The sequence below is a fragment of the Myxocyprinus asiaticus genome, chromosome 47, assembly GCF_019703515.2.
Source record: "Myxocyprinus asiaticus isolate MX2 ecotype Aquarium Trade chromosome 47, UBuf_Myxa_2, whole genome shotgun sequence".
In the NCBI taxonomy this organism is placed as follows: Eukaryota; Metazoa; Chordata; class Actinopteri; order Cypriniformes; family Catostomidae; genus Myxocyprinus; species Myxocyprinus asiaticus.
In genome coordinates this window covers 27,186,929-27,763,644 of record NC_059390.1, presented here as the reverse complement: position 1 = coordinate 27,763,644, position 576,716 = coordinate 27,186,929, and the positions used below count along the sequence as shown (strand labels likewise).

Sequence of the window (576,716 nt, the reverse complement as noted above, 5' to 3'; positions counted from 1 at the left end):
GTAGTTCTGATGCTGTTACTTTTACTACGTGGGCCTACCTGACTATGTTATGAGTAAAGAAGAGGATCTCAATTGTATTTGTTTATGGTGATCTCATGAGTATTCATATGTATTCTTGTGTAAAGTGTGGTTCTAGCACACAAACATTTAAATAGAAACTATAACATACAATATTAACATTTTACAGCATCTAAAATGTTTTATGTACGAACAACTTTAGAGATGTGCAAATGTTTTCAAAACCTTACTGAATGCATGAATATTGAATTCATGGAATTAATTGGTTGAATTTATAGAGCTGTTCAGATTGTAGTCTGAATAACCAGAAGACAATTAACACATTCGAGCCATGGATTCCCTCAGGAATTTCCTATGGGTTTTTATTAGCCTGATCTCATTACATTTATGTGAAAATGACAAAATTTTTGCAAATCAAAATTTAAGTGCTATATAACACGTTTCGCTGCAGTTTTCCAGTGATATGTCCTGCTGGGGGCACCAAAAGCGAGTAAAATTTTGTCGAATTCAGACAAGTTTTTTTTTTGGAATGCCCAATTCCCAATGCACTCTAAGTCCTCATGGTGGCGTAGTGACTCACCTCAATCCGGGTGGTGGAGGATGAATCACAGTTGCCTCCGCATCTTATTACATGGCTTGTTGAGTGCATTACCATGGAGACATAGCGCATGTGGAGGCTTCATGCCATCCACCGCTGCATCCACACACAACTCACCACGCACCCCACCTAGAGCGAACCACATTATAGTGACCACGAGGAGGTTACCACATGTGAATCTACCCTCCCTAGCAACCGGGCCAATTTGGTTGCTTAGGAGACCTGACTGCAGTCACTCAGCACACCCTTGGATTCAAACTCGCGAACTCCAGGAGTGGTTGTCAGCGTCTTTACTTGCTGAGCTACCCAGGCCCCCAGATGAGGTTTTAAGGTGAATTGTATATGGATGTTTTTAAAAAAAACATACCTCCCTAGCCCATAACTTTTGCCTGAACCTAACCAATAGTGTTCTAAAATATAAATGAGATTTATATAAATAAAAAGACATCCTTACCAAATCAATGCCTAAACCTAACCATTAGTGTTCTAAAATGCTGAAGCGAAATTAAAAATCAAATTTTCTGAAGCAACCACCTCATGTGGTGCCGCTACTATGATTCTGTCATATCACATTTCAGCTTGAGTTCACGGCTGGACTTGAACAGTCTTCCGACTCAAGTCCAATGTTCTATCTAGTGAGCTACCATGCAAGCCATTCATTTTAGAATAAGTGTATATATATATATAGGTAGGTCTGTAATACAAGCATTAAAATATATTGTTTTTCAAAAGATGCGTTAGAGTAAAAGTGTGTCGATATCATAAAATAGCAGTGTCTGAGTAATAGAGAGAAAACTAAGTATTTATAAAGTCATTATCAGCCATTAAAGTCATGATTTGAGTGAAAGTGAATAAAACACACAGTTGTTGTAGCACCTCTAGTGTTCATTTCACCTGGAAACTGCAGGGAATTGTACCTGGAGACACGTATAACAAGTTTAGCAAAAAGGTATACAGAGTCACGTTTTCACTATGAGACCAGGTTGGTTTTAATGGCAGTTTTAGATACTGTATATGTATGAGTAAAATCAGGCCTGTGGTTAAAACTACTTGAAGAGACTTTCATGTTTTGTTCTAAAACATAAATTACACACAGGCATACCTCTAACATTAATTGTGTAGTCAGTGTGTTTTTCTTAAACATGTTGCTATCACAATGCATATGTGCTTTATGAAATAGATGACCATTGTAGTCCTTATTTGACTGACCTCAGAGTGAAATCGGAAACAGGTTGACTTGATTTTTCTTTAGCTAAAATCGGTGTTTACCGGAATTCAAAACACTGCCCCCAGTGGCCAAAGCGGTAAGAGTTGTTGGGCGTATGGGCTCTTGTGAGCTCCATTCTCAGGGTTTAATGTCCATGGAGGGGTGCCAAAAGCGAGTTGTGAAGTGAGACTCTCCCGTCTACTCTTGATCAAACAAACAGATAGTACCACCCCTAACTCACGCCAATTGCTACATATTACTGTATTGTAATATGTCAAATATCATAAGCAATCCTACTGAATGTTTGCTATATCTACACTTTCCAACACACAAACTCTAACTCTCACTACCCCCCTCATCTCCCTCAACCACGCAGGGCTGAGCATCTGTGCCCTTTCCCACAGTATGTCCGCCTCCGCATGAATAATGGACGAGCTCGCCAATTAAATATTGAAATAAAATCAAAGGAATGAGATGAATTTAAGGGGAGTGAGGGGCATGTCAAACAACTGCACCTCATTTGCCTTTGTGCCAGGAAACCATTTCTCCATGTTTGATATTTTGACTCCAGATAGTTGCATGGGAATAGAAGTTAGTTTTGGCACATACAGTATGAGTCAGTGTTGGCAACTTTCCAGATGTCTTCCAGATTACTTTTTGCTGTGGAAGTTTTGAAGCTGGTCTTTTCCATATGGGACAGGAGGACATTTTCAGTGAATATAGACGTAGATTTCGCTCAGTTCAGCCCCTGGTTTTTAAGCGCTAGTGACAAGGGTCTGAACTGAGCAAAATCTACATCTTTATTCACTGAAAATGTCCACCTCTACAGTAGCTTTCAAATCTACAGAGCCTCTAAGAGGACGCGGAAGGAATTTATTTTCCGAAATAGTTCTGTTTTCATTCACAAAAAGTTTTGCATTCCCTAGCAAGTATTTTGGGTTCCCTTGCAATACCTTTATCCCTCCCTTATGAAAAGTAACCATTATTTTACTACAGTAAACATGTTTTAACCATGATTTTTGTTGTAAAACCATTGTAACACTGGGAAAACAAAACTATGGTAAAAAAATCAGTCTTTATTCCAAAAAATGGTTACTAGTAAAACCATAGTTAATTTGTGGTAGAAGACATTAATTGATCAACTGGAGTCATGTAGATTACTTTTATGCTGCCTAAGTATGCCTTTTGGACCGTCAAACAGCCAGCAGCCTGATTTACTTACATTGTATGGACAAACAGAGCTTCAGCATTTTTCTAAAAATCTTAATTTGTGTTCTGCTGAAGAAAGACAGTCATACACATCTAGGATGGCATCAGGGTAAGTGAATAATGAGAGAATTTTAATTTTTGGGTGAATTATTCCTTTAAAGGCATCTGTACAATTCTCATTCATGCTTGCACATATTTTAACTCACAATATCAAAATGTGTCACACCATATTTGATTTCAGTGCTACCCAACTGTATTTGTTCTTGTATGTGTCGTAACCAATCGTGATGTGCTAAGTTTGACTATGTGATGTGTGAATGAGATTTAATATCTCCGGTAGTCTGTAGATGGTAACACTCATAAAAATGAAGTGTTCTGGCGAACTTATGGTCACAAATAAACTGTTTTTGCAAGGGAGGATTTTCAGTGAATGACAACTTGAACCTACTTCACTGACCTCGAGAACACCTGTTTGTAGATTCATGCCATTGCTGAGAAAGAGAGAGGTTTATATTAACTGAAAATTCTATTTTCATTATGCAATATTGTTTAATTTAGATCACACAGAGCACAGACACATTGTGTGTTCACATCACATCATCAATGAACTTCACCTCTACACTTACATTTCTCAGTGTGTTAGAGCCCTCTATAAACACTCATCGGTACATCTCCCTTTTTAAATAAAAAAAAAAAAATATATATATATATATATATATATATATGCGCTAGTGGCTTCAAAGCATCATTTCAACAAACACAACATTTGAACTTTTTTTTCCCCAGTTCTTCATTGCAACAACATACATAATTTAACAATGTATCACATCACATTTAGTTTTTTTTTTTTCCTTTTGGCAGAATTGTTATCCATATACAGTATGTCCACTCTCCACAGTAATTAACATTCCTCAATAAGTCATTTGGGCTTAACAATTGTTCTCCTAAGCCTAACAGCATTCTCTGGTTTAGGAGATAATGATAGCGTACTATCAGTAACAGTTCTTGCTGTGGTGCTCTGTCTCCCAACATCAAACTATGCTAGCAAACTATGCATTGCTTTTGTATTGCCGTGAAGATTTAGAATGAATTTACTCATGTAATTGACTAACCCTAGCACTCTCTGTAAATCTGTTCTGTCTTTAGGCACTGGCATCTCAACTACTGCTCGTGTTTTTTTCCAGATCCGGCTGTACACCTGCTGCAGACAGCTTGTCTCCAAGGTAAGTGATCTCAGTCACTCCACAAACTCACACTTCTGCCTGTTCAGTTTCAGCCCTGACTACTGTCCTTGTTTTAACACTGCACAAAGAATTTTGTCATGGTCACTTTTGTTTTTTCCCGTACTGCTATATCGTAAAGAAATACTCCTACACCTTCCATACCATCAAACAACTGTTGCACTGTTCTATGAAATACCTCTTGCGCCGAACAAATACCAAAGGGTAAGCGAAGGAAACAGTCCTGACCGAAAGGTGTATTGAAAGTACATAGTTTAGCACTTTCTTCATCCAGGACAATCTGGTAAAAACCTGACGATGCATCAAGTTTAGAGAAGTAACATGAACCTGCCATTGTACTAATTATGTCAGTCTTTGTTGGCAACTTGTAGTGTTCCCTCTTGGTCCACTTATTTAAGTCTCGTGGATCTATGCCAAGTCTGAGATCTCCGTTCTTCTCCGTTCTTCTACAGTTACTAGAGAATTTACCCACTCTGTTGGTTCCTCTATGCCCTTCTCGACCAAGGACTGTAACTCCGATCTCAACCTATCTTTGAGAGCTACTGGTACCTTCCTGGCTGGATGTATGTCTGTTTCAGGATTGTCTTTCAGCTGTATTTTGTGTTTACCTGGTAAGCAACCCACATCTTTGAACACATCTTGGTACTGTTTAACTATATCATTAGTACTAGTTACCATCTCTTTCTGTTTCTCAACTGTGTCACTCGGTGTAACTGCTGTACTGTTGATCCCAAGAACTCTCCGTATAAGCTGCAGATTTTCACAGGCCTTCAGCCCAAATATAGGCTGCCTATTGCCTTCCACCAATACACATATTACATTTACAGAACGTCCATTTTTTGTTATCAGTGTGATCCTACATACCCCATTTGTAGGAACTGGCTCATTATTGTAAGTCCGAATGTTAATCTTTTTGTCATACTTTTGGCTTTTTTTCCAGTCTGTAAAAGTTTTTGTTGGCAGAAGGTTCACCTGTGCACCGGTGTCCAATTTAAAAGGTACGGTCACTCCGTTGACATTTAAATGGGCTATCCACTCGTCCTTGGTGCTCACTTCATCCACAAAGATCTGCTTGTCCTCATCACTGTCGCTGGTGTCCTTGGCTCTGTCAACAACTCGTATTTTTCTTTTAGTTAAGCAGCACTTCGCAAAATGGTTTTTCCCACCACATTTGCGGCAATCCTTTCCATAAGCCAGGCATTTATGTGGTGCATGGTTGGTACCACATCAGTCTTTAATGTCCTTTTGCCTGGGTTTTCCCTTAATGGTTCCATTTGCACGCTCGTGCACAGCATCCATTGCTGCTGCAGGCTCACTTTCTGCATCTAAGGATTTGAGTTGCAAATTCGCACTCTCAGACGCTTGGCAAATGTGAATTGCTTTATCCAAAGTCAAATCAGTCTCCCTGAGTAACTGTCTTCTCACTTTTTTGTCCAAAATGCCAATGACTATTTGATCCCTGATCATAGAAACAGACAAAGTCCCAAAGTTGCACAACTGGCTTTTCAAATGCAAGTCTGTCACATACTGCTCAATAGCCTCTCCCTCTTTTTGCATCTGATTACAAAAAACATACTGTTCGTAAGTTTTATTTTTTCTGGGTGAGCAATATTCCTCAAACTTTGTCATAATGGCATCATAATTATCTTTCTCCTCCTCAGAGAACTCGAACGCGTTGAAGACATCTATCGCGGCTCTGAGGTACAGCTCGAAGCTCTGCTTGGAAGATTTCCAATTGACATGGACATTGCCGCTCAAACTCAGCTCATCTGGCTGCAGGATGCTATTTACACTCATATTGAAAACTGATTACTGATTTACTCCTGGTACCATGTTTCATTTAGCTCACACAGACCACAGACACATTGTGTGTTCACATCATGCCATCAGTTAACTTTATTCTTCTTCACCTCTTCACTAACTCTGTACTCATCGGTACAAATATGAACATGTTTCAATTGATTCACATACTCAAATAACTATGCAGGATTACAGATATGTGTTGGTATGCTCCTATTGGGAAAGACAAAGTGATCTTCTCATTGGTCATAGACACGGTAAGCTTGACTTTCACTGACGTTCCTGATCCTGTTCACAGTCCATGGGAAACATGCATAGGTCAGTTCTGGCAGGAACTTGACATATTGGTAGGCACTTCTCACAGGATCCACGGTATAAATGATATCACAAAAGATTCTTTCAACATTGAACATGCTGTTTTCACACAAATGTGGTCATGTTAAAATGTTAATGTTATGCTCAGTTTCTTCAGCGAAACATTCCACAGTCTATTAAGATTCGCAGTCAGTTTAAATCACATTTTGGCTCTAACCCAAAACCTAGTGAGCTGCCTACCGAGACAGCCAAAAAAGCAGCATAAAAGGATTGTAAAAAGCAGTCCATGAATGCGCTATATTCACATTATGAAGTAATTTCATAGCTTTGTGGGGGTGTGTGTGTGTGGGGGGGGGGGGGGGGGGGCGTTCAGTGTTTATTCACTGATAATCTTCCCCTTTGAAACGTTTTATAAAAATAATTTGGACTACAAAATTGGCGCTTCAACACCAAACAAAATGGCAAACAAAAATTGGTTCTAGCCTTATCGTAAGCCCTTTTGACATTTAATAATGTGCCGGATATAAATTATAAATACATTATCAACTATAAAATATTTCACTAGTAAAAGTGCTTATTACATTTATCAGTCATAAAAACTTCATCATAATATCATCATTACTCAATGTAAATATCCATTCCTGATATAAAATTATAATTCTATAATAATTATAAATCATTTTAACCAGTAAAAAAATTAAGTTTTGATACCTGTAACTGTAATTTCGCAATGATCTGTCATTGACTCCTGTTCAAAACACAAATCTAAATTTATAATTATTTTTTTACTAGTTGGAATTCAAAATATACATATCAGCTTTGTACTTCTTACTAGTAAAAATCATACTTTTTTTTTAAGTGTCAGTAATTGCATTGTTAGTGCAATTATGTATTCCTGATTTCAACAATTGTACTTCTAACTAGTAAAAATGCTAATATGTTGGTTTTCACTAGTGGCAATGATCATTTCATATATATAATTGACTAGTTGAAATTCCATTTTTTAATTTTAATTCCCACAAGTAAAAATGTAATTATTTTACATAATGAATTAACATTTTACTAGTACATGTAATAACTGATATCACAAATTAGTATTTTCACTATTAGTAATTCCATCGCTGATATCAAGAATTAGCATTTTCACTAGTAAAAACTAAATTGCATATAATTAATCCTGCACATTATTAAATAAACAAATGCACCATATTTCTAGTGCATGTATGCACAATTTATATAGCATTGTTTTGAATATTTAATTTGATACTGAATAGTACAGATACAAATTGTTTATTTGAGTTAATAATTGATTATTTTACCCAGTATCTTTTTGTATTATTTTGTGCCATTGTCCACTGGAAAAATGTCACAAGGTTCCATGTTGAAAAAATCTGTGAGCATGAGAAATATACAGTTTTATATATATTAGTATAGTATAGTGCTTTTTGATATCCAGGGTACAAAGGAGCTCAAGCAACAGTGAACATTAAAGCAGGCTTTGTTCTCAGAATTATGCCTCATTTCAGTGTTTTATAAGCCAATATGCAAAGACACAGTTTCTGCCTCCCAAGGCCAAAAAATACTGTATTGTTTAGATTTGTGATATGTTTTTTTGTTTGTTTTGTTTTGTTTGTTTGTTTGTTTGTTTTTTGTGTGTGTGTATGTGTTTTTTTTTTTTTAGAACATAACTCAATAACCAATATATTAACAGTATACTACTAATAACCAATAAATTAAATATTGAAAATGAAATAATTTGTCATGATATACACTGTGGACCAAAAAAAGTATTTGGATGATTAAGCTACTTTACTTAAAAATGTATGACTTAAGAAAGTATCAAAGTAAATGACATTTATTTTCAAGAAAGTTTCCACAAGCACACTTTTTAAGCAAAACACTTTGATATTTTGTATCTTATTCAATGACATTCAAACTTTTTTTAAGTGTGGTATAAGTGTCAAAAATCTATACGTCATAAGTTGGTCTCTCTTGCATATACAAACCATCTTCATAAGTCTTATTGTTATTCAAGGCAGTATAAAGTGCATCAGTAAAGTGAAGAGGTTTTTAGAAAAGCATGTCACATTGCGAGACCCTCAAAATTCGACAGACTAACAAAGCCTGATATCTCAAAATGAGAGCTGAGCTGTTTATGACAAGTTACCGAATGAGCAGCAGCAAACTGATCAATTTTATGACAGCACTAAATCAGGTTGTTACAGAGAAATTTATCGTCCCATTCTTGCGCTGCTCAGAAGCGTTGCTGGGGTTAGACAAAAGCGTGGCGAAATAATAATCTCAATAAGCCACGGAACATGACCTGTAAAATGATTAGGAAGGGAATGACAGAAATATTACAAGAGCCGTGCGGAGCGTCGTGAATTCACAGCTTTATTAGATTGTCTGTCTACCCATCTCAACAGACGCGTTGCGATGATTTGAGGTGAGTGGAGGGTAATGGGAAAACTTCAAATCTATTGGCCATATTTACTGAGGCTTCCAAAAGAGCAGAAAATGGTACAAGTGGTGTGTGTCCTTTAAATGAGTTTGGATTAATTCTCCCATCTTGACATGATCTTAGAAAAGAACAATTTCAGGTAAAGCGCAGAGAGAGAGTATAAAGGTAATGACTGGAGTATAAGAACGATTTGTGGGATCTTTTGGAAGAAAAAAAGTCCATATTTCGAATTCACCAAGCATTTGCGGCACTTTTGCGTGAATTATTTCAGTACAAAAACCTGTGTCTCATTTATTATCTATTCTCAGTCCAGCTCAACCAGGTGCTTAAATGTGCTAAAATCATTGGTATAGAAACTAAGCATAAACCAATCTAGAAATTTCCAAGTTTGCCCCCTCCACTTTTTGGGAAATTATATAATATATCTTATGAGTTTTACCTACCATGCGAAGAAATTGCAGTCGCCAAGCAGTCACTTCAAACTATTTAGCCAGAGAAGGAGCACTAGGATTAAAATGAATGGGAGAAATTGAAACATCCATTATGGCGGATGTAGAAAAGGAAGTCCCGCCTTACAGGTAATAGAGACAGTAACGTATTAGTTACAGACATTACCTGTCAGTCAACTCGAGTGTATGCACATTAGCTGGACCAGCCTGTAAATAGCGCTTTTTAGCATGATCAGTATGATCAGTATAGTTTATCAGTATGGAGGACCAAAGTCGTTGAGTGACGTGCCGATAACCTTTACCCTGAAAATGAAAATGAAAAGACACGAAGCTTGTGCTTCAATGAAAAATCAACCCAAAGATAATGCTACAATAAAAAGGGACACAAACCAGTGCTAAAATGAAATACAAGGGATATGTATTGATTTATTTGGTGATTTAATGATTAATTTAATGATTTTAAATGAGTTTTTAAAATGATTTTATTATGTATTTAATCATTCATTTAAATATTTATTTAATGATTTAATTTTGAGTAATTTGGCCCTCCATACATTTAAATCTCTCTTTTTCCATTATTAAACATACAGTACTATTTCCAAAAGTAATTTTTATTAATGACAGGCTGAATTTCAGAATGACACCTTAAGGATGAATTAAAGCCAGATTTCCCCAAATAATTTTTTTATAATAATAAAAGACTTTTCACTATAGATATTTAAATGTACAGTAGTAGTACATCATTTTTTTTTAAAGTGGATATTATAAAATGTTTTAAACAAGGACAAAAAATGTTTCAAGGAACGAAAACCAAAAACCAAAAACGAACTAAATGTTTAGCAGAACATAATTGAAAACCGGAACAAAGTGATTTTCAACTGTTCTGGAGTGAAAACGTTATTTTTAAAGGCTGGTAACTGGTTATAACCAGTTAATTTCATTCCAATAATTTTTTCATGAAACTAAAGGCCAAGGGGTTTATAACAGTACATTTATGGACCTACACCACTTCATGTTGCCCAAAAAAAAAAAAAAACTTGTGCTTTGATCCTGAAGGAAACTGCTGCATCACACATTTCTTTGCCTGATTACCTGTTGTGGATGTCACATTCTTTGAATGAAAACCTTTTTAACAACTATGTAAAAATACTACATATACATGCACAGCTAATTCAGATACAAGGAAAACATTATTAGAGGTAAAAAGTACATTTCACGGTTGTTTCCAAGTCTTCACTGAATTATTGTTAGATATGATGCATTAATGCAGATCTGATGCTTTTGGGGTTTTGACTGAGAAGCAGATCTGTAAATAAAATTATACTTAACTGTTAATTAACTGTATGCTGGTGAGGCAAGTTATTTATTTTGCACTTGTTTTTCCAGACCATGTTGCTTGTTTCTCTTGTGAGATCTGGCAACACTGCAATTGGTATTTCACTCACCCTTAGCGCAGAGTTCTGTCATTCTAAAAAGAACCATTCTTTTATTTAGTTCTAACCGGTAACCTTTTGGAAAGGAGGCCGCGGAACTTCTGAACCGGAACGAAAAAATAGAGTTTTTGCTCAGAACGAACCGAAATGAAAAACATTGAATTTTTACTCCCTGGTTTTAAACAATAAATACTGTTTTGGGGTACAGTTTAGTTATTGGTTTGTTTAATTAATTTATTATTCAATTATTTTTAAATACATTTGTACATTTACTTATTGGTTTAGTTAATTTTTATGGAGTTAATAATTAAATTTTGAGTACTTTGGTCCTCTATAAATTAGAAGTTGTTCTTAACTGTTCAACATAGTTTTACAGAAAATGAATATATACTTTGTGTATATATATATATATATATATATATATATATATATATATATATATATATATATATATATATATATATATAGTACTGTGCAAAAGTTTTAGGCACTTGTGAAAAAGTTGCATAATCTTCAAGAATAATGAAATAAATAGTTTTCATTTATCACTTAATGTCATACAAAGTCCAGTAAACATAAAAAAGTTAAATCAATATTTGGTGTGACCACCTTTGCCTTCAAAACAGCCCCAATTCTCCTACTTACACCTGGACACAGTTTTTCTTTGTTGTTGGCAGATAAGATGTTTCAAGCTTCTTGGAGAATTCGCCACAGTTCTTCAATCTATTTAGGCTGTCTCAATTGTTTCTGTCTCTTTATGTAATCTCAGACTGACATGATGTTCTGTGGGGGTCTTTGTGAGGGACATGACATCTGTTGCAGGGCTCCCTGTTCTTCTATTCTAATCTGTTCTATTTGCAAAAGTAATGTTTGGGAGTCTAAAATGTATATTTCCTATTGACACACTAAAGCTGAAGATATACACTACTGGTCAAAAGTTTTGAAACACTCATTCTTTATTATAATTATTTATTTTTTTGTTTACATTTTAGAATAATAGTAAAGTCATCAAAACATAAATGGAACTATGGGAATTATGTTGTGACTAAACAAAATCCAAAATAAATCAAAACTGTGTTATATTTTAGCATCTTCAAAGTAGTCACCCTTTGCCCAGAATTTGCAGACATGTACTCTTGACATTTTCTCAACCAACTTCTTGAGGTATCACCTTGGGATGCTTTTTAAACAGTATTGAAGGAGTTCCCATCTATGTTGGGCACTTATTGGCTGCTTTTCTTTATTATTTGGTCCAAATCATCAATTTCAAAAACTTTTTTTTATTTATTTTTATTTTAATTAAATTTTAGTTTTATAATGAAATAAATTTATATGGTGGCACAATTATATTTTTGTCTACAAAACTAATTTCAAACATTTATGCATACGCCTTCAGATCAAAAGATTTTTAAGATAATTTCAGTCAAGTGTTTCAAAATTTTAGACCGGTAGTGTAAATAACCATCTTAAGGCAAATGTTTTTGTGAAGCATTTTATGTGCCTAAGACTTCTGCACTGTACTGTATATATACAATTGCAATCAAAATTATTCAACCCCCCTGACCAGCAATACATTCTGGTGATGTGAATTAAAACACATCAACTAAAACCTCAGTAAACAGTCAGAGTAAGTTTTGAATACACATTTGAGAACAAAGAGTTCAGTTTACCCAAATTTTAAAATAAAAAATAACTAATTCTCTCCACAAATGTCATGTCAGAAATATTCAACCCCCAAAGTCAATCATTTGTGGAGCATCCTTTATCCTTAATAACAGCAAATAAATGTTTCAGGTAAGTGTTCTCAGGCTTTGGAAAGCTCTCTATTAGAATGTTTACACATTTCTCATGAGCAAAAACTTCCAGCTCATTGACATTCTTTGGTTTCTGTGCTGCCACTGCTTCCTTGAAATCCCAACAAAGGTTTGCAATGGGATTTTAATGATGGACTGAAAGGGCCATTTAAGGACATTCCACAACCTATCCCTGAACCAGATTTTGGACAACTTCGATGTATCCTTGGTGTTATTGTCTTGATGGAAAGTCCAGTGATCACCGAGCTTCAATTTACACACTGAAGGCATCACATTTTTCATGCCAAAATGGCCTGATACCTGAAAGAATCCATGGTGTCAGTCACATAGTCAGGATAGCCGTTTCCTGCAGCCACAAAACACCCCCATAACAGGACTGACCCACCTACATGCTTGACTGTGGGGATGGTGTCGTTCTTGTCATCACCTTGTTATCTTACTCCAGACATACTGCTGACCCATGGGTCTAAAACTCATTTTCAGTTTAGTGTCATATGTCTATAAAACCTTCTTCCAGCTCCACAGGTCTTTCCTACTTCTTTCCTATTACTTCTTGAATATTCAAGTCAACATTTCCCTTGGTGAAGTTTTGCTTTCTTCCACACCCCAAAAAGGTTGCTGTTGTACCATATTTAAAAAATGTATGAATGGTGCTGCCAACTTTGTCTATTGGAAATTGAAGTGCCTTGGAAATGTACTTTTAGCCATGACCTTTCTTGTGTAATGAAATAATCTCCTCTATTAGATATCTTTTAATATCTTAAATTTTAAAACTTAAATAAGTGCCATTGCAGATTGATGACTTAATTTTGTTTTAAAACAATTACTTGTGTAGCCTTACATATTTAAGAAACAGCTACATGCAATAGTGGTTGAATAATTATGACATGGTTGTATTTTAAAAAAATCCTGCTATTTACAAATATTAGGTTATATATTCACACTGTGACTTTTGGATGTGTCACTCAACTGATGTAAAGTTTAAAAATTCTGGGTCATCAGAAAAGCTTACCTGTAAATCCTTACTGTCTTGGGGTGGGATTGAATAATTTCGATTGCAACTGTGTGTGTATATATATATATAAACATTGCCATATGGCAATGCTGTACCACAAGAGTAAAATTGGCATAATATGACAACTCTGTACTCCAATGGAATTGCACTATTGCGTTTTGTCATTAGGAATTTTTATAGACAATGCCAACAATTATATTATTGCATTTATTTATTTATTTGGAAGTGTTTTCCATAATATAATTGCATTTATGCATAAATAACACAATTGTGATTTGTGTTTCTTCTCTTCAGTCCAAAACAAACATGGTTATGCTTTATGGAAAGTGCAAAAAGTACACAGTTTAAAGGAATTCCAAGTGTTTAGTTAGGGATGTCAGTAGATAATTTTTTTTTAATTGTGATTAATCTCAGATTTTAAAAGTAGTACAATGTGTCTCTATATATACTTATTTCCTGTAATAATGCATTTATTTGTTCTGTGGAAAGAACAACACAATAGAACAAAACAATACAGTGTGTAACAAAAATGCTTTATTAACATTTTCTAAACTCCACAATATAAAGACAGAAATTCACTAAAATAGCTCCAATTTAAGTAACATTAAACATTTCCCAAAGTCTAACTGGGATGTTGATTGATTAACATTTACTATTATTCATTGCAATGCACATTAAACCCTAATTTAATATTAATCAGTCGGCAGTCTGTCTTTTTACTTTAGATATGAAATGCACATGATTCGTGTCAGGGCATCCAGTGCTGCATTGAACTCCATATGAAAAGCACATCTTGTTCTGCTTCTAGTGATTGCACGACCAATATAAAGATAATTAGTCCGAACTGTCCAGTGATCATTAGCTGACACTTCAAAAGCTTGGCGACAATGGGTACAAAGTTGAAATTATATGAAATTTGAGCGGAGTGTCAACAGGGAGCTAGCTGCACATCGGGCTTGTAAGAATTTACATGCTTATGTGTTAAAATGCTGACTTACGTAAGACACGTGAAGGAATTCGGTGAAGTCCCGCAAAGTCCCTTCAGCATTAGTTTTATAAGAGGTTCTTTCTCCAGCACTTGATCATTGGCACGGACTTGCTGTTGTGTTGTTTTTTTTCAATTATCATTTTTTTATAGACTCAAACATATAAGAAAAAAAACAACATATATACATTGAGACAACATTTAACCCCCACTATTACACCTCCCCAATCACCAGCCCCACCCGACCCCCATCGAACACCCCTGTGGTCACAAAATAGAACACACACACACACAAAAAAGTAACCCCGGTGGTCAAGCCAATTATCGGCAGCATGAGCAGCAAAAGAAGCATCGTGACACATTTTAAGTTAGAATTCTGATGAATGCTGTAGGAGTTAAAGATAAAAAAAACAAACATCTATAGCCATGTTTCTCAAGATACACTACTGTTCTATTTGCGTGTATTAGTTGCACATTAAAATCTCTATCATCGGCAGAACAAAAGTGCTTGCTCTTTTTGCTATTAGTCCATTGATAAAGAGTGTTTACTCAAGGTTGTGCAGAGGGTGTTAAGTGCAACATGCAACAGCCTTAATTCCTCTTTGGTATTTTTTTTATTTTTTATAAATTTGGTACTTTCGAATTTGTTTGTGAAACAATTCTAAACAACAAAAATCTGTTTGCTAATATCTTGGGCATGGTCTGCAAATAATCATCAGATTTCAATTTCATATTGATTGGACAAATGTTATAGGAGTAATAGCAACAACAAACATTTACATAAAATCAAATCATGGCCAACCATGGTATCATTGTTCTCTGCATGACCCACACAATCTAACAAGACCAGTCTCTCAAAAATGCAAACATACAGCCTCAAGTCTATTTTGGTGTGCTCAATGTCAAATTTGTTGATGACTGGCCAATGGCTGCCATGTTTCTCAATATATGCAACTGTACTCATGATCAATGATGGCAACTCCCACAAAGACACTGAATGCAAAGACACTGCATGCAAATTTTGAAATTAATCAGACCAATGTTTCTATATTTAGAGCCACTTCAATATTGTTCCCTGTTATAGCGCCACCAAATGGCCAAACCCCACAACTTTTTCTGTGTGTTCTCAGGTTGAGCCCTTATATAAGTGTGTCAAGTTTGGTGAAAATATCTCATATCACTTGAGAGTTTTATCAATATACGTAAAAGCAGAGACCACTTTTAAAATTCATCGGCCTGTTTTTGGCATTTACGAGCAAAATTTTGCCATGTTGTTTTATCTTACGAAATTTACTAATGACGGTTCTTATTTTGGTGGTTTTTTCCCGATAGGACGAACAGCTTGAAGCATTTCGCTAAAGTAGTTTCAGAACTATTTTTGAAGTGGCAACAGATTTCCAATAGTGGAAATCGGACAAAAATTGTAGGAGGAGTAGCAAAAAACTTGTTTCCTTAAAATTCGAAATGGCGGAAAATCTAGTCAGGCAGAAAAGGTAAGCATTTGACTCGGCTTGGCATGAGCTCTGGAATCAGGGGGAAAATAATTTTGTCTCTAGGACTTACAGTTCAAAAGTTATTAGCATAAACATGAGTGAAAATTTGACCTGTTGGTGGCGCTAGTGGGTTTGAGTTACAGACTCCAAATTTGCTGTGGTATCAGTTCAGACTGTCCTCTAGCTGTGTGCAATTTCATAACTTTCCTGTGAATGGTTCTATGGGCTGCCATAGACTCCCATGGCAGAAAAAAGAACAATAAGAACACTAACGATTACAACAGGGGTCTTCGCCCTTTCAGGGCTTGACCTCTAATTAAAACTAAACCTCTCTCTCCACAGCCCCTCCCTGAAAATGCCCCCCAAAAAATAAATACCTGCCCCACTTCCTAGCAAACAAATCTCGAACCCCAAGCCCTCTGCTCGACATCTCCTCAAAAGCCGCCACCCTCCCCATCTCCGCACACCACTCCAGAAATGAGGGAGCCCCATCTGACTTCCATCCCCTTAAAATAATCTGCCTTCCAATCATAATACTGGTCAGGACCCAATTTTTTTTCATGTGTTTGTCCCCCAAATTTATGACCACCCCATCGCCCAGAATACAGTGTCTGGGGCAAAATGAAATTCGAGAGCCCAAAACATCACATATGACACTCTGAACCTTCAACCAAAACTCTTGGATCTTAACAAACCCCCAAAAAACATGGGTTGTGTCTCCATCTTCTGATTGGCATCACCAGCAGGTGGGTGTGTCTTTAAGACCAAGACTATACAATCTAGAGGGGGTCCAATAGAATCTATGTAAAATCTTGAATTGCATAAGGCAAACCCTTGCAATTCTAGATGCAGACTTGACATTTTTTAGAAACCTATCCCACACTCCCTCCTCCAATACCAAGTTTAAATCTTTCTCCCATAACCCCCTCTCAATCCAGTTTGACCAGCAGAAAGGGGACTTATTAATACATAATTTAGGGTTCAACCATATGCTTGAGGCAACATTTAAATAAATGTCAGAATTAAACACTCGAGATAACTGGGTGTAACTTAACCTCTCCAGTTAGTTTGATAGAAAGGCTTTGCAATGGCGAAATGGGGTAAGAATTTCCTGTTCAATACAAAACCAGGGAGGGGCTATCTCAGGTGGAAGCGACAAATGAGCCAAATGTCTGAGACTAAATGTATGCATTATGATGCATTATAATAAAACAAAATCTTGGGTAGGCCTAGCCCACCTTTGTCAATTGGCCTATGTAATTTATTGAAATCTAATTGTAATCTGGGACGTTTACCATTCCAAATGAAGGACTTCGCTATGCTTGAAATAAGAGAGGGGGACATCTACAGGGGGAGATTGTAGCAGGTAGCTACATTTTGGAATACAATTAATTTTAATAACATAAACCTTCCCAATCATAGATAAAGGTAATGAAGCCCACCTGTCCACATCGCTCAATAACCTTTTTATTAAGGGGTCAAAATTAACTCACTATGATACTAAATGCCCTTTCTGGGCCACTGGAAGGAACCCAGCTGAAAAGCAGTTACTGGGCAGTATGCTGTCAGAGCCAAAGCTTCGTATTTACACCAATTAACTCTGTATCCTGAGAATTTAGAAAAGGAATTAATAATTCTGTGGAGGCAAGGCATAGATCTAGTAGGGTCGGAGACAAATAATAAAATATAATCTGCATAAAGCAAAAGCTTATGCGCCATACCTCCTGCCACCACCCCTGGAAAATCATCCTCCTTTCTTATCGTGGCTGCTAATGGTTCCAGGGCAAGACAGAACAATAATGGGGAAAGAGGGCAACCCTGCTAGGTTCCCCTGTCCAGAGTAAAATATTCTGAAATTAATCCATTTGTTTGTACTGCCGCTACCGGGTGTCTATATAGTAACTTAATCCATCCAATAAAAGTGTTCCCGAACCCGTATATTTCCAAAATCTTAAGATAAGTTAGTGCCCATTCTACCATATCAAATGCCTTTTCGGCGTCAAGTGAGATGGCAGCAACCGGAGTCTGATCATTTGCCACTGACCACATGATACTGATGAAACGCCTAATGTTATCAGAGGAGCTGCGGCCCCAAATAAACCCCACCTGATCTATATGTATAAGAGATGTCATAACTTTACTTAATCGGTTAGCCAGAATTTTTGACAATATTTTTATGTCTAGCTGGATCAGGGAAATCGTACGGTAACTCTTATACTCGCTGGATATTTGTCCTTTTTAAGAATCAGAATGATCCAGGCTTGTGTCATGGTTGGCGGAAGCTTTCCATTCTTTAATGATTCCATATAAATAGCAAAAGTGGAGCCAATTCTGTAGCGTAAGATCTAAAAAATTCAGCGGCAAAGCCATCTTGCCCTGGAGCCTTGCCTTTAGGCAAGGCCTTAATGACCTTGTCAAGCTCCTCCAAGTTTATCTCAGAATCAAGAGAATTTTTTTGCTCAGTCGTCAGTTTAGGGAGTTCTAATGGTTCCACAAAATTTCGAATATCTTCATCAGTAGATGAAGACATGGAACTATAAAGATCAAGATAGAATTCTTTAAAAGCATTATTAAAGGAATAGTTCACCCAAAAATGAAAATGTGCTGATAATTTACTCACCCTCAGGCCATCCAAGAGTTTCTTTCTTCATCAAGACAGAATTTAAGGTTTTTAGGATTTCATTTCAGGCCTCCTCCTTTAAACAATGCAAGTGAATGTACTCCATTTTATTGATGGTCCAAAATGCATATTTAGGGTGCATCAAAATAATCCACACAACTCCAACTGACAAATAAAGTTCTTCCAAACCCAACCGATTGATTATTTTTAGAAACAAAACAATACTTATATACTTTTTGACTACAAATTTTTGCTTCCGTAAGTCTCTGTGACGCACGCTCATGAGAGGGATGACGTAAGCTCGTTGGTAAGGTCACGTGTGGAGGAAGAGGCAGGAAGCGCATCATTTTTTACAAGAGAAACTTGCACAGACCACAGACCAAGTGCCGTTCACAAACCAAAACAGTCCAAAACAATTTCAAACATGATGTTCGAGGATTTTGATTTTAGAAGAGAAGAGGAGATGCAGTTTTTTCACCCAACCCTACCTATTTGAGCCTGAATACACCTCTCATGAGCGCGCATCACAGAGATGTAAGAAAGCGAACATTTGTAGTTAAAAAGTATTTAAGTATTGTTTTGTTTCTAAAAATAATCAATGGTTTGGGTTCAGAAGAACTTTATTGTTTAAAGGAGGAGGGCTGAAATGAAATCCTAAAAATCTTAAATTCTGGTTTTATGAAGAAAGAAACTCAGATACATCTTGGATGGCCTGAGGGTGAGTAAATGATCAGCAGATTTTCATTTTTGGGTGAACTATTCCTTTAATATCAATGGCCGAGGTAAATATTTCCCCACCAGCAGATTTCACTGAGGGAATGGTAGAAAAAGACTCTCTGTCTTATATATCTAGCCAAAAGCTTCCCTTCTTTGTCCCCCGACTCAAAGTATGACTGTCTTGCCCTGAATAGCCAAAACTCCACCTTCCATGACAAAATGGTATTATATCTGTATCTAGGGTTGGGAGGGTTACTTTTTAAATGTATTCCACTACAGATTACAGAATACATGCTGTAAAATGTAATTTGTAACATATTCCGTTAGATTACTCAAGGTCAGTAACGTATTCTAAATACTTTGGATTACTTCTAAAGCACTGGTAGATTTTTTCACTTGTTTTGACTGTAAAAAGTACAGTAAGACAAAATACACACGTTAAAAATACATTCTCTGAAAAACCTAAATATCTAATGCAGTGTTGTCTCTAAAACAAGATAAATCGAATTGATCTTGTTTTAAGGATTTTAAGATATTTTTCAGGAAAACAATACAAACATTATTATCAAGAACACGATTTTTGCCCTAATATCAAAGTCTTACACGAAAAAAAGAATGATCCAACGTGAATTTTCTTGATAAAAAATATGATCGTACTTGGTAACATGTGCATGTAAAATGGCTAGAAATAGCATTTTAACTTAGCATAAAGCTGACAATTTACACAAGGTTTATTTCTATTTCTCCTGCTCCAAACTTACTTCAAACTTACTTTTCTGTCTGCTCATGAATGTAACACATCATAAGAAAGTGTTTCACCGCTGTTCAAATGCACTTTGGATTACATCATTTATATGTATAAATGTTTTCCATCTGAAAGGACTAAATATTCAATTAAACAAATGACAATAAAATGCCAAGTAATCTCTTCAGTAATCCAAATACTTTTTGAATGTAACTTTATTCTAATTACCAGTAATTTCAATTGTAACTGTAGTGAAATACTGTTACTTATATTTTGTATTTTAAATACGTAATCCTGTTACATGTATTCCGTTACTCCCCAACACTGTCTGTATTTTAATCGGGTCAATTCTCTGAGACCATCAGATGACATTTGGCGCTTCAGCTCTGCCTCGGCATCTTTATATTCCCTTCCAACTCCACGAGTTCTCGTGCTTTGGATTTTTTGGTGAATGATGCATACTGTATTATCCGACCCCTAAGAACCGCCTTAAGTGCCTCCCACAGACGATACTGAGGACCAGTTGGTCTCCAAATAAACATTAATTTCGCCCTTTAACATTTGTTGAAATTCAGGATTTTGCAAAAGGGATACATTAAAGCGCCAACTATATGATTTCTTTTTCTCCGTATGTGGCAACATCTCTAAACTCACCAGAGCTTGATCTGAGACTAAGATGTTTCCAACTGAGCAATCAACAACAGATGAAATGAGGGACTGAGATATATATATATATACTCTAGAATAAATCTTATGGACTGATGAAAAAAATGTATAGTCCCTACCAGATGGGTTCAAAAGTCTCCAAATATCTGCAAGACCAAGATTTTTACACAACCTGTGAAGCATCAGTGTTGCTCTAGGGGGCTTACACACTTTTGCTTCGCTATGATCAAGGACTGAGTCCATCAAAAGATTAAAGTCTCCTCCCAATATTATATCATGAGGGGTGCCAGCGGCTTGCAACATTCCTTCAAGATCTATAAAAAAGCCCTGATCATCAGCATTAGGTGCGTAAATATTAGCCAAAATCAACCTTTGCCCCTGAATTTTTTATAAAACAATAATGACTCTCCCTAGTTTATCTTTAATCTGTTTGAGACATTTGAATTGTAGATGTTTACTTATCAATGTAATGACTTCTCTACTCTTACTCGACACCACGGAGACCACACCTCGCCCGGGGGGGGGTGGTATTTAAGTGGAAATACGTCACATGGTCTTGCCGAGCTATGTCGGAAGTATGCCATGTGGAGAAGTCCCATGATAGGTCCTACCCTATGGGGGAGGAGTTACTATAAGCATGGAGACTGGCAAGGATGACGCAGTTTGCCAACAGGGAATCAAATTAGTGGAAGATATACGTCGCATGGGGTTACCTACAGGGAACCGCCACATGCGGAGCACCTACCCTTGCACAGGGTCTGGATCTCAGGACTCGAGTCTGAAGCCAGTGCTGAAGTGGTCTCATATGTATCAACCTGAGCAGAGTGGCCACCGCTGAGGATGCCATATACCCCAGGAGCCTCTGAAAGAGTTTCAGTGGAACCACTGTTTTCTGTTTGAACACCTTCAAACAGGTCAGCACTGACTGTGTGCTCGTTCGTGAGGCGCACCGTCAACGAGACCGATTCCAACTCCAAACCGAGAAAAGAGATGCTCTGAACCAGGAGGAGCTTACTCTTTTCCCAGTTGACCCAAAGCCCTAGTCGGCTGAGGTGCGAGAGCACCAGGTCCCTGTGTGCACAACATATCCCGAGAGTGAGCTAGGATTAGCCAATCGTCAAGACAGTTGAGAATGCGAATGCCCACCTCCCTTAATGGGGAAAGAGGTGCCTCTGCGACCTTCGTGAAGACGCGAGGGGACAAGGACACACCGAAAGGGAGGACCTTGTACTGATACGCCCGACCCTCAAATGCAAACCACAGGAAGGGTCTGTGTCAAGGTAGAATAGAGATGTGGAAGTATGCGTCCTTTAGGTCTACCGCCACAAACCAATCTTGATGCCGGATGCTCGCCAGAATGCGTTTTTGCGTCAGCATCTAGGACAGGAGTCTGTGTAAAGCCCGGTTCAGTACTCGCAGATCCAAGATTGGCCACAACCCACCGCCTTTCTTCGGTACAATGAAGTAGGAGCTGTAAAACCCCTTCTTCATCTCGGCCAGAGGGACAATCTCGTCAGACGTACCGGCGGGTGGGGCCTCGCTGCGGGGCGGAGCCTGAGGTGCCACACAGTGTCGTGGACGTGCTGAGTTCAGGGACATCGAAGTACTTACCTGGCTCCTTGTGACCACCCCCGGAACAGCCTGGGATGGGGCAGGAAGAGGCCTGTCCTCGTGACCCGTGGAGACTGTCACATCGGGGGTGGATTCGTGCCACAGCTGGGCGCTCAGGGGCAGGGAGACCTCCGCTGGAGTGCCAAACCTGCCAAAATGGAGTGGTGGACGGTGGTTGTGATTATGGCCGTGCACACCGGGTATGTGACCCAGGGAACAAGGAAACTGCTCTTGCTGAACTCTTGGGTACTGCAGCCACTTGGGTATGCAGCACAGTTAAATGCAAAGGTAACAAAAGATTCTCCTCCCGGCCCTCAACCGGGGGATGGAGTGGTCTGCTTACCAGCTCCAGATCAGCAGGTTTCGTCGTCCCTGGGTCGCCCATCTTAGGGGCGCTTCGAAGCCTTTCACAGGTTCTTGGCCGTCTGCTGCTTCACCTCTGAGAACTGCTGGGCAAAGTCCTCGGTGTCGCCGGACTGGCCAACTTGGGAAATGGGGGCAGCAAGGAACCACGCCTTGTCAGCCTCTCCCACCAGCCAAAGGTGGTGCTCCTGAACCACCAAGGTGGACATCGCCCACCCAAGAGACCGCGCCGTGACCTTCGTCGACCGGAGAGCAAGGTCGGTCGCCAAGCACAGCTCCTGCATCAATCCCGGGGCGGAACTACCCTCGTGCAGTTCCTTTAGCGCCTTGGCTTGGTGGACTTGCAGAAGAGCCATGGCGTGCAGGGCGGAGGCGGCTTGTCCAGCGGCACCGTAGGCCTTGGCTGTCAGAGACGACGTAAACCTACAGGCCTTGGACAGGAGCTTTGGGCACCCACGCCAGGTGGCGGCGCTCTACGGGCATAGGTGCACCGTGAATGCCTTATCCACTGGGGGGATTGCCGAATAGCCCTTGGCCACCCCACCATCGAGGGTAGTGACGGCAGGGAAGCTGAAAGATCGGGACCGGGCAGTAAAAAGTGCCTCCCATGACCTTGTCAGCTCTTCATGCACTTCCAGGAAGAAAGGAACGAGGGCAGGGCGTGGCTTTGAGTGGCGCCGCGAGCCCAGGAACCAATCATCGAGCCACGAGGGTTCAGAGGAGAGCGGAGGGTTCGACTCTAGCCTGATGCTCGCAGCTGCCTGGGAAAGCATGTCGTCATCTCCACGTCAGCCTGTGACTGGGCAACCACACCCGAAGGGAGGAGCCCAGCTGAGGCTTCCGCATCTGACTGGATGAGCCCACTCTCCAATGCTACGCTTGAGAGCTCATCACCTTCGCGGGCTCCGAATAAGAGGTCAAACTCGCCGTGAGACGAGCTGGCGGACTCATCCAGAAGCCCGATCGGGGTAGTCGAGCGTGCTGGGGAATGGGAGGTCCGTGGGGGGATACCCGGTGGAGGTGGTCCCATTGGGGTCCCCAAATCACCCCCAGTGCTAGCTGCGCTGGCCTCATATCCGTAGATATGGAGGGAGCCTCTGGGGTGGCTTGCTTTCTTACGAAGGTAAGCCTTGACTGCATCGTTGCCATGGACATGTTCTCGCAATGAGTACATGACCCATCCATGAACGCTGTCTCCGCGTGAGCAGTGACCAGACATGAAAGAGTGATCGTGACCGTCAGAAATCGAGAGATAACGAGCGCAACCAGGAATAACACACAAACGGAAAGTCGTCTTTAAAAAGACGTTCCGTGTGTGCCGCTCTTCTAGAGAAATATACTCTTTTAGAGAAATATACTCTTTTATTTCTGCCGAAGCGCCCAGGGGCATTCTCTGCAGTGCACCAGTGCAGAGGGGGGAGAAGCCGCTGAAATGCGCCGTCAGATCCAGCAGAGGTGAATGAACAGTCGTGGGAATTCAGCTCAGTGAGCATGACCGTTCAGCTCCAAAGAGAAAATCTGAATGAGTGGTTGCATACCAGCTCCTTTTATACCCGTATGTCCGGGGGGGGGTGTTATGCAAATACCACTCACCAATTTTCATTGGCCTTTTATCAAAGACCAGAGGTGTCTCGGGCTCCCAAGAGTGACCCCTAATGTCACTACATCGACACAACGTCAAGTGAGTGACAGATAGGGAACTCCAGCCCATAGGCAGAATAAACACAAAGAATGTGTAGATTCATTCAGAAAACTGTCCTGAAGTGTGTTCCTCCACAAAACAAGCTCCAGCTGCTAGCAGAGCCAGCACAAAAAAATAAAATTAATTAAAAAATATAAAATAAAATAAATAAAAAAACATCCAGTTTCCTCGGGCAGTCAAACGAATGTTCAGTGAGCCGGATGTTCATGAGTGCAGCAAATGGCCTAATCCTTCCAATGTCCTGAAAAAATACTCCACAAAATGAACTCCAGCCAATAGGAGGCATAAACACGAGGAACGTGCAGATTCATCCACAACTGTCCCGAAGGAGTGTTATTCCACAAAACAAACTCCAGCTGCTAGGCGGAACCAGCACAAAAAGAAATAAAACAGGTGCCCCATTTCCTCAGACGATCATGTGTATGTTCAGCGAGTCAAGCTCACTTGGGGGAAACGTGAGAAACACACCATGACTTCCTCAGTCCATTGATTTTATGAAAAACGTCACTTGTTGTGGGCATGTAAATATTTTGCGGCCATCCTTAGTATCTATTCTCAATTTGGCCGGGAACAACAGTGCAAAAGTGACCTTCCATTGATGTAAGAGCATTCCGTCGATGCAAAAGTTTCTTGAAGGAGTGTAATTCCACAAAACAAACTCCGGCCGCTAGGCAGAACCAACACAAAAACAAACAAAAAGGCGCCCAGCTTCCTCAGACAGTCAAGTGTATGTTCAACGAGTCAAGTTCACTTGGGAGCAACATGTAAATCACCAAATGGCTTACTCACCCCATTGTAAGAGTTTCTTGCATTCCTTGAATCAATCATGTTTCTTGATCTGGGTCTGTCTCCCTCAGCCGATCTTCAAGCCGGGACCCTGTGACCTCGCTCGATTTACAGCTTATGGCCTGTTATGTCGAGCAGACTCGGGAAGAGTTCGTCTAGGAATTTCACCATATCTCGGCCTTCCTCATGCTCAGGAATTCCAAAAATTCTGACGTTGTTTTGCTGATTACGATTCTCAAGGTTTTCCAACTTTTCCCAGATGCACTGCAAATCTGCCTTGGTCACTAGCGGATTAGCAGCTAATTCCCTCTCCGATGACTCCAGATAATCAATCCGTTTCTCAACGTCCCCGATTCTTGTAAATAACTCCGAGAATTTTGCCTCCATCACCTCCAGTGGTCACAATTCATTTCACATGTGACAGACCCATGAGGCTTAGCTTCCATCTTTTGCATCTATGCATGAGTTTATCTGTGTTTATGATCAAATAGGTCACCAGAGAGAGGTGAATAACTGCAGATTTGCGTGCGAGTGAGACAGAGAGAATGTGCTGGGTCAAGACAGACGGCCTGATGGGACATATAGTTATTTTGGTAACATGAGGGTCCTGCCTAAGGAGGAATGAATCAGATGGTGAATCACAACTCAAGAGTCTGTTCAGGGCAAACTCATGCAATTTTAACCTTTTCCCTTCCCTTCAGCAGACGACCTTCCATGACAGAGCAATTTGCAGCTTATTTCCGAGAGCACACCAGTTCAAATTAGAATCAAATGATATCTCTTAAGTTTTGTTTCTAAGAAATGGTCTATGATCTATTAAATAGAAAAATAACATTGGTTCAATGAGCCCAGCCAGACTGATCTTGTAGTGAAATCGGAAATAGTAGGTTGACTTTTCTTTAGTTAAAATCTTTCTGTTTTTACCGAATTGTAAAACACTGCCCCCAGTGGCTAAAGTGGTAAGAGTTGTTGTGCGTGAAATGTCCACTGAGGAGCGCCAAAGGCGAGTTGAGAAGTGAGTTGTTTGCAGCTGTACAGCTGTAATACAGTGAAGAGGAATGCATATTTTATAAACTGTACCCCCAATCCCCAAACCTAAACCTTGACTAAAAATTTTATGTTAGAGGGAGAAATACAATCTCAGAATCACCTTCGCCACTGATTATGCAATCGTGATTATTTCCTGGTTTCAATGCTTGATCCGAACCAGGGTTGGCCACGCTACTGATGCAACACGCTTCCAGTCGCACCACAGGGGAAGGTAAATATGTTGGAGCCGTGCAAAAATTTCTGATGGGAAATGGCGCTTCTTGGTGAGTCGGCATAATGTGGCCAATCCTAGGTACTCTCAGAAACAATATATTGGCCCAACACAGGATATTTCAAAAATTAATTTGTTGAATTTTTAATTACTCTCCCTCATTTCGTTAAAAAACCTGCATGACTTTCTTCCATGAAACACAAAAGGTGTTTAGCAGAATGTCCAAGCTTTTGTGTCGCATAAAAGAAAAGTGAATGGTGATTCATGGCATTTTGCCATGCTCCAAAAAGGTATGTTTTGTAAATCCTGTTTTCCACAGGACTATGGAGCAGAGGATCTCCTGATTTGTTTAGTCATGAGGATGTTAATGAGGATGTTGCTAAGTCATGTTACGGGGTCAAATCAAATGCTGTTCGACATGTAGTTTGTCTTTGTCTGAGTTCAGGAACAACCATATAAAAGGATGCCATGGGCTCTGGGGTATAAATTTGGCACAAATGCTTTACAGCCCACAGATGAATAATTAAGAGGCAATAAATCAAGACTGGATTGGCATTATGAGTGCACGGCTTTGACGGGGCGTGCCGTCTGACTCTCAACAAGGAAAGAATTCTTACACAGAGGCTCTTAAAATTGAGCTTAGAGCACAAATATTGTCAGAACAAGACAATGGTTGTTTTACCCACTGTTTAGATGAGCCAAATCGTTGATGTTAAAGTCAACATAAACAGCATTTGCAACCCATTTTATATCTGTAATGTGACGTTTCAGAGAGAAAAAGATGTTTAATGGGAACATGATTTTATCCATCGGGAACTGATTGTATCATAAAAAGAGGGTGACTAAAAAGTTTTTTTTTTTTTTGTTTTAGGCATAAACCTCAGTAAATTTGGTTAGATTTATGCTTGATACTGTTTGTATATATATATATATATATATATGAATCATTAAGATGAAGTTATAGCAATATGTATGAGAACTGTCATCCAATGCTTGCCAAATAGTATTTTTAATTTATATTTTATAATTGCTTATTCAATACACTCATTCAATAGACTATTATAGTGAGATTAAAAGGAGGGATTATGACACAGTCTGCAGTGCTTTGTGTTGTCATGTTGATGTCAAACAAATTATTTTTCCTAGTCCTAGTTACCTAAAGTCCTCTGCAGAGATACTCTTCAGGTCTTCATGTTCATTCACAGCATATATCATATAATAAATCCTGATAACCACTAAACCATACTGAACCTTAGAAAAACACATTCTCTGAAAACAGTCTTATCTAACACAATTTAGCTTTTCAAGTAAATTTATCTTGTTTTAAGAATGTTTCAATATTTTTACTGGAAAATAAGACACAAGACCAGGAATGTAAAAGTAATTAGGGTTCATTTTAATTTCATGTTGACTTTAAAATGATTTTTAAGAACTCTGTAAAACCATGAGCTCTGCAGGTTATGCTGCCCAAAAAAAAAAAAAAAAAAATTATTTATATATATATATATACAGAGGTGCAACTGTGGCAGACCGAAAACCAAAATGAAATTTTAAAAGTTGCCGTGAGCAATATGTTTTTTAAATAAAATGAACTGACTTTGTTAATCGCTAACAATTTCTCTTTGCGATTTTTTTTTTTCATATTTTTCATACCTGTTTCTTTTTATATTGTGCAGTACCATTTCATGTCCTCATCATATATGGCTTACTGTACAGTACTGGATAAAATACTACACAAGCAGTTTTTACAGATGATATCATATTAGTTATTTTTCTTTCACCATCAAAATTAAGTGAACACTCCTTTGGTTTGAGCATATATTGTAATTTTTGCCATGTCTTCTTAAGTCAGAAACTGGTGATTTATTAAGAAATATTCCAGGTGTTTCTTTTTCTTTTTTTTTTTCCTTTTTTGTATCCTTTCTCTAATATAATGTTTCCAAACAAATGGTGTTTATCTTAAGGAATTTTGTTTTAATAGGTAATCAAATGTTTTGTTTTTGTTTTGTGTGTTTATGTCCTCAATTACAATTGGCATCCTGTAGTCTGTTGTAATATCCCTTTAACCTACAAAAGTCATTGCTGCATCCAAATATCCATACTTCCCTACTATATAGTACGCAAAAAACAGTATGCCAATGGAGTAGTATATCCGAATCTACAGTATTCATGAAGCAATATGTGAGAAGTAACCGGATGACCACTATTTCCGGTGAGATTCTAAAGTGTGGATTGACTAGACACTTTACGATCCCATAATCCCTCAGGAGCTGTGGCGACATCACGTTCAAAACCCTGGATTTAAAAGAACGGCGGTGAATTGTGAGTTGGACGGCTCTTCTCAACTGTAAGTGTATGCAGGGGCATAGACCCCCTCCCCCTTCATTATTTTATACCAGGATCAATGGAAACATGTAAATGCTTCATGCTACACCCTTGAATATATACCACGATAATTGTTCCCTGTGCTTAAATGGTGCTTTTTTGACAAAACCTGAGCGGATAGTTTTTGCGGTTGTTGTTTTTACGTCATATATTTGGGTCAAGAGACAATGCCCACATACCCGGATGAAGTATGTCCGAAATCTATTCATACTACTTGCATGCATACCTAAAAGCACGTACTGTTTTGCCGGCAGATAAGTGCATACAGTACGCAGGTAGTGACAGTACGCGGTTTCAGACGCAGCACCTGTCCTTAATCATCTTCCAGTAAGTGACATCATTTTTGTGGGGAAACAACAGCAGTATTAGCGTGTATTAAGGATAGATCTGATGAATTATGAGATGCTCTGTGATATTGGTTGGTTTGTCTCACTTTTTATCCTATTAGAAAACATTATATCCTGTTAGACAAAATAATTATAATAATAATAATAATAAATGAAACCTCACAATTTCAGAAGATGATTATAAAATATATCAAATTGATAAAGTTTAAATGTCTAAACTTCACCAGAGCATATTTCTAAAAATCTGCTATACTCTTTTATAGTAACATTAATTACAACACAAGCATATTATTTTTTTTAAAGAGCTCAAAAGGCATTGCATAACACATTTCAATGAGCCATGTGAAATTTGGGTGTTCTACACGTACAAATACCTTCCTCTAATAAAGAAGACCTGAATATTGTGGAAACACCCTCAGATGTGTAAGCAGAACAAACTCCCTATATGAACATGGATGTCCTCCACTCATAGATTTGATTAACCTTTCCACACGTGTCAGAGTAATATGTGCGGCATGGACGACACGTTGGCATTTGTATTGGCCATATAGCGACGCCTCGTCTAAATGCCACAGCTAATGAAGCCTCCAACCGATGGCAGTCGGGTTCACAGATAATAACCTACAAGCCCACTGAGGCTAATACCAGTGTGTGCGTGTGTATGTGTGTATGCGCGTGTGCGTGTGTGTGTGTGTGTGTGTCTGTCGCTTTTGTAGAGGTTACTAGGTTGCACTTCTGTTACAAGATGAATGCTAAGGAGGTAGCCTATTTTTGCATTTCTGCCTAATACTGATGAACTGAAGAACGGGGTCTTGCCGGGGTCTTTCTATGTTCATTGTATGATTCCTAAGACCCTTGCAGTCATTAGGAAAGTGTTGAGGTGAACTTTACCAGTGCAAATCTAGAGCAGTTGTTTTGCTTCAGGACTGAGATTTCACACAGTATATCAAATCACGACAGTACCAAAATTGGTGGGGTCAGTGCTTAAAATATAAAAACATTTGTAATATACATTTAAATTATTGTTACTAAATTTACCAAACTCCATTTCTAAACCTAACCCATTATCAACAATGTTAAACATGAAACCTCTCTTGTTTTATATCTTTGATAATTGGTTAAGTTCAGGAATGGGGTTGGGTTAGGGGATCTTGAATAATCGACATAATCGTGTAATATAACCACACTAATATATTTATAAGTATAATAAAACATATTGCGGTTAAACACATGCAATACTATCGGAATATTGACAGTGACGCCCCCTTTTAGACTGCCCTGCTGTGTGCGTCAGAAACAGATGCCAGAGGGTGCTTTTGGCGTCTGTAGATTGACGCGCCAGGCTCTTGCACAAGCGGCAGTATTTGACGCCTCGGGAGTGAGAACAGGTTGTATATTTGGATTTATACCTATTTATACAGATTTATAACTATGTTTTTCAGATTATAGTTATATTCAGATTTATAACTATATATTCAGAGGTATATTTATATATTCAGGATTTATATATTTATTTTTTGCGTATTTGTGGTTTGAAGTGGTCTTACTTCTTAATTTATTAATGAATCTTTTCTGTGTGAAAACATTCACGCACAGGTTTTACGCACAAATACATGTATACTCACACTTAGATAATAAGACCCATTGTAGTCGGCACAAATCATGTTTATCCTGGTTGCAAGTGAATCCATGTTTAATGTAGCCTGGGTCATACTTTACCTTCCATAGTTTGTTAATGTTTTTCGAATAAGGGCATGTCATGCAACCTATCCACGTTGGCATCTCCCTAATTTGGCTAGCTTCTACCAGTGACAGATGAACTGGCTCTAAAACACTGTAGAGTTTGATTGGATGCACAGCCTTTGATGTCAACAACAAAGGAAATGATCTCCTCCCTTTTAAAAGCTGCTAAGCTGCTATTTTAATTATATGGTAAATTGCATTTTTTTCCCCTGCTGTTTGTGACCCTATCAGAACAGACCTGTGTCCCATTATTGGGTCAAAACCCACCAGCTCTAGAGTAGCTTTTAAAAGTTTTATAAAGTATGTGAATACACATCATGTTCCATTAGGCCATCATTCATTTTAAAATCACAGTTACATTTTGGCATGCCAAGAGTATGCTGCTAGCATTAGCATGGGATTATTATGAATTCAGGTTCTCTTTTAGCAAGAATCGATCAAATTCAGTGGCCCCCCAGTCTTTCAGTCTGCCTATCAGACTGTCATTTCATATCTCTATGACATATTGATTAGAGCCAGAAAGAGTTGAGGTGTAGCATTTGAAGGTGTGATGTGGAGTCAGGTAATGTTTAATAGTTGCAACCATCACGTCTGTGCAAACAACTATGGAGAAATCTGGACCTTGTCATTAAAGCAATAGTTCACCCAAAATTGTCATATTTGGGTAAACCAAGCCTTTACAGGTTCAATCCACCATTGCTGAACATTCGCTAGCATCCTAATAATAGATTAGTGGCTGAGTTTTGACAGAGGATGTCACACATGCAGACTGTTTTGCTGAGACTATGCTCTCTTTAGTCAGAGGTATGACACACCTATTCAAAATGGTGGTCGAATGATAAACATACCAACTCACTGCGACTCTCCCTCTTTATCCCTGTCACGTGGAGCTTGCCGAAATAACAACAGGAGCATAGCGTGAGCATAAACAATTGCAATAAAGTGATTATGGGTGTTTTCAGACCTGTAGCTTGCTTGATTTGTTCTGAAACAGGGGCTAAAACAGTTACGATGTTGTATGTTCTTCATGGTCGCTTTGCTTTCACAAGGTTATATTCTAAAATGCACCAATACTGTAAAATTTTCATTGTGGTTATTTCTATCCATTATTAGCTGCTTTTGCATTATTTCTGCATTTAAAAATACCTGTTCTCACAGTCACAGTGTTCTCTGTTCTGCCGTTATCCAAAAGAGAGAAGCGATCGTGAAGATTGACCCATTTCTAATATAGCTACCAAAAGGCTATATCCGCGTTTTGATGATTAATTACAGTGACAAGCTGACCTACAGATTACCTCTCCAACCAGGTGGTCTCAGACCGATTGTTTTGGTGCAGATCTGAGTGCAATTACTGTGTTCATATATGCCTATGCAAACTGAACCAAGGGAGAAAATGCACCAGGTTCCGAAGCAAATGTTCCAAATGAGCCAGGTGTGAAAACGCCCTTATTAGGAAGTGATTCATGGAGTAACTTTACCTTGTGAAAGTGAGTGATTGTGTATTTATCACTTGAGGCTTTCCATAGAACATTTATGTCCATATGCAGGTTTCAGGGAATAAAGAAATTACATTCAATGAAACGACTGTTGTGAATCTGCTTTCTGATGTCCTTTTAGTGCAGAAAAAAAGATAGGAAAAACGCTTGGCGACAGAATCACTATGGATTACAATCAGCGTTGTTGATGATAACGTTCAGATCAGCTTGACATTTTGTCAGTAAAAGAAGTAGTTCTTTGGTCACTTGACGAGAACTCAAGAGCCCACCCTGACGGCAGAATGATTTTTTCAAGCAAGCCCAATGTGCTTCTCGATGGTCAACTGATTAATAATCTTCCACTTGTAGATGCTAATGCACACTCCATCTCCTTCCACCTGGCCACCGTTTATGTTAATGAAGCTTACACCTGAAAATCACTGGAAAAATCAGCTAGTGTGGCACTGGCTTAACTTCAGATAAAAACTGCCCTAAATCAACACAAAAAAAATGCAGCTAAAACTTAGAGGAATTCTCACACTTAAGCTGCAGTTGCTGTCAATAGTTTCTCGACATTTATTGAAAATTTTGCTACACTCCCTCCCCCAAGTTTTCATTACTGTAATGTGAAAAAAAAAAAATATATATAATCTTGTTCATTTTACTGTAATATAGTAATAAAAACCATCCTGATTGGACACAACAATTTTGTTTATTAAAAGAATATTCGGGGTTAAATATAAGTTGAGCTCAATCAAAAGAATTTGTGACATAAGGTTAATTAAACACACACACAAAAAAAAAAAAAAATCGACCTTTATTAAATATTGTTGGTGGAAAGGAAGTGAATGAGGCCAGTTCATAAACATTAAAACACATATTGTGCCCACCTTATTTTGCAACACGAAAGTAAGCAAGTAACTGTGTTTCCGGCAAGTGTGACAGAGTTCTGCTTTCACTGACCACAATGTAAATAACTAGAAGGATAATAAGACCATAATTTAGTGATATTATAAACTACTACACAACCACAGGATGTACAGCAGAATAATATCCTAATGTCAGATACATTTCTAACATCAGAATTAATAGTAAAAGGGTACCTGTATGTATTCTCTTGTTATTATTGAAGAGACGATAATAAAAGGCAGATGCTATTTGCTCTAAGTGTAAAAAGCAACAAAAAGCATCTTCTTTGCACTAAGTACAAACAGTGTTAGATGTTTTTGGCAGATACTCTTACACCCCTGTTTAAATACTAACATACAGTATAATGGCATCACTGTAGCATTTTTATTTGTGTTTATTTGGAGTTCCACAGACACCCTACCCCAACCCCTACCCCTAACCTTACCTTACAAAAATTAACCATGGTTTTACTACAGTAACCATAGTATCACCATGGTATTTTTCTAGATAGAATCATAGTAACCACAAAATTAAACATGGTTACTATTAACTACTATTAACAACATGTTACTGTAGTAACACCATGGTTAGTACATCAGAACTATTTTTCACCAAAACACATGTTACTACAATATGACTACAGTAAACCGTGGTTCATTTTAACCAGCTCCCCGACCTTTATGTATTACTATAAGTAGTATTATAGGAAATATTAAGAGTAAAGACATGGGTAAAAGTGTGTCAAGAGGTGGGATTCAAACCCAGATCTCCAGCATGACAACACATACACATGCACAAGTTTGTTTCCACCAGACTAGAGAGCAAAAAGTCTGTCCCCTAATGCCCTCCCTTGGCGACGGGCCTGACACTGAATAAGGTGGATAGCCACAAGACCTAAACATTATATGATAAAATCACTTACTAACCTTATCTATTTAAAGTTATATCCAATACCAGGATTGCAGGGTTTAATTTTCATGACAAACTAAGTCACGAATTTGGATGAAACTGGATACAAATGTTCATAAAAGTGGGACGTTTTGGGGTAAGATATCAACTAGACATTTCTTGACAGATTTGGTGAGATTTACACTTTAGCTCTAAAACTTACAGGTTCATTCTGCTGAACCTTTTATTTTATCTTCATAGCTCTACCAGCTTGGTCTCCTCAACAAGGGCTACAGTAAATACTAAAAGAAAAAGCCCCTGGAACACTCTTTGAATTCATATTCCAACTCGGGGAACAGCCATTTCATTCTATAGCAAAAATGTGATGAGGCATTTGTCTGGACGGATTATAAATGATGATGATGTTACCATTGTGGTGTTTAGTGGTATATTAGCAGTGAAATCCTGTGCAGCATGGGGCTGTCTGAATGCTTTATCAAAATGGAGAACAGTTGCTGTGTTTTCATTCACTCCAGAGGGGGGAATGACTGTCTCAAATATTTTTATTTGACACAACATAACATTTTCAGAGACTGAAATTCTGATTGTTTATTGAAAAGTAACCAACAGCAAGGCATCAATGCTTTGAATAAAATGCAACCAGGCAATCTACACCTGTCAGAATCACTTTTTTTTTTTTTTTTTGAGAGAGAGAGAGAGAGAGAGAGAGAGAGAGAGAGAGAGAGAATGCATGCACTGCTGCTTTTAATGTTTAAATTGCTTGGGAAATAGCAATTAGTAGTTTAGACGTGAGGGGTAGCGTGTCAAGTTCACTCTTCACCCAGCTGAGACCTCACAACAGGTCATACTTAACCCTCCTATTCTGAGAAAGAAGGGCCGCTTACTTTGCTGTTTAAGAAACAATGACCTTTCTTCTTCCCTGAAGTAAGAACAAGAAAATTATACACTTTCTTTAGGCTTTTACATTTTTTACATAGAAAATTCTCGATTTCACCTTTCATTTGCATGCGTTATTTCACTACAGTTGAAACATTAAGAAAATATGAGAATGTGCCATGTATTGGGGCACATTGCTGCCATCTGGTGAAAAATAACATGACTTGAATATGTTATGACAATAATAGCCAGTAGATGGCTCTACTGTTCTATGCAACCATGGACTGAGTATTTATTCTAAATTGTATCACAAACGCAGCATTTGGATAGATATTTAGACATTATCAAACTATTATTTGTAGTTTGTTTAGCATTTGTTTTGTTTTTTACTGTTTTGAAGTTTTTGCAATAATGTCACATTATGTAGGTTAATAATGTTAAATATGTGTAATTAAGCATTAAGAACATTTTGGAAAGTAATGCATGAGTCACCCTTATTTATGTTGTTATAACTACATATCAATAATTTATCCTGCATTTGTAAATGACTTATTAGTCATTAATAAACCCCTTTATTAACTCTTAATAGAGGGAACATTAAACCTAAAATATGTAACTTTTTTGGTGTTAAAATATTTTCTCCCATCCCAGATTAATTTGCAGAGACAACTATAGGTAAGCCAATCATAGGTACATTTTCTTAAAAATGAATTGTCTCCTAATTGATTAATTGTCTCTGTGGTGCTATGTGAATTTGTGCGACCTGTCCAGCCCTACACAACAACATTGACTCCAATGTGTCTCTATTTCTTCTAGTGGCAAAGAAATTACACACTTCAGCTTTAATGTAAAGGTTTATGACTCCTTTATGACTATCCAGTACACTGTAAACATTTTTTTTTACAGTTTTTACCAATAAATTGTACATTTTTTCCCCTGTATTTCAAAATGACAGGAAAATTTTATTAAAATTACAAAAATAAACTGTTTATCAAAATGTGTTCGTGATTTAACGAAAAAATTCTGAATAAAAGGAATACATTAAGTATCTGTAACGGTGTTGGCTGCTGACAATGATGGCAATGACGAAGATGACGTGAAGATGAAGAACCCAAGTGCAGTTTATTTACAAAAGTGAATGCCCTAACTATACACGTGAAGTAAACATAAACATAAACATGAACTTGACATAAACATGAACTTGACATAAACCTGACTTGATATAAACTTGGCTTGACATAAACGTGGCCTGACAGAAACATTTACAATCACATTCAATACTTGACCCAGACACAATGGAAAACATGAGGCTTAAATACATGGACATGGGGGAACATAAACCAATGAACAAACAGAACTGATAACAAGATAATTAAACAATAAACCAATGAAAACATGACACATGAACATAGAGGGAAAACAGAAATCACATGACAAGGGAAACAAGAACTAAACATTTGAAAATAAAAGACATGAATCAACAAAATACACATGACATATCCCCCCAACTAAGGGGTGGCTCTCGACACCCCAACACATAAACAAAACACGTAAAACATGACATAAATTCAAAGTTCTGTGGGGGGGGGGTGTCTTGAGGCGTGGGGCATGGCAGAGTCCGTGGAGGGTGGAGCCATGAGAGGCTCGAGGGGCGGAGCCATGGAAGGCGGAGCCGTGAGAGGCTCGAGGGGCGGAGCCATGGAACTTGGTGCCCGGAGAGTAGCCGAAGACTCGAAAGGCCATGGTGGAGCCAATGGCAGGGAGGACCAAGGCGGTGCTAGAGGCTCGGAGGAGCAAAGCGGAGCTGGGGGATTGGAAGACTGAGGTGGAGCCGGTGGGACTGAGGACCAAGGTGGAGCCATAGGGAAGGAGGTCCCTGGTGGAGCTGACAGATCGGAGGGACGAGGCACAGCCAGAGGATCGGAGAGCCAAAGCGGAGACAGGTGACCAACAGACCAAGGAGGAGCCGGAGGGACAAGGGACCCCGGCAAAGCCGACAGGCTGAAGGACCACAGTGGAGCCGAGGGAACGTAGAGCTGAGGCAATGGCGAGGGACTGACAGACCAAGGCGAAGTCCAGGGCTCGGAGGGTCCAGGCAGGGTCGGAGGGCCGAAAGTTCCCCTTGCCTGCTCAGGAGAACGAGGGGTGGGTATAAGGGTGGGAACCATCTCCAGGTCCAACTGCTCAGGTGTGGCTGTGACGTGGCATGGAGCAGGCTGAGGCGTTGCTGTGACGTGGCATGGAGCAGGCTGAGGCGTTGCTGTGATGTGGCATGGAGCAGGCTGAGGCATTGCTGTGGTGTGGCGTGGAGCAGGCTGAGGCGTTGGACCTCTTTCTCGGCGGCGGCCATGACGTGGAACTCTGGCTTGGCGGCCATGACGTGGAACTCTGGCTTGGCGGCCATGGCGTGGAACTCTGGCTTGGCGGCCATGACGTGGAACTCTGGCTTGGTGGCCATGGCGTGGAACTCTGGCTTGGCAGCCATGACGTGGAACTCTGGCTTGGCGGCCATGGCGTGGAACTCTGGCTTGGCGGCCATGACGTGGAACTCTGGCTTGGCGGCCATGACGTGGAACTCTGGCTTGGCGGCCATGACGTGGAACTCTGGCTTGGCGGCCATGACGTGGAACTCTGGCTTGGCGGCCATGGTGTGGAACTCTGGCTTGGCGGCCATGGCGTGGAACTCTGGCTCGGCGGCGGCCATGGTGTGGAACTCTGGCTCGGCATCCGCCTCCCCCACAGTGAACGGGGAACCAATGAACCGTAGGGCGAGGTCGATATATTGAGCCAGGCTGAGGGAACTGCGACCGCCAGGCATCAAAAAAAAAATGGACTCATTCAGTCCAAATCTAAAACAGTCTTTGAGGGCAACCTCATTAAAGTCCACCTGGAAAGCCAGATCGCAAAAGTCCTCCACATAGTCCTCCAGGGGACGATTCCCCTGACGTAGGTGCAGAAGCCGAACTGCTGGGTTCATGGTTGGGTCAAGTATTCTGTAACGATGTTGGCTGCTGACAATGATGGCAATGAAGATGACATGAAGATGAAGAACCCAAGTGCAGTTTATTTGCAAAAGTGAATGCCCTAACTATACACGTGAAGTAAACATAAACATAAACATGAACTTGACATAAACCTGACTTGATATAAACTTGGCTTGACATAAACGTGGCCTGACAGAAACATCTACAATCACATTCAATACTTGACCCAGACACAATGGAAAACATGAGGCTTAAATACATGGACATGGGGGAACATAAACCAGTGAACAAACAGAACTGATAACAAGATAATTAAACAATAAACCAATGAAAACATGACACATGAACATAGAGGGAAAACAGAAATCACATGACAAGGGAAACAGGAACTAAACATTTTAAAATAAAAGACATGAATCAACAAAATACCCATGACAGTATCTGTTTTTTAACAGCTTTTAAATGACAATTTTAACAAAACTAACTGTAAAAATAAAGTATTCTTTATTGAAAAAAGTAGCATAATTGTCTCTAATTTTTCAATTGTTATGGCGATATATCACTGTCAAATACATAAAAATACTGTTAATAATACATTTAAAAATGCATAATAGCAAGAAAATATATGACAACAGAAAGAAATATTTTAGAAAATATAACTTAACCACTACTTTACATACATAAACTGAAAAAACATAGGTATTGACTATCCTATGAGACAGTAAAAAACGTCATGGTTACTTGCGTAAGATGTTGTGTCGATGTAGTGACACTAGGGGTCAGTCTTGGGAGCCCGAGACACCTCTGGTCTTTGATAAAAGGCCAATGAAAATTGGCGAGTGGTATTTGCATGCCACTCCCCCGGACATACGGGTATAAAAGGAGCTGGCGTGCAACCACTCATTCAGGTTTTATGCTGAGGAGCCGAGACAAGGTCCGGCCATTTCAGCGGGTAGTTCAGCGTTGTGGCAGGAGGGACACAATGTCTCGTTCCCTCCATCAGGGAACGGAGGTTATGCAAGTAACCATGACGTTCCCTATCTGTCACTCACTCGACGTTGTGTCGATGAAGTGACACTAGGGGTCCCTATACAAAACGCCGCAACTGGCTGAACTGTGTTACGTGAACTGGCGGTGTGTGATGGTCAGACAACTGTGTGCCTTGTAGCCAGCGCACCAGGCCAACACGTAACCTCCCCTAACATAGTTATGAGTGTCGAACGGCCCTTTGGGGACAAGTCGACTACCCAAAGGATAGAGACAGGCTAGCCCAGAAGTGGCCTCTTTTCCCCTTCTTTTTTTCCACTCCCTAAAAAAAATATCTGACTGGGCCGACCAGGTCTAGTCGGGGGGTGTCCCTCCTAAGGGGAGGACACCGCGGAGACCTCACCTCGCCCAGAGAGGGGGGATATTTAAGTGGAAAATACGTCACATGGTCTTGCCGAACTATCTCGGAAGTATGTCATGTGAAGAAGTCTCATGGTAGGTCCTACCCAATGGGGGAGGAGTTACTACAAACATGGAGACTGTGGCAGAGGGGCCTCTGACCAAGGAAGATGCAGTTTGCCAACAGGGAAACGAATTAGCGGAAGATATACATCGCATGGGGTTACCTACAGGGAACCGCCACATGCGGAGCACCTACCCCAGAACAGGGCTTTTAGTTAGCACGTGCACTGGGCTGGCAGCGAGCCTCTCTGAAAACTCGACTGCCACAGGGCTCGGAGGAAGTCAACCAGGGAACATAGTTTGTGAACACTACTAGGAGTTAATGGCACACGTCTTCAGCTCAGAGGAGGTGAAAGGCGCTATGTGCAAATGATACACCCGGCCGGCTATCCCGGGCTTATCCGCTTGTATTGTGTGCCACTACCCGGGACAAAACCGGTTCCACCCGGAGGTTGTAGAACCTCGCAAAGGTGTTGGGTGTTGCCCAGCCCGCTGCTCTGCAAATGTCTGAAAGTGAGGCACCCCTGGCCAGGGCCCAGGAGGCCGCTACACCCCTGGTAGAATGGGCTCGTAGCCTTACCGGGGGCGGCACGTCCTGGGCGTGATATGCCAATGAGCCAGTGAGCGATCCTCTGCTTGGAGACAGTGCTTCCTTTCCGCTGTGCACCAAAGCAGACAAAGAGCTGCTCAGAGATCCTACAGCTCTGCGTGCGATCCAAATAGATGCGTAAAGTGCACACCGGACACAGCAACAACAGGGCTGGGTCTGCCTCCTCCTGGGGTAGCGCTCGCAGGTTCACCACCTGGTTCCTAAAAGGGGTTGTGGGAACCTTGGGTACATAGCCCGGTCGGGGTCTCAAGATCACGTGAGAGTAGCCCGGACCGAACTCCAGGCACGTTTCGCTGACAGAGAACGCTTGCAGGTCTCCTACCCTCTTGATGGAGGTGAGTGCAGTCAGGAGGGCAGTCTTCAAGGAGAGTGCCTTAAGCTCAGCTGACTGCAAAGGCTCAAAGGGGGCTCTCTGTAGACCCTGAAGAACTACAGAGAGGTCCCATGAGGGGAACGAGGCGCGGTCTGGAGGGGTTCAGCCTCCTGGCGCCTCTCAGGAACCTGATGATCAGGTCGTGCTTCCCTAAGGACTTACCGTCCACTGTGCTGTGGTGTGCTGCTATAGCAGCTACGTACACCTTCAAGGTGGAAGGGGACAGGCGAACTTGCAACCTCTCCTACAGGAAGGAAATCACTGATCCGACTGTGCATCTCTGGGGGTCTTCCCATCAGGAAGAACACCTCTTAGCGAACAGTCGCCACTTAAAGGCATACAGGTGCCTCGTAGAGGGGGTCCTAGCCTGAGTGATCGTGTCTACCACCGCGGGTGGTAGACCGCTTAGGTCTTCCACGTCCCATTCAGGGGCCAGACATGGAGATTCCAGAGGTCTGGTCACAGGTGCTAGATGGTGCCTTGTCCCTGAGAAAGAAGGTCCTTCCTCAGGGGAATTCACCAGGGGGGGCTGTCGCGAGGAGCGTGAGGTCCGAGAACCACGTCTGGGTGGGCCAGTAGGGTTCTACCAGGACGACCTGCTCCTCGTCCTCCCTGACCTTGCACAGAGTCTGTGCAAGTAGGCTCACTGGGGGAAACGCATATTTGTGCAGGCCAGAGGGCCAGCTGTGTGCCAGAGCATCTATACCGAGAGGTGCCTCGGTCAGGGCATACCAGAACAGGCACTGGGAGGATTCTTGGGAGGCGAACAGGTCTACCTGTGTCTGTCCAAATCGACTGCAGAACAGCTGGACCACCTGAGGGTGGAGTCTCCACTCTTCACTGAGGGTAACCTGCTGTGACAGCGCATCCATTGCTGTGTTGAGGTCGCCCAGGATGTGAGTGGCTCGCAGTGACTTGAGGTGCTGCTGTCTCCAGAGGAGGAGACGGCGGGCGAGTTGTGACATACAACGAGAGCGCAGACCGCCTTGGCGGTTGACATATGCTACCATTGCCGTGTTGTCTGTCCGAACTAACACGTGCTTGCCCTGGATCAACGGCCAGAACCTCCGTAGGGCAAGCAGAATTGCCAGCAACTCAAGGCAGTTGATGTGCCTACGCAGCCATGGGCCCGTCCCCAAGGTGGCCCCGTTGCAAACGGTGCCCCAGCCCGTCTTGGAGGCATCTGTCGTGACCACGACGTGCCTGGAGACCTGCTTTAGGGGAATGCCTGCCTGTAGAAATGTGAGGTCGGTCCAAGGGCTGAAGAGGCAGTGACAGACAGGCGTGATGACCACGCAATGTGTCCCATGGTGCCATGGCCATCTCGGGACTCAAATCTGAAGCCAGTGCTGAAGCGGTCTCATATGCATCAATCCGAGCGGGGTGGCCACCAATGAGGGTGCCATATGCCCAAGGAGCCTCTGAAAGAGTTTCAGTGGAACTGCTGTTTTCTGTTTGAACGCCTTCAAACAGGCCAGCACTGACTGTGCGCGCTCGTTCGTGATTCGCGCTGTCAACGAGACTTAGTCCAACTCCAAACCAAGAAAATAAATGTTCCATACAGGGAGGAGCTTGCTCATTTCCCAGTTGACCCGAAGCCCTAATCGGCCCTGTGTGCACACAACATGTCCCGAGAGTGAGCTAGAATTAGCCAATCGTCGAGATAGTTGAGAATGCGAATGCCCACCTCCCTTAACGGGGCAAGAGCTGCCTCTGCAACCTTCGTGAAGATGCGAGGGGACAAGGACAGACCGAAAGGGAGGAACCTGTACTGATATGCCTGACCAGAATGCAAACCGCAGGAGGTGTAAAGCCCGGTTCAGTACATGCAGGTCCAAGATTGGCCGCAGCCCACCGCCTTTTTTTCCGGTACGATGAAGTAGAAACTGTAAAACCCCTTCTTCATCTCGGCCGGAGGGACAGGTTCTATCGCACCCTTCCGTAGGAGGGTGGCGATCTCCGCACTCAAGGTAGCAGCGTTTTCGTCCTTCACCAAGGTGAAGTGGATACCGCTGAACCTGGGCGGATGCCTGGTGAACTGAATCGCGTAGCCGAGTTGGACGGTCCGGATCAACCATCGCAACGGATTGGAAAGCACAAGCCATGCATCCAATCTCCGTGCGAGGGGGACCAAAGGGACAATCATCATACCGGCAGGTGGGGCCTCGCAGCGGGGCAGAGCTCGAGGTGCCACACCATGTCATGGCTGTCCTGAGTCTAGGGACATCGAAGCACTTACCTGGCTCCTTGTGACCACCCCCGGAACAGCCTGGGATGGGGGAGGAAGAGGCCTGTCCTCACAACCCATGGAGACTGTCACATCGGGGGCAGATCTGTGCCACAGCTGGGCACACAGGGGCGGGGAGACCATCACTGGAGCGCCAATCCTGCAAGGATAAAAAGGTGGATGGTGGTCGTGATGACGGCCGTGCACACCAGGTATGTGACCCAGGGAACGTGGAAACCGCTCTTTTGCTGAACTGTTTGGTACCGCAGCCACTAGGGCATGCGGCGAAATCAAATGAAAAGGCTACAAAAGATTCTCCTCCTGGCCCTCCACCAGGGGATGGAGTGGTCTTCTTCTTACCAGCTCCAAGGCAGTGGGTTTCGTCGACCCTGGGTCGCCTGTCTCAGGGGCGCTTTGAAGCCTTTCGTGGGTTCTTGGCAGCCGGCCGTGAGACAGGTGGTGTCTGCTTCCTGTGGTGGGCTCCACGCCGGGGCCGGACCAAAGGGGCGTGCTGCGGAGGAGCCGGTGCAGTCACCGCAGGGGGAGGCCCTTGGCGACGAGCAGGTGGGGTGCAGGATCTTGAGCCGTGCCGGGGCAGGATATGCCGGATAGCCTCCATCTGCTGCTTCACCGTCAAGAACTGCTAGGCAAAGTCACTGAATAGGCCAGCCTGGGAGATAGGGGCAGCAAGTCTTGTCGTCCTCACCCATCTCGACCAGGTTGAGCCAAAGGTGGCGCTTCTGGACCACTAATGTGGACATTGCCCGCCCGAGAGACCGCGCCGTGACCTTCATCGCCCGGAGAGTGAGGTCGGTCGCTGAGCGCAGTTCCTGCATCAGATCTGGGGCAGAACTACCCTCGTGCAGTTCTTTTAGAGCCTTGGCTTGGTGGACCTGCAGGAGAGCCATGGCGTGCAGGGCAGAGGCAGCTTGTCCAGCAGCACTGTAGGCTTTAGCCGTCAGGGATGACGTGATCCTACAGGCCTTGGATGGGAGCTTTGGGCGTCCACGCCAGGTGGCGGCGCTCTGCGGGCATAGGTGCACCACGAGCGCCTTATCCACCGGAGGAATTGCTGTATAGCCCCTGGCCGCCCCGCCATTGAAGATAGTGAGGGTGGGGGAGCTGAGAAATCAGGACCGGGCAGTAAAAGGTGTCTCCCACAATTTTGTCAGCTCCTCGTGCACTTCCGGGAAGAAAGGCACTGGAGCGGGACGTGGCTGCTTTGAGCGGCGCTGCGAGCCCAGGAACCAATCATCAAGACGCGAGGGTTCGGGGGAGAGCGGAGGATTCCACTCTAGCCCGACGCTTGTGGCCGCCTGGGAAAGCATGTCCGTCATTTGCACATCAGCCTGTGACTGGGCAATTGTCCCCGAAGGGGGGAGCCCATCTGAGGCTTCTGCGTCCGACTGGACAAGGCTGCTCTCCGATGCTGCGCTCGAAAGCTCATCAGCTTCACAGGCTCTGAACAAGAGGTCGAACTCGCCATGAGACGAGCCGGCGGACTCATCCGGAAGCCTGATCGGGGCAGACGAGCGTGCTGGGGAATAGGAGGACCGTGGGGGGATACCCGGCAGAGGCGGTCCCATTGGGGTCCCCAAATCGCCCCCAGTGCTAGCCGTGCTGGCCTCATACCCGTAGGTAGAAGGACCGAGGCGGGGAGCCGCTGGAGTGGCTTGCTTTCTTATGAAAGCAAGCCGCGACCGCAACATTGCCATGGTCATGTTCTCGCAGTGAGTACATGAGCCATCCACGAACGCTTTCTCCGTGTGGGTCGCGCCCAGACACGAAAGACAGTGATCTTGACCATCTGAAGTTGAGAGGTAACGACCCCAACCAGGAATAACACATAAACGGAAAGCATCTTTAAAAAGATGCGTCTTTAAAAAGACGTTTCGTGTGTGCTGCTCTTTTAGAGAAATATACTCTTTTAGGAAAATATACTCTCTTTTTTCTGCCGAAGCACCCAGGGGCATTCTCTGCAGTGCACCAGTGCAGAGGAGGGAGAAGCCACTGAAATGCACGGTCAGATCTAGCAGAGGTGAATGAACAGTCAGCTCAGTAAACATTGACCGTTCGGCTCCGAAGAGAAAATCTGAATGAGTGGTTGCACGCCAGCTCCTTTTATACCCGTATGTCCGGGGGAGTGGCATGCAAATACCACTCGCCAATTTTCATTGGCCTTTTGTCAAAGACCAGAGGTGTCTCGGGCTCCCAAGAGTGACCCCTAGTGTCACTACATCGACACAACATCGAGTGAGTGACAGATAGGGAACTACATTTTATCAGATTTTGACTTATTTGTAATAATTTAAAAATGTTATTTATTTATTATGATTTTTCTCCCCTTTTCTCCCCAGTTTGGAATGCCCAATTCCCAATGTGCTCTTAAGTCCTCATGGTGGCTAGTGACTTGCCTCAATCCGGGTGTTGGAGGACGAGTCTCAGTTGCCTCCGCGTCCGAGACCATCAATCCGCGCATCTTATCACGTGGATTGTTGAGTGCGTTACCGCGGAGACCTAGCGCGTGTGGAGGCTTCACGCTATTCTCCACGGCATCCACGCACAACTCACCACGCGCCCCACCAAGAGCAAGAACCACATTATAGTGACTACGAGGTGGTTACCCCATGTGACTCTACCCTCCCTAGCAACCGGGCCAATTGGTTGCTTAGGAAGCCTGACTGGAGTCACTTGGCATGCCCTGGAATTGAACTCACGACTCCAGGTGTGGTAGTCAGCGTCTTTACTTGCTGAGCTACCCAGGCCCCGATTTTATTGTTAAATAAATGCATTTCATGTTATAAAAACCTGTGTAAAACCATAGAGTTCAATTATTAAATTAAAGTTTATAACTGTGTTTTACGCTTCTTTACATTTATATGACTTGTAAATCAAGCATAAATTACCCTTCACTACATTGCCCTATCACTATCATTCCAAAATACAATGTATAATGCCAATTAAAAAGGATTTGGCCTGAATGAACAAAATGAACTTACTGTGTATAGAAAGAATCAATTAACATTTTCATGTGATGTGCAAAGCAAGTAGCCTACATTAAAAACACTAAAATACTGAGCTGAAACAGACACCTTTATTGCTGTGCATATTAATTTGGACATAATATCTACTTATTTATTGAACCATACGTGAAACAACCAGTTAAGTTTTACATGCATGTAGCTTCTAGTTAGAGGAGTTTTATTTTGGAGAAGGAATATACTTCTGTTCAAACACATGCTGTCTCTGAGCGTGCACTTTTCCTCCACCAAGATGTTCGCTGCTGTCCAAGTGGATTCAAAAGTAAGTAATCTCAAGTTCAATCATAACATCTATTATTATTTTTGTAATATGGAAACTACACAAATATTAATTTGAGATGTATTTACATAAATATCCCTAACAGTACTTAATGTTGGAAGGAGACATACAACAAGTTGCTGGTTTAGGCAGGGGCGATACTAGGGTCAGAGGACATTCGGGGATTAGCCCAGACCTCTGTGGATATGGTGCCATCCTTTGATGAAATATCAGAATATAATACACTTTATAATAAAAACCTGAATACATCTATGATGTGTCATTTATATAGTAAACTAAAAAAAGTCTCACTAATATTTGTCTCAGATACGCTCGAAGATCAGAAATTGCATGCTTTTAAAATCTATACTTTAAAACACAATTAAAAAAACACTATTTTGTCCCTTTCTGCTTTCCGTAGTTTCACACATTGTGTACAGCTGTATACAGTTTTCATTGATTCGTTGGGTGCTTAAATTAATTTACAAGAAAGCAGGTTGTAAACAGGCTAAACAGGTACTACAGATGAAAAATAATAGCTAGATCACCTAAAGTTTGCTATGTTTATTGCATCGTGTCTTAAAGAGTTTTGTTAAACACGCTAATGTCCTGGCTCGTGACTATAAAGTTAGCAAATTCCTCGAGTACATCTGTATATTTTACTTCTTGTTTTCAGGGTTATACATCTAAATACTTACTGCATCTGGATGGACCAACTCAACACAGTTTCCAAGATACAGCCGCAATCGCGTGCCGCAAACTCTTTTCTTGCATGTGCACGCAAAGTTTACATGAGAGCTGGAAAGCAGCTGCCGACAAGACAGCTCGTGGGTACTGAATTGAGTCTGTATTTGGTGTTACCAATACCACAGAGAGACAGGAATCATTCATTTATATACAGTATATTAACCTAACTTCAAAATGTAATATGTTTTCATATGAACTTGATACCCAAGCACTGGTAATTATGACGTCACTACAAAAAGATGATCAAAACATTCGTGGCTTAAGCTCCGGTAGCCCAGCCCTAGAGCCGCCCATGGGTTTTAGGTAACTGAAGTAACTTTTTAGTTTAACTTCAGTTTAATGATGATATTTTAGGATATGTAGAATACAAAACGAACAGCAACAGTTATCTAAAGAGTGTTTTGTCTGTCTACAGGATAGTATTTTAAATGATGCAGCGTGTACTTAACTTAAGCAGCTCCTCGGTGTATCAACAGAGGTACAATTTCTACATTTTACAAGCATTTTAACAATGAGGAATTTTTGTTTAGTGGAGTTATCCTGTGATTCTTTAGATTAAATGTTTTTTTGTTTGTTTGTTTGTTTTTAAGGTTACTGTGTAATTTAACTGATAGAATTATATGCTATTTGTTTTTCTCCCCATTCTAAGAATATTGAGAGCTTAAAGCACTTGTCTGAACTAGTTTCCCACCCTAGTTTGAACAAGGAGGATGCATTTTGTTGATCGCATGATATAAATTTCCGAAGTAAGTAACAAGTGTGTGTGTGAGTGTGTTTACTGTAAAATAGCCAAATTTCTTTATTTGATCTAAATGGTTAACATAAACTGTTGTGTACATGCACAAGTTTGATCATATGTAAGGATGTCTTTCAATCCATTGTGAATGTAACTAGTCTTTCTTATCTCTGTGTTTCAGGTGTTTGCTGAGTAGTGCTTTACAAACCAGAATCTATCAAACACACATATGTAGAACTTGATTGGCACAGTCTTCGCTGATGACTTTACATCTCGTCAGAAGGCATTGGATTCGGAAAAGACTTCTGGTGAACTTGCTGATATTCTCTTGATTTGTTACTTAAAGGTTTTATGGTCTTAGTAGTTTAATGTAAGCGCAGCGTAGTTCTAGCAGGAAGAATAGCAGCTGTACATCATCGCACCATTAGCTAGGTAACTCCTAGACAATCACATGTAAGCCATTGCTTTATTTGCTCACAATCTATCACATTGCTGTTTCAGTGTTCTAACACGGCAACCTCCATCACCCCACCGCCACCAGTTGAGTCCCGTCCTGCACGGGGGTAGGCTCCTCACCCCTGCCTCCTATTTCCGGCAGGATATGACGGTTCCGAGTACAACTTCTTCGGACCGCCAGATGGGGCTTATGCCAAAGAGAGACATTACATTTCTGTGTTATATTCATCAGATAAATGTAATCTTAAATTTCACTCAAGTCTGTGAGTCTTCCTGATAGAAATAATGTTCTGTGGTTCAACAGACCTTGATTTTACACAGAATAATTTGAGCCTGTGCTAAACTTAATATTGTTCACTTAAAAATAAAACCTGATCCTCATGTCATCCCAGATGTGTATGACTTTTTTTCTCCTGTACACAAGATTTTTAGAAGAATATTTCAGCTCTGTTGGTCCATAATGCAAGTGAATGGTGACCAACATTTTAAAACTCCAAAAAGCACATAAAGGCATCATAAAAGTAATCCATATGACTCCAGTGGTTAAATCCATGTCTTCAGAAGTGATATGGTAGGTGTGGGTGAGAAACAATATTTAAGTCCTTTTTTAACTATCACTTCAGAAGATATATATTTAACCACTGGAGTCATATAGATTAGTTCACCCAAAAATAAAAATTCTCTCATCATTTACTCACTCTCATGCCATCCCAGATATGTATGACTTTCTTTCTTCTGCAGAACACAAATAAAGATTAAAAAAAAAAATATTTAAGCTCTGTTGGTCCATACAATTCAAGTGAATGATAGTTGATAAAAGTAATAAATTCAACTTGAGTGGTTTAATCAATGTCTTCTGAGGTAATCCAGTTGGTTTTGGGTGAGAACAGACCAAAATAAAACCCCTTTTTCACTGTACATCTTTCCATTGCAATCTCTAAGCACAATCATGATTTCAAGCTCGATTACACTTCCTGGTGCTTAATGCATTTGTACAGTGCTAGATGGCGCTATATGAAGTGTAATCGAGCTTGAAATCATGATCTCCAAGGAGATTTATAATGAAAAATTCATTATATTTTGGTCTATTCTCACCTACAATAAAATCAAATGGATCACTTCAAAAGATAGATTTAACTACTGGAGTCATATGGGTTACCTTTTATGCTGCCTTTATGTGCTTTTTGGAGCTTAGGTTTGGTCACCATTCACTTGCATAACCTACAGAGCTGAGAAATTCTTCTAAAAATCTTCATTTGTGTTCAGCAGAAGAAAGTAAGTCATACACATCTGGGATGGCATGAGGATGAGTAAATCATGAGAGAATTTTCAAAGTTCAACTTTTTCCAGTAAATGGATTAGTTTCATACCGTGTGCTGCCTCTGTAGTCTCGTTTGACAGTCACGGAAGAATGAGAAAATAGAATTGACATTTATAACTGGCATTATACCTTGTTCTAGTAATTTGATCTAATCGACTTCATCTAAAGTGATTTAAACATGTAGGCTAAACAAGACAAGAAGGCTTAAATGTAAGAGAACATAGATTCAAGTTAAATGAAAACCATTAATTCATATTAAACGAACACCATTCATTCAAGTTAAACGAACACCACTCATTCAAGTTAAATGAAACCATTTATTCAAGTTAAATGAACACCATTCATTAAAGTTAAATTAACACCATTCATTCAAGTTAAATGAAACCATTTATTTGTTAAACGAACACCACTCATTCAAGTTAAACTAACAACATTAATTTAAGTTAAACAAACACCATTCAGTCAAGTTGAACGAACACCATTCATTCAAGTTGAACGAACACCATTAATTCAAGTTGAACGAACACCGTTCATTCAAGTTAAACAAACATCATTCATTCAAGTTAAATGAAAACCATGCATTCATATTAAACAAACATCATTCATTCAAGTTGAACAAACATCATTCAAGTTAAACGAACACCATTCATTTTAAGTTGAATGAACACCATTCATTCAAGTTAAACGAACACCATTCATTCAAATTAAACGAACACCATACATTCTAGTTAAACGAACATCATTCAAGTTGAACGAACACCATTCAAGTTAAATGAACACCATTCATTCTAGTTAAACGAACATCATTCATTCAAGTTAAATGAACACCATTCATTCAAGTAAAATGAACACCATTCATTCAAGCTAAACGAACTCCATTCATTCAAGTTAAACGAACACCATTCATTCAAGTTAAATGAACACCATTCATTCAAGTTATATATTTTTATATGAATAATGACACAATGCAATTGTACAGTTAACCTACATTTAGAGAAAGAAAATGCATTTATTTTCACAGTTTATTTATGTATATGAATAATAAAAAAAAAGATTGACAGATTTTATTTTTTTTTTTTTTTGCAACACTTCTGACAGTTAATTTAAACCTGGGCTTTTGCAAAGTAAAATTACATGTTTTTATTATTATTATTATTATTATTATTATTATTATTATTATTATTATTTGTGTGTTTTATATATAAATGGTCTTAGATTTACAGTATTTTTTGTAATAACAATAGTAATTATCTGTACTTAAGCTTTTCTTTATCAGTCTTTTAAAGATAATTATTCTGTGTTTTAGAGGTGTATGACTCTATTTTAACAATTAACATATGTTAAACCAGTAAAAGATTTCATGGAATTATAAGGAGATTTCTTCTTATTACAGTAATAGATGTTATTTATGGTAAAGTAATAAAACTGTTTGTTTTTTTTTTACACTTTATCTATGTTTTTAATCTGACAGTACTTTTCTGTTTTTCAACAGACATTTTCCGGCACCCCTGCTGCCAGAAAAGTAAGATTTTTGTACACTTTTTTTTTTTTTACAGTGCACCCTTAATCATCCTTTTGAGATGGGACCAATTTCCTACATGTAGGTGGATGAAATTCTGTTTATGAATTAACGACATGGGTAGAGTTTACTCCATGTAAACAATGCTTTAGTGATAGTGAAATCACTTCCCTTCTGGATATCTTTGGTTGAATCATGAAAGTTACTGGGTCACACTTGTAGTTAGGTTGTCTTGGTCCAGACCAAAAAAGAAAATGATACATTTAGTCCTGGTTCGCTTAGCGTTTACACTGGCATTTTTAACACCGAACCTAAAGACACAAAACAAAAAGCATAAGGATAAGGTCACAACCTGATTGGACAGCTTTTATGACGTATATTTTGCGACGGAGCTTGCCGAACATCCAAAACAATGCTGGGTGCTGGGCTAAATGTGCTCGTTGGATTTATGTATATATGGTGGTATTTTTACCAGCTGAGAACAAACGAAGAGCTAATATGTGTAAAGGAGTCAAAATAGTGCCAGGAATTCCTCCGTTGCACACACAAACAAAGATATCCTGCAAGGAGATGGTGGTTCCGACGCCTGTACCGAACTGTAATAGGCAACATAGCTCCTATGATGAGAAGAACCAGGTATGCTTGAGCATTCTGTCCTTTGAAATCAAAGAATCATGTAAAGTACAGACATCACATCCTGTTATTTGTCCGTTTAGACGTCTTTGGTCCATGCTCCTTTCATATATCAGTCGAACCACACCAGAGTTCGTTTGGAAGCAGATCAAGAACCACTATTCAGGGGGTCTCGGTCCGTTTGTTTGGTGCGCACCAAGGTTCGGATGGCAGAGTTTACAGTTGTTCAAATGAACCGCACTAACAGAGCAATGGCACCAGAGTTCGTTTTAATTGAACCAAACCTGCCAAGTATGAACACACCCTAAGACCGTTGGTTTCAAGCTGGTTTTTCTTCATAATTTTACCTTGGACATCACATGGCAACCCAACACAGTCCCAAATTTGTTTATCATACAAAAGTGCACTCTTACAAATAAAGGTTCTATAATAGTTGTTTGTCAGGGTGTATGGTTCAATGAAGAACTTTGAACATCTATGGAATCATACCATTCCACAAAAGGTTCCTTTGACTATAAAAGGTTCTTTACACTCAATAATCTCATATAATGTAACTATTTTTCGAACTGGTTAACAAATTTATTTATTTATTTTTTAACCAGCTCTTTGCAGAGAACCAGTTGAATTAGTTTGCCAAATCAGACTGAATCAGTTCAAACTGTTTGTGTTTTTAATTCAAAACAAATCAAGTCAACCAAAGGTTTGCTAACCGATTCGTTCACCCAATCGGTCTCAATTGGTAGCAGCGGTTGTCGAGTTAATGAAATAGGAATCGCCTCTTTTGGATATGCCTAAAATGCGGAGAACTGATAAGTGCTTATGAATGATAATGAGTGTGCTGTGGATTTTACCGAGGGGGCGAAATATACTTTTATTTAATAGTCTAATAGCAGAAATTGTAACAAATAAAACATACTGGAAATATGTATATGAACTGACTGTATGGCAGTTTTATCAACATGCAAACAAGTTGGTTTAATTAATTAACACTTTAAATGCAAAATGAGCAGCCAAGAGAGTAAATTAATATCACTATTGTTTATTCATTTAATTATTAAACTATTAAAGGTTCTTTGAAAAAAACAAAAATGTCATTAAAATTGAATTATTACCATAGGCCCAAAGAATACAAATGACACAGGCTGGATAAGACAAAAATCTTTATATTTAGTGTCTTTAAACAATATAAAAGTGAGAAAGTGAGTAACAAAGACACACACACAATCCCATTTTAAAACAAGTATGTTTGTGCACATGCAGAAACATGCATATATGCCCACAGAGAGTGTAAAGAAACACACAGAGTGATGTCACAGATATGCTGTCACATGTCTCATACAGCGGCTAAAACAATGCAGTGAGAAGGGAACAGCATTCTGCAATTACACGTCTTCTCACAGTATCAGTGGAGACTGAGAGCAAGGCAGAGAGAGAGAAAGAGAGTAACAATGGAGGGATACGAGTGAGTGTTGTGCATATGACATTTGATTGTGTTTGTATGAGAGAGCTGCAGTCAGACCTCGGCGGCCACTCAAAGCAACTGGAGTGGATCTTAAGCTCCCACAGGACCTAATGACCAACATACAGACATCTCTGTGTCCTACCAAAAAAACCTATGCGATTCTTTCTCTTGTTGAAAGAAGAAAACTTTGTCATCATGTTATTTCAGCATGAAAACTTAAAGGGATAGTTCACCAAAAAATGAAAATTCTCTCATCATTTACTCATGCCATCCCAGATATGTATGACTTTCTTTCTTCTGCTGAACACAAATGAAGATTTTTAGAAGAATACCTCAGCTCTTTTGGTCCACACAATGCAAGTCAATGGGTGCTAACATTTTGAAGCTCCAAAAATCACATAAGTCATCATAAAAGTAATCTATATGACTCCAGTGGTTAAATCAATGTTTCCAGAAATGATATGATATGTGTGGGTGAGAAACAGAACAATATTTAAGTCCTTTTTTACAATAAATTCTTCTCCTTGCTCAGTCAGGCTGCATTTTAACTTTCACATTCTTCTTCTAGTGTTTTTGGTGATTCACATTATTCATGCATATTGCTACCTACTGGACAGGGAGAAGAATTTCAAGCAAAAAATAACTTACATATTGATCTGTTTCTCACCTACACCTATCTTACCGCTTCAGAATATATGGATTGAACCACTGGAGTCATATGGATTACTTTTGAACTGCCTTTATGTGCTTTTTGGAGTGTCAAAATTTTGGCACCCATTCACTTGCATTGTATGGATCTACAGAGCTGAAAAATTCTTCAAAAAATCTTAATTTGCATTCTGCAGAAGAAAAAATGTCATACACATCTGGGATGGCATGAGGGTGAATAAATGATGAAAGCATTTTCATTTTTGGGTGAACTATCCCTTTAACATGATCACACGGGAAGTCAACATGTTCCTACCGAATGTTCATGTACCCTGACATCAACACCATTTTGCCACGTTACTGAGAAGCGCCATCTCCCATCAGACATTTTTGAATCAGTTCAAATGTGTTTACCTTTTCCTGTGGTGCGTTGTGCGAGCAGCCTCAGAGACACAGGTACTGGACCAGTAAAAACCAGGAAGTAATCACATTTACACTGTCAATGATGAGCATGATTTGAAGGTCGCATTTTCTCTCTAAGATAAAATGTTTTCTCCACTGATGGTTAGGTAGGGTTGGGGTTAGGGTTAGGAGTTAGAGTTAATAATTATGTATTACATAATTTAAAATAAATAATATATTTATACAATTTATAAATAAAAATACAATTTGCACCATTGTGTGAAACTGGAGCTCACTCGTGCTCATATGTTCAACAGCACTTCCACTAATGGGGCCATAGATACGACTTTCAGGAATCACAGAGCGAGTTTAGCTGAAGAACTTTTGGACTACTGTCAACGAATTCACAGTGAGATCAGTCTGGCAACCTCTACATTTCCAGTGTGTTGCCACTTAACAATGAGGGAAACAACACAGCAAAAAATAAAAAAATAAATAATAATAATAATGTATTTAATTCAAGATATATTCTAATATATAAAAACACTCCCATTATCTCACACAACATTGCTAACTTGACTGATTCTTTAAAGGCACTGGGAAATGTTTGGACATTTATACACAAAATTGATATAAAATAGAAAATAAAAATATCAGAGGTAATAACTGGATGGCACGTACTAAATTAAAATTGCAACATGGGTCATGTGATAACAATTTAACATAATGCTATTTGAAATGTTTATCGTTAGAGGTTTTTGAGGGGGCACCAAGCTCGATTGGATTTGGACAGACAAAGTTTAGACATGTGAATAAAGATTTCTGCCACAGACATTCTTTTTTACGTGCAATGATCATTTAATTTAATTATCGGCAGTACAAATACGTTTTTGGAAGTTCATATAATCCATTCAAAATCCTCTTGGCTTAAAAATCTAAGAGGGTTAGTCTGAATGGGGGTGATGCCTCAGGTTAGAGGTCTGCTAGCTTACCCGACTCGAGCCAGGCGGAACCCAACAAATCATTGAGTTTCGGGCTGGGTTCAGGTCAGTTTTTCAAGTATAACTTTAGTTTTTGGTTTGTAATTAATGAAAAACTACTCATGCGAACAGATGATTTCAGGGCTGTTCACACTAAACATGGTCTTTACTTTTTTTTTTTTTTTTCAGTGTCTCATACAGAACTGCAGCACATTTATTTTAGTTTTTTTTTTTTTTTTTTTAGTTAGTTAGAGTTAAAAGAAGCTTAATTTTTTTTTAAAGCATCTAGAGTGTCTAGATTTGTTTAGCACAAGATTGGACATTCTGCAGAAGCCAAGGCTGCAAAGAGGACTTCATGTGACTGTTACACTGTTACACATGATTCCAGATTGTTCTCCACCCAGAAAAGTTTCAGCACTTGATTAAACGATAAGCCAGTATTTTTCCCCTTTACTCTGGTGTGCTGACAGGCCGCCATGCCCTGATAAAACTGTGTATGTTTACTGTTACTATACTGTTACAAATGTTGCCTACACTTGCTTAAATGTAATACAGCCTAATGCAACAAATGTACTTGTTCAGGTCAGGTCACACGGTTGAGACCTCTATTTCCTATATTCATGGTTACTTCATGCATACTATTTCACATAATACAGTATACTATGCAGTATGCAGTACTCTAGTTCATAGCCCATGTGAGAGGCTCCTACACAGAATGTTTTCCAATGTACTGATCCAATTACATACATAAAAAATATTATTCTGTATTATCATCTAAATATTAATAAACTAACTGATTCTAGTATTTAGACCTCCATTAAGCCATAGGAAAATGTATGGTATGATTTTTATGAGAGTATTTACTGTATATGATTGTTATATGACATTAAACCAATATATAAGACATGACCTAATTTAGACTAATTACATTAGTATATCACCTCATTTTATATAAATTATTCATTGGTGTGGTGATGAGGTGCTTACCTGCATGGTGCCAATTAGAGGTGGTGATTGCAGTTCATGCTCACCTTTCTTCATAATAGTGTTAGGCTATATTGAGATGCTACAGATATGTCAACAAGGTGTCGCAAAGGTCAACGCTCCATGATCTGCTAGAAGCCAATAACAGATGTGTGTGTACAGTAAGTGTACTTCATTAGCAATGGTTTGGGGACAAATTTGTAAAAAAATCGAACAAAAAAAAAAAAAACTCCCTTTGGGACATTTTGGAACATACTCATTTGGGGAAAAAATTATCCATACATAAAATAAATAATGTTATTTAAAAAAAAAAAAAAAACGTACTTTTGGCCATGTAGTCTTATCGCTATCTAGTGGCATTTTCATGTTTATTAAAGAGAGGTTTTAAAGGTTTCGAATTTTAAAATATACTTTGTATCCAGTGGCGTAGCCAGAAACAATACTTTGGGTGTGCCAAGAGAAAACTGGGTGTGCAAAAACTAAAGCACGGTTAAGTAAAATATAATTAAAAGACCACTAACAACCATTGCATCAATTTCTTTTTTAAGCTCTGTGTTGACTTAAAAAAAAAAAAAAAATCAGTGGAGTAAAGAGCCCTATTAATATATCAAAATGTGAGGCTTAATAATTTGTCAAAAAAAAAAAAAAAAAAAAAAACGTTTTGGAATGATTCATCATTATCTTCCAAAATATACTAAAGACACAAATATAAATGGTGGTACAATTTGCACAATACAGAATTTTTTTTATAAAAATACACCAGGTTTTAATTTAATTTAACATTAATTGGTTTAAAAAGTTAATTGTGAATAAGAAATAAATCAGTAATGCATTGTATTGAACAGAAGAATGCACAACTGTAAGAAGATTCAAAACCTTTTTTGAACATTCTTTGTATTTATGGAGTACAGGGGGTTGGGTTCACAATAAAAAAAAGAACAATAATACTGTTGTTACATTTATTATTAAGCCAATATAAAGAAAAGATAATAGCATGTCTGTTATGATGCAAACATACGGTAAGTAGACCGCTGATTATGCGTAATAGATTTGCATATCATCAGGAGGTTGGGATTGGGGTTGGGGTTGTACTTGCTTATTTTTATTATTGGGGGGGGGGGGGGGGGGGTTACCTCATCCCCCCTGGAATCTACGCCCCTGCCCATGGCTACGCCACTGTTTGTATCAAAGACTGAAATAAATTTGAAGTGATTTTATTTGTACATTTTAAATGTATTTTAGTTTAGTGTCAGTTTTTTTTTTTTTTTTTACAGTAACACAGGCCCAGTAAACCTGACGAAGTGGCCTGTTTAAAAGAACTCTTCTAAATTTCACAGCTTCATGCAAGATTGCGTTCAGACCGGATGCTTCTGTCTTTGTTCACAGCCACTGATGCTTTCATTGCTGCTTTCTCTGCCAGTAAAGATACCCTGTAAAGTGTCATGTGTCAAGCTGACAGTTAAACTCGCCATCATAACGACTGAATGCCTGCACAGCACAAACGTCAACTCGATACAGAATATACTTCTGTGTTTTTGTGTAGGATCCATATGGCAGTTTCCCCTCAGGACAGAAAATGTCTATGATGTGTTAAAAAGCTCTTCCATCAGTTTCAGCTTTTTAAAGGATGTAACATGCTTCTGGAGAAATATGGGGTTAAATGTGTGCACGTGCACCCGCATGAACTTCACAATTGCACTTATATGGCAAATTAGTCAATTGTAGGATCAAAATCTCAAGCAATGCTTGCTTACTAAACACAAACACAGGTCTCAACCTTTTGGTGAACCCAAAATCAAAAGTGTTTTTCATTGCAGACACACACACACACACACACACACACACACACAGGAAAGGTTCCCTCACACACCTGTGAAGTAAGCTCCATTAGTTGCGGCGGTAATGAGCTGGATCGGCATCCCGGCCCGTCAGGGTGAGTTTGTGAGCTCTGGCAGTAGTGAGACAGAGAGACCTGTGCTGCTACACAGCTTCAAAGCCCAGGCCTGCAGTCGAGTGATGTCCCCCCGCTGCAAATGCACACCAGGACCACTATTAGCTTTTCAACTCACTGATCCCCCTCAGCAGTAGGTAGTACAGAGCAAATATTGTCAGTCCTTCCTCTCAACTGTCTATCTGTCTCTGTCTCTGTCTCTCGCTTTCTTTCCACCGCCTCTATTGAAAAGCCTTTGTTGAAGCATTCTACAGAAAAGTTACTGAATTTTTATGAGACTCAACTGGCTGTCAAACATATATTGAGCTGCTTATAACACATTCACATAAGTTACACATATGTATTTTCTCAGGCACTTATTGAGTTTAAATAGATGGACAACTTTCAGCAATGCAGTAGTCACCCAAATGGCAATAGCCGTATCATTCTGTTCATGTGTTGTGCTTGCTATAGTTTACTTCCACGTTGTTTAATTCATAAAAAGTCATGTAAAATGTACATCAAGTCAATTGCTGATACAACAGCGCCACCTTGAGTAACAACTAGAATGTTTAATGTGTATGTGCACACGGCTCACGCATATGGGATACTGATAATTCACCATTGATGTGCAGAAAATCGAGATGCCATTTGTATGAATATAAAACTCATTTGTCTTGTAATACATAAAGAAATAGATATCCTTGATAGTTAACATAGATATAAGAATAATAATAAAAAATATGATTAATGTAAGCGCTTATATATAGTATAATGCGACACTATTACAAATCTTTGGTCTATACATGTTTGGTAACCAAGCAATTAGAAAAATATGTATATTTTGTAATGTTTGTATTTTTTTATTGGTATATATTTTAATTGTTATAGTATTCATAAGAGAAAGGTTAAAGGATCCAAAAGACGTGGAGGTATAACTCCAAAATATGGATGTTAAAGGGGGTGGAATGAGGTCCGGGGTTCCTAAAGACCAGAAGTTCGCATTAAAGAGTTAAAAAACTGAAATGAATGGGTCAAGGTTTGTCTAGTTAGCATGGCTAGTTAGTCCCTGCTGTTAGATGTCGTGATGACACTATTCATTTTATTGTGAAGGGCACACTTTGGTTTTTATTTTGTATTATACAGTAACATATTAGCCTAATTGTACAACTCCTTTTCAGTCCTGACCTTATAACTGTGGATTAAGGTGAACTGTTAGTCTACTCCAGAGTTGGTGGCATGCGGAGGGGTAATCACTGGCACGCGGGCAACAGCGAGAGAAGAGTATTTATTTGCACCAGCATGTCAGTCAATCTCTTGGTGTAATTGTTAATCATACAACATCTTTTATATAGTTATAATGGGAAGCTCTCACTTTCTGTGAATCATGCGTTAACATACTGGCAGCAACCGCACCTTCAAAGACAGCATCCTCACCAAATGGAAGAACATTAGTGACTGATTAAGAACACTAAAAAAGGCAGCAACTCCAAGTGCCATGCAAACAGCACTCCGAACTGGAGACTCGACTTGTAATAGACCTTAGTCAGTGTAGACGCCATATTAATATTAAACTGATAAAATCGAGGCTGTATATAACTCACTGAACAGACTGCACTTCCCCCCAGCCTTGTTTTTTTCTCACTCCTGTTTAAAATGTATATGGTTTGATGTTAGCATGTTGCTTAGCCAACAACACGATACTATAATAAGTTCAACAACAACACATAGCACACATGAAAATTGGGTAAAATATTATTTTATTTTTTTATTAAAATGAACTGCATTTACTGGTGACTGTATTAAAAGAAATCTGTAATAATCTTTTTTAATATAATATCATTATATGAAAATTATATATACAAAAAATCTAAACTAGCCACAAACTTGCCGCAAATTTGCAGCTCGTTATTTTCACATGCAAATCAGCTTGTGATTCGCCACTAATGTTTGCCAGAAGTTTGCAGCTATTCACCGTTAGTGATGAACCTTCGGCAAACCTTTGGCAACAATGGACAATTTGTCTCAAGTTTGCCGCAAAGCTCATTTGCATGTGAAAATGATCTGTGGCGAATTGGCGTCAAGTGTGCGGCAAATTTGCAGTGAACTCTCACTGAAATTGAACATTTCTTTGAATTGGGTAAAATTGACTTTTTGTTCATTGAGGTTGCTGAATGTGATACTATGTTCACTACATATTGCATATAAATATGCAGTGAAGATATAAACTCCATTACAGCAGTTGTAAATACAAATATGCATGGTAGCTACGGTCGTGCAAATATTTGTCAGATGTAACACTCAATGCTTGATAAATGAGTGATTTCAGGTGCTGTTTATGATAATTATTCCTCAAGTTCATCCTTCCCTTAAGAAGTTATTAAAGCTTATTGTGATGCTGAAACACAATTTTTTTTTTTTTCATTTACTGTAGGGATGGAAGGAGTGAATATGAATTAATGGATAGATAGATGGATAAATATAGATGATGGATAGATAATAGAGTGGATGGATAGATATATGATGGATAAATGAATAGAGAGAATGGCTGAATGAATGAATGCATGGATCAAAGCTGTAGAAATGCACACACTTACAGTGGTAAATTATTGAACTACTGTAAATGGATGAATTTATGGATGATGGATGGTTGAAAAAATGAATGGATAAAAAATAGAGGATGGATGGATGGATGAATAGAGAGAGTGGATGGATAGATGGATGGATGAATAGAGAGAATGATTGGATGGATGATAGGTGCAAAGTGAATGGATGGATGAATAGAGAATAGAGGGATGGAACTGACCATTCGCTAAACTCCGGCTTAAAAGTGCTTTTGACCAATCCTGTCTTAGCAATGGTTGCCCTGCTGCCATTACTCTGACATGCTTTTGCTATTTTCCAATGACAGCCTATGGAAGTAATGTGTGTTTGAGTAGTTTTAAGTGGGATTTTATCAAAATAATAATAATAATAATAATAATAATAATAATAATAATAATAATGTAAAACATGTTGTTGCCGGGTCATTTGTAATAGTGACATGTAGGGGTGTGCAGTGAAGCCATTATCTGTATTTGTATCTGTATCTATTTATATGACAAAATTATCTGTATCTGTCTGTGTATTCGGATAGAACCAGTTGTGGGTGGGGCTTAAACCGGAAGTGTGTCAAAACTAAATGAAATGCCCATTTTTAAGTGTTACTCTTACATTTATAGTTTCTAAAAACTAAAAATGCTTCAACTTAAATGCCTTGTATATGACTTTTCATAATAATAGCCTAATAATAATAATAATAATAATTATTATTATTATTATTATTATTATTATTAATAAACAGTTTTGTTTGCTATATTAACTGTGGAATATGTTGTTAACTTTGGTTTCTCCTGGTATTTCAGATATTAATATCTGCATGAAACAGATTTTTTGTTTGTCTGTTCATGTATAACAACATTATTCTGAAGGCAGGAGGTGACAAGCTAAATGTGAAAATGTAAAACACACATTTTTGCAGTGAATAATAAATACAAATTAAAACATTAAATTAAATTAAAATTAAATCAATATAGCCTACAAACAGGTGAAAGTTCCGTAAATCTATCAGGAATTTTTACAACAGGACACCATTATGTAGTTAAATAATAATAATAATAATAATAATAATAATAATGTTACATTTATATAGCACCTTACCAGTTCAAGAACACTTAATATTCTCAAATTTTGCACAGTTTAAAGAAGAAGAAGAAGAAAAAAGATTGAGTTTCAGTTCCTTTGTTTTAAATAAGGAGGAATATTCCGAATAGATGAAAACTATATGGTGCATTTGTTTTTTTTGTTTTTTTTTGGAATAAAGTCTTATCCAGTTAATAAGCTTAATCGCTGATGTGAATATAAATGTGGTCAACTTTAAGAGATGGATAGATGAGCTCCGACGTGAAATCATCACTTCAGGTCAGGAATTTAACATTGCGCTCAGGCTATAAATAAATACATGAGAATCAAGTGTGAATTCAAGAAGTGGAAAGTGTACATGATGTCATATCTTAGTAATGTTACACTTGACAAGCTCCAGACATGCACAATTAACAGAGACCACAAACGGAGTCGAGACCGCGGCCATCCGATCTGAAATCACACCGTGCACATTTTCATTCATAACGTTTACTCTTTAAAAATACTGGCTGCACAAATTCATACATTTGGTGTAATTTTTTTATATGTTTATTTAAATGTCGCTTTATCCTTGTGCTTTTTGGACAATCAGGTATACAAATATTTTTTATAGTATTCGGATGAATCCATTATTCATTTTGAAGTGATTATTCGTGCCTTTCCGAATAAGGTAGGCTATTCGGCTTCGGGCACATCACCAGTTTGTGTAACCCAGAAAGGATGCTCGCCGTGTTTTTATTTCTTTCTTTTTTTTAAATACTCTTTAAATAAATCTGTAGAAGAGCATGTTATGGATTAAACTGTCATTCCTCATTCCCAAATGAACATATAACATCTGCAACAACACCTACATTTGCTCCTAGGTAAATTAAAGCTAAAAACTGAACATTAATTCATTTATGTATTGATTCAAGTCATAGTAAAAGTGATAGTAAATAAACAGTTCACAGCATCAAAATGAGTGTTATGAGATGTTACAAACAGTTCTGTTCACTTATGCTAATGTTATTAGATGTGTAATCACTATTAAATGAAGTGACTGTAATAATCGTTTGCCTTGATTCTGATTTACAGTCTCCACAGTTTTTAATCAAATTACTGTGTAATTTAACCATTTCTTTTACAAAAAAGCTTCAGATAAATATGCATTACAATGTCACTCTTCATACTAGCCAACGTAAAAATATTATCCATTCCGTTTATGAGAATCTTTTGCCAAAAACCGCGTCGTTCACGTAGTTCAGTCTTCTATTCATTCCAATGATGAGTTCTGCAGAGCTTGTCAGGGTGAGCAACCATAACTAAGGGGGGCGGAGCTTAGCGAAGGGTCAATTAATGGATGGATGGATGAACAGAGAAAATGAATTAATAAATGAACAGAGAAGATAGATTGATGATGGATGAAGAATTAATGGATGTATGAATAGAGAGAGTGGATGGATGGATGGATGGATGGATGGATGGATGGAAATAATAAATGGATAAATAAATAGAAAATGGATGGATGAATGGATAAATCGATAAAACCATGGATCAAGGCTTCAAACAGGCATACAGTGGTGTTGTGTTGGGTGAGAGCTATATGATTAAAGGATCATCTATAGTAAACCCTCACCCTCACTCTGTCCAGCTGAATTCTGCTCTGGTCTGGTTGGCTCTCAGTGGTTTCCTTGGTGAATGGCTTTGAAGTCGCCAGGCTCTAATTTATTTTGCCCTGAGCTCAGCCAGACAGAGCTTTCTTTAGGTGCCTGCCAGACCTTTCACAGGAAGATGCCAATTCAGCAAACATGCGCTTTACTAAGACAAGGGCAAGTGCACAGACACACTCTCGTCTCACAGACAAGCACACTTGTACATCCGAACATGTTAACACTGTGTCATACAATCAAACATGAACAGACATATAAAAAAGATGTCCATTATGGGGTGTTTTTAACATAGTTATGATGGCAAGTTACATCAAATGTCATTGGTTTTTGCATGTCTGACATGTATTTCCATGAATAACAACTTAAAATTTAGTCTAATCCTCACATAAAGATATTGTATCACTTGAAGAACATTTACAGTAAATAGTCAATACAGAAAAATAGATTGGCTTTTAAGTCTAAACCATCAACCATCAAAGTGATTTAAACATCAAAATCTCATACACAATAAATAAAATGCGTATTAAAAATGTTTTTTTTTTGTTGTTGTTTTTTTTTTGTTTGTTTGTTTTTTTGTGCCAGTTCAACTTGAATGTATTAAATGTGTAAATGGACTCAAAATGGAAAGTCAAATGGAAAGAGTGTAATATATTGGCCTGATGTTTGGTTCTTTAGGTGGCACTCTCTCATTGTAAGTGTAAGCAGATGTTTGGCAGTGTGTTTCGACCACGTTTCTGTGATATAGACGATCCCGCCAACAGGGCCAACTGCTTGCATTTATGGATCAGTCCCAGAGCACCACCAGCCCCGCAGTCTCACGTCCAAATCTGACAAAAGTGGATCTGACCATCTGCTAAATGTGAAGAGACAGTGCCCACTCGAACGGCCACTGTGCCTCATTCCCTGTGTGCTATTTATGGACAGGGAGGGTTACTTTTAAAATATATTCCACTAGATTACAGAATACATGCTGTAAAATGTCATTTGTAACGTATTCCATTAGATTAATCAAGGTCAGTAACGTATTCTAAATACTTTGAATGACTTCTTCTGGTCTGGTTTTGTTAAACAAGCACAATTTAAGCACAAGGAACAATTCTCTTGGTATATGTAGCACTTACAGTTGAGAATAGCTGTCTGACTCGTGGTTCATCGCTGTTCTTTTAAATCCAGCTTTTTGAACGTGACGTCGCAACAGCTCCTGAGCAATTATGGGATCATAAAGTATCCAGTCAGTCCGCACTTCAGAATTTCACCAGAAAAACTAGAAGGACATCCAGGTTTTTCTTGCTTACTGCTTCATGAATACTGTGGATTCAGACATACTACTCCATTGGCATACAGTTTTTGGCATACTATATAGTAGGGAAGTATGGATATTCGGACGCAGCATCTGTCTGCCCTTATTAATATAACACATTAGAAAATGTTCTACTGCTGTTCAAACGCTCCTCAGATCACATCATTTATACACCGATCAGCCACAACATTAAAACCACCTGCCTAATATTGTTTAGCTCCCCCAGAATAACATTCTGAGATTTTATTCTTCTCACCACAATTGTACAGAGCGGTTATCTGAGTTACCGTAGACTTTGTCAGTTCAAACCAGTCTGGCCATTCTCTGTTGACCTCTCTCATCAACAAGATGTTTCCGTCCACAGAACTGCTGCTCACTGGATATTTTTTGTTTTTGGCACCATTCAGAGTAAATTCTAGAGACAGTTGTGTGTGAAAATCCCAGGAGAACAGCAGTTACAGAAATACTCAAAACAGACCGTCTGGCACCAACAATCATGCCACGGTCGAAATCACTGAGATCACATTTTTTTCCCCCAACAATCATGCCATGGTCCAAATCACTGAGATCTGCATGATGTTATGCACTGCACTGCTGCAACACGATTGGCTGATTAGATAGATCACATGGATGATTGTTGTTTTGAGTATTTCTGTAACTGCTGATGTCCTGGGATTTTCACATACAACAGTTTCTAGAATTTACTCAGAATGGTGCCAAAATCATCCAGTGAGGGACAGTTCTGTGGACGGAAACACCCTGTTGATGAGAGAGGTCAACAGAGAATGGCCAGACTGATTCGAACTGACAAAGTCTATGGTAACGCAGATAACCGCTCTGTACAATTATGGTGAGAAGAATATCATCTCATGCTATTCTGAGATGCGGGTTGGTGCTGTTTTGGCGGCACGAGGGGGACCTACACAATATTAGGCAGGTGGGTTTAATGTTGTGGCTGATCGGTGTATGTAAAAATGTTTTCCAACTGACTGTATTAAATATTAAATTAAACAAATGAAAATAAAATGCAAAGTAATCTCTTTAGTCATCAGAATACTTTTTGAATGTAACTATATCCTGAATATCAATGAAATTTAAATTGTAACTGTAGTGGAATACAGGTACTATTATTTTATATTTTAAACACGTAATTTTGTTACATGTATTCCATTACTTCCCAAACCTGCTTAAGGATGATAATAGAGCTGCAATGATTAATCAGTAAAATGAAAACTTGTGAGAGTGACATCATTTTGCAATTGTAAAAAAACCTAAATACACACACACACACACACACACATACACACACGTGAAAAATGACCACAGAGCAAGCTGCAGCTGAAAATGTTCAATGCAAATTTGGTGCTCCTATACAGTTGAGAGTTTTTTTTGCCAGTACCTAACTAATGTTTTATAATATTTTAAATGTGTGTGTATATACAGTACATATACACTATAGTCAAGTAATGTTATTTGTATAGCGCTTTTCACAACATACATAATTTCAAAGCAGCTTTACAGAAAGTGTAGTTTGATTAAATATGATTGTAAATTGTGTATAAGAATTTAATAATTAAATAATTGTATTCTGAACCCCTGTGAGCAAGCTGAAGGCAACTGTGGCATATACAGTATATATATACAGTATATAGTACTGTGCAAAAGTTTTAGGCACTTGTGAAAAACTTTCAAAGTGAGGATTTCTTAAAAAAATAATGCGATAAATACTTTTCATTAATCAAGTAACGTCATATAAAGTCCAGTAAACAGAAAAAGAGCTAAATCAATATTTGGCGTGAACACTTTTGCCTTCAAAACAGCACCAATTCTCCTACTTACACCTGGACACAGTTTTTCTTGGTTGTTGGCAGATAGGATGTTTCAAGCTTCTTGGAGAATTCCCCACAGTTCTATCAATGTATTTAGACTGTCTCAATTGCTTCTGTCTCTTTATGTAATCTCAGACTGATCCAATGTTCAGTGGGGGGCTCTGTGAGGGCCATGTCATCTGTTGCAGGGCTCCCTGTTATTCTATTCTATTCTATTCTATTTGCAAAAGGAATGTTTTGGAGTCTAAAATGTATATTTCCTATTGACACACTAAAGTAGCAGATATAAATAACTAACTTAAGACAAATGTTTTTGGGAAACATCTTATGTGCCTAAGACTTTTGCACAGTACTGTGTATATATATATATATATTACTGTATATATTTGTATAATTGTTGAACACCAATTTTAGGTTTTTAATGAACCAGTAAGTTTTAATTAACCAATATACCAACTAATTGATATTTGTGTGTTTGCATGCACACCAATATGCATGGAAACAAAAAAACAAAAAATACCAAGAAATAATAATAAAAAATCAGAGAAGAGAAGAAAACCGTGTTTACATGAGATTTGCAATCATCTGATTATTCTTTTTTTGGACATCAAAACATAAACAGATGTACGCACAACACTTGCGGATTGGAAAGGTGTTTACTTGCAATGCATGTAAAGGTGTTTAAGTTTGTCGACATGTTTATTCTTAAGTCATTAATGACCTTACATTAATAAAGAAACACATGATAACTCACGTTGTCAGCTTATTAAACATAATCAGTGTAAGATTGTGTATGTAAATGAGCTGATTGTTTGAAGAAGAGAATTGGGCAAGAAGTGTAATATCTGATTAATCGAACATATAATCAACAGATTAATCGGTTATCAAAATAGTTGTTAGTTGCAACCATAGACCTATATTCCTCATCACGTTAAAGTAGGTGGCGAGACATGAACATTTTTTGATTAATTATAGTTAAATAATTTCATCAATTGACATCCCTAAGTGTAGCCTTCATATTGTTAACAACTTATGCACACAATGCATTTAATTGACAATAACAAAAGTAATAATAAGGAGAGCATTGGGGAAGATGCATAGTATCTGATTAAGCAAAAATAATCAGACAGATTAATGGAATATCAAAATACTGTAGTTGTTAGTTGCAGCCCCAGTACTAAAAAAAAAAAAAAAAAAGTAGACAGCTAGACATGGAAATGATTTTGATTTGTTATGAGACGACAGCGTACATCGACCAAAAACATGACCTCCAAAATCACTAAAATGAGTCGATGTTGCTTTTGGGTCACTTGAGCTTAAAATGGAACAGGCGAGTGTTGAGTTGTAGGTTGGGATTTAATACACGACAGAACAAGTGTGGCCCATGACATGTATGGCAGTATCTTTAGAGGCATATCAGCGGCTCAGAGCACCTCTGGGTGACATGCACTAAAGCACGAGCTTGTCCCTCTGCCTGTAAGGTGCTCGGGGCTAAAAACAGTCAGCATTCTAATCCAAGAGGATGTTTTGCTATCTAGAGACTTCCCAGAGATGGCTGACAGGTACTGAGAGAGCTCTGTCATTAGAGATGAGAGACAAATTGTTTGCTTTCTGTTTTCTCATGCCATTACAAGCCCCCATAGCAAACAGTCTCTGCTCCAGATACATAACTAAGCAGTTCTGAATGCACATTCTTCATTTCTACTGTTCGGAAACCCTTTCAACTGGTCGTTGTTCAAAAATCACAATGCTAAAGCGAAGTATCACTATTACTATGGTTCATACTAAGGGATAAAGATTTGAACAAACCACTAAGGATTAAACTTTGGTGTGTATCTCATCACAAATTGTGCTATAGACATCAATGATACCTCACATTATGTAGCTTGTGAAGAACAGGTGTGCTATTACTTTTCTAAGTGATCACATTTAAGGTAAAAAAATAAAAATCCAATACATTTTAGGAGGGACCTAAGACATATTGAGACAAGAATGTCATGGAGATTTGGTTGGTGGGCTCTTTTGACTTGAGCCAGTACACAACCACCCAAAACATCTACCCAACACCTACCAACACCCTAGCAACCACCTATAACTATACAGTGTATCTTAGCAACCTTCCATAACCACCCAGAACACCCTAGCAGCCACCTAGCAACAACCAATAACCACCAAGAACACCCTAGCAACCATCTATTACTACCCAGAAAACCCTAGCAACCACCTACCAACAAAACCACTCAGAACACCCTAGCAGCCATCTATAACCACCTAGAACTCCCTAGTAACCATCCATAACCACCCAGTGCATCATAACAACCATCCATAACCACCCACAACACCCTAGCAACCACCAGGCAACAACACAAAACTACCCAGAACACCTTAGAAACCACATAGAAACAACAAATAACCACAAAGAACGCCCTAACAACCGACCATAACTACCCAGAACACACTGGCAACTACAAATAAACAACCCATAACCACTCAGAACACCCTAGCAACCACCAGGCAACAACACAAAACTACCCAGAACACCTTAGAAACCACATAGAAACAACAAATAACCACAAAGTACGCCCTAACAACTGACCATAACTGCCCAGAACACACAGGCAACTACAAATAAACAACCCATAACCACTCAGAACACCCTAGCAACCATCCATAACCACCCACAACACCCTAGCAACCACCAGGCAACAACACAAAACTACCCAGAACACCTTAGAAACCACATAGAAACAACAAATAACTACAAAGAACGCACTAACAACCGACCATAACTACCCAGAACACACTGGCAACTACAAATATACAACCCATAACCACTCAGAATACCCTACCAACCATCCATAACCACCCAGAACACCCTGGCAATCATCCATTACCACCCAGAACACCCTAGCAATGAGCAATCAACAATCCATAACCACCAAGAACACCCTAGCGACCCCCAGGCAGCAACCCATAACCACCTAGAACGCCCTAGGGACAATCCATAACCACCCAGAACACCCTAGCAACCATCCTTAACCACCCAGAATACTCTAGTAACCACCAGGCAACAAACCAGAACACCCTAGCGGCCATCCATAACCACCCAGAACACCCTAGCAACAATCCATAACCACCCATAACACCCTAGCAACCACAAGGCAACAAACCTAAACACCCTAGAATCCATTTATAACCACCCAGAACACCCTGGCAACCACCAAGCAACAACCCATTACCACCCAGAACACCCTAGCGGCCATCCATAACCACCCAGAACACCCTAGCGGCCATCCATAACCACCCAGAACACCCTAGCGACCATCTATAACCACCCTAGAAACCACCTAGCAACTATCCATAGCACCCAGAACACCCTTGGGACAATCCATAACCACCCAGAACACCCTAACAACCATCTTTAACCACACACAACACCCTAGCAACCACCAGGCAACAAACCAGAACACCCTAGAATCCATTTATAACCACCCAGAACACCCTATCAACCATCCATAACCACCCAGAACACCATAGGGACAATCCATAACACCCTAGCAACCATGCATAACCATCCAGAACACCCTATCAACCATCTATAACACCCTAGAATCCATTTATAACCACCCAGAATACCCTAGCGACCATCCATAACACCCTAGCAACCAGCCATAACCACCCAGAACAGCCTAGGGACAATCCATAACCACACAGAACACCCTAGCAACCATCAATAACCACCCAGAACACCCTAGCAACCACCAGGCAACAAACCAGAACACCCTAGAAATCATTTATAACCACCCAGAACACCCTAGCAACCATCCATAATCATCCAGAACACTTTAGGGACAATCCATAACCATCTAGAACACCCTTGCATCTATCCATAACCACACAGAACCTAGCAACCACTTAGCAACAACCCTTTACCATCCCAAACACCCTAGCAACCACCTAGCAACACCCTACCCACTACCCATAACACCCCAACAATAACGAATAACATTTTGCCCTGTACCTCCCACTAATGGCTCCAGAAGACATGAAATATAACACAACTATATGGACCACATTTATGATAATTTTATGCTGCTTATTTGTCATTTCGAAGCTTGACAGCCTCCGTCCTCAAACACTTCCATTATATGGAAAAGAGTGCCTGGGATGTTCTTCAAAATACCTCCTTTTATGTTCACAGAAGAAAGAAGGTAGTAAATAATGACATAACTGTTTGTTTTGGGGTAAAATATTCCTTGAGGAGGAGATGCTCTGGTGTTAATGTACTTATTGTGTAACACATGCAGAGCCTTACAGTTGTGTGATGTAATCGCCATGGCAACAGATGCTGACTCTCAAAGTAAAATCTAGTGGCCTGCATATGTGCTGACCACAAATTACTGACAAACACACAGAGCGGAATAGATGCAACTGTGATTCAGGCATGACCCCAGAATGCATTAAAATCCAGTGAGATAGAGAGGAAATGAAAAAGAGGGAGCTGTAGAGTTGACTGAGAGAGTCTATTTTAGGAACGAGGTCTGTTTGAATATGCTTTAAAGCCTCATTTCAATTTCTGATGCGAGCCAAACCACAGATGAAGTCAAACTCTGGAACAAAAAAGTGCACATGACTGCAGGCGGTCAAAGGTCATATGCCTGATGAAGCTCTAAGCGTCAGTCAACCTAAAGGAAACACACAGTTCTACAGCATGCTGCCCACTAACAGACTTAATTAACTGGCCTTTCTGAAATCCACTAATTGTTCCCAGAGAACAGTGCCAGCCAGACACAACAAAGCACAGTGCAACTTCTTTAATTAAAGTCTCAGTTGAAGTTTCAGTCAAATGTTTTTTTTTTTTTTTTTTACAAGGTAATTCCCAGCAGTGCTTTGAACACAGATCAATTCCTGAAAGTATGATGTCATTTTGACAGCTTTTTAGGGGCCAAGCACTCAAGGTCCAGAGCCCCTACTGTCTCTTCTTTATTATTATTCTTCCTCTGACGGGGAGTCTATGGCAGCCCATAGATCCGTCTGGTAAAAAGTTGTGAAATTTGGCACACTGTTAAGGGAACGTCTGAACAATCCTCATGGCAAATTTGAAGTGTCTAACTCAAACCCTTTAGCACCATCCACAGTTCAACTTTGCACTTACTGTATGTTCATGCTTATAACTGTTGCTTAACACAGTTATAATTTCCACCATTTTGAATTTTCTGAAAAACCTTCTTTTTCTAACTTCTTTTTCTAATGTCCTATTCTTGTGAAATTTGGAGTGTATCTTCTAGGGACACTGAAGAGGGAAAATCATTAAAAGCTTTTTGATAGACTAAAAAATTAAATGCTTCAATGAAATGGATGGCGAGCATGCCAAAGAGGTTGAGAAGTTAAATCTTGGCAATGCTTTAGCTTATTGAAATGAAAATTGGTATATGCGCCATTCCTGGGATTCTGTAATATTTCAGTTCCCCAGACCTTATGAAGTGGTGGTTCACTGAAATTAAATGTTGGAGGATTTTTACAAGATGTTGATATATCTATTATAATGAATTAAAAGAATTATTTCATTAAAATAATCTTTATCATAAAAGACCAATCAATGTGTCATGTCCCTGAGGCACTTCACTGAATTTGCACCTAGAAAAAAAAAGTGCACACTGTCTATATTTTTTGTCATTAATGTAAAGATGTATTTGTGTTCCTTGATGAGAAAGATATATTACCAAAAAAGTCATGATTTGTTTAATAAAAACCAGGCTATAAAGGTTTGTCCTTCAGTCTGAACTCAACCCTGTCACACCAACCATTTTCAGCCCATAAACATTTTTGTTCCGCTCATATGTGACATGTTTATGTTTGTGATATGTTTATCAGAAACATTTCTCATCATTTATAACTCTGCAATAAATTGAATGGCATATACATTTATATTATTCTATTTGTTTCCCTGTCTCAACCCCGGGATTCATATCCTGAGGTTACCAGAACCGGCCAGATCCAGCTCCGTTCCTGCTTGGTGTCGGACTCCACTGCTATATGTCGCTGAGTGATGAAGACAAACTACAGGCGGTGCTAGCCAGACACTTTGGTCTTTTACGATGGACTTCAAAGGATGAACTGATGCCAACTCCAACTGTAAGACATCGGATACTTCATATGTCACTGCCTGAAACTTGGACTTAGGATGGACCCCACCAAACCTCACCGAAATGACCTACACGGTTGAACTGCAATGCACCTCATTGATCTCTGCCTGCATCACCTTTGTCTATTGATGGACTAAACTCTTGAAATGGAAAAGACTATAATTTAACTGCCAACAAAAGACTTCATCAGCCAGCTAACAAAGGACAATGTATCAATGTGAACTTCTGCAGTTAATCCAGGATGGACTTCAAAGACATTAGACATTAATCTTACAGTTCATACAAAATCTTTGTTTAAACACTGGACTTTAACACTTACTTATTTTACAAATTTTAAACCATGAATTGTACTACACATAATTAATATTGGCATTATATTCATGTTGTTTAGCCAGAGGGGAACTGGCCCCCACAGTGAGTCTGGTTTCTCCCAAGGTTATTTTTCTCCATTAACCAACATCTTATGGAGTTTTGTGTTCCTTGCCACAGTCGCCTTCAGCTTGCTCACAGGGGTTCAAAATACAATTATTATTTAATTATTTATTTTTATACACAATTTACAATCATATTTAACAAAACTACACAATGATGACTCTGTAAAGCTGCTTTGAAATGATGTGTGTTGTGAAAAGCGCTATATAAATAAAAATGACTTGACTTGACTTGAATTTTATTATGATCTGTGTTTTTTGCTGCAAGCTTCACTTTTTCGGATAAACAGTTCGCGACACGGCCCAGTGTGAACACTGAAGAATTTTAAGTCACGTCTGAAATCTCATCTCTTTACACTGTCCTTTGAGTCTGACAAATGAAATGTAGGACACAGTTTTGGAGTGTTTGTATTTTAGATTACTGGTGTTTCAGTATGTGGTCATTTTGAAATGTTATGTTTTAAACTGTATTACTGTGAAGCACTTTGGTCAACTCTGTTGTTTTAAATGCAATATAAATAAAGCTGAGCTGAGATTAAAGTGCAAATGCTATGATTTTAATTATATAAATATATATTTTACATGTGCTCCGTGGTTCACAGTGGATTAGTGCTCTGCTCTGTCATGTCATACAACTTGAATGATTTTCAATGTCTGTTGAGTTTCTAGTGGATAAGCGGTTGGATTTTTTAAAGTACGCAGCTCATCCACAGTAAGACTGCAGCCTTTAGAAGTTTAATAAATCACACTAGGACATGTCATGATTTTAATTTGATTAACTGTCCATTTCATTGTACAAGGAGTAATAGAGCACGCGTTCAAACTGTGCGCTTGTACCGGATTGAGTTGGTGCTCGATACTACCGGTACTGCAGAAACACTGGTATTGTTACATCTTTTTATTTTAGTATTGACTTGGTATCGAAGTTCTGTTACTTTTGACAACACTAGCAGGTAGATGCATATTTTATAACAAGTATTGTGTAGAATCATTTTTAAACCACTTGCATTATGACAGGGTTGAGAAAAAAAGGTGTCCAAATCAAAAAATAAAAAGGAAATAATAAAAGGGATTTGATGCCTGATGTGGGAAAATATGATTTGTTGGTTGAATCGCAGGAATGACCATATGTCACAACCATCATGCCCTGGGGGAACTTAAGCAGTTTCGGCACAGTGCCACCTGCTGGTCAAGAAATATGAAAACTGCCTATTTTTGATTTTAACTTCTGAATAGATTGGCTGGTCTCTTTAGATTCCTTGGGGCATACAGATTAATTTGAATGATTCACAGTTTGCCTAGAGTATGTTAGCCATTTTGGGCATTGACTATTTTCATTTTGTCATAAAATGCTGTATTATACAAACGCATTTGGCATATCATTAAAACTCTAAGGACACATACTGTAAAGGCACCAGAGATGAATGAATAATGACCTTCCATAAATATCACTAAGAGGGTCTTACATTATCTATTAAGTACATTAACTCGAGCTCCATCTATTGCCCCCATTACTGCAGCTGGGCCACACATCCTCATATCATGAAGACACCATATCACGTAAACCGCTGAGCAATGTAAATCTGTAATCTAACTAGCTCTATTAGTATTCAGGGTCTGTAACAATGTCTTAATCTAAAGCTCAGACCTATGGGATCATATTACACTGATAAGATAAAATCATATCATGCAAGCTTATATTCCCTTGATGCTTATAATTGGTGTCACAGAATCATAATGAACATGTTTTTGCATTGAAATGCAAATGTATAACTAGATTTAAACAAAACCGAAGACAATATTGCATTCATTCAGACCTTTGCAATGACAAATGAACATGTTTGAAATGTCTGAGGCAGCTTCACTTCTACAACCAATCATACGCAAATTCAAACTTCATCAAAACATTAACAAAAATACCCGTCAGTGTGTTATAAATATGACTGTTGAAGCACAAAGTAGTTTAAGTACTCTTAAAATGTGAAGACGAGGATCGCACTTGGGTGTGTTTAGAACTTTCTGATGGACAATCAATTTCAGATCACAAATTGCCCACAATCAATTGGTACACTGCATGTCCATTTGGCACAGAACAAACTGAGGGCAAGTGTAACTCTATGGCCTCAACACACTTCCCATTTTAAGTATTTCTCCAAGGGACGTTCATTACCCAAACAATCTGTCCCTGCTGCTTAACTACTGCTGGCTATTTGCACTATAACAATTTTCTGCCGTTTCCCGTAAAGGTCACAAACAACATCTGCCACCGAAAAACAAAGCCAGTCTAGACCAAAATGCCACCGGGACTTGGAGAAGAAATAAATTGCTCTGATTAACTCTGGATGAGTTTAAAAAGAGAGCTTAGTGAATAAAATTCACATACTCTTTAGCTTTGAAGTAAATAACATGTAACAGTATAATGTATTAGCTGCCACAAGCCATCATAAAGGATAGAGATCTCCACCCAACTCAAACTGAAAAAGTTTTAAAAAATCCAGACCACCTGGCCTTCCTGCAACCTTTCATCACAAACAATGCAAAAAGTATTTAATGATAGCACTTATAAACCAAAGCAGGGCCCTCTTTGCCACCTGAGCATCCTGATTTTCCTGGTTGTTGTTACTATGTCATATTTTCGGGTAGACGACAATGCCCACGTTCCTGGTTTGACGTATATCCGGGAATGTATTCATACTACTCACCAGCATACTGTACCTAAATAATGTATGTTATTAACTGATGAGAAGTACTCAATCAGGTGCACTCACTGATTCTTTAAAATATATATATATATATATATAATAATAATATTTGGAATCACATTATATTATTTACATCCCTTCCTCCCAAACATTAGCCCCCATCCCACCCAACACAAACAGATACCCCAGTGGTCAAATTCCAATTGACAAAGACACACAAACAGACAATAAAACAGTAGAAAATATTTAGAAATACACACATACATATATATATATATATATAAGTTGTGCTCAAAAGTTTGCATACCCTGGCAGAAATTGTGAAATTCTGGATTGATTTTGAAAATATGACTGATCATGCAAAATATTTTTATTTTATTTAAGGATAGTGATCATACGAAGCCATTTATCATCACATAGATGTTTGGCTCCTTTTTAAATCATAATGATAACAGAAATCACCCAAATGGCCCTGATCAAAAGTTTACATACCCTTGAATGTTTGGCCTTGTTACAGACACACAAGGTGACACACACAGGTTTAAATGGCAACTAAAGGTTAATTTCCGACACCTGTGGCTTTTTAAATTGCAGTTAGTGTCTGTGTATAAATAGTCAATGTCTTTGTTAGCTCTCACGTGTATGCACTGAGCAGGCTAGATACTGAGCAGAAAAGAACTGTCAAAAGACCTGCGTAACAAGGTAATGGAACTTTATAAAGATGGAAAAGGATATAGAAAGATATCCAAAGTCTTGAAAATGCCAGCCAGTACTGTTCAATCACTTATTAAGAAGTGGAAAATTCGGGGATCTCTTGATACCAAGCCAAGGTTAGGTACACCAAGAAAGATTTCAGTCACAACTGCCAGAAGAATTGTTCGGGATACAAAGAAAAACCCACAGGTAACCTCAGGAGAAATACAGGCTGGTCTGGAAAAAGACGGTGTGGTTGTTTCGACTTTAGATATCTTTTTTATATCCTTTTCCATCTTCATAAAGTTCCATTACCTTGTTACGCTGGTCTTTTGACAGTTCTTTTCTGCTCCCCATGGCTCAGTATCTAGCCTGCTCAGTGCATCCATATGAGAGCTAACAAACTCATTGACTATTTATACACAGACACTAATTGCAATTTAAAAAGCCACAGGTGTGGGAAATTAACCTTTAATTGCCATTTAAACCTGTGTGTGTCACCTTGTGTGTCTGTAACAAGGCCAAACATTCAAGGGTGTGTAAACCCCTTTTTGATCAGGGCCATTTGGGTGATTTCTGTTACCATTGTGATTTAAAAAGGAGTCAAACAACTGTGTAATAGTAAATGGCTTCATATGATCACTCTCCTTAAATAAAAGACCATTTTTTGCATGATCAGTCATATTTTCAAAATCAATGCCAAATTTCCCAATTTCTGCCAGGGTATGCAAACTTTTGAGCATAACTGTATATACAAACATAAAAAAGTATATGTTCAAAAACTAAAAGGCTACAACACACACATTTAAAACAACACATCTCCTTCCACTGCCCCTCCCTGAGAGCCCTCCAAAAAGGCCAAATAGATGATGAAAAAATCCATGTTGCCTAGCCTTCTATATGACAACTCTTCCAATGCTGCTACCCTGCCCATTTCCTCGTACCACTCACGAAGCGAGGGCGCTCCAGCCGACTTCCATCCTCTTAGGCAAACTCAGTTCCTGGAGGGCCACAGTCCAGCAGAGTTTAGCTCCAACCCTAATTAAACACACCTGAAGCAGCTAATCAAGGTCTTCAGGAGTGCTTGAAGATTACAGGGAGGCATTTTGGAACAGGGCTGGAACTAAACTCTGCAGGGATGTGGCCCTCCAGGAACTGAGTTTGACACCCCTGCTCTAAGGATAACACCAGCCAGGATCTAATTTTTAATGTACTTATCCCCTACATCAATGATTGCCCCATCAACTAAAATACAGAGTCTGGGGCAAAATGAGGTTTGAGTACCTAATACGTCACCCATAAAACTCTGGACCCTCAACCAGAATTCTTGTAACTTAACTCACCACCAAAAAACATGAGCTGTGTCCCCATCTTCTGATTGGCAACACCAGCAGGTGGGTGTGTCTTTAAGACCCAGCCTATACAATCTAGAGGGGGTCCAACAGAATCTATGTAAAATCTTAAATTGCATAAGGTACACCTTTGCATCTCTAGATGTAGACTTGATGTTTTTTAGAATCCTAGCCCACACTCCCTCCTCCAATACCAAGTTTAGATCTTTCTCCCATAATTTCTTGAGCAAAGTTGAAGCTCCGTCCCCCAAACTCTGAATTAGCAGGGAGTAATACACTGATGCCTCATGGCCTTTTCCAAATGCAGTTATCACCGCTTCCAGAGTATCTGCTGCTTTAAGGGGGTGTATACTACCCCCAAAAATAGTACAGAGCAGGTGGCGCAGCTGTAAATACCTATAGAACTGAGATCTGGGAATCCTAAAATGTTGAACCATATTTTCAAAAGATCTCAACACTCCACTCTCATATAAGTCACTAAGTGTAGTAACCCCCCTCACAATCCACTCTGACCAGCAGAGAGGGGACTTATTAATACATAATTTTGGATTCTGCCATATGCTCGAGGCAACATTTAAATAAATGTCCAAATTAAACACTCTAGACACTTTTGTCCATACCGAGTGCAAATGCGAGATAACGGGGTGTAACTTAACTTCTCCGATTAGTTAGATATAAAGGCTTTGCAATGGCAAAATAGGGGCAAGATATTCCGGTTCAAAACAAAACCAGGGAGGGGCTCTCTCAAGTGGAAGTGACCAATGAGCCAAATGTCTGAGACCGAATGCAGAATAATAAAACAAAATCTTGCGTAGGCCTTGCCCACATTTATCAATCGGCCTATGTAACTTATTGAAATGTAATCTGGGACGCTTACCATTCCAAATGAAGGACTTCGCTATGCTATCAAATTGCTTGAAATAAGGGAGGGGGACATCTACAGGGAGAGATTGTAGCAGGTAGTTGAATTTTGGAATACAATTAATTTTAATATATTAACTTTCCCAATCATAGATAAATGTAATGAAGCCTACCTGTCCACATCGCTCAAAAACCTTTTTATTAAGGGGTCAAAATTAACTCAATTTTGCTGGGAATAAAATGCCCAAATACTTAATGCCCTGTTTAGGCCACTGGAAGGCACCCGGCTGAAAAGCCATTACTGGGCAGTATGCTGTCAGAGCCAAAGCTTTGGATTTAGACCAACTGACTCTGTACCCTGAGAACTTAGAAAAGGAATTAATAATTCTGTGGAGGCAAGGCATAGATCTAGTGGGGTCGGAGACGAATAATCAAATATAATCTGTGTAAAGCAAAAATCCTTTCTTATCGTGGCTGCTAATGGTTCCAGGGCAAGACAGAACAATAATGGGGGAAAGAGGGCAACCCTGCCGGGTGCCCCTGTCCAGAGTAAAATAATTAGAAATTAATCTATTTGTTTGTACCACCACTACCGGGTGTCTATGAAGGAACTTAATCCATATCAACTACCATATCAAACGCCTTTTCTGCATAAAGTGAGATGGCAGTGACCGGAGTCTGATCATTCGCCACTGACCACATGATATTGATGAAATGCCTAATCTTATCAGAAGAGCTGTGGCCCTGAAAAACCCCCACCTGATCTATATGTATAAGAGATGTCATAACTTTACTTAATCGGTTAGCCAAAATGTTTGACAATATTTTTACTTCTAACTGGATCAGGGAAATTGGACGGTAACTCTTACACTCGCTTGGATCTTTGTCCTTTTTAAGAATCAGACTGATCCAGGCTTGTGTCATGGTTGGCAGAAGCTTTCCATTCTTTAATGATTCTGTATAAACTTCTAACAAAAGTGGAGCCAGTTCTGTAGCATAAAATCTAAAAAACTCAGCGGCAAAGCCATCTGGCCCCGGAGCCTTGCCTGTAGGCAAGGCCTTAATTACCTCGTCAAGCTCCTCCAAGGTTATCTCAGAATCAAGAGAATTTTTTGCTCAGTCGTCAGTTTAGGAAGTTCTAATAGTTCCACAAAATTTATAATATCTTTATCAGTAAACAAACTGTAGAGATCAAGATAGAATTCTTTAAAAGCATAATTAACATCAATGGCAGAGGTAAATATTTCACCACCAGCAGATTTCACTGAGGGAATGGTAGAAAACAACTCTCTCTGCTTTATGTATCTAGCCAAAAGCTTCCCTGCTTTGCCCCTGACTCAAAGTATGACTGTCTTGCCTTGAAAAACCAAAACTCCACCTTCTGTGACGAAATAGTATTAGATCTATATTTCAGTCGGTCCAATTCTCTGAGGCCATCAGACGACATTCGGCGCTTCAGCTCTGCCTCTGCATTTTTAATATTCCCTTCCAACTCCACGAGTTCTCGTGCTTTGGATTTTTTGATGAATGAGGCATACTGTATGATCCGGCCCATAAGAACCACCTTAAGTGCCTCCCAAGCCATGCCCACAGAGGACCAGTTGGGCTCCATATAAACATTGATTTCAGCCTTTAACATTTGTTGGAATTCAGGATTTTGCAACAGGGATACATTAAAGTGCCAACTATGTGATTTCTTTTTCTCCATATGTGGCAACACCTCTAAACTCACCAGTGCGTGATCTGAGACTAAGATGTTTCCAATTGAGCAATCAACGACAGAAGAAATGAGGGACTGAGATTCTAGAATAAATCTTGTGGACTGATGAAAAAAATGTATAGTCCCTACCAGATGGGTTCAAAAGTCTCCAAATATCTGTAAGACCAAGATTTTTACACATCCTGTGAAGCGTCAATGTTGCTTTAGGGGGCTTACACACTTTTGCTTCACATTGATCAAGGACTGAGTCCATCAAACGATTAAAGTCTCCTCCCAATATTATATTATGAGGGGTGCCCGCGGCTTGCAACATCCCTTCAAGATCTATAAAAAAGCCCTGATCAGCAGCATTATGTGCGTAAATATTAGCCAAAATCAAACATTGCCCCTGAATTTCTGCTAAAATAATAATGACTCTTCCTAGTATATCTTTAATCTGTTTGAGACATTTGAATTGTAGATGATTACTTATCAATGTAATGACTCCCCTGCTCTTTACTTGAGCCAGCACTAAAGAAAATATGTCCACCACATATCTTCCCAAATATTTCAGCTTCCTGCGGGGAAAGGTGCGTTTCTTGAAGAAACACTATATCATATTTCTTACGTTTAAGAAAAACAATAACCTTCCGTCTTTTTATGGGGTGCCCCAACCCATTCACATTCCACGTGGAGAGAGACAATCCACTCATATTAACATTTGACATTTTGATATGTTAGAAAAAATAGATTGTGTGTCAAAAATAAAATTATAAAGACCACATTCCCCATTAGTGCAACAATCAAACCCCGAGCTTCCCCCCGAAACAGAAAAAAGAAAAACGTGTGCATTAACCCCACGCACGACAGCACCAACTGGCGTCCATATCTCTAAACTCAGAAAGTCCATGTACACCTACGAGAGTCCCTGCGACAACTTTGCCATAGGATTGCTCAAGTCCGGTGCTTCTATACAATTTTGTGAGACAGAATTACATAATAGAAAATAATCTATAAAACAAAATCCAGCAATAGGCAGAATAAACACAAAGAACGTGTAGATTCATTCACAAAACTGTATCAAAGGTGTGTTCTTCCACAAAACAAACTCCAGCCGCTAGTGGAACCAACACACCCCCCACCCCCCCAAAAAAAGTTCCGTTTTCTCGGACAGTCAAATGAATGTTCGGTGAGCTGGCTGTTCATGAGTGTGGCAGATGACCTAATCCTTCCAATGTCCTGCAAAAAATACTCCACAAAATTAACTCCAGCCAATAGGAGGCATAAGCACAAAGAACGAGCAGATTCATCCACAACTGTCCCGAAGGAGTGTTATTCCACAAAACAAACTCCAGTCGCAAGGCGGATCCAGCACAAAAAGAAACAAGAAAGGTGCCCAGCTTCCTCGGACGATCAAGTGTATGTTCAGCAGGACAAGCTCACTTGGGAGCAACGTGAGAAACACACCATTACTTCCTCAGTCCATTGGTTTTATGAAAGATATAATTTGTTGTGGGCATGTAAATATTTTGCGGCCAACATTAGTATCTATTCTCAATTTGGCTGGAAACATCAGTGCAAAAGTGATCCTCTGTCGATGCAAGAGTTTCTTGAAGAAGTGTTACTACACAAAACAGACTCCAGCTGCTAGGCGGAACCAGTACAAAAAGAAACAAAATGGCACCCAGCTTCCTCAGACAGTCAAGTGTATGTTCAGCGAGTCAAGCTCATTTGGGGGCCACGTGAGAAACATCAAATGGCTTACTCACCCCATTGTCTCTATGAAAAACAATGCTTGCTGTGGGCATGTAAATATTTTGCGGCCATCCTTAGTATCTATTCTCAGTTTGGCCAGAAACATCAGTGCAAAAGCGATCTTCCATTGATGTAAGAGTTTCTTGCATTCCTTGAACCGATCATGTTTCTCTCATCGAATTCGCAAATCTGGGAACAAGAAAATGCTGTGATTTTTCCAAGAAAGCCTTCCTTTACTCCTCGCCTTGCGTCTCGTGTAACACAAGATCTTTATCGGATCTCAGAAATTTGGCCAGAATTGATCGGGGCCTGTCTCCCTCAGCAGGTCTCCAAGCCGGGACTCTGGGAGCTCGCTTGATTTCAAGCTTATGGCCTGTTATGTCAAGCAGACTCGGGAAGAGCTCTTCTAGGAATTTCACCATATCTCGGCCTTCCTCATTCCAACAATTCGGACATTGTTTCACCGATTACGATTCTCAAGGTCTTCCAGCTTTTCCCAAACGCGTTCCAAGTCTGTCTTGGTCACTAGCGGATTAGCAGCTAATTCCCTCTCCAATGGCTCCAGATAATCGATCCGTTTCTCGACATCCCAGATTCTTGTAACCAACTCAGAGAATTTCACCTCCATCGCCGTAATAGATCGACATATTACAGCAAGATCCTCCAGGTCTGCTACGACCCCCGTCAGCATCACCGACATGTTGGACAGTTGCCACATAATCTCTCCCGCCACACCATCCAAACAGAGTCCCTGGTCTGCGACCCCATCTGAGGTATCAGCCTGAGCACATAAGTGTCTTTTAATATTTCCAGAGCCTGAGGATTTTGAATTGTTTGACATGTTGACTTCTTAGAACAGTTATGTAGCAGGGTGTATCGAATCTCACCGGTTTATGATACAAAATTAATAAAAAACTAGCAAAGTGCGCAGAGCTTGCCATTCACACATCGCATGGCGCCACGTGATTCCGCACTCACTGATTCTTGAGATAATGGACAAATTATGTTTGAAATCTTATTTTTTAATACTAATTAATTTGAAATGGATATATTTGTAGACAAAGGTCTCAACTAATGAACCATGTAAGGGAACAGGTTTTTATAAAAGCGCTTTTTTCTGAAAATGTACATTTATTTACTTCATAACTCAACATATCTTAACATATCTTACTGTAATTTGTGTTAACTCCATCAGACACACTAAAAAGCATGCTATTTTAATTTGATTCATCCAACAAGAGTGTAAAGTCTTTAATTATCTAATAATAATGATCAGTAAAGGAGCTAAGTGAAATAAATAAAAAAAATCCATTCTATCTAGATTTTTTTAATTTATTTTTTTCACACAATTTGGAGTTGACAAAATTGAATACATTTTCCTCTTAACCATGTGCTATACACTGTTTTTTTCTCCGGGGTGGAACTTCAAAATAAGAGTCCTTGAAGAAAATGAGGGAGACAGACTGTGATACACAGTTGACATGTGTTAGCGTTGTTAGCCAAGCCATATTAAACAGAGATTTTAAAAAAACGTGCCCTGGGATGACAAACAAAAACCTGCTGACAAAATAACATCTTTACAAGGTATCAAATTAATGTAAAAATCCATAGTGAATGACCCATGATTTCATCAATACTTTCTGACATTTATCATTTTTCAGATGAGAGCGTCCATATTCATCTATATTTATACATCTTATTAAGCTTGTCCTATTGAACCTACCTTCCAATTAGGAAATTTGTGAACTGTTTTTATCAGACTTAAGACAGGATCATCTGAAGCCTGGAAAATTCAAACATTCCACTATTTCTGTTCAGTTATGTGTATTTTATAAGCTTTTCTCATCTTAATGAGTTATTGTTATTCAGAGTCAAAACATGGTGACTTTGAAATAATCTTCCCCTCGGTCGAAGCTGGAAGAATTGTTTGTGTGTGTGTGTGTGTGTGTGTGTGTGGCAACCAAACATACACTGTTTTTGAATTCTGTATGTGAAAGCGGAACACAAGCTTTGGTAGTGAGGGAAGATCATAAGTGAACAACATTTTGGTCTGTTGAACTAAATCTGATATTTTTCTTACACAAAGCCATTGTATGATTTAGCTTTGTCACAGAATAGTCACAGAAAGGGCAATGAGCTTCTGTCATGTAGTTTGTGCTAGGCTTTATGTGTAGACTCACTAAGCATGAACTAAGCTGTACAACTCCATTTGTGAAATCTTCTAAAATATTGTTTGCATGAGTATATTATCTGTGTGTGAATATCATATGAGACACTGTTAGATTTGGTTCATCAAACAAGCAATGTCCAAACCAAACACTTGAGTTATTTCAGATCATAGGTTAATATGGTTGCCACTTTCGAAGTTGCAAAATAAGGTACAATTAAATGGGGGGATCACAACCCTCTAACCACATCCTCCACAGTATTAGCACGTTTTAGCACAATGTGTGGACTTTTCAGATGGTCCCTTACCCACCATAGGCAAATTTTCCAACTTATATCAATGTTAAATTAGCGATCTGGAACGATTTCACCGTGTCACCATCTGACCAGCTTAAATATGGGACAAATCACATCCTGTATTGATTCAATAGGGGAGGCATCATTTTATCTTTAAATATGGGACAATCCCGAATTTTACAAGACAGGTGGAAACCCTACTGGTTAACTAGCTTCTATTTTTAAACTTTTTGCTGGAATAGGTGTTAAACCATGCACTTAAGAGGTATATTAACCTCAGGACATTAACCTTTAAAACTGTTGCCCTTTTACTGGAACAAATGCCAACTTCTGAGGTTCGTTCAGCCCAAATCCCCAGAACCCAGTTAGTAATGCATACTTTGCATTTTATTATCCAACCCATAATCAACACATGATCATCAAGGAACACACAGAGATGAAACACAAGCAGGCGGTGAACCAGATGTACGTCCTGATGTGTTTGCGATTTTTTTATATATAGCACGATTACTTGCATGCTATATCTTTGGGTTGTCCCCTGACAACCGTCCTCTACCCACACGCTCTCCTCTTATAATGCAGCAGAGCTTCTCTCAAAACAGAATTAATATGAATCTTTCCTGCTAACAAGGCAGGGGGAATTATAAAGGCCAAAAGGATTTACCGCAACGTTCCCTGCTAGCTGTACCTAGCTCAGCCTGATAAGGAAGGGAAGCCATGGCTGTGCCATACAGATGTTATTGCAGGAAACACAAGGAAATCTAAAGAAACATGGAGGAAACAGAAAACTGACCTAACCAAATGTTATTTTAGCAGAACCGCAAAAAGCAGATGCATGAAACCTTTGATACCTTTTTCACTGTATGGTTTTCTAGTTACGGAGGTGAGACACTGGAAGTGGCAAAGTATTTTTGAACTCGCAACTTAAATAACAGCAATGAGACTGTATTCAGGTAATTCCTACTATGCAGTGAATTGTACCCATCAAATGTGTCTTTCAAAAATACTTTATTAAACTCACACTATTTAAAGATGAAATCATATTAGTTATTTTTCTTTTATCACAATTAAGTGAACATAGGGGTGAATTATGAATAATAAAACTACTTTGATTAAGCGGATCCATTTTTTCTTTTTTTTCCTTTTTTTTTACCAATTTTTATATGCCTTAACATCTGCAATAAAAAACTAGCAGTTTATTAAGAAACTTTTCAGGTGTGTCAATTTAATTTTGCTACTGGTATGCAAGAATATCTGTGATGTCATTTCCCCTTCAATGTATTCTGATCCATCCGCATGCCGGTGCATATCAGCTCACTTCGAGCACTGGTTCCCTATCTGTCACTCGTTGTGTTGATGTAGTGACACTAGGGGTCACGCATGGGAGCCCGAGACACATCTGGTCTTTGATAAAAGGCAAATGAAAATTGGCGAGTGGTATTTGCATGCCACTCTCCCGGACATACGGGTATAAAAGGAGCTGGTATGCAACCACTCATTCAGATTTTCTCTTTGGAGCCGAACGGTCATGCTCACTTAGCTGAATTCCCACGACTGTTCATTCACCTCTGCTGAATCTGATGGCGCATTTCAGCAGCTTCTCCCTCCTCTGCACTGGTGCACTGCAGAGAATGCCCCTGGGCGCTTCGGCAGAAATAAAAGAGTATATTTCTCTAAAAGAGCGGCACACACGGAACGTCTTTTTAAAGACGCGTCTTTTTAAAGATGCCTTTCCTTTGTGTGTTATTCCTGGTTGCGCTCGTTATCTCTTGCCTTCTGACGGTCACGATCACTGTCTTTCGTGTCTGGGCACTGCTCACACGGAGACAGCGTTCGTGGATGGGTCATGTACTCATTGTGAGAACATGTCCATGGCAACGATGCGGTCGCGGCTTACCTTCGTAAGAAAGCAAGCCACCCCAGAGGCTCCCCGCCTCGGTCCTTCTACCTACGGGTTTGAGGCCAGCGCGGCTAGCACTGGGGGCGATTTGGGGACCCCAGTGTGACCGCCTCCGCCGGGTATCCCCCTGCGGACCTCCCATTCCCTAGCACGCTCGTCTGCCCCGATCGGGCTTCCGGATGAGTCCGCCGGCTCGTCTCACGGCAAGTTCTACCTCTTATTCGGAGCCTGCGAAAGTGATGAGCTCTCGAGCGCAGCATCAGAGAGCGGACTCGTCCAGTCAGACACAGAAGCCTCAGCTGGGCTCCTCCCTTCGGGCGCTGTCGCCCAGTCACAGGCTGACACGGAGATGACGACATGCTTTCCCGGGCAGCCCCGAGCATCGGGCTAGAGTGGAACCCTCCGCTCTCCTCTGAACCCTCGCGGCTAGATGATTGATTCCCGGGCTCGCAGTGCCACTCAAAGCCACGCCCCGCCCCCGTTCCTTTCTTCCCAGAAGTGCATGAAAAGCTGACAAGGTCTGACGGCCAAGGCCTATGGTGCCGCTGGACAAGCCGCCTCCGCCCTGCATGCCATGGCTCTCCTGCAAGTCTGCCAAGATGCTAAAGGTACGGCACGAGGGTAGTTCCATCCCGGGATTGATGCAGGAGCGTCTCCGGGCGACAAAGTTCACGGCGTGGTCTCTCGGGCGGAGAGACATATGCATCAACCCCACTCGGGTTGATGCATATGAGACCGTTTCAGCACTGGCTTCAGACTTGAGTCCCGAGATGGGCATGGCGCCGTGGGACACATCGCGTGGTCATCACGCCGGTCTGTCACCGCCTCTTCAGCCCTTGGACCGACGTCACGTTTCTTTGGGTAGATGTTCCCCTAGAGCAGGTCTCCAGGCATGTCGTGATTACGACAGTCACCCCCAAAATGGGCTGGGGCGCTGTTTGCGATGGGCAAGCAGCCGCCAGCTTATGGATGGGCCCGCGGCTGCGTTGGCACATCAACTGCCTCGAGTTGCTTGCAATTCTGCTCGCCCTGTGGAGGTTCTGGCCGTTGATCCAGGGCAAGTACGTGTTAGTTCGGACAGACAACATGGTAATGGTAGCATATGTCAACTGCCAAGGTGGTCTGCGCTCTCGTTGTATGTCACAACTTGCCCACCGTCTCTTCCTCTGGAGTCAGCAGCACCTCAAGTCGCTGCGAGCCACTCACATCCCGGGCAACCACAACACTGCAGCGGACATACTGTTATGGCAGGTTACCCTCAGGGGAGAGTGGAGACTCCACCCTCAGGTGGTCCAGCTGATCTCGAGTCGATTCAGACAGGCACAGGTAGACCTGTTCACCTCCCAAGAACCCTCCCACTGCCTGCTTTGGTACGCCCTGACCGAGGCACCTCTCGGCATAGTCGTGCTGGCACACAGCTGGCCCCCTGGCCTGTGCAAATATGCGTTTCCCCCAGTGAGCCTACTTGCACAGACTCTGTGCAAGGTCAGGGAAGACGAGGAGCAGGTTGTCCCTACTGGCCCACCCAGACGTGGTTCTCGGACCTCACGCTCCTCGCGACAGCCCTCTGGCGAACTCCCCTGAGGAAGGACCTTCTTTCTCATGGACGGGGCACCATCTGGCACCCGCGACCAGACCTCTGGAATCACCATGTCTGGCTCCTGGATGGGACACGGAAGACCTAAGCGGTCTACCACCCGCGATGGTAGACACGATCACTCAGGCTAGGGCCCCCTCTATGAGGCGCCTGTATGCCTTTAAGTGGCGTCTGTTTGCTAAGTGGTGTTCTTCCTGACGGGAAGACCCCAAGAGATGCGCAGTCAGATCAGTGCTTTCCTTCCTGAAGGTGGGGTTGGAAGGGCGGCTGTCCCCTTCCACCTTGAAGGTGTACATTGCTGCTATAGCAGCACACCACGACACAGTGGACGGTAAGTCCTTAGGGAAGCACGACCTGATCATCAGGTTCCTGAGAGGCGCCAGGAGGCTGAACCCCTCCAGACCATGCCTCGTTCCCTCATGGGACCTCTCTGTAGTTCTTCAGGGTCTACAGAGAGCCCCCTTTGAGCCTTTGCAGTCAGCTGAGCTTAAGGCACTCTCCTTGATGACTGCCCTCCTGACTGCACTCACTTCCATCAAGAGGGTAGGAGACCTGCAAGTGTTCTCTGTCAGCGAAACGTTCTCTGTCAGTCCCAGCCCTGTCGTTGCTGTGTCCGGTGCACACTTTACGCATCTGTTTGGATCGCACGCAGAGCTTTAGGATCTCTGAGCAGCTCTTTGTCTGCTTTGGTGCACAGCGGAAAGGAAGCGCTGTCTCCAAGCAGAGGATCACCCACTGGCTCATTGACGCCATAGCTATGGCATATCACACCCAGGACGTGCCGCCCCAGGTAGGGCTACGAGCCCATTCTACCAGGGTGTAGCGGCCTCCTGGGCCCTGGCCAGGGGTTCCTCTCTAACAAACATTTGCAAAGCAGCAGGCTGGGCAACACCCAACACCTTGCAAGGTTCTACAGCCTCCGGGTGGAACCGGTTTCGTCCCGGGTAGTGGCACGCAATAAAAGCAGATAAGCCCGGGATAGCCGGCCGGGTGTATCGCTTGCACATAGTGCCTTTCACCTCCTCTGAGCTGAAGACGTGCACCATTAACTCCCAGTAGTGTTCACAAACTATGTTCCCTGGTTGACTTCCTCCGAGCCCTGTGGCAGTTGAGTTTTCGGAGAGACTTGCTGCCGGCCCAGTACACACGCTAACTAAGAGCCCTGTTCTGGGGTAGGTGCTCTGCATGTGGCAGTTCCCTTTAAGGTAACACCATGTGATGTATATCTTCTGCTAATTCGTTTCCCTGTTGGCAAACTGCATCTTCCTTGGGCAGAGCCCCCTCTGCCACAGTCTCCATGTTTGTAGTAACTCCTCTCCCATTGGGTAGGATCTACCATGAGACTTCTCCACATGATCGGCAAGACCATGTGACGTATTTTCCACTTAAATATCCCCCCCTCTCTCTGGGCGAGGTGTGGTCTCCACAGTGTCCTCCCCTTGGGAGGGACACCCTCTGACTAGACCTGGTTGGCCCAGTTGGATAATCCCCCTTTTTTTATGGAGTGAAAAAAAAGAAGGGGAAAAGAGGCCACGACTGGGCTAGCCTGTCTCTATCTTTTGGGTAGTCGACTTGTCCTCAAAGGGCCGTTCGACACTCATAACTATGTTGGGGGAGGTTACGTGTCGGCCTGGTGTGCTGGCTATGAGGCACACAGTTGTCTGCCCGTCACACACCGCCAGTTCACGTAACACAGTTCAGCCAGTTGCGGCGTTTTGTATAGGGACCCCTAGTGTCACTATATCGACACAACGTCGAGTGAGTGACAGATAGGGAATGTCATGGTTACTTTCGTAACCTCCGTTCCCTGATGGAGGGAACGAGACGTTGTGTCCCTCCTGCCACAATGCTGAACTACCCTCTGAAATGGCCGGACCTTGTCTCGGCTCCTCAGCATAAAACCGGAATGAGTGGTTGCATACCAGCTCCTTTTATACCCGTATGTCCAGGGGAGTGGCATGCAAATACCACTCGCCAATTTTCATTGGCCTTTTATCAAAGACCAGAGGTGTCTCGGGCTCCCAAGTGTGACCCCTAGTGTCACTACATCGACACAATGTCTCATTCCCTCCATCAGGGAACGGAGGTTACGAAAGTAACCATGACGTTTTATTTCTATATCACTGACCATAAGCCTTTCACTGGCCAGTTGTCCACAGCAATCCATTATGCAATTGAGCTTGTTAGTCTGTACGAGGAAGACTGTTTTCACATGATGAGTTCTTGTGTTCATGGGCCTTTTTTGTTCATGTTTTTTTTGTGTCTAACTCTTTTGGACAATAACACTGTGGTTGCGTTTTACTGCTTTTCAATGTCTCATGTTGAATGTTATGATGCATTTTTAGGACTCTGTGTAAAGTTAAATGCAGTGTGAACTTTTAAAACACTTCTCCAGACTGCTTCATTGTGTTGTGCTCCATCCAGCTGTCGGTTTGTTGCCTGTACAGCTGGATTTGCGCTGACTGCCCCCTGCTTACTGCGACTTGCAAACAATTATGGTGCTACTGGGGGCAAGATTAATTGCATTATATTTTTTTACGTGCAAATTTTTCCATAATTAATCACACTAAATTAACAAGTTAAATCGACAGCTTTAGATTTGAAAAGTTACTTTACTATGTTGCCAACATCTCTCTTGATCTGTCTTTTGTAAAATCCCTTAATTACAAAAGCCAGTTCCTTAATGTTATCATCCTCCTGGAAATTTCTTTAATTTGGAAATTACATCAGTAATAACAGCAATGTATTTTTGTATGTGGTGTTTTGTGGATTAGTTAGTTTGTTTCATTCTAAAACATCCAATCCAGTTTCGTGAAATTCTGGAAATTGGAAAAATATCAACATTATCAATAGAATTTTAATAAAATATAAAATTAACTTCAAGTTAAAATCATGTAAATGCAACCGGTCCTGCTCAACCCGCTCCGAACAGGATTCAAACCGGCGCCAGCCGGCATGGGAGGCGGGCAGTGCTAACGAGGAGGCTAAAGTCTACAGCCTCTAGTGTCAGTCGCTATTGCACATCTTGAGGCCTGGGGAGTGAGGTTTACACATACTGTACGTTCAGAGGAAAAACGGTGAGGCTTGCAAGCTGAAGAACACCATCCTAACTGTGAAGCATTGGGGTGGCAGCATTATGTTGTGGTGGCGCTTTGCTGCAGGAGGGACTGGTGCACTTCACAATATAGATGGCATCATGAGGAAGGAAAATTATGTGGATATATTTAAGCAAAATCTCAAGACATCAGCCAGGAAGTTAAAGCTCGATCGCAAATGGGACTTCCAAATGGACAATGACCCCAAGCATACCGCCAAAGTTGTGGCAAAATGGCTTAAGGACAACAAAGTCAAGGTATTGGAGTGGCCATCACAAAGCCCTGACCTCAATCCGATAGAAAATTTGTGGGCAGAACTGAAAAAGCATGTGCAAGCAAGCAGGTCTACAAACCTGACTCAGTTACAACAGTTCTGTCTGGAGGAATGGGCCAAAATTCCAGCAACTTATTGTGAGAAGCTTGTGGAAGGCTACCCAAAACGTTTGACCCAGGTTAAACAATTTAAAGGCAATGCTACCAAATACTTACAAAGTGTATGTAAACTTCTGACCCACTGAGAATGTGATGAAGAAATAAAAGCTGAAATAATTCTCTCTACTATTAATCTGACATTTCACATTCTTAAAGTAAAGTAGTGATCCTAACTGACCTAAGACAGGGAATGTTTTCTATGACTAATTGTCAGGAATTGTGAAAAACTGAGTTTAAATGTATTTGGCTAAGGTGTATGTAAACTTAATAACTGTATTAAGTTTACATACTTAATTTACTTTGTTGAAGAGTGGTATTCATTGCTAGACTTGTGCTGTTTGTTTACTGTCTTGAACTCGCATCGCTTATATGTAGGTTGGTGTGTGTGTGCTATATTGTTTTGACTTGTCCCAGGTTATTCACTGCTAGATTTAGCGTTGGTTGTCCAGTGTGTGTAAAACTATCATGGTTTTTAGTGTTTATAAACAGTGCTTCAGTTGTTTTAGGGTATTATTTATTGCTAAAGTGCAGCATAATTTATTTGCGGCGCACGGAAGTCGCACTCGCGCGACCCTTAGTTTCTGTTGACCGCATGACTAGCTTTGTTGTGCTAAGTAGCATTAAGGCGTGTCCTGCTTTTTCATTGAACGGCTCATTATCATCGCGTATATATTTGACTTGAATGCTGATGCGGAAGTGGAAGCGGCAGCGGAAGTGGTAGCCCTCGTGTAAAGCCCCCCTCGTGTGAAGACCTACTTGACAAGTCTACCTGTGCGAGTCCACCGAGCAAGGACACCGACAAGGCGCCACTCAACATAGCAATTAAGTATCTTGTTATTGTATCTCTTATTATTTTCGTTCTATATACTAACATGTCTACTTCACGAATAACACATGCCTTCAAGCACATCCCTGTTATCTGTTACAGACCGTTTACACGATATCGATGCAAGACCAAACGCAACCCACACAACCTACGGCCACTTTGCACTTCAGCACCTGCTCCGCTCTCTTTCTCAGTGGGACTCTGGAACTGCCAGTCAGCTGTGAACAAAGCTGACTTCATTCCAGCCTTTGCCACGCAGTCCACCATCAGCATCCTTGCACTGACAGAAACATGGATACATCCAGAGGATACAGCAACACCTGCTGCTCTCTCCAACAACTTCTCCTTCTCTCACACCCCTCGACACACCGGTAGGGGCAGGGGAACAGGTTTGCTCATTCATAACAACTGGACTTTTTCAACACACTCTTCACTATGTAACAATACTAGTTTTAAATTCCATGCTATTACTACAATGCAACCCACAAAAATACATGTTGTTGTCATCTATCGCCCTCCAGGTCAGCTGACAAACTTTCTTGAGGAGTTGGATGTCCTGCTGTCCTCCTTCCCGGAGGATGGTAGGCCACTTGTGGTTCTTGGTGATTTCAAAATACACCAAGACAAGCCCCAGGCCACTGAATTGAATACTCTCCTGGCCTCATTTGACTTGGAACAATTACACACCACAGCAACTCACAGATCGGGCAACCAGCTGGACCTCATCTTTACATGTAACTGTACCAACACAAATATTCTTGTTACTCCTTTACATGTCTCTGATCACTACTTTGTTCAATTCAACATGACCCTCCCATCTACATTCAAACAGACTCCACCATTGGTTTCCTTTCGCCGTAACCTCCGTTCCCTCTCACCCTCTCGCCTTTCCACTGCTGTCTCTACCTCTCTTCCTACACAAAATGTATTTACCACGCTTAATGTAAACACTGCCACAGACACACTAAGCTCTACTTTAACAACCTGTCTAGACAACATCTGTCCTATCTCCTCTAGGCCAGTACGTGCTACACCACCCAGCCCCTGGCTGTCTGACGTCCTTCGTGAACATCGGACTGACCTCAGGGCAGCTGAGAGGAGATGGCAGAAATCTAAAGATCCAGCAGATCTAGGTAAATATCAGTCCCTGCTTGCAACTTTTTCAGATAACGTTAAATCTGCAAAAACCTCCTATTACCAGAACTAGATCAACAGCACCACAGACACTCGCAGCTGGTTTAGAACATTCAACACACTTCTCTGCCCTCCCCCTCCACCACCTGACACATCACTGACAGCACTGACACATCACTGACAGCAGATGTCTTCACCACATTTTTTACTAATAAGGTTACAACCATCAGCAATACATTCTCAGCACCACACCTAGTCAAACACCTGTCTCCTGTATGCAACTCTTCTGTCTCTATGTTCTCTCCTCTGACTGACACTGAGGTCTCTAAACTCCTCCTCTCCAACCACCCCACCACCTGCTCCCTTGACCCCATTCCTTCTCACCTTCTCCGGGCCATTTCTCTGTCCATCCTACCTGCACTCACACACATAATTAACACATCTCTAATTACAGGCACTTTTCCCACTAAATTTAAGCAGGCTCGAGTAACCCCGCTGCTGAAGAAACCCGCACTTAATCCCACACAAATAGAACACTAAAGACCAGTCTCTCTCATCCCATTCATGGCAAAAACACTTGAAAGGGCAGTTTTCAATCAAATCTCTACCTATTTCTCACAGAAAAAGCTGCTGGATGACAATCAGTCAGGCTTTAAAAGTGGACACTCCACCGAGACTGCCCTGCTGTCTTTCACTGAGTCGCTGAGATGGGCGAAAGCTGAATCCAGATCATCAGTCCTGATTCTGCAGCCTTTGACATAGTCAACCATCAGATCTTACTCTCTACCCTCTCCTCGCTGGGCATCACAGGAACTGTGCTTGACTGGTTTAATTCCTATCTCTCAGGTAGGTCCTTCAAGGTCGCCTGGAGAGGTGAGGTATCCAAGCCACATCAATTAATTACTGGGGTACCTCAGGGATCAGTGCTTGGGCCACTTCTCTTCTCTATATACACAACATCACTGGGACCCATCATTCAGGCACATGGTTTCTCTTACCACTGCTATGCTGATGACACGCAACTCTACTTGTCTTTCCAGCCCAACGACACCACAGTGACTGCTCAAATTTCTGCCTGCCTGGCAGACATCTCGGCCTGGATGAAGGAGCACCACCTGCAACTCAACCCAGCCAAGACTGAACTCCTTGTCTTTCCAGCCAACCCTGCTGTTGAACATAACATCACCGTGCAGCTGGGTGCAACTACAGTAACGCCTTCCAAATCGGTCATAAATCTAGGGGTAATCACCGACAACAGACTAAATTTCATAGACCACATCTCAAAGACCGCAAGATCATGTAGATTTACACTCTACAATATCAGGAAGATAAGACCCTTCCTCTCTGAACATGCCACACAACTGCTTGTCCAGTCACTTGTCATAACTAGACTGGACTACTGTAACACTCTCATTGCATGCCTCCCTGCATGTGCAATTAGACCCCTCCAAATGATCCAGAATGCAGCAGCACATCTGGTCTTTAATGAATCAAAGAGAGCACATGTTACACCACTCCTTGTCTCTCTCCACTGGCTACCAGTTGATGCACGTATCAAATTCAAGGCTCTGATGCCGGCATACAGAACAGTCACTGGGTCTGCTCCAGCATACCTAAAATCATTTATGCAGAGCTACGCGCCCACTAGAAGCCTGCGGTCGGCTAAGGAACGTCGCCTTGTTGTACCAACACAAAGAGGCACCAAAACACTTTCCCAGACTTTCAGCTTCATCGTACCACGTTGGTGGAACAACCTTCCCAACTCCATCCGTGAAGCTGACTCACTCTCTGTCTTCAAAAAACAACTAAAAACATATCTTTTCCATGAGCACTTAACCAGTCATTAAAAAAAAATAAAAAATAATTCTGTTGCACTTTATTCTGTTTTGAATACTATTATGATGCTAGTGATACTTTGTAATACAGCACTTTTCGCACCACTGTCTCATAAGATGATTCGCTTATGCTTTCCTCTTTTGTAAGTCGCTTTGGATAAAAGCATCTGCCAAATGAATAAATGTAAATGTAAATGTAAAATGTATATATATATATACAGTTGTGCTCAAAAGTTTGCATACCCTGGCAGAAATTGTGAAATTTTGGCATTGATTTGAAAATATGACTGATCATGCAAAAAACTGTCTTTTATTTAAGGATAGTGATCATATGAAGCCATTTATCATCACATAGTTGTTTGGCTCCTTTTTAAATCATAATGATAACAGAAATCACCCAAATGGCCCTGATCAAAAGTTTACATACTCTTGAATGTTTGGCCTTGTTACAGACACACAAGGCGACACACACAGGTTTAAATTGCAATTAAAGGTTCATTTCCCACACCTGTGGCTTTTTAAATTGCAATTAGTGTCTGTGTATAAATAGTCAATGAGTTTGTTAGCTCTCATGTGGATGCACTGAGCAGGCTAGATACTGAGCAGAAAAGAACTGTCAAAAGACCTGCGTAACAAGGTAATGGAACTTTATAAAGATGGAAAAGGATATAAAAAGATATCCACAGCCTTGAAACTGCCAGTCAGTACTGTTCAATCACTTATTAAGAAGTGGAAAATTCGGGGATCTCTTGATACCAAGCCAAAGTCAGGTAGACCAAGAAAGATTTCAGCCACAACTGCCAGAAGAATTGTTCAGGATACAAAGAAAAACCCACAGGTAACCTCAGGAGAAATACGGTGTGGTTGTTTCAAGGAGCACAATACAATGATACTTGAACAAAAATGAGCTGCATGGTCGAGTTGCCAGAAAGAAGCCTTTACTGCGCCAATGCCACAAAAAAGCCCGGTTACAATATGCCAGATAACACCTTGACATGCCTCACAGCTTCTGGCACACTGTAATTTGGAGTGACGAGACCAAAATAGAGCTGTATGGTCACAACCATAAGCGCTATGCCTATAGTGAAAAGAATACCATCCCCACTGTGAAGCATGGTGGTGGCTTACTGATGTTTTGGGGGGTTGTGAGCTCTAAAGGCACGGGGAATCTTGTGAAAATTGATGGCAAGATGAATGCAGCATGTTATCAGAAAATACTGGCAGACAATTTGCATTCTTCTGCATGAAAGCTGCGCATAGGATGCTCTTGGACTTTCCAGCATGACAATGACCCTAAGCACAAGGCCAAGTTGACCCTCTAGTGGTTACAGCAGAAAAAGGTGAAGGTTCTGGAGTGGCCATCACAGTCTCCTGACCTTAATATCATCGAGCCACTCTGGGGAGATCTCAAACGTGCGGTTCATGCAAGATGACCAAAGACTTTGCATGACCTGGAGGCAGTTTGCCAAGATGAATGGGCAGCTATACCACCTGCAAGAATTTGGGGCCTCATAGACAACTATTACAAAAGACTGCACGCTGTCATTGATGCTAAAGGGGGCAATACACAGTATTAAGAACTAAGGGTATGCAGACTTTTGAACAGGGGTCATTTAATTTTTTTCTTTGTTGCCATGTTTTGTTTTATGATTGTGCTATTCTGTTATAACCTACAGTTTTTCCCAAAAGAAATAAAAGAAATGTGTTTTGCCTGCTCACTCGAGTTTTCTTTAAAAAAGGATACATATATTACCAATTCTCCATATATATATATATATATATATATATATATATATATACTATTTGGAGTCCAAAAGATACTGCATAACAGGAATGACCCATGCGTTATTCATGCCGCTATGGTTCACATTACGCTGTGACGTGAACTGCAATTTTGTCCTGTGTCTCAATCACAGAGCATGTCAGTGCTCAGCGGCCGATCCTGCTGCAGTCTGCTGAGTAACAGATATATGACCAGTGCTGATAGAGGACACGGAGCCCAAGGACAGGAGAGAACGGCCTGTTGAAATTGATTCGGAGCTGGAATGTCAGCATTTGTCTCCGCAAGCTTGTCCTGCTCAATCATTTCTGTGAAAACAATCTTCAGAGGGTATAAATGTTTTTGATGTTGCAGACTCAAAAGCGGTGGCCATTAGAAACCGTAATCTGATGCTCTTTGTCTGGGCATGTCGGAAGGTCAGAATCAAAAGCAAAGCGAGTCCATGCTGCTATAAAAACAAGCACTGGTTTATAACACACCATGCAGTCATTTCCAGTGTTTTTACTGAGATTCAAGCCAAGACCTTATAAACAAAGAATATTATTTCAATGAGAGATTTAACCAAGATTGGTCTACAAGCTAGAAAAGTCAAATTCAATTTTCCATTCATTACAGCGCTTGCAAGACAGTGCTGTTTAAATTTCTCTTTCCTTTTTTTCTACACATTTTTCTGTTGATAATTCAGCCTGTATTGCATACAGAGAGACTCCCTTCAACATTTTCATTGTTAATGGTACCCACTAAATAATTTAAATAAAAAAAATAAAAAAAACAAATGTGGTGATTCATATTCTTTTTTGGCACATTTTGATAACACAGTTCTTCATAAGACATAAAGCTTTGTTTTTGTCTTGACTTTGAACTCTTGTCAATCATCTATAAAGAAAATTTTCAATGACTTCCTCTCTGCAAAGTTTTTTATCTTTTAACAGCATTTACTTACAGACAGAAACTTGGAGGAGAGTTCGAACTTAGTCTATCAGCAGAGGAATAGCATCTCTTTCCCTGAAAAAACGTAGCTGGTTTAATCTTATTTTAGCTGGTATTCTAGTCTGATTAGCTGCCAAGCAGTGTTGGGGAGTAAGAAATACATGTAACGGGATTACGTATTTAAAATATAAAATATAAGTAACTGTATTCCACTACAGTTACAATTTAAATCATTGGTAATTAGAATACAGTTACATTCAAAAAGTATTTTGATTACTGAAGAGATTACTTTGCATTTTATTGTCATTTGTTTCATTTAATATTTAGTCCTTTCAGATGGAAAACATTTATACATATAAATGATGCGATCCAAAGTGCATTTGAACAGCGGTGAAACACTTTCTTATGATGTGTTACATTCATACGAGCACACAGAGAAGTACGTTTGAAGAAAGTTTGGAGCAGAAGAAATAGAAATAAACCTTGTGTAAATTGTCAGATTTATGCTAAGCTAAAATGCTATTTCTAGCCATTTTACATGCACATTACCAGGCACGATCATATTTTTATATCAAGAAAATTCACGTTAGATCAGAATTTCTTTTTTTCTAGTAAAATCTTTGATATTAGAGCAAAAATCATATTCTTGATAATACATTTTTTATTGTTTTCCTGTAAAAATATAAAAAAAATCCTTAAAACAAGATCAATTAGATTGATCTTGTTTTAGAAACAACACTGCATAAGATATTTAGGTTTTTCAGAGAATGTATTTTTAACATGTGTATTTTGTCTTACTGTACTGGCAGAGTTTTTATAGTCAAAACAAGTGAAAAAATCTACCAGTGCTGAAGAAGTAATCCAAAGTATTTAGAATACAGTACTGACCTTGAGTAATCTAACGGAATACATTACAAATTACATTTTACAGCATGTATTCTGTAATCTGTAGTGGAATACATTTAAAAAGTAACCCTCCCAACCCTGCTGCCAAGTGACCAAAACCCCTCTAAAACCAGCCAACTGGCTAGCCTGACCAGGCTGGGAGACCAGCTAAGACCAGTCTTATTTTTCGCTTTTCAGTTAATGAAAGCTGGTAAAGACATCTATGGGTAATTTGTTATAAACCTTTTAATTTTCAAAGTTGTAAAATGGATTGTAGAAGCTGGCTGTCATTGGGTGGTAAGCCACCATTAGTAATCACATTAGCTGGTTTATTTCATGTTTATCTCTGGGCATTTCTATCTAAACAGCTAGAGAAAAATGTTGAGTAGCAAAATGACCTTCAAAGCATAGTTCACAAAAAATGAAAATTCTGTTATCTCACTCTAATGTTTGAAAAATGAATGACTTTTCAGTGGAATACAAAAGGAGAAATTTAGCAGCTTGTCCTGGGTGCGCCTTTTCCCTTGATTATGCAATGGGGCTGTCAAGCTTTCGAAATGACAAAACAGCACCTTAAAATTATCATATAAATCAACATAGTCACACGAAAAGTTCCAGTACTCTGGGATCGGCCACATTATGCTGACTCATGGACAAGCGGCATCTCCTATTAGACAATTTTCCATTGGCTCCAGAGCATTTAACTTCCCTTGTGGTGCAACCAGAAGCGTGTTGCATCAGCAGCTTTGGAGGCCGGGGTTCAAATCCCATGTTGATACCAGGAAGAAAATACGTCCGCATAATCAGTGAAGAGTGTGATTGGGTGGTTGCATTTTATTCATAATTCAACTAGAGAGGTAAAAACAACTTCCCATGTTATCTTGTTGCAATTACTGTTTCACAACATTGTCCTTTGACCTTGAAAACTATTTTTAAAAAAACTCTCTGGGCGCTATCTTAAGAGGGTTGTGTGATCCGTCATATGCACCAAGTCAGTGGGCATGGCCATAAAGTTTGAAAATGTAGGCGCAAGTGGGTTTGCAAAATTGCATGTGCAAAGTGCTAATGGGCTGGGTCAAGTGCAATTTAATTCAGAGTTTTTTTCAGTTATTGCGCCGTCTATGTCCTATTATATATTCCATTCCCTGTCAAGCAGTGTCAGTATAAACGAAAACAGCTTATTTATAAGAATTTGGCAGTGTAATTGTGATGCATTAGAAGAATAAAAATATGGACCATTTCTGTCTTATATTTTTTTGCACAATAATTATATCCTTGCTGTTAACTCTCTCCTGTGATGTGTGCTATTGTTCCTGTGCTATGGTGTTTAGCAGTGAAATACTACAAAAGAAGTTTGTGTTTCCTGCTGCGTCCAGATCTAAATGTATGTTCTCCATCGGCCTGTCTCACCTGCGGTCTTGACGGTGTTTCGAGTTGCTTGGTGCTTTGCTGCTCTCCCATTGTTCATTGTTTTGTAATGTATATTTGTTATTCTGTATGTTTCTCTGTTTAATATTTTACATTTAAATTCTGTACAGCGTCCTTGAGCTTTGGAAAGGCGCTATACAAAATTAACTTTTTATTATCATTATTGATCTACTGACATGGCACATCTAATCATGGCTTTAAAAGTGATTTTTAGCTCTTTAATATCATCTGCTGCAAAATGCAGGAACTGAGTTTAGACTGCGCCGAGATTAAACATGTGTGACAAGGAGGAGTGCGTGGCCTCCGTGCGGCTGCACTGCCGGCGCTGAATCAGCTGATCAGCGGGAGAGCGAGATAAAGGGGAGGTGGAGACACCAGTTCGAGGGAGAGAGATGCACGCGGCCGCACTGCATGTATGTTCGTCTTATGTTTTATGTACTATGTTGTTTTAATTTCATTTATACCATTAAACTTTACATTGACTGTTCAGCTGGTTCCCACCTCCTCCTTGCCCGTCCTTATCTGTTACAACGTGCTTCTCAAAGGTCTTAGCGCAATGACATATTTCTCAGAAAATAGCAAACTGCGCTTTGAGCCACTTCATACAATACACCCATGCACATCAACAGGTTAAAACATCTTGAGAAATCCCTTAGAAAAAACATGTTGTGTATGAATCCCTGAACTAATCACTCAAAGAGAACATGGATCAGATATAGTGTGGTCCTTTAACAGGAAAATACTCTGGCATTTCTTATTGTACTCACAAATGTTTGGTCATTTAATCCTTTATTTTTGTGATGACTTGTGAATTCCTAATTTTAAAGAAATGTTGAAAACTGAACATGGCAGATCTCTAGGGGTTCCACTGACAAATTTTCTAAATTGTAAAATAAAAAAAAATGTGCAGTGACCTTTTAAGCCATTCATAGGTTAAAGGGATAGTTCCCCCAAAAAGAAAAATGCTCTCATGGTTTACTCACCCTCATGCCATCCCAGATGTGCAGAACACAAATTAAAATATTTTGAAGAATATTTTAGCTCTGTTGGTCCATTCAATGCAAGCGAATGGGTGCCAAAATTTTTAAGCTCCAAAATCCACATAAAGGCAGCATAAAAGTAATCCATATGACTCTTGTGGTTAAATCCATGTGTTCAGACACAATATGATGGGTGAGGGTGAGAAACGTAATTTGTCTTAAATTCTCCTCCCTGCCATTAGGAGGCGATATGCAAGAAGGATGTGAATCACCGAAAACAGAAGAAGAAAAATGAGAAAGTGAAAGTAAAGTGGAGATTGAGCAGGGAGGATAATGTATTGTAAAAAATGACTTAAATATTGATCCATTTCTCACCCACACCTATCAAATCATTTCAGAATATATGGATTTAACCACCAGAGTCATCTGGATTACATATATTTTGCCCTTATGATGATTTTGGAGCTTCAACATTTTGGCACCCATTCATTTACATTGTATGGATCTACAGAGCTGAGGAATTCTTCTAAAAATCTTTGATTATGTTCTGCAGAAGAAAGAAGGTCATACACATCTGGGATGGCTTTAGGGTGAGTAAATGATGAGAAAATTTTCATTTTTGGATGAACTATCACTTAAGTCCATCTTGACTATAAATTCTCCTCCCTGCTCAGTCAGGCTGCACTTTAACTTTCACTTCCACATTCTTCTTCTTGTGTTTTTGGTGATTCACATTCTTCATGCATATCGCCCCCTACTGGGCAGGGAGAAGAATTTCAAGCAAAAATTTTAATATTAAATATTTAATATATACTTAAATATTGATCTGTTTCTCACCCACACCTATCATATCACTTCTGAAGATATGGATTTATCAACTGGAGTTTTATGGACCAACAGAGCTGAAATATTCTTCTAAGAATCTTAATTTGTGTTCTGCTGAAGAAAAAAAGTCATACATATCTGGGATGGCAATGATGAGAGCATTTAAATTTTTGGGTGAACTATTCCTTTAACTTCCTAAAAAATATAAACACTGATTTTGTTGGGGGGTGAGGGGGACTATTTTAGAGAGAAAAAAAAAAAAAAACAGTTTGTAAATTACAGTGCTTTTGTGCAATGTTTCTTTCAAGACTAGTTAGTCCACTGGGCGGCCATCTTGGGAACACTCCCGGGAAGCTATTTTCTATGTAAACAAGCTACATAAATGTACAGCTCCTATCTACTTGAATGGAGAAAGACTGAAATCTCCAAAATGATTGATAGAGATTATGATCAAGGAGCACATTTCAAATCAGTAGTAAAATCAGAAAACAATGGAATCATAAATTGTGCTTCTTTAGCTTAGATCAAGCTGAAAGCTCTATTTTGCAGGTTGGTCCAGCTAATGCGCATGCGAGTTCTTGAGTTGACTGACAGGCGATATCTGTATCTAAAAGGTGATTGGCTCTTTTACCTGTAAGGTGGGACTTCCTTTTCTACTTTCTTGCATACTTAATTGTGATTGCTTTGCTACTGCCTTGTAAGCACTGTTATTTCCTACAGTAAATCCATTTCAGTAATTGTTATTTTTGCTGTTCTGTTTGGTGCTGTTAGTGCCGCTGAAATGACACACATCACCTTTAAATAAAACGTCTACACTTTCAAATGTGTTTTTCTACAAAATTTGAACTCTCTCTACATTTTGAAGTTGTCCACATGGGACCCCATGTATCAGTGTGATGGGACACTTGCCATGACCACTGGAGCATTTGCTGTAGCTGACAGACAGCATCGATGATGACACTTAACAGCTGCACTGTTAAAAATAGGAAATTGAATTTATTATTTTGTCTTGTATATCTGTTATGCATCTTCTTTAGGGCAGTAGTAAATAGAAAAACAAAATTCAATTTTTATCATCCCTCATTTTGTAAAACTGCTAAAATTCTTATTGATTCTGGAGATGCTCGGTTACATTCACCCTTGAATGGTAGCATTTCTTAGGTGAAGTATGTGTGGCCGGATGAGAAAAGAACTGCTAATTCCACCGTATAGAGATAAATAGTAAGCAGAAATAGTAAGCAGTATCAACCCAGTCTCATGAGAAGTCATAATAATAGTACAAGATGGCGAAATCGCAAGGGTTAGCTTGTACAAAAATACTTTTACTTCCATAGAGAAAAAATAACAAACCAAATCCTTAGTTAAACCCCTAACCCAAACCTAAACCTATCCCCTTACCCTAAACGTAAACGTGGTTTTAATAGGAAAAAAACGTTTTTGTACCATGGAAGAAAGAACACATCGGGTTACAGGTAGAGGTTGACCGATATCTCGGTTTTGCCGATTAATCAGCACTGATAACAGATTTCTGGAGCTATCAGTTAGCGGCAAAAATCCACACCAATAGTTTTCCTCTGTTGCGTCCAGTGCTGGAGCGGCTGGGAAGGGTCCACTGTCATTATACAGTATGAGAGTGGCACTTCACTGACACCTTGTGGTGTTTGTTTTGACACTTGAGACTACACTCTGCATGGAGCGGAACACTTCAGATGTGGATTTAAAACGTCAACAACGAAAAGGTATTTATATACTACACTACACGTTGTTATATCATTATAAAGTAATTAACTGGTTGACTAGATGCTGCATTAGTAGACAACAGCAGTATGTTTGCCGACAAGGCTGAGAGGACGCTAACATTAAAGATAACCTCAAGCGGTTAGAACAATGTGACAAAAATACACGCAATCCTAACCAAATGTTTAAATGTCACGATTGTTACCATCTATTACCAGCTATTTGCATTAGTTTATATCCAGCTGGTCACATTTATGCATTCGTTAGACATATTTAAAGCTAGTGACATGAGAAAGCAAATTACAATCTTAATGCAGCCGAGAGAAACGTATAAACAAATCAGAAACTAATCTGATTTCAATTCAGTATTTTTATCCTCATTGTAATACGATGACTTCAGATCGATCTGATTCTTGCGCTAATAAAGGCTAGACACAGTGCAACAAATATAGCTGAACAGAAAGCAGGTGTCTCAATATGCTTTTAAAGTTCTTTTTAATTAGACACATCATCTAAAAAACAGTGCTCCTTCACGAGACGCTTAATAAACAAAAACAAAGTGAAACAAAGATGTTCGTCTAGCCCGTGTTTACATAGAAAAACAAATGGATGGTTGCAAAAGCGTTTGGTGTGAACAGCCCCTTACAGTAGGTGGAGGTAGGTCTTTGGCCATTGTGTCTTGCTCTCTTATAAGCGTTTCTCAGATTAAGCAATGAGTTTTTTAAATGCTTTGTCAGGAACGATATTCAACTTGGAAATGTCAGTCTCGAGATCCTTGCGTTCGGTTTCAGTCTGTTGTGTTCCGTCTGTTTGAACAGCCCCTGGCCTGTGCTCATAGTCTGAGCCACTTCACCACCGAGTTCAGCCGAATACCACTGCTATCTGTGAATATTGGGACTCTATATACAATTGTACTGAACAAAAAAACAATGTGGTATTTCGCTGTTATTATGAAGCTTGAGTCTGGAGTAGTAGGAATCAGTGCAAGCCATGTGAACTGTCTATTGAAGCGTTTTCCACCCTCATTTTACTTTTGACTTAACATTTGAGAATATGGACCGACTAAAACGTTTTATTTATTTATTTTATGTGCATTAGTTGAAAATGAAATGCTCTTTTTTAACAGCCAGGATAGGAATGTTCTATGCAATAATATAATTGCAGTTTTAAAATCTATCGGTTGATTAATCGGTTATTGGCAGGTACTGCCCAACTTAGTTATCGGTATTGGTAAAATCCACTATCGGTTGACCTTTAGTTACAGGTTATTTACATACTTCAGTCATTTGTGCTGCATAAACACATTTGGAATGAGTAACCGAATTTGTTGATAGGAGACTAGCTAAAATCTGATGCCTGTATTGTATCGATTTGAAATGGTCTTTTTTGATTAGTTGGTCTCTATGGGAATAAAAGTCATACCTTTCTGTATGAGTCAACTCTATATCTTACGATTTTGCAATCTTGTACGAATTGTTACAAGTTGTCATGAGACCATGTGGGTAGTATGATAATATGCCATTCCAAACTCAAGTCAGTGTGAAACCACCATGTGCTGTGTGCTAGTAACTTGCCATTTGTAATTGATGAGAATTAGCATGCCAAAGTGTATCTAACTTCAACCCCACATGAAATTCATGAGGGGAATTCTTCACCACCGGATGTCCATCAGGCGAAGTTCCTGACTGCGTGGATTTACATTGCGACGGCGGAATTTGCCAAGGTTGAATGTAATCTAGCCTTAAGGGGTATGTAAACTTTTGAGCACAACTGCACATGTCAGTGTTGATAAACTCCATATTCCATCTCTCTCGCAGGTCTCATTTTATGCCATCTTTCACATGCAGGCACCGTGGTGATTTGAATGTGTTTTTAATGCATGTGAACGGCCTGGCAGAGCTGCTGTGAGCCGTTAATTACCTGCCACTGTGAACATCAGTCAGTCTAATGAGAGGAACTCCCGCCCAACATCCAGCGTGCATATTAACACTCTAATCAGCAAACCCGCAGCACACAGCCACCGGCACCTGACTACCTCCTGCCCCACATAAAAACCACAGTATAAATGGTGATTTTGAAAATGTGTTAGAAATGGCGGTAATGAGGGTGAAGTGTAGATCTGAGGGTTTTTAAAGGCTGGCACGAGGTGACATAGGGCTGTTCAGACTATCTGATTGAAGTTCATTTTGTTAAAGGGATAGTTCACCCAAAAATGAAAATACTCTCATGATTTACTTACCCTCATGCCATCCCAGATGTGTATGACTTTCTTTCTTTTGCAGAACACAAATTAAAATATTTCGAAGAATATTTCAGCTCTGTTGGTCCATACAGTGCAAGTGAATGGGTACCAACATTTTTAAACTCCAAATTCCACATAAAGGCAGCATAAAAGTAATCCAAATGACTCCAGTGGTTCAATCCATATCTTCAGAAGTGATATGATAGGTGTGGATGAGAAACAGATCAATATTTAAGTCATTTTTTTGACATGAATTCTCCTCCCTGCCCATTAGTGTGCGATATGCAAGAAGGATGTGAATCACCAAAAACAGAAGAAGAAAAATGAGAAAGTGAAAGTAAACTGGAAATTGACTGGGCATGGAGGGGAGAATTTATAATAAAAAATGACTTAAATATTGATCAGTTTCTCACCCACACCTACAGTATCAAATCACTTCGGAAGATATGAATTTAACCACCAGAGTCATCTGGAGGACTTTTTTTTTTTTTGCCCTTATGATGATTTTGGAGCTTAAAAATTTTAGCACCCATTCATTTGCATTTTATGGACCAAAAGAGCTGAGAAATACTTCTAAAAATCTTCGATTGTGTTCTGCTAAAGAAAGAAAGTCATACACATCTGGGAAGGCATGAGGGTGTGTAAATGATAAGAGAATTTTCAGTTTTGGGTGAATTATACCTGTAAAGCAGATGTGGAATAGCACAAAAGGGTTGTGCTTTAGAATAGAGCAAACACCACACCACTGTGACTTTCCTATTGCAGTCAGAAGTTAATGAATGGTGCCAATTAGTCTACACGCTAACTGCAATACATGGCAAATTAAACTTTGTCGTGTTTTTTAATCTGAGGTATATCCTGTCAGATTTTGTTTAATGTTAACTGAGACATAATTCAGTGCATCTGTTCTAATTGTAGTTGCTTGAAGGAAATAAACCATTTTCTTTTTCTTTCTATATTATTATTTTTTTATTTTTTGTAGCAGATAGTGGACTGACCTGATTTGTTTAAAGGTACTGAATTTCTCTACATTTAAACATATTCTGTTTTTCCCAGTGTCCCTGTTTTATTTTTTCCCCTTGTAATAATTCATGTTATAGTTTTGTATGCATCCATAATTAAAATGGCACAAATTATTAGTCTTCAAAATTAGTCTATTGCTTTTCTCTTGACTTTATTCGCATAATGTGTCCATTAGGAAATCCAAAGTAATAAGAAAGTAATCTAATTACATTACTTTTGTATTGTGGTAATTGGATTTGGTTATTGATAAAAACAATTACGAAGTAATCAGTATTTGTAACAGATTACATTTTTAAAGTTGGTAAAATGCAATCCCTAAGTCCCCTCCCACTCGTGGTGCACGTGTGTGTTTTTGTGCAACTGATTATGTTGTCACTGCATGGGTTACTGTAGGTGTTTTATTTCCTGAACAAGTGCTGACCCTAGTAGAGGTAGTGTTCTCACTCATGCAAACCGTACCACAGATCTATTACAACCAAACTCAGACCTCCTCCAACAGGACAGGTATAGTAGTCTCGGGTTGAGTACCATGGTCCACTCCGCAGTCCGAAGAACAGCTTTGATATTACCACTTTTCTATGTAAACGGTAATCTTCAACCCCACTATCAACATTTTGGGATATTTTCAGCTCAATTTTGCTTAGCGTCCATCGAACGCAGCTCTTTTCTGGCTTCCAAAACAACCCGGAAGTGGCACTGCAGTGCGTTTGTAAACAGTAACTTCATCTATTGGTGCCGCTCTTTCCAGATGAAGTGGTATTATGTGCAACGAATACAACAAGCCTGTCAATGTTCACAACATAATAGTTGTTGTAGCATAGTTATAGCAAAATTAGCCAAAAGATGATAATCATATATATCATATTTATTTACATTTTTTTGTATTTACACATCTTTGAAAACATAATTCTGTACACAGCTATTTAATCAAGAACATTTCAGAACGTTTCACCCACACCTCTTTTAAAATCCATCCAGACATTTCTGTAGGTTGAAGTCAAGAAAACAAGCCATAAAGTTTGGTATTCAAAAAATTCACCAGTACTGCATGGCATGTACTGTAGCGCCCATGTGTATAGGCACTGAGCGTCAGTTAGAGTACAGTTTATACCATCCATCAAACAGCCAATGGTGACCAGAAGAGCTGCAGAATTCACTCCATGTTAAAACATAATGGGAGTGACTGCAAATGCTCCTAAATTATCATCAAAGTAAAATAAATATCTGTGATGTCATTAATCTGTAGAGTTAGGCACAACTTGACAGGCTCATGTAAACAGTAAATAAAAGAGAAAAAAAAAAGTAGGATTAAAAAAAAAACTGATTCATAGAATATATCTTCTACAAAAAGGAGGAAATAGACTCTTATTAAGTGCAGTTTCACTTACATTTAGTTGTAAGAACTGGCACACACATTTAGAAGCTTGATGACATGATTGAAGCAGCGCACAGATCAAATACTGACAAATGTCAAAAATCTGAAGCTGATATCCCCAAACACGCCTATTAATGACAGCATCATACAGTCAGAATGGATTATTACATCAATATCAAAACTGGACATCAAACTGACAGTCCCATGGGCAACTGAGAAAGCAGAAATTTAATCAGCTCTTCAGTTTGCATTCTCCTCACCAAAGTAAGGCTGATACTATTGACTCCCAAAGTATCATGGACATTGTTCTAATACAGAGACAAAATCATCACCTTATGACTCCTGGCAGCTTCCTGAGGTAGACCAAGGTTAAAATAAGTGTTTATAGACGTTGTTTAAGCCGAAAGGTCTTACTGCGAGTGTTTATAAACCATCTTGTCTCAGTAATGTTTGTTTATTGCCTTGAATCAATTGGGCCATCCGGTCGTTGCTGTGGCGACCAATCAGTGTTGATGGGTCAGCTGTCTGTATAAATGAACTTTTCCACGAATTCACTGCGTGAAACTCTTTCTTGAAAACATTTTTAGAAGAGGGCTGTAATGAAATTGAAGAAGAAAACCTCATGGCGTTTGGAGTGTTGCAGAAAAATTCCAGGAACAGTTGCCGACCACTGTACACATTCCTATCCCCTTAAAAAATCTCATGGTATTAGTTTAATATCATCATGCAGCCAGTGGCACCACCATGGCTGGCTGGGGTAGATGCATTTAGTAGTTGTGCAAGGCGGAGCCTCATCTCTTGTAATGGTTGGGTGCATCGGCAAAGGCAAACTTCAGCCTATACGCTTCAGCCAGGAGAACGCTCACTTCCTCATTTCCCCAGTGCATTGTGGGTAGGTTCTGGAGCAAAATCATCAGACCCTGTGAAGAAAAGAGAAGATTTGTTAAAAAGGAATGAATATTCACAATTAGGGATATGTATTCTAAAATCGATTAGTTAGTGGGTTATCTGAATGACAATTCCAGTATTGGGTGTTAAGAAAGCCCAGTATAATTAGTGTGGTCTAGTGCCATGTTCACCAATCAGATGATTTTCTTTGCGATATATGGACACTAAACACCAACATCTTATGCTTGCGGTGTAGACACAAATGTCGAGTATAATCTAGTTTTGCTGTCTTGCGATGTGCCGCTAGCTCCCAATTTTGATTCTGCCTACTCTATTTTTCAATTGTAGGTAGAGGTCTGCTACCTGACCAGAGCCTTACAGGACCCCGGGTTTGGGTCCTATATATTAGAGCTGTCAAAATAAACGTGCTCATTTTTCTTCATCATATTTAACTCATTTACTGATTTGAAATTAGATTCTGACATTTCATTCAGCTCCGTGTGAGTTCTGAACACTGGTTGGAATAGGGCGGAACCTTTGCAATGTATCCAGCCCTCCAGGGTCATTACACTGATGCACACAGCACAAACACACGCAACAGTGATTCCATGTCAATGATCAAGTGAAGGTGAAAGCTTTTAATCATAGTTTTTTGTACAAAAAAAACCCAGATGGGACTTGTGAAAAGCTGCATTCACATGACTTGCTGGTGTGAAGCATCAGCATTTCTCAGGCACTGTGTTTCGTTTTCATCTTACTGGACAATTCGGATGAAGTATCATGAACGTGTGCAGTGCCAGTGCTAAAAGCAAGACGATGTGATGTTCCATCTGCATTAGACACCTGATGAAACCTACTTCAAAAAGTGGTGGGGACAAACTTGAAAAAAGCAAAAAATGGTAGGTACATGAAGACTTGTCATGATATCATAATTTTCACACCGGTGTGGTGTTCATGTTCAAACCGACTAACACCGGTATTACCGTTGGTTGGACGTTAAGTGGTACTATAGGGTAATTTTCGTTAGCCTACAAAATAACGCAAGGCAGCTTGATATCAAACTTCGAACTTTATTTTTAATTTATTTTAACTAAACATTTCAAAAGAAACTGAAAAAATCAAGTGCAATTAAAATTTGCGTTGTTTAACTTTTTGAAAGATGACTTTTCAACAGTTGTGAAGGGCAACATCTCTTTGGCAACGATCCTACTTCATCCGTGCATTCTCTCCATCATGGGCGACCGGTCGGGTATTTCGTTGTTCAAGTAAGTACATCACTTATTGTGGGTCGTTGCGGGTTTAATGTTGGTGTTTTATTACTTTTCATCCCAGGACCCAGTTTAGCTTCTTCACAAGGGTAATGACTTTGAATGTGTGTGAATAAATTCATTTTGTTCCCTCCTAGGGCTGGGCGATATGCAAGAAATTTGTTCACAATATTTTTATTTAAAACAAATATATATCACAATATTCAAATACATCGTCAACCCCCCCACCAAGGGATCGGCCAATATTCTCGCTTTAGTGATTTTGCATTGAAAATTGAATTCATTTATTTAAAAAAAGAAAAACTTAAACCAAAGACATTTCTAAATTCATATTGCACTTCAAACTAAATGAAAAAGCAATTAAAATAACGAAGTGGCCAAAAACATTAATGAAAAAAAAATCATATTTAACAACCTTTCCATTTACCGTCATGCAAGTATCCATCTATGACAACAGGTGGACAATTACTAATAAAAATTAGGATCTAAAAACAATTATAAATGTAAACATAATAATTATACTGATGATAACAATCAATTAAATATAAATTCAGGTTTGAGGTGAACTTGATTTTGTATTATTTTATGATTTAATCACAGATGTATAGGCTGCAGAGTTGCTCTCACAACGAACTGCTCTGTGGAAATAAAGCAAACTGAACTCAGAACACCTTCTGAGCTGAGATGTCTGAGGTCATTTACAGCATTCTCATAGATGATACTGTTCTTGCAAAAAAAATTCAGAAGACTGAAACAAAGAAAGAGTGAGAACCCTTTACATACGTGTGTTCCACGAGACTGCACGCCTCCGAACAAACAGTGTGTCAGACATGCGCATAGACGGCTTTTCTGTCATCTGTTCTTAAAAATATAATAAAGTGTGTTTCTTCAAGCATGTGTCTGTGTGTCTAACAGCATTTATTGTGTCATTCCGAATCAGAGACGTCTTACAGTTACCCACCATGTACATTATATTCGCTACCTGCAATTAAACGTCTTCTGTCAGTGCGTGTACTTTGCTGCCTGTTTGATCTGATACGCTGGTAAAGAACATCTGGCTTTCCATGCGTTATTTAGGTTCATTTATCATGGGTCGCAAACTCTTCATTAGGCAACTATTCTTTATTTAAGGCTATTCTATTCATTAGGCTATTGTATTGATATTGGAAGTTCCATTCATAATGTTTCCCCCTTTTACACAGTCTAATTTCACACCAGTATTGGCTCTTGTACAGAGTAAAACTGGTAACACTGTGCACCGTGGCTATAAATGACACCTTTGCCACTGATGCTCTTGTGTCTGAATAGGTGGAAAATTCCCCAAGCCATGTCTGAACATCTAGTGGAAAATTTTTCCCAGAATAGTGGATATAGGCTATATTTATTAAATATATAATACTATTTTTAAAAAATTATCGGAACTTGTTTCGCACTCTCACTCAGAGATGAATTGGTGGCTGTTCACACCAAATGTGTTTGTGTGCATCTGCACTGTTTTTCAATTGTTTTTCTATGTAAACATCTTGTATGGATGACTTTCACTGTTGTGCCGTGTCTCACCTCACTGTTTTTTGTCTTGTGCAGGACAACTGAACTTTTTAGACAATAAATTAAAAAGAACTTACATTTTTTAAAACGCATCACGATACCTGTTCTGTTTCATTCATTGCACTGCATCAAGCTTTTTTTATCTGCAGGTATTGATTCGATGTTTTAATGAAGTTCACGTTGTAAAGAGGATTCATGTGACTAACACTGTTACACATGATTCCAGATTGTTCTTCATCACGCAAAGTTTCAGCACTTGATAAATGGTAAGCTAATGTTTTTTCCCTTTTGCACTGTTGTACTTTACTGTTTACTGTAATGAATGTTGCCAACATTGCTTAAAAAAAAAATACAGCCTATTCCAGACAAATTTAGAAGAAATATAAAGAGAGTGAGTAATTTTGGGTTCAGGTTCAATCTGAAAATTTCACAGTACCATTCGGGTCGAGTCACACGGTCTTGGATATGGGCCAGGTTTAGGCTTCCACCTGATGCCTGTGCAGACCTCTACTAGTAGGTCTATGTACACATACATCAGAAAGACCTTGGCCATTGCATCGCCTTTCACTGTTTTTTTTCAGTGTTTTGCAACATGTTTGTAGACAACATGTCAGGTTAAATGTAGCACTAGTAGTGGTTACTTTTAAGGGGTCATGCATGAGGAATCCAATTTTTCTTGATCTTTTGACATATAAGAGCTATAAATACATACTGTAAGTTTCAGAACTGAAAACTTCCTCAATAGAAAAATAATTTCTATTTAATTATTTGCATTTATTTAAACCAGGCTGTAGAAACAGGCCATTTGGAATTTGTGGAACTTGTGACATCACAAGGAAACTGGCCCCGCCCACTGGTGTTCACAGTCAGTCAGGTCAGTCAGGTGAAGAGGAGAGAAGGCTGGTCATGGGAGATTCATCTACACCAAAGGGGACTTACACAGGACACCTTCATGTGCCTATCTGGATTTAAATGTTTTTCTACACAAGATGAACGGCTTTGACCGTTACCATGCATCTTGTGCCGCTTTTAATAGACATGATAAAGTTCAAACCTCCATTGTGTTTCATCCAGCTGCGCTGTTTCTTGTTGTTTTGAAGTCGTCCTGGACTGTTTTTGCACCCATCTGTGCTATATTTAATTGCTGGTCTTTTGTAAGCATGCACTATATGGACGTCTTTGATTGTTTTGATATGTTTTCGGTGATGTGCGCCACGTTTAAGAACTGTACAAGCGCAACTTTTAAAAACGCGTCTCATTCAGCTGCAGCCACTGACTGGGAGAAACACATGCAGTTCTGTGTGTAAACAAACACGGAAGATGTGAGATGTCCCCTTCCTATGAAGACCAGCATCTCTGCTTTGGCCTGTTGAAGCACTCAATAACACCATGGACTGTATTACATTTGCATATTCAGAACGTTTCAGCGTGGATTGTATGTTTTTGGCTCATTTCAGAGTGGATTGCTTGTGAACCAGTCACAATATGATTCAAGCTTTGCAAAGGAACTGAAAGATGTGGCAGTTAAACACTACCAGACCCGTGAGTAAACAGTTTCATTCACAAATGTTTCAAATGTCATGACTGTTTGATAGTTGCTGTGCTTGAGGGAACATTTTGATACACTCAGATTAAATACTGTATGTTGGGTGTACGTTATGTGTTAACCCTGAAAAGTAGTTTTAGGAGTGATTGTAAATGAGATGGCTGGTGGAGTTCAGGGCGCCCACTTGTCTGTGTGGGCGCCTCGTGCTGCCACCGGCAAGATGCCGCCCTAAGAGGCTGCCAATGTTGCCCATGCCTAAATCTGCCACTGAAGCTTTTGTTAATATCCATTATGTTACACTCCATCTAGTTGCTTTTGAATACAAGAACGCATCCAGTGCCAATGTCCCCTAACATTTATTGTCAGCAATCTAAAGCACAGCAGGTTAAAACCCTCATTGAGAAGGTGCATCTCTAAATTCATCCCCTTTAAAGACCACTGCTAAAAATATCAAAGCTAAAAAAAAAATCTGTATAAACTCACTAGTCGACCTCACTAATAGCAAGTTGGTTCTTGGACAACTAGTCGATCATCCTGACCCATCCCTAGTACACATACACTCTGTGCAAACGGCCCCTAACAGTTGTTGTCAGCAATCTAAAGTACAGCAGGTTAAAACCCCCTTTGAGAGGGTGCATCTCTAAATTAATCCCCTTTAAAAACCTCTGCTAAATATATTGACGCTAAAAAAAGTATGGTATAAACTCACTAGTTGACTCACTAATCAGTTAGTTGGTTCTTGGACAACTAGTCGACCATCCTGACTCATCCCTAGTACACAAGGAGAAAGTGTTGCCCATGGAAACCACATGCCTTCAACTTGACAAGAAGGAGATTTACTTTTCGTTTAGCAGACAAGGTAAGGCATTGCTGCATGCCACTGTTTATTCCTTTTTTTCCATCACCAGGTTCAAGCTGTGCAAACACAAAGCACCGGCACATTTCTACAAATTATTATAACTTTCAATCACAGTGTCTTTGGTTTCTCAATCTTAAGCGTAGGGTGGAGAGTGCGATCTGCCAGTCAAGCTCAGAGTTTCTTAGTGCGATCAGGACCCCGACAGTGGAAGCCCATTTCTCTTAGGTATAGAAGGCCAAGTCTAATTCACTCAAGGTGGCGTCGGGCGGCTCCAGCAGGCCTCAGAGTCAATGACTGCATTAGGGCGGCTTAGAGTGGATACACAGCCTCAATCTCCCAGCCTAATTCACCTATCCTGCCTGCCCTGATGAAGGAGAATGAGAGAGCTTAATACTCCATCAAAGCGGAGGGACGAATGGGGTGAAAGAGATAGAGAAGGAAAAATACAAGGAGAAAGTGATGTATCTTATAACAAAGAGGATGTCAAAGTTCATCAGATGTATGGCAGTTAATAAATTATAGTTGTATCTGATTATTCATTCAAGAAGTGAATAAATATGAACTCAATTTACAGGAACCAAACAATAATAGCATTGTTTTGTACTTTAAAAGTGCTCATTAGATTTCTGCGAACAGCACATTTCTCTTACCGAACGTGGTGTCATTCCCATGTGATTTAGGTATTGTAGTAATATTTTGATAATACTTCATTTTAGGGGTGCACAATAACACACTAGTTAAGCATGAATATTACAGTAGTGAATAATTAACTGAATGCACAGCAAGGCTATCATAGCCATAATTTACAACTTATTAATCATTTTATTAATGTAATGAATGCTCTATTTCAGTGGTCATTCAAAAATATTTATTAAGTTAATTATGGCTAAATATAGCCTTACTCTACATTCAGTTAATCATTAATTACTGTATTATTCACACTTAACTAGTGCATTATTAACCCCTAAAATTAGCATTAGTCAAGGGAAAGTGCAAAAAAGCATAAAGGGTAAGGTGTTGTTATGCACTCAGCTATATTCATACTATAGCTTCAAGTGCTTTACAGCTTTTATAAAAAAAGCTACTGCATAATAATACTATTAAAACATTTTTAAACATCAAGCAAATTAATTCAATGGCATATTTACTTTACACAAGACGTAGTCCCTGACATGTAAAACTATGGTTAAACATTTGGCATCTATGCATGCTCAAGTCACATACACAGTGTCTAGGTGAACAGGTCTTTCACATCATAGCTGTTACGATCTCATTTTAGCATGGCTGGCATTTGCTATCCAGGATGGGAACAATCCATTTTATAAAATAACAATTTGGGGTGATTCTCACAAAACCTTTCAACAAAATGTCGAGCATAAAGAAAATAAAGCCTACATTTAAAAGCATTAAGATTTTGGGGATTGTAGTGCTATTTTCAGGACACTTAAGCACATTTTACATCCCAATTCCAAATGATCTAAATGAAGTATTTTTGGCGCAATAAATCACTTAATTTTTTTTGTTCCTTTCAGCAGATAGCCTGTTTAAACCGATCTAAAAATCACTTCTCAATTTCATAGCACAGTATTTTATATTAATTTGTTTTGCGTGTAACCGTCTCTCTATTATAACTTCCAAAGAAACCATTAAACATTTACTACTGTTATTGTTATACTGCATATTTCTGCATATTATTTTCATGTTCAATAATATATATTTTATCATTATTAAATCCTTGTTTTTAAATTTATATTAATACATCTTTTATATTATAATCTAACTGTTTGCAGTGAATAGGCCTACTATTGTAGTAATATAGCTTACTTGCATTGTCCACTTAGGCTGTAGATTGTAATATAAAAATTGAACTCATATCAGCCAATTCACAAGTTTCACCTCTTAAATTGATACGTGCAGTACAACACAACCATTAATGTTTATGTAGTGGATAAAATGCTTGAATAATCATATTAAAACATAATTAAGAATGTTGTTTATCATCATCAAAGTAACATCTCAGTTTAAACAAATAAAATATCAACATGAAAATAGCACGTCATGTCTCCTGCTCTGCAGATAAATAGTGAGTGATTAGTAGTCAGCTTTAAATCAGCAGAAATGAAAGGCAGTACCAAAGGAGTACTACAGTGATGTATAAATAATTGACAAATTAAATAATAAATGTTTTTCACAGGTAAAATGTGCAAAACTGAAAATATGAAAACAATGTCACAGTGTAAAAAATCTTAATGACCCTAAACACAGGCTTCATTTTCTGTATGTAGAATATAATTTCTTAGTTATTTCTTTTGGAGTGAAATAGGACCAGGTCATTTTATTGACCGGTTCATGAGAATCGCCCATTAAATACCTCTTCAGTGGCAAGAAAATGAAACTAAACATAGTAGTTCAGTCTACAAAAAGAATAAACAACAAGTTTATAGCCTATCTCAGATGACAGCTTACATTACAGTTCCATTAGACAGGAGTAGACTTATAATTATAATATTATTGCTTGGATCTAAACATTTTAAATATGATTGAATACTTGTGTTATTTGAAGTAAGTCACATATATAATTAAAGACTATTTATGTGTCAGAGCAATAAGACACCAATAAGTCATGTTTTGCACACATATTAAACATCTTACACATACACAACAAGGTGTTGAACCAAGTTCAAAGTCTTTTCACTGACAGGTCTAATTATACTCACACAAACACCTTCATATGTGTGTGTCTGTATGCATGTGTATCGGCACATTAAATTAAAATTAGATTAGAAAATTAAAATTAGACATTCACACTGACACTGGTTTGCAGCAACAAAGTGACCAAAACTAATTCACTTTCAAAGCTTACGATTTGCAACGATAAAGATAATTGATGATGCAACAGTTTTGCTTTATGCCAATGTTCAGCAAAGTTCAGCTTCAAGCCAATGTGCACTGACGCAATGTGACAACTACCAATGGCAGTGGAGCACACGTGATACGGTTGAATACTGCATTCGAGAAGGAATGCCTACTAGAAACCAACAGTACAGCGACTTCGAACATCCATTAAGATGTCATATACACAGACATAATGACTCAAATATATTACTGGAATATATCATCTTTTCCAGTGCCTGAGGTTCTTGTTATCTCAGAATGAGAAGTAGTCAACACAAGGTTCCAAAAAATTTTATTCCAGGAGCATACACCCACACCAGTATGTAGGGTACAACAGGGCTAAAGGCACACCTTAGGGAAATTTTGCTTTTTTTCTGGTCACAAAATGTATCAAGGTCAAAAAAGATTAGTTATTTTTATTGAATATTGATAGAGCAACATAATTTGTCTGAAAAGAAAAAAAATGGAATGTTGTTTCGATTAAAATTCTGATTAAAAAAAAAAAAAAAGGTGGTGAGGGAGCCTTTTACTCCACACTTGGGGTAATAGGCTCCCTCACTTGGGGTAGAAGTCCCCTCTGGGTTTAAAGTGATATCGTGTAGATAGTTATAGTGCACAATTTGTATTATTGCAGATCATTTTGAGACACGAAGATTTGCTTTCTCAAAATAACCACTTCAGAAAAAAGTCAGCCATTTCCTGTTAATTTCAAACACATTTGGCATTTTATTACATCTCAAGTATTCTATAAACAAACTAATCTCTGCTATGATTGGACGAGTCAATGTGAGCCCACTTTGAACATTTTTCATAACAAATGTATTCCCCTTACAAAAAACAATGTGTTTTATAGGGGCCTTTAGACCCTGCAACAGGGAGGGCTTTTTACCCCAAAAACTATTCTTTCACTTATTGGACAGTGTAACAATTAAGGAAAGGAGGAAGCTGGGTCCGGCTTGACAAAACACGTAGACATTTATTGTTGCACTTTTCAGTCGCACACAATGACACACTGCTTCACACTACGTTATGCTTTTCAGCTTCACTACACAAACTCCATTGGCTTTTCAGCTCAACAGTACACACAATCAGCTTTGTGTGTCTCTCTCTCTCTCTCATCTGCCGCTGTCTCCTCTCCTTAAATACTCCCGTGAACCTCATTCACCACTTATCTTCCTGGCCTTGCTCTGCCCAGACGCAGCTCGACCCCACCCTGCTCGCCACAGACAGTTAAACAAAACTGAAAATGATAAATTAGTATTTTGTCCCAAAATAAATGTGCTCAGGGATTTTCATTAGCTACATAAATTTGCAACATTTTGAAAAACATAAAAAATGAGATCAAATTGCCTCAAAATCAACCTTTATACACCACACGCAAAGATATCATGGATCAGGAACGTTTTGCAGTGTATAGTGACAAACAGGTGTTTAGGAAAGTACTATGGTCGTTTTTGTTGCTATTTAGTGTGTTGGAAGAAAATAAAATCAATGGAGCCTTTTACCACATGGAGCCTTTAGCCCCGTTGTACCCTATTCAAAACAGTTGAAGAGTCAGAGATTTTGAGCTGTTGTCACAGTCCGAATATTTCCTTATTCAAGCCTTCTTTTGACCCGTTACATAATGCTCAATTTTGCACTCTGACAGGTAACAACAGTTGAAATCTTTCGATTAATGTTAACTTACACTTTATATGCTAAGATTTGTCTCCAAAGTTGATCAGTCAAAACAACGGTTTTCAAAGGACAAGATTTCCTTTCCTCATATTTTTTATTTTTTATTTTTTTTGTGAAGTACCCCTGTTCTCCTTGAATCCAAGTAGACTGTTTAATGAAGACGAGTGAGGGTATGTAAAACTCTGATGGTGAATAATATCCCCGAAGAACATAAGATGGTGTAGGTCTTAATCTGTCTTTGAAGAGTAATCTACCCTTTCCCTAACCACAAAATAGGTTTTTCTGAACACTCTGAACATTTATTTTTAAGTGGTAGACCTCTCTAAAGATATCACCAGAGGATTGACAATTCAAAAAATGTGCATACCTAACTAAATCAAGGATACGATGGCAAAACAGTCAACAAGTATACCTAAAACGAAGCCATCCATGTAATAAGCAGATCAGATCATCTAATCAACAGTCATCATAGCTTAGTTTTCATCAAATAACTAGATTATGGCACTAATTACTCATAATGAGCCATGCCAATAATTGGAAATAAATAAATAATCTAATGATCTACACAGCCAACCAACATCACTGATCTGAGACTGTTAATTTTCCTTGCACTTAGGGACTTCATCACTGGAATCTAAAGTTTAGAGTATACTTATTTTTATTTATTTATGTAATAAGATAGCAATGTGTGAGGAACAAGGCAAAAAGTACATGTTTCCTAACCAACAACCTGCCATTTTACAAGTCATTGCGTATAATGAGCCACGTGAAAATCATTTTGCAAACATGGCCAAAATACATGTACAATTTTGGCATGAATTCTGAGAATCACTTCACAGTCAAAGGAGGATTTATTTGAAAATAGAGTGACTGTGAGTTAAGCATTTGTTAGTCATGCAGCAGATGCTACCTCATCAAAAGTGACTTTCCATCAGGAACAGTCCCTCTAGAGTTCCCTAAGGTTAAATGCCTCGCTCCAGGGCTCAGCAGAAATGGCAGATCCCAGTAATGCTCCAGGTTCATAAATCGTCCCTTCCGATTACCAGCCCATATATTTAAATGCTAAGCAACCACCAACAGCGTATGACACCATTCCCAAGTTGCTGCAAATGTTGCACCTGCATTACATAGCAGTTTAACAGCGACAAAAAAGGAAAGACTTCAATCAAGTCACCCTATAAAACTGGACATCAATAATAAATATCGTGCTGCTGGGTGTACAGTAATGCAGTTTTAAATGGCTGGCTTAATTACGCACAAAAAGCCTGGTTAACTTCTGCAAGGTAAAACGATGCAGAAAAGGCGCAAGAGCCTTAGATAGATAATTTGGCTTAAGGAGGATTTTCTTCAAAAGCACCATTTATCTTGTCACTCCCCATAGCATTTTGATTGTTCTTTTCTGTTGGGTCTTATCTTAACTGGTGATTGGATTGTGTTTGCAAACTGAAATCAACGAGCTACTACGATTGCTCCCTTCCATAGCAGACCTCAAGCCGAATAGATAATCGCAGGGAAAGCAGCTCAATTATGTGCATTTTGATGCAGCGAGTAGGCAGAAAGACATTTGGACTGATAAACGCCACAGTGATGACAACTCGCTAATGATTACTGCTGGCAAACAAGTTTATGCCACTGCTTACTCCACTGGCACAGCAGAGAGTGAATACTACATTCTCTGCGCCGGTGAAAGAATGTTTGCCACCAAGGATTTAGAGGAACGGAGACTTTTAGCCCCTCATCTTCTTGCCGAGCCCTCCTGAATTTGTAAGAATCGATCAGGGGCTCAAGAACAGCGGCGTAGTCACTCCATCAAATGGCAAAGTCGCAGCTCGGCGGATCCAGAGCGTTTGATCCCTGTTTTAAACACTCGTGAGACTTACTGGTGGAGAGGTGATGATTGATTGCCAGGAACTTTATAAACAGCTTTGTTTATCAAGGCTTCTGCAAGACGGAGATGCGATAGGTCTAGCCGCAGCGTTCGGGTGCACAGGGGAAGGAGCAGAGCTGTAATTACTTCTAGGATATTAAGTCCTCCATGCTTTTCCTTGTCTTTTTTTTTCTTATAAATTGTTCCTGCCTCTCGTTGAGTGCACTTCCTGCGACAACAGTGACACTCTATCATTAAACTGTATTAAAGCACATTTACAGGCAGGAGGGTTGCTCTTCATTTGAGACCCGCACGTATGACGATTAATCATTACGGGCGGTCTCCGCCAGGAGCTCTGGTGTGGACAAAATTACAAGTTCTCTGATGAATGTGTTGGGCTTTCGATTAATCAGGAAGAGTTCATTTCACCTAATCCTTCAATGCAACCGTTCTAATAGAGTCAACACTATAACTTAGTAACAAGATGGCAGGAAAAATACCTGCACTACTATTCATCTCTAGAGTTGCGTTTCATAAAATTGCACGCAAATTCACCCCCACTGACTAACTGTAATCTTACACTCTCCAAAAGACACACACAAACAACCAAACAAATTATGAACTATTGTGGAGGCACCCTGGAGGGATCAAACATTCCATTGTTGATTTCAATTAATAGAAAATCAGACCAGGCCCTAATAAATATAACTTTCGGCTCTCAGATAATTAGATACAGAACCACTGCTGAGAACTGTTTGAAACCCAATATGCATTTAAAATGGAAAGTTAATTGAAACAAAGTGCTTGACATTTGCACTTTTAAGTAGCAACAGACAGACAAACAGATTTACATGTTTTAATGTGTCAAAATAAGAATTTCCCCAAGAAATATGCAAGAATGAACCTGGCATTCACCATGTTTCCTATTCTTTCCTATAACAAAGAACTTGTATATATCATATTCATAATTATGACTTCGGAAGTGGGAAGTATGATTATTCCGATAGCACATCAAGGTAGCATTAAAGTCATATCAGAAAAGTGGATTAAAAATTGGTCTTAAAAAGGATTTTTCTTGCTCCTTTGAAATAAAAGAGTTTGTAATATATTCACATACTGTAACATTCACAAAACTCCCCCCAGTCCAGCATCTCTTGGAAGATATCAGCAAAAACGGGTCATTCAGAAATACTCACGTTATTGACTTGACAACTGTGATTACATTAACATACAACTGCTACATTTACATATCAATGTTTATTCCGTAACTGTACAGCTACATATAAGTAACTTGCCCAGTCATAAAACAAGTAATAATGGGGAAGCTGATTATATCCTATTATATCTCAAATCCAGAAAACTAACAAGTACAATTTCATAAAGTCTGTCAAATCTTGTGCTGTTCCTGGCTCCATTTACTCACCTTCATGAAGTCATTAACTTACCAAGTTTGAGTATGCACATGCACAAATTAAATTTGAGAGGTTAGCCAATAAAAACAGAGGGAATTTACATTCAGAAGTCTTAAATTCTCATTCTGAATACAAAAACCTAGAGATGTAACTGGTACTTGGCTTGAAGTACTAACAAAATGATATGATAGTTTACCAAAACCAGCTTTGCCCATTGGACAAAAACATCAATTGTTCTTTCACTATAGCACTTGATGAAATAAAGGATCTCAGAGACGTACACACTTGAGAACACAAGTTTAAGAGCCGCATTAGCGCAGAGGTTCGAGCAGTAAGCCAATCAGCCACACACCCCTAAGAGCCCGTGCAACAAATTAAGAGTTTGCCTGCTCGCAGTTATTCACGCAGACAGCGAATCTATTTAGTTTCGGCTGTTTGAACCACCTGAGGTGGAACGAGACAAAACATTAGGAGCTGATAGTTGCTGCTTTTTAATTTAGCAGCATAATGAACGTAACAAGCGTGAACCACCCTGTTTCCCCCTGTGTTCTTTGCCATTTCACTTTTTTATTTATTCAGTCATTTTTATGAGAGACAAGAGGGAGGCGAAAATGAAATATTCTTTGCATTTGTTCTGTTCATTCTGCAAGTTTAATATTTCCAGGGCAAATTAAAGTTAAAGGGTTGCATACAGAACAGATTTTATATTTTCTAAAGAAAGTGTGAGTGGTGCTTGACAGTGGAAAAAATAAAATAAAATAAAATTGCCGACACAACATCGGGGGATGTTAGGGAGTTATGAGCGGTCTTTAGCATGTTGCTTTGTGGTTGCTAGAGTGTTCTGGGTGGTTGCTAGGACATTGCTGGGTGTTCTGGTTGGTTGTCAGGGTTGTTCTGTGTCTACGATGTTCTGTGTTTTCTTTTGCATGCTGCTAGGTAGTTTCTAGAGTGTTCTGGTTGGTTATCCAGGGTGTTGCTATGTGGTTGCTAGGTTGTTTTGGGTGGTGTCAGAGCATTGCTGATGTTGCTAAGGTGTTCTGAGTAGTATTTAACATGTTTCCACGTGGTTTGCTAGGGTGATTTGAGTGGTCTTTAGCATGTTGCTATGTGGTTACTAATGTGTTCTGACTGGTATACACTCAGTGACCACTTTATTAGGTACACCAGTACACCTACTAATTCAATTATCTAATCAGCTAATCGTGTGGCAGCAGTGCAATGCATAAAATCATGCAGATACGAGCTTCAGTTAATATTCACATCAACCATCAGAATGGGGAAAAATGTGATCTCAGTGATTTCGACCGTGGCATGATTGTTGGTGCCAAACGGGCTGGTTTGAGTATTTCTGTAACTGCTGATCTCCTGGGATTTTCACGCACAACAGTCTCTAGAGTGTATAGCGAAAAACAAAACACATCTAGTGTGCAGCAGTTCTGCGGACGGAAATGCCTTGTTGATGAGAGAGGTCAATGGAGAATGGTCACACTGGTTCGAGCTGACAGAAAGGCTACGGTAACTCGGATAACCCCTTTGTACAACTGTAGTGAGCAGAATAGAATCCCAGAATGCATAACATGGATGGCGGATGGGCTACAACAGCAAATCATCACACTGGGTTCCACTTCTTTCAGCTAAGAACAGAAAACTGAGGCTGCAGTGGCCACAGGCTGACCAAAACTGGAAAGTTAAAGACTGAAAAAAACATAGCCTAGTCTGATGAATCTCTATTTCTGCTGAGGTTCACAGATGGTAGGCCCACTGCAACCTCAGCTTTCTATTCTTGGCTGACAGAAGTGGGATCCAACGTGGTCTTCTACTGTTGTAGCCCACACGTCTCAAGGTTCGAAGTGTTGTGCAATCTGAGATGATATTCTTCTCACTACAATTGTACAGAGTGGTTATAAGAGTTACTGTAGCCTTTCTGTCAACTCTCTCATCAACAAGGCATTTCCATCCACAGAACTGCCGCTCAGTGGATGTTTTTTGTTTTTGGCAACATTCTGAGTAAACTTTAGAGACTGTTACAGAAATACTCAAACCAGCCCGTCTGGCACCAACAATCATGCCATGGTCCAAATCACTGAGATCACATTTTTCCCCCATTCTGATGGTTAATGTGAACATTAACTGAAGCTCCTGACCTGCATGATTTGAAGCATTACACAGCTGCCAAACAATTGGCTGATTAGATAATCGCATGAATAAGTAGGTGTACCTAATAAAGTGGTCACTGAGTGTATATTACGTTGCTATGTGGTTGCTAGGTAGTTTCTAGAGTGTTCTGGATGTTTGCCCAGGGCATTGCTTTATGGTTACTAGAGAGTTCTGGTGGTTTCTATGTGGTTGGTATGATATATATATATATATTTTTGTACATGTTGGTAGGAGGTTGCACACTTGCCCAAATCAAAATGTAAAAATCAGAAGCCTACTGACAAACTTTATAAATTGAGGTTTTATTCATATCTGTAGCACAACTGTACAGGCATCAAATTTAAATAAGTTTAGAAGTTCAAATCCCTAACCATCCCTGTGAGCAATAGAGCTAGTGATGCTTTCCTTAGCAAACACCACTAACTATTCTCTCAGGAGATACTGTTATGAACAAGGCACTTTCAGTGAAGGAAAAAAAGAATACTACAGGAAGAAAAGTAGAAACTAAACAAAACAAACTGAGCTGGTTGAAATGCTATTTTGAGGAAGCATATAGAACTTGCATTCATGTCCAACTAGCAAGAACTGCAAGCTATTAATGTGCACAACTAATGAAGCCAAAATTAAAGTGTACATCATATAGCGAACACGCTTATTTCATGGACTGTGTAATATATAGTCCTATTTTAATTAAGGCTCATATTTGCATATACCGTACTTAATAATTGCACAAGACTCCACGTTTTCAGCTTCACATGTTGTAGAGATAGCAGTGGTCTGCCCTGGAGTCTTGCGCCAGGGCTTTATAGGTCACTTGTGAAGTCACTGTCATTCAGAAGTTAACCGGTTTGCGCGCACACATTAAAGCACTGCTTTGTGATTCTACTAGCTCCCATTATGCCGTAAACTCCATTTAAATCAAGCCATTAAAACTCCAAAGTGGAAGATTGATTTCTCAGATTCCTACTTTCATGCACGCATAAATGTGTTAACCGAGCTCACACCCGACTGCATCTCTGTGGTTAAGAGTGGCCTCTATGATGTGTCACCACACTGAAGCTCTGAGACTCAACTGGGACGATAAATCTTAATAGTAATAGAATAAGCTCAAGGTGTGTGTGTGAGCAAGTGTGAATGTGTATTGAATGTTAACTGCTATGAAGGTTACGACTGTCCAGGTTGGCCATATATAGTCTCAGTCCCGAATGAATGAGTCTAATGAGTTGTTTCTTTTAAATCAACAGGGTAAACGTACAGGGTGACCAGTGTAGTCCTATTCCCAAATCACAGGAACCATTAAGGATCTGGAATCAAGAGGAAATTGGAATCAGAACCGGAATCGTTAAATTCCTTATGTTTCTTTTTCTAAATCACAATCACTATGTGGTCAACGCCCTTTGCGCTGTAACTCCATAGAATGGTACTTACAAATACAAAAACATAAATTTTTGTATTCTAGGAGGCGTTTGAGACAACAGGGGACAAATACTGAAATTAAATCCCATCGATAAAGAAAGTAAATTGGTAATCACGGGCAAAAGAGGGAAGAAGTTCCCGGTCCGTTAGCTGCACCAAAGGCTTTCTCATTACGTGATAAACAAACCCCTAATGAGAACTCATTTGCTGCATATTGCACTCGCTAAATGCCATCAGGGGTTGACATTTGGCTGTCTGTAACCCGCTGTGGCACTACGCAGGGAGGACGACGGGCAGCTCATAGCCAACGCTCAACGGTACGTGGCCTTGATCTATCTGCTTCGCTCCGACGTAAGCTTCAGAACGAGAAAAAAGCCAAGTCATTAGTATCAGCAGCACAATGCAGTGAATAAGAAGAGCTCAGAAGCACAGAGAGCAGCAACCATTATCTCTCCACGCTCACTTACCCAAGCATTGAGCTGCTCGCCAAAACACACCAGCCTCCAATTTATTTTCTTTCAGCGTTGTTCCTCCCCCCACCTCCACCCCCCCTCCACCCCCTCTGTTTTTGATTCGAAAGGATTGTCTCATTCACTGTAGAGTTTAAAATAGAGCTGCTCATTTAATTATAAAGTGAAGAATTGGTGCAGTGGTCACTGATACCGCAGAGAACACTCTACAATTATATTTATGCATTTGGCAAGTGCTGTTATCGAAGCAATATACAAATCGACAAGTTGCTTCTAAAGTTCATGTATGCCCTTCAGCATTACTGACAAGCACAATCCCCATCACACATTTGTGCATCAATTCAAGCATGAAGATATTTCCCTCTAGTGCTACTGACAGCATGTTGCACAAACAACCTGCTAGTCTCGAGTTCTTGTCCCATAGGAACCAGGAAGTAATCACAGTCAAATGAACAATGATGAGGAAGTTGCATTTTCATTCTAAAATGATCAGTCTTTACTCAATTCAGGGTTAGGTTTAGGGTTGTGGATTGGGTAAGAGCTGTTTTCTCCAAGCGTGGGGCAAGCCCCCTGAGGGGGTTTGGAGCTATTGTAAGGGGGGCGCAGAAGACTGCCAGGTTCTCAAATCTCGATCACTTTCATACACTCTACAAAAATAGTGACAACACACGCAGGAACCAATGTGCACAATTTCCTTTCCTCCTTAAGCCTTGTTTAAACTTTTGCCTGGCACCACAGATAGTTTTGCACACGCGGCTCTTTTGTGGTGTCAGGTGCTCTCACAGCTGCGCATATTAAAACAAAGACGTTCTTGCGTGCGTGCCAGTTTCAAATGGGTGTAGAGGTGAATTAACACTCACATTTTGCTCTGTTCCTTAAACAACACTATCGTATGGCTTCACAAGAATTGCAAACAAGGCACGAATGTTATGGATGACTTTTATGATGCTTTTGAAGTTTGGACAGCCACAATCACGATCCTCTCATTCCTCAATCTTGTGTTTCACGGATGAAAAAAGGCATACTGGTTTTGAACGACAAGGGTGAGTAAATGATGACAGAAATGTTCATTTTTAGGTGAGCTATTATGTGTTAACATTGCTCCTGCACAGGGCTGGATTACTCACATCCAGGGGGGCACAATGTGACGTCATAGGCCCATTTTTATTTAAGTGGATATTAAAGTTTTTCAGTATCACCAATCAAGTGTTAATTATTGTCCAGAGGTCCGAACAACTACCAAGACCGCTACTGTCACATGGCACCTGTTACTTTTCTCAGTGCTAGCCAGTGTGGGCCAAACACAATAATTTACTATTACTGGATGGGGATTAATATATATATATATATATATATATATATATATATATATATATATATATATATATATATATATATATATATTTACATACATACATACACAGTACTGTGCAAAAGTTTTAGGCACTTTCAAAGTGAGGATTTCTTAAAAAAATAATGACATAAATAGTTTTCATTAATCAAGTAACATCATACAAAGTCCAGTAAACAGAAAAAGAGCTAAATCAATATTTGGTGTGAACACTTTTGCCTTCAAAACAGCATCAATTCTCCTACTTACACCTGGACACAGTTTTTCTTGGTTGTTGGCAGATAGGATGTCCCAAGCTTCTTGGAGAATTCGTCACAGTTCTATTATTTATTTAGGCTGTCTCAATTGCTTCTGTCTCTTCGTGTAATCCCAGACTGACCCGATGTTCTGTGGGGGGCTCTGTGAGGGCCATGCCATCTGTTGCAGGGCTCCCTGTTATTCTATTCTATTCTATTTGCAAAAGGAATGTTTGGGGTATAAAATGTATATTTTCTATTGACACACTAAAGCAGCAGATATAAATAACCATCTTAAGACAAATGTTTTTGTGAAACATCTTATGTGTCTAAGACTTTTGCACAGTATTGTATATATATTGCTGAGAAGGATTTCCATTCACAGGTATAAATTAGGGCTGTGAATCGATATTTTCATATTTGATATGCCCTTCAATTTGCTTATCGAGCAAACAGGTCTGTGGATGATGCAGTCAACATGGGACTGCATCATATCCTGCAACATCTGGACAGACCAGGGACATATGCAAGGATCCTTTTTGTGGACTTCAGTTCGGCTTTCAACACCATCATCTCAGCTATTCTCCGGACTAAACTAAACCAGCTCTCTGTTCCCACATCTATCGGTCAGTGGATCACCAGCTTTCTGAAGGACAGGCAGCAGCTAGTTAAACAGGAGAAATTCACTTACAGCACATGTATGATCAGCACTGGTGCCCCCCAGAGATGTGTGCGCTACCCACTACTCTTCTCCCTGTATAACAATGACTGCACCACCAAGGACCCCTCTGTCAAGCTCCTGAAGTTTGCACACGACACTACTGTCATCGGCCTCATCCAAGATGACGATGAGTCTGCATACAGAAGGGAGGTTGAACAGCTAGCTGTCTGGTGCTATCAAAACAACCTGGAGCTGAACACGCTCAAAACGGTGGAGATGATTGCGGACTTTAGGAGGAACACCCCAACATTGACCCCGCTCACCATTCTAAACAGTACTGTGGCAGCAGTGGAGTCATTCAGGTTTCTGGGCTCTACCATCTCACTGGACCTGAAGTGGGAGACCCACATTGACTCAACTGTGAAAAAGGCCCAGCAGAGGTTGTACTTCCTTTGCCAGTTGAGGAAGTTCAACCTGCCACAGGCGCTGCTGATACAGTTCTACTCAGCAGTAATTTAGTCTGTCCTCTGCACTTCAATAATTGTCTGGTTTGGCTCAGCAATGAAATCAGACATCAGAAGACTACAAAGGACAGTTTGGACTGCTGAGAGGATTATTGGTGGCCCCCTGCCCTCCCTTCAAGAACTGTACACTTGGAGAGTCACGTGATGCCATGCAAGGTTTGGACATGTGAATGGCGAGCTCTGCGCACTTTGCTAGCTTTAACACTATTAATTACATAAACCGGTGAGATTCTATACACTCTGTTCCATAACTATTCTAGGAGGACAATCTCAAAGAATTCAAAATCCTCGGGCTCTGGAGACATTAAAAGACACTTACGTGCTCAAACTAACACCCCTGAGCAGGCCCTGAGCCCTGGAGTCGATTTGGTCGAAGAAATGAGGGAAATTCGGTGAGAAATGTTGAACATATCGGCAATGCTGATGAAGACCATTGCTGACTTGGAGGATCTTGCTGTAATACATCGATCGATCACTGCCATGGAGACAAAATTCACCGAGGTGGTTACAAGAGAGGGGGATGTCATGAAATGGATCGATTATCTGGAGTCATCGGAGAGGGAATTATCTGCTAATCCACTAGTGACCAAGGTAGATTTGGAGCATGTCTGGGAGAAGTTGGAGGACATGGAGAACCGTAGCCGGCAGAATAACATCTGAATCGTCGGACTTCCTGAGGCCGAAGAGGGTCAGTTTGACATAACAGGGTCACAGGGTTCCGGCTTTAAGATCCGCTGAAGGAGACAGGCCTCGATCAATTCTGGAAAAATTTCTGAGATCATCCGATAAAGAACTTGTGTTGTGTGAGTCGAGGAGTAAAGGCTTTTTTGGAAGAACCACAATATTTTCTTGTTCCCAGACTTTGCGAATTCGACAAGAGAGAAACATGATGGATTCAAGGAATGCAATAAACTCTTACATCAACAGAAGGTCATTTTTGCACTTATGTTCCTGGCCAAATTGAGAATAGATGCTAAGGATGATCGTAAAACATTCACATGTCCCCAGCAAGCGATGTCCTTCATAAAGTCAGTGGAGTAAGTTATTTTGTGGTACTCACATTGCAGCCGAATGGACCGACTCACTGAACATTCACTTGACTGTTTGAGGAAACTGAGTGCCTTTTTTGTTTCTTTTTGTGCTGGTTCTGCCTAGTGGCTGGAGTTTGTTTTGTGGAGTACCACTCCTTTGGGACAGTTTTGTTGATGAATCTGCACGTTCTTTGTGCTTATGCCTCCTATTGGCTGGAGTTTGTTTTGTGGAATATTTGTTGCAAGACATTGGAGTGATTAGGTCATTTGTTGCACTCATGTAGCAGCTGAATGGGCCGGCTCACTGAACATTCGTTTGACTGTCCGAGGAAACTGAGCGCCTTTTTTTTGTGTTGGTTCCACCTAGTGGCTGGAGTTTGTTTTGTGGAGTAACACACCTTCGGGACAGTTATGTGGTTGAATCTACACGTTCTTTGCGTTTATTCCGCCTATTGGCTGGAGTTTGTTTTATAGATTATCTTTTAATGTGTAATTCTGTCACACACAATTTGTATAGAAACACCGGACTTGAGCAATCCGACGGCAAAGTTGTCGTGGCGGCTCTCGTAGGCATACATGGACTGTTTGAGTTTAGAGGGATGGACGCCATTTGGCGCTGTCGTGCGCGGGGTTAATGCGCACATTTTTCTTTTTCCTGTTTGTTTGGTTCTGGGGGAAGTTCGGGGTTTGACTCTTGCACTAATGTTGGAATGTGGTTTTCATAATTTTTTTTTGACACATCTATTTTTTTCTAATATGTCAAAATGTCAAATGTTAATGAGTGGATTGTCTCTTTCCACGTGGAATGTGAATGGTTTGGGGCACCCCATAAAAAGAAGGAAGGTTATTTCTCTTATTAAGCATATGAAATATGATATAGTGTTTCTTCAAGAAACGCATCTTTCCCCGCAGGAAGCTGAAATATTTGGGAAGATTTGGGGTGGACATGTTTTCTTTAGTGCTGGCTCAAGTGAGTCATTACACTGATAAGTAAGCATCTACAATTCAAATGTCTCAAACAGATTAAAGATAAATTAGGAAGAGTCATTGTTGTTTTAACAGAAATTCAGTGGCAAAGTCTTATTTTGGCTAATATTTACACACCTAACGTTGATGATTAGGGCTTTTTTATAGATCTTGAAGGGATGTTGCAAGCCGATGACACCCCTCATGATATAATATTGGGAGGAGAATTTAATCTTTTGATGGACTCAGTCCTTGATCAAAGTGAAGCAAAAGTGTGTAAGCCCCTTAGAGCAACATTGATGCTTCACAAGATGTGGAAAAATCTTGGTCTTACAGATATTTGGAGACTTTTGAACCCATCTGGTAGGGACTATAATTTTGTTTTTCATTAGTCCATAAGATTTATTCTAGAATAGATACATTTTTTTATATCCAAGTCCCTCATTTCATCTGTTGTTGATTGCTCAATTGGAAACATTTTAGTCTCAGATCATGCCCTGGTGTGTTTAGAGGTGTTGCCACATATGGAGAAAAGGAAATCATATAGTTGGCACTTTAATGTTTCCCTTTTGCAAAATCCTGAATTCTAACAAATGTTAAAGGCTGAAATCAATGTCTATATGGAGACCAACTGGTCCACAGTACCCTCTGTGGGCATTGCTTGGGAGGCACTTAAGGTGGTTCTTAGGGGCCGAATCGTACAGTATGCTTCATTCACCAAAAACTAAAGCACGAGAACTCGTGGAGTTGGAAGGGAAACTTATGGCTAGATATATAAAACAGATAGAGTCTTTTTCTACCTTTCCCTCAGTGAAATCTGCTGGTGGTGAAATATTTACCTCTGACATTAATAATGCTTTTAAAGAATTCTATCTTGATCTCTAAACTTTGTGGAACCATTAGAACTTCCTAAACTGATGGCTAAAATTAAAAGCAAAAAAATTATCTTGATTCTGAGATAACCTTGGAGGAGCTTGGCGAGGTAATTAAGGCCTTGCCTACAGGCAAGGCTCCAGGGCCAGATGGCTTTGCCGTTGAGTTTTTTAGATCTTACGCTACGGAATTGGTTCCACTTTTGCTAGAAGTTTATACGGAATCATTAAAGAATGGAAAGCTTCTGCCAACCATGATGCAAGCACGGATCAGTCTGATTCTTAAAAAGGAAAAAGATCCAAGCGAGTGTAAGTTACTGTCCAATTTTCCTGATCCAGCTAGACATTAAAATATTGTCAAAAAGTTTGGCTAACCGATTAATTAAAGTTATGACATCTCTTATACATACAGATCAGGTGGGGTTTATTCGGGGCCATATCTCTTCTGATAATATTAGGCATTTTATCAATATCATGTGGTCAGTGGCAAATGATTAGACTCCGGTTGCTGCCATCTCACTTGACACCGAAAAGGCATTTGATATGGTAGAATGGGATTTTCTTTTTAAGATTTTGGAAATGTATGGGTTCGAGAATACTTTTATTGGTTGGATTAAGTTACTTTATATATTATACTTTTATATTTCAAATTATTTTACTCTGGATAGGGGCACCCGGCAGGGTTGCCCTTTTTCCCCATTATTGTTCTGTCTTGCCCTGGAACCATCAGCAGCCACGATAAGAAGGATGATTTTCCAGGGGTGGTGGCAGGAGGTGTGGCGCATAAGCTTTTGCTTTATGCAGATGATATTTTATTATTCGTCTCTGACCCTACTAGATCTATGCTTTGCCTCCACAGAATTATTAATTCCTTTTCTAAGTTCTTATTATACAGAGTTAATTGGTCTAAACCCGAAGTTTTGGCTCTGACAGCGCACTGCCCAGTAACGGCTTTTCAGCCGGGCACCTTCCAGTTGCCCAAACAGGGCATTAAGTATTTGGTTATTTTACTCCAAGCAAATTTGTGTGATTTAGTTAGAGTTAATTTTGACCCTATTTCACCATTGCAAAGCCTTTCTATCAAACTAATTGGAGAAGTTAAGTTATCTCACATTTGCACTCGGGAGTGTTTAATTCGGACATTTATTTAAATGTTGCCTCGAGCATATGGCTGAACCCAAAATTATGTATTAATAAGTCCCCTTTCTGCTGGTCAGAGTGGATTGTGAGGGAGGTTAATACACTTGGTGACCTATATGAGAGTGGAGGGTTGAGATCCTTTAAAAATTTGGTTCAACATTTTGGGATTCCCAGATCTCCATTCTTTAGGTATTTACAGCTGTGCCACCTGCTGTATACTATTTTTGGGAGTAGCATACACCCCCCTAAAGCGGCAGATACTCTGGGAGTGGTGATTACTGCTTTTGGAAAAGGTCATGAGGCATCAGTGTATTACTCCCTGCTAATTCAGAGTCTGGGGTACGGAGCTTTAACTTCTATCAAGAGATTATGGGAGAAAGATTTAAATTTGGTATTGGAGGAGGGAATGTGGGCTAGGATTCTAAAAAACGTCAAGTCTGCATCTAGAGATGCAAGGGTGCACCTGGACCCCCTCTAGATTGTATAGGCTTGGTCTTAAAGACACACCCACCTGCTGTTGATGCCAATCATAAGATGGAGACACAACCCATGTTTTTTGGTGGTGTGTTAAGATCCAAGAATTTTGGTTGAAGGTTCAGTTTTATGTGTGACATATTGGGCACTCACATTTCATTTTGCCCCAGACTCTGTATTTTAGGTGATGGGGCGGTCATCAATATAGGGAATAAACACATAAAAAATTAGGTCCTAACCAGTGTTATGATCACCAGAGAAATTGTTTTAAGGGGATGGAAGTTGGCTGGAGCGCTCCCATTTCAGGAGTGGTGCACTGAGATGGGGAGGGTGACGGCTTTCGAGGAAGTGTCATCTAGAAGACTGGTGAACTTGGATTCGTTTGTTGGGAAATGGGGAGGTATAGTTATAAATGTGTATGACTTTATATATACATATATATATATATATATATATATATATATATATATATATATATATATATACACACACACACATATATATATATATATATATATATATATATATATATATATATATATATATGTGAATTTTTGTTTTTTTTGTTTTGGTGTGTGTGTGTGTGTGTATATATACACTCATGTGTGACCACAGGAATGTTTGTTGAGAGTCAGGTTGGGGATTGGGAGGGGTAATAGTGGGTGTTAAACGTTTATTCTGTGTATATATATTTTGCTTTTCTTTGTTTACTGTATGAATCAATTAAAAAAAAAAATGGATCACAAAATAACTGTACAATTACAAAATGAGGAAAAGGGCTGGAAAAATCACTCTGGACCCCACTCACCCAGCCCACTACCTTTTTGAACTGTTGCCTTCTGGTCGACGCTACAGAGCATTGAGCACCAGAACCGTCAGGCACAGGAACAGTTTTTTTCCCTCAGGCTATCCATCTCATGAACAGGTAAAAGTGCCCCATTGAACAATAATTATGTGCAATAAACAGCTTAGTCTATTTATATTTATCCAACATACCCTACCTCTTCTGCCATACATTCCCTTGCATCTGTATATAACAGATTGCATTTGTATTTGTACATACGTGTGTGTATATACACTATATTCCCAAAAGTATTCGCTCACCCATCCAAATAATTGAATTCAGGTGTTCCAATCACTTCCATGGCCACAGGTGTATAAAATGAAGCACCTAGGCATGCAGACTGCTTCTACAAACATTTGTAAAAGAATGGGTCACTCTCAGGAGCTCAGTGAATTCCAGCGTGGTACTGTGATAGGATGCCACCTGTGCAACAAGTCCAGTCGTGAAATTTCCTCGCTACTAAATATTCCACAGTCAACTGTCAGTGGTATTATAACAAAGTGGAAGCGATTGGGAATGACAGCAACTCAGCCACGAAGTGGTAGGCCACGTAAATGACAGAGCGGGGTCAGCGGATGCTGAGGCGCATAGTGCGCAGAGGTCGCCAACTTTCTGTAGAGTCAATCGCTACAGACCTCCAAAGTTCATGTGGCCTTCAGATTAGCTCAAGAACAGTGCGTAGAGAGCATCATGGAATGGGTTTCCATGGCCGAGCAGCTGCATCCAAGCCATACATCACCAAGTGCAATGCAAAGCGTCGGATGCAGTGGTGTAAAGCACGCCGCCACTGGACTCTAGAGCAGTGGAGACGCGTTCTCTGGAGTGACGAATCACGCTTCTCCATCTGGCAATCTGATGGACGAGTCTGGGTTTGGCGGTTGCCAGGAGAACGGTACTTGTCTGACTGCATTGTGCCAACTGTGAAGTTTGGTGGAGGAGGGATTATGGTGTGGGGTTGTTTTTCAGGAGCTGGGCTTGGCCCCTTAGTTCCAGTGAAAGGAACTCTGAATGCTTCAGCATACCAAGAGATTTTGGACAATTCCATGCTCCCAACTTTGTGGGAACAGTTTGGGGATGGCCCCTTCCTGTTCCAACATGACTGCACACCAATGCACAAAGCAAGGTCCATAAAGACATGGATGAGTGAGTTTGGTGTGGAAGAACTTGACTGGCCTGCACAGAGTCCTGACCTCAACCCGATAGAGCACTTTTGGGATGAATTAGAGCGAAGACTGCGAGCCAGGCCTTCTCGTCCAACATCAGTGTCTGACCTCGCAAATGCGCTTCTGGAAGAATGGTCAAAAATTCCCATAAACACACTCCTAAACCTTGTGGAAAGCCTTCCCAGAATAGTTGAAGCTGTTATAGCTGCAAAGGGTGGGCTGATGTCATATTAAACCCTATGGATTAAGAATGGGATGTCACTTAAATTCATACGCGTCTAAAGGCAGGTGAGCGAATACTTTTGGCAATATAGTGTGTATATATATATATATTAGTGTATTTCTACTGTATATATACTTATAGGATCAACTGGGCAGACTCAGTTCAAATCAAGCCTTACTGGCAAGATAAAACTTAAATGTACATTGCCAATGCATTTTAAGACACAATACATAAAGCTATAAAACTTGAATGCTGAAGTTAAATTTGCTGAATTTTAAAATCTAAATATTAATATTTTCTCTGGGGACCGTTCAGTCTCTATCGCGCACACTCTTGGTCTCTCTTGCATGGATTCGTTTTTGAAAGGTTTGACAAAAAAATTTAAAGTGGCATCTGCTAACAAATAATACAAGTCTAAGACCTAACTTGACTTTTTTTCTCATGCAATGGTATTCGCACATTCTTAAGCTTGAGTTATGTGTCCAAACGTGTTCAAATCTTTTTCAGGGCTACTGTATCTATTGTTTTATCATTTTATATCTACAAATCTGTGATTTATAAAAAGAAAAAAAAAGTCAAGTGTTCTTGTGCTATCTTTCAAATAAATGTGATTATCTAATCAGCTAATTGTGGCAGCAGTGCAATGCATAAAATCAAGCAGATACGGGTCAGGAGCATCAGTTAACATTCACATCAACCATCAGAATGGAGAAAAAAAATTGATCTCAGTGATTTTGACCGTGGCATGATTGTTGGTGCCAGATGGGCTGGTTTGAGTATTTCTGTAACTGCTGATCTCCTGGGATTTTCACACACAACAGTCTCTAGAGTTTACTCAGAATGGTGCAAAAAACATAAAAAATATCCAGTTGGGGGCCTGGGTAGCTCAGTGGTAAACACGCTGGCTACCACTCCTGGAGTTCGCTAGTTCGCTAGTTCACTAGTTCGAATCCCAGGGCATGCTGTGTGACTCCAGCCAGGTCTCCTAAGCAACCAAATTGGCCCAGTTGCTAGGGAGGGTAGAGTCACATGGGTTAACTTCCTCGTGATCGCTATAATGTGGTTCGTTCTCAGTGGGGCGCGTGGTGAGTTGAGCGTGGTTGCCGCTGTGGATGGCATGAAGCCTCCACACACGCTATGTCTCCGTGGCAATGCGCTCAACAAGCCACGTGGTAAGATGCGCGGGTTGACGATCTCAGATGCGGAGGCAACTGGGATTCGTCCTCCGCCACCCGGACTGAGGCGAATCACTACGTGACCACGAGGACTTAAAAAAAAAAAAAAAAAAAAAAAAAGCACATTGGGAATTGGGCATTCCAAATTGGGAGAAAAAGGGGAAAAATCCCCCCCACCCAAAACAATAAAAAATTAAAATATTCAGTGAGAGACAGTTCTGCAGAAGGAAATGCATTGTTTTTTGTTTTGTTTTGTTTTCCCCTTTTTTTCCCAGTTTGGAATGCCCAATTCCCACTACTCACCTCAATCCGAATGCACAATACGTTGAACCTTGAGGCGGATTGGCTACAACAGCAGAAGACCACGTCAGGTTCCACTTCTGTCAGCCAAAAACAGAAAGCTGAGGCTGTAGTGGGCACAGGCTCACCAAAACTGGACAGTAAAGACTGGAAAAGCATAGCCTGGTCTGATAAATCTCGATTTCTGCTGAGGTACACAGATGGTAGGGTCAGAATTTGGCACCAACAACATAAATCCATGGACCCAACCTGCTTTGTGTCAATAGTCCAGGCTGGTGGTGGTGGTGTAATGGTGTGGGGAATGTTTTCTTGGCACACATGGACCAGAATCTCAAAGGAATGTTACCAACATCTTGTGGAATCCATGCCACGAAGAAATTAGGCTAATTTGAGAGCAAAGGAAAGCCCTACCCTGTATTAGAATAGTGTTCCTAATAAATTGCTCATTGAGTGTATACTCTAATGCAATGCCATTAAATGTTTTTTAAGTGTGGCTCAAATGTCAAAACACTTCTGGGGACACTCTACATCTTTATTTACATTATACAAGAGGGGTAAAAGCAAGTCAGACCGGTCCATACAGCACATGCACATGAGGGTGTGACAGTTTAGTTCCCATAACCTTCTCTCTACTCAAGCAAAAAACGTCCCCCTGCTCGAATACTCATTAATTGCCCTCCTGCCAAGAATAGAAGCCATTACAGAGCCCAGAAGTACCAGGGGGTCAGACAAAAGTCAGGAGTGAAACACAGGACAATACTATGTCTTTGACACATACATAAACCTGCATGGATGTCTGCATGATTTAGACTATCATGTTATGCTTTAAGGACTACCCAATAATGCAAATTCAGTCATCATTTACTCTCCCTCATGTCCTTCAACTACTGTATGACTTTCTTTCTTCTGTGGAACAAAAAGAGGTGATACTTTGCAGAGTATCTGGACTATTTGGGTTCATCCAATGAAAGTGAACGAGGACTGGGTCTGTCAATCTCCAAAATGTTTAAAAAGTGCCGGAGGACTAAAAAAACGTATCATATATTTAAGTCTTCTGATGCCATTCAATAGATTGCTTTCTGTCGTGGCACTCATGTAAATTGCGGTAACATATATTCAAACCTGGCACTTCAATACGAATAGCACTAGGTCAATGACACCACACAGAATTGGTTCTTGTGTGTCTCAAAAAGCAATCACAACATGAAAAAAAAGATATAATATTTACATTGTAAAGTATTTATCCATCAAAGTAATACTCCATTGGCATTGCCTTTAATTTTTGCTGGGTTTAATATTATATATATATATATTTAATACATTTATATTTATTTATCCTGGGTATTTTCTTAGCAGGTTTCATGACAATCATCTCATTAACTCAGCGGCCAGTGCATTCTTTCTGACATCTCCCTTTGTGTTCCATGGATAAAACATGAAATGGCAGCAAAAATTAATATTTTAACTAATTTACACAATTTCCTGATTTTCAAGAGCCATTAACCGTTTTGTTCATTAAGAAAGCCTTCATTAGAAACCAACAATTATTCAGTCTTCATCACAGTCCACTCCATTCAGTCTCACTGTGTGCAAACAGTACTGGTTTGCTGCTTCACTGTTGTTTGCTCACTGATATTTTTTTAAAATCACCAAAACCTGAGACTCTACCCGCCCACCAATTCATCTCTCTCCAAGTTGTTCTAGTTAGCATTCTCCTCAAGACCTGCAAGTGTACAACAGCTGAGAAATGATGTGGCTTTAAGTATTTAAGCATTTCTTGGAAGCCAGTCCTAATCAGGACAAATAGAGAAATAAAAATGCATTCTTTTTACAAGAAAGAAAGATGAAATGAAGGGCTAACAGAGGGAGAGATGGATAGATCTGAAGCCAGAGGCCATCTTTAAGACGCATACCTCACTCCTGCAATCTACTGCTATAAAAGACCAGCGTCCCTGAAGACAAGACTAATTTTCACAGTTTGATATGCTGGTATAGATCCATAACTCACTCTCCTTCGACTGGAGAATTAATTCATTCTTCATGTCAGGTCTTTCCTTCAATCTCAATCTCTCCAGTTGGATCAAAATTATCCTCATTAGAAGAATCAAATCCACAGGCATTATCACACTTAACCTCCAGTGGAATTCAGATGAAAAAACACTTTAAATTATCCATCACTTGATTCTATGAGACTAGGCTCTTCTTTCAAAAAAAAAAAAAAAAAAAAAACTGATTGATTCTTTTTGGCCGAATCCCAATTTACATACCATTTATAAAAAAAAAAAATTAAAAAAAAAAGTGTGCTGAATTCGGATTAGTGTGTCCAAAATCATAGCACGTTGAACCCAGTATGCCAAAGGTGCCTAGATGCCAAAATATTTTTGGTGGGTTTTCAAAGTGTGCATTTGTGCCTTTTGGGTTATATTGTGTACCACAACTTGCACTACAGATAGACAGCTTTTCGTATCGATCATTTGGAACCAAGAGTTGTATGATGTGATAGCATGCCCTAATACTGCTGGACAATCTTACTACAATATTTTCCGGGTGGGCTACTTTAAAACTGTAGTTCGACAAGCTGCAAGCCACAAATAGTAGTAGTAGGTGCTACACCGCTACCTGTTGCAAAAATGTAAACTATTAAAACTATAAAACTATAAAACAGCTGAAAAACAGATGCTCAGAAACTTATACTTTCCATCTCCAACTGCAATTGGTGGTCTTGAAGGGTCCTTTCCAATGGAGGGCCATGACAGGCAAGTGTTTATCAATGATATTGTGTGTGCTGACAACAAATCAGTGAAGAAAGTAGGGAGGAACAAAAGGATAAGGAGATTGAATGGGAGAAATCATCTCTCTGCTGACATGCATGGCACAGGAGGGTAAAGACGCTGCCTGAGGCTGTTGTCTGAATGCCAAACAGCGGCTGTGTGCTGCAGCGCTGGTGCAGGGGATAATCCTGAATCACTGGGCACTGTAAACACAATAAATCACACTGCCCCACAACACAGCACTGATACACACCACTGACTCCCTGCATATCCAAACACACACACAAACACCGCCTATTCACTCTGCAGAGCTGCATGTTTAAAGGTAAAGAAAAGATTTAAAAAACCAAAACAAAATTGGAACAATGAAGATGTAGGAAAAGATTAAAATAATCACAATATGAAATCAAAATTGACCCTGTTCACTTAATAAATAAATGTTCTGGGTCTTATTGCGCATGAATCATTAGTGTATGTCATGCTAAACCAAAATGTATTTTTCTTTCTATAATATCATACAAAAGTCGCAGTTGGTGCCTGGACAATCGCAGTTCTATTTGGTGTTTTGACATATTTACCACTAAAACAGGAATTAGGGGTGGGACATGTCAAACGGCTCATCCCTTTTATAATAAATAGTCAATAGGCTTTAGTTTACATCACAGCACACAAGCACACACCAACACAAACATACCCTTTTCCTCCGTGCTGCTCATGCCAGAGCCGGTTCCCGGGGAACTGAGAAATGATCTCCATTCTGGCCTGCTTTTCCGCTGACTTAAGAACTGAACTGTGATCTAACTGACAACATTAATACATAACCAGCTCACAAATGCACAAAGCATATCACAGTCTTTGCTTGCCACAAGGATGAAGAAGACTAAGAAACAAGCGAGTAAAAGCTCACAATGTTCTGAAACACAGTACACTAAATATAAAGAATAGAACACTTAGTCACCCTGTAAATCCCAATATACCTCAGAAATGCCTGCATTAAGACATATTAATAAACTCCAGCCACTTTTTCCACATTCCAACTTGCGTTTTATTCAAAAGTAATCACCCCTAGAAATATTCAGCCGTGAAATGCCTCGAACACAACTGCAATTTCCCCGTTATTCGCCCGTTATTCAAACCAGCGGGCCGGAAACCAAGGTAGTTTGGAGTAGGGAACAGGGGTTTGGGAGGAAAACAGCCGGACATATACCTCTTCACCATCTCTGTGTTTGCTGCTTCGACCAACGCAAAGTTTGTGTACATGATATGTACTGGTTCCACTTAATTACACTTACTTATCATCGTCATTGTAAGAATGTAACATTTTTGGAAAAGCAATGGAGCGCAACAGCGCTGGCCCACTTTTTTAGCCATTTTGGTTTCTGAAGTATTTTTACAATAATGTACTTCATAAAAGAGTTCAAAGCCATGAACCAAACCAACCAGTTCTGAGTTGAATCACATCACAAACTTTGATTTGAAGCAAAACAGTATTTGAAAATTGTACAAAAAGACAAATGTGCAAGACTGTGAACTGAAATCCCATTAGGCATATGATGAAATCGACAAAGAAATATATAACTGTAACTACTGATTTAAAGTTGTTGATTATAAGTCTATTCACACTATATACATTTTTAATTTTTTTTTTGCAAAATATTCAAACATATACAAAAGTAGTTTGAGAGTTTGGAGAGACTCAAGTGTTGCATCATTCACCATGTGTCATTGAAATGTCCGGTCGGTGTAAAGTTACTTTGGCGCACTTTGTTCGCTGCAGTTTTGACTGGTGGATTATTTCCCTTCAGGACTCATGGGTAGTGTTCTTTGCCAGCAACTCCACTATTAAACATGTTTTTTTTTCTTCAAAATGAAGTTAAAATATCATGGACTGATGGCTTCAACAGATGCATATGCCATCGATAAACAACCTCGGAGCTCGTGGTAGGTCTGTCTTTAAAGGTTTATAAGTTATTGCCAAAGATCTATTCCCCTATGAGGAAAATAATGGGATTTTTTCCCAGAACCAGACTGTTGCGCTCCATTCTTGCAAAAAAATAAACAAATAAATTAAAAAATAATACAAAATAATAAAATAAATAAAAATAAAAATAAAAACCTTGGCCATCCTTATCTTTGACTGCAAGGCATGTCATGTGCCATGTGTGCAAAAGGAAATCTAAAGCCATCTTTCCACTGTAAACGCTGCACAGATGGTGCATTTATTCTTTCAGTTTTCAATCGTGGAAGCCAACATAGCGAATTATTTTGCACAGCCAATCAATCACAATTGGCAAAGTTTAAGTTGGCTTTGATGTGTATATTGCATATTACTATGGTATGTTTTCAGTATTGGCAGAAGAATGCAGAACCAGTTCTTGATTCCCAAACCAACTCATACAGAAATTAAATCAATTGCAAATACTGTTTCATGTCTTTAAGGTCAGGTTGATATACAGGAAGAGGAAGAGAAAGAGAGAGAGAGAGAGAGAGAGAGAGAGAGAGAGAGAGAGAGAGAAGTCCAGTAACAGCAAAAAAATCTATATTATACTTCTAATGACATAACACTATTGGCCCCCTCCCAGCCCAAACCCTTTATCTCTCAATCGCATGGAAAGACAGTGTGTAAGAGAGGACAGGAAATAGAGGAGCCTCAAAGGGACAGCACAATGTCACCTTACAGCAGCTGCTGTTGTCATCACACTAATGCAGGCGCACTGACCTCTCGACCCCATGAGTTAATGAGGGAGGAGCGGTCTCGCACAAGGACGACACTTGCTGTGGCTTGGGTATCATACAAAACGACACACAAACCATCTTACCTGGAAATCCTTCTCCTCCAATATCTCTTTCTGCCATCGGACCAGGAAGGCGGCACACACATATAGATGGAAATGAGAGAATCCTTCCGGCTCCGCCTGTGAATGCAAATGACAGTACAATTATAGACATGTCACATTAATTTTTCCAATGATTTTAAAGGAATACAAGTTAAGCTCAATCAACAGCATTTGCGGCTTAATGTTCATTACCACAAAAAAAAATTTCGACTCTTTAAAAAAGCAAAAATGAAGGTTACAGTGAGGCACTTACAATGGGAGTGAATGTGGCCAATTTTTGGAGGGTTTCAAGGCAGACATTTTAAGATTATAATTTTATAAAAGCACATCACTTACATTAATTCTTCTGTTACAACTGTATTATTTGAGCTGTAAGTCGTTTAAATTTGTTGACATTGAATCGTCATTGCAACAATGTTGTCAAATTGGCTGTAATTTTACACAGAAAAGGTTAGTAAGCGATTTTATCACACTAAAATCAGAATCAGAATGAGCTTTATTAAAATTATGCTTACACATACAAGGAATTTGTCTTTGTAACAGAAGCGTCCAGTGCACAAACAATACAACAACAAGACAGAGATAATAAAAATACAGAAAAACAAACAAACAAAAAAGCGAATATAAAATATAAGTATATATAGAAATACACAATCAGACAAAAAATAAATAAATACACTGGTGGCCAACAGTTTGGAATGATGTACAGATTTTGATATTACTGAAAGAAATTGGTACTTTTATTCCCAAAGTGGCATTCAACTGATCACAATGTATAGTCAGGACATTGATAATGTGAAAAATTACTATTACAATGTTCAGAACTTCTTAAACTACTTCAAAGAGTTCGCATCAAAAAATCCTCCACGTGTAGCAATGACAGCTTTGCAGATCCTTGGCATTCTAGCTGTCAGTTTGTCCAGATACTCAGGTGACATTTCACCCCACACTTCCTGTAGCACTTGCCATAGATGTGGCTGTCTTGTCGGGCACTTCTCACGCACCTTACAGTCTAGCTGATCCCACAAAAGCTCAATGGGGTTAAGATCCATAACACTCTTTTCCAATTATCTGTTGTCCAATGTCTGTGTTTCTTTGCCCACTCTAACCTTTTCTTTTTGTTTTTCTGTTTCAAAAGTGGCTTTTTCTTTGCAATTCTTCCCATAAGGCCTGCACCCCTGAGTCTTCTCTTTACTGTTGTACATGAAACTGGTGTCGAGCGGGTAGAATTCAATGAAGCTGTCAGCTGAGGACATGTGAAGCATCTATTTCTCAAACTAGAGACTCTGATGTACTTATACTTGTTTAGTTCCTTCCACATTTCTTTCGGTCCTTGTTAGAGCCAGTTGTCTTTGAAGACTGTAGTGTACATCTTTATATGAAATCTTCAGTTTCTTGGCAAATTCAAGCATTGTACAGCCTTCATTCCTCAAAACAATGATTGACTGATACGTTTCTAGAGAAAGCCGTTTCTTTTTTGCCATTTTTGACCTAATATTTACCTTAAGACATGCCAGTCTATTGCATACTGTGGCAACTCAAAAACAAACACAAAGACAATGTTAAGCTTCATTTAACCAACCAAATAGCTTTCAACTGTGTTTGATATAATGGAAAGTGATTTTCGAGTACCAAATCAGCAATTTAGCATGATTATTCAAGGATAAGGTGTTGGAGTGATGGCTGCTGGAAATGGCGCCTGTCTAGATTTGATCAAAAATTAATTTTTTCAAATAGTGACGGTGATTCACTGACAGATAGAGGTGGGAAACCGAGAGCTTTAGTCCAGAGAATATCTGGGATGATGGTGCTGAAAGCCGAACTGAAGTCCACAAAAAGGATCCTTGCATATGTCCCTGGTCTGTCCAGATGTTGCAGGATATGATGCAAACCCATGTTGACTGCATCATCCACAGACCTGTTTGCTCAATAAGCAAATTGAAGGGGATCTAGAATGGGTCCAGTGATGTCCTTCAGGTGGGCCAACACCAGTCTCTCAATTGACTTAATGACCACAGACGTCAGAGCAATGTGTCTGTAGTCATTAAGTCCTGTGATTTTGGGTTTCTTTGGGACAGGGATGATGGTGGAGCGTTTGAAGCAGCAGGAAACTTAATACTGTTCCAGTGATCTGTTGAAGATATGTGTGAAGATGGGGGCCAGCTGGTCAGCACATGATTTTAGACAAGTGGGTGAAACACCGTCTGGGCCCTGTGCTTTCCTTGTCTTTTGCTTCCGGAAGACTCGGCACACAATCTTCTTCACAGATATCAAGTGCAGGTTGAGTAGCAGGAGGGGGGAGGAGGGTGGTTTCAGGAGTTGTTGATGTTTGTGTGAAGTGAAGGTCAGAGCAGGAGTGGGGTGTGAGCCTGGGCTTTTTCAAATCTACAGTAAAACACATTCAGGTCGTCAGCCAGTTGCTGATTCCCTACAGTGTTGGGAGATGGTGTCTTGTAGTTAGTAATGTCTTTCAGGCCTCTACACACTAATGCAGGGTCGTTAGCTGAAAACTTGTTTTTCAGCTTCTCCGAGTAGCTTCTTTTAGCCACTCAAATCTCTTGTGTTTCTGGCCTGATTGCACAAGATTTTATCCCCAATTCTGTAAGCATCCCCTTTGGCCTGACGAAGCTGTCATTGTTGAATGCTAAATAAGTAATAAATCCTAAATACGTAGGAACGCACATATCCTCACAGAATCTGATATATGATGTTACAGTATCTGTGAGCTCATCCAGATTGGTGTCTGCAGCTTCAAAAACACTTTAATCAGTCCAGTCAAAGCAGGCTTGTAGTTCCAGCTCTGCTTCATTGGTCCATCTTTTTACAGTCTTTCCTACAGCTTTAGCTTATTTAAGTTTGTGCCTGTAGGTCAGAAGAAGATGAACCAGGCAGTAATCAGAGAGTCCGAAAGTTGCTCTAGGGACAGAGCGATATGCATCCATTACTGTTGTGTAGCAGTGATCCAGTATATTTCTGTCTCTGGTGGGGCATGTTATGTGCTGTCTGTATTTTGGCAGTTCACGGGTGAGGTTAGCTCTGTTAAAATCGCAGAGAATAATAATAAGTGAGCCCAGGTATTGTTGTTCCGTGTCTGTAATCTGATCAGCCAGCTGTTGCAGCGCTGCGCTCACACGCGCTTGTGCAGGAATATAAACACTCACCAGAATAAACGAGGAAAACTCCTGTGGCGAGTAGAAAGGCTTACAGTTGATAAAGAGCGCTTCCAAATTAGGACAGCACATCTTCTTTAACGTTGTTACATCTGTACACCAACTTTCATCTATGTAAAAGCATGTTCTACCGCCTCTCATTTTCCCCGTTAACTCCGCAATGCGATCCAGATGTAATGCGCTGTCCAGAATGGCTTCACTCAGCCAGGATTTCTGTGAAGCACAAGGCAGCAGAATTTGGAAAGTCCTTGTTTGTATGGGTGAGGAGATGTAGTTCGTCCATTTTGTTAGGAAGAGAGCAGAGATTTGCTAGATTAATACTCGGCAGCGCTGTCGGAGCTCGACCAGCACGCCGGCTCGTTTCCCTCACTTGCATCTCATAGCGCACTTGAACAGCACACAGCTGCGCCTCTGAGTAAAATGTCCAGCAAAACACCTGAATAATCAAAAAACGGGAAAAGATTGTCTGGTATGTGCTGCTGAATGTTCAGCAGTTCGTCCCTGTTAAAACTGGTGGAAAAATAACTAAACACAAGAAAAACAAACAAAACCAACAAAAGAATTGGAGAGCTCCACACCGAGGCTGCCATCCATGGTGCCATCTTGTATCCAAGAGTGTGTTAAAATCATGTTAATACACATATCGTTTATATCTTGTGGCTATACTTTTGAAAAAATGAGTATTTTAACTTTCAAAAATTGGCCCCCATTCACTTTCAAAATAAGTGCTTCACTGTAACCCAGATTTTTGCTGTTTTTAAAGCAGGGGCAAGTCAAAATTATTTTTTTGCGGTAATCAACATTATGCCACAAATGCTGTTGATTGAGCTTAACTTGTATTGAACCTGAAATATTCCTTTAAAATCATTGGAAATATACTGTAAGTACACCAGTGTGTATCTGTAAATTTCTTCATTTTCATCAATCCTGCTGGAAAAAATAAAATAAAATCTCCATTAGTTTGACCTTTTGTATCACTCATTTTTATTTTTTCACCACTTATTTCATCTGTTCATTTAGTTTCTTGACTCATTTTCTGACGGCGCCGATATAAAACAATGAAATTAAAGGGCAGGCTGGAACAAGATGAGCCTTTGTGCGAAGGCCTCACGGGATAATAATAGTAAACCTTTAACAAGGCCTCGTGTCTGCTAAACGAGAAACATGTTGGAGAAGTGCATGTAATTCTCCTTATCATACACCTTTTACTGTTATAAACCCTGAACCAATGCAATCTTCATATGAATATGAACATATCGTCACAGAAAATAGCTGCAGTAAAACCATGTTACGTTAGTCACTCACTCACACTAGGGAGTTTACTGATGACTAGTCTCAGCCACAGACAGCAACATCCATGGACTGTTCATGGATAGCCTGATGCATATTGCACACAACATTGGCAGAAGCTTCCTCAAAAAGACAAGCTCCAATCTGAATTGGACTGGATTGGATTGGAATGAGCTTCCAGCCTCCTTAAGATCTGCCATTACCTTCTCAACATTCAAGAACCAGCTGAAAACACATCTGTTCTGCGAGCACTTAACCAACCCACACTAATTGTACTTACCACTGCACTCAAAATGCACTTAATGTACCAAAAAAACAAAACAAAAAAAAAATCCTTCTTTGTCTCTTTCTTCTGTGCTAGCATCTTTACTACTCCAGCCACTTTGAGAAATTGGCAGTCCTATACTGCAGATGTTGTTAAACTTTGTATGACAAATTGTTTGCTATGTGTCTCATTTGTAAGTCGCTTTGGATAAAAGTGTCTGCTAAATGACTAAAATGTAAATTTGAAATATATTTCTGTTTGAAACAACATTTTGTTAGAGCCATTGTGTTCTGGAGTGTTACACCTGCTATGAACATGTGTAAATAACTAGTCACTAAATTTACCAGTTTGTGGGGCTGGTGGCCAGTCCAGTCTACACCGGACACGAGTGGCACAATGCGTTGTGTCATAAGCAAATCTTTCCCATTTTAATCAATGATGCTGTGACACTGGATGCGACCGTCGCGTCACGGCAACTGTTTCACTCTACAGCTCAGAGCTGATTGCCCATACAAATTTTTTTTTAGAAACACTTGGTTCTACATGTCCAGTGTGAACAGACTCAAGATGTGCACCATCTTTCTAGTCCGGTGTAGACAGGGTGTTAGGCCACATCCTCACTAATTAATGTTCAGTTTCTTAACGTATCAGATACTAAAGAATGTGGTAATGGATGGAGAATTTTCGGTGGAGAAAAACGCTATTTTAGTGTGGATGAGGGGCATACATGTAGCAAAATGTATGAGTTTTCAAACTAAAATGTATTAGTGTGGACGTGGCCTTAAATGTTCAGAGTTCTGTTGAAACAGCAAGTACCAAGTAAAGTATTTTCTGCTTTTGAGTTATGTCTGTGAAATAATCTGTAATTACTAATTTTGAAATTCTGGTCACAAAGCATACAAACACTTCTGCAAAAGTTTGCTGTACCTGTCTGTGAAGAATACAGTGGCATATTTCTTTTTTTTTTTCCACACTAGATTATTACAGTGACATTTAACCGACCCTAAACATCACATAAAAAAGCGAACTGTGGTTGGTTGTTTTACATGTCAACCAGAAGGCCTGTCTAAGTGGGTGGTTCATGGCTATAAAAAAGCTGCAAAGAGGACCAGACTGTGTCATTAGCCAAAAGTCTGGCTAAGCAAGTTGCCACTGAGGAGATGTGGCATAGTTGCTCCAGATGGAGGTGCAATGAGTTCCACATGTGGAGGAGGGGAGATTATCTGCCATGCCAGCCACGGACAGAGGGTCCTAATGAAAATAAATGGACATGTTTCTTCCAGAAATAAACAGGAAGGACAGGTCTCCCCTTCAAGGGTAAATGCGGGCAATGGAAATCTTCCCAACTGTACCGTGTTTGAGCCACACTCAAACAGTGGTACACACACCCAAGGTCTCAGGAAGTAGTTTCAAGACTGCGCATGTTACATCTAGTCCAATTACCCCGCAGTCATTCTCAGTCACCTCCTCATCAAAGTGACCACACAAGCGTGAAATCCACTTAATTAGACGCTCAATAGACAGGGCTGGGCAGCAAGGGCATCTGCATATGTTCAGCGGTGTGGGGATGAACTTCCGTCTCTATAATGCTGAGAGCTGGCTGCCTTCCATCTATTTATAGAAGGAAGCGTGTTGTCAGAATCCCTGTTAATGTCATGCACTGCTAATTTTATTTTGATAATTAAAAGAATTTATCTCTTGAAATAAATATTATTATTAAATAAATAAATAAATAATTAGTCTTTAGATGCCATTTGTGCTTTTTTATTTTTCTTTGGAGCATTTTACAGAAAAAAGTTCACCCCAAAATGGCAAATTTCATATAACTACAAACAAGATAAATTTTGATGTTGGCTTGATGAAGCCTTGTCTGAAAGTTTAAACTATTTTGTTTAGTTTTTTTTTTTCCCTCGGTTGAAGCTACCTCTATAACCTCTATATGCCAAAATTTACCCACAATTTTAACAGAAATTATCACAATGGGATGAAGTTGTCATCAATGGGATGAAGGTGTCACCAACAATCATGCCACGGTCCAAATCACTGAGATCACATTTTTTCTCCATTCTGATAACTGATGTGAACTTTAACTGAAGCTCCTGACCCATATCTGCATGATTTTATGCACTGCAGCCACACGATTGGCTGATTAGATAATCGCATGGATGATTGTTGGTGCCAGATGGGCTGGTTTGAGTATTTCTGTAACTGCTGATCTCCTGGGATTTTCACACATAACAATCTTGTTTATGAGAGAGGTCAACAGAGAATGGCCAGAATGGTTTGAACTGACAAAGTCTACGGTAACTCAGATAACCGCTCTGTACAATTGTGGTGAGATGAATAGGATTCTGAGAAGCGAGTTGGTGCTGTTTTGGTGGCACGAGAGGGGCCTACACAATATTAGGCAAGTGGTTTTAATGTTGTGGCTGATCGGTGTATTATCCTGCTGAAAGAGGCCACTGCCATCAGAGAATACCATTGCCATGAAGGGGTGTACCTGGTCTGCAATGATGTTTAGGTAGGTAGCACATGTCAAATTGTTGTCCACATGAATGGCTGGACCCAGGGTTTCCCAGCAGAAAATTTCTCAGAGCATCACACTCCCTCCACCAGCTTGTCGTCTTCCCACAGTGCATCCTGGCGCCATCACTTCCCCAGGTAAACGGCGCACACATCCATGGTCGTCCACATGATATAAAAGAAAACGGGGCTCATCGGACCTGCCGACCTTCTTCCACTGCTCCAAGGTCCAGTTCTGAAGCTCACGTGCCCATTTCGATGGTGGACAGGGGTCATCATGGGCAGTCTACTGGTCTGCAGCTATGCAGCCCCATACGCAGCAAGGTGTACTGTGTACTGTGAAACATTCCTCTCGTAACAATCATTACAATTTTCTGTAACTTGTGCCACAGTAGACTTTCTGTCAGTTCAGACCAGACGGGATAGCCTTTGTTGCCCTCACGCATTGATGAGCCTTAGGTGCCCAACACCCTGTCGCCGGTTTGTGGTTTGTCCCTCCTCGGACCACTGTCGGTAGGTACTCACCACTGCTGAATGGGAGCACCCTACAAGCCTTGCCGTTTCTGCATCTCTGACCCAGTTGTCTGGCCATAACAATTGGGCCTCAGATCTTGCTCAGGTCTTTACTCCTGCCCATTTCTCCTGCATCCAAAACGCTGACTACAAGAATTGAATGTTCACTTACCATCTAATCTACCCAGACCTTGACATGTGGACTTTTTAGGAGATGATCAAAGTTATTCACTTCACCTGTATAATGTGTGTGTGTGTGTGTGTGTGTGTGTGTATATATATATATATATATATACACACACACACACACACACACACTAACACACACACTAACACACACACTGGCATGAACAAGTATGTGAACCCTTTGAAATTATCTGGTTTTCTGCATTAATTGGTCATAAAATGTGAACTCTTCTTCATCAAAGTCACAAGTATAGACAAACACTACTTAAGCTAACAACACACAATTATAACATTTAATATCTTTATTGAACACATACCATTAAACATTCACAGTGCTGTGGAAAAAGTCAGTGAACCCTTGGATTTAATAACTGGTCAGCCCTTCTTTGGCAGCAATAACCTCAACCAAGTGTCTCCAGTAGCTGCGGATTAGACCTGCACAATGTTCAGAAGGAATTTTGGACCATTCTTCTTTACAGAACTGCTGCAGCTCAGCCATATTCTTAAGATGTCTGGAGTGAATGTCTCTTTTGAGGTCATTCCACAGCATCTCTATTGGGTTATGGTCTGGGCTCTGACTGAGCCACTCCAAAAGATTTTTTCTTTTCTTTTTTGAGGCCATTCTGTGGTGGATTTACATCAAAATTTAGGGTCATTGTCCTCCTGCATCACCCAAATTCATACTTATTTTTTTATTATTAAATCTAAATGACCTTCATATCATTTCTTGTGATACATATATACTAGGTCTAGAATTGAAAAAGAAATATATCAGACATTACAAATAATAAATAGAAATCAAAAGTGGCAATTAATTGTTTTTTTCCCCCACATTTTTATTTCTGGGGTCAATTTCAGTGTCATTTTTGTCACCTTCAATGGCATTTTTACCCAGAGACCTTGTTCATTTCTAACAATGGTTTAGACCAAACGCGTTCCTGTGCTAAAAAAAAAAGAAGCAGTGCAATGAGTCAGGCAGAACGCAGATGTCTTGAGGCACGTTTATAAAAGTTGAAGTTTGTTTACAGTGTCTAAAAACAGCAAAACATGGCAAAAAAACTTTAATCTAGCCCATGTTTTTATGAAAAACAACTGAAATGAGGACAGAGCAAGCTTTATGAGGATCTTAAGTGAGGATGCACAGGTGGATTCCATGTGGAAATCTTTTGTGGCGAAGCACCTGACGCACGCATAAATTCACATCTGACACAATAGTTCTAATTCATGTTTCACCGCTGTTTTCACAAACTGTAATTGTCACATACTTTGATGGTGCATCTTGAATTATTAGGATTTATTAACATATCACTTAATGAAATTTGAAAAACATAACAGCAAGAGCTCAGAGGAAATGCAGCCGCGCAAAGGCGTCGCTCTGAAATGACTTTAATTAGGCTTTAATTAGACAATGGGACATTTCATTTTACAAATACACTTCACTTGGATTCCTCCATCCTCGTTTCCTTTCCTTGCATCTTTTCATCGTATCCTAAGAGGGAGATTTTTTTGATAGAAAAGGGACAGTTTTAGAAATGAGAAGCCATAGATGAGAGAGTCGCTGCACTGTTTCTTTGCCGGTTCTGCGTTATATACAGCATGTGATTGATATAACAATCACATGGATGATCAACAACTGACAGTAAAAAATAGAAGAGATATTCAAATAGACATCATAATGCAAGTTCATGCATTACTAATAGCCAAACACTGTGGCCATTTCACAACATTTTAAAGTCATGTTCAGTATTAAAGAATTATGTGGAGTACATAAAGATAGAATAAAATCAGTTTAGAAATCAGTTTTATGCCATAAACTGCAACAGTAAAGGTATCTTAACCCTGGTCTGGAATGTTCGCCCTTTAGAGAAACGTGCCGCGTCTGTTAAGCACACACACACAAACAAACAAAAAATCTGATTTGCGCAAATCTGCGAATCATGTAAATGACCTATTTTGGATTCAAAACGCCAAATTTTGCCAGAAGGCAACTAGTTTGCAGGTATGTTCAAGGCTCGCCCTAACTGCTTTTGTGTCTCTAACCTCGGACTGATCGAGCGTGCAGATGCGCTGGTGTTAAAAGCCCTTATATGGAGATGGTTTGGGCATGTTTTATGCAAATTACTTCGGACACACGCTGCTTCATTTAGAATAATCCAGATTCATCAACATTAGAATGAGGGTAAGAACAAATTCATGTGTGTGTGGACCTGTTGTAAAGCAGGCGGAAATTTTCGTGAAAGCGATTCCTGTGCGTATAAGAACGGAAAATCCACGCAATTATTAGTGAATGAGGCATGTTAGCTGAAAAACGTTTTGAAAAACTTGGTTCTGCGTATTCCAACTTGGCACATCACGGTTACAAGACACAGAAGAACCAATACCATTTCGTGTCAATAATGTCAAGCCGGGTGCACCACATCTTAACACTCTTTTTGAAACACAAGTTTGAAAATGCACATGTAAAGGACATTTGAGAGCTACAGTGGAGAACATGATTTAGAGAAGGATTTAAATTTTGGTCCGTTGCTTACAGAAAGCTATCGTATGGCTTCAAAAGACTTCGAAAATATGGACTTTTAGAGTCATATGGACTATTTTAATGGTGGTTTTTTTTTTTTATCCTTTTTGAGCCATTGGTCACCATACGCTTTCATTTTATGGAAAAGAGCAACATCAAAAAAATCTGCATTGGTGCTCCACCGAGAAAAGAAAGTCATATGGGTTTAAAAAGACGTAAGGGCTTTTCATTTTTGGGCGAACTATTAATGTAAATGTCATTTTTACTCAAGTAGGAAGAACTATTTGACGTCCAAACTGAAATGTAATCTTAAAAATGGCTCTGGGTTCTTAGAGGGTGTCCGTGTTGTTGGCAGTTTTTCTTTCAAGAGCTGTGGTCTAGTTCTATGTGAAAGTAAAGGCTTGGTTCACCTTTAGATGGGCCATAGTTTCTATTCATTGATCATTTTAATTATTTTGTCTTTGTCTCCCTTAGGGGCAAGGAATGGTTGATGATAGGTCTTAATTAATGGGGAGAGTGGGGGAACAGATATAGTGGTCCTTTCTCGAAAGTTATGATACAAAACCTGGTGACACACTTCAGGTTGGATATGTTAGAAACAAGGACAAACCCAACGCACAAAGTCTACACTGACCCATTCCGAGATTCTGACATTTATTTGTGCCAGATGTCATGCTATTGCAGATAAATTATGATAACACAACCTTCATGCATGTTCAAGAAATGTTTCTATGTCATCATGATGATACAAAATAGATATTTACATTTTTGTTAGGTTGCCATGGTTTGCCAGGGCCATATGGTTGCTAAGGTGTTCTGAGTAATCATTAAGACATTGCTATGCATTTGTTCAGGTGTTTTGGGTGGTTACTTACTAGCCAGAGTAATTTTTTCCACCTGTTTTACAGAGCACAGCAGGCTAATTCTAGAAGTAAATATACCACCATTCATTTCATCCCATAGAAAAGTTATAGCACACCTCTCCTCAAAAAGCCGCATAATTTGCTGCATCATTCATGGTCGAACCACAATAGCTTAGAGATGAGTTATGTGCTAAAGTATAATACTTTGGGTAAGAGGTTTGTTCCAATCCTTAGCAAGTACCACTAATTACATTACGGGAGCAAATTAAATCTAAGCAAACAGCTCTTGACAAGCCAGCTCAGAGGCATACATTCAAAGCAGAGCCTCGTAACGTCTTGAAGGATTTTCTTGTAGATACAAAGTGTTAGCTTGCAGCCATAACAAACTCCGCTGGAGCACAGATCTACAGTACAGCATCATGGTAAACAGGGATGTGGCAGTCAGAACACTTTGGCAGATGTCTGATGATATGCATTGGAGATCATTTGATGGCGAAAAGTCAGCATTCAGTTCATCGTTCCATCAAGAGTCCTGGGAGTGATTTACCAACAAGTCTGAAGAGACGTAGTAGATCTGACATCAAACAGCACACAGCATTCATATCTACCCATCCTTCAGCTTCAAGCAAGACGAGTGAGCACAAAAAAGAGAGGAAGCAGATGAAACGGAGTCAGCCGCTCTGAGTTATGTCCCAGGTGATGATTGCCTATTGGTGTAACCTACCGGCCTTCATCAGAGCAGCAGGGAAGATGACCGTCTGAGGGTATCAAGCTGTGACACGCTCCATGCTACTGTGCTTTATTACTTTATTAAACCTCTCTACCTGGGAGATGTAAGACTCCTGCTATCAGTGGGGGAAAAAAATGTTGCCTACTGTCTGGGTGAATGTGTGCACTCAAACGTCAAAGTGAGAATTCACTCTATACATTTGAAAGAGGTGTATATCTTTCAGTGGATGGTGATAAAACATACATGACAAAAAACATGACAAACATAAGATGACAAGCCATGACCTTGTGTTGAGTTAGAGTTACTGCAGTTTAAATGTAAGGAAAAGTTCACTAACTTTGTGTGATGTTACAGAGAGATTGACCGAACGTTTTCAAACTGTGTATATGTGTGTGAATGTTTGTCTTTACCATGCCAAGTCCAAGCCACCAGTTGTGTCTAGATGGTAAACCTATTTCTGTGAAACTCTTTGTGAGATCCACATTAGCTGCTACCAAGGGTAGGGGTTGCTACGTGAATGAGTCACGTGAGTGTTTATGAATGTCACATATAAATCTCGAAAGAGTTTTCGCATAATGGTTACCAACAAAACATGACACAAATTCTACCCTCTTGGACCCTAAGTTGTAGCTGTTTGTAATGCATTATTAAAGCTTTTTAATAATGAAGAATTCACGTTATCCAATTTCAGCTGATCATAACTACATTCATACTAGTTCAATCCTGATATACAATATTTGATATAGTTTGTCTGTGTATTTTTAGTAGTAATATATTTGTGTTGTGATGCCTAAAATAATATAAAAATGTGTACAGTGCTCTGAAAAAGTATTTTCCCCCATCCTGATTTCTTCTGTTTTTGTGTATATCTCATACTAAATTGTTTAAAAATTCAAACAAAATCTAACATAAAATAAAGGTAGTAAAGAGTAAACACAAAATACATTTTTTAAAGTATAATGTTATTTACTGAAGCAAAAAAGTTATCCAATACCTGTGTGAAAATGTATTCACCCCCTAAGTTACTAAATCCCCAAATCTATGAAACTGCATTCATAATGGGGTTCAGCTGGACTAGACACACCCAGGCCTGATTACTGCCAGCCCTGTTCAATCAAATCTCACCTAGTAGCACACTATGCCAAGATCGAAAGAAATTCCAGAAATGATGAGGAAAAAGGTGATTGAAATACATCAGTCTGGGAAGGGTTACAAAGCTATTTCAGAGGTTCTGGGTCTCCAAAGAACCACAGTGAGAGCTATTATCTCCAAATGAAGAAAACTTGGCACAGTAGTGAACCTTTCCAGAAGTGACCGACCTTCCAAAATTCCTCCAAGAGCACAGCTACGACTGTGTCTCCACTATCAGATAGATTTGGCCAAACCACACCTTGATGATCCTCAAACCTTTTGGGAGAATGTTCTGTGGGCTGATGTGCCGAAAGTGGAACTGTTTGGAAGACAGGGGTCCCGTTACATCTGGCGTAAATCAAACAAAGAATTCCACAAAAAGAACCTATGGTCAAGCACGGTGGTGGTAGTGTGATGGTGTGGGGATGCTTTGCTGCTTCAGGGCTAGGGCAACTTGCAATAATTGAGGGAAACATGAATTCTGCTTTCTACCAGAAAATCCTAAATGAGAACGTCCGGTCCGCAGTCTGTGAGTTGAAGCTCATGCGCAACTGGATTATGCAGCAAGACAATGATCCATAGCATAGGAGTAAATCCACCTCTGAATAGCTCAAAAGAAGCAAAATTAAAGTTTTGGAGTGGCCTAGTCAAAGTTCTGACTTGGACCCGATTGAGATGCTGTGGCAGGACCTTAAACGGGCAGTTCATGCTCGAAAACCCTCCAATGGGGCTGAACTAAAGCAGTTCTGCAAAGAAGAGAGGGCCACTGCGTTGTGAAAGACTGATCTCCAGTTATCGGAAGCGTTTGGTTGCAGTTGTTGCTGCTAAAGGTGGCACAACCAGCTATTAAGTTTAAGAGGGCAGTTAGTTTTTCACATGGGTGATACAGGTGTTCGATAACTTTTTTGCCTCAATAAAAATATATATATTTGGAAACTATATGTTGTGTTTACTCAGGTTGCCTTTGTTTTATGTTATATCTCGTTTGAAGATCTAAAACAATTTAGCATGAAAAAAAATAGAAGAAATCAGGAAGGTGCAAATACTTTTTCACATCACTGTACCTAGGGCAGCACAATTAATAAAAAAGTAAACTATATTACGATTAAGGCTGCCACATTTAACTAATCATAAAAACTAACGATTAGTGAATTCCATTTACTGTAGGTCTACTCCTGTTGCTTAAAAGTTTTCTATTTACGTTTTTTTGGAGTAGTTAAGTATTCTAACCAATCCCAGACATGTCCGTTGAGCAATGAAATGGCAATGGCGAGTCAGATATGCTTAAATTAGTCTATGGTCCTTTTAGTTATGAAAAACCAATTCTATTTATGTGTACAATATATTTAAAAACTAAATGATAGTTTAGTTTTGTCATGCAACTAAGTGGACCAACATGAAGTTGATTTACTGATGTATAAAACAGCAATAACGTAAATCAGCTCGACAGTTCTCAGCTCGTTTTGAATGTGCTGCCAACATAAAGACTATAGAATGAAGTTGAACAAATTAGTATTTAATCTCTATTAATCAACATTAATAATCGTGATTACAATATCAGTGGAAATAATCAGAAATTAAGATTTCTGTCATAATTGTGCAGCCCTTTGTACACCCTTTGACAACTGAACATCATTAGGCTTTACAATGCAGTTTTTATAATTTAAGTAAATGGAGTTTAACAAATTTTAACACTGGGTCCACAAATTTCTACGAAGGTTTGCTATGATTATGAGTAGTATTTTGTATAAGGCTTTCTAGCTTACCAGGCTAATCAGTTAGCTTTCCAACTGTCAGTTTACTGATAACAATGAAAGACAAATGCTCGAGTCTGTAAATCTGTTTGTGAACAGGGTTTAACAAAATTTAATACAGAGTCCAAAAATTCTATGAAGGTTTTCCTATGATTACGATTAGTGTTTGGTGTAAGGTTTGCTAGCTTAGCATGCTAATCAGTTAGCTGGAGAACTGTCAGCTAACCTAAAAAAAGAAAAACAAATGTTTGTGTCTGCAAATCTGTTGTGAATGATTATGTGTAATATTATAAAGGGCAGGGGTTGGCAACCTGTGCATATCTTTTCTGCAGAGTTCTTCCAGAACAGATATATACAGGAAGTGGATACCCTGATATCAACCCCATTCTGACGAGTTAATACACGCGCCATTTCCCATTAGACATTTTACATTTTTCAGATAGATTTACCTTTTCCTTTGGCGCTACTGATTGTGCATTGTGTCAGCAGCCTGGGAAACATGGGTTTGGATGCTGCATGGTAAACAGGAAGTAATCGCTTTGACATAAGCAATTGTGAGCGCGACTCGAAGATTCCATTTTTACCCCACTGACGGTTAGATTTAGGGTTGGGGTCTGGGTGTGGAGTTGGGGGCAGTGGCTCGTGTTTAGGTAAGCACAGACCAGTTTATGAGAAATAACTTTCAACCTACTATCACCGAATTCAAAGTGAGATCAGTATGGATATCATATTGGCCTGCATAAAAATGTGGAATTACATAGTTTTATAGAATTAGAATGTGTTATTTCCAAACAATATTTGTGTGTTCGGCGTATTTTTGTACTGAAATTAAATAAGGAAATCAAACATATTTTTCTTTTCCAACTCTGCCGCTGTTCATGCGTCAGCCTTGGCTGTACCTGTGTAATGTCAATACTTGCACCAAGCTATAGTTCCATCCTTTTTTCTCCTTATCCGTGCTGTATCCTGATCTAAAGCTTCACCGCAAGGCACAGAGGAAAGAAGCTTCCCACTGGGGATTTAGACCTGCGACCTGAATCTCTTTACCCATCAAGTGGGGTTTCCCTAATGATTGGCCTCTGTTTTCTGACACAGAAAAGCCTGTACCCAGAAGGCAAGGTCCAGGTCAGCAGCACAGACCTTGGAACATCAATATTTCATCACTTCTTGCTTGAAATCACCACTTGCCAGGACTGCTCCACCATAGTTCCTCAACACAGCAAAATCACTTATTAAGCAACAGCAAAAGTGTGCCCCTGGACTCAATACTTTACAATAAAAATGGGATTTAGCCAGCATTGCATGTCTGGAGTTCAAGCTGACTTTTATAAATGGCAATTGAAAAATGCACAAAATAATCATATGAGACTAATGTTACATTTAATTCAATGGAATGGAATTTACAGCTTCCTACTTGGAAAACTGCAATAAAATGGTACTTGGAATCTCATGCGGAAATCTACAACTCTTTTGAGAGATGTAAACACATAATGATAAATATAACATTTTATGCTACAGCCCACAAGACATAATAATAAGAGATGGACCAATAATTGGTTTGACCAATATTTTTACAGATATTCACAATTTTCCACTTCAAGTTCTAAAATAACGGGTTTAACCGATAGGGTGCCATTTGGTAGGTCTCTTAAAATAGCACTCAACAACAGCATTACACCACTGTGCATTCAACAGCAAACAAAGGTGTTCACAGGTAAAGAAGCTGAACATTTTAATGGTGTGCTTGCATAAATTATTAATTTTTATTCAATTTATAGTATCTTTAGCACACTATTATATCCACTCTCTTTCTCTTTGGTTACTCAAACAAAACAACAGGGCACCACATGTTTAAGGATTAATTATGTGTTCTGCATATCGGTGATCGGACTTCTTTGTTGACAATCAAAGAACTGGCAAAGCTAATGGTAGCATTGCTATAATGTTACATTATGTATCATCGTCCAAGCATCAACCGAGCTCCATCCTGGACGGGAGTAGGATATATCAAGTAGGAATATCCGACATCTGACTGAGTGGAACACAGCACTAGTGGCTCTTAGACAAAAGACTGCTTTCAGAGAGCTTGCTATGCCTCATTCTATTCTCATGTCTCTGAATGATGTGATACATGTTAAGGCAAGTATAAAACCTTGCAGACAGTGGTCAGATGATGTAGTTCTTTGTCCTCAAGAGGTTTCCTGTCCACTGTCTTTCTCAAACTCTCCTTTACTCTCTGCGATTCAGAGTAAAATCTCTGCTCTTCCTGGCAATGGAAAGTCTTGTTATCCTCGGTTTCTGTGGAAGTTGGTCTGGTAGCAAAGGCCAGACCTCTGTATTAATTAAGTTTGAAGCGCCTTTTTTATTGCCTAGAACTGAGGGCTGCTGGAGCGAAGGGTGGCTCATCATCTTGAAAAGTGATCAGTCTCTCATTCTTATGAGTTATTCTGTTGGTTAGTATTGCTATGGGACTATGTGTCAAACCTTCATTGGACTCCTAAATGACAGTAAAGAATTAAGGGGATATTTGGTGCCTAATTAGAATCAAAAAAGTTTAGAAAACAATTTCGGCTATGTAGGTCAATACAATGCAAGTGTGCTCCAAAAAGCACATAAACCCAGCATAAAAATAATCCATTTGACTCCAGTGGTTAAATCTATATCTTCAGAAGCAATATAATAGGGGCAGGTAAGAAAAAGAACAATACTTAAGTCCTTTTTTCTCTAAATCTCCATTTTAAGTTTCACTTTCAGATGTGAAAGGGAAAAGAAAACAGGCACTACATGTGACTTTTAGATGTAAAAGTGGAAGTTTAAAAGTAAAAGTGGAGATTTAGAGTGGACAAAAAAAAGGACTTTTTCTCACCCACACCTATTATACTGTATCGCTTCTGAAAACACTCATTTAACCACTGGAGTCTTATGGATTACTTCTATGTTTCCTGTGATTTTTGGAGCTACAAATGTCTGATCACCATTCACTTGCATTGTATGGACCTACAGCTGAAATACTCTTATAAAAATCTTCAAGTTCAGCAGAAGACTGCTGATGACTGCTGAATCTGGGATGGCATGAGGGTGAGAAAATGATGAGAGAATTTTCATTCTTGGGTGAACTATCCCTTTAAATAACCATAACCACAAACAGATTTGCAGACATAAAAAATGCCTTTCATTGTTTTCAGTTAGCTGATAGTTAGCTAGTTTACTTTTTAGCCCGCTAAACTAGCAAACCTTACACAAAATATTACTCGTAATACTAGCAAATCTTCATAAAAATTCACAAACATATCAAGGATTGATAGCAGTGTCTTCTTATTTAGATCATGTGTTGTTCCGAAAGCAAAAAGCTACAAATCAAACACAAAAATGTAGGTTGTCATCCGCTTAACCGTGCATGGCTTGCGAATGGCTTGCTAGTCTGTTGACTATACCACAGTCTAGACACACTTTAATAGTGTTTAGCTTCTCATTTAGCTCATAAAAACACACTGCGTGATCACAAGGAAGAATTTACTACAAGAGGTAGATTGGCATGCATGTGCGAGGGACTTCATATAAATAAAATAGTCTACTCCTCTCTTGGTGTTGCTCGCGTGCCAACGATTTACTCCTCTCCATGCCAACGATGACCCCGGTTTATTTTGCCAGTCTTCAGCGCATTTAACTCTCGCAGCTCAAGTGGGGAAATCCCAATTAACTGGATTATTGGAACTGATGAACCCATATCTAATGTCTTCTTCTATAAACAGATGTTTCTCTAGATGTTTCTTCTTCTGATTATATCTTGAACTTTTATTCTTTTTTCTCATGATATTTTCATCAACAGTATGCTTTGATAAAATCATTTAATTATCATCATAATGCGTCTTTTTCAACTTGAATTCGTTATCATGGATAAAAATAAAAAAATAAAAACCTTCGTCAACTAACATTTTCATTAGTGATTTTTTTGACGAGATTAACACAGGAGTCTGGTAGTCTCAAGTCTGTTTAATCCATTTTACAATATTTAAGCCCATTCCCCAGAATTCTGCAGACTTTCCCCCCAAATTAGCACAAAAAAAGTGGACAAAAGTCTGCAGGTTCATGACTAGGTCTGGTTTTAGTTCAGAGCAAAATTACATTTGCATTTAAAACTGACATTTCCTTTGGCTTCGTCAGACAATTAAATGAACTAGCTTCCAATTCAACACATGCTAGCATTGCCTCTTCCATGAAGGTTTCATGCACCTGCCCAGAATTTGGAAGCATGTCTATGACACCCAAAAATGCTGTCTACTGTGTGGGCAGTTGACTAGGTTCTTGTTTCATTGGTATTAAAAGGCCTTAAGAATATGTAGAAGAGTACAACTGTGTTTGTTTCTTTGGGGAGATGGTTTTGCAGATAAGCTTGTCCTAGCAGAAGCAATCTTCTACATCATTACGGAGGCACAAGACTCAAGCCAGGGGAGTTTTGTTAAAGCGTACAGAGCTAACAAGCACCCATGAACAGCAGGAACACATCAACCATTGCGAGTGTTCAGCTGAATCCGCTAATTCACAGCACGGCAACAAACCATTATGAAGTCCCCGTGGCTCATTACCACAGAGAAGTCTGCAACAGCCAGTGCATGACCAGCAGTCTCTCAGCTCAATCACCAACCAGAGGGCCAGGGAGCACCAGACTCCTTAACATTGACGCTAACATGCTTCACACTTAGCCGAACATGATAATTCCATGCGTTCTGCTCTGCAAATGGTTCGAAGAATCCTCAGAGAAAAATGAAGTCAGTTGGGGCGAAAGGAAAGAAATGAGAAAAATCCCAGAGCTCCCCCTAAAGGCAGACAGTTTGTCTGTGACAGTGTTGAGGAGTTTCTAACTGAAAGTAGCTCAGGTGTTTGTTTCCATTAACATGCTACTTGTTCTAACAAGAAGCAGTGTAGTGCAACCAAACGCTCATATGTAGCGTTAGAAAGTCTGATAATTCTAGTTAATCGGTTAATTTGGACAGTTCATGTCAAACACATAAAAAAAAAAACAAAAAAAAAACAATTGACCAATTCAATTCCCCGGTGGCATTTTAAGAAAAAAATATTTGTGCTTTAATAAATTATATTTTTATGATTATTCCATATCTATATACTGTACATTTACTGTCACAGGTTATCTATTGCTTTATTACATAACAAATGAGTGCCATGTTTACACAAATAACAATTATAACCTCGTGCAACGATGAATCATCAGTATCCCAAATTCGTACAGACACACACATATTATACATGCCTTTTGATCCTCAAGGTGGTGCTGTTGTTTCAGTGACTGACTTGGTGTAAATCTGACATTGCTATTTACTAACGTAGTAAACGAACAATTATGAAAGATCAACATGATAGGGCATTATGATATGCTTTGATAAAATAATTTGGGTGTGCAATTGAAACTCTATTTGTAAGCTGTAAGTCTATTCAAACTCAAAGACTAAAAACAGTGTTACAGTGAACAGTATATAATAATAGGTTTATTCCTTGAGCTCATTTTGAAAAAGTTTTATTTGCTGCAATAATGGTGAATTTATAATGGCATATAAAATATCACATTAATAACAATAATTCACTTCTATTTTATTATTACTGTCACTAAAATGGCTTGACCGTAGCTTTGATGTTTTATTTGCTGTAACTATTGGCAGCCATTTATTGATCCATGTTCCATTATACAATTGCTTAATGTACAAATAAATGTGTTTGACAGCCAGTTGTGTCTCAAAAAATAAACGTGGAAGTAATGAATCCCGTTCTATCATTTGTTTCACCGTCTTTTTTAAAAATGAAAATAAAACAAAAATATCTTAAATTCTAAAATTTTCTAATTGTCTTGAAAATGCTTTGAAATGTTACAGTTTTTGGTATTTGTAGATCCATTTGTGACAGATACACATACTGGGTCTTTAAAGATCTGAGGTATGTAATAATGATTGGTGAAAAACCCACCAATAAGGGTTAAATTATATATACACTATATTGCCAAAAGTATTCACTCACCCATCCAAATAATTGAATTCAGGTGTTCCAATCACTTCCATGGCCACAGGTGTATAAAATGAAGCACCTAGGCATGCAGACTGCTTCTACAAACATTTGTGAAAGAATGGGCTGCTCTCAGGAGCTCAGTGAATTCCAGTGTGGTATTGTGATAGGATGCCACCTGTGCAACAAGTCCAGTCGTGAAATTTCCTCACTACTAAATATTCCACAGTCAACTGTCAGTGGTATTATAACAAAGTGGAAGCGATTGGGAATGACAGCAACTCAGCCATGAAGTGGTAGGCCACGTAAAATGACAGAGCGGGGTCAGCGGATAGTGCGCAGAGGTCACCAACTTTCTGCAGAGTCAATCGCTACAAACCTCCAAATTTCATGTGGCCTTCAGATTAGCTCAAGAACAGTGCGTAGAGAGCTTCATGGAATGGGTTTCCATGGCCGAGCAGCTGCATCCAAGCCATACATCACCAAGTGCAATGCAAAGCGTCGGATGCAGTGGTGTAAAGCACGCCGCCACTATACTGTTGAAGTCAGAAGTTTACATACACCTTAGCCAAATACATTAACTCAGTTTTCCACAATTCCTGACATTTAATCGTAGAAAACATTCCCTGTCTTAGGTCAGTTAGGATCACTATTTTAAGAAAGTGAAATGTCAGAATAATAGTAGAGAGAATGATTTATTTCAGCTTTTATTTCTTTCATCACATTCTCAGTGGGTCAGAAGTTTACATACACTTTGTTAGTATTTGGTAGCATTGCCTTTAAATTGTTTAACTTGGGTCAAACGTTTGCTTCTCAAAATAAGTTGCTGGAATTTTGGCCCATTGGTTTGTTGGCCTCCTTGCTCGCACACGCCTTTTCAGTTCTGCCCACAAATTTTCTATCAGACTGATGTCAGGGCTTTGCGATGGCCACTCCAATACCTTGACTTTGCTGTCCTTAAGACATTTTGCCACAACCTTGGAGGTATGCTTGGGGTCATTGTCCATTTGGAAGACCCGTCTGTGACAGAGCTTTAACCTCCTGGCTGATGTCTTGAGATGTTGCTTCAATATATCCACATAATTTGTCTTCCTCATGATGACATCTATATTGTGAAGTGCACCAGTCCCTCCTGCAACAAAGCACCCCCACAACATGATGCTGCCACCCCAATGTTTCATGGTTAGGATGGTGTTCTTTGGCTTGCAAGCCTCAACTTTTTCCTCCAAACATAACTATGGTCATTATGGCCAAACAGTTAAAAAACAAAATTTCATCAGACCAGAGGACATTTCTCCAAAAAGTAAGATCTTTGTCCCCATGTAAACTGTAGTCTGGCATTTTTATGGCAATTTTGGAGCAGTGGCTTCTTCCTAGCTGAGCAGCCTTTCAGGCCATGTCGATATAGGACTCCTTTTATTGTGGATGTAGATACTTGTCTGCCTGTTTCCTCCAGCATCCTCACAAGATCCTTTGCAGTTGTTCTGGGATTGATTTGCACTTTTCGCACCAAATACGTTCATCTCAAGGAGACAGAATGTGTCTCCTTCCTGAGCGGTATGATGGCTGCGTGGTCCCATGGGGTTTATACTTGCATACTATTGTTTGTACAGATGAACGTGGTACATTCATACATTTGGAAATTGCCCCCAAGGATGAATCAAATTTATGAGGTCTTGGCTGATTTCTTTTGATTTTCCCATGATGTCAAGCAAAGAGGCACTGAGTTTGAAGGTAGGCCTTAAAATACATCCACAGGTACACCTCCAATTCAGTACACCTCCTATCAGAAGCTAATTGGCTAATTGTCTAAAGGCTTGACATCATTTTCTGGAATTTTCCAAGCTGCTTAAAGGCACAGTTAACTTGCATGTAAGTTAAGTGTATGTAAACTTCTGACCCACTGGAATTGTGATATAGTCAATTAAAAGTGAAACAATATGTCTGTAAACAACTGCTGGAATAATTACTCATGTCATATGTTGTTTCGGAAGGAAATTGGTACTTTAATTCACCAAAGTGGCATTCAACTGATCACAAAGTACAGTCAAGACATTACTGATGTAAAAAAACAGCACCATCACTATTTGAAAAAAGTCATTTTGATCAAATCTAGACAGGCCCCATTTCCAGCAGCCATCACTCCAACACCTTATCCTTAAATAATCATGCTAAATTGCTAATTTGGTACTAGAAAACCACTTGCCATTATATCAAATACAGTTGAAAGCTATTTGGTTTAGTAAATGAAGCTTAATATTGTGTTTGTTTTTGAGTTGCCACAGTATGCAATAGACTGGCATGTCTTAAGGTCAATATTAGGTCAAAAATGGCAAAAAAGAAACAGCTTTCTCTAGAAACTCGTCAATCATTTTTTTGAAGAAATAAGGCTATACAATGCTTGAAATTGCCAAAAAAAACTGAAGATTTCAAACAAAGGTGTACACTACAGTCTTCAAAGACAAAGGACAACTGGCTCTAACAAGGACAGAAAGAGATGTGGAAGGTCAGATGTACAACTAAACAAGAAGATAAGTACATCAGAGTCTCTAGTTTGAGAAATAGATGCTTCACATGTCCTCAGCTGACAGCTTCATTGAATTTTACCGGCTCAACACCAGTTTCATGTACAACAGTAAAGAGAAGACTCAGGGGTGCAGGCCTTATGGAAAGAATTGCAAAGAAAAAGCCACTTTTGAAACACAAAAACAAAAAGAAAAGGTTAGAGTGGGCAAAGAAACACAGACATTGGACAACAGATAATTGGAAAAGAGTGTTATGGATCTTAACCCCATTGAGCTTTTGTGGGATCAGCTAGACTGTAAGGTGCGTGAAGTGTCCGACAAGACAGTCAGATCTATGGCAAGTGCTACAGGAAGTGTGGGGTGAAATGTCACCAGAGTACCTGGACAAACTGACAGCTAGAATGCCAAGGATCTGCAAAGCTGTCATTGCTGCACGTGGAGGATTTTTTGATAAGAACTCTTTGAAGTAGTTTAATAAGTTCTGAACATTTTTCACATTAATAATGTCCTGACTGTACATTGTGATCAGTTGAATGCCACTTTGGTGAATAAAAGTACCAATTTCTTTCCATAAGAGCAAAATCTGTACATTATTCCAAACTTTTGGCTGCCAGTGTGTGTGTGTGTGTGTGTGTGTGTGTGTGTGTGTGTGTGTGTGTGTATATATATATATATATATATATATATATATATATATATATACATACAGGTGCATCTCAATAAATTAGAATGTCGTGGAAAAGTTCATTTATTTTAGTAATTCAACTCAAATTGTGAAACTCATGTATTAAATAAATTCAATGCACACAGACTGAAGTAGTTTAAGTCTTTGGTTCTTCTAATTGTGATGATTTTGGCTCACATTTAACAAAAACCCACCAATTCACTATCTCAAAAAATTAGAATACATCATAAGACCAATAAAAAAAACATTTTTAGTGAATTGTTGGCCTTCTGGAAAGTATGTTCATTTACTGTATATGTACTCAATACTTGGTAGGGGCTCCTTTTGCTTTAATTACTGCCTCAATTCGGCGTGGCATGGAGGTGATCAGTTTGTGGCACTGCTGAGGTGGTATGGAAGCCCAGGTTTCTTTGACAGTGGCCTTCAGCTCATCTGCATTTTTTGGTCTCTTGTTTCTCATTTTCCTCTTGACAATACCCCATAGATTCTCTATGGGGTTCAGGTCTGGTGAGTTTGCTGGCCAGTCAAGCACACCAACACCATGGTCATTTAACCAACTTTTGGTGCTTTTGGCAGTGTGGGCAGGTGCCAAATCCTGCTGGAAAATGAAATCAGCATCTTTAAAAAGCTGGTCAGCAGAAGGAAGCATGAAGTGCTCCAAAATTTCTTGGTAAACGGGTGCAGTGACTTTGGTTTTCAAAAAACACAATGGACCAACACCAGCAGATGACATTGCACCCCAAATCATCAGAGACTGTGGAAACTTAACACTGGACTTCAAGCTACTTGGGCTATGAGCTTCTCCACCCTTCCTCCAGACTCTAGGACCTTGGTTTCCAAATGAAATACAAAACTTGCTCTCATCTGAAAAGAGGACTTTGGACCACTGGGCAACAGTCCAGTTCTTCTTCTCCTTAGCCCAGGTAAGACGCCTCTGACATTGTCTGTGGTTCAGGAGTGGCTTAACAAGAGGAATACGACAACTGTAGCCAAATTCCTTGACACGTCTCTTGATGACGTGTCAAAGCTCTTGATGCTTTGACCCCAGCCTCAGTCCATTCCTTGTGAAGTTCACCCAAATTCTTGAATCGATTTTGCTTGACAATCCTCATAAGGCTGCGGTTCTCTCGGTTCTTTTTCCTTCCACTCAACTTTCTGTTAACATGCTTGGATACAGCACTCTGTGAACAGCCAGCTTCTTTGGCAATGAATGTTTGTGGCTTACCCTCCTTGTGAAGGGTGTCAATGATTGTCTTCTGGACAACTGTCAGATCAGCAGTCTTCCTCATGATTGTGTAGCCTAGTGAACCAAACTGAGAGACCATTTTGAAGGCTCAGGAAACCTTTGCAGGTGTTTTGAGTTGATTAGCTGATTGGCATGTCACCATATTCTAATTTTTTGAGATAGTGAATTGGTGGGTTTTTGTTAAACGTGAGCTAAAATCATCACAATTAAAAGAACCAAAGACTTAAACTACTTCAGTCTGTGTGCATTGAATTTATTTAATACACGAGTTTCACAATTTGAGTTGAATTACTGAAATAAATGAACTTTTCCATGACATTCTAATTTATTGAGATGCACCTGTATATGTATGTATACAGGGTTGGGAGGTTTACTTTTGAAATGTATTCCAATACAGATTACAGAATACATGTTGTAAAATGTAATTTGTAATGTATTCTGTTAGATTACTTAAGGTCAGTAATATATTCTAAATACTTTGGATTCCTTCTTAAGCACTAGTAAATTTTTTCACTTGTTTTGACTATAAAAACTCTGGCAGTATAGTAAGACAAAATACACGTTATAAATACATTCTCTGAAAAACCTAAATACTGTATCTTATGCAGTGTTTTTTAGCAAAATTCTGGCCTGTTAATAGTTCCTACAATATCAAAACCCACAAAAGGAGGTAGATCCTTTCTTTATTTGGCTCCTAAACTATGGAATAGTCTCCCTAACACTGTTCGAGATGCAGACACACTCAGTTTAAGTCTAGACTAAAGACTCATCTATTTAGCCAGGCATACACCTAATTTATCCTTCAACTCACAATTAGGCTGCTTTAGTTAGGTCTGTCAGAACCAGAAACCAGAAACATTGATCGTGATCTATAACTCTGCAATAAATTGAATGGCATCTATGCTAATATTATTCTATTTGTTTCCTTGTCTCAGCCTCAGGACTCCTATCCTGTGGTCACCTGAACCGGCTGGATCCAGCTCCATTCCTGCTTCGTGTTGAACTCAACTGCTACGTGTCGCTGAGTTATGATGACTAATAGCAGCCGGTGCCACCCAAACATCACTTCAGTCTATTACAATGGACTTCACTGGATGAACTGATGCCAACTCCAACAATAAGACATGGGATACTTCATATGCCATTGCCTGAACCTTGGATTTAGGATAGATATCACTGAAATTACCGGCCAAGTTGAACTACGATGCACCTAACTGATCTCTGCCTGCATCACCTCGGTCTAATGATGGACTACACTCTTGAAATGGAATACATAGACTATCAATTAATTGCCAGCAAAACCCTTCACCAGCCAACTAACAAAGGACAACGTATCAATGTGAACTTCTGCAGTTAATCCAGGATGGACTTCAAAGACATTAGTCATTAATCTTAAAGTTAAACAAATTATAATAATAATTTAAAAAAAATTACTTTTTTTTTAAAACACTGTACCTTAACTCTTACTTAATTTACAAATTTAAAACCATGACTCGCACTGCACACAAATAACTAATATTGGCATTATATTCATGATGTTAGCCAGAGGGGAACTGGACCCCACAGTGAGCCTGGTTTCTCCCAAGGTTATTTTTCTCCATTAACCAACATCTTATGGAGTTTTGTGTTCCTTGCCACAGTCGCCTTCGGCTTGCTCACTGGGGTTACAAATACAATTATTATTTAATTACTTATTGTTAAACACAATTCACAATCGTATTTTATCAAACTACACAATGATCACTCTAAGACATTATAGATATTACAGTTTCATTTTCTGTTAATGTATGATTTTCTGTAAAGCTGCTTTGAAACGATTTGTGTTGTTAAAGCCGTTATACAAATAAAAATGACCTGACTTTCTAAAACAAGGTAAATCAAATCAGAATCAGCTTTATTGCCAGGTATGCTTACACATACAAGGAATTTGTCTTGGTGACAGGAGCTTCCAGTGCACAACAATACAAAACAGCATCAAGACATAGACAATAATAAAAAATAATTACAAATTTAATAAAAAAAAATAAAATAAAAATTGAATAGAAAAGAAAGTATATATAGACTACACAATAAGACAGTATACATACATACATATACACATACATATACACATACACATATATATATATATATATATGTGTGTGTGTGTGTGTGTGTATATATATACTGTATATATATATGTGTGTGTGTATATATATATATATATATATATATATATATATATATATATATACACACACACACACACACACACACACACACACACACACACATACACATACATATATATATACACATACACAGACACAAACATACATACATTCACACATACACAAACGTAGTGCAAAACTAAATCAAATCTGTTATATACAGTGTAAGGGAATGTAATGGCAGAAGAAGTTGGCCAGAAGGCAACAGTTCAAAAAGGTAGTGGTTAGGGTGAGTGGGGTTCAGAGTGATTTTTCCAGCCTTTTTCCTCACTCTGGAAGTGTATAGTTCTTGAAGAGAGGGCAGGGGGCAACTAATAATCCTCTGAGCAGTCCGAACTGTCCTTTGTCGTCTTCTGATATCCAGTTTCATAGCTGAACCAAACCAGACATTTATTGAAGTGCAGAGGACAGACTCAATGACTGCTGAGTAGAACTGGATCATCAGCGCCTGTGGCGGGTTGAACTTCCTCAACTGGCAAAGGAAGTACAACCTCTGCTGGGCCTTTTCCACAATGGAGTCAATGTGGGTCTCCCACTTAAGGTCCTGTGAGATGGTAGAGCCCAGGAACCTGAATGACTCCACTGCTGCCAAAGTACTGTTTAGAATGGTGAGGGGGGTCAGTGTTGGGGTGTTCCTCCTAAAGTCCACAATCATCTCCACAGTTTTGAGCGTGTCTGCACCAGACAGCCAGCTGTTTAACCTCCCTTCTGTATGCAGACTCATCATGATCTCGGATGAGGTCAATGACAGTGGTGTCGTCTGCAAACTTCAGGAGCTTGACAGAGGGGTCCTTGGCGATGCAGTCATTGGTGTAGAGAGAGAAGAGTAGTGGGGAGAGCACACATCCCTGTGGGGCACCAGTGTTGATTGTACAGGTGCTGGAAGTGAATTTCCCCATCTCACAAGCTGCTGCCTGTCCATCAGAAAGCTGGTAATCCACTGACAGATAGATGTGGGAACAGAGAGCTGGTGTAGTTTAGTCTGGTGTATAGCTGGGATGATAGTGTTGAAAGCTGAACTGAAGTCCACATAAAGGATCCTTGCATATGTCCCTGGTCTGTCCAGATGTTGCATGATATGATGCAATCCCATGTTGACTGCATCCTCCACAGACCTGTTAGCTCGATAAGCAAATTGAAGGGGATCTAGAAAGGGTCCAGTGATGTCCTTCAGGTGGGCCAACACCAGTCTCTCAAACGATTTCATGACCACAGACGTCAGGGCGACAGGTCTGTAGTCATTAAGTCCTGTGATTTTTGGTATCTTTGGGACAGGAATGATGATTGAGTGTTTGAAGCAGGGACTTCACACTGCTTCGGTGATCTATTGAAGATCTGTGTGAAGATGGGGGCCAGCTGGTTAGCACAGGATCTAAGACACGTGGTTGAAACACCATCTGGGCCTGAAGCTTTCCTAGTCTTTTGTTTCCGAAAGACATGGCACACCTCCTCTTCACAGATATCAAGTGCATGTTGAGTAGCAGGAGGGGGGAGGAGGGGGGTTGCAGGAGGCGTTGGTGTTTCAAATCTACAGTAGAACTCATTCAGGTTGTCAGCCAGTTATTGGTCCACCACAGGGTTGGGGGTAGGAGTCCTGTAATTCGTAAGTTGTTTCATGCCACTCCACACTGATGCAGGGTCATTAGCTGAAAACTTGTTTTTCAGCTTCTCAGAGTATCTTCTTTTAGCCACTCTGATTTCTTTGTTCAGTGTGTTCCTGGCCTGATTGTACAAGACTTTATCCCCACCTCTCTAAGTATCCTCTTTGGCCTGACGAAGCTGCCTGAGTTCTGCTGTAAACCATGGTTTGTCATTGTTGAACGTTAAATAAGTCCAAGTAGGAATGCATATATCCTCACAGAAACTGATATATGATGTCTGTGAGCTCATCCCGGTTGGTGTCTGCAGCCTCAGAAACACTCCAATCAGTGCAATCAAAGCAGGCTTGTAGTTCCAGCTCTGCTTCATTGGTCCATCTCTTTACAGTTCTTACTACAGGCTTAGCAGATTTTAGTTTCTGTCTGTAGAATGGAAGAAAGCTGCTCAAGGGACAGAGCGATATGCATCCTTTATTGTTGTGTAGCAGTGATCCAGTATATTTCTGACTCTGGTGGGGCATGTAATGTGCTGTTTGTATTTGGGCAGTTCACGGGTGAGGTTTGCTTTGTTAAAATCCCCAATAATAATAATAACTGAGTCCGGGTATTGTTGTTCCGTGTCTGTGATTTGATCAGCCAGCTGTTGCAGCACTGCATTCACACGCGTTTGGCGTGATATACACACCCACCAGAATAAACGAAGAAAACTCCCGCGGTAAACAGAACGGCTTACAGTTAATAAAGAGCGCTTCCAAATTAGGACAGTACATCTTCTTTAACGTTGTTACATCTGTACACCAACATTTATTGATGTAAAAGCATGTTCCACCGCCTCTCGTTTTCCCCGTTAACTCCGCATTGCGATCCGCTCTGAACAGCTGAAAGCCCGTCAGATGTAACGCGCTGTCTGGAATGGCTTCACTCAGCCAACTTTCTGTGAAGCACAAGGCAGCAGAGTTTGAAAAGTCCTTGTTTGTATGGGTGAGGAGATGTAGTTCATCCATTTTATTAGGAAGAGAGCGGAGATTCGCTAGATGAATGCTCGGCAGCGCTGTTCGAAAGCCGCACCAAAGAAGCTTGACCAGCGTGCCGGTTCGTCTTCCTCGCCTGCGTCTCTTGAACAGCACAGCTGTGCCTCTGACTAAAATGTCCAGCAAAGCATCCGAATACTCAAAAACCGGGAAAAGATTGTCTGGTATATGCTGCTGAATGTTCACCAGTTCGTCCCTGGTAAAACTGACTGGAAAAAGATTATTAAACACAGGACAAACAAACAAAAATAACAAAAGAATAGGAGCGCTCCACACCGAGGCGGCCATCCGTGGTGCCATCATGATGAGTAACAAGAAACTGATCTTGTTTTAAGGATTTTTTGATATTTTTTTATAGGAAAACAATACAAAAAATATCATCAAGAATAAGATTTTTGCCCTAATATCAAAGGTCTTACTAGAAAAAAAGAAATTATGATCCAACGTTAATTTTCTTGATAAAAAAATATGATCGTGTCTGGTAACGTGCATGTAAAATGGCTAGAAATAGCATTTTAGCTTAGCATAAATCTGACAATTTACACAAGGTTTATTTCTATTTCTTCTGCTCCAAACTTACTTCAAACTTCTCTGTCTGCTCGTATGAATGTAACACATCATAAGAAAGTGTTTCACCGCTGTTCAAATGCACTTTGGATCACATCATTTATATGTATAAATGTTTTCCATCTGAAAGGACTAAATATTAAATGAAACAAATGACAATAAAATGCAAAGTAATCTCATCAGTAATCAAAATACATATTCCTGTTACATGTATTTCATTACTCCCCAACCCTGTGTGTGTGTGTGTGTGTGTGTGTGTGTGTGTGTGTGTGTGTGTGTATATATATATATATATATATATGAGTATTTATTTATTTATATATTAAAATTATACTGTAAATTATGAGATTCAAAGTAGCTTCCCGACACTGCTCGGTTATATCTGACATTCATGCTGGGGGGGATCTCACCACAGACAGTCCCCATATCGGTGACATACAGTGAAAGGACACAGCATCAAAAGAGACTCTGTGCTTGCCTTGGGCTTCTATTAAGTAAATACACCCTGCTGAGAAAAGCCAAAAAACACACTGAGAGGCCTTATGTGAGAAATGCATTGGTCATACAGTAACGGGTGTAAGACCTTGCTGTGGGCAACACAGACAGATGCACACACTTTTATTCTTAGTCCACTGACTCCTATTGGCTGTGATGGGACAAACAACATCTTTGTTCACTTTCAGCAGAGCATAGTAGCTCAATAATTCAAGGCCACAATATTGATGCGTTAGGACAGAAGAAAACTACAAAACCACCAGCTGGGTTCAAAGCTGTATAATGACAAAGCAAGGTTTCATATATTAAATCAGCATATACTGTATATTTATTGTTGGTGAAGGGCGGTGCCTTAGGAGACACTACAGGCAAGTAAAATACATTTTTAGGTGAACTATCGATTTTACACAGAACTGACTAAACAAAATGCCCATATTTTGCATTATGACACACATAGACACACAACAAGGGTAATTGTGCGAGGGACATCAAGGCCACAAACGCTTTTGCTATACACACACTAATATACACACGGCAGATGGCTGTACTGCACATACACTGCGTCGAAGGACCACAGAGGGACTATTACTGTTTTCTGGTTCAAGTAGACTAAGACATACTGAATGTGTAATTGGACTGAGGGGAGGACACCTCAGGCATGGCACAAATACTGCATCTTTGCCTAAGAGCGGAAACAGTATCAGTGCACAGTAAAACGGCTCTCGCTTGTTATACAAATCTCTGTATAATAAAACACTATACAAAATTTCTAAAAACCTAGTGTGCTGACTCACTGTCTAATGCCTACATGGACAGATGTCTACATAAGCTACCTAAGCAATGCCATAAACACCACAGTTATCGAGGTGGACACTTTCACCCTTAAATGCATGGGTGTTTCGCCAAACATCATTACATACCTTGGGTCTTCAGAGACTCAGCATGTTTATCACAAATGGATCAACAAAACTATCTAGCCAGATAGGGTAAAAATGTCAAAGTGTTATTGAGACAACAAGAAAATAATAGGATAGAATATATTCTGTTATATTCTTTATGTTTTATTTTTCAAATATTAAAGAGATGATGCAACCATTAATAGAAAATGATTTCTTACTTTCCAAGCTGAAATTTTAAAGACGCAACTGGCTGTCAATCACATACTGAGCTACTGTACACTACATATAAGCTACACAAATGCATTTTCACAGGCACTTCTTGAGTTTACATAGACTTACAATGTACAGAAATGCAGTATTTAACCCAAATGGCAATAGCCATATCATTGTGTTCATGTGTTGTACTAGATATAGTTTACTTCCATGTAGCTTCTTCATCAAATAGCAATGTGCAAATGTAAATCAAGTCAATCACTGAACAAAAGACGCACCTTGAGTAACAACTAGCATTTATGTGTATGTGTACTTGCATATAAGATACTGATAATTCATTGTTGCACAGAAAATCGACATGACATTGTTGTCATTTCAATGAATATAACTCTCATTTTTCTTGTAATAAACAAAGTAACGGATATCTTGTGATTGTAAATTTTTATAGATTTGAAATAATCACAAAAATATGATTTATGAAAGCGCAAATATATATTGGGACAATATTACATATCTCTGGCCACTAAAACCCAATAAACTTTTGGTAATTTAAGGTGCATTCAGAAACTTTTTGTTTGTGTCATCTTGGACTTACATTGACACCAAGTGGTGTGGATGCAGAATCATTCAAATCAATAGTTTTCAGTTTCAGATGCCATTGTAGAAATTCACTATTCACAGTCAGCCATGATTAATTGAATCCAAGAGTGAAAGTGTCCAATAACAAGACAGTTACTGAGAAAAAGCGAGTAGTATTCAGCTGGTCATGTGATTCCAAAATGGCAGCCCCCATGAGGGTGGGACAGCTTTTATAAGGTTACTGATACCACTAGAGTCCTCATATCATGTGAGTTGTCAGGATTTTTTTACATATGTTTCAAAATTTCAATTCATTTCTTTATGAGTAAAACTTTTTTAATGGGGAAAGAATTATTGAGTGCACCTTTAAGCAACTGGAATTTTTTTTGTTAAATTATTCATAAGAGAAAGGTTGAGGAATACTAAAGAGGGTGGGGGCATAATTTCAAAAAATGGATGAGATAAAGATAGTGAAACAAGGTCCTGGGTCTAAACACCCAAAGTATGTATTTAAATGTTAATGGTTGGTCAATAATGGATTTTCAATCACCAGTTTTTTTTAAACCTTTAGATTTAGATCCTAATCTCAGTCTGGATCCTAACCAATATTAAACTTCATAGTGTTTGAAGACATTGTACATAGGCAGTAAAATCAGTAACAGCAATGCAAGCAGAATGCAAATAGCGCTCCTCGCATGCAGCCTATGAAAGTCATAACTAATGACCACAGTTAAATCTGCCGTTAGCATAGGACTAAGCTAATGAGCCAATATTCAGTAAAAAATGTTTTTTTTTTAATATTTCTTATCAATCGATAGCTTTTTGTCATTTTGCTTTGCGCCATCCGCCATCTTGGAAGAAAAATCCATCTTGGAGCTTGTTGGAATGTATTCAGGGGTAGAATTATCCATGAAGTTCACATGCAAAGTTACATGCGGGTTCCTGTGGACGCTTTGTAAGGGTCACGGTAACGTTCCCTCATGCTCAAGAGCCGGTGCGCAAAAAGAGATTGGCAAAAACTGTTGTGATCGATAAAAACGTGAGATATTATTCTGCCCTCAATGTCTGTGAACATTTAATTGTTTGATTTCCAGAAGATAAACTAAACAGTATTGCTTTTGACTCAGAAACACTGCAATCAGCATGTTTATGAGATTCAGAGAAACACCATAGTGGGATGTGTTCCTCTAATAGGCTATTTAGATTAGTGGTTGATGGATATGTGTTTTTCAGTGGTCTACTCTTAAAACTATTATATAATATGTTAATAAATGATTAAACAGAAGAGATTTTGTGGTGGAGGCAAATGCCTAGTCAAAGAAATAATAAAGGTGTTGAAGCATCATGATTTAGCTCGTGCAGTAATAAAAAAATGTCATGAAGGTATTACATATTATCAAAATTGTGTTATGGCAATGGGTTTGATTAATAATTGTTTTGTTTTTTTTGCCATGTACTGCACACTCTTATAAAGTTACTGTACACCTACTCGTAAAACACTTGTTAAGTAAACTTCAACTGTCAAGTTTGACAAGAGACCAGAAGAACAATGTTGTGTAGTCGGACACCCATGAAATTCACAGATGTTCATCATAACATTTCAAAGCTCAAAACTAGTGGTTCACAATCATAAATCCAGAGCAAAGTTTTATTAGCACGCATGTGTTTGGGGGCTGTTGAATCTTCTTTAGAATAGAACTATTTGATAAGGGAATGAAAATCCACATAGAAGTCGGGCAGTGGTGAAGACATTGAGGTTTAATGCAACCCTTACTGCATTGCAGAGATTCTGTTTACTTCTGTTTACAAGGTTTTCTGAAGAGCCTTGGAAGGCAAGAACATAAGGCAGCATGTAAAGTGTGAAAACAGCACAGCACAGATTGAGAAAAACTCACAGTGCACCGTGAATGGCACAGAAACCATATCGCTGAGAGATACAAGGGAAGGTGCTCTTTCTGTTTTCATAAGCCTATGAAATATTCATCTGTCAGACTTTGCTAATTCGGGCCATCAAGATATTTAAGGTGAGTTAGTGTGACACAGATTGTCAGAGTCGACGAGGGAGGGAGCGACTGTGAGCAGTCATTTTCAGACTATTTGGTTATGCATTAAAAATGCATGGGATGAATTACATTCTATTCCAGGCCTCTGTTGAGGAATTCACACCGGGGTCCAGAATCGAGCACTTAGCAAAACAGAGAATAACTTTACATTTCCAATCCCTGAAACTTATCTTGAGCAGAAAAGACCAGTACAGTGTTCAATAAAATAGGATTTTAATGCATATTTAAATGAATAAAGAATAAAGTGATACTGCTTTAGGATTTTTGGACACATTAATTCCAGAAAACTCCATTCCAAGTCCTTAAAGGTGAACGGTGTCCTTTTGTGCCACTAGTGGCACCATACATAATGGCAAAATAAAAGAGTATACGGCCACTTTCATGAAAAATGAGCAGAACACATTTCTGCATAATTGCTCTTAAAAACAAAACAAAAAAAGGCCTTACCAATGATTTAAAGAAATTTAACAGAGCAAGGTTTATACATTGCTCTGTCGTGTATAATGCAACAATTTATGCATGAACGGTTTTAAAAATTATTTACACAGAAATTATCCAAAGAAAATGTTCTAAATTGCTCTGTATAACGCTACAATATACTGTATGTAACTATGGTTTGATGAACGATTTGCACAGAAATTTGACCAAGCAAGGTTTACACATTGCTCTACGAATAATGCGACAGGATTGTTGCTCAAGAATTGTTCTGGAAATAATTAACACAGAAATTATACAGGCGACGGTTATCGAAATTGCTCTGCATGTATAATGCGACAATATTCGTAAGTTCTGCCTAAAACTTCCACCCTTTCTTGAGCCAGAAGCTGAGATATCGGGCCGACTGTTTTGATAACTCTACAGAGCCACAGCACTTCATATCTTTATACTTATAAACAGGGCTGGGAGAAAGTTCTTTAATACAAAAACACACTCTAAACCTTTGGACTAAAACTTTTCACGCTGTAACTCGTATTAGGAAAACTTTCCATGAGCACTTTCCTTCAGAAGTCAAGTCAATGCACACAACACGACTTGGTAAAGTTTTCCATCAACACACTCTGTCCTTCTCTTCATGAGTTCAAAGACCGCAGTGCTGGATTCACTTCTCTTTGAGCGAGTTCTTTCAGGCGAGCTCACGGCCCTGACAGCAGGGCTTTCATAGCTGCTGGCCAAACATGAGTGAAATCACCCAGTCATTTGTACGAGAGGCAGATAAGAGCGAGAAAGGGTTTTGTCCGAGGTAATGTTAGGCTATGACAGCATAATCACTACAGTGGTATCAGGTCAATGCAACTTTGTGCATTGGAAATGTCACATCTTGAAGTCTTCAGAAGGACAGATGAGCTGGGTTCTCTTCTCTTTGAATAACACCCGCATGTCCTCCTCAGTTTTCATATGTACAAAGGAAGGTTGTCCAAAGGTGTCAAGTAAAGAGCTTGAAGTACAACTTTTCCATTAGATGCTCTTACGTAATAAAGCAGAGGTTTCGGTAAATCAAGGCTCGCTACATCATTCAGTTCTCTCTTGCTTTTGCTGACCCACATCAACCTGTTTCAATGTCATCTATAGCACTTAAATGGCCCTTTTCCACAGACACAATGCTGGAAAAATTGGCTCCCGGCCTTCAAGCTAATTTCTGCATCACTAGTCACCAAACGGAAATGTTAAAATACACACTGTTTTCAAACAGCTTTTCCGAATGCTCCACCCATCATCAGCCATTGATCAAACTAACAGAGAGCCCACCCCTACTCAAGGTATCGGTTGAGTCAATGTTGCTGTGTCAGGCTGGTCAGGACGATCAAACCAACAGCAAAATTGGTAACACTTTATAAAAACAGTATATATGGTATTAAAGGAAACACTGTCAGAGTATTTTAGTATGGTGTTCCATCCATTCCATTGGCGGAAAACTGCATGATTAGGAACAGTCAACAGAAACGAACGTCATTGTTCTAACCACTTCAACTTTAAACCTGCTATTACTTTGATGTTAAAAGTCTTAAGACTCATGAACAAACACAGTGATGTTATGCAGGTTATGTAGTAACATTGTCAGTCACATTGCTGTTTGGCTATCAAGTGGAAACGCAGTGGGAAAGGGGTAAAGCGGCCATCTCAAGCATCACTAAAGCAGCAAAATAATCCTGCCGCCGTTAGCTCCTCTTGCCCTTGCATTTGCTGTTTGTTTTGCTGGCGAATCAATACCAGAAAGCAACTCAGATAACTCAAGGGTACACACAGTCAAAACCTGCCCAAAATGAAACCTTCAACAATGAAAATGAGCCATCAAATGAGGTTAAACTTCCTCTAAATCATTTGAATGTATATGCCACGCTTTCTTTGCACAATACCGGCCTCTCTTTACTGACCGGAGAGAACAAGGCGATCAATATTGTACGTTAAGCAATATCCTAGTGTTATTGACTTGTGCCTGGCCTAACAAGTGAGTGTGTTTTTGTGGCGCCCTCCATACTAACATACACATTCACAATCATGACAATCAATGACGGGGTCATGTTGTCAGAAAGAAGCAAGTAACACACTTCAAGCGAGTAACAAATAAGCAAACAAACCAAGTGAACTGCCTATCAGTAATGGTTACTATCTGTTTCAAATCCAAATCAGTCAAGTAGAAAAAAGGATAGAGGACAGCCAGACATTTTTTTCTGTACTGAAAAGAAAAAGCGAAAATAAAAACGTGAACGATAGTTTTGATGCCAAAACCCCCAAACATGACTATCCTCATGTGAGGGTCTCTCTTCCTAAAATACAAAGGCAGCTATATTTAGTATTCTCATAAATAAAGATCCTTTTATATTGTGTGAGAAAAATAGTATGTGTGATGTTAAGACAAACATCTTGTTTGCAAATTTAAAATAATTGTCTTTTATATTGTCATTGCAGTAGAGCCAAAACAAATGATTACAATATTATGTGGAAAACATAACTTTGTATTAAGTTTACAACTTATTTTTTTTCTACCTAATATGAGTGTAAACCTGAAGAGCAACATTTTCAATTAAACTGAAATCCATTTGAATAGCTATTTTCACAATAAATGTTGTTTCAAAGCAGCTTTATAGAGAACACTGCCATACAATAACTTCCTTGAATGAAAGGCTAAATTTATATATGCACACACACACACACACACACACACAGAGTACATTATTAGGAACACTATGGTCCTAATAAAGTGCCTGACATGGTCTTCTACTGTTGTAGCCCATCCGCCTCAAGGTTCAACATGTTGTGCATTCTGAGATGATATTCTGCTCACTACAATTGTACAGAGTGGTTATCCGAGTTACCGTAGCCTTTCTGTTAGCTCGAACCAGTCTGGCCATTCTCCGTTGAACTCTCTCATCAACGTGGTGTTTCCGTCCGCAGAACTGCTGCTCACTGGATGTTTTTTTGTTTTTGGCAACATTCTGAGTAAACTCTAGAGACTGTTGTGTGTGAAAATCCCAGGAGATCAGCAGTTACAGAAATACTCAAACCAGCCCATCTGGCACCAACAATCATGCCATGGTCCAAATCACTGAGATCACATTTTTTCCCCATTCTGATGGTTGATGTGAATATTAACTGAAGCTCCTGACCCGTATCTGCGTGCTTTTATGCACTAGCACTGCTGCCACACGATTGGCTAATTAGATTATCGCATGAATAAGTAGGTGTACAGCTGTTCCTTATAAAGTGCTCAGTGAGTGTGTATTCCTATGATATGGATATGTGTCTAAACAGTAAAATACACTTACAAATTATATGAAAATGCCCATCTTGTTGAGGTATTCCTGAAAACATTTATGTCTAAAGTGAACGTTAACAGTGGGACAAAAAAGCGGATTTGAATGGATGAATGAACGTTACATTTGTATAGTGCTTTTCTGTCACTACACTTAAAGTGCTTCACATAGTGAACAGGGACTCTCCTCAACCACCACAAGTGTGCATCATCCACCTGTATGATGCCACGGCAGCCATAGTGCACAGTACACTCCAAACCCACCAGCTGTTCAGCAATCTTGAGCAAATTGCAATCTTTTTTTCCCATTAGGATAGGTTGTTGAAGTTAGCTTATTTTGAAACTGTAACATGGGTGATATTTAAATATAAATTTCACATATGTGTGATAGTCATTATTTTTAAACTTTAAATGTTAACTAATCAATGACTAATTTTTATGTGTTTGAGAACTTGACTACAAAATGACTAACTGCACAACACTAAAATTGGCATTTTTCAAACAGTGGGTGTCTGCTGCTGACAAAAAATTGAGAGCTTCTTGAGTCAAAGCAATTCTTATAATGGCAAATAACAATAACCATGGAGGAAAAAAATAAAAAAATCAGAATTCTTTGCAAGTAAGAATTAAGCATAATTTCAGACTATTTTGAGCTGAGTGCACGGAAACGTGGCGACCGCTGCAATTACTGAGAAATCACAGCCCTTTGCTTCTGTACCGAGCACACCATCAAGAACTGACTGCAAGACTTATGTAAGTGTTGGGTTAGATGTCAGCAGCACTTTTGAGGTTCCTCGCTGTGCTAAACCTTCTTCCACTTCCATTGTCTCTGCCTTTACATGGCTGTGTTAAAACTCTACACCTATAAAAACTTTAATGCAGAAGCAATTGCCTTTTGAAATGACACATGATATAAGAGTATTTAAGAGGGTGGATGTATGGAAATTATCTTTAATACTTTGAAAGATTGTCTTTCTGCAAAAGTAATTATGAAATTCCATTATAACCTTTTTTTTGTGTCTTATGTTAGACCAGTTACATTGTCCTGATGTTATTTCATGACAATTTGAGTGAGCAGATGTGTAGAATATACTTGTTGTGATGCGTTGCTTTTGCATTTTCAAGAAACCAGCATTTATACTTTAGAACTGACGAAATGTAATTAGATCACCACATAGTTTAGTTCCAATTTTCATCCGGAAATGTTCTAATATTCAAAATGAATGATGATCTACTGACAAACAGTGGCTATGTCTTAATAATGCCTACTTCATTTTTATGAAGTATGATATCTGGAACATTTTCCTGGAACGAGTTATTAGACTGGTGAGTAATTTGGGCCGAGTAATCACTTACATGGAAGCTTAGTGGATGTCCTAAGAGATGAAAGTTTAACACTTTTAAGGAATAAATGACGACAGAATTTTCATACAGCAAAGGTTCTTTAAGTTATTGACAGTAATAATGGGAGTTCTTGAGGGTCTCTTTTACCTGGTAAGTGTCCCACAGGCGAATTGTACAGCGCAGAGGCAATTCTCTCATCAGCAGGTTGTTCATCCAGCGGAAGGCAAACTGCAAATACTCCACCTCATACTGCTGCATGTGCCGATGAACCGTCTCTGTTTAATAAAACACAGACAGTACAATAAATCAACATTCTGATGCTCTATCACAAATCATCATTGGGTGGGTCTTCAACTATGGGCATTTTCCCATGAGTCTTTTTTTTATTTATTTTTTTTATGACTAAGTTTAGTCATGAAACTTCATGGTGCAAGCTGATAGGTTCTTTGAACATATAATTTGTTAGCCAATAAACTAGCTTACTCCCTCTTTGTCTAAGATTTAAATTGACTCCATTGTTTGTAAGTAAGCCAGTTTCACTGCAGCGCACTACAAGAGTTTACCGACTGAAACCCTCCTCCACCTTGGCACCACATGTCTAGAGCTGCATCATTGGGATTGTATGCATGTGTAACTGTGCAGCAGCAGCAGCGTAAGCAGATCTAGTTCACCAATACCAAACATTATAACTTGTCAAAAATCCATTATTGTCCCAGACCTTCAATCTAAAACTATTTGAAATTCCATCATAAAAATATTAATATTTTTACTATTACTCATTATAATAATCAATAATAATAATAAAAAACGTAAGACATTTCAATGTTTTTGTGTGAAAATTAATGTAGTTTACAGTTGAAAATTACGAATGACCCTCACTTATGCCGCCATTTCCACCATGACCAACAATTAAGCCCATAACAAATTTTTATCAAAATTAAGTCTACTTTGTGTCAAAAGTTTTCAATCAAGCTGTAATTTTGTCACATTTTACAAAAATATTTAATTGTATTTAGGATACATAAAATGCTTGCCATAAAATTAATCTTAGCAAGGCAAAGGATTCGGCCATTTAATTCTAAAAATGTTTAAAAGGTTATTTCCATCACAGAATGTTATCAGACACAATACAAGATTTGAATGTGATAGAAATTACATTTACAATTACAATTACATCAGACTTTTCAGACTTAAGAGAAATTACATTTCAGAGAGTTGGTCACACAAAGCTATTTATCCTAGGCCCTCAGAGGTCTCGGAATAGACTATTTTCATATGCTTTTATGATGCTTTTTTATCCCTTTAGATTTAGACAACTCTTGGATTACATCAACCTTTATTGTATGGAAAAAAGCAGCATGGTCATTCTTTAAAACTTCTCCTTTTGTGTTCCACAGAAAAAAAAGAAAGTAATATAGGTTTGGAATGACTTGAGGGTGAGTATAAGATTACATTTTTTTTTTTTTTTATTATTATTATTTAAAGTCCACAGGGCAGAAATTTCCCATAGTTGACGAAACACTCCATTACAGGCCTTTCAATAAAATTGGAACCAAACAACAAACGTCAGATGTTCCATAGATGCGACAGAATAACAGCCATTATTCTGTCTCTCTATCACACATATACAGCAGACATAGTTCAGCGATGACAGCCTGCCGGGTGTAAGACATAACACCCTAATAAAGCCATAAAGCATGTCTCTGTCCACGCCATCATGTGCTCATGCTGTCATGTAAGCATGAGGTAATTACGCAGCTGTCAGCGCGACGTCTGAGCACATTATGTTTGAGAGGAAACAGCAGCTTTATTTATGGAGCATCTCTTTAATCAGCTCGGACGCGCTACTGATGGGCAGAGCGTGTGACACACATGGCTGCATGTCCCTGCAGAAATACATGCGTCTTCATTCGCCTGCTGACAAAGATGACATTCTTTAACCTTAACATGCAAAATGGCATTTAGTTGTGGGTTTTGGTTTTTGGATATAGATGTAATAAATAAAATATTCACGATATGTTCACGCTAATTCTTGCTGGCATTTAAAAAAAAAGCAACAATGTGAATGTCGAATTTAGTTTAATGTGTTTTATGCATTAGATCTTTATTTGATCATCTAATTCCTAAAGGCCACATCATTTGACTAGTTAAGCAATCCTTTATCTTGTGATTTGTAACTAGTGCAAGCTGATAGGTTCTTTGAACATTTTCAATTTGTCAACCAATCAAGCCAGTTTCACTGCAGCGCGCTACAAGAGTTTTCTCTCTGAAACCCTCCTCCACCTCAGCAACACATGTCTAGAGTTGCGTCACTGGGATTGTATGTATGCATAATTACAGCAGCAGCGTAAGCAGATCTAGTTCGCCAATAACACACATTATAACTTGTCATATCCATTATAAAACATAAAAATAATATTCAGAGTTGTCATGACTGAACTAACGTCAGTTAACTTTTTAAAATGCCCTTATTTATTGATTTTACTTCTCAACAGACTTTCAGGCATAGATGTTATTGTTTTAGCCTTGTCCCAGACCTTCAATCTAAAACTAAATTAAATTCCATTATACAAATATGAATATTTTAATATTAATTCATATTAATACTTTATTTGATCATCTAGTTTCCAAAAGGCCACATCATGACTAGTTTTGAAATCCATTTTTTATTGTGACTCGTGATTTGATTCATTTCCAGAAATCAGTTCAAAATTTCCATTTCAATGAACTGATTAATAACTCTGACTCAACAATGATTATTTATTTGTTTATTTATTTATTTATTTTCATTCTAAGATTTTCACTGCAGTTCCATTGGGCTTTTTTCCTCAAATGTTTTAATGAAAAATATATTGGTAACTATATTATTATTACTATGTACTGTATTGTTTTATTTTTCCATAAAATCAGAAGTGATTAACCATTTTTCTCGTTAACTTGTTAAAACAAACAAACATAACAAAATATACATTAGATTTGACTTCTTGCAGCAAACATTTTGAATTTACTTCGCAATGAGTTTTAAAATACTTAAGCATTTCAGAGCAAATACTGTACACACAGTACTGTGCAAAAGTTTTAGGCACTTTCAAAGTGAGGATTTCTTAAAAAAATAATGCCATAAATAGTTTTCATTTATCACTTAATGTCATACAAAGTCCAGTAAACAGAAAAAGAGCTAAATCAATATTCGGTGTGACCACCTTTGCCTTCAAAACAGCCCCAATTCTCCTAGGTACACCTGGACACAGTTTTCTTGGTAGTTGGCAGATAGGATGTTTCAAGCTTCTTGGAGAATTCGTCACAGTTCTATTATTTATTTCGACTGTCTCAATTGCTTCTGTCTCTTTATGTAATTTCAGACTGACAGGATGTTCAGTGGGGGGCATTTTGGGGGCCATGCCATCTGTTGCAGGGCTCCCTGTTCTTCTATTCTATTCTATTTGCAAAAGGAATGTTTGGGAGTATAAAATGTATTTCCTATTGACACACTAAAGCTGAAGATATAAATAACCATCTTAAGACAAATGATTTTGTGAAACATCTTATGTGCCTAAGACTTTTGCACAGTACTGTACATATCATCAAGATATATCATATTTTATCAAAAGGGACAAAATAATCCAAATTTTACCCATGTTGCCAAGACCTATAATCCATTTCTTAGCTCAATTGCCCAACCAGATGCAAGTACACGAAAACACACATGTTGACGATCAGCTTTGTCAAAACTCATGCCTGTCTTGACAGTGTCATTCTCACATCGAACTCTTCTGAATAAACAACTTATCCTTATTAACGCTGAATACATTTCAATGGCAAGACACACAGGTGACAGACTGACAAAAGAAACACACCCATTTCACTTAATGGTGTAAATCAAAAACGTTCTACTTTTAACCTGATTAAAGGTTTTTATGATTATGAAGATTATGAGAAAAAAAACTTTTAAATACTAATATAAATACTATATAATATTATAAATATAATTATGCATATTTGTTTACTCAACAACCATAATGTTGCTCAGCAACAATAACATATGTAAAAAAATCACTACTCAAATGTACGTTAATAACATTTTTAGATTTACTTAATACGCATTCATGTGTACAACACAAAATATCAATTATAAGGTGAACTAAGAGTGATACATGAAGTTCATGAATGATTTTATTGAACATTTAGTGTATTGAACTTCACACAACATAAAATTAAGGTGTGGGGAACAACCCACAAGCCCTTGCACTTAAATACAGTAATTTTAGCATGTTTGTTTTGTCAACAGGAACTCATTTAATTGGTTGTTATTAAGAATTCATTGAGATTTGAGCTCTTTTTAGTATTACTGATGTTGTTTTACTGTAAATAGCTGTTTTGTGTAAAGTCACCATTAGGGTGATTAGTGTTCCCTTTGCTGAAGTTGGATTCTGGTCAATCCATATCATTTTTCTTTGCTGAAGTGCAGCTACATCTGCACTTCTTTGGGGAATCAAGTTTAATGAGTTACCTTGGTCATTATTTTCTTTTGAGCTAATTAAATGAAGTAGAAACAATAATATAAATGTTCATTTTAAACAACAGGCTATTAGTTGTTAAATCTTATTCGTGACAAACCTTTTTAAGTAAATAAAGTTAAATGAACTGATACATTTATATATCTAACAAATGTTTCTAGTTTTGCTGTCATAAAATTACCTTAAATTGAATTTACTTATAAAAACCAAATGTCATGCATAAATGCTACATACTGTATATATTTAAGTATCATTTTTTTTTGTCAGTGTTTTACATTACTCTAAAAATAAAAAGCTAAAATCTGTCTGAGTAAGCCTTTAGGATGGTCTATAAGCAGAATGCATCTGGTCGCGTTCTATTTCCACCTTCAACGCAGCACAACAGACACAGGGTGTAACCGGGGAGAGGGAGGGGGGCGACAGGGAGGGGTCAGAGGTCACAGAAAGACAAGTGAGCTGTTTGCCACGATTCTGCTGAGCAGCGGACTTCTGCTCGACTTCTGCCCCCGCCCATCTATCCCATAATTACATCTGCACTAACCCTTCATCTCGCCCTCGCTGCATTTCCAGCCCAAACCCGCCCAGGCACCTACAGAGACCTTCTGCGACTAGAAGCCATTCGTTTATAAGAGAACTTTTCATGAGTCAAATGTGTGCGCCATATATACTGAGGTTATATTTCTGTATTGGGTACATGACGAGTGTTCATTTTGGCCTCTGACGATGAGTGACTCAAGCAAATGACCACTCAAATCATCCAGAGCACTGTTTTTCATGCATTCGAGGTTTTGTTCTCTGAATATGTGCGTGCGTAGCTCTGTGCATGGATTGTTTACTCACTGTTTTAATGTGAATGTACAATGATAGCTGAATTTAAGTGCAGATCCACATGTGACAGTTGACAGTGGCCCCTGTCACTGCCACTTTCTCAGGATTGTACAGATGACATTTATCATCCTAAAAAAAAAAAAAAAAAGAAAAAAGAAAAAGTACTTCCTGTGCTTTTTGAAAAGCCACAAGACAAGAGCCCCCCCGAGTCCAACAGGATCAACATTTAGAGGCGGATTCATGTAAAATTAATCTGACATTATTTCACAGCTGCATCTATACTCAGTAGGTTGATTCATGCAAAGCGAATGGAAAACAGGCAACCACACTGCACTTATTTATCAATGATCAAGGTAGCACATAAATATATGCATACAGTGTTCCAAAAGCAGTTTTTTGTATCATGATCCATACTTTACATATAAGCTAAATTCAGACTGGAGTTGACTGTGAGCCGATCTGTTTTTGGATGACAATGTGATGAGCAAAAATAACACTGAATCTGACTAATTCAACTACGATCTGGGGCACTTTTATATGGAAATAAATTGGATAAGTATCAGATTTTTGCAAATGTGACTTTAGTGTGAACGATCAGGTTGAATTTTGATTTCTAAATCAATCTAACTTGACACGCCATAATTGCGCACTTGATATATTTTGATATATCTAATCTATTAAAATTAAAAATGTTTTCCCCATGTTTTGTCTCTCCATTCTCATAAAAGAGCACACCCATTTTTTCAGCCGTTGTAGTTCCAGAAGCATTTTCATATTCATTTTTTTCCATTGGGAGTTCCAAGCCATGAATCAAACCAACCAGCTCTGAAGTAAATCACAACATTACAAACTTTGATTTAAAAAATAAGATAAAGTGTTTGAAAATAGGATAAAAAGACAAAGGTACAAGACTGTGTCCTTACCGTCTTTCAAGAGGGAATGAACTACAATCCCATAAGACACTGTGAATGACATAACTCAATAGAGCGCAAGAGTCTGGTTCCGGAAGTAAAAATCCCAAGCGTTTTATTCCATAAACTAATAATTATTACTTTTAACTTATAAACCTTTAAACACAGACCTACTTTGAGCTTCGAGGTTGTTCATTGATGGTATATGCTTCTGCTGAAGCTACTAGTCCACGTTATTTCAACTTCATAGTGTTATATATTTCCATCGATTTATGTGCATCATTCGCAATGCCTCATGGGATTGTAGTTCGTGCCATCGTGAAAGACAGTAAGTACAGTCTTGACCCTTTGTCTTTTTGTCCGATTTTCAAATACTTTTTTTTTTTGCTTCAAATCAAAGTTTGTGATGCTGTGATTCACTTGGAGCTGGTTGGTTTGGTTCATGGTGCACAACTCTTTTATGAAGGATTTTATGAAAAGTCTTTGGAGAAATGAATGGGGAAAAATACTTCCAGAACCCAGGCGGCTGAAAAAGAGGGCAGGCACTGTTGCTCTCTATTAAGAAAAAGTAAAAATATTAAACTACTGATTTGAAGTTGATGATTATAACATTAGAAATAATATAGTTACATGTTTAATGTGAAATATTTAGATATCTACAAATATATAAGTATACTGAGAGTGTTGGGAGACCTCATTGAAGAGGAGGTTGCTGCAGAGCCTAGCTCTTCTGGCACACTTTGTTGGACACGATTATCTTATTGATAAATATTTCTCTTCACACTTTTTCATAATGAATTTAAAATAACGCAAACTGATGACTTTAATAGAAGCATTTACCACAGATTAACAACCTCTGAGGTTAACAAGTTCTTGTTAAAAGTCAATTCAACTAAAAAAAATGAATCGTTCTTAAACTTCTAGAACCAGACTGTTCTAATAAGGAGCCAATGAAATTAAAATGAGAGTTTTAATTTGTCTATTAGCAGTGAGGCCATCTATATATTCTAGTGTCATACAAGCTGACCAAATTAAATGCATAAATTAATTAATTGCCAAAAATGATTGATGACTCATCTTGCACTCAGAGGATTAACCAAATTATTGCCCAAGAAATTACGCTCTAGAATAAGAATGTCCCTCCCCCTGATAGCACCTGTCACCATACAGCAACAGCAAGTAGCAAATCATGGTTTACGGCTGTGATGCAACTAAAGATTATTGCTTTTTTTAATCATTCAATATGTCACTCCAAAATGTCCTGTTTCAACAAAAAAATATGTCAGCACAGCAAAGAAAACAACACACATCAAGCATTTCCTTGAGGTCGTCAATATACACACAATTTGACACAATTTAAAAACAAAATTGTGGCACGACCAAAAATTATATCAAGGTATGAATAATTTTATTTGACAGTAATGGTATATTTCACAATAAAAGTTGCTGTACTGTATATAAGTCACTGTATTTCACTTCACACCAAAGTGTTTTTCACACACGTTTTGCCTCACAAATTATATCTTTGAGAGTACAAAGCTCCAATAAATATTTTAAAACTGCCCAACTTTATGAAAAGATATTGAATGTCTCAAAACATATTTTGATTAATGATTACTTTATCATTTCCGAGTATCCAGAGACAATTGTGCAAATCATTTGCTATACCTGAATCATTAAAATATCTTAAGTTTTTAGCTTATTCAAACTTCAGACAACAATGACAGTCGGACTGATTTAAAAAAAAAAAAGAATTCAACGATCGGAGTCCGCTTATACTGCGGCTACCATATGTAGTATGTGGAAAACACGGAATCATATAAATGGTATTAGCGAAAAACGCAGAATGTTATGGAATATGACCTATCTGGATGAAAATGAATGTTTGAATGTACAATTAATCTAATTAAAATTGTGATATATCCTGGTGTGACAATTAAACTAAAAAGTCTCTGATTTAACTGAATAAATAAATAATCTTCAAGTGATGTGCCCTTCAAAATGAATGTGTGAGACGGCCGCTCATACACTGAAAACACCTCATCATGATTATCACGTGCAGTCTCGTGTGTGTGAAATGACAGAGACAGAGAGCACTCTGAGGTGTGCAGCATACATATTTATTTAATTAAATCACAGCTTTATGGGGATTAATAATCACACTAGGCCATGGAGGAAACTGCTTCTCTGCAGGTGAGAAACTACCATCAAAAACACACAGAAACGCAAAAATGGACGCATGTGTTTTTACTTAAATATTACACTTATTGAGCACATAAAATGTCCTGGAAATTTGTGCCTTGAAAAGAGTGGGACCCTGCATACAGTACCATCTAGCACAACTGAAACAAATTACCAATTTCAAAGGAGAAAGAATTTATGCTTGAATAATCTGCCTAGAGAAATCTAAGGCATCAAGATGTCCATGGGGACAAAATGAAATCAAAGAGCTTTGTTTCATACCAGTTTGAGCTATTCTGCAGGGGTCAGAAAGCTAAAACTGATGTTAAAAACAGCATTGGTAAAAAAAAAAAAAAATACAACAAAGTAAAGTAACATTTAAAAGTCACCAGTCTTTTTTTCTTCATTTGATTTGGTGTCTCGTGTTCCGCACTGAAATGTTAATGTGTGCGTTCTAACCTTATATGATTTGTGTGCAAAACCTCACACTGTGTCCTAATTTACATAAATAAATTCACCTTGAGCAATTTGCATGCTGATGAACCTCAATGCATTCATACAAAACAGACGAGATAAGAGGACACACTGTTCACGTTCTGGGGCGTTTCTGACAAACAGAATTGTTTTAGCGTTAAACAACTCTTATGGACTATCGCCTAATACAACTGCTAATTACTACAAGCTCTCCAACGAACTGAAAGCGTACAGTGACAATGCAGTGTTTGGGTTCCTAATGAGAGTGGAGTACGAGCAAGAGAGAAAGCAAGAGAGAGAGAGCCTGGAAGAGAGATTTGATCCACACCTTCAACAGTCAAAGGTGACGCAAGTCATTTGGCGAGTCATCGGAACTAAAAATAACCATATAACTTACGTATATAAACATAACATGTTGGAGTCCATATCTTACTTTGGTGAGAGGACAATAGTGCTCAACAGTCTGGTCCTCAAACTAACAATACTTTTTCCTTAGGCAAATTGATACTTAACGAGAACTTTTTAACCATTAAAAACAGACTCTGTTATTCGATGTTATTTGCTTCTGTTGAATCCATCAGTCCATGTTTTTTCAACGTCATTTTACAGAAAATCAAGGAAAAGGAATCTCAACAAAGTGCACCAAAAGAGCTCTGCAGATATCGCGCACTCCCATGATGCACTGTGAATGGCGCAATTGAGTCGAACTCCCTACACTCTTAAACTACTTATGTACTTGTATATACAGTATCTAAATATTTTGCATGTACTGTTTCTATACTAGAATCAACTTTAAATCAATAGTAATAATAATAATAATACAAAAATAAAAAAATCTCATAGACTTGCATTAAAATGGGGGACCCAAGCCATATATAGGTATCAGAATGTCATTGAAACATCATTGGGAAATCATGGAAATGTGTTCAGGCTAACTGCAACATCATAAGCATCATTGGCGATTAAATAAATGGAAATGGAAAGTACACATGCAATCACACTCACATTTTCTTCATAAAATTTACAAATCTATTTAACCGTTGTGTTGGTACTTTGGTGGTAACATCCCATAATAAGTTAGTAATAAGGTAGTAACAGCCCATAATAACCAGTTAAAAGAAACAAATGTGATCGAATGAAGCCATTAAATACATCTACAAGGAACAATAGTCGAGATTAGGCCCAAACAGACGTAAAACGTTAAGCATCTGGCTAACAGACTGTGTAAAATTTGTTCATATGGATCAGTTGTCGTTACTGATTGGACTGCAGTTGTCTATACCAAAATTTCATTAGTCAATACCAGTGAAATATCACAGTTATCTATACCAATTTCGATACTACAGCAAAAATATACTAATATGGTAATGTGCTATTGAACACACTTCTTTAAAGTTACATTTCAATGTAAATAACAAGTTAAAAAAAATGCATGATTCCTTCAAGTGTTTCTCAATTGAAATCGTTTTTATTTTTTCCACAATTTTATTTTATTTTTCTTCTCTCAGAATTCCATGTTTTAAAGTTTAATTTAATTTCATCATCAAAATGGGGTCTATTCAAATGAATTATTTTAACAAGTGAAAATTGAACAATTACTTTTAAACATACAGTTGCATTTTTTTTAACCAACTTTTATTCAGTAGAACAGCACTCTTGCTTGGGATATACTGCTTAATTTTTATCATTATTATTATTTATCAATAATTATTTATTATTATTAATATTAATACAGTGTATAGTACATTTTACTATACAGTTGTAATGTATTTCTGCTGCAGTTTCTTCAATTTCAGGCATCTAGCTTTTATTGTGATGTGAGCTTTTATTTTGACATGTGCATTTGATGGAAACTTCACTTGTCCGGATCAACAGCAGAGATCTGTAAACATTTCGCTACATGGTCCAGTGTGATCGGTAGAGCGCAAATACTGTGATTTAATTATAAAAATATATAGCCTACATGTGCTGCGCGCTTCACAGTGGGTTAGTGCTCTGCTTTGTCATCTCATACAATGCTCATGATTCTCAATGTCTGTGGAGTTTCCAGTGTATGAGCGGTCGGCTTCACACATTCATTTAAAGCACGCAGCTCATGCAGACTAAGATTGCAGCCTTTTGTGATTTAATAATCAAACTAGGACATATCACAATTTTAATTTGATTAATTGTGCATTTCAGTGTAAATGAAGAAACACAGTACACACTGAAATAAGTGTGTGAGCATTTGGAAGCAGTCGTGTGTCAGTCAGACGGCATGCAAATATCAAATTGAGACGGTGCTCGGTACCACCGGTACTGCAGAAACACTTGTTTCGTGACATCTTTTTTTAATTAGGTATCGACTTCCGGTACTATTCGCCACTGCCGTTTCATTGATCAACAGACATGTCTGGGATTGATTAAAATAAACGGTAAAAAAACTGAATGCTGCAATCATCAGTTTCCACCATTAGGTAATCGTGACAGGAATAGTCATAATCTTTATTAATTTCTCGATTAATTGTGCAGCCCAAGTAAAGATATTAGAGATATTAACTTATTATCCCTTCTTTTCTTTCCAAACCCTCTCTTTCTTTCTGTATAAGGTGACTTTCTGCATACCTTCCACTCTCGTTCATCTAGCAGTCTGCTCTGTGTATTAATTTTAATAGTGAGCACACTCTTATTTCCATGTCAGTTTCAAGGCATTGAAAAATGAAGGTGCTACTGGAAAACAATGAATCTTTAGCTGATCAGGAGAGCAGAACATGGTAATTGATTACAGAACTCTTGCATGGGCAACGTCAGCACCTTCTTAGTCTTGCAGTCAGTCTTGCGTATTGGCATAAAGTCTGGCATATTTTCCAGCTTATTCTGGCCAAGAACCGCCTACTTTAGACAGGAAGAAATCATTGGACTGACATGTAAAGCAACCAACCGCAACTATTCTTAAAATGACTAGACCATAAATCTGTTGGAGGCCGACATACAAAGTGGCAGCACAATCAAATGCTGCTATACATCTCATTTTGGGTTTCACAAGAGGAGGCTGGCAATGACATAAGGGTTTTGTGACAAAATTCGAATACTTGGGTAAATTATTCATTTAAAATGAATCATAAAATTATTAAATAATAATACAAGAATAACAATAAAAACATTTCTTAAAAACCTCTAGCCATATCTTGACAATCATTATGAAGTTTTCTCCGAGCTCTGTGTGAGCTGTGGGCGAATGTTTAAAGAACGTTAAGTCGAGGTGTTTCACCACAACTTGTAATTATGAGGACAGGAAGTGGAAATGGCCATATCGTGAAGGTGTGAAAACCCTATAAAAGCACCAACGGCTCTTTTGAAAAGCAGATAATTAAAGGCTAGGATTGCTCTGCGCTGAGGAAATTGGCAGGCCGCTTAGGGCTTGATGGTGACGGAAAAGAGAAAGAAATCAATGTAGCCGTTTGAAAGCCTGATCTGGCACAATGACTTCACAAACCCAGTGATTTGATTTTATTTTTTTCACTCAGAGCAAGAAAAAGTGAAGAAAGTAAGGAAGAAAGCGAGACTAAGGCCGCATTCACAATGTCAACCAATTTAGATCTTTTTGGTTCTTTTACATGCACACCAATATGCTGATTAAAAAATAAAAAAATAAAAATCAGCTTAAAGTCAGCTTATTCAAAGAATCTGACAATTCAAGAAAATCAAGTTTACATGAGATTAGAAATCATCAGGCATGTGCACAACACATGCATTAAACAACTGATAAGCCAGTAAGAATGCTGGTAATGATGTTTACGTGCAATGCAAAATCAGATTAGTAGGCAAAAACCTTTGTGTGCCAATCATTTTTTGCTTAAACTATTTATCACTTTACCCTGATAAAGGAAAACCCTTTAAGGTGTTTACAGTGCATGACCTTGCACGTTGTCGGCTTAAGCATAATCGGTGTTAAGATTGTGCATGTAAACAAGCTCACTGATTTCTGGCACAAAAACACAGATCATATCGAATTTCTTCATTCCCGATTTGGGCCACTTTCATATGTGGTTCAAAAACTGATGCATATCAGAAATCTGGCCATCTGACATACTGTACATCTAAACAGGACATACATCTAAATGGATTCTCCTCTTTTTTTTCAAAATTTTTCGTCATTCATATCCACAGTAACAGATTGCTAGTTTATTGACATCTGCATATTTCCAAACTATGGAATTCTGGAGCTAAGATACTGTATGTCAAGCAGTTGTGAAATGTCAAGGACACATTTTAAAACAATCTTTTTACAGCAATAATCACTCTCATACAAATTTTGTAATAAACTGAAGGATGGTTTTGTGAACGCATATTTTAACATAATGTGAAGGTTTAAAAAGGGGCCAGCTTAAATTTTTATCAACAAATGCGATACAAATGTGCTGAATTTTCGTAGTCAATTTTGGCCTTCCAAATTTAAGCATGCTGACTCTGTTTGAGTTGAGTAAAGTTTACGAATTTACCTGAACCATCAGATGCGCTAGTCAGAATGCGTAACTTGTGTTAGGAATATGCTATTTCTGTAAACACGCACTACACAACAGATCTCCGACTGAAGAGAGCAAGATTTCAGCAGAACAGTCTGTCAGTATGACACCCTCACTTCAAAATCGAGTTGTTGTTTGGAGACGGCAATTGAGATGCCAACTTTAGGCAATATCCTAAACTGCCAAAAACATAGAATAATCTCTAAAGCGTGAAGAATTCACAACACAGTAACTTCTAAAAAGTAGCCAAAATGTATGTATGTTAATTAATGTACATGGGTTTTTTTTTCTTTTTTTTTTTTTTTCAGAAACTCAGGTTTTCAGGACAGGTTTTTCATGTTGTTTTTGCATGGTTTTTCTTGCACTGACAATTTCAGGCTGCCAAAGCAAATTTTATGATATTCATCTTGCGTTTGTCGCTTTATATGTGCTAAAGACGTTTCTTATCTGAAACGTGCATTTGCGTGACTTAGTGTCTTCACAGATCACCTGCACAAATGATCAATCGTCCTACCTATGCTTATGGCACTGCACTGTAAAAATAAAGAAAGTGCATAAAGGGCAAATTAGTCTGGATCTCCAAGACTTACGGATAAATATGGACAAAGTTTCCCTGCTGTGTAATACACGTTCTGTTCGAATTCACATTACCTTGTTTTGCCTTCAGATATTCCTAAAGATTAATCATTAAGAGCTTGTTGAAAGGAAAACTATTTCTATTATGGAGAACAAACATTTTCACTAGCACAAGTCCAAACTCAGTGAAGTGTTCTACTCTTGGGTACAGTTAGACTATTATAACCAGTCCTACAGAAATAAGTTGTTGAATAAATTAATTTGTTTTAATTCACATGGCCTCTTAAAGTAAAAAAAAAAAAAAAAAAAGAAGGGTGTTTCATTCAGAAGGTTCCAGATGCTTAGATGATGAAACAATAACTTGTGTCCATGAAATGCAATTAAGTAGTCATGTTATATATTAATTATTTGCAATTATGTAATTAATAGGGTTGTGACGATTCACTGTCTTTCTCGATTCATCGATTACTAATCCTGCAGATTCATATGCATCGATTTTGAAATTTGATTTTTGAATCGAGAATTGTCAGTGTGGGTAAATAATCCATTTAAACTTAAAAATCAAATGAATTCAGCAAATTGGTATATAATATTTTAGAATATATATATTAAATGAGTTACATGTGCGATTTAAATGAGACGTGCAAGGCTTCATTCTCTTACGCATCCCGGTGTGTGCGCCCTCACAGCTCTCCTCTCACAGATGCATGCTGCACTCTTCCATCGCCCTTCAGGAGATCGCGCCTGCTCTCTGTTCCATTTGAAACTCTCACTGAAACTTTTTTTGAGAAGCTTTCCAAGTCTTTCAAGCACCTTATGTCTGACATCTCCTCCGGATGGCCACTATCTCATGAGAAAATGACGACTTGCATAACGCTCTTGACTCAAGCCAGACAAGCTCAAACTATTTGATACAGCTGCCAACTCGTTGCGTGGTCACTAGGGATGGAAATTTAGGGGAGCTTGAGGCACAAATGGCATTAAAAATCATAAAAATGCTCCCGAAATTAAAAATGTGAGGGCAAAAAAATGTCCTCGTAATGAATTTGTGTTTTTTATTTGTAACCTCTGATATAGTTGATGCTGATGCAATTTTTTGGGTGAGATGTAAAACATTCTCAGACTTAAGAATTTATATTACTGAATCGATTCAATTAATATTTTTACATAAATGGACAAGACACCGCTAAAAATGCCCCTGAAAATCAATTACAGGGGGCATATATTGACCCTAAATGTAAAAGTTATTTTCTATATGATAAAATAGTGCCATTTTACTGGTTTCATTGTTTACTGTAGTTGGGGACTTGGTGTGCAGAAAACATTTAAATTGAAGTCATCTATATTATTGCTTTTCTCATTACTTTGAAACTGAATGTAGTCAGATGATGTTACTTTAATGTTGTAATATTTGGATTAGTTTACTGATTCAGGGTCCCCACAGTCACAGAAAACCTGGAAATACCAGGGAAATCTTCACACTTCAGTCCTCTTAAAAAGAACCAAACTCAGACCTTTTTCACTTCAACCACAAACAAATAAACAAATAAATAAATAAACAAATAAAACAGTGGAACAAGGAGAAAAACTGGACCTGTCCACTGTGTACTTGATGTTGTCTTTGAGATACTGAGATATCACTTTGTGATAGGATCTCAGTCCACGATTCATCATCATTTTTTGGAACACAGTTAACTTGAATATTATATTACTGTATTACCAGTATTATTTTGATAACAATTATTAGAATTAATATGTAATACTAATATATTCCAATAATAAAATCTTTACTTGCATGGGGCATTGCTTTGCGATCCAGTTAAACCAAAGAGTTCTAAATCGTCAAGCTTTTATTTTGGTGAAATCTGTATGCGACATCTTTACATATGTTCGTCCTCTCTGCATCTATTAATGGTGTTTTTCCAGCACATGTTCTGATCAAAGCCGTGCTTCCACTAACGCAAAAACAGGTGTCGTGTGAGCGTGACCCCGGCACCTGAGTGATGCATCTGTACCTGAACATCTGCAGAAGGGATGGACAGCTCACAGCTGCGAGGTCAGACGTCCTTTGACCTTTCTCGCTGATGATCTGGGGCAGATTCCTGCAGGGAATGGCTGTCATGTCGCCGGGCCGCTGTGGGCCTTGACAAACAAGCCCTAGCTGTACCCTGACTGAGATGAGCCATATGGCGACCGATGCAGAACAAACACATCCTATGTGCAAAGGTGTCTGGGCGTCAGGGGTCTTCTACGGCAACACGTACCATGATCATGGCCACGTATCTGGGCTCAAACTTTCCCACCAGTGTCGTGTCCTAAAGCCCCAGCCTCATTAGTTATGGAGGAGGTAGAATGACCTCCATTTGAGACCCGAGATTGGCCAAGCATGCTTTGACATTTAATGTAGTGGCAAAGATATGAGTGTGAAAAGGATTCGCTCAGTTGATTTACATCTAAAACTTTTTTTGCAGTGGAGGAGGGAACATAATAGGGCAACCTTTTTTATTTCTTTCTTAAAAAATGGTCAGTAAAATCAGGTGCTAAATAAATTATAAAATACAAATAAATAAAAATAATAATATAATATAATATACAGTTGAAGTCAGAAGTTTTCATACACCTTAGGTAAATACATTTAAACTCAGTTTTTCACAAGTCCTGACATTTCATTTTAGAAAACTTTCCCTGCCTTAGGTCAGTTAGGATCACTACTTTTCTTTAAGAATGCGAAACGACGGGGAGTCGCGTGGTGCCATGCGGGGGTCGGACATGTGAATTGCGAGCTCTGTGCACTTTGCAAGCTTTTAATTCTTTTTGTATCATAAACCGGTGAGATTCGATACACCCTGCTACATAACTGTTCTCAGAAGTCAACATGTCAGAGAATTCAAAATCCTCGGGCTCTGGAGATATTAAAAGACACTTGGGTGCTCAAGCTGATACCCCTGACAGGCCGCAGACCAGAGACTCAGTTTGTATGGTGCTGCGGGAGAAATTCAACAGCAATTGTCCAGCATGTCTGTAATGCTGGCGAAGGTTGTGGCGGACTTGGAGGATCTTGCGGTAATATGTCGATCGATTACTTGGATATACCATGGAGTCTAAATTCTGAGTTGGTTACAAGAATTGGGGAGGTCGAGAGACGGATCGATTATCTAGAGTCATCAGAGACGGAATTAGCTGCTAATCCACTAGCGTCCAAAGCAGATTTGGAACGTGTTTGGGAAAAGCTGGAAGAAGAATGGCAGAATTCCTTGAGAATCGTAATTGGCGAAACAACGTCCAAACTGTTGGAATTCCTGAGCATGAGGAAGGCCGAGATATGGTGAAATTCCTAGAAAAGCTCTTCCCGAGTCTGCTCGAAATAACAGGCCATAAGCTGGAAATCGAGCGAGCTCACAGAGTCCCAGCTCAGAGATCCGCTTTTGCACTGATGTTCCCAGCCAAACTGAGAATGGATACTAAGGATGGCCACAGGGTTTTTGCATGCCCACAGCAAGCGATGTCTTTCATAAAATTGAAGGACTGAGCAAGTCATGTTTATCACATTGCCTCCAAGTGAGCTTGTCTCGCTGAACATACACTTGACCATCCGAGGAAGCTGGGCACCTGTTTTGTTTCTTTTTGTGCTGGTTCCGCCTAGCGGTTGGAGTTTGATTTGTGGAATAGCACTCCTTCGGGACAGTTGTGGATGAATCTGCATGTTCCTTGTGTTTATGCCTCCTATTGGCTTGAGTTTGTTTTGTGGAGTATTTTTTGCAGGTCACTGGAAGGATTAGATTCATCTGCTGCACTCATGAACAGCCGGCTAACTGAACATTCATTTGACTGTCCGAGGAAACTGAACGTCTTTTTATTTTTTATTTTATTTTATTTTTGCTGGTTCTGCTAGCGGCTGGAGCTTGTTTTGTTGAGGAACACACCTTCGGGACAGTTTTGTGAATGAATCTACATGTTCTTTGTGTTTATTCTGCCTATTGGCTGGAGTTTGTTTTACAGTGTATTTTCTGTTATGTAATTTTGCCTCACAAAAGTTGTATAGAAGTACCGGACTCGAGCAATCCGATGGCAAAGTTGTCGTAGGGGTTCTCATAGGCGTACATGGACTGTTTGAGAAGGATGGATGCTGGTTGGTGCTGTCGTGCATGGGGTTAATGCGCACATATTTCTTTTTTCTGTTTGTTAGGTTCGGGGGGAAGTTCAGGGTTTGACTGTTGCACTAATGTTGGAATGTGGTCTGTATAATCTTGTTTTTGACACACAATCTATTTTTTCTAATATGTCAAAATGTCAAATGTTAATATGAGTGGACTGTCTCTCTCCACGTGGAATGTGAATGGGTTGGGGCACACCATAAAAAGAAAGAAGGTTATTTATTTTCTTAAACGTAAGAAATATGATAGTGTTTCTTCAAGAAACACATCTTTCCCCACAGGAAGCTGAAAAATTTGGGAAGATATGGGGTGGGCATGTTTTCTTTAGTTCTGGCTCAAGTAAGAGCAGGGGAGTCATTACACTGATAAGTAAACATCCACAATTCAAATGTCTCAAACAGATTAAAGATAAATTAGGAAGAGTCATTATTGTTTTAGCAGAAATTCAGGGGCAAAGGTTGATTTCGGCTAATATGTATGCACCTAATGCTGATGATCAGGGCTTTTTTTATAGATCTTGAAGGGATGTTGCAAGCCTCTGGCACCCCTCATGATATAATATTGGGAGGAGACTTTAATTTATTGATGGACTCAGTCCTTGATCATAGTGAAGCAAAAGTGTATAAGCCCCCTAGAGCAACACAAATGCTTCTCAGGATGTGTAAAATCTTGGTCTTGCAGATATTTGGAGACTTTTGAACCCATCTGGTAGGAACTATTCATTTTTTTCATCAGTCCATAAGATTTATTCTAGAATAGATTTTTTATATATATATATATATATCCAAGTCCCTCATTTCATCTGTTGTTGATTGCTCAATTTGAAACATCTTAGTCACAGATCATGCCCTGGTGAGTTTGGAGATGTTCCCACATATGAAGAAAAAGAAATCATATAGTTGGCGCATTAATGTATCCCTTTTGCAAAATCCAGTTTTCCAACAAATGTTAAAGGCTGAAATCAATGTCTATATATAGACCAACTGGTCCTCAGTATCTTCTGTGGGCGTGGCTTGGGAGGCACTTAAGGTGGTTCTTAGGGGTCGGATCATACAGTATGCCTCATTCATCCAAAAATCCAAAGCACGAGAACTCGTGGAGTTGGAAGGGAATATTAAAGGTGCCGAGGCAGAGCTGAAGCGCTGAATGTCATCTGATGGCCTCAGAGTATTGACCTGATTGAAATAAAGATATAATATTATTTTGTGGCGGAATGTGGAGCTTTGGTTATTCAGGGCAAGACAGTCATACTTTCAGTCGGGGAACAAAGCAGGAAAGCTTCTGGCTAGATATATAAGACAGAGAGTCTTTTTCTACCATTCCCTCAGTGAAATCTGCTGGTGGTGAAATATTTACCTCAGCCATTGATATTAATAATGCTTTTAAAGAGTTCTATCTTGATCTCTATAGTTCCACATCTTCCTCTACTGATGAAGACATTAGAAACTTTGTGGAACCTCTAGAACTCCCTAAACTGACGACTGAGTGAAAAAAGGAGGTTGACTAGGTAATTAAGGCCCTGCCTACAGGCAAGGCTTCGGGGCCAGATGGCTTTGCCGCTGAATTTTTTAGATCTTATGCTACAGAACTGGCTCCACTTTTGTTAGAAGTTTATCCGGAATCATTAAAGAATGGAAAGTTTCCGCCAACCATGACACAAGCCCGGATCAGTCTGATTCTTAAAAAGGACAAAGATCCAAGCGAGTGTAAGAGTTACTGTCCAATTTCCCTGATCCAGCTAGACGTTAAATTATTGCCAAAAATTTTGGCTAATCGATTAATTTATGAAATCTTAAAAACATATAGATCAGGTGGGGTTCATTCGGGGCTGCAGCTCTTCTGATAACATTAGGCGTTTCATCAATATCATTTGGTCAGTGGCAAATAATCAGATTCCGGTCGCTGCCATCTCACTTGAATATTTTGGAAATGTATGGGTTTAGGAGTATGTTTATTGGATGGATTAAGATGCTTTATAGACACCCTGTAGTGGCAGTACAAACAAATGGATCAATTTCAGATTATTTTACTCTGGATAGAGGCACCAGGTAGGGTTGCCTTCTTTCCCCCTATTATTGTTCTGTCTTGGCCTGGAACCATTAGCAGCCGCGATAAGAAAGGAGCATGATTTTACAGGGGTGATGGTGGGAGATATGGCGCATAAGTTTCTGCTTTATGCAGATTATATTTTATTATTTGTCTCTGACCCTACTAGATCTACGCCTTGCCTCAACAGAATTATTAATTCCTTTTCTAAGTTCTCAGGATACAGAGTCAATTGGTCTAAATCCGAGGCTTTGGCTCTGACGGTGTACTGCCCAGTTTCGGCTTTCCATCTAGGCGCCTTCCAGTGGCCCAAACAGGGCATTAAGTATTTGGTTATTTTATTCCAAGCAAATTTGTCTGATTTAGTTAGAGTTAATTTTGACCCTTTAATAAAAAAGGTTTTTGAGCGATGAGGGCAGATGGGCTTAATTACATTTATCGATGATTGGGAAGGTTAATGTTTTTTAAATGTCACTCCCTAAAGATGTCCCCCTCTCATATTTCAAGCAATTTGAGAGCATAGCGAAGTCTTTCATTTGGAATGGTAAGCGTCCCAGATTACATTTCAGTAAGCTGCATAGGCCAATTGACAAAGGTGGGCTAGGCCTACACAAGATTTTGTTTTATTATTGCGTTATTATGCATTCGGTCTCAGATATTTGGCTTATCGGTCACTTCCACCTGAAAGAGCCCCTCCCTGGTTTTGTATTGAAGAGGAAGTTGGTATGGACAAAAGTGTCCAGTGCTTAATTTGGATATTTATCTAAATGTTGCCTCGAACTTATGGCTGAACCCCAAATTACATATTAATAAGTCCCCTTTCTGCTGGTCAGAGTGGATTGTAAGGGAGGTTACTACACTCGTTGACCTATATGAGAGTAGTGTGTTGAGATCCTTTGAAAATTTGGTTCAACATTTTGGGATCACCAGATCTCAGTTTTTTAGGTATCTACAGCTGCGCCACTTGCTCTGTACTATTTTTGGGAATAGCATACACCCCCTAAAGCGGCAGACACTATGAGAGTGGTGATTACTGATTTTGTAAAAGGTCATGAGGCATCAGTGTATTACTCCCTGTTAATTCAGAGTCTGGGGGACGGAGCCTCAACCACTCAAGAGATTATGGGAGAAAGATTTAACTTGGAATTGGAGGAGGGAGAGTGGGCTAGGATTCTAAAAAACATCAAGTCCGCATCTAGAGACGCAAGGGTGCACCTTATACAATTCAAGATTTTACATCGGTTCTATTAGACCCCCTCTAGGTTGTATAGGCTTGGTCTTAAAGACACACCCACCTGCTGGCAATGCCAATCAGAGGATGGAGATATAACCCATGTCTTTTGGGGGTGTGTTAAGATCCAGGAGTTTTGGTTGAAGGTTCAGAGTCTGGTGTGCGATGTATTAGGCACTCGGGTACCATTCTGCCCCAGATTCTGTATTTTGAGTGATGGGGTGGTCATCTATATTGAAAATAGACACAAAGAGTTGGGTCTTAACCAGTGTGATGATCACCAGGCAGATAAATTTAATGTGCTGGAGGTCAGCTTGGAGCACCCTCTTTTCAGGAGTGTGCTCGGAGTTGGGAAGGGTGGTGACTTTTGAAGAGTGGTTATTTAGAAGAATGGGGAAGTATAGCTTGTTCGTGGAGAAATGGGGTGGGTATATGTCATTTATGAATGTGTGATTATTATTATTATATTTTTTATTTTGTATTTGTTTATTTATTTTTGTGTGTATTTGTATGTGTGTCTATATCATTTACAACCACTGGGATGTTGTTGGGGCCAGGGTGGGATTGGGGATTGGGAAGGGTAATAGTGGGGGTTAATGTTGATTCTGTGTATAAATGTTTTGTTTTTCTATGTTCATTTATGTGAATCAATAAAAAATTGTTAATCTGAAAAAAGAATGTGTAATGTCAGTATAATAATAGAGAGAATGATTAATTTCAGCTTTTATTTCTTTCATCACATTCCCAGTGGGTAAGAAGTTTACATACAAGTTAGTATTTGGTAGCATTGCCTTTAAATTGTTTAACTTTGGTCAAATGTTTTGGGTAGCATTCCACAAGTTTCTCACAATAAGTTGATGGAATTTTGGCCCATTCCTCCAGACAGAACTGGTGCAACTGAGTCAAGTTTGTAGGCCTCCTTGCTCGCACGCACTTTTTTAGTTCTGCCCACAAATTTTCTATCGGATTGAGGTCAGGGCTTTGTGATGACCACTCCAGTACCTTGACTTTGTTGTCCTTAAGCCATTTTGCGACAACTTTGGAGGTATGCTTGGGGTCATTGTCCATTTGGAAGACCCATTTGCGACTGAGCTTTAACTTCATGGCTGATGTCTTAAGATGTTGCTTTGATATATTCACCTAATTTTCCTTCCTGCAGCAAAGTACTCCCACAACATGATGCTGCCATCCCCATGCTTCACGGTTGGGATGGTGTTCTTTGGCTTGCAAGCCTCACCCTTTTTCCTCCAAACATAACGATGGTCATCATGGCCAAAAAGTTCAATTTTTGTTTCATCAGACCAGAGTAAATTTCTCCAAAAAGTAAGATCTTTGTCCCCATGTGCACTTGCAAACTGTACTATGGCTTTTTAATGTCCCTTTTGGAGCAGTGGCTTCTTCTTTGTGGAGCAGCCTTTCAGGCTATGTCAATATAAGACTCGTTTTACTGTGGATATAGATACTTGTCTATTTGTTTCCTCCAGCATCTTCACAAGGTCCTTTGCTGTTGTTCTGGGATTGATTTGCACTTTTCGCACCAAACTACGTTCATCTCTGGGAGACCGAATGCGTCTCCTTCCTGAGTGGTATGATGGATGCATGGTCCCATGGTGTTTATACTTGCATAATATTGTTTGTACAGATGAACGTGGTACCTTCCGGCATTTGGAAATTACTCCCAAGGATGAACCAGACTTGTGGGGGTCCACAATTTGTTGTCTGAGGTCTTGGCTGATTTCTTTTGATTTTCCCATGATGTCAAGCAAAGAGGCACTGAGATTGAAGGTAGGCCTTAAAATACATCCACAGGTACACCTCCAATTCACTCCAATTAGCCTATTAGAAGCTTAATTATGCTTGACATAATTTTCTGGAATTTTCCAAGCTGCTTAAAGGCACACTTAATTTAGTGTATGTAAACTTCTGACCCACTGGAATTGTGATGTAGTCTATTCAAAGTGAAACAATCTGTCTGTAAATAATTGTTGGAAAAATTACTCGTGTCATGCACAAAGTAGATGTCCTAAACGACTTGCCAAAACTATAGTTTGCTAATATGAAATCTGTGGAGTGGTTAAAAAAATGAGTTTTAATGACTTCCACCTAAGTGTATGCAAACTTCTGACTTCAACTGTATCTATTACTTATCAAAAAAATAAAATATATATTATATATATATATATACACACATATATATATATAAATGAATAAAAAACATGGGATTTGAGTTTCTAATGCTTTAAAAACAATTAATCGGATAGCATACAGTACCTTCTATTTGGCAACTGAGAGTGGCCAAGCATGCAATGGGCCTCAGTGTATCAGCGAAGAGATGAGTGCAAAAATGGTTCGCTTGATTGATTTACATCCCCAATTTTATTACAGCAGAGAATATGATGTAAATCATATGTACATGTGGCGTCCTTACAAGGGGGAAATTTGGAAATAATGGGACAGTAATCCAGGCAGCCAGATGAAGATGAGTATGGCAGAAACCCAACTCCGGCAATTACACCCCTCCCTCACTGGCATGTCCCATTATACATGGAGAGCACAACCCAGACAGAAATACAGATGTTGGGTGGACAAGGAAGACGGAGCAGCAGTGCGCAACAGTTGCAGGGATAAGTGCACTTTGACCTTGCCCCATTAACTTCCAACAGTGATGTCTGATTAGCGAACACATTTTGAGTCTTCCAAAATCAAATCATGAAGCAGTGTTTGTTTGGCTAAACTTCCCTTAGTTTCCCTCGAAAAGCAGCAAGAAACAAACATGTGTGATCCTGTTTTCTTGGCATGTTGTCCCTGCTGGCCCAGGTGGCAAGTATTAAAACATACTATTGCTATTTGCGTCTAGTCCTATCGAGTCAATCAAAATGATTTATGTGTTGAACACAGTATGCTGACCCACAGGACTGAATCAAGACAAGTGATTATCTGATGTGGACAAGAAATCCCCACCCAATTGACTCGATCAAATTAGGTTTGATCAGAGTAGATTAACTAAAATGAAGGAGTAATGGGAAATGTAGACGAGGTGTTTGGCATCTAAACTTCAGACCCAAGAAGCTAATTTCTGTTCCAGCAGTTGTGAAATAACCAAAAAATTGGCAATTACAGTAAAATGGTGACTTTTGATCACTATTTCAATCTTTAAATTAGCAAAATTCCATAGCTCTTCCATTGGCTGTTTGACTGATATAATGAAACTAGCAATCAAACAAATTATTTTGCCTTTTTCATTTATCGACATTGGTTGATCACATTCCTCGTTCAACTGTTTAATTTCGTAAACCTTTGACAGCATCAAGCCTGGTGCACATTAAGGATGCGCACGAGTAATCGACTAATCGAGTAATTTTTCTGCACCAGCTAGTCGAATGTAAAAAATACTACTCAAATATCGCAAATTGATTTTCCTTTGCTCATCTGCCTGCCGTGAGCAACACTGAATAATACAATATTTTCCCTCTGAATCTCACCAAATCTTGCAGTTACAATTGAGTCCAATGGTGGGCGCTGTGGATGTGTGTCGTCGAGGTGTTGGATCAGAAAAGGTGAAATCATGGCGTCTTTGGTCAAGTGTGCAGTGATTTGTGGTAATCCTTGAAATATTTAGATTTTTTTTCAATTACAATCTATCGGTGTTCAGTTCTGATTGGAGTCATGTCTACCAATGATCGAAGATCTGCTTTTTATGGTGCAAAGAAAATGCGAAGCGGTACGGGAAACTTGGAAGCTTATCAGACCAGTATGTGTATGAATAATAACATGTGAAATGATACAAATATGACAGCCTTTTATGTAGACTCCGAGTTTAGATGTGTGCATTACCCTAATGCCATCAGCATTGGTTTCTATGTAAGCTCCAGGTGAGTGCAAATGTTTTTACATGTTATTTTTAAACCATTTTCCCCGTTGTTATTAATGCATATTTTTCATCTTGTCCAAAAAAAAAAAAAAAAAGAAAAAAAAAAAAAAGAAATGCATAGTTTGTTGAATTTAGCTTATTTTGAAAACGTTCTTGGGAATGTTTGCGTAAAAAACAAAAGTAATTAAATGTTTTGTGTGATTTCACGATTGCCATGCCATTTGCGTCCCACCGACATAACATTTAAACATCAAGTAACAAAAAAGGGACAATTATTGCCAGAGTTTATGCCAGCTTTATCAGAATGCCTACTGTTAATACAATCCATACATTTGCTGAATGTTCAATGTTCAAACATCATCTTGATCATCAGTTTTCTTTGTCAATGTTCTATTGCTTGCAATTTCTTTCTTTGTTCTAACTGCTTACCTGTCTTGAATAATTACTTGAAAAACTTGAATCCATGTTTACTTATTGAAAGATCAGTTAATATTTACATACATTTTTAACTTTAAAATGAAGAAGTGTGTTCGATAGCATATTGGTCTTGGCAGTGGTATGAAAATTCACTGGTATCAGGTGAACAGGTAGGGCATGGCTCCAGTAATAACTTTCCAGCAGTAATCTACCCTAACAAAAAACACTGACAACACACACATCCGTCAAGCACACTAACTGTGTCCTTCATCATTACTCTTAAAGCAGTTGTTGTTGCTCAGCTGCAAATTGTGGAAGAATAAAAAAAATGAGAAAAGGCAGGCGCAGTATGCATGCATTTCAAATATCAATTGTTCCCTTTCATTGGGTTCCTTGCATGGCACTTCCAAATCCCATTTGAATGTCTAATAGAAGACATTATCTGTAATCAAGAGTGGCTAAACACAATAAATGTGACAGGCGAATGCTCTGGAGCCTGACAATGTGAAGGTTACTCAAGAACAAGCCTGAGTACAAAGACTTCAACTGATAATGCTCGTTCACCGAGCTCATTAAACCAATGTTAATGCTCTCATCTCGACAAAATGATCACGTTGGCTGGATCAAAACAGCTATGGCTGATGCAAACTAGAGGAACACCTAGCTTTAGCAGATTTCAGGGCATTAGCACCTTGTTTTGGAAGTAGACAGGCATTCTACAATGTTACATATTCTTCTTCTTTAGGCTGCTCCCATTAGGGGTCGCCACAGTGGACCATCTGTGATCACGACAATGTTACATATTACAAGTTTGAATTTACAACGTTACCCATTATGAGTTTGAGTTTATGACAATGCTACTCATTATGATTTTAAGATAAAGGCAATGTAATGTTCAAAGTTTAAGACAGTGTTACATGTCTTGAGTTTGAGCTTAACAATATTACAGTACGTTACAAGTTTACACAAGGCTACTTGTTATGAGTTTTTACATGTTTTTACATAATTTTATTAAAGTCAGTCATGTTGTGATCATGCTACTTTTCAACCTCTTTTCTCTCTGAAGAGTACCGTAAATAATTGAATAATCAAACTAGAATAGACCAAAAAGCATTTGTTGGAGTAACAAATACTGACGCGAAAAGGCAATCAAAACAAAAGTGGAAGCGAGAACAGGCAGCACTATTTATAGCCTTAAAACTGATGAAACATAACACACAAAGTCTCTCTTCTCTATCTCCCACATAGACGCAAAGAGAGTGGGGTAAAACATCAACAATAAGCCCTGACTGCAGTCTTTCTCTCAAACATTAAAGCAATCATTGGGTCTAATGCAGGCGGAGGAGATAGAGGCCTCATGCAGGAATAGAGGCGAGGGTCTCCTGTCTCAGATAAATGGGCACTGAATTCTGATTACGGCCACCTAATAGAAAGTAATGAGAGTGGCTTATGCTCCGCTGCCTTTTGCTTTCCTGGCCACAGCAGCGAGCGCTCTCCACTAAAGGCCAAAGCACTGGTGTGCTGATTGGGGCTGACACTGGGGCTGACACTGCGGCTGGGGGGGGGGGATAGTCAGAGATAGATATAAGAAGAAAGAGAGAGAGAGAGAGAGAGAGAGAGAGAGAGAGAGAGAGAGAGAGAGAGAGAGAGAGAGAGAGAGGACACATGCATAAGAAAGAAGAATGTAGAGGAAAGCTGTGGTTCAAAGAGGGTACGCACCATCAATCCGGCTGACCAGCTCCTCCAATGCTTTTACTTTCCTCTGGATCCCCGGCTGGGCAAACGTGTAGTTGTCCTTGATGAAAAAAGAGAGAAAGATAACTAAAACTAGGGCTTATGACATTGTTTACGGAAGTTTCTGACAATGTCAATTGTTATGAGTAGAGGCTGACCGATAGTGGATTTTGTCGCTACTGATAAATAAGGTGTTGGGAAAGGCTGATAACCGATTAATCGGCCGATAGTTTTTAAAACTGATTTATAGAATGTCAACAAAAAAAAAAAGAAAAAAAAAGAAATAAGTCTCATTCTTTCCTTACTATGGCAGGCACAGACAAAGTCCTAAATGAATAAAATCCCAGATGTATTTTATTGTTCAACCAAGATTTGGTGCATAACGCTGAACTTTTAAGTATAAACAAGCCACAACACACAGGGGACTCTTATTTCGAAATGACAAAATAATAGAAAAAAAAACTACTGTCAACTATAATCAAACATTTTTGTTGACAACAATAGTTCCAAAAAGCAACTATCGGCTTTTTTATATTATGAGTTTATTTTATGACAATGTTGCTCGTGAGTTTTGAGTTTATGACAATGCTACTCGTTGTGACTGAGCTAATGACAATATTACTTGTAACAAGTTTAGTTTGACAATGATAATTCTATAATAAATAGTAAACATCATGATGTAATTATCTGGATTTGCATTACTAACTACTGCATAGTACTATATTATGTAAAATACCTAAAAACAGGTTACTATGTAGTTACATATTGTTTATATTATTATATATTATATTATGTATATACTGTATATATTATACATATATTTAACTCTCCTTTGCATTCCTTTTTTTCTTCGATATTGAGCCATATACCTAGGTACTATGTATATTTCAACATATTTAAACCCACAATTCACTTTGCTGTTGTCTGTATTCTGTGCGTATGTTTCATGCTCTGTATTGTATGTTATATACTGCATGTTAATAATGCTTATATCCCCTGTTATGTTATTGAGCAGTCTTTTTATGGTTGATTTCAACACTGTATTGTATTGTCTATGTAAGTCCCTACACTGGTGACCAAAAGTTTGGAATAATGTACAGATTTTGCTCTTATGGAAAGAAATTGGTAATTTTATTCACCAAAGTGGCATTCAACTGATCACAATGTACAGTCAAGACAATAATAATGTGAACAATTACTTCAAAGAGTTCTCATCAGAAAACTCTCCACATGCAGCAATGACAGCTTTGCAGATCCTTGGCATTCTAGCTGTCAGTTTGTCCAGACACTTAGGTGACATTTCACCCCACGCTTCCTGTAGCACTTGCCATAGATCATAGTCTTGTCGGGCACTTCTCACGCACCTTACAGTCTAGCTGATCCCACAAAAGCTCAATGGGATTAAGATCCATAACACTCTTTTCCAGTTATCTGTTGTCCAATGTCTGTGTTTCTTTGCCCACTCTAAACTTTTCTTCTTGTTTTTTCTGTTTCAAAAGTGGCTTTTTCTTTGCAATTCTTCCCATAAGGCCTGCACCCCTGAGTCTTCTCTTTACTGTTGTACATGAAACTGGTGTTGAGTGGGTAGAATTCAATGAAGCTGTCAGCTGAGACTCTGATGTACTTACAGTTGAAGTTAGAAGTTTACATACACTTAGGATGAAGTCATTAAAAATTTTTCTTTTTTAACCACTCCACAGATTTCATATTAGCAAACTATAGTTTTGGCAAGTCATTTAGGACATCTACTTTGTGCAAGACACGAGTAATTTTTCCAACAATTGTTTACAGACAGATTGTTTCACTTTTAATTGACTATATAACAATGCCGGTGGGACAGAAGTTTACATACACTAAGTTAACTGTTCCTTTAAGCAGCTTGGAAAATTCCAGAAAATGATGTCAAGTCTTTAGGCAATTAGTCAATTAGCTTCTGATAGGCTAATTGGAGTCAATTAGAGCTGTACCTGTGAATGTATTTTAAGGCCTATCTTCAAACTCAGTGCCTCTTTGCTTGATATCATGGGAAAATCAAAAGAAATCAGCCAAGACCTCAGAAAAAAACAATTGTGCACCTCCACAAGTCTGGTTCATCCTTGTTAGCAATTTCCAATCACCTGAATGTACCACGTTCATCTGTACAAACAACAGTACGCAAGTATAAACACCATGGGACCACGCAGACATCATATCACTGAGGAAGGAGACACATTATGTCTCCTAGAGATGAACGCAATTTGGTGCGATAAGTGCAAATCAATCCCAGAACAACAGCAAAGGACCTTGTGGAGATGCAATGAGGAAATGTGGAAACAGGTAGTCAAGTATCTATATCAACAGTAAAATGATTCCTATATCGATTCCTATATATTCTTCAGCAAGGAAGAAGCCACTGCTCCAAAAACACCATAAAAAAGCCAGACTACAGTTTGCAAGTTCACATGGGGACAAAGATTTACTTTTTTGAAAAATGTCCTGATAAAACTAAAATTTTACTGTTTGGCCATAATGACCAGTATTAGGTTTGAAGGAAAAAGGGTGAGGTTTGCAAGCTGAAGAAAACCATCCCAACCGTGAAGCATGATGGTAGCAGTATCATGTTGTGGGGGTGCTTTACTGTAGGAGGGACTGGTGTACTTCACAATATAGATGGTATCATGAGGAAGGAAAATTACGTGGATATATTGAAGCAACATCTCAAGACATCAGCCAGGCAGTTAAAGCTCGGTCGCAAATGGGTCTTCCAAATGGACAATAACCCCAAGCATACTTCCAAAGTTGTGGCAAAATGGCTTAAGGACAACAAAGTCAAGGTATTGGAGTGGCTATCACAAAGCCCTGACCTCAATCCAATAGAAAAATTGTGGGCAGAACTGAAAAAATGTTTGTGAGCAAGGAGGCCTACAAACCTGACTCAGTTACAACAGTTCTGTCTGGAGGAATGGGCCAAAATTCCAGCAACTTATTGTGAGAAGCTTGTGGAAGGATACCCAAAATGTTTGACCCAAGTTAAACAATTTAAAGGCAATGCTACCAAATACTAACAAAGTGTATGTAAACTTCTGACCCACTGGGAATGTGATGAAAGAAATAAAAGCTGAAATAAATCATTCTCTCTACTATTATTCTGACATTTCACATTCTTAAAATAAAATAGTGATCCTAACTGACCTAAGACAGGGAATGTTTTCTACGATTAAATGTCAGGAATTGTGAAAAACTGAGTTTAAATGTATTTGGCTAAGGTGTATGTAAACTTCTGACTTCAACTGTATCCTCTTGTTTAGTTGAACATCTGGCCTTTCACATCTCTTTCTGTCCTTGTTAGAGTCAGTTGTCACTTTGTCTTTGAAGACTGTAGTGTACACCTTTGTATGAAATCTTCAGTTTTTTGGCAATTTCAAGCATTGTATAGCCTTCATTCCTCAAAACAATGATTGAATGACGAGTTTCTTAGGAAAGCTGTTTCTTTTTTGCCATTTTTGACCTAATATTGACCTTAAGACATGCCAGTATATTGCATATTGTGGCAACTCAAAAACAAACACAAAGACAATGTTAAGCTTCATTTAATTAACCAAATAGCTTTCAACTAGTACCAAATTAGCAATTTAGTATGATTACTCAAGGATAAGGTGTTGGAGTGATGGCTGCTGGAAATGAGGCCTGTCTAGATTTGATAAAAAATTACTTTTTTTCAAATAGTGATGGTGCTGTTTTTTTACATCAGTAATGTCCTGACTGTACTTTGTGATCAGTTGAATGCCACTTTGGTGAATTAAAGTACCAATTTCCTTCTGAAACAGCAAAATCTGTACATTATTCCAAACTTTTGGCCACCAGTGTATGTGTGTATCTCTCCTGTTATATTCTTTTTGTACTTTGTTAAACCCCCTTTTTTCATGTATCCCCAGCTATTACTCCTTTTGTATGTTTTGTGGCATTAATAATAATAATAAAAAACAATGTTACAAATTATGAGTGTGAGTAAACACCAATGTTACTCATTATGAGTCTAAGTTTACGACAATTCTACTTTTGACTTCGATATTAAAGCATTGTTAATAGTTATGAATTTGAATACACAGCAATGTTACATGTTAAGGGTTTGACAACAGTTGTTTTGAGTGAATTAACGACAATGATACTTTTTATGAGTTCTATGACAATATTACTAGTTATGAGTTCTAGTTTACAACAATGTTATTAGTGCCCAGCAAAGTCACTACAATGTTATTTTTGTATGTGATAGGCTACAGCTGTTGTGAACCGACAAAGATATATTGTAGCTTTTCTAAAGGTTCTTACAGATGCAATATATACAATATATTTCTAATACAACAATTAAGTACTGGTTACATAGTAACTGGTCAGAGGAGGAGGAGAAGAGAACAAGGTAGAGACAACATAGAGATAAACAGAATGACACACATATAGCACTGTGCATATGGCACACAAATACAGCCCACATGTATACACGTATGTACATGTACACAAAAACACACACATCAACGCCCATTCACACTGGGAAGAAAATTGTGTGCTGGCAGAGCTATATTGCATGCTGGGAATAGTGATCCCTATAATTAAGTGATCGTATTCATCAAGGTCCTGTGGCCCATAGTGCAGCTTAATTACCACATTCATTTCAGCCTAGATTTAAGGTCCTTTCTTGACCAGACAGCTACTTAAAAGACCCCCACCCACCTCCATCTCTCCCCAAGCCTCAGGAGGGCTCCCTTTGCATTACCATTGGATGAAAGCGTAGCCTAGCAATACTGTCTTCAGAAACCAAGCACAGGTTTAGAGTCATTGAGAGCCAACATAAAACAAGCAGTGGGTTAGGGATGATAAATTAGGTGGTTTGCTACACGGCGATTGTCAGGCGTGAATCTGTACAAGAAACACTGAGGACTCATCATTCAAAGCTATAAGAGTGAGGAAGTGAAGGAGGTACACAAACAAAGCAAGAACAGACTGAGTGTACAACTGCAAACAGGTCCAAAGACACCCGCTGTGAAAACAGCCTCCTAAACTGAACTTTGTGAGAAGTTGCGCTGTGTGAAGGGGCAAGTTAATCCCTGGGAAGGACATTTAAACATGTGTAGGACAAAGTACAACAAGTACAAACAATTGCCAAGCACATTTAGCAGATTTTTGGATAGTCTTGTCTCATTTACTGAAATGCATGGCTAGATAGAAGCTGCATTTAATATCGAAATGACCACCATTATGTGCATGGGAATGGCTAACTTCATTGGACAAATAGAGAGAGAACAGTTTGAGTGACACTAATGGTGACACCTTATCAAGCGGTCTGAGTTATATCATACTTAATGGGAACACCTTCATGAGAACACTTGAAGCTTAAGTCCATTTACTGGCCAACCAATCTGTAACTGACTACTTCCTTTAAACTGGCATTAAGTCTTGTCCCGTACATCAAATTGCACTGATATCGGTATTCTCTCAATGGCTGTGAGGACAGTTTCCCCAATCAATTTTCACTGGATGAACTAAGAGGCTCTTTGAGAGACCCAAATTTGTCAAGAGATAATGATTGTAAAAGAGGTAATTATACACTTTGGACAATTACCTAATTGCTTGCCAAATATCGCGTCTGCGTCTCAATAGCCCCAATAAGTGCATGTCTTCTGGACCGAAAACAAAAAGAAGCATTTTCTTAATCAGTCTGTAACTTGCAAAGGCAGACAGACAGATATCGCGTGTTAGTGTGCAAACAGGACTGTGGCTCCATCTTTGATGAGGCTTCAGAGATTCAGGATGCTTTAATGTAGCCTGGGAGCAGCTGAGGCAGCAAACACCCACGAGGGGAGAGAAGTCATTAACCGATAAACAATTTCGGCTGTCCTTCAGGCTCAGATGTGCAGCCTCGGCTCTCCAGAGGTGCCTTAGATGAATACATGAATAGCTGGATCCTACCCATTAAAACCATCCTCCTCTTCTTTGGTGTGACCTCAAAACAAGACTTTCAAAGAGGCAGCACAGATGGGGCGTCGGTGGCCGAGTCCGTGCTTGGCCTACTTTCACAGGTCTGCACCTAATCTTCAGTTGGAGCACTGACCCTGGAGGATGCTCGTGGCTCAGTGAACATTAACGCTACATACCGAGCTAATCTATCTCTGCAGGAGACTCGGAGAGTTAGGGCAAAGCATTCGTGCTGTGGGGAAAGGGGCGAGAGTCAAGACTCCAGCTGCAGTCACAATCAGGTCAGATCGGAGCGCACTTTAGTAGGGCATCTCATAGGTGAAACAAAGATCTTGGCTTTGATTGCCTACTACCTACAGTGTATGCTATCAGGCTAAACTGCCTCAGACATAACAAACCAACAGATTAAAAGAAAAAAGGGACTAGTTTAGGGACTAGTTCAATTACCAGTTTAATTAAGTTGTTTCTCCAATGCGTTTCGACTAGGGTTGGGAACCGAGTACCGTAAACACGTGGTTTAATGACTTTTGATTCAGTAAGCAATTATCGAATGTGCATTCTTTTCCGATGTGGACGGGAAACTGTGCAAATACTCTGAGAGCGTTTCCAGCACTACCATTCAGTGGCAATGCATCAACGCTGCTGAATCAGCAACGTGAAACATACAGCGTGACCACCTTAGTGCGACTGCCGAACTAATGACTCTTATGAGCTAGTTCTTTTGAATCTATAGTGCGAGCCATGAAACACGACCAGTGTAGCCTAGTTCACAGTGTTGTCCAATTCACAAAAAGATTACTCTTATCAACCAGTTGTTTTTAGTGAATGAAAAACTTACTGAATTGTCATTCAGGTCATTAATTTTGACATGTCAAACTCAAAGAACTGTTACTATGTTATGTGTGCTTAAGGCTTGAATAATAAAAAAAAGTAATTTGGTTGTTCATATGATTATAACTGATATAGTTACAGATAGCTACACATTGAGCTTTGAATTAAAATATATTCATTAAAAGTCTTTGTGAATGGTAAACATGTTTTATGGTAAACAAATAGGTGATTACGTCTTTCAACAGTGAGGCGGGGCTTTCATTTATACAGCCGTCATGAAGAGTGCAAAATCCTTTCCATTTTATTCATAGGGAAATTCATGATTTTTAATGATCATTTATAAACCTTTAAAGATAGACCTACCATGAGCTCTGGGGTTGTTACTCGATGGTATATGCTTCTGTTAAGTAATCAGTCTGAATTATTTTAACTTGATTTTGAAAAACACATTTTAAATATTGGAATTACTGGTGAAGAACTACACTACCCATTAACTTTGAGAAAGCCACACCAATCAGAATAGTTGGGGCAAACCACAACAAGCAAGCTCAGCAGTGACCGCCCACTTTTATGACACACCGTGAATGGCGCAATTGAGTCGGTGTATCTACACTCTCGAACTACTACTATATATATGAATATTTTGCAATGAACATAAATATATTATTTCTATACTTATAATGAACATCCTTAAGGAACAGTTTAATATAGTCCCATCTTTTTTCATTCTTTTACATCATTCACAATAGATTTATTCCCTTCATTAACAACGATAAGTACACAGTCTTGTACCTTTGTCTTTGTCCAATTATCAAATCCTTTTTTGCTTCAAATCAAAGTTTGTAATAATGTGATTCACCTTGGACCTGGTTGGTTTGGTTCATGGCTAAGAACACTTATGAAGACTTTCATGAAATTCATATGGAAAAATGATTAGGATAAACAAATTTAGAACAAAGACGGCTAAAAAAAAAAAAAAAGTGGGTGCTGTTGCGCTCTATTGAGGATTACAATGCTTCTCTTAAAAAGGCGATTGGCTCTTTTTACTGTAAGGCGGGACTCTAATCGGCATATTCATGTTTTTTCCCAATCATACATGTACAAGTGGTCCATCTTCTCACCTTATACTCTCTCTTTTGAAACTTCCTGCTATCTACCATCCCCTAAAGGTCCCTGCACACTTCAAACAAAATTATGTGACATAATTTAGAACAAAGTCTGGTCAAAACGAGGGCAAACTTTCAGGAAAAAAATCATACCTGCTGCTAATCACCTTCTTAATGCCATTGGTCCAAGTCATCGATAGGTGTGATTGGAGCTCCACCTACTTTGAGGCTGATAGCTCATTCTGTTTACGTTGTTCAGTCAGTTAGTATCAGTCAACATGAACACAATGGTGTGCAGAGTTATTAGCGAGCTGCTGCAAACGTACCTACATTTGTACGACTATTCACATAGAGACTTTTTTTTTTTTAAGAACCTGTCAAGCGATTTTATTTTTCTTCAGGAATCAAATCTACTCAAATACTCAAGTGCCCTTTCACTCTGTTGTATGATATGCTGCTTCACTCATGTGTCGCCTGCAACCAAAAGCCATTCACACTTCTGCTCAAAGTAAGATATGCCTCACTTGTCATCATTCTTTTGTCTGAATTCCACCCATTAACACCCTTTTATACATCCATCTTTGCAGTACTATCAGTGTCATCCAAAATGATATGGTCACACTAGTATAGCTACTGCATTAGTGCCATGAATGCAAAATGTAAACATTACAAATTACACATTATCTACAGCACATTTATTACTTTTAATAATCGAGTAGTTAAAACAACTTCTTTTACTAATATTGTGTGAATTCTACTCATAGAACGAAGCATGAAGTTAGTGATAACACATTTTAATGTCATATTAGTCGATGTTTTACATGTAGTCTTGAGTGTCCTCAGATTTAAATGCACTTCTAAAGCCTCCTCCAGCAGTGTGGCTGGTGTCTGAATGTCCGCACATAGAATGTCACTGCTCAGCTGCTTCAAACTTCTTTTTGGCTCTGAACGAAGAAGCACTTTGTTGTGAGTGTGCTGGGCCTTAAGTGTATGCTAACAGGCAAAAATGACTCCAACAACACTCCAATGGGGTACAGGATGAAAGGGACTACCAGTTAAATGTTGTTTCTCTGCTGCTTTACTCTGCAAAATTGCCCTGGAGACAACTTCTGATAAGAAATCCATTGGATGGAAGGAGCTAAACGAGCTAAATGCTTCTTGCTCTCGATCCTTGTACATCATGTTCAGGCGGCACATGGATTCAATGCAATTACTTCTGAGCCAGAAAGAGTGGGTCAGTCTTAAACATGCATTAAGCCAGCCCAGAGACCTCCGTAATTACATCTGCATTATTAAAGCACCCGTGCCTTAATGAAGAGCAGGTACTCTAACACTCAGAACCCTGGGAGCTGTAAACAATCGGGTATCCACAGCAATATCATTAACTGGCACTCAATCAAGCTGAAAAGATCATGCAATCTTGAAAAGGAGGGCAAGGAAGGGTTTGACTTACACCTCTATAACATGCTGTGACAGGAAGGGCTCTGAAGATACACACAGGTGTTAAATTTACCTTTGCCACAATGCACCACACTCTCTTTACAACTACACCCTCTTTTCAGGGATTTGTTCTAAGCTTTGGCTCAGGTGCACGTTTAAGCTTTGCGACATCCCTTTTCACTTGCTCCTTCTTTGATCCGGTAAAGCGATTGGAGCCTCCAAACTAAAGCTTTTTGGGTGGACTTCATACTCTGCAAACTGTCCATCACTCACCTTCAGTAGATCACTAATCTTCCTTTGACACTTGCTACAAAGGGTCTGATTTCTCTACTGCATGAAAAAGAATAAAAGAAAAACAAGTGATCTTGGATCAATAGAAGAGGATGTCAACTTCTCTGTGATAGAGCAGGTGAAAATCAGAAAGTGCGAAGGCCAGTCCTTTGATGAGAAGTGGCTGGAAAGATATGCTTGATGCAAACAACAAGCCCGCTGAAGAGTCTGGAGCTGTGATGACAATCTCTGATAACCCAAGCGCATAATAATACCTCAGGTCCATGTTATTCATGGAGAAGAGAAGTATTTTACACTCTCTCTGTTTGCTGATGCATTTCCATTAGTCTAAGCAGCTCTCGTTTCCTCTCTCAATTGCTCCTGCTCTTCCAGGCAAAGCTGGATCAGAAATAACCCAGCGACGCAGAGAATGAACATCCAGGATCATGAGCTTATCTTCAGAACATCTCAAAGTCAACGACTTACATAACGTCTGTGTATACTGCTTCCCTGGTTAACTCTTTTTTCTTGATCATACAGTCTTCATTCCCCTTTCGATCAGTCTTAAAGAAATAGTTTACCCAAAAATGAAAATTCTTTCAAAAATGAAAATTTCATCACCCTCATGTTGTTCCAATCATATATGTAATTGTTGTGTGTGTGTGTGCAACACACAAGGATTATTTTTGAAGAACCTCCACACAGCTCTTTTCCATAAAATGACAGTTGGCAGGCTGCATTCAGTTACGCTAAGTGACCACATTTTCATGTTCTTAAAGGAATAGTTCACCCAAAAATGAAAATCCTCTCATCATTTACTCACCCTTATGCCATCCCATAGGTGCATGACTTTCTTTTTTCTGCAGAACACAAAAAAAGGTTTTTATAAAAATATCTTAGCTTTGTTGGTACTTACAATGCAAGAAAATGGTGACCAGACCTTTGTAGCTCCACAAGTCACATAAAGGAAACATAGAAGCAATCCATAAGACTCCAGTAGTTAAATCCATGTCTTCAGAAGCAATCTAATAAGTGTGGGTGAGAAACAGATCAATATTTAAGTCCTTTTTTTACTCTAAATCTCCACTTTAACTTTCACTTTCAGATGTGAAAGTGAAAATAAACAGGCACCACATGTGACTTTTAGATATAAAACTTAAAGTGAAAAGACTTAAAAAGACTTAAATATTGATCTATTTCTCACCCACACCTATTATATCACTTTTGAAAATATGAATTTAACCACTGGAGTCATTATGGATTACTTCTATGTATCCCTTATGTAATCTTTTTTTTTTTTTTTTTTTTTTGCTACAAAGGTCTTCTCACCATTCAATTGTACTTCATTTCTTCTTCAGAACACAAACAAAGATTTCTAAAAGAATATCTCAGCTCTCTTGGTCCATTCAATGCAAGTGAATGGTGGCCAGAACTCTGAAGGTCATAAAGGCAGCATAAAAGTAATACCTACGACTCCAGTGGTTAAATGTATATCTTCAGAAGCAATATGACATGTGTGGGTGAGAAACAGTACTTTATTTCCTTTTTTTACTGTAAATCCCCAACCAGTAGGTGGCGATATGCACGAAGAATGTGAATCACCAAAAAACAAAAGAAGAAGAATGTGGAAGTGAAAGTTTTTTTTATTGTAAAAAAAAAAAAAAAAGGACTTAATATTGATCTGTTTCTCACCCACACTTATATCTCTTCATGGATTACTTTTATGCAGAGTTATGTGATTTTTGGACCTTTAAAGTGTTGGTCACCATTAATTTGCATTGGAGCAGAGATATTCTCCTAAATAGCTTCGTTTGTGTTCTGCAGAAGAAACAAATCCATACACATCATGGATGGCATTAGGGTGAGTAAATGATGAGAGAATTTTCATTTTTGTGTGATCTATACCTTTAAGCAGCTTTCTTGCAATAAATGGCTTTCTGGTATCCATATAAACAAGCTCATTGTTGGGTAAGGTATTCACAAAATGCAATCCACCATAAATAACGAATTACTTCTCTGCAAATTGTAATCAGATTTATCCATAAAAACTTTATGGATTACTTCATCGAAAATCTCATTGCTAATTACTTTTAAATTACTTTCTAAAAGGTTTATGAATTCAAAACAAATGTCTCTATTTCCCCCTTGATTGCCACATATCCTAATCCCAAGTAACATTCAGCCAGGCATACACCTAATTTATCTCTCAGACTCACAGTTATGCTGTTTTAGCTAGGTCTTCCGGAACCAGAAACATTTCTCATATTCTATAACTCTGCTATAAGCTGAATGGAATCTATGCTAATATTTTTCTATTTGTTTCACTGCCTCAACCTCGGGATACATTTCCCATGGTTACCAGAGCCAGCTAGATCCAGCTCTGGTCCTGCCTGATGTCCAACTCCCACATCCACATGTCGCCGAGTGATGATGACTAACTGCAGCCTGTGCCAGCCAGATATCACTTCAGTCTACTACGATGGTCTTCACAGAGGATGAACTGATGCCAACTCCAACTGTTGGACATGGGATACATGTGCCATTGCCTGAACCTCACCGAAATGACCTGCCAGATGAACTGCTATGCACCTCACTGATCTCTGCCTGCATCACTTTGGTCTAATGATACACAGTCTATAAATGAATTGCCAACAAAAGCCTTCATCCACCAATTAACAAAGGACAATGCATCTATGTGAACTTCTGCAGTTAATCCAGGATGAACTTCAAAGACATTAGACATTAATCTTACAGTTCATACAAAATCTTATGTTTAAACACTGATCCTTAACACCTATTTAGTTAACTCATTTGAAACCATGACTTGCACTACACACAAATAATATTGGCATTATATTCATGCTGTTTAGCCAGAGGGGAACTTTTCTGTTCTGAAATGTTTTGTTAATGCATGATTTTCTATAAAGCTGTTTGAAACTATGTGTGCAGTGAAAAGCGCTATACAAATAAAAATGACTTGACTAATAATAATATCATGTGTAAATACTGGTTACGATACATACGATAACCAATGCCATTTGGCATCAATGATGCCAAGCAAATCTAGATGTGAACGAGATTACAGAGCTTTGGCAGAGAGGAAGAGAATTAGTACATATTGACTTAAATATTGGCCTGTTCCACAAAGTTATCGCAAAGTAACAGCACATTAAAGCATTTCATAGATTACTTTTATTATGTTTTTCATCTGAACTGTCCTTTTATGAAAAAAAGGTGTCAAGATTGTTTACTCCTTTTGTGTTGCATGAATTAAAGTATACAGGTGTGAGTAAATAATTTTCATTTTTGGGGAGAACTATTCCTTCAAGTTCTTTATCTCTCTTCTATTCATATACTTGGCATATCAATAAGAAGACCTTCATGTTATCTTGATGAACCAAAAGAGACACTTGAGAGAGAGTGCATTTGTATAATACGTCAGCATACTCATGTTATTGTGACCAAGGGTTGATGGATCTTCCTGTTAAAGATGTGGTTCAATGGGTTAGTCCTATCGTGTGTGTGCGTGCTTAGAGGAGCATTAATGAGGGAGGTTATGTGGCAGGAAGAATATGAGCGACAGGCCGCTCTATCAGACATCTGACTGAGGGGCTCAGTGATCTGTGACGGAGGCATACGGCTGTCAGTATAAGATGGACAGGAGAGAGCAGCAGCCAAGCAGAAAACTCAAGCTTTTGCTGCTGCCACTTCCCCAAGAGTGGCTGATTGAATATAATTGGCAGGGGGACAGGAGGATGACACAAGGCCCCTAAACAAAGAGCGGCCCCTGCTGAAGCCCTCGTGCAACACTGATACACGCATGAAGAAAAAAAAAAACAATCTTTGCATGCAGTGGCTGTATCTGCTCTGAGTCACATTATCCCTCATGTGATGAGCCAAAATACAAGACAATAACCCCCCTCTTGCTTAAACAACAGTTCAGAAAATTGCCTGACTGTGCACAGAGGCATCTCAACCCAGGGGGATTTGGGTAAAATTACACATTGGCCAAACACTGTGTTCTTCACGGAGAGAGAAAAGAAGGGAAAAACATATTGAGGGAGATGGAAGGAGATACATCTAAGGGGCAAAAAAACAAGCCCGCTGTGGTATTTCATTGCAAAAACTTGATTTCATTGAATTGCTTCCCTTATCTGTGAATTAGACTTATTATTAGGGAAGGGAACCTGGAAAAACATTTCTTTTTCAGAACTGGTTTCATTTTATTTTAATACCTCAAATGAATGATTTGCATGACTTTTGGTTCCGTTAATGCTTCTCAAACGTGCATTTTTCTGCCCATGAAAACAGAACACTGTACTAAAATGCAATACTATACTTTGCAATACTATGCAATGCAATTCAGCGGCAGTACTGCCTCTCTGCTGAATCTACAGTGCAAAATACACATCCGATTCATGAATGAATGACTCCAATGAGCCGGTTCTTTTGAATCTACAATGCAAAACATACATTGCAACCAGTGTAGTGCGATTCCCAAACAAATCACTCCAATGAGGCGATTCTTTTGATTCTACTGCCCGAAACACAAAGCACAACCAGTGAGGTCCGATTAATGAACAAATGACTCTGAGCAGATTCTTTTTAATCTACAGTGCAAAACATTCAGCATGACCAGTGTAGTTTGATTCATGAACAAATTACTCAAATGAGCCGATTCTTTTGAATCTTCAGCGCAAAACATTCAGCATGACCAGTGATGTTTGATTCCCAAATGACTGATTCTTATGAGATGGTTATTTTGAATCTACAGCACGAAACACAGCACAACCAGTGTAGTCCAATTCACGAATTAATGACTCAAATGAGCAGATTCTTTTGAATCTTTCGCACAAAATATACAACACAACTAGTGTAGTCAGATTCCCAAACAAATGATTCTTATGATCTAGTTCTTTTGAATCTACAAAGAAATATACAGTGCAACCAGTGTTACCCCATTTTCTGAACAGATTAATTTTCTGAGCCGGATGAACGGTCAAAATAATATTTAATGAAACAAAAAGACACACAACACAAACACACACATGGCAGCTGTGTGTGGCTCTCTCTCCTGAACTGCCGCATATCGTTGCACTTATCCCTCTCCTCGGCTGATTAGCCCGATTGGGGGCCGGGCGTGCGTAGTCACGGCCCGGCCCCGCCCTCCTCATCACACACACTTTCAGCAATTTACAAAGCCAATTCAGGTGTCTGGAATGCAGTAGTCCAGTGATGCAGTACAGTCCCAGTAAAGTATGCCAGATCATGGTAGTCCTAGCACCTAACATTCAAAACCGACCCAAAAGTTCGAGAACTGCGGAATACATTTTGCATTCAGCACTAACTTTTTTGGCATGTTTGCGCAGTTACCTATTTTGCATGAATCCTTTAGCAAATTTGGTGCTAAAACAATGCAGATAATGCAAATAAACCAAGCTATCAGCATATGCAATTCACTCTTAAAGAATTCCTGCATGAGTGACTCAAGAGCACTGATCAGAAGGTATAAGTAGCTGTGGTCTGGCTGGTATGTTGTAGTGTGGCTTGACTCTAAATGCAGGTCTGAAGGACAACTCGGACACTTTGCTTGGAGAGGCTCCCAGCTGATCAGGATGAAAGTGGAAACCTCTTCATCTGGATTGCATTACAATCCCTGGGGCACACGGACCGATTCACAAAAACCACAGGATCCATTACTTGCAAGAGGTCTCCCATCCAGTGTAAGCCTGTTAAGGATTGCAGATCATGTGTTGGAGGCTGGATCTTGACTTGGCATAAGCATTAAGGATCAAAGTTTAATCAATGCTAACTGTGTATAAGATGGAAGAATACACTGGCAGGCAACTATCTAAGCATGTGTCAATGCAATCCGCAGCTTCGTTCTTCCGGTCAATAAAACTGTTCCAACAGAACAAGGGACCAATTGGCCAAAACAAACTGTAAAGGCCTCAGGGCCCATTTGCTATGGTGTTCTCCACCATCGCGTGCAAATATTTTTTAGATTATCAGCAAATCGCAAGCTTCACTGACAATTAATTTGTCTGGGCTGTTTAAGCACTTTCGAGGATGGTGGGAAGGGGGGTGACCTGGTTGGGGGAATAACAGATGAGAGTGAGATAATAAAACAGACCATTTTTCCTACAGGCCTGCTCTCTGGTTAATGCATCATAGACCATTTACCTTCAGTATTTATTGCCTATGCAATGCATCCAATGCATTAAGATGTATTATATGAAGGGGGTCCTAATGACCACTAGTGGGAAATGCAACAATATTTGCTTCTCTTCAGTAGATGAATGATTAACAAGTTCCTTTTCTTCATTCTTTACCCAATTTCACACATTCCATTGCTGCGTTTGACACCAAGCCCCAAGAGCTGCAAGGTGCAAAATGGTCGCAAATGGTATAATTTCTTTTTAAATTGGCATACAGAGAAAAAGAGGGAGGGAGAGAGAGGGGGAAGCCAGGGAGGGAAAAATAGGCTAAATAAGCAAGAGGATCATTAATATAACTGAAGGTGCATTTTACTGACAAAGGGCCTCAAGAGGCACCTATTTATTTAGGAAATTAATAAAAGCGAGCTTTTGCCCCAGTGTAAATGCCACTTTATGTCCACAGCAGCAGTTCTGGGCTGCCCCGCTCCCCTCCACTGTTCATCTGACCTTGGTTCTAATTGCGCGGTACAACCCCGGGAGAGCACGATTCCCCCTAATGGTTTATAAACAATTTTAAAGGGGCTCCACTCGTCTACAACCTTAATTAGTTTATGGTCCACTGGCTCACACCCCTAAAACCTTACGATCCTGCCACTGATGAAGGAACCAGTAGGGGGTCTAGTACTGGAGCATTAACCTTACTGAGGGGGACAATTTACAAACTACTGCACTTTTTTAGCCTTCCTCTGTAAAGTATGCATAATAGAGTGGACATTATGGTTCAAAATGGGACAAACGTATACTGTAGATTGCACAAGAGAAGTGTAGATTTTTCAAGAGGCACACTACTTACTATGCCATGTACATAGTAAGCAGTCATTTAGTGGACACTTTTGCCAAAGTGACTTACAGTATATTTGTTGGAGCAACCTGAGGTCAAAGGGATATTCTGGGTTAAATACAACTTAAGCTCTATGGACAACATCTGTAGCCTGATGTCGTATCAGAGCTGTGAAGTCACCTAAATTCTAGGTGGATGACATTCTGGCTAAATGCTTAAGGGTCAACTTGGATCATGTGCACTTTTTAGAAAATCATATGAAAGACCATGACATCATGGAAATGCTTTCAATATTTTATGACAACCACGTAACATTTGGCATCAGGCAACATCTCTTCCTGGTTTCCTCATGTCGGTACCAGTGGAAAGTAACAAGGTTTACTTTTTAGCTGCCCATGACTTGAAATATTCAACATTGGTCTTTTCACAGACAGGGTTAGTAAGCGACAGTTCGCAACAGTTAGATAGTTGCATAATTTAAATGTTTTTTCACGGTGCTGTACCATTGCCTGCTATGCTTCCATTGTAAGTGTATTTACTGTAAAATCATTTTTCGTATTTTTAAACAAACTATGGGACAAGTTTATATGGTAATAGGTTTTTTTTTAACCCCCCATATTCACTTAAGGGTCTTACCCAAAGACAACATCGACAGCTTAATTATCCCTTCTGGGATATGAACTACAACCTTGCGGCTTCTAGCCCAGATTTTAACCACTAGGCCACGCCACCCCATCACACACATGCTGTAGCTTCTGTACTTCTTCAAGTAACCAAGCCATGTGTGATATAGTTTTAGCTTTCTTTCAAACAAGAGTCGAAAAATTCCATCTGGACTTAACAGATGGTTGATATGAGGTGGTTTTGATCTGATATTTTAGTTTGGTGAGAGTTTCATTTTTTTTTTTTTTTTTTTGAGCAGCATTACTCAAGGAATACAGCAACAGCTGGAAGCCTTTGGGCTTTAAAGAGGCAAACTAACAGAAGAGGCAAATTAACAGAATGGTGCAAGCAGCCTGCAAACGAGGAGTGCTGATCAGAGGAACGAGGAAGGACAAAGGTGAGGAAGGCAGTGGCAGCGCCAACTGTGAAAGAGATCAGAGCAGAGCTGTATGCATGAGTACAATATTCGGCCTCCATCTTCCTCTCAAGCCTGTGGATACAAACACACCTATCTGGTCCTCTCAAGCCTAGGATTTGGCCCCCTGTTGACTCTTATCTGGCTTAAGCCTCTTATTTGGCTTATCAACATCATGCAATGGGCTACATCAGATATATATACACACATATACACACACACACACACACACACACTGTATTGTGTCTATGCTGTATATACAGGTATATATAAAGTGCTGTGGAAAAGTATTTACCCCATCCTGATTTATTCTATTTTTGTGTACTTTTCATGCTAAATTATTTTAGATCTTCAAATGAAAAATAACATAAAACAAAGGCAACCTGAGTAAACACAAAATACAGGTTTCAATTTTTCTTTTTTTTCTTTTCTTTTTTTTTTTAATTGAAGCCAAAAAGTTATCCAACACCTATATCCATATATATCCAACACCCATGTGAACCTATAAAACAAAGTGTTGAACCTATATCCAACACCCATGTGAAAAACTAACTGCCCTCTTAAAATTAATAGCTGGTTGTGCCACCTTCAGCAGCAACAACTGCAACCAAATGCTTCCGATATCTGGAGATCAGTCTTTCACAACGCTGTGGTGGAATTTTGGCCCTCTCTTCTTTGCAGAACTGCTTTAGTTCAGCCCCATTGGAGGGTTTTCGAGCATGAACTGCCCATTTAAGATCCTGCCACAGCATCTCAATCGGGTTCAAGTCAGGACTTTGACTAAGCCACTCCAAAACTTAAATTTTGCTTCTTTTGAGATATTCAGAGATGGACTTACTCCTATGGTTTGGATCATTTTCTTGCTGCATAATCCAGTTGCGCATGAGCTTCAACTCACAGACTGATGACCGGACGTTCTCATTTAGGATTTTCTGGTAGAAAGCAGAATTCATGTTTCCCTCAATTATTGCAAGTCGTCCTAGTCCTGAAGCAGCAAAGCATCCCCACACCATCACACTACCACCACCATGCTTGACCATAGGTATGATGTTCTTTTTGTAGAATTATTTGTTTGATTTATGTCAGATGTATCGGGACCCCTGTCTTCCCCTGTCGGCTCATCAGTCCACAGAACATTCTCCAAAAAGGTTTGAGGACCATCAAGGTGTGTTTTGGCAAAATTCAGACGAGCTTTTATGCTCTTCTGGGTTAGCAGTGGTTTTCGCCTCGCAACTCTTCCATGGATGGCATTTTTGGCCAGTGTCTTTCTGATAGTGGAGTCCTGGACAGTGATCTGTATTGATGTGAGAGAGGCCTGCAGTTTCTTGGATGTTGTCCTTGGCTTTTTTTGTGACTTCCTGGATGAGCTGTGCTTTTGGATGAATTTTAGAAGGTCGGTCACTTCTGGGAAGGTTCACTACTGTGCCAAGTTTTATCCATTTGGAGATAATGGCTCACACTGTGGTTCTTTGGCATCCCAGAGCCTTTGAAATAGCTTTGTAACCCTTCCCAGACTGATGTATTTCAATCACCTTTTTCCTCATCATTTCTGGAATTTCTTTCGATCTTGGCATAGTGTGCTACTAGGTGTTGGTTTGATTGAACAGGGCTGGCAGTAATCAAGCCTGGGTGTGTCTAGTCCAGCTGAACCCCATTATGAATGCAGTTTCATAGATTTGGGAATTTAGTAACTAAGGGGGCAAATATTTTTTCTACACATGCCCACACAACTTTTTTGCTTCGATAAATAAAATTTAAAAACTGTATTTTGTGTTTACTCAGATTGCCTTTGTTTTATGTTAGATTTTGTTTAAATTTTTGAAACAATGTAGTATGATATATACACAAAAACAGAAGAAATCAGGATATATGTATATATATATATATATATATATATATATATATATATATATATATATATATACACACACAAACACACACACTGCATATACTGTATATATTCACCTAGCCCAGCTTTCTCTCTATACATGAAGGGTTCCTGCTTGCGTAGGTATGTACAGTAGGATTCTGGTTCCATTTTAATTCAGTTAGTATCTTGTTTCGACATTAATTGCATTAGTAGCTGCTTTGGGCTCCTGGGCATATAGTATATTAAAGGAATATGTCACAAGAGGCCATGCATTTTTACCATGATTAAGTTGTGTTGTTACGCACAAAACAAAGTGACAAAAAAAAAAAAAATCCTTAAAGAAGCACTCAGTATTTATTTTATTTTTTTATTTTTTTATGTATGTCGTCTTGAACTTACATTAGGGGCATGGATGCAGAATCATTCAAACACAAAAGTTTTCAGTGACCGATGCCACTGATTACTGACATTACTGGAATCTTTATCACATGTGAGTGGTCATGATTTTATTAATATGTTTTAAAAAATTCATTTATTAAGGTGTACAACTTTTTTAATGAGGAACAAATTACTAAGTGCACTTACCTACGAAATAATTCACAATTCATACTTTTTCCACCAAGCAATGTAGTTCATTAGCCTAACTGGTAGCAATTTGGCACATTAAAGTATCAGGGAATTGGCAAGAAATGGTGCACTGCGCTAAAACGCTATACGCAGCCATAATATGCACAGTGTTATTTTAATTTATAATTACACCATTACTACTGCAAAGATGTGTGCATAAAAGAGTGTTAATGGGTAGAATACAGACAAAAGAATGATGATATCATATCATAATTTGGGTGGATGTGTGAATGGTTTTCAGCTGCAGATGGCACATGAATAAACTTGCGCTTGAGTATTTGAGTACATTTGATTCATCAAAAAAAAAAAAAAAAACTTTGCATGACATGTTCTTGGAAAATGTCTTTACGTGAACGATTGCTCACTAATAATGCACGTGTGTTCATGTTGACTGATTGAGAATTATTTGTTGGCCTCAAAGTAGGTGGAGATCCAGGTCACAACCACCGATGACGTGGACCAATGGCAGTAAGGTAAAAACCCATTCCTTGACTCCATTCATTCTCACCTTCTCCAGGCCATCTCTACATCCATTTTACAGGCACTCACTCACATAATTAACACATCTCTAATTACAGGCACTTTTCCCACTACATTTAAGCAGGCTCGAGTAACCACGCTGTTGAAGAAACCCGCACTTAACCCCACACAAATAGAACACTACAGACTAGTCTCTCTCATCCCATTCATGGCAAAAACACTTGAAAGGGCAGTGTTCAATCAAATCTCTGCCTATCTCTCACAGAACAAGCTGCTGGATGACAATCAGTCAGACTTCAAAAGTGGACACTCCACCGAGACTGCTGTCCTGCTGTCTGTCATTGAGTCACTGAGACAGACGAAAGCTGAATCCAGATCATCAGTCCTGATTCTACTGGACCTTTCTGCAGCCTTTGACACAGTCAACCATCAGATCTTACTCTCCACCCTCTCTTCGCTGGGCATCACAGGAACTTGACTGGTTTAATTCCTCTCTCTTAGGTAGGTCCTTCAAGGTAGCCTGGAGAGGTGGGGTGTCCAAGCCACATCAGCTACTTACTGGGGTACCTCAGGGCTCAGTGCTTGGGCCACTTCTCTTCTCTATATACACAACATCACTGGGACCCATCATTCAGGCACATGGTTTCTCTTACCACTGCTATGCTGATGACACGCAACTCTACTTGTCTTTCCAGCCCAACGACACCACAGTGACTGCTTGAATCTCTGCCTGCCTGGCAGACATCTCGGCCTGGATGAAGGAACACCACCTGCAACTTAACCCAGCCAAGACCGAACTCCTTGTCTTTCCAGCCAACCCTGCTGTTGAACACAACATCAATGTGCAGCTGGGTGCAACTATAGTAATGTCTTCCAAAACGGTCAGAAATCTAGGGGTAACCTTCGATAACAAACTCAATTTCACAGACCACATCTCAAAGACTGCAAGATCATGTAGATTTACACTACAATATCAGGAAGATAAGACACTTCCATCTCTGAACATGCCACACAACTTCTTGTTCAGTCACTTGTCATAACTAGACTGGACTACTGTAATGCTCTCATTGCAGGCCTCCCCGCATGTGCAATTAGACCCCTGCAAATGATCCAGAATGCAGCAGCACGTCTGGTCTTTAATCAACCAAAGAGAGCGCATGTTACACCACTCCTTGTCTCTCTTCAATGGCTGCCGGTTGATGCACGTATCAAGTTCAAGGCTCTGATGCTGGCATACAAAACAGTCACTGGGTCTGCTCCAGCATACCTAAAATAACTTCTGCAGAGATACGCGCCCACTAGAAGCCTGCGGTCGGCTATGGAACATCACCTTGTTGAACCAACACAAAGAGGCACCAAAACACTTTTGGTTTCATCATACCACATTGGTGGAATGACCTTCCCAACTCCAACCGTGAAGCTGACTCACTTTCTGTCTTAAAAAAATGTCTAAAAACACATCTTTTCCATGAGCATTTACCAGTCACTAAAAAAAAATCAAATAATTCCTTGTTGCACTTTAATCTGTTTTGAATGCTATTCTGATGCTAGTGAAACTTTGTAATATGGCACTTTTAATGTTCCTCTTTTGTAAGTCACTTTGGATAAAAGCGTCTACCAAATGAAAAATATAAATATACGAATTTTTCCTGAAATTTCGGCCTGGGGAGCTGTTACGAACCACCGAAACTAGCCCAGATTTTGTTCTAAATGATGTCACACATTCGTTCTTCGATTTTGTTAGAAGTGTGCAGGTGCATTCATAAATAAAAATAAAATAGTTCAAGCTGCACTACGTAAGATTTTTTGCAATTCCATTATTGAGTGAGTACATGAAAAATCTGTGTTCAAAGCCCTGTCCTTGCCTTACCCCAATACACTACAGTTAGGCTTCAATAATGATTTAAATTTTGAGCTGTTGGGTCAGATTCAACGCAAAATTGTAGTCGTACGGTATTCGTCCTTGTGTGTTTACGTCATGTCCAGAAGCACAGAGAAAAAGGACGATAATCCCTCAATTATAACTTTACAACCAAATAAACAATTAAGGAAACTGTTTATTACTGTAATTGCTATATTGCATATTTCTGCATATTGTTTTCATTTTAATAAAGTAAATTTCGTCCCTATCATTACTTTTTCACAACATGTTTTGTGTTTTTCATTTAGTTTTATTGTGTGCAGTGCATGGACCTATTATTGTAGTATTACGGTGTACTTGCATTGTCCACTGAGGATGTAAATTGTAATATAAAAAATAATTCAGTGTATTCCATCGAACTCATATCATCCATATCATGAGATTCATCTCTTAAATTTGGGATATATATGTAGTGCAATACAAATATTAATATGTGGTGGATAAAACACTTGAATATTCATATTAAAATAAGTAAATAAGAGTCATATTTATCTTCCCAAAGTAAGCAATGTTATAAATGTTTTAATCAAATAACATGATATCAACGTGCATATAGCACATCATGATCACTCTGGCACTGCAGGTGAATAACTCAGAAGACCAGTGCCCAAACACAACTGACATCAAATTTACAGATGTCGCTAGAGAGCACAAAGTTCTGTAGTGCAGCTTTAATAAATACTGCCTTGATATATGGTAATTTTCACAAACAGCTTCCCAGAGGTTTAAGCTGGTCTTCCTGGTCTTTGCTGGTTTAAGCTGGTCTCCAGGCCTGGACAAGCTGGTGCTCAGCTGTTTAGTGCCCAAAACCTCACCAGTTAATAAGTGCCATAAAATGCCTCTTACATTTGTCAACAGACCAGCCTGGCATGGCTGGGAGACTAGCTAAAACTAGCAAACCAGCAAAGGCTGTTTAAACTTTTTTTTTTTTATCAGGGTTAATTTTCTAAAAATGGTTTAAAGCTACATATAGTACACCACCTGTTTACCTTTCAACAATCATTGCCCAATGGTTCCCAAAACATCACACCATCCAAAGCTCCACAGTCAGAAGGTCATGTGTCGACTATTAACCTCTACACACTCACTATGGCTCAGTGTTCACTGGGAGAGAAGAGTAAATTACGTTCTAGCTGACAGGAAATCTTAGATTCACTCTGTCTCAGACAGACCTCGTCTCCTTCTCAACTCCATGACTGACTGGAGTCCAAAGGTCTCCTCCATCAGCTCCTGCACCTGTGTGCATGTTTACACATCAGCTGTCCACCTTAATTTCCAACACGGCGATTCTGATGGGCTGGTGTTTGGCGAGAGAGATGCAAGCTGTAAGACGCTCTGATTTTAATACCTTAAACAATATGCCCTCTTAAGGCCACGGTATACTTTGTTTTTGTGCATTACAGATTAGATTGTGCCCGGTCGACCACGACCGATAACTTCAATGAGCGCATTTACATGAAAAATCTTACACTGCTTATGCCTAATAAACCAACAACAGGTAAAGTCATATAAATGCCTTAAGGGGCGGTGACACTACACTTTGTGCTCCATTCACTCCCATTCCAAATTATCCGAACGTGGGAGACTGGAAACGCAACTTCATGCAAAGAAATTTCGTACTAAGTTACATAAAGTTTACATTTGGTGAAAATCTCAACCATAAATCCGTATGAAGAGGAAGTGTGACCTAGAGCACGAGAGGAAGAGCGAAACGTCACATGCTGACCTATTGGCTCAACACAAAGAATACATATTTCACACCTGTGTGTTTTATTGATGCAGGAAAGTGAGTACACAATTTATTTGGAAATGTTTTATGTCATTTTATTCACTATTTGTGATGTATTACACCAGAAGCCCTCCCACGTGACATCATAACCTAGTCTGCTGCACTGTCTGAAAAAAAAAAAAAAACACTGCATGCTCAAAGCCTAGTGTGACCGCCACTTTAAACGGTTTGCCCTTATTGGTGTCATAAAGATCATAAAGGGTTTAAGCATAAACTGATGGGCACACATAGATTATTACTTGAGCTGTAGAAATGAAAGCGCTAACGCATCACGCATGTAATTAATTGAAAACGTTTAACGTGTTTCAAGTGTAGTTCAAGACGGCGCAAATCATGTTAATGCCACTTTACGATTGCCACAATTAATACTGCGGAGGATGAGAGTTTAAGAGATTTAATAACCAATGCAATGAATTCTCAATCTATGGGGACTAGTTCATTTAGTCAAGTTTTGCAGTGAAAAGCAGAGAAAAACAAAATGATTTAAAATCACATGTAAATGTTGTTTTCTTGCATTGTCAAATTCTGGAATAAAAAAAAAAAAAAAACATTTTTTTAGTAGTTAGCAGTTAGTATCAGCATATTAGTGTGCATGTAAACAAGCTCACTGATGCTAACTGATCACCCTTATGGAGATAAAGTCATTCTTTTTTATTATTGTTGTTGTCTAAGACTACAAATTCGACTTTATGTATAGCTTGTACTGTAGCTTGCTTGGCAGTTTCTCAGTAGTTCCCCAACTCTGCATCTTACCCAAAAATATATTTAAATGATCCAAAATTAACTTTTTACCATGTCTGGCAATGAAAGATGAAGAAAATTTACTGGCTATTAATCTATTAGAAGCCACAAAATGGTATTCTTTTTAAATAAAAATCTATATGTTTGTTCCTATAACAGATCAGATCAATCGGACTATTTAGCAGGTTTTTTTTTTCTTGTTTTTTTTCTTGTTTTTCTTTTTGCAAAATTGTGACAAACTGCACAGGCCAATGTGTCACCCGTGACATCATATACAACCCTAAACAATCTCCATCTCCATCACAAAAATGTGAAGACCACACATTATTTAATTTATTCCTCATATTTCCATTTTCAAATGTATAGAAACTTTTACTTGCATTTGGCACATGCTAAGTGTTAATTTTGGAACCTGATATGTGTTTGTGGGTTTAGAAATAATCGGATCATGCTTAAAGTGGTTTATACAATTCTAAAGTAAAAGTTTAAAGCTAATACTGTAAATGCTTTGTGGTTTATGTTAGGATGAGAGGACCATATTGAGACTGCAATGGTCCATCAGGATAACAGTGTTGATTTGCAAAACCACACAAGTGCACATACACACACACACATATGTGCACACACACACACGCATGCGCGCGCTAGCACACAGAGTCCTGAGGCAGAAGCTACTTTGTGGTGTCCTGGCCTCAGGGTTGGACATCACAGATAATGGCTGCGGCAGTGAGCTGCCCGCTTTAACACACATTTCTCATTTCCCCTCTTCAGGGCTCAGAATACAGATGGATTTGCTCCTAATGCATCCACACATGTACACACACCAACCAGCTCAGCTAGCAAGGGACAAACAACGCAGTCATTTTTCCAGGGGCTTAAGGTCTTCCTATTAATAAGTCATAACCCTTCAGCAAGCATTTAGTTTGACTTTTAAGAGAACAGACAGCAGAGAAGGACAATCGCTGGCTTGTGATTTCACAACTGATCACGAGAAAAAAATACAATAATTTTTCTTCTTCTGAAATTTAGCTTTGTATATGGGCTATGGTAAAAACCAGTCTAGATTTAAAATTATTTTTAATTACCGTATACAGTTTGTTTAAGCACAACCATAGAAAATAAATGTGACATGCCTCAAATAGAGTTAAAAAAAAAAGTGTTCACTTCAGTACTCTTAGGCCGTGTGTCCACCAAAGCATTTTTTGCCAGCTGAAACTGCCAGACGCTCTTCTGAACACGGCCAACTGTATGCGCTTGATAGCGCATTGGAGGCGCAGCGTTTTTCAGCTGAGACGCTTTGGTTGCAATGATACGGAATATTCACAGAAGTAATGTGTTGCAAGTACCTAATTTCGCAGATAGTTTGTGTTATCAACAAATACTGAATGTAAAAATGTCGGCACAAGGTAGAGTACTTGCTCTGGCCCTTGCTCTGGATGAAGGGAAGGCTGAAGCATTATTGTTCATATTAATATTGTGGTAGTCCGGGAATGTCATCTGGTACAGACAGGAACACTCAGAGACCAGCAAACTTCTCCTCCATTGTTGTTCAGTCGTTGTATAAGTAGGATGTGATGGTTGGTCAGTGTGGTATTTGTCCCGCCCCTCCTCTACTGTGATTGGACGGCTGGGTAAAAGTGACAGTGACGAGCACTGTGTTTTACCCAAAGTTGATCATTTTTCAACTCTCGGTGACCAGAAAAAAAACGGCAAGTGTGCAGCGCTCAGCGTGGAATAGATGCCCAGCACCTTGTCACACTACTGGCTTTTTTAAATACGCGGCACTCCCATTGCAAACAACTGAAAAAATACGCTGGCCTCAGGAAAAAATGCTTTGGTGGACACACGGCCTTACTGTATAATGGAAGCATATGGGGTGCAAGTTACTGCACCAAAATAAACAACAACAAAAAAATACACACTGATTTTAAAGTTTAGCCTGAAGACTTATGAGACGTGTGATAAAATCACTTACTAACCTTGACTGGGCAAAGTTTTATCCAATCTTTCAACTCCTGTCATGACCATGCAAAGCAAGCGAACCATTTTTATTTTTCATATATATATATATATATATATATATATATATATATATATATATATATATATATATAAGCAATATAACACAAGCAAGAGTGCTATATGGCCCTACATCAGCACTGCTGTGATTATCTACGGCACTCGGCCTGTGGCCGAATCACAGCAGTGCTGATGTAGGGCCATATAGCACGATTGCATCAGTGTTCATGGAAGGTCTCTAGTCCAATCAGATTCGTGGACCAGAAATAATTGTTGTATATATATATATATATATATATATATATACACACACAGTTGTGCTCAAAAGTTTGCATACCCTGGCAGAAATTGTGAAATTTTGGCATTGATTTTGATCATGCAAGAAAACTGTCTTTTATTTAAGGATAGTGATCATATGAAGCCATTTATCATCACATAGTTGTTTGGCTCCTTTTTAAATCATAATGATAACAGAAATCACCCAAATGGCCCTGATCAAAAGTTTACATACCCTTGAATGTTTGGCCTTGTTACAGACACACAAGGTGACACACACAGGTTTAAATGGCAATTAAAGGTTAATTTCCGACACCTGTGGCTTTTTAAATTGCAATTAGTGTCTGTGTATAAATAGTCAATGAGTTTGTTAGCTCTCACGTGGATGCACTGAGCAGGCTAGATTCTGAGCCATGGGGAGCAGAAAAGAACTGTCAAAAGACCTGCGTAACAAGGTAATGGAACTTTTATAAAGATGGAAAAGGATATAAAAAGATATCCAAAGCCTTGAAAATGCCAGTCAGTACTGTTCAATCACTTATTAAGAAAGTATAAAATTCAGGGATCTCTTGATACCAAGCCATGGTCAGGTAGACCAAGAAAGATTTCAGCCACAACTGCCAGAAGAATTGTTTGGGATACAAAGAAAAACCCACAGGTAACCTCAGGAGAAATACAGGCTGCTCTGGAAAAAGACAGTGTGGCTGTTTCAAGGAGCACAATACAATAATACTTGAACAAAAATGAGCTGCATGGTCGAGTTGCCAGAAAGAAGCCCGACAACACCTTGACACGCCTCACAGCTTCTGGCACACTGTAATTTGGAGTGATGAGACCAAAATAGAGCTTTATGGTCACAACCATAAGCACTATGTTTGGAGAGGGGTCAACAAGACCTATAGTGAAAAGAATACCATCCCCACTGTGAAGCATGGTGGTGGTTCACTGATGTTTTGGGGGTGTGTGAGCTCTAAAGGCACGGGGAATCTTATATACATATATATATATATATATACATACATATATACATACATATATATATATATATATATATATACACACATACATATACACATATATATATATATATATATATATATACACACACACACATATTCAGAAACCAGCATTCAGTCCACTTTGTGTGTAAGGTCAGCTTTTACATTTGGGTGTGAAAAATTGTAAGCGACAGCCAAAATATACAGTAGATCTTAATGTGTTAAGTTGTAATAAACCCAGAATATTCCTATAAATGTAGACAAAATGTACATCATAAAGCACTTTCTTTTATAATTAGGCTCTACAATAGCAATACTATCACTACCCACTGTTCATCACAGGAGGGAAATACAATACTTGAAATTAACAACTTTTTCTACTCTATGCATCTAAAACACAAGCACTCTCCTGAGAACCAAGCACAATTACACATGGATGGACCTATAAAATTCACACTAAAAATGTAATTCCTAGTTCACAACCACTCAAAAACACCATCATGCACTCACAGAAAGCATGCTAACAACTTGCGAGCAAATGTTCAGAGCTATCAGCAGCTATGGTGCGAAGGTGTAAAGAAAACAAAGAGTGGAGAAAAATCATTAGCACCTGGGAGAATCTGCTTTGTACACACAAATTACTGTCGTAATTAGTGACAAAATACCACAAAAGCTTTGGAGGGCCTGGAGTGCATTTCAATATGATACCAGAGAGAAGGCTTGATTCACTGAATACAAATGCTCTTTATGTGTGAGGAGACAATCGTCTGAACTCAGTGTGAGAGGGTCTATTTCTCTCTATACACACTTCAAACACACCAGCGTTTTTGGGCATTTCTTCAACTATGACCACGAGTTGATTTTTTATTAAAACTAACAGATTTCAGTTTTTTTCTTTCTCTCTCTCTCTTTTCTTTTAAAATATGAAGGTCACATAAAAAATGTATTGGAAACTTTTTATCAAGTCTTTATAATTTAATTTTGCTACTTTATGTATAGATTTTATTTGTTTTAGCCTTGTCCCAGACAATGTGAAGATTGATAATAAAAAAAAGAAAAGAAAGTACATTTGTAGAACTATGAAAGCAATAACCAAATAGATAAGCAAACCAATTTCAGTAAATACTTACAACTAGTTTGTATTTGTTATTATTAATTTATAATATACAATTGTTCACTGTTAGTTAATGTTAATTCATTAACCAAGAATAATAAATAGTTCAAGTTTGGAAACATTTTACAATGATGCCCTATTTGCTAACATTAGTTAAATGTAGAGGTCTCTCAACTTGTGGATCGCTAACCCTGAAATGGGTCTCAGGTCTGTTCTGATCAGGTCTTGGAAAGCAGGAAAAATAATGCATTGTATTATTTGCATTAATCAAATACACTGTAAAAAAAATGTCTGTAATTTTAATGGTAAAAGACTGTAAAAATGCTACAGAAAAAAGTGAATTAACGAGTATTAACATTTTTTAATATATTTAAAAAGACAATACTGTAGTTTTAACAATAACAAATTTTAAGATGTAAAAATTATGATTTTCCTGTATAAAATAAAAATGTACATTATATTTAACAAGAGAGTACATGTACTTTTTAAGGTAAATTATTGTTAAAATTACACCAAAAAAACAATAACTGGGCGTTCCAACAATTCCCTGCATGACCCATCATATTTCATTATATTTTATGGGAATAGTTATGTTTATTTTTATTTTAAATATCAGGTACATACATTTGGATGTTCTGTTTTATATTTAATGTATTTAAGTTAATGTTTATTGTATTATTTTAATTTCACATGTGTTACCCTGATGGTGTTTAGTGTTTGTGTGAGTGACACTGAGCGCCGTCTCTACGTGTTTATTGTGTTATTTTAATTTCACACGTGTTACCCTGATGGTGTTTAGTGTTTGTGTGAGTGACACGTGTTACCCTGATGGTGTTTAGTGTTTGTGTGAGTGACACTGAGCGCCGTCTCTATGTGTTTATTGTATTATTTTAATTTCACACGTGTTACCCTGATGGTGTTTAGTGTTTGTGTGAGTGACACCGAGCGCTGTGTCTGAATGTTTATTGCATTATTTTAATTTCACATGTGTTATCCTGATGGTGTTTAGTGTTTGTGTGAGTGGCACTGAGCGCCGTCTCTACGTGTTTATTGTATTATTTTAATTTCACACGTGTTACCCTGATGGTGTTTAGTGTTTGTGTGAGTGACACTGAGCGCCGTCTCTACATGTTTATTGCATTATTTTAATTTCACACGTGTTACCCTGATGGTGTTTAGTGTTTGTGTGAGTGACACGTGTTACCCTGATGGTGTTTAGTGTTTGTGTGAGTGACACTGAGCGCTGTGTCTGAATGTTTATTGCATTATTTTAATTTCACACGTGTTACCCTGATGGTGTTTAGTGTTTGTGTGAGTGACACTGAGCGCTGTGTCTGAATGTTTATTGCATTATTTTAATTTCACATGTGTTATCCTGATGGTGTTTAGTGTTTGTGTGAGTGACACTGAGCGCTGTGTCTGAATGTTTATTGCATTATTTTAATTTCACATGTGTTATCCTGATGGTGTTTAGTGTTTGTGTGAGTGACACTGGGCGCCGTCTCTATGTGTTTATTGTATTATTTTAATTTCACACGTGTTACCCTGATGGTGTTTAGTGTTTGTGTGAGTGACACTGAGCGCTGTGTCTGAATGTTTATTGCATTATTTTAATTTCACATGTGTTATCCTGATGGTGTTTAGTGTTTGTGTGAGTGGCACTGAGCGCCGTCTCTACGTGTTTATTGTATTATTTTAATTTCACACGTGTTACCCTGATGGTGTTTAGTGTTTGTGTGAGTGACACTGAGCGCCGTCTCTACGTGTTTATTGCATTATTTTAATTTCACACGTGTTACCCTGATGGTGTTTAGTGTTTGTGTGAGTGACACGTGTTACCCTGATGGTGTTTAGTGTTTGTGTGAGTGACACCGAGCGCTGTGTCTGAATGTTTATTGCATTATTTTAATTTCACACGTGTTACCCTGATGGTGTTTAGTGTTTGTGTGAGTGACACTGAGCGCTGTGTCTGAATGTTTATTGCATTATTTTAATTTCACATGTGTTATCCTGATGGTGTTTAGTGTTTGTGTGAGTGACACTGAGCGCTGTGTCTGAATGTTTATTGCATTATTTTAATTTCACATGTGTTATCCTGATGGTGTTTAGTGTTTGTGTGAGTGACACTGAGCGCCGTCTCTATGTGTTTATTGTATTATTTTAATTTCACACGTGTTACCCTGATGGTGTTTAGTGTTTGTGTGAGTGACACTGAGCGCCGTCTCTACGTGTTTATTGCATTATTTTAATTTCACACGTGTTACCCTGATGGTGTTTAGTGTTTGTGTGAGTGACACGTGTTACCCTGATGGTGTTTAGTGTTTGTGTGAGTGACACTGAGCGCTGTGTCTGAATGTTTATTGCATTATTTTAATTTCACACGTGTTACCCTGATGGTGTTTAATGTTTGTGTGAGTGACACTGAGCGCTGTGTCTGAATGTTTATTGCATTATTTTAATTTCACATGTGTTATCCTGATGGTGTTTAGTGTTTGTGTGAGTGACACTGAGTGCCGTCTCTATGTGTTTATTGTATTATTTTAATTTCACACGTGTTACCCTGATGGTGTTTAGTGTTTGTGTGAGTGACACTGAGCGCCGTCTCTACGTGTTTATTGCATTATTTTAATTTCACACGTGTTACCCTGATGGTGTTTAGTGTTTGTGTGAGTGACACTGAGCGCTGTGTCTGAATGTTTATTGCATTATTTTAATTTCACATGTGTTATCCTGATGGTGTTTAGTGTTTGTGTGAGTGACACTGAGCGCCGTCTCTATGTGTTTATTGTATTATTTTAATTTCACACGTGTTACCCTGATGGTGTTTAGTGTTTGTGTGAGTGACACGTGTTACCCTGATGGTGTTTAGTGTTTGTGTGAGTGACACCGAGCGCTGTGTCTGAATGTTTATTGCATTATTTTAATTTCACACGTGTTACCCTGATGGTGTTTAGTGTTTGTGTGAGTGACACTGAGCGCTGTGTCTGAATGTTTATTGCATTATTTTAATTTCACATGTGTTATCCTGATGGTGTTTAGTGTTTGTGTGAGTGACACTGAGCGCTGTGTCTGAATGTTTATTGCATTATTTTAATTTCACATGTGTTATCCTGATGGTGTTTAGTGTTTGTGTGAGTGACACTGAGCGCCGTCTCTATGTGTTTATTGTATTATTTTAATTTCACACGTGTTACCCTGATGGTGTTTAGTGTTTGTGTGAGTGACACTGAGCGCCGTCTCTACGTGTTTATTGCATTATTTTAATTTCACACGTGTTACCCTGATGGTGTTTAGTGTTTGTGTGAGTGACACGTGTTACCCTGATGGTGTTTAGTGTTTGTGTGAGTGACACTGAGCGCTGTGTCTGAATGTTTATTGCATTATTTTAATTTCACACGTGTTACCCTGATGGTGTTTAATGTTTGTGTGAGTGACACTGAGCGCTGTGTCTGAATGTTTATTGCATTATTTTAATTTCACATGTGTTATCCTGATGGTGTTTAGTGTTTGTGTGAGTGACACTGAGCGCCGTCTCTATGTGTTTATTGTATTATTTTAATTTCACACGTGTTACCCTGATGGTGTTTAGTGTTTGTGTGAGTGACACTGAGCGCCGTCTCTACGTGTTTATTGCATTATTTTAATTTCACACGTGTTACCCTGATGGTGTTTAGTGTTTGTGTGAGTGACACTGAGTGCTGTGTCTGAATGTGTATTGCATTGTAGAAGGTTAATATATCAAGTTTATGATGCTTTTTTACTGTAAATTAATTTTTTTTTTTTTTTTTTTTATTTATTTTTTTTTAAACAGTGCCAGCGTGGTCATTTACATTACAACAGTAAAGTTGTTTACATTTTTACTGCATTTTTTACATAATTATTCTGGAAACCACAGCTGCCAGTTCTTTTTTTAATTTTTTTTTTAAACAACAGGATTTTTTTTTTACAGTGTAACAATATACAGTAATTGTACACAGTTATGATAGCAATTATCAACTTTTAAAAGGGAGGAGAAACACTTCCCACTTCTTTTGTTGTTGATGTCAATGATTGTCCAATCAAACTCTACAGTACTTTGCAACAGGCAGTGCTGTTCAGGGTAATTTTAAATTTTAACTTTGCATGATTTTGTATTGTTTTGGGTCACTACTTCATGTTGGGTTGCTATTTTATGCTTCGTTACCGATGTAAAATCTGAGTCCTGAAGCAAAAATCAGTTAACAGCCACTTGTTAATGCATTAGGCATAATGAACTAACAATGAATGATAATTTTTACAGCATTTATTAAACTTGGGTAGTGTTAATTTAGAAATATAGTATTGTTCATTGATATTCCTTAATGCTTTAATGTTAATTTAATAACTAATACTAATAAAGAGTTATAATTTGGTAACACTTTGCAATAAGGTTTTACTGGTTAACCTAAGTAATTACATTAGGTTTTATAAACTAACAAAATATTTTAAAAGTATTTAATAATCTTAATGTTATTACCAATTTTGTAAAAATACCACTGTTCATTGTTTGTTCATGTCAGTTCATAATGCTTTAATATTGGCATATTTAACTTTCAATTTAATTTTTTTATTACAATATGATGAAATTAACATTAACCAAGATAAAAGCTGAAAAAGTATTGTTTATTGTTAGTTCATGTTAAAGGCATATTCCGGGTTCAATAAAAGGTATGCTCAAACGACAGCATTTGTGGAATGATGTTGATTACCACAAAAATTTATTTTGACCCTTTGGAAGTGAATGGGGCCAATTTTTGGAGGGTTTAAACACAGAAATGTGGAGCTTATAATTTTATAAAAGCAATTACATTAATTCTTCTGTTAAAACTCGTGTATTATTTGAGTTGTAAAGTTGTTTAAATTGTCATTTTTACAGTTATTTTAGGGGTTTAGTGTTTGTTGACATTACATCGTCATGGTAATGAAGTTGTAAAATTGGCAATAACTTTACACAGAAAAGGTTAATAAGTGATTTTATCACACTAAAATCATGTTTACATGCATATTGTTTATGCCTTATGGTTATATTTTTGAAACAATGAGTATTTTAACGTTTACGGATTGACCCCATTCACTTCCATTGTAACTGCTTCACTAGAACCTCGATTTTTGTTTTTATTTTAAGAAAAGGAGGAATGAGTCGAAATACATTTTTGTGGTATTCAATATTATGCCACAAATGCTATCGATTTGCTTAACTTGTATTGAGCCCGGAATATTCCTTTAACTGATGATTTAAAGTTAATTTGGTAACATTTTAATAAGTACAAGTAATAAAATATTTTAAATAAGGTTTCAGTTAACAAGTTAATGCACTAGGTATCATGAACAAACAATGAACCATATATTTTTAAAGCATCAATCTTTGTTAATAAAAATACAATTGTCCATTGTTAGTTCATGTCAGATCATAACACATTAACTAATGTTAACCAAAAAAAAAAAAGTTTATGTTAAAATTAACAAACCAAGATTAAAGGGGGCCTGGGTAGGTCAGCGAGTACTGACACTGACTATCACCCCTAGAGTTGCGAGTTCGAATCCAGGGTGTGCAGAGTGACTCCAGCCAGGTCTCCTAAGCAGCCAAATTGGCTCTGTTGCTAGGCAGGGTAGAGTCACATGGGGTAACCTCCTCATGGTCGCTATAATGTGGTTCTCGCTCTCGGTGGGGCGCATGATAAGTTGTGTGTGGATCGCGGAGAGTAGCATGAGCCTCCACATGCTGTGAGTCTCCGCGGTGTCATGCACAATGAGCCACGTGATAAGATGTGCAGATTGACGGTCTCAGAAGCAGAGGCAACTGAGACTTGTCCTCCACCGCCTGGAATGAGGTGAGTAACCGTGCCACCACGAGGACCTACTAAGTAGTGGGAATTGGACATTACAAATTGAGAGAAAAGGGGATGAAATAAAAAAAGATTAATAAATGCTGTATTGTTCATTGTTAGTTCATGTTAATTAATGTTAACAGATGGAACTTTATTGTAAAGTGTTACCATTTTTAATTAACCAAGATTAAAACAATAAAGTTCTATTTGATAAAATGACTAAATACATTAGGTATTTAATGATGCATGTATATCCACTGTTGGGCATTGTTAGTAGACAAATTACATAAATCAGTGCATTTGAAAAAGTGTTTTAAAGCTGATTTTTGCATCGTTAGCATCACCATTTGGAACCAAAAAAAACAAACTGCAAATATACTATTTCAAACAGGTTTCCTGAACACCCACCGTCTGCCATTGGTCAGCAAACAGAGAGTCAAGGCCCCAAACCTATGCCATTGGTTGAGCCAATGTAGCTATGTACGGTTGGTCAGGATTCTCAGACGAACAGAACAGGTTTTGATAGCACTACAGTCAGTGTTTACACTTTTCGGGAAAATCAACCTACAATTGGTTTACATATAGCTGTCTTTGTGTATTAAGCTGGGAAAGAAGAAAGCATTTTACCACAGAAAAAAAAAAAAAAAAAAACTACACACTTACCCTTTAGGAGAGTTTAATATCTACAGGGCCAAAAGTGCCCATAGTCGAAGAAACAACCAATTACAGAGTCTTTCATCAACAAGAAGGAAAAATCGACAGACTGCCGCCCACATGGGACTCTTTTGCTGTCTTTTGGGAGCAGACTGTGGAAATATGAGGCCAAGAAGACCGCAGCCACCTACCTTGAAACCGCAACGTGTGTCCTGTCTCAGTGGCTAAAACAACATGGGTGTTTTATGGCCTTAAATCAATTAGATATGAGGCAGGCAAGATTAAGTGAATGTGGGGCGGGGGGGGGGGTCTCTTCGCTTTCCCATAACAATTCGAGCACCGCTTAGGCCTTTGGATAAGGAGGTTACTTCCGGCCTGTGGTGCAGAGTGAGAATATTCATCACAGGTTTTATTCCTGGACAGACTGAGCGAGGAAAGGCAACGGGACGGGGCACCAACGCACAGGGGACTGTCGCCGCAACACATTCGTCTCTTTCCCAGCGGTGTGCTCTTCACACACACACACACACACACACACACACACACACACAGTGAAAGTAATCAGGCCCGTACGCTGGCAGATAGGGAATCAATATACCTGAATTCCGTCCAGGAGCTTGCTCATGCACCAGAAGCTGTCAGCCTCGATGTTCCGCAACACCTCTTCCTGCAAGCTGGAAACATTGAAATTTTCCACCTCTTCCTCTGCAAAGAGCCAAAGACAAAAGAAAATAGAAAAAGAATGAGCAAGCAAGACAAAGATAAATGGAGGGAGAGACAGTCATGCTACACAAGTGGATAGAAAGAGCTACTGTAGGTACAGTAAACATTGAAGATCTACATCAAAGAGGAAGTATGGTAGAATTCTTCAAACGGTTTTGGGGGGTGTTCGCACAGGATGCGTTCTTGTGTTAAAAAAAAAAAAATCAGCTAGATGAGGTTCAACAGAAAGGAACTGAATTTCAAACATAAAAGTTTCAAAATGAGTTTTAGATCAACAGGAAACAATTTCGTTTTGCATTACTTCCGTAATGTGATGCATATAAAAGCGAAACTTGATATTAAATGAGAATAGAATAAATAAATAAATAAATGTTGGATGGGACTGGATTGATTGGAGATGAAGTTACTGTTTACAAACAAACTTGCAAATGGCTTCTGTTTGTGAATGGATTTGCGAATAAAAATAATACAATACTTATCAAATCATGTCTTTGCATTTCCATTGACTGCAGTAACAGGCTGAATCTAACCTGGCTGTTATTATTAATATTGAATATGATGATATTGAAGTCAAACATTATTATTTACTATATGTGGACCAATAATTTAAGCAGAAGAGATGCATAATGCATGTCTCATTTTAGTTTTAATTTTTATATGCCAAATTTTTCAGGCTTTAGAAGTGTGTTAAATGTGGAAGGTTGTCTATCCATCAACCTGTTGAAGGTCCGACATATGCATACAGGCTTATTGAGCAAAGTTAAAAACTTGTTTTGCCGATAGTTCAGAAAGAATCTACATATACACTCAGTGAGCACTTTATTAGATACACCTGTACACCTACTTATTCATGCAATTATCTAATCAACCAATCATGTGGCCGCAGTGCAGTGCATAAAATCATGCATATGCAGGTCAGGAGCTTCAGTTAATATCCACATCAACCATCAGAATGGGGAAAATCTGATCTGTGATTTGGACCGTGACATGATTGTTGGTGCAAGACGGGCTGAGTATTTTTGTAACTGCTGATCTCCTGGGATTTTCACGCACAACAGTCTCTTGAATTTACTCAGAATGGTGCCAAAAACAAAAAAACATCCAGTGAGCAGCAGTTCTGCGGATGGAAACGCCTTGTTAATGAGAGAGGTCAGATTTGAAATTCGAATATTTGAGGAATTTAAGTAAAAAAATGCACATTTGAATGACATTGAAAAACAAACGTCCTGGCGTGTTATGATAAAATGTGACAAAGGAACACAAACCTCAGAGCCTGGGTAGCTCAGTGGTAAAAGACGCTGGCTACCACCCCTGGAGTTCGCTAGCTCACTAGTTCGAATCCCAGGGCATGCTGAGTGACTCCAGCCAGGTCTCCTAAGCAACCAAATTGGCCCGGTTGCTAGGGAGGGTGGAGTTACATGGGGTAAACTCCTCGTGGTCACTATAATGTGGTTCGTTCTCGGTGGGGTGTGTGGTGAGTTGAGCGTTGTTGCCGGGGTGGATGGCGTGAAGCCTCCACATGCGCTATGTCTCCGTGGCAACGTGCTCAACAAGCCACATGATAAGATGCGTGGGTTGACAGTCTCAGACGCGGAGGCAACTGGGATTCGTCCTCCGCCACCCTGACTGAGGAGAATCACTACGTGACCACGAGGACTTAAAAAGCACGTTGGGAATTGGCCATTCCAAATTGGGAGAAAAAGGAAAAAAAAAAAAAAGAAAAGAAAAGAAACACAAACCTCTAACTACACATTATTTCTATATAAATGTATAGCTTGTTAAGAAACACTTTATTATGAACTACTATACTGGATAATGTAGCAGCAAAATTAACAGTAATTCCAGTCTTCAAGCCTTCAGTAGAAAAGATTTTTTTTAATATATATATATATATATATATATATATATATATATATATATATATATATATATAAACTTGTATCTGGACTTTAAAGGATTCAGATTTCTTTTTTGTTCAATTTAATTGTAAGACATCAGTCCACTTTTCATTCACACAGTTATTTTTTGGAACCCATTCAACTTAAATATTGTTATTATTTGTTTACAAATTATAACTCATTATTATTATTATTATTATTATTACTGTTATTATTATTGACTTTTAGCATTTTAAATACAACAGTAATATATTTCAATCGTGCATCTTTAAATTTAAAACCCTCAGGCTTTTATTTTGACATTCTAAACTCTCCAGGAAGTTAACAGTAGTTTAATTCACTTCTCATTCAAATTCAAACCTCCGGTGCCATTCTAAATGTATACTATAAGTAAACCAAACTAGTGAGCATCTACTTCTAAGATGTTGTTCGTGAGTAGTGCTCAAATACTGCGCACCGCATGAAGGCTACAAATAGCCACGAGTGCTAGCGGCTTACATGTGCTTATGTGAGTGTCAACAGAGCAGCACCATTCACATACTATATATTTACTTATTAAACAAAACCTTTTCCGATTCACAAAGGTATCGCACGTCTTCAAGTGGCTTTGAATAAAATGCATGAGTCATATGAACTGCTTTAATGGTGTTTTTATGGTTCTTTAATGTCATTTTTGGAGCTTGACAGTAATGAGCATGACTAACACACAGTATCGGATTTGGACCAGGCTCGTCGGACCGATACCCGATCCGCCTAAAAATGCCATTAACGATCCAGGTATTGGTGCATCCCTACTATATTTATTGTGCCCTCTTGTGGACTAAGGAAACATAGTCAATTAAAAAATCTGATGACTTTCTGACTTTGGTCACTTTTAAGGTAAAATTTGAATTTAGTTTCTCAGCCCAGTTGACAGCCCTACTGCCCATTTGCACCACTGAAAGCTGCTGCTGAAAAGAATGCAGAAATGCATTTGCCTGCTGTGTGACTTCTAGCTAATAGACATGAACTAAAAAACCACCATTTTCATGGGGTCTTTAAAAAATAGCGCAAATGGAACAAAAGTATGCATCCTGTGCGCACGTCTTCTTGTGCTATTTCTCGTAAATAAAAGGTCTTTAATGAATTATGCTTGTAAGAAGTAAATTCAAATAAAGGACATGTCCAATTCAGTCCACATCTACACTAATAGGTTTTCATTTGCAAATGCATTGATCCCGCTAATTTACGCCATTTTCCTCCACCAAAAATAAAGTGTTTCCAAAACACTCTCCATTACCGCATTGTTTGGAACACAATGGTGCTAGGAAACTGAAAACTGTTTTTAAATGAAAACAGTGTGGATTTGGCCTTAATTTGGATGGATTGGATGAATTTCCATGCATGTTAGCACAGTATAAGGGCGATAATGTAATTAAATACAGAAACTTATAAATCGTTTTTTGCAGTTTACCACAAAACAAACGCACAATTCAAGTCTCTCCACAACTGAATGTCAAATTCATTTTCTGTGAGCAGAGGCCAACTAATCCAACCAGCACATCTCTCCTCTAGATTTATTTAGAAACTGCTTTGAATGAGTCAAACTGCAGCTCCAACAGGCAAAACACAGGTTGAGCAGAGCAAGAGATCACAGAACCACACACACACACACACACACACACACACACACACACACACACACACACACGGTGCTGCTTTGTCTCCTTGGCAACATGGGTCTAACTTTAAAGCATATGACGAGCTCTGGCTGACAGGACCAGTGAGCTGCTGGGATTATTTGCAGCACTGCAGTTTAGTGAACGGATGTCCAGCTGCATAGTGCCCAATGCATTACTGTGGTCTGACACTGCTGGTCCTCTACATGCTAAAGTGCTTGTTCAAGACACTAATCACTGTCTGATCTCTGACGAATCACAGTGGAGGGGAATGACTGGCTCTGTTCCAAAAACTAGAAAGCTGCCTCGCTGCCTATGTAGGCAGCTTGCTTCAAAGGGGATGCGTTCTTGCACACAAAATCAGCCAGACAGAGGCCATGTCCACATTAATACATTTTTGTTAGAAAACGCATTGATTTAGCTAGATTTATGCCTCTCATTCACACTGGAACTGCATTTTCTTCATCTGAAACCAGAGAGTTTCAATTGCCGGATACTTTGGAAAACTATGATTTAGGAAACTGAAAACAGATTAGTGTGGCAAGTGCAGTGGAAAGAAACAGAATTCAGGTGTCTTGAGATGCATTTTTCATAGTTGAACTACTATAAACTTGACACAGTATCTTAAAAACGTGGCGCTCATGACGTGAGACACTAAAAAAAAGAAAATGTACCATAGCGGTAATTTGTTTTTCGACTGGGTGATTCTCATTAAACCTGTCAAGAAAATGCTCTGGAACTTAAACCATATTAAGATTGTGTACATTGTGACATTATTTTATTGAAAGTTATACACATTTCAGACCAATTAACCTTACAGCAATGCAAAAAAGATGGTCATTATGATATTCTCATTAATGCAACATGAAAAAAAAAATATTACTTAAATTGTAAAGTAATTATGCATCATAGAAGTTCTCCCTTGGTACTGCCTTTCATTTTTGCTGATTTTAATAAGAAAATCATTGTGCAACAGCATCTTTTATATCAGGGGTTCTCAACAAGGGTGGTACACCCCCCCCCCCAGGGGGCGCTGAGAGCAAATTAGTAGAGAGGGGGGTGTTAGGTAACAAATGGGGGGTGTTTATCAGTCATAATAACCAAATCTATCGTCAAGTTCCTCTATGCGTTAAAATGTTTATCTAGACTTGGAGTATATCAGTTGGTTCTCAATTATATGGGTTGGTATGCATTTGTACCACGGTTCATCCGATTTTGAAGTCTAGCAACACATCTGAAGTATCTGGTTTAGCAGCGTCAAATACACAGGCGGAGGCACAACCTCAGCTAATGCAACTGTATGGCTCTGTACATGGATAAGGCTCAATGGACAGAGCAACGCGAGGGGGGCATTCATCAAAAAAAGGTTGAGAACCACAGTTTTATATTATAATACAGAAAAACAAGACTGTTACGGTAATGAGAATTCCCATTAAGAAACAATGGGAATAGTAAAAGTAAAACGTCCTGACGTGTTATGATAAAATATGACAATGTGTTTAAGCATCCTGAAAATAATGACCCAATGTAAAACTTTGTAATGGTCCTAAATGTAGACTTAATTTTCCTAAAACAAAATATAATTGCACTTTTTTTTAAATTGTATTATTATTATTTTTTTCAGATTGATTTGGGGTTAAATATGACCAAAAGATATTTTCCGACAGAATTTGTGAGAATCACTCCAATAAGTGTATAAAAAACACTACATGAACATTTTGGGTAAAGTAGTAAATTATATTTATAATCTACGTTTCTCTCGCTTTGTCCACCATCTTGGATGAATATTTCCCATTAATGTTGCAGCAATGATGCAATTGTATTCTCCATGAAGGAATGCAATGCTGCCTTAGAATTTGGCCAAAATGCGGCATCTTCGAAGGCAGCATAATTTTAAACAGCCTTCATGTCAGGAACATGCCTATGATGCCTTAAAATGCTGTCTAGGTAGGCAGCTCACTAAGGTGAGGAACAGAGCATTAGTCTGACTCCTATGACAGGGCGAGGAAAAGTAGGCAGTTGTAGAGTTTGGTTCTGGATGACCTTTAAATGGTGGACAGAATCATTGTGCTTTCACATAACGGCCTTCCGCTTAGGAATCAAGGTACTCGCGAGTGTTGTTGTGTGTGTGGGCTGTAATAAGGCAGTGTTAATCTCTCCAGTCGTGCGAGAGTTCTTACAGAGCAGAGTCCCTTAATGGCACTTGCACTCAGCACAAAACAAGGACACACAAAGAGAAGCTGATGAGAAGATGAAGGCGTAAAACAAGCCAACAGTACCTCCTGTGGTCAAAAGTACAACTGCAAGTACATTACGTGTTTAAGGGTAAATTATGTTTTTGTAGCCACTGTAGCTATCTCCTATGGAGTTGTCCCAAAAAAGTAATTTTCAAATATATTATTTATTATTAACTACTACAATTTAGCTCTGAGAAAAGCTCCAGCATTTGTTTGTCACTTGGTTTGATATTTTGTTATCTAGTGCAGCTGTGTCAAAATAGGCAGATATAAAAAGCACTACGGTCTTTGGTACAATGACAATACACACATTCAATATTTCTGTAAGACACAAATCACATTTTTTTTTTTTTTTTTTTTTGCACAAACACAGTCTCAATGGGTTAGTCAGTGGAGTCACTGTTAAAGGAATTGTTCACCCCAAAATGAAAATTCTCTCATCATTTACTCATGCCATCCCAGATGTGTATGACTTTCTTCTGCTGAACACAAAGATTTTTAGAAGACTATTTCAGCTCTGTTGGTCCACACTATCCAAGTGAATGGTGACCAGAACTCAGAAGATCTAAAAAGGACATAAAGGCAGCATAAAAGTAAACAATATGACTCCAGTGGTTAAATCAATGTCTTCTGAACCGATATGAGAGGTGTGGGTGAGAAAAAGATGAATGTTAAAGTCCTTTTTTAGTATAACCATCCACATTTAACCAGCCCCAACCAGTAGGTGGCTGGATGTAAAAGCGAAAGTGTAGATTCACATTAAAAAAGGACTTAAATATTAAGCTGTTTCTCACCCCCACCTATCATATTACTCCAGAAGACATGGATTTAACCACTGGAGTCTTATGGATTACTTTTATACTGCCTTTATGTCCTATTTAGATCTTCTGAGTTCTGGTCACCATTCACTTGGATAGTGTGGACCAACAGAGCTGAAATATTCTTCTAGAAATCTTTGTGTTCTGCAGAAGAAAGAAAGTCATACACATCTGGGATGACAAGAGTGTGAGTAAATGATGAGAGAATTTTCATTTTTGGGTGAACTCTCTCTTTGAATAGCATGTACTACTCATGTACTGGAGCGGGTGAGTGCGAAAGGTTTACTCACATGCCTGCATGTATGCACAGATTCATGAAAGCATAAGGTGTACTACTTTGTGACCATGATTTCAACTGTGAGGTCATCATCACACCATATGTCTGAACGCATCGCAACAGAAAAGAGCAGATGTCGGTAGAGATCCATCCAGCATGCACGGTAAGCATACAGACCAGAGTAGACAACACACACACTGTGCTGCCTTCTTGTAGAACTCAGAGATCTCTGTTGATAAACCATCATTTCACAATTCACACAAGCCACGGACTGTTGATTAAATGGCTACTTAAAGTAGATTCCCAACCAGGGTTACAAGTACCACACTAAAACACACAAACACTAAACTCAAAACAAATATACAATAATAGCTGGGTTTCCATTCACATATTTTTATGCAAATGTTGTGATATCACATATAAAAAGCTGGATGGAAATACCAAGATGCGAATAAACATTCCAGAAACGTTTCCAGTCCATACATACTTGTTTGAGATGGATGCATTTTTATTTGGTAAGACGACATGCAAAAAAACTACAATGGAAACACATTTACTGAATATATTCCTATAGAATTTATATAGGAATGCAGACGCGCGTCAAAAAATTCACGTGATTTTGCCTCAACAAGCCATGTGTATACAGTACATAGTTCACTCAGAGAATATCATCAACATCATCACAAATGTTGCTCTGGTTATTTCGAAATGCCAAAGCCTGTCCCCAAAAATATTGTCTACTATTATCTCCCAGAACTGTGGGACATGCTTTCGCTCGCAGATATAAGGCATCTGCCGCTGAACACTAACAAACATGAGGTTTGGGAGAGCATTTTGTCTATGCACTCTAAACCTCAAGTAATTTATTACACTGAACAAACAAGGCCGCAGTGGCTTCCCTAGTGGCTATAACTTCAGTTGTATGCCAATTTCCCTGGAAGTGACAATTTTGTTCTCTTGAAGTCATGGGATGGAAACGCTGCTTTATTCATAAATCGTTTTTACAATATTCTGATTCTTCACATAAATTAAATGTGTAACTTGGATGGAAATATGAGTAATGAAATAATAATTAAAAAAGCACCATCAAATGAAAAGACGTTAATTTTGCCACTGAAACAGAAAAAAGGCGACCAACAAAATGACCCGATGCTCATCACTTGTCATAGTCGTGGACAGCTAGAACAAAACTCAGATTTACATTGAAGTGATAGACGTTATCGCTTGCCACTGTATTGTGGTGCTTCAAAACGTAAATCTCAAACCATTCCATCTGGAGACAGGCTCTTCTATTACTTCGCTGACATGGGCTGTTTCCTTTCGATTGAGGTCAAGGGTACATTTCCTTTGGCATACTGGAACTGCAAGGAGCTGGAATGATACTACAGCCCTGCCCCGTCATATGCCCTCGGTTTGCAGGCCAGCACAACCGGTCGAAATTTAGTTAATGGACGCGATGAGCTTTCACCAGCCTCATAACCATCACCAAAGACAGCCCAGAAGTGTTTTTTTACCAGCCACAGGAAGTTACTGCAGAAACTCTGTCTGGTGGATTATGCAATATGACCCATAGGGTGTCCTAATCCTTTAACCCACTACAGCCCACTACTGCCCCCTGCATTGGCTAATGAGTATTGAAAAGAATCCATGGACTGGTAATTGAAGGCAAGGTTAATTAACATGGTAGTCAACTCAGCAAACATGTCACTTCAACAGGGCTGCATAATGAGCACTGGGGTGGTAATTATGGTGTAAACATAGTTGCCGTTGAAAACGAGATTTAGATTCATTTGTGATTTACAGAGATCATGTCTGGAAGTAATGAAGGAAATGTTAAGGGAGGAATAGTCTGCACTGAGAACTGCTCTAAATGAGTTTTGCTTGTGATTCCTGAAGCAAGTTGGACAGGCCAATGGCACAAACAAACTCAAAACCACATTTCAGAATTACCACATACTTAATCAGTGCCAGAACATTCCCCTAGTGACTTACTTAGGTAACAAACCAAATTTAAAATTAAAAAACGGCTTCAGTTAATGAAATGTAATCACAAAGGTACCAGATATAGGTTACCAAAAAAAGAACGCGCTATGTGGTTGATGGGGGGTCTGAATGGTTGCCAGAAGTTGGCATTTTTTCCTCAGTTTTTATCGGATCATGTAACACGCATAAAAAATATGCAGGACGAGTTATGCGGCAAAATGTTATACTTTGGTTTCGATTTTTGTTCCAAATCCTAAATTTGTGCAATAGTAATACTGATACTTGCCTAAGCAAAAATTACTAATTAATATTTTCTTTCATGCTAAACTTGTATTGAACCTGCAACATTCCTTTAACAAACTCAGATTATATTTTTATTATCAGCAAAAACAAGCCACAATGAAGAGCTACTTTCCTGAAGCTTAACCATATGAGTCCAGTAATGAAATACTGTTCAAAATGTACGTCAAGCGTGTGTACAAGAAAAAGAAAAACTAAAATAGACTTACAATAACTACTACAAATCAATAAAAAAAATGTCTGGCCGTGCATGAAATACACTCATGTTGGAGAGCTGTGGCTTCTGTGTGAGTTAAGGACCATAAATGCACTTTAGAACATAAAATTGTGGGTCTCGAAACCGAGGCATGAACGGCTCCCTGGATGAGTAACTATGGCAATCGTTGTAACTTCAGAAATGTTACAATGTTTTTATAGCTGCTCAGTGTCCAGAAGTGGGAGTGTGTTATTGTAGAACGGCAGTGCAGTGTTTGAAATAGCTTGACGTGACAGCATGGACTGGTAAAGAACTATACAATACACATCACTTTGTGCCTGACAACTCCATCCACTGCTACTACTTATTAGTATTGCATGTAAGAGCAGCAGTAGTGGCCAAAAGAGAGGTGAACATCCCTGAGTGTGAAATATGATGCAAGATTAGCCCATTAAAGAATTAATTTGCTTTTATTAGAAGCGTAAAGGGAGTCATTACCCATACAGTAATGGGGAAACTCATGAGCCATTAAGAACATGGGCAGACAATAAAATGGCACTTTCAGTTCTTGTAAATTGATACTAAATAATAAATAGAATTGATAACAAATACAATATTCAATAACAGAGCAAATACATTTACACGGGTGACTGCATGGCTTTCCCATGGAATATTTCGAACTTTAAGTGAAAATGATTTCATTAATTGTTATAAGCTGCACCAAGTCAAGTATGACACATTTCGGTGATGTAAATGAACAAAAAGTGATTTCTCAGAGCGAGGATCTGTGCAGAAATTCAATTTATAGCTTTTTATAGCAAAGTAATTAAACTAGATCCAAGAATATTCAATAACTGTGATTAGTCAGAGAAAACGAATGACTTTATGACAAGGCAATTTTTCCAGATCTTTCTTAGAATTGAACACTCAGAGATGATTAAAAGAAATGTGCGCTGCTTACAATAGTAGACATAGCAGAGCTTATGGGGAAGACAGAAGAAAGCGAAATGGGCATTAATCTTAACGTTACGCTATTTGTTAATGTTACGTTACTTATTAAAATTGTGTTATTCGTTAATGTTGCTTTACTTGTTAATGCTATGTTACATTAATGGTTAAAGTTATGTTACATTACTCATTAAAGTTACACTCAGTATTTTTGTTGCTATTCAACACGGTCCAGACGTATTTTCTGCACTGATTTTTAGGGAAAATCTGCGGAGTTCTGCGGAAGGGGTTTAAACATATCAAAATGTACAAAATTAACCTGAGAATACTACACTCTTATTGGTAGCTAAAAGAGTCATGAAATTAGCCAAAATATTTCATAAACAAACATGCACAAGATGAGGAATGCATCACACTTTTATGAATGACAGATGTCACAATTCTGCAGAAATCTACAGAGTTTTCTGCAGAGTTCTGCAAGTGCAAATTCCGTCTGGGCCTGTTAATCACTAACATTTCAAATAGAAAAGTTGAACAGTATTTTTGAAAAATGTCAATCACATGAGATGTAGACTCGTCAATTATGTCTTGGAGAAAAAGCTGCTTTTTTCTACATATGTTGCTGGACGCACCTTCTTGAGTACTTCTGTTTTTGCGTGATGCTGCATCTATGGCACTAGCTGTCACTGCAACATAAACAAGAATATTATTGAGCGCCCCTTCAACACGCTGCATCATTAAATAATTTTATGTTGTGTTATTCATTAATGCTACATTACCTGTTAAAGTTGTTACGTTACAAGTTGACACAGTGTTGTATTATGCGCTATGTTGCATTATTCGTTATCGTTGCATTAACACTGCATTGTAATTCCTTACTGCGTTTCGCTACAGTTGCATTGTGCCATTCGTTATCGTTGCATTTTATTATTTGTTATTGCTATACTTGCGTTACTTGTTCTGTTGAATTATTCGTTAGAGAGCAGTTACGACGCATTATTTGCCATCACTGCGTTGTGTTATTCGTTATAGTTATGTTGCACTATTCATTATTGTTACACAATGTTGTTCGTTATCGTTACATTATTGTTGCGTTGGGCGGACAGACAGACAAAGATAGATGTTTTATGGATGGGCATTTGAGTAATTTTGAAGTGTACTCTGACAAAAAATTAATAATCAATTACTCTTATATTAAAATGCAAGTTACAAATAAAAAAATGACACTTACGTGAAAATTATTTTGTTTAATTCACAAACATTGCCAGTATCGGTTTCAAAACAAGAACAAAGATATTCACGTTACTTTAACATTTCACATGCAATTCAGAAAAAAAACAAGTGGTCAAAGCTTGCTTTTTATATAATGTGCTATGTTGGTCTTAAAGAGATTTAACGCATTTACACATACTGATCTGATAAGATTCAGAACTTCTTGTGTCACTTCACATTTTCTTTTAACCATAAAAGCAGATCCTTGCTCGTTGGTTTGCATAAATCCAACAAGAGCCGAATACCAGTAGAGAGGAATTCGATAAGAAACAAAATATTAATAATAAGTATTGCCACAGCTTGAAAACAAAGATGCCATTATATCTCCTTCTCTCTCATCCAACACCTCAACGATGCACATCCACAGCACCGCTATTGGACTCAATTGTAATTGCGAGATTTGTTGAGAGATTCAGAGGGAAAGTACAGTATAATTCAGTGTTGCTCATGGCAGGCAAATGAGCAAAAGAAAATCAATTTGCGATATTTGACAACTATTTTAATAGTCGATTAGCTGGTGCAGAACGGGTACTCAATTAGTCGATTACTTGTGCACATCCCTAGATGTTTTATGATTTGTTTACATCAAGTTATGGTATTCATAATATGGTTAAACATTGATGCACTACAGTAAAACTACTGAAAGCTAAAGGTCAAACTGGTCGACAAAGTCTCGGAAGGAAAAAGAAGAAAAACACATGCCACGAGACATCTCAGGCATCCCAAGGCAGTCACTTAACAACTCGTTAGAGCAAATGAGGAAAGTTAATCAGACCAGCGTTAAAATCAGTGCTGGGCTCAGTTCTTCAAATGGAGAAATGTGAACAAACCGATACTCATTAAGGCCTCTACTGTGGGTCACACACCACAAACTGCTCAATTCAGCCATGGAGGCCTGTGGCACTTCATCAATGAATGGCCAGAAAAGGCCTTTCAGGAGATTGACAGAAAGCAGGAGTCAGCAGTTATAGGGTTAGTGAACCTAATGCACATGCTGTAATAGGCATAGGCTATTAGGAACCCATGAGCTGCGTGATCCAGGGTGCCACAAGGGTGAATAAATGCACAGTATCCAGTGGGAAAGTTGAGACTGATGGGACTTTATTCAATCCCAGGCTGCATACAAGAGTAACTGAGTAAGGCAAGAAAGATACTTTACGCAAGTACGTGTCCACAGTTGCGAGTGCTTGGCTAAAGCATTGCCAAAGTGTAGTTCGGTTGAACAAGCTTAACGTGTTCTTGCGTTACTCTGGCAGCAACAAATCTCAGTACTTGAGAGGGCAATAGAGTTGCTGTCAAATCTGTGCCATTAAACTGGAAGTGTTATTATCTAACTTGCTATAAATATATTGACTTTACCTTACTTGCTCAGCAATATTCTTCTTAAATTATTGCAAGCCCTTTCGACATTCAACCATGTGCAGGATAATAATTAAAAACATACCTATAATTAAAATGTTACTAGATAAAATGTTAATTCTGGATTTCAGCAATGGTATTAATACTAGTTAAAATGCAAATTTTGGATATATGTACTTTGGTTGTCACTAGTGCCAATGTTAATTTCACTTATCTATAATGTAAAAAAAAAAAAAATAATGATCCATTAAAAGATACATTTATTTACTCTTCAGTTTATTAAAATCTGAAATTGATTTCCAGATATCTGAAATGCCAAATCCAACATGTTGAAATACATTTACAAATATAAAAAAATAGAATTTTCATTAATTGTAATTTAATTCTTTATATGAGGAATGGACATTTATGGCTTAATAGTAACGATGTAATTATTGATATAAAAAAAAAAAAAAAAAAAAAAAAAAAAAAACTCATTTTTACAAGAACGGAATTTCAACTAGTAAGAAATAGTTACAGATATCCTTTTGACCAGCAGTGGATGATGGATCATTTTAAAATTCAACTAGTGAAAATGCAGTTAAAGGTCTCAGTAATTGTTTAGTTCAAATTAGATAAATATAGGTATTCCCACAATTAATGGCATAATTTATTTTATAAATAATTAACCTTTTTACTAGGGGTGTCAATCGGTTAAATTTAATCAAATTAATTTCATGACATTTCATTGAATTAAATGACAATTTATCACATTTAAATTCATCGCATATCTATCTACGTATTCATATATATATACACACACACACACGGCTTTAAAAGTCAATATACTATTGTTTATTTTATTCCTGTATCATTGAACAAAAGCCTGCAGTTGACAGCAATCCATTTTGCAACTGGCTGACCGAATTTACTTACGTGTCAATTTACTTTGGATATTTTTTTATAAAATTGTAAGTTATATTTTTATATAATTAACCACATATACAGATACCAATAATTTATATCCTGCATGCGATTAAATGTTGAAAGGGCCTGCATTGTGCATTGTGTGTGTTGTGGTATGAAACAAGTTCTGTTTGTGCCATTTTTTAATTGCTGGTCTATGTAGATATACGTCACAAAGACTTTGTTGTCTGTTGAATCATGTTTTGTATCTTTTCAGCATCACACAGCATGAGTATTTATGATGATATGCCAAGTCAAAAATACTGTTCTTCAACTTTTAAACAAGACTCAAAATCTCACGTTCTGTTCCATTCAGTTGCACTTGGTCTAGTCCTGTGTGTACTACCTCAGATTATCTCCATATGCTGTTCAGTGTTGTTGCGCCCCGGGCTGAGCAACACCGTGTAGTTTACATAAATTTCCAACACCCTCTAACCAATTGGAAAGAGACTACCATAACTAATCACAAAAATAAAAAAAATGAGGCCCCATTTTGGCAAGTTCGCATATAGATATTGGACTTTGGCAAGTTCGCATATAGTTACTGGATTTAGATTGGTGTGAAACATTTTGAAGTTGAAAAGTTATGCAATAATTATGCATTTTCATTATTGATCACTGCTGTGGTAGGCTAATTGGAACCCATAAGCTTTGTGATCCAAGTGGATAAATGCACAACATCCATTGAGAATACCCAGGCTCATGGGAGTTTATTCATCCCAAGCAGCACAACGTTGAGCATGGGTGAAATTTGCTAAAGCTGTTTCTGGCAAGGGTCCTCCAGCTCAGAGGCCACCCTGAAAGCTCTCAGTGTGGTTTACCCTCTTATTTTTGCACAAGCTGAAACATTTGTGCATTGTGCACATGACATTCCACAATCAAGTTTTCAAAATGGTAAACTGAGCATTTTTAGACAATTTTGAGTGTGTGTCAGTGGTGATCATTGTTTTTAAAGTGCCAACAATGTCTTTGTGAAGGAATTTTTCTCTATGGCCATGATGTGCTTGGCACATATTGTTTTATACAGCAAACATGCACAAACACACTATGCATTTGCAATACAAAAAGAAGCAGATTGTTACATTTTCTAAAGACAAATTGAGTGGTGCTTTGCCGTCCCACGATGCAAGGGTGTTCTGAGTGGTTGCTGGGGTGTTGCTTTGTGGTTCCTAAGGTGTTCTGAGTGGTTATGTTGCTATGCGGTTACCAAGGAGTCCACAGTATTTCAGTCTATATAATGTTTAATGTCATGCCTTGGGGTGGCTTGGACACCTCAACTTTGGAACAATGGAAGAATTTAGAAAGTCTTCCAGTGCAAGACTGCAGAAGAAAATCACAGACCTGAACAGAACCATCAATTGGTCTTCACACTTCCATCCACAACCAATGGTGTTGCCCACAGTAATAGTTCACCCAATCCAGTAGATCTTTAAAAGTAGTGCCAGTGAACCATATCTGCCCTCCAGAACTTTACTCAGAACTTTACTCAGGAAGATGATGCAAATTACACCATCTTCCTCTAGAATCAATAGTGTGCCACACTACTGCACATACCATTTCATCACACTCAATCCTTTTAATTATAAAACTCTATAGCTGCCTAATGGGAAAACAGCTTTCCCCTGAAGAATGGAGAGAACAGAGGTGGAGAACAGAGTGGACAGAGAACAAAACCATCCGAGACAAAGAAGCCAGCTGATTGGATGGTGACTTAAATGAAGAACGGCACTGTAGATTAAAAATATCGATAGATTAGACATATGTAGCTTAACGAGCTATGCAAATGGAGCTGCCTGATTAAAAGAGTAATGAATGAGGATATTAGAATGGGCTGATGAAGCTCTATGGATTTTATTCATACAGAGAAATACAGCCAATCAGACTGAAGACATGTTAAAGCTTTAAGAACGTTCAATGCAAAAAGACACGCAAAATGAAAATTACTCAAGCTCTCTAATTATCTCTGGATGTGTGATGAATTTTGCACATAAAATTGGCAAGTACCTCCCAAAATCACAAGCTCCAATTCCGATATCCTGACCACTATGGAGTTTGTGGGAATCAGGGTGCAGATTTTATTAAAAGAAATAAACAAAAGTTACTGAGCTGCTATAATGACACTTTGAGTTAGAACTAGCCATTGGATTTGACAAAGTTTAAGAGGTTTGCGACATTGAACACTGAAGACATTACAAGTTTGTTTGAGACACTTCAAGTAAACAAGATATTAACACACTTTCTGTTTTCTGAGATAGATAGATATGAAATAGGCAGTATTAACAACCAATTTAAACAGATAGGAGAGTGATTCATATAAAACCTGTCAAGAAAATAAAAAATTAATGCCAAATCAACCCAAAAAAAATAAATATAACGCAATGTGTGTGTGTGTGTATATATATATATATATATAGTATATACTGCATTGCAGTAATGAGAATTTGGCAGGAAAATGTGCAAACATCATGTCACAATGTAAAAAATCTTAATAACCCTAAATTAATCTTAATTGTTCATTTTCTACAGTATAAGAAAAGAAAAAAGTTATTATTAGTTTATTTTGATTTTGGAGTAGGGTTAGGAGTAAAATAGGGCCAGGACATTTTCTTGATAAGTTCGTAATAATCACCCAGTAATTCAGATAACAAAGTCTTAATATTCCTCAGATTTCATCAATGTTGTTTATGCAGCTGTTTGCTGAGACTGCTGCAGCAAAATTTAAAAGAGCTACCACTTTATTACGCTCTATTACGGTGTTATCAGAAATGTATGATTAACCCACCCTTAAACATCACGTAAAAAGAAAAGAAAATGTTATTGGTCATTGTACATGTTGCTTAGATGGTCTCTTGCAATCTAAGTGGACATTTCTAACCAGAATATGCAGCAAAGTGGACCAGACTTTGTGCCGAGATTCATACCTGCACACCTGGCTCTGCGAAAGTACTCTGATATCAAACATATCAAAAACTTTCAGGAGTTATGTTTCCTGCAGAATAGTTTGACTACCGCAAACAGTGTCTACTGCCGTCTTGCTAATAGAAAAAAAAAAATCAATTGCATTGTATTTAACCTGAGTTGTTTTATTCCACCAGGCCTTGGCCCTCTAAATACAACTACTTACAGAACAGATGAGCAATTTCATTTGTTGGGGTTGAATGTTATTCAGATATATTTTGAAGGCTCTCAGAACAAGGGCAGAAATGCACTATGAAGATTTTCCCTGTCTCCTCATGCATTTATTTCTAGACACAGGCCAATTTTTCTTTAATAATGCAATACCCTGACAGCAATGCACACACAACCAACAGACTAACTGGCCTCTAATTTAGCCCTGTCAGGTTACATTTTTTAAATCAGGAATCAAGAACAATCTGATCTGTGGCTTAAAGAGATCACAATTCTACTAAAGGGAATTCATAGGCGTCTCTTTCATTCTCCACCACAATAAAATAAGTAAGAGCTTTTTCTTCATAAGTGTCGACCTACATTCAGCAACAAACTCACTATTGCTTGTACAAAGACTGCAAGGCCTGCTGAGGAAGTAACTGAACGAGTTTCTAATAGAGCTGTTAAGTTTGTAGTCCTAAAACTCAGAAGAGTATCAGCATTTTTTGAGCCTCTTAGAAATTTCCAGTGGGTTCTTAGAATAGCAGATTTTAATTTATGAGTAAAATAGGGTCTGTGGTTAACATTACTAAAAGAGACTTTTATGTTTTGTTTTACAACATGTTACACACAGTGATAACTCGAAAGGGAATTTTGAAGCTGCTGTGTACTTTAAAAAGGTAAGTTGCTCACAAGTTGCTGAGGAATCAGACCACTACTTTAACCGATAACCAACCAATATCTCAGTTTTGCCTACAGCCACATAATGGTCAGCTAAGTGCATTCACTGTTAAATACAGCACTGTTGCTGCACCACACCAAAAGTCACCATTTACAGTGCTGGCACAAGTTACCGCCCCCCTTTAACCAATCGGACCGCAAGGTACCACCCAAAACACTGCCATAACTAATCACAAAATTCAAAATGAGGCCACATTTTCGCCTATAGGTGTCACTGGACTCTGATAAGTGTGACAACTTCTGATTATGTTTGAAGCTATCTAAACTAAATATTAACTGCTGTCACTTAAGTATCAGGGCACCCATTCCTAGCTTCTAAAGAGTTAATCTGATCCAGAGTATTGCAGCATAAATAAAAGAGACAGTATTTTCAAACAAGTAAGGATTTTTTAGCATGTAATGTGTGCTTTAATGATGGATCGGGGTCTCCCGTCAGAGTGAAATCTTGATGTTTTGCTGCTGGTTGCCCCCAGCAGTAAGCACTTGGCACAAATAGCACACTTTGAATGAGTTTTTGTCACACATTGCACCGTGCCTTATTGGGCCGGGTGGATTTGTGGGTAATAAATGACTGTAAGAAAGCGTACAGTTACACTTCTCCAAAATCTCTCTGTCACAGGAGAAAGATGCAGCTTTCAAAAACATTTTTATTGTGGGAGAACAAATAGATCTTTATCTTTAGACATGCTTGTTAGCCTCTGGCAAATATAAATGCATATAAAAATGCACACATTCAAAATAAAGAAACAGAGTGCACCTTTCTGCGAGAGCAATTAAGCATCTAATCCCTCGCTAAAAGCCTGAAAATATGCTGGATGGAAGAGAGAAGAGGAAACCGAGGAACAAATAGTGCATCAAAACCATCGAGCAACATCACCACTCAAGGCTAAGCCACAAATATTATTTTATTATTGCACATGAACATCAAAGCTTTTAGAATGCATAAGGTGTTAGCATTATGAGCATTGACACAAAGGGTGCTTTAGTGTGAATTTGCAAAAACTTCAGGTGTCATGTCAGATCAACAATTTTGAAGTTAGATATACTGTCCTACAAAGCCAGAACGCAGTGAATTCGCCAGCACTGAAACTAAGAAAAATAGCTTTGAAGCTTTTGATTGTCCAGCCAGATAGCTAATTTTCTCTGAACCAAACATAGTTAAGCCAAATCTGTCTGTCAAAGGACAGATCGTAGTCTAAGACTGGGATTTTAAAACAGAGGTCCAGGGCACCACAGGGGGCCGCAGGATGTACTAGGGGATCCGTGGAAAGTTTGAGAAAAAAAAAAAAAATGTTTTTCAACTGAACTAAAGTAAAAGTGATTATTTTATTCTAATGACAGCCTTTGTTTTGAGCAAAAAAGCCAGATGCACACTGTATGATTTTTATGACCCTTTATGATTGCACGATTGGTCCTTTCCGATTGACAATGTTGACTCGATGTTTTAGCTCATCTGGCTGTCGTAGGAGCAGTCACACTGACACTGGAATGATCTTAGTCTCTGACAAAGTTCTGACAAAGACAGTAAATTATCCGTCTGTGAACATGTCCCATTCAGCGATCAAAGACTGACAATTTTGCCCTACAACAAGAAAAATCTTTTACGATCCCCAAAATTAGTCTCAGACAGGCCTGGCTTTGGAAATAACAACAGTAGACACACTGAAATAACAACAAATTCTGCTAATTAGAATGAGTTATAATTGGGTATCTACAGCATATATAAACATGCAGTGTTTAACTTTACATTTGAAGAAGAGGGTTCCTTGTAAAGGGATCATCATATCAGGGGGTCCTTGGAATCAAAAAGTTTGAAAACCCCTGGTCTTTAAGACCCCATTACAGTCAAAACTCTGATAAAAATATGTAGTTACTGTGTTCTGCCTTTGTAGGGTAGTATCCTGTAGACATGTTTATACCTAGGCGCCTGAATAACACCACATCCATTTTTTAAAGAATCTGAGCCATGCGTTTGTAATGCGTTAGCCAAGCATTCACGTCTTCATACCTACGGATCTAATTTCATCTGGGCAAATGGGGCTGAACTTGTATAAACTGGGGACTTTGAAAATCAAATCAGCAAAGAAATGTAAAAATCAAATGTGAAAAATTGTCCCCATGCATGGAAACAGCTGTAATTCCTGGGGAAAAGACCCTCACATGCCATTTGATTGGTGCATCAATAAAGCAGTCCTTGCTCATTGTATGGATCATTTTATTACTGTCCCATAAGTCCATTGGAAAGGTCCCTCTGGGCTCTTTAGAATAATTAGTCTGCTCTGGATGGCCTGTTTAGATTACTGGAGATCAAGCACTTGTGCAATGAAGGTGGAAAGGTCAGAAAAAGGGCGCTGAGTACAACCACAGCGAATGCCATCTGACAAAGAACCCGAAGACCCTTTGAAGGTTTTCAAATGGGCAGGTTATGATAAATATCATGAGCTTATGATTGAGAAAAGAAATTAAATTCATGCCATTGGGCTTTTCTCTGTTGGCAAAACACCCACACTGACATGCTGGCGCAAAACCAAGATTGAAAAACAGAAAAATTAATAACTCAGTGGGAGTTTATACAGCTGTGTTGTTTTAGTGTTCTGCCAGGGTCCTGAACATAATTATTGGACTTTATCCACAATATTCAATATTCAGCAAGTCCACTGTATTTCACAAGGTGTGTGGAATTTCCTGTTGGCTAGCGGAAGTGCGACTGGTTGGCGTTTTGTGTGTAGCCGGTCACTGCTTGGTTGCGTGTCGTGGTTAGATTCTTGCTTTTTAAATGTTGTAAGATGTCTTAAAAATTTCCCAGACAATGTGTGCAGTTAATGCTTATCCAAATAATCAAGCGAAACTAAAGTTGTATCTAAAACAGCAATGTTATGATCAGAAACCACTCTCAAAGCAAAGCGCTCCTGTCCCAGATGCTCCTTCCTCCATCAGCTGCCTACAGAAGGATTGACTTAGGAACATCTGTTTGAAAAAGCTTGAAAAAGGAATAATTTATTTGTGTGCTCTTTTCACTTTATTGGCAAGAAGTCAACAGTGGGGATTACTTATATTATCCACCGTTACGGTCCGGCTACGATAGACATCCGGAAACGGAGCACAATGATTTACATAAACTATAGCATTATTGTGCTAACAGGTGTGTGTACATGTGCTGAAAGTTCATTCGAAATGTTGAGAGTTTGTTCATTTCTATTTAGCATCTATTTAGCATGTGAATGCTTCACAAGTTTTGAACTGGCATTATTACAGAGTATAAAAAGGAACAGCGTTTTTCCTGAACTGTTTGTGAGTAAGTGATGATGTTTTCAACTGTTTTCATGCTGTGATGCTACATAGATAAATATTACAGTGGAAGACCATAATTATTAGATGAGACATGTACAGTAGTGAGATGTTTTATCACTTTTGAAATTAACTATTCTGATTTTCCTCTGCCCTGCATTTTTCCTGCCTGCAATTCACTTTCTTTTGAGTGTCTTTGCAGAATGTGCTTGTCTTCCCTTAAGGGGAAAAGGTGACTTGAAAAACAGTGTGGACATTAATTCAGTATCAATAAATTTACTTTTAATAATACATACTGTTTTATAGTTTTATTGTACTGCTTTACAGAGAACATTGAACTTTTGTGTACATTGTTTATAATATATGTCCAAATAAACTAACAATTAAAAGCTAGATTGAGTTTACTACACAGTCATCTCCCACAAAATAATTGTATTTTATCCGAAAAATGGCAGCATGACAGTCTCATCGCCTGAGTCCTGTAATACACGAGCATCCTGCTGTTTGGACCTCCCTTGTATCTGCAATAAGTACATCATCTCGATACAACAAATTCTTCAGGTTCTGAATACACTCAATATATGCTTTAAAATAAACATAATTATCTACAGTTCTCAAAACATGTCTAACTTTACAGCTGTGAAGGCACTAATATGCTACATAGCTTTTCAGGTTAGTCTTCCATCGATGGATAAAGACTCAACAAAATAACTAAAATGCTTCTATTTGCGATATTTGGCCATCATCCTGAAACCCATAATCATTAACAGATAGGTGAGGAAGAACAATATCGCCTCACTATAATTCTGTGATCAGTTGTTCTCAAGTTTCTGTCATTTTAATGCTGCGATAATACATAACGATTGTTTACGTTTAAACGGAAGTACCGTCCACATCGCCTGCAAAGCATTATGGGACTCAGGAATAATGTGGATACGTCTGGTATTGTAAAAAGGCTACTGACTCACCAATATACTCAAAAACGTAAACAACGAAGAAGGGTGTGACAAGGTCATTGATGCCCTGGACGTAACCGCTGGCCGGATGCCGAATCGCCCAGATGAACAGAATCCGCTCAAATATCTACAAGCAAAAAAGAACAACATATCAGAATGGATACATCTTCACCATTAATATGTATGCAGCAGATATTGAGCTACACTGTATCAAGCAATATGACATATAAAAGGCTACTGTTAGTATTACAATTTGAGCATTCAAGGTCACTCAAAGTGTTTTCATTAGAGACACAGTGGGATCAGCCACCTTCAGCCAGCAATCAATTAAGAAAATCAATTAAGCCTTCTGAGCTTTTTAATCATTAACATCACAACATCCAATAGCGCAGACAGCAAGGTGAGAAACTACAAGTAGCTGTGTGCATTTTTATTATTAGAGGGCGCTCTTGACTTAAATATGGGTGACCATGACTTGGCCTAGCAGAAGATGTTCCTAGATCAACATCCTTGTTGGTTGTTCGTAAAAACCAATCAGATTTTAGATTCAGGTTTAGGGTTAGCTTCAGGATTAAGTTAGGTTTAGGATTGGGCAAGGTTCAACTTTAGGGCTGGGGTTGAGATATTTACAACATACTGTATCATTCAGATTTTAGGATTAGGTTTAAGATAAGAATTAGGTTTAGGGATAGACTTAGGCTGGGCTAAGGGACTTCAACGTCATTCTTATTAACTAATCATTTCCATCTGAATTTAGGGGTAGGTTAGAATTCAATTTGAGGTAAGGGCTGGGATTAAGCTCTATACCAACATTCTTATTAGCAACTGATTTCCCTCTGAATTTGGGACAGGTTAGGTTTAGGGATAGGGTTGGGGCTAGAAATAGGCTTGAGGATGGGAATAAGGGCTTCAACAACAATCAATCATTTCCCTCTGAAATTTGGGTAGGTTAGGTTTAAAGTTAGGGATAGGTTAGGGGCTTCAACAACAACATTCTTAACAACCTAGCATTCCCCTTTGAGTTTATGTAGTTTAATTTACATGGGTAGTTCAAAGTTGTTGTTCCAGGACCAAAAACAAAAAGTGGTTGATAAAGCAGCACGTTCTACTAGGCAAAATCACGGACAACCTTTATATACATTTATGAATAATAAAGACAAAGTTTTATGATTGGCTTACGAGTAACATCAGTTTTCTAACTTCAGATGTTGTTTATTCGTTGTTCTTTTTTGGCACTGTAAATCAAGAAATTTTGCGCAACTTTGGTTTTCCTTTCTTCGGAGGCAACATCTCTATCTTAATTCAAAGTGATGGTGACGAGGGTTTTTATGATTCACCTTGCTGTCAGCTCGATGGAATTAAAGGCAGCTTGAAGTCTGACTTAAATCAAGAGGGAAAATGGAAGTCTCTTTCTTTCCCTTTCCGTCTCTCTGTGACGCTGACATCTACCGTGCTCCTTTCAGGGCGTCATGTTTCTGTCATCCCCGAATAAACTCGTCTCTCACATTGAGCCCTAAACAATAAAAGTGTACAATGTGGCTTGTGCTCGTTTTTCATGATTCTGTCGATCAAACGGTGCGTCTTCTTCATCTGTGATATTTTCTATGATCAAAGCTCCATTTATCAAAAACTTCAGACTGGTAATGTTAGTACCTCCACAATTTTGACATCTCCTTTGCCTCTATTCTCTCACGAAACCTCCCACCTCCTCTCCTAGAGAAAGCCAAGACCAGTTCTCTCTCTTTCTCCTTCAGAAGCCCATTAGAATGTGGAAATTAGACACTAAACCAGACAGCAGAAATCAATGAGCGAGTTGGAGTGTATTGAAGTGCCAGGAGCGAATACATTATCCATTTATTTGGTTAGGAGACATCTACAGTGGAGGCCTCCTCCATGCATGCCTGTTTTTCTTAACCCTGCTCATGTTTTTTGATGTGATGCTTTTAAATGCAAAATAATTTTTAGGAATATGGGGAAAGGAGTGGAAGGAATCTTGCTCAGGGCCATGATGCATTGACAGAGCAGTTTTTGCAAAGAAAATTCATGTTCGGCAAGCCCATCGGACTACATTTAATGAGGCAAGGCTACTTTGGATTCGGATTCACATTCCTCTGGTGGGATGCCTACAATCACATACTCACCCACTATGTTGAAAGATCACCACCCCACTGGAGCAGAGAACAATTGAAAGTTCATGACCTTTAAACCTTTCTACACTACAATGTTTTGATGTCAACCAATCGCAGGACTGCATTCATTTTTTATTTAATTTTTTTTTTCAATTTGGAATTGGAATTCCCAATGTGCTTTTAAGTCCTCGTGGTCGCGTAGTGATTCACCTCAGTCCGGGTGGCGGAGGACGAATCCCAGTTGCCTCCACGTCTGAGACCGTCAACCCGCGCATCTTATCAAGTGGCTTGTTGAGCACGTTGCCACAGAGACATAGCGCATGTGGAGGCTTCACGCTATCCACCACGGCAACCACGCTCAATGCACCCCACTGAGAATGAATCACATTATAGCGACCATGAGGAGTTTACCTCATGTGACTCTCCCCCCCCTAGCAACCGGGCCAATTTGGTTGCTTAGGACACCTGGCTGGAGTCACTCAGCACGCCCTGGGATTTGAAGCGAGCGAACTCCAGGGGTGGTAGCCAGCGTATTTTACCACTGAGCTACCCAGGCCCCATAGGACTGCACTCAGAACATCAAACATATTTTGTGGGAAGCATGGACTCTTCTTGACTCTTTTGAAATGTTGTTTAAAAATGTAATAAACATTTGATTTAATATCGAATAGTGTCACACAAACTTTTACCCAAACTACTTACACAAGCTACTTTACCCAATTCTTGTGTGTGCTGTGTATTTTTATGCATTTTACCATATCATGTAATTAGCTTAGGAACATGCTAACATCAAACACTGATCTAGAATATAGAACTGGATTGCTAATGACATCATTACATTGAAACCACTGTGCCACCATATTTGTATGGATTACCGGATTAAAATGAAATCTTCTCATTTCAAAAAGTAAACATTAGACCTTCAGTCACCAATTTCATACAGTATCTAAAATATGCCCTTTGCTTCGTTAAAATTGCAGGAAAAAATGCCCAAAAACTGCTGATTATTGAAGATATGGCTTTTTTAAAATTTCCATAAGGACCGGTGGTTCAGAACAAACTTTGTATTTGACAAATTATGATATTTCATGGATAACCATAATTTCTGTCATGTCTGCTCCATTAAGACCCATATGCCCTGCAGCAGCTGTTGATGGTTTTGAACTTTTCACTGCGCAATCGCTATGAACTCAAATGGCTGTTTATATTTACCAATGTGCAGTCCCTGTGACAGATATGAGGCCAAATAGGATCTGATGATGGTCTTATATGTCCATGTAAAATCTAACAGGGTGAACAGGACCCCATTTCAACAAGCGCAGCATGTACTGGCTTTTTGTAAAAAGATATGCAAATTAAAATAATGGATACTTCTAAATTATGTCTTTGTATTTCTTTTAATGTAGTAAGTAACTTGTTCAGTTTAATCCAGCTGTAATGAATACTGAATATGTTGATATTGAAGTCAAATATTATCATTTACTGTGTGTGGACCAATAATTTAAGTAGTCAAGATGCTTCTTACACGGCTCTCTGGAATAATCGATTCAGAATGGTCAATGGCGCCATCTAGCTGTCTGATATTTCTCAGAAAAAACCGCACATCCACGTATCAGACCGCTCATCTGGGTTCTGTGAGCCATCTTTCCTGCTTCTCGGATCACTGTGCGATCACTACAAGTAAGCTAATGAAATATTTTCATATCAAATCAATGGTTCATGTGCATTTATTTGGCAAGTACTCTTGTAATAAGATGTAAAATGAGTGGTCAGACAGTCATGACTTACTAAATAAACCAACAGAACTCAGACGCAAACCGGAGGTGGATTTCAGCTGTTTAGCGATTTAATTCCTCTAACATAATTACAAAATTTCAACATAAATCAATGTTTCATGTCCATTTCTTTGTTCATTTGGCAAGTAGTCTTGTAATAGGCTGGATAATGGACAGTCAGATGGTCATTTTCACAAAATAAACACCAACAGAACTCTGACACAAACTGGAGGTGGATTTCAGCTGTTCAGTGAATTCTTTCTTGTTACATAATTTCAACATAAATCAATATTTCATGTTCATGTATTTATTTATTTGGTTAGTAGCCTGTAATTGCTATCGCAAAATAAACCCCTTCAGACTTATACAAGACCACTCCGCTTTCCGTCGGGGTGCTGGTCACCCTGTCAGGGTTTAATTTGCAATAACAACCTGCTGACTATATATATATATATATATATATATATATATATATATATATATATATATATATCAGGTGCATCTCAATAAATTAGAATGTCGTGGAAAAGTTCATTTATTTCAGTAATTCAACTCAAATTGTGAAACTCGTGTATTAAATAAATTCAATGCACACAGACTGAAGTAGTTTAAGTCTTTGGTTCTTTTAATTGTGATGATTTTGGCTCACATTTAACAAAAACCCACCAATTCACTATCTCAAAAAATTAGAATACATCATAAGACCAATAAAAAAAACATTTTTAGTGAATTGTTGGCCTTCTGGAAAGTATGTTCATTTACTGTATATGTACTCAATACTTGGTAGGGGCTCCTTTTGCTTTAATTACTGCCTCAATTCGGCGTGGCATGGAGGTGATCAGTTTGTGGCACTGCTGAGGTGGTATGGAAGCCCAGGTTTCTTTGACAGTGGCCTTCAGCTCATCTGCATTTTTTGATCTCTTGTTTCTCATTTTCCTCTTGACAATACCCCATAGATTCTCTATGGGGTTCAGGTCTGGTGAGTTTGCTGGCCAGTCAAGCACACCAACACCATGGTCATTTAACCAACTTTTGGTGCTTTTGGCAGTGTGGGCAGGTGCCAAATCCTGCTGGAAAATGAAATCAGCATCTTTAAAAAGCTGGTCAGCAGAAGGAAGCATGAAGTGCTCCAAAATGTCTTGGTAAACGGGTGCAGTGACTTTGGTTTTCAAAAAACACAATGGACCAACACCAGCAGATGACATTGCACCCCAAATCATCACAGACTGTGGAAACTTAACACTGGACTTCAAGCAACTTGGGCTATGATCTTCTCCACCCTTCCTCCAGACTCTAGGACCTTGGTTTCCAAATGAAATACAAAACTTGCTCTCATCTGAAAAGAGGACTTTGGACCACTGGGCAACAGTCCAGTTCTTCTTCTCCTTAGCCCAGGTAAGACGCCTCTGACGTTGTCTGTGGTTCAGGAGTAGCTTAACAAGAGGAATACAACAACTGTAGCCAAATTCCTTGACACGTCTGTGTGTGGTGGCTCTTGATGCCTTGACCCCAGCCTCAGTCCATTCCTTGTGAAGTTCACCAAATTCTTGAATCGATTTTGCTTGATAATCATAAGGCTGCGGTTCTCTCGGTTGGTTGTGCATCTTTTTCTTCCACACTTTTTCCTTCCACTCAACTTTCTGTTAACATGCTTGGATACAGCACTCTGTGAACAGCCAGTTTCTTTGGCAATGAATGTTTGTGGCTTACCCTCCTTGTGAAGGGTGTCAGTGATTGTCTTCTGGACAACTGTCAGATCAGCAGTCTTCCCCATGATTGTGTAGCCTAGTGAACCAAACTGAGAGACCATTTTGAAGGCTCAGGAAACCTTTGCAGGTGTTTTGAGTTGATTAGCTGATTGGCATGTCACCATATTCTAATTTTTTGAGATAGTGAATTGGTGGGTTTTTGTTAAATGTGAGCCAAAATCATCACAATTAAAAGAGCCAAAGACTTAAACTACTTCAGTCTGTGTGCATTGAATTTATTTAATACATGAGTTTCACAATTTGAGTTGAATTACTGAAATAAATGAACTTTTCCACGACATTCTAATTTATTGAGATGCACCTGTATATATATATATATATATATATATATATATATATATATATATATATATATATATATATATATATATATATATATACACACACACACACACCTTACATATTGCATTTCTGATGGTAGTTTTAAGTTTTATATGCCACATTTCTCAGGCTTAAAAAGTGTGTTAAACGTGTGAGGATGTGTATTTATCAACCTGTCGACAAAATCACAAAGGCCTATTAAAACAAATGAAAATTCTTGATAATTCACAAAGAACCTACATATATTTCTTCAATTTAAACACTAGATATCCCTTTTGAATAACTTTTATTAACATTAAAAATCATTATTACACACTATATAACCATTAACATTAATTAAACTGCAGTGCTGCTCATATCCATTATGTAAAGTTTGGAGCTTGACAGCACTCATTCACCTTCACTATATAGAATAGTGTAGCCAGGATATTTTTCAAAAGCTCCATTTTTTGTGCTCCATGAAAGAAAATCTTACGAGTTTGGACAGACATGAGGGTGCATAAATTATTTTCATTTATAGGTGAACTATTCCAAGGTGTTTTCTTGGCTGGGTGTGAGTTTTGTGAGGGCGTTTCGTGTGTGACACGGCAGAATGCGTCAAGCTGAGTGAAGTGGGTGGTGCGAACATCTCACCTCTTGCACAGAAGCTTGTTGAAAGAGAGGTATAAGAGGATTAGTTCTCGGAATGTCAATGTGAATCTGCAGGGAAGAGACACAAAGAGAGTAGCACAAGCAGGTTAGGACAGATCAGAACGGCGAAAGAGCTCAAAGAGAAACGGGTCTGGCTGTTTGTCTGAGGAGGAACTAACTAACTGAATTGTACTTCCTGTGTTCTATTTCCTGAGTACCTCAAAGGAATAGTTCACCCAAAAATGGAAATTTTGTCATCGTTTACTCACATTCATTTTAACGTAGACCACAAAATGTAAAAAATGTACAGGTTGCGTTTTTCTTCCCCATCCATTTACAAAGAATAAGGGATTTTTAAGGTTTTCTTAACAGTTTTGTGTTTCTCCTTTTATGTTGCAGAGAAAATAAATAAATAACTCATATGGGTTCAGAACGAGAATTTCACTTTTTGGCTGAACTATTCCTTGAACACATTTTCCGACAAACACTTTTGGCCCGAGACTCGCTGGCTGATTGGACAGATAGTTTGACTGACAGATAGACAGACAGATGATTGAGTGACATGCTGTTGGGTGACAGGTGGACAGAGGCGTTGACGTCAGGCGGTTCATCTGTCTTCTTACCTCTGTTACCTTGGGCTGCAGAACTAAACTTTCTGGACTCATTCGGGGAATATCTATGTGAATCTGATGGTTTAGAAACAAAGAACACATACAACATGTACAGTATACATAAAATATGGATGTCAAGAACACACACAAAGAGAGAGTCATGAGAGTGATGGTGGACAAACAACAATCTATAAAATAAAAAAAACTATGAAAAGAGCATTACAATATACCATTCATCAATATTATCTCTTCAAGAGAAAATGATTATTAACCATTGGAAACACATTTCTGGTGAAACATTTTCAGAGAAAGTTTTTAAACAATATGGGTGAAAAACATGTCTGGGTCATAGTTTACCCAATAATTAACAAACATATTAATAAATGATATTTTCTTTGAGGGAAATTAAGCCTATTTTTTTGGACCATTAAAAGATTTTTTGCAATATGACATTATTTTCATGATCATTAAGCACATTTTACACTCAATTTTCAGTTTTCTCGATGAATCTCAACAATGATGAAAATCATCTTGTACGGACAAAATTATTAATTTTGTTATAATAAGTCCAACAAATACTGCCATGTACTGTACACTACTTGCAATACCTTCACCATTTAAATGATTTAAAATAATAAATCATTTTATTTAAATATTCAATATAAAATATAATAATATGTAAATATATAGTATATTTGCATTATGGTATTGAGAAACCACTTTTTTGTATTATATATTTATGAATACATAATCACACATTAATACTTTACAATAACAAATATTAGTATATAAATAAAAAAATACATGTTAATAAAAAAATAGATTAAATAATAAACAATGTCTTAAGAATATATTTTCTACATATTTTTCTAAATTAAGCTAATGAGTATATATTTTTTGCATTATGTTACGTAATCACCCATAAATACTTTACAAATACAAATAATATTACAATAAAAAGAATACAAATAAAACGTATTTATACAGATATTATTAAATATTAAATAATATCTTAAGAATGTTTTTCAATATTATGGTATTTTTTTATGCATTATGTAATTACATAATCACCAATAAAATCTCTAATATTACAATAAAAATAATAAATGTTAATACATATAAATTAATATCTTACAAAATATTTTCTATATTATGATAATAAGAATTCTGTTTTTTGTGTTACGTAATGATAATTAGAAATAATACTACAATAAAAAAATACATATTAATAAAATAATATTAAATGAGAATTAGTTTTAGTATTCTATTGTATTTTATTTTTCCCATATTAAGGTCTTGAGAATGGGGGGGTAATTAATTTATAATAACATTCAAAATTTTAAATATACAGTATATATATATATATAGTTTTGAATACTATTCTGATGCTAGTGAAACTTTGTAATACAGCACTTTTCATACCACTGTCTCCATAAGATGATTCACTTGTGTTTTCCTCTTTTGTAAGTCGCTTTGGATAAAAGTGTCTGCCAAATGAATAAATGTAAATGTAATATACACACTACCGGTCAAAAGTTTTGAAACACTTGACTGAAATGTTTCTCATGATCTTAAAAATCTTTTGATCTGAAGGCTTATTCTTAAATGTTTGAAATTAGTTTTGTAGACAAAAATATAATTGTGCCACCATATTAATTTATTTCATTATAAAACTAACATTTTATTTAAAAAAAAGTTTTTGAAATTGATGACTTGGACCAAATAATACAGAAAAGCAGCCAATAAGTGCCCAACATAGATGGGAACTCCTTCAATACTGTTTAAAAAGCATCCCAGGGTGATACCTCAAGAAGTTGGTTGAGAAAATGTCAAGAGTACATGTCTGCAAATTCTAGGCAAAGGGTGACTACTTTGAAGATGCTAAAATATAACACAGTTTTGATTTATTTTGGATTTTGTTTAGTCACAACATAATTCCCATAGTCCCATTTATGTTATTCCATAGTTTTGATGACTTCACTATTATTCTAATTATGAAAAAAATTATAATAAAGAATGAGTGTTTCAAAACTTTTGACCGGTAGTGTGTGTATATATATATATATATATATATGAATTCATAATGGTTTAATTTTACAAAATACTTAAATAATAATTCAAAAATAAAATAAAAATTTTTTCTTTTGATTTTGGAATGGATATGAAAGAACATGTTCTTGGCTGACTTTGTGAGATTCACCCAGAAATAGTTTGTGAGAAATTAAACATGTTTGTCACATGTGAATCTGACACTCTGAGATCACAAGCCATCAGCCTTAAATCATGGAGACGTCTATCACATCAGAATGACAGCAACACATTCTCCTGCCAATTCACTGGAGCCTTAAACATCTTTTTCCTTTCCCTCTTTTGCATGTAAATATCAAACACTATCAGTTGGTGGCATTTCTAAACACCATACCCTTGTAACACAACAGTTCTGGTACAGTTAACATGCTGCTGCTGCCGAGACATCAATCACAACATAAGCATATGTTACATTAAACCCCTGGCATAAACTAAACTGCCGGCTTTGATCTCGTCAAGTCTTTCACCACTTTCTATGAATAGGTAACACTTTGGTGAGCCATTATTGCTTTATAAAGCATTAGGAGGCACATATCCCATTAAACTATAATTTTGCATAAAATGAACTGAGCATGAAAAGTAGCTAGTTTTAAACATCAAATGTTTGCAGCCCCAGAGGTTTTGAGCTCTTCGACTAGGGGTGTGCAGCAAAGCCATTATCTGTATTTGTATCTGTATCTATTCATATGACAAAATTATCTGTATCTGTCTGTGTATTCGGATAGAACCGGGTGTGATGGACTGGCCACCTTGCCAGGGTGTTTCCCTGCCTTTGGCCCAAGACAGCTGGGATATGCTCCAGCACTACCCGCCACCCTGCATAAGTCAAATGGCTATAGAAGATGGACGGATAACAATAATAATAATAATAATAAATGATTACACCAGGAATACATGATAGGAAGTTGAAGGAAAATTACAGGAAATGCAATTAATCTCATGGCACCTCTAATTCACCAGTTTACTACCGCCCTCATATAAAAAAGCACTGTTAGCAGTATTATCTAGTACTCTACAAAGGGTGAGCTGTGAAAGTGGTCTGTTACCTGTCTGTATGTGTCCTGGTGGTGTTCATCATTGCGAGAGTCGTAGTACTGCTCGATAAAGCCAAAGTACTCTTGTCTCTTCCTCTGCAGTGTGCTTTCTCTGCGCTCAGCATTGGCAGGTAGATACCCCTGTGAAGAGAAGCAAAATAAAACTGTAAACAGCAGGACAGTTGAGATTCCCCAAAATCAATCTGACATGCAGCGTTTGCTTACAAAATGGCTCAAATGGGTCTTCCAAATCTGACTCCAACACTGATGGCAGCACACTTTATACAAGGAATTGCGTTCACACTTTAGTTCATATTAGCGTCGAATCCACAATTAAATGCATCTAAAGCCATGACAACATGATCACACTGGAAGTCGACATGTTGCTACCGAATATTCCAGTAGCCTGACGTCAACCTCAATCTGCCTAACTACTGGCCAGTGCCATCTCCTGTTAGAAATGTTTGCATCAATTTAAATGTGTTTACCTTTTTCTGTGGTGTGACTGATAGCACTTTGCGCAAACAGCAGCCTAAGAGACATGGGTTCTCATCCCTGGAAAACCAGGAAGTAATCGCGTTCACCAAGATTACATTTTCACTCCACTGACGGTTAAGGTTTAGTGTTGGGGTTTGGTCATATGGTTGATAAAATATGCATTTCTGTTGAGTGTATTCCATCACTTACAACAAAAAATACAACTCTCTTTTGGCGATTTCATTCTGAAACTGAAGCTCACACTTGCCCATACATTCAAAAACACTTCCAGCTTTTGCCACTAGGGCAGTGCTTCGAATATCGGTAAGCACAGACAGATTTGTCATCTAATTCACAGTGATTTCATAGATTTGTGTCATTTAAGGTATGATGTATTTTAGGAACAGTAAGCAAATCCAATCACAATGCAAATCTGATCCAGATAAGCAATAATAGACGCATTTTTACAAAAATGCATCAATCAAAACTAAGGACTGTGTGTGTGTAACAATCAGAATCAATAATTTTACAATGCAGTGGTAGAAGTGTGGATGAACTAATGCAACAGAACTGATCTGGAATTAGAATTCAGGAGATACAAAGAAAAGTTTAGGGGTTTCACAGAGTTTGTAGCCACTAAGTGGATATCAGTCACATTTAAAGTTAGATTTCCTCTTATTACTTGCCACAGCGAGAGAACGAAAGCACAGCAGATGTTCAGGTCCAAAAAAGAAAGTCTCTTGATAAAGTAATTGATTGCACGAAAATCTACAAGCACTGAAATCCATTTATCACAGAAGACGCTCCCCCATGTGGCTATTTTTTACTTCCACACGCAGATGAGTTCTGTGACAAGATGTATGTGTGCCAAGCAGAACTCTTCGGTACGGCCCATTAGCATATGTACAAGTAATAAAATCAAAAAGACTAACACGTTATGAGTAACTTTCAGATTATTCAAAGAAAAGCACACAATAGAGTTTCACAGAATTGAATGGGCAGATTATTAACCCGGAGTATAACCCTGATTTAAGACTAACCAGCTAGAAATGACACAAATGTGTTTTCTCTGGAAGTGGATTTTCATTTTGGTTTCAAACATCTATTTCAAAGTCTGCTTAAATTTTAACACTTTACTGTAAATTCCAACCTCCAAATGAAAACTTCAACATTAGTCAAGTCATTTTTAATTGTCTAGCACTTTTATCAATACACTCCGTTTCAAAGCAGCTTTCCAGAAAATCATACTGTAGTGTTTGTATACATCTTCATTATTATCTTTTTGTAATAGCTGCTGGGTAAATAAGTGTACTGTACATACATCACACTGGCATCCATTCAGGTAAGGGTCAACTATTTACTTATGGTAGAGTTTTTGTGCAAGTTTAAAGTATAAACTTTTTTTATTGGGGCAAGTTGTCACATGTGTTTTAAATGTATACATTTTATCGACTGTAATATTTGTTGGCCAAAACAATGGTTTAATATATTCACACCAGGGTTGTCGCGACACCATCATTTCAGTAGTCGGTACCAATACCAATAAAATTTGATGATTCTCGATAGCAAATCGTTAATACAATCACACACACAAATAAATAAATAACTAAATAAAAAGGCCATACAATATACAAGTAAACATTGCTTTAGGTTTTTTTTTTTTTTTTAATTTTCTCTTTCCCTCCAAATTCTGTTTTCCATTTGATGCTTTAAAGTTTAATTCAATTTTATCATAAAAATAGTATCTAATCAAATGAATACTTAAAACTTTCATTAAAAATACAAAAGTAAAACTCAACTCATTTTTAAGAGAAAAATTGTTTGTTTTTTTTAAATAACACATTTAGTTGTTTGTTTTTAAAAAATAAACTTTAACTTTAAAATTGGGAATAAGTATATTGATAATTAACATTATCTTCAATATTAGGCTATTGTTAGTGAAGTTCTCCACAATGTCGTTAACAATAATATTGGAACAAATAACAAAATTTGACACAATCTATGTAACCTAATAGTGAAACTACTGTGATAACGAACATTATTACTACAACATTGACCACACAATGCTGCACGGGGACCTCGGAGGACACTTTTCATTCCTGATTAAGTTGTGAATTGTTTTTTTGAATCAGATTAATGAAATGAACCGTACCAACAAACAATATGCTAAAAAAAAATATTATTATTTTTTTTATTAATAACTTTGGGTTTGGAATTAATGAAAAAAAAAAAAAAAAAAAAAAAAGAGAATTTTTCTAAATATTTAAGTTTAACACAACTCAATAAAAAGAGCATATTTCCAGTTAGGTCAGGTCAAATCACAACGCTTTATTTACAGGACGGGTTTGGGCTTCTGTTTAACACCCTGTGTAGACTTCTACCATGAATGGTAACTAGAATTCAGAAAGAACAAACATGATTTTTTTATCCAACAAACAAAGTGTTATTATTGCTATTAACAGTGACAAAAGACTTAAGACCCCATGCTGTTAAATTAACATAAAAAGAAGCTGTTGTTCACATTTTGTCGCTAAAAAGAGAGAGGCATCGTGGCATTGTTCACAGCAGGTGCAGAGGTCCAGAACAACAGGCCGGTAATAAATGATTTCCAGCCGCAGGTTTTGGATGAACACATGCACAAGGTCTGTGTCCAGGCACTGGCTCTGTATCAACAAACTTCCACCTGCTCGCAACAGGACATCATAACTCAAGCACCTCGTATTAGTGCGACTGAAAACACTATTTAATCATCTGCACAGCTTTAGTCTTTTATTTATTAAAGCCCACCTTGTGTGGGTGAGAAACAGACATGTCTTACACTCCAAAACAAGTTACTACAGAGACTATGAGACAGACGTAAAAGAATAAATAAATAAACTGATAAAATTATAAAAGTTAATTAATTAATAATTATTGCACGTCATTTCCAATCAGGCTATAATTTTGCCTAATTATGCAAAAAAGTGTATGGAAATATTATTTTATTTTATTTTGTGAGTATTAAGGATAAATAAAATGTTCCCTATGAAAATAGCCAAAGCAAGACAAAGGAGTCAGCGATTTCATTTCAAAACTGTTAAAAATATCATTTCCATCATTGTCGTTTCAACCACAGAATGCACATAAACTATGACTTTCAGAAAAAAATACAAAAATGACAATTAATTTCATACAGATTTCATAAATCACATAAACTAGTAAGAGGGTGAAAAGTATTTTAATAGAGTTTATTTTCTAAAGGCCCAAAGGGCCTGAAGCACCAACAGAAACACCCACCTACAACATTTTATTTTGGAACGCAACTTACTGCACTTTTAAAGTACAAGCAGATTTTTTTTTTTTTTTTTTTTACAGTTATTGCCATCTCGCCCACAAATAACACAAACAGTAGGGGCTTGTGGGCATAATTTTATCATGTCTGGGCAGCCTGGCTGAAATAAGACCGGTGAAGATACCATGTTCACCTCTGTGTCCTGAACACGGTGGCAACGTAATGAAAAGACACTTTGACAAGTGTGAAGTTATTGTAGAGTTCCCGGCATGTCATTTATAGATATCAGAGATCAGAGGGAGGTGAAAGGTTTTATAGGGTTTCAGGGGTCTCTGAAGAGGCAATCCTTCCAGGAAATGAAAGAGAAAGATGGTAAAAGACTGTAAACTAGTGTTGATTTCCCCAGACCTTGCTAATCACTATGACTTGCTGCTTTCCTTCCTGAAAACAGCTGCAAAGCAAACAGTTCCAGGCAATTGCTTGTGTGTTCCAGGTGGTTTCTATGGCATTGCTAGAGTGTTGCTAGGTTGTTGCTAGGGTGCTGTGGGTGGTTGTCAGGGCAATTGCAATGTTATTCTTGGTGGTTGCTAGGGCTATTGTTATGGTACTCTTGGTGATTGTTAGGCAATGGCTTGTGTTTTCCAGGTGATTGTTAGGGTGATGCTAGAGTGTTGCTAGTTGTTGCTAGGGTATTGTGGTTGCTGCAATGCAGTTGCTAGGGTGTTCTGGGTGGTTGCCAGAGCAGTTGCAATGGTGTTCTGGATGGTAGCTAGAGTGTTGCCAAGGCGAATTCTATGGTGTTCTGGGCTATTGTTAGGCAATGGCTTGTGTGTTTTAGAGGGTTGCTAGGGTATTGCTAGTGTTGTTAGGTGGTTGCTAGGGTGTTGTGGGTAGCTGCTATGTTATTGGTGGGTGTTCTGGATCATTGCCAGAGCAATTGCAAGGGTGTTCTGGATGATAGCTAGGGTGTTGCCAGGGCGATTGCTAGGGTATTCTGGGCTGTTAGGCAATTGCATGTGCATTTCAGGTGGTTGCTAGGGTATTGCTAGTGTTGCTAGGGTGTTGTAGGTTGTTGCAATGTAATTGCTAAGGTGTTCTTGGTGGTTGCCATAGCATTTGCAAGAGTGTTCTGGATGGAAGCTAGAATGTTGCCAGGATGACTGCTAGGGTGTTCTGAGTGATTGTTAGGCAATTGCTTGTGTGTTTCAGGTGGTTGCAAGGGCATCGCTAGAGGGTTGCTAGGTGGTTGCTATGGTGTTGTAAGTAGCTGCTAGGTTATTGCTAGGGTGTTCTGGATCGTTGCCAGATCGATTGTAAAGGTGTTCTGGATGGTAGTTAGGATGTTGCCAGGGGGATTACTAGAGTGTTCTGGATGATTGATAGGAAATTGCTTGCATGTTTGGGCGGTTGCTAAGTGGTTGCTAGGGTGTTGTGGGTGGCTGCTAGGTAATTGCTAGGGTGTTCTGGGTGGTTGCCAAGGTGATCACAAGGGTGTTCTGGGTGATAGCTAAGGTACTGCCAAGGCGATTAATAGGGTGTTCTGGATGATTATAAGGCAATGGCTTGTGTTCTAGGTGGTTGCTATGGCATTGCTAGAGTGTTGATAGAGGATGATAGGGTGTTGTGGGTGGCTGCTAGATAATTGCTAGGGTGTTCTGGGTGTGTGCCAAGCTGACTGCAAGGGTGTTCTGGGTGATATTTAAAGGTGGACTCAGCGATTCCTGAGAAACAATGTTAATATTCGAACTCAAGTGCCAAAACAAACACACCCCTCCCTTCAGTGCTCCTTTGGAAGTTCTGCCCCCCAAATTCATGCATTTTACCTCTCGGAGGTCTCTCCACTGCTGAAAATCCTCACCGATGTTGATACGGCTCCTAGCCTTCGACTCATCATAATCCTTCTTTTTTTAGTTTATATTTGTCTGACCTTTTTCTCTTGGTCTGTTTCTCAGCCATTTGTCCTCCTTGGAGTTCAGAAAGTTCGCATCAGCCAGATTTGCCATCGCTCTTCTAATAAATTTCCCTCTCGCTCTGCCCCCACACCCCATCCTGATTAGAATTACTAAGTGCACCTTTAAGGTATTGCTAAGGCAATTTCTAGGGTGTTCTGGATGATGATTAGACAATGGCTTGTGAGTTCTAGGTGGTTGCTAGGGCATTGCTAGAGTGTTGCTAGAGGTTGACAGGGTGTTGTGGGTGGTTGCTAGGTAATTGCTAGGGTGTTCTCAATCATTGCCAAGGCAACTGCTAGAGTGTTGCTTGGTTATTGCTATGGTGTTGTGGGAAGCTGCTAGGTAATTACTAGGGTGTTCTGGATAATTGCCAGGTGATTATAAATGTGCTTTGGATGGCAGCTTGGGTTTTGCCAGGACAATTACTAGGGTGTTCTGGGTGATTGTTAGGAAATTGCTGGTGTGCTCCAGGTGGTTGCTAGGGTGTTGCTAAAAGGTTGCTAAGGTTTTGTAAGTGGCTGCTAAGTAAATACTAGGGTGTTCTTGATCATAGTATCTAGGGTGTTGCAACAACCATGTGTTGTTAGAGGTGCAAGGGTGTCGCTAGTGCATTGCTGGGTTGTAGCTAGACTGTTCTGGGTGGTAACTAGGTGGTTTCTTACAGGCCCAAATCAAAGGAGACCAACTCTAAGTCTCAATGATATTCTGGTCTCCAGATATGGCTCGGGCCTTTCTTTCAATGCAAAAACTGTACGTCCAGTCACTAAGAAAACTAATAGCACACATCTCCTTAAAAAGCCAGACGATTCTAGGCATCATTCATAATAGCCTTTGCACAAATGGTATGGGATATGTTACACATCAAAATTTAATACTTATGGTTAGAGGTTTGGTCAAATTTCTAACTCTACATATGAGCAACAGTTTAATGCTGCTTTCTCTATCAAACACCAGTAATGAAATCTTTACTTTCTAGCGGGTAACTGCCAAAAGAAAAATTATTTTTTCTTAAGGAAGTCTCGAGATGGGTTTGGTGGCAGTCTAGAGACGTCAGCAGGATGCAAAGCATTGATCACATTTTACAGCACCCATTCAAACGGCACTGTCGCCCTCCACCGGTCATTACTCTTGTTAAAGGATGAATTCCAGCTGTTCAGAGCTGCTCTCCACTCACTAAAACACAAATACACACACACCGATTAACTCACATACCACACACCTGAGCCGCAGCTCAATAGTGTGGATCGATGGGGTTTGATTGAGTGGGGCTGCAGTCCAGGGTTCAAGTCAACATGACAGATGAGCTTGCCATAGGCAAATGAAGGTCACATGGGTGAATTAGATGTTTCTGTGTGTGTGTGTGTGTGTGAGTGTGTGTGTGTGTGTGTCCAAACACTAGCCTAGAAGGGGGTCCAAGTATCAAATCTCTCCCTCCGTACCATCCTGGTTTCAGACTGGCACTTCATCTATCAGTATGGCATGAGGGCTCAGTGCTGCCCTCCTGTCTGTCAGAGTGCATGAACAAGCATAACCCATATCTCGCTTCCAATGGATTTCTTTTCCTTTTTGGAGCTTGACAGATGTGGTCAACATACGAGTTTGACACGACATACGTGTGAATAAATAATGACATAATTTTCATTTTGGGGGAATTAATTCATTAATCCTTAAGAAAATAACCTAAATAGCCCTAAAAACACTGACACTAATAACATTGCTTTAGCACTGTTGTTAACCCTATTAATAGAAGGCCAAAGGCTGTCTAACATTTTTCTTTAGCTTTTTAGTCTCATTACTAAAGCTAAGTATCTCATTAGAAGGGTTATTAATTTCTTATTATGTCCCTTTGTTATATTTTGACACCATTTTCAGTGACCAAAACAAACACAACATCCAACATGGCCAATCAAGGTTATGTGCAGAAGTTTCTATTTATAATGTCTAGTTTTATACTGTCACAGATAGTGATAATGGCCCAGTGCACAAAAAGGTCCATCCCTTTTTCTCTGTTGAACGCACATCTCAAACAAGTGGACATTTTCTGAAGATACCTCTAGAAGATCCATTCACAGCCACTGAAACTGTTTAATTTACCATTAGTTTTCAGTCTACTGGACCTCTGAGTTTCTAGGCAGTTTAAGTCATTAGCTAAAGCCTAATGACTTATAAATGTGTATTTATGTAGAATGTATTATGTATTCTTTGATTCATCTTTTAATGGATGTGCTATTCTAATGAAGCAGTGTGAGGACAGAGGAGGTGCTGGGATTGTTAAACTTACTGAGAGCAGCTTCCATGTGATGGGCCGAACATGCCTTGGAATTCCAGACCAGCTTAACTTCCGTAGCTCCTCTAAAGAGACAAATAGAAGAAATATATACAGTGTATATATATATATATATATATATATATATATATATATATATATATATATATATATATATATATATTAAGGATGTAACAGTTTCAAGGGTTTCACAATATAACAATAGAACATTTCTAAAATATAAATCAGTTTAATTAAGACAGAATCGGCAACATTTACACAGCATCAAATAAACTCGCCGAGATAAAATAAATCTTTAAATTGTGCCTTCCTCATGTTACATTCAACTGTCACTAAGTTTTAAAGGTGACATGCAGGTGTCGCGAGCACATTAGTAGTGCGGCACGAGCGGAGCACAGCATGAGTGCATCATATAGACATGTCCGAGCCTGAACGTTTATTTCCGCCGCCAAAGCAGTTGAAGTCCGCTGTCTGGGATTTCTTTGGGTATGTTAAAGACCCACGAGGCACCATCGATGTTGTCACAAAAAACACCTCAAACCTTAAGCACCATCTCCGTGAGCACCATCCCACGGAATTTGTGGAGATGACGTAAGTGGAAATACAGGATAATAAATGATAGCCCCTGTCTCATAAAAACACCAGATTCAATGTAGTTTTACATGATTTGTAATGATTCTCCACATTCATACATTCATGACATATTTCGGAGGTTGATGGCATCAATCATAATGTGTTGGATGTGGATTAGTCATTTCTCAAGGCCTCAAAAACATGCCTGTAATGTGCATATATTTTATGTAACATCAAAAATCAATCAAAATTTTAAATCAGAGGTTGATTTAAAAACTCACACAACAGACAAAATGTGCTGTGAATACAACAGGAGCCTTCTGGTAAAAAGGTTTTCATTTTTCTCGAAACAAACCTTTCTGAAATCAGCAATGGTTGTTTCTTGTGACGTTTTTTTTTTTTTTTTGAGGCAAATGAAGATTGAAGCATATGAATAATGGATAGCATTGTCTGACTGTCATGCAAATGCGAGTGACTTACATAAATATGGTCTACTTATTTCCATATTATTAATGATTCCTGATGGCGATCTGCCGAGAAGCCTCAAAGGCGCCGCAACTCTTCTAAATTGACACAAATTTGCTCTCAATGCCAATATTATACTTTGCATAAGAGAGTTTGCTGTTTATAAGCTGATATGGGAGTTTTTGTCCTAAAATGTTTTTAAAGGAAGGGAAATTAGTCCAGCAAAGTTGTAGAACCTTCCACCCAAATCACTTATTGAAACTAAACTACAAAGTTAAGCAGAAAATGGTCATGAAAAAATAAATCACAACTCGATTAACAGAAGTAGACTTTGGGTGAAAAAAATAAAATAAAATGCTGCTAAAGTTCAGAATATTACCCTTTAAAATGAGTTAAGAAAGTGATTTACTTTCAATATTAATGCAGAAATGAAGGTTTAGAGAAGACCAAAGAGACCTTCTAATCTGTTTTTATTTTGTCCTTTTTTGAGCTTGTCAGCCTCAGCACCTATTCATTTTTCAAGAACAAAAAAAGCAGCATGAACATTTTGCTAAATATCTCCTTTTGCATTTCAAAACAGAAGTCATATAGGTTTGAAACAACAGGAGGGTGAGTAAATAATGATTTTTGGGTGAAGTCTTACTTTTATAAACAACATCTCTGCAACATTTTTGCCTGCACCATGTTATTTTAATGTTGTTGTTTTTTGTTTGTTTGTTTGACAGGTGATTGCCAGCCGTGGGTATAAGAGAGAACAGATTTGTGAAAAAAGCATATTTTCAAGGAAATGGGATGCCGTGTTCTATTGAAATACCCGAATGTAATTTATTTGCTCTCACCCACATCATTTTCAGAATGAGTATATCATTCTGGAGGGGTTTAATAAAGACATGGAATCTCATTGATGTTGAATATGGTTAGAAAATGAACTTTGGGCTTTATGTTAGTGAAACTGAAAAAAAAAACCAAAAAAACCTCACTGTCTTACAGTAAAAATGACTTTTAATACAGATGTTCTTTTACTTAAATCAGCAAAAAGGCAGTACAACAAATACTATCCTGATGTATAAATGCACTGCAAACCTCATAGCTCAAATATCTATGTTCCTTAAACGTATCTTAAAAATCTTTAGACTTAAGATTTTAAGTATTAATACCTTAAAATATGGTGAATACCCACAATGCCTTGCTCTTGAATTATTTAATTAGTTTTCCTTGGTTAAAGGGCAATTTATAGAGGTTTTAGCTCTTTTGTAGCATAATTTATGTTGTTTTGTTGCAACTAGTTGTTTCGTGTGATGACACCATTAGGGTGATTTGTGTCCCCTTTGGTCAAGTTGGACCCTGTTAACTCTAACAGTTCACCTTCTGCATTTGCAACTGAAGTACATTTCAGTGGAGAATTAAGTTTATTTAATGACTGACCTAAAATCGATTATAATGTTCTTTATTTGATTGGTGTTATTGTATGATCTAAAGTTGAGTCAATTCAACTAAAATTATTAAGAAGACAACAATATTTAAATAGAAAATCTGAGTTAAATCTACTTGCATCTAGTTACGTTAACTTAAATAGTTGTGTTCATTCTACACAATCCCCAAGTTAAGTGAACTTAATTACACAAGTTTTGGAGACGCCATTACTCAATTCAATTGAGGGAACTAGTGTAGTAAGTCAATTGAGTAAATTCAGCTTACTAGGGTTTTCAGTGTTCTTCACAATTATAACATATCATTATACAGTGCTGTGAAAAAGTATTTGCCCCCATCCTGAATTCTTCTGTTTTTGTGTACAGTATGCCATATTATGATAATATATCATTTTTTCCGCATTACGGTAATGAGATTTTGCATTATGGTGGGGGGGTTAACTGTCATTAGAAAAATAGCACAATGTCAAAAAAAAAATTTGCTAATAGTCCTAAAAACAGCCTTCGTTTTCTGTATGCAAAATATAACACTTATTTTTCCTGCCTTTTCAATTTGGGCTAAAATATGACCAGGAAAAGTACTTGACAGGATGTGTGAGATTAACGAAGCTTGCAACCACAGATGCTTTTTAGGAACGACTGTCCGGATGATCACGACATCATCTGAGGTCACCGTCTCCGAGGGGACAAAGACAGTGGCAATGACAGCATAAAAAAAAAGAATGTACAGCCAACCTCGCTCTGTATCCCCCCGTCGTGAGATTAATGCAACGTGGAGAAAATATAACAGATAGTTTAATTAAGTGCCAGTGCACAAGATTCATTGACTAATTTTTGTGGCTGACAGCGCAAATGAGAGTTCAAAGGTACGAGCCGAGGAGACACCCTTGAGTGGCTCTGAGTTTAATGAATTGAGCGCTTTCCCTATAAAGTTGCACGTAAGCAGTTCACACATTAAAGCTAGCCTTTAATGTGTCAGGACAACCTACCTGCCTCATATACTACACAAGCGCTTGTACCTGCCCAGAGAGAACACACTCTCAGGCCCTCTGTAGTAATGCCATTATAGCATTGAAAAAGCGTAATGGAAGATTTGCAGAAATGCATTCATTAGTCTGGGAATGGTGTCTTGATGATATACAACTTAATGAAGAATTTGGAATTAACAGGATTTCTGCATGGCTGCTCCCCAAAGTGAGATCGTGTATTTATATGATTCTGTATTTAAAGTTCAACCAAAAAGTATTATAATATCATCATGTACTTGCGCTAATGAACACTAAAAAGTGAACAGGTACTGGGCCTGTCAAACTTTAAAATTATTCATATTCATGCAGCAGGTCTTCTCAGTACAATAGCAAACAATAGCGAAAACATATCACAAGCCCTTTCGACATTTAATTGTGTGCAGGATATTCATTATAGATTATCTACAATTCAGATTTCACTATTGAAAGGCTAATTCTTGATATAATTACATTTGCACTAGTAAAAATGTTAAAAATGTGTTATTAAAAAAATGACCATTACCTGCAGAAATACCATTTCATTGATTGCATTATAATGTAACTGCATTTTCACTAATAGAATTTCACATTGATCGGTCATTCACCCCTGTTCAAAATGCAATTACATAATGCCTCGTATATCAGCATTGTATTTCTTCCTTGTAAAAAATATAATTATAATCTGTAACTTGGTTTTCACTAGTGGCAATTTTAATTTCTATGACTTTTAATCATTTGCAGGAGATGAACTATAGATATCAACAACTCAAATTTCACTAGTTGAAAGCTAATAATAAAAAAAATTGAATTTTTACTAGATTTTATTCAATTGTTGATACCAGGAATGGACATTTCCAATAGTAACAATGTAATTATTGATATAAGAAATTATCATCTTTACTAGTAAGAAGAGCATTGATGTTATGTGAAGTTAGAATTTCAACTAGTAAGACATTAATTATAGTTATCTGTAATAGCGTTTTGAACAGGAGTGAAGACAGATCATTGTGGAATTTTACTAGAGAAAATGCAGTTACAGATATCAAGAATAATGGTTTACTAGTTAAAGATGCAATATGTAAAAACTGTCATGTAATATTCGCCTTTTTTTTGCCAATGTGTGAACAGCTTGTAATGCAACTTAAAAAATGAGCCCTTCCCGGACTTCCTAGGTTGCCTATTAAAGCCTGTAGACTGATTTTCATGGGAAGGGAGCGGATCACTTTTGCCGGGAAAATCCAAAGGATGTGACGTTTATGCACACTCCCGAGAGCCTTGCCTCAGTAATAGCTTCTCTTCTGCTATTCAATAGTGACAACAAACTGCAACATTAGGTAACGTTATCTTAGAGATGGAATCCAGCAAACGTCCGGCTCCCAGCACAACACCGACTCCTACACAAACTCTGAGTAAGCCAAAAAAACATTTACAGTTGTGCTCAAAAGTTTGCATACCCTGGCAGAAATTGTGAAATTTTGGCATTGATTTTGAAAATATGACTGATCATGCAAAAAAACTGCTTTTATTTAAGGGTAGTGATCTTATGAAGCCATTTATTACCACATAGTTGTTTGGCACCTTTTTAAATCATAATGATAACAGAAATCACCCAAATGGCCCTGATCAAAAGTTAACATACCCTTGAATGTTTGGCCTTGTAACAGACACACAAGGTGACACACACAGGTTTAAATTGCAATTAAAGGTTAATTTCCCACACCTGTGTCTTTTTAAATTGCAAATAGTGTCTGTGTATAAATAGTCAATGAGTTTGTTAGCTCTCACATGGATGCACTGAGCAGGCTAGAAACTGAGCCATGGGGAGCAGTAAAGACTGTCAAAAGACCTGCGTAACAAGGTAATGGAACTTTATAAAGATGGAAAAGGATATAAAAAAGATATCCAAAGTCTTGAAAATGCCAGTCAGTACTGTTCAATCACTTATTAAGAAGTGGAAAATTCGGGGATCTCTTGATACCAAGCCAAGGTCAGGTAGACCAAGAAAGATTTCAGCCACAACTGCCAGAAGAATTGCTCGGGATACAAAGAAAAACCCACAGGTAACCTCAGGAGAAATACAGGCTGCTCCGGAAAGAGACGGTGTGGTTGTTTCAAGAAGCACAATACGACGATACTTGAACAAATATTAGCTGCATGGTCGAGTTGCCAGAAAGAAGCCTTTACTGTGCCAATGCCACAAAAAAGCCCGGTTACAATATGCCCGACAACACCTTGACACGCCTCACAGCTTCTGGCACACTGTAATTTGGAGTGACGAGACCAAAATAGTGCTTTATGGTCACAACCATAAGCGTTATGTTTGGAGAGGGGTCAACAAGGCCTATAGTGAAAAGAATACCATCCCCACTGTGAAGCATGGTGGTGGCTCACTGATGTTTTGGGGGTGTGTGAGCTCTAAAGACACGGGGAATCTTGTGAAAATTGATGGCAAGATGAATGCAGCATGTTATCAGAAAATACTGGCAGACAACTTGCATTCTTCTGCACGAAAGCTGCGCATGGGACGCTTTTGGACTTTCCAGCATGACAATGACCCTAAGCACAAGGCCAAGTTGACCCTCCAGTGGTTACAGCAGAAAAAGGTGAAGGTTCTGGAGTGGCCATCACAGTCTCCTGACCTTAATATCATCGAGCCACTCTGGGGAGATCTCAAACGTGCGGTTCATGCAAGACGACCAAAGACTTTGCATGACCTGGAGGCATTTTGCCAAGACAAATGGGCAGCTATACCACCTGCAAGAATTTGGGGCCTCATAGACAACTATTACAAAAGACTGCACGCTGTCATTGATGCTAAAGGGGGCAATACACAGTATTAAGAACTAAGGGTATGCAGAATTTTGAACAGGGGTCATTTCATTTTTTTCTTTGTTGCCATGTTTTGTTTTATGATTGTGCCATTCTGTTATAACCTACAGTTGAATATGAATCCCATAAGAAATAAAAGAAATGTGTTTTGCCTGCTCACTCATGTTTTCTTTAAAAATGGTACATATATTACCAATTCTCCCAGGGTATGCAAACTTTTGAGCACAACTGTTTCTACTGAATCCCGTCTGGCTAAGCGGAAACGTGATCGTAGTCGAGCGAAATCTAGAGAGGGCATTTGATTTCTGGAGGGACCATCATTTGGTTTTGGGGATCAAAACCGACCCTGAATTGGTGTTCTTCTTATTGGACAGGTAAGCTTACATAACTGTAAAGCATGTGAAATATAGTGCCATAAGGATTGATCTGTGTAATTTTAGCTAACTTGATCTTTGCCTGCTAACGCTGACGAATTGCTACCTTGCTTCGTAAATTTCAAATAATTTCAACGATCTTCTCTTTATACTAAAAGTCAGGTTAATGTCAATGTTAATCTGTAATTATTCAGTAAGGTAAACTACAATAACACATGAAATAAATGCTAGACAATGTTCAAAGATAATGCAAAAAGACCCATTCATTAGTGTAACGTAACTTGGTTATACAGAAAATATATACATTCTATTCATATAAAACAATAGCGCATCGATATATCAAAATGACAGTTGTGATGGAATCACATCGATACTGAATTGTGTCAACATATTTATAATGTACAATCTATTTTATAAACAGCTACTGTCATCATCCATTAAATTTAGCTAACAGCTATTGATAAAGCTGGCTAGCTAGCTAACACCAACATAGGTTATCGTATAAATGCAGTCAATGTATCATGCAAAGAAAAGTGATTACTTCAAACTATAGTCTCGAATAGTCAGACCTATATCCACACTTTGTTTTAGCCCTGTTCCAGCGAACAGGAGAGTCAAATATAATATGCAGTCTCAAAGATTGTAGTAAAACAATCATAACTGTAATTTTAATTATGCTACCTCATCTGTCAGCCAGTGAATCACGTTCAGTCTCTCTGTTTTGGCTGATGCTCGCGTCCCTATGGAGTGTGTGCACAAGCGCGAGCAACAGGTAGCAGACTGCAGTTCACTTAACGGCCACAGGTGTCATTAATAACAAGGGTTTCTGAATCTTACATACTGCACCTTTAAAATAATGTTTTTATAATAAAAATTTGTATTTCTGCGAGTAATGTCATGACATTTTATATCAAGAATTAACATTTTTACTAGAGCAAATGTAATGGCTGATATATAAAAAAAAAAATTGCTTTCACTTCAAAAATTATCCTTTTAACTAGTGAAAGTTGAATTGTTGATATCTATAAATCTATAATTGCACATTTCCATTTGTGGCTGAACTATTCTTTAAATGTTCAATCTCAGTTCTCCAGTAAGAGGAAATGGCTATACTGCAGCTCACTGTGTGTTCTTTATAAAGAACATCACCTCTCCAGAACAACCTATACATTATAATGCCTTTACAAGTGCATCTTTGTGTTCAGCTAGTGGTTGGTCTATTATTGTGTGCTTCACATGCTGCCACACAGTGAATTAAACGCAACCTTTCTGAATGGACTTACTCTGGCAGTGTTAGCTCTATAATCTCTTAAAACACACCAGCTACAAAATAACATATTCTGCCACTTCAACAGGATTTCTAAAGAATGTCAATACCAGCAAAAGTTCATCTGCGAGTTTTTGAGACACAAAGTGAGAGAGAACAAAAAGTGAACGACACACACCATTCGCCAGGGACCAGAGCATGTGAGCGAAGCGAAGCGGTGTGACACTCCGCTCAATAACCCGCTCCATGCGTGTGCGCTCCACTCAACCGCTCACGGACAAAGCAGACGCTCCGCTCGAGTACCGCTCATGCTCACCGGTAAAAAAACGTTCGCTCAAATCCTGCTCTGACATTACATTTCTCTGTAGAATACTTGGTTCCAAGCACGTACACAGGGGGTAGCTACAGTGGCCCGAGCAACTGCCCCTTCTGCCCACATGGGCTGAGGAGCCCCTCTGGGTGAAATATAGACTTTAGGCCAACATTTATTAAATTATCAAATGATTAGTAATGTACACATCTGAAATTATGTGATTGTATTGCTGTGTTTTAGTATATAAAATCTCACTGTTTATTTTGTACTGGTTTACAACGACTGTTAGATAATCGGGTCAACCAGACCTTCCTTATCATTTGTAATCAGTCAAATATTTCTGTGTTAGCATATGTCATTGAACATCTTCTAAATTACCTAACTTAAACAAGTTATCAAACATGCCTCTACAAGTGATAAAACAAATGTGTGTTAACGCAGAAACTCGCATATGCACAAATTTGTGCTTTTCAATTTAAACTGGACCCGAGTGACACAACCGACCCAGAAAACCACAATCTTTTCAACTTTAAAGTTTGTTCGAGTCGTTTAAGGCAATAATGAAAACACGGACTGGTACCAGGAAAAATATTGCAGGTAAAAGTGAAATTCATAATTGTTCTTCAGATGTCTGCACGGAATGATTATACTGTATAGATTTGAGACATTATTATGTTTCTGATTTAATGCTATCAGACTTTGGGTCTGTAAATTAAAATGAGCAATTTATCATCCTAATTTTGTGTTCAGTTTTAAAGGGCATATTAAGTTATCCAGAACAGTGAATGTTTTTCTCTTTTTCAGCTGATTAATATTCCCTACAATTTTAAATGTACGAATCATATGCAATCTAAAGGACTGTGGTTATTAATATAATAATTATTATATTAGAAGTTACCATGTGCCCACTTTGTTTTTTCTTGATATTTCTAAAGCATTATAAAGTGAATCTGGACTTTATATGCGTCAAACAATCATGTGTTGTGCATGCACTCTTTATATGTACAGCAGAGTTTAAGCATGGATTTAACAAATAACAAATATTCGTCCCACATAAAAAAAAAGATTTTGTCCAATATATATATTAGATGAAATCAGGTTTAATGATCCCAAAACAAATACAAATTATTTAATTCACAAATTACACTGCCTTCGTTTAAGATTTTTTTTTCCTAATGTACAATATAAAATCATATAATTTATAGCTTTTTTCTCTGAGCATGAATGCAGCAAGCGATGTCGAAGATGTTATCCGCAACCACTAATCTAGAGTCAGTTTTTTACATTTCACTTATCGTTAAGGTGTGGATTTGGCTTTGGGAAACTGACCAGCAGTTATGTGCCACTTTATCCCAAAGCAGAAATCGAAAGCAACAGGTGGTCGATTAAGTGAGATAATTCTGCTATGAAATTCTCTATACGAGAGCGGAAAACTTTACCAATCAATTGCTCAACTGTACAACGGAGGCATGAAAGCAGAATGTTCCACCTGCAAATTAGGACACACTGATCTGCAAAATCATACATGTTTATTGGTTTTGATGCAGGGATTTTTTGTTTGTGTTCACCGGGATTCAAGGAAATATGCTACCATGTTCGCATAGCACATCCTCGTGCTTTCTGGCAATGTGACGTGTACAATTCCAAAAGGAATATTTGCTAATTCTCACGGTCTCTCCACACTCCCTTTCGATTTCCTCGTTTTTAACTTTGATTTACACTTTGCATTTAAGCTATAAGGTTTGCAACTTCACTAAAACAATGTTTGAGCTCCATAACCTCAGGCCTATTGCTTATTTTGCAGATTCCCAAACCAGCATTTCACAAAGCACATTCTGGGTTGAGTGAGCAGCACTGAGTGGCCTGAAAGAGTGGAGTGGAATCTTCAAAAAGGCGCTCTCCGGGACAGTCACATGACGCCATGTGAGGTTCGGACATGTGAACGGTGAGCTCTGCGCACTTTGCTAGTTTTTATACTTTTTGTGTCATAAACCGGTGAGATTCGATACACCCTGATCCATAACTGTTCTAGGAAAATAATGTGTCAAAGAATTCAAAATCCTCGGGCTCTGGAGACATTAAAAGACACTTACGTGCTCCAGCTGACGCCCCCCCCCGGAGCGATCTGGCCGGAGAAGTGAATGAAATTTGGCTAGAATTGTGAAACATGTCGGCAATGCTGATGAAGGTCGTTGCTGACTTGGAGGATCTTGCTGCAGTAAGTCGTTCGATTATGGCCATGGAGACAAAATTCACTGAGGTGGTTACAAGAGAGGCGAATGTCGAGAAACGGATTGATTATCTGGAGTCATCGGAGAGGGAGAAGCTGGAGGATATGGAGAATCGTAAGAGGCGAAATAACGTCCGAATTGTTGGAATTCCTGAGGGACCAGTGGGTCAAAATATGGTGGAATTCCTGGACGGGCTCTTTCCGAATCTGCTTGGCATAACAGGCCATAAGCTGGAAATCGAGCGAGCTCACAGGGTCCCGGCTCGGTGATCCACTGAGGGAGACAGGCCCCGATCAATTCTGGCCAAATTTCTGAGATCATCCGATAAAGATCTCATGTTACACGAGGCGAGGAGTAAAGGAAGTCTTTCTTGGAAGAACCACAGCATTTTGCGAATTCAACAAGAGAGAAAGGTAATCGATTCAAGGAATGCAAGAAACTCTTACATCAACAGAAGGTCGCTTTTGCACTGATGTTCCCAGCCATATTAAGAATAGATACTAAGGATAGCTGTAAAGTATTTACATGTCCCTAGCAAGCAATGCCCTTCATAATGTCAATGGACTGAGTAAGTTATTTTGTGGTTCTCACATTGCACCCAAGTGAACCGACTCACTGAACATCCACTTGATCGTCCTAGGAAGCTGAGAGCTTTTTTGTTTCTTTTTGTGCTGGTTCCTCCTAGCGGCTGGAGTTTGTTTTGTGTAGCAGCACTCCTTCGGGACAGTGTTGTGGATGAATCTGCACGTTCTTTGTGCTTATGCATCCTATTGGTTGGAGTTTGTTTTGTGGAGTATTTCTTGCAGGACACTGGAGTGATTGGGTCATTTGTTGCAATCATGTAGCAGTTGAATGGGCTGGATCACTGAACATTCGTTTGATTGTCTGAGGAAACTGAATGGCCTTTTTTTTTTTTTTTCTTTTTTTTTTTTGTGTGTGTGTGCTGGTTCCGCTAGAGGCTGGAGTTTGTTTTGTGGAGGAACACACCTTCGGGACAGTTATGTGGATGAATCTACATGTTCTTTGCGTTTATTCCGCCTATTGGCTTGAGTTTGTATTATAGATTATCTTCTGTTGTGAAATTCTGTTTTACAAAATTTGTATAGAAACACCAGACTTGAGCATTCCGACGGCAAAGTTGTCACGGGGGCTCACTTAGGCATTCATGGACTGTTTGAGTTTAGAGGTATGGACGCTGGTTGATGCTGTCGTGCATGGGGTTAATGCGCACGTTTCTCTTTTTTCTGTTTGTTTGGTTCGGAGGGAAGTTTGGGGTTTGATTGTTGCACTAATGTGGAATGTGGTCTTTATAATTTTATTTTTGACACACAATCTATTTTTTCTAATATGTCAAAATGTCAAATGTTAATATGAGTTGATTGTCTCTCTCCATGTGGAATGTGAATGGATTGGGGCATCCCATAAATAGAAGGAAAGTTATTTCTCTTCTTAAACGTAAGAAATATGATATAGTGTTTCTTCAAGAAATGCATCTTTCCCCACAGGAAGATGAAAAATTTGGGAAGATATGGGGTGGATATGTTTTCCTTTGTGCTGGCTCAAGTAAGAGCAAGAGAGTCATTACACTGATAAGTAAGCATCTACAATTCAAATGTCTTAAACAGATTAAAGATAAATTAGGAAGAGTCGTTGTTTTAGCAGAAATTCAGAGGCAAAGGTTGATTTTGGCTAATATTTACGCACCTGATGCTGATGATCAGTGCTTTTTTATAGATGTTGAAGGGATGCTGCAAGCCGCTGGCACCCCTCATGATATAATATTGGGTGGAGACTTTAATCTATTGATGGACTCAGTCCTTGATCATAGTGAAGCAAAAGTGTGTATGCCCCCTAGAACAACACTGATGCTTCAAAGGATGTGTAAAAATCTTGGTCTTACAGATATTTGGAGACGTTTGAACCCATCTGGTAGGGACTATAAATTTTTTTCATCAGTCCATAAGATTTTTTTCTAGAATAGTTTTATCTTTTATTTTATATATATCATTTCATCTGTTGTTGATTGCTCAATTGGAAACATCTTAGTCTCAGATCACGCCCTGGTGAGTTTAGGGATGTTGCCACATATGGAGAAAAATAATTCATACAGTTGGCACATTAATGTATCCCTTTTGCAAAATCCTGAATTCCAACAAATGTTAAAGTCTGAAATCAATGTTTATATGGAGACCAACTGGTGGGAGGCACTTAAGGCGGTTCTTAGGGTCGGATCATACAGTATGCCTTATTCACCAAAAAATCCAAAGCACGAGAACTCGTGGAGTTGGAAGAGAACATTAAAAGTGCAGAGGCAGAGCTGAAGCGCCAAATATATAAAGCAGAGAGAGTCTTTTTCTACCATTCCCTCAGAGGAATCAGCTGGTGGTGACATTTTTACCTCAGCCATTGATATTAATAATGCCTTTAAAGAGTTCTATCTAGATATTTATAGGTCCATGTCTTCGTCTACTGATGAAAATATTAGAAACTTTGTGGAACAGGGGGTCACGTGACGCCATGCAAGGAGCAGACGTGTGAGCGACGAGCTCTGCGCACTTCGCTGAATTTTCGATTATTCTCATGTTATAATCTGGTGAATTTTGATACACCCAGTTACACATTTGCCCTTTGTTGCAAAACATGGCAAAGAAGTCAAAATCCTCGGGCTCTGGAGACATTAAAAGACACTTACGTGTTCAGGATGAAAGCCCCGACAGGCCTACAGACCGGGGACTCGATTTGGATGGCGCGGCGGGAGAAGGAATCCAGCGTCAACTGTCCAACATGTCGGTGATGTTGACGAAGATTCTTGCTGACTTGGAGGATCTTGCTGTAATACGTCGATCGATTATGGTGATGGAAATAAAATTCTCTGAGATAGTTAAAAGAGTGACTGATGTTGAAAAACGAATCGATTTTTTGGAATCTTCGGAGAGGGAATTAACCGCTAATCCGCCCGTGACCAAAGTTGATTTGGAACATCTCCTTGAAAAGCTTGAAGATCTTGAGAATAGAAGCCGCAGGAATAATGTTCGAATTGTTGGAATTCCTGAGCATGAGGAAGGCAGAGACATGGTGAAATTCCTAGATGAGCTTTTCCCGAGTCTGCTCGACATAACAGGCCACAAGCTGGAAATTGAGCGAGCTCACAGAGTCCCGGCTCACAGATCTGCTGAGGAAGACAGGCCCCAACCGATTCTGGCCAGATTTCTGAGATCATCCGATAAAGATCTTGTGTTGCGCCAGGCGAGGAGCAAAGGGAAGCTTTCTTGGAAGAACCATAATATTTTCTTGTTCCCGGACTTTGCAAGTTTGACAAGAGAGAAACGCGATCGGTTCAAGGAATGTAAGAAACTCTTACATCAGAAAAAGATCCCGTTTGCTCTGATGTTTCCGGCCAAACTGAGAATAGAAACGAAGGTCGTCGCAAAGTATTTACATGTCCAAATCAGGCAATGTCTTTTATAGAATCAATGTCTGAGTAAACCATTGGGTGTTTCTCATGTGAGTGGGTCTGACTTGCTGTACTTACTCTTGAGGAAGCTGGGCGACATTTTGGGTTTTTTGCGTTGGCTCCACCAAGTGGCTGGAGCTTGTTTTGTGAATAACACTTTTCCTTAAAGAAACTTTGCATTGATGAAAGATTACTTTTGCATTGAAGTTCCTGGACAAATTGAGAGTGGAGACTACGGATGACCGCAAAATAACTACATGCTCACACAAAGGATGTCTTTTATAAAGTTGACGGATTGTGTAAGTCATGGTATATACTTTTATGTGGCCTCCGAGTGAATTGACTCGACCATCCGGGGAACTGGGATGCCGGTTTTGTTTCTTTTTGTATTGGTTCCGCCTAGTGGCTGGCGCTTGTTCTATTGAATAACACTCCTTTGGAACAGCTGTGAATTAATCTGTTCGTTCTTCGTGCTTATTCCTCCTGCTGGCTGTAGTTTGTTTTGTTGAGTTTTTTTTATTTACGGGACACTGGAATGATTACGTCATTGGTTGAACTCATAACAGCCAGCTCACTGAACTCTTTGAGTTCATTCTTCCTATTTGCTGGGTTTATTTTACAAAGTATTTTCTGTTATGTAATTTTGCCTCACAAATTTGTGAGGCAAAATTGAGCAATCCGATGGCGTTCAAGGACCTTTTGAGTTTAGAGGGATTGTCGCCAGTTGGCGCTTTCATGCGCGGGGTTAATGTGCATGTTTTTCTTTTTTCTGTTTGTTTTGTTCGGGGGTTGATTGTTTCACTAATGGGGAATGTGGTCTGTATAATTTTGTTTTTGACACACAATTGTTTTATTTTTTTATTATATCAATATGTCAGCTGTTAATATGAGTGTACTATCTCTCGCCACATGGAATGTAAATGGGTTGGGGCACCCCATAAAAAGAAGGAAGGTTATTACTTTTCTTAAACGTAAGAAATATGATATAGTGTTTTTTCAAGAAACGCATCTCTCCCCGATGGAAGCAGAAAAATTTGGGAAGATATGGGGTGGACATGTTTTTTTTAGTGCTGGCTCAAGTAAGAGCAAGGGAGTCATTATATTGATTAATAAACATCTACAATTCAAATGTCTCAAACAGATTAAAGATAAATTAGGAAGAGTCATTATTGTGTTAGTTGAAATTCAAGGGCAAAGGTTGATTTTGGCTAATATTTACGCACCTAACGCTGATGATCAGGGCTTTTTTATAGATCTTGAAAGGATGTTGCAAGCCGCTGGCACCCATCATGATATAATATTGGGAGGAGACTTTAATCTTTTGATGGACTCAGTCCTTGATCATAGTGAAGCAAAAGTGTGCAAGCCCCCTAGAGCAACACTGACGCATCACAGGATGTGTAAAAATCTTGGTCTTACGGATATTTGGAGACTTTTGAACCCATCTGGTAGGGACTATAAATTTTTTTTCCATCAGTCCATAAGATTTATACTAGAATAGATTTTTTTTTTATATCCAAATCCCTCATTTCATCTGTTGTTGATTGCTCATTTGGAAACATCTTAGTCTCAGATCACGCCCTGGTGAGTTTAGGGATGTTGCCACATATGGAGAAAAATAATTCATACAGTTGGCACATTAATGTATCCCTTTTGCAAAATCCTGAATTCCAACAAATGTTAAAGTCTGAAATCAATGTTTATATGGAGACCAACTGGTCCACAGTATCCTCTGTGGGCGTGGCTAGGGAGGCACTTAAGGCGGTTCTTAGGGGTCGGATCATACAGTACGCCTCATTCATCAAAAAATCCAAAGCACGAGAACTTGTGGAGTTGGAAGAGAATATTAAAAGTGCAGAGGCAGAGCTGAAGCACCGTATGTCAGCTGATGGCCTCAGAGAATTGACCCATTTAAATATAGATATAATATTATTTTGTTGCGGAAAGTGGAGTTTTGGTTATCCAGGGCAAGACAGTCATACTTTGAGTCGGGTGACAAAGCAGGGAAGCTTTTGGCTAGATATATAAAGCAGAGAGAGTCTCTTTCTATCATTCCCTCAGTGAAATCTGCTGGTTGTGAAATTTTCACTTCAGCCATTGATATTAATAATGCCTTTAAAGAGTTCTATATTGATCTTTATAGTTTCATGTCTTCGTCTACTGATGAAGATATTAGAAACTTTGTGGAACCATTAGAACTTCCTAAACTGATGATTGAGCAAAAAAACTCTCTTGATTCTGAGATAACCTTGGAGGAGCTTGATGAGGTAATTAAAGCCTTACCTACAGGCAAGGCTCTGGGGCCTGACGGCTTTGCCGCTGAGTTTTTCAAATCATATGCTACAGAACTGGCTCCACTTTTGTTAGAAGTTTATACTGAATCATTAAAGAATGGAAAGCTTCCTCCAACCATGACACAAGCCCGGATCAGTCTGATTCTTAAAAAGGACAAAGATCCAAGTGAATGTAAAAGATACCATCCAATCTCCCTGATCCAACTAGATGTAAAATTATTGTCAAAAATATTGGCTAACCGATTAAGTTATGACATCTCTTATACATATAGATCAGGTGGGGTTTATTCGGGGCCATAGCTCTTCTGATAACATCAGGCATCTCATCATTATTATGCGGGTAGTTGTGAATGATCAGTCTCCAGTCGCTGCCATCTCACTTGATGCCGAAAAGGCGTTTGATGTGGTAGAATGGGATTCTCTTTTTAAGATTTTGGAAATGTATGGGTTTGGGAGTACATTTATTGGTTGGATTAAGTTACTTTATAAACACCCTGTAGCAGCGGTACAAACAAATGGATTCATTTCAGATTATTTTACTCTGGATAGGGGAACTCAGCAGGGCTGCCCTCTTTCCCCATTATTGTTCTGTCTTGCCCTGGAACCATTAGCAACCGCGATAAGAAAGGAGGATGATTTTCCAGGGGTGATTGCAGGAGGTGTGGCGCATAAGCTTCTGCTTTATGCAGATGATATTTTATTATTTGTCTCTGAACCTATTAGATCTATGCCTTGCCTTCACAGAATTATTAATTCCTTTTCCAAGTTCTCAGGATACAAAGTTAATTGGTCTAAATCCGAAGCTTTGGCACTGACAGCGTACTGTCCAGTAACGGCTTTCCAGCCGGGCGCCTTCCAGTGGCCCAAACAGGGCATTAAGTATTTGGGGATTTTATTCCCAGCAAATTTGTCTGATTTAGTTGGTCAATTTTGACCCTTTAATAAAAAGATTTGAGCGATGTGGGCAGGTGGACTTCATTACATTTATCGATGATTGGAAAGGTTAATGTTATTAAAATGAATTGTATTCCAAAATTTAACTACCTGCTACAGTCCCTACCTGTAGATGTCCCCCTCTCTTATTTCAAGCAATTCAATAGCATAGTGAAGTCCTTCATTTGGAATGGTAAACGTCCCAGATTGCATTTTAATAAGTTACATAGGCCGATTGACAAAGGTGGGCTAGGCCTACCCAAGATTTTGTTTTATTACTATGCGTTCAGTCTCAGACATTTGGCTCATTGGTCACTTCCACCTGAGAGAGCCCCTCCCTGGTTTGTTATTGAACAGGCAGTTCTTGCCCCTATTTCGCCATTACAAAGCATCTCTATCAAACTACCTGGAAAAGTTAAGTTACATCCCGTTATTTCACATTTACACTCGGTATGGACTAAAGTGTCCAGATTGTTTAAATTGGACACTTATTTAAATGTTGCCTCGAGCATATGGCAGAACCCAAGACTATGTATTGGCAAGTCCCCTATCTGCTGGCCAGAGTGGATTATGAGGGGTGTTGCTACACTCGGTGATCTATATGAAAGTGGAGTGTTGAGATCGTTTGAAAACTTGGTCCAACATTTTGAGATCCCCAGACCTCAGTTTTATAGGTATTTACAATTGCACCACTTGCTTTGTACTATTTTTGAGAGTAGCACACACCCCCGTGAGGAGGCAGATGCTTTGGGAGAGGTGATTGCGGCTTTTGGAAAAGGTCATGAGGCATCAGTGTACTACTCCCTGTTAATTCAGAGTATGGGGGATGGAGCTTTAACTTCTATTAAGAAACTATGGGAGAAAGATTTGAATTTGGTATTGGAGGATGGAGTATGGACTAAGATTCTGAAAAATGTCAAGTCTGCATCTAGAGATGCAAGGGTTCGCCTTATGCAATTTAAGATTTTACAAAGATTTTATTGGACCCCCTCTAGATTATATAGGCTTGGTCTTAAAGACACACCCACATGCTGGCGATGCCAATCAGAAGTTGGAGACATAGCCCATGTTTTTTGGGGATGCGTTAAGATCCAAGATTTTTGGTTAAAGATTCAGAATTATTTGCGTGACATTCTGGGCACTCAAATTTTACTTTGCCCCAGACTTTTCATTTTGGGCGATGGGAAATTATAAATTTGGGCGACAAATATATCTAAAATTGGGTTCTGACTGGCGTGATGATCGGTAGACAAATTATTTTAAGGGGAAGTCAGACGGAGCGCCACCATTTCCGGAGTGGTGTGCGGAGATGGGGAGGGTGGCAGCTTATGAGAAGATGATAGAAAGAAGGCTGGGGCGGGAGGACTTATTTTTAAGGAAGTGGGGTAGGTATTTGGCAGTTTTGGAGGCCTCTAGGGGAAGGGATGAGGAGGGAGATGTTTAGTTTAATTATGTATATTTATTATTATTATTATTATTATTTTTTTTTTTTTATTTGTGTGTGTTTTATTTTATGTGACCAAAGGGGTGTTCTTTGGGGTAGGGTGGGGTTGGTGTTTGGGGAGGGATGTTAATGAGTGTTAAAAGTTAAATGTTGATTCGGTGTGTATATGTTGTGTTTTTCTCTGTTGTGCTTTCTCTTTGAAATCAATAAAAAATGTTAATTACAAAAAAGAAACTTTGTGGAACCATTAGAACTCCCTAAATTGACAATTGAGCAAAAAAATTCTCTTGAATCTGAGATAAGCTTGGAGGAATCTTTAAAGAATGGAATCAGTCTGATTCTTAAAAAGGACAAAGATCCAAGCGAGTGTAAAAGTTACCATCCAATTTCCCTGATCCAGCAAGATGTAAAAAAATTTGCAAAAATTCTGGCTAACCAATTAAGTAAAGTTATGACATCTCTTATACATATAGATCAGGTGGGGTCTATTTGGGGCCGCAGCTCTTCTGACAACATCAGGCAGGTGTCTCATTAATATCATGTGGTCAGTGGCGAATGATCAGACTCCGGTCGCTGCCATCTCATTTGATGCCGAAAAGGCGTTTGATATGGTAGAATGGGATTCTCTTTTTAAGATGCTTGAAATATACGGGTTCGGAAATACTTTTATTGGATGGATTAAGTTACTTTATAGACACCCTGTAGTGGCAGTACAAACAAATGGATTAATTTCAGATTCTTTTACTCTGAATAGGGGCACCCGGCAGGGTTGCCCTCTTAACCCCATTATTGTTCTGTCTTGCCCTGGAATCATTAGCAGCCGCGATAAGAATGGAGGATGATTTTCCAGGGGTGGTGGCGGGAGGTGTGGCGCATAAACTTTTACTTTACGCAGATGATATTTTATTATTCGTCTCCGACCCCACTAGATCTATGCCTTGCCTCCACAGAATTATTAATTCCTTTTCTGAATTTTCGGGATACAGATTTAATTGGTCTAAATCCGAAGTTTTGTCTCTGACAGCGTACTGCCCAGTGACGGCTTTTCAACCAGGCGCCTTTCAATGGCCCAAACAGGGCATTAAGTTTTTGGGCATTTTATTCCCAGCAAAATTATGTGATTTAGTCAGAGTTAATTTTGACCCTTTAATTAAAAGGTTTTCGAGTGATGTGAGTAGGTGGGCTTCATTACATTTATCTATGATTGGGAAGGTTAATGTTATTAAAATGAATTGTATTCCAAAATTCAACTACCTACTACAATCTCTCCCTGTAGATGTCCCCCTCTCTTATTTCAAGCAATTTGATAGTACAGCGAAGTCCTTCATTTGGAATGGTAAGTGTCAGAGGTTATATTTCAACAAGTTACATAGACCGATTGACAATGGTTGGCTAGGCCTACCCTTGTTTTATTATTATGCATTCGGTCTCAGACATTTAGCTCATTAGTCACTTCGACCTGAGAGAGCCCCTCCCTGGTTTGGAATTGAACAGAAAGTTATTGCCCCTATTTTACTATTACAAAGCCTTTCTATTAAACTAATTGGAAAAGTTAAGTTGTACCCCATTATCTTGCATCTGCACCCGCTATGGTCAAAAATGTCCAGAGTGTTTAATTCGGACATTTATTTAAATGTTGCCTCGAGCATATGGTTGAACCCCAAATTATGTATTAATAAGTCCCCTTTCTGCTGGTCAGAGTTGATTGTGAGCGGTTACTACACTCGGTGACCCATGTGAGAGTGGAGTGTTGGGATCCTTTGGAGATTTGGTTCGGCATTTCGGGATTCCCAGGTCTCTGTTCTGTGGGTATCTGCAGCTGCACCACCTGCTCTGTGCTGTTTTCGGGAGTGGCGCGCACCCCCCTGGAGCAGCAGATGCTCTGGGAGGGGTAGTTGCTGCTTTTGGAGGAGGTCGTGGGGCATCGGTGTGTTGCTCCCTGCTGATTCAGGGTCTGGGGGATGGTATTGGGTACTCAGATTTCATTTTGCCCCAGACGGTGTTTTGGGCGATGGGGTGGTCATCGGTATGGGGGATGAACACATGGAAAATTGGGTTCTGACCGGTGTTGTGATTGGCAGGCAGATTGTTTTGGGGGGGGTGGATGTCAGCTGGAGCGCCCTCATTTCCGGAGTTGTGTGCGGAGATGAGGAGGGTGGCGGCTTTCGGGGAGGTGTCGCGTGGAAGGCTGGGGTTTTGGGATTTGTTTGATGGGAAATGGGGCATTATTTGGCATTTTTGGGGGACTCTCGGGGTGGGGCTGTGGAGAGAGAAGTATAGTTTTGATTATGTATGATTATTATATTTTCTTCTTTGTTTTCTTTTTTTTGTGTGTGTGTGTTCTTATGTGTGCCCACAAGGGTGTCCATTGGGGGTCAGGGTGGGGTTGGTGATTGAGGAGAGGTAATAGTGGGGGTTAAATGTTGATTCAGAGTATATATGTTGTGTTTTTCTTTGTTATATATCTACGAATAAACCAAAAAATGTTAATTGACAGAAAAAAAAAAAAGGTGCTCTCCGCTCAGGTGGAATTATCACCGCTCCGCTCACATGCTCTACCAGGGACTGGAGAGCTGTTAATCAAACTCAAAATAGAGCTCATCAACTGTAGTGAAAAGAAAACATTTGGTGGTTCAGAAATGTGCAGTATTCATATATTTCAATACTGCAATGACATTAAACAAATAACCCAGAGGGAATATATAACTTATATATATATATATATATACACACACACACACACACAGGTGGCCAAAAGTTTGGAATGATGTACAGATTTTGCTGTTTCGGAAGGAAACTGGTACTTTAATTCAGCAAAATGGAATTCAACTGATCACAAAGTATAGTTAGGACATTACTGATGTAAAAAAACAGCATCATCACTATCTGAAAAAAGTCAATTTTGATCAAACCTTGACAGGCCCCATTTCCAGCAGCCATCACTCCAGCACCTTATCATAGAGTAATAATGCTTAATTGCTTTCAACACAGTTGAAAGGTATTTGGTTGGTTAAATGAAGCTTAACATTGTCTTTGTGTTTGTTTTTATTTGCCACAGTATGCAATAGACTGCATGTCTTAAGGTCAATATTAGGTCAAAAATGGCAAAAAAAGAAAACTCTAGAAACTCATCAGTCAATCATTGTTTTGAGGAATGAAGGTTATACAATGCTTGAAATTGCCAAAAAAAACTGAAGATTTCATACAAATGTGTACACTACAGTCTTCAAAGACAAAGAACAACTGGCTCTAACAAGCATATAAAGAGATGTGGAAGGCCAGATGTACAACTAAACAAGAGGATAAGTACATCAGAGTCTCTAGTTTGAGAAATAGACACCTCACATGTCCTCAGCTGACAGCTTCATTGAATTCTACCCGCTCAACACCAGTTTCATGTACAACAGTAAAGAGAAGACTCAGGGGTGCAGACCTTATGGGAAGAATTGCAAAGAAAAAGCCACTTTTGAAACAGAAAAACAAAAAGAAAAGGTTAGAGTGGGCAAAGAAACACAGACACTGGACAAAAGATAATTGGAAAAGAGCGTTTAATATGAACTTGTTTTCACTGCATTATTCGAGATCTGAAAACACAAACACTTACACATTATACAAAGCTCAGCAGCCATTTTCAGTTCAGCAGAATAAAGAACACACTCTTTTCGTGCATCTTGACTTTTATCCCTTTCCATCTGTTGTGTAAAGCCCTGGAGAAGCTTTGCTTGTAAGTTTTATTGTTTATAATGGCTATTTTAGATACTTTTTTGTTTGTATCTAGGTGATTTCTCTATTTTGAAACCTAGCATATCAATGTGCTCAATGCAATTAGATTCAGAGAACAGTCATGTCTCATTAAAATAGTTCCTGTAATCTGTCGATGGTAATATGTTAAGTTGTTTTATTTTGGTTATATACATCAAAGCAAGCATTTTTGTATTTTGCTTTCAGTGTTACATGAAATTGTGTAACAAGGAGATTGGGAGAAATTACATGATTGCACTCAAGAAATTCAAGTAAAAGAAGATTTTTAAATCAAAATGATAACAGAAATAACTCAAATGGCCCTGATCAAAAGTTTACATACCCTTGAATGTTTGGCCTTGTTACAGACACACAAGGTGACACACACAGGTTTAAATTGCAATTAAAGGTTAATTTCCCACACCTGTGGCTTTTTAAATTGCAATTAGTGTCTGTGTATAAATAGTCAATGAGTTTGTTAGCTCTCACATGGATGCACTGAGCAGGCTAGATACTGAGCAGAAAAGAACTGTCAAAAGACCTGCGTAACAAGGTAATGGAACTTTATAAAGATGGAAAAGGATATAAAAAGATATCCAAAGCCTTGAAAATGCCAGTCAGTACTGTTCAATCACTTATTAAGAAGTGGAAAATTCAGGGATCCCTTGATACCAAGCCAAGGTCAGGTAGACCAAGAAAGATTTCAGCCACAACTGCCAGAAGAATTGTTCAGGATACAAAGAAAACCCACAGGTAACCTCGGGAGAAATACAGGCTGCTCTGGAAAAAGACGGTGTGGTTGTTTCAAGGAGCACAATACGACGATACTTGAACAAAAATGAGCTGCATGGTTTTGCGCCAATGCCACAAAAAAAGCCCGGTTACAATATGCCTGACAACACCTTGACATGCCTCACAGCTTCTGGCACACTGTAATTTGGAGTGACGAGACCAAAATAGAGCTTTATGGTCACAACCATAAGCGCTATGTTTGGAGAGGGGTCAACAAGGCCTATAGTGAAAAGAATACCATCCCCACTGTGAAGCATGGTGGTGGCTTACTGATGTTTTGGGGGGGTGTGAGCTCTAAAGGCACGGGGAATCTTGTGAAAATTTATGGCAAGATGAATGCAGCATGATATCAGAAAATGCTGGCAGACAATTTGCATTCTTCTGCACGAAAGCTGCGCATGGGACGCTCTTGGACTTTCCAGTACGGCAATGACCCTAAGCACAAGGCCAAGTTGACCCTCTAGTGGTTACAGCAGAAAAAGGTGAAGGTTCTGGAGTGGCCATCACAACTATTGTACTACAACTATTACAAAAGACTGCACGCTTTGCAGATGCTAAAGGGGGCAATACACAGTATTAAGAACTAAGGGTATGCAGACTTTTGAACAGGGGTCATTTCATTATTTTTTTTTAATTTTTTTTTTTGCATGTTTTGTTTTATGATTGTGCCATTCTGTTATAACCTACAGTTGAATATGAATCCCATGAGAAATAAAAGAAATGTGTTTTGCCTGCTCGCTCATGTTTTCTTTAAAAATGGTACATATATTACCAATTCTCCATGGGTATGCAAACTTTTGAGCACAACTGTATATACACACACACAAACAGTATATATATATATATATATATACACACACACACACACACATACACACACACACACACAGTATACCAACAACTGTTGGTACATACAGTAAACCTGTATGTGCATATATATGACAGTAAGCTGGCCAATTTTATTAAATTGTCTCAATACTCTCCATTTTACAAAAATCTGGGGACATTTGGGATGCGAAAGGTATACGATTTGTGATATACACAAAATTCTGTATGGAAACGGCTCAAGGGCAGATTTCTTTTGCGATAAAACCAAAACATATGCAATTTGTTTTATTTATTTTTTAATTTTTTTTTAGGATGACATGCACACCATTTTATCTGTAAAATGCCAATTGAATAGAAACGATCAAGAGACAACATTTTTTTATGCATTTACATTTTGTCAATAACGGAACAGCACAAAAAGTGGTTATAAACTTGGCTTACAATGCCTAAAAATGCTGTCATGGTAGCAGCTCACTAGGGTTTGTACCAGATCTAATGCCAGTCTCCAAAGTGTAAAACATCTCTATTGAAAGCTGTAAAACTTTAGTTTTTGCTCTAAAACTCATAAAGTATATTCATGAATGGGGCAGTTCACTCGTATAAAAGGACACAGTAACACACTGTGGACCCAGAAAGTAATGCAGTGCTTGTAAAGAGACACTTCACTGTATTAACACAGGCTGCTGAGAGATGATATGTAGTTCAGGTGTCTGGGGAAAGTACTGTACAACCCTGACACTTCCTCCGAGACCGCAGAATAACTGCACAGCTGCATTTCATTGATTGCATTATAAATGTTCTTCCTCTTTCATATGGATTGCGTCATGAGCCAGATACAACACCCAAAAGCCAGGTGACACGTTTCTGGACAGAAATAAAGCTTGAAAAAAGTTTGTAGAAGTGCAAACTTTGGCTTCGGTGCAGTTTTTAGGCCTGCATCCATTTTAAAAGTTGGGTGTTAAGATGATCTAACATAAACTTTGTGTTAGCCACTGTAAAATGACTACAAATCAAGGGATTTTGGACTGGAAGACAAACTAGACACATCTTGCCATAAGTTCTATTAAGTTCTGGCCGGTATGACAGCATAACGTTGCACGGAGAACAATGTGTCAATCTGTAGAGATTCAGCTATAGAGTTTTTCCTGGGGTACATCTGCTGCATGATTTTAAAAAAATCTGACACTTAGCAGAAAACTTCACTCACTGAACACTTTATTAGATACACCTGTACACCTACTTAGTCATGCAATTATTTAATCAGTCAATCGTGTGGCAGCAGTGCAGTGCATAAAATCATGCAGATACGGGCCAGGAGCTTCAGTTAATATTCACATCAACCATCAGAATGGGGAAAAAATGTGATCTCAGTGATTTGGACCGTGGCATGATTGTTGGTGCCAGACGGGATGGTTTGTGTATTTCTATAATTGCTGATCTCCTGGGATTTTCACACACAACAGTCTCTAGAGTTTACTCAGAATGGTGCCAAAAACAAAAAACATCCAGTGAGTGGCAGTTCTGCGGACGGAAACACCTTGTTAATGAGAGAGGTCAACAGAGAAAGGCCAGACTGGTTTGAGCTGACAGAAGGCTACAGTAACTCTGATAACTGCTCTGTACAATTGTAGTGAGCAGAATAGCATCTCAGAATGCACAACATGTTGAACCTTGAGGCGGATGGGCTACAACAGCAGAAGACCACATCGGGTTCCACTTCTGTCTGTCAAGAACAGAAAGCTGAACCTGCAGTGGGCACAGGCTCACCAAAATTGGACAGTAAAGACTGGAAAAGCATAGCCTGGTCTGATGAATCTCAATTTCTGCTCAGGTACACAGATGGTACGGTCAGAAATTTGGTGCCAACAGCATGAATCCATGGACTCAACCTGCCTTGTGTCAACAGTCCAGGCTGGTGGTGGTGGTGTAATGGTGTGTGGAATGTTTTCTTGGCACACTTTGGGCCCGTTCGCCAAGCTCTCTCCATTTTGAAGGTTACAAGAAGAAAATAATTGAATGTGTGAAAAAGTTACAATTATTATTGTAATAAAGCACAATCAAACAGGGCTATTTTTGAGTATTTTAATAATATTTACTTGTTTATAAGATATATGAAAAGACAAGATATACAGTATATCTAACATAGGCCGCTTTTTAAGGTGGGTATCTCACGAGAGTAAGGACGCCGGTTTTTTTTTTTAAAGACACTGCAAAATTGCTACAGTACTGAGCAACGATCAGAACAGACTAGCTAGCCAAACGAAAGCAATGACTATGGCAAAGCATCAGGGAGAAGAGAAAAACATAAGTGCTGAAAAGAAAACAAGGATTTTTTTTTTTAATTATTATTATATTTTGAGTATGATTATTTGTATTTATTTGTAATGAATTTGGTTTTATTGAGGCAATGGACAAAGTGCGAATTGAGCGTGTGATTTGTGGTGAAAGTCTAGCAAATGAAACATGAATGAATAGACTGGGTGCGCGATTGAGTGCTCCAGGGTTTGAGCGCTAACGGACAAGCACAAGATTTTTCAACATTTACAGATTGGCCGACTACAAGAGATATGACACATTTCAGTAAGCTGTGCTGTACTCTTTCAATATAACCTCTGATAATAATTCATGTTTTTTCATGCTATGTTGGAGAGAGAGCGTTGTGCCGCTCCATCTGAATGTGCAGCTGCTGCGATCTGTCACACAAAGCATTAAAGGGCATCAAAAGCTTATTTATTGTATAAACTGACATAATTTGAAGGCTGAGACTAAAATCGAGTTTCTCCAAAACACTTCTTCTAGTTAAAATAATGGAGCATGTCACATTTGTGGATAATGTAGCTAATGGGAAAATCATATATTTTATATAATATATAAAATACAGTCTATATGCAATTTGGAACAAAGATGTTTGTGTTCTCTGAAATAGACAGTTCCCCCCAACAAAATTCAGTATATTTGGCGGTGGGGTTCTGATGTTCAACACACTCTGATGACATCATCATTGGATTAATCGCTTGGCATGTCGGTTTATACTACAACTTAATGCATATAGCTTTGTTCCTTCATATCGTGCTGAAGAGCCATCAGAGCACCAAACACCCTCAGATAGTGGGTAAACCCAGGGAGTTTTTCCTTTGGGAATACCTGTACTATCAATATAGACCCAAGAACTTCAGGGATCTTTTGACCTGAGCTCACAACAAATATCATTAATATGCATATACCTTATTAGGTGAAAATCCCATCCCAATATAGTAAAGTTCTTAAATGATTCGTTTTACATTTCCAAGTTTTATAGGTTAAGTAAAATGAACACATTTGTACATTAGTGATTTCTCCTCTGATACATTGAAATTCAGATTATATTTTGCTCCTGTTACAACGAAAATCTATTCTTGTGAATTGGTGCATATTGCTAGTTGTTTTGATTGAGCCTGTGTTCATTTCATTCAACAAATAGCAAATGAATATGCTGCTCTTGTCAGTTACTTCATTTGGGGGGGGGGGGGGGTTTCACAGGAGAGTGGTTTGTTCAGGATTTTGAATGTTAAATAGGTTGGGAACCACTGTTCTAATGGCTACTTCCAGCATGATAATGCACCATGTCACAAAACAAAAGTCCTCTCAAACTGGTTTCATGAACATGACAATGAGTTCACTGATCTTCAGTGGCCTTCCCAGTCACCAGATCTGAATCCAGTAGAACACCTTTGGGATGTGGTAGAATGGGAGATTCACAGCATGAATGTGCAGCTGACAAATCTGCAGAAATTGTGTGATGCAAAACATGGACCAGAATCTCAAAGGAAAGTTTCCAAAATCTTGTGGAATCCATGCCACAAAGAATTGAGGCTGTTTTGAGAGCGAAGGGAAACCCTACCCAGAATTAATATAGTGTTCCTAATAAAGTGCTTCGTGAGTGTATATCCTACACTGCAAAATGTGTTGCAGAAAATCTATTACAACACTAACATTGAAATAAAATCTAAAATGACAAAACAATACCATAAAAACAGTCCACACAACATTTTATAGTGCTTTTATGCCAATTTTTTTTTTTTTTAAAGCTTGACAACCCTTGGTCAATTTTTGATTTCATTGTGTAAAAAATAGCAACAAAGACACTTAAATATATATATATATATATATATATATATATATATATATATATATATATATATATATATATATATTCTTTTGCGTTCCATGGAAGAAAGTCATACGGTTTATGAACAACATGAGGGTGAGAAAATGAACTATTCCACCAACATGTCATCAAATACTGCCTCTATTATTAATATTCTCGACACAGATTTATGAAAACAAATGCATATTCTCTTTTTCTCTGGAGCTTTCAATGAGGCTGAATATTTCAGGTTTTGTTAGTCTGGATTCACACGCAGGCAAATATGAAAACATGTCTCTTTCCAGGAATGCTCTTCTCAATGCATCATTGTCAACATGACATTCTTTAATTCCTTACAGAAACTTCTGTGTCGCATATCCCTTAAAGTGCTTCTAAATGGAGTGAAAATGATTCAGACTGCACTCACGGCTTTGTTGTTGTTTATTAACCGTGGTGAGACTGGCACGAGAGCACCACAGCTCCCCCATCTGAGACAGACAAAGAGGGCAGAGAAACGGTAGATTGGAAGTAGAGAAGGGTAAGACGCTAGGTGATGCATCGTCATGGCAACAGCAGACAGCATCAGGGAGTCATTTCTTCCTGTGATTGTGGCAGATTTTTTTTTCTCACAAAGGTGAAAGCTGACCTTTTGACCTTCTGAACGCACCATTCTTCTTAAAAACACATCCGTCAGTGAGCCATGAGCAGTGAGCATAACATACAGCCACTGAGAAAATGTTTTTTAAACAGGAGCTTCCGAAGGGTGAGAATAACTTCTTGTTCTTTAGCGTGCGTCGTATAATACAAATTGCATTCGTGTCTGTTTGGTTTTTCATATTTTCAGAATGTCTTTGGTACAATGTTCTAATAAACACAGCCATTATTTATCATACTATTACAGTTCCAGTCCTTGAATCTGATTGACCAAGTGGCGTTCCAAGAGTGCTGATATTCAGTATAACAGCACTAGGAGACACGTCACCATTTATTCCACTCGTTTGAGTTCACGGTGTTCATGACATGACCTCTAGCAGAGGCGGGTTTTCAGAGAGTCAATTTTGCCAGATATTCAGAACAACAAGTCCATTTATTTTACATCTGTCAAGGGTTTTTTTTGCACTAAAAACACAGTTTAGTCTCTCTGACACGTATAATTAATATAAATATGCTACAGTAAAAACCTGTTAATTGGTTAACCAGCTTGTCTTGACATACAGTAAAAAAACAATTTAAAAAAATAAAATGTCTGTAAAATCTAGTAAAAACTACGTTTCAAGTAATATAAATTACCATATAATTTTGTAAAATGTGTAAATATATTTTTAAAAGACAGAATATTAATTTTAATAAAAACTAAGGTAAAATAAAAAAAGAATTTTTTTTATATGTAAAAATAATTTTACAAAACAATTACAGTTTAATTTTAAAGGAATATTTTGGGTTCAGTACAAGTTAACCTCTTTCAACAGCATTTGTGGCGTTATATTAAATTACCACAAAAACGTATTCCGACTTGTGCCTCGTTTATTTAAGAAAAAAGCAAAAATCGCGGTAACAGTTGGAAGTGAATTGGGGCAGTTCATAAACATTAAAGTACACACCATTTCAAAAGTGTAGGCACAAGATGTAAATGTTATACATGTAAACATGATTAGTGTGATAGAATCACTTACTAACCTTATCAGGGTACATTTATATCCTTTGTTGCAATGACGATGCAACACCGGAAAACCCTTTAAACAATTTTTCGACACAAAAATCATGTACAACATAGATTTTATGAGACTAAAATCATGTTAACATGTATAATGTTTAGGTTTATACTTTTAAAAACAGTATTTATTTTAATGTTATTGAACATTTACAGTACTTCCATTGTGCTACAAATTCTGTTGATTGAGTTTAATATTCCTGTAAGACTTCTATATGTAGTTCAGTATGAGGTGTGCTATGATTAGCTAACCATTTTGCGCGTGAAAACTAACTGCAGTTGTTCACGCTGTTGTTTATCAGGGTGTCAAATTGCTAAATACTGAATAGTGTTGATAAGTAAATGTGTACAGTCATATGTTAATGAGCTCTTGATTGTGACATCAAAAACAAGCTGTTTTTGCAGTTCTTTGAGTTTTGAACATTAGAGCATGTCTATATAGCACATCAACACATCTTTATTTCAAAACCCTGCACAACTTTGTTAATGATCCCATTAAATTAAAATAGGATTTTTGTGGTTTTTATTCAATGTGATCTATTTTCGTGAGTGAGCAAAGCGCAGCACTACGCACAATGACCATACGCTATGTCTTATCCAATTTCCGTGAGAGTGCTAAATCTAAGCCCAATTTTTGTGCCAGTGCAAAGCGCAAATGGGTGTGGTTGGGAGTGTTTGTGCTATCTGAGGGTGTATGCGTGCAAACTGTGGGTGTATTGTATGTTAATGAAGTGCCGCAAAGTGCAATTTGCTATTTTCCTGAAAAATAGGTACATTTGTGCAAAGAGATTTCAAAAGCAGGTCTGTTTTCAGGTCCAAACTCAGTTCCTGCATTTGCAGTTTGGAGATTCCACCAGCAGATGGTAAAAGTTCATTTCAAAACTCTGAAAATATAGTAGAACATCAAATTATGTTGTAGTTGTAGCCATCTTATTAAACAAAAATGTATGAGATTTGTGTTAAAATATCTATAGGTCATGGTGAATTTTTATTATTATAATAATTATTATGTTTATATTTACAACTGTAAATCTAATTTATGATCTAATTTGTATTGGTATTTTTCCACATGTTGTCTTAGAATGATTTTTTAAGTCACTGCAAAAGGTGATGGTGAAAGAAGTTGGAGAGGGTAAAATGTTTGGATTTGGTATGATTTTTTGACCACTTCATACGAAATTAAAATGTAATCAAAATAATGAAGTGTTACTTGAATTTAGAAATATTTTTGGTTTAATTTCTTTGTGTTTAAATAACAATAATTTTTTTTCAAAAACAAAATCATCCGGTTTAAAGTGAAGTGCATGTCAATACAATTACTATTAATGCTAGCCATGATTTGTCAGTAGAAGAAATTTATTAATAATACTTACATTCCAATAATTTAACGGAGCGTACCTCCAAATCCTGCCAAGAATAACATTTTCTAAGCATTTAAATAGAAGTGTCCATATTTCTATTATTCTACTTCAATGCATACAGTCCATTTACACTACCAACTTCTAATGAATGTGCTGTCTTTGTTTATATTGCTGGTGCTTGAGGGAATAGACTACATAACAGTACATACACATGCTGCAATAACCGGAGAAGAACCTCTGAATTAAATTGCACTTGACCCAGCCTATTAGCGCGTTGTGCACACAATTTCGCCAAACCCACTTGTGCCTAGACTTAGCACATACTTGCACAAAAATACCCAAAATTGCCCACTGACTTTGCACATAGGACTAAAGCATAGCGCTGCGTTTAGCGCTAGCGCTCTTAAAATAGGGCCCAATGTCTGTTAGCTTTGAATCCAATACCTGGATCGGTATCGGCTCCAATACTGAAGCTTTTAGACGGATCGGGTATTGGTCCGACGAGCCCGATCCAAATCCGATACTGTGTGTTAGTCATGTTTGTTACTGTCAAGCTCCAAAAATGACATAAAAGAACCATAAAAACACCATTAAAGCAGTTCATATGACTCATGCATTTTATTCAAAGCCACTTGATGACATGCGATAGCTCTGTGAATCACAAAAGGCTGTGTTTAATAAGTAAATATACATTATACGCAGCGCCAGCGCGTTAGTGAAAGGTGCTGATCTGTTGACACAAACTCACGCACAGGCTGGTGATGCACTCGCGGCTATTTTTAGCCTTCACAGCTGTGCACAATATTTGAGTGCTACTCAAGAACAGCATCTCAGATGTAGATGCTCAATAGTTCGGTTCACTTATAAAATGCATTTAGAATGGTGCCGGAGGTGCATTTTACCAGAATTTGAATAAGAAGCGAATTAAACTACTGTTAACTTGCCTACAAGCAGACACATACAGGACTTCCTGGAGAGTTTAGAATGTCAAAATAAAAGCGTGAGGATTTAAAAAGTGCACGATTTAAATATATTACTGTTGTGTTTAAAATTAAAAAAGTCAATAATAAAAATATTAATAACAATTTATTATTATTGTCATCATTAGTATTTGTTTACAAATTATAACAATATTTAAGTTGAATGGGTTCCAAAAAATAACTATGTGAATGAAAAGTGGACTGATGTCTTACAATTAAATTGAACAAAAAATAAATTTGAATCCTTTAAAGTCCAGATACAAGTTTATAAAAATAAAAAAAATAAAAAAATAAAGGCTTCTTTTCTACTGAAGACTTGAAGACTGGAATTTATGTTAATTTTGCTGCTATATTACCCAGTATAGTAGTTCATAATAAAGTGTTTTATAATAAGCTATACATTTATATTGAAATAATGTGTAGTTAGAGGTTTGTGTTTCTTTGCATATTAAAGAGTACTCCCAATTAGTTCCACACAATAATGTAAAGATATTCTAAACTGATTATGCAAAAAACAACACTGGTACCAGCTTGGGATCGGTATCTGCTGATACTGAGATTTCCGATATCGGAAGAGAAAAAGTGATATCGGTGCATCCCTATTTAAAACACAGTCTCTCAATTCCAGGAAAACAGACCAAAAATATTGATGACATCATCTTTCACTCAGGGGTGTATTACAATTTTTGTCCAATCTAATGCTCCTTAGAACAAGACTGTCCCACCCCAAAACATCCAACCACCCACAAGTAAAAAACAGAAATATGTTCAAGAGAAAATACATCAACACAGGAAAAAAAACAATGCTCTTTAAATGATTTCTACTTATTATCTGTTGCTGACAGTAGAGGGCAGACATATTGTCCTTATGGAGGAATGGGAAATCATTATATTGCAGAGCCTAATTACAGATTTAATTCATATTTCATTGTGCCACAGCAGATCTGACTCATCATTTCAGATATCTAATAACTGCAACAGAACCAAACTGAGGCAGGGACGCCCAGAGAGCCAGTCAAGCAAAACCAGAACTGACACTCATACAACCAGAGGCCTGTCAACATCTACACCATCCTGACTTCTTTGCTCTGTCTAGTTTAAGCCCCAGAGGTGTCGCTGAGCCAGTGTTATGAAAACCATGCAGAATGCAGACTAAGGTCAGCATGAAATCAGAATTGAACCCATTAACTTTCTTAATACTTCCTCATACTTAATAATGTTGCTGGTCTTATTGCGCATGGTTCAACAGTCCATTTATAAGAAAAAATAGATATTATTTATAATCTTTCATCAAAATGTAACAACTTTCACAAAGATCTTTCTAAAACTATTTGTCTGTTGATGTAACCACAGCTGTGTGAGTGGTAAAAAAAAAATATAAAAACCGATAATATCATAGCTTCATTTTGACAGTCCAATCAAATCATGATGGAAATATAAAGTCCCATCCAACATTATTTCCCACTAAATACTGAATGTTTTTGAGTTCGTTTTGGTGGTTCGTATCAGCTCACCAGCGCAAACTTTCAGGAAAACTTCTTACCAGCTGCTAATATCTTTCTTACTACCATTGGTCCACGTCATTAGTAGGCATGACCTGGAGCTCCACCTACTTTGAGGCTGACAGCTAATTCCAGTTACATTGTTCAGTCAGTTAAGATCAGTCACCATGAACAAACTGGCGTGCAGAGTTATTAGCGAGCTGGTGCAAACTTACCTGCACCTGTACAATAGTTTGCATACAAACATTTTCAAAGTATATGTCATGCGATTTTTGTTTAATTAGTCTTCAAAAGAAATCAAATCTACTCAAATACTCTTAAGTGCCCATTCACTCTGTTGTTGATCCACTTTTAACACTCTTTTATACATCCATCTTTGCAGTAGCAAATGTATGAGTATGTGGCTGCGTGTAGAGTGTTAGTGAATTAGTGCCATTGATGCAAAAGGTAAACATTACAAATTACACATTATTTACTGCATATACACTCACCAGAAATGTTGTTAGGTTCACCTGTACACCTACTTATTCATGCAATTATCTAATCAGCCAATCGTGTGGCAGCAGTGCAATGCATAAATCATGCAGATATGGGTCAGGAGCTTCAGTTAATATTCACATCAACCATCAGAATGGGGGAAAAATTTGATCACAGTGATTTGGACCGTGGTATGATTGTTGGTGCCAGACGGGCTGGTTTGAGTATTTCTGTAACCACTGATCTGGGATTTACATTTACATTTATTCATTTGGCAGACACTTTTATCCAAAGCGACTTACAAAAGAGGAAAACATAAGCGAATCATCTTAGGAGACAGTAGTATGAAAAAGTGCTGTATTACAAAGTATCACTAGCATCATAATAGTATTCATGCACAACAGTCTCTAAAGATTACTCAAAATGGTGTTAAAAAACAACAAAAAAATACATTGAGCGGCAGTTCTGTGGACGGAAACGCCTTGTTGGGTTCCACTTCTGTCAGCCAAGAACAGAAAACTGAGGCTGCAGTGGGCCTACCATCTATGTACCTCAGCAGAAATCGAGATTCATCAGATCAGGCAATGATTTTCCAGTCTTTAAGTGTCCAGTTTTGGTGATCCTGTGATCACTGCAGCCTCAACTTCTGTTCTGTTCTAACTTCTTTTTTAAATGTGCAGCTTGACTATAGTTTAACTGCTTTAAATTATGAGTAGCTTACAGCTTGTAAACCTACAGTTTTAAAGTAGCTTCCCAAAAACTGCATTAAAGTATTATAAAAGTATCGCAAAGACATAGATTCTTGTGCTCCATTCCAAATCGTATGAAGCCATACAATGCTTTGTATGATGAACAGATAAAGTCTTTTGGACCACTTTTATTTTTATATTTTGAAGCTTGACAGCCCCAGTCTCATTAAAAAGAAAAGCCAGGACATTCTTCAAAAATTCACCTTTAGTGTCCAAAAGAATAAAGAAGTCAAATGGGTTCAGAATAACATTAGTTTGAACAAATGATAAAGGAATTTTCAACTTTTTCTCAAAAGAGACACACTATGGATTGGTGATGGAGTGTGTGAGAGTTCAGAAATGTAGTATTAGAACCGTAGTACAGTATCTTACCCAAATCAGTATTCGGACCGGCAAGAACCTGCTTGAACTTGTCAAGCCGTGACGCCTCTCTCTCTGTCATGGCTGGTGTTCCGGAAGTGTTCTGATCCGCCATACGGGCCACCAGTGGAATGACGGGTCTGTGTGGGAGTGACTGCTGTCTATGGAGTCCTACATACTCGCCACCCACCTCTGACCCATGTACACACACAAACACAAGAGAAAACACAGCTTTAATGAGCAAATAAACAACACTGGCCTTCTTTCTCAAACTCCTCAGCCCATTACACTTAATTACAGAGACTGAATCTATTCCTGAAACCTCCTGACATGAGGACATCTGTTTGTCTGCAGGTCAGAAAACGTTGCCCAGCTTGTTATAATGAAACACTTCTATGTCAACTGAAATCTATTATAAAGTTCAGGTAGATGATCCCTACATTCAGAATTGTGCTCCATACAGCTGTGTTTGAATGCAAGAACATGTTCTCATCTTTTGCTGTTGCTAGTGTCAAGCAAGCTTGAATTTGGTTTGTTCTCTGTACAGCTGCGCGTTGCTAATACAGCTGGCGTTTCACTTACTGACCCCCACTGAAAACGGATGCTACTTTAAGCTTGTTTATTAAGCTTTTTATTGCTCCGATGTTAAAAATATTCCTTATTACGATCCGGGGACATAATTAATTGCATACATTTTTTCGAACGCGTTATTTTTTATATAATTAATCGCACAAAATTACCACATTAAATCGGCAGCCCTAATATGACCACAAAAATACTTATTATAAAGCAAAATATAACTAAATAAAATAAAACAAAAAATTACATAAATGCAACAATACAACAAACGCAATAAAACACATTATATTTTTTTATTATATTAAATGAATGAATGCAAGATGTATTTGTTATAAAATAAGAAAGCAAAATATAACAAAAGAAAATGCAATTAAACTCAACACGCAACGAAACACAAAAGTTTTATATACGTTTAACGTTTTACATAAACAACAAAACTTTTTTGCTAATAATGTAAGAAAGCAAAACATAACAAAAGAAACAAAACAAAATGAAAAATGCAATTAAATGCAAAGAATAACTAAACGAATAAATTATTTTACAGATTACATGAACGCAAAACATTTCTTATCACATACGAAATCAAAATATAAAGATTTTGACACAATTAAACGCGTCAAAAAGCATATTATATATTTTTTACGCATTATGTAAACACAACAAAACTTATAATGCACGCAAAAAAAAGAGAACAAAACAAAAAATGCAATTAAAGTAACACGTAAAGCAACGTTGTTTAATGTATTACATAGACAAAATATTTGTTATAACATAAGAAATCTAAATATAACAAAACGCAGTTAAACGCAATGCGCAACAAAACATATTACTTATATTTAACTTATTTCTTTTCATATAAGAAAGCAAGTCTATTCCTGAAATATCCTGACATAAGGAAATCAGTTTGTCTGCAGGTCAGAGAAGGTTGTTACCCTGAGACACCCTGCTAGTTATAATCAAATCAAAATCAATGTCAACTGAAATCTATTATAAAGCTCAGGTAGATGAACCACTGTTCCAAGTTCCATCATCGTTGAGGGAATTTTTAGGCACCTCATGATTGAATTTGATCTTGATTCAGGGAGCCACAATGCGATTATAAACTTTATGAAGTCTGTGTTGTGGTGCCTTGCACATACAAATGCAGAATTCATCGCATATAGCACTAATCTGTCTCTGTGTTCTTCATATGCTTTTTCAAAAAACAATTCTGAATAATTCATTTTAAATTCTGATTAATGGTGCACTGAACAGGAAATTTGAGGCTGATACTGATCACCGACTTTTTAACACTGAGATCGGCTGGGGGCCTGGGTAGCTCAGCGAGTAAAGACGCTGACTACCACCCCTGGAGTCGCCAGTTCAATTCTAGGGCGTGCTGAGAGACTCCAGCCAGATCTCCTAAGCAACCAAATTGGCCCGGTTGCTAGGGAGGGTAGAGTCATGTTGGGGTAACCTCCTCATGGTCGTTATAATGTGGTTCGCTCTCGATGGGGAGTGTGGTGAGTTGTGTGTGGATGCTGCAGAGAATAGCGTGAAGCCTCCACATGCACTATGTCTCCGTGGTAACGCGCTCAACAAGCCATGTGATAAGATGCGTGGATTGACGGTCTCAGACACGGAGACAACTGAGATTCGTCCTCCGCCACCCAGATTGAGGCGAGTCACTACGCCACCACGAGGACTTAGAGCGCATTGGGAATTGGGCATTCCAAATTGGGGAGAAAAAGGGGAGGAAAAAATGTTTACAAAAATAAATAAAAACACTGAGATCGGCTGATACCAATCCAATAACCAATATTTCTTTTTTAAGTGCCCTTTGCTACACTTTTACAAGTTATATGCTGCAGTTATGTGTTTATGCCCTACACTGTGAAATTACATTCAATTTACATTAATTGTGGAAAAGTTCCATAGGAATTTTTATATTTTCACGAGAGTGAGAAAGGTGCCGCGAGTTGTTCCTGTCAGGCTACTCAGCCTTCCAGGAACTATTCAAGGCACCTTTGTACAATAGACTTATTTTCATGATGAATTCAGACATATGAACCCTTGTTTATAAACACACTATGCAAGATGGAGAATCAAACCCATTCAATATAAAGTCTGATTAATTTCACTTTTGTGTGAGAATGATCCTTTTAACTTTAGCCTACATACTATAATGCTGTAAAACATGTTCAAAAGATGAATGCCCTTCCTTTTACTGTAAGATCTCTTAGGTTCATAATGGCCAACACACCAAAAAAAAAAAAAAAAAACATTTTTAAGATTTACGCATTTCAATTTCATAACACATTTCAAATTGAATTCTGTGATCTTTAACCAAATTAAATTAGTAAAACTTAATATCTAAGATTTATTTTTTTGACTTAATTTTGTAAAAGATTACTTTCAATTTGAATTCGATCCCAGCTTTAAGCCGAAGATTGGCCAACTTAGATCAGCAGCCAATCGTTCAGTGCACCCCTAATTCTGATTTTTATTTTATTTTTTTAAAGAATACACCCCCCCAAACTCCTAATAATCATACTGTCCAAACACCACAGCAAAATGTTATTTTGTGCTTGTTAAAGGTGTAAAATCTGTCTTTGAGTGACTTTGTAAGATCATTCTGGCATAATGCATCATAGTGTCTTCAATATTTAATGATGTTCTTGTAATCCCTGCAGAAATTAGACGGTGTGACTGCTGCTGACAGTATCAGCACAAGGTGCTATTAGAGTTAAAGGCGGAACACTTCAACAGGAAGTCCATTATCACACTCATCCATTATCCATTGCCACTGAAGCCGGCAAAACAAAGTGGAGCCGTCTGCCAGTGCAGGTACAGGTAGAAACAAACACTATCAATGTCCTCATCTAAACTCAAGGGAAGCAAAGTTGAAATGTTTTCTATATATACAGTGACATGAACAGCTGGGATTCAAGAGTTACTAAAATAAAGAGGCTTTTGTTTGACTTGCTACACCTCAGAAATGCCATTTGATCGACAGTTCTATGAAAAAATATGTGCTATATAAACAGGATAAAGCACAATGGCAAACAAAAAGATTGATTGACACCCATTTGAGGTAACAAATATAATAATTCAGGTTGGCTGGGTTCCAAAAACACAAAAGTGTATGTGAAATTGACCAAGACTAAAGCTGACCAAATGACTGACATATTTTAAGTATTTGGAAATAATTAGATTTTTAATATATTGTTTTTCATGTCATTTAAAAGTTTTTAATTAATATATCCCTATTATATTATATGATTCCAAGTTAAATATGAATAAATGACTTCTTAGAAGTGTCAGCAGCACACATATGCCTTCAGAAATATGAGGATTTGTATAACAATTAATCATCATAATCATGAAAGCCCTAAAACAGACAACTAATTGTCATAATAGCAATTATTTAACAATTAGTCATCGTTTTAACATATTATATAAACACAACAAAACGTATTTCTTCTAAAAAAAAAAATATATATATATATATATATAAAACAAAACAATAAAAAGGCAATTAAATGCAATGTGTAATGCAAGGAACACAACAAAACAACATATATTATTAATGTATTACATAAACACAACAAAACGTATTGTGTGTAAAGAAAGAAATCAAAATATAACGGAACGAAACAGAACAAATGTATTATGTATTTTTTTGTGTATTATAAAAACACAACAAAGCTTATTTCTAATAACGTAAGCAAAATACCAAAATAAAACAAAAAAACAAAATTAAAAATGAAATTAATTGTAACACAATGAATGTGCTTTATAGATAAAAAAAAATTTATTATCTATTTTTATCGTAATACATGAACACAAAATGTATTTAACATAATTAAATCAAAATATAACAAAAGAAAACCCAATTACACGCAACGCTCAACAAAACTTTTATATATATTTTAACGCATTACATAAACACAGCAAAACTTATTTCTGATAACGTAAGAAAGCAAAATATAATAAAACAAACGAAGCGTATTATATGTTTATTTTTGTTTTTTTCTCCCCTTTTCTCCCAATTTGGAATGCCCAATTAGTAGGTCCTCGTGGTGACGTGGTTACTCACCTCAATCCGGGTGGCGGAGGACAAGTCTCAGTTGCCTCTGTTTCTGAGACCGTCAATCCGCACATCTTATCATGTGGCTCATTGTGCATGACACCGTGGAGACTCATGCTACTCTCCACGATCCACGCACAACTTATCACACACCCCATTGAGAGCGAGAACCACTAATCGTGACCATGAGGAGGTTACCCCATGTGACTCTACCCTCCCTAGCAACTGGGCCAATTTGGTTGCTTAGGAGACCTGGCCGGAGCACGCCCTGAATTCGAACTCACGACTCCAGGGGTGACCGTCAGTGTCAATACTCGCTGAGCTACCCAGGCCCCCCTCGTACTGTATGTTTTATAACTGAAATATACCCATATGAACTGAAAGCTTGTGAATTGGTATCGAATTGAATTGGGAAATCTCTATCAATTCCTAGCCCTATAATGCAAGTAATCAAAACATAAAATAAAACTCAACCTAACAAAACCTTTGTGTGGCTAAGTATGTTAAAAAGTACATAGACCCAGGAGATATGATGCTCTGGCTACTGACCTTTAGGGGAGGCGACAGGCGCCTCGCTGTGTGACTTCACCAGTCTGTGGTCACTGTGCGGCAGAAAATCTGAAGTGAACCTCAGATCTGTTGATGTCTCTGCTGCTTCCTCTCTCTCTTCCTCTGGCTCTTCCTCCTCTTCCTCTTGCACTTCCTCTCCATCTTTCTCATCAGGCTCAGTGATCTTGTCCATCTGCTGCTGTCTCTGCTCCTGCAGCTTGCTGTGGTTTTCTATCACTTTATTGGCAGTCTCCATGACGACCTCAATGTTGAGGTTCTGGGCTGCCATTGCAAGAAGTTCATCGTCATCATCTGCAACGTCCCAGGCGTCACTCGTGATGCTCTCAAACTCTTGGAAGGTGGTGGCTTTCTTTGGCTTTCCTGGTGTGCTGGTAGAGGGAGGCCTGTTTCCTGCTTTCATCAAGCTGAAAAACAATGAGAACGTTTCAAAATTCAAACTCTGAATTGTATCAAAATGGTTAAATGACACTAACATAAGCTAAATGGCGCACAATGAGCTGCTCAGAAAACAGACTTCCACAACAATGAGGAAATTATGTTTATATTTGAAATTTAACATTATATTTTAACCAGGAAATAAAATACAATTCTTAAAGCAGAGAAGCACCAAATGCTGTCTCTTAAAGGGACAGTTCACCCAAACAACTACAATTCTTTCATAATTTACTCGCCCACATGCCAACCCAGATGTGTAATACTTTCTTTCTTCTGCTGAATACAAATGAAGATTTTTAGAAGAATATTTCAGCTCTGTTGGTCCATACAATGCAAGTGAATGGTGACCAGAAGTTTGAAGCACAAATAAGTACATAAAGGCAGCATAAAAGTAATCCATATGTTTCCAGTGGTTTAATCTTTGTCTTCAGAAGTCCTTTTTTACTATAAATTCATCTCCCTGCCCTGGAGGTGGCGATATGCATGAAGAATGTGAATCACCAAAAAACAAAAGAAGAATGTCAAAGCAAAAGTGGAGATTTAGAGTAAAAAAAAAAGGACTTAAATATTGATCTGTTTCTCACTCACACCTATCATATTGCTTCTGAAGACATGGATTTAACCACTGGAGTCATTTGGATTACTTTTATGCTGACCTTGTGATTTTTGGGGATTCAAAGTTCTGATCACCATTCACTTGCATTGTATTGATCTACAGAGCTGACACATTCTTCTAAAAATCTTCATTTGTATTCAGCACAAGAAAGAAAGTATTACACATCTGGGTTGGCATGAGGGTGATTAAATGATGAGGGAATTTTCATTTTTGGGTGAACTATCCCTTTAAGATTTTGAAATAGCCTAAAGTAATTTGTTTTCATCTTCAAATATAAATGACTTACTTGGCATGTAGGAGAGGGTCAAATGGCGGATGCTGGGCTCCATAAACATGCTGGATACTGGAGAAAAGAAAGGTATTACAATCAACAAACCACATTTTTATATCTATACTTTCAATATCTCACTCACCATTATTTATATAATCAGATAACAAAGACGCAAATCCCTTAAAACACAACTATAAATATGATTGAATTAATAGCTATTAGAAGATTTTATCGAGTAATCAACAAATACCACTTTCATAATGCTGTTGGCATTGCTAACAAGAAGCTACCAGGAAATCACAAAGGTATGAGATGACAACATGGTAGTACCATAGCATTCCAAAGTATGCCTTGGAGTATCATATAATTATCATAGTGTATGAATGTGGCAAACATTTAGTACCATTTTATAAACCAAAGTAGCATAGTATTACCATCTGATACCATCATTGTGCCATTGTACCACCATCACAGGACTTTTTATTAGGGATGTTAAGAGAGAGGCCCAGCTGCACACAGCTAACAGGCTAGCAGATGACTTTATGAGCCAGATCATTGACACATAGGGCTTTGATATTGTAGATCAATGTTATCTGACACAAACTGATCAGACAGTGGTAAAGAATCCAATCAATGATCAATATAAACTCATAGAGCTGTACAGCTAAAACACATGACAGATTACAGAAAATGAGTTCAAGACAGCCTTAAACATATCAGATTTGAGTGACACATATCATTCTGGATATGAATAGCTCTTGCGATGAGATCTGTCGCTATCAGATGGTGTTTCATTAATTAAATGTACGATAAAACACATATAAACACACACAGCTAACACTCAGACAGCCATTAGCATGAACACGTCACTCACTTTCCAGGAACCTTAGCTGTATTTCTTTTCCAAAACTGCTTTTTGTTGCCATCGCTCGCCATAATTAGTCTTCTGAGCGATAGCTCATTAATTAATTTCTAGAATAAAGCTTTTGTAAAGTTGTTCGAATTGTGCACGAAGAGTTTATTTACAACTCAGTTTCTCTTCTCAAACTCAGAAAGCCGCCATGTTGATACCGCCCACCGCACAAAAGCGCAGCTGTGATTGGTTAAGGGCAGTCATGAGTGACTGTTGAAATGCCAATCATAAGTGGATATTTCTGCCCACGTCCTGTAATAATTTCACGTTTGTTTAAAATCTGGACAAAGTTCCTAGTATAATAATAAGAACAGTTATTCTTATAAAATAAGCATCATATCATTGTATTTTTTTTACATTATTTTACACTATAATTTTATCATGTTATTATTTTTATTAAAAGAACCAAAATATGATTTTTACTTATTTATTTATTTATTTTTGCTTCAGCACAATATGATTCACTTTGTCAGCAACATACTGCACAACTTTAAGAAAACCAACTATAATTTAGGTCAAATTAAAAGTGATTTAATGATATATATATGAAGCTGAAAATAATTTATTTACTTTTAATATCATTTATATAAGCATATAGTCTACCCATGTCATTTTAATCAAAGCAGTCACATTTATTTTTTGAGAGAAAAAATCTAACATATATACAGTTTATAATATATGGCAAGCATTGCACGGTTCCTTTCACTGACCTAAAGGAATCCGAGACAGTCCCGACACTTACTGTAGTAGACCTGTGATATTAGATAAGTGTATTGATTTATTACTTTGACTGTTAGAATAGTATAACATTATTCAGAATTACACATGCTCCAGAATTACTATACTACCTAAACCAAATTTTACATTTTATTTCGTACTCTGTATAATATGTAAATTCTGTATTGTCGTTAATCACACACACAAAAATAAATAAATAAATAAACATTCTGTGAAAGGTCCCACATCATTCACATCGCTCCTCCTACAGCAGCATTATGTGTGACGCATTTCTGTCAAGCACCTCCCACTTTACCAGGAAATAAAAAACCGCTATGTAGCTAAACTGCATAGGTGAAAACGAGCAACATCGTGGCTATTATTATTTTTTATAATGATTTAAAACGTCAGGGCGGTATAGTATAAACTCGATATGAAAGTGAGATAACTAAAGTGTATTCGCTGTTAAGAACAGATATGGAGAAGCAGTCGAGTCTGTTGTCTTCTCAGCTTTGTATTCAGCGCAGACAGTATGAGGTCACATTAAACTCTTTCTTTCTCGCGTGGAAAGAGATACAAACGGCCAAAAAATACACCGGACGCGCCATATATGGAGCTTTCAAAGCGGGTGAGTTACATATCTAATACTAATAGCATTTACGCTGTAACAAATAGACAACATGATTCGCTGATGTTGTTTGTCTCTGTGTGTATGTCTCAAAACATAGAGAGCTGCCTGACTACTAGCCAGCAGTTTTGGCCATCGTATGCGCGTGCAGCGTTTTTGCGCAAGAGGCGCGTGCGTAGAACGCATCATCTTGGCCCGCTGAGTCGAAACGCGTCTGTGGTGCCTGAAAGTGCTGCTGTGTGGGATGCGTTACAAGTTTGCACAAGTTGAAATTTCCTTGTGTTGTAATAACAATGCTGTATTAAATACTTTAAGTTTTCTAAATTACATTTTGTCAAAGATTGCAAAATTTCATTTAATGGAAATTTGGTAAAATGCGTAAATCTTAAAAATAGTCTTAATTTCTTACAGTGTAAGTAATCAAAATATAGCGAAAAGAGGTGAAGTGTAACAAACTGCAACAAAACAAAAAACAAGCACAGAAACAAAACACGTAAGAAATAAACACAACAAAATGTATTAAATATTCGTTAACATTAAATAAAAAGACAATAAAACTTATTTAAAGGGGAAAAAATTAAGTTCACTCAAAAATGAAAGTTCTGTATCATTTACTCACCCTCATGCTAACACAGATATGCATGACTTTCTTTCTTGTGCTGAACACAAACAAAGATTTTTATGAGAATATCTCAGTTCTGTAGGTCCATTCAATGCAAGTGAATGGTGACCAGAACTCTGAAGCTCCAAAAAGCACATAAAGGCAGCACAAAAGTAATCCATATGACTCCAGTGGTTCAGTATCAATATTTAATATCTCCACCTTTGACAAGCTCCGACTAGTAGGTGGCAGAATGTGAAAGTCACTTCCACACCAGAATGTTAAAGTGAAAGTGTAGATTTACAGTAAAAAGGACTTAAATATTGATCTGTTTCTCAGTCATACCTGTCATATTACTTAAGACATGGATTAAACCACTGGAGTCGTATGGATTACTTTTATGCTGCCTTTGTGTCCTTTTAGGACCTTCTGAGTTCTGGTCACCATTCACTTGCATTGTTTGAACCTACAGAGCTGAAAAATTCTTCTAAAAATCTTTGTGTACTGCAGAAGAAAGAAAGTTATACACATTTGAGATGGCATGAGAGTACATTTTGAGAGAATTTTAATTTTGGGGTGAACTATCCCTTTAAGAATAGTAAAAACACAAAAACTGCACACAATTAAAGGTACATTTAATTTAATATATTTAATATGAATATATTTATAACAGTGTCAAAAATTAACTTTTACATAATGGGGCAATATTTGCCCCTGGATTTTTCAGGGACATTTTTTTACTTTAATGAGGGCACCTTTTTGTTTCCATCCATTTAAAACATGAACTGTCTCATTCGTTTATGTCAAATATATCAATTAATTAATACAATTTCTCAATATTGAGAATTTATTTCATCTTTCCCTATAGAATTAAATCAATATTAACTCATATGTTATGCCATAATATGTATTACTAGTATGTATAATATTTATAATTTAATAATAATATGTATAATTTATGCCATAACATGTATAACTATAATTTTATATTAAGAACTATAGCAGATTTTGCAAATAGTAAAACATGTTTGCATTTTTTGCCCCACATTAGAATGTATATATATATTCAATCTAACAACTCTTGTTTGGCATGTCTTCAAAAGCCTAAAAGCATCAGATAAGAGGTATCAGTTGTGTGTAAAGTGTGTGTTAGGTGTTCTCTGACTGTTCTGGAAGGTCAGAGAGGTCACTGATAATCTAGAGGAATTAAATTGTGTTTAAGTGTGTCTCTCCACCTGTCTGCAGCACACACTGTTCTGGAATGGCCTTTTTCTGCCTCTGGTTACAGAATCACAGTTTACCTGCAACAGAAATTGAGGGGTTGTTGAATTTCTACATTCCTGTAATGAGTTAACCCGCAAGTGTAGGCTGTTAATCAGTCCTCTGGTTAAGTCCCATCACTCACAGCACGTGAGCTCATGTGATTACTCTTGTGTGACACACCTGTGTGAAATGTAGAACTGCATATTCACAGTTTCTAACAGTCATAACACTGGGAAAATCCTAGAGCATTTCTGAATAACATCATATAGTCTGCACATCTCAAATGCTGAACAAATGGTCCGGTCAGGGGCTATACAAAGTGGTTTATGCGTTGGTGGAATGCTAACTAGTATTTTCCAGGAAGTCAATTGAAAGACACCTTAAGTCACTAAACTGTTTGGCAGTTAAACGTTTTAGCCGTATGATGCGCAAACTAATTACATACTAAATTCACTCTCTGCTTTGATAAAGAAAAATGAATTACTGTACATCTGAGTACCTTGTTTTTCCGACCCAGTCTCATGACCAGTCCGAGTATAGTACGAGATGATGAAATCATACGAGTTGGCGTATACAAATGTACAACATTGTACAACCAACGACCAACGTTAATATGATTTTTCATGACTTTTTAAACAAACCAAGTCATACAATATTTTCAGCCTGACTCATGAACTGAGCTTGATGGGGCTGGAATCGCAGTGTTCTGAGTTTGACGTCTAACACTCTATCAGGTGAGCTACCACAGAAGTTAATCATGTTGGATGGAATAAGTGTGTAAGTGTTGGTGGGTCTTTAATACAAGCCATAAAATGTGTCGTTTTTCAAATGATGCGTTACAGTTCAAATGTTTTGATATCATAACATACTGTAGCAGACTAGCATTATGAGAGTAACAGTGTGAAAATAAGTGTCTATAAAGTCATAATCAGCCATTGTAATTGTGATTTGTGTGAAAGTGAATGAAATGCACAGTTGTTGTTGCGCCTCTACTGTGAATTTCACCAGGAAACTGCATCAAAAGTAGAACGCAGCGCATAAAACTCAGTTTGCTATAGTTATAATAACGTTCATTTTATTAGAGTAGATTCACTGTAAAAAAAAATCGTAATTTTAACAGTAAAAGACTGTAAAAATGCTACAGTATAAAAAAAAATGTTAATTGGTTAATGGGTAGTTACCTTAAAATATACGGTAACATTTTAAAAATATATTTAAAAAGACAATACATGTAGTTTTATGGTAAAAATTTGTAAAAAATAATTGTTTTTAATGTAAAAAGTATGATTTTATGTATAATTAGCAGTAAAAATGTATATTATGTTTAACAAGAGTGTACATGTACTTTTTACGGTAAATTACAAAAATCAGGCATTCCCAGAATTGAACAACAAATGAGTGACACTGAGCACTGTCTCTACGTGTTTATTGCATTATTTTAATTTCACACGTGTTACCCTGATGGTGTTTAGTGTTTGTGTGAGTGACACTGAGCGTCGTCTCTACGTGTTTATTGGTCATTGCTTCTTGAAGGGTCACTATTGATGAATTTCGTGTCATCATGTGCTCTTCTGTAATTACGACGGGATTTTTACAGTTTTAGAAGGTTAATATATCAAGTTTATTGTTTAATAATATAATCGACGGTAATGTACTGTAAACTATACAGGCATCAAAATTGCATCCCGTAAAGCCTGAAAATGTGGTTACCGGCATTTTTTTACCACAAATTTAACAGGATTTTTTTTACAGTGTTGGATATCTTACGATTTCGCCATCTCGTACAAATTATTACAAGTTGTCATAAAACAATGTGTTTTTTGTTTAGTTTTTTCTCCCAGGCAACAATTCTCATATACAGGTGCATCTCAATAAATTAGAATGTCGTGGAAAAGTTCATTTATTTCAGTAATTCAACACAAATTGTGAAACTCGTGTATTAAATAAATTCAATGCACACAGACTGAAGTAGTTTAAGTCTTTGGTTCTTTTAATTGTGATGATTTTGGCTCACATTTAACAAAAACCCACCAATTCACTATCTCAAAAAATTAGAATATGGTGACATGCCAATCAGCTAATCAACTCAAAACACCTGCAAAGGTTTCCTGAGCCTTCAAAATGGTCTCTCAGTTTGGTTCACTAGGCTACACAATCATGGGGAAGACTGCTGATCTGACAGTTGTCCAGAAGACAATCATTGACACCCTTCACAAGGAGGGTAAGCCACAAACATTCATTGCCAAAGAAGCTGGCTGTTCACAGAGTGCTGTATCCAAGCATGTTAACAGAAAGTTGAGTGGAAGGAAAAAGTGTGGAAGAAAAAGATGCACAACCAACCGAGAGAACCACAGCCTTATGAGGATTGTCAAGGCGTCTTACCTGGGCTAAGGAGAAGAAGAACTGGACTGTTGCCCAGTGGTCCAAAGTCCTCTTTTCAGATGAGAGCAAGTTTTGTATTTCATTTGGAAACCAAGGTCCTATGAGAAGCTCATAGCCCAGGTTGCTTGAAGTCCAGTGTTAAGTTTCCACAGTCTGTGATGATTTGGGGTGCAATGTCATCTGCTGGTGTTGGTCCATTGTGTTTTTTGAAAACCAAAGTCACTGCACCCGTTTACCAAGAAATTTTGGAGCACTTCATGCTTCCTTCTGCTGAAAGATGCTGATTTCATTTTCCAGCAGGATTTGGCACCTGCCCACACTGCCAAAAGCACCAAAAGTTGGTTAAATGACCATGGTGTTGGTGTGCTTGACTGGCCAGCAAACTCACCAGACCTGAACCTCATAGAGAATCTATGGGGTATTGTCAAGAGGAAAATGAGAAACAAGAGACCAAAAAATGCAGATGAGCTGAAGGCCACTGTCAAAGAAACCTGGGCTTCCATACCACCTCAGCAGTGCCACAAACTGATCACCTCCATGCCACGCCAAGCAAAAGGAGCCCCTACCAAGTATTGAGTACATATACAGTAAATGAACATACTTTCCAGAAGGCCAACAATTCACTAAAAATGTGAGCCAAAATCATCACAATTAAAAGAACCAAAGACTTAAACTACTTCAGTCTGTGTGCATTGAATTTATTTAATACACGAGTTTCACAATTTGAGTTGAATTACTGAAATAAATGAACTTTTCCACGACATTCTAATTTATTGAGATGCACCTGTATAAGGTACTCTAGAAATTAGGGATGTACCAAAAAATTTGCCACCAGAGAATGTTGTAATGTTATAAAATATCATAAAGTCGGCTGAAAATGTTAATGGAACCGTCACTTTTACAAATTTGAAAAATAGACATGGGAAAAGAAAAATGTGCCCATGAAATTATTCAAGTTTAATATAATTATATATAAACACTGGCTGATGAGGATCATGTCTTGCTGAAAAAGAGGTCTGAATCTAATCTTTAGAATGGCTATCATAACCGTCTAAATTAAACCAGGTTATAAATGAGTTCACATGAGTACATAAGACCTTTACCCAGGGACACGTAATTCAGCTGAGGAATATTTGAGAACTGGGTGACCTCCAAACACAAAGGAGCTTTTATTTAAAGGTCTTGATGGATATTGTCCTTAGGGCCATTATGCATTTATAATGAAGTTACCACCCTGCTTTAGTTAGCGAAGACACCCTGTCATTGTTAAATTAAGGATACCACATTTACAAGACCATCATTCACAGAGAGGGGGACTCATGTTGTGTAAACTGTATTTGTGTCATCAGTGTTCAAATTATATGTTGCTCTCTTTGGGGGTTATTTTATGTTGTTTTTGTTGTTTTTTCATTTTTGTTTGGATTTGTTTAGTTTATGTTTTGTTTGGATTGTTTTGTTTTTTTATTTTTATTTTATTTATGGTTTTGGTTTGTTTGGTTTTGTTTAGTTTAATTGTGGCTTGTTCACGCTATGGATAGATTTGGTATTCCATACCAAATCTGTCTTTTGCAGTGCAGTCCTAAAGGTTCATAAACGTCACTGGATACTGCCGGTCATAAAACTCAAATTGTGTCGTCATGATTTTATAACAGATTGTCTTTGTGATAGACCTCTTGGCAGACGAGTGCCACTTCATTCTTACTGACCTCTGCACCTTATCTTGAAAGTTCCTGTGATGAAGAAAATTATGCAATGGTATGTTCTGGTAGAGAAAGTTGGCCAGGTCACTTGATCGCCAAAAGCCATTTCGCAAACTGTTGTTTTCATGTGCACTTTGCAACCAATTATCAGTTTATTGCATATGCAGCCATACTATGGTATCTTTCTCATTTGTGTTTTTTTTTTATGGAGAGCTCAGGTACATGCGAACGAGTTTTTTTTTGCAGCAGCAGCAGCAGTAGTTGTCAGCACGCCTCTCGTCAGTGTTGACTTTCTAGTGCACGGTGTACTTTGCCCATCTGCTCTGTAATCTAACCCCTTTCATCAAGAGTTAGTTTTCTTCGAGCGCACGTAACTAGAGTGGAGGGGACACAAAAGACATTATTTGTGGAGGGCCCTTTCATACTAAACAAATGTTTGGTTTTGCTTGAAAGTTCACGTAGGATGAATGGTGTGTTACGCTGCTCAAACACGGCACTTGAGGACTTTGCGGGATCAGAACAAGCGTATTATGTAAGAATCTGGAAGGCCCACACACCCAAACCCTTGTTTGATACCAAACTCGTGTCTCCATGGTGATGGACGCCTGAAAAGATATGGCAATTTTCTCTTCTGTGTTCGGTGCTGTTTAAATTGATAGTATGTATCCTAAATGTTTTGTTTTTTTGGGGGGTTTTTTTGGCATCTTTTAGGAGCACGTAGATGACCTCAAGCCTAACATGAATGCACCAAACCCCATAAAACTATGTCTTTAGCAGTGATGTGTTTAAATTCCTGTAATTTCCTGCAACACTTGCTCATCAGATCTAAAGATCTGTGGCCTCTCTGCGTTATATGATATCATATCAGGATAAAGTGATGAATAAGTTGTGAGTTATTATTTGTGGTTATGTCATTGCTCAGGGTGAATGGAGAGTATAGCCTCGAAAGGATATGCAGTGTGTTTGGGAAAGGGACCCATGGAATGTTAACTATTGTTCACATTTCCTTTAATCTATTTTATGCCTCCCTGCAACGCAGTTTACTATAGTAAACACAGAAAAAAACAAATTAAGATTTTATACAAATGGACATGTGGTTACTAACGGGTTTCATATAATAAAGTATAGGTGGTGAATTTGAGTGGAATTAAGTCAGTTGAGGTGAATAGATTTTAAATTACTCGATTGGAAAACTTTCGATTTATGCCTCATGGCGGAGGAATGACAAATTCTCTATTTTTATTCATAAAGCTCAACCATTCAACCCTATTACCAAAGTTATTGTAAGAAAAATGGTCAAACAAATATTTTACTTTAATTTATTGGAAATAAGTTTACCAATGTCTACAAATTAGCCATACTAGCTAGCAGGGCCGCTACTAAGATGCAGTCTTTTGGGAGGCCCAGGAATGGTGTCAGAAAAATCTATGGACAAGGGGGGGGGGCAAGGAAAATCTATGAACAAAATCAAAAAAACCTACCTCCCTACCCTAAACCTTGAACCTAAACCTAGCCAAATCTAGCTGTAATTTGTTTGTGCTTCTATGACACTTTCGACTCATGTCGACTTGTGTAATCTTCAGGACTCATACCCCCGATTATTTGCATCGCAAGTGCAAAGTTCTTAAGGCACGGTCACACATACTTTTACAAGGCAAATTTCCACAGGCAAAATATAGTCATTTCAATGGGAATCTGCGCAATCGTGAATTATGCGCTATGGGATTCTAGTGGCGAAGAATTTCCTTGTGCTGATTTCGCCTTTGACAGGCAAAATCACCAAATTGACCAATAGGAAGTTGCTTGGTTTGGTGGTGACCTCTTTGTGGGCGGTGCGTCATAAACAGCTACACTGAATATTCACAATGAACAAGGATGTAATTTTAGCTGTGAGTTTTTAACTGAACTCTTTTTAACTGCTCACCGAGTTTAAAGTGAAGCATTAAAAAAGGCTGTTTGACGATTATAGTTTTGCTGGTTTCACACGCGCTCAACATCCACTCATGCCATCTTCGCCTTTGGAATTTCGCTGTGAGAAGGTATGTGTGACTGCACCTTAACAGTTTAGCCACAGCACAATTTTACCATGCCTGAATAATCTTGTAAATATAGGTTGAAGTTGATTACTGTATATAATGCAAATGGGAAAATGTATCGCCTAACAAATCATGTGCAATAGGAAAAGTGTGTAGATGGCGTGATGTCAGTTTACATTTGTCTTTAATGTAAATTTAAGACAACTAACTTGTCAGACTAGTCTAAAACACATTTATGCGGCCCAAGGTTCTGTATTTTGATTGTATTAGAACCTTTTAATCTAGGATTCCATTGATTTTTAATTTCTATGTTTATTTGATGTTTATTGCTGAAAACAATATAATGTTTCAAAAACCCATTTTATATATATATATATATATGTATAAACTCAGCAAAAAAAGAAACGTCCCTTTTTCAGGACACTTTATTTTAAAGATAATTTTGTAAAAATCTAAATAACTTTACATATCTTTATTGTAAAGGGTTTAAACAATGTTTTCCATGCTTGTTCAATGAACCATAAACAATTAATGAACATGCACCTGTGGAACGGTCATTAAGACACTAACAGCTTACAGACAGTAGGCAATTAAGGTCACAGTTATAAAAACTTAGGACAATAAAGAGACCTTCCTACTGACTCTGAAAAACACCAAAAGTAAGATGCCCAGTTTCCCTGCTCATCTGCATGAACGTGCCTTAGGCATGCTGCATGGAGGCATGAGGATTGCAGATGTGGCCAGGGCAATAAATTGCAATGTCCGTACAGTGAGACGCCTAAGACAGCGCTACAGGGAGACAGGAAGGACAGCTGATCGTTCCCGCAGTGGCAGACCACGTGTAACAACACCTGCACAGGATCGGTACATCCGAATATCACACCTGCAGGACAGGTACAGGATGGCAACAACAACTGCCCGAGTTACACCAGGAACGCACAATCCCTCCATCAGTGCTCAGACTGTCTGCAAAAGGCTGAGAGAGGCTGGACTGAGGGCTTGTAGGCCTGTTGTAAGGCAGGTCTTTACCAGACATCACCGGCAACAATGTCGCCTATGGGCACAAACCCACCTTCGTTGGACCAAACAGGACTGGCAAAAATGTTCACTGACGAGTCACGGTTTTGTCTCACCAGGAGTGATGGTCGGACTCGATTTGGAGGTGGAGGGTCCGTCATCGTATGGGGTGGTGTGTCACAGCATCATCGGACTGAGCTTGTTTGTCATTGCAGGCAATCTCAACACTGTGCGTTACAGGGAAGACATCCTCCTCCCTCATGTGGTACCCTTCCTGCAGGCTCATCCTGACATGACCCTCCAGCATGACAATGCCACCAGCCATACTGCTCGTTCTGTGCGTGATTTCCTGCAAGACAGGAATGTCAGTGTTCTGCCATGGACAGCGAAGAGCCCGGATCTCAATCCCATTGAGCACGTCTGGGACCTGTTGGATCGGAGGGTGAGGACTAGGGCCATTCCCCCCAGAAATGTCCGGGAACTTGCAAGTGCCTTGGTGGAAGAGTGGGGTAACATCTCACAGCAAGAACTGGCAAATCTGGTGCAGTCCATGAGGAGGAGATGCACTGCAGGACTTAATGCAGCTGGTGGCCACACCAGATACTGACTGTTACTTTTGATTTTTCAGGGACACATTATTCCATTTCTGTTAATCACATGTCTGTGAAACTTGTTCAGTTTATGTTCTGAGTACACGTGCGGATACGCTGTTGTCTGTGGTCTCGGAGCGGTTCACAAAGCCGCCGGGGTCGGGTCAGTAGGACTTTGGGTTCAGGTTTGTAATTTATGAAAAAATATACAGGCCTTCCGAACTTGTTTCACCCACGTGCTTTCACTCACACAGATACGTGCGAACGAGTTTGAGTTAGGGGGCGTTTACACCGAACGTGTTTTTGTGTGAGTCTGCTCTGTTTTTCCATTGTAAACGCGCTAGACGAACGTCCTTGACTGCTGTACCACGTCTCGCTGTTTCTTAAATGTCTCACACAGGACTGGCACGTTATTAAACACCGTGTCAGGTTAAAAATAACTTCAGGTCTCAAAAACGCATGTTGAGACACCTGCGTCCTGTTTCATTCGTTGCGCTACGTCTAGATTGTTTTACGCAGGTGTCACAAATATTTAACATTATGAACAAGTTCAGGTTGCAAAGAGGGGACTGTTACAATGTTTAACATTATTCCAGATTGTTCTGCACCAAGCAAAGTTTCAGCGCTTGTAAAAATGTTTTTTCCTTCTGTTCTAGTGTTCTGAGGGGCCGCCATGGCTTGTATGTTTACTATTACAATACTGTTACGAATGTTGCCTACGATGCTTACATAAAATACAGCCTTATGCAACATGATGAACAATACACTGCAGCATTAGAATATAAGATCCAGGTGAAAGTGATGTAAATAAGACAGAAATATATTTCTATTGTATACAACAAATCCTCAAAGTAATATTAATAATACTGTATCATTCTGTATTATAATGACAAACTGGACAACAATTAATAATTATTGGGTTATAATATTAATATATATAAACAGAATTCTAAAATGTTACTGGGTGAAGTAGTTTTGCACACCCTGTTCACTAAAAAAATAAAAAATAAGAAATTTGTTTTGTAAATATATAAATTTATGTAGGTAAATATTGCTTTTTTATCACAGTATTGTGTAAAAACTGGAAAACATGCATTAATTATCTTACTAGACTAGATTCTAGTCTCTATTAGGGCTGCTCGATTATGGCAAAAATCATAATCACGATTATTTTAGTCAATATTGAGATCAGGATTTTTTTAACACGATTACTCCTTGACTTTGGAATATCATGCATTTTTTTTTTTTTTTTTTTTTAAACGTTAACATTGGATTTCCTTGAAATGTATCATTTCAAGGAATATCATATAATCATATGATAATTATTTTATGTTAGGTGTCCATCACCATCATTTACAGCAGGTGCACTCACACTTCTATGGAATGAGATCTACTTTTTCATCATGTGATCTACCATGTACAATAACGGCTATACATTATCACAATACCCAAATTTCAGTAGTCGGTAGTGAAATTTGTTAATTATGGAGGAATGGTGTCAAGTTCCTTAGTAATTATTCAAGACTAGTAAACAGTCAGTAATAAAATAACAATAAAAAACAGCAATGAATAGAAATAGATTAAAAATAATAACAAATTAAGAAAATTCAGTGCTTTTTTTAACAGCAGTATCAATTATTCAATAAACATTCAGAATGAAATGCAACATAAAACTACTACTGGTCTTCACTGTATGATTATAACACATTAATATTTATTAAAACTACTAAAGTTATTCAGTCAAGAGCAGTGAGTGTTTTCTTGTTCTGGTTGTTTGATTATTATAATGACTCACTAGACAGCAGCAGGTCTATTATCTTACATTTATATTTACTAGTCTGACATTTTAATACAAATTTGACCGTTCAGGTGCGCATTAGTGCAATCATTTTCGGAACACATGCGCATGTTCAGAATCAGCACACACACATACGCCACCTGTCAATCAAACGGCGCAGCGAATTATAAAATCACGTGCTCTGGATTACTTTCAACAGCAGAATAAGAATATGAACTTTCTAATAAGTGACACAGTCGTAGGTTATCACAAATATATCCGGTTATTTTTTTGTTATTGACGTTTGAATCAGTCTACTTGTCCGGTCGGGCAAGTAAAATTCTCTTTCACTTGCCCCTTCAAAAATCCACTTGACAAGTTAATGTCGAGCCCTGATTAAATAGTGTATTCAACATTCTCCAATAACCTTTTTTTCTTCTGCAGTATATCTCCTAAAGTAAATGTACGTTGTTTTAAAGGAGTTTTAGATATTATTTGATATCGTAGTTTTAGACGTATTTTGTTCCAGTGTATAATGGGATAAGACTACACTCTCTCAGCTTTATGTTCACTTCGATCCATCTTTAACTCAAAAAAACAAACGTTCTCTTCTTAATAGAGTTGCGTATCGGCGATTTTCTTCATGATAAGATACACACAGTGAACGCGACATATATTATGATTAACTATGTTATAATCTAGCTGCAGTAAACGCGCACGAGTGACGAGCATCCCCGCGCCAGGGTGTGCATCAGCCGGGAGAAGATTCAATCTCTTACCCGGTCACTTCATGCAACTCATAGATGCGGCGCTGACCACACAGAGAAATGCAGTTTCGGAGTTTATTTTCATAATCTGCTTCCTTATTATTTGAATTTTAATAAAGGATGGTTTAAAGATTTAACACCGGGGTGTTTCATTGCGAAACAGAATGTGGCACAATAATTGTTTTATCTAAGTTATCTTGTTTTCATAATCATTGGAAGCCAAAATCGTAATTGAAAATAAAATTTGATTAATCGCCCAGCCCTAGTCTCTATACTAGATTTTTATTTCATTAAACATTTTGAATGTACTTTGTTACAACGGCTGATAGGATGAATTTAAAATTATGATATAAAATCAATATTCAAAATTGGTCGGTTGCTTGGGGCCTCAGAAATCATAAACCTGCTACTGCTTTTTTATGAATGTTATGGTAGCCCAGCTATCAAAATTCTTCCCTGCAACTAAGCACCATTCACTTAGTTTTCTATTAAGGTTGACCCAAAAATGGCTTTTAGATAGACACAAACATTGTTTGTTTAACAATCCCAGTCAGACTAGCTAGCTAACGTTAGCTAACTAAATAGATAGCTACTACAGGCAATAGCTGTGTCAAAAATGACACACTACACTTACACAATACACCATAAGTGTAGTACTGTCTCAAATGGAACACAAATGTTTTTTTACTACACGGAAGCAGTCGTTGTTTTTCACCTGATGGAAGTGATGTGTCGCCGCTAGTTTTGAGAAGGGTCTATCTGCGTCCTGCAAGACTACTACAAGATACTCAACTACACGGCATACCCACTACAAGTTATGCCTCCCTTCAAATAACCAGCGAAATGCGCAAGACTTGCAACAGTTGGATGTCACATTCTTACACTTTATTGTGTTTATTTGGAATCCTGCAGTAACCCTACACCTGCCTATCCCTACTCCTATCCCTACCCATGAAGATTAACAGCAAAAAGTTTTTTAAATTATTATATATATACCACAACTTAAAAGTTCTATTGAATAGAATCATACCGCTTTATTACTAGGTGGTGGCAGTGAGGAGAAATTTGATGAAAATGAAGAGGAAGAGAAGAAGCTAGCAGTATGTTAAGCTAATAGGCTAAACACTGATCACTGATATATCAGTGTGGAGAAAACAATGACAATATATGACATTAATAATGTGACATATTACATGTAATTTAAAAGTTATTCTTTATTATATTTACACAGTTAAGACAACATGAATCATACAGCAATTGCATTGGATTTTAATATTTCTTAGCCAATAGAATAGTTTTATGATTCAAGGGGGGGTGTTACTTGAAGTGGGCATGTTGTGGAGTGGGTGTTTCTTGTCGTCTTGTGGGACGCAGACAGATACACCTGCTAGTTTTAGCGTGTTAGCCAAACTCAGTTCAACACTTGGATCTTAAATAATGTACATATTCACACAGTGTGGGGTGGTGGAAAAGTATTCTACTCACATTTGTAATGTGCTCACATTTACCATTAATTACAGTTTGTTTGTCAGGACAACATTGCGGTCAGGTAATCCTGTCCCTTCCGCTAAGTAGGACAAGCCAGAGTGAAGTGTCCAACATTTCGTACTGATCAGTACATCATCCGGGTACTTGTAGTCAATTTTTTGTTGCATTTTCAGTGTGAACATACAGTACTACTCACACAACTTGGACTACAAAATGGCGTAGGTTCATTTATTTATTTATTTTTTCTGCACTGCTGCAGTGTGCTAGAGTCAGTGAATGCCAGAAGCAGGGCACAAAATGATCAATGCATGCAACGCCATGTTTCTACTGTCCTTCATGAACTTTCATCACCTATACATTTTAGCTTTCCCTTCATGAAAAAGTCATGCATTAGCTACACAATAACACCCTAATAAAAGTTTCATCAAACTTCAATCAGGTTGTTTTCATGTTATGGTGCTGTTAAGTTTATTGTTAGGTCTGGGCTTTTGAAAGGTTTCACTGAGTTGTGTCAAAATGAAATGCACTATTGAATGAATCATGAAGTCTTAATGAAGATAAATCATTACCCTAGGTATATCTAGATAGGCCTATTAACTAAAGTTTCTGAAGCAATACTTTGTTCTAATCCACAACTCTCTCATCTTTTGAATAAGGTCAAACTTCATTAACTTCTATCTCAGGGGTTTTCTGGAAAGTGCGTGTTATGTAACGCTACACAAGGTCAACTCAAGTTATTTGGGCATAGGCTGTCAGAATGCAAAAAATCCCTGATGGTTTGCTTAGAGAGATTTTCCATAGTGTGTGGGCAATGGAAACTGACATTTGCATAGTGTTTTACTGCAAAAGCAAACTACCTACAGTGAAGGTAGCGAGAAAATGTTGAGAGCGAGGAAATCTTAAAACCATCAGAAGTCTTGAAGTATTTGTTGCAGCCATCAACCCAACTATTTGACAGTTTGCAAAGCCCCGCCTTAAAAATGTTACTGATCATACCTTAGCAACTGTTGCTGTCTGCCATATAACCAGACAAGCTTTTGCTGTTTTCTAATGCAAGTTTAAGGAAGTCTTGTGTGTTTGGGTATAGGGTTGCAAAATTTCCATGGGAATTAACGGGAATATATGGGAATTAACGGGAATTAATGGGAATAAACTGGAAATTTGAAAATTGCAAGTTAGCCTATAATAGGGAACTTAAATGTAGTTGGAAAATCTTGGTTAAAACAACCAGATTAAATGCAAATTCAGTTGAATTACTACCATGCGCATTCCTCAATCACATGCACACAGCACACTACTTAATGTTGGCTACTTACTACAGCAGGACTATTGAAGCCACACTACTGCATTTGAGCCCAAGGACTACATTCAGTCAAGTAAGTTTTGATGATATTACTAGGGTAAATATATTTGAAATATGGTATTAAAATTTAACTAGCAAATACTAAATCAAAATATGTTTATACAGTAGCTAGCTAGCCAGTATATCAGATATGCTAAATGTAAGCTAGCTAACACCATTTCATTGGCATTTAAGAGGCTAGCTATCATGGTGCTAGCTAGCTCAACTGTGATGTTGTTTCTTCTGCCTTCTGCTAGCCAGTTTTCTGTTATCAAACAAGAACGTAGTTTATAGTTTGATTTAGCATGCTGATTGAGGAGTGTTCATATATTCATCTAGCCTATTTCTATTCATTTGTCCATCATGAATTGTAAAATATTTTTACAGTTCCAGAATATTCCATTTGTTTAGCTAACTATTTATATATCTGTGCATGGGATTGCATTAGTGTTTTTTACAAGCTTTTTTCTAATCTAATTCTGCAGAACAATGCCACGTGCGCCATCTGATGTGTGGATACATTTCACCTCAGCCAATGTAGAAGGAAAGGCTGTGTACATTTGCAAATACTGTGCAAAGACTTATGTTAAGAATGCCACAAAGATGCAGAAGCATATAGCCAAGTGCCCAAAGTTTTTTCCAATATTTCCAAACTTCCCATGGAAAGTTTCCGGAAATTTACCGGAAATTTTCCGCCCCTTTGCAACCCTATTTGGGTAGTATTAATTTTGAATTATGTGCTTTATAATGACTTTTGTTTACTTTTTAGAAGCATAAATGCAATCAGCTGATCTTAACTATATTAAAGAAAAATTCTAAACAAACAAAAATGTGATAACACTTCATGCATTCGTTATTTTATCAAATTGATTACTGATTAAAACAAAACTCATTGGATCTTTAACATTGTCATATGAACAACCAGTCAGTAACTGAGTTGGACATAACGAAATTCATTACTTACACATCAGTAATATTAATTCAGTAATCCTCTGACTGATCTGTGTTAATTATGAGCTCATAAGAGTCATTTCTTTCAGGAAACAGGCATCACTGGTCACGCTGTATGTTTTGTGCTTTAGATTCAAACGAACCAGCTCATTAGTCATTCATTCGGAAATTGGACTATATTTGTCATTCTGTATGTTCAACCCGATCTCATGAAAATTCATACATAATTTACAAGTTGGCTATTTCGTATGGTCTCGCATAATGTTGTTCGCATAAACTCGTACAACTTCATCACGTGCAAATTCCCAGATGTCTAATGCGGAAGTTCCGCACACAAGGTGTTAAGGACATACTTATTAAATACTTATTATCTAACCCTTATCTAAACTTAACCAATCAGTAGAGTGTGCAAACATGATAGGAAGCTGTTGTGTGTGACAGAAGCAAATAACTGTCGTGTATTCGATGGAAACAATGTCCAGCGACGTCATTGGCTGTAGTGAAAGTCGTAGTAATTAAAACGAGTGCAGTTGCACGATATCATACGAATTAGCCAAATTTAGAAAAGTCGTACAAATCCTGATGATTTCGCCGTGAGAGTGTGTTGGTATGTTATGTGATATAGATTCAAAAGAACCAGCTACAGTCAATAGTTCAGGAACCGGACAACACTGGTAACACTGTATGTTGTGTGCTGTAGATTCAAAAGAACCAGCTCACTAGAGTCACTCATTTAGAAATTAGTCTACACTTGCCGTTCTGTTTGTTTTGCGCTGTAGATTAAAAGAACCAGGTCATTAGAGTCATTCATTCAGGAATCGGGTATCACTGGTCACGTTGTGTAGATTCTGTAGAGGCAGGGGTGGACTGGCCATCGGGAGAACCGGGACTTTTCCCGATGGGCCGGCCGCAAAATGTGGCCGAATGGGCCGCGATAAGCTGAAATGGGCCACCACATTATGTAGAATGTGCCACAAAATGGCACTGCGATATGCCGAAGGGGGCAGCAATATGCAGAAAAGGACAGCGACCACCCCCCCTCCCTGCTCAACAACTTTTGGGCCATTTTCGATGTAAAATTCCGCACCTATTTCTCTTCCCAGTCCACCCCTGTGTAGAGGTGCAGTGCTGCTAATTCCAGCACACGTAAGAATAATTTCAATTCAAGAATAATTTCAATTTGGGTGTGGATCTAAGCAAAGGGTCAGTTCTTGTTTTCTGTTCATTACATAATGAAACATCACAGAAATTCATGTTATGTGAGGTTAATGACCCATTGGTGCTCTTTCCACAGGTAGTCACTGTGTCCCAGTGTTTGAGATCATAGCCGTTCAGGAAAAGGAAGACGACGCTCCCACTAAAGACACTGGAAAATGGCAGAAAGTTCCTCAAAGTCCAGTGCACTCCAGTCAGCACGCTTTTACAGGTACACCAGCACGATCGGACTCTAAACCGCTTTTCTGCCATCTGATAATGGGGAATACGTGGCTTTTATTTTTAGATTTATCTGCTGTGGCATGGCTGTATTATCTGAATGATATTGATTATACAGGTCACCTTTCACATAGTTCTTGAAGTAATGTGCTTGTCTGTGTGTCTCTGCAGTGTTCTACGTGGAGAGGATGAGGCAGCACTGCTGGCGGTGCAGCGACGTGACCTTCCACTGCTCTGAATGGGCCGTGTGTCTGCTCTGGGTCCAAACTATTAGGGAACAACTTGCATTGTTGAGTACGTCCTTATGACAAATCCTTCCAGTTGAAGCTAAAGTGTGTACTTTCTTCGCCACTAGCTTCACCAAACGTAATTGCAAAAATAATCACGGTTTTCAAACAGATTTTGGTTGAGCCAATGTTGCTGTGTCAGGCTTGACAGATCGCTCAACAGTTGACTGTATATTAAGACGGGATACGAGAGAGTGTTTAAACATAAAAAAATAACACACATAAGATTTAATCTTGTGCAGCTGTGCATGTGATTATATTTAAAGAAATGTTCTGTTTTTTTCTTTAACAAAAAAAGTAATAAAAACAAGCGCTCAAGCAGAGTTGAAGAGTAGTTAACTAAAAGTAGCATGCTACTAGCATAAATACATTTTCAATTGAGTAGTGCTGTAGTCGTCAGAGTACTTGTCAAAAGCAATGCTAGCAAAATAGTGTTGTCATACGACAAATGGACAACTCTGCAACTGATACTCTGTTTCCTTTTGCCCATATATGGATTGCCGTGTAGTCTTCTGATTGGCTAAACAAAGAATCTGACTGCAGCCTTCAGTGATTTTTTTTTTTCCAGTTGTTTACAAAGCCTAGCGCTGTCACATGGCACCTAAGTCAGTGATATCTGACAGGTAATAGGGACTTTTTCTGCATGTCATTTTATTAAATTCAATAAATGGATTTACTATAGTAATATTGTAGTTACCATGATTATAGTAACCATGGTTAATTTTGTGCTTACTATGATTTTACTACAAATGCTATGGTTAAACTATGGTTACTGTGTAGTAAAACCATGGTTAACTTTCGTAATGGAATGTCACTCTAATTAAAGATATAACTCAGGTGAACTTCTGATTGCAGAATTAAATAATACCATCTGATTGTTATATATGTAAACATATTTTCTTTTTTAAATGGCTTTATTGTAGTTAGCTACTTTTTGTTAGTAGCTTGTAGTGTAGCTAAAAGACTAGCTTGACTGTAGTTTAACTACTTTAAAGGGATATTCCGGGGGGCCTGGGTAGGTCAGCGAGTACTGACGCTGACTACCACCCCTGGAGTTGCGAGTTCGAATCCAGGGTGTGCTGAGTGACTCCAGCCAGGTCTCCTAAGCAACCAAATTGGCCCGGTTGCTAGGGAGGGTAGAGTCACATGGGGTAACCTCCTCGTGGTCGCAATTAGGGGTTCTCGCTCTCAATGGGGCATGTGGTAAATTGAGTGTGGATCGTGGAGAGTAGCATGAGCCTCCACATGCTGTGAGTCTCCGCGGTGTCATGCACAACGAGCCACGTGATAAAATGTGCGGATTGACCATCTCAGAAACAGAGGCAACTGAGACTTGTCCTCCACCACCCGGATTGAGGTGAGTAACCGCGTCACCACTAGAGCCTAGTAAGTAGTGGGAATTGGGCATTCCAAATTGGGAGAAAAGGGGATACATTGTTTTTTTTTTTTTTTTAAAGGAATATTCCGGGTTTAATGCAAGTTAAGCTCACTCAACAGAATTTGTGATATGTTGATTACCACAAAAATGTATTTTGACTCGTCCGTTCTTTTCTTTAAAAAAAAATGGAGGTTACAGTGAGGCACTTACAATGGGAGTGAATGTGGCCAATTTTTGGAGGGTTTAAAAGCAGAAATTTGAAGCTTATAATTTTAAAAAAGCACTTAGATGAGATATCTCACAACACTTATTTTATTAATATCTTTCAGGGAGTAGCAAAACGTTTGCATACCTTTTACATGAAAAAAAAAATTGCTTAAAGCACCTTTAATTCTTCTGTTAAAACTTGTGTATTATTTGAGCTGTAAAGCTGTTTAAATTGTCATTTTTACAGTCATTTGAGGGCTTTAGGGTTTTGGCAACAAAGTTGTAAAATTGGCTATAACTTAACATAGAGAAGGTTAGTAAGTGTTTTTATCACACTAAAATCATGTTTATAGGGTAAATTAATTGTCTTGTGGCTATACTTTTGAAAAAGTGAGTATTTTAATGTAAAAAAAAATTTTGACCTCCATTCACTTCCATTGTAAGTGCCTCACTGTAACCCAGATTTTTGCTTTTTTTTTTTTTTTTTTTTTTTAAGAAAAGGGGGAACAAGTTTAAATTAATTTAAGTGGTAATGAACATTATGGCAAAAATGCTGTTGATTGAGCTTCACTTGTATTGAACCCGGAATATTCCTTTAAGTTATGAGTAGCTTGCAGCTTCCCCAACACTGCACTTTAACAGTGCGAAAGATGGAACAGTTTGTGGAAAAACAAAGTATACCCTAGCCTTTACCAACATTGAAATCTCATTGGTTCAAATTCTGCTCCACAGAGCTATTCATCTTCAAATACACTATATTGCCAAAAGTATTCGCTCATCTGCCTTTAGACGCATATGAACTTAAGTGACATCCCATTCTTAATCCATAGGGTTTAATATGACGTCGGCCCACCCTTTGCAGCTATAACAGCTTCAACTCTTCTGGGAAGGCTTTCCACATGGTTTAGGGGTGTGTTTATGGGAATTTTTGACCATTCTTCCAGAAGCACATTTGTGAGGTCAGACACTGATGTTGGACGAGAAGGCCTGGCTCGCAGTCTTTGCTCCAATTCATCCCAAAGGTGCTCTGTTGGGTTGAGGTCAGGACTCTGTGCAGGCCAGTCAAGTTCTTCCACACCAAACTCGCTCATTCATGTCTTTATGGACCTTGTTTTGTGCACTGGTGCGCAGTCATGTTGGAACAGGAAGGGGCCATCCCCAAACTGTTCCCACAAAGTTGGGAGCATGGAATTGTCCAAAATCTCTTGGTATGCTGAAGCATTCAGAGTTCCTTTCACTGGAACTAAGGGGCAAAGCCCAGCTCCTGAAAAACAACCCCACACCATAATCCCCCCTCCAACAAACTTCACAGTTGGCACAATGCAGTCAGACAAGTACCGTTCTCCTGGCAACTGCCAAACCCAGACTCGTCCATCAGATTGCCAGATGGAGAAGTGTGATTCGTCACTCCAGAGAACGCGTCTCCACTGCTCTAGAGTCCAGTGGCGGCGTGCTTTACACCACTGCATCCGACGCTTTGCATTGCACTTGGTGATGTATGGCTTGGATGCAGCTGCTCGGCCATGGAAACCCATTCCATGAAGCTCTCTATGCACTGTTCTTGAGCTAATCTGAAGGCCACATGAACTTTGGAGGTCTGTAGTGATTGACTCTGCAGAAAGTTGGCGACCTCTGCGCACTATGCTCCTCAGCATCCGCTGACCCCTCTCTGTCATTTTACGTGGCCTACCACTTCGTGGCTGAGTTGCTGTCATTCCCAATCGCTTCCACTTTGTTATAATACCACTGACAGTTGACTGTGGAATATTTAGTAGTGAGGAAATTTCACGACTGGACTTGTTGCACAGGTGGCATCCTATCACAGTACCACGCTGGAATTCACTGAGCTCCTGAGAGCGACCCATTCTTTCACAAATGTTTGTAGAAGCAGTCTGCATGCCTAGGTGCTTCATTTTATACACCTGTGGCCATGAAAGTGATTGGAACACCTGAATTCAATTATTTGGATGGGTGAGCGAATACTTTTGGCAATATAGTGTATGATCTGATTAGCTGTTATTTTGTTGTCACTTGTAGTGTGGACAGACAAATTACTTGTAGGTAGATACACGTCATGCCTGGTTAAGGCACGGTGTAAGTTGAAAATAACCTGGAATGTTCCTTGTTGCACCATATAATATAAGGTAAAATATATATATATTTTTTTTAAAGTTTTGGGGTGCTACGTATATGCTAGCTCCAAGCACAGTTTTGGCAGTCTTCTCTAGGTTGTCCAGTTTGTCAAAATCAGCTTAATGAAGTAGTTTTGACAGGCTGTGAAATCTGTCGTCAAACAACAACAACTCACTTTTAATTCTCCGCCTGCCTCTCATTCCACAGCCAATCGACCGAAAAGCTTGCTGGTGTACATCAACCCCTACGGAGGAAAACAGCGTGGGAAGCAGATTTATGACCACAAAGTGGCCCCCGTCTTTTCCCGGGCTTCTATTTCCACCGATGTGATTGGTGAGCACCCGTCAGCAGCCTGCATTAACATTTAAATAAAAAATTTGCTTTTATGCTTCGCAAATAGATCTCCGTTGGCAAATGGCCCCACCTGCCAACCCGTCCCAAGAATATTATTTTATTTACAGTGCCATCTATCACCGGAGCTGGCCATAATGCAAACCGTGATAGTCGATAAACATAGGAATGCAAAGACATCCATTATTTATTAGGTTTGAGAGAGGAAGACCTGGGGTTGGTGGGAATATTGACTGCGAGAGCCGAGGCTTACAGGCTTACTCAGCAGTTGCTTGAGGGTATTTTTATGACCACACAAACACTTTGTTAATAGTAAACTACATGTCTGGCTGGACAAATACCATTCAAACAATCATTAGAGGAGCCTAACAAGATGTTATGTGGGCAGTTTAATAAGCTCCATACATCACCTTTGGCATATATCATCAACGTGATCCACAAGGTTCTGTCCTGGGCCCTATTCATTTTCAACACATCCCTCAGAGTTACGGATTTACATCATTGCTGATGGTAAAGAACCGGTAATGAAATGTAATGTACTGGGATTGTTTTTCACCTCAGCTTCAGCTTTATCATTTGATGCAGCCTGATTGATGGTCACCATCAAGCCACCAGAAAAATGCAATTTAACTGCCAGATGAACATAATGATGTTTCTATCCCCAACCCCCCCCCCCCGCTCAGCCTCACTGTCATCATCCCATTAACAATTACTTTTCCCTTTTTGTTTCTATAGTTACAGAGTGTGCAAATCATGCCAGGGACCACTTGAAGACGGATGCCGATTTGAAGAAGTATGACGGGTGAGTGGATGCCCTGCTGGGACATCACGGTCGCTGTGCGGCAATTTGCCCAGCGACAAATGCATGCTCTGCAGCAGAGGCCGGATTAACATTTGCACATCAATGCACATCCCGCGCTGCAACAGGAGAGGCACCCTGGGAAATGAATTCTGAAAGTGGCCTTTGATGATGGCAACATGGATGCTGCATCAAATCTGTGCATAAGGCTTTATTTACAAAACTTCCTGGACTGTTGCGTCTGGATGTTTTTCTTGCATTTTCTAACATGGAATTTCTGTGGACAACAGCCACTATTATACACAAAACCCATTAAATTCCATAAGTTTGTCGGTAAATGCATTAAAACTTTCTCATGTCATTTGTAAGTAGTAAGATACTTAATTATATGTGCTTTTCCACCATCGGGCCGAACGGTTCTGAGCATGGCGAGTAACCGTTTCAGTCGCATTTCCACTTGAGCAAAGTTCAGTACAGTACGATTATAAACTGTTCCCGACCTGAATTTCTCAGCACGGATAAGGCTCTGAAACACTCATGGCGAAGTTCTTCTGCGTTCTTTGCTGTGAGCTGGAAAGAAGGACGAAAGAGTCGAGTAACGGTAGACTGTTTGCGAACATTCGGACACCAGCCACGCTGCAGGAACATTTCAATACAAGACATTCGCTGTCCTGTCAACAGTATACATATAAAATATTAAAGGTGCTGTAAGTGATTTAGCCATTCTGGAACTTCCACCAGACTTAGCCATTGATTAGCCACGCCCCTTCTTTCTCAAACCATGCACTCCAAAGGTACGCTTAGACACGCTTAGAGACCTTTGTATTAGAGCAGATGGAGGAACATGGGGGGGTCGTGATTTCGCCGCACCATGACGGAAAAAGAAATCCCGGATCGGTACGAAACACCACATTTCCATTGTTCAGCCCGATGATGGAAAAGAGTGATATGGTGGATAGCAGCAATATGGTAAACTCTGTACATACATAGGACGTTACAATAAACACAACGTTTTGAAAAAATTACAAAGATTTGCTGAAAATACCTCTAATTAGCTACAACAGAAAACTTGTTTGAAAAGTAGTAAAGCAATTTTTGCTGTTGCATGAATTGGCATAGGACAGCGCTATATGCTTTTATGTGAACTAAAAAGTTAATTGCCACAAATTAAAATGTATTAGCAAACAGAAGAACTAGGTCAAAATCACTTTATTCAGGCCAAACAAAAATTCCGCCGCTCTCTTTTTTTGTGCACAGTTTGTGGTGTGTGACTTTTGAGTGTATCCGTGCAACAGTTACCACAACCCTGACATTGCATCAGTTCGAGCGCTTGAGATTTGGCAATAGCAAAGCAGGCATCAGACTCAGTGCATGTTCTTTGTTGCAACGCTCCTCGTAAGCAGAAAGATCACTTAACGCACAAGTGCGAATTAGCTTAAATTATGTCGTCGGACATTATAATTTTTAATTGCAAATGCGAGCAATATTGTTGCACTGTACAGTCCTGGTAAAGGCCTAGTAAATGCCATGGAGTAGTTGTGTCAACTCATTCAAAACTTTGTGATTGGCTCAAACTATTTGACGACAGATGGCATCATGAGACTTTTCTCATCATGTGAGCTCCCCTGTTTGCACTCCCATTGGAAGTCATCGGATTGTGTTGCTTCCTCATATGTTAATCTTAATTTTGTAGAGTTTCTAATGATCTGTCGCTCATATCACGTTTTTTTAATATTTATTATTAATTAATGACTTCCAGTTGCTCTATTGCTGCAAATTGCTGTCAGTGTGAACACCAATTAAGTCAGCAAAATGTCATAGCTGGTTTTCTAGCATTTCGACAAATGTAAAATTGCCATTAAATTTGCAGTTTGGACTGTATGCATGAAAGCTCTTATTTGGTAATCAGATCCCAGACCAGTGCCCCCCTCTTTGACAAATTTTCAACAAGCCCATAAATTAAAGGTATTTCCATTTGTGGCTAAATTTCATTTATCTTCTCAGGTGCTTTATGCCTCTCCATCATTAAAAAAGCTCCTAATTTACAGTGAAGTGATAAGTGTTGTGTATTTGTCCACAGTGTGGTGTGTGTTGGAGGAGACGGCATGTTCAGTGAGATCATGCATGGCCTCGTCTCCCGTACGCAGCAGGATGCCGGTGTGGACGAGAACTCGACAGAAGGGACCCTTGTTCCTTGTGGACTTCGCATCGGCATCATTCCTGCAGGTTAGTGGACTAGAGTCACAAAACCTTAGTCTATACACTTAGTCAGTTCAGTTTTTCAATACAGATTGCATTGCTTTTTTCTGCACATCATTTCTTTGGCATTGGGCCTTGGTGCACGGAAGCATCCATTACTTGTGACTCCATTACTGGGTACATATGCATTCTAGAGGACAATCACAGGAGATTATAGCTCTGTTCCAAAACCTAGTTGTCTACCAAGACAGCATTTTAAAGTATCATAGGTGCACTCCTAATGCAAAGGCAGTTCCGTACAATAGGTAGAAAAATGTTGCTGTCTTCTTAGATACCTGGCCCTTCTCCAAAACACTGTGAGCTGCCTTGCTGTCTTCTGTCTACCTAGACAGCTGCCTACTAAGGTAGCATCCTAACTGAAATGAAACCTCATAAGTGACTGATTTGGAAAGCTCTTCAAAGACAGCAACTTCATATATCATAAAAATAGCGCTCCTCACATGAAGCGTGAACGTGAGGAGGTCCGACTCACAGTTGATGTTAGCATGTTCCAAAACTAACCAGTGTTGTAGAGTAACTTAGTAAAAGTAGCAGCAACACAAAGTTACAGTAACTAAATTTTTGTTGACATTAATCGCCCCAGCAACCCAACTATGGTGAATTGGAATTCCCAACACTAAATATTAGTGAATCGTCTATTGTAACCCGTTAATTTACATGAATTTTCCAAAAGAACTGATTCACTTAATTTATTTGGATTTTCCAAAACTACATATGGGAGCAAGAGGGTGGTTTAGGTGAGTGCATTTGAAGCGAAATATTTAGTTAATTACTGTTGTTTATCACTAAATTTCCGTTGTATTAATTTATATTTAGTGTAAATTTATATGGTCAATTTAATGTTGCTACCTTCATTGTTTAAAGTCACCCTAATAAAATATTAAAATGAATAATCAAATAAAGTTATTACATTATTAAAATCCTTTTTTTATGGGGCCTGGGTAGCTCAGTGGTAAAAGACACTGGCTACCACCCCTGGAGTTCGGTAGTTCGAATCCCAGGGTGTGCTGAGTGACTCCAGCCAGGTCTCCTAAGCAGCCAAATTGGCCCGGTTGCTAGGGAGGGTAGAGTCACATGGCGTAACATCATGGTCACCATAATGTGGTTGATGTGGCATGGTGAGTTGAGCGTGGATGCCGCGGTGGATGGCGTGAAGCCTCCACACGCGCTATGTCTCCGTGGCAACGTGCTCAACAAGCCACATGATAAGATGCGGTCTCAGACACGGAGGTTGACGGTCTCAGACGCGGAGGCAACTGAGATTCGTTCTCCGCCACCTGTTTTGAGGCGAATCACTACACGACCACGAGGACTTAAAAGCACATTGGGAATTGGGCATTCCAAAATTGGGTGAAAAAGGAAAAACAAAAAAAACTAAAAATCATTTTTTATATACATTTTACAAATAGTTTTATTCAAATATTTAAAAACATTATCAAATTTTAAATATTTAAATGGCTTCAGTGAAGTTAGCTACTTTTTGTTAGTAACTTGTAATGTAGCGAACTGCTTTTTGACTGTAATTTAATGACCCTTACCGAGTTCATGGCAAATTCGCCACTGATTATTTTCACATGCAAATGAGCTTTGCAGCAAACTTGCGGCAAATTATCCATTGTCGCCAAAGGTTTGCTGCAGTTTCACCACTAACAGTGAAGAGCTGCAAACTTCTGGCAAACATTAGCGGTGAATCACAAGCTCATTTGCATGGGAAACTAATGAGTGGCAAATTTACAGCAAATTTGCGTCAAGTTTGCGGCTAGATTGCCCGAACTCTTGATTTTTTTTGTAAGGGGACTTTTTGAGTTTTACAGTAGCCTATCAAAGTAGCTTCCCTAACAGTTAAACTAATAACATGACATTAATGAACCTACAAATACATAGCACACATATTGGGTAAAGTAGTACATTTTAAATTAGATTTTTTTTATCGATACTGGGTATATAGTTGGGTAGATTTACGCTGCTAAAAAAGGCGGTGATGCGTCATCAGTCTGTGAAAAGGGTCCATTGTGAGTCTTCCGTGTGCTTCAAATAAAATAATGTCCATCTTGGTTAGGATGCTGCCTTAGAAAGTAGCTGCCTATGTAGGCAGCAGACAACAAGAAAGCTAGCAAGGTTACAGAACAGATCTTCATTTACATAACTTTAGCTCCCCCAAAAAAGCATAGAAATTAAAAACCATCAACTTTTTAATTTCAAGTCTGAAAAATATTCAATACATGAGCTAAGGCATTATTGATAAATGGCGAACTCAAAGAACATGGGCAGATAAGACTGATGTCATGCACTGTAGAGCGTCATTCACTAGAGTTCTTGATAACTTAATGACTTCGGCTTATCACATCATTCTTTCTGATATAACCGTTTGCCATAGAAATCTGACAATGGCAAACCCTTACAAGAGTTTAAGGGTGCATGTTGTTATCGGCAACTTTATCAGCATGTGTAATGCTGTTTATTTATGGCCTTATCTCACGCTGTCCAGACACACAAAGAGGAAAAGTGATAGTATGTTTAAGAGTGGCTGCTGGTCATTCTTTATCCTGTTACTGGACGACTACTGAGTGGAGAGTACAAGAGAATGCCAGACAAAGCTTTCACTTCAGGATCTGATAGATGAAAGCACCTGAGAACACTGACAAAACAGTAGTGCTAAAACTTAACATGGTTCTAACCATGGTACTTACCATGTTCTTTGAATGTACTACAGAAATGCCATGGATTGTTGGACATGTACCATGGTAAAACCCTTTTCTTTTTTTTTTCTTTTTTTCTTTTTTCACAATTCCATGATAATACATGTTTACTTTTGGAGATGTGTAATGGTAATTGCATGTTTGTTTGGACATGGTGCCATGCTAATACCATGTTTTGTTTTGTTTTTTGAACGTACCAATATTTATGGATGTGTACCATGGTAATACCATTATTTTGTTGTTGTTGAACACTACCATGATTTTTAAACATGTGCCATGATAATACCATGCTTCCCATTATTTTATTAGACAATACCAAGATTTTTTTGGATCCGTACCATGGTAATACCATATTTTGTACATATACCATGATAATACCATGTTTTTTTTTTTTAGCATGTACCATGGTAATACTATAATTTTTTTTTATGTGCACCATGTAATACCACAATTTTTTGGATGTGTAGAGGTAATTCCATGATTTATTTTATTTTTTACCATGGTACTACCATGTTTTTGAGCAAGTGCCATACTAATACCTAATGGCTTTTTGAACATATACCATTGTGCAGCCTTACCCATCACTGTACCATGGTATCACCACAATCATGCACAGATAATTAAGTAGCAAAGTTAGTCTTTATCATAATATACATTATATTGACTCAAAACTCAAACACCTTGTCACATCTCTTTCTCCTTCATTGTAACATTACTCGAATGCTGAAATAATCAGTCCAGCACATTTGTCTGTTTTAAAACCTCCAACCTCACTGCAGTTACTGAATATAAGCAATTTGAGGAAAAGGAATTAGATCACCAGACAGCATAGAAAAAGAGGGCTGAACTTATCTGAAATCTCATCTTTCTATAGAGCACTGCCCTGCCATGCTTCAGCTGAAATGCTTTATTTTGTATAGAAAGATTGAAAAACGTTCTTATACTCATACGGATTGAACGGACCCAAACTCTATTGGCATCTGATGTTTGGTTAACTTCACAATTGAAGGTTAGATTGCTGCAGCCTCCATATGCCACTGAAATTGAAAATGAAAGAGTGATTTCATTTCATATTTTCATACATTAACCTTCAGAGTGAATTGTGAGATATGGATTTAGGCCCGTTCTGAACCCGTGACCCACGAAATGTGTTTCTGAAACAGGTTCCACTGACTGTATCTGCTACGCCACAGTTGGCTCCAATGACCCTGTGACATCTGCACTGCACATCATTGTGGGTAAGTGGCCATCTCAGTATCTGCAGTATATGATAGTTTCATGAGAAAATAGTGTATATCTGAGCTAAATATGTGAATCTTACAAAAACATGTCCTGTCCATATTTCACCACACAATCAAAATGAAAAAAAAAAAAAAAAAATATATATATATATATATATATATATATATATATATATATATATATATATATATATATATATATATAAACTCAGCAAAAAAAGAAACGTCCTCTCACTTTCAACTGCTTTTATTTTCAGCAAATTTAACGTGTAAATATTTGTATGAACATAAAAAGATTCTACAACTAAGACATAAACTGAACAAGTTTCACAGACATGTGACTAACACAAATGGAATAATGTGTCCCTGAAAAATCAAAAGTAACAGTCAGTATCTGGTGTGGCCGCCAGTTGCATTAAGTACTGCAGTGCATCTCCTCCTCATGGACTGCACCAGATTTGCCAGTTCTTGCTGTGAGATGTTACCCCACTCGTCCACCAAGGCATTTACAAGTTCCCGGACATTTCTGGGGGGAATGGCTCTAGCCCTCACCCTCTAATCCAACAGGTGTGCTCAATGGGATTGAGATCCGGGCTCTTCGCTGGCCATGGCAGAACACTGACATTCCTGTCTTGCAGGAAATCACGCACAGAACGAGCAGTATGGCTGGAGGCATTGTCATGTTGGAGGGTCATGTCAGGATGAGCCTGCAGGAAGGGTACCACATGAGGGAGGAGGATGTCTTCCCTGTAACGCACAGCGTTGAGATTGCCTGCAATGACAAACAAGCTCAGTCCGATGATGCTGTGACATACCGCCCCAGACCATGACGGACCCTCCACCTCCAAATCGATCCCGCTCCAGAGTACAGGCCTCAGTGTAATGCTCATTCCTCGGGCAGTTGTTCTTGCCATCCTGTACCTGTCCCGCAGGTGTGATATTCGGATGTACCGATCCTGTGCAGGTGTTGCTACACATGGTCTGCCACTGCGAGAACGATCAGCTGTCCTTCCTGTCTCCCTGTACCACTGTCTTAGACGTCTCACAGTATGGACATTGCAATTTATTGCCCTGGCCACATCTGCAGTCCTCATGCCTCCATGCAGCATGCCTAAGGCACGTTCACGCAGATGAGCAGGGACCCTGGGCATCTTTCTTTTGGTGTTTTTCAGAGTCAGTAGAAAGGTCTCTTTAGTGTCCTAAGTTTTTATAACTGTGACCTTAATTGCCTACCGTCTGTAAGATGTTAGTGTCTTAATGACCGTTCCACAGGTGCATGTTCATTAATTGTTTATGGTTCAGTGAACAAGCATGGAAAATATTGTTTAAACCCTTTACAATAAAGATATGTAAAGTTATTTAGATTTTTACAAAATTCTTTAAAATACAGTGTCCTGAAAAAGGAATGTTTCTTTTTATATGTAATTATGTTTTGCATGAAGAAAATAATGCCTATTTTAGGACATTAAGACTTTTTATTTTATCGTTTTATTGTTACATTATTTTCATGGCAATAGAGCACATTTCCCTCCAAAATTATTATGACTGTAATGTGTCTGGACGTTTTACTTTTAGATTTTCATTATTGTAATACAATATTTTTATTTAAACCAGCATAAATGAAAGTTCAGCAAATACTACAATGATGTATAAATACTTGAAATTTAATTTTCATTTAATGTCACAATGGTCTTAAATATAGTCTTTATTTTCTTAATGCAAAGTAAAATTTCTCCTTTTTTTTTCTCTTAATTTTTTTGTGAAAATGATCCAGACTTGTTCTTGACAGGTTTAGTGAAATTCACACAAAAACACCTAGGTAAATCACAGTAACACACAGCCTCGGGTGGCTTGTAAGTGTAACAGGAGCCAGCTGGTACGTGATAGCCGTTCGGTATGTGTAAACCTCACTGATGCTAGGGGCTGTAGCCTTTTGCCTCCTCGTTAGTGCGCCTGCCTCTTGAGCTGTAGATGCCGGTTCGAATCCCGCTCGGAGCGGGACGTGCAGGACCAGTAACATAAGCATTATACCAGGAAGGAAATAATGTCAGACTTAAAAAAAATAATAAAAAATTTAAAAAAATAGTACAGAAGCATGTCTTCAGATGTGCCGTTGTTGTTTTTCCTAAAATCCATCCTTTGATTTTCTGCAGGTGATTCTCAGCCGATGGACGTTTGCTCAGTGCACAGTGACGTCAACTTCCTGCGTTACTCTGTGTCTCTGCTAGGTTACGGATTCTACGGGGACGTGCTGACAGACAGTGAGAGGAAGCGCTGGATGGGCCCAGCTCGCTACGATATCTCAGGTATGCAGGAACATATCTCAGGTAATCCATTAACTTCAAAGGACAATTTTTCATCTGTCAGCTGTTTTAATGGAAATGACTTTGGTGCAGGTGTTAAAACATTTCTGTCACATCGCTACTATGAGGGAACTGTGTCTTTCTTACCGGCTGAAGGGAACTTGGGAACTCCCCGAGACAAAATCCAATGTCGATCAGGGTAAGTATGAGACTTTATTAACATGATCATGATATTATAAATCTGATAGCAAACATCATAGAATCTGAACCTGTACATTTAGTCAACTTTCACATCATCTCTTGTGTTTCATAAATATTGTTAACTAGAGCTGGATGTTATATTGAATATTCTCAGAATATTTATGATGATTTTGCTGTCATTATAACATTAAGCAACATCATGAATGTCATTGTGTTTTTAATGCGACATTAAGTTTCCAAACAACTATTCGACTAGTTTGGTAACAGCTCTGGCTCCTTTACAGAGAGAGATTTTACTAGCAGCTAAAGTGTAGACTTCTGTAACAAAAACTGTGATAGCATTACTAAGTTTGAATACAAACTCTATGTTGAATCACTTCAAATGAATTGATTCAAAACTCTGATTCAATGATTAATTTGTGTCATTACACAGAAATGTTCTTGGAAACCCTTGCGTAGCATTTTTCATATATTTAATAAAATATATAATAAGTATGTAGGAAAATATTGCTGTTTATTTTTATGTGTTGTGATATTGTTTCATTTTAAATTAAACGTATTAAATGCCATTCTTCCTTGTGTTCATTAAGTGAAAAATGGTGCAGAGAACACACCTTAATTATTTTAACTAGATTTTTATAGTTTTATATACAATATATACACCGATCAGCCACAACATTAAAGAAGATCAGCAGTTACAGAAATACTCAAACCAGCCCATCTGGCACCAACAATCATCCATGCGATTATCTAATCAGCCAATCGTGTGGCAGCAGTGCAGTGCATAAAATCATGCAGATATGGGTCAGGAGATTCACTTAATGTTCACATCAACCATCAGAATGGGGGAAAATGTGATCTCAGTGATTTGGAGTGTGGCATTATTGTTGGTGTCAGATGGGCTGGTTTGAGTATTTCTGTAACTGCTGATCTCCTGGGATTTTCATGCACAACAGTCTCTAGAATTTACTTCAAATGGTGCCAAAACAAAAAACATCCAGTGAGGGGCAGTTCTCTGGATGGAAATGCCTTGTTGATGAGAGAGGTCAATGGAGAATGGCCAGACTGGTTTGAACTGACAAAGTCTACGGTAACTCAGATAACCCCTCTGTACAATTGAGGTGAGAAGAATATCATCTCAGAATGTTATTCTGAGATGCGGGTTGGTGCTGTTTTGGCAGCACGAGGGGGACCTACACAATATTATATATATATATATATATATATATACACACACACACACACAGTATTTATACAGTATATATTTGTTTTTAATCTACTTGGCTACAGTGGCTGATTGGTTGAACTGAATGCTTCTCTGGTTGATTGTGTGGGGGGTGGGGAGGCAAATACATAAATATCAAGAAACCAATTCAGTGGCTGATGAAGATAGAGAAAATACTGAGATATAATTCTTTCAGCCAGCTCTGCTGTTAACATGTTTTTCCACTTCATTTGCAGGTGTACTATTTGTCAGCGATCTTCGTCTGATAAGCTGGTCAGCAAAGATGAAGACAGTGTTTCAGATGCTGGTGAGGACACGTTTGGGAATGTTGTGTATGCCAGTGTTTAACCAACTTTGACAGCAAGTCTCATATCTGCTCAGTTGTAAATGTGCCCACCCACAGTACAAGCCCACAATGTGCATTTCCTGCCATGATTTGTAATGCCCCCATCTGTCGGCTCGACTGGCACACTGTTTGTGTACATAAGGCCAAATGGTTCAAGCTGCTGCTTGGCTGAACGTTTAAGCACACACACACACACCAGCATATTATCTCTGACTCTCAGCAGCCTCCAAACAACTGGCACCTCCGTTACCCGGCATTCTGTGTGTTTACTGTGTGCACTGATAAGTGCTGTTTACAGAGACATACACTCTGCCCTCACAGTCCCAAATTGGCATTTGTGCATGATGATTTCTGAAGCTCTTTTAGAGCGTGTGGAGTAAATAGAGTCTTGTGGGGAGAATATAGAGAAAGAATAATGTGAATAGGAAAAGAGAGTTAATGGCCCTTCATCAGTGAACGAGTGTCACAGCTAGATATGGAAAGGAAGTTTTTTTTTACTTTTTCTCTTCACTTTGGGGGAGATAAATTTATAAAAAGAAAAGACTGATTAAAATGGTTCCCATGGACATGGAAATCTGGAAAAAATATTCCAGGTGGAATTAATAAAATCTTAAAAGTCATGGAAATGTCAGTTGAATATACATTTTAGTTATGCTTTGCTATAATATATTTTGATGGCTAGAAATTGCTCTTTTGTAGAGTGAAACTTACTTGGAAGTCATAGTGATGTTCAATTTGAGCAAATCTTTCTTTTGTGTTTTCAGTAAATCGCTTGAACCAATTTACAAATTAATTTGAATGATTCATGGTCTGAATTTTTATTTTAAATCATGAAAAACTGGAAAAGTCATGGAAATGTATTGGTCAAAAAGTGCGGGAACCCTGGATTATGCATGAATAAACACATTTATATGCAAAAAGCACACTATTGCTGTGAAAAGGGACATACACCATATGTGAGGCGTTTTGCATATAAGTGTTCTGTTTGGATTTTTGTGGCGTACGCTCATATGAACTGTTTTTGGACTTCTTAAAAGGTGCAGTGAGTTCTTTACAAGTTTTCATCAAATTAAAACTAATTCTTAGGCAAATATTATTACAATATCACTGTTGCATTTCCACAACTTTCCAAAAGAAGGAAAAATAGAAAGAGATTAATTAGTGGAGTCAGAAAAGATAAAGATGCCTAATTTACTCATTTGAAACCCCATTGCAGCAGTTTTTTTTTTATTAATGCTAGGGTAAGATAACACAAAGATTCAAGTTATAAATGTACACTGAATAATAATAATAATAATAATAATAATAAATATATATTTCTAAAAATGTTTGATAGATTTACTCTGCTAATTAAGGTGGAAATGCATCATAACAGTCTGTGAAAAGTGTCCATTCTGGTATGGAACACCCTCTTTTCACCATCTAATCAATTCCTGACAGATAAAATCAAGTCCCATCCTACAACGTTTTCTCTAAATATTGTGTGACTTTGTGAAAGTCAAATGGATTGTGAATGTCATTCTTGAATTCTCAAGGGTGCTAACACTGACACTGCAGATTGTTTGAATGAATGAGTAAACTTGTATTTCAGAATGTCGGGACATGTGGACGGTTATCAGAGGGAAGTTCCTGGCCATCAACGCTGCCAGCATGAGTTGTGCATGTCCTCGCAGTCCTAAAGGCCTGTCGCCATCAGCGCACCTCGCAGATGGAACCACTGACCTCATCCTCGTCAGGAAGTGCTCTCGTCTTGACTTCCTGCGTCACCTGCTGCGCCACACCAATAAAGATGACCAGGTACGTGATTTAATCTTAGCAGAAATCTCACGTATCATGATGTTTTTTTGTTTAGTTTTTTGGTTAAAGTTTGTTCAATTTTAAAACACTTTTTACTATCCCATTTTAATTTGCAGAGAAAACTATAACCCCTATAAACTATAACGTTGCGTTGCAACATCCCAACCAATCCAACAAAGCAACATTAGCTCAAGTAATAGCAAGAGTTGGGGACAGGACTTACTGTTTAGCAGATTTGGGGAGTGTTCACGGAAAGCTTAACCTGGGGTGAATGAAAGTGCATCAGTTTCAAAATGTAATAATCAATTACAATTAGTATATTAATACCCAATGTACTTAGTGTTCATTCTTTATCCAGAATACAATTCTTGACCTATTTTGGGTAGTAAAAATCTACTAAATCCAGATCCACAACACAAAAGAACAAAACAAAAAAACAAATCAAAACATGACCAAAAACATGGCCAAATGTAAAATTTTATGATGCACCACATTATTTAAAAAGAATAATTTCATTTAAGAATGAGAATTTAATTTGTCATTGCATTTATTAAATCATTGTCTGAGCAAATATTTACACCTAATATTTAGTAGCCATACCTGTTGTTCTTTACTGTCTCTTTTTACAGTTTGATCACTCTTTTGTGGAGGTGTATCGGGTCAGACAGTTCAGCTTCAAACCCAGACATCAGGAGTGTGATTCAGAGATGGACCTAAGAGAGAGTGGAGCAGGAGGCAAGCGCTGCTTCAGTCAGATTTGCAGGGAACACAGAGCCTGCGGCTGCATGCCGGTCCAGAGCAACTGGAACTGTGATGGAGAGATCCTCCCACACACTGCCATTCAAGTCAGGTAGGACATATCCCTTGGGTCGAGACACACCCACTAGGCCAGGACACAGCCCCTGGGTAAAGACACTCCCAGTAGACCAGGACATGCCCCCTTGGTCAGGACAGATGCCCCTGAGTGAGGACACACCCAGTAGACCAGGACATGCCCCCTGAGTTAGGATACACTCACCGGGTTAGGACATGACCACTGTTTCAGTACACGCCCCCAGAGTTGGGATACTCCCTCCTTGTCACACTATCTGGGTCAAATCACACCCTGTAAACCAGGACATGACCTTGAGTCAGGACATACACTCCTGTGTATTAATGTGTGGCATTTTAATTTTGATAATCTGTTCTTAAACCTAACCCAAATGTTAATTGTCAGTAATTAAAGGCTGCAGACATTATTTGTCACTCAATCTGAGACTTCCTCGTCTGTCTAAGAGACATTACCACCTCTTTTAGCTCTTGTGTGAACAGTTAGCAGCTCCTGTCTACTTCAAACAGACTTTATTTTCCTGTAATGCTGAAAAAACAAACTTTACTAATGTGGTCATCAATGCTAGCTGTAGTTGATATGCTGAGGACTCTCTAGGAAAAGTTTGTATAATCTTAGCACTAGAATACGGAAATGATAAATGGACTGTTATCCATGTGAAAAGATGCTATTAAAGCTCCCTTATTGTGGACGTGGAGAAACGAGTTGTTCTCCTCCTTGATGCAGCGTGACGGCTCTCCTGAATGCATAATTTCCTTCACGCCCCATTGTTCTGTGTCAACAATGCGTAGCCATAAAATGCTCCTAATTTAATGGCCCTCTCTCTGGTAAAGGGGCACCTCCTTTAATTAAAATCCATTAGAAAGTCCATTCATTTATTCCATTTTCAGCTCCAGTAATTGTTTCTCGAATGAGTAAGCAAATAACCTGTTGAGATAATTGATGATGATAACGTGGCTAAAAAACTCGCCTGAGCGCTGAACTCCCCTCCAGAGTATTGAGTGGAATTAGAGGAAATTAAACAGCCCCCAAACCTCCCAACAGGACATGGATTTTACTACAAAACGACATGCCATTTATTGCTTACCAGGATTGGCCTGCACTTTTTTTTCTGCCAGCACATAAACATATTAGTGGTGTTTGCTAAGAGAAGCATCACAATTACTATTGCTCATTGGGGATTTGAACCAACTTAAACATGTGGGCCAAGAAATATACTCTATACAAGTCGGTGAATGAGAAGCTTCTAGCTACACAAGCTCAATTTCATCATTGTGTTCTGAAATGTGTCGTGGTGGAATTTAGAATGCAACTTGGTATTACAGCTGGTCTTATAGTCTTCTACGGTCAGTTTTCTCTTTCTGGTCAACTACTCTCAGAACAACAGTTTGAAGAGAATCTTGCTGTTTTATTTAAAGGAATAGTTCACCCAAAAATGAATATTTGCTGATAATTTACTCACCCTCAGTCCATCCAAAATGTATCGGAGTTTCTTTCTTCATCAAAACAGAATTTAAGACTTTTAGGATTTCATTTCAGGCCTCCTCCTTTAAACAATGCAAGTGAATGTCCTCCATTTTTTGACGGTCCAGAATGCAGATTTAGGTGCATCAAAATAATCCACACGACTTCAGTCAACAAATAAAGGTCTTGAACCCAAACGATTGATTATTTTGAGAAACAAAACAATACTTATATACTTTTTAACTACAAATGTTCACTTCCATACATCTCTGTGACGTGCACCCATGAGAGGGATGACGTAAGCTCGTTGGTAAGGCCACGCGTCACGTGGAGGAGTCGGGAAGCGCGTCATTGTTTACATTTCAGTTTGTGACTGTTTGTGATCGGCACAAGTTTCTCTTGTAAACAATGATGCGCTTCCTGACTCCTCCACGTGACGCGTGACTTTACCAACGAGCTTAGGGAGGATGCACCCTAGATATGGGTCATGTGGATTATTTTGATGCACCCTAAATATGTATTTTGGACCATCAAAAAATGGAGGACATTCACTTGCATTGTTTAAAGCAGGAGGCCTGAAATGAAATCCTAAAAGTCTTAAATTCTGTTTTGATGAAGAAAGAAACTCTGATACATCTTGGATGACCTGAGGGTGAGTAAATGATCACCAAATTTTCATTTTTGGGTGAACTATGCCTTTAAAGCTAGCTTCTTAAATAACAACACATTCAGTTAATGGCACAGACATGTGGAAGTGAGTCTACTGCTCCCATGAGTACTGACTTTGTTACAGTAATGCAAGCATGCACATTAAGTATGAACTGTGTGCATGCAATGTGCTGGCCAAGCATTCGCGTCTGCATATTTGAACAAAGTATGTTTCTGGCCTAACTTGTTTTATACCATTTGCACTACAGACATGAATGATACCTTAAATCATGTGACTTGTTGAGGAGAGTTTGCCATTATATTTATATTTTTCTAAGAGACTGGACTTAAGTTTTTTACCTGGCAAGTAAAAAAAATACTTACATAATATCATTGAGAATTGGGGGGTTGGCTTTTTTTCACTCTGGCCAGACAGCAATTAACTATCAATCACCTACAACACCCTAGCAACCAACCAGAAGCACTCACCTCTTAAAAGCTGCAATTCCCTAGCAACCGCATAGCAGTGCACTAACAACCATTCAGAACACCATAGAAACCACTTAGCAACGCCCTGGCAACCATCCTAGCATCACCCTAGCAACCACTAAGAACACTCTTGAAAGTTACAACGCCCTAGCAGCCGCATAGCAGTGCACTAACAACCACTCAGAACACCACAGAAACCATATAGCAACAACTCTGGCAACCATCATAGCATCACCCTTGCAAACACCTAAAACACCCAACTGCATGGCAGTGCACTATAGAACACTATGAACACCATAGAAACCACATAGCAATGCCCTGCCAACCATCCTAGCATTAACTTAGGAACCACCCAGAACACCTTTGATACCACTCAGAACACCCTTATGTACAAGAAATGTCCAAGCAACTACACAGCAACACCCTAACAATCACATTGCAATATGCTAAAAACCACTCTGAATACCTTATAAACTGCATAGCAAAGCCCTGATAACAACCCACAGCACCCTAGCATCATAGCAAATGTTTTGCAAGGGCAAGTGCCATTTTCTTCAGAAAATGTAAAAATCTAGTTTTTAACATGCTGTTTGTTCCAGTGAAGTGCTCACCTTTTGTTTGACTGACAGCTCTTTTTCTTTCTCTTCTTTGTCTCTCTCTCTCAGGGTCCACTGCCAGTTGATCAGATTGTTTGCGAGAGGAATTGAAGAGCAGTCGGTGTTTGAAGACCCGTACGCTCTTTGTGCAATATAGATCTCCATGAATTCACTCGAGAAACCTCCCGCTTGATCATGAAGGATTGACACTCTTTGAACGGAAGTGTTGCTTTTGGCTCAGCACAGTGTCACACTGTTTCTTACACTCTTACACCCAGATACTCCTCATGAAGATATCTTTAGTTGAGGAAACATGCAGAGCTGGAGGGATTTGCATCTTCATAATGTCTCCATACAGGCTGTAAAACTTTTAGATTCAGACAAGATAGGGTTAGCTGTTCATGCTAGACTTTAGCATTTTTTGTCATTTCACCTCTCACAGACCTTGACGTTGCTGATGAAATCTCTTGCTGTGTGCAACTGCTTCTAGCTTTGGAGTTGTCTGCATTGTCTTCCACAATCAAGCTGGTCTTGAAAGTAGCGTGAATTCAGTCCCAAAGTTGAAGCCCTGAAACTGTGAAAAATGTCTATTTTAGTTATAAAAACATTCTTCTAAGTAGCACCTTTATTCTTTCGAGATTTGAAGCACATGAGGTGGTCAAGGCAATGAAGTTAACGTTATACCAAAAACACTTGGGTTTGTGTTTCACTCTTGTTGATATTAAATGGTTAGTTTTATTTAAATGAAAATTCTGTTGGAATAACATCAGGGTGAGTAAATACATTTTCATTTTTGTGTGAAGTATGTGTCCTGTAAAAGTTAGCATGGGTAGCGTTCCATCATGTAGACAATGTGTAGCCTAAATCAGATTTTACCCATGAATAGTAACAATCTTTGATCACTTTATGGACAACACTTATTCACTGTTACTGATATGGCAGGTGCGGCCAATCCCAATGAATTTAGTTCTAATAGTTATTATCATAACATTTAGTGCATCTGAATGTAGCGTTAGTGAGCCAAACTACAAGCGCTGAGAACTTCACTATATCACTGCAGGGTCAGTTTGTCTGTATGGCTGTTTTTTCAGCATTCAGTCTGAATGTAAATGAAAATGCTGAAGCACTTTTGTCTATGCTGTCTTCCTGAGTCATGGCCCCCAAAATTTTCCCTATCTTTATAATGAATTTCATGTTTGTATTTGTGTCTCTTATGGTGATGTTTTTTCTTTTTTCTTTTTAAGTTTCATATTGTTCCTGTAGTATCAAAGGACAAAGTAGTTTATGATTGACAGAAAAAGGCAAGATAAATAGCTTTTCAGTGTTATGCATGTCAGCTAGTTTAGTATGCATTTTTAAAGTGTTTCCATGAGCTGTAGCAGTGATGCAACTGTGAAGGCAACCGATTTTTATTGTCACTGTGCAAGCAAAGCACTGTTCACATCCTTCATAGACTGGGAAAAAAGAGATTTCACATGCTTAAATCTCGTGAAGAAATGTCAAGGTCATTTTTCGCCCCAAAAATAAAATAAAATATAAAAAATAATATACAGCTTAAAATAAATATTAAACTAAAAAACTATTTTAGGACCATTAAGGACTTTTTGCATTATTTTCAATCAAATTCCCATTACTACTGTTATTTTTACAGTATATCACATATTTTGTGTTCACATTACAATAATAATTTTGACAATTTTTCTTTGCATAAAGGCAATGAGAATTTGAGGGTGAATATTAAGCGCATTTTTCACTCATACCCATTACTGCTCTTTTATGTCATACTTTGTTTTCAAATTACGGTAATTATTTTTAGGGACATTTCCTTATGGTAATGAAAATTTGAGAGAAAAAATGAAGCACACTTTTCACTGAAAACCCCATTACTGCTGTTATTCTCATTAATATGTCATATTTTGTGTTCGCATTACGGTAATCATTTTTACAGACAATTTTTCTTTGCATGACCGTAATGAGAAGTTGGGGGTGAAAATTAAGCGCACTTTCACTCAAATACCTATGACTGCTCTCATTTTTCTTAATATGTCACATTTTGTGTTTGCATTACGGTAACAAGATTTTGATTTAACCTTTGCATTAAGCTATTGAGAATTTGAGGTTGACGTGTTTAACTGTCATGAAAATAATTTTACAATGCTATATATTTTAGTAGTCATAAAATAGATTTTTTCGTACTTTTTCTCTTGAAATTTTGATTGAAAATTGACCCGGACATCTTGACCGTTTTCTTGATATTCCTCCACATTTACTCAAAGGAAAGCCATGTTTATGAATTGGCAGAACCGTAGCTTGCTCTTCATGTGTGTGAACAGTTTTTATGTCGTGTGTAGTATTAGTCTTGTTTCAAAGCTTGTGTATTTGACATCTGCTCCTGTTGGCAGCCCATTTAGACCCAATCAAACATGATGCATGCTGTATATACACTGTGACACCAACTACCCTACTGATCCAAAGATGTTATTCACAACCCATTTTAATCACTTGAACATGGCCATATTTTGGTTGGTGTTGCCTTAAGGCTGCACTGGTGGCCGCTGGTTGTTTATGACTCATGATGGGTGAATCTGTAATCAACCACAATGGTTTTCTGGTTACTGTGTTCATGACTTTAGCTTTGTGAGGTGTCACTTTATGCAGGCAAACAGCTTCTCAAATGAAGACTTAATAATTACTGATAATAATCATAAGAACATCTTATGGGACTCATCTTGCAGGACTCGAGATGATGTGTAAAACCTCATGTCATTTGATGTGTTGAATGGAAAGAAGCAAATAAAATCCTTGAATAAAGTTTATTAAACAGTCTTTGTGCTCTAGTGTTGGCTTGATTTATTTCAGAATGGCTGTGTGAAGGAGAATGCAGAAGATACTGGAAAAGAACATGAAATGCCTTAAGGATTGAAATTTGAATCTGCGTTCCATTAAGCCAGTGAATTTTAAATGACAAACAGGATCAGAAACTGAATTTCCAGTTATGAAAGTTAAAATGTACTGTATTTGGCAAAATGGGTAATTTGTTTAACCCTCAAATGCAAACCTTGGACCCAGGACCTCATTCCACCCCCTTTATCTCATACATTTTTTAGAGTTATGGCCACACCTCTTTAGTATCCCTCAACCTTTCTTTTAGGGTTGGGTAACATTTAAAACATGCCAAAAGTAATATATAAACTCAGCAAAAAAAGAAACGTCCTCTCACTTTCAACTACTTTTATTTTCAGCAAACTTAACATGTAAATATTTGTATGAACATAAAAAGATTCAACAACTAAGACATAAACTGAACAAGTTTCACAGACATGTGACTAACACAAATGGAATAATGTGTCCCTGAACAAAGGGGGGGTCAAAATCTAAAGTAACAGTCAGTATCTGGTGTGGCCGCCAGTTGCATTAAGTACTGCAGTGCGTCTCCTCCTCATGGACTGCACCAGATTTGCCAGTTCTTGCTGAGAGATGTTACCCCACTCTTCCACCAAGGCACTTGCAAGTTCCCAGACATTTCTGGGGGGAATGGCCCTAGCCCTCACCCTCCAATCCAACAGGTGTGCTCAATGGGATTGAGATCCGGGCTCTTCGCTGGCCATGGCAGAACACTGACATTCCTGTCTTGCAGGAAATCATGCACAGAACGAGCAGTGTGGCTGGTGGCATTATCATGCTGGAGGGTCATGTCAGGATGAGCCTGCAGGAAGGGTACCACATGAGGGAGGAGGATGTCTTCCCTGTAACGCACAGCGTTGAGATTGCCTGCAATGACAAACAAGCTCAGTCCGATGATGCTGTGACACACCACCCCAGACCATGACGGACCCTCCACCTCCAAATCGATCCTGCTCCAGAGTACAGGCCTCAGTGTAATGCTCATTCCTTCGATGATAAATGTGAGTCTGACCATCACCCCTGGTGAGACAAAACCATGACTCGTCAGTGAAGAGCACTTTCTGCCAGTCCTGTCTGGTCCAGTGAAGGTGGGTTTGTGCCCATAGGCGACATTGTTGCTGGTGATGTCTGGTAAGGACCTGCCTTACAACAGGCCTACATGCCCTCAGTCCAGCCTCTCTTAGCCTATTGAGGGATTGTGCATTCCTGGTGTAACTCGGGCAGTTGTTGTTGCCATCCTGTACCTGTCCCGCTTGTGATATTCAGATGTACCGATCCTGTGCAGGTGTTTTTACATGTGGTCTGCCACTGCGAGGATGATCAGCTGTCCTTCCTGTCTCCCTGTAGCGCTGTCTTAGACGTCTCACAGTACGGACATTGCAATTTATTGCCCTGGCCACATCTGCAGTCCTCATGCCTCCATGCAGCATGCCTAAGGCACGTTCACGCAGATGAGCAGGGACCCTGGGCATCTTTCTTTTGGTGTATTTCAGAGTCAGTAGAAAGGTCTCTTTAGTGTCCTAAGTTTTTATAACTGTTACCTCAATTTCCTACCATCTGTAAGCTTTTAGTGTCTTAACGACCGTTCCACAGGTGCATGTTCATTAATTGTTTATGGTTCATTGAACAAGCATGGAAAACATTGTTTAAACCCTTTACAATAAAGATATGTAAAGTTATTTAGATTTTTACAAAATTATCTTTAAAACACAGTGTCCTGAAAAAGGGACGTTTCTTTTTTTTGCTGAGTTTATATATATATGTATATGTAGTTGTTTATTATGACAGACCCACCCCAAACTCACGTGAGAGAAATCTTTAGATAGTGGCACAGTGTTAATCCTTTTCAAGGAAATCACATTACAGATGGCTTACTTATAGCTGTCTATTATTAAGCTGGGATAGGCGAAATATTTTCATGTCAAACTAAATTACACACATCACATTTAAATAATATTTCTACATTTGTAAAAATACAAAACAAATCATATCTCCGCTCCAGCGGAGGCAGAACCTGTCAAGAGCTGTGAATCTGCACTATGAAATCAACCCATGTTTCACTGTTATTTTTAAGAGCATTTAATAATCGAGAGCCCATTCCCCTGACAAATGTGGTTGGCCAGAAAAATGGATGAATGAGGCTCCACCAATGGGCTTATTACATTAAAATGGCTGTGGGGGAGAAATAAGTTCTTCCCTGAAGTAAAAGAGAAATTTAGCTGCATTTCGCTCACAGTTTCGATATGGTCCATACATTATGCTGCTATCTGGACCGGCATGGCAATGAGGCCGGGTAATTTTCTCATCTCCCGTTCACAAAGTAAATTCCATTTAGCTTCCTCCTTGCTGCAGCTTCTCCACATCGTTATTGATTTATTCTGTGGGTTGCGTTCCATCGAGACAGACCGTCTCATTCTGCAACTTTTCCCTTGAGACATTACAAAGACAAACAAACAGCTGTCTGCGAGCTCTCAAATCACTGTTTGGAGACAGCTCATTGTAACGGTGATAACATCTGTGGCTTGACGCATGTTTATAATGCTCCTTTAAATAACTCAGTGGAGATTGGATGGACTGTCTGGCCTTGCCACTGAAAATGCACCTGAGCCTCAGACACCAACTTGTTTTATCCGCTGCCTTACGAATGAGTTTAAGGCTGCCTCACAATTCCCATACCTATACTACGTACTAAAAGTCATCTACTTTACTGGTGATGGGAAAGTACATACTTCTGAGTGTGTAGTTCTTGTACAGCACAAGAAATTGAACAGCAGGTCTCCTTAAGTAAATGCCATTAATTTTCTCCATAGGGAAACTATATTAAACAATATATATATATATATATACAGTATTTTAACAATAATATTTAATCCTTTCAAGATGATGAGCTCTGAGGTTAAGTGATGATGTACTGTATGCTTCTGTAGAAGCCACAAGTCAATGTGCTTTCGACTTCATTTAAAAAACACACACACCTACAATCACAAACTCTATATATTTGCAGATATCTGAATATTTGGCATAACATGACAGTTAGTTCCGGTCCTTGAATCTGACTAGGCGAGCAGGTTCCAAGAGTGCTGATATTGAGTTCAACAGCACTGGGACACTTCATTTTTTGTTTCCCTCCACTTCTCCATGTTTGTGTCTTCCAAATATGGTGGGAATTCATGATTCATCATTTGTTTTGATTGCCTTTACTAATTCGTTCAGTGAGCATTTTTTTAAAACTGCATATTTACGCCAGTATGTGGCGACAAATGAGCATCGCTTCTGAATGAGTATGTTATGAAGAGTTGTGCTTGATACTTCAACTTCTTTTGAAACTACTTTTGCAGGCAGAGAAGAAATGCACAAAGTAACAGGCCAATTTTTTGTCTGAAACGTAAGTTATTGTTTGTTGAAGACTCGCAATCATTCTGTTGTTCCGTATATAACCACAACATCCAAGTCACAGCCGTGCCGATATATAAAACAACAACAATCTAGCTTGTTTGATACTGCTTAAATAAACTTCAAACATATCAGTGACAATAAGTCAATAGTTTTATATTTTACCGTGATTACATCCTTCTCAATTATTCATGGGCCGAGCAGTTCATTGTCTACTAAAAGACGTTAAAGAGAAGTTCACCCACAAATAAAAATTCTCCCATTATTTACTCACCCTCATGTCATCACAGATGTGTATGACTTTCTTCTGCGGAACACAAAGAAAGTTAGAAGGAAATCTCAGCTCTGTTGCACCATTCAATGCAAGTGAATGGTGGCCAGAACTTTGAAGCTCCAAAAAGCAAATAAAGCCAGCATAAAAGTAATCCATAAGATTAAATTTATGTCTTCAGAAGTGATATGATAGGTGTGGGTGAGAAACAGATCAATATTTACGTTCTTTTTTATTATAAATCTCCACCTTTGACCTGCCCCGACCAGTAGGTGGCGATATGCACAAAGAATGCAAATCGTCAAAAACAAAAGAAGAATGTGAAAGTAAAAGTGGACATAAGAAATTATTTAGAGAAAATTAATGGAAAAAAACTTCCGCAACTAAGGATGTATAAAAGTGTGTGGGTACTGTTACACTTTATACAATGTGACAGAAAAAAAAATGCAATTTGTCATGCTACACTGCTACATTTTGGAAAAATTAGTTTGTTACAGGGAAAGGCCAGCACAACGCAGTGATAATAGCTCAAGCAATGCTGTAATTTGGGGGAGTCACGTGACGCTATGCGAGTGTTGGCCACTTAAAGGCGAGCTCCGCTTCACTACGCTACAATTATCCTTCTAATTGATATTAACTGGTGAGAACTGAAAGAGTTTCGATTGTTAAAATGTGCTGGGAGTGTAGGATGTCGAAAAATGTGAAATTGTCGGCCTGTGGGGACATTAAAAAGCACTTCGCACATGTCTGATGCCTCACAGGATCTAGATGGCAGGGGACCAGTTGATAATGACAGCGAGCCTCATGACATAGGTCGAGATATTGCGAACATTTATGCAGCACTAACGAAAATCTCAACCAACATGGAGGGCCTCGCAGAAATACGTCGAGTGACTACATCTGTGGAGGTGAAACTTTCCACCCTGATTACAAGAATAGATGATGTTGAAAAGTGAGTCGAGTTTCTGGAGTTGGACGGGAAAGAGCTACAGGCTAACCCGCCTGCCACCAAGGCTGATATGGACCAGGTGTGGGAAAGAATAGAGTATATGGAAAATTGGAGCACATGTAATAATGTTCGTTTCGTTGGAATCCCCGAGGGAAAGGAAGGTCAAGATATGGTTGGGTTTTTAGAGGGGCTCATACCAAATTTGATCGACAAAGCTGGCCACCGGCTCGAGATCGGCTCGAGATACACACAGAGCTCTCAATCAGCTTCCCAAAACAATCCTGGCAAGATTCTTGCGGTCAGCCAACAGAGACTTGCCACTAATAAAGGAATAAAGGTAAGTTGTGCTGGGAGGACCACAACATTATGGTGTTTCTGGACTTTGCCAAAGCTACACAAGTGAAGCGGGATATTTTTAAAGAGTGTAAGATGATCTTTGCATTGCTTTACCTTGCTTTACCTTGCTAAGCTGAGAATTGACGCCAAGGATGGACGCAAGACTTTTACATGCCCACGACAAGCTATGGCTTTCATTAAATCGATGGTGTGAGTGGGTAACTTTGCCTGCACTTAATAATGTAGACTACACATCATACATTTTGCTGATGCAGTCTGAGAGGGTTTGTTATTCTCTTGGCTGCCCACTGACTCTCGCTTTTATTTTATTTTTATTGACTTATTGTTGAGTTCATTTGTTCATTTTGTGGGTTCAATGTTACTATTTACTGGGGCCTATTTTATTGAAAACATTTATGTGCAATTTAATGGCATGTTTTACATAAAAAATAAATTAAAATAAAAGAAACAAAACTAGAAATAAAACACCAGACTTGTACCAATCTGGTAGCAATAGTGTAGCGGAAAATCTTGTGAACATGCATGGACCGTCAGATTTCAGTGGGCTGGACACCAGTTGGGAATCTTTTTTCTGTTCGGTGGGTTAAGGATTTTATGGTTACATCAATGTTGAATAGTGGTCTATATAATTTGGCCTTGGGTACAACATTTTTCTTTGCATGTCAATAAATCACACTTTAATATAGTTCAAATATTTCTCTCCATGTGGAATGTTAATGGACTGGGGCACCCTATAAAAATAATTAATGTTGTATCTTTTCATAAGCATAAAAAAATTGATAGAGTGTTCCTTCAAAAAGTGCACATTTCTTCACAGGAAGCTGAAAAACTTGGTAGGGCATTGGGTGGGCATGTGTTTTGCAGTGCTGGTTTGAGTAAGAGCAGGGAATTCATCACATTGATAAGTAAGCATTTACAATTTAATTGTCTCAAACAGATTAAAGATAATTTAGGAAGAGTCATTATTGTTTTGTGTGAAATACAAGGGCAAAATCTTATTTTGGCTAATATTTATGCACCCAACGCTGATGATTAGAACATTTTTATAGATCTTGAGGGAAAGTTACAAGCAGCTGGGATACTCCATGATATGGTTTTGGGTGGAGACTTCAGTCTTTTAATGGATCCGGTCCTTGATCATAGTGATGCAAAACTGTGCAGACCCTTTAGAGCAACGCTGACATTACAGAGGATGTGTAAATATCTTGGTCTTACAGACATTTGGAGACTTCTGAATCCATCTTGGAGGGACTACACCTTTTTTTCATCAGTTCATAAGATTTACTCTAGAATACATTTTATATATATATATATATATATATATATATATATATATATATATATATATATATATATCTAAGTCACTTATTCCATTTGTCACTGATTGCTCAATCGGGAAAATTTTAGTTTCAGATTATGCTTTGGTGTGTTTACAGTAGAAATGTTGCCGAATATAGAGAAAAGAAATTCATATAGATGGCACTTTAATACATCCCTTCTACAGGACCCAGCATTTCAACAAATGTTAAAGACAGAAGCTCAGATGTTACTTTGGAGGAGCTTGTTGAGGTAACTTAATCCTTGCCAACAGGTTAGGCACCGGGGACAGATGGTTTTGCAGCAAACTTTTTTAGATCTTATGTCACAGAGCTGGCTCCACTTATGTTACAAGTTTACTCAGAGTCATTAAAGAAAGGTGAACTACTGCCAAGCCCTGATAAGTCTCATTCTTAAAAAAGATAAAGACCCAAATGAATGTAATAGTTAGCATCCAATTTCCCTGATCTAGTTAGATGTAAAAATATTGTCTAAAATTCTGGCTAATTGATTAAGCAGAGTAATTACATCTCTTACACATATAGATCAAGTGGGGTTTATTTGTGGTCATAGTTCTTCTGATAATATTAGATGTTTTAAAAATATTATGTGGTCAGTAGCGAATTATCAGACCCCGATTGCTGCCATCTCACTTGACGCAGAGAAGGCGTTTGATAGCATGGAATGGACTATCTTTTTACGATTTTGGAAATTTACCGGTTTGGGAACACTTTTATTGTGTGGGTTATGTTACTCTATAAACATCCGTCAGTGGCAGTGCAAACTAATGGATTAATTTCAGATTATTTTTGTCTTGGTAGGGGAAACCAGCAAGGCTGTCCTCTCTCTCCTTTGCTGTTCTGTCTTGCCCTGGAACCATTAGCAGCCGCAATAAAAAAGAGAAAAGAGGATGATTTTCCTGGTATTGTAGCAGGAAGTGTGGTGCATAAACTTTTACTCTACGCAGATGATATATTATTTGTCTTCGACCTTAAAAGGTCTATGCTTAGCCTCCATAGAATTATTAATTCTTTCTCCAAATTTTCAGGATACAGGGTGAATTGGTCTAAATCGGAAACTCTTGCTCTGACAGCATATTGCCCTACCACAGCTTTCCAAACTGATGCCTTTCAATGACCCAAGTAAGGCATTAGGTATTTAGGCATTTTATTTCCAGCAAAATTGATAGATTTAATTAGAGCTCATTTTGACCCATTAATGTGATGTTGATAGGTGGGCTTCACTACATTTTTCTATGGCTGGGAAGGTCAATGTTATAAAAATTAACTGTATCCCCAAATTCAATTATTTACTTCAGTCTTTCCCTCTAGAAGTTCCTCTTATTTTAAACAATTTGATAGAATATCTAAGTTTTTTATTTGGAATGGTAAATGACCTCGGTTACATTTCAGAAAGTTACATAGACCAATTGAAAAAGGAGGTTTAGGCCTACCCAAAATTTTGTTTTATTACTATACTTTTAATCTAAGACACTTGGCCTATTCATCTCTTCCAACAGAGAGAGCCCCTCCCTGGTACAAAATTAAACAAGTGGCCCTTGCCCCAATTTTACCACTGCAAAGTATTTCTATTAAATTGCACAGAGAAGTAAAAACGCATCTCATTATTTCACATTTACATTCAGTATGGTCAAAGGTTTCCCATATGTTCAATTTTGAAACTTACCTAAATGTTTCCTCAAGTATATGGCTGAACCCCAAATTATGTATCAACAAGTCCCCCTTTTGCTGGAAAGAATTGATGGAGAGGGGTGTTGCTACACTTGGTGACCTTTATGAAAACTTTATGAGCTTTGAGATCATTTGAAAATATAGCACAGCAATTTGGGATTTCTAGGTCTCAATTTTTCAGGTATTTACAGTTGCGCCATTTACTTTGTACTGTTTTTGGTGGTAGTACACAGCCCCCTAAAGCTGCAGACACTCTTTGTATGGTGCTCACAGCCTTTGGAAAGGTCATGAAGCTTCAGTGTACTACTTCTCGTTGATTCAGAGTTTTGGTGGTAGGGCCTTAACAGCTCTTAAGAGGTTATGGGAAAGAGATTTGAACTTGGTATTGGAGGATGGGGAGAGGAAAATAATTTTTAAAAATGTCAAAAATTATGTCTAGGAATGCAAGGGTACACCTTATTCAGTTTAAGATTTTACATAATTTCTACGGGACTCCCTCTAGATTGTTTAGGCTTGGTTTAAAAGACACCTACCTGCTGGTGATGTCAGTTGGAGGATGGAAACATACCCCATGCTCTGTGGTTCTGCACTAAGTTTCAAGAATTCTGGTTAAGAGTCCAGAATTTTATCTGTGAGGTCTTAGATACTCAAATTTCATTCTGCCCTAGACTATGTATATTGGGTGATGGGGCGGTTATTAAAGTAGGTGACAAATATACAAAAAGCTGGGTCCAAACTAGTGTAATGATTGGTAGACAGATAATTCTTAGAGGATGAAAGTCAATTGGATTTCAAAAATTTCATTTCAAGAATGGTTCACCGAATTGGGCAGGGTGGTGGCATTTGAAAAGATGTCATATTAGTGATGGGAAGTCCGATTCTTTTCCGTGAACTGGATCTTTCGAACTGTGAGTTTCAATAAACCAGTTAAAAAACAGATTCACCAGTTCTTTTATGTCAGCACATAATGACGTCACTGTACATAATGCTAATACCCTGGCATCGTAGAATACACGCTCAAACATATTCAATAAAGCCATATGTAAGCGCATATTGCTGATTATTACATTTTATTTAAATATGTTTGTGGAGGCGGGGATGTGGTGAAGTGATCATCTGAGGGAGAGAGGAAGCAGTAAGGGCTTCCACCTGGGGTGAATTGTGGCTAATTACTTGTTCTGTGTTTGCAGTGAGAGACAGGGGTCATAAAAGAGGCCTAGTCCACAAAGAGAGGAGAGGCACACACCAGAGATTGCATGTCCATTTACAGAGAGTGTGTTGTATATGCTGAAAAGCAGGATTTTGTTTTGTTTATGCTGAAAAGCAATATTTTTTTTTTATACTGAGAAGCGATTTCTGTTTTGTTTGTAATAAAAGTGACTCATGTGGACTGTTGAAACCGGCTCCCGCTTCCTCCTTTATCAGTACAACAATGAACCCTGTCACACTGGTGCCGAAACCTGGGAAAGGAGGAAGGATACGCTGCTATGGAGTCAACCTTGACTCTGGAAGAGGTCTCGCAGAGTTTGTTACCCCAGGAAGTGGTGTCCGCCACAACCCCGGCAGCAGCAAACCCCCACGTGATGCTCGCCAAAATGGGGGCTCAGGACGACATGGAGGTCTACCTGGAGCTGTTCGAACACATAGCCAAAGCCCTAAAATGGCCACGGGCGCAAAGTGTGGTTCATCTCCTGCCGCTGCTGACTGGGGAAGCCCAGCTCACGCCACAAAAACTGCCAGTTGCCACCCTCCTGGACTACACCCATTTGAAGAAAGCCATCCTGCAACGGGTCGGCTGCAGTCCAGAAGAGCACCGCCAGCGGTTCTATTCCCTGGCACTTAGAGATATCGGCCACCCGTTTGCGTTTGCACAACAGCTCCGTGATGCCTGCCAGCAGTGCCTCATGGTACTGGAACAATTCATCTCCCAGCTGCCGAGGGGGACGGTGGAGTGGGTCCAGTGCCACCGATTGGCGTCGCTGGAAGAAGCGGTCCAGTTGGTGGAGGACACTCTCTCTCTCTGCTCCCCTGTTCCCTCCCCCTCCCCTCTTTCCTTCCGCCCTGTTTTGTTCCCCCAGAAATGGGGGAACATTCCCCCGAAACCTTCAGGCATCAGGTGTTCCCTTACATGTAAGCAACCCCCGTCTCTCTTTCTCCCCGCATTTTTCTCCAGGTTGGGAAGCCGTGAAACTTGGGCCAGTCTGTTGGAGCCTGGACATGTCCGAGACCAGTGCCCGGTAATGGAGGTGGAGGTGTTGATCCCGGTCCCCGACACCCCACAGACCGCCCCCAATCGAGCAGGGATGTACCAGATTGTACTAGAGTATTAAGGGGGTACATACCAGTTTGTAACCAAACCTCCATTCATCAATGCTTGGTTCAAAAGGGGGCACTGCATATAAATAATCAGGTGAGAGTGAGGTGTGTGCACAGGGATATTCATGATTATCCTTTAGTGACCGTCACCATTCTATTCTGGGGTCAAAAGCATAATATTGAGGCTGTGGTCTCAATATTCACCCATCCACTAATTTTGGGAACCAATTGGATAGCTTTCCAAATGTTATTAAAGGGGTTGTGTGTGGATGGGTCCTGCGATACAGTGAGTCAGTGTGGGGTGTGCAATGTGCTGGCTGGAGAGGCATTGTCTGGACCGTCTGCGTCAGCTCCACATCAGGAGGACGCCAAGGAGGAGGAAGTCTCGACTACCCCGCACTTAGAGGATGCCCTGTAGGGGATTTTCCTCTGGAGCCGACGCAAGATGAAACCAAGTGAAAGTAATTGATGGTCAGCGTCTTGAGCCGGGCATTGCACTCACATATCCATATTTTTAAATTAAAAATGATTGGTTGTATCGAGTGACACAGGACACTCAGACCAAGGAAGATACAACCCAGTTATTAGTACCAACGAGCCGTCGGGAAAAGTTATTCCAGGCGGCTCATCATAATTCAATGGCAGGTCATGTGGGACAGAAAAAACACTAAACTGTCTCATGGACCTCGTCAGGCCATTAGAACAGACAGCACGGGGGCATCGCTTTGTGTTAGATTTGGTGGACTACGCAATGCGATACCCGGGAACAGTGCCTTTGCGCTTCATCACACCACATAGTGTTGCGCAGGCACTCTTCAGAATTATCTCCCGAGTGGGGATTCCAAAAGAAATCGTCACTGATCAGGGTACTACTTTCATGTAACGTACACTTCGCGAATTTGTAAGTTTGTGCACGAAGACGCTCTAAATTGGGATAAGTGGCTTGAACCCCTTTTATTTGCTGTTCGAGAGGTCCCACAAGCCTCCACGGGTTTTCCCCGTTTGAATTGTTGTATAGGTGGAAGCCCTGTGGTGTGTTAGACATCATGAAAGAAAATTGGGAGGAGGGACCTTCAGACAGCAAAAATTAAATTCAATACATTCTTGACCTGAGAGCAAAACTCCACACTTTAGGGCGACTGTTACAGGAGAATTTGCTACAGGCTCAAGAACGTCAGTCCCGGCTGTATAACGGGAGCTTGGCTACAGGAATTTACACTGGAAGATAAAGTCCTCAATCTCCTAAAACCATGGAGAGAGGCGGTCCCCGTGATGCTGGAGATGGTTGTTCCAGAAAGGAAGGACTTCGGACCAGAGGTGAATTTAAAAGCCAATGAAGTCACCCCGGTCACTTGTAGAGACCACCTCTCGCCATCTTTGCCAGGTTGTAACAGGCCTCTTCCCGGCCTCTTCCTGGCCGCACTAATCTCATAGAACACCACATCGAAACAACCCCAGGGGTAGTTGTATGCAGTCGACCCTATCGTTTACCCGAGCACAAAAAACAAGCGGTATGGGAGGAATTAAAGTCCATGCTCGATATGAGGGGAATAGAAGAATCCCACAGTGATTGGGCCAGTCCAGTCATTCTAGTCCCTAAGAGTGATAGCTTGGTTCTGTTCTGGGTGGATTATAGGAAAGTCAGTGCGGTGTAGAAATTTGATGCTTATCCAATGCCCTGTGTTGACGATCTGCTCGATTGGTTGGGCACGGCTCGTTTTTATTTGATGTTGGATTTAGTAAAGGGATACTGGCAGATCCCCTTAACACCAATGTCCCGTGAAAAAATGGCCTTTGCCACACCGTTTGGTTTACACAAATTTGTGACCCTTCTGTTCAGTTTGTTTGGGGCCCCAGCTATGTTCCAGCAACTCATAGACAAGATCCTCAGACCACACACTGCTTACACCACTGCCTATCTGGACGATATCATCTATAGTAATGATTGGCGTTGGCACATGCAGCATCTGAGGGCTGTGCTGAGATCGCTGAAGTGGGTGGGACTCACGGCCAACCCGAGGAAATGCGCAATTGGGCAGGTGGAAGTACGGCATCTGGGCTTCCACTTGAGTCATGGACAGGTGCGGGGGTATGTGGAGGCGGGGGTGGCCCAGTCCACATAGGGAGGAGTGGCACACACCAGAGACCATTCACAGAAAATTTGTTGTTTATACTGAAAAGCAGGATTTTATTTTGTTTATGCCGAAAAGCAGCATTTCTTTTAATTTATGCTGAAAAGCAATTTCTGTTTTGTTTGTAATAAAAGTGACTCACGTGGACTGTTGAAACCAGCTCCTGCTTCCTCCTTTATCAGTACAACAACAATCCCTGTTACAAGGTTATAATAATAAGGGTGTTTATTGTGACTGTTTCATTCAGTGATCTTACAATACATCCTACATTTAAGTTTTGCACCTAAAGCACCCAGTAATGACACTGACATACACGGATATTCAGGGGCAAAGTCTTATTTTGGTGAATATTTATGCAACTAATGTTGATGATCAGGGCTTTTTTATAGATCTTGAAGGGATGTTGCAAGCCACTGGCACCCCTCCTGATATAATATTGGGAGGAGACTTTAATCTTTTGATGCACCTTGATCATACTGAAGCAAAAGTGTTCAAGCCCCCTAGAGCAACATTGACGCTTCACAAGATGTGTAAAAATCAGGGTCTTACAGATATTTGGAGACTTTTGAACCCATCTGGTAGGGACTACTAATTTAATTTATATAGATTTACTCTAGAATAGATTTTTTTTTATATCTAAGTCCTTCATTTCATCTGCTGTTGATTGCTCAGTTGGAAACATTTCAGAATCAGAATCAGAATGAGCTTACACATACAAGGAATTTGTCATGGTGACAGGAGCTTCCAGTACACAACAATACAAAACAGCAACAAGACTTTTCTTAAATAATTAAAAATTGAATAAAAAATAAATAAATATTGAAAATAAAATGAAGTTTATATACAATACACAACAGACAATATATATATATATATATATATATATATATATATATATATATATATATATATCAGTATTCATTGATGTAAAAGCATGTTCCACCACCTCTCGTTTTCCCCGTTATCTCCGCAATGCAATCCGCTCTGAACAGCTGAAAGCCCGGCAAATGTAATCTGCTGTCCGGAATGGCTTCACTCAGCCAGGTTTCTGTGAAGCACAAGGCAGCAGAGGTTGAAAAGTCCTTGTTTGTGCGGGTGAGGAGATGTAGTTCGTCCATTTTATTAGGAAGAGAGCAGAGATGCGCTAGATGAATGCTCGGCAGTGCTGTTCGAAAGCCGCACCGACAGAGCCTGACCAGCGTGCCTGCTCGTCTCCCTAGCCTGCATCTCCCTAAGAACACAGCCGCGCCTCCAACTAAAATGTCCAGCAAAACATCTGAATATTCTAAAACCGGGAGAAGATTGTCTGGTATATGCTGTCGAATGTTCAGCAGTTCATCTCTGGTAAAACTGACTGGAAAAAGATTACGAAACACAGGACAAATTAACATAAACAACAAAACAATAGGAGAGCTCCACACCGAGGCAGCCATCTGCGGCGCCATCATGATAGTTATCTATATTTTAGGTTAGGTCACGACCTGGTGTGTTTAGAGGTGTTGCCACATACGGAGAAAAATAAATCATATATTTGGCACTTTAATGTATCCCTTTTGCAAAATCCTGATTTCCAACAAATGCTAAAGACTGAATTCAATGTTTATATGGAGACCAACTGGTCCACAGTATCCTCTGTGGGCCTGGCTTGGGAGGCACTTAAGGTGGTTCTTAGTGGCCGGATCATACAGTATGCCTCATTCACCAAAAATCCAAAGCACAAGAACTCATGGAATTGGAAGGGAATATTAAAAGTGCTGAAGCAAAGCTGAAGTGCCAAATGTCGTCTAATGGCCTCAGAGAATTGACCTGATTGAAATACAGATATAATACTATTTTGTCATGGAAGGTGGAGTTTTGGCTATTCAGGGTAAGACAGTCATACTTTGAGTTGGGGGACAAAGCAGGGAAGCTTTTGGCTAGATATATGTGAATTCTGCTGGTGGTGAAATATTTACCTCAGCCATTGATATAAATAATGCTTTTAAAGAAATCTATCTTAATCTCTATAGTTCCACATCTTTGTCTACTGATGAAGATATTATAAACTTTGTGGAACCATTAGAACTTCCTAAACTGACAACTGAGCAAAAAAATTATCTTAATTCTGAGATAACCTTGGAGGAGCTTGGCGAGGTAATTAATGCCTTGTCTACAAGCAAGGCTCCGGGGCCAGATGGCTTTGCCACTGAATTTTTTAGATCTTTGTGGCAGGGAGGAGGGCAAGGCCGGGTCGTGATGCTGCACACCTGGCCCCTAATCAGGCTAATCAAGCCCTCGAGAGGGATAAAGGTGACCGGAGGTGGCAGTTAGAGAGAGAGTTACGGGCAGCTGCCCTGCATGTGTTTATGTTTGTGTCTTTTTGTTTTATTAAAAGATTATTTATATTGTTAAGCTGGTTCTCACCTCCTCCTTTCCATTGAACTTTGTTACAATCTTATGCTACAGAACTGGCTCCACTTTTGCTAGAAGTTTATATGGAATCATTAAAGAATGGAAAGCTTCCGCCAACAATGACACAAGCCCGGATCAGTCTGATTCTTAAAAAGGACAAAGTTCCAAGTGAGTGTAAGAGTTACCGTCCAATTTCCCTGATCCAGCTAGATGTTAAAATAGTGTCAAAAATTTTGGCTAACCGATTAAGTATGGCATCTCTTATACATACTGATCAGGTGGGGTTTACTGGGGCCATAGCTCTTCTGATAACATTAGGTGTTTCATCAATATCATGTGGTCAGTGCGAATGATCAGACCCCAGTCACTGCCATCTCACTTGACGCCGAAAAGGAGTTTGATATGAATGGGATTATCTTTTTAAGATTCTGGAAATATACAGGTTTGTGAATACTTTTATTGGATGGATTAAGTTACTATATAGACACCCGGTAGCAGCGGTACAAACAAATGGATTAATTTCAGATTATTTTACTCTGGATAGGGGCACCCGGCAGGGTTGCCCTCTTTCCCCATTATTGTTCTGTCTTGCCCTGGAACTATTAGCAGCCGCGATAAGAAAGGAGGAGGATTTTCCAGGGGTGGTGGCGGGAGATGTGGCGCATAAACTTTTGCTTTATGTAGATGATATTTTATTATTAGTCTCCAACCCTACTAGATCTATGCCTTGCCTCCACAGAATTATTAATTCCTTTTCTAAATTCTCAGGATACAGAGTCAATTGGTCTAAATCCGAAGCTTTGGCTCTGACAGCGTACTGCCCGGTAAAGGCTTTTCAGCCAGGCACCTTCCAGTGGCCCAAACAGGGCATTAAGTATTTGGGCATTTTATTCCCAGCAAATTTATGTGATTTAGTTAGTAAATTTTACTTCTTCGTTTCGCCCCCTCATTCAAGTCCTCGGTTCAAGCATTCTCATCAGCAGCTCACTGATCAGCAGTTCTCAGTATTATGTTCGAAAGAGGTGATTCTCAGATCAGTGTACTTTTGACTCGAGAGCTGCTGTCCCAGAATCAGTGTACTGTTGACTCGCAAACTGCTGCGAGCAACTCAATGTACTGTTGACGCGAGAGCTGCTGTCCCTGGATCAGTGTACTGTTGACTCGTGAACTGCTGCGAGCGACTCAATGTACTGTTGACGCGAGAGCTGCTGTCCCTGGATCAGTGTACTGTTGACTCGCGAACTGTTGACCGGATCATCTTCATATGTTGATAAAATGGTAAAACAATCAAGTCATAAACATATTTCCAATATGTTTTATTTGTTATTCTTTCTGCTGTTCAGCAAAATACACCTGAAACATACATTTCACCCTTAATCACATGCATGCTCAATGTCAGCAGCTCATCGGTTCTCAGTATGCCAAACACATCCAAAAGACGCGATTATTAGTTCAGTGTACTGTTGACTGAAGAACTGTTACGAGCAACTAAATGTACTTTTGATGACATCAGAGCTGCTGTCCCCGGATCAGTGTACTGTTGACGTGAGAACTGTTGACCGGATCATCTTCATATATTGATAAAATGGTAAAACAATCAAGTCATAAACATATTTCCAGTATGTTTTATTTGTTATACTTTCTGCTGTTCAGCAAAACACACCAGAAACAAACATTTCACCCCTTAATCGCACAAATGCTCAATGTCAGCAGCTCATCAGTTCTCAGTATGTCGGACACCTCCGAAAGAGGTGATTCTCAGTTCAGTGTACTATTGACTCAAGAACTGTTGCAACCAGAGCGTTCAGTCCGATTTGTGAACTAGTTGGAGCGGTATATTCCAAAGAAGATTTGGGAAAAGCAGATATAACCAGTTCTAGGATCATATTACTCCTGGTTATTGGCTCATTTCGAGTCAGAGTGTCAGGCATGTCCAAGAGACAGGTTAAGATAGAGTAACTTATAGATCAGTGTTGAGTGTTGAGATGCGAACTGTTTCAAATGATTCAGTCCACTTTGGTGAACTTATTCAACTCGTTCACTAAAAAGAACCGGTTCAAAAAAATGATTAGTTCACAAACTGGACATCATTATGTCATATAAACAGCTTGGCAGATTAGATGCATATGGTAAGAAATGGGACAAATACATGACCTTTCTGGAAGGCTCTCGGGGAGGACCATGTGAAGAGAAACTTTTTTTTATATGAGTATACTCAGGCTTGGACCACAGAAATGTTTGTTGGGGGTTGGGATGGGGTTGGGGACTGGGAGGGGATAGGGAATTAATGGGGGATAATGGTTGACTCAGTGCAATTCTTCTTTGCTTTATTCTGTACTGTGTTTAGAATCAACCAATAAAAAATGTTAATCTGAAAAAAAGAACAAAACAAAAAAAGCAATGGTGTAAGTTAGGGGTGGAAGCATCTCTTTGTTGGACCAATGGCAAAATGGTGTTTTTTGAAATCCATTTGAAAACAATGCTTATAAGTGCAATTCCGTTCAGCCACCATCACAGAAATTACACACTTCAGGTTTAAGGTAAGAAAACTCTCAGTTATAATTGTAAGGGTATCATCACTAAATCAATGTGTAGAAATACAGTAAATTGTGTAAATTGAGCTTTTATAGGGTTCAAATATAATTTTAGCACAAACAAAAACAAAGCCAACTGAGACAAATATCTAAAACATTGCATTTTGTACAGGGTCGGGAGGGTTACTTTTATAATGGATTGCACTACAGATTACAGAATACATGCTGTAACATGTAATTTGTGACGTGTTCTGTTAGATTACTCAAGGTCAGTAATGTGATCTAAATACTTTCTAAATACGCATCTGTCAAAACGTGACATTTAGTTCCTAAATGACATCATATCTGTCTTTTCACTCACACATTGCATCATGTATATGGATAAATGTTTTCCAATTAAGCCGACTAAATATTAAATGAAACAAATGACAATAAAATGCAAAGAAATCTCTTCAGTAATCAAAATACTTTTTGAATGAAACTGTATTCGAATTACATATGATTTAAATTCTAACTGTAATGGAATATAGTTACTAATATTTAGTATTTTAAAAATTTAACGTTACATGCATTCCATTCCACTATACGTTACCTTTTTGAGCTCTGTTTATATATGATTATTAAACCTGAATACAAGAAATATGCCAATTGTTTCCAGGTATTATTGGTCACAAGCCCTTTGGGTGTTTGGAGAGGTTTATTTAACAAAGACAAAAAAAAAAAAAAAAAAGGAAAGAATGGAGAATGTAAGGTACACCTACCCACCATTACCGTACATCATTAAACCCCTCATACTTCTGTCATCAAGAGCGATTTATAGAGACCACATTTCAAACTGCCTCAAATTCACAGTTTAATTGAGCACACAGTAATAACTATCTTCAGTGCACAGCAGCACGATGGGGACCATATAGAGCTAATGGTCTAAAACCGAGACAATATCATGAGAGACATTTAGAGAGCACTGCTTAATGTACCATGAGCTTTCATTGTTTTTTTATTATTTCAACAAAATCAGGCTTTTTTTCATCCACTTCTTCCTTGTGTTGTGGTTGCTGGGGTACATTTTCTGTTATATGTGAAGTCTCTCCATATTTATGGATGTCAAATATCACAGTACTATAAACAAGAGTTTTACATTTCCTAAAGAAAATCTTAGAGGCACTTGCTTGTTCAAAGCTCACCATCAAGATGCTATGGAATTGTGGGTGTTGCTATGCAGCTGCTAAGGTGTTTTGAATATTTTTAAAGTGTTGCTATGTAGTTGCTAGGGTGTTCTGGGTGGTTGCCCAGGTGTACCTATGCGGTTACTTAGGTGTTCTGAGTGGTTAAAAAGTATTATAATAAGGTTGCTAGGGTATTGTGGGTGGTTGCCAGGGCATTGCTACTTGGTTGCAAGGGTGTTTTGAGTGTTTTTAGTGTATTGCTATGTAGTTGCTAAGGTGTTTTAGTAGTTGCCAGGACATTGTTGTGAAGATGCTAAGCTTTTAACATATTGCTATGCCGCTCCAATGCTAGGCTTTTCTGGGTGGTTACTCGGGCATTGCTACCTGGTTGCTAGGGTGTTTTGAGTGGTTTTAAGTGTGTTACTTGCTATGCAGCTGCTAAGGTGTTCTAGTGGTTGTCAGGACATTGCTGTGCAGTTGCTAAGGCATGTATACATCCCTCTACAATATTGTTGTGTTCTGTGTGGTTGCTAAGGCATTGCTATACAGTTGCTAATGTGTTCTGAGTTGTTTTTGAGTATTATCGAGAATTTCAAGTATTAAAATGAGGTTGTTAGAGTGTTCTGGGTGGTTGCTTGCTAGGGCATTGCTATCGGGTTTCTAGAGTTTCTACAGTACTTAAGTGACCTTCTGACATGCTATATTCCATCACGTTCATTACGATCACAAAATTCTGGTTTGTTAATAATTCCAAAAAAAGAGGTGGATCCTTTTCTTATTTGGCTCTTAAACTATGGAATGGTTTCCCTAACACTGTTCGAGATGCAGACACACTCACTCAGTTTAAGTCTAGACTAAAGACTCATCTATTTAGCCAGGCATACACCTAATTTATCCTTCAACTCACAATTAGGCTGCTTTAGTTAGGTCTGCCAGAACCAGAAACCTTTCTCAAAAACATTTTTCATAATCTATTAATCTGCAATAAATTGAATGGCATCAACGCTAATATTATTCTATTTGTTTCCATGTCTCAACCCCGGGATTCATATCCCAAGGTTACCAGAGCCTGCCAGATACAGCTCCGTTCCTGCTTGGTGTCGGACTCCACTGCTACGTGTCACTGAGAGATGATGACAAACTACAGCCGGCACTAGCCAGACATCACTTCAGTATTTTTTGACTTCAGAGGATGAACTGATGCTAACTCCAACTGTAAGACATCAGATACTTCAAATGTCACTGCCTGAACCTTGGATTTAGGATGGACCCCACCGAACCTCACCGAAATGACCTGCCGGTTGAACTGTGATGCACCTCATCTTTTATCTCTCCTGCATCACCTTTTGTCTATTGATGGACTACACTCTTGAAATGGAATACATAGACTAACATTTAATTGCCAGCAAAAGCCTTCATCAGCCAACTAACAAAGGACAATGTATCAATGTGAACTTCTGCAGTTAATCCAGGATGGACTTCAAAGACATTAGTCATTAATCTTAAAGTTCATAAAAAGGGGGCCTGGGTAGCTCAGCGAATATTGACGCTGACTACCACCCCTGGAGTCGTGAGTTTGAATCCAGGGTGTGCAGAGTGACTCCAGCCAGGTCTCCTAAGCAACTAAATTGGCCCGGTTTCTAGGGAGGGTAGAGTCACATGGGGTAACCTCCTCGTGGTCGCGATTAGGGGTTCTCACTTTCAATGGGGCGCATGGTAAGTTGTGCGTGGATCACGGAGAGTAGCATGAGCCTCCCATGCTGTGAGTGTCATGCTCAATGAGCCACGTGATAAGATGCGTGGATTGACTGTCTCAGAAGCGGAGGCAACTGAGACTTGTCCCCCGCCACCTGGATTGAGGTGAGTAACCGTGCCACCACGAGGACTTACTAAGTAGTGGGAATTGGGCATCCCAAATTGGGAGAATATTTATTTATTTATTTTTTTTTTTAAACACTGGACCTTAACACTTACTTGATTTACACATTTAAAACCATGACTTGCACTGCACACAAATAACTAATATTGGCATTATATTCATGTTGTTTAGTCAGAGGGGAACTGCCCCACACAGTGAGTCTGGTTTCTCCCAAGGTTATTTTCTCCATTAACCAACATCTTATGGAGTTTTGTGTTCCTTGCCACAGCTGCCTTCAGCTTGCTCACTGGGGTTCAAAATACAATTATTATTTAATTATTGAATTTCTATACACATTATACAATCATATTTAATCAAACTACACAATGATCACTTTAAGACATTACAGATATTACAGTTTTTTTTGTTGTTTTTTTTTTTTTTTTTTTAATGCATGATTTCCTGTAAAGCTGCTTTGAAACGATGTGTGTTGTGAAAAGCACTATGCAAATAAAAATTGACTTGACTTGACTAGAGTGTTTTTTTAACGGTTTTTAGCATGTTGCTATGCAGTTGCAAAGGTGTTCTGAATGACTTTAACATGTTGCTATAACTCTACAATGGTGGTTGCTAGGGTGTTGCTATGTGGTTGCTAAGGTGTTCTGAGTGATTTTAGAGTATTGTTATGAGGTTGCTATGTTGTTCTGGGTGGTTGCCAAGGCACTGCTTCCTAGTTGCTAGGGTGTTTTGAGGGGTTTTTAGTGTGCTGCTATGCTGTTGCTAAGGTTTTTCTAGTGGTTCTCAGGACATTTCTGTGCAGTTGCTAAGGCATGTATACATGCCTCTACAATATTATGGTGTTCTGGGTGGTTGTTAATGTGTTGCTATACAGTTGCTAAGGTGTTCTGAGTTGTTTTGGAGTATTATCATGAGGTCGCTAGGGTGTTCTGGGTGGTTGCAAGGGCATTGTTGTGCAGGTGCTAAGGCATGTTTACATGGCATTGCTATCTGGTTTCCAGAGTGTTTTAATATTTTTAGCGTGTTGCTATGCAGTTGCAAATGTGCTCTGAGTGTCTTTTAACACGTTGCTGTAACTCTACAATGCTAGGGTGTTCTGGGTAGTTGCTAGGGTGTTGCTATGTGGCTGCTAAGGTGTTCTGAGTGGTTTTAGAGTTTTATCATGAAGTTGATATTTTGTTCTGGGTGGTTGCCAGGGCACTGTTTCCTAGTTACTATGGTGTTTTGAGGGTTTTTTAGCATGCTGTTATGCAGTTGTTTAGGTGTTCTGAGTGTCTTGTAATGAGTTACTATACCTCTACAATGCTAGGGGTCTTATGGGTCGTTGCTAGGATGCTGCAACATGGTTGACAAGTTGTTTTGAGTTGTTTATAGAGTGCTGCTATGCAGTTTCTATGGTGTTCTGAATCATTGACAAGGGGTTACTATGCGGTTACAACAGTAATGTGTTCTAGTTTGTTTTAGAGTATTATTTTGAAGTTGGTAGAATGTTCTGGGTGGTTGCCAGGGCATTGCAATCTGGTTGCTAGTTTTTTTTTGAGTGGTGTTTGGTCTGATGCTATGAAGTTGCTAAGGTGTTTTAGTGCTGTTTAATGTGTTGCTTTGCCTCTTCAGTGCTAGGTTTTTCTGGGTGGTTGCTTGGGCGTTGCTGTGCGATTTGTGTTCTGATTGGTTTTTAGTCTGTTGCTCTAGATATTTCTCAGGTCACTCTTTCAATGTAAGTCTATGGGATTATTTATTTTTTTTTTTTTGCCCATTTTATGGTCCACGAGGTGAAAATCGAAAGTTTGTATCGATTATTAATCACTTCGAAAAGTAATACAAAAACATAAATGATATGAGGTATCATTTATGTCTGTAGCACAAACAATATAAGACAAGTACTGTGCCAAAGTTTAATACTTAGTGTTAGTGGTTTGTTTAAATCTTTAACCCTATGAGCAGTAGTACAGTAGTGATACTTGCCTTAACAAACACAATAACTACATTATGACTGCATTGGCTGCAAAAAATATTAATGGATTTTTTTAAAACTTAAAAGAAAATATTTTACAGTAGACAAGGCAAATTAAGTTGATCTGAAACAGCTGTCTCTCTGCAGCAAAATCCCAATAATAGCCACCCTATTTCTACTCTTAATTTGAAAAAGACAAAGTAACTAATCTTTGTACTTTTTCTCTGTCCAATTCAAGCAAAGAGAGAAAACCGGACTTTGTTTTCCCTTAAAGTTATTGCATCCCTAATGGTGCTTAAAGTAATTACACTTTGTAATGTTTCTCTTTTCTTTTATTCAGCAGGGCCCATCGGTGTGTGTGCCGCAGCTCTCTGCTAAATTACGCCATTAACCATACTGCATTTGTTGCCTCTCTGGCTACCCAAATGAGTTTTAGTTCACTGGGAGTTTAATTGACTGAAAACAAGGTTTACTTAAAATTACCGTGGTTAAAGCAACTTCCTCGACAATGTAAAGTATGTTTTGAGTGTTGCATTCTTGGGTTTTGGAAAAACAGCATCTGTGAGCTGCTGTTTTATGAGTCAGCACATTTCTGCTACAATTCATTCATGTTTCATTATATTTTAGAGATGTGCCTGAATAGTATCATTTACCTTATTTTACACACCTGTCTCTGCACAACATCATCACACAGGATGGTAACATGTTTCTGCCGAATGTTCCATTACCCTGACATCCTCCCCATTCTGCCGAGTTACTGACAAGCTCCATGTCCCATCAGACATCTTTGCATCAATTCAAGAGTATCTTTTTCTGTGCCCCACGTAGAAAACGATTACCAGGAAGTAATCGTTTTCGTATAATGACAAGTGCGATCCGGAAGTTGCATTTTTGATCCAAGATTATATTTTTTCTCCATTGATGGTTAGGTTAAGGGTTGGGGTTTTTAGGGCATATAGTTAATATAATATGTGTTCTTCTTCATTGCATTACATAATTTACATCTTAAAAACAACTCGCTTTACAACTTGCTTTTGGCGCCCCTCCATGCCCATACGTTCAACAACAATTCCAGCTTCGGTCACTGGGGGCAGTGGTTTAAATTTTGGTAAGCAAAGGCCAATTTCAGCTGAAGAACGTTCGATCTATTATCGATGAATTCACAATGAGATCAGTCTGCTCTGCAAATGTTTGCTAAAAGTTGTAATGTGGGATTTTTGACTCATTGAGGCATTTTATTTGCATTAAATTGAATGTTTTTTTAGCAACTGTGTTCATCTCGTCTATTTGCCGTCTGTTTGTGAACATAGTTGCCCATGAACCCATGTGCATTCTGTAAGACACTAACAGTCCTGCTTTAAGCAGTTCATTTTCCAAAAAAATATGTGCTGTTTTAAAACACTGTATCCCCCAGTCACATTGTAATTTCTTCTCTGTTTGTCATTGTTGGGGAATTCAGGCCACTGCATGGATGAAAGAGCTGCAAGCTGACAAAGACAAACAAATATTGTTGTTATCTGAGGGTTAAACTGACATGCCCCCAAGAGAGTTTATCCGAGCGGCTGGGTCGAGGGGAAAGGACGACTGTTCATACTGTTTTCATGTTCTATCCTTGTTCAATTATTGTTATTCTTGTTCTGTTTTCTATGTAATTGCTTTGGCAAAAAAAAATATTTTTTCATGCCAACAAAGCACTTTGAATTTAATTGAAAGTTACACACTAATATGAGGGTATTATGCTATAAATGTGGTTTATGAGGACACCCCTAGTGTCCCTGTAATTCTAATGGCTTTAAAAACATACTAAACAATGTTTTTTGAAAATGTAAAAATGCCAAAAGGTTTCTGTGAGGGTTAGGTTTACGAGTAGGTGTAGGGCTAGGTGATAGAATATATAGTTTGTACAGTATAAAAATCATCCTTGTAATAATAGGAGTATTAGTGTGTGTGTGTGTGTGAGAGAGAGTGTGTGTGGGCGGGTTTGGGTGGTTTATGGGGAAATTTTTTTAGGTAACAAACTGGTCATTACAAGGGTATTATGCTATAAATGTGGTTTATGAGGACATTTCTAGTGTCCCCATAATTCAAATCGCTTAAAAAACATACTAAACGATGTTTTATTGAAAATGTAAAAATGCAGAAAGTTTTTTGAGAGGGTTAGGTTTAAGGGTAGGGTTAGGGTTAGAGGATAGAATCTATAGTTCATACAGTATAAAAATCATTATGTCTATGGAGAGTCCTCATAAAACATGAAAATCCAACATGTGTGTGTGTGTGTGTGTCTGTTTGTATAAAAATAAGACAGTGCCTGTGACTAAAACTTTGCTAAAAGTTGCAATTTGATACTATCGTTTTTATGTATAGTGTACAGAATAATGTACAGATTTTGTTCTTATGGAAAGAAATTGGTACTTTTATTCACCAAAGTGGCATTCAACTGATCACAGTGTATAGTCAGGACATTAATAATGTGAAAAATTACTATTACTGTTTGAAAAAAAATGTTCAGAACTTCTTAAACTACTTCAAAGAGTTCTCATCAAAAAATCCTCCACGTGCAGCAATGACAGCTTTGCAGATCCTTGTTATTCTAGCTGTCAGTTTGTCCAATTTGTTCTTTGCCCACTCTAACCTTTTCTTTTTGTTTTTCTGTTTCAAAAGTGGCTTTTTCTTTGCAATTCTTCCCATAAGGCCTGAACCCCTGAGTCTTCTCTTTACTGTTGTACATGAAACTGGTGTTGAGCCGGTAAAATTCAATGAAGCTGTCAGCTGAGGACATGTGAGGCTTCTATTTCTCAAACTAGAGACTCTGATGTACTTATCCTCTTGTTTAGTTGTACATATGGCCTTCCACATCTCTTTATATGCTTGTTAGAGCCAGTTGTCCTTTGTCTTTGAAGACTGTAGTGTACACATTTATATGAAATCTTCAGTTTTTTGGCAATTTCAAGCATTGTATAGCCTTCATTCCTCAAAACAATGATTGACTGATGAGTTTCTAGAGAATGCTGTTTCTTTTTTGCCATTTTTGACCTAATATTGACCTTAAGACATGCCAGTATATTGCATACTGTGGCAACTCAAAAACAAACACAAAGACAATGTTAAGCTTCATTTAATGAACCAACTAGCTTTCAACTGTGTTTGGTATAATGGCGAGTGATTTTCTAGTACCAAATTAGCAATTTAGCATGATTACTCAAGGATAAGGTGCTGGAGTTATGAGTTATGCTGGAAATGGGGCCTGTTTCTGACTTTTTTCAAATAGTGAAGGTGCTGTTTTTTACATCAGTAATGTCCTGACTATACTTTGATGAATTAAAGTACCAATTTCCTTCCAAAACAGCAAAATCTGTACATACTTTTGGCCGCCAGTGTGTGTGTGTGTGTGTGTGTGTGTATATATATATATATATATATATATATATATATATATATGTAATTATTCATATTAGGCTTTATTTTCTTTATGTAAAATATAATTTAGACATGTTTTCATACAATTTAAATATCCTTGTGTAAAGTGCTTCTCTCCAATAAATCTTCCGATGCTAGGTCCTACAGCTCCCCCAAATGGTGCTCTCTCTCTCTCTCTCTCTCTATCTTTCTCTCTCTCTCTCTCTCTGTCTCTCTCTCTTTCTCTCTCTCTCTCTCTCTCTCTCTCTCTCTCTCTCTCTCTCTCTCTCTCTCCATCTCACTTTCACTCTCTCACTCATTCTCTTTTAGTCACTGATATATCTCTGGAGTTGTTCCACACAGCAAATCCATTAAAAGAAGCAAACAGTCATTCTCATATCCAAATACGGTTCAGGCTTTGGGTGCAGGTGTCAGATGAGCTTGTCAAAGGAAAAAAGCTGGTGATGTTTTCCCTCTTGGAGATCTCTGAAAACATGAATTTATATCATCCAGACTCAAACCAACAGTCAGATATGGATGCAGGTGGCCTCTATCCAGCACACTCGCCATTCTGGCCTCGTTATGGTTGCGCAAGCAGATACAAATTGGAACCCAACTGTCACAACTACATTGTTATATGTAATATTTTTTAAAGTCATAAATTGGTTATGATAATGTTTTTTTTTTTTTTTTTTTTTTTTTTTTTGCATAGCAAATAGCAAAAATGCTGCAGAAACATTGCTAACATGTACCCTTGCAGTATTTCAGAAACTATTAACATCTCCAATCTGGTATTAAAAAAACAAAAAATTGTTATATTGATTTTTTGAGGCTACTTACAGAAACCCTCCCAGGTAGGTATTTCTGCAATCAAAATGCAATGTTGTAAAAAAAAAAAAAAAAAAGAAGACATTTTGTTATGTTTTTATGCTTAGTTTTTGTTTATGACTGTTGTGTTAAATTGATATATATCTGGAGTTGTTCCAAAAAAAGGACCCAGCTATCACAACAGTTTTTTATCCAGTGTCTCATGTATGTACGTATTTATGTGTTTTTTTTTTTTTTTTTTTTTTGCAACGTTGCAGAAGCATTGTTATTACGCTGTTAGCATGTACCCTTGCAATATTTCAGAAACCTCACTATCAAGTCCAAACATTATCTGGCCTGGTTGTATTTTGTTCATTAACATATATTTTAAAATACAAGTACTTTTAAATATATATATATATATATATATATATATATATATATATATATATATATATATATATATATATATACACACACACACTATAGGCAGAGGCTGTTTGCTCTAAGTGTAAAAAGCAACAAAAAGCATCTTCTTTGCACTAAGTACAAATAGTGTTAGATGCTTTTTGCACTCTAGTGCAAATAGTGGCAGATACTCTTACACCCCTGTTTAAATACTAACATACAGTATAATGGCATCACTGTAGCATTTTATTTGTGTTTATTTGGAGTTCCACAGACACCCTACCCCAACCCCTACCCCTAACCTTACCTTACAAAAATTAACCATGGTTTTACTACAGTAACCATAGTATCACCATGGTATTTTTCTAGTAAAATCATAGTAACCACAAAATTAAACATGGTTACTATTAACAACATGTTACTGTAGTAACACCATGGTTAGTACATCAGAACTAGTTTCCATCGAAACACATGGTTACTACAATATGACTACAGTAAAACCGTGGTTAATTTTAACCAGCTCCCCGACCTTTATGTATTACTATATGTAGTATTATAAGAAATATTAAGAGTAAAGACATGGGTAAAAGTGTGTCAAGGGGTGGGATTCAAACCCACCCTCTCAAAAAAATATGTTATATTGCCATTTTGAGGCCACTCAATGAAAACCCACCAGGTAGGTATTTTTTACAATGGTTCCATTTTGTGAGTGTGTGTGTGTGTGTGTTCAGGTATTCCCTACATTGTGGGGACCAAATGTCCCCACAAGGATAGTAAAACCTGAAGTTTTTGACACTGTGGGGACCATCAATCAGTCCCCATGGGGAAAACAGCTTATAAATCATACAAAATGTCAAAATGCAGGAAGTTTTTTGTGAGGTTTAGGTTTAGGGGTAGGGGATAGAATATAAAGTTTGTACAGTATAAAAACCATTATGTCTATGGAGAGTCCTCATAAAACATGAAAACCCAACGTGTGTGTGTGTGTGTGTGTGTGTGTGTGTGTGTGTCTGTTTGTATAAAAATAAGACAGTGCCTGTGACTAAAACTTTGCTCAAAGTTGCAATTTGATACTATCGTTTTTGTTCATTCAAATATGTAATCATAATGTACATCATGTTTGATTATGTAAGTGCAGCGTAGTTCTAACGGGAAGACTAGCAGCTGTACATCATCGCACCATTAGCCATGCGTCAGCCATCACTTTATAAGCCTGCTCACAATCTATCACATTGGTGTTTCAGTGTGTCAGCATGGCAGTCTCCACCACCCCACCGCCACCAGTTAAGTCTAATCATAATCTAACAATAATGAATTATTTTTACAGCATTTGTAAATTAACACTAAAAAGATTATTAAATGCCGTAAATGTGTTTTTTAATTGTTAACGTTAACTATCTTGTTAACCAATGCTAACCAACCTTTTTGTAAAGTATAAACGACATTTTGTTTTCATGTTTTTGTTTATGTTTGTTGTGTTATACTGTTATATTATTACCTAACTATTTCAACTAAATGTTATTATTTTGTGAAATGGTTGTGATTATGCTTTTATCCTATATATGTTTGTTTTTTGTTTTTATGACGTTGTTAACATGTACACTTGTAATTTTTCCTGAAACCTCATAACCATGTCCAATCTTTGGCCAACATTTGGGAAGTGTATTTTGGTCATAAACATAATTTTATAAATAAAAGAATTTTCACTCTCTTTTTTGTTTCTTTATACAGCATCGTATTTAATGCAGGGACTAAAAACTAAATGTTTTTCATTTCAGTTCGTTCTGAGCAAAAACAGTTTTTTTTGGTTCTGGTTCAAAAGTTCCACAGCCTTCTTTCCAAATGGTTAACGGTTAGAACTAAATAAAAGAATGGTTAATACGTTCTTATTAAAATGACAGAACTCTGCGCTAAGGTGTGGGTGAAATATAGTGTTGTCAGATGTCGCAAGAGAAACAAGCAACCTGGTCTGGAAAAACAAGCCCAAAATATACTATTTGCCTCACCAAAATAAGTGAAAATTAGCAATAAAATTTTTTCCTGTTAGGTGGATTTATCAGCATATAAATCATAACAAGTTAATTAATTACAGTTAATTAACAGTTCAGTATAATTTTATTTATAGATCTGCTTCTCAATCAAAACCCGACAGCATTAAATCTGCATTAATGCATCATGTCTAACAATAATTCAGTGAAGACTTGGAAACTACTGAGAAATGTGCTTTTTTCCTCTAATAATGTTTTCCTTGTATCTGGATTAGCAGTGCATGTAGATGTGATATTTGTACATAGTTCTACAGGTCTTCATTCAGAGAATGCGACATCCACAACAGGCAAGAAATGTGTGATGCAGCAGTTTCCTTCAGGATCTAAGAACGTTTCATTTTTCGGGGCAAGTGGTGTTTTTCCATAAATGTACTGTGATAAACCCTTTGGTTTCATGAAAAAATTATCTGAACAAAATTGACTGGTTATAACCGGTTATCAGCATTTAAAAATAACGTTTTCACTCCAGAACAACTGAAAATCACTTTGTTCCGGTTTTTGTTTTTGTTCTGCAAAACATTCTGTTCATTTTCGGTTTTCTTTCCTTGAACCATTTTTAGTCCCTGTTTAAATGTACATATTACGGTATTTTAAAAAATGTGTTAAATTGCCGCTTAGAGGCTACTAAAGAAACCTCACCAAGTAGGGTTTCCAAAACATTTTATTTTGTTTGCATAAAATTAAAACATACAGTTTTATCAAACTTTTATCAAAGTTGCAGTTTGATCCTATAATTTTGTTTACCCAAATATGTAAACTGCACATCATGTTTTGTTTAATTTTGTTATTATTTTTTTACTGTGCGTGTGGTTTCTGGAACATTTTTTAAATGAACCATGACGTAACCTAACTGCAATCAAAATGCAATGTTCTGAAATATATAGACATTTTGTGCTTGCTGGGGGCATATTTAAGTTTTGCTAGTACAGAAACAGAAAGCTAGAGTCCCTTTTGGATTTGGTTTTGGGACATCTCAGTGTTTTTGCATTTGTAATTTAAGATATATATTGGTGGTACGTCACAGCCAGTAAGCTGAGTAATAGACACAACCTACTGGTATATAGAATAGATTGACATTTGCTGCTTAACTCTTCTCTTTATAGCCCATTTCCCCCTAATTTATTCCATACATCCAAGCAAGAGCAGAGCTCCAGTCGAGCTCAAGAAGAGCCGTAATGACCACATTGATCATGACGGGCCCCACTGGGACATGCTCTCTTCAAAGCTGACCGAACGGACTTTGTGCACCCTCTCACCCAATCAAAAATCCATCTTTACCAGGCCCCCCAGCCAATCAAAAGCCCATCTTCTTTACCTCCTCACGGTAAGGATACAATCAAGAGCCTGTCTCGCCTCGGCCTGTCAGGTGGACATGCTTTATTCACCCGCTCTGTCTGATCTTAACCAATGGTGAATGCTTTCACAGAGGTAAACCAATGAAGCACAACCAACATTAGCCACTTGGCAACAGAGAAAAGACCTCATTTCAAACTCAAATAGAATCTCATGGAGAAGTCATTGGTTAAGCTCTAAACTTGTGTGAGAAATGGATGTACTATTTGACAGGATGATTTTCTTTTAATATGTCCTCAAGTCTTTGGACACATCAGCAGCTGAATGCTAAAAACACAAGTAAAAGACTGAGTGTGTTTACATGCACACCAACAAGCTGATAACTACAGAAAATCAGCTTATTAAAAAATATCTGACAATGCTAGAAAACTGTTACATGAGATTTGAAATCATCACACTGCCAGTAAGAAAGGCAGTAAAGGTGTTTACATGCAACGCAAAATCAGGGTTATGGCCAAAAATCTATGTGTGCTGCTTATCTGTTATTGACCTTAAAGGAAAGCTGTTAAGGCATTTACATGACCACACACTTGTAAACGCACTCATTGATATAGCGACTATAAGTTCTAAGTTTAGGTTGTCCCAAACTTTATTCAAAATGCTTGCTACCTCGGCAGTTGGACGGTTTGGTAGCAAACCTCAGAAAACAAACTCACAAAACCAACAACATTACTAACTTTCTACAAAGCTTCATTTTCAATTTATTATTATAATTTTTTTTATCTTTATAAAGATGTCTCAAGGGACTGGGTGCTCTGACAACGCAATTCGTGAGTGACTTCTCACTCGCAATGAATGCAATCCATTAGAAGTAAATTGAAAGTTCATCACAACTGCCACTAGGGGGGAAAATGCGACAGTTGTATGCAAATGCCAGAGACAGTGAAAAGGCGACTTTACGGTTTGAGAGTTGAACAAATTCAACTTACGCATTCTAGGCCACCTAAACTTAGGCCACCATTTGTGCTATGGACATGACTGATACCTCAAATTGAGTGGCTCTTTGAAAATAGGTGTGCTATTCCTTTCTGAGAGAACAGACTTACATTGAAGGAGGGACTCGAGCTATATCTAGAGACCAGAATATCGCACACACCTGTGATGTTGGTTCTTTTAACTTGGGCCTGTAATCAACCACCTAACAACCACAAATAACACCCTAGCAACAGTCTTGCAATGAGCTGAAAACCACTTTTACTTACTTGAACTTAAAATGTTACGATATGGAAACGCTGCTAGTAAATATGCTACAAAACTACAGGTCTAGGGAACTATGCAAACTAACTGTCCCTACATGATGTAAAATAACGTGGGAGTCAGCTCTGACAAAATGTATGGATGTTTGTGTGTGTGTTAGCTAGAAGACACCCAGAGAGAGGCCACTCACCTGTTGGCTTGGTTCCTCTCTGGCCCGGCGGCGTGTGGCGTATGTCGGGTATCCCGGACCAGCACAAGCATCGATACAGTTCCGGTCAGGTTTAAAAATGGTGGTAGTGATAGCAGTGCAAACAGTACTAAAAAAAAACAGTGATAATCTTCGGCAATAGTCACAGTTCATCCAGCGATAATCGATGGAGAGAGCAAAACACTCATACACACGTGGCGGTCACATCCTAGTTGAGGCCTATCCTCTTCCTAATGTCAGGACGCATGTGCTTCCCTCTTATCAGTCACAGATGAGTGATGTCATCTGGGATCTCCCGTTTGTCAGTCAGTTCTATTCCTAATTGTGCCTAAACTACTTCCTAACACTTAGCATATCTTAAGTCTTTTTACATATTGAATAAGGCAATAATAATTGAAACTGACTTTCAGAGGTACATATCCTTAATTAAGATCCAAGGTGTCTTTAACCTCATAAATTAGGCTACATTTATGACTACATGTCTTGATAAGCTACATCGAACACTAAATACTTTATCCTCTTCAAAGAACAGGATGTAAACTACAACAAAGACACTGTACGCCAGTCCTTTCAATCTGGTGTCCTTCATATCCAAAGGGAGATATTGAGCCAAACCCCATAGTCCTCTGGCCAACTGTCACACCGATAAGACCACAAAAGAGCTACTCACCAACGGCATTGTGCAACCTCACCACAACAAAAGACTACAAGGAGAGTTCTCACTGACTATCCATCTACAAAAATCTACTCTGTGCTGAGTGAAAAGATCCCAGCTTTACTTTCAATGCTTTAATCCTCAGTACGGGTGTCGGGGACACCGGCCCTTTGTGATCACGCCACATGGGTCATGTCCAAACAAATCGGCCAGCAAACCCTGTGACGGGCATATCAATCAGGGTGTGAGTAATGATGGAGGACCTTTTTTTTATTTGAGGTAGTGACAGATGCAGTGGTGGTTACATAGGTAATGAGAACCATTTGTTCAGCTCGACCGCAGGGAAGGATTCTTTCAGATTTATTTTTAGGAACAGAAATGGTTCAACAGGGCCCTTAGGTCTCTCTCAACTGTCTTCCATTCTACCTCTCCTTTCTTGCTCTCACTTCTGCCTCTTGAGTGTTATTCTAATTCTTTGTCTACAGAACCTGGGTCATAACTGTGAGAAACTGTGCCATTAATGCCTGAAAATTTCATTTTATTTTTATTATTTCATTTGAAAAAGTTACAGCTTTCAAGAATTTATATTTCCCCTCCTCAGGCCCAGAGTACCAGGGTCTTGACATCTGTAGATATAGACAGACCATGGGTTGACACCATATTTAAGTTGATGCGTAAGAAAGCGAAGTTGTGAGCATTGGCAGCCGATGCATTTTAAGTCTAAGTTTTTCACAATGTATAGGACACCCTATGGACATTATACATAACATTGCCTTTTGCCACAACCAATAACAGTATAGAACCAAATACTATTTACTTTTCAACAATGCTCACAAATTTAGATATGAAAGCCCCCAGTAAAAACATGACACAGAATGTTCAAGCCAGCCTAGTTTAAACGTAAACCCATTGTAAGCAAATCACCAGATTAGAAAACTCCCAAAAAATTACTTACCATTGATTATATTCAAAGTCAAAATAAACACTCCTTTCCTGTTTAATAAGTTTTGCAATTAGAGAGTTATGCTGAACATTTCTCTCATTGGTCACTGGGCATTGGTCATTGGTCACTGGGGGGGCATTTAGGGGTTTAACCACATCTGAAATTTGATAAAGAAATAATATGTAAAACACGTCAAAACTCCACAAAGCACAACAACCAAATGTATCGCCGAGAACACTCATTTAAACAGATGGAGCATACACACCAATACATTTGACTATACATATTACATTTGGTACTATATAATGGTAATGGACAGAATATAATGGTACTGCTAGCAATCATAATGTAATGGTCCTCCTTAACACGGGAAGTAATGTTAATACTAATTACGCTATTTAAAAAAGGGCTATTGAGCTATTTTACACTGTTAGTGAGTTACAATTAGTGAGCCTGCATGGTGACAGGAAATAAACAAAAATGAATAAACAAAAAACTCTTGTGCCAACCTTACAGTACACCAAAGGTGAACTTGTGCTTTGGAGTAGAGCAGATGAATTCCTTCATTATGGTCTGAATGTCTATGCTGCGTGAAATGTCTCTATGAACATGTGGCAATGGCAAATGTATAAGTCTTCTCTGAGATACGGTATTTCGAAGCCACATTTTGAGGCGCCGAAGTGCTGAAAATGATCTATCTGCAGATGCAGTAGACACAGGCAGACAGCACAACTAGATGAGCTTTTTCACCTCCTTGAAGAGTCCCCTCATTTTCAGACGCAAGTTTGATAATTAATTGACAATTTTGTGAACAGTGTGAAACAAGTTTAGTCAAGTCACCCAGTATCCTCAGTTGCAGGTACAGGATCACTAGGTCAATGTTGTTAGGCAGCTGCAAGGAGTCCAGGTCAGTCTCTGTGATCGTTGTCCCCTTCACAGCATCCATAGGTATCTCTTCCCTCTGGGCAGCAGTTGCCACACCACTCTGATCAAATCTACTTTCAACTGGGAGCCTGTGTAGCTCAGCGAGTATTGATGCTGAATACGACCCCAGGAGTCACAAGTTCAAATCCAGGGTGTGCTGAGTGACTCCAGCCAGGTCTCCTAAGCAACCAAATTGGCCTGGTTGCTAGGGAGAGTAGAGTCACATGGGGTAACCTCCTTGTGGTTGTGATTAGTGGTTCTCACTCTCAATGGGGCGCGTGGTAAGTTGTGCGTGGATCGCGGAGAGTAGCATGAGCCTCCACATGATTTGAGTCTCATCAGTGTCATGCACAACGAGCCACGTGATAAGATGCGCGGATTGACCGTCTCAGAAGCGGAGGCAACTGAGACTTGTCTTCCACCACCCGGATTGAGGTGAGTAACCGTGCCACCATGAGGACTTACTAAGTAGTAGGAATTGGGCATTCCAAACTGGGGAGAAAAGGGGATAAAAAATAAAAAAAATTAAAAAATAAAAAAACTTCATTCAACTTCTGACCTCACAAAGTCCAATGCTTCATAAAATTCCTGTCTCCACAATCTGTCACCGTTTTCTGACACAACATCCTCAGCCGCTGTTGTGTTGTGAAAACGAGATGGTGTCGTGCTTTTTCTGCTAGGGTCAGGCACCTTCAGATTGTTTTCAGCGACACATGCTTTTGTTTTGGCCACAATCTCTTCCACAAAATTTTCATCTCTTAGTGCAATTTTAGCATCTGCAAACACTCCAGTGCCCCAGCTGCGCTTACTAATGCACTCTGAAGGGTATTTTCCATAGCCTCACAAGGGCCAAAATGTGCCTCACAACACAGAAGGCCAAAAAAAATGTCTCCATTTTCTTGCTTGCTTCAGAACCCCCAATATTTCTGCCCGCGTTTCACTGCAAATACTGGGGTCCTGCTGAAGTGAATTATTTCAGTCTGCAAAATGGACCATAGGCACGGATTATTCCCAATATTGCTTAAGTCCTGACACACCACCTTGTTGGACACAGCCCAAGTAGGTAACATACTTCTGCTCCCCGAAGAAAGACTGAAAATGTTTTTGTGCTTTGCTGACTCCCTGGTGACTATTGCGATGATCTTAAAGGAATGTTCCGGGTTCAATACAAGTTAAGCTCAATCGACAGCATTTGTGGCATAATATTGATTACCACAAAAATTTATTTAAACTTGTTTTCTTAAAAAAAAAAAAGCAAAAATCAAGGTTACATTGAGGAGCTTACAATGGAAGTGAATGGGGCCAATTTTTGGAGGGTTTAAACACAGAAATGTGGAGCTTATAATTTTATAAAAGCAATTACATTCATTCTTCTGTTAAAACTCGTGTATTATTTGAGTTGTAAAGTTGTTTAAATTGTAATTTTTACAGTTATTTTAAGGGTTTAGGGTTTGTTAACATTATATCGTCATGGCAACAAAGTTGTAAAATTGGCTAAACTTTATACAGAAAAGGTTAGTAAGTGATTTTATCACACTAAAATAATGTTAACACACATATTGTTTATGTCTTGTGGCTATACTTTTGAAACTGTGAGTATTTTAACATTCAAAAATTGGCCCCATTCACTTCCATTTATATAACTTTTAATATTCAAATAATGTTTTTTTCGGTATTCTGTCATTATTATTTATAAATATACAGGGCCTTAACCCAATAATATGGCGGAACCATGGTACAATGATTGTGTAAAGATGGTACCATGGTTTTGAATGGTTATCATGGTAGCCTACATGTCCAAAAAATGGTAACGGTATTTTTCTGAAATTGATTAATCTAATAGCTTATTAGTTTCCAAAAAACCAAACTGGCTTTGGCTGAACCAGACAGCTCCTTCAGTTTATGTCAATATTCTATAATAGACTAATTGAATTTCTATCACTGGAAGCAATGCGACTGTTCCCATTATCATTAATAAATTTGTCTACACTGCAGGTGCACGATGTCAGAAATGGGGTAGCGATCGAGTATTATTCTTTTGATGAACTTACAACACAATACATGGAGTGGACTTTTATCTGACCCATTACTCATCTGAGGTAACGGCACTTCGATGTTCCGGGGTGAATTCAAAATGGCATTTTTTGCTTCCATGAAGGGGACTGCTGAGAGAGGGGACGACAATCGAAAGCTTGTTCAAAACAAAAGTGAAAAAAGAAATTCTCGGATGGCCCTTCCACAAGACTGTTAGCGAAGGGTACATTCATAGAGTAATGCCATGTTTCCTTCAGAGTACCCACTTCAAGGTCTGTGCACTTCGGAGTATAGGGCATAGGGAGGATCGCTTGCGATTGGAATCGCCCTCGATCTGCCATAGCTCAGGCTCTTAAAGGCACCTCCACTTAATTTTCTTTAATATGCCCGCAATTTAAAAAGAAATGTCATAATAACACATTATTACTGATATTGTAAGATTATTACAAGATTTTAATTTTGTTTTATTTAACTATTTTAACTTTAAATTTCTCCCCTTTTTCGGGACGACCCAAAGGGCACTTTTAGATTTGTGAACAAAAGGGGCAGGGGCTTGCCCCCCTTCTGCCCCCATTCTGTGCACGTCACAGGTGGTCAAGGCCGGGTTTGAGAAATGTTTATTTTGATGTACATTTTAAAAAATCCAAAATTCGCATTTGTGCCATTTTCAAATTTCTGACTCTTTTTAGGTTAGAGTTAACTTAGCTACAGATCAGCTTGTGTACAGTTCACGTCTGATGCTTCGCCAGTGTCATATGTGTTTGCATCAATCAAGATTCAAGAGGAAAGATATGCTAGACTAATCCTGTTTCAAAATGGAAAACATAAAATTTTAACTTTTTAAAAAGAACATGTTTATAGCCAACTTATATTTTACATTTAAATTCCTTACTTAAAGTTTGTTGATTTTAAATGTATTGACTTGTGTATAAAACAAAATGTGTTGCATTTACATCCTGTGAAAATAGGGGGTTCTGCAGCACCCTCAGCACCCCCACTTCCCATGCCCCTGCCTGTGGGACATTGGCTGATTTCGTAATTGCATACTACCATTCTCTCATACTATTTCTGCCATTGACACATATGGCAGAAGTAGTAAGAATAAAATGGGTAGAATGCCATTCCTAACACGGCCATTGCCAATTAAAATTGCAATCCAACATCCTGTGGGGCATGGCCAATTCCATTCAAATTCTGTTTCATTATCCTGTGGGGTGTGGCCAATTCAAGTTCCAAATCAACGTCATGTGGGGTGTGGCCAATCCCATTCAAGTTCCAATCCAACATCCTGTGGGGTGTGACCAATTCCATTCAAATTCCAATTCCACACGCTCAAATTTAAACTCAATAATTGATAAGGAGCCAGTTCTCAAATTCAGAATTTTGCCCAACCCTGTTGTACACCCTTTTAGTATGTAGCATAAAACTCCCAGAGAACACTATGGAGCTGAATCATTTATCAACCTTTTTCATGAACACCTTTCACCATTTTCTCTCTCTCCTCGCATCAGTACTATTTCTACCTTTGTTATTTTCAAGCACTTACATGGTACAAAAAGATTAGGCATACCTGTCTAGCACATGCAGACTATTGAGGCCGAAACATGTTCAAAGCAACTCACACACACACTAATGAGTGAGAGGAAGCTGAAAGAGCCCTATTCAGATCTTGGGTGTCTGCAGGGAGCTGATCTCATTCTGTGGGGTGTCACGGGGCAGGACCGCTAAGATTACTGCATAATAAATGGAGCCAGAGCAAAAGCAGCTGTTAATTACAGACATGTCCGTTCAATGGGCCTCTCTTGCCTCCCTCCATCATGTCCCTTTCTGTGTCTTTAACCCCTCACCTCCATTTTTTCTCTCAGCCCTCCAGTCATTCCTAAAGGTTCAGCTAATAAAACGAGAGAAAACGACAGACGAAACTAGCATTAGACGTGTCAATACATTATATGCAGGTATTTTCACCGTGTGACTTTGATTGCATGGAGCATTTGTATGGCTGCTTATATTAAATATTACTTGTGTTGGGCCTCATGTATTCAGATAGAAGACAAAGGCAGGCCTAACAGTCATAAAAAACATTCCTCAAGCCCCCTCCTTCTAAGTCATAAATCTTACTGATAAAATCGCGCCAAAATCAAACAAAGGGAGTCCTAAACAGACTACAGATCCATGAAGCCTTGCCCACTAAAGGATCGAGCACTCAACTCCTATTGGATGAGGCACACAACAGAACGTCCCTCAAACATGACATCATCAGGAGTTCAAATAATTCTGAAATGCTTCCAAAGTTGCTTCCGGCTACTTCGTTCACCGAATACGGACGTAGCTTTTTGCTGCTCTCCGGTGTAACCTCGTGGCATAAGGAAGTAATGTCCGACTTGAAACTGTAGCCATACAATCTCCATCTCGCTGGACGAGTTGAGATTACTCTGTGTTCAACCAAACACTCTAACCGATCCGAAGGAGACCGCCGAGCAATTCGCATCTTCATCCGTTGGCCTACAGAAGTGAAGAGATTAAAGATTTCTCTTCCATCTTCAATCAAGTCGACATTTCTGAGTTCTCCGCCAGCCCGCTGAGAATCAACAGCCGTACCGCCCTCTGAGAATCAACAGCCGTACCGGCCGCCGACAGCGCGAGGAAACGGCTCTAGTCATCACACGAGCCTCAAGAAACCGGGTCAAAGTTAAAGGACGGAGGAAAACACATTCTACCTGTGTCCTCATGCGATTCAAGTAAGAGGTTTACGTCTGGGCAGAGATAGAATATTATAGCGTGTTATTCTTGTGTTTCAAGGTTTTTGCTTGTACAGTTTACGGACCGCCATGTCCGCTAATTATTAATACTCAGGGTATTAATTATCACGAATTTGTTTTGCTGTATTGTAGTCCAACCAAATTGGACTGTTGTGCATTTTCGCCATCGCGAGTGAGACAGCAACTGAGTTCATCCATTAAAGAGTCAAATAACAAGGGACTTTTACGAGCCCCGCTCGTAAAACCGCGTCTCTGAGTGATGAACACGGCTGCTTCATCTCCAGCTATCTCGAAATCAGCTTTCGGGCTGTCACTTAATCATCTCTCTCTCTCTCTCTCTCTCTCTCTCTCTCTCTCTCTCTCTCTCACTAACCACACTGACACGCACACACACACTGTCACACACACACACCTTGTGTTATAGGATTATTTTTGTTTCCATATCTAATCATATCACTGTTTAGTTTGTAGTTGTAAGTCGGAAGTTTATTGACTGCATTATATTAATTATTAATTGATATTACTGCATAAATAAACTTTGTTTATATTACAAAGAGAAGTGTTTTGGTTTGTTTTGCATACGCCTGTGTCGTGCTGACGGGATGTCAGTGCTCGGATTCAAACCTTCATTCATTGTTTTTTTATTCGAAAATCGATATTCTTCGGATGTCGATTTTCCTAAGAAAACAATCTAATATTGAGACTGTTTTAATATTCGGTTATTAGCCCCTGATTTCAGGGTGGTGCCCCGTCAATGTTAATCCTTATTAATATTCTATTGATTTTTGATAATTGATAATTATCTTTGATTGAATTAGAATGATCAATAAGCTAGTGTTAATTTTAATGTTTCTTCGATGTTAACAATTGATAAGTGTTGATTTTAAAGGATTAAAAAAAAGCTAACATTGATTCTCATCAATGTTCTATTGATTTTAATAATTAATAATTATCTTTGATAATTATTAATTATTGCTAATAACCAAACTTGCTCCTAAACGTAGCACACTACATTTACTGGAGTCCTATATGAGGTTTTAATGAGTTAGATCCAATTAATTAATTTAAATATTGATTAATAACTACAGAAATAATTATTAATTATTTCTGATAGTAACACTGATCTAAACAACCAGTAAAGCCCTACATAATAATTGGTGCCCCGTGTGAGGCATCCTACGTGCCAGTTCTGTCACAGTGTGTATGCATAAGAATCCAAAGTAATAAGTTGAAATCCTTACGTCAAAGTTTGGTTCTGTTTGACAATTTACTTCTCACAACTTGCCAAACATAAGCCAGTGTGGTGTGAAAGTGCTCTTAAGAGTGAATTAGGGGTTGGTAAATTTACTATAGTCTGCTTAAAACCTGCTGTTGTTGTTATTTAACTCCTAACGCTTTCATCTAAATGTTACAGAGAGGTGCCAAGTCACTTCATTGACATCCACCAAAGAGAGAACACAGTGAAATTTGCACATTACATAACAGTAGACCGTAAGCCACAGGTCGAAGCCTCTCAACTGTGCTTTCGTGTTAGCATTATATCAACTGTAAAACAACAAGCTGTCAGAGCCACTATCACAAGAATTTTTACGGCCCCAGTAAAATGAGTCACCAATCGCCCTGCGTGACTGGAGCTGAAGCTCCACAGAGGTTAGTCGACCCAGCACTGCAAGATGTAGTTGCTGCTGTCCTTCGTCTCTCCATAGAGGAGAGAGATAACCTTAACGGCTACAATGTTAGTCGTTGTGATGAAGCATTGCAGGAACTAGTTGATTATGTCAACAACCCGGTCGGGAAGCCAATGCGCACAATCCTGGACCTAGTGGGCCAAATGTTCCTTCTTCATCACCGCAAAACCCAACTGCAAACCGCCGAGCACCAGGCCCAGCTCGCACAGCTGCAGAGCAGCTATCATGCAGTGCAGAGGGAAAATCTCAGCCTGCACCAAGAAATTAGGTGCACTCAAGCTGAGAAAGTCCAGGCACAGAAAGATAATGCCCGGATGCAGGAGGAAAACGAAGCCCTGCGCAGGCAGCTTCAAGCTGCCCAGCTAAAAGTAGAGTCAGATCAGGTAAGTGCAGCTGAAATGCACCGCACGACATCTGACATAGAAGAGGGCTCCCTTTGTAGCGCTACGCGTAGAAATGTGCCCCTGGGAAACCCAGGAACACGCTAGGAGCCGAGCTGCCCCTAATGGCACAGTCTCTGACTTCGTCCTCCAAGACACCTTTCAAAATCCTCCAGCGGCCCGCTGGTTGGATGCAGGTGCCCCTCCTTATAGTTGCCCTCCTCAGTCATTTTTCAGTCACGCCACCTTGCGTTTCAAACCGACTGATTCCACAACACGAAGGGGGGACAATTATTTTCAAGCCCAGAGTGGTGTAAGCGGCTCGAATATCCCATTAGCCAGGGAGATGTACGCAACCCGGGGTCCACCCCCACGCGTCGACTGGACTCCTTCCCCACCACGAAGGGGAGGAAGTCGTCCTCATCGCTATAGCGATCCGAGTGACTATGATGTTTCGGATGACTCGGACGACCCGTGGTCATACCAACACCAGCGCTCGCGCATCCGACAACTCGAGTCCCTCGCAGGGGACATAGAACGCTTTGACCCAAATAATCGAGATTCAAACATCGACAATTATCTTAGGGAAATTGAGCACTGCCTGATTGATTTGCCTTACGCTTCCTCGCGCGAAAAACTCAAGCTCATATGGAAGACCACGGTAAGGAGTGTCCATGCGTTCATGGAAACGCTACCGACTGGTACACGAAACCGCTACTCAGCTCTGTGTAAAGCCCTACGCGAGGAGTATTCGCTGTATATCGACGAAGCCTCCGCTACCATAGCTGCTTTCGCCATCACCCAGAAGAGGCACGAGCCTCCGCGTGAGTATTATAGACGCCTGAGAACCACGTACTTCCAAGGAAGTAACGCACCAGGTCTGGAGGAGGAACGAGCTTTCAAGTCTCTTTTCCTTCACAACCTCCACGAGTGCGTGCGATATGACGTTACAATGCACTGCAGAATGGGCAACCCCACCATGCAGGAAATCAGAAAGTACACGCAACTGGCATGGGAGACACGCGTGCGCCCTGCCCGAGGGCACGAAGGCGACGCCAGAGCCCTGGGGATCCAAGCCTCATATGCAGACCTAGCGCTTGAAGGCAACGAAATGCCTCGCGTTAAGGTGAATGCTAGAACCGGACCCCAGAGGCGCCGATCACCCCGCCAGCAGGGTAAGCAACAGAACCAGGGGGGTGGTAACCAGACACACCCCCAGGGTCACGGCAGGCCTAAACAACAAAACGTTCGCTGGCCGAAAGGAAATGCGTGTTTCAAACGAAAACCCAAACAAGAAGGTGAGTGGGTAGGAAAGGTTTCAAATCCCCTCAGAGAACAAGATTTGAGAGAGGAAATGGAGGATATTAGGAGACGCTTGACTGAGTTAGTAACTAAGCTTGACGTGCTCCGTTGTTCACCAGGTCCGTCGACCTCCTCAAAGGAACATGGCACTGAAACCCCGTTAGTATGACTAGACGATGTACCCCGTCCCGTTAACGCCAAAGTTTACTTTGTAGGTCGGGAAAAGGGGAACAGTGTCCAAGTTGCTCCCCAAAACAGTCACTCCTAACATGCCACACCCTCCTTTTCTGACCTTCTTGGGCGATCTGTACCGTAAGGGCAACGCCTGACACATGGGTCATTCCGCTCCCACGCACTACTCGACACCGGTTCCGAAATAGTCTAATGGGTTCCAACACCTTCGCAGAGGTGGCTAGAGCAAAGCTCTCCCTTGGCAAACCGTTATAGACAGAGACCTGCAACGTAAGCGTCTCAAGCTACACGCAAGATAGGTCGTCTATCACGAAACGGGCCTGGATTGACACCTTTCAAGGGATGATGCTAACAGACCCTGTTTACATATGTCCCATTAGTACGGAACCACTGTTAGTTGGCCAGGACCTACTGAACCGATTGGCTCCGCTCATTGACAGCCGTCGTGGACACATGTGGGCTCAGGTTGACATACCGAGACCACTTGGTCCAGAAAACAGTTCGCCAGCTTCAGATACACACGTCGCCATCGTCCAAAAAAAAAAATCCAGCAGAGACGACGACTCCAATAAGAACATTACAGGGCCTGAATAAAACCCTTCAGGGTACTATAGTCACTGTAAATTGGCAATCCGTTCTTATCAATAACACTTTGCACTCTTTAGGGATTTTGTCAGAGAAAACAACTTATGCGTGTATCGTTAGAGATCTAATGCAGGACCTCAGGGAAATTAGCTCCTCAGTCAACAGTCTGAGTGGTGGAAGGATTCCAGCTTACCTGGTCTCCCTAGACCTTTTCGAACAAATCCTTAGATCTGCTACTATCTCCATTGTGCAACCTTCACAGATACACATGGCATATAGTTTTGGCATTGAAATTCCAATCCATGTAAATCCTCAGAACCTCAAAATAGGATTTATCCTCAATCTACCATCATAGGCAGAATATATATAGACTAAAATCTGTATTTAATGTTGGTTTTCAGAGAGGTAATGCACACATTCACCTCAAAACACCACCAACACTCGCCTACCATGATGAGGACCCCTCGCTCTACCTTATCTCTAACCTAAACATGTGTACTAAGACAAAGTACATTCATTGGGTTTGTCAAAACGCAACCCCTTTGTTAGAGAGGTGACTAACTACCTCTGCGGCCAAAGAGCTGAATTCCATGAACAAGTGTCATGATAGCATGTCCATCAAAGGTGAAGGAACAGAGATAAAGGTAGAGCGAGCAGGCAGTCGCTGGCTCGTTAACACACCAGCCACCAAAGTCATACGACTGCCATGATACAGCCACTAAACTAAGGCCACTAAACTAAGGCTACCAAACCAAACGGTGTTCTTAATGGTTCCCCAAAGAGCCATTGTGCACACTGACGATATTGTCCTCCATCATCTCAACGTCAACAAACATGACGCAGAAATTGAGATCATGGACGTATTTAGAGGTCACAGCCTCACCGTTGATGACACCCTTCGACAGCAGCTTCAGGCTGAAGGGATGGAATTAGTGAAGTTCAGTCTCAAACCGACTGGCTTGACCACTATATTTCATAGTCACATAAGCAGATCGTCGTCTTACCGAGAACACCCTATCAGTTTGGTTGCCCTCTGGCTCCTCCTTAGTGGTTGGATCATCGCAATTATTGCACACGCCATGTACAGGTACATTCAACACCTACAGGCCAGACTGGACTCACTTCTCATACAGCCGCGTTTTACACACCAGTCTGAGCCCATCACACAGGTTAACTCCATCATTTCCAAGGATAAGCCTTTTAACCTTTAACCCTCCTTTCCTCTAACATTTTGTTCCTAGTAACCAATGTCAGGTTCTACTTTGATTTTGTGTTATGACCAAAGAACAACAAAGGATTGTGTTATGGTTAATGCTGTGCCTTCCAATAACTTGAAATGTTTATGTGTGATGAATGTAGTTTTAGAATTAGCTAGAAGTTCTATGCCCAGATGTGCCTCAATCTCTGTCCAGACGATAAAACCTCTGTGAACTCTAATGAACTGTATGGACTGTGCAACCATTTCTCTTTCCTATCAGGAATACATGGATGGCGTAACCCACAGGTTACTGTGAACCGACAAGAACTGTTCGGCCCTTCAGTTGCTCTAAAGATGCTGGACAACAACCAACTCTTCAGAACAAAGGGGGGAATGTTGGGCCTCATGTATTCAGATAGAAGACAAAGGCAGGCCTAACAGTCATAAAAAACATTCCTCAAGCCCCCTCCTTCTAAGTCATAAATCTTACTGATAAAATCGCGCCAAAATCAAACAAAGGGAGTCCTAAACAGACTACAGATCCATGAAGCCTTGCCCACTAAAGGATCGAGCACTCAACTCCTATTGGATGAGGCACACAACAGAACGTCCCTCAAACATGACATCATCAGGAGTTCAAATAATTCTGAAATGCTTCCAAAGTTGCTTCCGGCTACTTCGTTCACCGAATACGGACGTAGCTTTTTGCTGCTCTCCGGTGTAACCTCGTGGCATAAGGAAGTAATGTCCGACTTGAAACTGTAGCCATACAATCTCCATCTCGCTGGACGAGTTGAGATTACTCTGTGTTCAACCAAACACTCTAACCGATCCGAAGGAGACCGCCGAGCAATTCGCATCTTCATCCGTTGGCCTACAGAAGTGAAGAGATTAAAGATTTCTCTTCCATCTTCAATCAAGTCGACATTTCTGAGTTCTCCGCCAGCCCGCTGAGAATCAACAGCCGTACCGCCCTCTGAGAATCAACAGCCGTACCGGCCGCCGACAGCGCGAGGAAACGGCTCTAGTCATCACACGAGCCTCAAGAAACCGGGTCAAAGTTAAAGGACGGAGGAAAACACATTCTACCTGTGTCCTCATGCGATTCAAGTAAGAGGTTTACGTCTGGGCAGAGATAGAATATTATAGCGTGTTATTCTTGTGTTTCAAGGTTTTTGCTTGTACAGTTTACGGACCGCCATGTCCGCTAATTATTAATACTCAGGGTATTAATTATCACGAATTTGTTTTGCTGTATTGTAGTCCAACCAAATTGGACTGTTGTGCATTTTCGCCATCGCGGGTGAGACAGCAACTGAGTTCATCTATTAAAGAGTCAAATAACAAGGGAATTTTACGAGCCCCGCTCGTAAAACCGCGTCTCTGAGTGATGAACACGGCTGCTTCATCTCCAGCTATCGCGAAATCAGCTTTCGGGCTGTCACTTAATCATCTCTCTCTCTCTCTCTCTCTCTCTCACTAACCACACTGACACACACACACACACTGTCACACACACACCTTGTGTTATAGGATTATTTTTATTTCCATATCTAATCATATCACTGTTTAGTTTGTAGTTGTAAGTCGGAAGTTTATTGACTGCATTGTATTAATTATTAATTGATATTACTGCATAAATAAACTTTGTTTATATTACAAAGAGAAGTGTTTTGGTTTGTTTTGCATACGCCTGTGTCGTGCTGACGGGATGTCAGTGCTCGGATTCAAACCTTCATTCATTGTTTTTTATTCGAAAATCGATATTCTTCGGATGTCGATTTTCCTAAGAAAACAATCTAATATTGAGACTGTTTTAATATTCGGTTATTAGTCCCTGATTTCAGGGTGGTGCCCCGTCAATGTTAATCCTTATTAATATTCTATTGATTTTTGATAATTGATAATTATCTTTGATTGAATTAGAATGATCAATAAGCTAGTGTTAATTTTAATGTTTCTTCGATGTTAACAATTGATAAGTGTTGATTTTAAAGGATTAAAAAAAAGCTAACATTGATTCTCATCAATGTTCTATTGATTTTAATAATTAATAATTATCTTTGATAATTATTAATTATTGCTAATAACCAAACTTGCTCCTAAACGTAGCACACTACATTTACTGGAGTCCTATATGAGGTTTTAATGAGTTAGATCCAATTAATTAATTTAAATATTGATTAATAACTACAGAAATAATTATTAATTATTTCTGATAGTAACACTGATCTAAACAACCAGTAAAGCCCTACACTTGTATATTATTTCTATATTCTATATTATATCTATAGTATTTCAACTACAACCTTCATGACTCTGGCACTACATCTGTATAATGCAAATCCTTAAACTCATCTATAATGAGCTGCTATGGGCAACTGACACCTGCCCTAATGTTTGCGGCTGTCACTTACCTGGTGTTTTGTTCCACATCTGCCTCCATCTTCCTGCAGTCAGGAGGTGAAAATAGAAAACCTCACTGAGCTTACAGGGAGAAGGCCAGTGCGTTATTAACACCTGCCCAACACACAAGACACAATGATACAGAACACTCCTGTAACACACACACACACACACACACTTAAAGGAATAGTTCACCCAAAAATGAAAATTCTCTCATCATTTACTCATGTCATCCCAGATGTTTATGAGTTTTTATGAGATGTATATGAGAACACAAATGAAGATTTTTAGAAGAATATTTCAGCTCTGTACTGTAGGTCCATAAAATGCAAGTGAATGGTGACCAAAATGTCACATAAAGACAGCATAAAAGTAATCCATACAACTCCAGTGGTTAAATCAATCTCTTCAGAAGCAATATGACAAGTGTAGGTGAGAAACAGATAAATATGTAAGTCCTTTTTTACTATCAATCTCCACTTTCACATTCTTCTTCTTCTTTTTTTTTTTTTTTTGGCAGATTCACATTCTTCATGCATATCACCACCTACTGGGCAGGGAGGAGAATTTACAGTAAAAAAGGACTTTAGGTGAGCATTTGATCATGTCTTATTCATTCTTATGCAATTTGCTAAGCTGCAGTGTGGAGTGTGGTCAAATCTATAGATGTAAAAATAAACTATCCCATCAGTTGTTATGAAAATGCACAGAAAAGTTTGCTTTTAATCTCCATGCTTCAAACATGCACATATCCTGACTGGATACAGAAACAGTTGTGTGTCAGCAAACTCAATTCTGAACATCATCAAATCAGTTTGTTTCTCCGTTTACCTATGATTATCTGCACAAATATCTGGTTACTGCACAGGCTTCAGTGTGCAAATGCCCAATATTTGCAAGACAAGGAAAGACTCATTTCCCCCTCATTAAATGGGAGGATAATAGAGAAAGAGGAAGAATAGATATTTTCTCTTTTTCAGTTTTAAATGTACAGTATTCTTATGTAAAATGACAGTTATGTAGCCTATTAGATTGTCTTTATTTTCTTGTGTTGTCGGATACTGTCAAATATATGGGCTTTAGCAGAACTAAATGCTTCTATTAGTTTTCATAGTTTTAAAACAATACCCCTGATAATAGCCAAGACAAATATGAAATTTGAGGTTATTTTTTACATTTGTTTATTCAGTCACAATTCATATACACAGCAGGAGGCTATCACAGAGCCTTTAGATTCATAAAGCAGGTAAAAGCATTTCAATTAAATTCACCTCAACTGGAGTTCTAAACCAAAGTTCAGGAAAGTTCATCCCACAGATCACAACACAAGTTTTCCAGCATCCTTACACCACTCCAATCCTACATTTATTTCCATAATTAGTTCCAGAGGGGAAACCTGAGGTGAGTTTTACTCAAACCCTCCATTTCAGACCACAAGCCAAACTACTTTACCTCTGTCGCTTTTGTAGATTATATGGAAATGTGAGATATGTAAATAGAGACATCTGTTTCTCAAAGCATGATGTCTGAAAAATACATGTGATCCATTCTTCAATGGTTTGTGGGTATACTGGATATATAATCATGCACCATATGGAAAACAGTTGGCTCAACGAATACGAGTCAGTGTAGATTTGCTCACAGTCCATGACTGCCAAATTGAGGCTGGGACCAAGGTGTGTTGATTTTGCTTATAGACACAACTTGGTCAGACAGTGTGGCAGATGTCTCCTCTTGCTTTCCATGGGATTAGACAGGGCGATGTGTGGTCATGTGTGTGGCCCAAATGGCAAACCCCATATGGAATAGCACAGAAGTCGGCAACATTTTTGACATGGAGTGCCATTTTTTATTTTCCTAGTTAATGGCTGTGCTGACGTCCACCACCCCGCCAAAAAAATATGGGCCAATTCAAATCGAAAGTGATTGTCCCTATGCCCTACTCACTACAAAGGACAAAGCTCTTGATGTGGGCTCTCTAAAGAAAGCATGGCATTACAATTTGATTGTAGCCATCTCAAAAAAAAAATGCTGTAAAAGGGCCTTTTATGAAAAAATAAGCTTTCTTACTTTTGTTTGTAATGACACTTCGAGTGACGTAACCCTTCTAGGGCGCAAAAATGCAGTTTGGAAACGCCCCATATATACAGCGCTGGAAAAAATTAAGAGACCACTCCAAATGTTAAGTTTCTCTGGATTTACTATTTATAGATATGTGTTTGATTAAAATGAACATTTTTGTTTATTCTATAAAGTACTGACAACATTTCTTCCAAATTCCAAATAAAAATATTGTCATTTAGAGTATTTATTTGCAGAAAATGACAACTGGTCAAAATAACAAAAAAGATGCAGTGTTTTCAGACCTTGAATAGTGCAAAGAAAACAAGTTCATATTGATTTTTAAACAACACAATACTAATGATTTAACTTAGGAAGAGTTCAGAAATCAATATTTGGTGGAATAACCCTGATTTTCAATCCCAGCTTTCATGTGTCTTTGCACGCTTTCACCCAGTCTTTCACATTGCTGACTTTATGCCACTCCTGGCACAAGGATTCAAGCGGGAATTCATCAGACACTGGAATGCAATATCGCGTGCCATTTTGCGGCCCTCTTCAGCCTGTCATGACCCGTTCAGCTTAGCGCGGCCCGTTCGCCCCGTTTCTCGGCCGGCCCAATGGGAAAAGTTCCGGTTCTCTATCTGTCACTCACTCGACGTTGTGACGATGTAGTGACACTAGGGGTCACTCTTGGGAGCCCCAAACACCTCTGCTTTTTTGAAAAAAGACCAATGGGAATTGGCGAGTGGAATTTGCATGCCACTCCCCCGGACATACGGGTCTTAAAGGAGCTGGTATGCAACCACTTATTCAGATTTTCTCTTCGGAGCCGAGCGGTTGTATTTAGTGCACTGAATTCAGTTCCCTCCAAAGACGCACCTCAAAACTGCTGGATTTAAAGCACATTTCAGCGGCTTCTCCCCCTCTGCACACGTGGAGTGCAGAGAACGCCCCTGAGCGCTTCGGCAGAGCGAAAATAAGAGAGTATATTCTAAAAGAGTATATTTTCATTCACAAAAAGAGTGGTACACATAACACACGTTTGTGTGTTATTCCTGGTTGCGGTCGTTATCTCTCCGCTTCTGACGGCCACGATCGCTATCTTGCGTGTCTGGGCACTACCCACGTGGAGACATCGTTTGTGGATGAGTCATGTCCTCATTGCGAGAACATAACCATGGCAATGTTGCGGTCGCGGCTTGCTTTCGTAAGAAAGCAATCCACCCCAGCAGCTCCCCGCACCGTTTCTTCTACCTAGGGCAGGCGATATCCACCCTGGTGGTCCAGGAGCACCACCTTTGGCTCAACTTGGTCGAGATGGGAGAGGCGGACAAGGCATGGTTCCTTGACACCCCCATTTCCCAGGTTGGCCTTTTTAGCAACATCGTCGAGGACTTTGCCCAGCAGTTCTCGGCGGTGAAGAAGCAGACGGAGGCCTTACAACATATCCTGCCCCGGCGCGGCTTAAGACCCCGCACCCTGTCTGCTCGTCACCAAGGGCGTCCTCCTGCATCTACAACACAGGCTCCGCCGCAGCCCGCCCCTGTGGCCCGGCTCCGGCGTGGAGCCCTCCACAGGAAGAAGACGCCACCCGTCTCACGGCCAGCCGCTAAGAACCCGAGGAAGGCTTTGAACATTCCTCCTCCCCCTCCTCGGCCAATCTTATGGAACCTCTCTGTAGTCCTTTGGGGTCTATGGGTAGCTCCCTTTGAGCCCTTGGAGTCAGCTGAGCTTAAGGCACTCTATTTGAAGACTGCCCTCCTGACTGCGCTCACTTCTATCAAGAGGGTAGGGGACCTGCAGGCGTTCGCTGTCAGCGAGGCAGACCCAGGAGGAGGCAGACCCAGCCTTGGTGTTGCTGTGTCTGGTGCGAGCTTTACGCATCTATTTGGATCGCATGCAGAACTTTAGAAGCTCCGAGCAGCTCTTTGTCTGCTTTGGTGGACAGCGGAAAGGAAGCGCTGTCTCCAAACAGAAGACCACCCACTGGGTCATTGACACCATCGTGATAGCATATCAGGCTCAGGACGTGCCAACCCCTGCTGGGTTACGAGCCCACTCTACCAGGAGTGTGGCGGCCTCCTGGGCCCTGTCCAGTGGCGCCTCTTTGGCAGACATCTGCAGAGCAGCGGGCTGGGCAGCACCCAACACCTTTGCGAGGTTCTACAATCTCCGGGTTGAGCCGGTCTCGTCCCGTGTATTGGCAGGCACGAGCAGGTAAGTTCCGGGACAGCTGGCCGGGTGTGCCGCTTGCGCATAGCGCCTTTCTCCTCCCTTGAGGTGAAGACATGCGCTCTTGACTCCCAGTCATGTTCATAGACTGTGATCCCTGGATGACTTTCCTCCTTAGCCCTCTGGCAGTTGAGATTGTGGAGAAACTCGCTGCCAGCCCAGTACGTGCGCTAATGAGACCCTGTACTGAGGTAAATGCTCCACATGTGCAGGTTCCCCGAAGGCGACCCCATGTGATTTCTTCTGCAAAATCGTTTCCCTGTCGGTAAACTTCGTCTTCCCCTTCAGATAGGACCACCATGGGACCTCTCCACATGACATACTTCCGACAAGACTCGGTAAGACCATGTGACATATTGAAATCAAAATACCCCCCCCCTCTTTTTGGGCGGGGTGTGGTCTCTGCGGTGTCTTCCCCTCGGGAGGGACACCCCCCGATGTAGACACTTATGGCTCCCAGTCGGTTAATAAATTCCACTCTTTTTGGGAAAAGAGAGGAAAACAGGCCTCGGCTGGGCTAGCCTGTCCCTATTGTTGGGCAGTTGACTTATTCCTGAGGGACCATTCGACACTCATAAGAGCGTTGGGGGAGGTTACGTGAAGGCCTGGTGCGCTGGCTACGAGACACACAGCGGTCTGCCCGTCATGCACCGCTAGTTCACATAACACAGTTCAGATAGTTGTGACGTTTTTTTATAGAGACCCCTAGTATCACTACATCGACACAACGTCGAGTGAGTGACAGATAGGGAACGTCATGTTTTCTTTCATAACCTCCGTTCTCTGATGGAGGGAACGAGACGTTGTGTCCCTCTTGCCACAATGCTGAAATACCCGCTGAAATGGCCAGGACCTGGTCTCGGCTCCTCAGCACAAAACCTGAATGAGTGGTTGCATACCAGCTCCTTTTATACCCATATGTCCGGGGAAGTGGCATGCAAATTCCACTCGCCAGTTCCCATTGGCCTTTTTTCAAAAAAGCAGAGGTGTTTGGGGCTCCCAAGAGTGACCCCTAGTGTCACTACATCGACACAATGTCTCGTTCCCTACATCAGGGAAAGGAGGTTACGAAAGTAACCATGACGTTCTCCCTATGGACAGTCTGCCCCTGTGTAGAGATACTGATTTAAGAAGCATCTGGAGTGGTCTCTTAATTTTTTTCCAGAGCTGTATACTGTATATATATATGTGCATGTATGTGATTTTCTGAAGTTTGAGTTCACTTGTGAAAATTTTTCTATTTTTCATTTTTCTAATTTAATCGTTTATTATATTATCAGCATAACAGTTAGAGTGAAAACCCTATGATTATGATATAATCATGATCCTGCATGTGAATTTTCTTAAATGCTTTAATGAAAGAAAACCTGTCCTTTTGTAGGCTACTAAATGAGTTACAGTTAATGTCACAAATCTGCTTATTTGATACTGATCATGAAATTTTTTGCAAACTTAAATATTTCTTAAATTATGTCACACTACATTTTCAAAATCACACAGAGGGGTAATCACTAGCACACAATCAACAGCGAGAGTGGAGTAGGCTATTATACTTGAACGTGATTACTATACTTGAAGTTTCTTGCACCTGCATTCTAATCTACATCTTGATGTAATCCTTCCTCATGATCATGCAGTGTGTTTTCATCAGCTGAATCGGAGACTAAACATTATTAAAGTGCGAGGAGACTCGTGCTGCATGCAAGCCATTCGCACATCACAAGCCGATCAAATATTTAGCCATTTTCTGTGAATCACACCTACAAAATCCTAAAACTTTATTTCCGGGTTTAATTTATATTTTGATTAGACTCAGATTTTTATGTTTTCTCTTTTAATCTTTTAATGTAATTTTGAGTGTGACTATGGTTTAAGGACGGTGTACCTGTTGCTGGGTTGGAAATCTCAAGGATTTATAGTGGTGTTTTCCTTATTACATCACGTGTTGTTCTGAAAGCATTAAGAAACAAATGAAACACGGAATGTAGGCTGTCATCCGTGCAAGCGGTCATGTTTACTCGAGTGATTAAGCAAACGTGAAGCACTGCCGGCTCGTGAATGGCTTGCACGTGCTGCACGAGTCTGTTGGGTATACTGCAGTCTCATCACATTTTATCTGAATGGGAGACTTTTTGTTTAGTCTCCCATTCAGCTCATGAAAACAGTGTGATCATGAGGAAGGATTACATCAAGATGTAGATTGGAATGCAGGTGAGGAATTTCATATAAATAAAATAGTCTACTCCACTCTCGCTGTTGCTGGCGTGCCAGTGATTACCCCTCCGCGTGCTAATGCTGGCACACATGCCATAGGTTGCCGACCCCTGCAATAGCATATTAGAAAGCTTTTGTATATGTTCATCTGGCATTGTTGAGGCTATGGCTTTGAATTTCAAATAACACATGCAACTGAATAGTAATAGTGATACATGCCTTATCAAGCACCTCCAAGAAGCCATAAAACCTAGTTTTTCACTGTTCATTTTCAGAGTCAAATTCACTTCAGGATAGCAATCTTAAATCAAACTCGACACAGTTGCAGAACATGACATAGAACCTGAAAGAACCACGAAGACCCTTGGTAAAGGTCCATTGTGTGTCTATTTTTGGCTTCAACTAGGGCAGTGTTGCTCAATCCTTTCCTGGAGCACCACTAACACTATACATTTTGGACATTTCCCTAATTTGACACTCAATTCAGATCATGTTGCACACTACAAATTAGCTAATCAGTAGAATGAGGTGTGTTAGATAAAGGAGACATCTACAAATGTGTAGTGTTAGTTTTAAAGCAGGAAAGGATTGAACTGGGGAACTAGGGAAAAACTGAACTAGGAAATCCAACCAAAAACTCACTTTGATTCCCCTGAAGACAACATCATGGTAATGGTAACTAGGAATCCATCTTAATTTGGCTTTTCTTTAAGAACAAAAAACACTTGCCAATGTATATAGAGCTCAGACTGAGCTGACTGTGACCTGAGCTCACAGTTCTGCTGGTCTGAGTTTAGGCTCTTGGGTGTTCAGTGTGAATGAGAGTTGACTGGGGCCCGATTGTGATTTATGTCAGCCAGAGACAGTGGAGCAGCGGGATGCCAAGAGAAGATGAATATGAGAGCCAATCACAGGAGACAATCTGTTTACACCACACCATGGCCTTTCATCTTCATTCCACCACACCAAGGCCCAGTGCCACGGGATGGAGGGAACCCCATGCGCTCGCCAACAAAAATGATGACGGGCCAGGAGAATGTGTGGAAATCTTCTGAAATTAGATTGGGAACCTTTTAGTGGATCCCCAAATTCATAGTGTAATCAGTATAGATTTTGAAAAAAACAAGTATAATTATAATGATAATAATAATGTTGTCTTTACCTTTTCTAATCTTGGTTAATTGTGTGTGTAGTCACGTCATGTCATGGTACATATTCATGAATGTATGCAAGCTGTTTGTTGAGTTCCTCTCAAATGGGAGTTTACACTGCCAGCAGATTTACTGCAACAAAGCAACCTGAAGTCAATCATATACAATGAGAGTTGCCACTTTCCGGTGACATGAGCAACAGAAACCGCTGGTGATGGAGAGCTCAGTTTTATGAAAATGAGTAACAACATAATGCAGCAACTACCAATGGGAGAAAAAACACAGAAATGCACACGATTCGCGGCCTGATAAAGTTTGGTACAGTGGTTAAGTGGATACACCAAATAGAAACCAACATTATCGTTTTGCAAAGTATGCAGTAATGGAGAGTGTTTTCGAAAAACTCAGTTTTAGTTGGAGGAAAACATTCTAGTGTTGATGAGAGGCAAAAAGGTAGCATAATCAATGCATTTTGAAATGAAAACATAGTAGTGTGGACTGTGGCCTTAGCAACCTTCTGCTATTTAATCCGTCCATGTAAACTTATTTGGCCACGTACACAATAATTCATTTTTGTTTTAAAACTCCATTTTCAGTTTCCTAATGTAATAGTTTTCCAAAGTATGCAGTTATGGAGAGTGTTTTCGAATACTTTGTTTTCAGTAGAGGAAAATGGCATTCCAGCATGGATGTGAGGCTTAAACTAGTAAAATCAATGTGTTTTCAAACACATCCACTTCATTCCTGAATGTGGAATTGTTCCACAATTCATAACAGAAGCGTTATCTGATTTCCAGTGTTTTCACATGCATCGTTGTATGATTTTAATGGATAATTTGATGTTTATTGTATTACATTTGTAAAAATTGCCAAATGAAGGAACATGCCATTTTGTGGACCTTCTACAACACTTTCGGTCCATGTGTCGACTCACGTGTTCTCCAGGACTTGTACTCCATGTCCTTAGCATTGCAAGTGCAACGTTCTACCAGTTGAGCAACCTCACAATTTGATTGCACCTGAACAATCTTATAAATGGAGTTGATTATGTAGCACACACATTCAATCTACCACCTTACAAGTCATGCACCATAATTAAAGTGTTTAGAAGTCATAAGATAGCATTGTATGGGGAACAGGGCGAAAATGTTCATGAACTGCTAATCTGCTGTTTCACTAGTGATTTGTGTGAAAGGGAAGATAAGTCATTGTTTTAGCGCCTCTAGTGTTAATTTCTCTGGAAAATTGCTATGATACACACAATAAGCCACACAAAAATAATTTTGCAAATATGTTGGTATAGTCATGTTTTTCTATGAGACCAGATATCACATTGCATTTGGATGACTGTGGGAGTGGTACATTAGACATGTTATTTCCAGAAGCAGAAATGTTGATCAATTAAATCATGAAAGTTTGGACTACCAGGAACTTAACCCTAGTTAAATACCACCTTTTCACTAGGTAGCAGTGATTACTTTGTAAATTATGAGGTCCCAGAACAAGGACTGGTGACTGGGGGAATGTGAAGAAGATGTGATGCAACAAACTAGATTGATGTTGCCCGGTTACTGTCTCCTTAAGAAGCAATGTAAAAACTACCATAGTGTGCGATCCAGATGGAGAACAACAACCATTTTAAGTGTTAGCTGGAGCAAAATTGAGTTCAGGCTCAACTAGTGTAGTTGCTGGCTGTTATTACAACTCAAAGTAGTTAACGATATCAGTGCAACTAACAAGTTAGATTTAATTACACTTGTAAAGAAATTTTAACTCACTTTTAGCCCAACTCAGTGGAGATTTCACCTCAGAACTGCCAAGATACATGTAAGTAGCAACGTAATATCATTTTGTGCCACAGTCATCTGTAAAAGTTGGAGATGTTATCAACTTTTCTGAGGAAGGTTTGGAGGACAGCATTTTTCATGGGACACACATGCCACTGCAGGTGCATTAACAGGTTATTGACTCACTCCTGAGTAAAGCAGTGAAAGATGTGATTGCTTCTACTCCCTTTCCACAGATCAAAGCTCTGCTGTTTGAAGTTGAGCAGACCACAGAGACCATGTGCCACAGACTTCACTGACTAACATAAATCACTTCAGTTGAGTAGATATCTTAACAGCAGTACACAATTTGATAGGAAAAATTTAAAAAGATTGTGCAAATGCTAAGAGAATTAACATGGCTAATTTAGAAGATACATATAGAAGGAACAATATGCAGCTTACCAACTTGCAAAAGGAGCCACAGAACCTTCCAGTGTGAATACCATGACTTGCTAACGGATATTATCAAGACAGCATGCGGTGTGTATCGGTGTGTAGACACTAGAGTTTAAGTTATGTCAGACAATACTGCAAATCCATTAATTTAACAGAGTGTATATTTGCACCCCGGTGTAAGTTGCATCTACCACACAGTGCAGCTATTTGCACCCCAGTAGTGTGATGGAATCAAAGAATATACAACAAACCAAACAATAGATGTCGCTACAGTGGCACGAGGAGTAAAGACAGTGTGACTGTGTACTATTGTCCTAGTGACCATGGTTCGAATCTGCGTTTTGATACACTCTTTTCCCCATCCAATTTCCTGATTCCACTTTTAATATTTAATTTAATACTACTTAAAATAATAGATAAAAATGAATATAAATGTCACGATTTGGTCACGGTGAATGTCGAGTGCAGTAATATGTTGTTATTATAGTAGCCATGGTTAATTTTGTGGATACTGTAAATTTACAAAAAATAGCATGGTGAAACTATTGTTACTGTTGTAAAACAAAGGTTATTTAATTGTTTCTAAGGAAAGGTTAAGGTTAGGTTTAGGGGTAGGGTTTAATGTAGTGTGTCTGTAGGACTCTAAATACACACACACTGCAGTGATGCCCATACTGTATGTTAGTTTTTAAATATGGGTGCAAACAGTTTCTGACAATATTTGCACCAGGGTTAGGGTGCAAATAATATCTGCCACCATTTGCACTGGAGTGTAAATAGCATATACCATTATTTTCACCAGGGTGCAAATAGCATCTGCCTTAATTTAAATAGGGATGGAGCGTCGAAAGGATGTACAGTAAAAATGCAAGTGTTTGCGATTTGATTCTCTGACATGTGACCAAACGTTTTGCGCAACATGATCACACAGGAAATCGACAAGCTGCTTTTGATTGTTCAAGTAAACTAAAATCAACCCCATTTACCAAATTACTGACAAGCACCATCCCCCATCAAATTTTTTTGCATCAATTAAAATGTGTTCACCTTTCTCTGTGGAACTGCCCTTACAAAAATCGAGAGTTCATGGCAAATTACATGCAAATGAGCTTTGCGGCAAACTTGTGGCAAATTGTCCATTGTTGCCAAAGATTTGCTGCAGGTCCACCACTACTGATGAAGAGCTGCAACATTTGTGGCAAATCACAAGCTCATTTGCATGTGACAAACAAAGTTGTGGCAAGTTTGCAGCTAGTTTGCCAGAACTCTAGATTTTTTGAAAGTGTAATCACGTTCAAATACACAATGGTGAGCGTGATTCGGAGGTTGCATTTTTGCTCTAAAATAAACATTTTACTCTACTGCGTATGGTTAGTAAAATATGCATTAATGTAGACTGTATTCAAACATTCACAACTAAAAACAGCTCACTTTTTGGTGCCACCCTGTGGACAATTCACCTCAACAACACTTCCAGCTTCAGCCACTTGGGACAATGGTTTGAATTTCAATAAGATCAGACTGATTTCAGCAGCAGAACTTTCAACCTCCTGTTGCCGAAGGCACAGTGAGATTAGTCTGGTTTTGTGACAATGCACATTTTTCAATTTCAAAGAGAGGCAGGTCAAGCTTTCAGGAATTCAATTTGCTGTGTTCCCGCAAGATTTCAAACTGACCTGGCTCTTTGGAGACCCTCAAAATGCTTCTTTCACACTCCTATCCATCAAACGCTCCATCAGAGCTTGTGCAAGTGCCCTTAGACAAAAAAGCTCATCTTCACACTTTGTGGTTTAGGGCAATGAGATAGAGTGATAAATTGGCCAGAAATAGGAACTTACCACACAACCAGATCAAAAATAGAGAGCTTTTTATCAACACACCCAAGGCCTAAAGAGGCAAGGCCTAGGTCATGCAATAAAATGGGTCTTTGTCCTTTGTCGTAACCTTTGGCAAACCTTTACTCCTACCAGGCCTGGGACCACCTGACAGGATGGGATGCAGAGATATACGTCATGACACCTGTTAAGGCAGAGGGCCATGAGAGACTGACTTACGTATGGTATGGGAAACCAGCCTGGGCTTAACCTTAACACGTCTTATTTCTGCTGAGCTGGAGGACTATAATGTCAGTTGTGGCAGCTTCATAACTGTGCCTTGAACACTTAATTGACTCACATAATACTATCTTATGACATTAAAACATTTTTGCTATTTCGCATGTGATAAATTATAAAGTTTGTATTAGCATTAGGGTTAGGGTTAGCACTAACATAACCAACTACATTTACAAGCTTGTCGAATGTATTCAAATTGCACAGTACCTCATCTGACAGACTTACGTATGGTATGGGAAACCAGCCTGGGCTTAACCTTAACATGTTAAGGTTAAGATTTGTGAATGCGATGTAAAGGACAGTCTGCACAAGTCCTTAAGACCAAGTGAGTCGACACATAAGCCAAATGTGTCATAGAAGCACTACAAAATGACGTGGTTGATTCAACAATTGTGTTCATCTCACATTTGCTTTTATGATACAGTACGACGGGTTAGGTTAGGTTTATAGTTTAGGGTATGGAGGTAGGTTTTTATTTTTTTATTTAAAACTAGATAAAGCATTAACATTAAAAACCTAATTTGTTTGGGAGAACATTTAACATTTAGTGCTGCACAGTGGACATTTCACCTCGGAACTTCTTGCAAAAATCTCATCACGGTCACGGAATTTTCGAGAGATCAGACTGGGATTGCTGGTGGTTTGTCAGTACGACAGGTTTGCACTGAAATAACATGATCTTAAAAGGGTTAGTTCATCAAAAAAAGGAAGTTCTCTCATCATTTACTCACCCTCATGTCATCCTAGATGTGTATGACTATCTTTATTCTGCAGAACACAAAGATTTTTAGAAGAATATCTCAGCTCTGTTGGTCTTCACAATGCAAGTGAATGGTGACCAGAACACAGAAGGTCCAAAAAGGACAAAGCATAAAAGTAATCCATAAGACTCCAGTGGTTAAATCTACAGTATATCTTCTGAAGTGATATGATAGGTGTGGGTGTGAAACAAATCAATATTTATGTCCTTTTTTACTGTAAATCTACACTTTCACCTTCATATTCTGGTGTGGAAGTGACTTTCACATTCAGCCACCTACTGGTTGGGGCTGGTTAAAGGTGGAGATTTATAGTAAAAAATGACTTAAATATTGATCTGTTTCTCACCCACACCTGTCATATAGCTTCTGAAGACATGGATTAAACAACTGGAGTCTTATGGATTACTTTTATGCTGATTTTGTGATTTTTGGGGGATTCAAAGTTCTGGTCACCATTCACTTGCATTGTATGGACCTACAGAGCTAAAATATTCTTAAAATCTTAATTTGTGTTCAGCAGATGAAATAAAGTCATGCACATCTGGGATGGCATGAGGGTGATTAAATTTTGAGAGAAGTGTCATTTTTGGGTGAACTATCCCTTTAAGTTAACTGTTAATTCATTTGCCCTTCAATGGTTTTCTTACTGGCCTTAATTTGCTTACACTGCTAATCCCTGATTAAGAGTTAGATATAGATAAATATGCAACTAAAACATGATATTCATGATTAACAAATTCATGATATTTGAAAAAAACAAACAAATAATAATTACCTTGAAAAATGTTTGAAAAAGTGAAATTCCATTGAAACTGATTAAAAAGTCATTAAAAAATTTACAGGAAAATGATAGAAAAGTTTTCTATCAAAAATGAATGAACCCAGCATGAATTCAATCACTACATTTCTAAGAGCATGGCACATTTATTGTCACTAGATTTTTAATATCTTGGACATTCTTATTTGTCTCTGAGCTTATACTTTCTCATTAGACCAATAAATAATATATGGGTAAAACAATATATAATATACAGTATATATAGTTAGCAGAGCAGGTCCTGTGCTCAATGTTCTTTCAGTAAAACCTCTTACCTTTGTTGTACGAGTCTTATCACTCATATATTCAATTATTATACATGGCCAACAGCACAGTCTGTCATTGCCTGCATGTGATATACTTCTCTACTTGTCAAAGATAAAAGAACTGCAGGGTTCCTCTTGACCACATTATAGAGCTTTTTCAAAGGGAATGTTGCACATTATAAGGTCATATTGATGCAGCCAAGAACACTGAACGCCCTCTTGAATTATCATCTGGACTGCTAGATCTCTCCAACTGCGCCCAACATCATTAGGGATTCTCGAGCAGACAGCATATACATCATGAAGATGAATGTCTTGCTGTACTTCAAATTCATTTTTTCCATGCCAAAACTCTGTCCAGCTTCTGGTTATTTTGACAGGGGATATCAAATGATATCTAAATTCAATTGAATGTCCTAGAACAGTGGTTCACAACTGGTTTTGCTTAAGGACCCAGCTTTTACGTTGGACATAGAGACACAATACAGTACCAAAATAAAATCAAACATTGATATGTGTTAATATTCGTGGCCCAACAGTTATAAGTGAACCAATATTTCAATCACTTGCATATTTCACTACATGTTTCATTTCGGAGTTAACCCGAAACAACTTTTCTTATCAGTTGATGTCACCAAGTCTTATTTTTCCATTGGATAAAATTGTGTCACTCTAAAACATGCAACCTTACGCAAGAAAAAGAAACATTTCTATGTCATGTCCTGATATTTTACATTTATGCATTTGCTTTTATCCAAAGCATCTTACAGCACCCTTTTAACAGGGACAATACTGCCGGAACAACCTGGAGTTAAGTGCCTTGCTCAAGGACACTGTGGTGGCTGTGGGGATCAAACTGGCAACCTTCTGCTTACCAGTTCTGTACTTTAGCCCACTACGCCACCACCACTCCATTAAATGTGTATTTGTGTAGTTGCTGCTAAATAACGTGCTCACTCACTCCAGCATTATTTAAGAGCCCCTTTGTGTCTACAGAAACAGCTCAGGATTGATGTTCACATATAACATCCACTTATGTTTACAACACCTTTCTCCTTCTCGCTCATGTCCCTCCTGTGGGCACAGCTTTTTTATTGCGAACACCTGTACAGCCCGCACTAAATTCATTTCTAAAAGGCTGGTGGTGAGGGAACGCTACTAACACTAATAAATTCAGCTTGCAGGAAACTCGTACCATGGGGATAAACTTTGCTACGTTACACAGATGGGAGATGTAGTTCCTCAAACACACAGCATGTGTGTGCAAGTGTGTATTTGTGCACGACAGAGAAAAAGAGTGTGAGTGTAAAGCAAGAGAGTTCTACAGCTAAAGGTTTCTTGTGACACACAGACCATAACTCAATACTTAATAATATAGATTAAAACATATATTACACTAAAAGAGATAGTTTAACCAAAAATCCTCATTTCAAAGTTGTACGGGTTCGGAGCAATATTTTGCAGAGTAAATGATGACAGAATTATCCCTTTACGAATACAAATATAGGGTAAATAAGTATCTTTAAAGAAACTGTACTGCTATGTGCTAACTGAAGGAAAAACTCTGTATACTTCTTTTATAAGGTTTCACAGCTGTGTTCCTACCTTTTTTTTTAATGCCATCAGATATGTATGAAAACATTAAAAAAAATTATGTAATATCAAAGTCAGCCTTCACTCTGAAGGACCTATTTGCATATTTCGCCTGATACAAGTTCAACAAGGTCACATGTATGCTCTGGTGAGTTTTCAACATGATTACACGGGAGGTCAGCATGTTGTTTCTGATACTTCCAGTGCCCTAGGATCAGCCATATTATGCCGACTCACTGACAAGCATCATCTCCTATCAGCCATGTTTTCATCGGCTCCATCATGTTCACTTTCCCTTGTGGCGTGACCAATGAAGCCAGGAATCATGTTCTTATAATCAGTGAGGACCGCAACTCAGAGGTTACATTTTACCCTCTAACATTACATTTTTACTCCACTGATGGTTAGGTTTAGGTTTGGGGATTGGATTGGGGGTACAGTAAACAAAATTTGCTTTCCTATTTACTGTATTACAGCCTGTAGAGCTGAAAACAACATGCTTCTCAACTCGCTTTTGGGACCCTTCTGTAGACATTTCACCCAGAAAATGGAGCTCACACATGTCCATTCGCCCAACAACACTTACCGCTTTGGCCACTAGGGGCAGAGTTTCCAATTTCCTTAAGCACAGACCGATTTTATTCAACCATTTGTTTCCAATTTCACTATGAGCTCAGTCTGGAGTTTTATAGTTTATGATGTTAGGTAATTTTGCTCATATTTTCTGTGTGCCAACAATGAAATGTCAACTCTGTCACACAAATTATAAAGAAATATAAAGAAGGGCTGATTAGTAGCTAGCAATACCAGAAAAACAAAAAGGGTGCTGCATTTAATACAGGTGTGATAAAAAACACAGTGACACTGCCAGCTGTGAATTGGTGGAAATTCAAGAGCTGGAGCTGAAAATCACTTTGAAACCATCATGTATTCTCAATTCATTCATTAATTAAACTGGCACATATTGAGTGATAGGCAAAGGAAAAGCACACATTTGGAGAAAATGGAAGAAACCTTTCATGAAAATTAAGTGACTGATTTTCAAAATTATATTACATTACTCCTTAAACATATCACAGCAGTCCCAAGTTGAAATGTCCACTGTGTGGTGCCAAAAGCAAGTAAACTTTTCTCCCAAACAGATGAGGTTTTTAAGATTTATGGTTTATGGAGTTTTAAATTCTTACTGCTATTGGCCCATATCAATGGTAGGTGTTACCTGAAGCTCCACCTACTTTGAGACAGACAACTAATTCCCGGTCAGTCAGTTAAGATTGGTCAACATGAACACACCGGTGTGCAGAGTTATTAGCGAGCTGGTGCAAATTTTCCTACAAGCATTTGCGTAGACACATTTTCCAAGACCATTTTTTTGTTTAATTAGTCTTCAAAAGGAATCAACTCTTTTCAGATACTTTGAAGTGCCCTTTCACTTTGTTGTTTGACATGCTGCTTCACTTATGTGTCATCTGCAACCGAAAACCATTCACACATCTGCTCTAAGTAAGATATGCCTCTCTTATCAACATTCTTTTTTCTGAATTCCACCCATTAACACCCTTTTATACATCCATTTTTGCAATAGTAGGGTAAGATGGGGGAAGACGCCCTGGGGTATGATGAAACAAGGAGACCAGCAGATCAACTGTGCTTGTTTTCATGTTGTAATTTAACATATTATCATGGTGTATGCGGAAAACATAATGTTCATTTATAAAAATAAAAAAAAATGCTCCAACACTGATTACATTGAGCCCACTTAATCTTCATCTGTGTGTCTTCTTCTATGCCGAGAAGACGTGACATCATGCAGCGCACAAGCGCCTTCTAGCAGCAGGTGATGGTATAGACAGCCTTATCAATATCTGTTGGCATGATTACTGAACGCATTTGTCCTGAAATTAATTAATCAATGATCGATAAGCTTATTCAATCAAATTATTAACAAAGATTAATCGATTATTGATTAATCATTAACATCCCCATTATCTATATATGTTACAATTTAAAAGTAAATGCACATTGTTCTTAAGGGTGGCGTCACGGTCTTACCCACTGATATATAATATAGAACTGGATTGCTCATGACATCATAACAGTGAAGCCACTGTGCCGCCATATTGCTATGCCCAAACATTCCAGTGTGACTATTGATTTAATAGACAATCTTCTCATTTCAGTGAGTAAACATTAGTCATTCAATCGCTGATTTTATATATGAAATCTGCATGTAAATCCCTAAAATGCATACGTCCTACACATGTAATTATTTATTTATTTAAAGTTGGGAATTTTTTCTGTTTCTTGAAAGCCCGAGCGAGTCGCCCGAGCGAGTATGTATCTATATCAAACAGTCTACCTCTAACAAACCTCATCGGCGAACAGATCAGCAAGTTCACTGAAAATGAAGATACAAACAGAAATGTTTTAGACTTATTTATTGTGAACATCCAAGTGTTTGTTCAGAGTAGCTTGTTTTATGTTTTCATCAAAAAGTGCCTTTTTCTCGTGGTCACTTGAATAAGAGCGCACATTCTCAATCTCTAAGACATGCGCATCTGGTGCGCAAAGAGGGATTGAGACACGCAAAGCAAAGCTGGTAAAAATTAAACTGAAACGCTAGATGTAAATGGCAACCTGAACCTGACCCGTAACTGAGACCGTGTGGACCCTACCTGGCCCGAATGATACCGTCAGATTTTAAGCCCGAACCCGACCCAAACCCGAAATTACTTACTATCTAATTTCTTATCCTAGCAAGTACTGTTGCAATAGGCTGTATTTTATGTAAGCATATAGGCAACATTTGAAACAGTACTGAAACAGTAAACATACACAGTTTTAACACGGCATGGCAGCCCCTTTGTACATTAGAACAGAAGGGAAAAAAGCATTCACTTACCATTTATTTGCTGAAACTTCACCTGGTGCAGAACAATCTGGAATAATATGAAACACTGTAACAGCCCCCTCTATGCAGCCTGAACTTGTTCAGAATATTGAATCTTTGTGACAACTGCGCTAAAAACAATCTAGACGCAGCGCAAAGAATGAAACAGAGTGCAGGTGCCTCAACATGCGTTTTTGAAAATCTGAAGTTATTATTATTCCAGCATGTGTTTAAACAATGGGAAAACAGAACAGAAGTGCGCAAAAACATATTTGGTGTGAATGGCCCCTAACTTGTCCATTCGGTCGTGTCTGTGAGTGAGAGTGTGTGTGCGAAACAAGCAATGTCTGAGCATTCACCAGGGCAGGTGAATGCTCAGACATTGTGATCCACATATATCTTCTCCCTTGTAACGAATTTTATCCATAACGAGCAAATTAAACATAAAACATGATTGTCACTAGAAGACGAAATGCAACTGTCTTATCTGCATGTCAGAGATGGTGAAACGAGGGTGTTTTCAGCTGTCAGTCATTGATGCTCTATGACAGTTTAGGCATACCAATATGGCTGCTCAAAAACTTCCGGATTCACCTCCTGCTGGCAGTTTACTGTTGCGTCAGTGATCCAGTTCTATATACACTATATTGCCAAAAGTATACGCTCACCCATCCAAATAATTGAATTCATGTTTTCCAATCACTTCCACGGCCACAGGTGTATAAAATGAAGCACCTAGGCATGCAGACTGCTTCTACAAACATTTGTGAAAGAATGGGCCGCTCTCAGGAGCTCAGTGAATTCCAGCGTGGTACTGTGATAGGATGCCACCTGTGCAACAAGTCCAGTCGTGAAATTTCCTCGCTACTAAATATTCCACAGTCAACTATCAGTGGTATTAAAACAAAGTGGAAGCGATTGGGAATGACAGCAACTCAGCCACGAAGTGGTAGGCCACGTAAAATGACAGAGCGTGGTCAGCGGATGCTGAGGCGCATAGTGCGCAGAGGTCGCCAACTTTCTGCAGAGTCAATCACTACAGACCTCCAAAGTTCATGTGGCCTTCAGATTAGCTCAAGAACAGTGCGTAGAGAGCTTCATGGAATGGGTTTCCATGGCCGAGCAGCTGCATCCAAGCCATACATCACCAAGTGCAATGCAAAGCGTCGGATGCAGTGGTGTAAAGCACGCCGCCACTGGACTCTAGAGCAGTGGAGACGCGTTCTCTGGAGTGACGAATCATGCTTCTCCATCTGGCAATCTGATGGACAAGTCTGGGTTTGGCGGTTGCCAGGAGAACGGTACTTGTCTGACTGCATTGTGCCAGCTGTGAAGTTTGGTGGAGGGGGGATTATGGTGTGGGGTTGTTTTTCAGGAGCTGGGCTTGGCCCCTTAGTTCCAGTGAAAGGAACTCTGAATGCTTCAGCATACCAAGAGATTTTGGACAATTCCATGCTCCCAACTTTGTGGGAACAGTTTGGGGATGGCCCCTTCCTGTTCCAACATGACTGCGCACCAGTGCACAAAGCAAGGTCCATAAAGACATGGATGAGCACCTTTGGGATGAATTAGAGCGAAGACTGCGAGCCAGGCCTTCTCGTCCAACATCAGTGTCTGACCTCACAAATGCGCTTCTGGAAGAATGGTCAAAAATTCCCATAAACACACTCCTAAACCTTGTGGAAAGCCTTCCCAGAAGAGTTGGAGCTGTTATAGCTGCAAAGGGTGGACCGACATCATATTAAACCCTATGGATTAAGAATGGGATGTCACTTAAATTCATATGCGTCTAAAGGCAGATGAGCGAATACTTTTAGCAATATAGTGTATGTATCAGTGGTCTCACCCCATCTTCCCTCTATCAGTGTCATCATAATCTTCTATAACAGAGTGTAATCGGCGCATACAGTTTTATGATTGCGTATAGCTCATTAGCTCCATGAAATTAAAATGTAAACAAGACAATTTAAAATTTACACATTACTATCTACTGCATATATATTTCTTTAAATCATCATCGAATAAGTAAAACACTGATCTTATGTGAATTCTACTCATAGAATCATTGATTACACATTTTAATGTCATATTAGTTGATGTTTTACATGTAGTCTTGAGTGTTCTCACATTTAAATGTAACTCTAAACACCTCCCACAGTGGTGTGGCGAGTGTGTGAATGTTTGCAACTGCTCAGCTGTTTCAAACTTCTTTTTTGCTCTGAATGAAGAATGAAGACGCACGTAAGTGTGCTAGGGCCGTTAGGCCTTTAGTTTCCAAATTGTTGGTGTCAGTTCAAGAGTCATGGTGGAAGCAAATCCCAGATAGCATACGTACATCTCTGAGATGTCTGTTTTAGATCTTTTCATCTGGAAAGCATCACAGTCTAATTAACACCTGCTAAACATCTTAAAAAGATCAGATTTACAAACCTTCTATATCATAAACGTCCAAAAGACATCTGCTGAATGTCATATTTACATCTGAGATTATTGCAGATGAGCAAACAACCTAAAAAATGCATCTTCCAGATGTAAACACACACATCAAATAGACGTCTGGGTGATGTATGTGTGCTATCAGGGAATGAGTATTGTTCATATGTTTTCATAGTGAATGATGACTGTACAACTTAATTTGTACACATTTTGTTCACTTTTGATGAATTTTTTTTTTTTTTTGAATTAACCCAAAGTCCAAACTCCTTGTAATAATAACAATAACTTGAATTGTGCACGATCACTCAGGCTAGGGCTATGAGGTGCCTGTATGCTTTGAAGTGGCGTCTGTTCTCTAAGTGGTGTTCTTCCCGATGCGAAGACCCCCAGAGATGCGCAGTCGGATCGGTGCTTTCCTTCCTGCAGGAGAGGCTGAGGTGAAGATGTGCGCTCTTATTCAACTCTTTTTGGGGAGAAAAAAAGAGGAAAAGAGGCCTCGGCTGGGCTAGCCTGTCCCTATTGTTGGGCAGTCGACTTGTTCCTGAAGGACCGTTCGACGCTCATAAGAGCGCTGGGGGAGCTTACGTGATGGCCTGGTGCGCTGGCTACGAGGCACACAGTGGTCTGCCCGTCACGCACCACCAGTTCACGTAACACAGTTCAGATAGTTGTGGCATTTTGTATAGGGACCCCTAGTGTCACTACATCGACACAACATCAAGTGAGTGACAGATAGGGAACGTCATGGTTACTTTCGTAACCTCCGTTCCCTGATGGAGGGAACGAGACATTGTGTCCCTCTTGCCATAACGCTGAACTACCCGCTGAAATGGCCGGGACCTGGTCTTGGCTCCTCAGCACAAAACCTGAATGAGTGGTTGCATACCAGCTCCTTTTATACCCATATGTCCGGTGGAGTGGCATGCAGATTCCACTCGCCAATTCCCATTGGCCTTTTTTAAAAAAAGCAGAGGTGTTTGGGGCTCCCAAGAGTGACCCCTAGTGTCACTACATCGACACAAAGTCTCGTTCGCTCCATCAGGGAACGGAGGTTACGAAAGTAACCATGACGTTTTTATGTCATCTGAGTTAAAGACGCACAATTTATTATACCAGTTGTGACGGAACGACACATCCCTCTCATGGATCATCGTCGCCCGCGGTGACATTTTAAATAAATGCCTCTCCGAGGCCTGACACCACACCCACATTGTCCATCTATTGCTCACCCCGCCACACAGTGTTGTCAGATTTGACTGTTTATTTGAAATATGTTTTGTTTTTTTTTTTTTTATCGTAATCTTGACCAACCATTTTGGAGATTTTGGTCTTTCCCCATTGAAGTAGATAGGAGCTGCACTTTCATGACGCTTGTTTACATAGAAAAATAGCTGCCCAAACTTCCCAAGAGCGTTCCAAATATGGCTGCCGAGTGAACTGACTTACCTTGAAAAAGAGACTTTGTTGAAAGGATCCGGAAATACGTTTGGACCGTTCTAATTCCTTTGTTTTTGTTTACATTCTTGAAATGGTCTATATAGAACTTTTAGGGTTTCTAAATATGAAGCAAGTAATAGAACATTTTAGGGTTCTATTTAGAACCTTTTTTTCTAAGAGTGTACTGTAAGTCTATGGGATGTTTCGCTTATTTTATCATCTGTCAGGATAAATGAAAACCCTATTACTCAGAAAAGTAAAAAGAAAATACCTCTCCTCAGTAGGCTGCATGAATTGAGGTATCATTCATGTCCATCACACAGACCGTGTGGAATGAGTTACTCGCTAAAATGTAATGCTTAGGGTTAAAGATTTGTTCAAATGGCAAACCCTTAGTCTGAGTAGTGATTCTTGCCTCAGCAAACACCACTAATGATGATTAATTGTATTTGCATAGCATCTTTTATACATAAAAAAAAAAACTAGTTTGGTATAAAAAAATAAATAAATAAAAAAATACATAAATAAAAGCATAAAAAAAGAGTTGTAGTTAAGTAGGAAATTACCAGGATGCTGAAATCAAGAAATCAAACATAATTGTACCCATCTGGATTATTTCCAAACCACCCATTTGAAGATATATATATATATTGGCCGCTTGTTACCCAGAATACCAACATCAAAGAAAACAATTGGAACAGTCTATCCTAGGACCTTTAATTCCCAAAGTGGAAGAGTAGAATAAGTATGTAAACACAGACCCTTAAAGTGCTTTTTCTAGCTTCCTGTCTCCACAGGAAGCACACATTCACACTGTAGGGGGTCTTTAGCTTCACATAAAGAACAACTGCAGCATGAGTAGAGGATCCAACACATCCTGAGTGATTCACTTCTTCAGAGAAGCAGCTCCCTTTCCAACAAGAACTCCAACTTAAAAGGTCTCGCCAGCATTACAAATGAGTCTCAGCGAGACAGAGAGAGAAGCCGCACAGCAGTCAGCCAATCCCTCACTTCCAAAGACAAGAACCACAGGTTCACTCGCTTGAAATACTACAGCCATTAGGTACTGTAGCTGTGAAGGCCTGTGGTACATGTAACTCTGGGCCAATGTTGTTATCATTAACGAAAACTAACATTTTGTTAAGTGAAATAAAAATAAACACAAAATTGGAAAAATGTAAACAAAAATTCAGTTTAGATACTCCAAAACTACCTGAAATATAATAAAAATGAACACAAATTAATTTTAGTTTTTGATGCACAGTGTATTATAAAGTTTGAAATATATACATAGTGCTGGTGTTAACACTAGACATACAGTAATTTTATAGTAAATTATGCAAATTAACACAATGTGACAGCCCTTAAAAATAAAAAAATAAATATATTAAAAAGAGTTTCAGAGCAGAACAGTATAGTATGTAAATACTAAGACTTAAAGCGCTTTTTCCAGCTTCCTCTCGGCCCAGGAAGCACACTTTCACCTGGTAGGGGGTCTTCAGCTTCATATAAAGAACAACCACAGCAAGAGTATAGGGTCAAACACGTCCAGAGTGATTCACCACTCAGAGAGCAGCTCCCTTTCCAATCACAACACCAACTTTAGGTGAAATGTCATTTCTGCAACTCCAGCGGCACCAATTCAAAGTCCCTTTCAGGCAGCCATTTTGGGAATGCTCATTGGTTGCTATTTTCTATGGATACAAGTGGCATAGAAGTTTAGCTCCTACACTTGAATGGAGAAAGACCAGAATCTTCAAAACAATTGGTCAAGGTTATGATCAAAGAACATATTTAAAATGAGTAGTAAAATCTGACAACAATGGTTTCATAAATTGTGCTTCTTTAGCTTAGATTACATTAAAACACTATTTTTCTGGCTAGTCCTACTAACTGCTAACATGCTCACCCTGACAGGAGAAGCCATATAACTGACATGTAAATCAGTTAATCACAGTCAGTTTTGTCATTACATACCGTTTAGGGGTGGGGTTATTGGAGATATATCATTCCTTAATAGATCGCAACAGTGCTTGCCCATGTTTTCAGCTATCGGAAGTATTTTTCCCATTCATTTTTTTTCCATAGGGTTAGGGTTAGGTTTTCATAAAATCCTTCTTAAAAGAGTTCTATGGCATTAACCAAACCAACCAGCTCTGAGGTGAATCACAATATTGCAAACCTTGATTCGAATATTTGAAAATTGGACAAAAAGACAAAGGTACAAGACTGTGTACTTACCATCTTTCACGAGGGCGCAAATCCCATGAAGCATTGCGAACTAAGTAATCTATTAAAAAACTATGGAAATTTAAAAACTATGGATCTTACGTTGTTGATTGTAAGTACGGAAACAATATATTTTAAGTTTACTGCTAAATATTCTGATATATACAAATAAATAGGTATACATAATGTAGTTTGAGAGTGTAGGGAGACTGACTTGACTGTCTCATTCACAGTGCATCACGGGAGTGGGCGGTCGCTTCCGGGCTTGTTTTGCAGGCTTTGTTGGCTGGGGTTCTCTGATTGGTGGACTTTTTTCTGCTGGACAATGGGTAGTGTAGTAGTTTACCAGGAATTTCTGCTATTAAGCACGATTTTTAAAAAATGAAGTTGAAATAACACAGACTGATGGCTTCAACAAAAGGATGTACCATCAATGAACAACCTCGGAACTCATAGTAGGTCTGTCTTTAAATGTTTATAAATTATCGTTGAAAATCAATTAGTTTATGAAAAAAAAACATGGAACCAGACATTTGCACTCCATGAAAGACTGGCGTGGGAATAAAAAGTTATTTAGAGAGTGGCGCGCCAGTCTCCTTGAACAATTGCACAGAAAACATAAGGTCAAATACAACACAAAGTACAAAACAAAAAATCTTAGGATAGACAATTTCACAGTGATAACTAAGAAAACAAATCAGAATGAAGTTTTGCTCTTGGATATCTGCTTTACTTGCTACTACATGCCTAAAATGAAACTCTGAATATCTTTAAAAGATTTGATGTCCCTAGCCTAGCAAATTTTGGCAATCCAGTGACAATTTAGCCACCAGTCAGACAGAGAAACATCCAAGGGGGACGATCCAACTCACTATACCACATCCACACTAATCTGTTTTGTTTGAAAACTCAGAGAGCCATTTCTAAACACTCCATTTTTGGTGGAGAAAAACACTATTTTAGTGTGAATGAGAGGCATCGACAGAATATACTGTATACAGTATATATACAGTATATATTAATTCTGATATTCAGACTGAAATAAATTGCATTGTGGCAGATGAGTAAAGCATTGAAGCATTGATCTTACTGATTAATTATTAATAATTATATGAATTATTATGTATTATTTATATTGAATTACTCTTATTTGGGGGCCTTATATCAACAAATATTGATTAATGCAATTAATTAAATGTATCAATTGACAGCCCTACTTTTCAGATGAGAACATATTAGTGTGTACATAGCCTAACAGTCATAGAGTAAAAACTCAACTGAACTGAAAATAAAAAAGTAAAAACTAAATTAATAATTTGAAACTATAATAACCCTGCTGCATGCATGGAAACCAGGCTTTTTACTGTGATCACTCCCATGGCCCTTTGTGTCTGTAGCTGTGGCAGCACAGAGCTGTCCGATGGGAGTTCTTACAGTCTGATTGTCTGATGGAGGTTACAGGTAAAGAAGCTGCAAAGACCCTGGCAGGGAGGCCATCATGGGCCAAGGATGAGCCTGTGAACAATGGTGATCTCTAGTGTGCCAGTAAGATATGCTGTGTCTCTTTTGCTCGGCATGGCACTAAAGGCACACTCATGGTTTTTGGAGCAATCATGGCTGGTGAAAGCAAGAAGCAGGAACGCACAGGTCCATGTTATCACAGCATGAACATCTGATGCTCCAAGAGTGCCATTTGCTGGCCACTTGCATTACTGCAGTAATGTATTTTTCTGCAGCAGTGTATTGAATGGACTTCACCAGTCAATTGCAATATACTGTATGGTGTACAAGCTGATAAACAAACCACAAACTATTTATCTAGATGGATCGGCATGGAAAGTGTTCAAACACAAATTATAATACAAATACTATGAAAAGAAAAAAAAAAATAAACTCGCAACAACAACATTTATTTTTAGGGAATTTTAGGGAAAGAAATGTATGCGTTAAATCCAGCCGAAGCTCTTTTATTCAGAGTGCATTTCTGTCAACATATTTTTGATTTGTTCATTTTTATAAAATGGGGGACACACAGATGTTTTCAATTACCAAAGAACATAATTCCAACTCGTCCTTCAGTTCATGAAATAATAATAATAAATAATAATAATAATAAAATACAGTATATAAATAAATAAAATAAAAATATGTTGACAGACATGCAACTACAATAGAAGTATACGGGGCAATCGTTGAATATTTAGATAGTATGCCACTAAAGCGGAGGCTGCTTCAGCTAAAATGGATAAGCTTTATCATTCACAATTCAGTTAATGTGAGTGAAAAGCATTTAAAAGAATTAAGAAATATGACCAATTTAATGTGAGCCTGACAAGAGGCTATTCAGAATTCTCATTCTTAATGTATGTTAAGAATGTTAATGTGAGTTAATAATATGCTTTTTGTTTCAGTATTGTGTTTATAACTAAGACCAGTTATTCTGAAACATGTAAAACCTGTAGAGACATAGAGAATAAAGTTAGTATTTAAATTTATTTCACATTTTTAATTATCAGTGACTTAAAACAATCAGAACCACCAAACTATCTGTATCAGCGGATGTTGTTTTAAATAATCAGATATAGTTATCTGCACACATATTTTGTATCGGTGCATCCCTAATATTTAAATGAGTTTGCTGCAAGTGAAAAACATTTCTTGAAGGATGGCTGAGGTGTGTTGTGCTGCTCTATTACCTGCAAGACATTTAATCCTAGGCCCTTTTCACACTGGGTATTAACTGTCTTGGATGATCTGATCAATAGTAGTCAGCACTAAATACAGGTGAAAATGGGGTCCAAAACATTTGGTGATCTGATCACTCAAACCACATTCAGTCCTATCACATTTGTAGTGAACACACTAATGTGTCTTGATTTGTCCTAGAAAACGTCAATGCACACAATCATTGTGCCCAAAGAAGGCTTTTAAAAGAAGCGGGTTTGCCAGCTAGGTACGACTTAAAATGGAGAACAACCATCATGATATCATGTGTGCCTGACATCAATATGCAGTGACACACTAATGTAGTAAGTGATGTTTGTTGCCATGAAATCAGAGCACTTTCCCTTGAGGAAATCAGATCACATAGACTGCAAAAGAGTTACCCTTCAATTGTCTGTGATATCAACCAGATGTCATTCAGGAATCTATCTTAAAAAATATTTAACAGTTTAACATTACCTAACTTGCGCTATGAATTTGCAATGCTGAGATTTCAATTTGCGATATGAATTTTGTAAGATGCAGTGACACACAGTGTTGTAAGTGATGGATGTAGCCATGAAATCAGAGATCTTTCCCTCAATGAAATCAGAGCACAAGTAGTCACTGGAGACACATTTAGGATGCATGTTAATACCAGCCTTAAAAAGCAATCAGATAGACATTTCCTTTGTATTAAAAAAAGCTGCATATGCGCATCCATCACAGCATGGATCACTCCCCTTCAACCTTACGCCCAGGGGTAAACCTGCTGGAGGTGTTGCTCCAGATGGCAATGTTCTTCATTGCTTCACAACTGCAAGGTGGCAACCCAAGGAAAAGTAGGGCAAGGTCAAAGGTTCCTTCAGTGGTACTATGCCTACAATTGTGGTATGTTGATTTGGGTAAAAAGCATTCCCTAATTGGCAAACCACCGAAAAAGACAAGGAAGAAGCTATTTCACACATCAATAACCCTTCCTAAATCTCTGTTCAAAAGCAAGGGTCAATGGATCCATCAAGAAGTCAAGTATTTAATGCCTCTTTATGGAGTTACCTGAGCATTGATAAATGGCCTTGATCTTTCAGTTACTCTGTAGAACTAATGTACCATCACAGTGTGGTGGTGTCGGAGGCCATGCGCAGCACTGCCCCTCTTCATTATTCAAAAGTAAAGAGACCCTCGGGCATCCAAGACAGTCAAGCGAGTGCATTGGCAAGCAGGACGGAGAAAGCAGGACTTGACCTTTGGGAATGGCACGCTAGGCTTTTACCCGAAGGAAGCCTTAACCCATGCCTGCTCACCTCTCTGCTTCCTGAAAGACAGCTGATATAAAAATGTAATGGCAGAATGGGGCGAATGTATGTTCCATTCCACCCTGGCTTGATTAATTTAGTTGTAACGTGCCAATGCAGCAGATGCCGACCCTACAGCTCCTTTGACTGGTCCACAGTCTCGCTCACCTGCTGCCAAGCGCAGTGGCAGAGGATCCACACCATTCTGGCCATTCCTAAATGTAGTGACACAAATATAGGTAAGCCACTGGTAGGTTGACTTTCTGAAGAGTGTAATCACCAACCTGGGGCCTCATGTATAAAACTCTGCTTAGATTTCTTCCTAAAAGTGTGCATAAGCACAAAAGTCAGATTTTGTGTACGCACAAAAAAATTCAGATTTATAAAACCGTCCGTACACCAGAACCTGTGCATAGTTCCCTTAATAAATCTCAGCTAGCAGAAGATTAAGCTTACATGCACATGATTCATTCCCCACCCCGTCTCCTCCCCAAAATAACCATATATGGAGTGTACAACGCCTGTTTTTTCTATGCATATACTCATCTGCATACAATTACCATATGCATTTCACCATCCAGACATGTGATTACTGCGTTTAACGGTACGAGAAACTGTATTATAAGAGATAAGACTGTAAATGTCACATGTGCCCAAAGGTTAGATGCTGCACCATGGAGAAACATTATTTATTAAGATATTAACTTGTTTTCAAAGAATATATCTTGAATATCCCTTGGCAAAATGTTTTTATCTTTGCAGACATAAATCTAACCTAAGCAATTTTGCTTCTCAGAAAACCTTTTAAATAATTTTAATGGTCTTTTTATTGAGAAGTTAAATATTTAGTACTGGAAACAAAAGGAAAATTATTGTGCGGCATTGTCTGATATCATCAAATTACTAAGATTTTATATTTGACTGGTATTTTATATTTAAAAAAACAGTTGAATGGCAAATGTAATTTTCATAATGTTTTTATTAGACTGCGATGAAGGTCGGGATGGAGTGGAGCAGGCAGCACATTTGATGCACAAGTTTATTTTTTATAAATCACGAAATGTGCATGGGAAATTGCTTACGCACATTTCAATGCCCATTTTGTGCGTATGCAACATTTATACATCAGGCCCCTGGTCTCATAGTATCATGTTACTATACCTAAATGTTTGCAAAATGATTTTTATGTGGCTTGTTGTACATATCACTGCAGTTTCCTAGTAAAATAAACACTAGACTCGCTACAACAACAACTTTTATTCCCTTTCACACAAATCAAGAGTTAAATGGCAGATTATCAGTAAAAAAAAACATTCTTTTCACCCTCACAATGCTATTTTATGACTTCTAAACACTTTTAATATAGTGCATGAGTTGTTACCCGAGTTGACATTACATACTCAGCTGATAAACCATTGTACTTGCTATGCAAAGAGCCGACGTAGAAGTCGTAAGGAGCATGCGAGTCAACACGAGCCCAAAATGTCTTAGAAGCACCACAAAATGACGTAGTTGCTTCAGTAATTGTCGTTTTTTCATCTCACATTTGCTTTTTCTGACACTATTGGTTAGGTTTAGGTTAGGGAGGTAGGTTTTGTTGATTTAAACTTGACTTGATAGAGCACCTCAAAAACCTCATCTGTTTGGACATTTAACTCACTTTTGGTGCCCTTCTGTGGACATTTCACCCGGAAGATCTGAGCTTACTCATGCCCAGATGATCAACAACACTTCCGGCTTCGGCCACTAGGGGTAGTGCTTCCCATTTCGGTAAACACAGATCGATTTCAACTGAAGAAATTTCAACATACTGTCATCGAATTCACAGTGAGATCAGCATGGTGCCATCTGAGGCTGAGACCTGGTTGTTCCTCCTGATCCTCTGTTCTAACATGCATCTAGTCTATCAGTTTACACAGTCAACCTGCATTCGAATAAATAATCTTCTCCCCAAAAGTTGCTTCAGAGGTCACTGGGTAGCATCTGGCAAAGACAAAAGCAATTCTAGCAGTCCTTTGACCCTTCACTTAAGTCTTACATCTGCCGTTCTGTCATGTTGTGACACTAGTCTGCCTCCAGAAAGATTTAAACGATAAACTCCTCCAGTTTGCTCTGACACATCTCACCATCACACAAGCAAATAAAAAAACCTCTGTTTGTTGACAGCAGGAATTAAAGGCACTGACAGGCCCCAAAGAACAGAGCAGGGTGTCTCGTCTTTGACAGTGCGTGACAGTGTGAGTCTTAGCACCCCAAAACATCAGGGCCTCATGTTTACAAGGATGGGACTACTTCTGTACAGACATTCTGGCAACTAGATTAATTCCCAACAGAAATTTGAATTATGAACAATGCAGTGTTCATAACGTCCCCTTGTTCATAGTGTGTCCTTTTTCTCTTGCAATATTTACCATAGATTTACTTCTAGAAATAGTTAGGAACATTTGGTGATCATTGCATCGTGAACCAAATATCGATATATTGTTTTGCCAGGTCCCTGCAGATTCCCACCATTATTAAATGCAAAACTCCACCTCTTGCTAGTTTTACACTTGAGGCCAGCGGATGTCTGAGAGAAAGTTATCAGCTCTTTCAGCTCAACTCTACTAACAGCTGTGCCTTTTATTTCCTTTTCGACTTAAACATCTGTCGATTAGCACCCAGTAGTCCCTTGCCTGTGATGCATACGGCACACAAGATCATTAAAAACAGGCAGCCGTCACCCTGTGTGCAGTAGTGCAGCATGCATGACAGGGAAACAGTATGCTAGCTCATTAGCAATTGACAATGCAGACAGCGTCGGCTTAAAGCCGCCACACAGAACGTGAAAGCAATAGAATTTATTCCCAGAGCGAAGTCAACAGTGGAATTAATTCTGAAAACAGAGAGGATGAGCTGGTGTCAGAAAACAATTCATTTATTCAGAAGTAACCTTCAGTGCATGCCACGAGGTGACAGTGAGATGATAAACCAATTGGTGGGAGATTTACTCACTAGCTGTCATGACATGCCCTTCATAACCTGTCTTAGAGAGAATACAAAGAAAGAGAGAGTTATATTAGAGAATGTTATCATAACAACCTTAGCAAAAACTGTGCTAACATGCTTGGTTTCTTTAGCTTTTATACAATGTATCTAGTGTAGTAAGAGTGAAGCATGAATCAACAGTAGCCTATAGTGAAGTGAACTAATCTAGATAATATATAAAGTATGTCATTCTACAGATATCAAAGGATATGAGGCTCTCTCTGTATGCATTACAGGCTAATTGCATTTGCTGTTAGGCCTAGATTATATAACATTTTGTTTCTCAGGCTTCTATAGGCTTCAGTTTGTCTTATGGTTGTTCCACATAAGGTACATTATTTTATCAAACTAGCCTCTTGTTGATCATATAGGAAATCGACATGTTCATTCCAAATGTTCATGGACAAAGACCCCATTTTGAAGAATTATTGACAACAGCATCAATAAATTTAATTGTGGTCACCTTTCCATCTGCCGATACTGATAGCGTGTTGTGCAAGACATTGCCCAAGACTTCCTAGATATGGGTTTTGGTCCCATGGAAACCAGGCAGTAATTGCATTCACATAAGCATTGATGAGCGTGATTCAGAGTTTTCATTTTCCCTCTAAAAATGCTTTTTACTTCACTGATGGCTAGGTTTAGGGTTGGAGTTTGGGGGTCAGGTTAATCAAATATGCATTCCTGTTGACTGAATTACATCGTTTACAATTAAAAATACAATAAAAAATACTTTTGGCGCCACCCTGTGGACATTTCACCCGAAACTGGAGCTCAAACGTGCCCATATGTTCAACAGCACTCCAACTTCGACCACTGAGGGGCAGCGATTCGAATTTTGGTAAGCATAGACCAAAATTCTAAGAACTTTGCAGAAGAACTTTTAATCTACTGTCACCAAGTTTACAGTGCAATCAGTCTGCATGTTAACATGTTACGTTTACATCTTGTGGCTATATATATGACACAATATTTTAGTGTATATCTTAATACCTTTAAGTAATGCCTTTGCCCATAGAACTCCATTGTAAGTGTATCACTGTAATGGTGATTTCTGTTTTTTCAAACTTAGGAACGAGTCTAAATTGACTTTTGTGTTTCTCAGAACTTAACTTTAATAATGAAAGACTGATGACCTCACAAAAGCTTTTAAGCTTTCTTTGATGTAAAGAACTTTGTTAGCTTTAAACTTGGAGCTCAGACAACAGAATTTCACATCACAGACTCTGAATCTCCACAAACACTACAGTCCTCTACAGGGGCAACAACATAGCAGCTTTATTTTTCTTCTCCCTTGTACGGGCCTTTTAGATGACTTTCATCGGTTTCTTTCAGTAGTATTTCAAAAGCCCATTTTTATGTTATTCAAATATTCTATATGCGGCTCTACTATCTACAATTTCTTTTGATTGTAAATTTAATGGTACCTGCCACCACAGACAACTAACTCAAACTGATAATACAGCTAGCCTCATTACTACATTTCCTTTGTTATATTCCCTCCTTTTTAAGTTTACCTTCACTTTATTACTCAATATTGTTAAGCATTCCTAATGTCACTTCAAGCTTTTAACTTCAAACAACATGAACATTAGTTACTTTGATCAAACTTTACGTTAGTGTTCTATTTGTTAATAAATCATTTACAAATGTATTACAAATCACTGATATGCAGTTAAAGCGACATGAATCAAAAGGGCTTTTACTAGTGAGCATTTCAAATACATGTTATAAATGCTTCATAAATACACTTATTCATACTTATATTAATCAAAAACATAAAATGCCCTAATTCATGATTTATGTCACAATATAGCAAAAATAGACTATTGATGTGAAATAAAAAGGGGGTATAATATCATTTTGCTACAGTCCAATTTGTGTTTATTTTAATTACTGTAATGTCTTGATTCACTTGTGTTTTCACTTTCTTTGTCATGTTGATGTCAAAATAATGGTGCTACTCTGAGTGGTGTCCCAATTTATCAAGTCCTTGTTCATTTACAGCATACAGGAGGATATATCATATAATAAAGCCTGATGACCATTAAACCATACTGAACTGTATTTACATAGGTTTCTAATGTTGACAACTCCGTAATAAATGCTTCATATACATTAACTTTACATTAAAGGAGACCTATTATGCCCCTTTTTACAAGATGTAATATAAGTCTCAGGTGTCCGCAGAATGTGTCTGTGAAGTTTCAGCTCAAAATACCCCACAGATCATTTATTATACCATGTTGTAAATGCCTCTTTTTGGATGGAATCAAAAACACGCTGTTTTCGTGTGTGTCTCTTTAAATGCAAATAAGCTGCTGCTCCCCGCCCCCTACCGGAAGAGGGCTGTGCCTTTACAGCTGTGCTTCGGATACTATAGCAACAACAAATCAGAACCAATATGACTGACACTGTAAATACTGGAGTTCAGTCATATATGTATGAACCAGAGTCGGACACTGATGAAGGAGAGACTCTGGCAGAAGTCGCAACCATAAACGACGCAAAACATAGGCATTTTGAGTTTGTGATAGTGCTTCTTATGTAGAAAATCACTTCCTGCCCTCCATCTGCATTTCACGCTACAGCAACGCAGTAACGTGACGTCATGTGCAAACAAGATATAACGACATAGCTCTGGTCTCCGTGAATACAATCATAGACAATGGTAACTTTAGCTGCATTAGCCGTAGAATCAGCTAACAAACACATTCAGAAGGTGATTTGCAAACATTCACAAAATATAAAGTGCGATACTTACATCTTCAGGATATAAAGCTGGAACACGAACAGTTGGTACTGATCCATGCTTGAGAGTCAAATTTTTTGAAAATCCTGCTTTATATTGACCCTCATTCACAAAGCGGTCCGGTGTAAAATGATTTGCACAAACATACACGAATTTTGGTATGTTTTGGGGCACATTTTCTTCAAAAACAAAACTTGTCCACTGCGTGTTCAGTGGGTCTGATGCCGGGAGTACATGAAGACAATCGCTTTTACAGCCAACAACAGAACACGTATGACGCTTACGAAGTTGAGACATTATTCTTCTCACTGTAGTTGCTCCAGCACGGAAAAAAATGGCGGACTGTGTGTCGATCACTCAGGGCAGGATCTATGATAATAGGGTGGAGTCCATCACCAGTCGTGGGTGTGGCCTGCTCTAAAGTGACGCCACTTTAGAGCGGATACGAAAACCGATCATTTTGAGACACTGTTTTTGATTAATAGAAATATAAGAAAGAGGAGTGGGTGGACTTTTAACATTGTAGGGTGGTTGTGTACACACAATGCCGACTCACATTTATGTTCAAACACCATGTAAAAGTGAATTTTGCATAACAGGTCCCCTTTAAGAAAAGGTTTTTATTGGTTAATAATGTTGATTAAGTGTTATTAGGCATTTACTGTATAACATGTGAGGTATTTGGCCATCTAGTATTACATGACAGTCACCCTATTTATTCATGTTTTTATAACTGCATATCAATGGTTTATAATGCATTTTAAAATAGAATAAATTACTTATGACTTTTTTTGTAAATGTTAATTAACTTCACAAATGCTTTAAATATTATATCAAACCAAGTAGAATATTAACAAAAGTTAGCACAAGCACACTTTTCAAGCAAAATATTTGACAAAAATATTTTCAGGTTTGTGATAAATTATGCAACAATAGATGAAGGAAAAAAGTATTTTGACACATTCTAATTGTCAAACGTTAGTGGAACATGTCATTGCAAAAATTGCTCAGAAAAGTGGTTATTTTGGGGGAAAACAATTTACTAGTACAATGACATTTAGACATTATTTCTTCATTTTAAACAATATATCTATAGTTTTATCATTTCAAACCTTCCAACTTCTTTTTGTGAAACGTTTTGCTGGAAAGGTGTGCTAGAGCTATCTTTCTTTCAATAAATGCCACTTGCTTTGATATTTAGTCTAATATCACAGCTACATAACATTCTTAAGTAACTTTTTTAGATGTCCAATTATTTTTATAAATTAGCAACCATTCTATTTATTACCACATAGGATTTGACTTTTCTCAAGCGTTTAAATGCTGAATGGTTTGTCTAAGTTCTGCTTTCTGAGTTCAGATAGATATTGTGTCCAGTACAAAGGCAGGAGTGAGTTTTGAGAGAGCGATTGCTTACGGTCACATCCCTGTGCTTTTGTTGCCACATTTAACATTTGCCCATAAAATATGGGCAGCTCATAAGGTGTCAAATGACTGTGATATGGGCTCTAATGCAATAGCAGGGTCACCTCTGCCACATAGAAGATGATGGCCGCATCACTCAACAGCTCGGCATCAATCTGTGCTTCTGTTATTGCCCTCCAGAGACCACCAAACCCTCTGTGTCATGTCCTTTTCTCTTTCCTCATATCCCTTGACCTCTCTTCTCCACTCTTTTGATGGTCTCCTCCACTCTCTGTTGGATCATGATGGATCTGAAACATCACAGGGAATCGTAATGTTCTTCACCGTTTACAAACTGCCCTGTCAAGAGCGACAGAGGGTCAGGTCTGCCAACAGAGTGACTAAAAATACACTTCCTCCATCATCAGCCAGCTGATATTTCTCATCAAATATTGTTCCTATCTGGAGAGTTTTACGAGCAGGGTGATACATTTTATTGATGCCACTCATCTATGAACAGTTTTTTGTCCTAGTGTTGCTATATTACTATTAATTAAATAAACAGGTAAATAAATTGATAATTAATTAAAATAAAAAAGGGTTATTTCCAACCTGGTTTCATGACAAGTCATAATTAAAGTATGATATGGCAAGATCGTAAGTAATTGTACAAGTTGGCTCGTTCAAAAACGTACGACTTTTACCCACATAGTGAAAAATAAACGAACCAACAAATTATTGAACTTTGGCACCAAAATGAACATATGGCACCAAAAAGTTTTTTTGTTTTTTTTTAAATAGACCAACATATCGATGACAACTTGTATGCAGGGACACATTCAAATTAATGTTCCTTGCTACTAATACCACCTGCCACTGACTGAAGATTGCTGGTCTGAATATGACTCTTCTTGATGCACTGTAAAAAAGGGACAAGCCCTTCAATATCGATGGTATATGCTTCTGTTAAAGCCATCAGTCCACGTTATTTCAACTTCATGTTTAAAGGCCCCTGCACACTTCCTACGAAATTGAAGAACGAATGTGTTTTTAAGTTTGTTTGGGTGGTTCGTAACAGTTCGCTGGGGTGAACTTTCAGGAAAACTTCTTATTGGCTGTTAAACACCTTACTGCCATTGGTCCATGTCATTGGTAGGTGTGACCTGGAGCTTCACCTACTCTGAGGCTGACAACTAATTCCCTTTCAGTCAGTTAAGATCAGTCAATGTGAACACATCGGCAGAGTTATTAGAAAGCTGGTGCTAATTTACCTACATCTCTACAATAGTTTGCGTAGAGACATTTTCCAAGAACATGTCATGTGATTTATTTGTTTATTTAGTCTACAAAAGGAATCAAATCTACTCAAATACTCTTAAGTGCCCATTCACTCTGTTATTTGATATGTTGCTTCACTCATGCCTTCTGCAGCCGAAAACCATTCAAACATCTGCCCAAAGATCATCATTCTTTTGTCTGAATTCCACCCAGTAACACTCTTATAGACACCCATTTTTGCATTAGTATCAGTGTCATCATAAATGACAAAAGCAAAGTGTAATTGGCACTTATTATTGCTGCATACAGTATAGCGTGATAGTGCATTAATGCCATACATGCACAAGGTAAACATTACAAATTACAAATTTTCTACTGCATATACTGTACATATTACTTTAAATCATCATCAAGTGGTTAAAACAGCTTCTTTTACTGATCCCGTGTGAATTCTACTGATAGAATTATGCATGAATTCATTTATAACACATTTTAATGTCATTTTATTTGATGTTTTACACGTAGTCTTGAGTATCCTCATATTTCAATGTACCTCTAAACGCCTACCCCAGTGGCGTGGCGGGTGTGTGAATGTTCACAAACAGTATGTAGTTGCTAGACTGTTTCTAAGTACTTCTTTTGCTCTGAGTGAAGAAGTTCTTTGTTGTGAGTTTGCCGGGGCCTTAATAGTGCAATTTCTGCTGAAGAACTACACTAACTGAGGTCCTGATGAGAAAGATCCACCAATCAGAGTATTGTGGTGAACAAACTGTGGCAAAAGACAGAATTGAGTTGGTATCCCTAAACTCTTAAACTACTTATTTATTTGTTTACAGTATGTATGAATATTTTGCAATATACTTTAAATAAATTGATTCTATATGTATAATTAACAACTTATAAGTAATAGTTTTATATTTTTCAATCACTTTTAATTTGATTACATTATTCACAATGTTTCATGGGATTGTAGTTCATTTCCTCATGACACAGTCTTGTACCTTTGTCTTTTTGTCTGATTTTTAAAAAAAAAAATTCTTTCTTTCTTTTTTTTTTTTTTTTTTTGCATCAAATAACATTTTGTAATGTTGTGATTCACCTCAGAGCTGGTTGATTTGATTCATGGCTTAGAACTCTTTTATGAAGGATTTTATGAAATCCCTGTAGAAAAAACTTAATGGAAATAACACATCCAGAGCCAATATGTTGTGTTTGTGAAATTATTTCATGGGGCCTTTAACAATCCAATGGTTTTGGTCCCCCAGTATCAATGCTAGTTCCACCGCTTGTACTTCAGGCCTGAGGTGGAAAAATATGATTTCTTGAAAGTTAATCAGTTACATTTTAAAAAACGTATAAACTTCAGCTGAGCAATTAACATATACACATTAAGTAAAATATAATAATAAAATAAAGTATTTTAAAAGTTATTTTAATCAATATTTTAGGCAAATAATGTTACATGGAATGCAAAATACTTAAAAGATGTGAATTTGTATGTCATGTTCCTGTGAAAACTAGTGACTGAAGAAAATGGACACACACACACACACACACACACACACACAGAGAGAGAGAGAGAGAGAGAGAGGGAGGGAGGCATTCAGAGCCTGTTTGAGCACATTAAGACTCTGCTGTTTAAAAGCACTTGAACCTCTGCTGGAAATAACATTTGTGATTGTGTGCATTATATTCCCCACAGAGCCTTAAAATCACCATAATAAAAGCATTTATCACTGTATACAGCAGTATAGTGTGATTTACAGCAGTTTCTCTATGTGTCTTCTGTCTTCAATCCCTTGACTTCAGTGCCATCTAGAGGCAGGCAACTGATATATTTGACAGCTGGTAAAGATGTATATTCTTCTGTGGAATACAAATGGGGAGTTATTTGACAAATGCTCATGCATTTTTATATACAGGTGCATCTCAATAAATTAGAATGTCGTGGAAAAGTTCATTTATTTCAGTAATTCAACTCAAATTGTGAAACTCGTGTATTAAATAAATTCAATGCACACAGACTGAAGTAGTTTAAGTCTTTGGTTCTTTTAATTGTGATGATTTTGGCTCACATTTAACAAAAACCCACCAATTCACTATCTCAAAAAATTAGAATATGGTGACATGCCAATCAGCTAATCAACTCAAAACACCTGCAAAGGTTTCCTGAGCCTTCAAAATGGTCTCTCAGTTTGGTTCACTAGGCTACACAATCATGGGGAAGACTGCTGATCTGACAGTTGTCCAGAAGACAATCATTGACACCCTTCACAAGGAGGGTAAGCCACAAACATTCATTGCCAAAGAAGCTGGCTGTTCACAGAGTGCTGTATCCAAGCATGTTAACAGAAAGTTGAGTGGAAGGAAAAAGTATGGAAGAAAAAGATGCACAACCAACCGAGAGAACCGCAGCCTTATGAGGATTGTCAAGCAAAATCGATTCAAGAATTTGGGTGAACTTCACAAGGAATGGACTGAGGCTGGGGTCAAGGCATCAAGAGCCACCACACACAGACGTGTCAAGGAATTTGGCTACAGTTGTCATATTCCTCCTGTTAAGCCACTCCTGAACCACAGACAACGTCAGAGGCGTCTTACCTGGGCTAAGGAGAAGAAGAACTGGACTGTTGCCCAGTGTTCCAAAGTCCTCTTTTCAGATGAGAGCAAGTTTTGTATTTCATTTGGAAACCAAGGTCCTAGAGTCTGGAGGAAGGGTGGAGAAGCTCATAGCCCAAGTTGCTTGAAGTCCAGTGTTAAGTTTCCACAGTCTGTGATGATTTGGGGTGCAATGTCATCTGCTGGTGTTGGTCCACTGTGTTCTTTGAAAACCAAAGTCACTGCACTCGTTTACCAAGAAATTTTGGAGCACTTCATGCTTCCTTCTGCTGACCAGCTTTTTAAAGATGCTGATTTCATTTTCCAGCAGGATTTGGCACCTGCCCACACTGCCAAAAGCACCAAAAGTTGGTTAAATGACCATGGTGTTGGTGTGCTTGACTGGCCAGCAAACTCACCAGACCTGAACCCCATAGAGAATCTATGGGGTATTGTCAAGAGGAAAATGAGAAACAAGAGACCAAAAAATGCAGATGAGCTGAAGGCCACTGTCAAAGAAACCTGGGCTTCCATACCACCTCGGCAGTGCCACAAACTGATCACCTCCATGCCACGCCGAATTGAGGCAGTAATTAAAGCAAAAGGAGCCCCTACCAAGTATTGAGTACATATACAGTAAATGAACATACTTTCCAGAAGACCAACAATTCACTAAAAATGTTTTTTTTATTGGTCTTATGATGTATTCTAATTTTTTGAGATAGTGAATTGGTGGGTTTTTGTTAAATGTGAGCCAAAATCATCACAATTAAAAGAACCAAAGACTTAAACTACTTCAGTCTGTGTGCATTGAATTTATTTAATACACGAGTTTCACAATTTGAGTTGAATTACTGAAATAAATGAACTTTTCCACGACATTCTAATTTATTGAGATGCACCTGTAGTTACCAGGGGCAGTCAACTCCCGAAAGGACAAAAAAAGCACCAAAAAGGAGGCCATACAACTTGTGCATTATATTTCAAGAATCATTCAAGTCATATGATAGCTTTGTGTGAGGAACAGATCAATATATATACAGTATATAAGCTAGGCAAGTAAAAATAAATTGTGCTCAGATCTGAAGTTAAAGGTGCACTCAATGATTTTTTTGAATGGAGGTCTTGACTGACACCTATAGACGTGGATGCAGAATTACGCAAAGGAAGTGTTATCGGTTACAAATTAAATGTATTTAAAACAAACAGAAAAAACACAGGCGTATTTGTTGGTTCATGACTAAATCATTCAGCAATGAAAAGTGTCCGATAACAGTGGGATTTCAGAAATGAAGTAGCAGAGTACTTCAGCTGGTCATGTGATCTCAACAATGAAGGGGCACAGGGGCCTGGGTTGCTCAGTGGCAAAATATGTTCACTAGTTCTAATCCCAGGGTGTGCTGAGTTACTCCAGCCAGGCTTCCTAAGTGCCCGGTTGCTAGGGATGTTAGAGTCACATGGAGTAACCTCTTCGTGGTTGCTATAATGTGGTTCCTTCTCGGTGGGGCGCATGGTGAGTTGAGCGTGGATGCCGCAGTGGATGGCGTGAAGCCTCCACATGCGCAATGTCTCCGTGGGAACGCGCTAAACAAGCCACATGATAAGATGCACGGGTTGACGGTCTCAGATGCGGAGGCAACTGGGATTCATCCTCCGCCACCCAGACTGAGGCGAATCACTACGACCACGAGGACTTAAAAAAGCACACTGAGAATTGGGCATTCCAAATTAGGGAGAAAAAAAATAAATAAAATAAAATAAAAAAATTAAGGTGCACCCAGCAACATATCAAATAAAGTGGCTTTTTCTCTGCCACTCATAGGACTGGACTGGACATTTAATCTAAAGTTTGACCAATTAGTCAGCACTGATAGCTGCTTTTGGAACAAAAATCAGTGACAATAGTTGGCTGATAGTTTCCCCCGTGGACCACGTTGGGGGGTTCTGGAGAATGACCACAGCCTCTGGAGGTGAAAAATAAACAATCACTGACACCTCATGGGGATTTGCTGTGTCTAAATCTGTCATCATTGACAATATTCATCCATATTTTTATCCTTCCTTCAATGCATATTTTGTACAGAATTGAAGATACCTCAATAGAAAAAATTGAAAGAAAATGCGTTTTTATGGAAATGTTCCCCATCAGCACATACACTGCGCCTCCAACTTCATATCTTTTGAATAATAATAATAATAAAAATCTCATCTGGTGAATATATACAGTACTGTAAACTATATACAAAACCCATCAAATATATATAGGCTATAAAAGGCTTACTTACAGGCCTACATAATCATGATTGAACGTTTATTTATACGGTATAACCTTTATTTATTGTTGAGTTCATGTTGATTTTGAATTATAGTATCTCAAGAGAAAGATAAAACAGTATGTTTTTATATAATACTGGATTTATATAACAACTATGACAACCCAGATAGCACAGATACATCTCTGAGATGTCTGTTTTAGAACTTTTCATCTGAAAAGCATCAAATTCTAATTAACATCTGCTAAAGATCAGATTTACAAACCTTCTAAATCATAAACATCCAAAAGACATCTGCTGAATGTCTTATTTACATCTGAGCGGAAACGTCTTACAGACATATTGCAGATGACCAAACAACCCACATCTGGATGTGTACATGTGCTATCAGGAAAACGATCGCTGATGATCTACTGTTGATGAATGATGGTCTACTTTTGATATATTTTATCTTTAAAAAAAAAAAGAAACGTCCTCTCACTTTCAACTGCTTTTATTTTCAGCAAACTTAACGTGTAAATATTTGTATGAACATAAAAAGTAACAGTCAGTATCTGGTGTGGCTGCCAGCTGCATTAAGTACTGCAGTGCATCTCCTCCTCATGGACTGCACCAGATTTGCCAGTTCTTGCTGTGAGATGTTACCCCACTCTTCCACCAAGGCACTTGCAAGTTCCCGGACATTTCTGGGGGGAATGGCCCTAGCCCTCACCCTCCGATCCAACAGGTCCCAGACGTGCCCAATGGGATTGAGATCCGGGCTCTTCGCTGTCCATGGCAGAACACTGACATTCCTGTCTTGCAGGAAATCATGCACAGAACGAGCAGTATGGCTGGTGGCATTATCATGCTAGAGGGTCATGTCAGGATGAGCCTGCAGGAAGAGTACCACATGAGGGAGGAGGATGTCTTCCCTGTAACGCACAGCGTTGAGATTGCCTGCAATGAAAACAAGCTCTGTCCGATGATGCTGTGACACACCACCCCAGACAATGACGGACCCTCCACCTCCAAATCGAGTCCAACCATCACTCCTGGTGAGACAAAACCGTGACTCGTCAGTGAACTTTTTGCAAGTCCTGTCTGGTCCAACGAAGGTGGGTTTGTGCCCATAGGCAATATTGTTTCCGGTGATGTCTGGTAAAGACCTGCCTTACAACAGGCCTACAAGCCCTCAGTCCAGCCTCTCTTAGCCTATTGCGGACAGTCTGAGCACTGATGGAGGGATTGTGCGTTCCTGGTGTAACTCGGGCAATTGTTGTTGCCATCCTGTACCTGTCCCGCTTGTGATATTCGGATGTACTGAGCCTGTGCAGGTGTTGTTACACGTGGTCTGCCACTGCGAGGACGATCAGCTGTCCTTCCTGTCTCCCTGTAGCACTGTCTTAGGTGTCTCACAGTACGGACATTGCAATTTATTGCCCTGGCCACATCTGCAGTCCTCATGCCTCCATGCAGCATGCCTAAGGCACGTTCACGCAGATGAGCAGGGACCCTGGGCATCTTTCTTTTGGTGTTTTTCAGAGTCAGTAGAAAGGTCTCTTTAGTGTACTAAGTTTTTATAACTGTGACCTTAATTGCCTACCGTCTGTAAGCTGTTAGTGTCTTAATGACCGTTCCACAGGTGCATGTTCATTAATTTTTTTATGGTTCATTGAACAAGCATGGAAAATATTGTTTAAACCCTTTACAATAAAGATCTGTAAAGTTATTTGGATTTTTACAGTTATATTTAAAATACAGTGTCCTGAAAAAGGAATGTTTCTTTTTTTTTGCTGAGTTTATTATTTTATATAATGTAAACATAAGCTTTATATTTGTATACAGCTTTGGAATTGTAGTCTATATTCATATAACATTATGTATATATATATATATATATGCAAACCTTACAAGTTTGTACTTTTGTTTTATTTTAGTTCATGGTGCTTTATTATACTTTTGAATAGTTCACTTTCTACCAAATGACACACGTTTGGTAGAAAGTGTTCAACAACTTTTGGGCTGATTTTAATTTAAAATCCAGGTTAAAATCCGATTTCTCTTCCCAGTCCGCCCCTGCCCCCCACCCAAATTGAGTTGTTCTGGGTTAGTGTGCTAGTGTGGAGCCAGCTTTAGACAAGCCCTTATAATCTTGAACTAATTGACAAATTCAATTACAAAATGGATTGCTGTGAACTATGATCAATAATAAGGAAATAAGCAATATATTGGATTTCAAAGTCAATTTTCTATTTTCTTATCAATGCTTTACTTGTCACTGAGCAATTTATTTGAGCCGTTTATGTTTGCAGTACAAAGGGTTCATGAACTGCAACTATCCATCCATCTTCTATAGCCACTTGTCCATCACAGGGCAACACAGACATACACATTCATGTTCACACCTATGGGCAATTTAGAATCTCCAGTTAACTTAACCTGCATGTCTTTTTGGAAACCCTAGCAAACACGGGGAGAACATGCAAACTCCACACAGAAAGGCCCAGTTGAGCCGGTACTCTATCCCGGGACCTTCTTACTGTTACCTGCCACTACCACGGCATTGAAGTCAAGGGACTGAAGAAAGCAGGCAGGTGTAGATAAATATATAGTATATAGTAATAAATGTTTTTATTATGGTGATTTTAAAAGGCTCTGTGGAAAATGTGTGGTTTAATTGTGGTCAGTGAGCATCTGTAAACGAGATAAATGAGCATTTTAATTAATATAAACTTGAGAAGCATCCCTTCACAGCATGATGCATCATAATTTATCAGAAATGTATTAATAAGTAAAGTAGATCCAAATTGTTTATGCCTCTCGTGCTATTCGAGTCCTGAGTATTTGCGTCTTCGTGTCGAAAGTTATGGTTTGCTCATTGATTATGACCCTTCTCGCACGCGCACACACTTATCTGTGGAGTACTTCCACTGTTATAGCATCATAGATGGTTGTCATTGACATTGGAGCTGTCCCTGTGACATCATAATGCTTGAAATGTCTCTCGGCTATATAAGGCCCGTGTTTCTCCTGGTTTGCTTGTCTTCGGTTGAGGACTCGTTCGAGACCATTCTGGGGTGAAAGCTCTGCGAGCGCGAGGTGAATGGGGTGGAAAGCGTGCGCTTTATAGGGTGGAATGGGGTGATATTTAATAATTGTGTAATTGAATGTAAGAGCTGACATTTTATTGAGATTAGAGATTTTGTGCAACGATCGTGATATGCATTCTGAAAAGTGAACAATGAAAAAGACCGGCGTCGCTCCGAAGAGCCATTTTATTAGTTGCCAATGCCATTTATTAGTTCCTAGCTCTGGGTGCAACACTATGGGTGGGAATCCAGTCTTCTGTTGAATTGGTGCCCTGCAAGGCTGGGGTGTGTGGGACGCCATGCGGGCACTAGGTTTTTTAAAGATCTTAAGCAAACCACATTACAGCGACCATGAGGAGGTTACCCCATATGACTCTACCCTCCCTAGCAACCGGGCTAATTTTGGTTGTTTAGGAGACCTGGCTGGAGTCACTTTTAACTTCGCTTTTAACTAGAGCTGTGAATTGATTAAAAAATGTTATCAAATTAATTACATAATATAGTGATTTGAATTAATATATAATTAATTATATTTATAATAAAATATTCATATTTTATTAATTTAATACATATTAAATGTAAATTTAATAAAATGTATTATTTATTAATAGGGCTGTCAATCGATTTGAATGTTTAATCAAATTAATTACATGGTATGCCGATTAAAGCTAAAGCTATGCAATTTATACCAGAAGCATTTTTTTATTATTATTTATTTTATACTGGTTGAAACTCTTTGCATCTTGACAGCAATCAAATCAATTGCTCTGATACTTTAAAAAAAAAAAAATTGTAAAAGGCCCGTCCAATCATTTCCTTCGGCCCGAATGATGCAATGATTGGATGGCCTACCTGCCTGTCTAACTACATACCTGCCTACCTCCACGCTCTCTGCCCGTGCACTCAATGGCGTGAGTTGGGGGCGGGACTATCTGAACTGCAGGCAAGGGGCGTATTCAGAAAGCCGTTATAAAAACATCGTTATTTTTGCAATTCCATTCAGTGGCGCTAGTGTCACAGAAATTACATATTCCAGCTTTAATCACAAATACTTGTTGAAAAAGCCCCTCAAATAACAATCCAGTATAGAATGATTTAATTTAAATAACACACACACACTTCAGATAATTAAAATGCATTACATTGTTCATTTTAGACCTCACTGACAAGCCTTGTATGTCAATCATAAACAAAGAGATATACCTCAAACTTTATACACACATTTTCAACACAATTGTTCTATCAAATAATGTACAAAAAAAAGTTAGCACACGTTGCCTCCACTCAGTAAATACTAGATTCGAAATATCAGTAGCAATATAAACATTGTTACTTTTACTTTATCGCAACACGAAGGTAGCCATTTTGGAAATGAAATTACAAGGTCTTCTACTTCCAGAAGAGCACGGAAACTTTCACCAGGAGGCAGTAGACATCTAGTACATTGCATACAGTTTTTTCAGCAAAGTTTCGATCATGATGATGATTTAGAGGATAAGTCATGCATCAAATATGATACAAGCACTGTTAAAATTAAAATTAGAAACAGGAAGGCAAAGGGGCCCTATAAGATGGCTGGGGGCCCCTCACAGTCACAGGGCCCTATTGAAGGGCTTTGGGGCCCACATAAACATTTATATACAAATAAACATTTAAGTTAATGTTTTGCTCCAAGGAGCTAGGAGCATCCGGAGCTGAGATACTGAGGTTAAGTAAACATCTGTATAACCAAACTTTGTCATGACACAAAGATGGCCAAAGTAAAAAAAAAAAAAATTGTGGTTTTGCAATATCAATACAGTGATTCCCTCTCTCAAAATTAGGAAAATTAAAAATGGTCAAGCAACCTGTATTGGACCACTTGAGATAGATTAACCCACGACTAAAGTGCTATGTGGGTGTTGGGTCACATGAAAAATCCAGATTGACTGGTTCTTATTTTAACAGCCCAAAATTAAGTTTGAAAAGTGAGTGAATCTCAAAGAAATGTCCAGGTCAAAAAATAAGTTACATATTGCATATAGAATTCAGCCGATTTTTAGAACCATTAAGACTTTTGCACTGTGACATTTGTTTCATGCCAATTAAACACTTCCTCTCACTTGTTAAATTTTTTTTTTTTTACCACAGTGCATCTGTACTACTCTCACAGGTGATGCACATTACTGCAAGTCTTGTGTAAAATTTAAATAACTGCACTATAGTACAAGACTTTCAAAATGAATAAAAATGGGATATTTTTGCATTTTAAATTAAGCCTATTTTTTTTTTTTTAGGACCATTAAGATTTAAACCCCTTGCATTCAAACACTTCAGGTTTTTTTTTTTTTTGTAATTCATTATTCTAAATGGTGATTTTCAATAGACTCGATGCAAAACCTGACTTTAAAGAAAAAATATATATATATATAATTTATAATTTTACACTTTAGAAAATATGAAATCTTAAGTCACTGTCAAGGGATTTTCAAAAACATGCTTGCGTAACATTTTTGCACCAGCACTGAAATACATATAAACCTCCAATAATATATTTACACTTTAATACATATACATTCATTTTAAGGGCAGTGTTCTCAGTAGGTATGATTTGGTTTAACATTTAACATGTAAAACTTGAATTGCACTCCAAGTCTCTACCAAAAAAAAAAAAAAAAAAAAAAAAAAAAAAACACCCCTATTCAAAATATGCACTTTCCAAAATTCTAGTCATGTCTTCTGTCCAGAAAGAAACAGACCATTGGTCTATCCAAAACTCTACTCCCAAAACTCACGTCTTGAATATAGTTATAGTTAATGATTCAAGAACACAGTGTGACAGATGAACGACCCTCAAGTGTAAACCCTGCATAGAGCGGTGCAACAAATAAATCATGTACTCTATGCAACAGTGTCATTGTATCATTCTGCAAAACACTATAGAAACTCAGTGAGCCTGCCTTCTCATCCAGATAAACTCCAATCTTTGCAGACTGTGGAGGAGTGATGTTGATTTTAACGGCATTGTGAATAAAATGGCATACATATTTGCTGCAGGCTAAACACCAAGACTGCCAGTTGTAGCCAAACCTACCATCATTACCACCGCTTTTCCTGAATATGCTGCTGTAAGACACTGCAAAATGGACACCTGTACCACTCCAGTCAGCCTCCCAGTAACTGCGACCTTCAACCCTCTCCACACACAGAATCTGGCACCAATTAGTGAATCTATCCGGATGATCCGTACGCGAAGAGACGTCCCAGTCGCCTCGTTCCACTTTTTGGTTGTCTTGCAATAACTTAAGGCGGTGGTGAGCTGAATCAGTGTGTAATTTCAATTTGCGGGCATCTACAAGGAAAGATTAACATTAAGACATGTTCAACCATGATTTGCAAACAATACACAGTTGTCCCAAAAAGTATTTGGACAGTTAAGGCACACAGTATGAACTTCACTGCATTAAAACAAAATCAAACCAAGTGGCTTTTATTTTGAAGAAATTTAACAAGCACAAGCAAAACATTACACAAAAAGTAGTTTAGTTAATAAAAATTATAGAGCCCCTTTATAGGACTGGAAGGCGATTTAATCTTAAATAATTTTAAACCCCTACAAGAATTGAGGGGTTTTTCTACAGTAACCAGCTCAACTATGGTATTTGTAGTAAAACCATAGTAAAAGTGCAGGAAAACCAAAACTGTGGTAATAAAAATCCTAATAATTGACAAAACAAAAAAAGTTAGTACAGTTTTAGTATAGTAACACCATGGGTAACTTGTACATGTACCATATGGTTTTTAAAACCATGATTCCTACACAAAAGCATGGTTCCTGCAGTTTTACTATAGCGATGTTTCCTATAACCAAGTTTTTTTGGCAGAATGTTTATGATCATTATTACCATAGTTTGTACTATGGTTTCACTACAAACAGAATGGTTAAGTTATTGATACTGTAGTAAAACCATGTTAGATTTTGTGGTTGCTATGGTTTTACAGCAAATACCATAGTTGAACTAATGGTAGAGGTAACGCAAATGGTATTGCGAAATAACGCGAAACTTGTTGTGAGGGAATGCTAACTATTATACGGAAATACAAAATTTATGAGAGCACACAATAGAAATGCAATACTATTGTGAGGGAATGCAAAACTTATTTTTAGGGAAGCAAACTATTACGAGGGAACAAAACTAATTGAGGAAATGCAAAACTAGGGAAAATATTGTCCATTTCAATTGCTTCAAAGGGAGTTTTGTAAAAAAGTATATATTTCTCAATTTAACTGCTCACTAAAATTATGTGAATGTGTAAATAAAAAGTTGCTTAAAAATATGTTTTGTATGTATGTGATAAAATGTGTTTTCACTAATGTTCTGAAACTTTGAGCCAACATGGGGCATGGTGCAACCACTGAAGATCATCTTACATTCTCTGAAGTCCACTCGGAGCTTGGGTTCTGCTGGAAGCACTATCTTGACCTTCTTGGCTGTGGAGGGCAATGCAAGCATTATATTGAGAAATGACTATAAAATGATATACTGACTTACCAGTCTCTGAAAACATCTGGATATTCTTCTGAAAGACTTCCTCCAGCTGTTTCTTCTGCTCGGATAAAGTGGACTCAACACTGAGCAACGCAAATGAGGAATCTTCTTTCACAAAACCGGAGCTTGCAAACTCTGAGGAGCTCAAAGACTGAAACTTCTGTTGAAGCAAGGACAGCAAAAGTAATCTGAAAGTATTACACTTTTTCCTAAATACTCAAACTAATGCTAGATTAGCATTTCCTGTAGGAAATAGCAGTGCTTGCAAGGCAGAAAACAGTTGCAGGTAATTTTGGTTCTGTGTAAATAAAATGCTATATCAGAGTCATGCAGCGTGATGAGATAATGTGACAATGTTTTAAAGATTTATCATGGAACGATAATGGCTGATTCACTCACAATTTTTAAAAGAATATAAGGCACATACAGTGCTTAATATACAGGAATACAGTGTATACAGTGCAGTATTCAGTTGTTAGCTACTGTTCTATTCTGACCATTCCCATAGTTACTGTACAGCATTAAAAGGCGGCTATACGAGATTAAATGTATTCAAGGAAGATCAATTACAATTCAGAATGCAATGCTGGTCAATGGGAGATTTTCAAACTTTAGTCTCAAGTTTCTAAAATTCTCAAAACAAACAACACACCTAAAATTGAACTAAGAGCAAACTAGTGAATGACCAATCTGGGATTTTTTTTTAATGGTGTATTAAGATATCTAGAGAGCAGAGTAGCAGTAGGCTGATAAAATTGTGATCACAATTTAATAATAAATCTACTTAAACTTGCTAATATAGAATTATATTCTCTTATTTAGAATTATTTGCTCAATTTCACACAAAAACTTAGAGATTAGATTTTTGCGCACTTTAGATGGTTGATAGCAACTTCTTGGAGTAATTTGCTCACGCCAAGAAATTTTTAAAACATGCTAAAAGGGAGGAAGTAACAGTGCAGTAGTCCAATACCCTGATGGCACACGTACATAACCCAGAAGTCTATTTGATGTGTGCGTTTACACCTGGAAGACATATCTGTATTTTTTTTTTTTATTTGTTTGCTTATCGGTCCGTTATTTCCTCTTGGATGTCAATAAGACATTCAGCAGATGTCTTTGAGATGTTATGATTTAGAATGATTGTAAATCTGATCTTTTTAAGATGTTTAGCAGACGTTGATTAGAATGCGATGCTTTCTAGATGAAAAGATCTAAACCAGACATTGAGATCCCAGCTCGCAAAACGGCCTACCAGGAACATTTATCGGCTGGTGCCAACATTTAAAAATACAGTGCTACCTTGCAAACACTGGAACTCTTAAAGCACCACAAGTTTCCACTTTTAGCAAATGAGCACCTGGAGAAAATAAATGTGATCGTCTGTGCTTCCAAGCTCATTGAGTTCAGCATCTCTCTTCTTCAGAGCAGCGAGCTTAATCTCCACTTGTTTCTGAAGATCTGTGGCTCGTCTCAGCTCGGTCTTCTCTTGTCGTCTGACTAGCTCATTAACTTTAGACAACATGTCCTCAAAGGCCTCAGTTATGGTGATGACAAAACTGTCATTATAGTCCACCACGGCCTGTGCAGAGTTCTAGTTTCAAAAAGAAACAACCTTGTAAGTGAAGGAAATGTGCTTTCGTAAATACCATGAGCCTGCTGTCATCAGCGTTCACAAGGTTTCCACACCGTTGGACCAATGTACACGACACAATTTCTATGACTTTTTCAGTTGTTTGTAATTTACTGGATTAGGATTGGTAAAAATATTTTTCCTTCATCATATGGAAAACAGAGACATTTCTATATTTTAGAGCAGAGCATAAATAGAAATAAAATTCTCACTACAGAAATGTCCATGCTTTAAGAGATTTAAAAAAAATAAAAACATTTGCAGGTATTTGCAGTTTTTCCCACACTTAATTATGCGTTTCATTGAATGAAAACTTGATGAAAAACAAAAAGCTGAACTTACACTGAAAGATATGATGGCAGACTTGAGCTTCAGAAGTTCCAACTCTTCAACCTTTAGTTGTAGTTGTGATTTCTGTTGCATCTTCTGCAATAATTTCTATCATAATAATAAATAAAAAAAGCCAGTAAAAAAAAGCTTGCAACTGCAACACAATTTACCTATGGAACAATCAACTATTTGTGAAGCCATCATTTGACTTCCAATGTTGTTTTATCAACTAAATATACAATATAACTAAAATGGTACAAAAATATTACTTACAATAAGTACTTTATTTTTCTCCTTTACAGCGCATGCCACTATATAATATGAGGTCTACGTTTTTGAGGCTATAAACTAAAAAATTAAAAATAAACAACCCACACACATTTAACTTGTTGCTACACACCAATCAGCCACAACATTAAAACCACCTGCCTAATATTGTGTAGATCCCCCTCGTGCCGGCAAAACAGCGCCAACCCGCATCTCAGAATAGCATTCCGAGATGATATTCTTCTCACCACAATTGTACAGAGGGGTTATCTGAGTTACTGTAGACTTTGTCAGTTCAAACCAGTCTGGCCATTCTCCATTGACCTCTCTCATCAACAAGGCATTTCTATCCACAGAACTGATGCTTGCTGGATGTTTTCTGTTTTTGGCACCATTCGGAGTAAACTCGAGAGACTATTGTGTGTGAAAATCCCAGGAGATCAGCAGTTACAGAAATACTCAAACAAGCCCATCTGGCACCAACAATCATGCCACTCTAAATCACTGAGATCACATTTTTCCCCATTCTGATGGTTGATGTGAACATTAACTGAAGCTCCTGACCCGTATCTGCATGATTTTATGCACTGCAGCCACACGATTGGCTGATTAGATAATTGCATGGATGATTGTTTGTGCCAGACGGGCTGGTTTGTTGGCACTGTTTTGGCGGCACGAGGGGGACCTACACAATATTAGGCAGGTGGTTTTAATGTTGTGGTGTATAGTAACAAGTTAAACAATTAAGCTGTGTTTTTATAAAGCTATAAAAACTACAGACCTCATATAGTGGCGTGTGCCATAAAGGTGAAAAATATAGTACTTATTGTTAGTATTTAGTGGCAGTATGAAAATGTGTCACATTTGATCATGGCCTTAAATTTGGTTTTTTTCAGCAGGGTTGGGTTGAATGTACACAAATGCGGCATTGAATGTAAAATACGGCATTCTTATGAAAAGTGCAAAGTAGAATAGTCCCAATTTTAATAAAATATTAAAGCAGATCTGGATAAATACAAAAATGTAAAAAAATTTAACAAAAAAAACACACAACCTTCACCTGAGCAATCCTTATATTGATTCTAAAAAAATCTAAAGATTGATCTTTTACTTCAAATTTTACTTCAGTTTTGGTCATGTTGATTAAACAGCAATTGAACTGCATAGTTTGGGCCCCCATTAACATTTTTTACAACTAGCTAAATATTTTCAGTATGAAGTTAGAAAATGCACTGTATAATTCACAGCATTAGCTGAGATTTTTTTTTTCCTTATGCAAGCAAAATGGAAATAAAACTTAACTGTTTAAATCAGAATAGAATCTAATCGAGAGCTTTATCCATCATATCGGGAAATCTGTATCTATAAGTTTCTGTAAATATAGAATATTAATAAAATAAAACATTTAGAAATATTCTGGGTTCAATACAAGGTCAATCGACAGCATTTTTGACAATGTTGATTAGGGCTGTCAATTGAGCAGAAAAACTATTTGAATTTTACCTTAATTTTCTAAATTCAAAAATATTCACATTTTAAAGTCAGCTGATTCTTGAGCTGACGTTGCTTCCTTAGTCCACAAGAGGGCGCAATAAATAAACCGGTGTTTCGGGACCCAAAAGTGGGTCGCAGGTTTATTCGGAATGGGTCGCGGACAGCAGGAAAAGAACAATGATTTTTCGGCGGCCGCCCAAGTGAGAGAGATTATTTGATAATATATAATTTAGAGATTTAATGATAAGCTCGCATTCAGCTAAAGGCTTTTCATTTGCACTGCAATATTTTTGCAGTGTGGTTAAAGCTTTTGTGCGAGTGTAACAGAACCAGCTTGCGCTAATGATCTGCTCTCCGACACGCGCAACAGCCGGCCTTCCCTCAATATTGCGGCGCGCAGACATCAAAACTGATGTGACCCATTTCAATTCTAGTAAGACTTTTCTAGATTAAAGCATCACAGAGGAAGTCAAGTCAAACCCACCAAACAGCACTGAGGAAGAGAGCAACACTATGGTATGCGCTAAAAAAAAAATAAAAAAAAAGGATCACCTTTACAAAGTTTCACAATTTTACATGAGTAAACTTATATTTTGACAAAATGTTAGTTTCATATGAAATAATCTATAGGTAGAATCTATTAGACTTCATTTTATATCAACAGTGGCAGGATTCACGGGATTTACACAATGAGATCAGTGGTACAGGTGATATCACAACAGAAGAGAAGCTTCAAACTGAAGAGGTAAAATGAAATCCTAAAAATCTTAAATTCTGTTTTGAAGAAAAGAAACTCCAATACATCTCGGATGGCCTGAGGGCGAGTAAATTCAGCAAATTTTCATTTTTGGGTGAACTATTCCTTTAAAGTTTCAAAATGTGTTTCAGCTAGTATCTTTTTCATCAATAGGCTACTATAATTTATTATTATTATTAATTATAATAATAATAATAATAATAATAATAATAATAATAATAAAATATTAAGACTAGCTACGTTGACCTAACCATGGTTATGAGGAGCCTTTCCTCCAGCGTAATATGTTCTGTAAACAAACGGGATAATAATGGGCTCATAATCTAGAAATAAATATGCTCTTCAATTTTCAAAAAGGGGGGGAAGAGAAAACTTACTGTCACTTTTGTTGTTGATGTCAACAACAAAAATAATGGTCACGTGATGCATGCCCTTATATTTGAAAACCATGAACAAAACTATACAAGATAAAAGGAAATGTGACCCAGGACATATTAAATACAGGTTATGTTTTTACTATAGTGGGTCGCTAATTGACTTCCAATGTAAAATCTGGGTCCCGAAGTAAAACCAGCTGAGAACCACTGACAAACCATACAGCACCTTTATATTATTGCAAAGAACATTCCTTTACATTTATAAAAAAAAAAAAAAAAAAAAAAAAACCCATTTCATTTTCAGCTAATGTGCATAAAATACGTTTTAGTCGGTCCATATTCTCAAATGTTAAGTCAAAAGTAGAATGAGTGGGATAAACGCTTCAATAGGCAGTCCACATGGTGTTACACTTGCACTGATGCCACAGCATACTACCCCGGACACAAGCTATAATAGTGAAATACCACTTTTTTTTTTTTTTTTTTTTTTCATTCATTCATTATAGTTGTATTTTGAGTACCAATATTCACAGATAGCAGTGGTATTCGGCTGAACTCGTGGTGAAGCGGCTCATACTATGAGCCCAGGCCAGGGGCTGTTCAATCAGACAGAAGACAACAGACTGGAACAGAATGAGAGGCTCTCGAGACACACATTTCCGAGTTGAACTCCTTTCCTGACAAAGCATTTAAAAACCCATTGTTTAATTTGAGAAATGCTTAAGGGAGCAAGACGCAATGGCCAAAGACCCCCACCAACTTTAAAGGCCGAAACATACTTCACAAGTATGCAAACACGAGCGCTTGGCCAACGCGTGGTCCTGTTGTATATACATTACGAGCACTCTTGCGTTGCAATGGCGGTTACAAACCTCAGACCACAAGAGGGCAATAGATTTTTTAGGCATGACCACGAAACCTGTGCTACATCCGAAACCAGGAAAATCCTGCCTTCGGAGGCTGTAAACGGAGGCAGGATGAAAATAAGGTGCTTTTCAAACTGTTCGGAGACCAGTTTCCTTAAGAGTTCCATCCATTCAAAACAGCTGTCAGTTAATCCATTAACTGATTTGGCAGCAAGTCAACTGCCTACTTTTTCAGATGCAGCCCGGATGTGGTAGATGAGTCGACGGTTGAGGAGAGACACGAAAAAAAAAAAACAACTTTTGTTTGAATGGACTGGGGACAAAAATCATACATTTTTAGAAAAGATTCAACTCAAATGCTTGCCCGCCATGACAGTTGTTGATTGAAAGAAGAAAATCCGCTCTAGCGCCCCTTGCGGCAATGCAGTGCGTACTTGCGTTGTGTTATGAAATTGCGTTATGTGCCGACACATTTCACAACGCAACGATGTGTGAAATTGAGCTTGTGTAGCAAGGTATGTCTGCGTTCACGTACTTAAGAGTATGTTTGATTACCACAAAAAAATTACATGTGCCTAATTTTCTTTAAATGCAAAAATCGAGGTTACAGTGAGGCACTTTCCATGGAAGTGATGGGAGCCGAATTTTGGAGGGTTTAAAAAGGCAGAAATCTGAATCTTTATAATTGTATAAAAGCACTTTAATTCATCTGTGAAAGTGTGTATTATTTGAGCTGTAGAGTTCTTTAAATCTTCATTCACTGGAATTACAGGATTTATGGTGTGACGTCATCATGGCAACATTTTCTTATTGGACATAACTTTACCCAGGAAAGGTTAGCAAGCTATTTTATCACACTAAAGTCATGTTAACACACATGATGTTGATGTCCTGTGGCTATACTTCTGAAACATTAACTATTTTAACATTTACGGATTGGCCCCAATCCCTTCCGTTGTAAGGGCCACACTGAGATTTTTGCTTTTAAAAAAGGTGCACTCGGTAACTTTTCGCTCGCATCATCCTGGACTTAGTGACACCTAGTGGTGTGGATGCAGCATCATTCAAAATCAACAGTTTTCAGTTTCAGATGCCATTGTAGAAATTCACTTTTCACAGTCAGCCATGATTAATCCAAGAGTGAAAGTGTCCAATAACTGAGTGCACCTTTAAAGAAAAGGGGGGAGACGTTGAAAAGTTTTAATCAACATCCACAAATGCTGTCGATTGAGCTTAACTTTGAAACCAGAATATTTCTTTAATAAGCCAATATGAATTTTAGGGGAAGTTGAAAAGTCCGAGTATGTATAAGCCCAAAAGTGTAAAATTTCGGCAACTCTTAAAAGCACGAAAAAGTACTTGCATAAAGAAACAATACACCGTTTATCTGTAATGTAACATCTAAAATCAGAGCGCTTCTTTCAAGTCGCCAGGGGTTAAAAGTTCCTCTAATGAAACAGGCACAATCAAATGTGAGCTTGTATAAAATTAAATGAAACATGTTTAACGAAATTGCTGGAAATTTAAATATTAAATAAATAAGTCTCACCTTTTGTGTTTTCCACGCATTGACAGCAGAAGTGGTTTTATGGCCGCTATGACTGTCGATCAGGCACAACATACAGACGCAACACTTATCATCCACGCAATACACCTCGAGCAGTTTATTATGACTTTTGCATATTTTCTGCTGCAGGTGCGAGGAGGGCCGCACCAGAGAGTGTCGTTGCAGCGCGCGGAACTCGTAGTGATCTTTCACGTGCGTCTCGCAGTAGGACGCTAAACACGTTAAACATGACCGGACGGCTTTCTGCTTCCCCGGCGTGCAAAAATCACAGCATTCGTCCAATACTACAGTAGAATCCAGACTCATACGAGTGTGTGCATGTGTTTTCATACTGCTGACTGCATCAGCCAGAGCCGTGCATTTCTTCAGTGCAGGTCTGCAGCTGAACTCTTCCCTGCACTGCGGGCAGCTGCATGGCTTTTTCTGCGCGTTTTCTTGATCCCAGCAGTTTTTGATGCAGCTCGTGCAGTAGCTGTGGCCGCAGGGTATAGTTACTGGATCTTTCAGTAACTCCAAACATACAGCACACTTGAGATAATTCAGACTCTGATCGTTCACCGCATGCGCCATAGTGAACACACCAACGCAGAGATTTCCCGCGTTCGGCATTTCAATATAAAAGAGGCGTGTTCAACATCAATTAGGACACATCAAGAGGAAAATTCAAAACACCGGGAACGGGGAATTAAAAGAAACTGTTCACTCAAAAATGCAGTTGAAACGGGTCGCTATTTTATTATACACAGATCGCACACTTTGCTGAATAATTCTCATGCAAAAAAATCACACAGAGTAAAAATATGAGCAATCAATCTTCAAAATAACCAAAATATCCTATCTGCAAAATCTGCTCCAGCCCGCTATACACTGTACGATTTTGGAAAGTCCTTTAAGATAGTTGCTTGTCAGACTGTACGATATGAACGCATTGATCTCGCCATGGCACACTTGTGCGACTTTTTTTCCGACTGCACGATTCACATCGTAGCCGACTGTGGTCCCGATCAGTGAACGTGAGTCATGTTACGGGAGTGTTGCGGAATAGAAGCGAAAAGGCGAAATTTGCCCACCATGGAGGAGCATTTTTTTTTCTCTCTGAGAGTCAGGACATCAGCATTTCCATTGCTCCAATACCACTCCATCAGGAGCATATGCTAACATTTACAAGAAAGATGGATTTTGTCAAATAGGCCTATAATAAGACAACTTGATCACAAATACAGAAAAGTACAGATGTTGAGAATGAACGTGAGTGCGAGAGGTAGCCTCGAGTAAAAATGAACTACCACAAACAAATATTCACTGTGGAAATAAAAAGACTTGTGGCCTGAAAAACTACAAACGTCTCCGTTCACATTGGAGAAAACAAAAAAGGTGGGTTATAGTACGTCTTTCTCCTCTTTTAGATTAGTAACATATAGGCCATGCAAAATTTAGAAAAATCATATAGGCTGATAATATATTCCCTAATGCACAAACATGACATAGATTTCTAGAATTGTATCCTGTATTTGCTGATTTGGATTAAAACATCCCGTATAAATACTTACCAGTATAAATTGTTTAATCTTTCTATTTTATTTTATTTATTTATTTAATAAAATTGAAGTGGTGTGAATCTTAACTAAAGAAGTTTAAAGACGTTTAAAGTAAATTTATTAAAAGTAAAATAGTAATTAAAATAACATTGTAAAGAAAATGCAATCATTTATTTATTTTCGTTTTGTAGCCTAAGCTCTGTATTTAATTCAGAGAATAATGCTTTCATATTGCTGACGTGTTACACTTTTCTCCAAGTATTTTCTGCTTATTTATTTATTAACATTTTATATATATATATATATATATATATTAAAAAAAATAAATAAATAAACATTGAAAGAGCTTGAGTAGAGTGATAACTGGGCACAAATGTTGCTATGGTGGTGCAGACGCGGAGCAGGTTTCTTTCCAAGTGAATTAGGGTGCGAGAGAGGAGCGGAATATCTCATCTGGCCGTCGTAATAGCAGTCACACTATACGACTACATGCTAAATTTCTGACACTGCCAGAACTTCGTTGGAGGCTAAAGATCATTGCAAGGCTATTAATTGGCTGTCTGTGAACATGTCACACTGAACGTTGTAAGATTGCTGATTTTGGCTCGCGACGAGAGAAATCCTTTAGGATTCCCGAAATTTGTCTCTGACGGCAGAATCGTGGCCAAAAGCGTACAGTGTGCACCGGGCTTAAGAGGTATGTTATATTACATATGATTACATTTGTTTTATATATATATATATATATATACACACACACACACACACACACACACACACACACACACATACACACACACTGATGGCCAAAAGTTTGGAATAATGTACAGATTTTGCTGTTTCGGAAGGAAATTGGTACTTTAATTTACCAAAGTGGCATTCAACTGATCACAAAGTACAGTCAGTACATTACTGATGTAAAAAACAGCACCATCACTATTTGAAAAAAGTCATTTTTGATCAAATCTAGACAGGCCCCATTTCCAGCAGCCATCACTCCAACACCTTATCCTTGAGTAATCATGCTAAATTGCTAATTTGGTACTAGAAAATCACTTGCCATTATATCAAACACAGTTGAAAGCTATTTGGTTCAGTAAATGAATCTTAACATTGTCTTTGTGTTTGTTTTTGAGTTGCCACAGTATGCAATAGACTGGCATGTCTTAAGGTCAATATTAGGTCAAAAATGGCAAAAAAGAAACAGCTTTCTCTAGAAACTCATCAGTCAATCATTGTTTTGAGGAATGAAGTTTATACAGTGCTTGAAATTGCCAAAAAAACTGAAGATTTCATACAAAGGTGTACACTACAGTCTTCAAAGACAAAGCACAACTGGCTCTAACAAGGACAGAAAGAGATGTGGAAGGCCAGATGTACAACTAAACAAGAGGATAAGTACATCAGAGTCTCTAGTTTGAGAAATAGAAGCCTCACATGTCCTCAGCTGACAGCTTCATTGAATTCTACCCGCTCAACACCAGTTTCATGTACAACAGTAAAGAGAAGACTCAGGCGTGCAGGCCTTATGGGAAGAATAGCAAAGAAAAAGCCACTTTTGAAACAGAAAAACAAAAAGAAAAGGTTAGAGTGGGCAAAGAACAAACTGGACAAACTGACAGCTAGAATAACAAGGATCTGCAAAGCTGTCATTGCTGCACGTGGAGGATTTTTTGATGAGAACTCTTTGAAGTAGTTTAAGAAGTTCTGAACATTTTTGTTCAAATTGTAATAGTAATTTTTCACATTATCAATGTCCTGACTATACACTGTGATCAGTTGAATGCCACTTTGGTGAATAAAAGAAACAATTTCTTTCCATAAGAGCAAAATCTTTATATTATTCCAAACTTTTGGCTGCCAGTGTGTTTATGTATATATATATATACGTTGTCATCTACTGTACTTTCTCTCTTTTTTTTTTTTTTTTTTTTAGTTCTCCCCCGAAGACAAGCAAACTTGGAGAAACACGGGCCTTATATAGTCCTGAGATGTTGAGGTCACACATTCCAAGCGTTATGAGGTCACAGGGACAGCTCCAATTTCCATGACAACCATTTATGACGCCATAAAAGTGAATGAATGCTATAGAGAAGTGTGTGCGTGAGCAGGTCAATCCCTTGACTTCAGTGTCCTCTAGTGGCAGGTAACTGTAAATGGCAGTGCAATGCTTAATTTATCATGCTTCAACTCTACTGTTTTCCTGAGCAAAATATAAAATCACATGGTTGTGCCAGAAAGTTTGGATGAAATAAATCTGCTAAATGTAAATTCAAACTAACCAAATAAACTTAAATATGAAATCGAACGTTATTAAATATAATTTTACAGATCCATCACTGAATGTCAGGCTTAAAGAATAATTTTATAGATCTGACAAGTAAAATGTGAGGCATCTACCCCAAGAAATTAGAAAACAATCAGACAGATTTAAATGTATACAATTCATTACTTAAAGTGTACAACACATTATGCTTTAACAATATTCATAGTTCTCTTTAAATCAGAACAGAGATTTTCTTATATTACACAATTTTTGTATATAAATTATTATCTTTTTATTTAAGTAATTTATCTTTGGACCATCAGAGAAGTGGATAACAAATATTAATATTTTACATCTGTCAGATGAGCTCTGTTAATATTATATTGCTGGGATCCACTGCATAAAAATAGAATACAAAATAGTTAGCCAACATTTACACCATTAACAAATACTTCAGTTATCATCTACTTATGTCACATGAATAATCCAGAGTGATAGTGTATGCTCACTTTAACAGCCCAACATACAGTTTGAAAGTGTGTGAATCTCACAGACATGTTCAGGTCATATTGCACTCCAAAATCATATATATATATATTCTCTTATATGTCTGTATAAGAACTTTATTATTATTATTATTATTAGCATTACAGTAACAAGAATGAGATTTTTTTTTCCACAATAGAGTATTGAAAAGGGGATTTTTATTTTATTTTTTATTTGCATTAAAAATTAGTTGTTTTTTTTAAGGACCATTCACATTTTTGCATCGTAACATTATTTTCATAACAATGAAACACATTTCCCCCCAAATTCTCATCACAATAAAGCCACCAAAAAAAAAAAAAAAAATGCCATAACGCATCTGAATTTTTGATTTATTTTTTTTCCCCTCTGTTATATTCACATTATTTTAAATGGTGATACTGTAATGGTTATCTAATAAGAAATGCAATACATTTTTTTGTAAAGGAACTTCTTTAGAATTTAAATAATGTTCATACATTCCAGTAATACAGATTTTTTTGTTTCATATTACATTTTTTGCATTACGATAATGAGAATTGGAGTAAATGTGCTTAATTATCATGAAATAATGTCACAATCAATCTTTCATTTTCCGTATGCAAATATATTCATAAACCACTTTAATTAGAATGTGACATTATTAATTAATAAACATATTTTCCCCCAAAGCCCTCATTACAGTAATGAAAAAGCATTCTCTCATTTCTCATTACCGTAATGCATCTGGATGTTTTACTCTTTAGTTTCTTTTTTTATTCTCATTATTCTAAAGGTGATTCTCAATAGATTCTCATTGCTGTAAACTTTTTTCTTTTTTTTTTTTTTGTATAAGAACTTTACAATTTAACATCTTTGCATTGCAATAATACTTTTTTATTATTTTTTATTATAGTCATGATTTATTTTTTTTTGTATACATTTTTTTAATGATAATTTGAATTGGGAGAACTTAATTGTCATGAAAAAACCAAGACAATCTTGTATTTTCTTAATGTAAATATTTTCAAAATTCTTTAAATAGGACCATTAAGATGTTTGCATTGTGACATTATTTGTTAATTAGACAAATACACCCCTTTCATTTTCTTTATGCAAATATATTTATTTTTATTTTGACATTTTCTTTTTATTTTGGGGTGAAATGCTAACATTTCTCAGACAGTTTTGTGAGATTCAGTCATGGACTTATACTATTATACTCACAATTAGCTTCATAGTGCCGATACATTTTCTAAAACGCATTTATGCCCAGTACCATAACGATTCATAAGCAAATATTGTCACTGGAACTTTGGAGGTTACCTAGAAAAAAAATGAAAGTAACTTGATTTGAAATTATATTGTTCCAGTTTTCACACCCCTGGGCCAGACTGGTTAGCAGAGATGCAACATCACAGTTTCAGACATTAAATATTAAAGAAGAGCAGTTAAACAACATTTGGAAAAACTATTAGTTACTCGATACATCCTGTGATTCATTAGTGCAATCCAGAACTCTCCAAATCTCCAAATCCAATCCAAAGCTCATGAGGGCCTTTGATAAAATACTCTGGTTCATGTTTGGAAGTAAAGCATCATTCAAGTTAAGCAACAGTCCCTCAAAAACTGTGGACATATTAACAGACACACTGTATGGAAAGACAAGCATGAACAGTATTTTCTCATAAAATGATCATCTTTGGAATGTCTTATGATTGTGGCCATGAAACAACTCCACTCTAAGAACGTTCTACACAAAAGGACACAAAATAGGGTTTTGAACTCTAAAAAAAAAAACAAAACAAAAAAAACAAGTCTTTCTTGTTTTTTAGACAATGGTCTATGAAAGGAGGGGGTTAACCTTCAGAAAATTCAGAAGATCAACTATATGTTGGAGGTTTCATTGTTGGATACAGTCGAGAAGGTCAAAACCAGGCTAAAGTGTTTTAAAACGCATACTTTTCATTCTACGCTAATCTGGTAACGGGACACCGAAGTGCACCCTATTCATGGAAAGTTCCAGTATCTTTGTGCAAAGCAAATGCAGTTCTTCAGATTAGGGAGGAAGAACAAAAAATTTGGACCACTTCAAATATTGTAAAATATTTCCTTCATAATGTATTTGGTATTGTATTCATTTACCTCTACAGCCGGAGATCAGATGTGTTTGATTTAGAAGGTTTATAAATTTGCTCATCTGAAACCATTTATGAAAAGTGTCAAACTTTTAGTCAGTTTTAATTCAACACCAAAGCAGTTAAAGATGTTATGCTCATAGTGACAGTTCAAAATAAGTGTTGGGGTGAATCTCATCAAACCTGTCAAGCAATGTACAGTACACAGGTCATAGTACACCTCAAAATCAAGAGACAGAAATAAGAAATTATATTTAGCAAAAAGAAAATGAAGCTTATTGTTAGGTATAATTAGAATTTTTGTGCATTATTTTCATAACAATTAAAACACAATCTCATTCTCATTACTGTAATATGAAAAAGTCCCACTTTCATTATTATAATGTGGAAACATCTGATTCTCATGACTGTAAGGTGAAATAGTAACTATTACATTAATATATCACTCAAACTGTAAAGTACATTTGTAAAATGAGTATACATCATTGTAGCACATAAAGGTCATGTACTACATTTTATTTCACCAAAAATGTCTGTGTCAGGACAGAATCATTTTCAAAACTGTACTTTATTGCATTGTAATGTAATGAGAATGTGATTTTTTTCATGCAGTTTTTTTTTTTTTTTTCCAAAATCATGCTAATAGTATTTAAAATTGGCTTAATTTCCTTTCTGCAAAATATAATATTTAATATATATATACTGCATATATACACTGTATAATATTATGTTTTCTATTTATTTTGGGGTGAAATATGACGCAGACTATCGCAAGCCATTTTGTCATTTACAGTAATGAACAATTCGGTTTTCACTTGTTGAAATGTAAATTATATCAACAATGGAATTACTACTAGTGAAAGTGCCAGTTGTTGATATCAGTAGTTCCATTTGCAATAAACAAATACATAATTACATATACACATTCTTGATATCAAAAATGGAATTTCAACTAGTAAAAACATAATTATTGATATCTGTAACTGCATTTTCCCTAGAATTTTACAATGATCAATGTCAACAAAAATGCATTTTTTTTATAGAAACACTGTTATTACTTTGTTAGCGCAAATATCCCATCTCTGATATTAACAACTGATTTAAAACTAGTAAAACTAAACATTTTGACAACTGTAAATTAATTTCAACATGACAGATTTGATATTTCAGATATCTAGAAAGGGATTTCAGTTATCCTCTTATTGAAAAGTAATTAAATATATCTTCAAAGGCTTTTTTGTTGCACGTATTTAAATGTCGAAAGGCTTGCGATATGCAGACATTTCTTTGTGAAATTCACCCAAAGATTGTTTTAAAGAGTGAAAAGTGTGTCAGGACTGCTGTCAAGATGAGTGAAAAGTTTATACAACAGCACTGTCTTTGTGTGAACAGTATTCATAGTGAGAATAAAATGTTCTAATGACTCAGTAAAACTGAAAGTAACTATGTAGTAGTGGTATAAAAGTGGCAAAAAAGTGAATGGCATGGCAGTCATTGACACTACACCTGCATGTGAAGTCCTCTGTAAGAAGCGGCTACGGGACATTTACTGTAACTTCTCTTATCTGTGTTTGACATTCTCCAGATCAAAATTAAGCAAATCGATCAATCAGATAGCAATGATTCTGCTGGCCGCCCCAAATTATGAACAATTGAAAAGAAAGGCATTTTAAACCATTGGAAACATACACATCCCCAAAGTATAAAGTTTGGTAAGGTTTTCTGCTAAAAAAGCACCTACAGTAAAGTACACTTTTTGCTCAGAGGTATTGCAAGCCTTTTCGATATTTTATCATGTGAAGTATGGATGGCCAAATTAAATTATTATATAAATATTTAAATAATTACATACATGATGAAATCACTGAATGAATCAATATGTCCCTTCTATTTCATTTTAGCATTTGTTTGCATCCATTTTCATTTAAGGATTATTTTTGGGTTGATTTATCATTCAAGCATGAGCTTTGTGTCTTTTCATTTCAGGGTTATGGTAATTGGCACATTACTCAATGACAGTAGGCGTCACCTTTTCACATCGATTTCTTTGGACTTTTTGGTAAGTGAGTTTAGGTGTATTTTTTCAAACCACAACTATGGATGAGCTTGGGACAATGAGAGATTTTCTTTTTAACTCTTGCAGATGAAGTTGCAAACCAAAACGTTGACAATCACTTAATTTTTTATCCATATATTAATGTAAGAAATGTTGACAGTAAGATTGGCTTAGGTGTGTGGATTCTTTACAGCATTGTAAAATGCACGCCATGATGTTGATTCTGTAAGAGGATATCCTACTTTGAAAGGAAACCAACCCTAAAATGAAAATTGACGTAAACCAGTGCTAAAATTAAATATAAGGGTCATTTTTCTAGCCATCTAGTGATTTAATGACTAAAATAATATTTTGTATGGATTTTTTTTTTTTACAATTTCATTATGTATCTAGTAATTTATTTAAGTAAATATTTGAGCACTTTGGCCCTCCATAGTGAAGGATATAAATTATAGATAAAAAAAAATAATTAATATAGTTATAACTAGTTAAACAGTAATAATAATGAAAAATAATAACTAGTTAAAATGCTAATTCTTGAGATCAGCAATGGAATTACTACAAGTAAAAATGCTCTATTATGATATCAGTAATTAGGTTTGCACTTTAAAAAAAATAATTCTTGATATCAAAAATGGAATTTCAACTAGTAAAAAACATAATTATTGATTCTGTAACTGCATTTTCCCTAGAATTTTATAATGATCAGTCATTCACTCCTGTTTAAAACACAATTACAGATAATTCATTTCGTAATACTTAAAATTCCAAATACAGAGATCAGCTATGTACTTCTTACTAGCATTTTTTTATTTTATATCAATAATTACATTGTTAGTAATTAAAATGTCCTGATATCAATAATTCAATTACAATTACAATTTGTAAAAATGCTAATTTTTGATATCTGTAAATGTATTTCAGTATGTTAGATGTGGTATTTCAGATATCTGGAAATTGAGTTCAGATATCATTAAATTGAAGAGTAATTCAAGATTTCTTAAAAGGCTTTCTTACTAATAAAAATCACATTACAGATGTTTGAAATTAACATTGCCACTAATACAAAATAAGAAACAGATATAAAACATTTGCATTTTTACTAGTAATAATTCAGTTGTTGATATCAGAAATGGTCATCTGCACTAATTATTGATAGAAAAAATATATAATATTTACTAATAAGTGATACATAGCTGATATGTGGAATTGGAATTTTAACTAATAATTAATTAAAATTAATAAGGAGTAAATGACAGATCATTGTGAAATTCTACTAGTAAAAATGCAGTAACAATGAATCTACACTGGCAGCCAAAAGAAGGCTATACAATGCTTGAAATTGCCAAAAAACTGAAGATTTCATACAAATGTGTACACTACAGTCTTCAAAGACAAAGGACAACTGTCTCTAACAAGGACAGAAAGAGATGTGAAAGGCCAGATGTACAACTAAACAAGAGGATAAGTACATCAGAGTCTCTAGTTTGAGAAATAGATGCTTCACATGTCCTCAGCTGACAGCTTCATTGAATTCTACCCGCTCAACACCAGTTTCATGTACAACAGTAAAGAGAAGACTCAGGGGTGCAGGCCTTATGGGAAGAATTGCAAAGAAAAAGCCACTTTTGAAACACAAAAACAAAAAGAAAAGGTTAGAGTGGGCAAAGAAACACAGACATTGGACAACAGATAATTAGAAAAGAGTGTTATGGATCTTAACCCCATTCAGCTTTTGTGGGATCAGCTAGACTGTAAGGTGCGTGAAGTGTCCGACAAGACAGTCACATCTATGGCAAGTGCTACAGGAAGTGTGGGGTGAAATGTCACCTAAGTGTCTGGACAAACTGACAGCTAGAATGCCAAGGATCTGCAAAGCTGTCATGGAGGATTTTTTGATGAGAACTCTTTGAAGTAGTTTAAGAAGTTCTGATTATTTTTTATTTTTTTCAAATTGTAATAGTAATTTTTCACATTATTATTGTCCTGACTGTACATTGTGATCAGTTGAATGCCACTTTGGTGAATAAAAGTACCAATTTCTTTCCATAAGAGCAAAATATATACATTATTCCAAACTTTTGGCCGCCAGTTTAAGTAATTGTATTTTTCCTAATCAAAATTTATTTTTTGATATCAAGAATGTGTATTTCTGGGAGTATGTCATTTTGATATCAAGAATAAACATTTTGAGTAGTGCAAGCCTATTTACTGATATCAAAGTTGAGCATTTTCACCTGTAGTAATACCACTGCTGATTTCAAGAATTAGCATTTTAATTAGTGAAAACTGAATTATAGATATCTATAATTTGTATCTTGCATATGATGAAATGTCAAAAGGGCTTGCGATACAAGAGGAAAAATTAATCAAGTTTGTGTGTTTTGTGTGCACAGCAATGATTTAAACAAATGTAAAATGAAAAAGGCTTTTTTTTATTATTATTAATAAAATGCATTAAAAAAAATAGTTGACCCAAAAATGAAAATTTTACCATTTTACTAACCCTCATGTTGTTGCCATTATTTAAGCCAAACCTGGAGGAATGGGTCTTCATGTGCCATTTTTGAATATTTACTAACACAAATGAGACTTGAGAGTTACTGTGGAGGGGAATATTTAAAATGTAAATGTTCCTCACACAAAGCTATCGTATGATTCAGAAGACGAACATTGTGTGAGTCCTATGGTACTACTTTTAAGACACTTTATGATGCTTTTCCATTCATGGAACTTGACAAAGTCACATAGAGTTGAAACGACATGAGTGTGAGTAAACGATTACACAATGTTTTATTTTTGAGTAAGCTATTCCTTTAAACACCCTCCTATACGATAAGATTCGTATATCACCGCCGTAATATCTCGCAGCATAAAACCAGGCAGAGGCATGGCATAAAAATCACTTTGAGAGACAAAAAGTACAAAACAAAAAGTCTGAACACAGCCTAGTGTGCTCATTTTGGAAACGATCACAGTCACATGACACGGAGACGCCATCCACATCCCTCCAGTCGTAAATGTCTCTGTTGAGATGCAGCGCTCTCACTGGAATGTACCGGAGCTCTTGCCCGCCACATAAGATGACGACAATTATCCAATCACAGTCGATTAAAGAGAACGAGGCAGGAAACACCAGTCCCGCCCTTCTCCAAATGAGATGTCCTTCAGAGTTACGTTTCAGGGTTGGCTGTGGTCATGGTCTTCATGTACTGGGTGAAGATCGTCTCAAAGGCCTCGTCTCTGTGAATCATTGCACCAAACACCAGTGGCTGCAAAATATGTAAAAAAACAAACAAACAAACAAACAAAAAACAGTTCACCATAAGTATTTGCTCAGTTATTAATCTGTAACAGACACAAGCCTGTTACCATGCTTCATTTATGTTGCAATTATATTCCTCACCGCTAAGAGTGCTAGAATGCCTTAATGTTTTGCACAAATCAAGGTGTGTAGTAGAGGAAGTTAACATTGCCGGAGTTGTTGGAAGCATGACTTTCCTGCTGTGTTCAACAATCTAGAGTCCTTGTTGAGAAACACTTTGTTTCATGCTCAACTGAAAGTAAGACGCTGTTTTCATTTCATTATTTAAGAAATGTATATTGCTTGTGATTTATCTGTAAAGGAACTGAGCTCTTGCACTTATAAGTTCTCTGTTGTATGAGCTTTGTTTAGTTCGATGCTAAGAATTTAACATGAGTTCATTTGTATTTTTGTAGAAGGACTTCTTTATGCTTATTGAAATCTATATCGACATTGTGGATCACATTTGTATCTTAATGCACAGACGGATGTAAAGATGTGGCTTTTGAACTTTTATTTTCCACTGCTGTTTATCATTTTGGGAGAACCTACATGTTGTGGATTATTAACTTTACTGTGGGATCTATCTCAAGTGGAAGGATTATATTTTTTTTCATGGACATTTACCTCTTCAGATATTTTCGTCATCACTGGATTTCACATTATCAGATAAGGCTCTTACACTTATCGAACTCTCATACCTTTGTCATCAACCTTCAGTGTCAGACGAACCTTCAGTGTCAGACGAAACTCTGCAATCCATACATCAACTTACCCAGAAGGCTGACACCAATAAGCAGTTCAAAGTGTTGCTGAAAGAACTGATGTTGGAATGGCCAATGATTTGCACATGAGATCGGTCAGTCAAATATGGTCAGACATCGCATCATTACTACTGACGAAGTACCAGTGTGAAAAAAGCTTATAGACTGTCAACAGAAAAACAACAGTTTATTGATGCAGTGATCAAAGAGTTATTAGACAAGAGAATTATCCATCCTTCAGCTTCCCCATGGGCTTCACCAATATTAGTAGTGCTGAAGAAGGATTTTTGTGGTTTAAATACAAAAACTCACCTGGATGCTTATCCCATGCCCCAAATTCAAGACATCCTAGAATCATTACATGGAGCGACATTATTTAGCACCCTTGACCTTAAAAGTGGCTATTGACAAGTGGAAATGGAGCCCGAAAGTATACAAAAGACTGCTTTTGTAACATCAGCAGGCTTATTTGAGTTCTTACAGCTTCCTTTCGGTCTGAAAAATGCTGCAGTGTCATTTCAAAGATTGATGGAGTATGTACTCAGAGAATTGAAAGAAAGTGTTGTCTAGTGTACATTGCTGATGTGGTAGTATACTTGGAAAATGAACAAAAGCACTTACAACATCAAAATCAAATGTTCAGCAGTCTCCATTATGCAGGTCTCACAGTGAACCTTAAGAAGTCTCACTTCATTCAAAGATCACTTACCTTCTTAGGACATGTTGTCTCGGGTGAATGAGTCAAAACTGATCCATCTAAAGTATCTGCAGTATATGAGTTTCCAGTACCTCAATCTCTCAATGATGTCCAACGATTCTTAGGGTTATCAGGCTGGTACCACAGATTCATTCCTAAGTCTTCAGAGAAAGCTGTTGCATTACATGCCCTGAAACAGAAGAAAGCCACATGGACTTGGTCTGAAGAATGTCAACAAGATTTTGATACCATCAAGCGTGACCTAACCCAAGCACCTGTGTTAATTCCACCTGATTTTAGCAAGTCATTCAGAGTACAAACTGATGCTAGTGAAACTGGCCTGGGAGCAGTGTTAACGCAGGAATTAGAAGGAGAAGAGCATGTAATAGCTTACGCTTCTAGACTGTTGTGAGGAGCAGAGAAGGCATATTCTGTGTCAGAAAAAGAATGTCTAGCTGTAGTGTGGGCTGTGGAAAAATTGAGACCATACCTGGAAGGGGCGACCTTTTGAAGTGATTACTGATCATGCTGCTTTGACATGGGTGTTCCAACATCCTAAGCCATCTTCAAGACTGACATGATGAACCATCCGTTTACAAGGTTTTGAGTTCAGTGTCAGATACAGAAAGAGACAGTGTAATGTTGTTCCAGATGTACTGTCCAGAAGCTTGGAACGCATTTCAACCCCAGATATGCCAGCAGTGATCAAAGCCACGAAGTCTGCAGTAACTCCAGCAAATCTACCGGTAGATCTGACTTACATTGCCACCACACAGAAAAATGATCCAGAAATCCAAGAGCTAAGCAAGAAGGCTGATTCCCAGACAGATCATGATCCCTCATGGGTGCATTAAGTTCGAGAAAATGGATTTTTGTTCCGTAGCATCCCTGGTGGTCAGTTGGGGAAGAGGTTGCAATTATTCATTCCTTCATGTCTTCGAGGAGAATTCTTACAATATGTTCATGACAATCCTTTAAGCGGTCACCTTGGTTGAATTAAGATACTTCTTAGGCTTCTGGAAGTCGCCAGAGTTTACGAGCAGATGTATGGAAGTACTGTAAAAATTGCCAGATTTGTCAGAAGTACAAGCCTTCTTTTTCAAAGCTGTCAGGTCATTTACTGTCAACTCCAGTTGTAGAGCCAGGTTATAGCTTGGTGTAGATCTGATGGGACCTTTTCCTAAGAGCGCAAAACAGAATGAACATCTACTAGTCATAGTCGACTATTGCTATAAGTGGGTAGAACTGTTTCCTTTGCGAGTCTCTAAAGCACCACAAATAGTGCGGATCTTAATGGAAAGTGTTCACGAGATGGGGAACAACCGCCTATCTTGTGTCTGACCGTGGAGCTCAATTTACATCTCATCTCATTAATTTGGTCTGTAAGCAATGGGGAGTAATTCAAAAACTAAATACTGCCTATCACCCACAAACCAACCTCACTGAATGCATCAATCATACATTGAAGACGATGATAGCTTCATATGTGGAGGATCACCACCGACAGTGGGATAGATGGTTGGCCGATTTCAGATTTGCAATTAACAATGCTTGGCATGAAAGTACAGGATACACTCCAGCAGAGATTGCTTTAGGACGCAAACTAAAGGGACCACTGGAGAGAACTCTTCACAGACCACCCGATCCTAGCAATCCTACTTACCCAGTAGTAGATAGACATCAAAACCTGATTCATCTGGTAAAGGAGAATGTGGAACGAGCTCAGTCCAGGCAAAAACACTATTATGACCTGAGGCGGAAACAGACATATTTCCAGGTAGGAGATAGTTTGGGTCAGAGATCATCCTATATCTTAAAGCAGATGATGGATTTATGGCTAAATTGTCTGCTAAATGGAAAGGCCCTGCTAAATTTGAAAAATGTTTATGTCCTGTGAATTATACCATTTCATTTCTTGATGATCCTGAACATGTAGATACCTGTCATGTACAAAATTTAAGGCCTTGCCATGGGTATGACAAGCCTTCACATAAGTGGAGGGGTATGTAACAGACACAAGCCTGTTACCATGCTTCATTTATGTTGCACTTCTATTCCTCACTGCAAAGACTGCATCATCGGCCTCGTCCAAGATGACAATGAGTCTGTATACAGAAGGCAGGTTAAAAAGTTGGCTGGCTCAACTGAAAGTAAGACGCTGTTTTTATTTCATTATTTAAGAAATGTATATTGCTTGTGATTTATCTGTAAAGGAACTGAGCTCTTGCACTTATAAGTTCTCTGTTGTATGAGCTTTGTTTAGTTCAATGCTAAGAATTTAACATGAGTTCATTTGTATTTTTGTAGAAGGACTTCTTTATGCTTATTGAAAATCTACATTGACACTGTGGATCACGTTTGTATCTTAATGCACAGACGGATGTAAAGATGTGACTTTTGAACTTTTATTTTCAACTGCTGATTTTCATTTCGGGAGAGCCTACATGTTGTGGATTATCAACTTTACGGTGGGATCTATCTCAAGTGGAAGGATTATATGTTTGTTCACGGACATTTACCTCTTCAGATATTTTCGTCATCACTGGATTTCACATTATCAGATAACGCTCTTACACTTATACGAACTCTCATACCTTTGTCATCTTCAGCAATATTGAACCCGTATATTAATGCTACGGGTTTCACAGTCTGGTTAGTACGCTACCGTACTTTGATTCCCTTGATATCTATATTTCATTTCTATGTAGTGAAAAAAAAAAAAAAAAAAAAAAAAAAAATTATATATATATATATATATATATATATATATATATATATATATATATATATATATATATATATATATATATATATATATATATATATAATTTTTTTTTTATTATTATTATTTTTTTCAGTGCCAAATGTAGATTTTTTTTTCTTGTTGTTCTTAATCTGGGTTTATATAAAATCATAGTAAGTATTTGTGTTGCTGCCTTATTTCTTAACTGGTTTAAACATGTGTTAATGCTAGTGATCCTCCCAAAAACAGAAGTATAGCTTGTTTTGTGTCTAAAGAAACATGAAATGGTTATAAATGAAGCAACAAGTGAGAGAGCATCATTATTTGAATGAGGATGACATCATTCTAAAGAAATGTATGACGTACCTTCTGTGTTGATGGAGTAGCTATAGAGATGCCCATTCCAGACCCTGGCAGAACTGATAAAACCTTGTACTATATAAAGAAAAAAAAAAGTAGTTAGCGATTATTTCTGCCACTAGCCATTAGTTTTCTGGATGGCTGGTTCACTAGTAAACATATGTAGTCTTGCAAGCTCTAATAATAAGTAATATAATTCCTCCAAATGTCATAATATTGGAAACCTGTGGAAAAAAGCATTATTATTTAATTTATCGGATAGATTATATTAATTGATTTATATGATGGCTATAGTCCTGCAAAGCCCGACTTTTGACTATCAGTATAAGGTCTGGTCTTACAGCAAGCCAAATTAACTTTTAATTATGTGTAAGGTCCGTCTTTTGTTGTTGCAGAAAACTCGACATCCTGGACGAGCCCCCAATTTGTTACGGCCCGGCTCATAGAGGCAGAGACAAAAAAGTACAAATATGATAAAGTTTATTTAGAAAAAAAAATAAAAAGTTTAGGGATTATGCATGTGTGAGGCATGCGTATGTGTGGAGCTCCATATGTGTATGTATGCAATGAGAGAGAGAGAGGAAGCGCTGGAAACCATGCTTAATAGCCAACACCGACAGACACGGGTGTATGCATCAAAGCAATTATTCCAGGTTCCTCCCTTAGTACTGGCACTGCCACTGCCAGGCTGAAGGAGACAAAGAGGTCATAACAGCAGGATAAGAATTACATTAAAACATTAAAACTGCTAATTTTTTATATCAGTAATTAGGCTTGCAGTAGTAAAAGTTCATTATTGACACAAAAATGACATCACGACCTGCAGAAATACCCATTTTTGATATCAAAAAATGGAATTTCAACTAGTAAAAGATGTAATTATCCATATCTATAACTGCTTTTCACTTGTAAAATTTCACAATGATCTGTCACTCACTCCTGTTCTATCTGTTAAAATGCAATAAGAGTTATGTGTAATAGATTTCTTACTATTTTAAATTCCAATTTCACATATCAGAAATGCACTTCTAACTAGTAAATATCATTTTTATATATAAATAATTAAATGGATTTGAGATATCATTGTGTGACTAAAGATATTTAAAAAAAAAAATTGTTACAATAACATTTAAGATATCTGAAATTAAAATTGCCACTAGTTAAAAGTAAAATTTAGATATCAACCCTAGTAACTATATAATTATTGATATAAAAAATAATTTAACTGAGAAATTATTAAAATCTGTAATTGCATTTTGAACAGGAGTGTTAGAAAGATCATTGTGAATTTCTACTTTTTAGTAGTTGAAATTCCATTTTTGATATCAAGAATGGGTATATCTGCGTGTAATTACATCATTTATGATATCAAGAATTTGTTTTTACCAGTGTAAATGAAATTAATGAAATCATGAGCATTTTCACTAGTAGTATTTACATTGCTGATATGAAGAATTTGCATTTTAACGAGTGAACTGATTTGTAGATATCTATAATTGCACATGATTAAATGTTAAAAGGCCATGCGTTATCCACACTTTCTTGGGGAAATCAACCTACAAATGGCTTACTTATAGTTGACTCTGCATATTAATCTGGTATAAAAGAAAGCATGTTAACATTTAAAGCAAACCTTTTAATTACATTTTTAATTTCTGATGTTTAACACTAGAGTCTATGTGCTCAGATACCTTCTGGATATCTGTGATGTCCACCAGTTTGATGACTTTGTTCTTCTTTGAAGAGCCTGATCTTGAGCTGGAGCTCTCAAAACACAGGTAGCTGATGGATAGAGAATTATACTGTTAATGCATTAAAATAGATCATTACAGAAGTTCTCAATCTTTTAAATTACAATGTTAATGATCTTCAACAATCAGATACTTAGCAAATGTTTCTGTTGATATCCGTTGATAAGTTTCTTACTTCTCCGTGACGTAGAGCATCCCGTTGCGAATGTAATCGGTGGGCATCTTCCTATCTCTGTTAATCAGATAACATCTCCAGCCATTCTCACATACTGAAAGAACAGTCAAACAAAACCATCACCACACAATCTTTCTTTTGCAACAGTGGAAAGAGAAGTCACCGCCATTGAATTGTGTTATTAGTCAGTTAGAGTGCTCTCACCAGGCAGAGGTCTCTCGTCCTCTGGCAGGTTGAAGATCTCATGGAACGCTCCTTTCTTTGTGTTGTGTGAACGGCCGCTCTCCTCTTCGCGGGTCACTCCAGCCGGGATGGTGGCTAAACTGCACCGTGACACCACCGGCTGAATCTGAACACAAAGATGAAGGAGTTTAATCCTATAACAACTTGAAGAAACATCAACTGACCCTCTCAGTCAGAACATTAACGTCTACGTAAAATGTTTTTTGCAACCCATTTTAGTTCTGTTATGTGATGTATTTATTTACCATAGGGATTTCATCAAACCCTTCATATAAGAGTTCTAAGGCATGAACCAAACCAACCAGCTCCCAGGTGAACCAACATAAACTATAAAACTATATGAAATCGGACAAAAATCAAGGTCTTTAATGAGGAAATTAACTACAATCGCATGAAGCATTGCAAATGACATAATTGAAATCAAAAACATGGAGAAATACAAAACTATTGATTTAGAGTTGTTGATTTTAAGTGTAAAAACCGATATATTTTAGTTTATTGTAAAATATTCAGCTTGTGCCATGCACAGTGCGTCGAAGAAGTGGGCAGTCGTGAAGAGCTCTTTTGCAGTGGTTTGTTTGCCACGATACTCTAATTGGTTAATTTTCCCCCTCAGGGTTAGTGTAGTTCTTCACCAGGAATTGTGCCATTAAACACTATTTTTGAAGTTGAAATAATGCAGACTTATAGCTTCAACAGGAGTATATACAAATGATTAACAACCTCAGAGCTCATGGTAAGTCTATCTTTTAAAGATTTATAAGTTATCGTTAATAATCAATTCCCCTATGAAAAATGAGTAGGATTTTTACATCTGGAACCTGACTGTTGTACTATAAAGCTAAGAAAAGTCGTTTCTGGGAATAACCTGCACTGATGAATTTTTCACAACTAGAACAGGAATGCGCAAATAAGACCAATTTTGATTTCATGTTGACTTTAAGCTAAAAACAGTTCTTCATATCCATAGTACAGTCATGTTTTCAAGTTAATGTAAATTGGTGTTTTGAGATATATTGACACATAAGTAAGCCAGATTTTTAATGGCATAATGTTCTCAAGTGCATGGTAAAAGTCATGTTAGCAACCACCGTTGCAAAGGTCTGCATACCGACATAGGCCCGACAGGATCCGAGAAACCACTGGGTTTGGGTTAGTTTTTCCAAGTATGACTTCCGGTTCAGATCGGGTTGGGGTTTGTAATTAAGGAAAGAAAAAAAAAAGGCCTACCAAACTTGTTTTGCGTACCTACTCTCGCTCACAGACAAGCGCAACCGGACAAGTTAGGGGGCATTTACAGCAATGTTTCTTTTCCTTCTGCTTTAGTGTGCTGAGGGGACGCCGTGCCTTATTTAAACAGTGTTTATTTGCTGTTACGAATTTTGCTTATATAAAATACAGCCTATTGCAACAATACTTGCTTGGAGAAGAAATTATAAAGAGAGTGAGCGATTTCAGGTTCAGGTCGGGTTCAGGCTTAAAATCTGACGGTACCGTTGGGGACAGGTTGGGTCAGGTCACACAATCTTGTGTGCGCGTCAGGTTTGGGTTTCCTTTATAAGGCTCGTGCAGACCTCTAAATTGTTGAACTCGAACTCAAGAACAGATAGTTTTCCATCTGTGCAGTTTTCCATGAGAACACAAACTTAAAATACTTTCATTCAAACTTTCAACAGTGTCCTTAGGGAGGACATTCTACTAATTCTACTATAGTCTACCTCTAATATGATCTAACTGAACTGTAAGGAACCCAAACTACAGCTGCACTGCTGTGGACACTACTCAGATTTTTATCAATGTAATCGTTTCTGTGTCATCTCGAATTACACTATCTACAGTATACACCCAGAGCACATACTGTCATTCATTCTGATTCATTCTGATTACATGCATACTGATTCATGACATAGGGAACTAGGGAGCTGACTGAGACACACTGATAGTATGTGAAAATGGTTCCAAAATGGCCCAACATAAGCTGTATGTTAGCTATTAGCTAACATTAGCTATTAGCTCTAAATGAGATATTAACTAAAAATAACTTTACATTAGCTAATAGCTTACATTAGCTGTACCATAGATATCTTTACATATTTTTTTTTATTTTTTTATTTTTATTTATTTTATTTTTTTTGTAGCTAACTGCAAATAAATCCGCTTCAAATTAATATATCATGGCAAACATACTGAAAATTAGCACTCAGTAAGTCAATTCATTACATGATGAACTGCTTCCACACAAAAGCAGTTTATTAATTTCCAAAAGGTTTTCAAACATATTTTTCAAGATACATTTTTTTTTTCACCTATATAAATTTCACCTATAGAAATCTGGCACATGCCAAAATCTAATTCTGACCAGCTAATCACCCTTATTTAAAGTCTGTTATTTATCAAACATATTAAAATGAAATATAATAGTAATAAAAGTAATACATGACACAATTTATCTAAAGGGGATGGCAAGGAGGGATAGTGGTTTTACAAGGGGGATGCTTTTGGGATTTCTTGCAACAAGGGGGGTGGCATCCCCTGGCATCCCCCCTCAACTTGAGCCCTGGCTATTAGCTTACTTTAGATGTGCATTAGCTATAAGCTAGCATTAGATATACATTAGCTATGAACTAACATTAAATGTTAGCTAGTAGCTAACATTAGATGTACATTATCTATTAGCTACCATTAGATGTACATTAGCTATAAGTAAGCATAAGATGCACATTAGCTATCAGCTAACATTAGATGTACATTAGCTATTAGCTAACATTAGCTGTAAATTAGCTATTAGCTAACATTAGATGTACATTAGCTATTAGCTATCATTAGATGTACATTTGCTATTAGTTAACATTAGATTCATTAGCTATTAGCTAACATTAGATGTACATTAGCTATTAGCTAACATAGCTGTAAATTAGCTATTAGCTAACATAGCTGTAAATTAGCTATTAGCTAACATTAGATGTACATTAGCTATTAGCTAGCATTAGATGTACATTAGCTATTAGTTAGCATTAGATGTACATTAGCTATTAGCTAGCATTAGATGTACATTAGCTAGTAGCTAACATAAGATGTATTTGAGCTATTAACAAGTATTAGATGTACATTAGCTATTAGCTAACATTAGCTATTAGCTAACATAGCTGTAAATTAGCTATTAGCTAAAATAGCTGTAAATTAGCTATTAGCTAACATTAGATGTACATTAGCTATTAGCTAGCATTAGATGTACATTTGCTATTAGTTAACATTAGATGTACATTAGCTATTAGCTAGCATTAGATGTACATTAGCTGTTAGCTAACATTAGATGCATTTTAGCTATTAACTAGTATTAGATGTACATTAGCTATTAGCTAGCATTAGATGTAGATTAGCTATTAGCAAACATAAGATGTACATTACCTACTACCTAGCTTGTGCGAATAAATCTCATTCACATTACTGATTTATTTTCTTCTTTAATTTGTAAGAATATCATGGTAGTATTTATTGTCCAGAATTTATGCTGATATACTTAAAAAACATCTTGTGTCCTTGAATATACTATTTTTCTCACATTACAGTAGTAGGGGTGAATAATGACATTTCTTTATGAGATTCACCTAATAAAGTTAATGTCGCAACATGGCCATTTGGATCCATTTGTGCACAGATAAAAGTCATGTCACAAAATGTATCTAGATCCAAACACACACACACAGGATAAAAATAAAGTAAGGTAAGCTGGTGGCATCAGAAGCATACTACACAGTCCATACCTTCTCACACCCAGACAGCTGAGAGAGAGAGACAACAGATCATGTGACTGTTACATCAGCGACCTACATTGATGTTAGCCCTGTGAAGCAACACCCATCACACACATATTCACAGTGCCTGATACACTTTGCAATGTTTTAAGGAATGCCTGATGAGGCCATTCTATTAGACGAATACAGAAAACAATTTTGGTTCTAGACTTTAAATAGCTGAAGAAAGGAACACTAAATAGGCATGAAATTCTGAAAATGTTAAAAACCCAGGAGACTGGTGTTAGAATAGGTCTCATTCTCTCTCACCCGGCGTGTCACAGAGGCATTGCTGCGTTCTTTCAGCTGCGGGTCGGTGGGCAGGCTGTTCCACATGATGCATGGAGTGTCGTATTTGTCTCTCAGTTTGGGACAGCTCTTAAACAGGAAGTCTATAACAAAAAACTTGATGCCCATGTAAAGCCCTGCCAGAGAAAAGACACACACCATAAAACTGATAAAACAACTTAATTCACTCAACAGTTGTAAAAAAACAAAAAAAAAAAACAGCCATGTTCATTCCAAAAGTAAAGCCATTCAGCAGGGTGTGTTTTGTTGTTGTTTTGATTTAGTGAAGGGAATATGAGTTATGATTCTCACCGATCATAAAGCCCATAAGCTTGTAAGGAAGGACGCAGGAGGAGATGAAGGCCACCCACAGTGCGATGTACAACTTCTGAGTGATCTCAGGCTGAACCCACATGAACAGACTGACACACACACACACACATACAAACATGATAAGCATTCATTAGTTTCCTTCAGTTAATGAGGTCGGCTATGTAAGCTGCAGCAAAAGTGAAAAAACAAGACAAAAAAAAACAAACTCACTTTTTGATTTTCTCCAAAACATCTGCCATCTTACCAAAAAGATTCTGCAGAAAAATACATTCATTACATTTGGGTCAAAATGAATTCAAATTTAAATGTCCTTCCAAGTAGGATTTCGTTTACTGGGGTGTTGGTGTTTGGTCGTCACTGGGGTGGTAGCCTACTCACAAAGAGAAACATTTTGTACCTCTAGTTAAAATGTATAACTTGTTTTGGGTAAATAATTGCACCCTAAGGTCCTAGTGTGTACCTTTAAAGGTACATTTATATATTTTACTCCTCTAGGAACAAAAAAAAAAAAAAGCCTTACACATATGTAACCAAAACAAGGGTACCACCCCAATGACGGCCTTGTACCTTGCAATACACTTTTCCTGAGAGTGTATAAGAATAATGCAGTGACCAATATTAAAATAATAATAATAATATAAATACTACCTATAAATACATTAACTTATATTTCTTCTTCTTTAAAGTCCTTTTCCCTCATGAAGTGCTCTGACTCCTTGTTGTTGCTCTGTTTAATTCATAAGTTGGCATAACTTAGATTTATCTACAAAACTAATTTCAAGAATTTAAGCATAAGACTTTTCATAAAAAGGTGTTAGGTTAAAGGTTTTATTAAATTAATATAAAAAAATCAGAGGGGAATTCACTAAGAATGAATTGTGCACGGTAAAAGCGCCATTTTTTTTGCATGCACTTTGGTTTTGCACCCGATTCACTAAAGGAATAAAGCAGAGCAAGCAACGGTGCAAATGTGCCCACAAAATCGCTGCTGAATGCAATTTGTATACACAATACTAATCTTGCAGCACGATTCTGAGTGCTATATAGCGGAGGAGATACCGTTATCTGACACACCCTGCTGGGAATGTACAGCATCACTGTGATCCAGACACTCTTCTGCATCATTTGCTCACTATTTGATGAATTACTGCCGATATGATCGATAGAAAATGTACATAAAAGTATTTATTTTACAACCTGCTGTCATCTGGTGGTAATAGCGTGATGTAAATTGCACCAGGAAAGTTTTGTGAATGAAGCGTGGAAAGGCATGACAATGACTTAATCCAAATACTCAAGACGCAGCACGATGTCAGTGCTGACTGCGTCTGCTTAAAATAGATATTTAGATAGATAAAGTAGATTATTGCGCTGAAATACCACACACTAAAGTGGCTACATGTGCTTCTCAGTGTAAAAACTTTTCACTGGTGTAGATGTGATGGGCTTCTTTATATTTTAAAAGGGAAAACTATTTTTTATTTAATTGTTTAAATATTTGTGATTGATACCTGTGCTTTTTGTGCAACATCAAGAACTAACTGAAACTTTTCAGACACAGTCAAGTCTTCCTTTGGAGGTTCCTGGAAAAACAAAACCACTTCAGAAAAATACACAACACACACTGAGGTCATGCACTTCAAATATGAAAACTTTTTTACATTTTCAAATATTCTCTTTATTAAAAAAAAAAAAAAAAAAAACCTACCACAGGTTCAGAAACTTCAGGCACAATACTCCACTGAATTCTCCATCCTCTATAGAAAAAGAAATACATGCCAAACATTACATATATATTCTAAAAATTATAAGCATAAAAATAATATTTGGCAAAATTACAGCTTGATTTGAAACGGCGCCTAGTAAAAATATTCTGGTCACAAGCGAGATTTACTTTGATATTTCTCTGTTTATTTTTATATTCCTTGTTTAATCTCAAGCATGCTCTTCACTGACACGTTTGTCACCTTGGTAAACAAGTACACTAACTTATGAAAACACTTTATTAGCTAAATTGTTTGGTGTGGTGAAAACGAAGCCACAACTGTGAATCTATAATAAAATCTATACATAAAAGACATTTGAAAAGTACCAAAAAATAAATGATGAAGGCCTGGTAAAAAGTTTCCAAGTCAGTTTTAATGTGACCTTCATTTAACAACAAAAGCCTGAAGTTAAGGAAACAGCCATATATTTCTATAAAGTCAATATAAACATGTTCAGAATGCCCACACATTTTCAATGTAAGTTCAAAGTGTAATTGTTCTGTTGTCTAAAAGTGCCACCTGTTTCAAAGACTTACTAGTACAAGAGGAAAAGTTACTTTACCTGGCTATGAGGTAGTTTAACGACAACCTCAGAATGGCTAAAAAAAGAAATAAAGGAATGGCCCAGCCATGCCATGCTGCATTCATATAGATCTGAGACAGAAACATAAAGAATACACATCACAGTTCTGTCTCAACAACAACATAATTCAACATTATTCTTTCAAACAGAAGCCTTTTCCATTTTAAAAAAAGGTGGTTTTGAAAGTATCTTTCTGTCATTTTATCAGACAAAGACTGGCCTTAAGTGTTAATACTGTAAATTGCATGGTGGCATCTCAAGCTACATTAATAAAATATGCTGGGAAATATACTGTGACTTCAGAAAAGTTACAGGGTTGATAGTTATCAATTATATACTGTATATACACTGATCAGCCACAACATTAAAACCACCTGCCTAATACTGTGAAGGCCACCAAAACAGCACCAACCCGCATCTCAGAATAACATTCTGAGATGATATTCTTCTCACCACAATTGTACAGAACGGTTATGAGTTACTGTAGACTTTGTCAGTTCAAACCAGTCTGGCCATTCTCTGATGATTTCTCTAAAGACAAATTCCTTGTATGTGTAAGCACACTTGGCAATAAAGCTCATTCTGATTCTGATTTGTATTTGTTCTTATGACATAATTATCTGTATCTGGCTCTGTATTTGGATAGAAATGGGTGTGGGCGGGGCTTAAACCGTAAGTTCTTTAAAACTAAATGAAATGGCCATTTTTAAATGTTACTCTTATGTTTATAGTTTCTATTAATAAAATATGCCTTGTGTATGCCTTTTCATAATAATAGCCTAATAATAATAATAATAATAACAATTATTATTATTATTATTAATATTATTATTATTATTATACAATTATTATTTAATTAAATAATAATGTATTTATTTTTCTTACCATATGAAGCTGAATTTGTAGTCTACATTAACTGTGGAATATGTTGTTAACTGATTTCTCCTGGTATTTCAGATATTAATATCTGCCTGAAACAGGTTTTTCATTCATCTGTTCATGTATAACAACATTATTCTGAAGGCAGGAGGTGCCAAGCAAAATGTGAAATGTCACATTTTGCAGTGAATAATAATTACAAAATTAAAGCATTAAAAGAAATATAATAAATCAATATAGCCTACAAACAGGTGAAAGTCCCATAAATCTGTCAGGAATTTTTACGATAGGACACAATTATTTAGTTAAATAATAATAATAATGATAATAATAATGTTACATTTATATAGCACTTTTTCAGAGGTCAAGAATACTTAACATTTTCAAATTTAGCAGTTTAAAGAAAAACAAGAAAGAAAAAAAAAAGACTTCAGTTTCTTTGTTTTACATAAGCAGGAATATTCCGAATAGATGAAAACTCTATGGAGCCTTTAAACCTTTATGGATCATTTTAATTTTTTCCGGAATAAAGTCTTAAGCAGTTAAAAAGCTTAATCGCTGATGTGAATATAAATTTGTTCAACTTTAAGAGATGGAAAGACAAACTCCAACGTCCCAATTCCCAATGCGCTCTAAGTCCTCGTGGTGGTGTAGTGACTCGCCTCAATCCGGGTGGTGGAGGACAAATATCAGTTGTCTCCATATCTGAGACCATCAATCCGCGCATCTTATCACGTGGCTTGTTGAGCGCATTACTGCGATGTAGCGCATGTGGAGGCTCACGCTATTCTCCACAGCATCCATGCACAACTCACCACGCGCCCCACTGAGAGCAAGAACCACATTATAGTGACCACGAGGAGGTTACCCCATGTGACTCTACCCTCCCTAGCAACCGGGCCAATTTAGTTGCTTAGGAGACCTGGCTGGAGTCACTCAGCACGCCCTGGATTCGAACTTGCGACTCCAAGGGTGGTAGTCAGCGTCAATACTCACTGAGCTACCCAGGCCCCCTCATTTTTCAATGTTGCTTTATGCTTGTGTTTCTTGGATTATCAGTCAAACTAATATTTTTTATATTATTCGGATGAAACCATTATTCGTTTTGAAGTCATTATTCATGCCTTTCCGAATAGGGTATTCGGCTTCGGACACATCCCTAATATATATATATATATATATAATCATTTTATATAATTATCCTGTTACAAAGATTCAAATGTATATTTTTGATAATCAGTTGTATACAATACAAAATATTGACCCATACTGACAAACTTAAAACATTAGATAAAATGAAGATAGTTTCTTGTTTTTGTTGATTCTGGAAGGGATGGTGACGTCATCTTAACAGATTCCTTTGATTTATTGATTAGTCAATTATTTTAATAAGGTACAGTTATGATGGGAACAGGATTGATGCATAACCCGGAAGCACAACTACAAGTTTTTGTACTATATTAAGCTAACTTCTAAATAAAATGAAGACATAATACTACCTTTTCTTCTTTAAATTTGTTTTAATCAAAATTTGCTAAAATATCAAGGAAACACAGAGCTCGAGACAAGCAAAACCACATTTAAATACTGTAAAATTACATAATTTTCATGCGTTTTAGAAAAATGCATGTAATAACTTACAGTAAAACTTGACATCAACTGTTCGTTGAACCTTATTAATTAACCTTTTCTAAAAGTTAGATAAAAGACTGACAATGTGGTACAAAGATTCATTAAACAATAATATTGTATGAATCACATGGGTAAAGACTACCATGTGTATACTACAGTAATATTATAAAAGAAACATTAACATCAGTCTCCTGGCAGTAAATTCTATATCAAAAAACCTGCATGTGTCTAAAAAGAAGAAAGGATAATTTAAGATGTAGTATGGAAAACTGATATAGCCACTCACAATGAAGGCAATCGCTGACGTATACACCGAGTGCCAGTTGGATAAGGCGGAAAGATTCCGTAAGAAATTTGTCACCGGTCTGGCACCTCGTTCTAGAAACAAAGTAATACAAAATAATATCAAGTAAAGCTGAAAATATTAAAGCAACAAAGCTATTTGTGAATGCATGAGGAGTATGTTAATGCCTCAACCTCAACACAACCAAATAAATAAAAGGGGAGAGATTGAATAAAAGAGAACTTACTAAGTCGTCGCATATTTTCTGTTAATCTGTAAGAAAGATGAAACCATTGTTTTAGTTAAATCAAACAAAAAAGAATTATATCAGTACTAGACTTTTATAAAAAAAAAATATGAGTGGTGTTTGCCCATGCAAAATTTAAATGACACAATGCTTGGGTGTTGCGGGCAGTGTCAGGTAAATTACTCAAAAAGTAATCCACTACAAATTACAAATTACTAATTGTACAAATACAATGAATAACAAAGTTAACTGAAGTTTAGTCACTGCAATCTGATAACAAGAATTTAAAATGTAATGTGTTACACTACTTTTTGACCTAGAAGTAATTAGATTACAGTGACTAGTTACTTTGTAAGCAAATTACACCCAACACTGGTTGTATATGGTTGCCAGGAACATTGCTATGTGGTTGCCAAGATGTACTGAAAGATTGTTTGCACATTCCTCTGTATTTGCTAGGATGTTCTGGATGGTTGCTAGGGTATTGCTATGGTGTTCTGATTTATAACTAGGTGGTTGTTTAGCAATCTAAGACAAATAAACCCACCCCATCTGATATGGCTCAGGTATGGTAACACTCAATGTAAGTCTTATTGCTTAGAGATGTGTTATCACTTTTCTCCTCAACAAGCTGCATGATTTGAGGCATCATTCATGTCTGCTTCACAAGCGTTGCGGGACAAGTTGAATGCCAAATTTTCCTAGCAATTGTAATAGTGATGCTTGCCTTAGCAGACGTTACTACCGGCAATATCTTCCACCAAACACTGCCTGTCTTGTAAATTTTACAGCAAAGTGACACTTTGATCTTGTAAATCACTGAAAGCAGACAGCTGTGGGTAATACACTGTGGTGGTGGGGGCGTGACTAAGCACCGGTTTGTGAATGAAGAGCGAGATCAGGACATGAGAACGGTAAGGATCATCACCTGGCAATGATTGTCTCTAACAGTTGTTTGTCATTGCAGTGAGAGTGGAGATGGCTTTAAGAGCGAGCCAGATGCCAGTCCAGAGAGAGAGTGACAAGACACAAGCTGGAGAAAGACTCTATTGTTTTATGTCCGCTGAAAAGCGGAGTACTGAATGCGACCACTGAAAATATTGAGTTTAAAAGAAATGAAAACATACCGTTTGTGTTGGATTCGCCATCTCCCGCATCCTCCGTTTCCCCTAACTGTGAACTTTGTTTCACTGGTGCCGAAACCCGGGATTAAGGGAGGAAGAACGCCGCCATGGATCCCTCATCTCTGGAGGACGTGGTCAAGACCCTCACCAGCATCCACCAGACACAGCATAAGGCCCTCCTCGAGCTGTGCACCGAGCAGGTGCAGCGATTCATTGCGCTCCTCCTGGCCCAAGCAGAGGACCGGCAGATATTCCTGAGCTTGCTGCACCAGGAAGGTGCTGCCGCCGCGACCCCAGACCCCGTGAATGCCCCGCCCCAAGTTCCACTAATCAAGATGGGCCCCCTAGACGATCCGGCGGCCTACTTGGAGCTCTTTGAATGGACAGCGGGGGTATGCAGATGGCCGAGCACCCAGTGTGCGGTCCGGTTAATTCCACTGTTGTCCGGGGAAGCCCAACTCGCGGCTCAGCAGTTACCAGTGGAGAACCTCCTGGTGTATGCTGACTTGAGAAAAGCCATCCTACAAAGGGTCGGCTGGACCCCCGAGTAGCAGTGCCAGCACTTTCGCTCCCTGACCATTGGCGAGCACGGCCACCCGATCTTCTTTGCCCAACAGCTCTGGGACGCTGGAAGTGATTGCTGGCTGAGCAACGTGACATCGGAGCCATCTTCGATCTGGTGGTACTGGAGCAGTTCATCGCTCGACTTCCGAGAGGGACGGCGGAGTGGGTCCAGTGCCACCACCCCGCGTCACTCCAAACGGCAATCCAGTTGGTAGAGGACCACATGGCAGCGTATTCGGAAGCCGGCGAGCCTCGAGACCCTTCTCTTTCTCTCGTTCTCCTGTCTTCCCTCCTCCCCCTGCTTTCCATCCTGTTCCTGCTCCCCGGCTCCTAGACTCCAAGGTTTGCACTACCTGCTGGTTTCCCCTGTCCCTCTCCGCTCTCACTCCCAGGATGGTGGACCCGCTGTCACGGGTGCAGGCGTGGAGCCTGGGCTGGTCTTTTGGAGCTGCGGGGAGCAGCCTGGTGACGGAGGTGGGGACATTGATTCGGGTCCCTTGAAGCGCTGCAGGCCACCCCCAATCGAGCTGGGACATACCACATACCTGTGAGTATTAAGGGGGGTACATACCAGGCAGCCAAACCTCCATCCATCAATTCCTGGTTCAAGACGAGGCTTTGGGGGTTAGTTACATGGTAAAGGTAAGGTGTGTGCATGCGGATATCCACGATTATCATATAATGACCGTGACGATTCAATTTCGGGGACAAAAGCATAGTGTCGAGGCTGCGGTTAGTTCATGCCTCACCCATCCGCTAATTTTGGGCACGAATTGGCTAGCGTTTTCCACTGGAAATTTGTGTGGTTGGGTCCTGTAACAGAGTGTTTTTCGGTGTGGGATTTGTGATGCGCTGGCTGGGGAGGCAGAGCCGGGGCCATCTACTTCAGTTCCACATCAAGATGACGTAAGGGAGGGAGAAGTCTCGGCTTCCCCAGCCTTTAGAGGATTTCCTGCAGGGTATTTCCCTCTGGAACAGACGCGGTGCTTACGAGACTCTTAAGCATGCCTTCGACCAAGTGAGAGTGATTGATGGTCACTATCTTCAGCCAGACACTGCACGCGCCTATCCGTATTTTTCTATTATAAATGACCGTTGTATCGAGTGATGCAGGACACTCAGACAAAGGAAGATACGACCCAGTTATAGATACCAAGGAACCGTCGAGAAATGTTATTCCAGATGGCTCATTATAATCCGATGGTGGGTCACTTAGGGCAGGAAAAGACACTGAAACATCTAATGGCTTGTTTCTATTGGTCGGGCATTTGCGGAGATGTTTGCATATGGTGTGCGGCACGCCACGAATGTTAGCTGGTGAATCCGTCGGTCACCCTAAGAGCACCTTTGCGCACCCTTCCTTTGATCGAGGTCCCCTTTGATAGAACTGGCATGGACCTTGCTGGGCCATTAGAGTGAACAGCATGCAGGCATCGCTTTGTTGTGTTTGGTTCTGGTGGACTACGCAATGCGATATCTGGAAGCAGTGCCTCTGCGCAACATCTCAGCACGTAGTGTTGCGGAGGCACTCTTCGAAATTATTTCCCGAGTGGGGATTCCAAAAGCAATCCTCACTGATCAAGGATGAACCTCATAAAATACCATATCGAAGCAACCCCAGGGGTAGTGGTATGCAGTCATCCCTACTGATTACCTGAGCACACAAAAAAAGTGATTCGAGAAGAATTAGAAGCCATGCTTGATATGGGAGTAATAGAAGAATCCAACAGTGACTGGGCCAGCCCGGCAGTGCTGGTTCCGAAGAGTGACAGCTCGGCGCGGTTCTGTGTGGATTATTGAAAGGTCAATGCTGTGTCTAAATTTGACGCGTACCCAATGCCTCGTATTGACGAACTGTGAACTTTGTTACACACACACTTAATCAATCTCTTCAGAGACAGATAGATGAACTTCATTGATCCCTGAGGGGAAATTCAGGAGAAATGGACTGAACAGCACCATGTATAATTAAGAAAGTTACAGAGCCAGATTTCCTGCTTAACAGGTGTCTTTAAGACCAAGCCTATACAATTTAGAGGGGGTCCAATAGAACCGATGTAAAATCTTGAATTGTATAAGGCACACCCTTGCATCTCTCGATGCAGTTTTTATGTTTTTTGAAAATCCTAGCCCATCCAATTCCAGGTTTAAATCTTTCTCCCATAATCTCTTGAGAGTGGTTGAGACTCCGTCCCCCAGACTCTGAATTAATAAGGTGTAATACACTGATGCTTCATGGCCCTTTCCAAAAGCAGAAATCACCTCTCCTAGACTATCTGCTGCTTTAGAGGGGTGTATGCTATTCCCAAAAATAGTACAGAGCAAGTGGCATAACTGAAGATACCTAAAAAACTGAGATCTGGGGATCCCAAAATATTGAACCAAATTTTCAAAGGATCTCATCACACCGCTCTCATAAAGATCACATAGTGAATTAACCCCCCTCGCAATCCACTCTGACCAATAATAAGGGGACTTATTAATGCATAGTTTTGGGTTTAGCCATAGGCTCGAGGCAACATTTAGATAAATATCTGAATTAAACACTCTGGAGACTTTTGAACATACTAAGTGCAAATGTGAAATAATGGGGTGTGATTTAACTTCTCTATTTAGTTTGATGGAAAGGCTTTGCAATGGCAAAATAGGGGCAAGAAGTTCTTGTTCAATGCAGAACCAGGGAGGGGGTCTTTCAGGTGGAAGTGACCAATGAGCCAAATGTCTGAGACCGAATGCATAATAATAAAACAAAATCTTGGGTAGGCCTAGCCCACCTTTGTCAATTGGCCTATGTAACTTATTGAAATGTAAACTGGGGCGCTTACCACTCCAAATGAAAGACTTCGCTATGCTCTCAAATTGCTTGAAATAAGAGAGGGGGGCATCTACCAGGAGAGACTGTAGCAAGTAGTTAAATTTTGGAATAGAGTTCATTTTAATAACACTAACCTTCCCAATCATCGCTCGAAAATTTTTTATTAAAGGGTCAAAATTAACTCTGACTAAATCAGACAAATTTGTTGGGAATAAAAGTGCCCAAATACTTAATGCCCTGTTTGGGCCACTGGAAGGCGCCTGGCTGGAAGGCCATTACTGGACAGTACGCTGTCAAAGCCAAAGCTTCGGATTTAGACCAGTTGACTTTTTTATCCTGAGAATTTGGAAAAGGAATGAATAATTCTGTGGAGGCAAGGCATAGATTTAGTAGGGTCAGAGATGAATAATAACATATCATCTGCATAAAGCATAAGCTTATGCGCCACGCCTCCCGCCATCACCCCTGGAAAATCATCCTCCTTTCTTATCGTGGCTGCTAATGGTTCCAGGGCAAGACAGAACAATAATGGGGAAAGAGGGCAACCCTGACGGGTGCCCCTATCCAGAGTAAAATTATCTGAAATTAATCCATTTGTTTGTACCGCTGCTACAGGGTGTCTATAAAGTAACTTGATCCAACCAATAAACATACTCCCGAACCCATACATTCCCAAAATCTTAAAAAGATAATCCCATTCTACCATATCAAACGCCTTTTCGGCATCAAGTGAGATGGCAGCGACCGGAGTCTGATCATTCGCCACTGACCACATGATATTGATGAAACGCCTAATATTATCAGAAGAGCAACGACCCCGAATAAACCCCACCTGATCTATATGTATAAGAGATGTCATAACTTTACTTAATCGGTTAGCCAAAAGTTTTGCCAACATTTTTACATCTAGCTGGACCAGGGAAATTGGATGGTAACTTTTACACTCATTTGGATCTTTGTCTTAAGAATCAGACTGATCCGGGCTTGTGTCATAGTTGGCGGAAGCTTCCCATTCTTTAATGATTCAGAATAAACTTCTAACAAAAGTGGAGCCAGTTCTGTAGCATAAGATCTAAAAAATTCAGCAGCAAGACCATCTGGCCCCAGAGCCTTGCCTGTAGGTAAGGACTTAATTACCTCGTCAAGTTCCTCCAAGGTTATCTCAGAATCAAGAGTGTTTTTTTGCTCTTCGTCAGTTTAGGGAGTTCTAATGGTTCCACAAAGTTTCTAATATCTTCATCAGCAGACGAAGACGTGGAAATATAGAGCTCAAGATAAAATTCTGTAAACCCGTTTTTAATATCAATGGCTGAGGTAAATATTTCACCACCAGCAGATTTCACTGAGGGAATGGTAGAAAAAGACTCTCTCTGCTTTATATATCTAGCCAAAAGCTTCCCTGCTTTGTCCCCTGACTCAAAGTATGACTGTCTTGCCCTGAACAACCAAAACTCCACTTTCCACGACAAAATAGTATTAAATCTGTATTTCAATCAGGTAAATTCTCTGAGACCATCAGACGATATTCGGCGCTTCAGCTCTGCCTCGGCACTTTTAATATTTCCTTCCAACTCCATGAGTTCTCATGCTTTGGATTTTTTGGTGAATGAGGCATACTGTATGATCCTACCCCTAAGAACAGCCTTAAGTGCCTCCCAAGCCATGCCCACAGAAGATCCTGAGGACCAGTTGGTCTCCATATAGACATTGATTTCAGTCTTTAACATTTGTTGGAAATCAGGATTTTGCAAAGGGATACATTAAAGCGCCAACTATATAATTTCTTTTTCTCTGTATGTGGCAACATCTCTAAGTTCACCAGGGCATGATCTGAGACTAAAATGTTTCCAATTGAGCAATCCACAACAGATGAAATGAGGGATTTAGATATAAAAAAAAAATCTAGAGTAAATCTTATGAACTGATGAAAAAAATGTATAATCACTACTAGATGGGTTCAAAAGTCACCAGATATCTGCAAGACTCAACATTTTTACACATCCTGTGAAGTGTCAGTGTTGCTCTAGGGGGCTTGCACACATGCTTCACTTTGATCAAGGACTGAGTCCATCAAAAGATTAAAGTCTCCTCCCAATATTATCTCATGAGGGGTGCCAGCAGCTTGCAACATCCCATCAAGATCTATAAAAAAGCCCTGATCATCAGCGTTAGGTGCGTATATATTAGCCAAAATCAACCTTTGCCCCTGAATTTCTCCTAAAACAACAATGACTCTTCCTAATTTATCTTTAATCTGTTTGAGACATTTGAATTGTAGATGCTTATTTATCATTGTAATGACTCCCCTGCTCTTACTTGAACTAACACTAAAGAAAACATGTCCACCCCATATTACCAAATTTTTCAGCTTCCTGTGGGGAAAGATGTTTCTTGAAGAAACACAATATCATATTTCTTATGTTTAAGAAAAGAAATAACCTTCCTTCTTTTTATAGGGTGCCCCAACCCATTCACATTCCATGTGGAGAGAGACAACTTATTCATATTAACATTTCACATATTGATATAATAAAAAAAATAAAAAACAAGATTACATAGACCACATTCCCATTAATGCAACAATCAAACCCCAAACTTCCCCCCGAACAAAACAAACAGAAAAAAGAAAAACGTGCGCATTAACCCGACAGCGCCAACCGGCGTCAATCCCTCAAAACTCAACGAGAACCCCCGTGACAACTTTGCCATCGGATTATTCAAGTCCGGTGTTTCTGCATAAATTTTGTGAGGCAAAATTACATAACAGAAAATACTTTGTAAAACAGACCCCAGCCAACAGGCAAAATAACAGAAAAAAAACATGTAGATTCATTCACAGAACTGTCTCGAAGGTGTGTTCCTCCACAAAACAAACTCCAGCTGATATTAAGCCATTCAGTTTCCTCGGACAGACAAATAATTGTTCAGTGAGCCGGCTGTTATGAGTGCAGCAGACGACGTAATCATTCTACTGTCCCTTAAAAATACTCCACAAAAACAAACTCCAGCCAACAGGAGGCATATGCACAAAGAACGAACATATTTATCCACAACTGTCCCAAAGTAGTGTAATTCCACAAAACAAGCTCCAGCCGCTAGGTGGAGCCAGCACGAAAAACAAAACCTCGGATGATCAAGAGCCGAACTAACTCAGAGGCCGCGCAAAAAAAAAACGTAAAAAAAAAAAAAACTTCAACTTTATAAAAGACGTCCTTTATGTGAGCATGTAGATATTTTGCGGTCATCCATAGTGTCCATTCTCGATCTGGCCGGGAACTTCAGTGTAAAAAAGATCTTCCGTCAATGCAAAAGTTTCTTGGAGTCATGCCATAAAACAAACTCCAGCCACTAGGCGGAGCCAACGCAAAAAGAAACAAAAATGGCACCCAGCTTTCTCAGATAAAAGAGTTCCTCAACCGCGAGGCAGTCCACTAATAAAAGAAACATTACTCCAATGTATTTAAGATGGAGAGTGCCTGTTTTGGACATGTAAATACTTTGCGACCATTCTTCGTTTCTATTCTCAGTTTGGCCGGGAACATCAGTGCAAAAGCTATCTTCTGTTGGTGTAAGAGTTTCTTGCATTCCCAGAACCGATCGCGTTTCTCTCTTGTCGAATTCGTAAAGTCCGGGAACAAGAAAATACTGTGGTTCTTCCAAGAAAGATTTCCTTTGCTCCTCTCCTGGCGCAACACGAGATCTTTATCGGATGATTTCAGAAATTTGGCCAGAATCGTTCGGGGCCTGTCTCCCTCAGCAGATCTGCGAGCTCGCTCGATTTCCAGTTTATGGCCTGTTATGTCGAGCAGACTCGGGAAGAGCTCCTCCAGGTATTTCACCATATCTCTGCCCTCTTCATGCTAAGGAATTCCAACAATTCGTATGTTATTCCTCCGGCTCATATTTTCGAAATATTCATGTTTTCCTGAAATTAATTCCAAATCTGTTATGGACACGGGTGGATTAGTGGATAATTCCCTTTCCGATGTCTCAAGATAATCGATCTGTCTTTCAACTTGTGTCACTCTTGTAAACAACTCAGAGAATTTTGTTTCCATCGCCGTAATCAATTGACGTATTACAGCGAGATCCTCCAAGTCAGCAACAACCTTCGTCAGCATTACCGAGATGTTGGACAGTTGACGCTGAATTTCTTCTCTCGACGTGCCATCCAAATCGAGTCCTCAGCTCGCAGAGCCGCCAGAGGCCTCAGCTTGAACACGTAAGTGTCTTTTAATGTCTCCAGAGTCTGATGATTTTGACTTTGCCATGTTTACCTCAAAGAGCAAGTATGTAACTGGGTGAATCAAATCTCACCAGATTATAACATGAAAATCATTAAAAAACTAGCAAAGTTCGCAGAGCTTCTGTGCTTCTCACATGGCGTCACGTGAACTCCAGCAGAAAGTAACATTAATCTTTAACAACGCTCCCAAACTAAATAGCAGGCACAACAGTGGCACTACAGTGTGGGCCGCCATCTTGATTGTTTTGGGTTGGATGGATCACATGACTGTCACATGACAACAAATACGTCAACGTTTTCAGATATCTCAGTTTTCCCTGTCCACACTACAAGCGAAGACGCTATTTTCACATTTAAAAAGCTCAGTTTTCGCTGGACAAAAGCACCATCTCAGTGTGGACGGAAGGCCAAAACAGAGAAAAATATGTGTTTTCAAATGAAAAACGTATTAGTGTAATCCATTTTCTTTTGAAAACTTTGTTTTCAGTTTCATAATGTAATCGATTTTCAGTGGATGTGCTGATGGAGGTTTTATAAATGTTCTGTTTTTGGTGGAGGAAAACATAGTGCAATTAATGCGTTTTCAAACAAAACTTTACGAGAGTGGATGTGGCCTTAAAAACATGGTGCTCTCTGAAAACACTGAAAAACATTGAGACAGCACAACATTCAAAGTTCATCTGGCACATTTACATAGAAAAACTATGAAAAACAATGCAAATGGATGCAAAAACCTTGTGTATGAACAGCCCCTAAGAGTTCGCTGGTGATCTTTCTGCACTGACCTTTTAGCACTTAGCGGCTCCTCAGCCTCGACTGTGTTCTCTTCGGGTTGGAAGCGGAAGTCTTCAATATAAACCCCAAATCGATCGTACAGCCAGCTCTGCAGTCGCGAACACACTGTCTCCTTCTGCTGTTTGTCTATAGAAAGAGAAATCAGGGCTACTCAACTTTGGAAATTTCAGGGACTACAAAGCAGAATCTCTTTAGCTTCAAGTGATACACTTCTTATATTTATTAGTAATTCTTCTATAATATGAGGCAGGTAGAACATGTGTGGTGTGCAGTGTGACCAATATCACCAAATGAGTAATTTTTACTGTAATAGTAATTACCCTATTTAGTTTATCAACCCCAAACAATCCCAACATATAAAAACCCCAATTCTGAAAAAGTTGGGACAGTATGGAAAATGCTAATAAAAACAAAAAAGGAGGAGTGATTAGTAAATTCTATTTACCATGTGCTATTATGCAAGCACTGCAACAACACATTATTTGATGTTTTACCTTACCATTTAACTTTAGTTGTTTTTCTTTGTGTGTGTGTATGTGTTTATATAGACTCATTTCAACTGAGATGATTGCAACAAGCTCCAAAAAAGTTGGGTCAGTTGAGTGTTTACCACTGTGTAACATTACTATTTCTTCTAATAACACTTATTAAGTGTTTGGGCACTGAAGGCACAAGTTTTTATGTTTTTATTTAGCAAACTGAATTTTTCCCCATTTAACCATTATGCAGGTCTTCAGCTGCGCAAATGTACGGGGCCTTCGTTGCCATATTCTGTGCTTCATAATCCACCACATGTTCCCAGTTGGAGACAGTTCAGGACTGCAGGCATGCCAATCAAGCTCCGCACCGTTAGCTTATGCAGCCATACACTTGTTATCCGGGCAGTGTGTGGTTAGGCGTTTGCTTTGCTGCAAATCCACTTCTGAATGTGCGTAATGTCCAATCCCTCAGACGTCACTGTCTTAAAAAATATAATTAATCTGCAATGGATTCCATGACATGTGCTTGGGAATACTTCGGTAAAACTTTGCCAGTCAACACCATTCACCACTGCATCTACAGATGCATGTTAAGGTTCTATTATGCAAAGGAGAAGCCATACATCAACACTGTCCAGAATCAAAACAGTGGAGTTGTGTTTTGTTGTCCAACGAGTCCACATTTCAAATAGTTTTGGAAAAAACAGCTGTCGTATTCTCTGGGCCAAAGAGGAAGTTGTTATCAGTGTCAGGTCCAAAAGTCAGTGACTGTCATGGTATTGGGTGTGTCTGTGCCCATGGCATGGGTAACTTAAAAAAAATATATAAAACATTTCACAAGGTAAAACATCAAATAATGTGTTGTTGTTGTGTTAATATAGCACAGGGTGAATCAAATTTACAAATCCCTCCTTTTTGGTTTTATTAGCATCTCCATACTGTCCCAACTTTTTGGAATTGGGGTTGTATTACATAATGTAATAATGCCTTTTTTTAATTTTATTTTTTTATAATACGGCGAGAGAGAGAGAGAGAGAGAGAGAGAGAGAGAGACAGACATTTACTGTATGCTCCACATTCTCATTTCCTGCCGCACACTAAAGAGGTTGGCCTGGCCTAGATGGTCTACAAATTTAGAAAAGTGACTAAAATAACTGCGGAAATTTTCCTGATGCATCTAGATATGCCTCAATACAGGTTTACAGTCACAGTGGCCACATTAACTTTCTGAAAAACAACAGACAAAAGCACCAATCAAATAGTGTAGGTGGATGTAAAAATAATGAAGTATCATTGCAAAGATCTGGCTCAGTTGCACTGATTTTATGCCACTTTTCTGGCAGCATTTAAAAGAAAGGATTTCACACACTACAGCTCTGTACCAAAAACTAGTGTGCTGCCTTGCTGTCTACTGGCTACAAAAGCAGCATCCTCAAGTCTCCGATACATTCACGGCGAAGTTCTTCTTCATTCCTTGCTAAGAGCTAGAAAGAATGTCGAAACAGCTGAGCAACGGTATACTGTTTGTGAACATTTGAACACCACCCACATTGCTGGGGCTGGTGTTTAAAGGAGCATTTCAACTTGAGACACACACTGTCCTGTCAACAGACTACATGTAAAACAGTAACTAACATGACATTAAATGAGATACTAATTACTTCATTTATTATACTATGCATGGAATTCACATGAGATGAGTAAAAAAAAAACCTTGTTGACAATTTAAAGTAATACACATGCAGTAGACAATGTGTAATTTGTCATGTTTACATTCTGCATTCATGGCGCTAATGCTAATTCTAGTTGTATTGTATTGTATAGACAAGGGATGGTGCGATTATATGGTTTCACTATTAACCGCGATTAAAAAAAGTCACGGTTAATTTAACCACAAGCATTTAGAATCTATGGTTAAAACCATGAAATGCTTTATTTATAATAATTTAATAATTTTCTTTATTTATCACACATTATACATTTGCACATATACAGTGAAATTCTTCTTTTTCACATATCCCAGCTAGGCTGGGGTCAGAGTGCAGGGTCAGCCATGATACGGTGCCCCTGGAGCAGATAGGGTCAAGGGCCTTGCTCAAGGGCCCAACAGTGGCATCTTGGCGGTGCTGGGGCTTGAACCCCCGACCTTCTGATCAGTAACCCAGAGCCTTAACCGCTGAGGTACCACTGCCCCTAAAGGCATGGCAAAAATAATATATATAATGTATAAATATATAATATAAAAGAGTTCTTCATAAGATTTGTAAGCCTAAATGTGAAAACTCTTGTGCCTGTGTGGGTACTGGAGCTGTTGCTATGGGTACAGACAGTGGCCGCGTGGTGTTTAGCCAGGTACCGCGGACTGAACGTGAACTTAAAAACACGAACTACAAAATATAATTCTACCAGACTCATATCCACCAGAAAAAGCAACTTAAATCGGCTGTTAGGGAGCATTTAAATGACTGACTGAAAATGACGGATGTAAATTATGCAGACAGAAGTCATAGAAAGAAACACATCCTACAAATGGGACAGGATGCTCCACTATTCATCCAACAACAAACTAGTATGTTTAATATTTTTTAGCAGTGTTGATTTTAAAGTGATGAATTAAACATGCCACTTTTTGTAATGTTTAAGCGTGTATTTGTGTGTAGTTACTATCAGCGAGTGAACTTTGAAAAGTTGTGTCTTCGTCCTCTGTACAAATTAATCACGTTTAACAATAAATGTAAATTTGAGTCATTATCGGACTTTAAATTGCCTGCTGTGAGTAATGTTCCCATTATTATGGATAATCCGCAGGTTTATTTGTAAGGTGTTGTGGACAGTAATTTTATAGTCTGTTGCTGATTCTAGACAACGGATTGCTTTAATAAACTGTTGCAGAAGAAAAAAACTGATGGATGTCATGAACCCACAATAATCTTACATTTACACACTTTTGAAGCACATCACTGAGCTCGGGATGCTCATAAGCGGTGTCGTGCCCTAGATTGGAACGTCTCTTATTATGTACCTCCTATTTATTTTTTGTGTATTTATCAGTTTTCTTATTGTAGGGCTGCCTTTAGCCTCCACATATCCCCCAGAAATACAGCCACAAAGATGTTCAGTTGTTTTATGTTATGCATTTTTTGCATCAGTGCTATTGTATTATAAGAAAAATTGCAAATAATCGTAAAACCGGTTAACCGTGAATTTTTTCTCAGACGGTAATCTCACCGTAAAAAACTCACACGCAGCATCCCTAGTATAGACTTCTGTAGACTTAATAAAATAAAAATCACATGACATGGTCTTGAAAAAATTCTCTATGTGAATGATGGTACAGATGAAGGTAAGTTTGCACCCGCTCTGCAACTCTGCACTCCAGTGTGTTTATGTTGACTGATCTCAACTGAGAAGAAATCAACCGGAAAAAGATGTTGCGTCAAAGTAGGTGGAGCCACCAGCTCGGGATGACATGGACCAATGAAAATAAGAAGTTTAACAGACTTTACAAAGATGTTTAACAGCCAGTACAAAGTTTTCCAGAAAGTCCACTCTGACAAGCTGTTTTAAACCATTGCAATGAACTAAAAAACACCTTTTTTTGGCCAGATTTACTCAAAATGACGTCACACCCGTTCTTCGATTTTGATATATTGGGGCCTTAACTGATACAGAACCTCATAATGCTCTACATAGGTAGCAACTCCACACATCATAAACATACTGCTCCTCACAGAGTGTGATGTTAGCATGTTGCTAAGCTACCAAAGCATCAATCTATTAAGCATGAAAATATACAGTATATAGCACACACATTGGGTAAATGTGTCCATTTTTAATTGATTCAACATTTTCTATTATACTTTAATTTTATTTTATACTTTAATTTTATTTAGTATAATTATATTTCATTACATTTTTGGGTATTTAATGAAGTATATTTATAATCATAATTTCTCTAGACTTAAGCCCTATTCGGATGGGATTCATTTTCTAAACAACGTTTGAGTTACAATTATTATCACCCAACATCTGTGATTTCATGTACTGATTCGGACGGGACTAAAGATCTCTGTGTTTATTACAGAGGTGGGACTATCTGTTTTCTAGATGCGGGCGTTACAGAAAGTTGAACATATTGAATTAATTTAGGTGATAAACATAACTTATCTTGTAAACTTTATCTGTTTAAATGTAAAATTACTCATCATTTTAAAAATAAATTTTAAACAATTAATTATTTAATTCATGGATTTAATTTCATAACTATACTGTACATTATAAATTACGTATTATAAAAACCTCATTAAAATAAACTTTACATTTCATAGAGTTTATAGAAGTGGCTGCTTATAATAAACCTACTAAAATAAACAAGACTTATCTGTGAATTATATAACTATAACATTAAATAATTGAGCTGAGAAATTAAGGTATTTTACCTGACGCTGATTTTACAGTGGCCAGTCTGAGCAGTTTTAGCTATTTGGATTGTTGATTTTATTTTCTTATTTTTTGTCAGATGGCAAAAAAATCTACATCCATATTGAAAGGTGCACAGCAGGCAGAAGATTGCCAGTCTTCATGTAGTAGTTCATGTAGGTCAAAATACATGAGGAGAAGCCTTGTGAAAATTCAATATCAGCATTCACAGACATTCGCATTCAGACGGGATTAGGACCCTAAAGTTAGCTGACATTGTTTTACAGAGGTTGTGAGAGAAAAACACAGACTTGTCAGATTCGGACGGGATTATGATCACAAAGTAAGTCCGTGAAACACGAATTTCCCTGACCTCCTCAGGGAAAACTAGTCCCGTCCGAATAGGGCTTATGGCGCCATCTTGGATGGATTTTTTTTTCGCTAAACTTGTGGTAATGAATTTTGTGATTGAATTTGTTGTCTATTTTTTTGTCTGTTTTTTTTTTTTCCTCCCCCTTTCTCCCCAATTTGGAATGCCCAATTCCCAATGCACTCTAAGTCCTCGTGGTGGCGTAGTGACTCGCCTCAATCCGGGTGGCAAAGGACAAATCTCAGTTGCCTCCACATCTGAGACAGTCAATCTGCGCATCTTATCACATGGTTTGTGGAGCGCGTTAACGCGGAGACGTAGCGTGTGTGGAGGCCCACACTCTTCTCCGCGGCATCCACACACAACTCACCACACGCCCCACCTAGAGTGAGAACAACACATTATAGCAACCACAAGGAGTTTACCCCATGTGACTCTACCCTCCCTAGCAACCGGGCCAATTTGGTTGCTTAGGAGGCCTGGCTGGAGTCACTCAGCACACCCTGGATTCGAACTCACGACTCCAGGTGTGGTAGTCAGCGTCAATACTCACTGAGCTACCCAGGCCCCCGGTGTTACGTTGTCTTTTAATCAAGGGGAGACGAGCAACAGAACTGAGTTTTGGTGTGCTATGCTCCAGCGCTGGGGCTGAGACAAGTGGAGGAATAACAAAACAAAAATGAATACATCCTGGGACATAACATTGGATAAAACAAGGTATCTTCTAAAGGCACGGGTATACTTAATTTATATATACTGGTATACTGGATTGATCACGGTCAGTCTGCATGGACTGTGTTCATGAAGAAATTTGCGTCACACATCAGTGCCTGGAGTCATCAGCAACACAGACAACCAGAGTATACTTTGGCCTCATGACAGCATAATGTTGCTGCCTACCAAAAGCCTTTGTGTCAAAAGCATGCTTATAATGCCTTAAAATGCAGTCTATGTGGGGAGCTCACTAGGGTTTGGAACAGAACTTTAGACAATATACTGTAAGCAGCTACACGTGATACCATGCGTTCACACCATACATAAAACGTCAAATAACACTGTTTATCTCCTGAAGTTTTCCCATCCACATATAATCACATACTTTCAGATCTAGCAATAAGTAAATCAGACACACTGCATTAGCTTCGAAAGTCTGACCACTAGACTTCATTACAATCCACATGTGAGCCTGTTTGCAGTTTCTAATGTCACACATTAACACAGTGTTACCTGTGCCGTTAGCTGCAGTTTGCTGATCTATGCGTGGAGGTTGAGGTGGAGAATCTTCGCACCTGCACCAGAAAACAAACACTACATTATATTTTTTATTATATTACATTGTTATTTAATGGTTAATTCACACAAATCTTCAATACAAGATCTCTGTAACATGCAATAGTAAAAGTGCTTAGATGTCGAAAGATAGCATTGTTTAAGGAACAGGGCGAAAAGTAAGTGTTTATGAACTGATAATCTGTGGTTTTACTTGTGATTAGTATGAAAGTAAATAAAAGTCACTGATGTTAGCACCTCTAGTGTTCATTTTACCAAGAAACTGCCACAATACGTACTACGAGCCACAGATTCTATAACTGTCTGACTGAATGGCCACTACATATTGATCTTCTACATGCATTTGCAGAGTTATTATCAGACCATCCCCCAGCAGACCTGTCTCTTACACTAAACATGTGTGTCGTCAATCAAGTGTCAATCAATTAGACATGGTATTGTTCGCTCAGTGGAAAGAACACTATGTTCATATATTCACTGACGTTCTGCTGACGGGTCAAAGGTGAGGGGCTGTAGAGGATTTTTATAAAGCTCAGCATGTGGCATGGGGCAGCCCACTGTGGTCAGCCTCACAAAATGTCATAGTCACACAGAGAGCAGCACAGGTTCACTGAAAGCTGTCAAACATACATCAACTTACGGCAAGGAACAAGGAGATTGCTCTCAAGTCAAGAATGCTGTAAATCCTCCTCAACTTTAAAGGTTAAAAGTATATCATTTTCAATGTTAAAATACTTTCTTGTATCACAGCAGTCAACTATAAACAAGATATTTGTAGGTTAATTTCCTGAAAAGTGTAAACACTGTGGGATGGTGAACTGAGCTTGTCAACTGGGCCAGTAAGTATCCACCTAGCAAACACCAAAAATACCCTAGTAACCCCATAGAACACCTAAGAAAATGCATAGTAATAATGTTTAACTTCAAATGCAACATAAAGGTCATGTGCTCCTCAATTTACTGTATGTTGGAGATCTTCTCTGTACTCAAAGTTTGTTTGTTTTGGTGTCTATATTTTAGTAGATGGCTCACTTGGTCTTCAGCGCTTCACTCAACTTCTGTTCCAGGTCAAGTCTTCTGCTGCGTTCTCTCTCCAGCTCCTGCTTAAGGGTCTCCACATTGGTTTCTTCTCGTAGTTTCCGTAACTCTTCCTCTGTAAGATAAAAAAAAAGCAATTATCACATGCTTTTAGGAACCTACAATACAAAGACATTAAAGTCAATATGATATCAAAATTTACCCTATTTACTTCTTTAATACCAGTTCTTGGTCTTACTGTGCATATGAGTGCATGTTATTCCAAAGAAGCAAGCTTCAGATGTAAGCTCAACTTCGGCGCAAACCTCATCTTCTACAATTTTCAAAAATGCACAACTTTCTTTATTCCCATTACATAATTATTTCCCATTTACTCATGATGAAAACAGAAAAATTATATTAAAATGATCATTGAAATGATATTAACTGATTCCATTCCTACCAAACACTCCAATAATCGTGGATATGTGATGTCATATGATGCCTCTATGATATCATAATACAGTCTTTATGATGCCATAATGAGGACTTTATGATGTCATAATGGGATTTTATAGTGTCATACAGGGCTCTTTATGATGTCATTATGGGTGCTCTATGATGTTACAATAGGATATTATGATGTCATAATAGGGACCCCATGATGTTATAATGGGATTTTATGATGTCATAATGCAGTCTTTAGGATATCATATTGGGCCTTAATTATGTCATAATGGGGTCTCTAAATGATATCATAATGGGGCCTCTATGATGTCATAATGGGATTTTATGATGTCATATTGGTTCCTCTATGATTTCATAATGCAGTCTTTATGATATCATAATGGGGCCTCTATTATGTCATAATGGAACCTCTATGATGCCATAAAGGAGACCTATATGATGTCTTAATGGGTCGTTTATGATATCATAATGCAGTCTTTATGATGTCATAATGGGGTCTTTACAATATAATAATGGGGCCTCTATGATGATATAAAGAAACCTATTTTATGTCTTAATGGGTCATTTATGATGTCATAATGCAGCCTTTCTGATGATTGAGTCTTTGTGATGTCATAATGGTGCCATTATGAAGTCATCAAGGGACCTATATGATGTCATAGTGGGGTGTTTGTGATGTCATAATGCAGTCTTTATGATGTCATAATGGTGCCTTTATGATGTCATAATGCAGTCTTTATGATATTATATTTGGGCCTCTATGATGTCAAAATGGGGCGTTTGTGATGTCATGGGACCTCTAAGATGTCATAATGGTGAATCTATGATGCAGTCTTTATTGTGTCATAATGGCACCTCTATAATGTAGTAATGGGGTCTTTATGATGTCATAATGAGGCTTTCATCATACTAAGTGATCGTATTTCCCACAGATCACGTTTGCGGGCTTCGTGTAGCATGTAAACTGCACATGCTCCTTGACCTCATTTATAAACCACAGTCTGCAGTTTACATTTGCAGCTATGTTATTTCTTTTGGTGTTCACTTATAAAAGTATCGAAAGTATCTGGAGAAATTTATCAGAGTAAATGTATTAATTTTCACTCCAAAATGTAGTGAAGTAAAAGTTAAAGTTAAAATAAATATTTATATTTAAAGGGATTGTTCACACAAAAATGAAAATTCTCTGATTATTTAATGGCCCTCATGATATCCCAGGTGTCTATGACTTTCTTTCTTCACCAGAACACATTTGAAGAAAGATAGAAAAATTAAAAAAATAACTTTTTGCTACATACCTCTGGAAATATGTTGTTTATGAAAGAAAGATGTGTTGCATTTTAGCTGTGCAGCATTTCACACCGACATAACAACTTGTATTATTCCAGAAAAACTAAGTAAGATTTACATTCAGACCAGTAGTATCAAGTGCTTAAAGGTGATATAAACATCTTTTGGTAAGTTACATTGTAAATATCATGCTATATAAATGTGGTCATCAAGTACCATAGAATAAGCTTCTGATACCATCAGTGCACCATGGTACCAGCATCTGTTGACCCGCTGAGAGCCTGCAGCTATGTACTCAACATTTTCTTTGTTCTTGGCTAAGCGTTATAAATATTTGAGTGCTAATATGAGCTTCTCTCAAACAGAGAGTTCAAAAGCAGAGAATAAGTGAACAACACAGAGCACTGTAAAACCTCAAAGTATGAGCCCTGGGCTCAGGAAGAGTGGTTCACATGAGATGAATGCTTTCAATTGATCACATGCACATCACTAAGCAGTCAGTCAATTAATCTATATACTGTTTCTATTAACAGCATTTCGGAAGTAGAAAACCCTGTGGTCCTTTTTATAGCCTCTAACCCTTGTTGCTGGTGCTAGCTATTGCAAGCATTATTATTACTATTGCTCATAGCATCACTGCCCAAGCAACCACCAGAACACCATAACAACCATAAAGCAACATGTTACAAACCACTCGGAACAAATTAGCAACCTCAGAGAAACATCCTAGCAACCACATAGAAAAAAATCAGGCTTCCACCCACAACAAAACAGCATGGTGGTGGAGAGTTCTGCATGGGAACATACTAAATCACAAAAGGTCTAGCTTATTTGAATGAAACTGAGAATGAGGAGGAGTTTTTTAGGTTCAGTAGACAGTTCTTCAGAGAAATATCTGTGATCCTCTTTTTATGCATTTTGATGGCCAAATTATATGATATCCTGAGCCATGGGGTTTCCAATCATTTGCAACCAACATCCATCGATTTCTCTCCATCACTACAGTCAGGTCACTCTGAGATCAGACTGATTACAATATTACAGCAATCAGTAAATCTGCTCCAGATTTAACATTCTGTCGACAATTCTGATTGATCTTCATGCCACAAAAGAACTGGCCTTTTCAGATATGAAAGTCATGTATCTCTGACTCAAACACTAATTGAATCATTCATAAGGTTGGCATCAGTCTGTTATGGACTATATGTTGACTAAAGCATTGTGATTATGTGTTGGAGATATAAAGACATAAATATTAGTCATTCAGACTAATATTACCAAAAACTTACATGATAATTGAACCTTGGCAAAACAAGCTGCACAATACACATAAATACACATTTACACACCAACACACAGTGACTGCAACCATATTGCCTGTATTTCAAGATGTACATAACCCTATGTGCTTCCTTGCTGTCTGCTACATAGGCCGCTACCTACTAAGGAAGCATCCTAACCGAAATTAACCTCAAACGTGATGATCAAGGAACACATTTCAAATCAGTAGTAAAATCAGACAACAATGGTATCATAATTTGTGATTCTTTAGCGCAGACGACGCTAAAAATTGTTATTTTCAGGTGGACCAGCTAATGCGGATGCTCATTCACGAGTTGACTGACAGGTGATGAATGCATCTAAAAGGTGATTGGCTCTTTTCCCCTCCTTTTCAACATCAGTCATATTGGGTGTTCCAATTTCTCCCATTCGTTTGAATACAAATGCTCTGTCTTGGACTAAACAGTCTTTGACTCAAGTAACACTTAGAATTGAGTGACTCGATGTTCCAATAAGCAAAATAATACATTGCACATACAAATATTGGGTAAAATATCAGTAAAAACTATTTACATGAGGGAAGGGTTTGCGGGTGTTTTTGCACTGATTTGCATGAAAAAAATAAATAAATTGAAAATATTAATGAGACAGCTTTTAAGCTTTATTTATACAGTATACACACACACACACACACACACACACACTCACACACACACAGTATTTTGGCTCCTGCTTCCCAATGCATTACTCTCGTCTTGCACGCTCTCCCTGTATTTCATTGGCTGTTGCTCAATTCCTGGTTTCTTGCTCAGCGAGACAGTGTGCACACCAGATTTCAAACCTGTTAACACAAGGTGCTACAACAACAAATGACTTTTTTCACATTCACACAACCTGTTTGAAATCTGTTGTAGCATCTTTGACAAGTCAATGAATAACAATGATTAACAAGAAAAGTTAAATATGGCACTTTCTGACAAACCCCTGTAATATGAATGACTTGTTAGGAAATACATTTTAACGTATGTATTACATAAAAAAATCTACATTCACAAGCATGTTCAATTGTGACCTAATTGTTTGGCAGCTCAACTGAGAGCATCACAATTGTGATGCAAAGTACCAGGGTACAAGTCCTGAATAGGATGCAAGTTGACCCATGAGCTGGACATGTCGTAGAAGCACCACAAATAGTCATGGTTGCTTAAACAGTTTTGTTTTTAATCTAACATTTGTTTTTATGACACTATCGGTTAGGTTTAAAGTTTAGGGTAGGTAGGAAGATTTAACTCACTTTTAGCACCACATAGTGGACATTTCACCAGAACTGCCACAATACGTATAAGAAATCACATAATATAATTTCACAAAAATGGCGCCACTGTCACATAATTTTCGTGAGATCATACTGTACAGAAAGGCACTTGTAGAAATCTAAGACCTCTAGTTGCAGGCTAGTCACCAATAAAACATCAAAGGCGGCGAGTTTCAGTTGTGAAGTGTGTGATCTCCGAGTAATCAACACCCTAGCAACCACCCAGACGACATAAGCAACTGCATAGCAAGGATATTCTTCAGAAAATGAAAAAAATTGAGTTTTGCTCCCTACAGATTATAAGTTTTCATGTCGGGAGCACACATATGATGCCTTAAAATGCTGTCTAGGTAGGCAGCTCATTAGAGTGTGAAACAGAAGCATATATACATTTTTGCTCCTTATAGCATCAAGTATAAATTAGGAAAAAGGGTTTCGCATAACAGAAATAGTGAGCAATTTGAAGCCGCCCAGGGCGAGATTACTGGGAAGGACATAAAATATAAATGCCACAGTCAGAACACTTTCTCTCTATCTCTTCAGCCGCTCCCATAACGTTCTCTGTCTGTCTCTATTTAATAGCCCTTCAAAATATGTCTCATAACCTCTGTCTATGTCTGTGGATCCTCAGCACCCCTGCAGACAGACAGGAGTCACCATAAGGCACAATAACACAAACCATTTCAGAATGACCACACAAACGCTAGACGGATAAATAGAGAGATGCGAGTCATCAAGACTGATGGTAGTGGTATTTCACAAGCACATGTTTCATTTTAGCCGCTCTACACTTCTAAGACTGTGGTGACTGGTTTCATGTGGATATCTCCCATTATAAATGTTGCAAGATATTATGGGTTGAAATTAGTAGAAAACAGTACTTTTTTTTAAAAGTGAGTTATGGAGGGTGGTGGACCAAGAATGCAACCATTTATTCATTATTAAAAGGGACTTGATGTGATAAATTATAACTTAGGAAATTAGCCATTGAAAAACCCATACTGATTCACCACTAATCTGAATACACTGTGATGTGTAAATACCACACGCATGTACAGTACACCATCATATGAAAAAACATATATTCCTATAGCCATAGCTAAGTGCTTGTTTGCAACTGGCCTAAAAGCAATACCTTAAAACAGTATCTGAAAATTGATTTTGAGTATTTTCTAAGGCTGCTTTAGAACAAGTTATTGAGGAAAATGTCTATCATTCATATCAGCTTAAAACCCCAATAACAGCAGCCTGTTGTGTCTAAAAAATAACTTATGGAAAAAATATTCCATCTTTATCTGTGAGTGCATGAATTTACACTCACTGAGTATATTTTTAGGAACACCATGTTCTTAATAAAGTGCCCGACGTGGTCTTCTACTGTTGTAGCCCATCCATCTCAAGGTTCAACATGTTGTGCATTCTGAGATGATATTCTGCTCACTACAGTTGTACAGAGTGGTTATCTGAGTTACTGTAGCCTTCTGTCAGCTCAAACCAGTCTGGCCATTCCCCGTTGACCTCTCTCATTAACAAGACGTTTCCGTCCGCAGAACTGCCACTCACTGGATGTTTTTTGTTTTTGGCAACATTCTGAGTAAACTCTAGAGACTGTTGTGTGTGAAAATCCCAGGAGATCAGCAGTTACAGAAATACTCAAACCAGCCCGTCTGGCACCAACAATCATGCCACGGTCCAAATCACTGAGATCACATTTTTTCCCCATTCTGATGGTTGATGTGAATATTAACTGAAGCTCCTGGCCCGTATCTGCATGATTTTATGCACTGCACTGCTGCCACATGATTGACTGATTAGATAATTGCATGAATAATTAGGTGTACAGCTGTTCCTTATAAAGTGCTCAGTAAGTGTAAATATATACAATGAACAGTTACATTTATTAATTTAGGGGACATTTTTAACCGAAGCGGCTTACAAATAAGGAATACAGCAAGTCTACTAATGAGCAATGCAATAAATAACTGAAAATATATTAAACAACTCTCATATGCATACCTTAATTTCCTAATCAGAACAGTGTGAGAAATTAATACAGCACACACAAAACAGACACAGCTCATTTCATCTCCACCTATCACACCTTATAAAAGATTCAGGAGCTTTCAGAGCTTGCAAACACACACAAACAGAGGGAGAGACGTGCCATGTGAGGCTTTGAGGTCATTCTTTATATCCGTCTCCATCTTTCTCTCTTTGACAAGGCTCCACTTTTCCTCCTCTGTTAATATCACATTAATAGCTCTCATCATTGGCTTCATCTGCTAATGGTTTAGATTGTAGCATAATGACTCTCTATTGTACCATACAACAAACACAAAGAGTAGATGCAAGCTTGACACATCTGTACTTTCTTCAAATAACCAGCTTCTTTCAGAGCTCCACTGACAGATGGCCCCATTTTCTCTTTTGTTAGTAAAATAATGGTATCTCCATGTATGTTGACCAGTTGCTAGTTTCGGGTAACCAGACATAAGAGAAATATTTGAGAATTTTGAGAAAGCTACTAATGCTACTTTTGTGTGCAATATTCATCAGACGGTCCAAATATGGTCCTTGGGTGTGCTGACCAAATCTGAGGCCACATCGACAGACACTAATACGTTTTTGCTTGAAAACGCATTACTTTCGCTATGTTTATGCTTCATCCATAATACAATGCCGTTTTCCTCCACCAAAAATGAAGCATTTCGAAAACAATGGCGTAAGCTGAAAACTGAGCTTTTAAACGAAAACAGATTAGTGTGGATGTGGCCTGAGACTAATCAGGTGAAATTTCTGTGAAATCAGATTGAAGATTGACCCAAACATATTGGTAACACTTTACAATAAGTGTTATTCGGTAACATAAGTAAACTACATTAGTTAATATGAACCAACAATGAACAATACTTTCAGCACTTATTATGTTTGGTAAATGTTAATTTGAACAAATATATTTTTTAAAAGCTAAAGTTGTATCTATTAACATTAGTTAATTCATTATGAACTAACATGAACTAGCAATGAACAATTATTATAATTAACATCCCATGAAATCAAAATGTATGGCTTTTAGTCCACATCTGATAGCTTTGTGGTCATCTAGGCAAGTGTGCTCAAAAAACTTTGACAATTCACTTTTAGCAGATATACAGATCTAAATTTACTGTCTTTCTCCTCTGGGAAAACAGAACAAAACAATTGATGGCTCATGTTGCACTACATAATTTACTCTGTATCAAATCAAATGCTCTCTAGAATGAGAATGTAGCAAATTATGGTTTCTGGTTGTGATGTAAGTAAATATAATGGTTATTAAAAAAAAAAAAAGAAAAGGGACAAGCCCCGTTTCATCAACGAAGCACAGGAAACTGCAATCATAAAATGTTTTTATGGAGTCTTTAACAAAGATTAATAAATACTGTCAAAATATAATTGTTAGTTCATGACACATAATGCACTTACTAATTTAAATAGAAATAGTGCAGACCCTTATTGTAATGTGTTCCCAACATATTTGAGGACTTCATAACCAACAGCCCAAAGATGAAGCAGTCAGTGCTGACCACAACTCAGTGCTGAACACCATACAGAGCAGAGCAAAGGTTATGAGAGGTCACTGTAAGTTACAGGTCTTAGGTAGCTCACTAAGCTCTTACTAAACATGGCAGTGATTCATGTAAATCTATTAAGAACACAGCCAAGATGAATGACCTCAGTCTGAAGAAATGCTAAGACAAACAATGAACTCTGGACCTCTGGCCCAGGCCCCTTACTCAATCTCTAACACTGTCAATTCCTATCTCTCAGTCAATTAATACTGACCAGTAGCCTGGTTTTCTGTCCTGGTCATACTGTCACTCTGCATTGCATCACGGGACTGCAGCTACAGGCATGACCTGTTTTACTGCTGTCACTACACAACATCAAATTCTAAGCCAGCATGTTAAACAAATGCATGATCAAATGCATCAATTAACTTCCAAAAGCCATCTATAGGGACCTTGGTGTTATGTAGACTTGTTAGAACATCCTAGCATCCACCTAGAAAAATAATTGGGCTGAACAGTTCTGCTAAACCGTTAACGCGCAGTGAACTCGGATTGGTATGGAAAGGCACAATTCAGCAACGTTAACTGTTTTTTCAGTCAGCATCACAATAGCCAATTCGTCCTCAATTTTCAACCATAAGCATGACTGACATAATCGCTGGCCAGTCAATGGGAGTCATAGATCGTGGCTGCATCTGCCTGAACTCTGAACGGCTCCAGCATGTGGAAATCAACTTCAGTTGTGTTTGAAAAAAAAAAAAAAATCATTCAGTCACTGAAACACTTTTGTATTTTCATCAGTTGACCATGTCTGACAAGACATTGTCCTGCTCTGGTCTGATTTGAACCTTTGAAGCAAAGCAACATATCGTAAATGCCAAGTGTTTTTCTGGGGTTTTTCTACACTTACACTACTGTTCAAAAGTTTAGGGTCACTTACTTATTCTTTATTTTATTTTTTCACATTTTAGAATAATAGTAAAGTCATCACAACTATGGAGAAATGGAAATATGGGAATTATTTTGTGACTAAAAAAATCCAAATTAAATCAAATCTATGTTATATAATAGCATCTTCAAAGTGGCCACACTAGATTTTGCAGACATGTACTTCTTGGAATTTTCTCAACCAACTTCTTGAGGTATCACCCTGGGATGCTTTTTAAACAGTATTGAAGGAGTTCCCATCTATATGCTGGGCAGTTAGTGGCTGTTTTTCTTTATTATTCAGTCCAAGTCATCAATTTCAAAAACTGTTTTTTTTAAATAAAATTTTAGTTTTGTAATTAAATAAATTAATATGTTGGCACAATTATATTTTTGTCTACAAAACTAATTTCAAACATTTAAGCATACGCCTTCAGATCAAAAGATTTTTAAGATCATGAGAAACATTTCAGGCAAGTGACCCCAAACTTTTGAACAGTAGTGTAAATGACTCATGCAATCAGACTGTCAGCAATGAGCCAGGAGAGAGAGAAGTTAGTGAACCCAAATGCAGTATTTAATGAAGATGAATATACAAATACAAATAACACAAGGCTTGAAGAAAAAGGAACTACTTAGCTTCAATGCTACTATGAACAAGACTAGACTGAACACAAGGTATAAATAGAGGCACAAATGAAGGTAAACACAAAACAGCTGAACACAATGGTGATGGAGGACAGGTGAGGATGATAACCGGGCATCTTAGGAAATGTAGTGCAGAATTCAAAATAAGAGTCTCTTGAAGAAGACAGCAGAAAACACAGAACAGCATATATTGCTTTTTCATCAAGGAATACTGGGTAAACAAAATCAGGTTTATTCATCATTTATACACATTGCAGAACAATGAACAATGAAATGAGCTTCAGTAAACAACATTTAACATAGAGCCAAGCAGACCTATGACATGTTATAACTGCATGGCAGTAAATCACAACCACTTCAATGGTAAATTACAAATACTAAATTAGACTCAGACAGCATTTACACAGTAAGACAGCATAAATACGACAGATAAACTCATTATCATAGCATAACGTCACCTAATTAATATCCATGAGCCAAGCTGATAATATTCATAATGTTTTAATTGGTCTGGGTCTCAAAAATGTTAATCTGTCTAGATCTGAGTAACGGCTAATGGTCTCAGATAAGACCACAGCCTATGTCCAACATAATAAAGTTGATACAGGGTTCCCACCCTTTTCAAAGCACAATTTTCCAAGACATTTCCAGGACATTTTATGTTCCACATGGTTGTAATATTTAAGTAAAAACACACAAGAGGCCATTACAATTGTGGTTGTTGGAGGGTTATACTAACTAATAAAATTAATTTGTTAAAACTAATCAAATGAAAATATAATTGTAATTATTTTTATTAATAACGTTGCATTTTTTTTTTTTTTATCAAATGAAATGTTTGTTTTTTTACATCTTCACAGCACAATCTGAAACAACACGAGATATTTTTGTCAAATGAAGTGCTGCACAACAGAACATCACAATCCGTGTATCATTCGTTCTTTGCATGTTCAATTAAGAATCGAAAATCAGAAAAATGAAAAATGACTTTTCATTAATAATTTACAAAACTTATATAAAAAACAAATAACAACTTGTTTTTCGTACTTTCGATTTTATGCTCAAGAAAAAAATAGGAAATTAGATAAATGGCCATGGCACACGGTCCGTGTACTTTTGCATCCATTCCTTTTTCTTTTTTTAACCCAAAAATGAAAAACTAAAAATGTGTTGGTTTTTTTTATTTATTGGTTTTAACACTGATAAATAAAATAAGCAGATACAAACTCATTTCCTGGTCCGTGTACTTTTGCGTCCATTCTTTTTAATTTTTTAAACCCAAAAATGAAAAACGAAAAATGCGGTTTCTTCTTTATTGGTTTTAACGCTGATGTATAGAATAAGCAGATACAAACTAATTTTCTGTTGACTATTTCATTTTTTATTTAAAAATTAATAATGAGAAAGGGGAAAATGGCTTAATTTTCATTTTCTTTCATTGTTTAAATTTAATATGCACAAGTAAGCGGCACAGAAACGCCCATTTTATCTGATTGGTCAACCCGACCGTCTTCTGTGCTGCCTTAATCCTATCAACCAGAATTAGAGTTGGGATTGCTCTGTAAATTTGTCTAAATTTTCATTAAATATTGTCCCGACCCGAACCACCACTAACTGTAAACTATGCATGCCATATGTATTAGAATCTTGCTGCTTGGTACATCATGGTGTTGTTGCCTCTTAATGGATGACGCGTGAGAGATCGCAAGCCACATCACTTGGCCATATGCTGACTGGGAGTTGGTCTATTATATATTGTTTTTATTTTTAATAACATTGTATGATTTTGTAGTGACTGTAATGCTGCGTCCCATTGATAAATGTAATTAAAAAGTTGTGTCACTTTGTATAAAAGCCCCAAGAGTCAACACGAGTTAACACAAGTTTATTTTTGACATTTAATAATATATTTACTAAATGTTCATCCAGGCTGAGGCAATTACGTTGGCAGCACACTCTATCAGCAATCTACGGCTTGCAGAAATTAACATTGTACTTATGGAGATAGGGTAACTAGACGTTACAATAACAGGGACAGTCCTGATATTACACACCGTGTCTAATTCTAGCTGATGGGATTAAGGCAGTAGGCAGCAGATGACGGGGCAAGTTGACCAATCAGATGAAAGGAGCGTTTCAGTGCCGCTCACATGTGCATATCAAATATTCAAGCCGTAAATAAATGTTTTAAACAATGAAAGAAAATGAAAATTGAGCTATTTCCCCATTTCTCTTTATTCCTTTTAAATAGAAAATGAAAGAGTCAACAGAAAATTAGTTTTGTATCTGCTTATTCTATTCATCAGTATTAAAACCCATAAAGAAGAAACCGCATTTTTCGTTGTTCATTTTTGGGTTAAAAAGTAAAAAAGTATGGACGCAAAAGTACACGGACCACACACTGTTCATTTTGATAATTTGATTTTCCATCTAATAAGAAACTAAAAGAGGTGAAAAATGAATTTGCACATGTGGGTGGCCCTGAAACGCCCCTTTCTTCTGATTGGTCAACCGGCAACGTCATCTGTTCTTCCTCAAGGCCGTGAGACAGAATAATAATTTGCTGCTGTTAAATTGTTCAGATGAATTGTCTCAGTTAATATTAGCGAAATAACTAAAATAACCATAAATCCACAAGACTATAGAGGCATAGACCTACACTGTAAATAAATAGGCTTACTTTCATGAGAGCGAATGAGCACTAACAGGGTGCTTGGGTGTGAGCGACTTGCTCATCATTTGAAGTTCATTAATGCTCTCAAAACTCGACCAGTAGATTTAAAATCAGCATTTTCAAATGGCCTTCAGATTTGTCCGATAATAAAAGGCAGACAATACTGCTGCATACTATTCTACGGCCCAGTATAATAGGCTACCCATATTCCCATTTAAAAACATGGATGTCGGAATGATTGGAGCTTGTAATGTTTCCGTTTAGATTCAATGCAAGTATAGCCAGATCATATAATTGTCAGAAACAGTGCCCTGAATTTTTTCGCACTTTCTTTTTGTTCTTATACTTTTTGCGTTTCATCATGCAGTAAACACTGATGCATATTAGCATAACATAACATTTATTTTACGTTATTATGCGCTATTTAGCAAGCCCCGTTCCTCCTCTATTTTTGCTTCTAGCAGGTGCCGTTAGCCACTCAGAGAAAATTACTCTAATGAAATTGCAGTGAGCGATTGTTTTGTTACTCTGTACTGGTTTCTCACCTCAAAAAAAGCACGAAACAGTTAAAAATGCTTATTTAAAGCAATAATTATAGGGACAAAATGCATCCCGACTTGGGACGTGGTACATGGCTTGCAAAATCGTGAGTCACCCGGTATTATCGGGATGTCTGGCCACCTATCTGCAAATGCCATAACCAACTGTGTGTGTGTGTGTGTGTGTGTATATATATATATATACACACACACACACACACACACTGTACATAGTTTCTTCAATTTTTCCTTTATCACAAATAATAGCCTATTCTGTTATATTTCTCACGCATGGTCTATGATAACAACATGTTTTTGACATGTGTCATATTGTAAAATCATGGTATTTTTTAAAGTACCTTGGAGTACCATGACAGTACCATGAAATATGAACATGATCAATCATTCAGTACCATGGCATTACCCTGGTAACGGCACAGTGCCATTTTTTTGTTATAGGGCTCTTATGTTTTTCTTGTCTCATCACTCTTTTCACTTTCTCTCATCTCTGCTCCCTCACTTCATCCTGTCATCTCTTCTGCTTCCACTCTGACCTCATCATCACCTTAATATAACTGACACTTCTTATATAACTTTTAATATTCATGAATTCTTCTGAACAAATTAACAGTTATCTGTTATTCTGTCTCACGGCACTGAGGAAGAACAGGCGACAGTGCAGTTTGCCCAACCAGAAGAAAGGGGCATTTCAGGGCCTCCCACATGTGCGAATTCATTTTTCACCTCTTTTCATTTCTTTTTAGATGCAAAATCAATTTATCAAAAGGAACAGTGTCCCGTAATCCATGTATCATTCATTCATTTCATATTCAATTGGGAATTCAAAATCAGAAAAACAAAAACAGACTTATTTCATTATTCGTTTACAAAAGCAATATTCAAAAACAAATAATGACTGTTTTTCATAATTTCGAAAATTCCCGTGGCTATCCAATTTCCTATTTTTAACTTAAGCATTAAATCGAAATTACGAAAAACAAGTCATTATTTGTTTTTTTAATACTGGTTTTTCGGATTTTGAATTTTCAATTGAATATGGAAAGAATGAATCATACACGTATACATGATATACATGATATTGGTCTAGATCTGGATCTTAGGGGGTCTGGTATTGGTCTGGGTCTTTGAGGGTCTGGATCTGGTATTGGTCAAGGTCTAAGGAGGTCTGGAATTGGACTGGGTTATATAGGGTCTGGATCTGGTATAGGTCTAGCTCTAAGGGGCCTGGAATTGGTCTAGATCTGGGTATTAGGAGGTCTGGTACTGGTCTAGGACTGGTTCTTAGGCGGTCTGGTATTGGTCTAGATCTGGATCTTAGGGGTCTGGTATTGCTCTGGGTGTGGGTCTTTGAAGGTCTGGATCTGGTATTGGTCTAGTTCTAAGGAGGTCTGGTATCAGTCTAGATCTGGGTCTTAGGAGGTCTGATACTGGTCTAAAACTGGGTCTTAAGGTTCTGGAATTGGTCTAGATCTGGGTCTTAGGGGGTCTGGTATTGGTCTGGGTGTGGTCTTTGAGGGTCTGGATCTGTTATTGGTCAAGGTCTAAGGGGGTCTGGAATTGGACTGTGTCATATAGGTTCCGAATCTGGTGTTGGTCTAGGTCTAAAGGGTTCTGAAATGTATCTAGACCTGGGTCTTAGGAGGTCTGGTACTGGTCTAGAACTGGGTCTTAGGCAGTCTGGTATTGGTCTAGATCTGGGTCTTAGGGGGTCTGGTATTGGTCTGGGTGTGGGTCTTTGAGGGTCTGGATCTAGTATTCTCCCCTCATAAACACTAATTATTCATAGTGAGATCTCAAAACCTGTTCTTGTTCTGAGTTTTGAGAGCCACGGGTTGAGACGTGATTGCCGTTCTATGAGGCTTGCTGTCTTTTCACAGCAGTGAAGCCCTTGTTTCTTTTGAGAGGAAACATAAGCTTTCTCTCTCTCTCTGAGTCAGCGGCACCCTTTCAGAGCAACAATAACCCCTGACTGAATGCAGCTGTCGCATGGTAACCTGAAAGGAAGAGAGCGGAGGAGAGATTGTGGGAGTAATAAATAAAAGACAGTCTTAGAGTTTGGGAGGAACACAAAGCCGAAAATACTTGGAGAACTGACACTGGCACATCGCTTCTGTATATAGCAGCAAACCCCAGCAAGGCGAGTCCAGTCAAGCCAGTAGGCTTCAGGTGACATTTGTCACTTTAATGAGTATGGCGGTTCTAGGGGTGCAAATTAGCAAGGCAACTGAGTGCTTAGAGATGTAATGAGAGTCATTTTCACACATCACTGTCTTTATACGGCCCCCTGTTATCTCTTTCTGCTGTTTTATTCCCTTCTGTCTGTCTATACTCTGCTTTAAAGAGTTCTGGATCAATGTTGGCCAACTCACTGGCCTAATTCTGTCCCACTCTTTCACTGATGCTTTTACGGCCTGTCACAGCTCCTGCCAGGGGCCCCACTGTCACTGATTATGAGTCAGGCCCACAATGAAGGTACACATCTGGCAATCAACTATTGACAAGTTTATAAAGAGAAAGTTCAAAATTGACTATAATACATGGGCTATTTAAAAGAATACATGTGTATCTTAAAGGAAATGTGCACCCAGAATTGTTGTTTAGCACTAAAAACAATGCAAGATCTTGAATGAACATGCAAGTCACTGTGAACAAGCTTCTCTCATAGTGCTCATGAACATGTAAAGGACATCAAGATTTTCACTGAAAAATGACTTTCATGTTGTTTTCATGTTGTTACTAGGAAAGCATGGGGGGGGGGGGCAATGTTGTGACATCACGTAAAAATATGATATGCCATTTTATTATGCCATTGTAACCTGGAGTACTTTCTTTGATCTTTTTTGTAAAAGTCCAAACCGTCAATCCGCGCATCTTATCACGTGGCTCGCTGTGCGTGACACTGCAGAGACTCACAGCATGTGGAGACTCATGCTACTCTCCGCGATCCATGCACAACTTACCATGCACCCCACTGAGAGCAAGAACCACTAATCGTGACCACGAGGACACTACCACATGTGACTCTACCCTCCCTAGCAACCAGGCCAATTTTGTTGCTTTGGAGACCTGGCTGGAGTCACTCAGAATGAAGTATACTTTTGAAAGGCTTTGGAGCAGAGTGCTGATTAAGCACAGAGAATGAGAGTAAATAATGCAGGATAAGGAAACCTCAGGTGTGATGTGCGTGTTTGCACTAGGAACTGTTATGTAATGCTCATTTCCAACAGAAGTTGTGAATACTGTGTAAGGTATTTTTCCAAACCCTGTCCATAGATAAAGGGTTGAATCTTCTTTTTGTATGAGAGAATAAGCTGCCATTGGTACAAGAATTTAAACTTCAAGGTGTGGCTGAATACTGTATGTTAGCTAGCACTTAGCATTTAGCATGTTTCCATTTGAATTCAAAAGTGTCAAACAAATGTGGATGAATCAGCATTTTCATGAGTGTGTTTGGTGTGTGGCACTGGAGACAACGCCATGAAGTGCTCATCTCTAAATCACATTACCAAACCCTGACTGATAAAGCACAATGACTCTGCAACACACACACTAATCATTTTGAACACTACATTTCTTTTTTCACACAAAATTCTTTGTGTGAAATGTTTCGTTTGCATGCTTGTGCTAACTTCTTTAAAATAGAAAGGTTTGAGATTTTGTTATCTGACACAAAGAAGCTAATGTGCATGTGTGCAATAACCCTTACAAAAAGTTGAGAGTTCATGGCAAATTTGCCGTAAACTTGCCGCAAATTCACCACTGATCATTTTCACATGCAAATGAGCAAACTTGCGACAAATTGTCCATTATTGCCAAAGGTTTGCTGCAGGTTCACCACTACCGGTGAAGAGCTGCAGACTTCTGGCAAACATTTCAAGTGAATCACAAGCTCATTTGCATGTGAAAATAATGAGTGGCAAATTTGCGGCAATTTGTGGCAAGTTTGCCAGAACTTAGATTTTTTGCAAGGGAAGTGTTCAAATAATGTTTTTGGAGCCACTTTATCACAAACAGGAACCAGAAACACACATTGGTACTTTAGACTCTCTTAAAAATTTTCTTAAGAGATCATCCATGGAAACAAAACTTTCCAAGGTAAGTATCATAGCAGGGCTGATAAAACAATTCAATATAAAAAAATAAAAAAAAAATCCAAACCTAGTCTCATCATGTTACTGTACTTACATTTTTGCCAAATTATTTTTATGTGGCTCGTTGCAAATATCGCGGCAGTTTCTTGGTAAAATAATCACTGGAGGCACTACAACAACAATGACTTTCATTGCCATTCACACAAAAATGACCTCATCTGTTTGGGAGAAACTCTAACTCGCTTTTAGCGCCACATAGTGGACATTACACCTTGGAACTGCCATGATACTTGAGACCTGTAAAATGTGACCTGTAATATTAAGTCAAAATCTTTCTTCATACCGAAAGGACCATTGAAGGTGAAATATTCATTAGAAAAGGTATTAGAACAAGTTCACAACAGTGACTATGAATACATGCCATCTAGTAGCAATCAAGAAGCTATCTGAGACGTGCGTGAGGGGAAATGCCTGTGATGTCAGCACAAGTGACTTGTGCTGAGTGTTAATGCAGTTAAATAGGTCAGAGCTGTACAGACGGGAACACACAGGATAAACATACACACACTTAAAAATAGACTCTCAGACACACGTGGGAATAATGTCAGAAGAGGGTTAAACCCAGCCTCTAAACACAGTCACACACACTCCTGTCAACAGTTCCTGTAGCTCAACTGGTAAGGTATGGATCTAGCAACGTCAAGGTTATGGGTTTGATTCCCAGGGAACACAGAAAACTAGAAATGCCAAATGCATAAATGTAAATAGCCTACATACACTCTACATACAGCATGAATGAACAGAAAAAATGGAGAGTGTTAAAGGGACAGTTCACCCAAAAATAAAATCTCACAACATTTACTCACCCACCTGTATGACTTTCTTTTTTATGCAGAATAGAAAAAGGAGATATTTCAAATATATGTTTGATGCTGCTCTTTTCCATGCAATGAAAGTGAAAGGTGATTTATACTGTCAAGCTCTAAAAAGGACATAAATGCACCATAGATGTATTGTGGAAGTAGTCCATACGTCTTGTGCGCTACATTGCAAGTCTTCTGAAGCCATATGATTGATTTGTGTGAGGAATAAACAGAAACTGAAGTTGTTATTTACTGAAAATGTTCCCCTCTGCCACAGCTCTCAAATCTCATTTGCATTTAGATGTGCCGCGGCATTGACGGTGCCATTGGTTCTCGTACAAGACCCATGTTGATGCATCAAGACTGAATATATGCATCTACAAATGAGATTTCGCAGTTTTTAATGGAGGGGAAGATTTTCAGTAAATAACAACTTAAATTACTGCCTGTCCTTCATAAATCATATGACTTCAGAAGACTTGGAATATATCGCATATGTCATTTGGATTACTTTTTTGTTGTGTGCGTGTGTGTCCTTTTGAAGCTTGAAAGTATAAATCACCATCCATTTTTGTTGTATGGAAAAGAGCAGCGCAAACACTCATCTAAACATCTCCTTTTCTGTTCCACAGAAGAAAGAAAAATCATGAGTAAAATGAGTTTTCAATTTTGGGTGAACTATCCATTTAAGAAATGTTAGAGAGAGTAAGAAGTTGATAAAAACAGATAGATAATACAAAAGAGAAAAAGACAGCTCTTGAAGGACACACATATGGGGTCATACACCTCTGTGTTTCCTGAGTAACAATGAATCCTGATGCTCTGGCAACTACACCCAGTAATCCCTTTCCTGTTTCACTTTTTATCTCTCTCCTGACATTCATTTACCACCAGCTCATGTCTCTCTGGAGAGTGTAAGTGCATATCACTGGCACGTTTAAGGTTATATAACAGTGGATTTTGATGCAGTCGTTCACTAATGCCCTTCAGTTACTGTTCTAGAAGTCAGTCGAGGGTTTACTGTAGCTGTGATGGACACGATGATCACATGCACAGGGTATTGAATCAAAGAGCAATCAGGCACAAAAGAGGAACCATTATTATCATTATTACATGAATATTATAATTTAATGGGAAAAGGTATCGCCTACCTTTTGGTAGTATGCTATTATTGTTTATAGAAAAAAACTGAGAAACAATACCTAATTAGTCCATAACAAACTGGGTAATAATTGAGTGAATATTTGTGGTAAATGTGTGTTTAAACAATCATTTTTGTCTTAACAATGAATGGGCCTTTTCACTGTCAAAATGTATCCAATGACAAAGTGAGGGAATTAAATTAATTTGATAAAATTGAATAGAAATTTCAATTGTGTGGTCACAAGTGTGTATATCAGCTATTTTACAACATAACTCTAAATCTGAATTATTCTTTAGTGTTGCATAATAAAGGCTGTCATAAACTGTACAAATTTAAATGAATTTGAACTATAAATATAAAATCCTGGTGGTTGTTCTCCACAGCATGCAGAGCTACACCATAGAGTTACTATTAAACTTCTCACTTGTACATTTTAATTGCTAGTGCAAATTGATATAAATGAAAGAGTCAGAATTCAGCCTTTACGTAAAGGGCAGATTAATTTTTTATCAAACTTCTTTTCAGGAGATCATATTTAAGCAATAAGGTACATGTGGCTGCGCTATATTTTGAATACAATCACGTCCAAATGGTGTTGTATTAGATCAAGTGCCTTGCTGCTTTTATAAATCTGTTACTATTCATTAAAACATTATCCATTAAGCAAATTCATTATTTGCCATCCTTCTGCTCAGGACTGGGAGATGTCCGAAAATATTATCACAATAATTTTTCCATATCGTTCAATATCGATATTTATCACGATACACATTTAATACCATTACTGGGGAAGGAAAAGCATTCCACATGTTAGTTAGACCTCAAAAATGAGTAGAAAAAAACCTGTTTACAAGTAAACTCCACAGGGTAAGCTACCTTTTAATTTAAAGTTCAAGACATGTATTCTGTTTAGTATTTAATCCTACATAAGATGTGGCCATTTATATAATATTCAAACACAAGTTAGTGTAGAGAGGAACATCTGTGGCAGTTGAAGGGAAAATAATATAATATCCAGACTCCGTATTGGGCATACTTCACTATATCACACAATTTTCATACTTGGGAAACATGAATCTGGACGTTGTACGAAGTGTGGTCTTTTAGAGACTGCTGAACACATGCTATTAAGCTGCAATGCATATGAGAGAGAAATCAGATGTGAAAGTGAAACTAAACAAGCACCATATGTGGCTTTCAGATGTAAAAGTGAAAGTGGATAAAAAAGTAAAAAAGTGGAGTAAAAAAAAGGACTTAAATTTGGATCTGTTTCTCACCCACACCTATTATATTGATGATACTGTATGGATTTAACCACTGGAGTCTTTAGGATTACATCTGTTACCTTTATGTGATATTTGGATCTACAAAGGTCTGGTCACCATTCACTTGCATTGTAAGGAACTACAGAGATGAAATATTCTTCTAAAAATCTCTGTTTGTGTTCAGCAGATAAAAGAAAGTCATATACATCTGGGATGGCATGAGGGTGAGTAAATGATGAGAGAATTTTCATTTTTGGTTGAACTATCCCTTTAAAATTATGTCATTTTATTTTGTATTTTTTTCCCCAAATATTGCTACCTGATTTTAACTTGTGTTTTTAACAAACACTGGCCAAGTGTTTTGCAGTTAACTGACATGAAATTTCCAGCATTGTGGGAACAATTCATCAAATCTTTTTTCATGGATAAAAAAGCACTTTTTGGCTGCTTTTCCTTCACTCACTAGTCCACAGGCACGATTTACAAGACTAATTTCATGCATTTAAGCCTTTAGATTATTAAAGTCTTTCGGATCATAAGAAAAATTCATTCAGCCAGGTGTTCAATCTTCTGGCTGGAACTGTGCAAGTGATGAAATAGTCTAAGGAACAGAATGTTTTATTAAAATAAATACCCATTAATTCAGGACAAAATCCAATAGCAAATAAATTGACCCTTTTTTAAACACTAGCAGTCAATAGAAATGTCTAATTTCAATACAAAAATGTGAAACTGAGTCAGAAAATGAAATCAATGAGCCGGTGTGTTGTATTGTGGTGTGGCTGGGTGTAGTAGGCTGCTCTGGGCCAGTAAGACTAGGGCCACTTTTTAGTCCCAGTCTGTCCCTGCTTCCTCCCCTCACATGCATTGACAGACAGTATAAAAAGAAGGACAGCAGACATCCTTTAAATACTCACGCAGGAAGTGCTTCTCCAGTAAGGCAATTTCCAAATGACCCTTGATCTCGTTGAGACGTTCTGATTCGCTCCTCAGGTCTTGCATGACAGCAAGAGTCCCTGAACCAGCCTAGAAAAAACATACAGGGTTATAGACAGGCATGGACGTGACACATCCTGATGTACTAGATCGCTCCCAAAACTACAAAGTAACTCTTTTGGTTGTTGCATTTGCCTTTACATGACAGTATTTTTGTTGTAGATTACAGATCAGCCTGCTACTGAATGCTACGTAAAAACAAAATGTACTGTGGTCGATCGCTTTACATGTTGCTCTGACGGTTTCTTCCTGCCTTATTGATTTGTTCTTAGCCAGAATAGGCAGCAATGTTGACCAGACCTGGTTACGTGAGAATACGCATCCCCTAACAAAGTCACACACACACACACACTCGTCTCAGAGCAGTGACTTACAGAATACCAGTCCCCTGTATGGTGTCGTCCTTCCGTTTAAGTTTGCTACACAAATATAAACATTAAACTGGAGGCCAATATCAGTGCTGAATGTGGACTGTAAAATTCAGACTCACAATATGCACCTCTGATTCCATCCTGCCACATACACAGGCCGAAAGAATGCAAGATCTGCATAAAGCCGAACCGCAGTGAGAGAGAAAGTAGGTGAGTGAGGGATTAGGAAAGGGTGGCACTGCAGAAAGAAACAGTCGAGGTGGTGTCTCTTTAAGAGACCAATGCGACTGACAGTGCAGGCATGCTCTCTCTCTCTCTCTCTCTCTCTCTCTCTCTCTCTCTCTCTCTCTGACACACACGCACATGCTCGATCTCAGACACACACTGCAGTAAACCTTTAAGGGTAACATGCTGCACGCGTTTCACAATTTGTGGCACGTTGAAATCCAAGCTGGTAAGACACAATCATAAGCAAAAGGGAAAACAGAAAAGGGAAATATGAGAGCAAATATGGGATGTGTGTGTAGCAGAAAAAGAGAAGGTGTTAGAGAAATCATTCTCATTCATTTTGAGCAAAGAACCACAATATAGTAAAAAGCAAACAAAGCCACAAGGTAGCAAAAACTAGGGCAAACAGTTATTTTCAAAATGAAAATAGCACGATCAGCGAGCTTTCATAGGCTACAGTGTGTTTACATGTGAATTCACTCCCGAAAAAAGACACAAGCTAACTAAGGAGTTCATAGACCATATAAGCTGAGTCTTTTACCTTGGCAACACAAAGCAACACGTCCTGACAAAGAGAAGTTAAAAGAGACATCAGCACAGCGTGAGTGAGGGTGAAAGATAGACTACTTCCTGTAGGGGGTAAGACTTTTGGTGACCGGCTCTCATAAACGTGCTATTCAGATTCAGTCGAACCACTGCTTGTGCTCAACAGTGAAACATTGATCTCATTACCTCTGGCCTTTCAAAAGTCATTAGTGCATGAATAAAAACACAGTGCTGTGATGACTCAGTCTAAACTACAAAGATACAACCTGATTATAAGAGAGCATTGAGAGTAGATATCTGACTAGACTTATGCTAGCTTTACGTGTGTCTGTGGTTGCTATGTTAGGAATGGAAAACTCACTTACTACTAACAGAATGCCTATCATTTAAAAAAAATAAAATACTAGCTAACTACTTACTGAATACTGCGCCGTATAAACTTTAAACTGCAAACTTTGTTTTTGTTTGTATTTTGTGTTTTAAAATCACAGGAAGTATACAGTGCATACTGCGCTGTATTCAATACGTAGTTAGCAAGTATTTAGTGTTTAAAAACTGTATGCAGTATACTACGCGGTATTCGGAATGTAGTTAGCTAATATTACATGTTTAAAAATCGTAGGCAGTATACAATGTTTACTATGCGGTAACCAGTAAGTAGTTAACTAGTATTACAGGTTTTAAAATCATAGGCAGTATTCGGTATGTAGTTTATGGCTGGAACGGTACATGTATCTGCACCTTCGTGGATACAGGGCTTTCGGTGCGGTACACGCAGTCACACAAATTATTATACATCTTAGCATAAGTGAAACCAATATTAAAACAACATATAACGAACAACACAAATCGTGTAGAACTCAAATGCAAAAAAATAAATAAATAAATAAATTAAAAAAAGGTGGAGCAACACAAAGAACCAAAACTTAACAGAACAAGCGCCAGACAGCACACTAGAAACTGCTGATCAAATAAATGCATGTGAAGTTTATGCGGACAGTTCTTTCATCAACATACACGCTGCCCCAGCGGCTTTCACTTTCGCGCACTGTCTCCAAGTTTATATCCACATCTCCCGCTGAACACGCTTAGATGCGACCCCCCCCACCCCCTCTCACTGCAAGATCAGACAGAGCTAAAGCGATAACGAATGCCATAGGAGTACTTATAATTGAGTGATAAGTACAAGTGGTGAGCTGAAATGCAAAAGACACAGAAATCTGCACTGCTAATGTCTTAATTTTTTTTTACAATTATTATTGTTGCATTTTTTTTTTACTTTTATTATTATTTATGCTTTTATACAATGTGCATATAAGAGGCTCTCAAGTTTTGTATTGTAATTTCGTTGAAGAAATATACATAGTGCAGTCATGTATAAATGAGCCTTCTCAATAAGAATTGGTGTCCATCAGCCACTGTTTCAAAATAAATAATTTAAAAAAAGATTCTTTGTTTTCCCTGCTGTACTGAAACTGTACCAAATCGTGACCCCAAAACCGAGGTATGTACCGAACCATGAATTCTGTGTACCGTTTCAGCCCTATTGTACTGTAGTTAGCTAATGTTACATGTTTTAAAATCATAGGCAGTATACTGCGTGGTATTCGGTAAGTAGTTAGCTAGTATTTCGTGTTTAAAAATTGCTGGCAGTATACAGTGTCTGCGTAGTATTCAGTAGTCAGCTAGTTTTCCATTTAAAAAAGAACGACAGTATAAATAAAATTTAAAAAAAACAGTATACTGCCAATGTTTTTCAAATACTAGCTAACTATTTACTGAACTCTATATGTTACTGATATTTCTAGAGTGAAATGCTGATTCGCCATCAGCAATAGAGTCATCATAATTTGCGCTGTAAATTTAATTACTTGCTGAACTGCAACATATTTATGCATTTAAATACAACTTAAGCTATTCAATTCGGTTTCGGCTAGTTTTTAATGATCTGTGCAGATGTTGGCCAAGTTACCCGAGTCGTCCAGTAATTTTATCAAATGTAGTATGTAGTTTGTTTTTTTCTGCCTTTTACTTCCGTCAGTGGAGCCTTTTTTGATTTGATGAGATCAAATCATTTTATATTTTTATTAAGAAAATTATTTTATTACACTAAACACAGATAAGCACATTATGGTACACACACAAAAAAATTAAATAAAACACAATTCATATACCATTCATTCTTGTGTATATTGTAATATAATAAAACATTTCTACACTCATATATTGTGTCCTGCCTACATTTTTTAAACATGAAATACTAGCTAACTACTTAGCGAATACTGTGCAGTATACACTGCATATTGCCTATGATCATAGTAACTTTGGGTTTGTTTATTCAGAAAGTCGCTTGTAAGAATGGGCAGTCTTGGCACATGGGTTGCATGTATTTTGTCTGCATTTTTTGGGCTTGTTGGGGCTTATTAGCACTAATAACAGCTGTCCCTACCTACTTTTCAAGCCTCTCTCTATATCATGCATGTCAATCATATGGCTAGTGGAAGAGTCCAAACCTGGCCCAAACCGACGCGCACTGCACTCACGCTATCGCGCATACGGGCATATTCACGCTTACATCGTGAAAAGTGAGCCTTCATTGGATGATTATTTGATTTTTTATATGATACTGTTGGCAATTGACTGAGAGAACTGTAATTAAAATTATTAGAGATGTAATGGTTTATCATACATCGCATTTCAAAAATGTGAGAATGTGCATCATGGAGATGGGATGTTTAAAAAACATTTTTATTGTTATTATCATATTGGCGTCTGTTCGATCCAAAACGTGCGACGTCCTAAGCCTAGGTAACATGGGCATACAAATAGAAATGGCTTCACTGGGGGGGCCTGGGTAGCTCAGTGGTAAAAGGTGCTGGCTACCACCCCTGGAGTTCGCTAGCTCGCTAGTTCGAATCCCAAGGCGTGCTGAGTGACTCCAGCTAGGTTTCCTAAGCAACCAAATTGGCCCAGTTGCTAGGGAGGGTAGAGTCACATGGGGCAACCTCCTCGTGGTCGCTATAATGCAGTTCGTTCTCGGTGGGGCGTGTGGTGAGTTGGGCGTGGTTGCCGCGGTGGATGGCATGAAGCCTCCACACGCGGTATGTGTCCGTGGCAACGCGCTCAACAAGCTACGTGATAAGATGGCGGTCTCAGACACAGAGGCAGCTGGGATACGTCCTCTGCCACCCGGATTGAGGCGAATCACTACGTGACCACGAGGACTCAAAAGCGCATTGCGAATTAGGCATTCCAAATTGGGTGAAAAAAAAAAAAAGAAAGAAATGGCTTCATTGCACACAGGGAGCTCTAAAATATGATTGCACACTAGCAGCCACAGGTGTTGTACGATGAGTTGAAACTGTGGAAACTGAAACCAGGAGCAAGAGAGAGATGCGTCTTTTCAGCGCGAGAGATCGAATGTCTGTTTGGAGAGCGAGAGTGATCTGACCCGACTGTGTGAGAGAAAATTAAAGTTTACAGAGGTTTAATGAAAGTCATATATTAACTTACTACTGTATAATGCTAAATAGTATGAATAATAATGCTATGGCGGAATATAATCCTAATGTCAAATGTCATGTCTGATTCGATTTCATCAGTAAATTATTTAACTGGATAAGAAGGCACTTCTGTTAAACATGTATTTTAAAAAAAAATTATATTAAGATGTAATCAGAGACAATATATTTTAGAAAAATAATATTTGAATTTTTAATTATTTTAAATGTATTTAATCAGTGACAGTATATAAGCAGCGTATGTATCTAACATAATTCTGTATTTTCAGTAAGCAGAATTATTAGCTAATATTACCATTTGATGCCACTGTCATCACTGCCCTGTTCTGGGCTGATTATTATTCTCAGTACATCTCTGATGGATCATTTACCACTTTTAAGAACAGTACTTTTAGCTTAAATAATAATAATAATAATAATAATAATAATAATAATAATAATAATAATAATAATAAAGTGTGTTAAAAAGAGAGCACAATAAAACTATACTGGCATCCAATTCAGGCAACTTTGCTCAGGAGAGGTAATGTCAGGTAGGTAGTTTTTTTTCATATGTCATAACATTTTTTTTATTTTTTGTTTCATATCTTTTTTTCTTAAATGTTGTACTTTTTAAATTTTGCTGGATTTTGTTCAATACTTTACCACCTACCCTGCGCAACAGTCACTAAAGTAAAAAGTGTGACAACTAGCCCTGATGTCCCCTATGAAATTCTTAAAAAATATATATACATTAAAAAAATCCCCATGGCCCCTGCTGGAACACTAAGGGTCGCTTATTTTGGGCTTGTTTTTCCAGCTCAAGTTGCTTGTTACTCAACAAAAATCTTGCAACACTGCCTTTGATTCTTTCACATTGCATCTTTAATTCAGGGAGTGGCTTCCATCTAAGAAATAAATATTGTTTTCCATTTTTACATACATTTTGTAAAAAAAAAAAAAATTCAAGTCTGATTAAATAAATGATTAAGAAAAGTGTAAATAATTGTGGCTGAACTGAATACAGTGTTCTGTGCAGTGTGCTCTGTGGTGTACTGCACATTTCAGCAAAAGTACTGTATTAGGTCTTCCAGATATTTCACGCATAAAGAAAATGCTAAATGCATACTGTGCACAGTATACAGTATATACGTACTCTGTACTGGAAGCAAAAGTAGTATGTAAGTATGCTTTTCCAAACATAGCAATTGCTTGTCTGTGTGTGACGGAGACAGAGAGGGAGACTGAGCTACTGTGATCAGCATGTAAGCCATGATGACTCACTCCTGACTGCTTGCCTAAACAGCTAAGTACCACTGGTCACAATCTCTGTTAGAAGGCTGTTGCATTCAACACTAAAGCTGCCTGTGATGCAGGAAATAACAAATGCAAACACATGCAAACTCGGTGTTGAGACTCTGACCAGCCTGAAAGCCATCACAGAAGCATATTGATTTTTAGCTCTCAAAATTGATCATTGCCAAAACAGATTTATGTTGGGAACAGTTTAAGGTCTGTATAAAACCTTTAAAATCATCACAATATCATTTTGACTTTTTCAAATATCTGGCCCTTACTGACAAGGATAGAAATCCAGTACACAAGTCAAAACCAGTCAAAAATCCATCTTTATCAGCCATAACACTTGAAAGCATTTAACAGCTCGGGAGCAGGCCAGGGTGAACACACCCACGCAGGGTTTTGAAGATCACATGTGAAATTACAGTTCACAGTCACTCCTAGAAGTCCATGCCACACCCTTAACCTGACCTCAAATTAGTGAGTGCCCTCGGGATTTCTGGCATTTAAACTCATTACCATATGTGCCGGTTTGATAGGATTACAACTTGACTTACTTTGTAACGAGTACGGTTGCTTACGCCTGATCTCCACGCAGTTTCTCTACTGCCCAAAGTAAATAACTCTGGAATGCTAGTGTTGTTATCAGCCTGAATTTAAATCCATTTATGTTTTGTCTAGTGGCTTGTTGTTTCACTAGGTTTTACATGATAAAATACAATAAAACAAATCTTACAGCAATTTTCACCGACCTGATCTCATAGAATCACATTAATATACCTACATTTTTGCAAAACAATTTTTACGTGGCTTGTTGTACATATCGTGGCAGTTTCCAGGTGAAATTAACACCAAAGGCACTAAAACAACAATGACTTTTATTCCCTTTCACACAAATCACGAGTTAAAGGTCAGATTAACAGTTCATAAACACTTCCTTTTCACCCACGTAATGTTATAAGTCATTTTCATGATATCAGTCCAGGGATGGACTGGCTATCAGAAGCACCAGGACTTTTCGAGGCCGTTCAACGCAACAATCAGGTGCTACAATTTACTGCTGCGCATGGGAAACACCAAAAGCTATATACTCAAAGAATGTGAAGAAACGGCACTACCTGATTAAACCGCACTGCGGCTGGCAGAGAACCTGTGCAGCGCTGATTAATCTGATATGCATCTCGCGCCACACTGTCCAGTGGTAAACACAGCGCGAGTCACGTGACCCATTTGAAATGGACACAGAATTCTCTGTTATATCACCCACATGATTTAGGAACTTTAAAGGCTTTGTGCTGAAGCTAGCTGAAACCAGATTCAACAGCCCTGATTTTCTAAACTGCAGTGACGAGGTAAACAGGAAAACATTGTACCATGCACAACGGTAATTACAGGCTTTTCAATCCACACATCACCACCCTAATAAAACTTTTTCAATTACAAATTCAATAGTTTTTTAGAAACCAAACTTGCACCTACCCAATGTTAGAATAAAAATTTTCTATAATCCTTTGTTGATTCTATTATTATGTTACTACATTATTATGATGTCTGTTGTTAGCATGTTGCTAAGCTAACAACTCGATACTCTTGATTTTCTGTGTCCATGGAATCAGGGCTGGGTAGCAATACAGATTTTCCAATTTGATTCATTAACTCTAGATTTGATTCCGATTAATTTGGGTAGATTTCAGTTATACATTTTTTATATGTTTACATAAGAAAGCACTTTGACAATTCTTGATACTAATTACTATTTGATAAATTAATACTTTTTAAAGCTACCAAGGTTATCCAGACAAGAGCAGTGAGTGGTTTTCTCATTTTCATATTATTGTTGTTTGATTAACGACATTCTAGACTGCAGCAGGTCTATTAGGATGCATTTGCTTTTTTGTCCAGCTTCATTGTTCACTTTAGACAACAATGACTATAGAGTGATGAGTTTACATTAATTCCTCACCAAGATGGGCATTTTCACAGAAATTTGATGTGTATTTTACAGTTTATGCATGTATCTGCATTACCGAAACTCCACGCACAGTCCATCCATAGAGTAAATGAACGATCTTGTGATTTTGAAAATCGATATTGGGATCGTTTAAATGAAGATCACGATTAATCTGAAAATCGTTTTTTTCCCCAGCTCTACATGGAATACCAGGATGACCTACTACATTTAACAAAACATAGCCTTGCATTCCTTCCAAATGTAACCTTAAAGTTTGGCCAAAACATAGCTTTTAAAAGGCAGCAACAATTATGCTGTTTGGAACAGCCTTCATGTCGGGAGAAGGCCTGTGGTGCCTATAAATGCTGCCTGGGTGGGCAGCTCTCATGGTTTTGGAACAGAGCCATACTGAACAGTTTATACTAATACTTTTCAGTATAGAAGTTCATTTATAGTCTATAATTCTCTCGACTTGTGGTACTTTTAGCATGTTGCTAAGCTAACAACATGATACTCTAATGATCCTAAAAAATTAATAAAACACAAATATTGGGTAAAACAGTCTGTTTAAAATTAGATTGAACTGTTTTTACAAGTACTTTTCAGTTTTGAATGAAATAGTTCATTTATAGTCAATAATTCTCTCAAATTGTGTTGACTTTAGCATGTTGCTAAGCTAACAACGTGATAATCTAATGAACCTAAAAACGAATAAAACTTGAATATTGGGTAAAACAGTCAGTTTAAAGTTAGACTGAACTGTTTTTACTGATACTTTTCAGTATTTAATGAAATAAGTTTATTTATAGTCAATATTTCTCTCGACTTGTGTTGACTTTAGCATGTTGCCAAGCTAACAACGTGAGACTCTAAAGAGGCTAAAATACATAACACAGACAAATACTGGGTAAAACTGAAGTATATGAAATTGAAGTATATTTATTTATCGACAGTTCTCGTCTCGAATTGTTCACCATTTTGGATTTTGTTTTCACTGAGCTCATCGCTATATATTTTTGCATTACCTTAGATTGCCTTATAGAAGGATAGGATGCAATGCTGCCTTTGTTTGATTTACCTGAAATTAGGTATCTTATAAAGGTAGCATAATATTTCTGCCTAACCTGACGAGCAGTCTTTGTGTTATTAGCCATGCCTAGGATGCTTTAAAATGCTGTCTAGTTAGGCAGCTCACTAGGTTTTGGAACAGAAATTCTATAACACAGGTATACACAGGGTTTCACAAACGGGGGTTCGTGAAGGAAAGAAGATGTGCGTACAGAAATATGTCTGTCATTTACCGAATTTTAAAAACATTGATGGATAATTTCAAATGTTATCTGTCATTTCACAAAAAAATGGAGCGAGAGAGTTGTCTCTCATGCAACTGACGGTGAGAAAATTGCACATTTTGTGCAAAGTAAATTATGTGCTTCTCTCCATACAAAAACATGACATAGCAGAATTTCTTTAATTATCAGCAATGCAATCATGTTCTAAAACTAACCTTCATTAACCTGACATTGTTTGCCTTGTAGTCCTGAAAAGCAATAGTTGATGGCAGCACCTAATTTGACATGTCCCCCCACCGCAGGTTATAATGGTTGCGAGTTTGTTACTTCTATGAAAAGTAATTTTAATTACTGAAAATGTACATAATGGCTATATCATATCAATATATCAAATGTACCAACACATTCACAAATGGAATGACATTGTTAAAATGATCAGAGAAATAAAATAAATAAAAAAAAAAGATATGAAAAGACCATTTTACATTGTTTTTATTTTTATTTATTTGTTATTTTACTATTGTGTACTAATGTAGCAGATAATTACCTCTGATTGGGGTAGTAATATTTAAATTAAATTAAATTAAATGTACTGTATAAATATAATTAAAGAACAAAAGATAAAGGTTCTTTGAAATATAACAATAATATAAAAAATTATGTGCAAAGATGTATATGTAATTATATTTCAAAAGATTAACTTTGCTTACAATATCGGGATACTTAGGTCAAAGGGGCTCAGCTGACAAAAAAGTTTGAGAACCCCTGCTATAGAACACTTACTTACAGAATCACTTAGAAGAGTCCTTCATACCTGTCTAACAGGAATTAATACAGTAGTAAATGAATTGTGAAGAGTTGGCAATGACTTACAGGGTCTCTTTGCTCGTCATTGTCTCGTATTGAAGGTCGGGATCTCACCAGCATGTCATCACTACATTCAGTGTCTGAGCCTGTGGGGGATTCGGGCAGATCCAGGAAATCATCTCGCTTTGGACCGCGGAATCTTATTTTGTCCAGCCGCTTTAGCATGTTCAAAACAGCCGCTTTAGGCTTTACCTTTACATTGTGTATGGCAGTCCTGCAGGGACAAAAAAAAAAATTAAAAATGTAGAACAAACTTTTATGGCTGAAAAAGTCTGAAAAACACTGAGAGAACACATTTTTAAAGAGGACAAAGGTGTTACTCTGCCAACCTGCATGGGAAAAATGAGCTCACTTCCATTTTATTTACTTATTAACCTGGAACTGTTATAATGAATGTGAATGCAAAATTAAAAGGCAGAATGGATAATGGAAAGCCACTAAATTAATTTTGATTTTGATTTAACTAATAACACGTTCTTACACCTAGTTGACCCAGAAGACCCCTCAATGACCCATGTTCATAGCCTCGAGGACTTTCACAAGTACATGTGAATGAATATTTTGAGCCCCAGTCTCTATGACTGTGACTGGTGAACTTTTACAGCTAAAGGGAATTCATTTGCGGTCAAGCGGGACTATCTGTTTGTCGAACCAACAGAAGAAATGCAGTGTGTTCAGGAAAACTGTTTGAAAATAACTTTTTTGCAATTCTTTTTTGTAACACCTTTCAGTTTCATATTCACCTTTAAATGAATGTTCCAGGTTCACGTTAAGCTCAATCGACAGCATTTGTGGCATAATGTTGATTACCATAAAAATGTATTAAAACTTTTCTTTTAAAAATGCACAAATCTTGGCTACACTGGGGCACTTACAATGGAAGTGAATAGGGCCAATCCATAAACTGTTTCAAAAGTATAGCCACAAGGTGCAAACAATATGCGTGTTAACGTGATTTTAGTGTGATAAAATTGTTTACTAATCTTCTCTGTGTAAAGATTTTTCAATTTTACAACTTTGTTGCCATGACGACGTAACCCTAAAACGTCCATAAAAAGAAGTTTAAAAAAATGTACACCTCAAATAATACACAAGTTTTAATAGAATAATCAATGGAAGTGCTTTTATACAACTATAAGCTTCACATTTCTGCCTTCAACCTCTTGAGACCTGAGCATGACTGCTGTGTGCATTTTTAATTTGCCCTTTTGATTTGTAACTAGTAGGACCTAATAAACATGCACACACACACACACACACACACAAAAATAAAATAAATAATAATAATAACATTTCTCGAGCAAATAGTTTTCCTAAAAATGTATGTCCTCATTTGTGGACAGCGGGACTAAGTTGTGAACTTTTAAATAATACCAAGCTATAGAGATGTTTTTATCAAATTGTTTTTTATGTTTCCAGAAGTGTTGGTTATTCATGTTTTTGAGACTTTACAGACATTACAGCTGATTTCTGTAATGTCTGTAAATGCTGAAGCATTTTACTAATTAGAAATTAGCATAATTAATTCTGATACAAGTAATAGCTAACATCGTCCAATCACTGCAAACCATATTAAAGGTGCACTCAATAATTCTTTCCCCATTAAAAAAGTTTTACTCATAAAGAAATGAATTGAAATTTTGAAACATATGTAAAGCTGTCCCACCCTCATGGGGGCTGCCATTTTGGAATCACATGACCAGCTGAATACTACTCGCTTTTTCTCAGTAACTGTCTTGTTATTGGACACTTTCACTCTTGGATTCAATTAATCATGGCTGACTGTGAATAGTGAATTTCTACAATGGCATCTGAAACTACAACTATTGAATATGAAAATTGAAAATTTTTGAATGATGCTGCATCCACACCACTAGGTGTCACTGTAAGTCCAAGATGACAAAAAGTTACTGAGTGCACCTTTAAAATAACATTATACATTTTAAATTCTGAATCTATGTATTGATTATCATTGTCCCATGTCTGCCAAACATCTTGAGTGGTCCAAACATCATCTGCAGCCTGAAACTGAACTTTTGGTCGGATGTTAGGAGTGAATGCACTTGGATGAATAGAAAAGCTATAGGAGTCTCCCTTGCTCTCTATTTAGTGAATGACACTGGTCTCTGAACAAAAGCAACATTTTTCAGCTTTTGGATGAACACATGAATTCTCATGTGATAATGTACAATAAATATAGGATTTCTTAGGAACAATACTGCTAAAGTACACAATAGTGTACATTGTGTTTAACAGTTTGGTGTTTTGCGAGAAATCGCTTAAAGTTTAAAAATGGCACATGGGATGAAAATAGATACTGAAATCTTTTGACTTTCATATTTCAATATAAAAAATTAATTAGGTTTCTTACCAAATGGATAGATTTGTTGGAGTTTGATCAGCATTGTTGTTTTGTCACATGACTCTGTACGTCGAAACGGCCTGAAATTTGGCGCAGGATTGCGGGTATAGCATAGCACACAATTTGAATAATTCCTGCAAGTTCCACATTCATAGCTTTTATTCACTTTATGGTGAAACTGTGAATTATTGAACCAATAGATACAGATGAACAAATCAAATCAATAAACTTGTTTTGTATCAAACTATAGGCTAATTCCAGAAGATGCGCGAGTAAATCTGCACTCTCTCTCCCGCTCTCTCAAAAGCAGCTGTCAGCAGCAATTGAGCACTTGAGTTTAGTGTGAGCATGTGCAGTGAGGGAGTGCTTTACTGAACTTAAGATGTTATAGATGTATAGACCTTTCTAAACCTGTTAATTTGACCTGCAAATGGCATTATAATGTATCTCCGCGATCGCTCCTGTTTATAATTTACAAAGCTGCAACATTGCATGCGCTTGACGTTGGAGCGATCAATAGTTCCCTATCGATTCAGTTCACTCGACATTGCGGTGAAATGCTTTGGGGGGAATTCTTTCTCCGACGATCTAGTTGAAGCCCTTGTATCATAACAGCAATCTTATGATTGCCAATGGTGTTTGAGCCCCGCCCTTTTAGGCGCACATTTGCACTATACAAGCAGGCGCTCAATCACAATTTATTCAGAATTGTCTTCCTTCAAGACTGAATTGATCTGTTCATCCGGCTCTGCCAAAGACAACTGAGCCATCGAATAGTTTCTCTGCTGTGTTCAAATAGAGAATGTTTTCACAAGAAACAGAAATGCGCTCGCTTCGAGAAGCCACATTCATACGCTGCTCATCCTCACCTGGTATGCCATGATGACAGACAAATGTGTTTCTGTGTGTTTTGTTTTCACACAAAAAAAATAAAATAAAATGTGCTCACTGTCGAGATGCACACATTACTCATCGCTGCCGGGTAAGCCGGGATGGTAGACAAGTGTGTTCCTTTGTGTTGTGTTCACATAAACAATCTTCTCATACAATAAAGAAACAACTGTTTGCGTCTGCGTGCTGCAAATGTTCGGCACGCACGCACATTTACATGCTGTTCACTTACCCTCCTCGCCAGAGTTCACTGGGAGATTACGTGTTGTTTCTGTGTGATGATTTTCACATAAACAATCTTCAAACAATAGAGAAAGTACTTGTTCCATCTGCTCGCGCTGCACATGCTCAACACATGCACATTTACACACTGTTCACTTCCCTCCCCTCTGGTGTTCACCAAGAGGCTTCACGCAGGCTGTTTGTGTGTATTGTGATCACATAAGCTATGTTTTCATAAAAATCTAAAATGTGCTAGACACAAATATTGAAACACATACATTCATACGCTGCTCTTTCCCCACCGTAGGTTGCTGGGATGATACACAAATGTGTTTCTGTGTGTTCTGTTCATACAACAAATGCTCTTACACAAAAGAGAAAGTGCTTGTTGCAAGAGACGCACATACACATTCACGCACTGCTCATTCCCCGTCAGAGTTCGCACACAAAGATTCTTACAAAAAAGCACTTGTGATGCCTTCACGAGACACACAAACATTCTCATTTCTCTCCCCCTCTTGCCAGAGTTCGTCAGGACTGGGATATTACACAGAATGTTGCTTCTGTGTGTTGTGTTTAAATAAAGGATGTTCTCATAAAGAGAAAAGCACTTGTTGCAATGCACGAGGTGCATGCACTCGAAGAATCCCATCATGCTTCTTTTTCCCACACACACTGTGTGGGTAAAAGGTGGTGAGCAGTAATCTATCTCCTCTAGTGAGCAAGCCAACGCACCCGTTATCTCGCTTACAGCGTTCGGTCATCTATGGTCATCTTGGACAGCTCCAACCTTTTAACAGCATCATGCTGTGTCAGGTCTTCTAGCAAAGGTGGTAATCACGGACCAGTATTCGGCATCTAGCACTTCAGTCGTCTTGAAATACTAGCCATCTCTTAGCCTTGAGGGCTTTGCATTCCAAGGTAGCGAATCACCACGTTCTGATTTGATAGGACAACATGACAGTGGTAGCTTACATAAATGATGTGCCCAGCTGAGGTGAATGCCATTCTGCAAGCTAAAGCGCTGTCCGTGAGCCTCTATGCACTAAGTGGCATGTTTACAAATTTGTGCTCTTCACGTGATGAAGACTCGGTGAACTGCTCCATAGCGGAGTTCCTCGTGTTCCTCCAAGAGCAGCTGGACACGGATCTCACCACATCGACGCTTAGGTAGCAACTATGTTGGCATATCACACTCCGGAGGCTGGCTCCTCCATGGGCAGACATGTTCTATTTTTCAGTTCGTCAAGGGAGAGAGGCACCTAAACCCCCTCGCCCTGCTACAGATCCCAGCTTGGGATTTAAACCTGACGCTGAAGGTGCTCACGAGCCCCCCCATTCGGACCTTTGGAATTTGTGGAGTTGCGTGTGCTTTCCCTAAGACCGCACTCCTATTGGCTCTGGCCTCAGTTAAACAAGTGGATGATATGCAGGCGATGTCGGTCGACAGCTCATGGATTGTATTTGGGCTGGGTATTTCAAAAGCCACCATCAACCCAAAAAGGCTATGTGCCTAAGGTTCTATCCACGCCTTTCAGGTCTCAGGTGGTCCAGGTTTTCTCAGTGGATCGTTGATGCGAGTGCCCTCGCTTATGAATCACATGGCATGAGATGCCCTATTGGTGTGAAAGTGCATTCAACTAGAGGCATGGCCTCTTCATGGGCATGGACAAATGGTGTGTCCTTGCAGGACATATGCTTTGCAGCAGGTTGGTCATCACAAACACTATGTGGCATCTCTTCCAACGTCCTCTCTGTCTAAAGCGTTTTTTGTTCCAACACTCAGCAGGTGAGCCCAGGCCCTTTTATTACAGGTGGGCTACCAGATATATGTATATTTTGCTACAGCCACCTATATATAGGCTGTTGTTGAAATTATCCCCCTTAGAAGTCACAAGCACTTCCAATAAGGAATACATTTCTTTCTTTTTATTTGGTTCATATAGATTCCCAGGCTGAGATTAACTTCCATCTGAGATCAACTTCCAATATGGTTTTCACCATATTGAAAACCATATTCATTAATTCATACACTTGAAGGACTTCCCCAAAGCATTTCACTGAAATGTTGAGTGAACTGAATCAATAGGGAACATCTCCGGTTACACATGTAATGTCAGTTCCCTGAGATGAAGGGAATGAGACACTGTGGAACTTGGCCGCACTACTACTTCAGAGTTTTGAGGTATGAGCGTTGCGTTCTTGTCCTTCAGTTCGAAAATTCTGAAGAAATGGTGATTGAGCGCCCACTTATATAGGGCAAATGCGCGCCGAAAAGGACGGGGCTCAAACACCATTGCCAATCATAAGATTTCCATTATGATACAATGGCTTCAATTAAGTAGTCGGAGAAGAATTTCCCCCCAAAGCTTTTCACCGCTTTGTCTCGTTCCCTTCATCTCAGGGAACTGAGGTTACATGTGTAACTGGAGACATTTTGACGAAGCACATTTGACAAGAAAGACAGAAATAGCAAAAATGCTTTGTGTACCAGCTGCATGGTGAAGAGAGACACTTAAACACCTGTTACATCTCTCATCTCCATCTCTCTAGCGTTCCATCCAGGGTCAGAAATTAATGGGGGCTCTGGGCAAAAATGTCCCCTAAATTCAAAATATGGGGGCCAAAAATGCCAATGTAAAGAGTTCCTGTTGTTTTATTAATAACATCTGATATAGTTCAAAATACATACATTGCAATCTTCATTGGAATTTTTGCTGAACATAATTTGTTTCATGCCGTCCATTGTGCAGAGTCAGTGACGGATGCTCGAGCCATAAATGTGCAGAGATTGGCACTCCACTTCTCACGCTCTGCATCAGTCCGGTGTCATACTCACATGCTAAATTACGTGACAGTTTAGACCATTTATTCAAAATTGACTGTCTTAGTGAGTAACACATTCGCTCCCTGTGCTATAACTTACTCCCCTGACATCGGCTCATCTCACATATCTGTCTGTTTGAAAAGCCTCCTCACCAGCTAGAAGCCAAAAGTGCGGGAGGGATGGATGGATGTATATTTATTAAGATAATCAGGTCTGAGAGAACACAAAATATAATGCAACCAAATAGTACAATGTAGATAATAATAATCATATAAAAAAAAAATCTATATACATGTATAAATAGCATTATTAATGATAATTATAATAATAATTTTACAATAACCACTCATATCTGACAAATTTTAATTGTGAAATGTTTATTTTTGCATTGTTTTATTCAATTGACATGAAGTTGCTAAATTTATTTTAAACTCATTCTAAATCTGGAGAAATGCTGTCATCTCCTCTGTGTCTGTGCATTAGTTTTGTAGGCTATGTTAATTTTAATATAAATAACAAATCAATAATAATTTTCCAAAATATTTGGAAATATGTGAATGAGACATTTTTTTTCGAAGATTTGTTTCAGTAACAATGCATATATGTAATGTACAGATCATGTAATTTTGTAATTATTGAAACTTGTTTAAATTATAACATAAATGGATGACAGGGTCATTTTATATGGTTAGAATGGAAAAAATGCTCTTGAAAAGGTAAAACATGCCACTGGAAGTAAAATATTGCACCTACGGTCACCAAAATTGGTACATATATATTTCTCATCAAGCCGGACAACTTTCATAATTACAGTCATTAGGTCCACCCAGCAGGAAGTCGGCCATTTTGGATTTTTTAAATATTGCAGTGTCTGAACTTTTAATTACTCCTCCTTGGTGATGTGGTCACCACATTTAGACAACATTATGCCAAGACACTGAAAATGCTAAATTGCGAACATATTTTGATATTTCGAATGGTGTTGCCATTGCGAGGCATTCAATTATTTAAAAAATGGGAAACAGGAAGTGTCTTCTGTGTGCAATGTGTGATTTAGATCAACATTGATATGTATGTTTAGTAGCTAATCTACTAATGGATTTGACTATTTTGGGTCACAGCACCACCACCTGGCAGCAGGAAGTGTGGCTCTTACAAAAGACAACAGACCATTCCCATTGAGGAAGAACTGTGAGAATACATGATGACTCAACAGCAAATGGATATTGATATATACGAGACAGACAGTGTATTCAGTCCATTCATGATCAAATCAGTGTTATACTGTACATATACAAATACACAAATTACTAGAATTCTGCATGAATCATAATCAAAGTTCAAAATTACAGGTGCTGCCTACATTAACACTCCCACGGCAGGCATTCTAATCAATGATTTTACAAGAAGTTTACACTGATCACAGACACGATTCTCTTGAGAACACAAGATTTTTTTTTTTAATTGATTAATTATCATAACGTTGGCAATTTCATAGGTAATTTAATAGATAAGGTTACTGTTAGATATAGATACTGTTTATAGATACTGTTAAACCCCGTGTTTTGACACTGGCAGCATACTTCATCTTTAGCCTCGAAGAGATGAGTTGTGACCTCATTCAGGAGTCAAATTATGATTCGGTGAACCAATTTATGAGAGAATTAATAGATCAATTAATTCATCTGTAGATCAAAAAATAATGGATCAATTATTAGATCAATGAGTCAATAATCAATTAATTAATAGATCAACGGATTGATGATTCAACCGATCAATTAATCACTAGATCAACAAATCAATAGATCAATATTTCAGCGAATTAATGAATCAGTATATATAAAATACAATGAATCAATGACTAAACGAATCAATGATTCAATGAATGAACAGACCACTGAATCAATGGATCAGTGAATGATTCAATGTATCGAAGAATGAATATATTAATGACACAAATGATCAATTAATCAATGATTAAGTGGATGAATGAATCACTAGAACAATTAATCACTGGATCAATGAATCAGTATACAAATTAGTAATCAAATTAATTTATAAATGGATAAACAAAGAGATAAATAAATCAGCAGATCAGTGAATCAATGGATCCATAAATCAGTAGATGATTTAAAAAATGGATCTGTATATAGCCTAATAAAATGATCAATAAATCAACAGTTAAGTGAATCAATGGATCAACAGATTACAGAATTAATAAATCCATGATTCAGTGGATGAAAGAATCAATGGATCAATGAATCAGTAGACTAATTAAAAATGGATCGATATATAATAAATAAATCAAATCATATATAAATGATTTGACAGATGAACAGATCAATAAATTAATGAATCAATGATTCAGTTGATGAAAGAATCAATGGAACAATTAATCAATGGATCCATAAATCAGTACACTAATTAAAAAATGAATCGATATATAATAAATGAATTACTGAATCAACAGTGAAATGAATCAGCGGATCAACAGAGCAGTAAATTAATACATCAATGATTCAGTGGATGAAAGAATCAATGGAAGAATTAATCAATGGATCCATAAATCAGTATACTAATTAAAAACTGATCGATATATAATAAATGAATTACTGAATCAACAGTGAAATGAATCAATGGCTCAACAGAGCAGTAAATTAATGAATCACTGATTCAATGGATCAAAAATCAATGGATCAATATATAACGATCAAAGAATCAGATAAATTAATCAAAAAAAAATCAACTGATCAGTGAATCAATGGCTCAATTAAGTGGATCAAAGAATCAGTGGAACAATTAATCAATGGGTCAATAGGGGGCCTGGGTTGCTCAGTGGTAAAAGACGCTGGCTACCACCCCTGGAGTTCGCTATTTCGCTAGTTTTGGCCCGGTTGCTAGGGTAGGTAGAGTCACATGGGGTAACCTCCTCGTGGTCGCAATAATGTGGTTCGTTCTTGGTGGGGCGCGTGGTGAGTTGAGTGCGGATGCCGCGGTGGGTGGCGTGAAGCCTCCACACGTGCTATGTCTCCGTGGCAACACGCTCAACAAGCTGATACATGGGTTGATGGTCTCAGACGCGGAGGCAACTGGGATTCATCCTCCGCCACCTGGATTGAGGTGAATCACTACGCCACCACGAGGATTTAAAAGCGCACTGGGAATTGGGCATTCCAAATTGGGTGAAAAAAATTAAAATAAAAAATTTCAAAGTCAATAAATCAGTAGACTAATTAATAAATAGATCAATATATAAATGCATCAATGAATCGACTGGCCAATGGCCTGCGGACCAGGGACTCAGTTTGGATGGTGAGAGAAATCCAGTGTCAACTGTCCAACTGCTGACGAAAGTTGTTGCCGACTTAGAGGATCTTGCTGTAATACGTCAATTGATTACGGCAATGGAATCAAAATTCTCTGAGTTGTAGGGGTGTGATGAGATCTCGTGCCACGAGATCTCGCAATATTAAAACGTGACGATATTTCTTGTTGAGGTGAAAAGCTGTCTCACGATATCAGCATGAGTGTGAGGGTGAAATTAGCATAGAAGATGCCCCCGCCACTTTTAAATCGTCTGTGTGGCAGCATTTTAGGTACCCGGTGGAAACAATGAACGGCGACAGAGTGACAGACAAGACACGAACAAAGGCTGTGTCTCGTTTGAAAGGCTGCGTCCTCCGGAGGTCGCATTTATCGGTCGCATATGTCATTGAGGCTGTCTCATTTCATTTTTTTCTTTTTTGGTCTTTTTCTTATTTTTTATCTGTTGTCAATGCCTTTTATGTATATGCACTTACATTTATACAATTGTTTACCTTTTTTGCATTCCCGAAAAAAAGAAAAAGAAAAGAGACAGCCTCGATGATGTATGCGGCCGACAAATGCGACCTCCGGAGGACGCAGCCTTCCAAACGAGACACAGCCAATATGTAAGCACTGTAAGAAAATAGTGCCGTACACCGTGGCTAACACAAGCAATATGCAAAGACACCTACAGAACCACCGCAGCAATCAACTAAAATCAACCAGGTCTGAAGAGACTCATGTGAATTCATACAGGGGAGAAGCCAGTCAGTTGAGTTTGTGGCAAAACCTTTTACAGTGCTTGCATATTGTTCTGTCTTTTACTGCATTGGATAATTCACACTCAGAAAGCAGAACTAAAGTGACATTCATTAAAAGATGATTAGTTAAAACATTTCAAAATGCACCTGCATTGTTTTGCATTTTGTGACTTTCAGTCGAATAAAAGACTATTTTTCCAGTGATATACACTACCGGTCAAAAGTTTTGAAACACTTGCCTGAAATGTTTCTCATGATCTTAAAAATCTTTTGATCTGAAGGTGTATGCTTAAATGTTTGAAATTAGTTTTGTAGACAAAAATATAATTGTGCCACCATATTAATTTATTTCATTATAAAACTAAAATTTAATAAAAAATAAAAAAAATTTTTTGAAATTGATGACTTGGACCAAATAATAAAGAAAAGCAGCCAATAAGTGCCCAACATAGATGGGAACTCCTTCAATACTGTTTAAAAAGCATCCCAGGGTGATACCTCAAGAAGTTGGTTGAGAAAATGTCAAGAGTACATGTCTGCAAATTCTAGGCAAAGGGTGACTACTTTGAAGATGCTAAAATATAACACAGTTTTGATTTATTTTGGATTTTGTTTAGTCACAACATAATTCCCATAGTTCCATTTATGTTATTCAATAGTTTTAATGACTTTACTATTATTCTAAATATGAAAAAAATTATAATAAAGAATGAGTGTTTCAAAACTTTTGATCGGTAGTGTATATAGTGTTAAAATATCGTCTCATCTCATTCTCGTGAACCCAGTATCATGTATCGTCTATTCTCGGAAGCTAAGTGTATCGTCACACCCCTACTGAGTTGGTTACAAGATTGATGGACTTCAAGAGACGGATCGATTCTGCAGTCTTCGGAGAGGGAGTTAGTCGCTAATCCGCTAACCACCAAGATAGACGTGGAATGAATTTTTGAAAACTTGATTTGGAAAACCGCAATAGGCGGAATAACGTCTGAATTGTTGGAATTCCGGAGCATGAGGAAGGCAGAGATATGGTGAAATTCCTAGATGAGCTCTTCTTGAGTCTCCTCTTTGTCATTACAGGCCACAAGCTGGAAATCGATCGAGTTCACAGAGTCCCGGCTCGGAGATCAGCTGAGGGAGACAGGCCCCAATCAATTCTGGCCAAATTTCTGAGATCATCTGATAAAGATCTTGTGTTACGTGAGGCAAGGAGTAAAGGAAGGCTTTCTTAGAAGAATCACAAAATTTTCTCGTTTCCAGACTTTGCGAATTCAACATGAGAGAAACATGATCGATTCAAGGAATGCAAGAATCTCTTACATCAATGGAAGATCACTTTTGCTCTGATGTTTCCGGCCAAACTGAGAATAGATACTAAGGATGGCCGCAAAGTATTTACATGCCTGCAGCAAGCACTGTCTTTCATAAAAACATTGGAGTGAGTAAGCCTTTTGGTGATTTTCATGTTGACAGTTAAGTGGATGAATCCACATGTTTTTTTGTGTGTGTGTGTGTGTGTTTATTCCGCTTATGGGCTGGAGTTTGTTTAATAGACTATTTTTTGCTGTGTAATTCTGTCTCACAAATTTGTACAGAAGCAATCTTGAGACTTGAGCAAAGCTGTCACAGGCACTCTCGTAGGCATACATGGACTGTTTGAGTTTAGAGGGATGGACGCTGGTTGGCGCTGTCGTGCGCAGGTTTAATGCGCACGTTTTTCTTTTTTCTGTTTGTTTGGTTCTGGGGGAAATTCGGGGTTTGATTGTTGCACCAGTGTGGAATGTGCTCTTTTTAATTTTATTTTTGACACACAATTTATTTTTTCGCATATGTCAAAATGTAAAATGTTAATATGAGTGGATTGTCTCTCTCCACGTGGAATGTGAATGAGTTGGGGCACCCCATAAAAAAAGGAAGGTTATTTCTTTTCTTAAACGTAAGAAATATGATATAGTGTTTCTTCAAGAAACGCATCTTTCCCCACAGGAAGCTGAAACATTTGGGAAGATATGGGGTGGACATGTTTTCTTTAGTGCTGGCTCAAGTAAGAGCAGGGAGTCATTACATTGATGAGTAAACATCTACAATTCAAATGTCAGAAATTCAGGAGCAAAAGTTGATTTTGGCTAATATTTACGCACCTAATGCTGATGATCAGGGCTTTTTTTATAGATCTTGAAGGGATGTTGCAAGCCGGGACTATACATTTTTTTTTTTCCATCAGTCCATAAGATTTATTCTAGAAATGTTTTTTTTTTATTTTTTTATATCTAAATCTCTCATTTCTTCTGTCGTTGATTGTTCAATTGGAAACATCTTAGTCTCAGATCATGCCCCGGTGAGTTTAGAGGTGTTGCCACATACAGAGAAAAATAAATCATAGTTGCCACTTTAATGTATCACTTTTTCAAAATCCTGATTTCCAACAAATGCTAAAGGCTGAAATCAATGTTTATATGGAGACAAACTGGTCCTTAGTATCTTCTGTGGGTGTGGCTTGGGAGGCACTTAAGGCGGTTCTTAGTGGTCAGATCATTCAGTATGCATCATTCATCAAAAAATCCAGAGCACGAGAACTCATGGAGTTGGAAGGGAATATTAAAGTGCCAAGGCAGAGCTGAAGCATTGAATGTCGTCTTATGGCCTCAGAGAATTGACCTGATTGAAATAAAGATATAATACTATTTTGTTGCGTAAGGTGGAGTTTTAGCTATTTAGGGCAAGACAGTCATACTTTGAGTTGGGGGACAAAGCAGGGAAGCTTTTGGCTAGATATATAAAGCAGAGAGAGTCTTTTTCTACCATTCCCTCAGTGAAATCTGCTGGTGGTGAAATATTTATCTCAGCCATTGATATTAATAATGCTTAAAATAATTCTATCTTGATCTTTATAGTTCCACATATTCGTCTACTGATGAGGATATTAGAAATTTTGTGGAACCATTAGATCTCCCTAAACTGACGACGGAGCAAAAATTATGTTGATTCTGAGATAACCTTGGAGGAGCTTGGAGAGGTAATTAAGGGCTTGCCTACAGTCAAGGCTCCATTTTTTAGATCTTATGCTACAAAACTGGCTCCACTTTTGTTAGAAGCTTATATGGAATCATTAAAGAATTGAAAGCTTCCGCCAACCATGACAAGCCTGGATCAGTCTGATTCTTAAAAAAGACAAAGATCCAAGAGTTACCGTCCAATTTCCCTGATCTAGCTAGATGTTAAAATATTGTCAAAAGTTCTGGCTAACCGATTAAGTTATGACATCTCTTATACATATAGATCAGGTGGGATTTATTCGGGGTCGTAGCTCTTCTGATAATATTAGGCATATCATCAATATCATGTGGTCAGTGGTGAATGATCAGACTCCGGTCGCTGCCATCTCACTTGACGCCGAAAGGCGTTTGATATGGTAGAATGGGATTATCTTTTTAAGATGTTGGAAATAAACCGGTTCAGGTTTATTAAAACTGAAACTTTTATTAGTTGGATCAAGTTACTTTATAGACACCCGGTGGTGGTGGTACAAACTAATGGATTAAATTCAGATTATTTTACTCTGGATAGGGGCACCCTGTAGGGTTACCCTCTTTCCCCATTATTGTTCTGTCTTGCCCTGGAACCATTAGCAGCCATGATAAGAAAGGAAGATGATTTTCCAGGGGTGGTGGCGGGTGGCGTGGCACATATGCTTTTGCTTTACGCAAATTATTTTTTTGTTATTTGTCTCCGACTCTACTAGATCTATGCCTTGCCTCCACAGAATTATTAATTCCTTTTCTAAGTTCTCGGGATACAGAGCCAATTGGTCAAAATCTGAAGCTTTGGCTCTGACAGCGAACTGCCCAGTAACGGCTTTCCAGCCAGGTGCCTTCCAGTGGTCCATTAAGTATTTGGGCATTTTATTCCCTGCAAATTTAGTTAGAGTTATGTTTTCGTGTGATGTGGGTAGGTGGGCTTCATTACATTTATCTATGATTGGGAAGGTTAATGTTATTAAAATGAATTGTATTCCAAAATTCAACTGCTTGTTACAGTCTCTCCCTGTAGATGTCCCCCTCTCTTATTTCAAGCAATTTGATAGTATAGCGAAGTCCTTCATTTGGAATGGTAAACGTCCTAGAGTACATTTTAATAAATTACATAGGCCGATTGACAATGGTGGGCTAGGCCTACCCAAGATTTTGTTTTATTATTATGCATTCGGTCTCAGACATTTGGCTCATTGGTAACTTTTGTATTGAACAGGAAGTTCTTGCCCCTATTTCCCCATTGCAAAGCCTTTCTATTAAACTAACTGGAGTAGTTAAGTCACACCCCGTTATCTCGCATTGGCACACAGTATGGACAAAAGTGTCCAGAGTGTTTAATTCGGACATTTATTTAAATGTTGCCTCGAGCATATGGCTGAACCCTAAACTATGTATTGAAAGGTCCCCATCCTGCTGGTCAGAGTGGATTGTGGGGGGGGTTACTACACTCGGTGACCTATATGAGAGTGGAGTGTTGAGATCTTTTGAAAATTTGGTTCAACACTTTGAGATTCCCAGATCTCAGTTCTATAGGTATTTACAGCTGCGCCACCTGCTCTGTAATATTTTTGCCCCTAAAGTGGCAGATACTCTGGAAGAGGTGATTACAGCTTTTGGTAAAGGTCATGAGGAATCAGTGTATTACTCCCTGTTAATTCAGAGTCTGGGGGACAGAGCTTTAACTTCTACCAAGAGATTATGGGAGAAAGATTTCAACTTGGTATTGGAGGAGGAAGTGTGGGCTAGGATTCTAAAAAATGTCAAGTCTGCATCTAGAGATGCAAGGGTTCGTCTTATGCAATTTAAGATTTTAAATAGATTCTATTGGACCCCCTCTAGATTATATAGGCTTGGTCTTAAAGACACACCCACCTGCTGGCGATGCCAAGCAGAAGATGGAGACACAATCCATGTTTTTTAGGGGTTTTGGTTTTGGTTGAAAGTTCAGAGTTTTTTTGTGTGACGTTTTGAGCACTCAAATTTTACTTTGTCACAGACTCTGTATTTTGGGTAATGGGTTGGTCATAAATTGGGGGGATAATCATCTAAACTGGGTTCTGACCAGTCTCATGATCGGCAGGCAAATAATTTTAAGGGGATGGAAGTCGGATGGAGAGCCATCTTTTTTGGAGTGGTGTGTGGAAATGGGGAGGATGGCTGCTTTCGAGGAAGTGACAAGTAGAAGGCTGGGGTTTTGGGTCTTATTTGTTAAAAAATGGGGCAATTATTTAGTTTTTTGGGGGGACTCTAAGGGAGGGGATGTGGAGAGTGTAGTTTAGTTTATTTATGTATGTTTATTATAATCTGTGTGTGTGTGTGTGTGTGTGTGTGTGTGTGTGTGTGTGTTATTATGTGGGACCACAGGGGTGTTCATTGGGGGTCAGGGTGGGATATTAGTGGGGTTTAAATGTGAAATGTTGATTCATTGTATATGTGTTGGGTTTTTCTTTATGATGTATATATATGAATCAATAAAAATTGTTAATTACAAAAAAACAGATCAAGGAATCAGTGGATCAATGAGTCAATAGATCAATTAATCAATAGAACAATTAATCAACAGATCCATCATCCATAAATCAATAAAAATCATATCAACATATAATAAATGGGTCAGTGAATCAACAGATAAATGAATCAACAGATCAGTGAATCAATGATTCAATAGATCAATTATCAAACAGCAAATTAATCAATGGATCGATGAATCAGTAGACTAATTAATATACTGATTGATATATAAATGGATCAATGAATCAACAGATAAATGAATCACTGGAACAAATAATCAATGGTTCCATAAATTGGTAGACTAATTAGAAAACAGATTCATATATAATGAATGGATCAACAGATCAGTGGATCAAAGAATTTATGAAAAAATGATCAATGGATCAATGAATCAATTAATAAACTATTTACAGTATAAATAAATGGACCAATCAATCAACATTTAAATGAATCGACAGACCAGTGAATCAATCACTGGAACAATTACTCAATCGATTCATTAGATCAATTAATAAATGAATCAATAAGTCAGTAAACTAATTAATAAAAGGACTGATAAAAATGGATCAGTGAATCAACAGATAAATGAATGATCATTGAATCAATCAGTGGATCATGCACCTATCCGTGACCATACACATGTAGCCACATTCACTTCATCACTTGTGTCATTAAACAGCGAGTGTGAGTGAGTGTGTGTGTGTGTGTGTGTGTCTCGAGTCCTGATGTTCTATAGAATCATTGTGACCCTGATGTTACAATGACAGACAAACAGTCACATTCCTGGAACGCATTTAAATGTAACAACAGAAAACGCCAAGACACATGTTATTATGACGTAAAGCCGCCCATTTAAATCGGTGAGCTCTTAGTGCGACACGAGTCATATTCATGAAGTGTTTCATTTATAAGAATGGACATTCCTGTATCTATGAATCATGACAGTCATATGGACACATATTGCAAATCGCCTGTTGCCGTCTTCAATATATCCTTCTTATATCTTAAATCGAAATATCTTACCCATCTCGTAAATCGGAGCGAAGTTTCATGAACCCTGCTGATAGTGTGAGATAGATCCTGTAGGAACACCTGCTGGAAAACTGCTGCAAATATTCATAAGATCTCCGATCAGCAGTAGGACCTTTCTCTCTCTCCTGAAGAGCTGTTTTTATCTCCCGGGAGTCTTGATTATTGTTTAGTTAATGTCAATCCCTCGAGAGAACACACATCATATCTGCGAGTGTCTTGTTGATGTCACTGAAGTCTCATACACAGCAGACGGGCAGATCCTCTAAACGCGTTTGCTGATCTCTTAAAGGGGCCGCAGCACAGTCTACGATACAGCTTATCTACTGTATGTCGGACTCACGCTGTTTTTGGGTAGTTGATAAATAACACGGACGTGACATTTTTTTCTCAACATCAATATTTTAGGTTAAAATGTATAGGCCTATGTATCTGTAATTATGTAAATTTCTAGGTTGTGTAACTAGTCACCATTTCTTTTAAGATTTGCACTATATTAAAGTTCATTTCAATAGTTTTGCAGTGTGATAAATTATAATTTTTTTAAAAGTACAAATATTTCACGAAGTCTCTTAATTAAAATGAAACCAATAAAAACAGCGTAGAAATCATTAATTAAAATAATTGGAAAAATTTTGTAACAAAAGGAAAGTAGTACTAGTAGTAGACAAATAAAATAATTTTAGATATATTATAGTGTCACACAATAAAATATAAGCAGACATCTGTATGCATTGACCATTAGTCTCTATTACATTATATTTTTTTATTTAACACTTTTAAAAATATGCATTATGTCTAAAAAAGGATATATGCATAGCAAATACATAAAATTATAAATATATAAATATTGTATACTAATATATATATATATATATAGATAGATAGATAGATAGATAGATATACAGACACACACACACAGTACATACACAGTGCATTTATAAAGTATTCAGACCCCTTCATTTTTTCACATATTGTTATGTTACAGCTTAATGCTAAAATGCTTTAAATGTTTTTGTTTCACATCAATCTACACTCAGTTTCCCATAATGACAAGCAAAAACCAGATTTTGTATACATTTTCAAATGTATAAAAAAAAAAACAAAATGGGGGGAGTCGCATGGCACCATGCAGGGGTCAGACGTGTGAACAGCGAGCTCTGCGCACTTTGCTAGTTTTTATTTTTTTTTGTGTCTTAAACCGGTGAGATTCGATACACCCTGCTACATAACTGTTCTAAGAAGTCAACATGTCAAAGAATTCAAAATCCTCTGGCTCTGGAGATATTAAAAGACACTTACGTGCTCAAGCTGATACCCCAGACAGGGCCGCATACCAGGGACTCAGTTTGGATGGTGCAGCAGGAGAAATTCAACGTCAGCTGTTGAGCATGTCTATAATGCTGGCGAAGGTCATAGCGGACTTGGAGGATCTTGCGGTAATACGTCGATCGATCACTTCCATAGAGGCGAAATTCTCTGAGCTGGTTACAAGAATGTCAGATGTTGAGAAACTGATTGATTATCTGGAGTCATCGGAGAGAGAATTAGCTGCTAATCTGCTAGCGACCAAAGTAGATTTGGAACGCGTTTGGGAAAAGATGGAAGACCTTGAAAATCGTAATCGGCGAAACAACATCCGAATATGGTAAAAATCCTAGACGAGCTCTTCCCGAGTCCGCTCGACATAACAGGCCATAAGCTGGAAATCGAGCAAGTTCACAGAGTCCCGGCTCGGAGATCGGCTAAGGGAGACAGGCCTCGATTAATTCTGGCCAAATTTCTGAGATCGTCCGATAAAGATCTCGTGTTACGCGAGGCGAGGAGTAAAGGAAGGCTTTCTTGGAAGAACCACAACATTTTCTTGTTCCCAGACTTTGTGAATTCAACAAGAGAGAAACGTGATAGATTCAAGGAATACAAGAAACCCTTACATCAACGGAAGGTCGCTTTTGCACTGATGTTTCCGGCCAAACTGAGAATAGATACTAAGGATGGCTGCAAAATATTTACATGTCCACAGCAAGCATTGTCTTTCATAGAGTCAATGGGGTGAGTAAGCCATTTGGTGATTTCCAAGTGAACTCGACTCGTTGAACATACACTTGACTGTCTGAGGAAGCTGGGCGACTTTTTGTTTCTTTTTGTGTTGGTTCTGCCTAGCGGCTGGAGTTTGTTTTGTGGAATAACACTCCTTCAAGAAACTTTTGCATCAACGTAAGGTTGCTTTTGAACTGATGTTCCCAGCCAAATTGAGAATAGATATTAAGGATGGCCACAAAATATTTACATGCCCACAACAAGCTATGTCTTTCATAAAATCAGTGGACTGAGGAAGTAATGGTGTGTTTCTCACGTTGCCCCCAAGTGAGCTTGACTCACTGAACATTCACTTGACCATCCGAGGAAACGGGGCACCTGTTTTGTCCCTTTTCATGCTGGTTCCACCTAGCGGCTGGAGTTTGTTTTGTGGAATAACACTCCTTCGGGACAGTTGTGGAAGAATCTGCACGTGCCTTTGTGGAGTATTTTTTGCAGGACATTGGAAGGATTAGGTAATCTCCTGCGCTCATGAACAGCCAGCTCACTGAACATTTATTTGACTGCCCGAGGAAACATATTTTTTTTTTCTGTGCTGGTTCCGCTAGTGGCTGGAGTTGTTTTACAGAGTATTTTCTGTTATGTAATTCTGTCTCACAAAATTTTTATAGAAACACCGGACCTAAGCAATCTGACGGCAAAGTTGTCACAGGAGACTCTCGTAGGCGTACATGGATTGTTTAAATTTAGAGGGATGGACACCAGTTGGCGCTGTTGTGAGTGGTGTTAATAAGCACATTTTTCTTTTTGGTTCTGGGTGAAGTTTGGGGTTTGATTTTTGCACTAATGTTGGAATGTGGTCATTATAATCTTTTTTCTAATATGTCAAAATGTCAAATGTTAATATGAGTGGATTGTCTCTCTCCACGTGGAATATGAATGGGTTGGGGCACCCCATAAAAAGAAGGAAGGTTATTACTTTTCTTAAATGTAAGAAATATGATATAGTGTTTCTTCAATAAACACATATTTCCCTGCAGGAATCTGAAAATATTTGGAAGATATGGGGTGGACATGTTTTCTTTAGTGCTGGCTCAAGTAAGAGCAGGGGAGTCATTACATTGATAAGTAAACATCTACAGTTCAAATGTCTCAAACAGATTAAAGAGAATTTAGGAAGAGTCATTATTGTTTTATAAGAAATTCAGGGGCAAAGGTTGATTTTGGCTAATATTTATGCACCTAACGCTGATGATCAGGGCTTTTTTATAGATCTTGAAGGAATGTTGCAAGCCGTTGGCACCCTCATGATATAATATTTGGAGGAGACTTTAATCTTTTGATGGTCCTTGATCATAGTGAAGCAAAAGTGTGTAAGCCCCCTAGGGCAACATTGACACTTCACAGGATGTGTAAAAATCTTGGTCTTGCAGATATTTGGAGACTTTTGAACCCATCTGGTAGGGACTATTATTTTTTTTATCAGTCCATAAGATTTATTCTAGAATAGATTTTTTTAGAAGTCCCTCATTTCATCTGTTGTTGATTGCTCAATTGGAAACATCTTAGTCTCAGATCATGCTCTGGTGAGTTTAGAGATGTTGCCACATATGGAGAAAAAGAAATCATTTAGTTGGCGCATTAATGTATCCCTTTTGCAAAATCCTGATTTCCAACAAATGTTAAAGGCTGAAATCAATGTTTATATGGAGACCAACTGGTCCTCAGTACCAACTGTGGGCGTGGCTTGGGAGGCACTTAGGTGGTTCTTAGGGGTCGGATCATACAGTATGCCTCATTCATCAAAAAATCCAAAGCACAAGAACTCGTGGAGTTGGAAGGGAATATTAAGAGTGCTGAGGCAGAGCTGAAGTGCCGAATGTCGCTTGATGGCCTCAGAGTACTGACCCGATTGAAATACAGATATAATACTATTTTTTGGCTTTGGCTATTTTTGGCTATTCAGAGCAAGACAGTCATACTTTGAGTCAGGGGACAAGCAGGGAAGCTTTTGGCTAGATATATAAAGCAATCTGCTGAAATCTGCTGGTGGTGAACTATTTACCTCAGCCATTGATATTAATAATGCTTTTAAGGAGTTCTATATTGATCTCTATAGTTCCACGTCTTTGTCTACTGATGAAGATATTAGAAACTTTGTGGAACCTTTAGAACTCCCTAAATTGACGACTGAGCAAAACAAGTCTCTTGATTCTGAGATAACCTTGGAGCAGTGGCAGATTTAGGCATGGGCGACATGGGCAGTTGCCCCCCAGTCAACAACTTTGGGGGCGTGTTGAAGCGGGTTTCACCCAGGGCATCATACAAGCCGGAACCGCTACTGCCTTGGAGGAGCTTGGTGAGGTAATTAAGGCCTTGCCTACAGGCAAGACTCCGGTGCCAGATGGCTTTGCCGCTGAATTTTTTAGATCTTATGCTACAGAACTGGCTCCACTTTTGTTAGAAGTTAATAAGGAATCATTAAAGAATGGAAAGCTTCCGCCAACCATGACACAAGTCCGGATCAGTCTGATTCTTAAAAAGGACAAAGACCCAAGCGAGTGTAAGAGTTACCATCCAATTTCCCTGATCCAGCTAGACATTAAAATATTGTCAATGATTTTGGCTAATCGATTAAGTAAAGTTATGATATCTCTTATACATATAGATCAGGTGGGGTTTATTAGTGGCCGCAGCTCTTCTGATAGCTTTTTCATCAATATCACGTGGTCAGTGGCAAATGATCAGACTCTGGTCGCTGCCATCTCACTTGACACCGAAAAGGCATTTGATAAGGTTGAATGGGATTATCTTTTTAAGATTTTGGAAATATATGGGTTTGGGAGTATGTTTATTGAATGGATTAAGTTGCTTTATAGACACCCTGTAGCAGCGGTACAAACAAATGGATTCATTTCAGATTATTTTACTCTGAAAAGGGGACCTGGCAGGGTTGCCCTCTTTCCCCATTATTGTTCTATCTTGCCCTGGAACCTTTAGCAGCCGCGATAAAAAAGGAGGATGATTTTCCAGGGGTGATGGCGGGAGGTATGCCGCATAAGCTTCTGCTTTATGCAGATGATATTTTATTATTCGTCTCTGACTCTACTAGATCTATGCCTTGCCTCCACAGAATCATTAATTCCTTTTCTAAGTTCTCAGGATACAGAGTCAATTGGTCTAAATCCAAAACTTTGGCTCTGACAGCGAACTGCCCAGTAACGGCTTTCCAGCCGGGCGCCTTCCAGTGGCCCAAACAGGGCATTAAGTATTTGGGTATTTTATTCCCAGCAAATTTGTCTGATTTAGTTAGAGTTAATTTTGACCCTTTAATAAAAAGGTTTTCGAGTGATGTGGGCAGGTGGGCTTCATTACATTTATAGATGATTGGGAAGGTTTAATAAATTGTATGCTAAAATTCAACTACCTGCTACAGTCACTCCCTATAGATGTCCCCCTCTCTTATTTCAAGCAATTTGATAGCATAGTGAAGTCTTTCATTTGGAATGGTAAGTGTCCCAGATTACATTTCAGTAAGCTGCATAGGCCAATTGACAAAGGTGGGCTAGGCCTACCCAAAATTTTGTTTTATTATTATGCATTCGGTCTCAGACATTTGGCTCATTGGTCGCTTCCACCTGAGAGAGCCCCTCCCTGGTTTTGTATTGAACAGGAAGTTCTTGCCCCTATTTTGCCATTGCAAAGCCTTTCTATAGAACTAACCGGAGAAGTTAAACTACACCCCGTTATCTTGCATTTGCACTTGGTGTGGACAAAAGTGTCCAGAGTGTTTAATTCGGATATACTGTATATCTAAATGTTGCCTCAAGTTTATGGCTGAACCCCAAATTATGTATTAATAAGTCCCCTTTCTGCTGGTCAGAGTGGATTGTGAGGGGGGTTACTACACACGGTGACCTATATGAGAGTAGTGTGTTGAGATCCTTTGAAAATTTGGTCAACATTTTGGGATCCCCAGATCTCAGTTATTTAGGTATCTACAGCTGTGCCACTTGCTCTGTACTATTTTTGGGAATAGCATACATCCCCCTAAAGCGACAGATACTATGGGAGTGGTGATTACTGCTTTTGGAAAAGGTCATGAGGCATCAGAGTATTACTCCCTGTTAATTCAGAGTCTGGGGGATGGAGCTTCAACCTCTCTCAAGAGATTATGGTAGAAAGATTTAAACTTGGAATTGGAGGAGGGAGAGTGGGCTAGGATTCTAAAAAACATCAAGTCCGCATCTAGAGACACAAGGGTGCGTTTTATGCAATTCAAGATTTTACAGCAGTTCTATTGGACCCCCTCTAGATTGTATAGGCTTGGTCTTAAAGACACACCTGCTGGCAAAGCCAGTCAGAGGATGGAGACATATCACATGTC

General features: G+C 38.5%; 3 protein-coding genes across 13 annotated transcripts; 1 reads left to right on the top strand and 2 right to left on the bottom strand.

Moving 5' to 3' along the window:
- Positions 1-107,991: 107,991 nt before the first annotated feature.
- On the bottom strand, positions 107,992-330,591 carry tbc1d22a (TBC1 domain family, member 22a). 6 transcript variants are annotated; one of them, XM_051691574.1, is made up of 15 exons: positions 330,391-330,591; positions 329,532-329,588; positions 328,174-328,598; positions 322,989-323,168; positions 287,730-287,800; positions 279,761-279,889; positions 276,639-276,701; positions 276,019-276,084; positions 269,404-269,518; positions 258,355-258,408; positions 247,283-247,389; positions 210,662-210,737; positions 183,379-183,506; positions 143,053-143,148; positions 107,992-109,419 (listed from the first exon to the last, which is right to left on the bottom strand). In XM_051691574.1, exons 1-15 carry the CDS (start codon positions 330,450-330,452, stop codon positions 109,291-109,293), a joined length of 1,758 nt encoding a protein of 585 aa, XP_051547534.1. In that variant the 5' UTR covers positions 330,453-330,591; the 3' UTR covers positions 107,992-109,290. The 6 variants fall into 6 exon arrangements, with proteins under 6 accessions (XP_051547534.1, XP_051547535.1, XP_051547537.1 ...); XM_051691575.1 differs by lacking the exon at positions 258,355-258,408; XM_051691577.1 differs by lacking the exon at positions 276,019-276,084.
- An 866-nt stretch (positions 330,592-331,457) lies between these two features.
- On the top strand, positions 331,458-373,200 carry cerk (ceramide kinase). Of its 2 annotated transcripts, XM_051691581.1 has the most exons (13): positions 331,458-331,774; positions 348,983-349,114; positions 349,294-349,416; positions 353,335-353,460; positions 354,214-354,280; positions 356,358-356,503; positions 360,399-360,473; positions 362,630-362,782; positions 362,873-362,978; positions 364,442-364,512; positions 366,143-366,348; positions 366,978-367,198; positions 370,444-373,200. In XM_051691581.1, the coding sequence occupies exons 1-13, from the start codon at positions 331,624-331,626 to the stop codon at positions 370,529-370,531; spliced, it is 1,665 nt and encodes a 554-aa protein (XP_051547541.1). In that variant the 5' UTR covers positions 331,458-331,623; the 3' UTR covers positions 370,532-373,200. The 2 variants fall into 2 exon arrangements, with proteins under 2 accessions (XP_051547541.1, XP_051547542.1); XM_051691582.1 differs by lacking the exon at positions 353,335-353,460.
- A 114,412-nt stretch (positions 373,201-487,612) lies between these two features.
- On the bottom strand, positions 487,613-570,529 carry gramd4a (GRAM domain containing 4a). Of its 5 annotated transcripts, none has more exons than XM_051691570.1 (19): positions 570,284-570,529; positions 553,355-553,562; positions 543,216-543,324; positions 522,237-522,357; positions 521,142-521,203; positions 514,637-514,772; positions 505,103-505,128; positions 504,859-504,950; positions 502,041-502,132; positions 501,421-501,469; positions 501,224-501,295; positions 499,923-499,966; positions 499,692-499,801; positions 499,362-499,516; positions 495,259-495,403; positions 495,055-495,148; positions 494,820-494,910; positions 493,135-493,203; positions 487,613-490,215 (listed from the first exon to the last, which is right to left on the bottom strand). In XM_051691570.1, exons 1-19 carry the CDS (start codon positions 570,310-570,312, stop codon positions 490,207-490,209), a joined length of 1,713 nt encoding a protein of 570 aa, XP_051547530.1. In that variant the 5' UTR covers positions 570,313-570,529; the 3' UTR covers positions 487,613-490,206. The 5 variants fall into 5 exon arrangements, with proteins under 5 accessions (XP_051547530.1, XP_051547531.1, XP_051547532.1 ...); XM_051691569.1 differs by having other exon boundaries at positions 487,632-488,532; positions 570,284-570,528; XM_051691571.1 differs by lacking the exons at positions 553,355-553,562; positions 570,284-570,529 and adding an exon at positions 544,435-544,493 and having other exon boundaries at positions 487,628-488,532.
- Between the last annotated feature and the right edge of the window lie 6,187 nt (positions 570,530-576,716).

Excerpts from the sequence above, each read along its gene's own strand:
- tbc1d22a (XM_051691574.1), bottom strand. The coding sequence starts at position 330,452 with ATGGCGAGCGATGGCAACAAAAAGCAGTTTTGGAAAAGAAATACAGCT. Across the intron at positions 323,169-328,173 it reads GCCTGTCGCCTCCCCTAAAG|AGGTGGGTGGCGAGTATGTA; the intron begins GTCAGTAGCCAG and ends TACATGGGTCAG. Across the intron at positions 210,738-247,282 it reads AGCTCCTGGACGGAATTCAG|GACAACTACACGTTTGCCCA; the intron begins GTATATTGATTC and ends TTTTTCATCAAG.
- gramd4a (XM_051691569.1), bottom strand. The coding sequence starts at position 570,312 with ATGAAACTTCGCTCCGATTTACGAGATGG. Across the intron at positions 499,967-501,223 it reads ATGTTGCACAAAAAGCACAG|AATCTTTTTGGTAAGATGGC; the intron begins GTATCAATCACA and ends ATTTTTCTGCAG. Across the intron at positions 495,404-499,361 it reads ATGCCTCTGTGACACGCCGG|ATTCAGCCGGTGGTGTCACG; the intron begins GTGAGAGAGAAT and ends CTTTGTGTTCAG.
- cerk (XM_051691581.1), top strand. The coding sequence starts at position 331,624 with ATGGAGAAGCAGTCGAGTCTGTTGTCTTCTCAGCTTTGTATTCAGCGC. Across the intron at positions 356,504-360,398 it reads CATCGGCATCATTCCTGCAG|GTTCCACTGACTGTATCTGC; the intron begins GTTAGTGGACTA and ends TTTCTGAAACAG. Across the intron at positions 364,513-366,142 it reads AGACAGTGTTTCAGATGCTG|AATGTCGGGACATGTGGACG; the intron begins GTGAGGACACGT and ends CTTGTATTTCAG.